General features: G+C 45.6%; 3 protein-coding genes and 1 long non-coding RNA gene across 9 annotated transcripts in view; 3 read left to right on the forward strand and 1 right to left on the reverse strand.

Moving 5' to 3' along the window:
- The first annotated feature begins 1,072 nt into the window (after positions 1-1,072).
- PYGM (glycogen phosphorylase, muscle associated) lies at positions 1,073-96,721 on the forward strand. The gene is made up of 20 exons (XM_068261086.1): positions 1,073-1,447; positions 27,686-27,787; positions 35,567-35,645; positions 44,961-45,064; positions 45,457-45,588; positions 46,461-46,572; positions 47,721-47,803; positions 53,492-53,635; positions 53,720-53,812; positions 56,183-56,329; positions 57,878-58,041; positions 58,118-58,232; positions 59,323-59,424; positions 65,723-65,870; positions 74,884-74,942; positions 75,347-75,488; positions 76,760-76,967; positions 90,568-90,702; positions 90,817-90,883; positions 95,995-96,721. Exons 1-20 carry the CDS (start codon positions 1,205-1,207, stop codon positions 96,145-96,147), a joined length of 2,532 nt encoding a protein of 843 aa, XP_068117187.1. The 5' UTR covers positions 1,073-1,204; the 3' UTR covers positions 96,148-96,721.
- A 46,470-nt stretch (positions 96,722-143,191) lies between these two features.
- On the forward strand, positions 143,192-404,632 carry RASGRP2 (RAS guanyl releasing protein 2). 4 transcript variants are annotated; one of them, XM_068259466.1, is made up of 18 exons: positions 143,192-143,489; positions 166,641-166,683; positions 198,404-198,511; positions 243,825-243,927; positions 266,034-266,084; positions 268,484-268,615; positions 299,892-300,042; positions 308,303-308,476; positions 309,751-309,867; positions 319,739-320,020; positions 323,486-323,560; positions 325,748-325,861; positions 329,959-330,074; positions 362,570-362,711; positions 378,818-378,854; positions 388,702-388,860; positions 398,658-398,724; positions 401,873-404,632. In XM_068259466.1, exons 3-17 carry the CDS (start codon positions 198,442-198,444, stop codon positions 398,714-398,716), a joined length of 1,782 nt encoding a protein of 593 aa, XP_068115567.1. In that variant the 5' UTR covers positions 143,192-143,489; positions 166,641-166,683; positions 198,404-198,441; the 3' UTR covers positions 398,717-398,724; positions 401,873-404,632. The 4 variants fall into 4 exon arrangements, with proteins under 4 accessions (XP_068115567.1, XP_068115566.1, XP_068115569.1 ...); XM_068259465.1 differs by having other exon boundaries at positions 166,641-166,679; XM_068259468.1 differs by having other exon boundaries at positions 166,641-166,679; positions 401,928-404,632.
- Positions 404,633-485,079: 80,447 nt separating this feature from the next.
- On the reverse strand, positions 485,080-536,526 carry LOC137537591 (uncharacterized). The gene is made up of 3 exons (XR_011024631.1): positions 536,443-536,526; positions 535,785-535,872; positions 485,080-485,378 (listed from the first exon to the last, which is right to left on the reverse strand). It is a non-coding gene; the product is annotated as an uncharacterized lncRNA (long non-coding RNA).
- Positions 536,527-536,593: 67 nt separating this feature from the next.
- The window catches only part of NRXN2 (neurexin 2), a 1,344,669-nt gene continuing 1,304,546 nt past the window's right edge, over positions 536,594-576,716 (forward strand). Inside the window, exons 1-2 of one of the 3 annotated variants that reach the window (XM_068260058.1) lie at positions 536,594-537,115; positions 560,724-560,865. The gene's annotated coding sequence lies outside the window, so the exon portion shown is untranslated. Of the gene's footprint in view, positions 537,116-559,607; positions 559,626-560,723; positions 560,866-576,716 lie in introns of those variants that run through there. The other 2 variants (XM_068260059.1, XM_068260060.1) reach the window with 2 other exon arrangements.

Here is a 576,716-nt window from a genome sequence, read left to right on the forward strand (position 1 = left end):
GGTACAAACATGAAACCAGCTCTGCTCTCAGGTGCCTAGCTGTCTGCCTCCTGCGGAGAGCCAACCACTCAGCAGCCTAAATAGTGAATGGCCTTATTAGGCTGATAAGGTGTATCTCTGATGTCTCCAGAGGGTGGGGAAAGGTGAGCCTTCTATGGGACAGCAAATACAGTACTGTGCATTAAGGCCCATACACTCGTCGGATTTCCGCGAACGACGGGTCGTTTGAACGTTCCGTCGTTCGCCCGCTAAATCGGGCGTGTGTACAGACTATCGTTCGTTTGATAAGAGTGAGTTTAAACTCACTCTTATCAAACGAACGATAGTCTGTACACACGCCCGATTTAGCGGGCGAACGACGGAACGACGGGACGTTCAAACGACTCGTCGTTCGTGGAAATCCGACGTGTGTATGGGCCTTTAGTCTGCAGTCCTAATCCAATCACCTATTGTCACAAATCCCTTTAAGGCCCTATTGAAGATTTCCCTGATTCATATGTGCATTTAGGGCACGCATGCGCTGCTAAACATAATGCAGAGATATGACTGGTTCTCCTGAAGTCTGAGAAAAAGCCCTAAGTGCCACAGCTATGACCTCCTCCATCACACTGCTCTTTGCCCTGTAATGCTTATATCCAAACTGCTGAAGGTCGGCGCTATATTTAGACAGGGAAGGGACAGACTAAATATGATCTGTAGTAATGATTCTCACTGCTGATCTATACAGGCCTACGGTACAAATCACACTTTGATGCCACAGTGCAGGCACAGTAATGCCTTCTTTCACATGATTTATCAATGTCCTTAATAGTGTCTCCCAGCAGTGTCATGCAGCGCAGGGAATGATGGGTTTTCCCATGTTGCTTTGCTCCAGCACTGTCCTGGTCAACCACTTCAACCTTCACCTTTATAGAGTCATGCCAAGCATTTCAGATGAGTTAAGGGCGCAAGTCAATTTTGGCTTACATTACGTGTGAACTCAATCCTCACATCTCCCCTGTCACCTCTTAACCTTCTGTATATGCTGCCTCCTGTGGCCCTGCCCTGTAGCTATTTTGTTATGTAGGAGGAGTAGGAGCAGGGTGTTGTTTCTGGATCAGATGAGTTGAGGCAGTGAGGGTCTGTCACTTCCACTCAGCTCCACACCAGCTCTGTCAGTCCATCAGTCTCTGCCCTCATCTCATACACCTGTCCTGTGTGCACCATGTCTCGGCCGCTCACCGACCAGGAGAAGCGAAAACAGATAAGTGTCCGGGGATTAGCTGGAGCAGAAAATGTCTCTGCGCTCAAGAAGAACTTTAACCGTCATTTACACTTCACCCTTGTGAAGGATCGTAATGTGGCCAATCCCCGAGACTACTACTTCGCCTTAGCACACACCGTGCGCGACCATCTGGTGGGCCGATGGATCCGAACACAACAGCATTATTATGAGCATGATCCTAAGGTAAGTCGTATATTTTGGTGTGTTCCTTTCATCCAGTGAGAGCTTGGCGCTTTTTCTTCTTGGTGCACAGCTTTTAACACCTAATCTTCATGGTTGGCAAAAGCCTGTGATAAAAATTTTAACCACCTCTTCCCTTCTCGTAAAAATAAACCCCCATCCTTAATCTTAGGGCTGGTTCAGACGGACGTTTGGAGGCGTTGCGTTTGCTGGCGTCGCGTTCAGCAGCGTTCGTGTGCGTTTGGATGCGGTCGCGTTTTTTCTTCCCCTAGGGGGACATTAGCCATCGCGGTTAACCTCCCCTGGAAGCTACATGTAGCTTCCAGGGGCTCCTTGAACGCCAGAGAAAATCGGGACCCAAACGCTGCGTTTGTGTAAACGCGCTTGAAAGCTTGGTACAAACGCTCCCATTCACTTGAATGGGAGCGTTTAACACCAAGCCCTGAACGCTGGCTGTAAACGCTCTGCAAACGTCCGTCTGAACCAGCCCTAACTCCATAAAAAAAGTAAAAGTACAGTTACAATCTAAAATTTCTACTCTGGTCTAATAGAATTTCCATACCATTATAACTACTGGGAAAAGTGCCTGGATTGGTTAATAGGATTTGCTTTCATTTTACCCCGGTGCCTGAGACTGTGCTGTGGTGCTGCAATTCATATTATTAGTATGCTGGAGTTTTTTATCTTCTGCTGTGAAGATGATTGTGATAGTAAAAATGTGTGTGGATCTTATTTGAATGATTGATATAAGAGCGCACTGAATCCAAAGCAGTAGATAACTGTCTCCTTTTACCTCTATCTGAATAGGGTTTTTAGGCATGCCTCCAGTGGCTTCTCCCAGCACTGGTAACTTTGTACTTTAATGTGATAGGATGGGGGAAGGGGGGAATAGATTACATTACTTTGGAATAAAAGCTGTTGGTGGTGTGGTGGATAGCACCAGCTTTCTGGGTTCAAATATTGGCCATCACATTATCTGCATGGAGTTTGTATGCTCTCCAATTGTTTGTGTGGGTTTCCTCTGGGCACTCTGGTTTCCTCCCACATCTTACAAGATATCCAGATAGGTTAATTCAACCTCCCAGATCGCAGACTCTGACAGGGACATAATACTATGGTAATGATTAGATTGTGAGCTCCTCCAAGGGGACAGTTAGTAACATGACTGTAAAGGGCTGCAGAACATATCAGTGCTATGTGAATACATGATAATAATGGCCAATAAGGAGTTTGGTCACTGATTTTTATTGTATGATATGTCAGATTATAATTCTGTGTTAACATACATCTAACATGAATCCTTCGTAATCTTCAGATTTCCTGAACTGTGATCTCTTAAATATGCCTGCCACACAAAATGATTCCTAACACTAATCCTATCATTAACACTAACCTTCCTCTAACACCAACCATGAACTCCTGAGCAGCCTTGCAGAAATCTAATCCTAACATTAACTCCTACACTAACCTACTTTAAACACTAACCCTACCCATACATTAAAGGACTACTGTAGGGGGGTAGGGGGAAAAAGAGTTGAACTTACTTGGGGCTTTTAATGGTTGCGGCCGTGTCCTCGCTCCTGCTGACGTCACCAGAAGTGTACTGGGCCTGCATAATACACTCCTGGTGACGTCAGCGGGAGTGAGGGCATGGCCGTGCAGGAGCAGTGGTTTTCCAACTTCAAAGTAGAAAATTCTGGAAGTGAACCGGCGGCGGAGACCGGAGCATCAATGACTGGCTGCACGGGCACAGGACGTCTGTGGGGGACCGTTAGAATCCCCAGGTAAGTTCAACTCTTTTTCCCTCTACCCCCCTACAGTACTCCTTTAACCTGTAAGGGCTCTTTCACATTAGGGCAGATTTTGTGCGTTAACGCAAATGAGAGCCGTTTGCGTTAACCAAGGTAAGATGAAAGTCCATAGACTTTCATTTTACCTTTCACACCCGACGCTGCGTTTCGATGCGTTGCGGTTCCGACGCACCTGGGCGCAGTTTTTCATCCAACGCACCCGCGAGCCGGCGTTTTCCGTCGGGTTTAATTACCAGCTACCGCCGCTGATTGCGTCGCACCGCAGATACCCGACGACACGCCGCAGGCACAGACAACGCGTGCAGGAGAAAGGCTCCTGCACGCGTTGTCTAATGTGAAATAGCCCTAAATCTCTAACCAAATTACAATGCTCACCTAAGTTGGGAGTGTCACTCTTTTATGTGTTGCATCTGATTGGTCCAGCAGTGAGATGAGCCTGGGGTGAACCCTGCACTGAGATTCTTTGCTAACTGCATGTAATCTCAGCAGCACTGGAACCAGCCTACTGCTAGACTCCATTACAGGTCAGATTGTAGATTGGCCAAAAGTGCTGGTTCAGCATTTTGGCCAGGTCAGTAAATAAGTCTTACATAAGAATACCAATTTGTTTCTGTGTGTGGATTTTGAGTATCCAGTATCTGCCAAACACTCAGAATATGTTGGCACTGTACAGTTATTTTGTGCTCTGTCTTTCCTGCCAAAGTGAATCTATAGAGCTGGCCACACACAGCCAGACCTGCCCAGAACCCATATCCACAAAGCCAAATACTGATCAGAGAGTGTAAAATGATGCTTTATCCTGCAGTCCCAGGACTGATCCGATTTCAGCAGAAGCCTGACTAATTTATGGAATCAGTTATGTCACCACTGCTCTGTGGTTGAAAATTCCGATACAACTGAGATTTTATGTCAAAATAACAAAAGTTGCTACAGCAGATAATGGCTTTAGTGGCTAGCTGTAGACAACTTGTTTTCTTACAAGCGTATCTTCATTAGGCAGGATACAGGACTGGATGAACACTGCCCAAACTGGTTCTTATTCAGTTCTGTATCATGGCTGAAGAAGAAACTTGAAAGTTTGCAAAAAGCTATCTAGTCATTATAGGTTTTACCTGAAGCAGTTTTGTTATTTTGGTAAAAAGTATGATTTTGGATTTTCTTTACAACTAGTACCTTCTTGATGCCTTACTTTATCCCTCTAAGTCCAAGAAACAACTTTAACCTACCACTACCCTATTCCCTCACCCCAGGGGCATAACACTAAAAGGGATGTGGCCGCAGGGGGGCCCAGAAGCCACAGGGGGCCCAATGCCGAGAGACTGACAACTAAGGGCAAGGAGAGAAAGAACTTTCTACTCTCTGCACAATTGTTCTAATGACTGCATCTGTGCAACCACTGATTACAAATCTTTGTCTGCAAAACTTTGTATGATTCGTTGTCAGTCCCTATTCAGTGTGCAGCAGGGTCTTGCGTTCTACCCCTCAGGGGGTCCCATCCAAAGTGTTGCAGTGATTTCTAGTTACGCCCCTGCCCTAACCTTAAATATCTCTAACTCTGATACTTGCCCAGCAGTGAGCACCCATTCTTCTCTCCTGTAGACATTATTCCATGTAGCCGTAATAATGTCTGTGCTGGAGACACAGGGGCCTGTCGATGATCCCCTACTGAAACCTTGCAGGGCTGGCTGGTAATATTGGGTGCTGGGCAACAATTGTTAGGGCCCATTCACACCGAAAAGATGCAAAACAGTAGCATTTTGCGCAGATGATTTAACTGCGATTAGCAGTATATGCACTGTATTTCGATTTGCGCGAGAATCACGAGAAAATTCTGCAGGCCACGTTTTGCGATTTGCCGTTAATTGCGAAATGCCCGTGATTGGCGGCAATTGCAGCAGTGAAATCACTGCCATAGGGATACAATTGCGCTAGCGCTTTAAAAAGCGCTTCACCCGTTAATCGCCCTAGTGTGAATAGGCCCTCGTGGGCTTCTTTTACCAAATCCACTTGTTTTGAGTAGGTGTTGTGAATCCACTACCTGCATGCTTTCTGCGTGTGCCTTGCTACATTAGCCAGATCATCATCGTGGCAGCAGAGGAAATGGAATTTTTGTTTTTTTTAAAAAAAGTGAATAAAGACTGTAACTTCTTTAGTCATGTCAGTTTCAGTTTAAAACAATGATCCCATATTTCAGTCCTCACAGGTTTGCTTTAAATTATCTGAAAGATGAGATAAGAGCAGAATAAGCAGTGTTGTCAGTGAGAGGTGCAATATGACTAGATCTTAAGGTGTGTACACCCTAAACTACTGATGTCGCCTGTCGGAGATCAGAACCCGATTCCCTTGGGCGTCATCGCTGGGCTCAGCTGTACAGACATATGACATCTGTGTAGCTGACAATGTGCTGTATTGCTATGGAAGGAGGGGGGGGGGGGGGGGGTCGTGAACAATAAAGTTAGGTCCTGCTGGAGGTGAGTCGATCCACCGGGTGAATAGCTTGTGCGTCGCAGATCAACGCTGGGGCACCTCTGCACACACACCTGATAAGCGGCTGAGACAATTGTTATCAGCCGACATAAGTCGGGCATGTGTACGGGCCTTTAAAGAGAACCTGAGGTATGACTAACTCAAAAAAAAGGTAAATACTTACCTAAGGAGAGGCAAACTCCTAAATAGGCTTTTCAAGCTGTGCTCTGGTTCTCCACCTTTTGCCGGGACCCCCCTTAACATCGGCCATGCTCCTCTTTAAGGAATGATCGCGGCTGGACCTGCGCAGTTGCAAGGAGCTGCCTTTGTTGGTAATCTTCTGGGGATCCGCACTCGGCGATGGTGGACCGGAGGACGGCGATGGAAGCCTCATTAGAATGTAGAAGCTTCCCTCTTCTTAGGTAAGTATTTACTTTTTTAAGTTTGTGACGCCCCGGGTACACTTTAAAGGAGAACTGTAGTGAGAGATATATGCAGGCTGCCATATTTATTTCCTTTCAATCAATACCAGTTGCCTGGCAGCCCGTTGATCTATTTGGCTGAAGAAGTGTCTGAATCACACCAGAAACATGCATGCAGCTAATCTTTTCATATCTGTCAAAATTGGCAGAAAAACCTGATCTGATCTGCATGCTTGTTCAGGGGCTATGGCTGAAAGTATTGGAGGCAGAGGATCAGCAGGACAGCCAGGTAACTGGTACTGCTTAAATGGAAATAAATATGGCAGCCTCCATACACCTCTCTCTACAGTTCTCATTTAAAACCAGTGGTGGCCCCAGCGTCAAATTTTGGGTGGCACAAAGGGGGCACGATGGCTGGCTGGTGGGGCCCATTTGCGTGATGAAAATCGATGTTTGCATGGTGAGCTTTAGATACTTTTTGTCTAACTCAGGTGATAAAATTGGCTAGCTTGCTAGCAATTTGCTAGCAAATTGGCTTACTTGCTAGCAAGCTGCTCCTGTGTGGACAGATCACAGACAAATTATTCCTGCCTGTGTCTCACAACTCTGCAAGCAAGGGGAAGGGGAAGAGGCAGGAGGGAGAGAAACCCTGCGTGTGTTATTTATTGTTACTAGCTAAGAATTTCTGGAGACTAAGCTCCAGTATATTGGCTAATTTAAAAGAAAAACAGTAAGCTTTTAACTTGTAAGCCTTCTTCAGACTTCTATTCCTGTTGACTGACAATGTTAGAAAATACAATCAGGAGGTATAGAGATCTATTTTGCAACTATAAGTATGATCCAGATACAGTATATTAATTACAAGGGATTTTGCAAGGATTGTGAGGTATGTATTGCAAATAGATAAGATCCTTGGTTTCCTTACATAGACTCAACCTGACATGGAGAGTTGTTTACAGACCCTATCCTGATCATTGTATGCTGCTGGAGCCTTAAAATAGTTAACTGTATGTTACTGAGCTGGGGGGGGCACTCAGGGGGTGCACAGTGCCCCTGGGGGGGGGGGGCAGTGCCACAGCGTGCCCCAATGTAACCCCGCCTATGTCTAAAGCCTAGACTTTTACTCTTTAAACCAAAATATGGATGTGGAATTCCAGCGACGTTCTGTTTAGCATTAGTAGCAGACACAGATGCTCATCTTATCCGTTTTTCCTCTTCAGGTTTAGTAGCAGGATTACTGCTGTGCCTACAGGCTTTTAGTTGGACTAGAGAAAAGCGCATTACAAATATTCACTAATTCATTTATAGGGTAGAACCTGTTATTTCATCTCTATGGGTACATTTAAGGCTTGATCATACAGACAGTTGAGCTGTTAAGCCATCCATCCACTGTCGATCAGACACCAGTAGTTTGCTGTAAGATGCATCAGATTGGAAGTGGCGAGTCCACACACACAGTTGGTGCTGGTGGTTGTCAGATGGATAACAGTTGAACAGGTTCTATGCAACTGTAAACCATCACATGTCTAGCCTGGTGGGAGCTGCCACCTGCTCGGGTGCTGCTATATTGGGTATTGTGTGGCCTCACAACTCCCTGGGTTGTAGCATTAGCCACAGCAGGTGTTATGGGGCCCAGGAACAGGTGGTGGCCTTATTTGTCCTGCCTTTTTGTGTGACTTCCAGGCACTGGTACTTATATTGAGCAGTGGAGCTCAGGGAGGGGGTGCTGGATGTGTGTAATATAGGAATTATGAAAATCGGTGTGTATTAATGGGTGAAGCTGCCCTGAGTAATGCAGCATTTTTGCAGCAATGTAGTACTTCTTTCCTACAGGAAGTGACATCACTGGTCACAAGACCCTGCAGGAGAGGCATTGGTTTTACAGCAGATATGTTATCCACTGCAGATTTTATGCAGACTCTGCATCTGTACCTGGGGTGCTCATCCGGATATTCGGGTAACCCGGATATCTGAACTTTTTTCAGCTATCCGGATTCGGATTCCGGATTTTTTTCCAAATCCGGATAGCTATCTGCGGATATTTGGTCGCATACCCGGATATCCGGATCCGAATACTGTAACTAAGGAGATGACATCATTGAGCCAATCAGAGGGCTATAAGCAGAAGCCCTAGCAACCAATCACAGAGGGGAACCCTGGCCAGCCCCACCTGACCTCATTTAGCCAATCAGAGGGCTCCCAGCCTAAGCCCTGGCACCCAATCACAGAAAGGAACACTGGCCAGACCCCCTGTATAATAAGAGGGCTGCCATGATGAGACATATCGTCCCTTGCTTGTGAATGGTCACTGAGAGACATGCTCCAGTGCTGCTGGCCTAGCAAGTGTTTACACAGTGATAAGCCTAAAGCTGTTCAGTGATTAACCCCTTCACTATCACTACACTATTGTTAAATCATTAATTAGCTTGATTTCATTGTGTGACAGACAGTCACACGTTACACCTGCTGCTGCATTGCCCTGCTCCTGCTGCCTTTGCTGCTCCCACCACCAGGGTGCCACAGGCCACTGCTGCTGTGCTGATACCACCTATATTTAACCCAAAACACAATTGCTGCGTAATTTTTTGGGAGGTGTCTGGGCTGAAAATTGCCATGTCCCAGTTGTGCGGGTGGACTTTGGACACAATATGGGCTGCACGACCGCTGTCTGGAACCTAGTCCTGATGTTAATTGACAGCCATTTTTTTTGGGGGGGGGGGGGGGGGGGGGTTAATTCCCCACATCATCAATTAGTGTTTCCCATAAAAAAAAATGATGGTATGACCACAGCAGCTAGAGCAACCATCCCTGCACTATGGAGAACTAAAACTATCCCCACTCTGAAACAATGGTTTAAGAGTAGAGAAAACAAGAGAACTGAAAGAAATGGTCCTAACAGCACACGATCAAGTTGATAAAATCTCTAAGATATGGGCATGTTGGTACGACTATACAGACTCCACTGAATACAAAAACATAATGTCTTAAAAGAGTGTATGGAGGTTCCCTGTATACCCTCCCACCGCAGGAACCCCACAGGCTCCAGGATCCCTATGGAGCCCTCTAAATTCTTCTACTTTTCTTATCTCTTCTAACTTTTGCTCTATCTTTTTCTACTATCTTCTTTTCTATCCATCTCCTCAGAATAACTTCAATTATAAACATCTACTTACCCTTCTTTAATCAATCATTTAGCAGTTATTTACTTTCCAAAATAGACACTGATTAATAGGTCATGAACTCTTCAGCACGTAAGATGGGACTCCACCTGGACTTAATTATCTATACACCTGTTCGAAGCATGATAGCTTCAAAATAAGCAATTGTATACTAGCGTGTAATACTGCACTAACCACTATAGATGTAGTCCTATACTACTCTGTATGATGATGTTTGTTCATTATATCGAAACGTTGACATGTTATTATGCACTTTTAAATAAAATATATTGGAAATGAAAAAAATGATGATACATGCCTCATTTACCCTTAAACCCTTTTAAAGCAATTTAAAGCCCACTTCCGGTTTTCGATTCGGATATCCGAATCTGCCCGGATAATGCGTTCGGATATCCGCATGAATGCGGATATCTGAAAGTTCGTATTCGGATATCTGATCCGGATATCTGGGTATCCGGATCAATTCGTATTTTGAAAACGGGTATCCAAGCACCCCTGATCTGTACAAGTTACTATGATAAGGAGCTATGGGCCGTGGTGCAAGTTTTACAATGGGGCCCCCCCAAGTATGCGTACATCAAAAAAGGGCGTCAGGAATAAAGGGCGCGTGGTGTAAACGATAAGCAGTATTATCATTTATAAAAAATATTGTGTAGAATTTCGTTTACAAATAGTGTTTTAAGAATTTATAAATCATTAAATAATGTGTATGAAATCGGCAATTCTTAAAACGTTAATCTTCCCTGTTTCTAAACTGAAACTTATAATTACGTTTGTTAAAAAAACAGTATTATTTGTTTAAATATTATAATTATATATTGTTATGAATAATCTTGATTTATCGTTTATTATAATAAAATGTGAAAATATTGTTTATAACAATGATATTAATATAAGTACATTCATAATAACTGTTGATTAGTATTATTAAAATTGTACTAAAACTATATCTAACCCTACTCTCACACAGAACCCTCCCTGTACCTATCCCTAACCCCTAGACCCCCTGGTGGTGCCTAAACGTAAAACCCCCCTGGTGGTGCCTAAAACTAACCACCCCAAAGCCCTCCCTGTACCTATCCCTAACCCCTAGACCCCCTGGTGGTGCCTAAACCTAAGACCCCCTGGTGGTGCCTAAACCTAAGACCCCCTGGTGGTGCCTAAACCTAAGACCCCCCTGGTGGTGCCTAAACCTAAGACCCCCTATGGATAATAATGTTTTACAAACCTTAATACATAAAAAATTTAAATATTTTTTTTTTGGGTGGATAATAATGTTTTAGAAATGTTTTACAAATAGTGATTGTAAAAAATATATTGCAATTTACCTTACGTACTGATCGCTTTATTTTGTGAATAATAATGTTTTACAAACCGTAAGGGTTAAAATGTTAAATAATGTTTTAATTAAATAGGATAAATATGTTTAGTACTTTTATAAACGTTATTCGTCACGGGCTCATTTTCTAAACGTAAATCATCACAAGCACAGTTATAAAACATTAGAAATCTCCGGGCGCCGTTTGTAAAACGTTAATAATCTCCGGCGCCCTTTTTTCTCTGTTCGCCGCCCATTAAACGATATTTATAATGGGAGTGAATGGGGCGCCCTTTTTGTCTACTTGTCTCATGCGCCCAATTCTGCTGCTTCCCTTTATATAACAATTGAGACGGTGCACCAAAATCTGCCAAGGACAACCACAGTGTCAGAGGTACAAGAAGGGGATGGGGAACAGTTTTTTAATGATCCCTAGTACTATTCAAAGCATATATAGAAGTGATTATTACCAGCACAGGACCAATAGAGAGCTAATACTGCAGTTGAGGGGGGCCCCACAGGCCCAAGGGCCCCAATGCGGTCGCAACCTCTGCAACCCCTATTGCTACGCCACTGCTTGCCACACATTTCATGCGGTTTATGCCTCTACAATTATTTACAAGATAACTGCTATCCTTGCTAACTTCCACGAATGAAGAAAGTTGCTCTTGGTTCACATGACCAGCTGCCCAGGTGTTTGCAGTAGCCCACCACTGTGTGAGCTCAGCCACCACCAGGGCCGGATTTACCATAAGGCACTGTAGGCACGTGCCTACAGGCGTCTGATGATGGAAAGGCGTCTCACTCCCATCCCCTAAGTGCCTGCCTCCTTCCCTATGCAGCGTCTGGCTACCTAATGCTAAGGGGCACCTGAAGCTACCTATGACAAGCATGGGAAGTAGGGGATAGGTAACAGCTAGGCCAGCCAGCACACTTGCAGTGCAGTTCGGCGGGCGTTTGTGCGTTTATGGAGAGCGAAGACTAGGGTGCCAGGACATCTGTGCCTATAGGCTACACTGATGTAAATCCGGGTCTGGCCACCACTAACTCTTCATCTTCCACATAGACCTGCATTTATTTACTTTTGTCCTGGAACCAGAACCAGAGCCGGTTCTAGATACAATGGGGCCCTGGGCAAAAGTTAACATGGAATCCCTTGACCCCTCCAATGTAGTGAACCCCCCATCCCTTATCCTATAGCAGCATTAAGTGGTCTTTGTCGTCTCCCCAGAGAGCATTAGGATACCTTTGTTTCCTCCCACATAACTGTATTAGTAGAACATTTGCCCCCCCCCAAACAGCAGTATTAGGGGCCTTTATCTCTCAGAATCAGAAATATGTTTATTCACCAAGCATGACTGGGTCGTACCCGTAATTGAGTTTGGCACAGGAAGACAGCTCGGATGGGAAGAGAATTAACATTTGAGAAATTGGTGACAGTAAAAACATCCATACACACAGCCATTGTTGATAGCGATTGTACATACATGATAAACATACAATAAAATAAAAATAAAAACAGATTTCAGCAGTATGTGACACTGGGGGCTGGTGTATATAAAAAAGCAGCTGATCCAGTCCACCATTCTATCAGGAGCATTTGCCCCCGGCTGCAGTTCTCGGGGAGGGGGGGGGGGGCACTATATAGCATTCAAGAGGTTGATAGCTGAGGGGAAAAAAGTTCCTGTGTGGAAATGGCCTGAAGCCTCCTTCCAGATGTGAGCCAGTTAAAAAAGTGGTGGCCTGGATGTGTGGGGTCGTTTGCAATCCTTTTCGCTTTGGATCGTAGTCTGGAGTAGTAGTGGTGGTCAAGTGGAGCGAGGGGTTTCCCGATGATTCTCTCTTCTGGCCTGATGACCCTCTGTAGCTTGTATCTGTCTCTGTTTAAGGAGCCAGCATACCAAACCAGTATGGATTAGCATATAACAGATTCTATTGTGGCAGTATACAAGTTAGACAGAAGTTTCTGGGTCATTCTAAACTTCCTCAGTTGGCGAAGGAAGAAGTTTCTTTGTTGTGCCTTTCTTTGGGTGTTGGCAGTGCAAGACTGCCAGCTCAGGTCTCTGGAGATGTGGGTTCCTAGGTGGTGGACGCAGACTACTACCCTTTCAAACTCAGTGCCATTGATGAAGATTTGAGGTTAGGTGGGGCCTGCCTCAAGAAGTCTATGATCATCTCAACGGTTTTGGTCGTGTTTAGGACCAGTCTGTTTTCCTGGCACCAGAGGCAAATTCTCTTGACCTGCTAACGATAAGCCTGCTTGTGGTTCTTGGTTACAAGGCCAACGATGGTGATGTTGTCGGCGAACTTGATGACATTGGCCGAGTCTGCTGTGGATCAGCAGCAGCTACTGGTGTAGAGGAAGAACAGGAATGGATACAGGACACAACCCTGTGGGTCACCTGTGTTGGTAATCCTTGCTTGAGAGGAGATCTTGCCCAACTTAATGACTTGGGATCTGTTGATCAGGTAGTCCGTGAATGTTTTTGGTTGCTCAGTAACCATGATGTTGAGCAAATGCTGCTAACGCAGACCATATATACTCTGACAGTGCCACAGTTTGCTATGGTACTTACTTTCTCGGTGACCAAGGGACTGATTCTGAATGACAAAAGGGTGCCTAGTCATTGGTGTAAATTGGGCTTTAACTTTGAGCAACTGCAATCAGCTGTGATGTATAGTAGCTAAGACTGGCGATAACCTTGGGATATGTCTGGTCATTTAGGTGATGATGGAAAATAACAACAGCAGTAGAGCTGCGTGCCATTCTGCATGTCTTGTTGTGGACTTCTTAGCCAGCATTTACTGGAACATAGTTTAAACGCTTTTCAGCACATTTACACTTGACACTACTCAAAACTTATTTTCATTTCCATTAATCATTAATGATTAATGCACTAAACATTTCACATACTGCGAAATTCAATTGACATAAGGAATAACTACTTTAGCCGCACAGACGTGAGTCTCACGTCCGTGGCTGCTGGGGCCACTGCTGTAGGGACGTGAGACTCACATCCGTGCAATTTGTGGGGCTGTGTGCGCAATCGTGCGGGCAGAGGAAGCCTGTGACCACGATGGCCCTGGTGACGGGGGATTGGTGGCAGGGGCAGAAGTCCCCTGAGCCAATCCGTGCTTGTACAGTGAGAATGATCACTGTTTTTGTTCAAAAACCGTGATCATTCTCAAATGGTGCCGCCGCACTCCCTCCCGCTTGCTCGTTCCCGCTGCTCCCGCCAGCCGATCGTTAGATTGATGAATGGGAACTTTGTCTTCATCTCCACTCTAGGCCACCATGATCACCGATATCAAAAGGAGCCTGCGTCAATTCCGAAGTAACACAGCCATGCATTACTTCTATCTAGCATACTTATTGTACGCTAATAGGAAATAATGTGCGAGGACATCTTGTGGCCAAATAGTAAAATTACACCTATTTACATTAGGGAAATAACATTTTTAATGTATATGTCAAGTAGGTATATTATTACTAAATGATGGGTTTGTGATTAGTGATGGATGTGAAACAGAAAAAAATGCACATTTCCAAGTAAAATATTGTCACTATACATTGTACTAGGGATAAAATTTAAACGTTGCAATAACTGGGACAAATAGGCAAATAAAATGTGGGTGGAATGAATAGCGGAGATGCCGCCGCGTGGGCAAGCGGCTGTCTCCGCGTTCCAGCCGGCGGCCTCTGCCGCACGGCTACATGCTGCTGGTTCGCCTGGTCCTTCTAGTGCACACAGGTGGAGAGCTACGTGCGCGCGGGCCAGGCGACAGGACCTTTATGTCAGTAGAAGGGGAGTCAGCTAATCAGGCCGGTCAGCTGACTCCGGATCTGCTCCGGATTGGCTGAGTGGCTGGGGCGGGGCTGGTGAGAGCTCTAGGTACTTATAGGACTTGCTTGTCAGTTGCAGGTTGTCTGCCGTTGCGAATACTAACGTGTGAGCACTCAGACCTCAGTCAGATCCTACAGTGTGTTAGAACCAGTTGGAACTGGGAATTCACACTTAGCCAGATTCCGCTCTTGAAGTTTACTGTGTTTCTTTAGACCAGTTCCCGGGTGTTGAGACCAAGGACCTCACACCCAAGTATAGGATTGCTGTGTCATTACTGTGTTATACTTTAGACCAGTTCCAGGGTGTTGAGACCTAGGACCTCACACCCAAGTATAGGATTACTGTGTCATTACTGTGTTATATTTTAGACCAGTTCCAGGGTGTTGAGACCAAGGACCTCACACCCAAGTATAGGATACTGTGTTATTCTTTAGACTAGTTCCCGGGTGTCGAGACCAAGGACCTCACACCTAAAACTAGGATTGTGCATATTGATATTTGTTATGACCACTGGCTCTGTTGACCTCTCTATAGCTTTCTGATTCGGTACCTCTGCCCATCTGTCGACCAGTTGCCAATCTTGCTTGTTCCCGGTTACCGAATCAGCCTTCTGTCTCTGTACCTTACCTACTCGTGTGTTGCCGACCTGGCCTGTCTGACCCTTCTGACTGTCACTCATCCCTTGAGTGATCAGTCTTACTGTACTACTCGTGACACTAATCCTTCAGGTGTCAATTAGCTGCAAGGGCTACCTGCTCCTCAGGAAGTCCCTCTTGCAGTTCAGCCAGGGGGCTCTACCCCATAGGAGTCCACTGGCTGCAGTACAGTCTGATTCCCAATCCATCAGGGAATCCTTGGCTGCAGTACAGTCTGATTCCCCATCATCAGGGAATCCTTGGCTGCAGTACAGTCTGTCTCTCCTCCGCCGAGGAGGTCAGCTTGAAGACAGCCAGTGGCCACCTGCACCTCAGGGGTTCACTGGCTGCAGTAGTCTGCATCTCCCGCTTCTCGGGAGATAACCTTTCTTACTGTTGCACCAAACACTTTACCACATTAGGTGTCCTGTGTCAAGCTATACTGGTATTATTGGTGATTCTGCAGATCACCAATAATCAGAAATACTCTGTGTGCTGACACCAATCGTTACAGTGGGACACAGTTTTAGATTTTACTTTGAGGCTGCTTCCACACAGGGACGTTACAGGCGCACGTTAGTGCTGCCTGTAACGCTCCCCAACGCACAGCAATGTAACACAAGTGGGCTGTTCACACTGCCCACGTTGCGTTACATGTAACGCTGCATGTTGTAGTGAAAGTGCAGCATGCTGTGCGTTCTAGCGGCTTTAGCCGTGTTAGACTGTTTGCACATGCTCAGTGGGGGGCGGAGAGGAGGCGGGGAGATGCCGCTACAGTAGCCGCGCACATGGCTACTTAATATGCACTGCACTGGCGGCCGCTGATTGGCCGGCGGGACCACGTGATGCGGAGTGTCTCGCTTCGCATCACGTGGTCCCGCCGGCCAATCAGCGCCACCCTGGGAGACCTTATGCGGATAGAGCCGCCTAACGCGGCTCACTCTACCGTCCTCTCCCACACCACTATACGTTGCATTAGGTGCACGTTATGCGACCTTAACGTAGCACCTAACGCAACGTCTTAGTGTGTAAGTAGCCTAAAACGATAACCTGAGAAATAATTGTTTTCATTTTTTTCCCTTATTATTCCCATTAAAATGCATTTAGAATAAATTAATTCTTAGCATAATGTACCACCCAAAGAAAGCCTAATTGCTGGGGAAAAAAACGGGTATAGATCATTTTGTTGTGATAAGCATTGATAAAGTTGTTGGGGAATGAAAGGGAGGAGTGCTGACATTTGAAACCCTCTTGTCCGTAAGGTAAAAACAACCCACGGGCTGAAGTGGCTGATTACCAACTCTCCAAAACAAAACAAAAAAAACAAATAAAAAATAAAATAAAAAATCAAGCAACCGGCACGCACGCATATCCAGCATCAGCCAATTCCCGCCTGTGCCGGATATATTTTTCAGGTCCTTTCCATTTTCTTGCAGTATTATTTGAGTGATAAAAAGTTGCAAAAACTGTTATTCTGCAAAACCGAAGTATTCTTACGAAATGTTATATTTGCATAAGCTGTGAGCTTGTTAAAACTGTGAGATAAACCAATTCAGCATTTCCATATGAAGAAAATCTAAGCTTTTCTAGGGAAAAAAGAATACTGTTCCCTCCAGGACTTGTATAGCTATTTAAATGATTTGGGGGAACATGACAGCCCTCTGTTACTTCCTTTGTAGTGTGGCAGCACACGTCAGACCACTGCTGTGCGAGAGGGGCTGATTAAAGCTAACCTAAAGTTACATACACACGAGGCACAAATGTCTGAAGTTGCATGGAGACAAGCAACAGTTGAAAGTCTCCAGCAACGACAGTTGTATACAAGCAACGATTGTATACACGCGGCAACAACCTGTCTGCAACATAGCGGAAACTGTTGCTCAGCAACTTCTGTCGCAGGTTCAATGAACTGTCGGACTCACAAGAGTTGCTAGAGACTAGCATACACACGACTGCACCGACTTGAGACTAGGGACGGTTGTTGCAACAGCTGTTGCTGGGGATTGAACAAGTCAATCGCCTGGAGACAGCTCTGACTAGCAACAGTTGCTTGCGCGCGCCTCATAAGCTACATACACACGAGGCACGGATGTCTGCAGTTGCATGGAGACAAGCAACAGTTGAAAATCTCCAGCAACGACAGTTGTATACAAGCAACGATTGTATACACGTGGCAACAACCTGTCTGCAACATAGTGGAAACTGTTGCTCAGCAACTTCTGTCGCAGGTTTAATGAACTGTCGGACTCACAGGAGTTGCTAGAGACTAGCATACACATGACCGCACCGACTTGAGACTAGGGACGGTTGCTGCAACAGCTGTTGCCGGGGATTGAACAAGTCAATCGCCTGGAGACAGCTCTGACTAGCAACAGTTGCTTGCGCGCGCCTCATACACATGAAGGACCTGTTGCCGCAACATGCGCGCGCCATGTGTTTCCAGCAACAGTTGGAGCCCGTGTGTATGGGCCTATACACATGGAGGACCTGTTGCCGCAACATGCGCGCGCCATGTGTTTCCAGCAACAGTTGTAGCCCGTGTGTATGGGCCTTAAAGTAAACTTTCCAACACTTGATCTCATCTTAGCCATATTCCACATTCCTAAACAGCATTATTCTGCTAGTGCTGAGCAGTGTTGGGCGAACACCTAGATGTTCGGGTTCGCGAACGTTCGCCGAACATCGCCGCGATGTTCGGGTGTTCGCGCCGAACTCCGAACATAATGGAAGTCAATGGGGACCCGAACTTTCGTGCTTTGTAAAGCTTCCTTACATGCTACATACCCCAAATTAGCAGGGTATGTGCACCTTGGGAGTGGGTACAAGAGGGGAAAAAAAATATTTGAAAAAGAGCTTATAGTTTTTGAGAAAATTGATTGTAAAGTTTCAAAGGAAAAACTGTCTTTTAAATGTGGAAAATGTCATGTTTCTTTGCACAGGTAACATGCTTTTTGTCGCCATGCAGTCATAAATGTAATACAGAGAAGAGGTTCCAGGAAAAGGGACCGGTAACGCTAACCCAGCACCAGCAGCAGCAGACGTGATGGAACAGGAGGAGGCGCAGGAGGAGAAGGCCACGCTTTGTGAGACACAACAACCCAGGCCTTGCATGAGGACAAGAAGCGTGCGGATAGCATGCTTTGTACCGCCATGCAGTCATAAATGTAATAAAGATAAGTGGTTCAATAAACAGGGACCACGCGGCAACGCTAACCCAGCAGCAGCAGACGTGATGGAACAGGAGGAGGCGCAGGAGGAGAAGGCCACGCTTTGTGAGACACAACAACCCAGGCCTTGCATGAGGACAAGAAGCGTGCGGATAGCATGCTTTGTACCGCCATGCAGTCATAAATGTAATAAAGATAAGTGGTTCAATAAACAGGGACCACGCGGCAACGCTAACCCAGCAGCAGCAGACGTGATGGAACAGGAGGAGGCGCAGGAGGAGAAGGCCATGCTTTTTGAGACACAACAACCCAGGCCTTGCATGAGGACAAAAAGCGTGCGGATATAGCAGCAATGCTTTTTGCCGCCATGCAGTCATAAATGTAATACAGATGAGAGGTTCAATAAACAGGGACCAGAAACGCTACACCATCCCAGATGTTCATTGGTCATGTTACTTGGTTGGGGTCCTGGAGTGTTGCGTAGTCATTTCCAATCCAGGATTGATTCATTTTAATTTGAGTCAGACGGTCTGCATTTTCTGTGGAGAGGCGGATACGCCGATCTGTGACGATGCCTCCGGCAGCACTGAAACAGCGTTCCGACATAACGCTGGCTGCCGGGCAAGCCAGCACCTCTATTGCGTACATTGCCAGTTCGTGCCAGGTGTCTAGCTTCGATACCCAATAGTTGAAGGGTGCAGATGGATTGTTCGACACAGCTACGTCATCTGACATGTAGTCCTTGACCATCTTCTCCAGGCAAACAAAAAATGTACAAAAAGCGCTCACAGGAAGTGGAAATAAAAATAAAGCCAACAGTACATGAGAATTTTGTAAACACCAGTCTATAAATGGTGGAGCGCTGCCTGGCTATTAGTGAGATAGCATTTAAAATAGGACAACAATAGGTTTAAGCGCTCATATCAAAAGTCTCTATTATAAAAAGTTCATATATTCAGAAATCGGCTGGCAGCACTGTAAAGACACACTCCCTTCCCCCAATTTGGAGAGACTCACCGGACTTTGCGGCCTAGATGGGCCCGATAACGCATCAGGGGTATTGGCCACCCCTCAGCCTCTCTGGCAACCTCCGGGATGCTGCACTCCTTGCTGTCGGTATGCTTGGTCAAGACAATCTTGATAGCACCTCCATAAAAGGAAAGAAACCGCTCATAGCGTAAAAGTGCAAAAAGGGAGTAGTCCCGCTTTTATTAAAAAATTAAAAACATCAGGCACAGCCTACAAGTGGCTCTAGCGGCTATGCAGGGTCGGGGGCAGCAGCAGCCAATCCCAGAAACTTGGTAGGCCCGGCGTGTCCCCTCCACGTAACCTGCAATCCCCGCTATGTGTATCAAATCCGGCGCGTAAGACCTGTCACTGCGTCCAGTGACGTCGTACGTTGCGCCGCTCCGTAGCTCCGCCCTACGCGTTTCGTTGCTAGGCAACTCCTCAGGGGCATCTTCTCCAGGCGATCGGTGTTGGAGGTGGATCTGCACGCTTGCTGTTCAGTGGGCTGCTGCTGCATGGGTGTCAGAAAATTTTCCCACTCCAAGGACACTGCCGATACCATTCCCTTTTGGGCACTAGCTGCGGCTTGCGTTGTTTGCTGCCCTCCTGGTCGTCCTGGGTTTGCGGAAGTCAGTCTGTCGGCGTACAACTGGCTAGAGGAGGGGGAGGATGTCAATCTCCTCTCTAAAGTCTCCACAAGGGCCTGCTGGTATTCTTCCATTTTGACCTGTCTGACTCTTTCTTCAAGCAGTTTTGGAACATTGTGTTTGTACCGTGGATCCAGAAGGGTATAAACCCAGTAATTGGTGTTGTCCAGAATGCGCACAATGCGTGGGTCACGTTCAATGCAGTCTAGCATGAATTGAGCCATGTGTGCCAGAGTCCTACCAGAATCCTCATCATCCTCTTGTGAGCGTTGTGATAGTTGTTGTGATGCATCATAGTCGTCACCTTCCTCCTGGTCTGCTTCTGCTGACCATTCGCGCTGAATTGTGGAAGTCCAACGTGCACCGCTCTGGCCCTCGTCAGTGGTGGCATGAAATTCCTGCTCCAACTCCAGCTGTTCCTCCTCCTCTTCTTCGTCATAGCTGCTGGGGCCAGCGTTCCCTGAGGCGGATGGCCTGATGTTGGTACCATCACGCTGATCGTTTTCTCCTTCAGATTCCCCCAGTTGCATCATGACAGCTGTTTCCTTGATTTTCAACATTGACCTCTTCAGTAAACACAGCAGTGGTATGGTAATGCTGACTGAAGAGTTGTCACTGCTCACAAGCAACGTGGATTGCTCAAAATTTTGGAGGACTTGGCAGAGGTCCAACATGTTGGCCCAATCGGATCCACAGAAGCTTGGCAGCTGTCCGGATGCGCCTCGGTACTGCGCCGTCATGTACTGGACCACTGCACTCTTCTGCTCACAAAAGCGGGCTAGCATGTGCAGCGTAGAATTCCAGCGCGTAGGGACATCACACAGCAAGCGATGGTGGGGGAGATTGAAGCGCTCCTGCATCTTGCCGAGTGCCCCCGAAGCAGTACTGGAATTTCTACAATGTTTGGCCACTCGACGCACCTTCAACAGAAGATCGGTCACGCCTGGGTATGTCCTCAGGAACTGCTGAACTACTAGGTTCATCACGTGCGCCAGGCAAGGGATGTGTGTCAGCTTAGCCAACCTTAAAGCGCGAATGAGATTACTCCCATTATCACACACAACCATGCCCAGTTTCAGGTCCAGCGGTGCCAGCCACAAATCCGTCTGTTCCTTTATTCCCTTCCAAATTTCCTCCCCTGTGTGCTGCTTATCCCCAAGGCAGATCAGCTTCAGCAACGCTTGCTGACGCATGCCAACAGCTGTGCTGCACTGCTTCCACGATCCTACTGCTGCTGGGTTAGCGTTTCCGGATGAGGTACAGCTTTGAGATGCGTTGGAGGAGAAGGAGTCAGAGAGGTAGGTGCTGCTGTTGTTATCCAGTGGGAGGGACGGCGGTGCAGCTGTTTGCGGCGTGGGCAACACCCACGCCGTAGCAGGTGAGGAATCGCTGCCAGGCTCCACAAGTTTCACCCAGTGCGCGGTAAGGGAGATGTAACTCTGTTTGCTCCTCTTTTGCCTCTCACTTGAACTTCCACGCTTGTGATGCCTGAAATTGCGCGCCGCCTACCTTGTGGCACAAGGCGAACTCGTGCAGCAGTGGGTTCTTCAACAGACTTATCTGTGCTGCTGCTACGACGGCGATGTTCTCGTTCACAAACAAAATCTGGGTCTCTGTCCACATTGTCCATACCCTCCTTCCATCTCCTGAAACTCGTCATATGTCATTGTGGGGGGCCGCCGCCGTGGAGTAGAGCTCCCCAGAACAACCTCTGCGCAGCTCACTCCAACGTCGTCTTCCAGATCTTGTCGGCCGACCTCCTGCAATTGCAACCCCTCCTGCCCAACTTGCTCTGGGATTTGGGTTTCCGAGTCCTCCTCGGACTCGCCTTGTATTTCAGTGCGCGGTGCATTTCCCACAGTTAATGGTTGTGAATCCGGGCACAACATTTCTGGCTGTTCCTCCATTGACCTTTGAAAGGTGGAAGTTTGTTGGGCTGGGAATAGCTCCTGCGAATACCCCATAGTGTCCTGAGGTAATTCATCGGACTGGTTATCTGGCAGTTGTGTGCGTGGTGTCGCTGCCGGTTGTGTCAGCTTTGTGCCCACTGGCTCCTTGTAACTGGCTGAGGACTCGGACCTCGTGCGTGATGTGCTGGTGCTGCTTAAGCCACTGCTGGACGCTTGAGAGGTCATCCAAGTAATTATCTGGTCCTGTTCTTTTGGATTTGTGAGGGTTGTTGTCCTGGACAACATGGGCGGTATTGAGTGGGTTTTCTTGGGTGCTCCCCTGTGGCCTGTACGTGAACCGTCAGGGGAAACACCTCTTCCCTTGCCCCTCCCTCTTTCACCGGATTTCTTCCTCATTTCACTTATCCTTACAGTACACGCTGACTGGCAGCAGTACAGTGGCAGTACAGAAATGCTATACAGTACCACTATTCCCAGCAGCGACACAGAGCACAATGCTATACAGTGGCGGGTGAGCGGTGTACTACTATTCCCAGCAGACACAGAGTGGCAGTAACATTAAACAGAATGCTATATAGTGTGGCTGAGCGAGGTACACAGAGTGGCAGTAAACAGAATGCTATATAGTGTGGCTGAGCGAGCGGTGTACTACTATTCCCAGCAGACACAGAACAGTAAACAGAATGCTATATAGTGTGGCTGAGCGGTGTACCACTATTCCCAGCAGCGACACAGAGCACAATGCTATACAGTGGCGGGTGAGCGGTGGACCACTATTCCCAGCAGCGACACAGAGCACAATGCTATACAGTGGCGGGTGAGCGGTGTACTACTATTCCCAGAAGACACAGAGTGGCAGTAAACAGAATGCTATATAGTGTGGCTGAGCGAGGTACACAGAGTGGCAGTAAACAGAATGCTATATAGTGTGGCTGAGCGAGCGGTGTACTACTATTCCCAGCAGACACAGAACAGTAAACAGAATGCTATATAGTGTGGCTGAGCGAGGTACACAGAGTGGCAGTAAACAGAATGCTATATAGTGTGGCTGAGCGAGCGGTGTACTACTATTCCCAGCAGACACAGAACAGTAAACAGAATGCTATATAGTGTGGCTGAGCGAGGTACACAGAGTGGCAGTAAACAGAATGCTATATAGTGTGGCTGAGCGAGCGGTCAGCGGTGTACTACTATTCCCAGCAGACACAGAACAGTAAACAGAATGCTATATAGTGTGGCTGAGCGGTGTACCACTATTCCCAGCAGCGACACACAGCACAATGCTATACAGTGGCGGGTGAGCGGTGTACCTAGGGTTGCCAGGTCGGCTGATGGAGAAAACTGGACAGGGGGTGGAGTTAGGGGTGGAGTTAGGGGCGGAGTCAGAAGCGCACTTTTATGTAGAATGGGGCTAAGCAATGGGCTTTTTTTTTAAAAAAAAATTATGGTATTTATATCGCACTGACATCTTCTGCAGCACATTACAGAGTACATAGCCATGTCACTAACTGTCCTCACCAGTAGTACTGGTCCAGTGCACATAAGAGACAGTTTTTTACCAGTAACTGCACATAAGAGACAGCTTTTCACCAGTAAATGCACATTATAAGAGACACCTTTTCGCCAGTAAATGCACATAATAAGAGACAGCTTTTCCCCAGTAAATGCACAAGAGACAGCTTTTCACCAGTAAATGCACAAAGATTTAGAAGTCATTGGAGGGTCATGACAAATTGCAGCCATATATATGACCAGAGCTTTTGTAGTCCAATTTTGAAAATGCTATAAATCAGAGCAGGGGCGTAGCAATAGGGGGTGCAGAGGTAGCGACCGCATCGGGGCCCTTGGGCCAGAGGGGCACCGAAGGGGCCCTCCCTTAACTGCAGAATTAGCTCTCTATTGCTCCTGTGCTCATAATAATCACTTCTATAGATATTTTGAATAGTGGTAATCATTAACAAACTATTCCCCATCCCCTTCTTGCACCTCTGACACTGTAGTTACCATTGGTGCACCATATTAATTGTTACGTATAGAGTGCTTGGGGGGCCCCATTGTAAAACTTGCATCGAGGCCCACAGCTCCTTAGCTACGCCACTGAATCAGAGGTGTTGAACTCCAGGCCTAGAGGGCCAGATCCATGCCTGCGTTTAGGATGGACTGAGAAAGAGAGGAATGTGTTCTACCTGATGGACCACAGTCACCACACCTTTCCTCATTCAGACCCATCAATTAATTTGAGCTGTGTCAAAAATGCGTGAGGATATCAGCCCTCGTAGGATGGGTTTGACATCCCTGCTATAAATGTATGTCATCAGATTAGTTATACTGGCACTTTCCATTTTATTTAAAAGTAAAATTGTGATATTTGAGTCAAAGGTTTAGGTATTATGGGCAAGGCTCAACACATTGGCAGACTAGGCCATGTTTTGTCCCATAGGCGATGGTGGTGTCAGAAATAACTAGGTGACCCTGAGGTATAATAGGTACACAGCAATTTTACTGATCCACATAGTGACAGTTTTTCATCAATACACTATGCCATATTTCTCAATACAGAAAGGTTTTGGTGTTTCATGTAGAAGGTTCACACTCCTGGAACACCTAGGTGGTAAGCAGAGAGAGGCCAGGAGCCCAATGGTGTAGTATCGTAAGTGAAGTAGTAGTTGGGGCCCCTTACAGCTCTGGGCTGTTACACGTAGAGTTGGGCCGAACGGTTCGCCTGCGAACGGTTCCATGCGAACTTCCGTGGTTCACGTTCGCGTCCCGCAGGCGAACCTTTGCGGAAGTTCGGTTCGCCCCATAATGCACCATGGAGGGTCAACTTTGACCCTCTACATCACAGTCAGCAGGCACAGTGTAGCCAATTAGGCTACACTAGCCCCTGGAGCCACTCCCCCCTACTAAAAGGCAGGCAGCGGCGACCATTACGGTTACTCGTGTGCCACTGCCTGCCTGCATTAGTGAGAGTAGGGCGAGCTGCTGCACACTCTCTCTCATAGGGAAAGATTAGTTAGGCTTAGCTTGTTCCTGGCTGCATACCTGTTCTGTGAACCCACCACTGCATACCTGTTCTGTGAACCCACCACTGCATACCTGTTCTGTGAACCCACCACTGCATACCTGTTCTGTGAACCCACCACTGCATACCTGTACTGTGAACCCACCACTGCATACCTGTACTGTGAACCCACCACTGCATACCTGTTCTGTGAACCCACCACTGCATACCTGTACTGTGAACCCACCATTGCATACCTGTTCTGTGAACCCACCACTGCATACCTGTTCTGTGAACCCACCACTGCATACCTGTTCTGTGAACCCACCACTGCATACCTGTTCTGTTCAGTGAACCCGCCACTGCATACCTGTTCTGTTCAGTGAACCCGCCACTGCATACCTGTTCTGTTCAGTGAACCCGCCACTGTATACCTGTTCTGTTCAGTGAACCCGCCACTGTATACCTGTTCTGTTCAGTGAACCCGCCACTGCATACCTGTTCTGTTCAGTGAACCCGCCACTGTATACCTGTTCTGTTCAGTGAACCCGCCACTGCATACCTGTTCTGTTCAGTGAACCCGCCACTGCATACCTGTTCTGTTCAGTGAACAGTTTGGTGTGTCAGTGTGAAGCAGTACCTTAATTACACTACCTGATTGATGTATACACATGCAAGATGTTTTAAAGCACTTTAGGCCTGTCATTTAGCATTCAATATGATTTCTGCCCTTAAAACGCTGCTTTGCGTCAAATCCAGATTTTTCCCGGGGACTTTTGGCGTGTATCCCACTCCGCCATGCCCCCCTCCAGGTGTTAGACCCCTTGAAACATCTTTTCCATCACTTTTGTGGCCAGCATAAATTTTTTTTTCAAAGTTCGCATCCCCATTGAAGTCTATTGCGGTTCGCGAACTTTAACGCGAACCGAACCTTCCGCGGAAGTTCGCGAACCCGGTTCGCGAACCTAAAATCGGAGGTTCGGCCCAACTCTAGTTACACGTAGTATGCAATGAACTCAATGCTGCAACCTAATCTTCAATCACACCAGGGAGTCAACCAGTCACCACCCGTATCCACCTAGGGTGTACTTCCAGTCCAATAGCAAGAAAGACCGGATCTCGACCTGGATTTTTGGCCAACTGGCCAATTTTATTTGTGTATACATGATTGCTACAACTGGAGACACTGGTGATCCCATGGTGAGACACCGATAGAAGCAATGTGTCTGCTTGTAGAAGCTATCCTTATACTTAAAATAAGTGGTCTTTAAAGGGAACCTAAACTGAGAAGGATATGGATTTTTCCCTTTAAAATAATACCAGTTGCCCGACTCTCCTTTCATCCTGTGTCTCTATTACTTTTAGCCACAGCCACTCAACAAGCATGCAGATCAGGTGCTCTGACTGAAGTCAGACTGGATTAGCTGCATGCTTGTTTCAGGTGTGTGATTCAGCCACTACTGCAGCTAAAGAGATCAGCAGGACTGACAAGCAACTGGCATTGTTTAAAAGGAAACATCCATATCCCTCTCAGTTAAGGTTCCCTTTAAGCAAAGGTCCAGCAAAGCACATACTTGGTCAGGATTAAGTTCTGTTCAGCTGCTCGAGGTGTTATCAAGTTTCAAATAACTGTACAGTCTTAATTGCTTGCACAGTAAATATACATGTGTACAGTGATGTGACATTGTAGGACACCATAGCTTCCTTAGTCCCTAAATTAAACCACTGACCTTCTGGATGCATTCTCTACAGTTTTGAATAGGGTGTACTGTGTTATTAACCAAAGATGTCAGAGTGGTAATCAGATATTTTGAAACGTTGTTGTATGTCACGAAGTAGGACCCATTCCTTTTGTGTTTTTGGTAATTCACACACATATTGTAGCCTACCCTTACAGGAGGCACTACAAGGCTTGACCTGTGACTTATTCCTTTATAAGCGAAAAAAAAAACAGGTTTATTCCTTTTTCTTGTAACTGCCCATGGGGTCTCTCCTTAGCAATTCATATGTGTTTGAATTACTGAGCAGTGTGATTACCTTGAAGTGGTACTCAGGTGCTTTGAGCAGGGGCGTTGCTAGGATCCTAAGAAATCCGGGTCACGTATGGTCACTCCAGCTGAAAAATGGGCATGGCCATGTACCATAATGTGGGTGTGGTCATGAAGCCAAATTTACATGAACTTAAGAGTGTTCTAAGTGGGCCTGCCCAGAAAAATATTGGATAAAGCCCCCCCTCTCCATTAAAAAAAATGCTCACATAAATAGGCAGCATCATTTAAGCATAACTAGGTCGCCTTATACGCCGGAATATGCGGTATATTTACAAACAGAGGCAGATACTGCTTACTTGGCAGTTGGCAACAGCCATTATCTCCCACAATGCAACAAGGTTCACAGACAGGAAACTGTCATGGCCATGGCAATAACAATAACATTACACCGTCACCGATACATTACACTGATATTAGAGAAAAGGTTAAGATTTCTCCTGGGAAAATGGTGGTCTTGGCTGCGGATTTCAAGTTCAATTTTCCATGTAAGTTCCTGTTTAGACAATTCATATCTGCATTATAGTGTCGTTAGGCCTGACTGTTGGATGAAGTAAGTGTGTTACCTGTACTTATAAAATATCTAGGAATTTCCATCTCTATTTCGAACTGAAGGAAGGTTCTTTTCATGATATACCTTGACGTGGATATATGAGAAGCTTCCCAAAAACTGCACAAAGACGTTTACTGATGTTTAACCAATAAGTGAAAGCAGGAAGCCATTTACTTTTGATAATGAGTGCTAATGTAATGTAGTTCTAATAACTGTTTCTTTTAATTACAGAGGATCTATTATCTGTCTCTGGAGTTCTATATGGGCCGGACACTGCAGAACACCATGGTTAATCTGGGACTGGAGAATGCCTGTGATGAGGCTGCATATCAGGTACTTTTCGAGTTGCAAATACTCTTAAGGGGCCATCGGCCGCGGCGTTGTATCGAGTATTTTTAACACCACATCTGAGAAAACAGAACTTACGTATCAAGCCAGGAAGCCAGAACTTGGGTCCACCTTCCTTGTTTATAAGTAACAACTTGTTATTTCTTTAACCTTTTCAAAAACAAACCGTCTCTGGCCCTAAGGACCAGATAACTTTTTTTTTGCTGGGTTTCAAGATGTGATCACTGTGATTGGCTCACAGTGATCATAGGGTCAGGGGCCAATGAAATCTGCTCCTGACCGGCATACGGAGCTCAGCTGTCATTAGGACAGCTGAGCGAGCTGACTGCAGAGGCATCAAAGTGACAAGACCAGCGAGAGGGACAGGACTGTGCGGCAGCGAGTGATTGAAATCTCTGTCCTGGCAGGGATAAAAGGCAGTAAACAGGGTGTAGATTACAATTACCAAACGCTGAAGAGGTTAAATAACAGGTTTATAGGTCCAAAGGACCTCTAGCCCCAGGGTTGGTTCTCTCATGAAGCAAGGTGAACCATTAGCATCAGGCGCAGAGATTACAGGGGCAGCATGTTTGTACTGTGTTTGTACTAACAGCAGTCAGAGTAGGAAGAGAAGTGAAAGGAGAGGTGAAGAGGTCATCATCGGGGAAAAGCAGCTTGTTGTGCTGTGTGAGGAATCTGACAGTGAGTGAGGAGGAGGGAGGCAGGAGAGCAGCAGTGTTTCATTTGACTTGCACAGCAGAAGGGAGGAGGTGGCACTGCTGTCCTGACTGAGGAGGAATGGAGTGGCTGAGGGTGAGCAGTTTGTTTGTCACAGACTCACAGCCAGTCAGTGTGCTATTGTGCTGAGCTGCAGCATGTCATGTGAGAACATTAAATGAAGCAAAGTAAAATTAAATTGACAGGTGCTGTGCAATCATTCAAAATAGTGTGTGTGTGTGTGTGTGTGTGTGTGTGTGTGTGTGTGGGGGGGGGGGGGGGTGTGGGGGGGGAGGGGGTGTGTGTGGGGGGGGGGGTAAAAAGGGCAAATTCTCACAAGTTTGCCTCGGGTAGCAAAAAGTCTAGAACCGGCCCTGTCTAGCCCGTGTGTAATTCCAGGATAGAGAGGGCAGCTGTGTGTGCTGCTACAGAGATGGCACCACCTTCCCCTAAATACAACTGACTGATCTCATATCAGCAGTTACATAATTACAGCTCCTCTGATCTTTGATTAATGGTGGCCCCCAGCTGTAGTGATATAATATTGTCATCTTGTTTAGATTTCATTTCTTTTAGCCTTCTACAAAATAGTGGTTTGATGATCCACGACTTACCTAGGTGGTCTGTAAGATCCCTACTTCTCAAGTCCTACCTACTAAGTCATATCAATCCATACCTTGCACTGATGAAACCAGTAATAGCCTGCCAGAGATGTTTGCAGTGTGGACTGTACGCCTTTGTAACATGAATAGGCTATAGATGTACTATAGACCAGTATGCCTGACCTTTCTGGGCAAGAAATGAATGATTTGTACATTCACTCCCTGACCTGAAGTGATGCATTATGGGAGTAACTTATATTGTTCAAGTGAAGCTGAGTATTTGAATATGTCTTCTGTTTTATGAAGGGAAAATTATAGCAGCTAATTTAGAGCGAGAATCACACCTCAGTAATGGCATACACATGACATCTGTCACCTTTAAAGAGGAGCTGTCAGCCATACTATCTCAGAAAAAAACCCACATATATAAGTAGATAAATACTTGCTCTACTTACATAACATATGTATTGCACTGTCCACATTTTCCATTTTGTCTGTGTCTATCTTGAAGCCAATCCTGACATAATTTCCTCCCTTACTCTTTTTGTGTACCATTGCCCTCCCCCCTCCCAGTGTTCAGACACTCCCATCCAGCTTTGCAGTAAAAAGTGCATTGAGAAATATTGGCCAATCAGAGAGGAACAGAGGTGTGTGAGGTGGAAACAGGGGGGAAAGAGGCTTTAGCCAATCAGGCTGCATTAGTTAAAGAGAACCTGAGGTGGGTGGTAGGGGGGGGGGTGGCTCTGGCAGATGGGATACAGAGGCATGTTCTCTGCCTCATAACATGCCTCTGTGTCCCCACACTGCTGCTCTCTGCCCCCATGTTCAAAATTCCTGCCAGGGGCGTTCCTGTTGGGTTTACAGAGCTGCTATTGGGCAGCTCTCACTCCCTGGCCACGCCCCCACCACTCCCCTCCCAGCGTCGTGACCCAGAGGTCACCAAAGTGAAAGTGGGCCCATGCGGTCCCACAGGAGTGATGGTTTTTGCGGCTACCTGATCCGCTCAGCCCCCCGGATCAGGTAGCCTACTTTTTTTTTTTAGCCCACTTAGGGCTCTCTTTAAGTCTGAGGGGAAAGTAAAGAAGAAAAAAAGAAAACCCATCCTTTGTGCGGAAGATGGACCAAATAAGAGCCAGGGAAACTGGGGAATGATGGACAGGAAGTAGGTCACTGGGGTTCCCGTCGGTCCGCGCTTGCATGCTGTGATCGTCATTTGCACTACCTGCGTTGCCCATTGACTTGCATTACAGCAGACTCCATGTATGAAGCGTGTTGCCTGTGGTAACGCGCTGCAGCCCTTGCATGAGATTGTAAGCTTCCGGCGCAATGCGACTGACCCACATTAAAGGGCAACTGAAGTGAGAAGAATATGGAGGCTGACGTATTTATTTCTTTTTTAAGCAATGCCAGTTGCCTGGCTGCCCTGTTGATTCTCTGCCTCTAATACTTTTAGCTATAGACCCGGAACAAGCATGCAGCAGATCAGGTGTTTGTGACCTTATTGTCAGATCTGACAAGATTAGCTGCATGGTTGTTTCTGGTGTTATTCAGATACCACTGCATTCAAATAGATCAGCAAGGCACCAGGCAACTTGCATGGCTTAAAAATAAATAAATATGGCAGCCTCCATATTCTTCTCACTTCAGTTGTCCTTTAAGTGTGAAAGGCTTCATAGATTTGCATTGCTTTTGCGGTAATAAAGGGTAAAGCAACGCAGATTTACCCTGCAAGTGTAAAAGGGGCCTGAAGCAGGAATAATGGAAAGACCAGAGCAGTGGTGGCTAACCTTGGCACTCCAGCTGTGCTGGAACTACAAGTCCCATGAGGCATTGCAATACTCTGACAGCTCTAAGCATAACTCGGGGAGGCAGAGGCATGATGGGATTTGTAGTTTTGTCACAGCTTGAGTGCCAAGGTTAGCCATCATTGGACTAGGAACAGCCCCCTCCCCCGCCAATGTAGGTGGCCATACTCTCCCCTAATGCTGCGACCCTTCCGACCCCCCAAAACGGCCCTGAGCGGGCTCTAGAGGGCTCTATACCTCCATCTACCGCCGGAGGTTCATGTCTCTCTTTAATTTTCTCAAGTGTGAACAATAGCACAAATAGTAATAGTAATTCTCTAACCGTCCAGCAATCCTTGCTGCGCTCTGATATGACCCAGGTTAGGGTTGTTACCTCATGACAGACAATGTTTCTGAGACCTCTTTCACATTAGAGCTCATTTCCAGCATTTTAAACTTTGCATTAACCCGGGTAAACTGACAGTCCATAGACTTCCATTTTACCTTTCACACCCGATGCTGCGTTTCGGTGCGTTGCGGTTCGACGCACCAGGGAGCTTTTAATCATCAGGAGCCGGCATTTTCCCATCGGGTGAATAGCTACCGCCGCTGATTGCGTTGCACCGCAGCAACCCGACGACACGCCGCAGGGTATTCAACGCATGCAGGAGACCGGCTCCTGCACACGCTCCAGATGAGAAAGAGCCCTGGGAGCTTGCAATACAAAAACCGTTTTATATTTGGCTCCACTTTATTATTATTATTATGTGTATAGTTTATTATGTTTGCCTATCGCTCTAATGTGTTTGCATTACAACTTTCATTGCTAATATTTTAGTTCAGTCATATTTATAGCCGTAATATTATGGAGTAATGTATGGAATAACTGACTGCTGTAAATGATAAGGATATTAGCATTCCCCTTAGAGATCCGTGGCGATATAAACGCACAATAAAAAGTGCTGAAACTTTGATGCCGATTATAGATAAAGCAATGCTTTCGAAGGTCAGATCTACAAATTACACGGCTTTTTAACTTGCGTTATTCTATGTAGCAGATTTTTTATATTGTTCTTTGTGCATAATTTAACAGGTGTGATTGCAAAGAGTTTCTAGCAGCAAATGTTAGGGTGCAGTCTTGGCTTGTTTGGCAAACCAGTCCTCATAGTGCCTAACTGGCTAGGACTCTTGCCTTGCAGCGCTAGAATCCCAGGACACTATCTGGCTGGAGTTTGTAGGATCTCCCAAGGTTTTACAGGGTTTCCTCCATGTAACAGCGCAAAACGGCGCTGGAAATTTGGCCGCTGAAATGTGAATTACAGCTTTCGTGGTGCTCAGACAGTAATTTGGGCGCCGTTAAAACCGCCCGCCATGGACTTTCCCCTGGAAGGGGAATAGTAAATAACAACGCCAGGACTTTTGCAGGAGCAGGGGGAGCGTTTTCGACTTCACCCTGCACCCAAATTTTCCAAAATTTCCCACTTTTTTTTTCTCCATAGCAGTGCATTGTGAAAACGATTTCAGTTAAAACGCCTTAAGTGTGAAAGGTGCCATAGGAAAACATGGGACTTACTTTCAAAATCAGTTGACATTTTGGTTATAACTGAGAGTAACTGATTAAGTGTAAACGGGGCCTTAGGATAATATGATCTGTTACAACGCAGAAATATGAACATGCCCATACAATTATACAGGTAGTGAGATCACTTGGGCTAATGCAGTGCATTATAACACAGCTAGAATCACAGTGGGTCCTGTAAAAGCAGGGATGCAGCAGAAGGGTAAAGTCGCATCGCATGTTATTCGCACATTGTGTCACATACAGTAAAGCATACAGTGAATGAAAAGTATGCTTCTCTGTCATCATTAATGCTGTTTGCAGTAACACACTGCATGCAGTGCATTGGGATGCTGCACACTATTAAACTGCACCACACCAGCTGCACTGTGAACGTTGCATAGGTGGTGCATTGCAGTGCGACGTTCTGCATTATATTGCGGGTGTTACGCACCGCAGTGCCCCACTAGTGTATACTTTGTAAAGTGCTGCGGAAGGCGTCAGCACTTTATAAATTCATCATCAGTATTAATCAGTTCCAGATCTGTAAGACAAAGAAATAAGATATGGACTCGCCCACTAGATGTGTGTAAAAATGAAGGATCACCTTTGGACCATCTAAGGACAATGCCTGGGAAAGCTTAAGTTTTACTTCCTGCTTTGTGCAGCCAACTGCACATGTGGGAGGTGAGTAATTTGGGAGTGTTCTTACTTTAAACATTGCACTGTGGCCATAGTTGCAAAAAAGTGACATCTGAATTTCTTGGAAATTGTCAAAAAACCACAGCCAGCTACAAAGTGAAATAATACAGGTCCTTCAAAAAAATTTGCATATTGTGATAAAGTTCATTTTTTCTGTAATGTACTGATAAACATTAGACTTTCATATATTTTAGATTCATTACACACAACTGAAGTAGTTCAAGCCTTTTATTGTTTTTCTTATTGATGATTTTGGCATACAGCTCATGAAAGCCCAAATTTCCTATCTCAAAAAATTAGCATATTTCATCCGACCAATAAAAGAAAAGTGTTTTTAAAACAAAAAAAGTCAACCTTCAAATAATTATGTTCAGTTATGCACTCAATACTTGGTCGGGAATCCTTTGGCAGAAATTACTGCTTCAATGCGGCGTGGCATGGAGGCAATCAGCCTGTGGCAATGCTCAGGTGTTATGGAGGCCCAGGATGCTTCGATAGCGGCCTTAAGCTCATCCAGAGTGTTGGGTCTTGTGTCTCTCAACTTCCTCTTCACAATATCCCACAGATTCTCTATGGGTTCAGGTCAGGAGAGTTGGCAGGCCAATTGAGCACAGTAATACCATGGTCAGTAAACCATTTACCAGTGGTTTTGGCACTGTGAGCAGGTGCCAGGTCGTGCTGAAAAATGAAATCTTCATCTCGCTTCTGCCGCTGTTTCTGGTTCAAAAGTGGGTTCATGCTTCCATCTGCTAAAAAGCTTTATGGAGATGAAGATTTCATTTTTCAGCACGACCTGAACCCCATAGAGAATCTGTGGGATATTGTGAAGAGAAAGTTGAGAGACGCAAGACCCAACACTCTGGATGAGCTTAAGGCCGCTATCGAAGCATCCTGGGCCTCCATAACACCTGAGCAGTGCCACAGGCTGATTGCCTCCATGCCACGCCGCATTGAAGCAGTCATTTCTGCAAAAGGATTCCTGACCAAGTATTGAGTGCATAACTGAACATAATTATTTGAAGGTTGACTTTTTTTGTTTTAAAAACACTTTTCTTTTATTGGTCAGATGAAATATGCTAATTTTTTGAGGTAGGAAATTTGGGTTTTCATGAGCTGTATGCCAAAATCATCAATATTAAAACAATAAAAGGCTTGAACTACTTCAGTTGTGTGTAATGAATCTAAAATATATGAAAGTCTGTTTATCAGTACATTACAGAAAATAAAGAACTTTATCACAATATGCAATTTTTTTTAGAAGATCCTGTATTACAGTGCACATACATGTTTTCCCGGATCAGTGAATAATGGCGCACAGCGCCTATGCATATAAATGGTGCCGCATTAAAAAGATACGCTTATCGCTATTTATCGTTAGTACTGCATAATAATGGCGCACAGGGAAAAAAGAAGAAAAACGGCACACATTAACATTATTTATCAATAGTGGCACACACTAATGTTATTTATCAATAGTGCCGTTCATTTGCCAAACAGCACACGTTATTGCCCACAGTAACGTTATTTATCAATAGCGCCCTACATAAGCCAAACTGCAGACGTTATTTAACTGCAAAACGGTGAATGGATTTAATGTAACGCTGTCAAGGTTAGGATTAGGCACCATCGGGGGGGTCTTAGGGTTAGGCACCATCAGGGGGGTCTTAGGGTTAGTCACCATCAGGGGGGTCTTAGGGTTAGGCACCATCAGGGGGGTGGTTAGGGTTAGGCACCACCAGGGGGGTGGTTAGGGTTAGGCACCACCAGGGGGGTGGTTAAGATTAGGCACCACCAGGGGGGTGGTTAGGGTTAGGCACCACCAGGGGGGTGGTTAGGGTTAGGCACCACCAGGGGGGTGGTTAGGGTTAGGCACCACCAGGGGGGTGGTTAGGCACCACCAGGGGGGGTCTTAGGGTTAGGCACCACCAGGGGGGTGGTTAAGATTAGGCACCACCAGGGGGGGGGGGGTCTTAGGGTTAGGCACCACCAGGGGGGGGGGGTCTTAGGGTTAGGCACCACCAGGGGGCAGTTAAGATTAGGCACCACCAGGGGGGCGGTTAAGATCAGGCACCACCAGGGGGGTGGTTAGGGTTAGGCACCACCAGGGGGGTGGTTAGGGTTAGGCACCACCAGGGGGGTCTTAGGGTTAGGCACCCCCAGGGGGTCTTAGGGTTAGGCACCACCAGGGGGGTCTTAGGTTAGGCACCACCAGGGGGTTTAGGGGTTAGGGATAGATACAGAGAGGGTTCTGTGTGTTAACGCTAAATAACAATAAGGCTTTAACGTTAAATAGCGATAAGCGGCAAACGTACTAGCGGCAACACCGTGCGCCATTATTCGCAGGCGCCATTTTCAGATGGATCCATGTTTTTCACCTTTAGTTTTATCCTGTTCTAATAGATATGCAAATCTTTGTTTTTAGCTTGGTCTAGACATGGAAGATCTGGAGGAGATTGAAGAAGATGCTGGCCTGGGAAATGGAGGTTTGGGAAGACTGGCAGGTATGTTGCTACACATCCTACCTAATAAAATCCCTGGGATCTGAGTCTGTGTTAGCAGCCGAGTGCGCAGGTGCAGAGCTGCGGCCCACACATGGCCCTGGCCGCAGCTCTGCGCCTGCGCAGGTGCTAAAGTGACATTTTAGGACCCGTTTTTGAAACTGGCATGAAGAGGACCTAAACTTTTGCATAGGAATGAAGGAAAACACAGGAAAACGAACCCTGTTTGTATTTAGAGATGTTACGGCCAGAACCCGAAGTTTGGCCACTTCTAGTTCTGGCCGGCCACTTCGGGTTCTGGCCGGCCAATTTGCGAAGTGGCCGCTGCGCTGCGGCCAATGTTAGAAATGGATTGTTTACTATGATATTAATGTATCTTCTGGCCGCAGCGCAGCGGCCAAACGTATAACCACTTAGTTAATTTGTTGCAATTAAGCCGGCGGCAATGTAACAATTCATGCCGCCGGCTTTTTATCTGCCTCTCTCTCTCCTCTTATGGCCAGCCGGCGGGGGACACGCGAGTCCCCCAGAGTCGTTCGTCGCAGCAGGGGCAGCAGAGCGGGGAGGCTGCAGACATTGCTTTTGCCAGCACCCGCTCTGCAAGAACGGCAGGCTTCCCTGCCGCGACGAACGACTCCGGGGGGACACTCGTGTCCCCGCCCGGCTGCCCATAGGAGAGCGAGAGAGGCGGGGGGGAGAAGGAGAGAGAGGCAGATAAAAAGCCGCCGGCTTGAATTGTTACATTGCCGCCGGCTTAATTGCAACAAATTAATACGTTTGGCCGCTGCGCTGCGGCCAGAAGATACATTAATATCAGAGTAAACAATCCATTTCTAACATTGGCCGCAGCGCAGCGGCCACTTCGCAAATTGGCCGGCCAGAACCCGAAGTGGCCGGCCAGAACTAGAAGTGGCCAAACTTCGGGTTCTGGCCGTAACAGAGATAACAGCAGGACCATATTTACCTTACAGGAGCCTATAGGCACAGATGTCCTGGCACCCTTCTAGACTATACCCTCCATGAATCTACAAACCCCTGCTGTACTGCACCACAAGTGTGCTGGTTGTCCCAGCTGTCACTTCTCCCTTACTTCCCTTGCCCGTCACAGGTAGCTACAGGTGCCCCTAAGCATTAGGTAGTTAGAGGTACCCTCATTAGGGCCTGAGCCTATTAACACGCTTGTGTCTGCTTCTCAGTTACTCATCAACGTTAGAGATGGCCCGAACGGTTCGCTGGCGAACTTCCGTGGTTCGCAATCGCGGCAAACCAGGAACTTTTCCGGAAGTTCGGTTCGCCCCCATAGTGCATCATGAGGGTCAACTTTGACCCTCTACATCACAGTCAGCAGGCACATTGTAGCCAATTAGGCTACACTCCCTCCTGGAGCCCAACCCCCCCCCCCTTATAAAAGGCAGGCAGCATCAGGCAGTAAACTCACTCGTGTACCTGCAGTAATTAGTAAAGGGAGAGCTGCTGCAGACTCTCATAGGGAAAGATTAGTTATGCTCTTGTAGGCTTGTCAGCTTGCTCCTGGCTGATTGTTATCCTTTACACACCCCAATGAGTTCTGGGTCACCATGAGCTTGCTGGTTAGTCTGTGCCTCTCGGATTTACAAGCCCTACTCCATAGAGCCAAATTAATCCATGCCATGCACTGATGAGGATCAAACAATCCGAAACAGTCTGTATGCATGTTGGATTATTATGGCTCTGTACATATTAACAAGCTGACACATCATTGCATTCCAGCGGTTCTGGAGGTGTGTTTAGCTTCTAAGGGTACAATGGTTAATTTGCATATATTCAGCAGTGGTGCCTGGGAGACATCTCGAGCTCACTCCAACCTGAATTATCGCAAATTCTTTCTGTTTTAGGAAAGCAAACTTTTGTTTTTCTTAACATCTTAGTAAGGGGGCTTTTAGGACCATTGTAGTCCCTTACACACCCCAATGAGTTCTGGGTCACCATGAGCTTGCTGGTTAGTCTGTGCTTATTGCTAAAAAAGCACCCCTCAACATCTCTTTTGAGAGCCAATCTTGTTCTTGTAATCTATTTTTTTTTTTTTTTTTTTTGTGTGGCCCACTTGCATTATATACAGCCCTGTCAGTCAGTGTCACTGTGCCTGTCTGTGTGTGACAGGTGCACATGTAATACCCATCACTGCATATACCTACTACCTGTTGTTCACTTCAGTGCACCCACCTACAGTGGTGTCATCTCTGGCACACAGAGTTGGGTCAAGGGACCATCTGACTACGTGGTCTGCTAAGCACGGTCAGGCCTGCCCGAAGACTAAGTCAGTCCCCACACACAGCATCTCTGCCTGCACGCTGTGTGACTGCCTGCCCCAAGACTAAGTCACTCCCCACACAGCATCTCTGCCTACAGGCCGCTTGACTGCCTTCTCCGCCACCACTAACTGGGTCCAGGACTCGAGGCGGATTCCACTATAATAATTTTTCTGGTGCATGTACATGCCTGCCTAATTTTTCTGGCTGCACTGCGGCTGCAACAACAAAACAAAAGGCATGTACATGTGTCCATTCCCCTTCGTGATCATTACCTTGCCGTGGTGAAGGGGCTTGCGTATCACAATGAAGCAATGACTGCCGGCTATATGAGTGTCTCGGGGTGGGAGGTGAGGGGGGGGGGGCGGCACACCCAAGATAATAAGGTCGTTGCTTCATTGTGGACAGACCAAATTTGATCAGCTGGACAGTCACTGATCCGTCGTTCTGCTACCTCAGCCCGGCGGCCATATGGGCTTGAAAACCGCCATCGCCTGCACTCTGGCCATGGTGCGCACCAGTCCAGCACGGCCGTCACTACACAAACCGCTGTTTGCGGTGCGTTACACAGTGAGTTTGGTGTGTCAGTATGAAGCAGTACTCTAATTACACTACCTGATTGATGTATACACATGCAAGATGTTTTAAAGCACTTTAGGCCTGCAATTTAGCATTCAATGTGATTTCGGCCCTTAACCACTTAACAACCTCTGCCACGCTTATCTACGCCCCTTTAAACTTCACCTGAGTCACAGGGGCGTAGATAGGCAACTCCTGTTTATTTTGCTGCTGTGCGCGTTCGCGTCCGCGTGCACGCGGATGTGCATATGCGTCGGGCACCCGCTGGTCCGTGATTGGCTGATGTGAACATGTGTTCACAAAGCCAATGACCGTGCTCATTCATGCAGAATGTGTGTAAACATTGCATCAGTCTCTATGCTGTTAGTTATGGTGGCCATACATGATACAATTTTTTCATCCAATCTTACCATTTCTATGTAATATAAGGGAACTCCTTATAGTATCTACTCAATATATTCACTCAGTTTACTCTTCTACTACATAGAAATGGTAAGATTGTATGAAAAAATTGTACCATGTATGGCCACCATTACTGAGATCACTCATGAGAGGATCTCAGATAACTAACACAGCATTAGTGACTGATCAGCAACCGTGAGGTTTTTTTTAAATAAATTATACCCCCATTAAGCCCATTAACCCTTGCCTCCCTTAAATGTGAAAATTGCTGTGGTTTTTAGGTGAAAAACCCTGTGGTAGAGAAGTGGTTAAAACGCTGCTGTGCGTCAAATCCAGATTTTTCTCCGGGACTTTTGGCGTTTATCTCACTCCGCCATGCCCCCCTCCAGGTATTAGACCCCTTTAAACATCTTTTCCATCACTTTTGTGGCCAGCATAAATTTTTCTAGTTTTCCAAGTTCGCCTCCCCATTGAAGTCTATTGCGGTTCGCGAAAGTTTGCGCGAACCGAACTTTCGTGACAGGTTCGCGAACCCGATTCGCGAACCGAAAATCGGAGGTTCGTGCTATCTCTAATCAATGTTACAAATGCTGAAAAGCGGACAGAAGCATGCACAACAGCGTTAGTGGGCTTAGGCCCTCAGTATTAAGTAGCTAGCAGTTCCTCCGACTGAAGGGAGCGCTCGTCAGAGGAATGCTGAGAGATGGGTAAGCTGTCATTTACGCTCTGCTCGGGACTCTGCATAGGAAATGAGGCACTAGGGGAGGGGAGTGAGCTGCCTCTCCATCAGGCGCCTGTAGGCACGTGCCTACAGTGCCTTATGGTACATCCGGCCTTGGATAACAGGCTGTCTAATTCTCCCTTATCTCTGACACCTCTCTCTGACCTGTGCCACACTGTACAGAGTATGCAGAGGCCAGATGTAAACACAGGAGGTTAACCCTGTATGTGCTCCCAGCAAATCAGGAAGTTACAGTTCTGCACCATCTCTGAGGAGATCTGTAAACCGTAACACAGAAATGTTTTTCTGTAAAGAATACGATGCTATTGTTTCTCTTTTAGAGCAGAGAGGAAGCCCTGGGTTTAGGTCCGCTTTAATTGGCTAGTAGAACAATAATTCTCTGAAGGACAGCCCTTGCATTTTTTAGTTTTGGCAGATTGTCCATCGATCAGTCCAATGTAAAAGGGCTATGGGGCCTGAGCTGTGGGACGTGGCCCATACTGCTGACAAATGTCTCTATGGGGCATCTGAAGAGGAGTGACACAGTAATGACATAAGACAAGTATACTGTCATAATTGAAAGGTCATGCAGTTTTTTTTTTTTTTTAATATAAAAGTGGTGCTTCAGAACATGTGTTCTGCTTAAAGTCAACCTGAGACGAGGGGGAACAAAAATGTTATACATACCTGGGGCTTCCTCTAGCCCCACGCAAATAGCTCCCGCACCGCGGTCTAAAGCCTCCTAGATCCTCCTGTAGCAGCTCTGTTCTCCGCGGCCAGTCAGCGCAGGCGCAGTGCGGCCTCCCCGTCTCGCTCCCGTGGCTGGGAACGTTCTCCAACGGGAGCAGGGCGGGAGTGCACGTTTGGGCTGACTGGTTGCGGAAAACGGAGCTGCTACGGGAGGAACTAGGAGGCTTTAGACCGCAGCGAGGGAGCAATCTGCGTGGAGGAGGCTGGAGGAAGCCCCAGGTATGTACAAACATTTTGTTCCTTTTCGTCTCAGGTTCACTTTAAACTTTTCCTGATGAAACATTTCATTAGGGATAGTCAGTGAGATGAGAATAATTCTGAGTTGATCCAGAATTATGCTTTTTAATGCAAATATATGCAGCTTAAAATTAGACCAATTGGATGAAGCCTAGGTGCGATTCGATTGGTGAGAATTCTGCATCAAGCTGGAATTATTTGCCTCTCATTGCCCATCCCTAATTTTCATACATGAAGACTAGTTATTTCTGTCATGGTGAATGAGTGAGTAAGAAAACTCTTTCAACCCATAAAGTACCCATGGACAGATGGATCGGGAAATCTCTGATGATGAACGATTGTTCCCCAATCCATATGTCTAAATCGCTGAAACTAATGACTAACGATGGGCCATGAACGATCATTTTCATTTTCTGCAAAAGTCCACTGGCTTTAGTGGAGATCATGGAATGGGACTGGTGATCTGGTTCAAAGCAGTAAACGTCGTTAATGTTCTTTAAACTGCCATTATTAAACATTGTTTAGGGCTCACACACACTATAAGCACTTTTCTGAGCGCTTCTTGGCCTCCAGAGCTCTCTGAGAGCTAAAAATCGCAATTTTACTCCGATTTTACATGGATTTTAATGAAAGTCAATGGAAGCATTTTTAAAAAAGCTCTCAGAAAGCTCTGGAGGCCAAGAAGAGCTCAGAAAAGCCCTTATAGTGTGTCTGAGCCCTTAACAATTTTTTGTTAAATGATGTTACGCGATATGGCTTAAAAATTGTGCCATGGGTATGAATCTTAAGTTAGTCTAAAGAACATATGACTTACAGCTATCAGGAACATAGTGGTTGTGTCACCAAGAAACAGCTCATCGGTTTCAGTCAGAACAGGGGTGCTCACACTTTTTTGGCTAACGGGCTACTTTAAAATTTGCCGAGTCCAGGAGGTCTATCAACATTTACAGTAAAGGTAGCGAGGTATAGGTAGCCAGGTGTAGGTAGCAGGGATGAGCTCCGCGCTGTCTCTTTCCTCCCCTGCTTCCCTATTGGCCAGCGGTCGGCAGCAGAATTTGATGGGACGCGGCCATATGGCCACGATCTACCAAATAGGCGGTCGCGATCTACCAGTAGATCGCAATTGACTTATTGGGCACCCCGTAGTCAGACAGATCCTGTTGAAGATAAAATAGCAAAGAGCTGTTTATGTGACTTGGAAGCATTTATCAATGTAGAGTGTCCATGTTTAAAAACTCCCCTTTCCATTCGCCATCTCCTTTTCCATATGTTGCAACCCATCTTCCATGCTTAGCCCACGCCCTTGGGCAGCAGCCGCCCAAGACCCAGGCCTTAGGTAGAGAGGGTTAGTGTTAGGCATAGGCCTTGTGGAATATAGTGAATTTAATAATATTCTACTAACGGTAAAAGTATATAGTACATTATTGGTAAATTTACTGATATTCTACTAATGGTAAAAATGGTAAATCTGCGCCCATTTTTAATCTACACCAGGAGTGTCAAACTCAAATACCAAGTGGGCTGAAAATTGAACACTTGGACCAAGTCTCGGGCCAACCTTAATGTCTACTGGCCACCTTCCTCCCTTATAAACTTTCCTGGTGTCTAATGGCCCGCCTGCAACCCCTATACAGTTCCCTTGTTTCTAGTGGTCCTCCTCCCTCCCCTATATAGTGTCCTGGTGTCTAGTGGTCCTCCCTCCCAAATACATGTCCCTGGTGTCTAGTGGCCATAGCCCTCCCCTATACAGTTCTCTAGTGATTAGTGCTTCCCCCCTACCTCCCCCATATGGCTTTCCTTGTGTTATAGGGCTTCACCTCCAATATAACTCCCTGGTGGTGTAGAGTGGGCCAAACATAATGCAAAGTTGGGAAACCACTTGGGGGCCAAATTTAATGGCTCAGAGGGCCAGATTTGGCCCACGGGCTGGAGTTTGACATGCATGCTCTACACCCATAACGGGGTACCTATAATGAAGACACTGAATAATGTGGGTTAAATGGGAGTTGCATTTGGTTCTCATGCTTTAATATTATTCTGAGGCAAACATGGACATGATTTAGTATAATAAATGTAATTATCCAGAGCTAAGCGCATCTGATGCCCTCCCGCTGACAGCTGTCACTAAGTAACGCCATGACTATTCTGTCTTACGAATTCCTGTCACTGCCTGTTCTGCCTGATAGCTTTACAAGCACATTTATCGTAACGTGTAGTGACAGCAGATGGGACACCTCTCAACCTAAATCTGCGAGCGAAACGTGTCAGGACATAAAAGGCAATAAAAAGTAAATTATCAGACTGACTGATAACAATAAAGCAGTGTGGATTCAGATTCTACAAATAAAAAATCCAGGTGTCTGATTTGTCCCCTAAAAGTTGGCAAAGCTATTCTTGCAAAGAGATGCCTTGTGACACCAGTGATGTTCCTGTGACAACAACTTTACACCAGAATGTTTTGGGTAAAAAATGAGACGATAGCTCACAATGTAATAAAACAGCCCCTTATTTATCTTCTGTATATTTATGTGCATGTGTTGTGTTCATGACTTGTCTGCTCCTTGATGACTTTAGACGTCATTCTACTTCATTATATGATTTTGAGGATGTGCACTTAAAGAGACACTGAAGCGAAAAAAAATATATGATATAATAAATTGGTTGTGTGCTATGAATAATTACTAGAAGATTAGCAGCAAAGAAAATATTCTCATACTTTTATTTTCAGGTATATGGTGTTTTTTTTCTAACATTGCATTATTCTATAATATGTGCAGATTACACAACACTCAGCATTCAAAATGATTCTTTCAGAGCAGTCTGTGAAGTAATGACCTCTCCTCTAGCAGAGGAAAAGTAAACAGTTCAGGAACAGTTGAGATAATAAAAGTCAGATAACAGCCCTCTCCACGACTAACTTAGTCGGAGAGCTTAATGGCTTGATAGCATAGAGATAACAACCGGAGTTTCTCAACTCTTCCTGTACTGGAAACAATTAGACTGATGTATCTGATCTTAATGTTTTATTTCTTAGCTGTACTACACATACAAATCATAATATCATAATTTTTTTTTCGCTTCAGTGTCTCTTTAAGACACACTCGCATCACATCACCATTAAAAATGGAAATAGTTATCTATTTTTTCAATTCCAGCTACAGTGAAACCGTGGTTAAAGGTGTCCACCCAGTGGTGTAGCAATATGGGGCCCAATAGCAAAATTTTTGTGGCCATCATATCTAGGCACTCTTGAGCAATGCTACCTGCCCCTAACCTATGAATATGAGATGATTGAGGAATTAACATTCTCATACCATGTACACTGTGTATAGTCCATGAGCACTGAGACAAAGTCGGGGGCTGGAGCAACAAAGCAAAGTTAATAGTGAACACATTAAGTACCATCTGGGCCCCCTGTTCTCCAGGCCCCATAGCAGTTTCCATGGCTGTTTCTACGACCCCGTGTCCATCATTGGTACAATGTTTAGCCCTTTCCAATCCTATGTCGGACTATTTTCCATATTTAGCATTTTCCAGTTAAGGCCCAGGTTTTCAGCATCATAGTCTAACATATAAAAACATGGCTGCTGCTAGGGACGCTGCTGCCGGATTAAATCTGGCACAGTATCAGCCTCTACACCAGGGTTAGTAACCTTTTTGGCTGAGAGCCATAAACACCACATATTTTAAAATGTAATTCCGTGAGAGCCATACAATAAGTTTCAAACTGGGACAGTAGGGCTCATGTCCCTGTTGCCATGGTGATGTGTATACAGTTGATCCGCCGGGCAGTGGAAGTGCCAGACACGTTCAGCTTCTCTTGCTCAGCGGCCTGTACATACGCTGATAGCGACCGCCTCAGCCAATCAGTGTGTGTACAGCTGGCCACTGACCCCCAACTCATGAACGAGCCGCCCGGCGGGTCCATTTACCCCCATGATGGCTAATCGCATTGTCTGCACATCTCCCCCGCCCGCCACGTGGCGCCATGCGAGCGCCGCTCTATCATCCATCCGCACTGCCCCCCTGCCTTCAGTCAGAGCACCTGATCTGCATGTTCAAGGCCCGTGGCTTAAAGTATTAGAGGCACACCATCAGCAGGACAGCCAGGCAACTAGTATTGTTTAAGAGGAAATAAATACGTCATCTTCCTTATCCCTCTCAGTTCAGTTTTGGAAATATAATGTTTGGAGCACAATTTTGAAACATGTCTCTATTTTTATTTACAGTATTTATCTTGCTTTCTATTATTTAAGGCTATACAAATCATGCCTATGTATTGGTCTATCCGGTTCAGTGATGGCAGGGCCATAACAATGTTTTTATGTTTTTCCTTTCCAGCCTGTTTTCTGGATTCCATGGCTACTCTTGGACTTGCTGCATATGGATATGGTATCCGATACGAGTTTGGAATTTTCAATCAAAAAATCAGCAATGGCTGGCAGGTTTGTAATATTTGCATAAACAGAAGTTATAAACACGTTGAGAAATATCTCTTAAAAAGCCAAGTCACCCTCAATCAGTAATTGATTAAATATCATTTGAATACAGAGTTGTCAATTGAATGCGGGGGCTATGGGAAGGAGTGGTAAACAATAGACATGCTGCTTTATGTAGTACAAAGCTAGCGCCGGTAGTGATTGTGCAGTCAGTGCTAGACAAGATTTGTGTTGGAATCTGATCTAATATCTAGTGGTGCAAAATGGTAGACTTTGCAAGGGAACAATGTCAGACAGATATCGATGTTTAACTCATCTAATGTTTATCTAATATGAATGTCAACCTTACTTTTAGCAGGACTATTTCTCAACTATTTTCCCCTTCTTCCTATGATTAGGTGGAAGAGGCAGATGACTGGCTGCGCTATGGAAACCCCTGGGAAAAGGCCCGACCTGAATATATGATTCCTGTACATTTCTTTGGCAAAATTAACCACACTGCACAAGGAGCTGAGTGGGTGGACACCCAGGTAAGTATAAACAACCATAGAGACATGAGAATAGGCCATAGAGAAAGGAAAAACACCACAGAGACATGAAAAAAGGCCATAGAGACATGAAAAAAGGCCATAGAGACATGAAAAAAGGCCACAGAGACATGAGAAAAGGCCATAGAGACATGAAAAAAGACCATAGAGACATGAGAAAAGGCCATAGAGACATGAGAAAAGGCCATAGAGACATGAGAAAAGGCCATAGAGACATGAGAAAAGGCCATAGAGACATGAGAAAAGGCCATAGAGACATGAAAAAAGATTATAGAGACATGAGTCAGGCAAAAATGATTGTTTGTGATCATTTTGGGTAACGGTTGATAAAACAAAAGACGGGAACCCCAAGAGCCACACCTGGTGTATCAGATGACTAGAATGTTAGTGTTGAGGGTGTGAGTATTATACCTTCAATTTTTGAGTTGCTCAAACATTTGTAGAGCTCCAGTGGTGAAAGCCTTGGAACATCCTTGCACTGTTTGTGATCTGCGGAGCATGACCACTCTATTGAAACCACCCTTGGATCCAAAAATAGGGATTATGGCAAATGTGAACACGCCCTTACAACGGCCTGCCAAATAACTGCATCACAACACACTGGTTGGGAAGGCCTATTAGGCCACCTATTTACCTGTAACAGGGACACTGGTGGAGGAAGCTAAAGATTCCTCTTTCCGTGCCAGTTTCAAAATGAGCTAGATATTGCTAAACTGTCAAGCTCATCTCTACTGCTGATTCAGAAAATGTTTTTTTTAACTGCCGTCCTAATAACATTATTCAGGTGTCTTTATATTGTGTTAGTGTCTACCTGTGTTACTATTATTCTAATTTTCTTCTCCTTTGCTGTATAGGTTGTTCTTGCTCTTCCATATGACACTCCAGTACCTGGATATAGAAATAATACCGTTAACACTATGAGGCTGTGGTCAGCAAAAGCTCCCAATGAATTCAACTTGAAAGACTGTGAGTAAATGGAAGAGTTATTGTGTTGAGCTACAACCCAAAAAATGTGATGCTGTGTAAAATGCAATTAAAAGTGGAAAGCATCCATCAAAACCATATATTTAACTTTAACTGAGAATAGTAAAAAGGCAACAAAGAAAATGTGAACCTGTGAAAAAGAGGTACGTGCTTACCCACATAGAGGGAAGCCTGGATGGTCCACAGCCACCAATGGCCTGGACCCTCTTCTAGTTTGCTGGCGCGCTTTCCGTTGGGCGTGAGCACGGTCATACTGCACATGTGCGAGTACGGCCACACCTGTGCAGTAAGCCGAAGAGCCGCCCATCATGTCACACACGCACCTGCGTTACTCTGGCTACCACGTGGGGCACGTAGAATCGGATTGCGGTGGAGCCCGGATCTATCAGCGGACACGGACAGGTAAAGTATAATGTACTGGTCACTGGGGAGACACATTTGACCTTAGGGGGGACAGTGCCAAGAGTTCGTTGTTCGTCCCGTTATCCCTAGCTGTTACCGCCGCGTACCACAACGGCCCGGCATCTTGCAGCAACAATGGTTTCCTCCATATGCAACTCCCCTCATTTCATCTTTCCCTTAAATTGTATGCATATTTCTACCGGTATGTAGGTAGATTGGTAATCTAGGCCAGATGTATACTTTTTCTGCCCCTAGGCCAATTTTTTTCTTGGTTGACCTATCAATGTGCAACAGCACCCTCCATTCCATGTGCAACCCCTTCTTCTGTGGGGGATTAATGTACAGCAGCCCCTCTCTTAAATGTACAGCTCCCTTGAGCAGTATCTCTCCTCTTCCATATGTTGCTACTGCTTTGAAGCCTCGCTTATCCATTTCCAGGCTTCTCTTCCATATTCAGCAACCCCTTTTCCATGTCCAGCCTCCCCTTGGGCAGCAACCGCCCAAGGCCCGGCCTTTGTGGCCTTTCCATAAATCCAGCCTTGTTGATAATGTGGAATGCATTCCAGTAGCCATGTTTCTTGCACGTTATGTTGCATCATGTAACACACGTACTTAGTATTCCATAACACTCCATAATCCTACAGTTGTTCCAGTTAGGGAGATCTGTACTCTGTATAATTATTTCTAATTGCAAACATTAAAAGAGTTTTTGTCTTTCAATTTTCCAGTCAATGTGGGTGGCTATATCCAGGCTGTATTAGATCGTAACCTTGCTGAGAACATTTCACGTGTCCTCTATCCAAATGATAACGTGAGTAGTTTTTATCTGCACACAAAATATTGTGTATTAAAACAGTTTGCATGTGACATCATTTTAATATGGCCTCATTAGTTCTTTTGATTTTCAGTCTGGCCAAGTGGATGCGATGATGAGTAGTGCTCAGTTGTTACTTTTTCATAAAACAAAACCTTAAGTGAAAATTAACTTATGAGATAATGAATTGTATGTGGAAGAGCTACAAAATATAAAACCTCCCTGCAGTCTCATATTCTTGTTATCAATTTAACGGGATACATTTTAACTCTGAAGTCTGAGCAGCAGCCATATCAGTGTGACCAATAATCTGGTTCATTCAGCTACTAAAAAAAAAGAACTAATGATCATTTAACCTCTCAGCTTTCTTTTGTCATCAGCAGTGTTTGCCCACCCAGATAAAACTAATTTGCTTCTGTTCACTCTTCCTGTTGAGTAGCACTGCAGTGGACTTGCTATTAAGCATTGTACACATGCCTGATTTAAGTCAGCTGAGGCAGTCAATAATCAGGAGAGTGTATGGAACCCGATGCGCAACCCATGGGCGATCTGCTGGATGGATGTACCCAACCCAAGAGACGCCGCTCCCCCTGCCAATCCCATTGTTCTTGCCGCTCCCCCACCCGTCCTGTGACATCACACATGCACTGCTCATCGTCCCTTCATCTCCCCCCCCTCCCCCCGTGCAGCAAAACAGTGCATCGCCAGCTACTGCATCTAATAGATGCCTGTTAATTATCTGCAATCGGGTGCCCAATATGTCATTTGGGCCCCCGATGTGGCTAGTAGCCAATAGGCTACTAGACAGCATTAAATGGCTGTAGCTGATCAAGCAAGAGGAACATAGCATGGTTAAGTTCTATTATCATACATGTCAAACTCCGGCCAGCGGGCCAGATTTGGCCCTCAGAACCATTAAATTTGGCCCTCAAGTGGTTTCCTCACTTTGCATTATATTTGGCCCACTTTAGATCACCTGGGAAGCTATATTGGAGGTGAAGCCCTAGATCACTAGGGAAGCCATGGGGGGGGGGGGGGGGCATTAAATACTAGGGAATTATATATATGAGAGGGTGGGGGCCTCCAGTCACCAGGCAACTGTATAAGGGGAGGAGGACCACTAGACACCAGGGAACTGTTTAGGGGTTAAAGGGGGGGGGGGCCGTAAGACACCTGGGAACTTTACAAAGGAGGAAGATGGCAAGCAGAGATTGAGGTTATCCTGCGACTAGGTCCCAGTGTACAACTTCGTCCCACTTTCTATTTGAGTTGGACACTCCTGACTTATACTGTCCAAAAATACTGTACACAAACAAAATACCAAAACATGTTTCTTAGCCTTATAGTCACATTTTGTAAACCAAAACTGGGATTTCACTTCAAGAGGCATATAAACTTGAGCGACTTTGAGTCTCCAAAACCCAGCTGGTTTTGGCCTTGTGCCTTCATCAGGGGTGGTTTTAAAGCAAGACGCAAGGCTGAAACCGGTTGGTTTTTGGAGATGTGGGCAAACTGATTTACGAGACTTATTGTGTACTTGTGATCTGCACATAACACTTCATGTGCTTTGTATTTTAAAGACGGTATGATGCACTTGCTGACCTCCCTGTAATGTTTATTGCCAACTGCTGACCTCCCTGTAATGTTAACTGCCAACTGATTTCCCTGCTGGCTTCTTGGCCTGCTGCCACACCGAGTGTACCCTGTGTAACCTGCTGAACCATTGTGCTGCACATAGCACTGAGGGCACGCTGCTGTTCAACACCGTCTGGAACCATGCCCAGCAAATCTCCGGCACAGCTCGTGAACCCCTCGCAGGTTGGCGCAAGAGAGGTAGTCGGGCTGGGGCTCAAGTAAGACTTAGGAGGAAAGGACTGAGGTCGGCTGTCCCCTTAGTCCTCCTGGCAAACGTCCGCTCCCTCCCAAACAAGCTAGACGAACTTTGTCTCCTCAGCAACAAAAGGGAGCTCTGCAGCAATACCCCAATCTTCTGCTTCACAGAGACGTGGCTGCATGAGGACATTCCAGACAATGCCCTTCACCTTCCTGGCTTCGGCCTCATTCGAGCGGACCGGGACACCATCCTCTCGGGCAAAAAGACGGGGGGAGGCATCTGCTTTTACATCAGCCACACGTGGTGCCCTAACACATCTGTACTAGCCAAGAAGTGCTCCCCTGAGCTGGAACTCCTAATCGTCAATTGCAGGCCGACATACTCACCAAGGGAATTCTCCTCCTACGTCCTCGTGGGAGTGTACATTCCACCTGACGCTGTAGTTAAACATGCCCTGTGTGAGCTGAGTGACACCATAACACAGTGGGAATCAACCCTTCGTGACTCGCTGTTCATTGTAATGGGAGACTTCAACAGGGCCAACCTTCACCAGGAGCTGCCACGGTTTCACCAGCATATTATCTGTCCTACGAGGAACCTGAACACTCTTGACCATTGCTACACAGTGCTGAAAGACGCATATAAAGCGGTCCCTCGAGCAGCTGTTGGCTCCTCCGACAACTCTCTCATCCACCTGATCCCCACCTACAGGAGGCGCCTGGAGTCAGCAAAACCAGTGCTAAAGTCTACCAAAGTGTGGTCGATGGAGGCCAAACTCCAACTTCAAGCCTGCTGCGACTGCACAGATTGGAAAGCCCTGGAAGTACCGAACCTGGATGAGTGGGCGGACAATGTCTCCTCATACATCAGATTCTGTGAAGACTCCTGCATTCCATCCAGGTCCTTCAAGGTCTTTCCAAATAACAAACCCTGGTTCTCCAACAAGCTTCGGCAACTGAGGAGAAGCAAGGAAGCTCACACAAATCCCTGTGTGACCTGAGTGACACCATAACACAGTGGGAATCAACCCTTCCTGACTCGCTGTTCATTGTAATGGGAGACTTCAACAGGGCCAACCTTCACCAGGAGCTGCCACGGTTTCACCAGCATATTATCTGTCCTACGAGGAACCTGAACACTCTTGACCATTGCTACACAGTGCTGAAAGACGCATATAAAGCGGTCCCTCGAGCAGCTGTTGGCTCCTCCGACCACTCTCTCATCCACCTGATCCCCACCTACAGGAGGCGCCTGGAGTCAGCAAAACCAGTGCTAAAGTCTACCAAAGTGTGGTCGATGGAGGCCAAACTCCAACTCCAAGCCTGCTGCGATTGCACAGATTGGAAAGCCCTGGAAGTACCGAACCTGGATGAGTGGGCGGACAATGTCTCCTCATACATCAGATTCTGTGAAGACTCCTGCATTCCATCCAGGTCCTTCAAGGTCTTTCCAAATAACAAACCCTGGTTCTCCAACAAGCTTCGGCAACTGAGGAGAAGCAAGGAAGCCCACACAAATCCGGCAACCAGGAGGACTTCAAGACGGCAAGAAACAACCTGAAGCATGAGCTGAGAGCCGCCAAGAGGGAGTATGCGGAGAAGATGCGACACAACCTTCGCTCGAATGACCTACGCACTGTCTGGAAAGGTCTAAAAGCTGCCACAAACTACAAACCTCCCCCACAACATGTGACGCCTAGCACTGAGCTAGCCGAGAACCTCAGCAATTTCTATTGCAGATTCGAGAACCAGGAGGCACTGGGAGGGCTAGCAATACCCCCAGATGCTCAGCCCTCAACTGCGGATGATAATGACCGAGGGCTGAGCATACCACCTCCAGCTGTGAGCGAGGCAGATGTCTTACGCCATCTAACAACTCTGAATGCCAGGAAAGCCTCACCAGCCTGCCTAAAAACCGGTGCACGGCAACTCGCTCCCATCCTCTCCTCCATCTACACCAGGTCCCTCCAGGAAAGCAAAGTCCCTGTGTGCTTCAAAAGGTCCACCATCATCCCTGTCCCCAAGAAGCAGGGAATCTCCGACCTGAACAACTACAGACCTGTGGCATTAACATCTGTCATCATGAAAACCTTCGAGAGGGTGGTCCTGTCCCACCTTAAGCATTCTACCTCGGCGCTACTGGACCCGCTACAGTTTGTGTATAGAGCGAACAGATCCACTGATGATGCCATCAACATCTGCCTGGAGCTTACAAACAACCACCTGGACAAACCGAACTCATATGTCAGAATCCTCCTGCTGGACTTCAGCTCAGCATTTAACACCATCTGCCCCCGCATACTCCAAAACAATCTCATGGCACTGAATGTCCACCCCACCCTTCACTTATGGATTACACACTTCCTGACCAACAGGTCCCAAGCTGTCAAACTGGGGGATATCTCGTCTCATCCGAGGACAACAAACACAGGGGCTCCACAAGGCTGTGTTCTGTCACCGATCCTGTTCTCCCTCTATACAAACAACTGCAGATCCACTGTGGACTCGGTAAAAGTCATCAAATTTGCTGATGATACCACCATTGTTGGCCTTATAACAAACAATGAAGAGCAGGACTATCGTCGCGAGGTTGACAGAATTTGCCAGTGGTGTAAGGAGAACAGGCTGGTCCTCAACACAGCCAAGACCGTGGAGCTGATAGTGGACTTCAGGAAGAAGGCGCCCACTCCACCACCAATCTACATTAATGGCACAGAGGTGGCAAGAGTGGCTAGTGTCTGCCTTCTGGGCACTACCATCTCTAAGGACCTGAACTGGAAGGCAAACACCGCCTTGACCCAGAGGAAAGCACAACAGAGGCTGTTTTTGCTCTGCCAACTGAAGAAGTTTGGCATGGCTCAGGAGCTGCTGACGAACTTCTACACAGCTACCATTGAGTCCGTCCTCTGCTCATCCATCCTAGTCTGGTACACTGGCTCCACCAACAGCGACAGATACAAGCTCCAGAGGGTCATTAGATCGGCGGAGAGAATCATCGGTAGACCTCTCCCCTCACTCGACCTCCTCCACAACTCCACATTACGATCTAGAGCACTGAGAATTGCCAGTGATCCCTCACACCCTGGCCACCGCTTTTTCAGCCGGCTCCATTCAGGCCGCAGGTTTCGAGCCATTTACACCAGAACTTCGAGGCATAGAGACTCCTTTTTCCCCTCTGCCGTCAACCTCCTAAACTCCCTTCATCTCTAACGCTTCCCCCCCCAAATGCTGCAGTTGCCGACCTGATGGACTGTCTAGTATAAAACTGTTTAAACTGCACACTGCGAACTACCGCTATACCGCTGCTCGTCAAACTATTAATATGTACTACTGATTATACCGTATGTTTTGATATGTCTATGCCCTTGTACTGTACTATTGTATGACTATGCTTCTTTTCTTATGTTGATACTACTCTCACTCTCTCTCTGAGCAATTGTATGTGCCAAACCCAATTCCGGGCACGACCCAGTCGTGCTTGGCGATTAAAAAGATTTCTGATTCTGATGCACGGTGGTCCTGTATGTTTGGACCCACAATGTAAGTGCAGGTGTTTCTGAACTGTTTTATGATTTGGAAATAAATGTTTTATTGTGGAAAACTGAAGATCTGGCACCATTTTATTATTATTCATTTGTGTGGTGGCAGCCACTTGTATTGTTTGTCAAACACTGGGTGGCTGTAGGTCGTTTGCATATAGCACTGAGGTTATACGATACTTGTACTTAGCTCATCCTGGAACAGAAAAAAAATGAAAAATACGGCTTTTTAAAAAATATTTGTTCTGCATTTAGTTTCATATTTATTATTTATAGTTATGCACGTGGCCTCTTACACTATGCAATCTTTTAGTTCTTTGAAGGGAAAGAGCTACGTCTGAAGCAGGAGTATTTTGTGGTTGCCGCCACACTCCAGGATATTATCAGGCGCTTCAAGTCCTCCAAGTTTGGGTGCCGCGACGCCGTCCGCACGTCTTTCGATGCTTTTCCAGACAAGGTAAGATTTGCTTCTCATATTCCAGCCTTTCTGTCATGCCGACAATACGTCCTTCCTAATTAAGGTGTTGCTTGTCTCCCCCAGGTGGCTATACAGCTCAACGACACACACCCATCTCTTGCCATTCCCGAACTTATGAGAATATTTGTGGATATTGAGAAAATGGAGTGGGATAAGGTATCGTAACTTTTTGTTGTTGTTCTGCAACCCACTAAGGTCATCAGAGACTGTCTTGGTTGCTAGGGGTCTATCTGACGCACAGTGACATGAAAAGCTACATATACAGAACAGACATATAAATAAGAGGTGCCAGCCCAGAATATGTACGGCCCTCACAGTGCTAGTGTTTATTTTTCTGTTTGTCACTGTAGGATGCAATTTTCCTACATGTCTACTTGTCAAGCGTGCTTTTCTCCTGAGTGCTCTGTCCGGGCTATTTTAAGCGTGGTTATGCTTACTTACCTTTTCCGCACATTGTCTCTTTGGCCTTACTTTATGATTGTCTTTTGTCATCATTAGCTTCCTGCTGTCTTCCATTTCTGTCCCTCTGACTTCCACAGCTTCTATCTGAAATGGAACCCAAGGCAAAATGTTCTTTATTCTCCTGTGTGGAGTGGGACAAAATTCATAATTAAATTCTGCTAAAAATGATCTTTAATTATCTTACCCCTTATTTCAGGGTTGTTTTAAGTCCATATAAACGATGAGTCACAAATACAAAACAGCACAGATAACGTTCTGCTAGGGTCAGAGCCATTATTTGTGGCACTACTGTTGCTACTGCTCTGAATGGAGAAGAATTCAAGAAAGCTTTATTAGATATAATTTACCTTTATACACTGGTAAGGACACATATTTCAGCATAGGGAAGTATTCTGAGAAGCATTTGCAGTTCTCCGAGAGACAATGAATGCTGTTAGTTTGAAAGCCTCTTCTAAGCCCGTCATTTATTGTTTTCATTGGGATAGTTCAGAGATGAACCCAAAGACCAGCAGACTTTATTACCTTTGCTCTCTTCTTGGCCTTTGTTATATGTTATTACAAATAGTACCATTCTGCAATCTACAAAACTATGTTGCATCTCCTTCAGAAGCCCTTTTATAAACCCATCAGAATGGTACAGTAAAAGAGGGACTAAAGTGGGATACACTATTTAGCAAAAAGCAATAACTGAATAAAAATGAAGACCCAGCTAAAAGAAACATGTCTGTCCTGGTGAGGCCTGCATATATAAAAATAATCCTACTTTTATGTCATCATCATAATGGGGACAACTGTACTTATGTTTCTCTGAGGGCTTGGGATAGCTTCTTCCATCTCCTGATGTGCCCCATACTCCTGGGCTCCGCCTAGTTACAGATGACATCACTCTCTCACAATGCTCCTGGGAGGCCGACCTTCAGATTTGATTAAGCCAGAGCCCCCTTCTGGAAGCTCCAAGGATGCCTCTTATTCATTCATCATCTTATTTATTGTGAGAAATGATATTGTTAGTGGATATTTTAATTTGAAAAGCAATCTACTCCTGCACATTTGGAATTCATGTGTAGTTCCCCTTTAAATTAAAGATACATTTGAAAGCATGGCGCCCAATAGTAGTACATTGCCTATTATTTTGGAAAATACATCAGTTGGTTTTCATAGCAAAAAGCATAAGTGCACAAAATGCCTTTTTTGTGTGTAAACTGCAGCTTTTATAGGTCATATAATGAACAGACAAGCATGTGATTAATTTGATCAGTTGATTGGTTTCTCTTCCTGTTTTCACCTTCATGGGAAGCAGAGGTGAGACATGATCACATGATCACAACCGACCATTCAGAGAACTATCAATCAGTCACCTGATCATAGAGAACACGTCTGCCTAATGAAGTTTCCTGTTTCCTACAATCAAATTGTTCCTGGAGTTTAAATTTAAAGCGCAAGCCTTTACTTCATGCAGACTTCAAATAAATATGACATTATCTGCACTTTGGGGAAACAGTAATGTTTACCACAGTGTGTTTCTGTAGGTGTCCCCTCCCTTCTTCTTCATAGCATATATCTGCTGCCTGTTTCTTTGCCTGCTTGGGAGCTGCCATCTTGTTGCTGATGTCTGCACTGAGCACAGAAAAGATAGAATACATAACATTTCAACCTCTAACGGTCTCATAAAAGTGTTTTTTTTATTATTATTACATCTTTGATAAAACAAGAGAGAGAGCAGTCCCTTCTAGCTGGCTTTAATGTAGTCAGGAAAAGGCTAGCTATAAATTGTAATGATTCATTTACTTCTGCATGGGACCTTAATTACAATTGACCTGGACATCATTACATTCAGTCTTCTGACTTATTCAAAAGTGTTTTTTTTCTCACTAGAGCAAGGTCTATTATAGAAATCTTTTCATTAAATTGACATGTAATGACTCTAATTTCACATAATTATAGATCCCATTTATATTACACTGTGTAAATGTTTTTTTAAGATTAGACACAAATAATAAACACATAGACAGACTATCTTCATGTATTACGCAGCTCACTGTAATGTTTTCCTGTGTTTTTCAGGCCTGGGATGTGACAACTCGTACCTGTGCTTACACCAATCACACTGTGCTGCCCGAGGCTCTAGAACGCTGGCCAGTTCATCTGCTGCAGAATCTGCTCCCAAGACACCTGGAGATCATCTATGAAATCAATCAGAGACACATGAATGTACGGTGCAAGTCTTTATTAGCTTTCCCAGACAAACTATTCCCGATAGTTAGAATATCTGTAACTATACCAATATTCAGCTATGGCCCTTCCTATCCCATCTCCCACAATAACCCTTCTCTACCTATGCATAATACTCACGCCCCACCTACACCTAAAACTGCCCCACTACCTACCTACACTTCCTGACACTAAAAGCATGTGACAGCAGATCCAATGCAGTTTACTCACCCCCCCCCCCCCCTCCTTCCCCATTTGGCTAGACAGTAGCTTGTACGCTGCTTACTGACCCCCACTGGTACTACCACTGCTGTCTGGAGTTTGAATATATATTAGTTGATCCTCAGGGCCAAAATTACTGCTGCTGCTTATCTTGCCGCTAAGCTGGGGTTCAGCTATCCTGGCCCCAAAGTCAGTAGGTGCCACCATAGCTGCAAATTAAATTGTGGTTTAAATTGTGGTATATGGCAGCACCCAGGGGCGTAACCAGGCCCGTATTTACACAACAGGAGCCTATAGGCACAGATGTTCTGGCACCCTAGACTCGCCCTCCATGAACCTACAAAACCCCTGCCGAACCGCACTGCAAGTGTGCCGGCTGTCCCAGCTGTCACTTCTCCCTTACTTCCCTTTCCTGTGATAGGCAGCTACAGGTGACATGCCCCTTACTATTAGGTAGTCAGAAGTACCCTCAATATTAAGTAGCTAGAGGTGCCCCCAAATGTCTAGAGTTGCCCCTGACTGAAGGGAGATTTTGTTAGTGGAATGCCGAGAGTAACATCTCATTTACGCTCTTCTCAGGACTCTGCATAGAGAAGGAGGGAGGGAGACAATAGGGGAGGGGAGTGAGACGCCTTTCCATCATTAGGCGCCTGTAGGCACGTGCCTACACTGCCTTACGGTAAATCCAGCCCTGGGTGTAACTATAGGGAAGCAGCCCCTTTGATGTGTGCGCCCCCCAACTACTACCCTTCCCTTCCTCCGATACAGGGGACTATACTTCAGATCAGGAGTTTTTATGGCTACACTTGTAGCCTGAGGGTCACACTTGTTTTATGACCCTTGTGAGATGGGCCCCCAAGACCATGAAGGGCACCAAGCGGAGACAAGGGAAGGAGTATGAGCATTAAGGGGGGCCCCATTAAAGTTTTGCTGGGGGGTCCCATGTAGTGAATTGTAGGCACCATATGTTCTGAATAGCCCCATGCGCCATAATGACCCGCTTCTATTTTAGTGCCATCCTAGCTGCACACAGTGCGAATTGTAATGTATAACCTCCTCTCTTCTTCACCTCCTGTCCGGGGGGCCACTGAAGCTTTTGTGTGAACCCAGAGGCCCGAGCACTTCCTGCTTTGTCCCACCAACTTTCTCCTCTGTCCACAACTACGTTCTGCTTCTGGCTTTGTTCTTTCTTATTGAGTCTTTGTAACAATAATAAAGCAATCTCTTTTTTCATGATTTTGACACACAGAAGTCCACTTCCTTATCTCTCCTGTATATGCTGGTCAGACATTTCCACACTCAATCTTTCCACTTTGCCTCTTGCAGCGCGTCGCTGCCAAGTTCCCTGGAGACGTGGACCGAATGCGCAGAATGTCTCTGGTTGAGGAAGGCTCCGTTAAGCGTATTAACATGGCTCATCTGTGCATTGTGGGCTCACATGCTGTGAATGGTGTTGCTCAGATCCACTCCGATATTATTAGAGACACCGTGTAAGTAGGAACATTGAAGAATATTTCACACATTTGTCCACCTGGGTGTCTTGATATATCTTTTATGTATCCACAGCTTCAATGATTTCTATCAAATGGATCCCCATAAATTCCAGAACAAGACTAATGGTATTACTCCCCGCCGCTGGCTGGTGCTCTGCAACCCTGGTCTGGCTGAAGTGCTAGCAGAGGTAAGGAGGCTGTGCCCCATCTACTTATTAAAGCGGACCTACTTATTAAGCAACACATAGAGAAACCCACCTTGTGTGTATTTAGAGAGAACAGCCTGTCTAAAGCTAGCCAAACATCTAGTGATGCTGGGCAGATTCGACCAAGATACAAATCTCTCTCTAACCAAATCTGATTAGAAAGAGGTCTGTCGGCTGCCCATACACCACAGGCCGATTCCCGATCAATTTCATGCTGAAGTTTATCAGGAATCGGCATTGTGCACCGCATCCAACAGCCTCGCCATCCTGACGCTGTCCCCCTAGAGTTTAATGTTCCCCCTCCCCCCGGTGCCAAGTGCACGCTATACATCACCTGTCTGCGGCCTCCGCGTGCTCCAGGCTCCCTCTGTTCTCCATACACGCGCGCCACCTGGTTGCCTAGTAAGGGCGTGTGTGACGTCAGACATCACAGCAGAATTACAGTGAAGCATACTTTTCAATGAACTGTATGCTTCACTGTATGTGACGGAACATGTGGGTAACATGCGGCACTGCTTTCCCAATCCATTGCCCTTTCATATATGGTTTATCATTTTTTTTCATCTTAAAACTTACCCCCTGAACCCAACTAAAGTACCACAAGGGGTACACATACCATGTGTTGAGAAGTTAGGGTCTAGAAGCAAGGTTATATGACAGCTTATTTTCAGTATTAAAGTATGACTGTGTTTCATAGGCCTTGATTCACTAAAGTGTGCTAACACAGTTAGCACGCCTAAAATCTTTGCACAAGCAAACTAGAGTGCTAAGTAGTTTGCACGGGCAAAGCTGTTACTGATCACGCGCTATTTGGTGCGCGGAAAACGTCGCACCAGTGTGCGCGAAACGTTGCACACGAAACGTCGCACCGTTCGTTGTAATGCTGCGTTGTGACTTGAACGTCGCATTACAACGCAACGTCCCACTGCGAATGTAGCCTGAGTCTTCAAATAAAAACGAACACTTTTGTAGATAAGTTGCATTTTGGTGTGTTTTTTCTATCAAAATCATTTTTGGGGAGATAATTTTTAATAATCATAATTAAAACAAATGATGATATCTCTGCTTGCAGCGTATCGGAGAAGAATACATCACGGAACTGGACCAGCTGAGGAAGTTACTCGACTTTGTGAACGATGAAGGCTTCATCAGGGACGTGGCAAAAGTGAAGCAGGTACTACAGATATTCAGATTGTTCTGACACGGAAAATAATTCTGTTAGGCCCCTTTCCCACTGGGGCAGTGCGCTACCCTGTTTTGCCGCAGGGTAACGCCAAGCCGATAAAAGACAATGGGGTAATTCATACCTGGCACGGTGGGACGGGATCGAGTGGAAGTGTCCTATTTACAGCGAGGGCAACAGCGCGTTGTCGGGCGACATGCGGCAAACTGGAAGTCATGTAATGAATGGCGACGCAGCTTCTTTGTGTTCGTGTTGCGGTGCGCATGCGCAGAAGCATATTTTTTCAATACACTTCCACGCAATTGTAATTCAGGTGACAGGGAGGGAGCACTTGAGAGTCGCTTTCAGCCAGAAGTGAGATTACCACGCACTGCCGCGTTAATCTCCAAAGGCTATTTTTAACGTTCAGGTGCAATGCGCTCATCGCACCGCAGTGCTCCTATAATGCCGGTTTCCAGTGTGATACTGGCCTAATTGTATGCTGTAGCTAATAACAGATACTTCAGACTGTTCCCATATAAGTAAGCAAATGTAATGCTGTTATACTTTTATATATATATATATATATATATATATATATATATATATATATATATATATATATATATATATATATATATATATATATATATATATATATATATAAACAGCACTATTCAAAGCTCAAATTCATTCTTCTCTAGCAAAAACAATACAAATAATGGTACACGCTGGGTAAAAGAACAATTGCACAATAAAAAATGATTATAAATAGTATATAAGGCGCACAGTACAAACTGCATAAGAAAACATCACAATGACAATTCTATCACAAAGGGAACTCCGCAGGGAAGACAGCAATCAATTGTTAACAGTATTACTTTCTGGCTGTCGGGTCTGGAACACTGCAACAGCCCGGGCTGGAGAAACGCAAGTCCAGGTTTAGACAGAAACAAAATGTAACAGATGAAAAGTTCATCCATTGTTGTCAACATTAATTGGCTTTTGTCGGCTTAAAGATTTTAAAATAATAATTTCATCTCCATGGCATCCAACTGCAGAAATCAGTGCCCAACTGCAGTCTGCAGACAGGCAAGGGATAAACTTTTACTCCGCAACCTGCAATTCTGATGCTTCCAAACCTAGTACAGCTACATCAGTCTTCATAAAGGAACTATAAAATGGGCAACCGAGAGCCCAAATATAGTGTAGTATGTAAAAGGTATATAGAGTAATACAAGCGTGGTCACCTCAAAGGCAACCACTGTAAGAGCTAGTGGGGAGAACAAACTTGACCCCATTAGGGTTAAGAAGTCACTTTCTATAGGCTGGAGTTATAAACTCTCCACTAAGGGTGGACAATAAGCAATTAAATAATGGTAAAATGGAGGCGCTGATGAGAATAAAATACACTATAAACAGTTTAAAAAGGAAAGTATCAGTGGAGTTACCTCTGGATAGAAGATACTTCTGGTCTTATTCGGGGATAAAAATCAGCATTATCAGAAGAAAGTCCACTTGTGACGCGTTTTGCAGGTTATACCCGCTTCATCAGGCAGAAGTGAGAGGCATAAAAACATTTTGCAAAGAAACCATCTAGATAACATTATGTGGAATGATTGAGCTCATTGCACTACACTCATGAATACTATTTTTGCACCCATATACCGAATATGAAATTGATCATCTTGAGCAATGCAGTGATCGTATGTCCCTTTCGTGCTTTATTACACCCAACATAATGTTATCTATCTGTAAGGTGGTTTCTTTGCAAATTGCTTTTATGCCTCTTAGATACTTCCACTTTTTTGCCTGAAGAGTTTATTCTAATAAATCATTTTTTCCCTGAATAAGACAATTATTATATTCTAGCCCGATGTAAGTTCACTGCAACCTCCTTTTTATACTGTTTTAGTATATTTTATTCTTGTTGGCACCTCTGTTGCTTCATAAATAAACTAATTAATAAAATGATCTAAGAAATAGTTTGCAGAAACTTGCAGTGTTGACTTTGTTTCGTCAACGTATGTGTTCTTCATCAAAGCCATCTGATTTAATTTAGGATTGCTTACTATAACCCAGTTCAAAACTCTAGAATTCTCTGACACCTGTAATTAATGGTTGCTTACTACAGTGGTGTCAGATGTGCTGATGCTACATTGTAAAACAGATACTAGCTGAGAATTTGGAAAGCAGGGTCTGGTTACTTTTGTGTCAAAGCTTCACCCAGTGTAGTGACAAAAAGCATGCAGCAGCCTGAAACCCACCCCACTCCCAACCTAAAGAAGATGCAGGATCAGTCTGTCGACTGCACACACAGTGCCATCTCCTAGAAGGCATCATTTAAGTATATAACAGGCCAGCTGTGATTATGTGAACAATTTAAGAACTGATCAGTATAGGTATGTGGCTGCTATAAACTAACATTTATTGCAATAGATTGAGGACCTGTAAAAGAGCATAGCAATGTTTTTCTTACTGGCCTGGAAGCCATTGTTTAGCAATGCAGAAATGAGATGAAGAACAGAGGCACCAAAAAAGAATACAATACAATACGATCTTTATTGACATACACTTTGCTTTCCGATTCGTTTCGTGGGTAGAAGCCTGCTTCTTCAGGCAACAAGGGAGCAACTGTTTTGAGGTCTATTAGCGCTGAGCGCCTGTTCGTCATCTTACTTCTGCATTATCGTGCCCCCCCCCCCCCTTCCTTGGTGGAAAGGTGTTACCCCTTGTTTCCAGCTACTACAGAGAGCAACTTCTTACCCAAGTGGGGTCAGCTTTGTTCTACCCCCCTTATGCCTATACAATGGTTGCCTTTGCAGTAACCCAGACTTGTTAGTATTATTCTTTTGCTAAACACCTATAGCCTCATCTGCCTAACTTACTGGGCAGTGTAAGTGAAATATGTCAGTGATGGATTCTCATGCAAGTTCGGCAGGGGAAGTCTGTGATTTGTAATGTTACACCCCTGGGTGTGAGGGAGGTACTAGTGTTTCCAGTAGTATAGTACTTACACCCATCCTGCTGACTACGCCAAAATGTAATTACAGCAATTGAAAACAGAACTCTTTTATAACAGAAGGCAAAAGATACCAATGAATGATTTTCTTGAGAGTTCAGTTTTCTTATAACATAATTCAGTTAACAGAAGTCGTACTTCATTCTTGTCTGTTTGTTTACTGAACAATAACAGTTAAATTGCAGGTTACTAAGATTTCAACCTGGGATCAATACAATACATCCATTAACAGTTCTAAATGTAACACTGACATTTGATAATGGCAGAGATGGGTGTATCAGCTTCAATATCCTCTAACAGTTCTCTATGTGACAGTCTATCACTGACATTTGATAACAGCAGCAAGGAGTATAGCGCTTACTAATATCCATGAGCACTTCTCACTACGACATTCTCTCAGTATCAGTTGATAACTGACATGCTGTGAGGTAATGTTACTTCAGGGTAAACAGAAAATGAGTATGGCAATTAGTATTGCTTATACTGACGTTGTAGTGACAGGGATATGTAGGCTTCCATATTTATTGCAATCCCAATTGCACGGCCATCTTGTTGACCCTCTGTCTCTAAGGCTCGGTTCACACTTGTTTTAAAAACGTATCAGCGGTATACGTTTTTAAAGCTCTGCAAAAACGCAGGAAGTGGATACTGTGTTAAAAATAGGACCCCCTTCCACTTGTGCAGAAACACGGATCGCACACGGATCCGTGTTGCATGGAAAGAAAACGTAACGGAGAGTCTGAATTTGACACTTTTTCCCGGATTGGATGGAAAACGTGTCCAATGCAAGCCTATGAGAACGGACTCTGTTTTTAAATCGGTTCCATTAATCTGATCAAATTGGATAGCACCTATCCTTCCGTTAGTGAGCCCGAAGTATCGTTTCTGATTAATCATCCAAAGAATCGCATCATTAATGGCCACTTTATGATTGTTTGATATGAACAGTACACCTCAAAGGTGGCCACACACCATACAATTAAAAGTCAATTTGATAAATACATTCGGTTGTCCCGAAAAATCTAAAACTTTTTTTCATTCGTTCGAGAAATCTGATCAAATTTTCCATTTTTATTCGATAAAAGGAGGATAAAAGGAGAACATTAAATGGTGTGAGTGTGGTAGATTGTCAATTACTTGATGTACAGACCCAAGCAATTTTTTTCTGCGTTTTCAAACATTTCTTTCATAATTGTAGAAAAATTTAACATACATGTACGTTACATTGGTCAGATTTCTGAAATGTTACTATCGGTCTGATTTAAAATGATCACATATCACCAGACAATTTACTCTGCTTCATTCAGGACAGCAGTGCCACCTTCTCTCTTCTGTTGTGCCAGTCAAATGAAACACTGCTGCTCTCCTGCCTCCCCCCTCCTCAATCACTGTCAAACTCCTCACACAGCACAACAAGCTGCTTTTCCCCAATGATGACCTCTTCACCTCGCTCTACTCTTGCTTCTCCTCCTACTCTGACTGCATGCTCTTAGTGTAAACCCAGTACAAAAATGCTGCCCCTGTAATCTCTGTGCATGATGCGATTTTTGGAGGTGGGGGGGTTATTAATTGTTGGGGATGGGGCGGCTTATTAGTTACGGGGGGGGGGGGAGGCAGGTTTATTAGTTGCAGGGGAGGAAGGTTATTAGTTGCCCAGTGGGAGGTTTTCAGTTGCATGGGGGGGAGGTTATTAATTGCCCGGCGGGAGGTTATTAGTTGTACGGGGGAAGGTTATTGGTTGCATGGCGGGAGGTTATTAGTTACCCAGCGGGAGGTTATTAGTTGCAGGGGGAGGTTATTAGTTGCATGGGGGAAGGTTATTAGTTGCCCAGCGGGAGGTTATTAGTTGCATGGGGAGAGGTTATTAGTTGCTCAGGGGGAGGTTATTAGTTGCTCGGGGGGAGGTTAATAGTTGCTCGAGGGGGAGGTTAATAGTTTCTCGGGGGATGTTATTAGTTGCCCAGTGGGAGGTTATCAGTTGCATGGGGGGAAGGATATTAGTTGCTCGGAGGAGGTTATTAGTTGCTCGAAGGAGGTTATTAGTTGTACGGGTTAAGGTTATTTGTTGCATAATGGGGGAAGGTTATTAGTTGCCCGGGGATGTTATTAGTTGCTCAGGGGGAGGTTATCAGTTGCATGGGGGGGAGGTTATCAGTTGCTTGGGGGGGGGAGGTTATCCGTTGCTTGGGGGGGGGGGGGGGGGTTATCAGTTGCTTGGGGGGGGGTTATCAGTTGCATGGGGGGGAAGGTTATCAGTTGCATGGGGGGGGGGTTATCAGTTGCATGGGGGGAAGGTTATTATTTGCTCAGGGGGAGGTTATCAGTTGCTCAGGGGGAGGTTATCAGTTGCTCAGGGGGAGGTTATCAGTTGCTCAGGGGGAGGTTATCAGTTGCCCAGGGGGAGGTTATCAGTTGCCCAGGGGGAGGTTATCAGTTGCATGGTGGGAAGGTCATTAGTTGCTCAGGGGACATTATCTGTTGCAGGGGGAAGTTATCAGTTGCATGGTGGGAAGGTCATTAGTTGCTCAGGGGACATTATCTGTTGCAGGGGAAGTTATCAGTTGCATGGGGGAAAGGTTATTAGTTGCGGGGGGAGGGAGGTTATTAGTTGCCCGGGGAGGAGGGTTCTTCATGAAATATACATTTACTGATATTCTACTACTGCAATAAAATGCTAATTTACCGCCCCACCCTATTGCCGTGCTAAATTATGTGTGCTTATTGGGGCCCCCTTACAGCTCTGAGCTGCTCCCTTCTAGTTACGCCTCTGTGTGTACAGCTTACAGAACTATAACCCCCCCCCCCCCCCTTCCCCCGAGTAGTTGAAGATTCCCTTTACAATGCAGATAGATACTATGCAGCTTTTATAGATTCAGTAAGAGCAGGCAGAGTTTAGTAATAACTCCAGTATTCTCTTCCTTGCTGCCATCTGTCTTAGAGTTTTCTTTTTTTTTTCCAACATTTTCTTTAAGTGTTATTACAGCTCTATTTGTCTATTTAGTTGGCCTCTAGGTGGCACTTGTAACAATCTAATCACTCACTGGAGAATAAGAATTGAGTGTCATATGTTTTCATCATCTTCGGCTCCAGGCGTAGAACATACTTTTTAATTACATTATCGCAGAAAATAAATTGATGTTGATTCAATTTTGGCTGATGAAGAAATGTTTGTTCTCTTTTGGTAACACAGGATTCTCATTAAGTCACACTCGGCGTACATACATTGAAGTGACATCGCTTTACCCGATTCCTTGTGTTCTGACAATTCCCATGATCTGTCTTGCTCAGGAAAACAAGCTGAAATTCTCAAGATACTTAGAGAACGAGTACAAAGTGAAGATCAACCCCAACTCCATGTTTGATGTGCATGTGAAGAGAATACATGAATACAAGCGTCAGCTGCTGAACTGCCTGCACGTCATCACCATCTACAACCGTAAGTAAAACATACTGAAGCAAAGAAAACCTGTCTGTCTATATACAAAAGACTTCTAGACCCAATAGTGCGAAAAATTGTAGAATTATTTCTATGCATTTGTTTAACGCAAACCTGAACTGAAAATCAAGTCAAAATAAACACCCACACCTCCCATTCTCACCTCCCGTGTACTCTACACATAATTCTCTTTCTCCTCTCCTGGGTCCTGTTTGTCCACTGTGATCAATGGAGTTCTCCGTTCCTCCATTTTGAAAATGGCCATTACCCCATAACAGCTTTCAGGTCAGCAGACTGTTAGGCCTCTTGCACACTACATACAATTCCGATTTTTTTTTATACGATCCGATTTAAAAAGGTACTGCGTGCTGCTATGTTTTTTAGTTAGAATCGAAAATGTAATCATATAAAAAATCGGAATCGCATGTAGTGTGCAAGAGGCCTTAAACTGTAATATTGCCATAGGGAAACATGGACCTTACCTTGCTCCTTAAGCCGCATCTACACGCGTAGATGCGGCCGCAATGTTCCTTATCAATCCGACAGGACGGATCTTGCTTCTGCCGATTCCCTGCTCGTTCCCCACGAGGGGACAAAGGCAGGGAATCGAGCGGAAGATAAGCGGCGCCGGCGGGGACGAGCGGGGAATCGAATGCGGCGCACGCGCGGCGAGAGGGGACGTGGCGGGGACGCAGAAGAGGCGATCCGGCGGCTAATCGAGCCGCTGGATCGCAGCCTCATCTACCCGTGTAGATGAGGCTTAAGTTGTACATTTAGTTATAACTGACAGCAACGGATATATTTCAATTCTGACAAAATCATTGTAAGAAGAAAATGGTGAGCTTCTGAAAGGAACTGACAGTGAGGTAAGTATGTCATATCCATTTGCAGGTACATCTTGTAAATTTGAAATAATTTTACTTGGTTCAGATTCCCTATAAAGAAACAATATTGTGAATAATTGTAGAATTAGCTCTATGCATTTTGTTATAATGTACATTTGTCCCAGAGGCAAACACGCTATAAATTACTTTTTTTCCCCGAAGCTGCTGTCTCTTACAGTAGCTAGTAAGAATCTGACGGGTTTTGGAGTAGTTCATCTGCTCATGGGGATTCTCAGGATTTTCTTTAATTTTAAAAGCACTTACCAAAAGGCAGTTGCTCAGCTCAACTGCCAAAATATTGTGCAAACCGGGACGTATCTAGCTACAATGGGGCCCCGGGGAAAAAGTAACTTGGGGGGGCCCCCCTAGCACAGCCTCACCCCCATAGCAAATTCACCACCCTGGGACCCCAAGCTGGCTGCCAGGTCCCATCCCCCAACACACAATATTATTAGGTGTCCATCATATGTCCCCGAAAGCATTGTGAACACATAGCAGAGTCTTATCTAATCTGGGCAGGACACAGGTCGGTGGCAGCACCCTGCTCTATGCTTTGGACTTCTTCTCTTCCTCATTCCCTGCAGGCATGAATAGGGTCACCATAGCTAGAGAAAAGGGAGGAGTCACTTGGGGGACCCCTACAGGCTCTGGGGCAATGGCCTCCTTTGCCTCTATGGAAGCGCCGGCCCTGGCCTGCAAACAAGTAGGGATGTTTGTATAGACATGTTTGTATAGATCTGTTCCAGGAGTGCTTTTGTAAACAAGGAGTACTGAGAATCCCCCATAGATGGACCAGTCCAAAACCTGTTCTGTCAGATTTGTATTGCCTGCTGTAAGTGACAGTGACATAGGGAACAATTGTATATCTTGGATGTACTGTATATGTACATGTGTACAATTAGGCTAGGTTTGAGCAGCCTTTTATTCCTCAGATCGCTCCCCTCTATTTCTGACACGCCCTCCTTGTATGCATGATGATGATGTCATTGCACTCATCACGCTAGGAAACAGCTTGCCTACCAGCCCATTCTAGCACTGCACCCCCCTGCCCCCACCTTACTACTGTGAAAATGGGGAGTATCCATGAATTGGGGGGGAGGCATGCCATTGCACCTGTCAGCCAGATGCACAGAGCGATGGAGACCAAAGTGACAGACAGGCAACACAAATTGGGTACATGAGTTAGCAGTCCACTTCAGGACTGCACATAGTTAAATATGAGCCGTGTTTAAGGATGTTTTATCCTAGCACAACATAGATTTAATTACACCCACTGCATGTGCTCCTGCTATGATCGCGGGTACTCACTGCAGCTAACTCATCTGTCTAATGACAGCTGAGTTCTGTATACCGATCAGGAGGCAGTTTCATTGGCTCCTGACCCTGTGATCACTGCAAGCTAATCACAGCGATCACAGGTTCAAAATTGTAAAAAAAAATGTTCCAGTCCTTAAAGTGAACCTTAAGTCAGGGGAAAAAAATGAGTTTAACTCACCTGGGGCTTCCCTCAGCCCCCTGCAGCTGATCGGTGCCCTCGCAGCCCCGCTCCGATGCTCCTGGACCCGCCGGTGGCTACTTACGGTTTCGCCGTCACCGGCCGTCAGGCTGGGAACGTGAGTGATTCTTCGTGTTTCCAGCCACAATAGCACCCCAATGCTGCTATTGCGGCTGTGCTGTCAGCTCCTTGTATTATAGCACTGTGGCAAGGGAGTTTGCTGTCTCTTAAAGTGTAACTGTCGGGCATAAAATCAAAAATCAATTCTTTATTTTTATCTGGTAAACAAGTAATAAGGATGCTAACCAGGCAATCCAAAAGTTAAAATGACTATTACTTTTCTTGTTGATAAATGATCCTTCCCCAGTTTACCTGACTCTTATTTGGTACACACAAAATTTGGTACACAAAAAAGAAGTTGCAGGGCATGCTGGGTTGTCCTTTTTTTTGCTTCTCTACTTCCCCTCGGACTTAACTAATGCAGCCTGATTGGCTGAAGCCTCTTTCCCTCCTGTTTTCCCCTCCCACACCTCTGTTCCTCTCTGATTGGCCAATATTTCTCATGCTGAGACAATGCACTTTCTATAGTGAAGGCGGGCAAATCAGGCAGAGGAGAGTAAGACAGGAAATGACATCAGGATTGACTTCAAAATAGCCACAGATAAAATGGGAAATGCAAAGAAGTATTTTCTCTTTTTATACTGTAGAAAAATCATTAAAATCAAAAAGTGGACAGTGCAATACATATGTTATGTAAGCAGAGCAAGTATTTATCTACTTATATATGTGGTTTTTTTCCTGAGATAGTATGGCTGACAGCTCCTCATTAATGGCTCAGGTGCTATGTTGGCAAGGATTGTGGCTCTAGTTTTGGTTTCCATTCACTAACACTAGGTGGCTCCACCAAGTCTTGATGTTTGGCAAGCAGTGGGTGGAAGACCTCACATTCCCCTCACTATGGGAACTAGCCGTTTTGTTGTTTGTTTTACTTTAGTATGGCTGAAGTGCTTGTGAAAAGGTACTAGAACTGGAATGCTTTCAAAGATAAAACCATTAACTTTTTTTTTTAATGGAAGTAAACATGTCCTAAAAGGTGAAGCATTAAAAAAAAAAATCTATATTTAGGTGTATTGACATGCTGTTTTGCAGTGTAATTTGTCCCATGCATCCTGGAAAATTTTTCACAGTTACTTGGCAGATTTTACTTAAAGGGCAACTGAAGCGAGAGGGATATGGAGGCTGCCATATTTATTTCCTTTTAAACAATACCGGTTGCCTGGCAGCCCTGCTGATCTATTTGGCTGCAGTAGTGTCTGAATAACACCAGAAACTAGCGATGAGCAGAAATTATACCTATGCGGAATTACGCATCATAATTTGCAATTAGGCATCGTAATTCATTTCAAATTTTAATTGTAATCATGCGTAATTTTACGTAATTTTGTGACGATTTTAGAGGTTAATAGCAAAGCCCCCATTACATGATATTGCTACCAAACTTGCTACATATGTTAAGGAGAATGGTGGATACAATAAAAAAAATCAAAAAGACCTTGTAGGTTTTGAGAAAATCGATTTTAAGTATGCAAGGGAAAAAATGTAATTTTTCTGAGTTTAGAAACCATTTTTTTTTTTTTTTGCATTGTAATTGCGAAAATGTAGGTGAAATGACACGTAATCTTTCTTAGTTGGTTATGATCATCACTGCCAGAAACAAGCGTGCAGCTAATCTTGTCAAATCCGGCAATAATGGCAGAAACACCTGATCTGCTGCATGCTTGTTCAGGGTCTATGGCTAAATGTATTAGAGGTATAATGCTGGGCATACACTAGTCTTTTCTGCGGCTCGATTAGCCGCCGGATCGACTCCCGCCACGTCTCCGCACGCGCCTGGATTGATTCCCGCTCGTCCCCGCGGGCGCTTCCTTATCTTGCGCTCGTTTAGTTCCATTGTCCTGCCCATGGGTATCGAGCGCGGAATCAATCCGGCGGGCAATCAGACATGTCGGAACTTATCAACCGAGCCAGGGGCGTAGCAATAGGGGTTGCAGAGGTAGACACCGCATCGGGGCCCTTGGGCCAGAGGGGCCCCTAAGGGCCCTTCCACCACTACAGTATTAGCTCCCTATTGGTTCTGTGCTCATAATAATGACTTCTATAGATACTTTGAATAGCGGTAATCATTAACAAACTGATCCCCATCCCCTTCTTGCACCTCTGACACTGTAGTTGTCATTGGCAGGTTTTGGTGTGCCATATCAGTTGCTATGTATAGAGTGCTTGGGGGGCCCCATTGTAAAACTTGCATTGGGGCCCACAGCTCCTTAGCTACGCCACTGAACCGAGCCATCAGCGGCTCGATTGATAAGAAAAAAACGTATAGTGTATGCCCAGCATTAGAGGCAGTGGATCTGTAGGTTAGCCAGGCAACTGGTATTGTTTAAAAGGAAATAAATATGACAGACTCCAGGGCTGGATTTACCATAAGGCACTGTAGGCACGGGCCTACAGGCGCTTGAGGATGGAAAGGCGTCTCCCTCCCTCCTTTCCTATGGGGGCACCTATAGCTACTTAATATTGAGGGTACTTCTGGCTAGCTAATGCTAAGGGGCACCTGTAGCTACCTATAACAGCAGAGGAAGTAAGGGAGAAGTGACAGCTGGGACAGTCAGCACAGTGCGGTTCGGCGGGTGTTTGTAGGTTCATGGAGGGCTGAGTCTAGGGTGCCAGGATATCTGTGCCTATAGGCTCCTGTGAGGTAAATCCGGGTTTGACAGCCTCCATATCCCTCTTGCTTCAGTTGTCCTTTAAAGGGAAGGTTTCCACTAGGATGTTGCATGCCCTGTAAACAGGCCCGGATTTACATTACAGGTGCCTATAGGCACCCTCCATGAACCTACAAACCCTGCCGATCTACAGGTCATATGTAGCTACAGGTGTCCCTTAGCATTAGGTAGCCAGAGGTATCCACAGTATTAAGTAGCCAGTGGTACCCCCAACTGAAGGAAGATCTAGTGGAATACCAAGAGCTAGGTGAGTAACCTCTCATTCATGCTCTGCTTGGGACTCTGCATAAGAGAAGAAGGAGGAAGGCAGTAGGGGAGGGGAGTAAGCCGCATTTCCATCATCTTGCGCCTGTAGACATGTGCCTACAGTGCCTTATGGTAAATCCGGCCCTGCCTGTAAATACAGGATGGCAATGGAACAAAGGGGTACAGTGGCTTTCTGCGGCATGTGTGCCATGCGACACAAACAGTGATGTATACCGCTAATGAAAAATATGCTTCACTGCAGCTGTGTCCTTTCACGTTGTCCGACTACTCACAGCATGCCTCGCGCTATACCGATGAATTCCTCCGCACTGTAGCGCAATGCGCCGATGTGAATGTACCATTACAATATCATGGGTGTTAGCAATGCAATTATATGGTCCGATGCACTGCAATGGCCCACTGTGAATGTAGCCAATGTCTCAGTTTAGTGGACCTGAACTCTTGCACAGGACAGAAGGAAAACCTAGAGAAATGCACCCTGTATGTATTTACAGAGTTTAGCCTGTCTAATTCCCTCTAATCTGTGACTAATCACGATTATAATTTGATCTCTCAGCTGTGTCAGCACAGCAATCTTGGCAGAGCAGCTAATTTGTAACCACAGGATGTTAACCCTATGTCTGCTTCTCTCAAAGCAGGAAGTAAACACACTGGAGATTTATTGCAGGATTTGTATCAGCTGTAGCAAAGAAATAGTTTTCTTTAAGGGTGGGAACACACTAGGCTGTGCGTGAAAGAATGCCTTTTGCTGCATATGCGGTTGTGCGTTTTAGGTGCGTGTGCATTTCGCACATGCGTTTTTCTTGCATTTTAATGTGTTTGCGTTTCGCACATATAAATCGCATATGCGTTTTTGTGCGTTTTGTATGCGTTTTTGTATGCATTTTATGCTAATCACTAGGAAGTCAACAGAAAGTGGAAATGCATCATCAAACTTGTTTTTTTTTTTTTTTTTATAAAAAGCATAAAAAACCGCACTACAACGCAATTCCTCTGCGTCACCATTGACATTCATTATGTGCGTTTTAGATGCATTTTGGAAAAATATGCAGCAAGTTCTGCGTTTTTTAAAAATGCACATTGCAGTACGTAAACATATGCATTTTTTTTCATGCGGCCCATTGACATGCATTATGTGCGTTAACGCTAGCGTTTTCCGCAACGCTATCGTTTCTGCCTAGTGTGTTACTACCCTAAAGGTTATTATGCTGTTGCTTATCTTTTGGAGCAGAGAGGAAGTTCTGAGTTCAGGTCCTCTTTTTCAGGGGTTTTTATAATTTTTACTAATGCATTTAGTAGAATTATTTCAGCATAATGTTCCGCTGATTGTATTGTCGTGATGTGAATAGTCCATCAACAATATCCCCTTTGAAACCCCTAAAAAGGGGATGGCTTAAACCAGACCTGAACACAGAACTTTCTCTCTGCTCTTAAAGATAAGAAACAGCATAAGAACCTTAAAGCAAACCATTTCTTTGTTATAGCTGAAACAAATCCTGCAATACATCTGTAGTTTGTCTACTTCCTGCTTTCATGCAAGCAGACATATTGTTAACATCCTGTGCTTTACAAATGAGATCTCTACCGTTGCAGTCAGCTGACACGGCTGAGGGATCAAATTACAATTTGTGATTGGACACAGATATGGGGAATTAGACGGGCTAAACTCTCTGAGGCTAAGTTCACAGTGAGACATTAAAGTCGCACATTAAAACAACATTTAACGCAGAATAACTCACTGCAATGAAGAAATCAATGCCCTGTTCACAGTGCACACGTTGCGTTGGTGACTAACGCTGCACGTTAAGTAAAAGTACTGCATGCAGTGCGTTATACATGTTATTAGCTGCGTTGGACTGTTTGCACATGCTCAGTAATGACTTAGAAACATACTTTTCATTGCCTGTATGCTCTACTGTATGCAACGATAATGCAACGATAACGGGGCATTAAATTGCGTTGCGACTTTTTAGGGGCATTGCGTTGTAATTTGCGTTGCGACTTTAACGTTGCATCAAAACGCAACGTCCTACTGTGAATCTAGCCTAAGAGAAAGTGGGCCTGATTTATCAAAGCATTAACGACAGTTTTTTTCATCATAAACAGTTCTAACCAGCAGGGGGAATTGTTCTGCATGATAATAAGAAAATTCTTATTTCCTAATTAATATTGGCAGTTTAGTGTGAATTTCTAGAATTGCACTACAGTTAAGCAAAGTGCAGCCACAGAGGGACATTTATCAAGAGTGTCCGACACAAAATATTGGTAGGTTTTTAGAAATCCGTGTAGAACTGTCTCAGACATCTTAAGAAATTACTAGATTATTAGTGCAAATTCCTTCTGAAACTGTTATAAAATAGGAGTTAGGAAGGTTTCTCAGACAGTGCAGTATGTGAGGGAAATTGCTGTTGCTGAGGGAACCAATACATCTGCTGTATTGCATCAATGCCCAGCACTGGAAGGGTTAAGCACAGAACAGCTTTACGGGACACCTGGCAGCAGGGGGAGGAGCATTTCACAAATCATGCCTAGCCTGCACCGCTGCACAATCTGTAGAAGTGCTATTAAGCGATCCTTAATCTGCGGCAGTTTAGGGATAGATTTGCACTTTTTTTAACTGTAGTGCAGTTCTAAAAAATCACGCTAAACTGCTGTTATTAAAGGGACTCCGAGCTCACCCAAAAAAAGAAAGTTGTACTCACCAGGGGCTTTCTCCAGCCCAGTGCTGGTCAGGAGGTCCCACGACGGCGTCCTGGCTCCTCTCCTTCTCCCCGCTCCGGAATGGCTGACAGGCCGCAGCCCGGGCGACACTCGGTTGAGTGTCGGGCTGCAGCTTCCGCGTATGACGCGGCTGACGTCACACGCCGGCCGCCTCGCGTCATCACAGCGGCCGGCGTGAAAGTACTGCGCATGCGCGATTAAAGCGTGCATGCGCAGTACTTTCACGCCGGCCGCCGTGATGACGTGAGGCGGCCGGCGTGTGACGTATTCCGCGTCATACGCGGAAGGAGCAGCCCGACACTCGGGCGAGTGTCGCCCGGGCTGCGGCCTGTCAGCCATTCCGGAGCGGGGAGAAGAGCCAGGACGCCATCAGGGGACCTCCCGACCAGCACTGGGCTGGAGAAAGCCCCAGGTGAGTACAACTTTTATTTTTTTTATTAGCTCGGAGTCACTTTAAGTAGGATTTAAGAATTTTCTTATCATGCAGAACAGTTCCCCCCTGCTGGTTAGAACTGTTTAAGAATAAAAAACAGTAATACTTTGATCAATCTGGCCCACAGCACAGCAGGGAGGGGAAAAGTACAGGCGCACTTCACTGTATATTTCTGTATATATTCTGATGCTTTCTCTAAGTTGTTATAACAACTAATAAGCACTCATGTCTGGGGGCATAGGAAAAAGAAAGCAATACGGTCCAGTAAAAATAGTTGCCCTATCACATACAAAAGAGTGCTGTGTTACCTTATTAGTCATGTTGCATTCATTTGACCATCAATGACATCGATAATATCTAGTAATAAAAGCACTAACGTGTTTTTTAGATTTTTGCCATCATCATTTTAATTCTCTATTTCTTCCAGGTATAAAGAAAGATCCCAGCAAACAATATGTACCCAGGACAGTAATGATTGGTGGAAAGGTGAGAAAAGGCATATATCTATATGTTTAAGCACAGTTACCAGCTAGGTGAGCCCATATGTGGCACTACAGCCATGCTAAGGCAAAGCAAATGTAAAAATTCAAGCGAGTGGATCAGGTGATGGCCATCTGGATTCCCACTAAACATATCTGCATTCACCTCCACATTCTGCCAATGGTTGCAGTTGTCTGTCTTAATATTTGCTATTGCCAACACAGGAGGGAACCGTGGTATGCAACCATATGAAGAGCAACACAATTGTAGAATAAGTTCTTTGCTTTCTTTTATGTACGATAAACTTCCCCTATTCCTCATTGTCTCATTTACTCTCTCTTAATTTGTTCCTAATCGATGCTTCCCTTTCCTCTCATCCTGTCATTCTGTCCTGTCTGTCTCATTGATAGGCTGCTCCCGGCTATCATATGGCAAAGATGATCATCAAGCTGATCACTTCCGTAGGTGATATTATCAACAATGATCCAGCTGTTGGGGACAGACTCAAACTCATCTTCCTGGAAAACTACAGAGTGTCTCTGGCAGAAAAAGGTGCCGTTCAGTCACATTACTCTATGAAAAACAAGAAGAGTTGGGAAAGCGTCTCGGCATGGGCTTGTGCAATCTTTTCATTGATCATCATTTAACTGTAACTCAAACCAGGGCTTGTCTGTCTGGCCACATGTTTAAATTGTAGCTCCACTTTAGAAATAGACTGCACATGTCTTTGGTACACAAACCTTCTTGTAGTGTAATGATGTAGGAATGACCATTGCTGTTCAGTCAGCTATGATTTCTTAGATATGGTGGATAATGCTTCCTTGTCACCATGGTAATAGTGCACTGCTTGGTGCTCTGAATCTTCATTTTCCACCCGTTTCTTTCCACAGAGAGTAGTTCATTCATGCAAATAGGGCTGTGTGTAGCTGCGGGTTATGTGAGCAGGTTGGCTCGCCACAGGATTAGGCATCAGCACTCAACTGCATCAGCATCTTTCATAACAGGGTGGTGGTTTCAGCATTCTCTTCTCATTAGCAACCACAGGATGTTGTCAGGGGAGCTCAGAGGCAGCAGACAGTATTTTCCTGAAGACAGAGTTGACACCATCAACATTTCTCATGGCTGCGCTTCTGCTGTGTACTACTGCATCTGACCAGGGCATGCATGAGTAAGGTTTGCACATGCCCAGTAAAATTGAGCTGTGCATACATGTGTTGCTTCTTCTACTGGGCATGTGCAGACCTTACTCACACATGCCCAGTTCTGATGCACTCCAGACTTTAACATCCCACCCCCCGTTTAAGGTTTGCCTTAATAACAATAGCATTGCTTAGCTAATTTAGGAAACTACCAGCAGATGTGTAGTAAAACCCAGTGCTGAAACCCAGTTCGTTAGCACCACATCCAAACTCCAAACCTCCCGGCACAGCTCCGGTCCGGTGTTACTTTTTGCCCAATTTTTGAATAAAACCTCCTGAGCGGCATAACGCTCAGGAGGTTAAGGTATAGCATAGTCTGAAATATCCACCTATTACCCACCTGCAGTTGCTTGTCACCACAACTGAGTTTCAAGCTAACACAGGAAAAAAGCAAAGGGGGGTGGGGAGGGGAGAGGGGGTGCTAGAAGACCTGGGCAGGCAGTGCACACAGATTTTGCGCCACAGCGACCAGTGTATGGCCAGCTTAAAAAAAGTATTAGAGAAAAGTATTTTTAACAGACAAAATATTGCATGTCTACTATAGTACCTGATACATGTGCGATAGATAACATTTCTGTAAAAAGGTTACTTATTTCCTGATCATCTCATTTTATCTTACTACAGTAATTCCTGCTGCTGATCTGTCCGAACAAATCTCCACTGCTGGTACTGAGGCATCTGGTACAGGAAACATGAAGTTTATGTTGAATGGAGCTCTTACTATTGGCACCATGGATGGAGCCAACGTGGAGATGGCTGAAGAGGCAGGAGAGGAGAACCTCTTCATCTTTGGCATGAGAGTGCCTGATGTGGAACGCCTTGACAAAGAAGGGTATGAAATTATCTCTGCTGCTTATTGTTTATTGCTTGATTTCTCTCTAGCGTGGATAGCACTGACATTAGGTATGCTACATGACAACTTAGATTTGCATTTATATTAAAAAAAGGAAATATAATCAAACTTTAATGTGCAGTGTGCAATAAACTTAACGAAGTTGAAGCAAAAGTTACAGGCAAACTGCAATTAAGTTTTTTTTTTTAATTTTTCTTTTAAACACTCCTGGCACACTTACTCACCGAGACTGACACATCTTTGATTGGCGAACAGGAACATGCGTTACCTGAGCCAATCAGAGAGCCTGTAATGGAAAGACCATGGCTTTAACGAGAAGCCAATGATCTTTCCTGTAACAACACTGCCTGTGTGCTCTCAACTCAGAGCACACAGAATAGTGTGTGTAGGGGGGACATCTAGTGGTAAAAAAATAAATAAATACACTTTTTACACTACACTATATAAATAAAATAAAATAAATTAAACCCTTTTCCCCCCTTCCCCTGCCCCCATAGTTACCAAAATAAAACAGACAAAAAAGTGACAGCATTTAAAAAAAAACCCCAAAAAAACATAAATAGTTACGTTAGGGACTCAGCTTCTTTTTTTATTTTTTTTACTATGTATGTCATGAGGGTATATTACTATTATTTTGGCAAATAAGGGTTTGTAATTATTGATCAGGTACAAAAAAACCCACAAAACAGAAACATTCACCTTTATTTAAAAATGATACATTGTTGCCTTACATTGTAATAGGAACATATTTTAAGGGCTCGATTCACAAAGTGGTGATAACCCAGTTAAAGACTGTAGGCGTGATAACCATTTTTATCATGCCTAAACTCAGTTTAGGCATGATAAGTTTAGGCATGATAAGTTTAGATAAGTTTAGATCGCAAAGCAGCGCCATTAAACTCTATGCAAAGTGCACCAAACTTTGCTAGCGCAAAACTTTTGATCAGCTGTGCACTGCGGTGCTAACCCAGTTGGGGCTTAAACTTATCACGCCTAAAAACTTATCACACCTAAACTTATCATGCCTAAACTTATCACACCTAAACTTATCACACCTAAACTTATCATGCCTAAACTTATCACCAGTGCTGCTCGGATACCCCTTTTCAAAATCCGGATCCGATTCGGATCCGGATACCCCGCTATCCGATCCGGATCGGATATCCGAATTCAAAATTTTCCGATCCGAATCCGATTCGGATATCCGACCCTAGTATCCGATCGGATTCGGATATCCGTGTTTAATCCCGGAAGTGGCCTTTAAATTGCTTTAAAAAGGTTTTTTAGGGTATATGAGGCATGTAGCATCATAATTGTGAAAAGGGAAACACTGATGATGTGGGGAGTGGACTTAAAATCCCCCCCCCAAAAAAAAAAATGGCTGTCAATCAACATCAGAGTGGTATATCAGGAAGCAGTCGTACTGACGCAGTTGGGGCCTCCCCACAACTCGGACAGCAGACACCTCCAAAAAAAATTACACAGCTATTGTGTTTACATAGTTGACCACGGCACTGTTGTAGGTACCACGGCACAGTAAAAAATTAGGAGAGGTTCCAGGAAGCGGTCGTACTGACGCAGTTGGGGCCTCCCCACAACTCGGACAGCAGACACCTCCAAAAAAAATTACACAGCTATTGTGTTTACATAGTTGACCATGGCACTGTTGTAGGTACCACGGCACAGTAAAAAATTAGGAGAGGTTCCAGGAAGCGGTCGTACTGACGCAGTTGGGGCCTCCCCACAACTCGGACAGCAGACACCTCCAAAAAAAATTACACAGCTATTGTGTTTACATAGTTGACCACGGCACTGTTGTAGGTACCACGGCACAGTAAAAAATTAGGAGAGGTTCCAGGAAGCGGTCGTACTGACGCAGTTGGGGCCTCCCCACAACTCGGACAGCAGACACCTCCAAAAAAAATTACACAGCTATTGTGTTTACATAGTTGACCATGGCACTGTTGTAGGTACCACGGCACAGTAAAAAATTAGGAGAGGTTCCAGGAAGCGGTCGTACTGACGCAGTTGGGGCCTCCCCACAACTCGGACAGCAGACACCTCCAAAAAAAATTACACAGCTATTGTGTTTACATAGTTGACCATGGCACTGTTGTAGGTACCACGGCACAGTAAAAAATTAGGAGAGGTTCCAGGAAGCGGTCGTACTGACGCAGTTGGGGCCTCCCCACAACTCGGACAGCAGACACCTCCAAAAAAAATTACACAGCTATTGTGTTTACATAGTTGACCATGGCACTGTTGTAGGTACCACGGCACAGTAAAAAATTAGGAGAGGTTCCAGGAAGCGGTCGTACTGACGCAGTTGGGGCCTCCCCACAACTCGGACAGCAGACACCTCCAAAAAAAATTACACAGCTATTGTGTTTACATAGTTGACCATGGCACTGTTGTAGGTACCACGGCACAGTAAAAAATTAGGAGAGGTTCCAGGAAGCGGTCGTACTGACGCAGTTGGGGCCTCCCCACAACTCGGACAGCAGACACCTCCAAAAAAAATTACACAGCTATTGTGTTTACATAGTTGACCATGGCACTGTTGTAGGTACCACGGCACAGTAAAAAATTAGGAGAGGTTCCAGGAAGCGGTCGTACTGACGCAGTTGGGGCCTCCCCACAACTCGGACAGCAGACACCTCCAAAAAAAATTACACAGCTATTGTGTTTACATAGTTGACCATGGCACTGTTGTAGGTACCACGGCACAGTAAAAAATTAGGAGAGGTTCCAGGAAGCGGTCGTACTGACGCAGTTGGGGCCTCCCCACAACTCGGACAGCAGACACCTCCAAAAAAAATTACACAGCTATTGTGTTTACATAGTTGACCATGGCACTGTTGTAGGTACCACGGCACAGTAAAAAATTAGGAGAGGTTCCAGGAAGCGGTCGTACTGACGCAGTTGGGGCCTCCCCACAACTCGGACAGCAGACACCTCCAAAAAAAATTACACAGCTATTGTGTTTACATAGTTGACCATGGCACTGTTGTAGGTACCACGGCACAGTAAAAAATTAGGAGAGGTTCCAGGAAGCGGTCGTACTGACGCAGTTGGGGCCTCCCCACAACTCGGACAGCAGACACCTCCAAAAAAAATTACACAGCTATTGTGTTTACATAGTTGACCATGGCACTGTTGTAGGTACCACGGCACAGTAAAAAATTAGGAGAGGTTCCAGGAAGCGGTCGTACTGACGCAGTTGGGGCCTCCCCACAACTCGGACAGCAGACACCTCCAAAAAAAATTACACAGCTATTGTGTTTACATAGTTGACCATGGCACTGTTGTAGGTACCACGGCACAGTAAAAAATTAGGAGAGGTTCCAGGAAGCGGTCGTACTGACGCAGTTGGGGCCTCCCCACAACTCGGACAGCAGACACCTCCAAAAAAAATTACACAGCTATTGTGTTTACATAGTTGACCATGGCACTGTTGTAGGTACCACGGCACAGTAAAAAATTAGGAGAGGTTCCAGGAAGCGGTCGTACTGACGCAGTTGGGGCCTCCCCACAACTCGGACAGCAGACACCTCCAAAAAAAATTACACAGCTATTGTGTTTACATAGTTGACCATGGCACTGTTGTAGGTACCACGGCACAGTAAAAAATTAGGAGAGGTTCCAGGAAGCGGTCGTACTGACGCAGTTGGGGCCTCCCCACAACTCGGACAGCAGACACCTCCAAAAAAAATTACACAGCTATTGTGTTTACATAGTTGACCATGGCACTGTTGTAGGTACCACGGCACAGTAAAAAATTAGGAGAGGTTCCAGGAAGCGGTCGTACTGACGCAGTTGGGGCCTCCCCACAACTCGGACAGCAGACACCTCCAAAAAAAATTACACAGCTATTGTGTTTACATAGTTGACCATGGCACTGTTGTAGGTACCACGGCACAGTAAAAAATTAGGAGAGGTTCCAGGAAGCGGTCGGTCGTACTGCCGCAGTTGGGGCCCCACAACTCGCACAGCACAGACACCTCCAAAAAAATTACACAGCTGACCATGGCAGGTACCACGGCACAGTTCAAAAAATAAGAACCTGGCTTCATGAAGATGGAGTCAGGAGGTTGTGGTGGTAAAGGGTGGTTAAGCAGGCCAGGCATAGTGATTACCACTCAGCCACTTCATTTCCCCCTCTTGCCAACAACAGGGGCCAGGAACTCACCAACTGCCCAAGCCTCGTTCATCTTTAAAAAAGTCAGTCTGTCCACAGACTGGCCTGACAGACAAGAGCGCTTCTCAGTGACCACGCCACCGGCCGCACTGAAGCACCTTTCCGACATAACGCTGGAAGGCGGGCAGGACAGCACTTCCAGGGCGTATTGCGCCAGCTCGCCCCAGATATCCAGGTGCTTCACCCAGTACTCCAAGGGGTCCACAGGGGTGTCGGTGTCAAGCCCGCTATAGGACCCCATATAATCGGCCACCATCCGGGTCAGGTGCTGGTTCTGGCTTTGAGAGCCGGATGCTGCTGCAGGCACCTCCTCTGTAGGCAGCGGTACTGGTGTGGCATAGAGCGCCTTTGTCAGAGACAGCAGGTTTGTTGGGCGCCTGCTGATGCTGGATGCAGGCACCTGCTGCTGTGCTGGCTGGACTGAGACAGCAGGGGGGGTGGGAGTCCGGGGGAAGGCTTCCTCCAAGCGCCGAACCAGAATCCGCTGCAAGTCCCTGATTCGGCGCACAGGGTCTCCTCCTACAGGCAGGAACTGAGCCAGCTTCCCCTTCAGCCGTGGGTCCAGCATCAGGGTGATCAAGATGTCCTCCCGAGCACTCATCTCCTTCACCCTTGGGTCTTTGCGCAGGCACTGCAGCATGTGCGCTGCCATAGGGAAGAGGGCTGCCATCTCTGCTGACCTATGATATTCTGCACCGCTGACAGTGCTGTCGTCCTCCTCTGATTCCGGAGCCTCATCTTGCTCTCTCCACCCCCGCACTACTGCAGCTGCACTCCGCTGTGCCCCCTCCTCTTCAAGGTCAGGGACCTCCAACTCCTCCAAGTCCTCCTCCAACTCCTCCGAATCCTCCTCCTGCTGCACAGAGGTGGACTGTGAAGTGTGCTGCTGCTGCTCCTGCTGGATCAAGGCTTCCTCTCCCACTTCCAGCAGAGCATCGAGGGCCTTGTCCAGCATGCACACAATGGTCACCCACTCACACAGCGACGCATGGTCCCGGCTGACCATGTTGGTGGCCTCCAGGAAGGGTGCCAGCACAAAGCACACCAGCTGCATTTTTCCCCACTCAGCAGGGCGGATGATGTCTGGGAGGTGGGTGGTGCCGGTCCCCAACAAGTTGGCATCCATGGTGGCTCTGGCCAGGTACAGGTTGACAGCCCGCCTCTGTTCAACCAGACGTTCCAACATCGCCAGGGTGGAATTCCAGCGTGTTGGAACGTCTATAATGAGGCGGTGCTGTGGGAGGTTCAGCTCCAGCTGCACGGCTGTAAGGGTCGCTGTGGCACCACCCGAGCGGCGAAAATGACCCACCGTTTTCCTTGCCGCTCCCAAAAGAGTGTTTATCCCCTGGTAGGTGTGCAGGAATTTCTGCACCACTAGGTTCAGGACGTGGGCCAGACAGGGGATGTGGGTGAGGTTTCCCCGCTGGATGGCGGCAACCAAGTTTGCCCCATTGTCGGCCACCACCTCTCCGACTCTGAGGCCTCTGGGGGTCAGCCAACTGCTCTCTTGCTCTCGGAGCTTGGCCAAGACGTGGTCTGCCGTCAGCTTGTTCTTGCCCACCGTGACCATCTGCAGCAGCGCTTGGCAGTGGTGGGCCTTCACGCTGCTGCTGAGGCGGGGTTGTTTGGCGGCGGATGGAACCGGATCAGAGCTGGAAGCTGCTGCACTTCCCCTGACCCTGCTGCGGGGTGGCACCACCCACCGGGGTGATGATGCTGCTGTCTCCTCTTCACCCCCTTCCACCAAACTGACCCAGTGCGCGGTGAAGGACAAATAGCGGCCTGTCCCGAAGCGGCTGCTCCATGAGTCCATTGTCACATGGACGCGCGCACCAAGCGCATGATCCAGCCCACGCTCCACGTTGGCCTTTACAAAGCGGTGCAGTGCTGGGATGGCCTTGCGTGCAAAGTAGTGCCGGCTGGGGATTGGCCAATCCGGCGCTGCGCACTGCAGGAGCGCACGCATCCGGCTCCCCTCCTGCACAAACGAGTACGGGAGGAGCTGGGAGGACATGGCCTGTGTCAGCAAGCCGTTCAGCTGGCGTATGCGACGGCTGCCGGGAGGCTGAGCCCTGACCACAAAAGAGTCACTCAGCAGGGTCTGGTGGTGGGGGCGTTTTAGGCTTGCACGGGAAGCTGAGGAGGGAACAGAGGAGACCACTGAGGAGGACTGGCTGCCTGAAGAGGCCTCAGTGTCAGCAGGAGTGGCAAAGGTTGTTATAGTGCTCTGACCTCTGCAAGGGCCAGCGCCAGCTTCCTTCAGCCTCTTGAATTCCTGATGCTCAGGTTTGTGCTTATTGCCCAGATGATTTATGAAGCTGGAGGTGCCATAAGTGGAGGGGTGAGACCCTCTGCTCAGCTTCACATGGCATAATTTGCACGTAACATACTTGCTATCCAGTGAGGGCAGATGGAAAAACTGCCATATTGGGGATTGGTGTTTTCCCTTACGTGGCTCAGAACGGGATGCTGCTGTGGATTTTCTGCCGGTGGTGGTTAGGGCCTGGGGTTGAGTGGTGCGGCTGGTGGTAGTCGTGCCACTGACAGATGGAGCAGCAGCCTGCGGGTCACGTATTCCATGCCCACTGCTGCTCCTGCCAATCCCTGAAATGCTCAACCTGCGTGCCAGACCCACTGACTCCTCCTCCTCAGAGTCAGAGCTGACATGCCCCTCCGGTCGCTGGTAGTCCGGGTCCTTCACCTCATCATCAAACTTCCCTTCATCAAACTGCTGGGATGATGAGCCCGCATCAAATTCCTCTTCTGCTGACACATCATGGACGGGCTCCCCCCCAACAATTACTGTCAGCATCTCAGACTCTTCTGAAAAGCCAATTTTGCAGAGAATATTTTCTCTAGGGCTAGGGCTGGTGGTGGTGGTGGCCTCACTGTCACTGGCTTGCTCCTCGTCATGCGCCATCTGCTGCATCACAGACGCGGCGTCCTTCTCCTCCAATCTGCGCCGCTGACCCTGCTTGAAAATGGACGCAACACGGTGCTGCGTCTCTGCAGCGTGACTGCCAGTGGGTAGCGGCGGAATGCCTGATGCGGCAGAACTGCTGCCAGAGGCCGTAATGTTGCTCACTCTCCTTCCGGCCTTTCCCCTCCCCCGTCTCACACTGCCAGTGCCAGACATAGTACTGTACAAGACTCACTGTCACTGATGAGTCGACGTCACAGATGATGTGTGTGGGGTACTTGGTGCACTTTTATTATTGGCGGCGGGCTTGGAAATGATCAGCAGATTGACAGACAGGAGTACAACAACTAAACACACTGACACTGCTCACTCAGTCAGCAGCAGCACAGCAGCAATAATCTGTAGTACTAGCACTGTCTGCAACTACACAATACAAAACCACAGTAGCAGTAGTAATAGCAGCCCAGCCAGCAGCAAGGAGCCTGGAGTGTGTGCACACAGACACAGCACACACAAAGACACAGGACCTAGTAGCAGGCACAGGCAGCGCAGCTGCTGCAGCTGAAAGACTGACTGACAAGACTGACTGACACTAACAAATTACACAGACTAGCTAAGCTAACTACAACACAGTACAACAGTAAAACCAGAAGGTGTTTTAGTGTTAAAACGCTGGGTTATCACTTGGATAATGTACTTGCTTCAGCCAAACACACTGGACAACCTATCACAGTGGCAGTCACAAAGCAAGGACAAGATTCTTAACATGGCCCCCTCCTTATATACAGGAGGGACTGGCCAAGGTTCTCCTCTGTGATTGGGTGCTTGGGCTTAGGCTGGGAGCGCTCTGATTGGCTGAATGACGTCATGGACATAATGTCCATGGTTACAGCACCCGGATTCGGATATCCGACCGGTATCCGCGGGTATCCGGGTTATGAGACCAACTATCCGCATAGAGCTATCCGGATTCCCATCCAGCTATCCGGAATCCGGATCCGATCGGATAGGCCTAAAAAGTTCGGATATCCGAGTCTATTCGGATATCCGGTATCCTGTTGAGCAGCACTGCTTATCACACCTAAACTTATCATGCCTAAACTTATCACACCTAAACTTATCATGCCTAAACAGAGTTTAGGCGTGATAAAGGGCTTTTCACTAGCGTGCTAACTGTTAGCACCGCTTTGTGAATCAGGCCCTAAATGTAGTAATAAACGGGACAAATGGGAAATAAAAAGTGAGGGGTTTATTTATAGTAGCATTGTTTATTTTAAAACTATATGGGATGTAATTGGAGAAATAGTGTATTTTCCCTTGTTTTCCCTTTAAAATGAATAGAAAGTAAAGGAGATACTGAAAACACAAATCACCCCCAAAAATCCTAGTGGAGAAAAAAAACCAAGGTATTGATCATCTCGATGTGATAAGTAGTGATAAAGTTATTGGCAAATGAAAAGGAGGAGCACTGCCAGGTGAAAATTGCTCTGGTCCATTGGGGGTAAAACCCCCTTAAGCTCAACACACACCATACAATCTTGGTTGTTCAATCTTACCACTTTCATGTAGTATAAGAGCTTATCCAATCAGTCATTCAAGGTATTTTCAATCTGTTGGCCCTTATACTACATAGATTTGGTAAATCTGTACAACCAAGATTGTATGGTGTGTGTTGAGCCTTAGTGGGGAAGTGGAAGTGCCCCCTCTGCCCATATAGGGCTTGATTTACAAAACGGTGCTAACTTTAGCACTGGCCCCACGTCTAAACTCAGTTGAAATGTGAGAAGTAGTGATCGTGCGCAAAGTACCGCGCGCAAAGTTTTGCGCGCGCACTGCATAGAGCGCAGGGCGCTCCGCGCGATGTGCCCACTAAAGCCTATGGGACTTAGCGCGCGCATAGGACTTTGCGCGCGCAAAACTTTGCGCGCGGTACTTAGCGCACAATCTGATTGAGAAAACTGGTGCTAACCTACTTAGCACCCTGGTTAGCGCGCCTTAAGACTTTAGGCGTGCTAAGTAGGTTAGCACCTCTTAGTAAATCAAGCCCCATACTGTTACAAAACTCATGGACAGCTTGGTGGATTTTAGGATAAAAAGGATAATGCCATTACTGACTATCTCCTACAGACTGCTCATCTTCCTACATCTTTAGAGCATCCAATATTAAAATCTACAGACCCGCAGGCTTGATTTACCTATATTTGTTTCCTAGAAGCATTTGTCGTAAACTCAATACAAAAAAAGGTTTTTGAACTCGCACACAGCTCAGCAGGTGTTACAGCTGAATATTTCAAAGTATTAGAACAAAGATGGGCACAGTCTGCAGGAATTTCTTTAAGTGGGTAAACCATACACTTAGAAGTCCACCTGACATATTTTCTAACTTTTCCTGACTCCAAGAGCTGCATATTTGATGTAGGTGGATGACTCAGAAAATACTGAATAAGGCAGGGAGAGTGAATCACAAAAGCTAGATGAAGTTAGGAGTGTCAAAAAATCTCTGTTTGCACATTTGCAAAGCAAAAACTGTCTGCATGCATGCACGGCGTTCAACCTGTGATGCCTGCACAGGAATTCACTGATGGTGTATGCTCACCTACCAAACAGCAGGTGAGACTGTTATTCCAATAAATTTATTATACGTAGGAATGTGTTTTAAAAAACATTTCCATTCATTTTTTTTTAAATACAGGTAGTCCTCGACTTACAAACACCAAACTAATGAACAAATGGTCTGAAAATGTGACATTTGATTCTGTGGGAGCAAGTGAATAAAAACAAAACAAAACAAAAACAAAAACAAAACCTTGTAGTTTTTGAGAAAATCAAATTTACAAAAATTCAAAGAAAAAAATGGTTTTTAAACCAGTAAAATCATGTCTTGCTTCAGTACACCGAGGGCACAGCGGGACAGAGGTGACACAGAGGGGAATACTGGAGGAACAGGGGGGAATTGGGGTGGTACAGGGGACATAGATGGCACGGTGGTTCGACTTAAGAACTAACCTTGAGTCCCTATCTCGTTCATTAACTAGGCACTACCCATAAAAGTATATCATTTATAATAAAAAGGGGGCTCCCAAATGACACCCCCACCCCAAGGCAAATACTTAAAGTGAATGGGAACTGCATTTAAAAAAAAAATGAAGCAAATACTTACCTAAGGAGAGGGAAGGCTCTGGGTTATATAGAGCCTTCCGTCTCCTCTCTCGGTGCTCTCTATCCTGTGCTGGCTCCCCCCATTTCAATCCCCCGCCGAAAGGGTATTTGGAAGTCTTCAGGAGCCGTGTCCTCCCGAAGACGTGCGGCTCCATACTGCACAGGCGTGAGCGTGCAAGAGAGAATGCTTGCGCAGGCGCAGTACAGGACCGCCCTTCTTCAGGAGCACTCAGGCTCCCTGAAGACTTCTGAAGCCTCCTTCGGCCGGGTAAAGCAGTATTTGACTAATTTAGTCAAATGCTGCTTCCGGGCGAGCCAGCACTGGAACGAGGGGACCAGGAGAGGAGCGGGAAGGCTCTATAGGACCCAGAGCCTTCCCGCACCTTGGGTAAGTATCTATCTAATTTTTTTAAATGCAGTTCCCATGCACTTTAAAGGGGGTCATTTTTGATCCCATAGTTATTTCTAATAAAGAATTAAGTGTACATTTATTTGATGTATGAAGGCCAATTTATATAAAAAAATAGTTGTCTTAGTTTTTAATCATTATACTTCTCCAATCAAGTGTATCCTTCTATCTTCTTTTGTATATTTGTATACTTTACTTCGAACTCTATGAATAGTCGTAAATTCTTCTGTCTTGTATCATATACTTTTCTTCTATTCTTCCATCGTGCCAAGCGATTGTCGTATTCTGTCCATCCTTGCTGTATTTCACCATAGAATTAATCAGAAGCCCCATCAGAGGCTCATGTAAATTTCACGTTGACATTCCCTATTAGTTTGTCATGTAGACCAGTAGAAATTTGATAAAAAATTATAATACCAACCAGTGGGAAATTCCATTTTTTAATACACCACCGAGTTTTCCTACTGGTCAGTTTATATGGACCCATTGGAATGATTGGCATTCAACTCAAAAAATGTCCATTTCCACCTGTTGAACCAATCGGAAGGCCTAGGGGGAGATGGAAATGATCAAAAGGAGAGATCTGCACACAAACCAGAGTAAAAATAACAGTATCAGTTTATTGTTCCATCACACTAGTGCAGACATTTGACCATGCACCGACAAACGTTTCGTGGCCTATCCGGTCCCCTTTACAGATAAAATACATGTTCATCCCCAGGGGATGAAGTGTATGGATGAAAAGGCTGTAAAAGAAGCGAAGCCTACAGAATAAAATGACATCAGAAGATAAACATATAGAGAATAAAGAAAGAAACCTATACGGAAGAAGAAAGAATGATAATCGGTGGCATAACTACAATTTATTGATTGGACCCCCGCAAAACTTTGATGCCCCCCCCCCCCCCATGTTCACACTCCTTCCCTTGCCTCCCCTTCACAGCGTGGGGGCCCATCTTACAAGCAAGGCCAGATTTATTCCTTTTCCGCACCTAGGCCAAGTGTGTTGGAGCTCCCCTTTCACGTGCAGCAGTGCCCCTCCCATTCCCTGTGCAGCCCCCTATTCCATCTGTAAGATATATATATATATGTACTTTAGCCCCCCTCTTTCATGTACAGCTCCCTTGGGAATCAGCTTCCCTTTTAATTTACTGTCTGGTCTTTCATATTCAGCAACCCCTCTTTCATGTCCAGACCGCCCCCTTGAGTTGCAGCCGCCCGAGGCCCAGGCCTTTGTAGCCTTTTCAGAAATCCAGCCCTGCTCACAAGGGTGATATAACAAGTGTGGCCGTCACACCCATAACAAGTGTAGCCACAAAACACCTGATCTGAAGTAGTATAGTTCCCTGTGTCGGAGGAAGGGAAAGTTAGTAGTTGGGGCCCCCACAGCTCTGGGCCCCCTGCGATCGCAGGTGCTACCCCCTTTAGTTACGCCCCAATAACTATGGAATTAGAAGATATATATAAAAAGAGAGAATCGAGAGCCAAATATAGTGTAGTAGGTACTAATAAATGGGTAAAATAGAAAAGAGTACAAGGTTATACTCACAAACCAGGGTTACCTCCAGGCAACCACTGTAATAGGCAGGTGAGGAGATTGTCCTGTCCTCACTCAGGGTTAAGAAGTTGCTCTCTGTAGACGTAGAGAAAGAACGGGGTATCCCCCTCCACCAAGGGTGAATATTATGTCTAGTGTAATGGATAACAGAGGCGCCAAAAGGATAAAATCAATTCTTAAAAAGTTTAAAAATGCTTTGGAGGCAGTTGGTGGACTTACCTCCTGTAAGCAGACACAACAAGCTGTGTATTCAAAAAACAAAGTAGATTTATTGGTACACTCCAGGGTATATTCGCAACGCGTTTCACGGGTATATTGCCGCTTCCTCAGGCAATAATTAACAGGAGTACACACAGTGCAGTCTTAAGGTCACGATACGCGCCTCTGACAGAGGCTGTTATCCATTACACTATGGAATTAGAAGAGTTCAGATGAAAAAATAAGTAACATTTATTTATGTTTTATAAAATATTTATTAGTGTTTTTATTTCACCTAAGATGCTAATCAGCTCACCTAGGAGGGGAAAGGTTGGCCTGGCAATTCAGTGAACAACTGACACAGCTGCTGGTGCAGAGGCGTAGCTAGGGTTTCCAGCACCCGGGGACAAAGACAGTTTTTGTGCCCAAGTTATTTAGATAGCTGTATGTGCCCCCTTACCCCATTCAGATGTACCCCCCTTTAAATAGCCAAATGTGTGCCCCTTTAGTTAGCCAGATGTGCCCCCTTCACCCTGTTTAGATAGCCAGATGTGCCCCCTTTAGATAGCCTTATTCTGCTGCTGTTAACGCTTCTGTAGAGAGAGGGAGAGAAGCAGGGGCACTTCAGGCAGCCAGCGAGCCCCCTCTCATACATGTGAGGGTGCATTGGCCATGCTGAGCGCCCTCACAGTGCTGCACCCGGGGGCATATGTCCCCCCTTGCCCACCCACAGCTACGCCTCTGCTGCTGGTTAACTGGACCAGCTGCTTAAGGCTGTAATTTGCTAATCTGCCTCCGGGTAATATTAGGAGAACATTTTGCTCACGGCTGATTATAAATAGTGATGGATATTGTTCTGTCCAGAGGATGGCAGCTTCATGTGCAACATAGGAGGAAATGAGCAATATACTGTGCAGATGTAACTCAGCATAAACATTTATCTACATACTTTCAGTCCAGACGCTGATTTAATGTGTTGTTAGCGCGCGAGTGACAGGTACACATTAAGCCATAATGTACACCGTGAAGGGTTAGTGTGGAGATTGGCCAGGTGCTGTGTTATAATAACACAAGTAAAGCATGCATAGATGCATAAATGCTCTAGATAATGACAGGCTTTCTGTGATTTCTCCATAGCTACAATGCCCGGCTGTATTATGACAAGATCCCCGAGCTCAAGGAGGTGATTGATCAGCTTAATTCAGGATACTTCTCCCCCAAACAACCTGACCTCTTCAAGGACATTGTCAACATGTTGATGAATCACGACAGGTAACAATTTGCTGTCCCCTGCCCCCCTCCCATCCTTCCAGCTCATCGCATTCTCTCTATGCTGCTCCTCCAGCCTCTCCCCCTGGCTCACCAACACTGTCTTATTCTCTGCAGGTTCAAAGTATTTGCAGATTATGAAGATTATATCAGATGTCAGGATGCTGTCAGCGCACTTTACAAGGTGAATTGTCACATCATAAGATGACACAGTGACACACATAGCAACCAGATAACAGGTCCTTCCCCGCCTGATGACACGCTGCCACACGCTTAATGATGCTACAGTTCTGCATGCCCTCTGCAGGATGACAGATGCTATGACATACAAGAGGAGACGAGCCTTGCATGCTTTATTATGCAGGTCTCAAAAAAAAAAAAAAAAGCATCTCCAAAAACAGGTTTTTATTTTGCTGAACTTGGCTATGCATTTTTTACACTCGCTCATGAGATTGCATGCTGTGAAACTGAAGCTCATCATAACATATAGCCATGGCAAATTGGGAGCTTTCAACCAATGCCATCAATTATTTGCAAAGCATTTATATTGTATGCAGTTCCTGAGTTGTCACAGGATTGCAGCGCTGACACTAGGTTACAAGATCACTATCACGAAAAATTGTAAAATACATACATCTTAAATATAAAATGTACATTTCTCCCGGAGTAAAATGCACTATAGTTACTTTTCACCCATGTTGCTGTTGCTTACAGTAGGTAGCAGAAAGCCGTCAGATCTGACAGATTTTGCCCTCATGGGAGATTATCAATATGACCTTTATTCTTTATAAAAGCACTTTCTGGAAAGTATCTGTACAAAGATGCCAGTTTGCTTCCGTACTCTTTTTCACACTATTGTGGCAGGTGGACTGAGCAGCTGCCATTTATGAAGTGCTTTTGTGAATACAGAAATGCCTGAGAATCCCCCATGAGGAGATGGATTAGTCACATTTTTACTACCTACTGTAAGTGTCAGCGACATAGGAAAAAAGTACCTGTAGTTTCTGGCGTATGAGACTACTTTTTAACATAGCAAAATCTTCTCAAAAGTCGTCTTATACACTGGGTGTGGTCTTATAGGGTGGGTGCTGAAACTTCCGAGCCAGACTGCAGAATCTGCGGTTGCCGCATATGGTGGGGGGAGCTCAAAAATATCCGCGGCCGCATCCCTGCCGTATGCAGTGACCGAATGAAAGCAGCAAGTGCGGTGCTGTACAAGTATGGTAGTACAAAATCCACTCACTAGGATTCCTGGAAAGAAGTGACTTAACGTGATCCCGATAACGAGATGAGGGGGGCGCCTCACTGGGAAGGTGTAAATGATGGGCGGAGCAAGCTGCAGGCATCTGGGACACCCAGGGTATGGAAAAAAAGAGAGCGAGAGAGCGGCACTTTGCCCAGAAAAACACCCCTCTTTCTCCCGTCTGGCCCACCCTTGTATTCTATTACCGTACCTCCTTCTCTGCCTCTCAGATCTCGCTGCTGAGGCCTGCAGTGAAGCGTCGCAGGCACGCATGTGCAAGTTCTGAGAGACAGAAAAGAAGGTAATGGTATACAAGGGTGGGCCAGACGGGTGAAAGAGGTGTGCTTGCGCTACCGCTCTGATAGTCTTGTAGACAGGGATAGCTGACCAGTCCAAGTAGGCTTCGTATACAACAACCAGCCAATCACCGGTAAGGTACATCGCTTGCTGTGATTGGCTGATTGTTGTGTACTGGGTACCACATACAGTACAGCACCAGTATCTATATCTGTTTATACAGTATAGCACCAGTACATACAGTATACAAATGTCCAACAGTCAAGAGGGATAGTCTTACATGGCGAGGATATACCAAAATGTATATTTTAACTGGAAAAGGGTCATCTTATAAGCCCAGTCGTCTTATACGCCGGAATATACGGTAATTTATAGTGCATTTTACTCTGGGAGAATTTTTTTATAAATAGTTTCTAAATTGTACAATTTTTTTCGTGATAGTGGCTCTTTACGGAACATTTACCTTGAGATGGCTGAAAAAAGTCCTCTCCATTCACTGTAATCAGCTCTATCACTATCACATAGACTGCTCACCCATAGACTGCCCATTCACCCTTCCAGACCAATAGCTTTCTCCTCTCTGTAATCAGCTGGATCAGGCAATGGTCAGATCCACTGTCTTTTATTATGAGGTAGTTGACTTTACCTCACATACAGTTTCATCAATAACAATAGAGACAAACTTTGATGGACTCAATTTTCTGTTTTGATTTACTGTAGATTTACTACATTTGATTTGTGTTGATTTACTGTAGCTCAGTTTATTTTATTACCTTAAAGTGAACCCGAGGTGAAAATAAACTGATGAGATAAACAGTTGAATCTTTCCTCCTACTCCTAAAATAACTTTTTTTTAGACATCTTATGGTTTTAATTTATGTATAAACATTTACAAAGCAAATTTAAGGTTTTATTGTTTCTGCTCAATTGCAATGGCTAAAGGTGGCCATACACTGGTCGATTTGCCATCAGATTCGACCAACAGACAGATCCCTCTCTGATCGAATCTGATCAGAGAGGGATCGTATAGCCACCTTTACTGCAAACAGATTGTGAATCGATTTCAGCCTGAAACCGATCACTATCTAAGGAGCTGCCGCTGCAACCAAAGCCCCCCCCCCCCCCCCCGCATACATTACCTGTTCCGGCCTGCGCGATTCCCCTGGTCCCAGCTGTCTTCTTCTCCGCTCCGGGCACAAGACCGTTCCTGCAGCTACTGAACTTCCTGTCCAGGGGAAGTTTAAACAGTAGAGGGCGCTCTAACAGGTAAAGTATACCCGCTGTATGTATTGCGTCGGTCGTCGGGCATCCGAACGCCGCTAGCAACGCACTCCCGACCCGCCGGCGATCGAGAAAAATCACCTGCACGGACGGATCGACGGGAACGATCGATTTGGGACGGAAATCGATCGTTCTGTCAGCGGTGTGTGAGGCGATTTCACAACCGATTCGATCACTGTGATCGAATTGACCGTATATCGGCGGGAAAATCAGTAGGTGTATTGGCACCTTTAAGCATCCTAGAGGGAAAATACAAAAACTGTTGACTTTGTATCTATCCCTTGCAGTCAGGAGCCCAGTTATCTAATTAGGAAAGTGTTTTATAGCTGTAATTTGTTATCAGGGAGGGACGCTATAGCCCCACTGGAGAAAAACTGTCAGATGCATAGCTGGATATTAATTCTTTCAAGCAGGGAAAAAGAAAAGGAGCACAACATAGGTGTCTGTATGCTTGCCACTGTATATGCACATGTCTATCTCATCATGTCATCTCGGGTTCATTTTAAATCAGAGATATCGAACTTCAGTCCTCAAGGATTGAGGTCCTCACACATTTTTGGCACAGCTCATATTAATTGATGGAGCTGAATCAGGAAAGGTGTGGCTTATCAAGTAGAACGCATTTCTCCATTTCTCAGTCCATCCTAAACAGCACTAGATGCTACCGGTCAGAGCATGGCTGTGACTCCGGATAGACAGCTTTCAAAGTGGATTAGAGAGAAGACAGATTCTGGGCACCAGACCAACATATTCCCATTAAGCAGAGCACCCAACCACCCCGTTTTCGGCGGGACGGTCCCGATTTTGGGGGGCCGTCCCGCTGTCCCGCGCTGCCCCCCCCCCCCTTTGTCCCGGCCGCGGGGGAGAGAGGGGGGAAAAACCCAGATCGAGGCACCAGCCCGGGATGCGTACGCGTCATGGATGCCCGCCACCATTAAGCTTCTCCCTCCCTCCCTCCTAATGTGCCCCCAGTGTCCTCTTCCCCTCCGCAGAGTAAACAAATGTGCAGCGGAGCAGGCTGTAACTCTTACCGTTGCCTCTCCGCTGCGTACTGGGATCCCATCTGCTCTTCTCGCGGCTTCCTGTGACAGGAAGCCGCGAGAAGAGCAGATGGGATCCCAGTACGCAGCGGAGAGGCAACGGTAAGAGTTACAGCCTGCTCCGCTGCACATTTGTTTACTCTGCGGAGGGGAAGGGGACACTGGGGGCACATTAGGAGGGAGGGAGAAGTTTAATAGCGGCGGGCATCCATGACGCGTATGCATCCCGGGCTAGTGCCTCGATCAGGGGTTTTTTTTTCCCCCTCTCTGGTCACCCACACCCTCCTCCTCCTCCCCACCCACCCACTTGCACCCTCATGCGCCTCCCTTTCGGGAGTAGTTAATTAAAAATATTAATTTAAAAAAGAAAAAAAGTGGGCGTGGCTAGGGGGTTGGGGTGTGGCCAGGATGTGGCCTAAGTGTCCCGGTTTCAACATGTAAAATGTTGGGAGGTATGCATAAAGCACCTTTAACCTCCTTAGCAGTAACCACTCTGGGTGGAAAACCGCAGCTCAGAGCGGTAACCCTAAACTACACTCATGGTAGCCGCCGGGAGGTCCATGCAGAGCATTGCGCGCAGCGGGCGGTTTCATTTACCTTCCGGGCGATCCAGATACTGGCAGCCATTTCTCTTCCTGTCCACAGAAGCTCTGCATCCCCCTGGTGAGATCGCCGACTGTCATCATGACGACAGCAGGCAATCTCACTATAAGGTTACAGCACCACCCGGAGGATGGAGGGAGAACTGCAGCACTGGATCCCAGGGAGGTGTAGAGGCTGCTCCAGGCTCTCTCCCGGTGTGATTTTTTTTTTCTTGCTTTAAGGGTCTCAAAGCACATGAAAAAAATTGTACTGCTTTTAGACCCTAAAATCAGGAAGGAATCACACCGCCAGGGAGGTTAATATATCGCCAGTGCAGCAACAGACACTGTATTGGAGACAGCCTGGCCCGCTGCTTCAGAGTGTATATGCCTCTGAAGAAGCTGGTTTTCCTGTTGCTGAGGCACTTTGTACCTCTCTCTGATACAACTCTGGCACTTTATTTGGCCTGAGGAAGTGTGCGCAGACCCATGAAACGTGTTACCGGTGCTTATTACAATTCAAATGTATATAAACTAGTCATTTTTTAGGTAATCCACCTCTATTTTTCTATTTTTTGCTGTTTTTAACTCTTTTATCCACTTCCATACTCCTCTTACACACTTTGTGTTGTAGCAATGAGGATGTATTAAAGGCTCTTAATGGGAATACATTGGTCTGGTGCCGGGAATCTGTCTTCTCTCTTATCCCCATCCTAAACACTGGCACGGTTATGGCCCTTGAGGGCTGGAGTTCGACACAAGTGCCTTAAACACTACAGATTGCCCATAGAAGTTATCTTCTCTTTCGTCTTTTCTTTCCTAACCTCCTTAAAAAAACTCCTTTTTCCTGCAGAATCCAAAAGAATGGACCCGCAAGGTGATTTATAACATTGCTGGATCCGGGAAGTTTTCCAGCGATCGGACCATTGCCCAGTACGCCCGGGAAATCTGGGGGGTGGAACCCAGCACCTTGAAGATCCCTCCCCCTGATGTTCCACGTGACTGAGTACTTCCATATGTATCCATCAATGTCCTCCATGCACCTTCAGCTCGTCCAAGCCGTGTCCTCTGGTCCACCATGTGTGAAGACTCCAGCCCCAAAGACCATCCACTGCAAAATGGATTGTCTCATCAAGAATAAACTTCCTTGTCCTGTATTTGATGGAAGGTCCCACCTCCCTGTAGAAATCTTTCCTCTTTATGTTATATCTATTATGTCCTGGTTACTACTAGCTTGCGGTCGCTATAGATCCTGTACTGCCTTGATGTTAGAATCCTTTCTTTTTTGAGTATTTGATTGGCCAACACAGTTGCAATTTAAGTGGTTCACTGGGTTCACTGATGGGTCATGTTTTCCAGTCCTCCACAACACAGTTATATTACATCCTTCATAACGAGAGGGATTGTGTGTTCCTTCGTGTTCAAAGTGATTCTGTTTAGGAGACTTTATTTAATTTTTTTTAACAGTATAATATTCTGCTCATCTCTGCCTCTTGACAATGAGACGCAGAACGGATTCTTATGACATGTTAAAACAGTTATTTAAAATAAACTCCGGCTCCTAGAAAATCCCTTATACACATTCCTGTCCTTGCTCTGATACAATTTACAGAATTATATACCAGTAACTCCAGTTCAGCTTTACTCTTAAATGCATGAACACACGTTTCAAAAAATGTATTTAAAATTGTTTTTGTTAAAAGAATATATATTTTTGGGGGATTACAGAAGAGATCACGGGTGGACAGGCTGAACTAGGCTAGAACTCGCCTCACTCCAGTCATCCAAAGTGATGAGAAACAAACAGAGGCACTACACCTTCCAGTAAAAGCACCTTTATTCTTTACCTGGATGCAGACAGTGTGGCATGGCAGTGAGGGTGATCGAGCTTGACAGCCGTTTCATGCCAATCTGCTAACCAGTATATTTAACCTCTGAGGAAGTGGATTACCACGTAACGACTGTCCATCCACCTGAATTCCATCTCTCTGGTGGCATCTAGTGCCAGCCTTTTTTTCTTCATCGTGTGTTCACAGTCGTGTCATGTCGCAACGAATGTGGCATAGGTCACGTTGTGGGGGGATGGGTTCAACTGTAATCTACACTCCAGCTGGGCCTCTGCTGTCAACAATTAGTGAACCATGGCTATGATGGGGATCACAACTGCATCCCTCTTCCCTGTTTTGTCAACAACACTGCAGTTACCATGTGACTGAATGGGCAAAGCTCTGACTGGCATAGGAATTGATTAGCCAGAAAAAAAAATTATATATATATATATATATATATATATATATGTATGTATATGTATATATATATATATATATATATATATATATATATATAATATGTATATATATATATATATATATATATATATATATATATATAATATGTATATATATATATATATATATATATATATATATATATATATATATCTAGATCTTCAATAGTTGTTAATAGTTGTTAAGAAAACGGCTGCCTCAGACATTTCAGTGATTAATGGCAAGCCTGAAACGCTTGTACATGTAAAACAGTAATTTTATAAGGTTGCTGGCGGAGACTGTAATATGGGAGTGTCCAACTTTACTGCTAGTAAGCGGATTCATCCAGGTGTGGAAAATGAGTAACAAGCCCCTCCTTCTCTGTGCTGCTAATTTCTCCTGCAGCAAGATGGGAAGTTTCTAGCCAGTCTGTACTCCACAAAGTTGTGCAACTTCACCTTTGGACACACTTTTATGACATTCAGTTACAAAACGTCTTCTAGAGCACTGGTCCGTTTAGCCGTTTTCTAGGAAAGAGCATCACTTTAATGGGATGATTAACCACTTTCCCCACCACTACAGTATATCTACGTCAGCTGTGGCACCCTCCAAGCCACAGCGACGTAGATATACTGACCTGGCTGCAGCCCTTTTGTGCAGGAACAGGTGCGCTTCAGAGCGCACCCCCCGGCACTGTCAGCTGCAGTACTAATTGGGAAAAGGGAACATGTTCCCTTGTAGCCAATTAGTGACCCCCCCCGCGGATGAACGATCACCGCTGTAGCAAACAGCGTGATCCTTCATCTCCCCCTCCTCCGTGCACAGATGGCCATAAAAATGTAGATAAAGCTGCCTCTCTCACCTTACCTCGTTCCAGCGATGAGCCTGCAGCCTGAGCATCCGATCCCAGCTCTGAACTCAGCCGCGTATTGCCGGTGACAGGGAACCCGGCTTAATGACGTCATCAAGCCGGGACCCGGGTCACCAGCAATACGCGGCTGAGTTCAGAGCTGGGATCGGATGCTCGGGCTGCAGGCTCATCGCTGGAACGAGGTAAGGTGAGATAGGGAGCTTTATCTACATGTTTTTGGCATCTGTGCATGGAGGGGCTGTCTGATGGGGGGGGGGATGGGACATACATTTGGCTATCCACACTGGGGGGGGGGGAGGGGGGGTTGGGGTGCCAAAACAACTGCCAGGCATCTGGGTAACTAGGGGGATGAAATCTGCCAATTTGGTTACCGGGGGGGGTAACCTAATACTGGGGCACATCTGGCTATAATTGGTGGGGGGGGGGGGGCAATTCTGGGGGCACATATGGCTGTAATGGGGGAAATTTTATCCTGGGGACACATCTGCCTATAATGAGGGGTGCCAATCCTGGCGGCGTTACTGTCTGTCTGTACTGGGGGATGGTAGATACAAGGGACACATCTGACTATATGGGGGGTGCTGATATTGGGGTCACATCTGGCTAAACTGGGAAGATTGGGCTGATACTCGGGGCACATCTGACTATATTAGGGGGGACATAAAACTGGTGGAATGGTTTTATCCCTGTGGCACTTTTTATTTTTAAACTGGAATTGTTAAAAACTGAGAAATAATGCATTTTTTTTTATTTTTGTTCCCTTTTTTCAATTAAAATGCCTAGAAAACAAAATTGTTCTTGGGACTAAATACCCCCCATCGAAAGCCTCGTTTGTCTTGAAAAAAACTATATATAGGTCATTTAGGTGTAGTGAGTAGGGATAAAGTTATTCCTGATTGAATAGGGACATAGCTAAAACGTAAAAACTGCTCTGGTCAATAAGGGGAAAACAAGGTCTGGATGCGAAGTGGTTAATATGATTTTAAAAGAATTTTACTAATTATGTCTAGGCAGAGAGCTGGAAAACATGTCTTGTCAGGACCCCTGGGGACCCCTTGAAACACTATTGTAATATTTGATCCTAAGTGATGATGAATTGCAGCAGGCAAACTACTTCACAGGATAAGTGTACTGCGTAAAAAAAAATAGAACTATAGCCTTGTTAGTCTTTTGCTGAATACTCACCTAGCGGCGCAGGAAGATACATCACTAGCATTCCCAATCTATCTTCCTGCTGGCAGGTACACGCGGCGGCACACGACGGGTGCGAATGAGAGTTCAATCGATTGCAGTATTTCGCACGGGAGTCGTCAGGCTGTTATCCTCCTTGGCGTTATGATTCTTTCCAGATTTTAAGGTCTAAAAGCAGTACAATTTTTTTTGCATGCTTTTTAGATCCTAAAACCTGGAAAAAAATCTTGCTGCTAGGGAGTTCTGCAGCAGCCCAGCACTCACTCACCTCCCTGGGATACAGCGCTGCAGTTTTCCCTCTGTCCTCTAGGGTGGCGCTGTAACCCTTTAGTGAGATTGCCGACTGTCTTCATAACGACAGACGGCGGTCTCACCAGGGGGAAGCAGAACTTCGGAGGAGAGGAAGAAGCATGGCAGCCGATGTCAGGATCCCTCTGGAGAGGAGTTAAAATGCCCGCTGCGCGCCATTGCTCTGCATAGACCTCCCAGCGGTTACCACGGGTTCAGCTCGGGGTTACCGCTCCTGGCTTGTTTTTTCCACCCCGAGCTGAACTCGTGATTACCACTTAGGAGGTTAAAGGTCCAATCTGCCATGATGGTCGTAGTCACCAAACACCATTCGTGTTCCTGTACCCACATTGCAAAATCAATCAACAATCGCTACTCTCTCAAAAAATCACCAGTCGTAGGAAAAATCGCGTAGTCGGTACGGGCTTTAAGGCTTTACTATGTCCCTCACCCAATGTCTGCATTACAATGTGACTTCTCTGTATGCTTCTAACGGCGAGCATTACACTTATCATGTTTTCTACACGAGGCCCACTTAAAAATCCTAAAAGGAAACTGGTATCAAAGCAAAAAGCGTTACTGTGGAAATGCCTCAGTACCACGTCTGTGTTATTTAATAAAGTTACATTATGATCTAGATTGGCTGTGTCTTTTATAATATGACTGAGAATACATAAATCAATATATTAATTTTCCTCCTAATTGCTGGCCGAGCTGCCTCCTCTCCCCGTCCTTCCCCTGCTCTCTCATCCCCTCACTCGCTTCTGTTCTTATCTCCCTCCACAGACTTCCTCTCTTCCTTTTGGGACCAAAGTGAATATCCGATTATCCGATGCTAGCTTGCCTTATGTTTTCTTTCTTTTTCTGCCATTAGACATCACTTAACTGCTTCCTGGCCAGATGCTAATGCAAACCGTTTTCCATCTGTCGGCCAGAATCCAGCAGTTGTTCAGTGAGCGGTAATAGGCTGTGCTAGGATTAGATCACAGTGATCTGCTCACACACCCATTGCTCAATACAGGCAGCACAGCCCATCGCATGCCCTTATAGTTAATGACATAATGTCACCACTGCACTACGCTGGGCCTGGCTTCTGGGCGCATTCCTCTTCTACAGTCAGTCAGGCAGGATTTGTGTAACCATCTCCATCTAGAGCCTGCAGCTTCGTAGCAAGTCTAAGTAAAGATTGGAGAAACAAATTCCATCTTTGACCTTTCCCATGAGCTGTTAATGCAGCTTCTTTCCACCAGGACTAGAATTCCATATCGAGATTCCCCAAGCACTCATAGTCTGGTACCTTTAACCAGCCCATCAACACAGGCTATGCCTTAAAGCGGATCTGAACTCAGGACTTCCTCTCTGCTCTAAAAGATAAGCAACAGCATAATAACCTTTAAAGTGAACATCCAGACTCAAAATCTACTCAGCAGCAATTGGAGCTGGCAGGCTGATTTTTATATTTATAGGTGAAATTATATTTATATAGTTCTGCGATCTCCCGCAGCACTGTACAGAGGACAGCCTTGCCACTTAAAGTGGATCCGAGATAAACTTTTACTCATTGCATAATTGTGTTCTGTAGAGATCCGCTCAGCTGGATGCCCTGGCAGACAGCTGTTTGACCATTCCTCTAGTCTGTGGGCTGCAGGTCTCTGCAAGAGAGACCTGTTTTTCCATTACAAGTTTCTGGTCTGTTCTGCTGCTGAGGAATTTGCATACACTCGTTATGCAAATCCCTTACCTGCCTCCTTTGATGACTGGCAGTATAAAGAGCTATGTTTCCCAGAGTCCTTTGCTGGTCATAAGAGTTAGTCCTGTGGAACACTCCTGAGTGTCAGCCTTGCTCTTTGTTTGAAGATTAGCCTAGAGTATTCCTGGAACTGCACTAGGCAGATTCCCTAGTGCAGTTAGGATTGCATATCTGTTTTGTTTGTCTGTTGCGATTGTCCTGTCCCAGCGGTGGTCGACAGGAAGTCGTTCTGATCTTTGTTCTTGGAGTATAGCTGGAGCAGCGGTTGCTACCAGCTATCTCATCTATTCTGTCTTGCCAAGATCGCACTCGCCTTGCGCTAGTGCTGTGGATCCGTCTGATCTCCATCTCTCTGTCTTCCTGGATCGCACTAGCCTCTTGCGCTAGTGCTGTGGATCCTTCTGCTCTGTCTTCCTGGATCGCACTAGCCTCTTGCGCTAGTGCTGTGGATCCTATCTCTCGCTTGTTCCTGTTTTCGTGTATCTGTCTTGTCTGCTACGAACGCTTGCTGGAGGCTCGCTGAGGTAACCGTTAAGCAAGCGCTCGCGTCCTCTGTTTCATGTTTGTCTGTCAGTGGTTAGTTAGGCGTGCTTGTCTCTGTTGTGCTTAACACGCGGAGACCGCGCATAAACGCGTGCACTGTTGCGAATGAGTGCGGTGTTCGCGTTTAGCTAGCGTTTGTTATTTTCCTTATCTCCTCATTGTATGATTTGCTGTGCCTTTGCTACTCTCGTGCTCTGCCTTGCTGTAGCCTTGTGTCACCTCTGGCAATCGCCTCTCTCGTGATTGCGTTCCTACTTCATATCTGCTGTTGTGTATGCACCGTCGCGGGTTGGCGACTAGTTTGGTGCACACACATACAATCTGTCCCTGTGCTCATTCTCTTCCGCAATCGCTTCTCTTGCGATTGCGTTCTCACTTGGTTTCTTCTGTTGTGTGTCCACCGTCGCAGGGTGGCGGCTAGATTGGTGGACATACATACATTCCTCATCTGTGCTTATTCGGTCTTGTGTCGCTGTTAGCAATCGCCATCTCTGGCGATTGCCTTCTCACTTTGTCTTCATGGTTGTGTGTTCATCGTCGCAGGGTGGCGACTAGTTTGGTGGACACACATACCCTCTGTTGCTTTGATCTCTCTCTTTCAGGGCTATCTTGCCCTGCTTTTCTTCCCTTCGTGCAATTCCTGTCTGGCGTGTGTGGCAGGGCAGAAGAGCTGTTCCTCGGCACTCCACAGCTCCATCTGTCGACAGGAATTTCCCTCTACAGGTGCATTGCACCTTTTGCTGGTTCCCGCAAATTACACGCTTGTGGAGGATTTCCGCAGTGTCAGCGCACGTCTTGTGCGCTGATCACGAGAGAATTCCACAATCGTTACATGTTCCTTTCATATTGTTTATAGGGCATTCCTCAAACCAAATACTTTTTTTGTTTTAACACTCTAATTCCCTATAAACTAAATAAGCCTCGCCCACAGCTTCTCCAAAGAGCCTTGGCACTGTAGCAAGGGCTTATGGCAGCTCAGTCTGGGCAGGAGGAGGAGGAGGTTACTAGACAGAGATTTTAGAGGCAGAGGGGAGAGGGGAGTGAAGTTTTCACAGGCTGAGGGCTGGAGATACAGATCAGCTTGCCTGTGTGTAATGTGACAAACAGAACATGGCTGCCCTCATTGTATCACAGGAAGAAATAATCATAAACTATTAAAGCTGTTTGCAGCTAGATTTGCTGAGTAAACTATCTAAACTTTAGATAAGATATATAGACATGTTACTTGTTATAGTTAGTTTTCCTTCTCAGACCCGCTTTAACTGTCCCACGGAAGGGCTCACAATCTTATCTCTGCCATAGACATATATCTATGTATGTATCATGTAGTGTATGTAACATAGTCTAGGGCCAATTTGGGGGCAAGGGAAGAAAGTAACAAAAAAAAAAGTTGTTGTTTTTTTCTTTCTAAAGAGACTCTGTATCAAAATTTTCAGCCTTATTTCTTCTATCCTATAAGTTCCTATACCTTTTCGTATGTGTTCTGTGTTACTGCAGCCTTTTCTAGTTGCACAGTGGCTGTGTTATCTCTGTTATATGATCTAATCTTCTCTCTTCTGTCGGCTCTGTCGGCTGAGGCTGGAATGTGTGGAATGTGCTGCACTGCTTGTCATTGGCAGAAGCTATACACACCCTCTCCAAGCTCTGCATGAGCCACAAACTGAGCAACTCTCAAGCCTATCACACTCTAGTTAGAAGCCATGTCTTTTGTTTGTAAACACTGCCTAAACCTGGCAATTACAAGCCAGGATTGCAGCAGGGAGTGGCAGAAACAGCACAGAGGGGCCCAGGAGAACATAATGAATAGAATGGTATGCTTTTTATTGTAAGGATTTTACAGTACAGATTCTCTTTAAATAAAAATAAAATCTCTATTAAATAATAATAAAAAAAAACAAACAAACACTGCAGCAATCAAATACCACAAAAAGAAAGCCCTATTTGTGAGAAAAAAAGGGGGAAAAACTTATTTGGGTGCTAAGTTGTATGATCGAACAATAAACCGTTAAAGTAGTGAAGTGCAGAATTGTAAAAAAATCGCCTGGTCACTGGGGGTAAACCTCTGGCCTTCTTCAAGTGGTTAAGAGTGGCTACATCTGAGGTCCCCATAAAAGTAAAGTGTGTGTGTGTGTGTGTGTGTGTGTGTGTGTGTGTGTGTGTGTGTGTGTGTGTGTGTGTGTGTGTGTGTGTGTGTGTGTGTGTGTGTGTCAGACCAAGTGCATCTGGAGCCTGGCAAACAGTCACACATGGGCCATAGCTGCAGTCTGTGTCTGTCCTTCTGGCTACCCATTAATGTGGTGAAAAGTGCCTGGAGGTTTTTCCAGGAGTCCCCTTAGTCAGTTAGTGATTAAAGGAAACCTGATATGAATGGGAGAAAAGGATTTTTACTCACCTGGGGCTCCTTCCAGCCCCCTGTCTTCTGTCAGCAACCTCGATGCTTCTGTAAAGTGAAAACAATCCAGCTGGGCACTGCACATGCACTGTTCCAGGCCACGCACCTCCTCCATTGTGCTTCCGTAGCAGGGAGTGTTCTGTGCAAGCGCAGTTACAGACTTACCAAACTAAGAATGCTCCCAGACATGGAAGCGCATGAAAAGCGAACACACGGAAGTTAGTTTGTTCAGGTAGAAGTCTGACGAAGGCTTTTTATAAGCCAAAAGCTTACTGTTTATTCATCTCTAAGTTAGCCAATAAATGGTATCATCCTGATTCAAAACTCCTTGCTTTTACTGATGGCTAACACGGTACAACACTCTACTGCTTCTCCAGGCCTTCAAAGATTGTGATTTGCCATGTGGAGCAGAGGGGAGTTATGGGGGCCCAGTAGGTTTGCCCAGTATGGGGCCCAAGAATTTCTGGTGGTGGCCCTGTGTCAGGTAGTGTATAATAAAATATAAGTGATTTCAATTACCAATATTTTACTATTAGCGGCACCACCTGGCACTAATGCGATGGCGCAGCAATACGTACTCCTGCAGGGTGGCCTGCTGAGTGCGCCCTTAGTGGCTGCAGCTCTCAAGCGCTTTGAGTGCGATAAGAGAAAATATTATTATCATTATTATTGTTCAGCTAAACCATCCACTAATTCTGGGAACATAGGGGTGCAATGGGTGATCAGACGGGAAGTTGTACTGTGTGTACATGTCCAAACTGTCCCAATGGATAAAGGAATCGATTTTCCGATGATAACCTCACAAGATCAATTCCTTTCTCAAGCGGAAACAGATCGGACATATCGGACATAATGGCCCGATGCCCGCCGATCGATTGGGAATTTGCATCGTGTGTTCCCAGCATAAGCAACGGTTTAAAAGATTAGAAGTTGATACTGTAAGCCCATTGAATTCAACTAAAATTATTATATTTTACGATGTCAGTCGATCAATTTTGATTAAACGATTACCTGGAAAAGGCAGCAATTTTCACCTCTTCAGAGCAGGGCCGGTTCAAGTAACAATTGGGCCCTAGGGCAAAATTAGCCTGGGGGCCACCCAACAGACACCTCCCGACCAAAAAGCATCATTAGAGGCCCTTTGTTGCAGCCAAATTTCCCTCCTGGGCCCCTGAGCTGGCTACTGACACTCCCCCAATCAACTCCCAACTTAACAGACTCTGCAGAGTCCCAGGGGAGCAACAGTTAAGATGGGGGAGGGACACCTTGGGGGCCCCTACAGGCTCTGGGGCCCTTGGGCAATTGCCCATTTTTTCCTATGGTAGCTCCGGCCCTGCTTCAGAGCAATAAGTAGATCAAAGGCCACATAACTTTGTACTCTACTGAGCATACCTCCCAACTTTTTGAGATGAGAAAGAGGGACACTTAAGCCATGCCCCCTGCCACACCCCTGATCACGCCCCATCACAACCCTAGTCACGCATACCATAAAGATTTCATAAGAAAAATGTTGTTTTATAATTCAAACCACACTGGTCCTTTCTATCCTGGTTCATTTCCCTTCATATTAACAATTTAAAAATAGTAATTTATCAATTTAAAGGATGTGAATAAAGTTTAGAGTCATTCAAACACATTTTTTAGTAGAGAAATATATATATTTACATAGAAAGAGGGACAAAGTCCTGAAAGAGGGACAAATGAGGAGGAAAGAGGGACAGGGCTGCTCCCAAAGAGGAACTGTCCCTCCAAAAGTTGGGAGCTATGTGAGTGGAAGTTATCTAGGTGACACAGACAACAATAAAACCCTGAAAAGCTTATAACCTCTTTCCATACTAATCAGAACTACAAGTGTAAAAAAGGAAAATAAATAAAATCCTTGCATTGGGCTTTAGAGCTGACATTTGTAATAGAACCACTGCAGTAGCTAATCTATATCCCTGAGATCTTCGCATCTTCCTCCCATCTTGGAAGAAAGACTCAATAACATCTCTATAATGCATTGCAACTCACTGATGCACACAACTTTATTGTTCACAGCAGAAGAGACGCTATTATTAGCTGAGCTGGAGTGGGCTGATAACCCCAGCTGTCCTACGTGTTGAGGAACATATGCAAGGGATTATACGATCACAAGGGCAGAGCTCTCGTCTTATTGTTTCCTGTCATTCTTATATGTGGATGTGTCAGACCTGTGTACTGATATACTTATGTATTAATATTATGTGTATATCCCCTAATTCGTTGTACAGTACAATAGGTAAAGAAAAAGCTATACAAATTATGATTATTATTACTAATCGGGGGCATGGGAAGGAAGGAACAACCATCCATATGTGGTGAGGAAATTGCACTAATCTCTTAGACCATGCCAGCATAAATGGACAACTTTTTCATGTGTCACTGAACCCTTCTTTAAAAGTTCCATTCCAGGCATAAATGTTTCCTAAAATTATACTTAAAGGAAACCAGAGCTGAAGGACAGTAACAGTCTTATACATACCCGGGGCTTCCTCCAGCCCCATCCGCACGGACCACTCCCATGCCACAGTCCTCAGTCTTCTCCATCTTCTGTACTCGGTCCCGTAACTTCGTCCAGTCGCGGCCAGTCTGTGCAAGAGAAGTCCGCTCTCTATGTATCTCTCCGGCGGCTGCTGGAGCGATACGTAGAGGGCACACTTCTCTTGCGTCTGACTGGCGGAAGTTACAAGACCCGGTACTGGCACAGGAGAAGACTGAGGACTGCGGCGTGGGAGCGATCCGTGCGCACGGGGCTGGAGGAAGCCCCGGGTATGTATCAGACTGTTACTGTCCCTCAGCTCTGGTGCACTTTAAAGGAAATATCAGGCAAAATAATAAAAAACAGATTTACTATATATACTCGACTATAAGTCTAGAAATTTACGCCTGACTCACTATATAAAAGTATAGGGGATGACTTATACACGAGTCACTAGCAACACTGAGCACATTGAGTGATGTGTGTACTATTAGTGACATTCCCATTTTCACCAACTTACCCAATAGTAAGTGACACTTTCTTGTTAAAGAAAATGCCAAGAAATTTCAGGTGTGAAAGTCAAGGCCACAAGAAATAACAAGGAAAGGGGCAGGGGGTCACTAGGCAGCAGAAGAGGGGGGAGGTGAATAATTGCTGCACTCGGGGCCTGGAGGAGTCAATGGTTGTACCTAATGGATAGCAGGGGTTAATAGCTGCAATACTGTATGCAGTGCAGTCATTAGCCCTACTGGTCCACAAGTGCAGCCATTAACTTTGCTGGGTAGGCTTATACTTGAGTCAAAAAAAATTCAAGCTTAAGAGGGTCAAATATTGGAGTTGACTTATACACAAGGTCAACTTATATTCGAGGATATACAGTACTTACCTGGAGCTTCCCCCAGCCCCTGGAAGCGTATGTGTCCCTTGCCGCAGCCGCGCTCTCAGCAGGTGTTTGCCTTCATTCTCCAGTCATCAGGAGCATTCTGTGCAGGCACAGTACTTCTCTGCCTGCGCAGAATGCTGCCGTCAAGGGGCGTGTGACCACGAGCAGTGCGGCTGTGCCCTTGCGCAGGCGCAGAAGGCCACCGGGTCGCAGCTGCTACAGAGGGGACCCCAGGTGACCTGCTGAGAGCGGAGCTACGGCAAGGGACACATAAGCTCCCAGGGACTGGAGGAAGCCCCAGGTAAGTACATCTGGTTTTTATTATTTTTCCAGGTATTTCCTTTAAGTGAAAACGAAGTGAAGAGATAAACAATTGTATCTATCCTCCTACTCCTAAAAATGACTTTTAGATATCTTGCAGTTTTATGTTGTTTATAAACTTAAAAAAGCAGAGTTCTTGTTTTGTCTCAGCGGAATGTAAAAGTTTGTCTCTGGGTCTCAGAGTGCTCCAATGTATGAACTATTGACCTTTTTTTTTTTTTTTTTTTTTTAAATTTATGCTCTCCTGCTAGAGAATTGGGCATCCTAGAGCAAAATATTTTATGGCTATCAGTAGTCCGACTGGGTTCCCGACTAGAGGAAAACTGTCAGTTGCATAGCAGAACAATAACTCTTTCAGGCGGAGAAAAAGAAAAGCATCACGACATATTTATTTGTGTGTTTCGCACTGTACATACAAATGTCTATCTCATCATATCACATGTCACTTATGGTTTCTATTAAAGAGAGTTTGAAGTGAATAAAATTAGCACTTTTATCTAGTCCTCTTCAGCAATATATAAGCAAAGATGAATTGCCACATCCGTGCGGCTAAATTATGTATTTAACCCCCCCCCCCCAAATCCCTGTGTCTAAATCCTCCGGTACTTCCTGGAGGAGGCAGAGCTTTGTGCAGTAGCTCTGCCTCTGCTCCAGTCAATCTCTGCAGATCTTCGCCTCTCCCCGCCCCTCTCAGTCTTATTTCACTGAGAGGAGCGTGGAGAGGTGGAGATCCGTGGAGATTGACTGCACTGGAGGCAGAGCTACTGCGCGAAGCTCTGCCTCCCCCGGGCAGCAAAATCCACGACCTGGAAAGTCTTGGAAATTTGCCCTGGGATTTTGGGGGGTTAAATGTATAGTTCAACCACGCGGATGCGGCGATTCATCTTTGCTCATACTGCTGAAGAGGACTAAATAGTAAAAGGAGGTAATTTTATTCACTTCAGAATCTCTTTAAAGATTCTGTATTGTTAAAATCGCACAAAAGTAAACAAGTAAACATACCAGTGCGTTAGGGGACATCTCCTATTACCCTCTGACACAATTTCGCCGCTCCTCGCCGCATTAAAAGTGGTTAAAAACAGTTTTAAAAAGTTTGTTTATAAACAAACAAAATGGCCACCAAAACAGGAAGTAGGTTGATGTACAGTATATCCACACATAGAAAATACATCCATACACAAGCAGGCTGTATACAGCATTCCTTTTGAATCTCAAGAGATCATTTGTGTGTTTCTTTCCCCCTGTTCTCATGCACTGAAGTTTCAGGCTGCTTGTTTCTTCCTGCAAACAGCTTTGCCCTTGTCTGTAATTCTTCAGTATGTGAAAGCCCAGCCAGCTCAGAGAACGATTTATCCAGCTTGTAAAAGATAAGAGAGAAGCTGCTCTAATCCTAAATAACACACAGGCAGTGTGCATAGAGGGGCCTGGAAGGGGGAGTTCATAGCAGAACCACAACACTGAAGAACTTGGCAGCCTTCCAGACACAGGCCGACAAGTCTGACAGGGGAAAGATACATTGATTTATTACAGAGACAGTGATAGTATAAAGTACTGCAGTAAGCCAGAACACATTAGAATAGCTTTTTGAACTTGTAGGATGATAAAAAACAGGATGCAATTTTTGTTACGGAGTCTCTTTAAGGCCTGTGAACACTTTTGTGACTGATGTCACCCAACAGTGTTTGGAACCTGATCCCGTGCGCGACGTCACTGGGCCGATGCTGTATCACAGCAAAGTCCACTGTATAGATGACATGTTTTGCTGCTATATGACAAGGTGGAGGGCCATCACAGAGAAGACAGCGAGCGGAATGAAGAAAGGTATCTTGCTTGAGTATGTTTATCCCCCTAGCGGATCGCTTGCCATGTGGCAGTCAGGGGCCACTGTACACGCACCAAGTTATCTGCCGCCTCAGCCGACTTTAATCTAGCATGTGTATGTGGCTTTAGACCTACAGTGGTTTGCAAAAGTATTCGGCCCCCTTGAAGTTTTCCACATTTTGTCACATTACTGCCACAAACATGAATCAATTTTATTGGAATTCCACGTGATAGACCAATACAAAGTGGTGTACATGTGAGAAGTGGAACGAAAATCATACATGATTCCAAACATTTTTTACAAATAAATAACTGCAAAGTGGGGTGTGCGTAATTATTCAGCCCCCTGTCTGAGTGCAGTCAGTTGCCCATAGACATTGCCTGATGAGTGCTAATGACTTAATAGAGTGCGCCTGTGTGTAATCTAATGTCAGTACAAATACAGCTGCTCTGTGACGGCCTCAGAGGTTGTCTAAGAGAATATTGGGAGCAACAACACCATGAAGTCCAAAGAACAAACCAAACAGGTCCGGGATAAAGGTATTGAGAAATTTAAAGCAGGCTTAGACTACAAAAAGATTTCCAAAGCCTTGAACATCCCACAGAGCACTGTTCAAGTGATCATTCAGAAATGGAAGGAGTATGGCACAACTGTAAACTTACCAAGACAAGGCCATCCACCTAAACTCACAGGCCGAACAAAGAGAGCGCTGATCAGAAATGCAGTCAAGAGGCCCATGGTGACTCTGGACGAGCTGCAGAGATCTACAGCTCAGGTGGGGGAATCTGTCTATAGCAGGGGTCCCCAAACGTTTTGAGTCGAGGGCTGGGTCAACATACTCCAGACTGCTGGAGGGCCAGAGTATACATAAAATGATGTAGAAGTCTTTGTGGGCCAGACAGTGAAGCATCCCAGGTGACAACCTGCAGTGGACAGCAGTGTCACCTGATGTGGAATCTGATTGGAAACTAGTGAATGACTGCTTTCTGGCTTCCATGTGGATGGGTGATGCCAGCACTGCTATTCCATATGCGGACCACTAATATTTAAAGATGTAGCTGACCGCATCTATATGTAATACATTTTGTGTGTGGGGGGCCGGTAAAAAAGCCTCAGGGGGCCACATTCGGCCCGCGGGCCTTAGTTTGAGGACCACTGGTCTATAGGATAACTATTAGTCGTGCACTTCACAAAGTTGGCCTTTATGGAAGAGTGGCAAGAAAAAAGCCATTGTTAACAGAAACGCAAAATAAGTCCCATTTGCAGTTTGCCACAAGCCATGTGGGGGACACAGCAAACATGTGGAAGAAGGTGCTCTGGTCAGATGAGACCAAAATGTAATTTTTTGGTCAAAATGCAAAACGCTATATGTGGCGGAAAACTAACACTGCACATCACTCTGAACACACCATCCCCACTGTCAAATATGGTGGTGGCAGCATCATGCTCTGGGGGTGCTTCTTTTCAACAGGGACAGGAAAGCTGCTCAGAGTTGATGGGAAGATGGATGGAGCCAAATACAGGGCAATCTTGGAAGAAAACCTCTTGGAGTCTGCAAAAGACTTGAGACTGGGGCGGAGGTTCACCTTCCAGCAGGACAATGACCCTAAACATAAAGCCAGGGCAACAATGGAATGGTTTAAAACAAAACATATCCATGTGTTAGAATGACCCAGTCAAAGTCCAGATCTAAATCCAATCGAGAATATGTGGCAATATCTGAAAACTGCTGTTCACAAACGCTGTCCATCTAATCTGACTAATCTGGAGCTGTTTTGCAGAGAAGAATGGGCAAGGATTTCAGTCTCTAGATGTGCAAAGCTGGTAGAGATGTACCCTAAGACTGGCAGCTGTAATTGCAGCAAAAGGTGGTTCTACAAAGTATTGACTCAGGGGGCTGAATAATTACACACACCCCACTTTGCAGTTTTTTTTTTTAAATGTTTGGAATCATGTATGATTTTCATTCCATTTCTGACGTGTACACCACTTTGTATTGGTCTTTCACATGGAATTCCAATAAAATTGATTCATGTTTGTGGCAGTAATGTGACAAAATGTGGAAAACTTCAAGGGGGCCCGAATACTTTTGCAAACCACTGTATATAGGCACTTAGTAGCACAGCTTGTTTATATAAATAACTAGTTAAATGCCTGTTCAGGAGCCCATCCACCAGCCACTTCCTGCACCACACACTTCAGTGCCATAGGCCGCACTCTTGTTAGATAGATTCAGACTGTGCCAGCCCCCTTTTCAGTCAGTGGAGATGATGCAATCCAGAAAGATGCAGCAGCCACGCCCACACTGAGTCTGAAAACTGGCTACTAAGTGCCTCTGCTTCTGGTCATGTGATCATAATTTTAAAGAAAGATTTTTAGTTGTAGGAGTAAAAAGAAGGTAACATCTGAGAGCCTTGATTACTATGCTATTCAGTTATATTTTTAGAGTCTCTTATACTTCAAGCCACAATCACTGTTTTTACCACCTGTCTGTGGCTGGCATGGTTAGCTGGTTTGTCAGGTGACTGTTTACATGTTTGATACGATGCTTACAATGGTTGGTGACAACATTCATTTGGTGCTTACACAACACCATATAAACATGGCAGGATTTCTGGAAAGGCCACAAAGGCCTAGGCCTTGGGAGGCTGCAGCCCAATAAGGTACCTGGTCATGAAAAAGAGATTGATACATATGGAGGAGGAAGTCACAAATTGGGAGCAACTCATGAAAAAGGGAAGCTAATGTCCATGTGAGCAGTTCATTAACTGCTTAAAGTTTCAGGACGTACAGTGGGATGCAAAAGTTTGGGCAACCTTGTTAATCGTCATGATTTTCCTGTATAAATCGTTGGTTGTTACAATAAAAAATGTCAGTTAAATATATCATATAGGAGACACGCAGTGATATTTGAGAAGTGAAAAAAAGTTTATTGGATTTACAGAAAGTGTGCATAATTGTTTAAACAAAATTAGGCAGGTGCATACATTTGGGCACCACTAAAAGGAAATGAAATCAATATTTAGTAGATCCTCCTTTTGCAGAAATTACAGCTTCTAAATGCTTCCTGTATGTTCCAATGAGAGTTTGGATTCTGGTTGAAGGTATTTTGGACCATTACTCTTTACAAAACATCTCTAGTTCATTCAGGTTTGATGGCTTCCAAGCATGGACAGCACAATAGATTTTCAATTATATTCCGGTCTGGGGACTGAGATGGCCATTCCAGAACATTGAACTTCTTCCTCTGAATGAACGCCTTAGTGGATTTTGAGCAGTGTTTAGGAATGTTGTCTTGTTGAAAGATCCAGCCCTGGCGCAGCTTCAGCTTTGTCACTGATTCCTGGACATTGGTCTCCAGAATCTGCTGATACTGAGTGGAATCCATGCGTCCCTCAACTTTGACAAGATTCCCAGTCCCTGCACTGGCCACACAGCACCACAGCATGATGGAACCACCACCATTTGTTACTGTAGGTAGCAGGTGTTTTTCTTGGAATGCTGTGTTGTTTTTCCTCCATACATAATGCCCCTTGTTATGCGCAAATAACTCAATTTTAGTTTCATCAGTCAACAGCACCTTATTCCAAAATGAAGCTGGCTTATCCAAATGTGCTTTAGCATACCTCAAGCAGCTCTGTTTGTGCTGTGGGCGGAGAAAAGGCTTCCTCTGCATCACTATCGCATACAGCATCTCCTTGTGTAAAGTGCGGCGAATGGTTGAACAATGCACAGTGACTCCATCTGCAGCAAGATTATGTTGTAGGTCTTTGGCACTGGTCTGTGGGCTGACTCTGACTGTTCTCATCATTCGTCGCTTCTGTTTATCCGAGATTTTTCTTGGTCTGCCACTTTGAGCCTTAACTTGAACTTAGCCTGTGGACTTCCATTTCCTCAATATGTTCCTAACTGTGAAAACAGATAGCTGAAATCTCTGAGACAGCTTTCTGTATCCTTCCCCTAAACCATGATGGTGAACAATCTTTGTCTTCAGGTCATTTGAGAGTTATTTTGAGACCCTCATGTTGTTACTCTTCAGAGAAAATTAAAAAAGGAGGGAAACTTACAAGAGACCCCTTAAACACTCTTTCTCGTAATTGGATTCACCTGTGTATGTAGGTCAGAGGTCACTGAGCTTACCAAGCCAATTTGAGTTCCAAAATTTAGTTCTAAAGGTTTTGGAATCAATATAATGACAACAGTGCCCAAATTTATGCACCTCCCTAATTTTATTTAAACGATTATTGCGCACTTTCTGTAAATCCAATAAACTTCATTTCACTTCTCAAATATCACTGTGTGAGTCTTCTATATGATATATTTAACTGACATTTTTTTATCGTAACAACCAACGATTTATGAAGGAAAATCATGACGATTAACAAGGTTGCCCAAACTTCCGCATCCCACTGTAGATTCTACGTCCTAATTAGTGCTGTAGTAGGTTCCAGGGTGTAGAATCTATCTACGTCCTGCATTGAAAATCGCCGCCTGCTGCTTCACGTGTGCGCTCTGTGTGTGCACGCTCATACGCGTGCACGATCGTTTGTTAGGAGTGAATGATTGTTGCTATTGCTAGCAACAATCATTCAATAAGTTTAGGCAAAAAAAAAAAAGTTGTAAGGCCTCATACACACCTAAAATTGAAAATGCAAACGCAAGCGTTTTGTGTTTTTGTGGGGATTTTCCCCCCCTCCCCCTCCCGGCGCTCCCCTGCGCGTTGCATTTCTGGTAAAAGCGATTTTCGAAGCGCTTTTCCAGATCAGTTTTGTAATTCACTCCCTGACGCAAGTCAGGAAGCGAACTCTTTGACCCGGAAAAGAATAAATATAATGTATTTATTCTTAAAAATGCTCACACAATCGCTGCACAACGCAATTTTGTGAGCGTTTGCGCTTTTCCTATACCTTCCATTAAGGCAAAATCGTCACAAAAATGGTACAGGCACCACTTTGCTGTACACACAGCGCACGAACTGCGCTGTTATGAACCTTCTCATAGAAATTAATTGCACAAGCATTTTGTGGGCGGCTTTAAAAATCGCCTGCGCGTGAAAAAAGGCCGAAAACGCCCATAGTGTGAACAAGCCCTTAAAGTGAAAAAAAAAAATTAAAGTGACACGGTCCCAATAAAATAAAAAGTGTTTTTTTTTTATCCCCACTTAGTTTTTAACCCCAGCCTAGCCTATTAACTCATTGTTAACCCCTGCAATACCTATACCTGTTTATAAACTTTTAATGACAGGCACCTGTAGCGGTCGGATGCGATCGCTAGGGCGAAAGTTTAGGGCCCCATCTCTCTGCCGTTGCCTAGAAGTGCATCTGTACACCACTATGGCCTCCAAACTGTCGCCCTAGCGAAAGTATCCTATTGCCACAGATGCGCAGGCTGGGGATAACAGTCTGTCAGCTATTAATAAAATATGTCATATTGGATATCATTTTAACTGGTAAGGGCCAAATTATTCATTTTTATGTGTTTTATAACTGTGGAATGTGTTATGTGAAAATTGGGAAGGGTGAAAAATTTGTATTTTTTGCATTTATGCCTAATTTTTTCCCCAAAAATGACTACAAAATAAAATAGTTTAGGGAAAAAATATTACCCTAAGCCTAGATTGTACTGAAAAAAACAAGATATGTATCACTAAGATGGTATAAGTAGTTAAAATGTTACTGCTGTATCAAAACGACACAGCTAAATTGTAAAAAATGTCAGGAACCTTAAAGGGATACTGTAGGGGGGTCGGGGGGAAATGAGCTGAACTTACCCGGGGCTTCTAATGGTCCCCCGCAGACATCCTGTGTTGGTGCAGCCACTCCCCAATGCTCCGGCCCCGCCTCCGGTTCACTTCTGGAATTTCTGACTTTAAAGTCAGAAAACCACTGCGCCTGTGTTGCCGTGTCCTCGCTCCCGCTGATGTCACCAGGAGTGTACTGCGCAGACACAGACCATACTGGTCCTGCGCTGTGCGCTCTTGATGACAGCAGCGGGATCGAGGACACGGCAACGCAGGCGCAGTGGTTTTCTGACTTTAAAGTCAGAAATTCCAGAAGTGAACCGGAGGCGGGGCCGGAGCATCGGTGAGCGGCTGCGCGGGCACAGGATGTCTGCGGGGGACCATTAGAAGCCCCGGGTAAGTTCAGCTCATTTTCCCCTGACCCCCCTACAGTATCCCTTTAAGGGGTAAAAACAGTGAAACACGAACGAGTTAAAAAGATGTGCTGCCAGTGCCATAGCAATAGGGGGTGCAGAGGTAGCAACCGCATGAGGGTCCATGGGCTGGAGGGGCCCCGGGGGCCCACCCCTGACACAAAGTATTAGCTCTTTATTGGTCCTCTGCTGATATTGACTTCTATAGTTGATTTGAATAGTAGTGATCATTAACACACAGTTTTCCATCTCCTTCTTGAACCTCTGACACTGTGGTTGTCCCTGATTGGTTTTGGTGTGTTCTATCAATTGGTATTTATAGCATGCTTGGGGCTCCAAAGCTAAACTTGCACTGGGGCCCACGGCACATTGAATAGGAGGGGGATGCCTAAATGGAAGAGGAGTCCAAACACACTTGGCCTGGGGTGGAAAAAGCATTAAATCCGTCCTTGCATATAAAACCATGCAGCTACAAGATGTTAGCAGTGGTTTTAATTCCACGTGGTAACTAAACGGTGGGTCCTGACCATTGAGCAACAACTTCCAGCTGCAACCACCCATACACCGTAGTTGCCCAATTTTAACTCTGTGGTAAGAAGATAGGAGGCCTTGGTGGATTGGCAGTTGCTTAGCTGCTATACTACATTGACACACTGTTCACTTGCCCTTCTGAATAAGCCACTATTGTTTCCTGCTTAGTGTGCATTGGCTAAACAAGAACCGTTTTATACTAACATACTCAAAGCAAAAGAAAGGATGAAGAGGCCTCAGAGTTCAAATATTATCTGTTCCCAAAACATTTTTTGTGATAGATTATATTGTGATGTTTTGTTTTTTGTTTCTTTTTTCTCTTTTTTCTTTTTTCTCACTTCCTCTCTTCTCTTCGGCCTCCCCACAGCAAATATGAACTTTTTTAAGATGATCAGGAATTTCTCATATGAAACCTTTAGTATTTTACTCCTTACTGCCATGCTCTACTGGTATTAGGCAAATCAGGCGCCACCATACACTTTAATCGAAAATATTGGCAAGCCAGTGCCAAAAGGGAAATTCAGGTTCCAGGCAACGGCCAAAAATTATTGTTTTTGCGTTTTTCTTCTCTGTTTTTAAGCTGGTGAAGCTGGCGACAAGGGGTAATTTGGGTGCCAGGTGGCAACAGGTATTCATGTTTATTTATTTTTCTTTCTTTTGGTACAGGAGGGATGATTAGGTTTAGGTATCAGGAAGGGCGTTTGAGGGGCGGCAGCTGGATTAGGTGTTGGGAAGGCAGTTTGTGCTGGGGGGTGTTTAGGCTTAGGCATCAGGGAGGGGGTTTGTGCAGGGGGGTCTTAGGGTTAGGCACCACCAGGGGGGATTAGTGTTAGGCATTGTAGTGAAGGGCCCTGTGTGAGAATAGGGTTAGCTATAGTAAAATATCGGTAGTAACTACAGATATTTTAGTAACGAAAAATAGTAATCAGTAAATTTACTGATATTCTGTCGGCACTGTTCCTGCGCCTGATTTTCCTTGGTGCCCGAAATTGGTGCTTGCAACTTAACCTATACAGTTAACCATCCTGAGTGTAAATTCTGAAACTGCTAGTAGTAAAGCCTTTTGTCACACGTGAGAACAGAAACCATTACCTGAGGTGTTATTTTGATACATCCTGTAACTCTTGTGGTGCAGCAGCGTTACAAATTCAACAAACTTCTTTCAATAAAATTAAAGCTACGTCACGTGGCAAATGCAGTATGTAAAACAGAAGATGACCACTAACAGGGGCAGACTGACCATTAGGGCACTCGGGCATGGACTGAGGGCCCGTGGTCAGTAGGGGCTGCCCCTGGCACGTTTGAGAGACAGTGATGGGGGGACGCAGTGGCGGGAGAAGCAGGCATAGTAGTTACAAATCTCCTTCCACCGCTGATCCCCTGCAGCCTCTATCTTCTTCCTCTCCAAGGCGTCCATTGCGTTGGTAACAGCACTTCCCTACGATGATAAGACCGCATATCATCACAGGGGGCGCTGTTACCAATACAACAGACGCCGGGAGAGGAAGGAGACAGAGGCTGCAGGGGATCGGCGATGGGAGGTGAGTTGTAACTACTATGCCCGCTCCCCCCGCCGCTGCAAGGACACCTACCTATCTAACCTAAACTGGGGAACCTACCTATCTAACCTATTCTGCGGGCACCTACCTATCTAACCTATATGGGGGCACCTACCTATCTAACCTTTATTCAGGGCACCTACCTATCAAACCTATATCCAGGTCATCTACCTATCTAACCTATACTGCGGGCACCTACCTATCTAACCTTTACTGCAAGCACCTACCTATCTAACCTTTAGTGCAAGCACCTACCTATCTAACCTTTACTGCAGGCACCTACCTATCTATATATGTCTGACCTATATTGGGGGCAACTGTACTGGCTACCTATATTGGAGGCACTAAAGGAAGGAATCAGTTGGTGTGGCTTGTGGGTGTACGGGGCCCCATAATCTCCTATTGCCCGGAGGCCCCATGAGTTGTCAGTGCTCCCCTGGCCGCTAATAGAATATCTGTAAAATTACTGATGATTCTATTGGTTAATTTTGATAATAAAATATAGTAAAGATTACCAATATTTTACGATGACCTAACCTTGCCCTAACACTAGTCCTTTTTCTTGCTGCCTAAACCTAAAATCCCACTGGTGGTGCCTAACACTAAGGACCCCCCCTTAGTGCTGCCAAACCTTAACCCCCCCCCCCACCCAACGCCTAGCACTTAGGACCCCTGCGAGCGCCTTACCCTAACCACTCATAGTTTCGGCGCAGCCTGCTATTATCAACAAAACAGGAGAGGGACAGACCGCAGACACAGTTCCAAGGAACATAGTATTGACATGAATACAGAGTTAGAATGTGACCATACAGTGGTTTGCAAAAAGTATTCGGGACCCTTGAAGTTTTCCACATTTTGTCATATTACTGCCACAAACATGAATTTTATTGGAATTCCACGTAAAAGATCAATACAAAGTGGTGTACATGTGAGAAGTGAAACAAAAATCATACATGATTCCAAACATATTAAAAAAAAAAAATAATTGCAAAGTGGGGTGTGCGTAATTATTCAGCCCCCTGAGTCAATACTTTGTAGAACTAGTGTTGGGCGAACAGTGTTCGTCACTGTTCGGGTTCTGCAGAACATCACCCTGTTCGGGTGATGTTCGAGTTCGGCCGAACACCTCATGGTGTTCTGTCCTTTTTAGTTCGGGTTCGCCCGAACAGCTCAATGCCCAGCCGAACAGGCCGAACAGGGCCCCTGTTCGGCCGAACAGGGCCCTGTTCGGCCGAATACTGCCCCCCTATGGGGTCGCAGGCATAAGGGGGGAGCATGCCCCGGTCATGGGGGGGGGGGGTCAAAAATTCCCCCCACCCCCTCCGCTAGCGCTCCCCCCCTCTGCCCGCTTCCCCATACAAAAAATTTCCGTAAAGTTCAATAGTACCTTCAGTGGCTGGCTGGCACTGTGGTGTGAGTGAGTAGGAGGAGTCCGAGTAGGACGCGTTGAGGCCAGGCAGCGGGCGGTTCAGCGGTAGTACCCTTGTGGTACTTCCGCCCTTTCTCTGACCTCACGTCCTCTATGTGATGACGCATACGAGGGTACGCGTGACGCGTACCCTCGTATGCAGAGGACGTGAGGTCAGAGAAAGGGCGGAAGTACCACAAGGGTACTACCGCTGAACCGCCCGCTGCCCGGCCTTAACGCGTCCTACTCGGACTCCTCCTACTCACTCACACCACAGTGCCAGCCAGCCACTGAAGGTACTATTGAACTTTACGCAAAATTTTTGTATGGGGAAGCGGGCAGAGGGGGGAGCGCTAGCGGAGGGGGTGGGGGGAATTTCCGACCCCCCCCCGCGACCGGGGCATGCTCCCCCCTTATGCCTGCGACCCCATAGGGCCCCCAAAAGCGAGATGTTCGGGGTTCGGGCCGAACATGCCGAACATCTGGCCCATGTTCGGCGAACGAACCCGAGCCCGAACATCCAGGTGTTCGCCCAACACTATGTAGAACCACCTTTTGCTGCAATTACAGCTGCCAGTCTTTTAGGGTATTTCTCTACCAGCTTTGCACATGTAGAGACTGAAATCCTTGCCCATTCTTCTTTGCAAAACAGCTCCAGCTCAGTCAGATTAGATGGACAGCTTTTGTGAACAGCAGTTTTCAGATCTTGCCACAGATTCTTGATCGGATTTAGATCTGGACTTTGACTGGGCCATTCTAACACATGGATATGTTTTGTTTTAAACCATTCTATTGTTGCCCTGGCTTTATGTTTAGGGTCGTTGTCCTGCTGGAAGGTGAACCTCCGCCCCAGTCTCAAGTCTTTTGAAGACTCCAAGAGGTTTTCTTCCAAGATTGCCCTGTATTTGGCTCCATCTATCTTCCCATCAGCTCTGACCAGCTTCCCTGTCCCTGCTGAAGAGTAGCACCCCCAGAGCATGATGCTGCCACCACCATATTTGACAGTGGGGATGGTGTGTTCCGAGTGATGTGCAGTGTTAGTTTTCCACCACACATAGCATTTTGCATTTTTGCCAAAAAGTTCCATTTTGGTTTCATCTGACCAGAGCACCTTCTTCCACATGTTTGCTGTGTCCCCCAAATGGCTTGTGGCAAACTGCAAACGGGACTTCTTATGCTTTTCTGTTAACAATGACTTTCTTCTTGCCACTCTTCCATAAAAACATAAAAAGAGAGGGGCGCTTTGAGCCTACTATAGACACAATCGATACTTCCACTAGGCAGGTCTCACCTGGTTGAAGTGTGGCTGGTACAGCGTACACAGCCTCCGCACGCGTGTGTCCCACTATGCCGAGCCGGGGACCAGGCTCTCACTCGCATGGGCGGATGTGACGTCACGTCCCAAGATCCTCCAGGACCAGTTACCTCGGCAACCAGGACGCTCGCTCGTGAGTGAAGATCAATGTCGGGGAAGTTGCTGCGGGGGAGATCCCGCCGCAGCACATAGGAAGCACATACTAATAAGTATAAATTTATTTAAAACAACGCGTTTCGCAGAGGTTCATCCTCCGCTTTTTCAAGTTCATCATATACGATATATACTCGCCCATGCGAGTGAGAGCCTGGTCCCCGGCTCGGCATAGTGGGACACACGCGTGCGGAGGCTGTGTACGCTGTACCAGCCACACTTCAACCAGGTGAGACCTGCCTAGTGGAAGTATCGATTGTGTCTATAGTAGGCTCAAAGCGCCCCTCTCTTTTTATGTTTTTATAGTGGATTATCCTGGGAGCAGCTGAGCTTGTATTTCTCTTGGGGCCTGATCGCATCTAGGGGTGAATTCCAACACCCCACTCTCTTTACTCTTCCATAAAGGCCAACTTTGTACAGTGCACGACTTATAGTTGTCCTATGGACAGATTCCCCCATCTGAGCGGTAGATCTCTGCAGCTCGTCCAGAGTCACTATGGGCCTCTTGACTGCATTTCTGATCAGCGCTCTCCTTGTTTGGCCTGTGAATTTAGGCGGATGGCCTTGTCTTGGTAGCTTTACAGTTGTGCCACACTCCTTCCATTTCTGAATGATCACTTGAACAGTGCTCAGTGGGATGTTCAGGGCTTTGGAAATTTTTTTGTAGCCTAAGCCTGCTTTAACTTTATCAATAACTTTATCACTGACTTGTCTGGTGTGTTCTTTGGACTTCACAGTGTTGTTGCTCCCAATATTCTCTTAGACAACCTCTGAGGCCGTCATTTGTACTGACATTAGACTACACACAGGTGCACTCTATTTAGTCATTAACACTCATCAGGCAATGCCTATGGGCAACTGACTGCACTCAGACCAAAGGGGGCTGAATAATTACGCACACGCCACTTTGCAGTTTTTGTTTTTTTTAATGTTTGGAATTTTGTATGATTTTCATTCCACTTCTCACGTGTACACCACTTTGTATTGGTCTTTCACGTGGAATTCCAATAAAATCGATGCATATTTGTGGCAGTTATGTGACAAAATGTGGAAAACTTCAAGGGGGCTGAATACTTCTGCAACCCACTGTATAAACAGAACTGTATTGTTGACCTTTACACATAATATGACATTCTTGATGTAAATGCATGAACATGTTACCAAAGTGCTTTTCTTCTATGATGTAACAAACAAAATTATATAGGAGTGAGCTCCTTTATTATGTGCAGATTAGCACAATATGCAGTCAATAATGAGAAAAGGTAGAGAGAAAGTGTTGGGGGAAGGGGAGGGGGTGGTTAGCAGAAAAGGTGGATAAAGAGAATAGGGGAGGAAACAAAGAAAAATGACTGTGAATTTGACAAGCAAAAGGTGCCCAAGTCTGGCATTTAAAATGACTGTCATGTTTTTTTTTCCCTTGGGATGATAAGTCCTTTCATTCGTTGAATGGATTCCAATCCCTGAAATCAATTCGCAATGGAAAGATCTGTTTGAACCTTCACAATCTGAGGTTAATGTTTGCTGCAGTATGTGACAGGTAAGACATTTGTGGAACCGAGGAATGGTGTTGGGCAAGAAACTCAACAAGAGACCTTTTGGTGTGTTCTCAAGGTGTTTAATTATGGGGAACACTCTGGACCAGAATCTGTTATCGAATTGTATTCTCATCAGATGTGCAGTACGGTACTTACAGTCAGGGCTGGTCCTAGACTTTTTGCTGCCCGAGGCAAACTTGTGAGGATGCGCAACCCCCCTTTCCCGATTTGGAATGATCGCACAGCATCCGGCACTTCACTCTGCTTCATTTAATTCAAATTAAACACTGCTGCTCTCCTGCCTCCCCCCTCCTCACTCACTGTCAGACTTCTCACACAGCACAACAAGCTGCTTTTCCCCAATGATAACCTCTTCACCTCACTCACAGTACAAAAACGCTGCCCCTGTAATCTCTGCGCCTGATGCAAGTGTTTCACCTTGCTTCATTACAGAACCAGCCCTGCTTACAGTATGTCTGTACCTAAATTATGAGTAAAGAGATAAGAGATAATGAACTTTTTTCCCAAGTTTTCTCCAAACTCAAATCACTCTACATCAATAAAACATCTTTGCACCCCCTAGCAAAATAGGAAATACTCAAAATAAGATTGATAGTGACGGGACGAAATTGGCGTTTGCTGTCTTTGCAAATTTACTGACCATGCACCAGGCCCCATTATGAGATAAACAGATATAGTGAGATCATTCCAGAGATAGATTTTGTGAACCATCCCCATTGAGAACTATAAGAATCACTTGTTTGCAGTTAAATGCCATACAACAACATTGGGTGTCTTAAACTCTAAAACTCTACAAAGTCTGATAAATAAAAAAATATGTAAGCAACAATGGTGGGTGCGCCAACTACTTGAATTTGTGTAATTTGAATTATTTCAGACCCTTTTGGCTTTTTGCTTGTGATGGGGTATCTTCAGTTTGTCCACGTTTGCAGTGGCGGAGCAATAGGGATTGCAGAGGTCTCGACTGCACCGGGGCCCAGGGCCCTAGGGCCCTCTTTCAAACTCAGTATTAGCTCATTAGTGATCCTGTGCTGGCAGGGTCGTAACTAGACATCACTGGGCCCCCCTGCGAAGCTTTGGAAGGCCCCACCCCCACCTTCCTCGCTTTCTGCACAGGAAAACTGAGGACCAATGTGTTTTCCCTATGCAGATAAACACACTTACACTTAGGCTGGTTTCACAGTGGGACGTTGAAGTCCCACATTACAGCAGCCAGTAACGCAGCCTAACTCACAGCACTGTAAAATCAATGTGCTATTCACAGTGCACACATTGCGTTACATTGTAACGCAGCACGTTTAAACAAAGTGCTGCGTGCTGTACGTTATACTAGGCGAAGCCACGTTCGACTGCTTGCACATGCTCAGTAATGTTGGAGGAGGAGGTCTCCCCTCCTCCTCTGCGGCCAGCCACATGGCTAATTAATATTCACTGCACTGTGGTGACTCATGGTGGGACTGTAGTGTTGTCCGGGTCATGAACGAATCGTTCATTTGATCCAGATCTTTTTTGTGAGTCGAATCATCCGGATCATCACAATGAAAGATTCGGTTCACAGTGGATGTCTGTCTGGAAGAAACAGGAACATACAGAATGTACAGTGCAGGGAAAGTCCTGTCCTGCTAGTCATTTCACCCAGTCTGCCTCCCTAGTAAAATGATTCAAATGATTCGGTTCAAAGATCCGGATCTTTTCAATGATCCGATTCAAATGATCCGAATCCTTAAAAAGATCCGGACTTCCTATCACTAACCTGAAGCGGCTGCTTTGAGAGCTGCATAACGCAGCTCAATCTGACGTCCAACTTCAACACCACCATGCGTTGCGTTAGAGGCACGTTATGCGACCATAACGTCCCCTAAAACGCAACGTCTTCGTGGGAAAGTAGCCTTAAAGGAAATGTCAGGCAATCTATGCTACCCCTAGATCTACTTACCTGGGGCTTCCTCCAGCCCCTTGCAGCCGATAAGCCCCTCATCGCACCTCTGCTCCCAGTACATACATACACACACAGCCGTATTATTTTACTACATGAGAGCACATGCTATATGGAGGAACAACAAGGACATGCTGAACATAAAATATAGTGTTTACTGTAACTTTGGCAAAACATTCAGGATGTTACTGATTGATACTGTAATTACAGGATCTTAGACTCAGTTTGAGACACAAGCTCTTAATGAGGCAGAGACAGTCAGACATCAATCTTACCCATTCCACTTTGCCCAGTAATTAGACACCATAAGGTCACTAGCCTGTGTGTGATAAGAATCTAGGAATCTCTTTTGAGGGAAGGTCTACAACTTTTTTTTAACTGTGACTGCTTTGTTTGTAAAGTTGTACATGAAGTCATCAGAACTCTGCTGCAGTGTGAGACAGATGTTTTTTTTACGAACCCTATGGAGCAGGGACAGTGTACAAATTCCAAAGTGTGTATGATTCCTTATCTGTGTGGTAGACACATGCAGTCAACATAACAATGGTACGAGAGTAGAATACGTTTTCTCTCCATGCCCTTAGTTGTCAGTCTCTCAAACTTTTTCCCCCACGGGGCCCTCTGTGGCTTCTGGGCCTCCCTGCGGAGGCATCCTTTGCAGTTGTAGCACTGTGTTTTTAGGCACATGAAGTTTCACCAAATATCCAGTCTGCAGGTTTGCAAGAGGGTCATACCAACATACAGGAGCTGCAGAAATGTACACTTGTTAAAAATAGTTTAATTTGTTCAAAAGCTGTTAACAGAGTGTCAGGACAGGCAAAATAAACCTCTTTAAATGTGTCATTAGCTAGAGAGACCATACGTCCCGCTTTACCTGGGACGCGTCCCGCCTTCGGCGTCCACTGTCCCAGGCTGCATGAGGTCCCGGGAAACGTCCCGCTTTTAGCAGCGGGACGTCCTGACCTCGAGACTCTGGCCACCGTATCTGCATGAACTGGCTGCGGCGTCTATAGACGCTGTGCCAGTTCATTGCCTGCAGCCCCACTCCAGCCTGCATACTCTTCCGTTCCGGCAGGCGAGCAGGGCTATGGGAAGATGGCTGCCGAATGCCCTGTACTGGTGACTATTTGTGTCTCCAGTACAGGGCTTCGGGCGGCATCTTGCCGTAGCCCTGCTCTGCCTGTCAGCGCGGGAGACTGCAGTACAGGAGCAAGATGGTCCTGGGAGCAGCGCGCCAGAGGCTGAAGACTTCTGTCAGGTGAGTAAATGCTTTTTTTCCCAGGTGAAATGTGCCCACAGTGCGTTTATTTTGTGCTGAAATATTGCTCACATTGGGCTTGATTCACAAAAAGAGTGCTAACTGTTAGCCCTGCCATTTTTCACGCGAATTTTCGTGTTCGCGCACAATTAACCGTTTTTGCGAAAAATCTGTACAATTTTCGCACACAAACGCGAATTTTCGCGCGAAATCAGTACCATTTTCGCGCGAATATTCGCGTTTGCACGCAAAACGATATCGATTTAGTGCGAAAATGGTTAATTGTGCACTAACGCAAAAATTTGTGCGAAAAACGTCCGTGCTATTAAGCCCATTGTGTATACTTTGGGCTGACATGTTGCCCATTGCGTTTATTTTGTACTGACATGTTGCCCACATTGCGTTTATTTTCTGCTGACATGCTGCCCACATTGCATTTATTTTGTACTGACATGTTGCCCACATAGTGTTTATTTTGTGCTGACATGTTGCCCACATTGCGTTTATTTTGTGCTGACATGTTGCCCACATTGCATTTATTTTGTGCTGACATGTTGCCCACATTGCGTTTATTTTGTACTGACATGTTGCTTACATTGCGTTTATTTTGTGCTGAAATGTTGCCCACATTGCGTTTATTTTGTACTGACATGTTGCCCACATAGTGTTTATTTTGTACTGACATGTTGCCCACATTGCGTTTATTTTTTGCTGACATGTTGCCCACATTGCGTTTAATTTGTACTGACATGTTGTCCACATTGCATTTATTTTGTGCTGACATGTTGCCCATTGCGTTTATTTTGTGCTGACATGTTGCCCATTGCGTTTATTTTTTGCTGACATGTTGCCCACATTGCGTTTAATTTGTACTGACATGTTGTCCACATTGCATTTATTTTGTGCTGACATGTTGCCCATTGCGTTTATTTTGTGCTGACATGTTGCCCATTGCGTTTATTTTGTGCTGACATGTTGCCCATTGTGTTAATTTTGTGCTGACATGTTGCCCCCATTGCGTTTATTTTGTGCTAACATGTTGCCCACATTGCGCTTATTTTGTGCTGACATGTTGCCCATTGCGTTTATTTTGTACTGACATGTTGCCCACATTACGTTTATTTTGTGCTGACATGTTACCCACATTGCGTTTATTTTGTGCTGACATGTTGCCCACATTGGGCTCTATTCATAAAACCTTACCGCAAGTTTTCCGCTCAAAACAGCGGATTTTCCCGTCCATTTAGCAAAGTGGGCATTCATAAAAGCTGTTCCCGCATGAAAATCTACAATCCCCCAGCAGAGCGAGAAATTTCCGCCCTCTCCAGTGTTTTTCTAGATTTATCTAGAAAAAAGTAACAAAATGGCCATTCATGAAGTTTAGAGGAAGCGGTATGTGGACGGGAAATACCGCTTCCTCTGATTTTGCGGATTACATACAAGTGAATGGGACAGACCTCCCAGAGAGAGCAGTGCACGGAGGGACTCTGCCGGCTGAAGTGTTTCCGCATGCCTTCCGACAGCTTACCGCCAGCTTTCAGCGGGAGATCTCCGCTCTTGCATCGCAGCTGGCAAGATTTTTTTGAATGACCACCCAAAAGTGTAAAATACCGCTGCGGTATTTTCCCTCCAGGAGTTTTTTCGCCACAACTTTTTTATGAATAGAGCCCATTGCGTTTATTTTCTGCTGACATGTTGCCCACATTGCGTTTAATTTGTACTGACATGTTGTCCACATTGCGTTTATTTTGTGCTGACATGTTGCCCATTGCGTTTATTTTCTGGTGTCTGGGGTAACTGTTGCTGCATTTATTATTTAATGGTCATAGTTGGCTATGTTTGCTGCTTTGGGGTTACGGTATACTATTAAATAGCATCACACAGTTTCTGCACACCCATGACACGAAACCTCATTTGACCACATCACGGCATAAACACTGCTTTCTTATGCCTCGCTGTTACATCATTATGTTAGCTCCGCCCATACAATGTCATGGCCATGCTCATTTTTCGGCGCAGCGCAGTCCCTGGTTTTCGGTGCGCCCACCCAATTTTCGCCGTGGCCCCGCTCCTCCCAACATCCCCCGTCCCGTCCAAGGTTGAACCGACAAAAATCTGGTCACTCTACATTAGCTAAAACTGAGAGAAGTGTTAACGGGCTAAATCTTAGCAATGGACTTTTCCAGAAAGCCCCCTGTGTATTCCACCTGTTGGTTTGGTCTCCTCAGTGTAAGGATTGACTGGGGAAGAGGTAGGATCTCTGTCTGTGTTCTCTGAAGCTAAAGTTAATCTATCTGCTGTAAAAAGTTATGATCTATATCCATAATAGTTCTGTAGAATGTAAAGAGTTATAGGTGTACTTTTTAGCAGCCTGTAGGCCCTGCAGCACATGCTAGGCTGAGTAGATGATGTAAGTTAGAGAGCCATGTGCTCTTCCTGAGATGGCTGCTGTATGAGACATGCAGTGTTTCACATCACACTGCTGCAATATCTCTGTAAAATGTTTTCTATTGTTCATTTTCATGTATGCTTTGTTATATATAGCCTGTAAAATGTATGTGGGAATGTAATATAATGACTGCCTGTTGTGATATAGGTGGGCTGGTGGCCTGGCAGTATCCCAGATAGTGGAAGTGTTTCCCTGTTGTCTTACAGGCTCCAGCCAACTGCACTCCACCTCAATAAAGCTTTAAGGCTGGTTTCACACCAGGACGTTGTGTTTTAGGGGACGTTATGGTCGCACAACGTGCCCCTAACGCAACGCCTGGTGCTCTCTGCTTTGGACGTCAGAGTGAGCCGCGTTGTGCAGCTCACTCTGGCGTCCGTGATGCCGTGATGCGCACTCTTGGACGCATGTGGCATCACGTGGTCCCGCCGGCCAATCGCCGCACAGAGCGGCCGCTCCAGGAAATAAACACTGCACGTCACTGAGTGCAGTGAATATTAATTAGCCATGTGCCTGGCCGCTCTCCGCTCCTCCCCAACATTACCGAGCATGTGCAAACAGTCTAACGCGGCTCTGCCGCTTACAAAGTACTGCATGCAGTACGTTATATTATGGCGCAGCGTTACACTGTAACACAACGTGGGCAGTGTGAACAACCCATTGATTTTTCATTGCTGTGCGGTGGGGTGCGTTACAGGCTGCTCTAACGTGCGCCTGTAACGTCCCACTGTGAAACCAGCCTAAAACACAGAAGGCCTGAGTATCATCCCTTTCAGTCCACTTGGAGTTTATGCTGGTGGCCGAGTGAGTGTGAAAGCTGGAAGTGTCGCAGATGGTGTAAGAAAGAGAGGGTTACACAGGGTCTATTGTTACGCCCCTGTGTGCTGGTAATAATCGCTTCTATAGATGCTTTGAATGATAATAATCATTAACAAACTGTTCCCTATCCCCTTCTTGCACCTCTGACACTGTGGTTGTCCTTGACAGGTTTTGGTGCGCTGTATCAATATCAATAATGTATAGAGTGCTTGGGGGGCCCAGTGTAAAACTTGTACCGGGCCCATTGTTCCTTAGCTATGCCTATAATACATGACCGATGTGACAGGTAATCACAACACTCATCTGAATCAGCCCAGCTATTGGAAAGTGGAAGCTTCTGGGGCTGGGTTCACACTGTGCACATTGCATAACGCTTGCATTATAATAAGTGTGAACTGCAATAGAGACTAGACATAGACGTTAATTCAAACCTTGCATGCAGCGAGTTATAATAATGCGATCCGTTACAACGCAGAACTGGGAACAGCCCCATTGATGTGCATAATGCAACTAAGGCAGTGTAAAAAGACCCTTTAGCATTTTATTTATTTATTGTATTTGTTATGTTCTGTTATGCTGTTTTTGCTTTTGCTGGAAAATTGCACTTTAGAATTTCGTTGTACAATTTCGGTTGTTACAATGACCATAAAGATTTTCTATTCTATTTATAAAGCGCCAACATATTACGCAGAGCTGAGCATCTGCCCTCCGAAGAGTTATACTGCCACATTGTTTATTATGTTCTTACAAATTGTCGGTTGGCTAGTTAGGTTGTGAATAACCGGTTTCTTCCTTCTAGAATAGCTAGCGGGAGCCTCTTTTCTTCCTCAACACGAAAAAGTGGTGGCAGTGAAATTACCCGATTTCCAGCGCGAAATCAATATTTTTAGTTTACTGATTATACATACAATCAAAAATTGTACTTGTATTGGCACCATTAACCAGTCTTAAAGGCACTCTGAGCTCTACTTAAAAAGTAAAATAGTACTCACCCGGGGCTTTCTTTAGTCCAGCGCTGGTCGGGAGGTCCCACGACGGTGTCCTGGCTCCTCTCCTAGGCCCTGCTCCGGAATGGCTGGACGGCGGCAGCCCGGCGACACTCGGCTGAGTGTCGGGCTCATTCTTCCTGGTATGACATGGCTGATGTCACCACGCCGGCGTCATCAAGGCGGCCGGCGTGAAAGTACTGCGCATGCGCGATTAAAGCGTGCATGCGCTGTACTTCCACGCCAGCCGCCATGATGACGCGAGGCGGCCGGCGTAGTGACATCAGCCGCGTCATACCAGGAAGAAGGAGCCCGACACTCGACCGAGTGTCGCCGGGCTGCCGCCGTCCAGCCATTCCGGAGCGGGCCTAGGAGAGGAGCCAGGACGCCGTTGTGGGACCTCCCGACCAGCGCTGGACTAAAGAAAGCCCCGGTTGAGTACTATTTTACTTTTTAAGTAGAGCTCGGAGTCCCTTTAATCGATTATTGTGCGCACAGTGGATTTTCTTCCAGAAGTCCCTAGTGAATAATGCCTGCATGGCAACTGTGGCCTAGTAATACGGGATTGACATATGTGGTTGTCACATTACATTGTCGGCAGTGTTGCGACCAATCTTTAGTGTCAGTCTGCTCACCGTAGTTCCAGCCATCGGGTGCGACTATTCCCCAAATGGTAACAGGAGCAGATTAGAAGGAATTGGTCGCGCTCTGTTGAGTTATTTCCCTCTCTGAAGATCCTGTAACCGGTCTTTTAACGTCATTTAGACGGGATCGCGGGGCTGGATTGTCACATTTTACATTTCCCATTCGGGCAGCTGTTTATATGCATTTCACTGAACATTAAATGTAAATAATCATGCACAAAATATTAAAAAAAACTTTGGCCTCAATTCACTAAGCTTTATCAAACACTTTATCGAATGTTTGGTAATTTACATCATGGGTAAAATCTAATTTTGAATTCACTAATATAAGTGTTATATATTTATCGAATGTTTTATCGATAAGACGTTCAATAAATCTATAACACCTTAGTGAATTCAAAATAAGATTTTATCCATGAGGTAAATTATCAAACGTTCGATAAAGTGTTTGATAAAGCTTAGTGAATTGAGGCCAATGTAGTTTATGCAAAACAAAAATACCTACAGGCCCAAAAGCTGAGGAAGCTGCTCGTGGTCGTGCCAGCTGAAAAGTAGGCATGGACGGAAAATTCCGACAGTATGCCATTTTACGAGTTTCCGATTGGATATTGGCTTTCTGCACCCGCAATCGGATATCAGAAATCTGTCAGAATGCCGCATTTCTGCAATTCAGAAATTTTAGGCCAATCACAGAAGTCAGAAGCACTGGACCAATCAGAGAATGCTGACATTTTCAGTCGAAATCGGATTTCTGTGATAACTTTACACCAATCACAAGACGCGGTTACTACCGAGTTTTTCCAAGCCTTGTGTTGTAGTTTTCCGACTTCTGCAGTGAAGTTTTGCATTCTCTGATTGGTCCACAAACTAGCGAGTATTTTTGAGTCAGACTACATTACGGATTCCGTAAAAAACAACCTTTTTTTTAAATTACCTGATTTTATTAAACAGAATGGAAAAAAAAACCCAATACTTTTTGAGGAAATCAGAAATTCGTTGGAATGTTGTGTTATCGATAATCGCTGTAACTCAGAATTTCATAGGAATCAGAAATCTGCGTTTCTGACCATCCCTACTGAAAATCTAGCGTGTGTCCAGGTGCCTCTCAAGCTAATATACAGATCTTTCAATGACAATAACCCCCGCTGTTTCATCATGTGCTGCACCATCATCATTCCTCCCTTCTCCATAAAAACAGCATGCTTCACTCTGCTATTGCAGAACAAGGCGCCTCTGCAGCCCACAATGTTGTCTGAGTGATCAAGTCCCGACCCCAGCAGATGACAGTGTGGACACATGTTAGGTCATAGCATAGTCACTTCCTCCAACCTACAGCTCAGATATAAATAATTTTGACTAGCTTACAATTTTACCTAAAAAGGGGAAAAAAATTGTAACTATAGTTGTAGTCGCGCTCACACTTATCCAGGCGATTTTTTTTTATTGCACGCCCAATTCTGCGTTTGGCAATTTTTTGGTTTTGCACATGCAAATCCCACTTTTGCCATGCATAGCAATGATAATTTAGATGAGAATGTATTTATTTTCAAAATGGAATTCGATTTTCACGTATTAAAGGCAATTTTCCTACTTTTTACTGACTTACGTTACTTGCTAGTCGCACATTCCATGCAGACAAAGCATCCCTGTCAAGGGATGAGCGTAGTGTGCATATCGGCCGCTAATTGTTTTTAGCTCGTTTGTGAATCAAGCCCATAGCATCACATTAGCAAGAGCTTTTCCAATCACAAGCACTTAGAAAAGCGCTGCTAGTGGGTCCCAGGCCTTAGGCCACATACACACATCAGACCATAGTCTTTTGAAAATGAAAGAGCACAGACCAATCTTACCCCCTTCCATGTAGTATGAGAGCCATACTCTACACAGTCTTTTCTATGGAGCTGAACTCTACATCAGAAAAAAACCTTTGCAAGATGCTGCACACACAGATGCTGTACAGACACAAAAGATCAGTATCTGCAAAAGATCTGTTCCTGCCAAAAATCCATTCATGCAAATTGCAATGATAGTCTATGAGATCTGCAGATCATCATACACACATGATTTAACTGACATTCATCTGCAGATCAGATCCACCAGGATGGATTTTCAGATCTGCAGATGATTGCTTGATCTGCAGATGAATGTCAGTTAAATCATGTGTGTATGATGATCTGCAGATCTCATAGACTATCATTGCAATTTGCAGGAATGGATTTTTGGCAGGAACAGATCTTTTGCAGATACTGATATTTTGTGTCTGTACAGCATCTGTGTGTGCAGCATCTTGCAAAGATTTTTTTCTGATGTGGAGTTCAGCTCCATAGAAAAGACTGTGTAGAGTATGTCTCTCATACTACATGAAGGGTGGTAAGATTGGTCTGTGATCTTTCATTTTCCAAAGACTATAGTCTGATGTGTGTATGAGCCTTTAGTGTGAATTGCCCATAAGGTGCCAATACATCTAATGATTTTAGCAGCCGATCGACCAAGAGACAAATCTCTATCTTAACAGAACTGTTCAGAAAGAGATCTGTGGCCTCTATAAACAGTAGGCCGATTCCCATATGATTTCAGCATGAAATCTTTCTGGAATCGGCTTAGTGATGCCGCCTCGTCACACACCTGCCCAAGTTACGCCGGCAACCTCATGGTGCACACGTGTGTGAGGAAGAGCGTGGACGCTGGACAGCGGTGGACACTGACGGGCAAACGGGTAATTTCACCCAAAATCGGTTACATTGTCCTATGGACATGTTTTTGGCAGCACTGATTTTCATCCGATTTGATTATAATCATGGCATTGGATGGTCGATTGGCCACCAAGTCACCTGATGTATGGCCACCTTTACTCTCTACAAGTTTTTGTAATGGTTATCAGCTCCCACTCAGGCAAATATGGAACATTGTATTTTTTCTTAAATCTATGTAGATTGCTTTCACTTTGTGATATACAACCCCATCTCCAATTGTAAGGTGTGTAAAAGATGAAAACACAATGTAGTGATTTGTAAGCACTATTTTTATTTTACATTAAAACAAAGGCATCAGAGAAAATCTAGAAACTGAGATATATTGTTTTTGAAAAATATTTGCTCAATTTTGAATTAATTTCTAATTTGTTTCTAAAAAAAAATAGGAGAAGGGCATACTTACCATTGTGTTGCACCACTTGTGGTTTTTTTTTTAGCAAACCTGTGAATTCTAAAAAAAATAAAAAAGGTATATACTTGCCTCAGTATTAGGGAGCTTATGGATGCTCCAGAGACTTCCCATGTCCTCCTCCGACACCATCACTGCTGGTCAGGACCCTCTTGTTCTATTGAGCTGCGCCACTTGCACATGGAGGTAAAAGCCATGCACAAGCAGCTTCATGCTACTGCACAGGTGTGGACCATACTCATGCATGGGCAGTACAGCCGCTTGTACACTGAGGGAAGCATGGTCATGAGAGAACATATCCCACAAGCTCGTGATGGATATTCAGAGGGACCATGCGTAGGAATGGTGGGCTCGTAGATGGGATCAAGTAGCCTCTGGACTACCCAGAGGCTTCCCTCCCTCCACTGTAGTATCTGTTTTGCTACAAGGCACATTGCCTTAGCATTGCTCAGGGCATTTTACTTAGGCAACTTGTGCAATGCTGCCAGTGTTAGTAACAGTAAAATTGCCATGCAGTACCTGCGCATGGCTGTCTTACTGCAGTTTAGTGTCAGGCCCCTAGACTCTTTTGCTACATAGCCATACTGTTGTAATACATGCAGATTGCTGTTTGGAATTGTTGAAATAAGGACTTTCCTGAAAAAAGTTGTGGTTTGGATAATTACGTATTTAGTATTACTGGGGTCTAGAGATGTCCAGAACGGTTCGCCGGCAAACGGTTCCAGGCGAACTTCAGGTGGTTCGCGTTCGCCTGCGAAGGCGAACTTTTGCGGAAGTTCGATTCGCCCCATAATGCTCTATTGAGCAGAACTTTGACCCTCTACATCACAGTCAGCAGGCATATTGTCACCATTCAGACTCCACTCACTCTTGGAGCCCCACCCCCCCTTATAAAAGGCAAAGTTCTGCAGTCGTTTTACTCACTCATCTGCCTCCAGTAATTAGTTAAGGGACAGCTGCTGACAGACTCTGCTAGGGAGAGTTAGGCTCTTGTAGGTTTGTTCCTAGCTGATTGTTATTCCTTATACTTCCTCCCTCACTCCCTCCTCCCGGAGGGTCTCATCTTCCAGGGAATTGTAGTATTTCAAAAGCCAGCATACATACCGTGGCTGGGAATTGAACCCAGGGTGGGCTGGGAATTGAACCCAGGTCTCAGTGTGCAGTAGGTAACTCATTTAACCACTATACCACCAACCACACTACATGCTGAAGCCAGCCTAGCATGTACCATTATGATCAATCCAAGAGAAAAATTAGCTTGCTTAATCCATGGAATTGTACTATATCAAAAGCCAGCTTACATACCGTGGCTGGGGGAGAGGAGAGGGGACTGAATTTACACACAAAAAATCTGATACCATCTCCAGCTCTTAGCCAGTGACAATATGACAAAAAGAACATGGCTGCCCCCATTGTATCACCGGAATAAATAATCATACACTTTTTAAACTTTTGCAGCTAGATATGCTGTGTAAACTATCTAAACTTTAGATAAGATATATAGACAAGTTACTTGTTATAGTTAGTGTTTCATCTCGGATCCGCTTTAAAACACTGCTTTGTATTAAATCCAGATTTTTTTCTGAGACTTTTGATGTGTATTTTACTCAACTATGTCTTCCTCCAGGTATGAGACCCCATGAAACATCTTTTCTATCATGTATCCAGTCAGCAGAATTTTTTTAAAATTTTGAAGTTCGCCTCCCCATTGAAGTCTATTGCGGTTCGCGAAAGTTCGCGCGAACCGAACCTTCCGCGAAAGATCTCTACTGGGGTCTTCTCAGCTACCCATGCCACATACATGGATGCATCCTAGGCCACCTGGGATACTGGCATTTGAACTGTGCAATGAAAGCAAGCCAGATAGTTCTTCTCCTCTTTATACTGAATAATGTAGTGTGTGTAATGACTTTCCAAAGTTAATTTGATTTTATCAGACCACAGGACTGTTTCCCAATTCTTCTTCCTCGGACCCAGAGAAGGCAGCTTATTTGCTGGACCACGTTTAAGGAAAAGTTAAAGATGCAGTGATAAATTGTGTCCTCGGCCCTCCCACCACTCTGGCACTACTGCAGAGTGCAGACCGCTCACTCAGCTGTCTCAATCTTGTTGGCTCCAAACCCTTTTATCTCTGTTCACCAATCACAGTTCTCACAGGAAACCAAATGGGGAAAAGATGCCTCTGACCAGAGACGTCTGGCAATCAAAGGGTTAAAACAGCTTTAAGGATAAGTGAACAGTGCTGTATGGTATGAAACAGCCTTGAGGGAAAAAGAAGCATATAAAAAAAAAGTCCCCACCCCCTCCCCAACCAGGCCCAATTAATCCATTGCAGACAGATCCATAACACCAGGGTGGCAATCTGCTAAAGTAAGCAACAAGCCAGCCCCTCCCACCCTCATCTCATAAGTGGGGGTAGGCCCTTGCGGAACTGATTGGTGGAACCTGAGAACCCCTTTAATATTGAGATACCCAGATATCCACAACCCCATTTACCTACAGCGCTGCATAATATGTTGGCGCTTTATAAATAAATAAATAAAATGTAAATTCAAATACAATAACATTTTCAAAATTGAAGCTAAAAATACTTTGTCCTCCATTTTTTTTTTTTTTTTAGATTTCCCTGGCCAGCTGAGCCCTGAAAACGACAAAAAACAGGCATGGAGCGTACCAATATAAGCAGTCCCAGGGATGCTGTTTGTAAATCAAGTCATGCATTATACATACTGGTACGTCTGGATAACCTATTTATCTTGATTTGAAAATAAAGCATAAACAATGTTTCTTTTCCCTTCAAATGTGCTTTAATCACCTCATAATAGTTTATACTGCAACATGTAATAACACCAATAGTACAGAACATTTTGTACAGGAGAACACATTTCTATAAATGTGTGAGGCTTGTAACCATTGGCGAAGTGATCACCCCTGCGACCCCTGCGAAAGCAGTGGGGCCCAGAGGCTCCTCCTCCTCCCCAACCACAAGTGCAGCCAATTAGCACGAAAACCGCGTGCAGGAGTGTGTGCTATTATTTCCTGCTTCCAGAGGCTGCTTCACAGCAAAACACTCTCTACTGCCACAGACAAAGGAGGCCCCATGCTATCATTTTTGCAGGGGGCCTATTAAAAGACCACTATCTTAAAAAAAGTAGGCGGTTAAAAATCTGACAGAACAGACAGGTTTTGGGCCAGTCCATCACCTCATGGAGGATTCTCAGGTTTTCTTTGTTTTCAACGGCATTTCCTGAACAGCAGTTTAACTGCCAAAATAGTAAGATACCAGCCAGGCTCCCTACTCAGTTGCACAATATAATTTGTCAGTTAGATTTTGCAACTGCTGTTCATGAATTGCTGTTGAAAACAAAGAAAACCCTGAGAATCCCTCTTTAGGAGATGGACTGGCCCAAAACCCGTCGGTTCTGTCGGATTTTAACTGTCTACTTTTTACGTGATAGTGGTCCTTTAAGTCTAGTTACGCCCCTGCTTGTAACTCCAGTGTTTCTAAACAGGGGACTATCTGTATTGACCCATTTCCTCTCGGGTGCCGTGTCAGTTTCAGAATCGGACACGTCCATGCAAAAAGGGCGTCAAGAAAAAAGGGTGCGTGGTGTAAACGGTAAGCGCTGATAGCGTTTATAAAAATATTGTGTTGTATTATGCTTACAATAATGTTTTCCAAATTGAAAACCTTTAATAATGTCTATGAAATCGCAAATTGTGAATATGATAATCTTGTCTTGTTTTCAAAGTAAAACTTATAATTACGTTTTAAAAAAACGATAGTATATATTTATAATCGTTATAATTGTATAATATTGTGTATAACCTTTATTTATCGTTTCTTCATGTAATAAAATCTGTAATAAAAATTGTTTATAACAATGAAAAAAAATAAGTTCGTAAGTACGTTTGTAATTACCGTAGTAAAACTTTAGTAAATATTACTAACATTTTACTACAACTAAACCTAACCCTACTCTCACACAGAACCCTTCCTCTCTACCTATCCCTAACCCTTAGACCCCCCTGGTGATGCCTAACCCTAAATCCTCCCTGTTGGTGCCTAACCCTAAGACCCCCCTGGTGGGGCCTAACCCTAAGACCCTTCTGGTGGTGCCTAACCCTAAATCCCCTCTGATGGGGCCTAAAGCTAAGACCCCCTTAGTGATCGCTTTATTGTGTGGATAATAATGTTTTACAAATAATGACTGTAAAAAATATATTACGTTTTACTTACTGATTGCTTTATTATTTGGATAATAATCTTTTAACCACTTAAACCCCCGCGGTACGAATTTCTCCGTCCCTTTTTTCCCCCCTAAAAAACCAGGGACTGAGAAATCCGTACCTTCCGCGCTACCGCCGCTGTCCGCGCACCTGCCGCTCGTGCGCGCGCACCCGCCGCTCGTGCACGCCGCCGCCTGCTCGCACGGAGATCGATGAACGGGAAAATCCATTCCCGTTCGTTGATCTAAGCCCCCGCAATGATCGCGCTGCTTCTATTAGAAACAGCGCGATCATAGTGATTCTCCCAGCTTCCTACTGCTTCCTGTAAGCGTCCGGAAGGACGCTTACAGGTCGCATGTAAACAAACACACTGTGGCCATCTTGTGGCCAAATAGTAAACTACACCCTAAAAGCATTTTACATAAACAAACATTACATTTACACAATAAATTAACTTATTACCTCCCACACTCCCCAATTCTTTTTTTTTTTTTTTTTGTAATTAAAAAAAAAAAAATACAATAAAAAAAAACATAAATAGTTACCTTAGGGACTGAACTTTTTAAATATTTATGTCAAGAGGGTATAACACTGTTACTTTATAAACTGCGGGCTTGTAATTAGGGATGGATGCAAAACTGAAAAAAATGCACCTTTATTTCCAAATAAAATATTGTCGCCAAACATTGTGATAGGGACATAATTTAAATGGTTTTATAACCGGGACAAATGGTTAAATACATTTAATGGGTTTTAATTACAGTAGCATGCTTTATTTAAAAACTATAATGGCCGAAAACTGAAAAGTAATACTTTTTTCCCACATTTTTTCCTATTTTCCCATTAAAACACATTTAGAATAAAATAATTCTTGGCATAATGTCCCACCTAAAGAAAGCCTAATTGGTGGCGAAAAAAACAAGATATAGTTCATTTCATTGGGATAAGTAATAATAAAGTTATAGACGAATTCATGGAAGGAGCGCTGAAAGGTGAATATTGCTCTGGTGTTCAAGGGGTAAAACCCCTCAGTGGTGAAGTGGTTAAAAACAGTAAGTGATACAATTTTAAATAATGGTTTAGTTAAAGAGACACTGAAGTGGAAAAAAAAATATGATATAATGAATTGGTTGTGTAGTACGGATAATTACTAGAAGATTAGTAGAAAATAAAATATTCTCATATTTTTATTTTCAGTTATATAGTATTTTATAACATTGCATCATTCTTTAATATTTTCAGTTTACACACTACTCAGCATTCTAAATTATTTTTTCAGAGCAGTCTTGTGAACTATTGACCTGTCCTCTGGCAGAGAAAAAGAAAATTCTTCACTGACAGCTGAGATAATACACTTCAGAAGTGTGATGAAACGCGGAAAAGCCGCTGTCTCTCAAGGCGAGGCGGCTGTTTCCGCGTCCAGCATGGCGTCACAACGCGGAAAAAACGCCGCATGCCGCTTAGGCAGAGCGGCGGAATCCGCATTGGAGGCGGCTCCCGCACTCAGTTCACTGGATACATTGCAAGACAGTACTGGTGTGGCTGGGACTGATAGTCCACCAAGATTCAGACTTACACGCGCGCGAGCACAGAGGCAGAGTTTAAATAGCTGTTAGAAGGGAGTCGGCTGACCAGCTGGGTCAGCTGACAAATTCCACTGCTCCCATTGGACCAGCAATTAGGGAGGTCCTGGAAAGGTCCTAGAGTATATATACTGCTGGTTGTTCACTTGCTCTTTGTCTGGCGTGCGATCACACATGTGGGAGCACCCAGATCCGTAGTCAGATCCGCAAGTGTGCCGGGACCAGCTGGAGCTGTAATCCTACACTTAGCTAGATTCTGTTGATAGCTAAAGTACTAGTTTGATTGTGATTATCTGTTATGACTTTTGCCTGCCTTGACTACCCTTCTGAACTCTGATCTTGTACCTCGTTATTTCTGATACTCTGTTGCCGAACCCCGGCTCGCTCCTAGACTCTGTTTCTGCCTCCTGATTTTGTACCCCGATATATCTGATACCCCGTTGCCGAACCCTGCCTGTACTTTGACTCTGCCTTTGTCTGCTGATCTTGTACTTTATCTGTCTGTGTGTTTACGACCTGGCTTGTCCGACCTCGAGAACCGACCTTACCGTTAGAGGCGGTTCCTCGCTCTGTTAGCGATCCTTCCTCCTGAGGGTCACTTTCAGATATACCTTCCTACTGTCAGTCTGACTCCTCCCGTCTTGGAGAGCTCAGGTCTGCAGAAGGAATCTGTGCAGTACTCCTTGCTGCATTGAGGCCTTGTCCTCTAAGTGTTACAGTTACACCAAACACTACACTCTACTCAGGTGAACAGAGGTTAGTTTGTATATCGGATTATCGGTGAGACTGCAGATCACTTATAATCTGGTATATATCTGTATTTCCGGTGATACTGCAGATCACCGGTAATCAGATACTCTCTGCGCCCACCGATCGTTACAAGAAGACAGCCCTCTCTGCAACTTTGAAAGTCGCGGAGCTTAAAGCTAATGTAACCCCATGTAAAAAAAAAAAAAGTCAGATACTCACCTAAGGAGAGGAAAGGCTCCGAGTCCTAATGAGCCTTCCCTCTCCTCTCCCGGTGCCCGGTGAATCCTATGTTCAAATCCGCCACTGCGGGGACTTCAGAAGTCTTGGGGAGCACTCGGGCTCCCGAAGGTCGGCGGCTCCATACTGTGCACGCGCGAGTGCGTCATAGAGGGCACTCGCGCATGCGCAGTATGCAGCGGCCCGACTTCGGGATCCCGAGTGCTCCCGAAGACTTCCGAAACCTCCTTTCGGCGGCGGAAGTGGCAGTATTTGACCGAAACAGTAGGTAGTAAAAATCTGACATTACACACAGGTTTTGGAATAGTCCATCTCTCCATAGGGGATTTTCAACAAGACTTTTATTCTTTATAAAGATATTCCCTAAAAAGGATTTAAACAATGATGCTGGCCAGCTTCCCTGCTCGCTACATAGTTTTTTGGCAGTTGGACAGAGCAACTGTCATTCACTAAGTGCTTTTGAAAATAAATAAATCCCTGAGAATCCCCTATGAAGAGATGGGCTAGTCCAAAACCTGTCACTTCTTCTGTCAGATTTCTACTACCAACATAGGAGAAAAGTAATTTATGGCTCATTTTACTCTGAAAAAAACGTACTTCTTATTTTTATATGTTTGCACATATTTAAAATTTTTCACCATAGTGCCCCTTTATTTAATGGCTCTTTTGCATAGAGATAACAACTGGAGTTTCTTAACTCTTCCTGTACTGGAAACAATTAGACTTATGTCTCTGCTGCTAATGTTTCATTTCTTAGCTGTACTTCACATACAAATCATTATATCATTATTATTTTTTCGCTTCAGAGTCTCTTTAGTATAGTATATACGTTTAGTATATTTGTAAACGTTATTTGTCACAGGCTCATTTTGTAAACTTAAATCATCACAAGCGCAGTTTGAAAACGTTAATAATCTCCGGGCGCCCTTTTTTTCCTGTTCGGCGCCTGTCAAACAATATTTAATATGGGAGTGAATGGCAGCGCTCTTTTTGTCCACTTGCTTCATGCGCCCAAATTTCCTGCTTCCCATGGGACCTGTGCTGCTGCGAAGCTGCAGCTGAATCGCTATAGGGATTATAGGCACTGGCATGTATGATTATAGGCTATAGAGTAGGGATGGTCGTAGTCAGCCAACTTTGCTACGCTGGAACTACGCGTAGTTTTACGCAAATACGCTTTGCTAAACTACGGCTTCGAAATCAAATATTCGCTTCGTATGTATTTCGTAAACTAAATACGCAATTACGCGTAGTGTATGCGGACGCTTATGCCATTATGCAGAAAAATTTATGCATTCATTTCGCTATTAATGACAAGACAAATAACATTTATATTGCGCTTTTCTCCTGGCGGACTCAAAGCGCCAGAGCTGCAGCCACTATGGCGCGCTCTATAGGCAGTAGCAGTGTTAGGGAATCTTGCCTAAGGTCTCCTTACTGAATAGGTGCTGGCTTGTACCAGGAACTCTTCTATGCGTACATTCCTCTTTCCAATGCGCAATTTTGTTAGCATACAATCGTACGCGGAAAAATAGCAACTATGATGTTTAGATGCGGACTACGATGCGTAAATTTGCACTGGTGTAGTTTATGCTCATCCCTGCTATAGACATTATAGGCACTGGCATGTGGGATTATAGGCTATAGGCACTGAATGTGATTTGGACGGTATGCTTATTGACAGAATAGGCAGCGTTTCCTTGTGTGACTCGGGTGCAAGAATAGCTGCGTATTCTGCAGTAGTGGAAACAAGCCGTTTAGAAGATCCGGGCCCAACAGTTAAAGGGGTTCTTTCGCGAAAAAAGTAGGCAGTTAAAAATGTGACAGATGACAGGTTTTGGGCCAGTCCATCTTTTTAAGGGGGATTCTCAGGGCTTTCTTTGTTTTCAATTTCAACAGCATTTCCTGAACAGCAGTTTAACTGCCAAAATAGCAAGATACCAGCCGGCCTCCCTAATCACTTGCACACTATTATGTCAGTTAGATTTTGCAACTGTTGTTCAGGAAATGCTGTTGAAAACAAAGAAAGCCCTGAGAATCCCCCTTAAAAAGATGGACTGGCCCAAAACCTGTCATCTGTCACATTTTTTAACTGCCTACTTTTTTCGCGAAAGAATTCATTTAAATAACTTTCTTGCAGAAACCCCTTGTATCTGTCAACCACACCATATGATGGAGAAAGCAGTGATCTGTCATGCTGTTGAACAGCACTGCATGTCCTTGGCTGAGTTACAACAACTCATCAAACAACTCCTCAGAGTTTCCACAAAAATATATTTGCCAGCATTACCTTAGCAGCCCCCTCCCTGAACCATCATTGTGTGAATAGAGATGAGCAAGCCCTGAACTTCAGAAGTCTCTACCCCCCAGCTATCAGTTTTACAGTCTGGGCTTCCCTTTGCATGACGCTTTAGTTATAAGCGTTAGACTTGAGAGAGGTGACAACAGTGCGCCAGCCGACTCAGCGATCTCTTGTTTACCGACTGGAGAGGGATAAGCTGACTTGACAGCGCTGCTGCAGGAATACCAGAAGAGGATGTTGTCGTGTTGGGGTTAAATGCACTATGCTGATTATCTGCTGCAGTTTCCTGCCCAGATGGGAGGAAGTGTAACTCAAATTGTATCTGAGGGCTGTTTTGGGCGGTGAAAAGTGACAGAGAGGGGCTGTGACTTGTCACAACTGCCGGAGAGAGGTAGGGAGTGTGCTGCTTTACTCTGATGGGTTAAACTACACGCTGCAATAAGAGCTGACAGTCTCATCCATCCTGGGGTGTTTGCTCTAGTTCCTTGCAAGGTATGTTTAGGTTCCTGCCGTTGTAGTTTGAGAACTCTGTTAGTTTATGTCTGCGTGTTGGGTTGGCGTGGCTCTGTAAAATGTATAAGCTATAGGCTCGCTATACATCAGCGGTTCTGGATGTGTGCATAAAAATATGATTTGCATATTAGGGAGTAATGCATCATGGGTAACCATGCTCACTGGATTACTGCAAATACCTTCTGTTTTTAACCATTTAACAGCTACATATAGCAAAGCTGTATGTATGATGCGGGTCCGATTTTTTTTTTCTGCTGCTAGGGAAGGGTGCCTATCTCATCCTGGCAGGGTATGCAGAGTGGCGCAGGGAGCAGTCATACTTGCCTCTTCTGGGCGGCCAGATCAGATTCTCCTTTCCTCCACTGGCGGCGCTACAATGCTGACATCCTCTTTGGCGTTCCAATCACATGATATGACATGTGATTGTAACCCAAGGGATGGTGTCAGCATTGCAGCACCACCCTGTGGCTGAAGAGGGTTAATGGAAGAGTCTCTTTCATCATCTGCTTCCACCACCGGGTGGCGCTGCAATGCTGACTCCATCCCCTGAGTTACGATCATATGCTATATCATGTGATCGAAAGTCAGAAGATGATGCCGGGGGTGCAGCTCCGCGGGTGTGTGAAGAGGAGAAGCCAATCCAGATAAATCATGAGGCGGCACACCACTGGCTGCAAATATGCTTGTATTAAGAAACAGAAGCACTACATGTTACGGAAAATCCTTCATCAGGTTATGCACCTGATGAAGGATTTTCCGTAACATGTAGTGCTTCTGTTTCTTAATACAAGCATATTTGCAGCCAGTGGTGTGCCGCCTCATGATTTATTTGGAGTGTTACTAGGAGACCGTGTGAGCAATCCGGTCGAGGCTCGGCACCGGCAAGAACGGTAGAAGAGCATAGGCAGCCCTTCTACCGCTCCCATCATATGCGATGCGCAATCGCACTACTGCATGCATTTTTCAAGAATCACAGCGCTGTAGTGAATGGGATCAGCAGCGCAGCGCATAGTAGTGCAGATGGCGTGCGATTGTACGCGTTGTGTTCCGATCGCACAACCATCTGCGCTAATTGATTTGAGAGAGGCCTTAGGCAACAAAACTATATATATATCATTAGAAGATGCCCTGCACACATTATCTAACTAGAGATAATACAATGCAGGGCTGTTAACAGGTTAAAAGACAGTTATATTCGGTGTTGTTTTTTTAGTAAGAGGGCTTTTTGGTCTGTTTTAGCCCCGTATACTCTTCTAGCAGTTCTTCTGGGTCAGCATGAGCTGTCTCGGTACTCTGTATTGTCTTCTACAGCTTCTCTAGTACACAGATGCCATGGTCACTTTACTTTTTTCAGTCCTGCCAAACCGCTGAGCACCAATGTTTAATCTCACATCTAAATGTCCGTCATCTAATAATGGTAGCAGCTAAATGTCTGTGCAGGGACTTTTGAGAGCAGCTATGAAATTGCAGGGCACTGCTCAGGATGGCAATGGAGTGTCTGTGACGTGTAGTAGCAAGGTTTAAAGTTCTGCTAGCCACATATTTTCATAAAGGAAACCTGTAATTACTTAAAAAAAAGTTTCATATACCTGGCGCTTCGGCCGGCCCCTTGCAGCCGTCCTGTCCTGCGCCAGTACTCAACGATCCTCCGGAGGTTTTCTCGTACGTGCAGCCAGCGCCGCACAGGTGTATTGGCCAACGACTTTTTTTCTGTAAAGATGTACAGAGGCGCCAGAAGAATAAAATGCACTAAAATCGTCTAAAACGGTCAGGAGGCGGTGGTGGACCAGTCACTCCAAAACAGACACAATGCTGTCGAGTGAGGTAATAACGATTTATTTACATACTCCTAAAAACAATTGGCAACGCGTTTCACGGGCGTAGTCCAGGCAGTAAACAACGGGCTTCCTCAGGCAGTAAACAACAGGAGTATCACACTGGAATTGACAGAGACAAAAGCGTAATCAAAACGCTGTGTGTGGCATAACTGTATCAATATGTGCGACTGTATGGTAAAAGTTTAGTAATGAGGGACATGGCAATATGTGTGGATACATGTTGTGGGATAATAAACATATAAAAATACACATAAATAATTGTGCAACTAAAACGTACATAAGTAACTGAGGGTCTTGTGTGTGTGTGTGTGTGTGTATCAATACGATGAATACTAGCAGATATATCAGTGTGCAGAACACAATACAGAAGTATAGAGTGGTAGAGGGGAAAGGGAGGGTGTATCTGTGTGGGAAAGTGGCTAAGTATGCATAGAGAAACTGGGCATTAAGATAAAATAAGTAGAGCAATAGGAGGTAGAAAGCATGTGTAATAGTGCAAATTGTGAGATATGGGAAGAGGGATCTATGAGGGAGTAATTATAAATAGTGACACTTAGCAGCAAGAGTTCCAATATCAGCTTGGCACCTCTGTGCTGGTGTGTCGGCGTGAGGGTGTTTTATAAGCCAGCTATTTGCCAACAATTCAATTATAGACTATTATGGGGCTGGGGCAGTGCGGGGGTGGGCGTGGGCAACGGGATGGCTGATGTCCAATAGGGGAGCCAGGTGGGCGGGGATTGCCCTGTCTATCTAGGAGGAGTGCGACGAAAGCGTCGCACCTCTCAATAGCGGCAGGAGCGGTGGGCAGTGCGACTATGACGTCGCACCCCCGGAATGACTGCGCATGTGCGGGCTACGAGATAGCCGCGCGTGTTATGCAAATGGCTAGAAGGGCCGGTCAGAGAGATGTGCGCCTGCGTGCCTGTACTTAATGTGCAGGGACTGCCATGTTGGTAAAGGGAAAACACAATGGGAAGGGGCTCTAGGTGAATAGAGCCTGGGGAGTAACTAAAATAATAAGAAAAATTCATCAATGACCCAATATTGAGTTGACTACGATAAAACACTAATTATGGCTTGATTATTTCTAATTTAAATTGATGAAATGACAGTACAGTGCAAAGTCACAATAAAACATTGCCACCTAGTGGTATAAAAATAAAACGCAAGCTGATAATGTCATTTAGGCAGTGTAGTAAAGTGCTCAATGTGCCTGACAGATAGAAATATTCTATGGGACCAATATAGGAAGATACATTAGTTGTATCAGACATAGAGTACATTGAACTGCACCATAAAAGCGTTATACAGAATGACGTAATGTAAAGGGTATATAAAAGAAATATAAAAATACAATCATAAATTAAAAATCAGAATAAATAATAATAGATAATGTTAGACTCCAAGCCATCTTTACCTGCAACCAATTACTACGTGCTTAAATATTATATCAACAGAACAAAATAGTCCTAAACAAGTCCTTAACTACCTAACGACTGTGTCATGCCAATGGGTGTGAACGCGGCGGCAGCCCCAGGACCGCCTAACGCCATTGGCATCAAGTCCTGGAGCTGCAGTTTCCTAGGGAATGGCCGCGCGCATGTGCAATCATTCCCTGCCTGTTCACGGAGTTCTGTGATTAGCCTGCTAGCTGCGACAAGTGGGCTGTTTGTAAATGAAAGGTCTCCGGCAGCGCTGTATGAGATCGGCGATCCCCGGCCTCTGATCGGCCTGGGATCGCCATTCTCTCATAGGCTGATGCCTATGAGAGGTGGAACAGGACGGATCACCGTCCTGTTCAATGCAGGTTCTAGGAGGGGAGGAGGGAAGGGGAGGGAGGGAGGATGAAACAGCCTGATACAGGCTGAAAAAAAAAAAACTACTGCCACAGCGATCGGACACCTCAGGCGGCATGTCCCCTAAGGGACAAAAAAAGGAGATGAGTCAGATCGCTGGGCTCCATAACTGGGCTGTGCATAAGGCTGAAAAGCCTGCACAGCTCAGTGCAACAAAGCAGAGCCTGGTCAGTAGAGGGGTTTAACACTGCGGTCCTCAAGTGGTTAAAGAGGAACTTTAACCAAAGATTGAACTTCATTCCAATCACTAGCTGATACCCCCTTTTCATGAATAGATCATCAGGGGGGGGGGGGGGGGGGGTCTGTATGGCTGATATTGTCTTGAAACCTCTCCCACAATGTGATTTCATAACCAAGGTCCTGACAGTTTGCTGTCTGTGAACCTTGTTGCATTATGGGAAATAAAGTTTTTTTTTTTCCAAATGCCAAGCAAGCAGTATCTCCCTCTGTGCATAGAACTCTCAGTAACGAACATGCCGTACCTGGCAGGAGTAAAGATGTCGCCACTTGTGCTAAATATCAGAAAGTAAATCAGGGAGAGGAAATATTTCACAATGGGCAAACACTTAGTGCACACATGGCTATGCGTGAAAGATCGCGATTTCTGTCATGTGCGTTTTTGTGTTTGTAGTGCGTTTTTTTTCTGTGTTTGCGTCTTTTTTCCCGCATATTAGTTTTTCTAGAGTTTTGTGTGCGTTTTAATGTGTTTGCGGTTTGCATTTATAAAGCGCATATGCGTTTTGTATGTGTTTTCCATGCATTTTTCTATTGCGTTTTATGCAAGTCACTAGGAAGACAACAGGAAGGGGAAATACATCAGAAAACATAACAAAAAAAAAACGAATTGAAAAATGCATGAAAAACGCATACATGCATTACATTGTGTTGCCAATGACTTTCATTATGTGCGTTCTTGATGCGTTTTTGAAAATGATGCAACAAAACCAGCGTTTTTAAAAATGCATGTTAGAAAATGCATACAAAATGCATTCGCGTTTTTATATGCTGTTTTTGATGCGGCCCATTGACTACCATTGCAGGCAAAAACGCTGCGTTTTCCGCAACACTAGCGTTTCTGCTAAGTGTGCTCCTAGCCTGAATAAATCATCTATAAATGAATAATATAAAAAATGTTACAATTGTATTAATTATGTTTTCTCTGGGCAAGTGCTGTAATTGAGCATCTGTTTTCTTTGTACCTGACCTAATACACCATCCCTGGTGCTTGTTTTTGGTTGAGCCTCACACTATTCAACCCACAGAAAAGGGGAACATTCTGTCACATCATACATGAAGAAAGTTGCCCAAACTTGGAAGAGGAAATTGCGAAGGTTTTGGAGACCGAATAATCTCAAATCAAAATCTGAGCTGGACAAAACCTGCATTGCCAAATCTGAGAGTTATGCTGGGAATACACGGTTCGTTTCTGCTGTGCGTTTCTCCTCTCAATTGTTTTTGCCGCTTGATTCGGCAGTCGATTTTCTTATCTTACGCTTGTTTTTCTTATCTTTTTGCATTCACTTCTATCAGAAATCGAGCAGCAAAAGGATGGAAAGGGAGATCAGACATGTCGGAAATTATCTATCGAACCATCTTATCACCTAAAAAACGAACTGTGTATTCCCAGGTACATGTTTATAGCAAGCTCAATGTTGTCTAGGTGAGCACGATCCCTGGAGGTTGGGGAGTAGTGTTGGGCGAACAGTGTTCGCCACTGTTCGGGTTCTGCAGAACATCACCCTGTTCGGGTGATGTTCGAGTTCGGCCGAACACCTGACGGTGCTCGGCCAAACCGTTCGGCCACATGGCCGAACTAAGAGCGCATGGCCGAACGTTCCCCGAACGTTCGGCTAGCGCTGTGATTGGCCGAACGGGTCACGTGGTTCGGACCCGAACGCGCTCTGATTGGCCGAACGGTCACGTGGTTCGGGTAAATAAATACCCGAACCACGTCATATCTCCGCCATTTGTCTGTGGGTTTAGCTTTGGGTAGGCAGGCAGTGTAGTTCGCGCTCCAGCCACGCTAGCCAGGGTCCCCCCCAGTCATTGTGTGTCGCAGCTGGGAACAGTAGTACACCGCTCGCTCAGCCACACTATATATAGCATTGTTTACTGCCACTGTGTACCTCGCTCAGCCACACTATATAGCATTCTGTGTACTGTTCTGTGTCTGCTGGGAACAGTAGTACACCGCTCGTTCAGCCACACTATATAGCATTCTGTGTACTGTTCTGTGTCTGCTGGGAACAGTAGTACACCGCTCGTTCAGCCACACTATATAGCATTCTGTGTACTGTTCTGTGTCTGCTGGGAATAGTGGTACACCGCTCGTTCAGCCACACTATATAGCATTCTGTGTACTGTTCTGTGTCTGCTGGGAACAGTAGTACACCGCTCGTTCAGCCACACTATATAGCATTCTGTGTACTGTTCTGTGTCTGCTGGGAACAGTAGTACACCGCTCGTTCAGCCACACTATATAGCATTCTGTGTACTGTTCTGTGTCTGCTGGGAATAGTGGTACACCGCTCGTTCAGCCACACTATATAGCATTCTGTGTACTGTTCTGTGTCTGCTGGGAACAGTAGTACACCGCTCGTTCAGCCACACTATATAGCATTCTGTGTACTGTTCTGTGTCTGCTGGGAATAGTGGTACACCGCTCGTTCAGCCACACTATATAGCATTCTGTGTACTGTTCTGTGTCTGCTGGGAACAGTAGTACACCGCTCGTTCAGCCACACTATATAGCATTCTGTGTACTGTTCTGTGTCTGCTGGGAATAGTGGTACACCGCTCGTTCAGCCACACTATATAGCATTCTGTGTACTGTTCTGTGTCTGCTGGGAACAGTAGTACACCGCTCGTTCAGCCACACTATATAGCATTCTGTGTACTGTTCTGTGTCTGCTGGGAATAGTGGTACACCGCTCGTTCAGCCACACTATATAGCATTCTGTGTACTGTTCTGTGTCTGCTGGGAACAGTAGTACACCGCTCGTTCAGCCACACTATATAGCATTCTGTGTACTGTTCTGTGTCTGCTGGGAATAGTGGTACACCGCTCGTTCAGCCACACTATATAGCATTCTGTGTACTGTTCTGTGTCTGCTGGGAACAGTAGTACACCGCTCGTTCAGCCACACTATATAGCATTCTGTGTACTGTTCTGTGTCTGCTGGGAACAGTAGTACACCGCTCGTTCAGCCACACTGTATAGCATTCTGTGTACTGTTCTGTGTCTGCTGGGAACAGTAGTACACCGCTCGTTCAGCCACACTATATAGCATTCTGTGTACTGTTCTGTGTCTGCTGGGAACAGTGGTACACCGCTCGTTCAGCCACACTATATAGCATTCTGTGTACTGTTCTGTGTCTGCTGGGAACAGTAGTACACCGCTCGTTCAGCCACACTATATAGCATTCTGTGTACTGTTCTGTGTCTGCTGGGAACAGTAGTACACCGCTCGTTCAGCCACACTATATAGCATTCTGTGTACTGTTCTGTGTCTGCTGGGAATAGTGGTACACCGCTCGTTCAGCCACACTATATAGCATTCTGTGTACTGTTCTGTGTCTGCTGGGAATAGTGGTACACCGCTCGTTCAGCCACACTATATAGCATTCTGTGTACTGTTCTGTGTCTGCTGGGAACAGTAGTACACCGCTCGTTCAGCCACACTATATAGCATTCTGTGTACTGTTCTGTGTCTGCTGGGAACAGTAGTACACCGCTCGTTCAGCCACACTATATAGCATTCTGTGTACTGTTCTGTGTCTGCTGGGAACAGTAGTACACCGCTCGTTCAGCCACACTATATAGCATTCTGTGTACTGTTCTGTGTCTGCTGGGAACAGTGGTACACCGCTCGTTCAGCCACACTATATAGCATTCTGTGTACTGTTCTGTGTCTGCTGGGAATAGTGGTACACCGCTCACCCGCCACTGTATAGCATTGTGCACTGTGTCGCTGCTGGGAATAGTGGTACACCGCTCACCCGTCACTGTATAGCATTGTGCTCTGTGTCGCTGCTGGGAATAGTGGTACTGTATAGCATTTCTGTACTGCCACTGTACTGCTGCCAGTCAGCGTGTACTGTAAGGATAAGTGAAATGAGTAAGAAATCCGGTGAAAGAGGGAGGGGCAAGGGAAGAGGTGTTTCCCCTGACGGTTCACGTACAGGCCACAGGGGAGCACCCAAGAAAACCCACTCAATACCGCCCATGTTGTCCAGGACAACAACCCTCACAAATCCAAAAGAACAGGACCAGATAATTACTTGGATGACCTCTCAAGCGTCCAGCAGTGGGTTAAGCAGCACCAGCACATCACGCACGAGGTCCGAGTCCTCAGCCAGTTACAAGGAGCCAGTGGGCACAAAGCTGACACAACCGGCAGCGACACCACGCACACAACTGCCAGATAACCAGTCCGATGAATTACCTCAGGACACAATGGGGTATTCGCAGGAGCTATTCCCAGCCCAACAAACTTCCACCTTTCAAAGGTCAATGGAGGAACAGCCAGAAATGTTGTGCCTGGATTCACAACCGTTAACTGTGGGAAATGCACCGCGCACTGAAATACAAGGCGAGTCCGAAGAGGACTCGGAAACCCAAATCCCAGAGCAATTTGGGCAGGAGGGGTTGCAATTGCAGGAGGTCGGCCGACAAGATCTGGAAGACGACGTTGGAGTGTGCTGCGCAGAGGTTGTTGTGGGGAGCTCTACTCCACGGCGGCGGCCCACAATGACATATGACGAGTTTGAGGAGATGGAAGAGGAGGGTATGGACAATGTGGACAGAGACCCAGATTTTGTTTGTGAACGAGAACATCGCCGTCGTAGCAGCAGCACAGATGAGTCTGTTGAAGAACCCACTGCTGCACGAGCTCGCCTTGTGCCACAAGGTAGGCGGCGCGCAATTTCAGGCACCACAAGCGTGGAAGTTCAAGTGAGAGGCAAAAGAGGAGCAAACAGAAATCGCCAGCAAGGAGGCAGGTGCTCCAAAGTCTGGGCTTTCTTTGAAGACTGCACTGAGGATGTTACCATGGCGATTTGCAAGGTGTGCAAGACCCGCCTGAGCAGGGGGAAAAGTATTAACAACCTCTCCACCACCAGCATGAGCCGTCACATGCTATCCAAACATCCCACTCTTTGGGCAAACGCGTCAGGACAGGGTACCAGAAACAACACTGCCTCCCTTGGGTTCACCAGACCCGCCTCAGCAGCAGCAGTAGCCCAGCCATTGCGTGGTTCACAACATTCACAAACATCAGACGACGCTGACACTGTCACTTTCCGGAGTAGTGCTCTTGAGGTCTCCCAGTGTTCTTCAAACACAACAACCAACAGCCCTTCCGTGTGCAGCGCTACGGTTCAGTTGTCTGTGTCGGAGATGTTTGAGCGCAAGAGGAAATTGCCAGCAAATGACCCCCGGGCCGTGGCAGTAACAGCCAGCATAGCCAAGCTTCTGGCCTGCGAAATGCTGCCATATCGATTGGTGGAGACAAACAGCTTCAAGGGCATGATGTCAGTGGCCATCCCACGTTACGTGGTTCCCAGCCGCTACCACTTTGCACGCTCTGCAGTGCCTGAGTTGCATGAGCACGTGGTCAGCAAAATAACCCGAAGCTTGAAGAATGCCGTTGCCTGCAAGGTTCACCTCACCACTGACACCTGGACGAGTGCGTTCGGCCAGGGTCGATACATCTCCCTTACCGCGCACTGGATGAACCTTGTGGAGCCTGGCAGCGATTCCTCACCTGCTACGGCACGGGTGTTGCCCACGCCACAAACAGCTGCACCGCCGTCCCTCACACTGGATAACAGCAGCACCTACCTCTCTGACTCCTTCTCCTCCAACGCATCTCAAAGCTGTACCTCATCCGGAAACGCTAACCCAGCAGCAGTAGGATCGTGGAAGCAGTGCAGCACAGCTGTTGGCATGCGTCAGCAAGCGTTGCTGAAGCTAATCTGCCTTGGGGATAAGCAGCACACAGGGGAGGAAATTTGGAAGGGAATAAAGGAACAGACGGATTTGTGGCTGGCACCGCTGGACCTGAAACCGGGCATGGTTGTGTGTGATAATGGGAGTAATCTCATTCGCGCTTTAAGGTTGGCTAAGCTGACACACATCCCTTGCCTGGCGCACGTGATGAACCTAGTAGTTCAGCGGTTCCTGAGGACATACCCAGGCGTGGCCGATCTTCTGTTGAAGGTGCGTCGAGTGGCCAAACATTGTAGAACTTCCAGTACTGCTTCGGGGGCACTCGCCAAGATGCAGGAGCGCTTCAATCTCCCCCACCATCGCTTGCTGTGTGATGTCCCTACGCGCTGGAATTCTACGCTGCACATGCTAGCCCGCTTTTGCGAGCAGAAGAGTGCAGTGGTCCAGTACATGACGGCGCAGTACCGAGGCGCATCCGGCCAGCTGCCAAGCTTCTGTGGATCCGATTGGGCCAACATGTTGGACCTCTGCCAAGTCCTCCAAAATTTTGAGCAATCCACGTTGCTTGTGAGCAGTGACAACTCTTCAGTCAGCATTACCATACCACTGCTGTGTTTACTGAAGAGGTCGATGTTAAAAATCAAGGAAACAGCTGTCATGATGCAACTGGGGGAATCTGAAGGAGAAAACGATCAGCGTGATGGTACCAACATCAGGCCATCCGCCTCAGGGAACGCTGGCCCCAGCAGCTATGACGAAGAAGAGGAGGAGGAACAGCTGGAGTTGGAGCAGGAGTTTCATGCCACCACTGACGAGGGCCAGAGCGGTGCACGTTGGACTTCCACAATTCAACGCGAATGGTCAGCAGAAGCAGACCAGGAGGAAGGTGACGACTATGATGCATCACAACAACTATCACAACGCTCACAAGAGGATGATGAGGATTCTGGTAGGACTCTGGCACACATGGCTCAATTCATGCTAGACTGCATTGAACGTGACCCACGCATTGTGCGCATTCTGGACAACACCAATTACTGGGTTTATACCCTTCTGGATCCACGGTACAAACACAATGTTCCAAAACTGCTTGAAGAAAGAGTCAGACAGGTCAAAATGGAAGAATACCAGCAGGCCCTTGTGGAGACTTTAGAGAGGAGATTGACATCCTCCCCCTCCTCTAGCCAGTTGTACGCAGACAGACTGACTTCCGCAAACCCAGGACGACCAGGAGGGCAGCAAACAACGCAAGCCGCAGCTAGTACCCAAAAGGGAATGGTATCGGCAGTGTCCTTGGAGTGGGAAAATTTTCTGACACCCATGCAGCAGCAGCCCACTGAACAGCAAGCGTGCAGATCCACCTCCAACACCGATCGCCTGGAGAAGATGGTCAAGGACTACATGTCAGATGACGTAGCTGTGTCTAACAGTCCATCTGCACCCTTCAACTATTGGGTATCGAAGCTAGACACCTGGCACGAACTGGCAATGTACGCAATAGAGGTGCTGGCTTGCCCGGCAGCCAGCGTTATGTCGGAACGCTGTTTCAGTGCTGCCGGAGGCATCGTCACAGATCGGCGTATCCGCCTCTCCACAGAAAATGCAGACCGTCTGACTCAAATTAAAATGAATCAATCCTGGATTGGAAACGACTACGCAACACTCCAGGACCCCAACCAAGTAACATGACCAATGAACATCTGGGATGGTTTAGCGTTTCCGGTCCCTGTTTATTGAACCTCTCATCTGTATTACACTTATGACTGCATGGCGGCAAAAAGCATTGCTATATCCGCACGCTTTTTGTCCTCATGCAAGGCCTGTGTTGTTGTGTCTCAAAAAGCTTGGCCTTCTCCTCCTGCGCCTGCTCCTGTTCCATCACGTCTGCTGCTGCTGGGTTAGCATTTCCAGTCCCTGTTTATTGAACCTCTCATCTGTATTACATTTATGACTGCATGGCGGCAAAAAGCATTGCTATATCCGCACGCTTTTTGTCCTCATGCAAGGCCTGGGTTGCGTCTCAAAAAGCGTGGCCTTCTCCTCCTGCGCCTCCTCCTGTTCCATCATGTGTGCTGCTGCTGGGTTAGCGTTTCCAGTCCCTGTTTATTGAACCTCTCATCTGTATTACATTTATGACTGCATGGCGGCAAAAAGCATTGCTATATCCGCACGCTTTTTGTCCTCATGCAAGGCCTGGGTTGTTGTGTCTCAAAGCGTGGCCTTCTCCTCCTGCGCCTCCTCCTGTTCCATCACGTGTGCTCTGTGCTGCTGCTGGGTTAGCGTTACCGGTCCCTGTTTATGGAACCTCTTCTCTTTATTACATTTATGACTGCATGGCGGCAAAAAGCATTGCTGCTATATCCGCACGCTTCTTGTCCTCATGCAAGGCCTGGGTTGTTGTGTCTCAAAAAGCGTGGCCTTCTCCTCCTGCGCCTCCTCCTGTTCCATCACGTGTGCTGCTGCTGCTGCTGGGTTAGCGTTACCGGTCCCTGTTTATTGAACCTCTTATCTTTATTACATTTATGACTGCATGGCGGTAAAAAGCATGCTATCCGCACGCTTCTTGTCCTCATGCAAGGCCTGGGTTGTTGTGTCTCAAAAAGCGTGGCCTTCTCCTCCTGCGCCTCCTCCTGTTCCATCACGTGTGCTGCTGCTGCTGCTGGGTTAGCGTTACCGGTCCCTGTTTATTAAACCTCTTATCTTTATTACATTTATGACTGCCTGGCGGTAAAAACCATGTTACCTGTGCAAAGAAACATGACATTTTCAGCATTTAAAAGACAATTTTTCCTTTGAAACTTTACAATCAATTTTCTCAAAAACTATAAGCTCTTTTTGCTAAATTTTTTTTTTCCTCTTGTACCCACTCCCAAGGTGCACATACCCTGTAAATTTGGGTTATGTAGCATGTAAGGAGGCTTTACAAAGCACAAAAGTTCGGGTCCCCATTGACTTCCATTATGTTCGGAGTTCGGGTCGAACACCCGAACATCGCGGCCATGTTCGGCCTGTTCGGCCCGAACCCGAACATCTAGATGTTCGCCCAACACTATTGGGGAGTGACCCCATAATTTAGCATCACATTAATTTATTGGTTCGTGTGATCCTGTACCTGAGTAGAGATCTCCCGAACGGTTCGCCGGCGAACGGTTCCAGGCGAACTTCGGGTGGTTTGCATTCGCCTGCGAAGGCGAACTTTCCCGGAAGTTCGATTCGCCCCATAATGCTCTATTGAGCAGAACTTTGACCCTCTACATCACAGTCAGCAGGCACATTGTTGCCAATCAGACTGCACTCACTCCTGGATCCCCACCCCCCCCTTATAAAAGGCAATGTCCTTGTGCCGTTTTACTCACTAGTCTTCCTGCACTAATTAGTTAAGGGACAGCTGCTGACAGACTCTGCTAGGGAGAGTTTAGTTAGGCTCTTATAGGCTTGTTCCTACTTCCCTCACTCCCTCCTCCCTCACTCCCTACTCCCTCACTCCCTACCTACCTCCTCCCTCACTCCCTCCTCCCTCACTCCTCCTCCCAGAGGGAGGCTACCTTCAGCATGTAGTGTTGGTGGTGGTATAGCGGTTAAGAGAGCTATCTACCAAGCACTCAGACCTGGGTTCAATTCCCGGCCAAGACCTGGGTTCAATTCCTGGCCAAGGTATATAAGCTGGCTTTTGAAATTCTACAATTCCCTGGAAGATGAGACCCTCCTCCCTCTGGGGGAAGGGAGGGAGAGAGGGAGGAGGGAGTGAGGGAGGAGGGATACACTGCCTGATGTTGTAAAGTAGTGTAGGCCTGTAATTGAACATTGAATGAGATTTGTGACCTTAAAATAGGGGTTTATGTGAAATCTAGATTTTTGCCTGGGACTTTTGATGTGTATTTCACTCAATCATGTCTTCCTCCAGGTATTAGATCCCTTGAAACATGTTTTCTATAATTTTTCCAGCCGGTAGAAATTTTTCTAAATTTTGAAGTTCGCCTCCCCATTGAAGTCTATTGCGGTTCGCGAACTTTTCCGCGAATTGAACCTTCCGGAGATTCGCGACATCTCTATACCTGAGTGGTTTTGATGGAAACGGTCTGCGCTATGATTCTTGTGTCTGTATTCTTTCCATGACGAGGATAGGTTGAGGCCAACATTAGTGAAGCAGAGTGAAATGTTATATTAATATATGCATGTGGTGCTGTCTGTGGATCTGGGCAGCTACCACAAAACGTGAGCAGGACCTGAATGGTGGTAAGGGGTTTGCACATGAACTTGGGTGTGAATCATTAAGAAAATACACGATGATGTATTTTGGTTGGGACTGGACATCAAAAAGCCCTTATATTTGTGCAATGAGAGTTTTTTTTGTTCTCTATTCCTGAGGTTGGGTTGAATGGAAAATTGAAGCTGACGGACTCTCTATGAACTTTTGAAAACTGGAGCGAATCTATTCATGTAGGACTTGTGGTTTGATTAGTAGCGCACATATCATATTGGTATATCTTCATGGATAGCTCATTGTTAGACATGTACAGATACACAAACTGTCAGGTGACAGAGTTGCTCCTTCAAGAAGAACTTTACTGAAATATAGTAGTAGGGGGAGAAAAGAGAAGTTAAACAAATGAAAGATAGATCAAGAAATAATTGATATTCGTCGTATATTTGTTCATGTTGTTTGAGCCTTTGTGAGTCTGCAGGTCAGCATCTTTATTGCTGGCAGTCATGAAAAAACAAACAAAAACGAACAACACCAACTGCCCTTATCTATAAACAAACCTGCTAACAATGTGATAGGCTAAAAGGTTGGCTAAAAGGGAGATATAGCTTACTTGGCAGTTGACAATTGCTGTTATCTCCCCCAGTGCAACGAGGTTCACAGACAGGACACTGTCATGGCTATAGCATGACATCACACTACGGGATGGGCTTCACGTCAATATTCACCACACAGACATAAATACATGATGATCTATTTAAGAAAAGGTAGATATCTCGTGAAAAAAAGCGATATTGGCTACTGATTGGAATGAGGTTAAATTTTGCACTAGAAGTGACTCTTTAAAGAGAACCTGTACTGAGTGAAATTATTTAACAACTTAAGCCCACAGGGTAGAATTTTTTTTGCATCTGAGCAACTTTCACCTCCCATTCATTTGCCAATAACTTTATAACTACTCATCACAATGAATTGATCTATATCTTGTTTTTTCCGGCACCAATTAGGCTTTCTTTGGACAGTACATTTGCTGAGAATTAATTTATTCTAAATCCATTTTAACAGGAATATTAAGAAAGAAATGGAAAAAAAATCATTATTTCTCAGCTCTTGTCCATTATAGTTTGAAATTCATATATGCTACCCTAATTAAAACCCAGGTACTTTATTTGCCAATTTGTCCCGCTTATTACACCATTTAAATTATGTCCCTATCACAATGTATGGCGCCGATATTTTATTTGGAAATAAAGGTGAATTTTTTTCAATTTGCGTCCATCACTATTTACAAGCCCATAATTTTAAAAATATATATTAATATACTCCTTTGACATGCATATTTAAAAAGTTCAGACCCTTAGGTAACGAGTTATGTGTTTTTTTTTTATTGTAATTTTTCTTTTATTTTTTTAATTAAAAATTGTGTGTGGGTAATTTTTGGTGTGGGAGGTAAACAGGTAATTTTTATCATAATAAAGTGTATCTGTGTAATGTAAAAATGTATGTGGTGTAGTTTTACTATTTGGCCACAAGATGGCCACAGTCAAAAAGTCCTGGGAGCGATCGATCTCGCTCCCAGGAAGAAGAATGAAGACGGGGAACTTTTTGAAGTCAGAAAAGCCGCAGCTTCTGAGGAGACGCTGACAGCTTTTCGCCGGGGGGGGGGGGGGGGTTTCCGATCAGTGAAAGGGATCTACAATCCCTTTCACTGATCGCTGGGCTAATGGCCAGTAGTGAGAGCGCGCATGGGGGGGCCCGCGGGAGCGCGCGCGACCCGGGGGAGTGCGCGCAGCCTAACTTGGACGAGATTTCTCGTCCAGTTAGGCTTAAGTGGTTAAAATAAACACATGAGGTAACTTCAAATGAACATTACATAGTTACCTTGCTATTAGTTCCTCTCAGAAGCTCACCATTTTCTTCTGACAGTGATCGCTTTGAGTTCTGACAATATTTTGTCAGAACTGAAATATATCAGTTGCTGTCAATTATAGCTGAGAGGACAACTGATGTGCCAAGTAATGCCTATGTTTTCCTATGGCTCAAGTGGGCGATATCACAGTTTAACAGTGTGCTGACCAGAAAGCTGTTATGGGGTAATGACCATTTTCAAAATGGAGGACCGAGAATTCCCTTGATCACAGTGAACAAACAGGACGTGGGAAAGGAGAAAGTGATTGATGAGTAGACTACTTGGGCGGTAAGTATGACCTGTGTATGGTTATTTTGACTTTTAATTTTCAGTTCAGGTTTTCTTTAAACTTGCTTAAAGAGAACCTGTACTGAGTAAAAATATTTAAAATAAACACATGAGGTAACGTCAAATGAACATTACATAGTTACCTTGCCATCAGTTCCTTTCAGAAGCTCACCATTTTCTTCTGACTATAATCCCTTCCAGTTCTGACAATATTTTGTCAGATCAGAAATATATCAGTTGCTGTCAGTAAAATATCAGTTGCTGTCAGTTATAGCTGAGAGGAAAACTGCTATACCAGGTAATGTCCATGTTTCCCTATGGCTCAGGTGAGCGATGTTACAGTTTAACTGTGTGCTGACCAGGAAGCTGTTATGGGTAATGGCCATTTTCAAAATGGAGGACGGAAAATTCCCTTGATCACAGTGAACAAACAGGACGCGGGACAGGAGAAAGACACTGAGGAGTAGACTACATGGAAGGTAAGTATGACTTGTGTATGGTTATTTTGACTTTTAATGTTCAATTCAGGTTTTCTTTAAAGAGGAGCTGTCAGCCATACTATCTCCGAAAAAAACAACACATATATAAGTAGATAAATACTTGCTCTACTTACATAACCTATGTATTGCACTGGCCACATTTTGATTTTAGTGATTCTTCTACAGTAAAAAAAAAAGAGAAAATCCTTCTTAGCATTTCCCATTTTAGCTGTGGCTATTTTGAAGCCAATTCTGAAGTCATTTCCTCCTTTACTCCCCTCTGCCTGATTTGCCCGCCCTTCACTATAGAAAGTGCATTGTCTTGGCATGAGAAATACTGGCCAATCAGAGAGGAACAGAGGTGTGTGAGAGAAAAACAGGAGCGAAAGAGGCTTCAGCTAATCAGGCTGCATTAGTTAAGTCTGAGGGGAGGTAGAGAAGCAAAAAAAGGACAACCCAGCATGCCCTGCAACTTCCTTTTTGTGTACCTAATTTTGTGTGTAACAAGAAAAGTAATAGAGATTTTAACTTTTGGATTGCCTTGTTAGCATCCTTATTACTTGTTTACCAGATAAAAATAAAGAATTGATTTTTGATTTTATGCCCTACAATTACTCTTTAAACCACTCTGGAATCTTCTAAAGAATGTCCCACAACCCTATTAATAACTAAGTGATAATGATAGGACACACCCAGCAGATAGTCAGACACACTGACCAGTTCAAAGAAAGGTACATGTTGTTATTATTAGCATTCTGAGTTGCATTTCAGGAACTGCAATAAACTGAATACCTGCACTTTATTTGTACTAATACTGACAGTATTTCTATTTCATACACATGCACTTTGGTATATACTAATACACAAATATATATCCAGTAGTATATTAGTTCTGATTGACATTCACTTGGTTTTTGTATTTACTGCTAAATAAAATGGTTTAAGGGCTCATTTCCACTGTTGCGGTGCGGAATCGCCTGGATTCCACCGCGGACGAAATCGCATGCGGATGCGTTTCCGCATGCGGATTTCCCCGCGATTTCGCATGGCAAGGAGCCAGGCGAATTTAACCATGTCACTGCCTGTGCAAAGTTCCATTGCATTTCATGTGAAATCGCATGCGAAATCGCGGGGAAATCCGCATGACAAAGCCGCATGCGATTTCCCTATTAAAAGCATTGCAGGTGATTCGCCCGCATTCCTGCCGCAAGCGAAATCTGACGGCTCTGCCGTGCAGATTTCCCCCGCACGCCAAAACGCACCCGCACGACGCACAAGTGGAAACGATCCCATCCACTTGTATTGACTATGCGAATCCGCATGCGGTGCCTGCATGCGGATTCGCTATAGTGGAAACGAGCCCACATTGCATGCTTCATGTCACAAAATCTGCAGTAACCAAAATCTTGTCCTGACCTGCACCAGTTTGGGTTCAGCAAAGAGACTGTAAAATGAGCTTCCAACACTGTGAGCTCAGAATGCTAAAATGCCAGAAGCTAAACACTCTGGTGAACCACAACTCCCAGCATAGTGATGCACCTCAAGCAGGTTCAAATTGCATTTCTATCATACATGTATCATATTGCGACAATGAGATACGGAGCAAAAATGTTTGAGCGTAAAATATTGACAAAGTGGTCATAGCAGCGGTGGATAATCCAGCAAGCTGAACTTGTGCCTGGCTCAGCCCAGTGGCGTAGCTAAGGAGCTGTGGGCCCCGGTGCAAGTTTTACATGGGGACCCCCAATCACTCTATACATAACAAGTGATACGGCGTACCAAAACCTGCCAATAGCAACTACAGGTGCAAGAAGGGGATGGGGAACAGTTTAATGATTACCACTATTCAAAGTATCTATAGAAGTGATTATTATGAGCACAGGACCAATAGAGAGCTAATACTGTGGTTGAGGAAGGGCCATTCGGGGCCCCTTTGGCCCAAGGGCCCCGATGCGGTCGCTACCTCTGCAACCCCTATTGCTACGCCCCTGGCTCGGCCCAAAACCCTGTGACTGTCAGGAAAACTGGCACCCTCCAAATTCTCTGATTCCCTTAAAAAGACGAGAAACAGCTGACAGATGATGCTACTTGTGTTATCCTGTTGCTAACACTTACTTGAAAAGTTACCGTCACCGGAGTCAAAGTGATGCTAACTACAAACTGGACTTGTTGCGGTAATTAGACTAGGGCAAAAAACAAACAAACTACATTTTTAATTAATTTGCTTTTTAATTAATTTGCTTAATGCCTTTTATTTCATACTGGGGTTTAATCTTTAAAAGAAACACCAGGTGGAAGTAAACTGATGAGATACATATCAGATAAACTGATGAGATAAATATCAGATAAACTGATGAGATATATCTATCCTCCTTCTAAAAAAGACTTTTTTTTTTTGGATATACCACATTTTTATTTTATTTTTCAATGTACTTTTTAAGTTTTTACTGTTTCATTGTCTCTGCTCAATCACACATTCATTGAAGTATGCTAGAGCTAAAATCTATGATCTATTGACACTTTTTATCTATTTACTGCTCTCAGAAGCCATTTTCTGCTAGGAAAGTGTTTTATGGCTGTAATACTTTATCTTTATCAGTGAGGGCTGGGGCACACCGAGTGGCTTTTTGAGCATTTCTGCAGTCGCTTGCGGCTGTGGATACGCTTGGTCAATGTATCTCAATGGGGTGGTTCACACCAGAGCGGGAGGCGTTTTGCTGAAACGCATACTCCCGGGGTGAGGCATTTTTTGGATTACGGAGGCGTTTCTGCCTCCAATGTAAAGTATAGGAAAAATGCAAACCGCTCTGAAAAACAGCAGTTCAGAGCGGTTTTGCAGGCGTTTTTGTTACAGAATCTGTTCAGTAACAGCTTTACTGTAACAATATCTGAAATCTACTACACCAAAAACGCTTCACAAAACCACAAAATGCTAGCTGAAACGCTACAGAAAAATAAGAAAAAGCGTTTCAAAATCTGCTAGCATTTTGCGGATCTGCTAGCGGGTTTTGCTGTGCACCAGGCCTTAGAGGGTTATAATAGTCCGACCCAGTCCTGACCTGGACAGAAACTGTTACTTGCATACCTGATGTTTAACTCTTTCACGCAGGGAATGAAGAAAAGGAACAGAGCATACTTATTTGTGTTCTTGGCACTGTACATATCCATGTCTACCTTATCACTTGTCACCTCAGATATCTTTGAGTTCTGGTGCACACCAGAGCGGTTCTGGATCGGTTTTTTAAAACGCTTGCAGGGGGAAAAGCGCTTGGCTAATGAAAGTGAATGGGATGGTGCACACCAGAGCACCTCGTTTTCTCCACAAACACAAACTCGGGGGCTGCAGCATTTTTTAGATTTCTGAGGTGTTTCTGCCTTCGCAAAACAGAGACGTGGTGCAAGACACGTGATAGAGGCATTTAAATACAGTAACCATATTATATAATATATAAAGTATTGTTAATATATGTTATATAATAAACTATTGTTCCATAACAAAGTTTAAAAAAAGAAAAGTTGACTTTTTTTTTTTTACACAATATTTCAAACTGAAATGAATCTGTAATACTGTGGTCTGTTTTGTTAAAAAACACATTCTGATGTTTCTCCAAGAAATACAGAGAAGTGATCAAAGTTTGACTCTCTAATGGAACAGTAAAACCTTGCATGTTTGCAGCTCTGCATCATTCTGTTAGAAGCACCGCCGTAAGTGTCATTTGCTTAAAGGGCCACTTTGAAGACACATTTTTACCCAGGTTTCAGCAGCAGGAAGGCTTCTTCTTATATAGCCAGACGGAAAAAAAATGTTCAAAGGTAATTTTATGAGCATTTGTAACCTGGAAGAATGAGTCAAAACTTCCTTTATTGCATCAGTTTGCAAGGAATTTGTGAAATGGTTAAGTTCTGGCTTATCTCTACTTCTCAGTGATAGTGCCAGTTTGCCCAGAACATCACTTTTCTTGTGGCCGTGGCCAGGGGCGCAACTAGAAATCACTGGGCCCCTCTGCAAAACTTTGGATGGGGCCCCTAATACCTCCACACCCCCCCCCCCCCCCACACACACACACAGACACACACACACCACCACCACCACCACTTTTCAGCACAGGTAAACTGAGAACCAATGCACAGTTAAACTGAGATGCAGTCATTAGAACATTGCAGGACACAGCACTTGGGGAGGGGTAGAAAGGCTCGGGGTAGAACAGTGCTATACACAAGACCCTGCTGAACACTGAATAGGGACTGTCTACAATTCTTTGTCTGCAAAACTTTGTATGATTCCTAATCAGTGGCTGAGCAGATGCAGTCATTAGAACAATTGTGCAGGGAGCAGAACGTTTTTTCTCCCCTTGCCTTTAGTTGTCAGTCTCTCAGGACGGGGCCCCCTATGGCTTCTGGGCCCCCCTGCGGCTGCATCCCTTGCAGGGTCTATTGTTACGCCCCTGGCCGTGGCATTCTGCACAGTGAACAGTGTTGCCACACTCAGTAATCCTGGTAGGTGACAATGTTGAGGTAAATAGAGAAAAGTATCCAGGCACCAGTCGCAGCAGAGTGATGCTAAACAACCTTTAATTCATCCCCATAACACTGACATGCAACAAGTGGAGGCCTGACAGACGTTTCACAGGACTAACCTGCTTCTTCAGAGGCAACCATTACCAGTCAGTGTTATGGGGATAAATTAAAGGTTGTATAGCATCACTCTACTGCGACTGGTGCCCGGATACTTTTCTCTATTTATGGCTGATTGATCTGGAGGCACGGTTGCCTAAACTTGTTACCCCTGTGTGTCTGCTGTCTACAGCATCTTGTGTCAATCACTCCTACCTACTATTAGGTGAGAAATGTAAAGATAAAATGAAATGTCTGCTAATTTAATTGTCAGTCAGTATGAATTGTGTGCAACAGCATTAGAACAAACAGTGAGCATCTTTTATAAAAGCCCCGTTTGCGGGAAAGGAGGGAAATTTGGGCGCACGGCAACAATTTACCTTATTTGCAGCAAATTTTGGCGCAGATTTTATATTGGTACGTATGGGGCAAGGATGGTAGATTTTGCTGCAAACCACATGTTTGCAGCGGCACCTCGGGGCACTGAAATTTACATTTTCTGTCGCACATTGGTTTAGGCATCACCAGTAGGGAGGTTAGGGTTAAGCGCCACCGGTGGGGGGAGGGAGGGGGATAATAGGGTTAGGCACCAGGAGGGATCTTAGGGTTAGGCACCTCCATGTGGGTTAGGGTTAGGCTTCGGTAGTGAAGGGTTCCGTGTGAGGGTAGGGTTATGTTTAGTATATAATGTTTAGTAGCAATTACCAATATTTTACTATCCGAATCCAGCAGTAGACTATTACTAATTTTAGCGATATTCTACCAGCGACAATCCCATTCCCTTTTTTCCAGGCACCTTTTTTCATGTATGCTAAATATTTAATGTTGGCCATTATACTACATAGATACTACATAGATATGGTGAGATCAGGTCTTGCTTTATTCCCATGGACACTTTTTCAGAAATGTTCTCAAATTGACCCACGTTACCTAGGTAATGTGAGCATTGGGTTAAGGCTTGGTTCACATGAATCTGGATCATAAACTGTTTTATGTTAGTGTGAACTGAGCCTTCCAATAATCATGTTACCTAGGTAACAAGGGTTGCATAATACACACTACCTCATCAGCGTAATTAACAATAAAATTGTCATGTGCTCACTGCCAACGGCAACTTTACCGATGGTTTGTGCATATTCCCTATTGCAAAGGTATAAAGACCAGTGTTCTCCCCAGAATTTTTTTTCCAGCCGGGTGGCATGAAAAAGTAGCCGGGTGGGGCGAGATGATAGAATGCAGGGCCGGTGCTTCTGTGCGCAACCCTGCTTACAGCATAGGAGAAGTTGAGCGGATGACAGCCGGGTGCTCATCAAAACTAGCTGGGTGGAGCACCCGGCTAAAAGAGCCTGGGGAGAACACTGTAGATCAGGAGTCTCAAACTCAATTTACCTGGGGGCCGCAGGAGGCAAAGTCAGGATGAGGCCGGGCCGCATTAGGGATTTCACAATCGCGGCGCATCGCCGCCTCTGCCCGCCCCTCTCACTCTTCCTTCACAGAGAGGGGCGGGGAGAGGCAGCGATCCGTGCGGCGATTGACGTCGGGAGGGGCAGAGCTGAAGCTGAAAGCTCTGCCCCTTCCAGGAAATGCCGGCGGATTTCCCCCCGGGCGATTTGGGGGCTCTGCAGCCCTCATTTAGCGGCGGGGATGCGGCGGATTACTTGGGAGCACTGAAGCGAACTATAAGGAAGCTTTTGCCGGCGAGGGTCACAAAATATTGTATCAAGGGCCGCAAATGGCCCGCGGGGCGCGAGTTTGAGACCCCTGCTGTAGATGTTCACTGTCCCTTTAGATTTCTGTTTCAGAATGAGTCCATTGGCTACAGAGGTCTCCTTTATTACGCCACATCTGTAGGTTTGGATGATGGCACACCTCCAGGTGTTATTGACTCCCAACAACGTAATTTATTGTTTTTACAATTTGGGCATCTGTGTGTTTGTACTGATCTTTGTAAAAACTATTCCATTCATACTTCTTCTCTACTGTCTTTCTTAGGGATCGGGAGGGTGAATAGAGGAAGGACACTCTACGAAGGTCAGTAAGTGTTTTTCTCATCCTCTCAGTAGACCATTATTGACTGTTGTTTCACACAATGTCCAGGAATTCAATTCCCCAGCTCAGCATTCAATTCATTATTATTGTAAAGCTGCCATAATACGTCTGCAAGAAACCAGGCCCTTGACGGCTTCATACCTGTAGTGTTTGAGTTTCATTATCCACAAGTGTTCAGGGCATACCTCTTTGGAACTAATAGGGAGGCGCTGATAGAATTGGAAAATGAAGGTTCCTATTTAAAGCTGAACTGAAAATTAAAAGTCAAAACAAACATACACACGTCATACGTACCTCCCTGATAGCCTAGTATTAATCTCTTTCTCCTCTTTTGCGTCCTGTTTGTCCTCTGTGAGAATAGAATTCATCATCCTCCATTTTAAAAATGGCAATGACCCTGTAACAGTTTCTAGGTCAGCACACTGTTAAACTATCCCCCACTTAAAGAGGGTTCTGTGGGGTATAAAAAAAAACTAAAAGTGTCACTTACCTGGGGAATCTACCGGCCCTCAGCAGCTATTAAGTCACTGAAGCCCCCTCAGTTCGCCGCCGCTGGTGACCTGCTAATTATTCATCTAGTTAGACGAATAGCACTACGGCTGCGCGTCCTCGCTCCCGCACGCATTATCGGGAGCTTACTGTGCAGACGCAGTACAAGTAAACGTTGTTCTGCACCTGCGCAGTAAGCTCCCGATGACGTGCGCGAAAGTGAGGATGCACACGGCCGTGCAGCCGCAGTGCTATTCAGCTAGTTAGAAGAATAATTAGCAGGTCACCGGCGGCGACGAACAGAGGGGGCTTCAGTGACGGCGTGGGACTTAATAGTTGCAGGGGGGCGGTAGAAGCCCCAGGTAAATGACGCTTTTTGGGTTTTTTTTTACCCCACAGAACCCCTTTAAGCCACAAGCAAACATGGAGATTACCTTGCACATCAGTTGTCCTAACTGACAGCAACTGCTATATAACTGGCAACAACTGATATATTTCAGTTCTGACAAAATCATGTCAGAACTTGAAGGAATCGTTGTAAGAAGAAAATGAGCTCTTAAGATGAATTGACTGGTGAGGTAAGTATATAATATTCATTTGCAGGTACATCATGTGTTTATTTTAAATCATTTTACTCGGTTCAGGTTCCCTTTAATGCATTAAATAAGAAAGAGATTTCCCAACTGCCTTCTACCTCCTAAGATAGCTGGGGATCTATATACCACCTCCACTGACAAACGTACAGTCTGTTGCCCTCTGAGTTTTATGATCCCCTATCCCAATAAAGAATATATATATTTCTTGTGACAATTTCAGTCATCTTGTCAGTGGTGTAGCAATAGGGCAGGCAGACTGCATCAGGGCCCATGGACCAGAGGAGCCCACCAGGGGCATACGTTTGTTATTGGCGATATTGTATTGGCACAATAATTATAATATCCATAACATTATGTTGCCATTCTATAATGGTTGGCAGTGGTTGTAATTCTTTTTGCTACCCTTCTAATGCCCCCTACCCTATCCTCGCTAACTTTCTTATAAATACGCCTAATGCTAACCTTTCTATTCATACTCTTAAGGGCCCTTTTCCACCAGCACGTTTGCGCTGGCTGAATCGTAAAAACGCAAACCGCCAGCGATTTTACAATCGCTACGGTTTGCTTTTTAACATAGGAATCGCGGTAGGTCATTTCCACAACCGCGATTCGTTTTTGCCGGGAACGCGAACGCGCGGCGGAGCGATATTTGCCGCGATTTTGCTATGCAGTGCATAGCACAGCAAAATCGCGGCCGCGAACGTCGGGGAATCGCCAGTAATTGCGATTCAGCAATCGCTAGCGTTCAGCGTGAACGCTAGCGATTGCTAGTGGAAAAGGGCCCTAAAGGAGCACTATTGCTAATTTCATCTTTTTACCTTTTCGACGCCAATGCAGCCTAATCCATTTTATAGTAGGGAGGCATCACTGGTGTTAGAGCTGCCGTTATTTTCCACCCCTCTGTGCAGCTCCATTTACTTTGTGCCACCTTGTAACTGCTCTAACGTACAGTTACATAGCTCACAGCAGCCACCGTAAAGTGCAGGACGTGGCTGCGAGCGGCTGTGTGTTGAAACAAAGCACTGCCGCCAAGGACCCCTTTTGCTAAGCCGGCAATGAAACGGACACCTATTGTCCGTTTCTATGGTAACCCGACTGGCTTCTGAACTGCGCAATCTAGCGGCTCTTTGATGCCGCCGCTAGATTGCGCAGTTCAGAAGCCGGCCGGGTTACCATAGAAACATAGAAGCGCTTGTACGCGCTTCTATGTGCTAAAAAAGCGGACTCATTCACTTGCATTGCTGTGCGCTTTACAGCTCAACGCACAGAAATGCCTGCAACACTACGTTTCTGTAACGCTGCTCAGCGCAGCGCATAGATGTGAACCAGCTACATTTAGTTACATGGAAAAATCAATACCTTGCTGAACGCACAGGGCAGTGCGCTGTGGAAAGCGCACAGAAACGGCCCTGATGTGAACGAGGCCTAAATGCATATTGTCAGTGAACATTTACATTTGAACAGGACTATATACTTAGCAAGGCCATTACTCCAGATAGACATATGAATGTATAAGTGTCTAAAAGAGATGAAATTAGCAATAGTGCTCCTTTAAAGGAATACTGTAGGGGGGTCGGGAGAAAATGAGTTGAACTTACCCGGGGCTTCTAATGGTCCCCCGCAGACATCCTGTGCCCGCGCAGCCACTCACCGATGCTCCGGCCCCGCCTCCAGTTCACTTCTGGAATTTCAGACTTTAAAGAGGAGCTGTTAGGTATAAGGTCTCAGAGCAAATAAACACATATATCAGTAGCTAAAGATTGGCTGTACTTACATTACATATGCATTTCACTGTCCACGTTTGGATTTCACAGAATTTGTATATAGTATATGCAGAGATAGATGCTCCTGACAGCTCATGGCAGGCTCCATGTTTTTCTGTCAAATGTGTCGTCATGTCCTGCCTGCTTCCTGATCACAGATAAGCTTGTACTAAATAACACAGTGTGCAGTGAATATTAATGAGCCATGTGGCTAGGAACAATAGCTGACTCCTGCAGTGTAGTCTGCCCGAGATTTATCAGTGCTACGCGATTACAAGCTGCTGTAACGTCTCATTAGCAGCCGAGGGGAGAGCCCCAGAATGCTTTGCAGTATGGTATGCGGCTTGCGTCTTCTTAAGAATAACAGACTTGCTGATAAGCACACATCAAAGGTAACTGAGATTTTTATCTTCACTAATTGCTTTTGGGCTTCCTTCTAAACTGTTTAACACAGGAGAATAGAGGTTTAAATTAGCTTCTGCAGCCTGACAGTTACTCTTTAAAGTCAGAAAACCACTGCGCCTGCGTGGCCGCGCCCTCCCTCCCACTGACATCACCAGGAGTGTATAGCACAAGCCCAGTATGGTCTGTGCCTGCGCAGTACACTCCTGGTGACATCAGCGGGATTGAGGACACTGCAACGCAGGCGCAGGGGTTTTCTGACTTTAAAGTCTGAAATTCCAGAAGTGAACCGGAGGCGGGGCCAGAGCATCGGTGAGTGGCTGCGTGGGCACAGGATGTCTGCGGGGACCATTAGAAGCCCCGGGTAGCTTCAACTCATTTTCCTCCGACCCCCTACAGTAGTCCTTTAACCAATCGCTTGATAAACATTTATGCCACTCGCCCTATTACTCTGTGTACTTGTCAAAATTACCATGCGGGCACCCCACCTCCACTTACCAATCACTTGCCAACCATTTCCAACGACCATTTCCCTAACACTAGTGCTGCCAGCTGAATGATTCCCAAGCATACTGTATATGAAAAGTTCAGTTCTAATTTAAAGAGAAACTCCGACCAAGAATTGAACTTTTTTCCAATCAGTAGCTGATACCCCCTTTTACATGAGAAATCTATTCCTTTTCACAAACAGACCATCAGGGGGTGCTGTATGGCTGATATTGTGGTGAAAGCCCTCCCACAAAGAGATTCTGAGTACGTACTCTTGGCAGTTTCCTGTCTGTGAACATTGTTGCATTGTGGGAAATAGCTGTTTACAGCTGTTTCCAACTGCCAAAACAGCAAGCAGCAGCGACATCACTTGCCAGCAGTAAAAATGTCACCATGTGATAAATGTCATAATGTAAATCAGGGATTTAAAATATTTTACAATGGGCAAACACTGACTAAATCATTTATACATAATTATTGTAAAAATGAAGCACGTTTTTATTACATTATTTTCACTGGAGTTCCTCTTTAAGTGCCACCATGACAGCTTTCTCACTTGTGTCCAGGTCGTGGTGTTTGCATAATGCTTGCCAAGTACAACTCCTTTTTTTTATCTTGGATAGTGATAGCTTCATGAATGAAGATTGGAGATGATGGCGGTGGTTGTCCTCCACACAATGTATTGTTTTAGGCAGAAAGAAGTCTAGAACCATCCCTGCCTTCAGCCTTTATTTTGCAGCCTTCTAGGTTTCTTACAAGACAGCAATCATGTACGGGCACAGAAGGCTTTTATTTCCTGGTAGGTACAGACTAACCAGCAAGCTCATGGTGACCCAGAACTCATTGGAGTGTGTAAGGGACTACAATGGTCCTAAAAGCATTCCTGGTAGGAATGCTTTATACGGGCTAAAACTGGTGTCCTATATTCTTTATTCAATACTGTTGCCATCATAGTGTTGGATTTTCATTTGCTATGATACAGTTCCTATCCATTGGAATGATGTTATTATTATTTTGATGGCAGTGGACTTCTTGTTATCACTAAATGTATTTATTTTTATCCATAGAATGTTTTATCTTTGGCAATGTCAATTTATTGCGGTGAGATTTTCACCTTTTTGTAAATGAGAAAATGGCAAGTACGAGTAGTCAAAGAGATGCAAATAATTTCAATGCTGATGCACCATTATAAAAATGTTGCATGCAAATTGATGCAGCCTGAAAGTGAACCAATCAAATCCTGCTGTGGTAAAAAATGATTTTCAAGCTACATAAATTTGCATACAAATTTTGCATAATCCTGCATCAACTCAAAATTATTTGCATCTTGTTGATCATCCCTAATGGCAAGTGTGTTTGATTCTTATGTAAAAAAAAATAGCCGCAAGTCTTGGATAATAGCAGTCTCCCTTGTTTGGACTTCTGCATCCACCCACCTTTCCTGACCCTTTCTTCTGCTTTCTCTTCTCTCTTCCAGTTTCTTTTTCCAGCTTCTGCTTATTATAAAGGGATCTCAACTCTCTTTTTGTCATTTCTTACTTGTTTTACCCCCCCCCCCCCAAAAAAAAAAAAAACAAAACAACAAAAGAAAACAAACAAACCAGCCAGAAACGGCAATTTACTTGTTAAAATTTGTTTATTGGATGTACTGAGAACACTGATGGAAACATTTTTCAGTGACAGCGAACAACATTGATTTATTTGTTCAGAATATTACTTAAAAGAACTTTGTATTAAAAAGTGGATTGTTTGTTCTTGTAAGATGGGTGTAAAAATTAGTTTATGATTTACTGAGATGATAAATGATATGTATATCCTCTTCAAACATATAAAAAGTGAAAACAAAAAATCTGCTGTAAAGAGGCAGAAGCTTACCAGACAACTTCTAAGCTGAATACTAAACTGACGATGCAGGAAGATGGGTTCCAGCGATTTCCCTGATCCGCCTTCCTGCTCACGGGAACATGTAACGGCACATGACGTGCAAGAATGAGAGTTCAAACGATCATGGAACTTTGTGTGTGAATCGTCGGGGATCTTAAAGATCTGATCCTCTGTGACGGCCATTATCGCCATGGATTGCCAAACTTCGTTCATGCTATCGCGTGCCTGTACCCACTTCTCGAGATTGTGGAAGTGATTGCTCGTTTCTCAGAAAATTGCTGGTTGTCAGAAAAATAATTGTAGTGGGTACGGGATTTTCGAGTCACCAATTAGCTTGGTGCGGACACTGCTGATTTGTTGAGGATTCTCTCTGTATTGGATGGGCATTGCACATTTGCTGGTGTTTTTCTAAATCACAGTTCATGTTGCAGAAAATTCAGGAAGGTTGATGTCTTGGATATCCCTAATATGGAAACCCTTAGACGTAGAAGGGTGTAGACAGAGGGGATTCAGGAAAGGCTCCACGCCCACTATGATGTGCTGGCCATTATGCTGTTCTATTGCTTACCATCTCTGCTCCCACTGTCCAGTCAGAAAGTTGCATCTGGAAAAGCTGAAACTGGTGTGGTTTGGTATCTCCCCATAACCCCTGATTCTCTGTGATGACAATGAGGCCTAGTGATTAGTCACATAGGCACTGACTGAGAGTCATCCTTGGGGAGGGTGGAGGGGGAGGTGCTAGGAGGCCTGTCTTGCCACAACCAGGATTCCGAATCAATTTTATTATTCGCCAAGCACAACTGGGTCATGCCAGAATTGAATTTGGCACAAAAAAAAGCAGGGCTAAAAGTAGGAGATAGGACACACAATACACAATATACAATGCAATATACAGCAATATATGCAAATACAGTACAATAAAGGAAGTGACTCAGTAGACACCTTATCCATTGGACACACAATAAGGCATTGACTCAGTAGGCAGTTTATCGATAATTAATAACTAGCGTGGCGAGAGTTCAAGAAGTTGACAACCAAGGGGAAAAAGGTGGTTCTATGCCTTGAGGTCCTGATGGGGATTGTCCTCCGGCCTGATGGGAGCTGACTGAAGAGGTGGTGACCTGGGTGAGAGGGGTCGTTGGCAATCCTCAAGGCTGCTTATGGTTAGTGTTGTTGTTCAAAGCTGGTTTTCCTTATTCGGAAACCTGGATAAAGCCGTTCACAGCAGTGCAGCACCAAATACAAGTGGAGAAGTTCATGGAGTTGCATCCCACATCACAGTTCACGTGACTCTGTTGTTTTCTCCTTCCAAGCTGTAGAATGCAACTACAGGTAGTCCCCGGTTAACGAACGAGATAGGGACTGTAGGTTCGTTCTTTATTATTATTATTATTTATTTATAAAGCGCCAACATATTCCGTGGTGCTGTACAATGTAAGAAAACAAACAAGGGATACATAATGATACAGACAATGATATACATCAAATATGAACACTGATACAAAATACAGCACTGCTGATTACAATTTGATTTAACATGATGACTAAAATGTATAATTGTCTAACAATGTGCAAGCAATTAAATTAATAACAGTCCATGACACAAAAGGATGAGAGCCCTGCCCTTGCGAGCTTACAATCTAAAGGAATGGGGTGGAAACAAGAGGTGGGGATGTATACAGTATATGTACAGGCAGTGCGCAATTAGGTTATTTAGTGGGTGCATGGCCTAAGCTAGAGAATATGCTTGTCGGAAAAGGTGGGTTTTGAGGGAGCGTTTAAAAATTTCAAAGGTGGGAGAGTGGCGAATGTGTTGTGGAAGGGCATTCCAGAGGAGGGGTGAGGCACGTGAGAAGTCTTGTACACGTGAATGTGAGGAGGTAATTGTAGAAGAGGATAGAAGAAGCTCGTGTGCAGATCTGAGATTGCGGTTGGGTTGGTATCTGGAGACTAGTGAGGAGATGTACAGGGGAGAGAGATTGTGGAGAGCTTTGTAGGTTAGGGTTAAGAGTTTGAACTGAATCCTCTCATTAATTGGTAGCCAGTGAAGAGCTTGACAGAGAGGGTCAGCAGAGGAAGAGCGAGAGGAGAGATGAATGAGTCGAGCAGCAGAGTTCAGTACAGAATTGAGCGGTGTTAGTCGGTTAGTTGGAAGTCCACCAAGCAATATATTGCAATAGTCCAATCGAGATATAATAAGAGCATGTACTAACATTTTGGTTGTGTCATGGGAGAGAAAAGGTCGGATACGTGCTATGTTTTTCAGGTGGAAATGGCAGGAGCTGGTTAGGGAGTTAATGTGAGGAGTAAATGAGAGAGAAGAATCAAATATTATCCCCCAAGCACCGTGCTTTGGGAACTGATGTTATAGACGTGTTGTTAACATTTATTGTAATATCAGGCAAAGGGGTGGACAGGGATGGTGGAAAGACTATTAGTTCAGTTTTATTCATATTAAGTTTTAAGAAGCGAGAGGACATGAAAGAGGAAATAGCGGCCAGGCAGTCGGGAACCCGTGTGAGGAGGGAGTTAAGGTCTGGGGCCGAGAGGTGCAGTTGTGTATCGTCTGCATATAGGTGGTATTGGAAACCAAATGAGCTGATTAAGTTACCAAGACCGTGCATGTAGATGGAGAAGAGGAGGGGACCAAGGACAGAGCCTTGAGGTACCCCTACAGACAGAGGATGTGAAGAGGAGGCCTGATCTGAATAAGAAACAGTGAAAGACCTTCCAGAGAGGTAGGAAGATATCCAGGAGATAGAGAGGTACTTTATTCCTATAGATGAAAGGATCTGTAGGAGTAGAGTGTGGTCGACAGTGTCGAATGCTGATGACAGATCTAGTAGGATGAGTATGGAATAATAGCCTTTGGATTTAGCTGTGAGGAGATCATTAGCTACTTTGGTGAGGGCTGTTTCAGTGGAGTGGTTTGGCCGGAAGCCAGATTGGAACTGATCAAGCAAGGAATTTGCAGATAAATACTGACTTCGTTCAGCATGAATGTGGCGTTCAAGTAATTTAGATGCAAATGGAAGAAGTGACACTGGGCGGTAGTTAGCAAGTTCGGTGAGGTCTAGAGATGGTTTTTTAAGTAGTGGTGTTACAACAGCCCTCTTGAGTGAGGATGGAAAAATTCCGGTGGAGAGGGACAGCGATGTTAGGGCAGGAATGAGGGATGTGGATAGCTGTGGAATGAGATGTGATGGGATAGGATCCAACGAACAGGTGGTTAGATGGGATTTGGAGATAAGGGAAGAGAGCGAATGTTCGGAGAGTGGAGAGAAACTGGAAAAAGAGCAGTCAACAAGAGGAGTGGAGGTGGAGTTTGATGTCTGCGTGGAAAACACACTACGGATTTTTGCAATTTTATCTGTAAAGTATGTTGCAAATTCTTCAGCTGATAAGCATGAAGAAGGAGGAGGAGGGGATGGACGGAGAAGGGAGTTGAAAGTACTGAACAGGCGCTTTGGATTGTGCAAGTGGGAGGATATGAGGGAGGAGAAGTATGATTGTTTTGCAGAAGAGAGAGCGGTTTTAAACTTGTTCAACTCTTTTTTGTAAGTAATGAAATCCTAATTAGTATTAGTTTTTCTCCAACGGCGTTCAGCTACCCTAGAGTACCCCTTTAGCTGTTTAGTAGCTTTGGTCAGCCAGGGTTGGCGACTGACACGGTGTGGGCGGACATTGGTGAGGGGTGCGATTTCATCCATTCGTTCTTAACCTGAATCTTTTCTTAAGTTGGAACATTGTGTCACCTCTGTCCATTGTACCTCCTGAGTGCCCCTGTGCCTCCAGTGTCCCCCTCTGTGTCACCTCTGCCCCTGGCTGTACCTGCTTACACAAGTTTAAAAGCCATTTTTTTTTTATCTATTTTCTTAAGAACTATTTTCTCTTAAAAAAAAAAGTCCAATTTAAAAAGATTTTTTTTGACTTGTTCCCACAGAATCACAGTTGGGGACTACCTGTACTTGACTTTCTCCGCTCATAAGGGCGCTGAACTGCTGTGTATGGCATTTTCTGGGCTAATGAATAAGCAAACCCGGATTTGAACACTACTTATGGTGGTCATACACTAGACAACATTCTTCATGGATTAGACATTAAATTTGGTAAAAATGAGGATATAAAAACATATTAAAAATGATTGTACTCTTGATCAATGTTTGATTGTTGGAACATTGATCATGAAAAGCAGTTTTTATGTACTGTATTTAAGCATGCAAATAGGGGTAGAATCAGCTCATCCAGGAGCGGCGCGCAATCAATAGCTTCGATGTCAGTGGCTGAGATCTAATATAATATTAAGTGGCGAAAGGAGGTAGACAATCAACAATAATGTCAGCTGGATATTGATTGTTCGCAGGCTCTAGTGAGGCATGAAAAGCTTTCTACTGCAGGAGCAGCAAGGAAAGCATGAGGAGGGCTTCATGTGCAATGATCAGCCAAAAGATGAAAACTCCCTGCTTAGTATCAATTAACAAAACTGGGGACACCGAGAGCCCAATATAGTGTAGTAAGCAAAACAAAACGTTGGCATTGAAAAGTATATAGTGTATATACTCACAAAAGTGGGTTACCTCCTAGGTAACTACTGTACAGGCAGGTGAGGAGATTAGACCTCACTCAGGATTAAAAGTCGCTCTCTGTAAATCAGGAAAAAAAGAGATGGGGATTGACCCCTCCACCAGGGGTGGATATTGGTAATATAAGAGTGAACAGAGGCGCCAGCAGGATAAAAGGTACTAAAAAGTTTAAAATCCCTCAGGAGGTGGTGGTGGACTCGCCTCCCCAAAGCAGACAAGATACTGTCAGCTTTTTAACAACAACAGGTTTATTTATATACTCCAGACAACTATACAACGCGTTTCGCAGGTATATTCCCGCTTCCTCAGGCAATAACAAATAGGAGTACACGCTGAAGACTCTCTGGCTTTTCAGCGTGTACTCCTATTTTTCTCAGACATGCGATCGGTCGGAGAGATTTTTGCCATATACATTTAGGCATTCTAAAATACGTAAATACGATCCTGATGTCAAACTTTATATATGCTCTTAACCCTTTCCAATATTAATTGATCATTCATGTACATGGGGGGAGGGCTGGCACACGGGTGATCTTTCTGTGCTGTACCGCTGGAAGCTGGTGGGGTCTCTACCACGTTACACTAGTACAAGGAGATGGCCTGTCACTCAGGGAGGGGGTGGCGCGAGAGCTCTAGCTCCACCCCACAATGCACGCGTGTCAGGGTAATGCGTAATTACATAGTGCATTGTGGTTCTGGAGGGGAACCAAGTGTCGCACCTCGTCCAACACACTTCGATCCAACTAGCCTCATGCTGTGTCAGGCTACGTCCGATGATGATGCAGGCATTAGGAGCTCAAATAAGTCCAGGTAATGTTTATATTATGTGGTGATTGGTGTCAGACTTAGTCTGACACTCTGATCTAAAGGGGCTGTCGTCGTTTTGGATTAACTGTATCCAGGGCCGGATTTGTACTTTTTACCGCCCAAGGCCAATGTCACCAGCCGCCCCCTTTCAGTATAGGTAGCAAGATAACCCTTCCCTCCAGAATCGGTAGCTAGATGACCCCACCCCTCTTTCCCTCTAGTATAGGTAGCCTGATGACCCCTTCTCCTCCCCCTCCAGTATAGATAGCCAGATTACTCCCTGAATCCCTTCCTTTCCCACTCCCCCCTTTCAGTACAGCTTGCCTCCGCACCGCAGCAGCCATCAGTGTCACTCACTTCTCTGCTTATCTTCAGTGTAGAAGCTTCCTCTTCCCCTCCGTCTCCAATGCTGCCAAAGTCCGTAGCTGTCCGCCACAATGCCAGATAGCTGGCAGCAGAGTACTCGCGGTCAGGCACTCACCTGATCTCCCTGCATTGCAGCATTTGCAAGCTTGCAAATGCTGCATCAGGTTAGTCTGCTGCTTTGGTGCCCTTGCTCTTGTGGTGCCCTAGGCCATGGCCTAGGTGGCCTAGGCCTAAATCCGGCCCTGACTGTATCTGACGAAGGTGCCTGCAGTGGCGGCCTTCATATTCCTTCTTGTCGAACAGAATCCGACATTAGGAGCTGGGGGGAATGGTCCCCTGTGATTGCAAATGGTTAATAGTACATAGCAGCAGCATGGTGGCATAGTGGATAGCTCGCTTTCCTTGCAGTGGTGGGTCTCCAGAACACTATCTGCATGGAGTTTGTATGTTTTCCCCATGTCTGTATGGGTTTTCTCCGGGCACTTCTGTTTCCTCCCACACCCCAAAACATACTTATAAGGTAATTGGCTTCCTCTAAATAAGCCCTAGACTACCATACACTTACTACAATCATACATACATAGACATATGACTATGGCAGGGATTAGATTGTGAGCCCCTCTGAGGGACGGTTAAGGGACAACACAATATATACTCTGTACAGCGCTGTGGATGATGGCATCGCTAGATAAAGTCTAAATGATAATAAACATAAATACCGTATATTCTGGCGTATAAGACGACTGGGAATATAAGACGACCCCCCAACTTTTCCAGTTAAAATAGAGTTTGGGATATACTCACCGTATAAGACTACCTCTCTTCCGACGCACACCAAATAAAAATAAAAACAAAAAACATCATAAATATGTGCCATGTATGAACAGATACTGGGGCTGTACTGTATGTGGTACCCAGTATATAACAGTATATAGGCAATTCACTGGTTGGATTGGTCAACTCTCCCTCTCCCTAAGCAGATTGGTCAGCTCTCCTTGTCTACCTGTTTATTAAAGTGGTGTGGAAGAATAGATTGTGCTGTGCCCATAAAACACGCCTCTTTCACCCTTCTGACCCACCCTGTATCCTATTTACCTCCTTCTCTGTCTCTCAGATCCAGGGCCGGGCCGAGGCATAGGCTGGAGAGGCTGCAGCCTCAGGGCGCAGTGTAGGAGGGGGCGCAGAATTTATTCAGCTGTCACTCCTAATTGTGTTTGAAGCAGAAAGAAATAAGAAAAGGGGATACATGGCAGTGACTGCAAGCCAGATAACTCGATAGTAAGGTGTTGGGGAAGTTGTGGGCCCTGTGGTGCCTCTTAGTCTAATAGCAATCAGTGTGTGACGGCTGGGGTGGCAGGGATGGAGGGGCGCACTTTGATGTCTCAGCCTTGGGTGCTGGAGTACCTTGTCCCGGCTCTGCTCAGATCTTGCAAATGCGCATCTTTGCCGCTTCAATACAGTCCTCAGCAGCGAGATCTGAGAGGCGGTAACAGGATAAGGCGTATCACCCGGCATCAATGACACGCGGCCTATTATTATTATTATTATTATTATTATTTATTTATAAAGCGCCAACATATTCCGTGGCGCTGTACAATGTAAGAAAACAAACAAGGGATACATAATGATACAGACAATGATATACATCAAATATGAACACTGATACAAGATACAGCACTGCTGATTACAATTTGATTTAACATGATGACTAAAATGTATAAATGTCTAACAGCGTGCAAGCAATTAAATTAATAACATTCCATGACACAAAATGGTGAGAGCCCTGCCCTTGTGAGCTTACAATCTAAAGGAATGGGGTGGAAACAAGAGGTAGGGATGTATACAGTATATGCACAGGCAGTGTGTAATTAGGTTATTTAGTGGGTGCATGGCCTAAGCTGGAGAATATGCTTGTCGGAAAAGGTGGGTTTTGAGGGAGCGTTTAAAGATTTCAAAGGTGGGAGAGTGGCGGATGTGTTGTAGAAGGGCATTCCAGAGGAGGGGTGAGGCACGTGAGAAGGCCTATAAGACGACCCCTGACTTTTCAGAAGATTTTCAAGGGTTAAAAAGTAGTCTTATACACCAGCATATACTGTACTATCTTAGACCAATCAGATTTTTTTTAGATTGAAAGTAAAAAAATTACAATCATATTTATCGTAAAAAATCATGTAGTGTTACCATTGTATATACACACTGAAAATAGGTTCATATTTATATACATTTATTCTGTGTGATTGGGTGGGCACCAATCAGAACAGATATGACGATTGAGTGAGATCTCATGGGTAATTCATCTTATTTCAATGTTTCTCAAATTAGGCAGAATTGTTTTTCTCTAATTACCAGCATTGCTGAAATAAACAGGATATATGCACTGCTAGTTTCATTTTCCAATGCCCAGACTTCAGGAAAATATTCAGCAATTTGGGCATATTTATGACAAGTCAGTAATAAAATTGCTGTGCTGGTATCAATGCTGGCACATTGTGAAATATTCAAAACAGACAAGGGCAGAGGATGTGCAGACAAAGCCCAGACCTCTTATTGCAGCGTCTGCATCTACAGCCATGTTACAGTGGGCCACATTTACTAATCTCCATAAGTGATGTTTTTTCTTTTGTGGCAAAATCTGAGACTCCCTCTGAGATCATATTAGACCAACATTATGCTTTTTAAATAGAGCAGAGAATTTCCACAGTGTTGTAGAAAGTACATTAAACACTTGATATCACTAACTGCCTCTCAAAGCAACTTACAATCTTGGAGTATGGAGAAAGTTAGAGATCCTAGAAAAAGCCCATACAAACACAGGAAGAACATAACATCTCCATGCAGGTAGTGTCCTGAACAGGAATCACACCTGAGACACTAGTGCTGCCACCTTTCTGCCCTTTGGAAATGTTACTGAAATAAGTTCTCTCTATGTGGGTGCATGCATGTGACTGTAATCATACTTTTTGTTTGATTGGAATCTCATGCACCACAACCTGTGCAGAACATGGCTGTGAAGTAGGAGTCGAGGAGTCAGAACAATTTTGGGTACCCGGAGTCAGAGGTTTGATAAAACTGAGGCGTTGGATCATTTTTGTACCAATTTTTGTACCAACTCCAATTTTGGGTAACTGGAGTCGGAGGTTTCATAAACTGAGAAGGAGTCAGATGATTTTGGTACCGACTCCACAGCCCTGGAGAACTTTATTTTTCTCTTTTCTTTGTATTTTCTGGAACTCTTTTCTTTGTATTTTCTGGTCCAGCGCATTTGAAATCTACGTCCTGCTTGTGGCTACGCGGCTCTGAGAGGATGTAGATTTCAACATGGCCGCCGCTCACACCCTCCGCTCCCGCCGATTTATGACGTTCTGCCCCGCCGCAACTCACTTGCACTGCCGTCCATATGATGACAGAGCACTATGAGCTGGTGAGGAGCCGATTTCATTGGCTCCTGACCTGGCTTACATTGATGGACAGGGCCAGGAGCTAATGAAAGTGGCATGACCAGCGGGAGCCAGAGACTGCTGGTACGGAAGTAGTTTTAGGACAGTTTTAGGGAAATAAACAATTACTAGTTTGGATACTGTAGAAAGCAAATAATTTAACCTGTGACATTCCTTTAATGTAATGCTAAACATAAAAAACAAAAACAATTTGCAATATACAGTAACAAATAAGGTTTTTTTGTGGTAAGTAGTGTACTTATCTCACATATGTCATAAAATGTATAGTCAGGGTTTACGTAAAGCAAACCTAATCTGAAAATAAACTTGCTAGGTAAGTAATTGTATGTGTAGTGCTAATAGAACATAAGCAACACGGCCTCATACAAATTAACAATAAAAATAAAAATATGTAAGACTAAATTCTAAACAGCAGTCATGACAGCCGGATGTAAACTCAGCTCCATTTTGTAACAAAACAGAAGTAATGCCCCATTGAACCTATCTGTACTAAAACTTATCAGCTTAGCTTCCTCCAAAGATAAGAGAGGGTTTTACTTTCCTATTTACTTTTTTAGGACATCAGAATAAAATAAACTTTCTGTTTGACAAGCTTATTTGCATAGATAACAACTCCAGTTTTTTTAACACTTGCTGTACTGAAAAACAGAAAGGGACCTCAAACAATTTATTAGTAGGACTAGTACTGCATGTATCAATGTTTATCTCATCACGTCTCATGTTAGTTCAGGTATGCTTTAAATTAAAGACTAATGAGTAGAGGGGTCACACATTCCAGATTAAAATTATACTGTACAGTACATCAAAGAAAAATGTTCCTTTGCCTAAAGCATTGTAGAGGACACTGTATGTAGTAAATGTGGGAATGTGTAAGGAGGAGGAGCCGAGCTGCATACATACGTGGGCACAAAAATTAGAGATTCATTTAGAATTTGTACTGGGAAATGTTTTATGAGTAAATCAGGGGTGACAAATTCAAAGTGATATGAAATTGAACACTGGGACCAAGTCGCTGGCCAACCTCAATGTCTAATGGTCTTATAAAGTTCCCTGATGCCCACCCTCCCCTATAGTTTCCTGGTGTCTCGTGCCCCCCCCCCACTTCCTCCCCCATACAGTTCCCTGGTGTCTATTGCCTCCTCCTTCCCCTATACAGTTCCCTGGTGTCTAATGCCTCCTCCCTCCCCTATACAAGTCCCTGGTGTCTAATGCCTCCTCCCTCCCCTTTACAGTTCCCTGGTGTCTAATGCCTCCTACCTCCCCTATACAAGTCCCTGGTGTCTAATTCCCCCTCCCTCCCCTTTGCAGTTCCCTGGTGTCTAATGCCTCCTACCTCCCCTATACAAGTCCCTGGTGTCTAATGCCCCCTCTGTGAGGAAACGCGGAAAGACAGCCGCGTGAGGCGGCTGTCTCCGGGAGGGGCATGGCGGAACGCCGCGGTTGGTGCGCATGACCCTGCCGCCGATACTTTGTTCCAGTGCGGGGAGGCCGCCGCCAGTGCCGCTGGCGGGGCGACCAACCCCGCGCATGGGGCAGCAGGTGCAAGGCAAGACAGTGTTGGTGTGGCTGGGACCCATAGTCCCTCTAGGTTTAGAATGCGCGCGGAGAGGCAGGGCTTATGTGGCAGCCAGAAGTAGGTCAGCTGACCAGGCTGGTCAGCTGACAATTCAGAGTCCTCTCATTGGTCCAGCACTTGGGGAGGTGCTGGAGAATAGCTGTGTATATATACTGCTGGCTGTTCAGTTGCTGGTTGTCTGGCGTTGCGATCACATGGTGGTAGCACTCAGACCTGAGTCAGATCCTAAAGTGTGCCGGGACCAGCTGGAGCTGTAATTCTACACTTAGCTAGATTCTGTTGATAGTTTAAAGTACTAGTTTGTGATTATCTGTTGTGACTTTCTGCCTGCCTGACCATTCTCCTGAACTCTGATCCTGTACTTTGTCATTCTGATACTCTGTTGCTGAACCCCGGCTCGTCCTTAGACTCTGCACCTGCCTTCTGATTTTGTACCTCGATATTTCTGATACCCTGTTGCCAAACCCTGCCTGTACTTTAGACTTCGCCTTTGTCTTCTGAATCTGTACTTTATCTGTCCGTGTGTTTACGACCTGGCTTGTCCGACCTCGAGAACCGACCTTACTGTTAGAGGCGGTTCCCAGTCCTGATAGTGACACTCCCTCTTGAGTGTCACTCTCGTTCTGTCGTTCCTTCTCTCAGCCTGACTCCTCCCTCCGGGAGAGTCCAGATGGAATTGTGCACTACTCCATACTGCTCTGAGGCCAGTCCTCTCATTATTACTGTTTGCACCAAACACTCTCACTCTTAGGTGTCCAGAGGTTAGCTAGTATATCTGATTATCGGTGATACTGCAGATTATCAATAATCGGGTATATATCTGTATTCCCAGTGATACTGCAGATCACCGGTAATCAGATTCTCTCTGTGTTACACCGATCATTACACCCTCCCTCCACTTTACAGTTCCCTGGTGTCTAATGTCTTGTCCCTCCCCTATACAGTTCCCTAGTGTCTAATGGTCCTTCCTCCCCTATACAGTACTCTGGTGTCTAGTGGTCCTCCCTCCCCTATACAGTTCCCTGGTGTCTAATGCTTTCCCCCATCCTTCCACACATGGCTTTCCTGGTGATCTAAGGCTTCAACTCCAATATAGTTTCCCTGGTTTTCTAGAGTGGGCCAAACATAATGTAAAGTGGGGAAACCAGTTGCAGGCCAAATTTGATGGCTCTGCTCACCAGTTTTGGTCTGTGGGCCAGAGTTTGACATGTATGGAGTAAATGGAAAACGTGCATGTGGTGTTCAGGTCCCCATGAAAGGAGAACTTCATGATGTCATTGGGTGGAGCATGAAAAGGAATACATTTTGCAATGTATATCTTTTAAGAAATCTTTTAATCTTTTAAGAAATGTTTTTTAAAAGTTATTATCTGCAAAAGATTTAAAGTGTACCTCCAGTGAAACTAGAAAGTCAATGAGTCCACTTCTTGTAGCAAGTTATTACCAGCTGTGTCTTTACCCACCTCCCAGAAATCCTTCCTGTAGCTCCGGGACAGCCAGCTTCCGGCACATAGCCTCACCTCTCGTTAAAAACCACCATGATAGTTTTTTATTTGAGGTTGCTCCTGGGCTATGGGAGAGATTCGGGGGTAAAGACACAGCAGGTAATTGTAACTTGCTATGAGAAAAGGGCCTGTTAACTGTATAATATACACTGGAGGGTTGCTTTAAGCACTCTTATTGGCTGGTTGACTAACTTGGCGGTCATTCGACCAACCAATTCGATTATTATAATCAAATTGGATCAAAATCGGTTCTGCCGCGTGCATGCCCAACCGACAGTGAGACCAATTTCGGGACAAAAATTGGTTGCATTGTCGACTGTGCATGCTGCAAGATGTTGAACCGACTTGCTCGATTGGGTGTCCGGCGGGAATGGCGTGCAATTTTGCGACAATCGACGAATGTGACGAAACCCCCGGCGCTGTCCTCCCAGTGAAAAATGTCTCCCTGGTTCTCTGTGCAAGGTATACATTACCTGTCCGCAGTCAGCTTGTCCCTCCGCTGCTCTGGGCGCACTCCTTCCTCCATAGACACGCAACATGTGGTTTCCTAGTAAGGGTGCGTGTGTCGCATCACACATGCGTGCCCTCACTAGGAAACCACGTGGGGCACGCCTGTATGGAGAGGAGGAATCCCGGAAGCCAGCAGGGGACAAGCGTGGGCCGCGGACAGGTAATGTATACTTTACACTGGACACGGGGGGACAATTTTCATTAGGGGACAGCGTCGGGGTGGCGATGCGGACAGATACGAAGCACAAGCCCGATTCCGGATGGATTTCAGCATGAAATTGATTGGGAATCGGCCTGTGGTGTACGGGCAGCAGACAGATATCTCTCTAATCAGATTCGATTAGAGAGAGATTTGTCTCTTGGTCGAATTTGCCCATCATCGCTAGATGTATGGGTACCTTTACAGTTACAAGGACAACAGGGTTACCTTTACAGTGTATTTCCACCTTTAGTGGAAAATGTACTATTATGCTGGGAATACACCATGAGATTTTTTTGGCAGATAGATGGCTCGATAGATAATTTCCAACAGGTCCGATCTGGTTTTCGATGGTTTTTCTGATTGATTTCTCATAGAAGTGAATTAAAAACGATTGGAAAATTGATTGGGAAATCGACCGGACAGTAAATCTGCTAAAAAATCTCATCCTGTATTCTCAGCATGAGAGTAGAATCTGTAATATGTACTATGGTATGAGAACCTGGATGAGATCCTGGCTGCTCAGCAAGCAGCCACTCGTTTTGCTCCAATGTTAAGATCTGGGAACCACCTGGCTGTTTACCAAGGTCCTGAAAGTTTGCTCTCTGTGAACCCCATTGCATTGTGGGAAATAAAGTTTTTTTTCCAACTGCAAAGTAAGCAATATCTCCCTCTCCCCGGGCCGCACCGCCAAAAACAGCCTTCGGGGATTACTGCCTTAGCACGCAGTAATCCCCATCTAGCAGCCAGCTAAGCAGGAAGTGATGCTCACTTCTGTGGTTGAAGCGATCACGTGCGCAGAAGCGTATTGCTAAAATATGCTTCTGTGCATGCACGACGCGTAAAACTTGCAGCAGGCATTTTAAAACAAACACGCCTTGCCATAGACTTACATGACTTTATTTTTGGTGGCCCTGTGTTGTTATTGGGTCTACAAGCTATTCTAGCACACAAGGTGGCTACTCTTTATTTGAGAAATTAGCCATTAATTGTATTTCTTTTTTTTTGTTTTTTTTTTGTTTTGTTTTTGCTATGTCTTTAATACTTAACATGTTAAAAGGCCTTGCGGGAGCCTGACATGGACTGGTGCCATTGCGAAAAAGTATTTATGGAAAATCCTAATTCATCTTTCATGGCATGAAATGCATCTAATTCCCATGTGTTGGCCACGTGGGTAATATCTCTGTTTTTTTTGGAATAAAATGCATTAACTGCTTCAACAAAGACGGTCCGCAATATTTCAAATCATATTTAAGGCGTAACAAATGAACAGAACGTATGGTGCGCCTAGATGCTCAATAGTGCACCTTTAATAAAGTCAAGTAAGTCTATGGCATCGCCTCCTTTTTAAAATGCATGCTGCATTTTTTACACATCGTACATGCGCAGAAGTGTATTTTAGCAATATGCTTCTGCAAACATGACCGCTTCAACCAAAGAAAAGGAGTGTCACGGCCGGCTGCTAGACGGGGATTACCGTGTGCTAATGCGGTAATCACCGAAGGCTGTTTTTTTGGTGGTGGTGCGGCCCGGGGACCGCACCGCACTGCTACCACCAAGTGTGGTAGCAGTGTGAAACTATTGCTTGCTTTGCAGTTGGAAAAAAACATTATTTCCCACAATGCAACAAGGTTCACAGAGAGCAAACATTCAGAACCTTGGTTTACATTACATTACATAATTACATTACACTGTGGGAGGGTTTTTACCAGAAAATCATCCATACAGACCCCCCTGGTAATCTATTAGAGAAAAGGTAAAGATTTTTTGTGGGAAAGGGGTATCAGCTACTGATTGGGATGAAATTCAATCGTTGGGTTCCTCTTTAACCTCCTTTGTGGTAACCCCGAGTCAGGCTCGGAGTAAAAGAGGAGTGGTAATCCCAGGGAGGTGAGTCTTTGCAGGGGCTGCTGCAGATCTCTATGCAGTATGTCTTTTTCCTGCTTCTAGGAAAAGAACATGAAAAAATTGTACCGCTTCAAGACCCTAAAATCAGGAGAGAATCATACCTCCAGGGAGGTTAATATTCATGAGCTTCTGATGTTGCACAAGGGGGTACCTGATCAAATGGCATGTGCTATCCACAAGCAGGCCAACCTCGACTTGGATCTCTGGCCGGCGCTCACTGCACACTAGGATTGGTCAGAAATTTCCGAATACCGAAATTTCCGTATACCAATTTCCGAGTTCCCAATCAGAAATTGGCTTAACGCAGCAGAAGTCAGCCTCCTAGTCTTGTGATTGGGCTGAAACTTCTGTGGTATTTAAATTTTCGAGGTAAACCTCCGCTTTCTCTGATTGGTCCAACACTACTCTGGGGAGGATTTTTCCTCTTAGTATCTCAAGTGGAGTTTCACTGTACTAACACAACTGTCACCACGGTTACTTCTCTTTTATAGCGGCGTCAGGCTTTTCTCACTAGACCACACTGGTGAGAATTACTGCTACACTCACATGTGGAGATAAAAAGGAAAACTGTGTGTATCACCCACATAGAACTAATCACAGTGGTGTTATATAAAACTTCCCCTTTCACTTCTACAAATGAAAGTGGTATATTTGTGTACACTGGAGGCTTCGTAGCAGGCAGTTCTTATGCATTCTGATAAAACAAAGAGAGCTATGGTGCTGGGAGTGGTAAGAGCAGATAGTGGGACTGAGTTATCCAAGACTGGTGGAAAGAAAACTGGAGCTGAACCATGCTGTTGCTTAGGGCAATCCATAATGTTCCAGTTGTTAAAGTAAAGAAAGGGGAAGAAAGTGGTGCCCAGGGTATGATAAAACTAGGTTAAAAGTATCTAAAATGAAAAAAAGTTTGAGGTTGCTTACCTCAATGATAACACGTTCAAATAACTTGTAACGTACTTTTAATGTGCACTTGGCAACGCGTTTCGTGGGTCTCAGCCCACCTCCTCAGGCGGAAACAAACGCTAGCTTGATTTTCTTCTGGCATTGTATTCCTCCTGAGTAGGTGGGCTGAGACCCACGACACGCGTTGCCAAGTGTACATTAAAAGAGTGAGGACAGGCCCCCCCACCTGCGCATACAGTGGTTGTGTCAGTGACAACCAGAGTGTATGGATACATAACAGAGGCTTAAGAATAGCACCCACTACCTCTGCCATCAGGGTAGAGGGGCTCTGGTCTAAAGGGGCCAGCTGGTGTAATAACAGACCAGTGGCAGTGGAGCATCTACTTCAAACTTTGAAATACTTGTTGCCATTGTGACCATGAATGATTTGACAACAGGCACACCTTCTAAAGTGTGTGGTGTACCAGTGTCCACAGATTTAAAGTTATGTCTTAAAAGGGGGATGTTTCTTGTGGGAACCACAAAAGTAGGATGAGTGGGATCCAGTGTAGTGGAGTCCATCGATGCTGAAGATACTCAGGCTTTTTCATAAATGTTAAGCCTGTAATTTGCTAAAGGTATCATTGGAGGTTTACTGCCTCATCTACCAACCCCTGTGTCTCCTTCCCTAATGTCTATAATCCACTACTCTCTGGATTGTAAACTTGCAAGGGATGGGACCTCCTCCTAGGGATTGTTATTCTGCTGTAATTTATCATATGAACATGTACCAGTATTGGTGATGTCTCAAACCACACATCACTTACGTACTGTATATATTTGTATTGCTGAAATATGACTGACCCTGCTCCTGCACAAATTCCGTCTTCATAGACTTGCATGGCTCTTTGGTCGGGGAAGTGTACCACAGAGCGATGCAGTGGGCAAGTGTGCAAGGGGCCTTAATTTATAAGCAGGTTCAGAACATTATTTTTTTCTCCTGTCTTCCCCTCTGGTCACCTCTTATCATACCCACTTTTAACACTTCTCTTGATCCTCTCCCCTCCTCTTGAACTCCCTCCCTCAATACATCCACCACTCACAACCTTACAACTCACCTCTTCAGGCAAGCATACTCTCCTACCTAGGACACTCCTACCTTGCCCACTGACCACCATTTCTACAACCCCATACACAGCTTTCCTTCACCAACTGTCCTATTCCTTAAACCTTTGATCTCTCTTTTATTTTTTAACTTCTCACTTTGCAATGAATTGATTTATTTTTTTCCTCTTTGTTGCTATAGTTCCTCTTTACAAATAAGGGTATTGACACTTTCAGTTGGTACCATGTTGTGGGGTTTCTCAAAGTACTTTATCTGAATTAAAAAATCATTGTGGATTACTCAAACCACAATTGCTTTCAGCCTTGAGGCTCCCATTGTTGATCGGCTATTTGCAATTGGTACTGTTATTGGCCTGAGGAAGCGGGCTTAGACCCGTGAAACGCGTTGCCTGTGCTAAATAAATATTGTCTGTACAAAGATCTCATCTTTGAGGTAAGCCACCTCATTTTTTTCAATTGTATCTTGTTCTTAATCCAATTTTATTCACACCGGGCGCCTCTTTTCCCAAACTGGGCATTACGTACCCCCCAACATACCCTGTTGGAGGTGTCTAGACAGACCACACATGGTTTAAACCATAGCGATAATCTGTCACTTTTACCAAGGAGAGCGACCACACCCAGGTCCGGCTGGACCGCCCTGAGTGGAGTCGGGTTTGTTGTCTCCACCTACTTCCTGTGATCGGTTGCCCCTCTGCAACTCGCCTTTGTGAGTAGTACAATTACCTAGCGTATTGATATCCCGTATATGAAAACATATTGTGCTATTGGGCTTCTGTTTTTTTGTCTGTGTCTTTTTCTCGAGGGTGCTGAGACACCCCTACTACTCTGTTACAAAACTGACCATAAGTATGAAATGTACAAAGTGTGTTCCAGTCTTTTTGCTAAAGACACAGAATAAGTCATGTGAGTCTGTTTTTCAGGTCTCATGGTCACATATACTTAATTTGTAGTTTGATGTGCATTTATGTAAACAACAGAAGCATTCAGTCAGGACAGACAACAAGGTGTCTGAAAGGGAGGAACCCATGTGAACACTGTGCTTCCTCATTTTGTGTTTTCTAAGGCAACGTCTATAACCATTAGACACGGAGTAAACATGTGAAAACACGCTTCAACCTCAGCAAGATATCCCATGAGATACGCAAAGCTGACGGTTTTCACATCAGAGACAGAGACTTGTGAAAACAGGAAGGCAAATCACAAGCAGAGGAAGAGGTTACCCAAAATTTGGGAGGGGTATTGTATTTCACTACGGATGCCACCTCTCTGTGTGCGTTACACAATGCAGACTGCCTTAGTATAGAAAGGTGACAGTCGTTTTTAAATTTCAGAAATACACCTGAAAAACAGCTCTTATGGCCCATACTCACTGGCTACAATTGTCGCCGCAACACGTGGCGCGCGCTGCGACAGGTTGCCCGTGAGTATGCGCCGTCGCACGGGCGCGCACCCCGAACTGTCGCCCGCCGCTGATGTCGCCAGGCGATTGGCGCGGTCAATCGCCTGGCGACAGTCGCCGCCGCAACTGTCGCGGACTAGCGACAGCAACCTCCATTGAGGTATACGGAGCTTCCGGCGGGGGGGAGGAGGAACGTTGGCGACAGCTTCCGTCGCGCCGCTGGTCCCTCTTTCGCGTGTGTACGCAAAGGGACCTGGCAAGGAGCTGTCGCCGGCCTGTCGCCCACATGCTCACGTGTGCTGGCGACAGGCACAAAAAGTTGCCCGTGAGTATGGGCCATTAGCACCCCATAATATTATAATATAACTGTATAATGTGCTTCTTTCAAAGTAGATCCGAGATAAACTTTTACTCATTGCATAATTGTGCCCCTTACATATAGTGTATAGGGCATTCCTCAAGCCAAATACCCTTTTTTGTTTTAATACCTTAATTCCCTGTAAACTAAACAAGCCTCGCCCACAGCTCCTCCAGCGCCTAGGCATTCTGAGTCCCATGTAGCAAGTGCTCATGGGAGCTCAGTTTGGGGAGGAGGAGGCTTTTCTTGAAGGAGGAGGCATTACCAGCCAGAGATTTCAGAGGCAAGGGAGTGGAGAGGGGAGGAGAGAGGAGTGGAGTTTTCACAGGCTGAGGGGTGGAGATGCAGAGCAACTTGCCTGTGCAATGATGACAAGCAGAATATGGCTGCTCTCGTATCACAGGAAGAAATAATCATAAACTGTTGAAGCTGTTTGCAGCTAGATTTGCTGTGTAAACTATCTAAACTTTAGATAAGATATATAGACAAGTTACTTGTTATAAAAATAAAAGCGGAAAATAGCCCTGCGTGTACATCACCAAACAGTCCAAAACATATTTTTATTGGCTAATCGTAATCAGTAAAAATCCATACAGATTAAACAAGGAAGTGAACCTCTTTCTATATATAGTCTAGTCATCACTAGGGATGGGAGATGAGATGCAACTAATTTTGAGTTGATGCAGCATTATGCAAATTTTGTATGCAAATGTATGCAGCTTGAAAATGAATCGAATCCTGCTGAGGTAAATTTTTCAAGCTGCACAATTTTGCACACCAAATTTTCCTAATCCTCATCCTGCATCAACTTGAAATGCATCTAATTTACCATCCTGATGCTACATACACACTTGAGATAAAAGTCTTTGGAAATGGAAAGATCACAGACCAATTTTACCCCCTTCCATGTAGTATGAGAGCCCCTCCCGCTGCCAGCAATGACATCTACATTGCTCCCTCTCTCCTACCATCCTCTCTTCTCTCTACTCATGAACTATTCTTATTTCTCAAATCACACATACCTTCCTCCACATCTCTTAAACAGCCCTCTGTCACATACAAATCACATCCTCACCTCTCTCATCTCTGCCTACTACTTCTACTTGCTGCTAGGACTCAATCCAAGACCCTCTCCCAGACCGCACTGCACTCTGGTAAATACCACATCCCGCACTGACCATCCTCACTCCTCCACGCACATTAACCGATGTAACCTGATCACCATTCCTTGCCTTCCCAGCTCTCCCCCTCCTATATTTGGGGCCCTCTGGAATGCACGCTCTGTAGTCAATAAACTAGCCCATGTCCATGATCTGTTCATCACTAATGCTTTCACCTTCCTGGGGCTCACTGAGACATGGCTAACCCCATCTGATACTGTGTCTCCAGCTGCCCTTTCATACGGTGGCCTCAAGTTTAGCCACACACCTAGATCGGGTGACAAACATGGGGGTGGGAATTCTTCTTTCCGAACACTGCTCCTTTACACCGCTTGCACCTTCTCTGGCTTTCTCTTCTTTTGAGGTTCATGCTGTCCGCATCTACTCCCCTCACCACATCCAGGTTGCTGTCATCTACCGGCCCCCTGGACCAGCCTCCACCTTCATTGACCACTTTTCAACATGGCTTCTCCACTTTCTATCCACTGACATTCCTTCCATCATCATTGGGGACTTTAACATCCCCATAGACACTAACTGTTCCACTACCACAAAATTCCTCTCACTCACCTCATCCTATGACCTCTCCCAGTGGTCCTAAACCTCCACCCACAAAGATGGCCACACTTTGGACCTAGTTTTTACCCAGCTCTGCCCAGTTTCCACATTTAATAACTCTTTATTCCCCCTTTCAGATCACAATCTCATAACTTTTACAATCAGCCCCTCCCTGCCTCCTCCAGCTACCGTAGTGCAGCCATCACGCCTATGCAGGAATTATCGCAACCTCAACCTCTGCTCCCTAGCTGACTCTCTAAAACCCCTGGGCTCCCTGTCATCCTACACTGACCCCGAGTCAGCATCCATCTACTACTCCACCACAGTCGCCGCTGTCATGAACACAGCCGCCCCTCTCATCAACTTTCGCCCCCGCCGCATCAACAGACAGCCCTGGCTGACTGAACCCATCAAACAACTGAAAAGACAGTCCAGGGCAGCAGAACGGCAGTGGAGGAAAAGCTCCAATGCAGATGACTTTGCCCACTATAAAAACACGCTGCTGCAGCTCAGGGACGCTCTCTCACTTGCAAAGCAGTCATACTTCTCTACACTAATTTCTTTACAATCCCATAACCCTAAACAACTTTTCAACACCTTCAGCTCACTTCTCCACCCCCCGCCTCCCCCTACAACCACAAGCTTGTCTGCAGAAGACTTTGCAGCATATTTTGTGAGCAAAATTGAAACACTACAGAACAGCTTTCAAAAGCAACCCTCTTCACCTGTCCAATCACCTCTTCCTTTTCCCTCTCTGCCCGGCAGCTCCCCTACTATCAACCATCCCTCTCCACATAACCACTCACCCACTCAAACCTCCTCCCCGCTAACAATCTTCTCAGCCTTAACTGAACAGCGTCTTTCTTCACTAATCTCTAAAGCTAATCTTACTACATGCGCCTCAGATCCTATTCCCTCTCATCTTATCCCCCAGCTCTCCTCCCCCCTCATTCCTGCTTTAACACTGTTTAACCTTTCCATCTCTACTGGCATTTTTCCTTCTTCATTTAAACAAGCTATCATAACACCACTAATCAAAAAACCCTCTTTAGACTCTACTGCCCTTTCTAATTACCGCCCAGTCTCTCTCCTTCCCTTTGCCTCCAAACTTCTGGAACGCCACATTTACTCAGAGTTGTCTAACTTTCTCTCTGCTAATTCCCTGTTGGACCCATTCCAGTCTGGCTTCCGCCCTCAACACTCTACGGAAACCGTTCTCACTAAAGTTGCCAATGACCTCCTAGCTGCTAAAGCCAAAGGCAGATTTTCGGTACTAATACTCCTAGATCTGTCCTCTGCCTTCGACACTGTTGATCATACCCTACTTCTCCAGACCCTCTCAACACTGGGAATCAAGGGCCTAGCACACTCCTGGCTCAACTCTTACCTGTCTGGACGTTCTTTCATGGTCTCCTATGCCAATACCAACTCCTCTCCACGCCCACTGTCTGTCGGAGTACCACAAGGGTCAGTCCTTGGACCCCTCCTCTTTTCCATTTACACCCATGGCCTGGGACAGATAATAAGCTCTTTTGGGTTTCAATATCACCTCTATGCTGATGACACCCAAATTTATTGTTCTGCCCCAGACCTCTCCACACTACTATCAAAAATCCCCGAATGTCTATCTGCTGTATCTACATTTATGTCATCTCGCTTCCTTAAACTCAATATGAGCAAAACGGAGATTGTGATATTTCCACCTTCGCTCTCTGTTCCACCTCCCATTGTCACAATCAATGTAGATAACACCCCAAAAGCATCAACCCCCAAAGCCCGTTGCCTAGGGGTAACTCTGGACTCTGAGCTCTCCTTTAAACCACATATTAACACTTTACTTTACTACCTCCTGCTACTTCCATCTCAAAAACATTTCCAGAATCCGTCCCTTCCTTTCACAAGAAGCAACTAAAATGCTTGTACATGCCCTAATCATCTCCCGCCTTGACTACTGCAACACCCTACTCTGTGGTCTACCAAAAAGCAGACTGGCACCTCTCCAATCCCTACTAAACTCTGCGGCCCGTCTCATCCACCTCTCTTCTAGATCCTCTGAGGCAGCCCCTCTCTGCCAATCCCTCCATTGGTTACCAGTTGCCCAAAGGATTCAGTTTAAACTTCTCACACTTGCATACAAAGCTCTACACAAGCTATCACCTCCATACATTTCCTCTTTAATCTCCAGATACCTCCCCGCCCGGACCCTCCGTTCCTCACAGGAGACCATTTTGTCCTCCAGCCTAGTCACCTCCTCTCACTCTCGCATCCAAGACTTCTCACGGGCTGTCCCTCTCCTTTGGAACTCCCTCCCTCAGCCGGTTCGTCATGCCACGAGTCTGGAAACCTTCAAACGTACTCTGAAAACACACCTGTTCAGACAAGCCTATAATTTGCTATAGGCAGCACTGAAGGCACACTGGCTCACCCACTTATCCTTGTGTTTCCTTCCCTTTTGTTTCCTCCCCACTACCCTCTAGATTGTAAGCCTGCAAGGGCAGGGACCTCCTCCTAGTGTTTCTCATACTGCTGTTATTTTAACATATGTACATGTACCAACTACATATCAACTATGTATGTATCTATATTTATTCTATTCAATGTCATGACTGTACAGTGTCTTGTATTTCTTATGTATATTTGTTCCCCATTATTTGTTTGTATTATGTACAGCGCTACGGAAGATGCTGGCGCTATATAAATAAAAAATAATAATAATAATAATAATATTCTACACAGTCTATTCTATGGAGCTCAACTCCCCATCAGATAAAAATATCTTTGCAAGATGCTGCACACAAAGATGCTGCACACATTCAAAAGATCAGTATCTGCAAAAGATCTGTTCCTGCAAAAGATCCGTTCCTGCAAAATGCATTCATAGTCTATGAGATCTGCAGATCCTCATACACACCTTGTTTAACAGACATTCATCTGCAGATCAGATCCACCAGGATGGATTTTCAGATCTGCAGATGATTGTCAGATATGCAGAGGAAGTCTGTTAAACAAGGTGTGTATGATGATCTGCAGATATCATAGACTATGAATGCATTTTGCAGGAATGGATCTTTTCCAGGAACAGATCTTTTGCAGATACTGATCTGTTGAATGTGTACAGCATCTTGCAAAGATTTTTATCTGATGGGGAGTTCAACTCAATAGAATAGACTGTGTAGGTATGGCTCTCATACTACATGGAAGGGGGTAAAATTGGTCTGTGATCTTGCCTTTTCCAAAAACTTTTATCTCAACTTGTGTATGTAGCCTTAGTCATCACGTCAATGTACAGAAATTCACTACTAACAATACTCCTGGAAGAAGTACAAATACATTCCCCAGACTTGAAAAGTCATTTATTTATGTGACAGTGTAATTGCCAAACATCTATTTAAACTGCAAACATAAATATACAAAATACACTATTATAAAACAGGTATTCAACCAAGCGATACAAATAGATCAATATGGAGTCATAAGAATGCAAATAATGGTTGTCAGCAGACCTAATCAGACCTACAATTTATAGGCCCAGGAGGCACCAGTTTGCTGAGGGGTGGCTGCCATAGGTTCATGAATTCGCACTCATGGTCCTGGAGCCATGCTGATGCCACACCCCCTCAGTGTGGCTTAAGGATGGTGGGCACGCAGAGCTTGAGAAGGGCGGGGAGGGTAGAGGTGACGGCTGGGAAACCAACACTCTTGCGGTGTAGTTTGGGGTGTGAACCCAGGTATGTGTTAGAGTTTTCAGGTTTGTGGGTTTAGCAACATAATTTAGGGTGCCAGAACTTCTGTGGCTATAGGCTACAGAAATGTAAATCTGGCCCTGGGTATTCCCTACGTGTAGTACAGCAGCTGTCAAGGAAGCTCTCCCAGGTAGCTTGCTCTGTGGGCCAAAACAACTTTATCATGGCCCTTGTAGCCCCCATAACCCCCCCCCCCACACACACACACACAAAAGATCAAATAGCTCCATTAGTGACAGCAGGGGGGAGCTACTGAGCATGTCGAATTACCACTAATTAAGCTATGTACAACAATGGGGATTCTTCTGTTGCTGGAAACATGACAGGTTGACAAACAACTGCTGTTCAGACATGTTGGTCAGCTCCTCGTCAAGCAGCATGCTTTGTTTTTCAAGTGTACAGCAATCTAGTACAGGGCCCCTTTATAAATCAGTCAAGACAATAAGTCACTAATTCTAAAGTCTTATTTTTCACTGTGGTATTATCTTGAAACACTGAGGCTGGGAACACACTTAGCAGAAACGCTAGCGTTGCAGAAAACGCAGTGTTTTTGCCTGCAATGGTAGTCAATATGCATATGCGTATACATGTGTTTTGTATGCGTTTTTTAACATGCGGTTTTAAAAATGCTGCTTTTGTTGCATTTTCTATAAACGCATCAAAAACACACATAATGAAAGTCAATGGTAATGCAATGTAATGTGTTTTGTATGCATTTTTCATGCGTTTTTATATGTAATTTTTTTTTTATTGTTTTCTAATGCATTTCTGCTTCCATGTTGTCTTCCTAGTGATTTGCATAAAATGCAATAGAAAAATGCATGGAAAATGCATTCAAAATGCATATGCGCTTTGTATATATTGCGAATCACAAATGCATAAAAAAACGCACACAAAACACATATGCCGAAAAAATGCAAACACACTGCAAACACAGAAACGCACATGACAGAAAATGCAACCTTTCACACACTGACAATTGTGCTTCCAGCCAAAAAAGTGTTTTTGTTTTGGTTCTAAAACTTGCTAGTTAAACTAACATACAGGTTGACCTCCAAATAAATAAACTTTTTTGACACTTGGAGGCAGGGCAAACATTTCATGGGAACCAATAGTTAAAGGATACCCGAAGTGACATGTGACATGATGAGATAGACATGTGTATGTACAGTGCCTAGCACACAAATAACTAGGCTGTGTTCCTTTTTTCTTTCTCTGTCTGAAAGAGTTAAATACCAGGTATATAAGTGGCTGACTCAGTCCTGACTCAGACAGGAAGTGACTGCAGTGTGACCCTCACTGATAAAATATTCCCCTTTTTTATCTCTTTCTTGCCCTCAGAAGCCATTTCCTGCTAGGAAAGTGTTTTATAGTTGGAATTTTCAGTGAGGGTCACACTGTAGTCACTTCCTGTCTGAGTCAGGACTGAGTCAGCCACTTACATACTCTATCTCATCATGTCACATGTCACTTCGGGTATCCTTTAAGCTCACATACACTGAGTACAGCAAATACAGGGACTGCACACACTTCCCACTTTCTGCGACCAGATTCAAAAGTCAGATTTCTAATACAATAAAACCCAGTGCAGCTGGTAAGTCTTTTTATATTAAAACTCTACCTGTTTTTACCTTACTAGGCATATTTTTGACATTACAGCAACACACTATAATTCGTTCAGCTTTCAGTCTCTAATAATATAATATGGACACATAACCCTTCCCCTTCCATACTTCCTCATATAAGTTGTGTTGTGCACGGGGTTTTGGAAGCCTAAGAAAGCTGATTTTTGAAAGGAAAGTTGTTGTTTTTTATTTAGAAATAAGTATTATTATGAAGAAAGAGGTACTTTGTATCTGAAAATAGAAGTTATCTAATATTGATACAAATTAGATTTCTCATAATTACTCACTGACTCACTGTCATGTTTTAATTTATTTTAAGGTCTTGCAAACAAGACTGAAGCAGATGAAAAAGCAGAAATGGACAATCCAGATCTTGAGAAGGGCCTAACCATCGATGAGATGATATTGTTATGTATCCACAACTTTGGTAAGATAAAAACCAAATGGCATTGATATACTATTACTTAGTGTGCTTCCTCCAACAGGGCCAGTCTGAGATAAATTGGGGCCCTGGGCAAATTTTATCATGGGTCCCCAGACCCCCCTTCTCACCAGTACAGTTAGGTGCTGCTGCCCGCCCCACCAAAAACTTCTGTGGTACTAGGTGCTGTCTCCACACATTTATCATCAAATTAAATTAAGTGGAATTGGGTGCTGTCTGCACCCCCTCCCAAATTAGCTGTATAAGATGCTGCCAGAAAATATCCCCCTCCCCTAAATCAGCGATATTAGGTGACACCAAAATATCCCCCCCCCCCCCTAAAAAAACAAAAAAACAAAAAACAAAAACCAATAAAACAAAAATCATAGTGGTATTAAAGCGGATCTGAGATGAAAAAGTAACTGTAACAAATACATTGGCCTCAATTCACTAAGATCATGCTGGAGATAATAAGGCAAGAGAAAACTTACCTCCACATAGTGAGAGAGTTATCTTATCTCTTCATTCCTTACGTTACCTCTTCTGTAGTTAAGTTACCTCCTCTGTAGTTAAGTTACCTCCTCTGTAGTTAAGTTACCTCCTCTGTAGTTATTTTCACACACAGTTAATGAACAGCCTGTCTTTAACTCTGGAGTTATTTTAAGGATTAAAGAGTTAACTTAAAGACAGAAGAGTTAACTTTAGGTTTGCCTGAGGTAAAATGTTTCCTGAATACTACATGCCTTATCACCATGGTAACAACTCTAGAAGAGTTATTAAAGACAGGAGATAAGCTTAGCGAATTGAGGCCATTGTCTATATATCTTATCTAAAGTTTAGATAGTTTACACAGCAAATCTAGCTGCAAAGGGAACCAGAGACAAAGCACCCTTGTGTATTTTACCATATATATCAGTAAGAACATTAGAGAAAACACTTACCATGCTCTCTGTTTCATCCTCACTGCTGAAAGTGTCTGTTATCAGCTGTGATAAGAATCCCGGACAGAGCATTCAGTCTGACTTTGCTGGGAATAATTATAGCTGAGTCATTATAGCAGAGCCACAAGGGGGCAGGCTTGGGCTTAAAAAGTCACCAGAGAAGACAGACTCTTTCCGTAGCAAAGCTAGACTGAGTGCTCAGTAGGGGATTCTTATCAGAGGTGATAACAGTCAGATTAAACAGAGAACAATGAAACAAAGAGCAGATTAGGTGTTTACTGTCATGTTCCAACTGATTTATAAGGTAAAATACAAGAGGTTGCTTCATCTCTGGTTCTCTTTAAAGGTTTCTGATTATTTATTGCTGTGATACAATGAGGGCAGCCATGTTCTGGAGATGCTATCAGCTTGCCTGTGTGTAAATTAATTTCCCTCTCCTCCTCCCTCCTCCCTCCTCCCCTCTGCCTCTGAAATCAATGGCTAGTAACCTCCTCCTCCTCCTGCCCAGACTGAGCTCCCATAAGCCCTTGCTACAGTGGCAAGGCACAAAAGGAGCTGTGGGTTAGGCTTGTTTAGTTTATAGGGAATTAGAGTATTAAAACAAAACACAAAAAGTATTTGGCTTGAGGAGTGCCCTATAAACTATATGAAAGGAACACAATTATGCAATGAGTAAAAGTTTATCTTGGATCCACTTTAAGTGCTATACGAAAATGCCCCAACTTCACCCTCAACATCAGCAGTATTAGGTGCCACCCACCACCCCCCTCACCTCCTGCAGTGTGGGTATCAGAGCCTTCTACCTGGCATAGCTCTCATGCAGTAACCCTAGACTCTCGCCCCCTAGTGTTAGCCTGTGAGGAACAAGAACTGCAGATTTGCAATCCTAAAGCAAGTGAATATAGACACCTGGCAAGGGAAATAGACCAAACACACTTCTGTGGAAATCAGCAGTATGGGACAGCAAGAATTGCAGGGCAGGTGTAGCCTAGTCAGTACTAGCCCTGCTGTTTGTTCATTGTTTTAGCATATGCTAATATTCTTTACCCCAAAAGTACCGTAGTTCTTTTCCATATATGTAGGAAAATAAAATATCTTTATGGTTGGCAGGCATAGAGGGAAGATTGTGAAATTCTATTTCGAGCACTCTTGGCTCCAGTAGACCAGTATTGGTTAGCAGCCCAGTGCTGTTTTAAGTTTAGATAAACTCTAAAGCAGCCTTTCTCAACCTTGTTTATCGCCTGGAGGAGCTCTTCTGTAAATTTCCAGGTCCCAGGGAACCTCTGCATAGAAATTATCTACAGCTCACATCACTGTATAGTAATCTTTACCCACTCAAATAACAAAAGCAGCAACCCCTGAAATAACAAATGCAGCATTCAATACTCCTCCAAAAACCAATACAGCAGCTACCACCAAATAATAAATACAGTCATTATTACTCCTGCAGGCAACAAATGCAGCCATTATTACCCCCATAACAAATGCAGCAATCATTACCCCATATAACAAATGCTGTCATTTTCCCTATATAGAAATGTGGCTCTGATGCCCTCTTTTTTTTTTCTTCTCTGCCTGAAAGAGTTAAACATCAGGTATGTAAGTGGCAGTTCCTGTCTGAGTCAGAGGACTGGGTCAGAATACAGTGTGACCCTCACTGATAAGAAATTAAAACTATAGATTCTGATTCTTTGAACACCACGTAGCAACATTCTGAATAGGGCTTAACACCTGGACCAGGATTCTGGAAGTGGCTTGGGACAATCCCACAATTTCGCCAGCTGCGTCTTGATAGGAGCCTTTTCTGAAAAAATGTAGTGCAGCTAGCAATTTAGTTAACCCTGGCACTGCCTATGTTCTCTTACAAGATGATTTAAGAGAAATGCCGATGTCCTGGTATAGCAAATAAATCCATTCTCTTGCAAATTGATATGGTTCTAGACCTTATTCTTGCCCTTCTGTGCCTTTGAATCACTCTCAGCTGATACATAACCACTTCAAATGGCTCCATCTTCTCTGTCAGCAATGATCTGACAAGAATAACGACAGAGCAGTGAAGGAGAGAACTAATCCTAAAGTTAACACTAAATCACGCCCACTTTCATTTTCATGAATTGCACTTTCTTCCGTTTTATCACATCATTACAGAATGCTCGCTAACAGCTGTAGAATACTTTGATGACTCCTGAAATCAACTTATCAAGTTCGGTATTTTACCGAGCTGTCGGTAATTGATTCGATCAGTCTTGATGAATCGAGGCCCTTGTGTCTTGTTATATAGCTGCATCTGAATTATGATTTTTAGAAAAGTGCATGAACTAAGGCTTTTGAATGAGTTATGCGAGTGTATTATGGATGTTAAACCGTGGGTAGTAGCAATAACGAAGAAGGCATGAAGGTCTTGTCTCTCCAGAATATACAATGCTTTACTGTGTTTACAGAGTGTCACCGAGACTTGTGTGTACTCTACTGAGACTGGCTGAGGTTTGATGCTTTACATATATCTCACCTGTGGTTTGAACTATGCTGGCAGCAAATTACAGGGCTTCTCAGTGCAAAACGATCTGAAAACCCAATAAGGATACCCCTGCAAAGCCACTAGTAGAATATTGGTTACTGACATGGCATAACCCGAAACCCAAATTAATGGGTGCCTCTTTCGAAAGCACTCACCTTAGGGTGTTCGGTACAATGACTTGGGTGCTGTTATTAATATTTAAGCTTCCTGGTAGTTTAAATAAATCGTAGCAGGCTGTAAAATGAAGGCAATGATGTTTAAAAAAAAATGCAAATAAATGAAAGACTTGCTTGTGCAGCACTGACAAAGCTTAGATTGGTTTGTTAACAAAAAGGGGGTTAGCACCTTAAATGCAGTGTTGTGTGACAGAGTTCAAACCCGTGACCGATCCTCCGATTCCTGTGACTAACAAATCCTACACTGAAATCTTCTTGTGTGATTTTTGACTTTCAGAATAGGATTCATAGGATAAGAAAATGTATTAAGTTGGTCAAGGGTATGAACACATTCGCAAAACACGTCAAGTGAAAAGAGAGATACAATTCCAAACTTAAACGCATATATATATATATATATATATATATATATATAGGCCCGGATTTACATCACAGGAGCCTATAAGCACAGAGGTCATGGCACTTTAGATATCGCCCTCCATAAACCTAGAAACCCCCGATAAGCAGAACTGCACCGCAAGTGTGCTTGCTGTCCGAGCTGTAACTTCTCCCTTACTTCCCTTTCCTGTCATAGGCAGCTACAGGTGACATGCCCCTTACTATTAGGTAGTCAGAAGTACCCTCAATATTAAGTAGCTAGAGGTGCCCCCAAGTATTAGTTAGGTCAGTGCTGTCCAACTTCATGGGCATGGAGGGCCATTTTTTTTCAGACCCCATGGTGGAGGGCCGAAGGTTCTTGCTAGAGTCGCAGCCCCCCCCCCAGGAAAAAAAATGCAATTAAAGGACAATTAGATTGGCAGCACTTACCACAAAATGCAATTTAAGATGTCGGGGAAAACCACGGGGGTTCTGTTGCGTGTAGGCCGAAAAATGGGTGTGGCCATGGACCAGAATGTGGGTGTGGCCACGGGTGGAGACAAATTTACATGAATTTAGCAATGTGGGACATTAGATTAGGACAGTGGTGGGGAACCTTTTGGAGGCCGAGTGTCCAAACTGCAACCCAAAAGTCACTTATCTATCGCAAAGTGGCAACAGCAATTTAAACTACATACAAACGTTTTAACTCATACATGAACATTATGGAAAATCCAAGTTGAAAATAAACTGTGAAGATAAACAATTTCATCCATCCTACTCCTGAAAAATGTGTTTTTTTTTTTTAGAACCTCCCAGTTTTATTTTCCGTTTTAAAAAGCTAAAAAAGTAGGTTTAACGCTATTGTTTCATGATAACGATTTAGCTTTTCCATAGTCTCGCAGTTCGCAATCATGTGACCACCAACAAGACAAATTCAGCAATCATGAGGCCCCCAACAAATCATGAGGCCCCCAACAAGACACATTCAGCAATCATGATGCCCCCAACAAGACAAATTTAGCAATCATGAGGCCCCCAAAAAATCATGAGGCCCCCCAACAAGACACATTCAGCAATCTTGAGGCCCCCAACAAGACAAATTCAGCAATCGTGATGCCCCCAACAAATCATGAGGCCCCCAACAAGACAAATCCAGTAACCATGAGGTATCCAACATGACAAATTCAGCAGTCATGGGGCACATAAATAGACAGCATTTCACATAAATAAGCAGAATGCCCCTTTAATATGGTAGACACCTCTCACCTGGCTTCTAAATTCTCCTCTACTGGCTGCTGTGCCTGGCAATAGTGTTTTGGGCCGGATTGGGGATGATGTGTGGGCTGAAATGTCTTGCGGTGCTGCTGTGGCCGGGCTGCCGGTGATGCTGTGGCCGGGTGAGGTAGTGACAGGTGCCCCCCCAGTTGAGGTAGTGACAGGTGTCCCCCCCCCCAGCTAGATAGTGACAGGTGTCCCCCCAGCTAGACAGTGACAGGTGCCCCCCCCAGCTAGATAGTGACAGGTGCCCCCCCCAGCTAGATAGTGACAGGTGTCCCCCCAGCTATAGTGACAGGTGTCCCCCCAGCTATATAGTGACAGGTGTGTCCCCCAGCTAGATAGTGACAGGTGTCCCATTCAGCTAGATAGTGACAGGTGTCCCACCCAGCTAGATAGTGACAGGTGTCCCCCCAGCTAGATAGTGACAGGTGTCCCCCCCAGCTAGATAGTGACAGGTGTCCCCCCCAGCTAGATAGTGACAGGTGTCCCCCCCAGTTAGATAGTGACAGGTGCCCCCCCAGCTAGATAGTGACAGGTGCCCCCCCAGTTAGATAGTGACAGGTGCCCCCCCCCAAGTTAGATAGACAGGTGCCCCCCCAGCTAGATAGTGACAGGTGCCACCCCAGCTAGTGACAGGTGCCCCCCCAGTTAGATAGTGACAGGTGCCCCCCAGTTAGATAGTGACAGGTGCCCCCCCAGTTAGATAGTGACAGGTGCCCCCCCAGTTAGATAGTGACAGGTGCCCCCCCCCAGCTAGATAGTGACAGGTGTCCCCCCCAGCTAGATAGACAGGTGCCCCCCCAGCTAGTGACAGGTGCCCCCACCAGTTAGCGAGCCCGTTACCTCTCTCTCCTGTGTCCCCGCTGGCCTCTCCTGTGTCCCCGCTGCCGCTGCCCCACAGCTCAGACCTCACAGATCGCGGCGACTGAAGAAGCAAGCAGAGCGCGCGCATGACACCCGCGCGGCAGAAGGTCACATGCAGGAGTGACTAATGATGTTACTTCCGCATGTGACGTACTCCGTGCAGGTACCATGCGCACTCTGTTTACCTCAGTCGCCGCGATCTGAGGTCTGAGCTGTGGGGCAGCAGCGGCAGCGGGGACACAGGAGAGGCCAGCGAGGACACAGGAGAGGCCACAATAAGAGGGAGCAGGCATGGCGCCCATAGCGCAAGTCATGCCTGCATCCCAGGAAGACGAGCGGGCTGCAGCAGGTGGCCTGGCGGGCCGGATGCGGCCCGCGGGCCACCAGTTGGACAGCGCTGAGTTAGGTAGCTAAAAGAATCTCAGTATTAAGTAGCTAGAGGTGCCCCTCACTGAAGGGAGCTCGTCAGTGGAATGCCGAGAGCCGGGTGAGTAACCTCTCATTTACACTCTCATCAGGACTCTGCATAGGGAAGGAGGGCAGGAGGCACTGGGGGAGGGGAGTGAGCCACCTTTCCATCATTAGACTCCTGTCAGCACGTGCCTACAGTGCCTTATGGTAAATCTGGCCCTCGCTGTGAAACAGGAGAAAGAGAGAGAGAAAAAAAAACCTGAACTGTATGCAGCTGCCACTAGCATAACACGAGAGAAGAAAAAAAAAACAGTAAGAACACACATTTGAAAAGGTACAGAAAACACTGCTGGAACAAACTGTCAACATGTAATACCAAACACTTGCATTAGAATTAAACAAATGAAACACTATACTTGCCAGTGTCTTGAGACGTTCTCCCCAAATGACCATTCGTTACAGCATCGGTCAAGTTTTGCTCGCGAAGTTCTGGACCCCCTCGGGCTACTGATTCCTTCGTTCAGCAGATCGACCACCACTACGGCACTTGCACCCCAAGCCGCCGCCCGGGACAGCCCACGATCTGGATTCTGGCGTTAGGCATGTGTACAATCACACCTATATTATTCAGTCCACGAACCTTCGCCACTGTAATTACTCGAACGTCATTCCGTGCGCCCAGCTTCCTCGCAGCCTGGCAGCACCACTTATCTCTTCTCGATAAGTTTCTCGCGAGCGTCTCAGCGTCTCCTCCGCTTGTTACTGTGGAAGTCCTGGAAAACTAGATAACAGACTGACATCTGGCCCGGTCCTTGCCTGCCTTTTCTGCTAGGCAGCGCTGGGTTCACGGCACCAATTGTTAGAACCTGTTCTATATCACCTTGCTTCGACACCATTAACTTCTTACAGTTGCGTCTCACCGACTGTGAGATCACTTGACTCTCAGTGGCGGATCTAGAGGGGTGCAGGCATGGCTAGTGCTATGGGCGCCACTGCCCCATGGGCGCCATGCCTGCCCCCATGCCTTTGCTCCCTCACTGTCTGCCTCCCCTCCTGGGTTGCGCCCCCCTACCCAGCCGCCGCTGCCGCCGTGGTGTGCACCGCTCCAACGCTCCCTGTCTCCCCTCCTGGCTGCGTCCCCTCCGCTGCGTCTCCTCTAGCGTCCCCGCCGGCGTCATAGTAACACACCACCTACTGAGATCAGTGGACAGCGAGAGCGCTCAAGCTACCCGCCGCCCGCTGTACTCCAATGCGGAAGTGACATCACTTTATGCATTTGGAGTACAGCGGGCGGCGTGTAACGTGCGCCTGCTCTGTCCATTGATCTCAGTAGGTGGTGTGTTACTACGACCCGGGCGGGGACGCTAGAGGAGACGCAGTGGAGGGGACGCAGCCAGGAGGGGACGCAGCTATGGCAGCAGTGGGGGAGCGGCATGCACCGAGATACAGGTACAGAAGGCAGCCTGCACCCAGCCCCAGCCTTCACCCTGCACCCAGCCTTCACCCTGCACCCAGCCTTCACCCAGACACCATTCACCCTGCCCCAGCCTTCACCCTGCACCCAGCCTTCACCCAGACACCATTCACCCTGCCCCAGCCTTCACCCTGCACCCAGCCTTCACCCAGACACCATTCACCCTGCCCCAGCCTTCACCCTGCACCCAGCCTTCACCCAGACACCATTCACCCTGCCCCAGCCTTCACCCTGCACCCAGCCTTCACCCAGCCACCATTCACCCTGCACCCAGCCTTCACCCTGCACCCAGCCTTCACCCTGCACCCAGCCTTCACCCAGCCACCATTCACCCTGCCCCAGCCTTCACCCTGCACCCAGCCTTCACCCAGCCACCATTCACCCTGCACCCAGCCTTCACCCTGCACCCAGCCTTCACCCAGCCACCATTTACCCTGCCCCAGCCTTCACCCTGCACCCAGCCTTCACCCTGCACCCAGCCTTCACCCTGCACCCAGCCTTCACCCTGCCCCAGCCTTCACCCTGCCCCAGCCTTCACCCTGCACCCAGCCTTCACCCTGCACCCAGCCTTCACCCAGCCACCATTCACCTTGCCCCAGCCTTACCCTGCGTCTAGCCACCATTCACCCTGCCCCAGCCTTCACCCTGCCCCAGCCTTCACCCTGCCCCAGCCTTCACCCTGCCCCAGCCTTCACCCTGCCCCCAGCCTTCACCCTGCACCCAGCCTTCACCCTGCACCCAGCCACCATTCACCCTGCCCCAGCCTTCACCCTGCACCCAGCCACCATTTGCCCTGCCCCAGCCATCCTGCTCTGCACCCAGGCACCATTCACCCTGCCCGAGCCACCCTTCACCCTGCACTCAGCCACCATTCGCCCTGCCCCAGCCATCCTGCTCTGCACCCAGCCACCATTCACCCTGCCCCAGCCGTCCTGACCTGCACCCAGCCACCCTTCATCTAGCCAGCCACCCTGCACTCTAACCCAGCCACCCTTCAACCTGCCCAAGCCACCCTGAATGCAGACTCACCCTGCAGCCGGTCCCAGTCACCCTAACCCAGCCACCCTGCACCCACACTCACCCTACAGCCAGTCCCTCCCAATTACCCTGCATTCTGACCCAGCCACCCTGGCCTGCACCCAGAGCCACCCTGCACCCTGATCTGATCCAGCCACCCTGCACCCAGACCCACCCTGCAGCCGGACCCAGCCACCCAGACCCAGTCACCCTGCACCCTGATCCAGCCACCCTGCACCCAGACTCACCATGTAGCTGGTCCCAGCCACCCTTTACCCAGACCCAGCCACCCTTTACCCAGACCCAGACACCCTTTACCCAGACCCAGCAACCCTGCACCCAGACCCAGCCACCCTGCACCCAGACCAAGCCACCCTGCACCCAGACCCACCATGCAGTTGGACCCAGCCACCCTGCCCCAGTCACCCTTCATCTAACCACCCTTCAAGGGAAAAAGGAGTAGGGGGGGGGGGGGCACACTTTAAGTGTTTGCCATAGGCACCATATTACCCAGATACGCCTCTGTTGACTCTCCACACACAGCAAGCAGGAGATAGACTTTCTCAGGCTCCTTCAATGTTTACGGTATTTATTCAAGTAACAGAAATACAGATAGATACAGTTTATCATCTCCTTGCAAAGCAGACTTCCATGTTGCGTTACAGCAGCGTGAGTACCTTCCTTCTGAAAGTACCCAGGTCTTCTTGTATCTACTCTATGTTACATCTAGACTACCTATGTACAGCATACATTATATCAGATTACAGAAAGGAAGAACATACTTAGAGAAATAATTGGGTTCCAGTCAGTATTTGAAGCATAGCAGGAATCAGAGAGAGAGCCCCCTTTTCAGCTCGTCCGGCTATTAATACCGACTAGGAAAGAGTTAAACGTGACATCATATTCGCCACCCCTAGATCAGATTATTGGTGGACCCTACTCGTGGTGTCATCATACACACCTACTTGATTAATAATCAATGAGGCATTTGACCCAGATGCAGGAACGTGAATGTTTAGTAAATATGGCCAATGTTTACTGTTCCTGTCCTGTAAGTGGAGGTCAGAGTAAACCGATGGCCTTCTCTTAGGAACATGTTCTCAGTATCTGCGTGTATCTTCTGCTACACGCAGACCCTGAGATGCCTCTGTCTATTTTAAAGGCATACACTGCGGACAAGCCTTTTACATAAAACTCAGGCCAAGTAACTGAGGCCTACTTAAATTATAACATATATATATATATATATATATATATATATATATATATATATATATATATGCACACACACACACAAAGGTTAATGGTAAATATATTAAGTACCCACTGGGCCCCCTTTGCTCCAGAGCCCCTTAGCAGCTGCTATGGCTATTGCTATGCCCCTGCAAACCCCCTTTCCACTCCTAACAATAATCTCCCTTCTCTCCGCTCCTAACACTAACCCTCCCCCTCTCCTCTCCTAACACTAAACTCCACCCCCTCCACTCCCAACGCTAACTTCCCCACTCTCCACTCCTAACACTAACCCAGTGGCGTAGCAATCAGCCCTGCAGCGGATACAGGTGCAGGAAGGACAAGAGTAGGGAGAAGCCCAGAGGCTCTGGGGTCCCAGCCTGCCCATCAGGCTCTAGCGTGGGGCGAGAGGGGGCAGGGCCTCCTCAGATAAATGTCCCCTGCCCCCTCAATTGGCAGAGCGCAAGGTTGCCATCCGTCCGTCTACTGCCACAATCTTGTGTGTGCATGTGCGCACCACCGCAACAGGGTAGTACAGGTGACTGTTCACACCATTCATCGCTTCTATCTATCCAAAATTTTTCTTGGTCTGCCACTTTGAGCCTTAACTTGAAATGAGCCTGTGGTCTTCCATTTCCTCAATAGCTTCCTAACTGTGGAAAAAAGACAATCTTTGTCTTCAGGTCATTTGAAAGTTGTTTTGAGACCACCATTTTGCTATTCTTCAGAGAAAATTAAAAGAGGTGGGAAACTTACAATTGACCCCCTTAAATACTTTCTCATTTGATTCACCTGTGTATGTAGGTCAGGGGTCACTGAGCTTACCAAGCCAATTTAAGTTCCAATAATTCGTTTAAAGGTTTTGAAATCAATAAAATGACAAAAGTGCCCAAATTTATGCACCTGCCTCATTTTATTTGAACAATTATTGCGCACTTTCTGTAAATCCAATAAACATCATTTCACTTCTCAAATATCACTGTGTGGATCTCCTATATGATATATTTAACTGACATTTTTTATCGTAACATCCAACGATTTATACAGGAAAATCATGATGATTAAAGTGATCCTTAAGCCAAGTACAAAAAATGAGATTTACTCACCTGGTGCTTCCCTCAGCCCCCTGCAGCCGATCGGTGTCCTCGCAGCTCTGCTCTGACGTGCTAGGACCCGCCGGCGAACACTTCCGGTTTGGCCATCACCGGCCGACAGGCATGGGAACGCGAGTGATTCTTCGCGTTCCCAGCCTGTATATCGCCCCCTATGCTGCTATTGCGGCCAGGGGAGCTGAAAGACGGCAGACGCCCGTGCACTCAAACTTCCTGTATATCAGGATTACATTTTTTAAATTTTATAACTTGCATTCCATCCCAGAAGCCACTGAGATATTGTGCTATAAAAATGTTTCTCATCAATATTTTCATATGCAGTTCATCTTCTTCTGTGTTTTGCATTTCATGGATGTACGTCTTCATCGGTTCGTACCATTTCCTGATGACATTCCTGTTTTTTCTTGCTCAATAAACGCTTTTTGTAAACTAAAGTTATGTTAGCAAATATGTTAGCGAGCACAGTCCAGATTTGTCCTTTCAGTTGTATTGTGGATGTAGATGGTATATCTGCAGCACGCAAGTACCTGGTTACTGAACACCCAGGCACACGCTAATTAGCTCTGTATGGGGAAAAAAATCATTACTAGCTGTATCCTTAATGAAATAATTAACGTTTTAATTACACTCACACAAATGAAAAGTCACTTTCAATATTTTTAAAAATGGCCTCAGCATATGCATTGCCTGTCTGCCATGCAACATAACAGCGGTAAAAAAGAATGAAAATATTTTTAAACATACGTAATTATTGAATGTATTTATGCTGCTAAAAGCAACCAATGTGTTATAAAACAAATTGATGTACACAGAAGAAAAAAAAAAACACTAGGAAACCTTAATCATCATTTGCAGTGTACAGCAAAACTGCTAGCCTGATGCAGAGTGACGAGGCACAAGTGTGAGCCACTGCCAGTAAACTGTGACTTAATGGCTTGCACATTGGGCAATGTATTGTGGAAGTCTAATATTGCCAGGCATATCTTCTACCTATTCAAGGGGGGGTGAGGGGGGGGGGAATCAGGGCTCCTTAATTAATAACTTAAGGGGGCACATCTGACCATCTATGGGAAGGGGGACTGTGTAATACAGGGGAAATACCTGCTGCCTAATGGTGGTCCCTGAATAACTGGCAATCTATGGAAAGGGGGGACTTTCTAATACTGGGTACATACCTGTTACCTATTTGGAGGGTGGTATGTCCTTAATAACTTGCGGAGTCATATCTGGCAATCTATAGAAAGGGGGACTGCATAACACTGGGGGCATACCTGCTTTCTAATGGGGGTCCTACCTGCTTTCTAATGGGTGTCCTACCTAGCTGTCAATCTATAAGGAAGGGGGGAACTGTCTAAAACTGGTCCGTACCTGCTACCTTTTCAGGGGGGTCCTTAATAATTTGCGGAGGCACGTCTGGGAAGGAGGGATCGCCTAATACTGGGGCCATATCTACTACCTATTGAGTGCAGGGGGGGGGGGGGTTTGCTACTTACTACTGGAGCGGGGGGCATTTCTTGTTACCTATACTAAGGATGGGGGGGGGGGGCATCTGCTGTCTAGTTTAATGGGGCTATCAAATACTTGGGAAAATATTGCTACCTAGTCTGGGGAGGGGGCAAAGCCTACCTATTATGGGTTTGTGGCCTGTTTTGAGGGGCGGAGTTTAGGGCACCGGAATGCATGTGCCTACAGGCTCCTGAGCTGTAAATACAGCTCTGACCTTGGTGTTCAGAAAAATCATGCAGAAAAAGGTGCACAGAAAACTGAGGTTCCTTTCAGGCTCTTCTCACACTTGCTGCCTTTTGTTGCGTTGCGGTACTCTCCGCTGCAGCTCCTCCATCGCAGCTCTTCACAGTAACCATTAGTCTCTATGAGACTGGCCACACTACCCCGCTTTGTGATGCCACGTAAAAGCGAAAATGGCCGCGGTTTTGCGCAAAAATTCACGATTGTGCGTGAAAATGCGCGCAAAGACGGCCGTGATACAGTGGTTTGCAAAAGTATTCGGCCCCCTTGAAGTTTTCCACATTTTGTCACATTACTGCCACAAACCTAAATCAATTGTATTGGAATTCCACGTGAAAGACCAATACAAAGTGGTATACACCTGAGAAGTGAAACGAAAATCATACATGATTCCAAACATTTTTTACAAATCAATAACTGCAAAGTAGGGTGTGCATAATTATTCAGCCCCCTGAGTCAATACTTTGTAGAACCACCTTTTGCTGCAATTACAGCTGCTAGTCTTTTAGGGTATGTCTCCACCAGCTTTGCACATCTAGAGACTGAAATCCTTCCCCATTCTTCTCTGCAAAACAGCTCCAGCTCAGTCAGATTAGATGGACAGCGCTTGTGAACAGCAGTTTTTAGATCTCGCCACAGATTCTCGATTGGATTTAGATCTGGACTTGGCCATTCTAATACATGGATATGTTTTGTTTTAAACCATTCCATTGTTGCCCTGGCTTTATGTTTAGGGTCGCTGTCCTGCTGGAAGGTGAACCTCCGCCCCAGTCTCAAGTCTTTTGCAGACTCCAAGAGGTTTTCTTCCAAGATTGCCCTGTATTTGGCTCCATCCATCTTCCCATCAACTGACCAGCTTCCCTGTCCCTGCTGAAAAGAAGCACCCCCAGAGCATAATGCTGCCACCATCATATTTGACAGTGGGGATGGTGTGTTCAGAGTGATGTGCAGTGTTAGTTTTCCGCCACACATAGCGTTTTGCATTTTGGCCAAAAAGTTCTATTTTGGTCTCATCTGACCAGAGCACCTTCTTCCACATGTTTGCTGTCCCCCCCACATGGCTTGTGGCAAACTGAAGATGGGACTTCTTATGCTTTTCTGTTAACAATGGCTTTCTGCTTGCCACTCTTCCATAAAGGCCAACTTTGTGCAGTGCGCAACTAATAGTTGTCCTATAGACAGATTCCCCCTCCTGAGCTGTGGATCTCTGCAGCTCGTCCAGAGTCACCATGGGCCTCTTGGCTGCATTTCTGATCAGTGCTCTCCTTGTTCGGCCTGTGAGTTTAGGTGGATGGCCTTGTCTTGGTAGGTTTACAGTTGTGCTATACTCCTTCCACATAGCCCCCAACCGTCCCGAATCCTGCTGGATTGTCCCGATTTGTTAGGACTCTCCCGCTAACCCGATATGACCCCACCAAGTCCCGGGCGGCAGTGGGCAGGGAGGAAGAAAAAAATGATCGAGGCGCCAGCCGCGCCGAAGGGGGGGTGTGTTATTCCTGTCCTTCCATTCTATCTCCCTCCTCCCTTGAAATAATCTGCCCCCCCCCTGTGTCTCCCCCCTGCTTGCAGAGTGCGCAGCTAAGCGGAGCGGGCTGTCAGCTTACCGGTATCCATGGACGCGTACTAGCATCTGGCTTCCTGCTTCCGGTGACATCACAGGAAGCAGATTGAAGCCGGACATCGGAACGCGTCCATGGATACCGGTAAGCTGACAGCCCGCTCCGCTTAGCTGCGCACTCTGCAAGCAGGGGGGAGACACAGGGGGCTGGCGCCTCTATCATTTTTTTCTTGCATTGGCACCCTCCTCCCCACTCTGTGTTGGGAGGTATGCTTCCATTTCTGAATGATCACTTGAACAGGGCTCCGTGGGATGTTCAAGGCTTTGGAAATCTTTTTGTAGCCTAAGCCTGCTTTAAATTCCTCAATAACTTTATCCCTGACCTGTCTGGTGTGTTCTTTGGACTTCATGGTGTTGTTGCTCCCAATATTCTCTTAGACAACTTCTGAGGCCGTCACAGAGCAACTGTATTTGTATTGACATTAGATTACACACAGGTGCACTCTGTTTAGTCATTAGCACTCATCAGGCAATGTCTATGGGCAACTGACTGCACTCAGACCAAAGGGGGCTGAATAATTACACACACCCCACTTTGCAGTTATTGATTTGTAAAAAATGTTTGGAATAGTGTATGATTTTCGTTCCACTTCTCACATGTACACCACTTTGTATTGGTCTTTCACGTGGAATTCCAATAAAATTGATTCATGTTTGTGGCAGTAATGTGACAAAATGTGGAAAACTTCAAGGGAGCCGAATACGTTTGCAAGCCACTGTATGAGTTATCACGGTTTAGTGAATCAAGCCCCATGTGTAAAACCGGCCTCACACTTACTACAGTGCATCGTAGAAGATTGGCACATAGCGACACAGAAGCAATGATGGCTCTATGAGACTAACACATTGGTTGCAGTGCAGTATGATGAGACTTCTTAGTTTTGTGATACAGGATGATGCACTGGCATTGAGGCTTACCTTCATGGTAATGAAAGCCTCACTGTACCCTGATGCTGCACCGTTAAGGCGCCATGCTTTTTGGAACCGTTGTGGTGCAATGCAGTAGCATCGCATTGCAGCGGAAAGCAGGAAGTGTTAGTGGGACCTGACAGAAAAGTGTGCTCCCTGCTTCATTCACACTCCATCTGTTGGGTCAACTCACTGCCCATACAATTCTATGGGGCTATTCACAGTACTGCATTGCAACAGATCACCCTATTCTAACTTGCTGCATGAGGGTTTTGAATTACCAGGTATTGTTTAACGAACTTATGCACCGCGCACAATGTGAACCCAGCCTAAGGCCCAGTTCACATTTTTCTGGAACGTAACCGGAACGTATACTGTACAAACGGAATGGATGTGAATGGATCCAACGTTAACCTATGGATCCATTCACATGTGTCCATTGGAACGAATATGTTTTGTACGTTCCCGTCCCCGGATCTGAAAAATGCCGCAGGCCCTAATTCTCTGGACCGTTCTGCACAGCGGAACAGATCCGGACAACAAATACTGCAGCATTGGGGGCATTGGGAAACGGACCGTTCCACGGGGGATGGGGCATGGGCAGACGCAAATCTAGCGACGGGAGGGAGAGAGGAAGGTGCAGCAGCTGGGTGGGTGGGCTAGGGAGGCTTTATACATACCTTATCTTCAAAGGCAGCTGGCGGTAGAGGCTTCTGTCTTCTTCCGCGTCATGTGACTAGTCACATGACGCGCTGTGTAGTCACAGCGGAAGAAGAGGAAGCCTCTACCGCCGGCTGCCCATGAAGATAAGGTATGTATTGCCAAGTGAAAACGGATCCGATCAATCATTGATCAGATCCATTTTCACTAATGTGAACAGGGCCACGGACGAGCCGTCCGGATCCGTTGAAGCGGACACCAGATCCGCTCACCAGATCCGTTTGGCTCAAAACGCAGATGTAAACCGGGCCTAAGGCAGAGAGCACACTTATTAAAATTGCATGAGTTTTGCCACAGAGCGGAAAACGCATGTGAATTTGCATATAAAGTAAGTCTATGGGACTATAGATATAAAACTGGATACAGAGGACAGGACCCAAAAAATGGGATTCTTTTTTTTAACCATTTCTGCCGCTGGGCCATGAGCCTCATGTCCACAGCGGCAGCTGCTACAGCCGCAGGGACGCAATTAATACGTCCCTGCAGCTTGGAGGACTGTGCGCGCGAGCATGCAGGCAGAAGCCCGCGATCTCAATGTTGCCGACAACAGGAGGGATTGGCTGCAGGGGACGAAAGTCCCTGAGCCAATCCGTTCTTGTCTGCCAAGAATAATCACTGTTTTTGTTCAAAAACAGCGTTTATTCTTAAACAGAGCTGCCACGCTTCCTACCGCTCGCCAATTTCCGCCACTTACCGCCGACAATCATTAGATTTATGAATGGGAACAAAGTGAACCTGTGAACCCCCCATGAGGAGATGGGCTAGTCCAAAACCTGTTGGTTCTGTAAGATTTCTACTACCTACTGTAAGGGCTTGTTCACACTATGGGCTTGATTCACTAAACCGTGATAACTCAAAAATCACACCTTATCAAAGATATCACACCTTATCAAAGCTAACACGCCTCATCAGAGTAGCATAGAGAGCACTGCAAACCCGCAGGGGCTCAGGGCAGGATGAGTGCCATTGCCAATTAGCAGGCATACGTTTATAGCGCTAGCTATGCTACTCTGATAAGGCGTGTTAACTTTCATAAGGTGTGATCTTTGATAAGGTGTGATATTTGAGTTATCAAGGCTTAGTGAATCAAGCCCAATGCATATATTTTTAAGCGCTGGTGATTTCTGAAATTGCCCTAAAAGCGCTTGTGCAATTATTTCCTATGGGAGCGTTCACATGTGCGTGTTGTGATTGCGTTTCGCTCCCCAAAACGCTGCATGTTCCATTTTCTGGGCGATGTGGCTATAATGGAAAGTATAGGGAAATCGCAAAGCGCTTGAAAAAGTGCTTTGTATAACTATTCCCCGAGCGCTTTTATGAATAAATACATTGTATTTATTCATTTCTGGGTGAAAGAGTTCACTTCCTGTCTAATGTCAGGAAGTGAAAAAGAATCGTTCTACAAAAGCGCTTAAAAAAACGCTTAGAAGGGCAGGGAAAGGCAATTAAAAAATCGCAATAAATCGTTAAGCGCTTGCAATAGTCCTGGCAATTTATAGTGTGACCATAGCCTAGTGACAGCACCATAGGAGAAATTAATTGATGTACTTCTTAACTGTATAAGTTTACATATATTTTATATTTTAAGATTTTCACAACAGAGGTCCTTTAAAGCTGTTGAAGGACAATGCGACCCTAACGAGGGAGGTAGGGAGTTCCATAGTGTCGAAGCAGCTTGTGAGAGCCAGTATTGCTTAAAGAGGAACTCCAGCCTAAACAAACATACTGTCATCAAGTTACATTAGTTATGTTAATTAGAATAGATAAGTAATATAAATCTCTTACCCACTCTGTTTTAAAAGAACAGGCAAATGTTTGTGATTTCATGGGGGCTGACATCTTTGTCATGGGGGCAGCCATCTTTTTGGTTGAAATGAGGTGACAAGGAGCAGGTGACACAGTTCCAACTGTCCTGTGTACTGATAACCCCTCCCAGCTGCACACGCTAGGCTTCAAATGTCAAATTCAAAATGTAAAAAAAATAAAAATGCACCAAAACAGCAGAACGAGAACAACAAAATCAGAAATCCCATCATGCTTTGCACAGCATCAGGGGAAAAAAGCCCGGGCAGTTTTTTTCTGTGCAGCTAAAAATGAGGCTTGTATAAGAGAAACAAAGTTCTGATGCTGTGAAACTGTTACAGAAACACAAAGCCTTTTCAGTGCTGCTGAGTCGATTTTTAGTCCGGAGGTTCACTTTAAAAGGAAATAAATATGACAGCCTCCATATCTCTCTCACTTCAGTTGTCCTTTAAATGTGATTGAGCATGTGACTGTGACATGTCAACTCCAGCACACTCTGAGATCCCGATTGCTGTCCTTCTGCAGTGTTTTTATATGGAGCTCTGCTGACGTAGATCGTGACTCGTCTGTGGGAAAGTTCTGACGGACCCAGGGGAGTGAGGGAGGTCGTGCAAGGCGGCATAATACAGCCTGCCAGCCACTAAAATGGGACACAGAAATCCTTTACTCCGTTCTGTTTAGTTACTTCTAATATTCAGACACTAAACAGCATCAGGATCTGCATCTCTCTGAGTTATTAGATTTATCAAAAAGGTGCCAAAAGATTGCTGAGAAACAGCATGATGAAGATAAACAGCAGAAGAGCTTCTCTTAGCGCTCTACAGGGCTATAATTCACCTTCACGTGTGACAGAATGGATTACAAATGTTAGAAGGCAGCTAAATCAATTGTACATGCTTTATTTGTGTCTGTCTGGCTGCAGGGATCTCTGTATAATCAAAGCCCACCAGAACTTCTTTCAGGATCCAATGCTTCAAGCCACGCTGTAACAAATCAAGTGTGTGATTCGTGGAAGAAAATAGAGTCCAGTTTTCTAAAAAGGCCAGATGTATCCAGGTTCCCTCTGTACATTGCTGGGATGTTTACAACAGACATTTTGTAGGTAGTGGCACTGTGTTTACACGCATAGAAAACACACCAGCCACAGCATTGTGAAGAATGTGGGAGTATCAGCCTGCTATAAATCACTGGATCAGTCCCAGGTGACACAGAAGAGAAATACATGTCTCATCTCCCTGTGCTACTAATTGCTGCTAATTACTTATACAAGTATTAGGGGATAGTCTGTAAGTGAAAAATTACACCAAGCAGCACAAGGCCTCTTTTTTACGGGCAGTTGAAGGTGGTAAACTGCATATGTAATATGAGTGCATGGAAATTTGGTCACCCAGGAAAATCGATAGTAGAATATCGGCTTTCTGACATTCTTCTATTAAAGTGTAAAGAAGCATTGTAAAATATCGGTATTAAATAAGGATATTTTACTATAGCTAAACCTAACCCTACTCTCACACAGAACCCTCCCCCCTGATGCCTAAACCTAATTCCCCACCCGCACAAAAACCCCACCTGAGGCCTAACCCTAACTACCTTCCCTCCATGCTCAAACACTCTACCTGACACCTAACTATAACCGCTTCCCCCCGCACAAATACCCTACCCGATGCCTAACACTAACTGTCCTCCCAACAAACACCCTACCGCCACCCCCCTGCACAAACACCCTAACTGATGCCTAACCTTAACTGCCCCCCCCCCCCACAAACACCCTACCTGAGGCCTAACCGCCAACTCCCTGCACAAACACCCTATCTGATGCCTAACCCTAACTGCCCCCCCCCCCCCCACAAACACCCTACCTGATGCCTTACTCTAACTTCCCCCTTTTCCCCTCCCCACGAACACCCTACCTAAGGCCTAACCGCCAACCCCCTGCACAAACACCCTACCTGATGCCTAACCCTAACTGCCCCCCCCCCACAAACACCCTACCTTATGCCTTACTCTAACCTCCACCCACTCTCCCCACAAACACCCTACCTGAGGCCTAACCACCAACCCCCTGCACAAACACCCTACCTGATGCCTAACCCTAACTTCCCTCCTTGCACATACACCCTACCCTGACCCCTAACTGCCCCTCCACACAAACACTCTTCCTGGTGCCTAACCCTTACTCCCCCCCCTGCACAAACACCCTTCCTGGTGCCTAACCCTAACTGTCCCCCGCTAACACCCTACCTGATGCCTAACCTTAACACGCCCCCTTGCCTAACCTTAGCCACCCTCTCACCACCATCTTTCGCCAGACCCAGCACTCACTATTTATTGCTTGCCATGGGTGCACACATTTCCCCTCGATGCCGCTATTTCAATGGGCGCCTATTGCAGCACCCAAACTTCTGCTGCTAGTGGGTGCCCAAATTACCTGCTTCGGATGAATTTGCCAGCTGCTCCCATTCACCGGCCAAAGGCTTTCCTAGCACTTGACATGGGCGGTGGATTAGTCCCCCGCGCCTCCCACAGAGTTGCATCTGTGCACAGTTCACCCCCGGGTAATGCTGCTTTGTGTCAAATGTGACATGCATGTTATTACCAAACGCTGCCATTTGGCTGCATGTAATTACAGCCAAATGGTGCTTGTGGCCAGCAGCCCGGAGGATAATCTGCCCAACAAATGAGCAGCCTGTGGAAAAGAGGCCTAAAGCTAGCAAGTTTACAAAGTTACAAATTACATGAAAACTTATTTTAGAAACGCATTGTTAACCTGTTCCGTGCCAGCTGTCTCTGGCCCCGTAAGGACCAGAGACTGCTGGTACAGCAAAGCGGCGCAAAACATCGCTTACCAATGAATCTCCGCCCAGTCCCGCTGCTCTCACCGGTCACACCGCTCGCCCATTGCTGCAGGTTCCTCTCTCTGTCCTCTCTATGATGGCAGAGCTCTGTTAGGAGCCGCTTTCATTGGCTCCTGACCCTGTCAATCAATGTAAGCCAATGGGATTATCAAATAGACGGCAGGGCGAGTATTTTGCAGCGGGGAGAGAACGGCGAGATCGGCAGAAGCAGCGTGACTGCTCAGTAAGGATTGTTGAAATCTACATCCTGTAAGAGCCGTGCAGCCACATAGCAATAATGTTTTAAAGTGAGTTTTCCCTGATGGAAAAGTATATAAAACTCCACTGCATATTTGTTTTATACAGAAAATGCAAGCTTGCCTGCTATCAGCTAGTGAGCCATTCAGCCATTACTGCAGAGTCGGATCATCCACAAGGCAAACCTAGGTTGTTGCCTAGGGCCTGAAGAGAGACTAGGGGCCTAGTTAACACTAGCCCCCGCCAATTTTTACCCCCCAAAAAAAGCCAGATGGCCATCAAGGTTGGACCCAAAGTTGGTACTTGACTAGGGTCCCATTTCACCATGGGACCCTTTTTTTTACATTCCCAGTGAGGGTGGGAATATGTTCTCCTGTGCTTGGTAATGGGCACACATGGGCATTTTTGTATTTTGTGTAAATATGCAGTCATGAAACCTGCCACACCTTGCTCAATGTGAAAGCCCCATATCATTGCAGAGCATCGCAATGCAGTGATAATGTCCGTTACAAAGCAACACAATGGACTCTGTATGGAACAGCCCTAACTCTGTGATTGTGATGTAAGAAAACTTGGTTTAACCACTTCACCTCCCCTGGGACGAGTAACTACATCCCTGCAAAATCCTATATCACCTTGCAGAGACGTAGCTACTAAGTCCCGCCCCACAGTGCACTCCCGCTCACCCCTCCATGTTCCCCCACGCTCGTTACCACTGCCAATTGTTAACTGGGAGATGAATGAATGGGAATGCAGTTCCCATTCATTAATCTCTGTCCCTGTATGAATGGTCACAGGCATCAAAGCGATACCGCAATCATTTGTCTACATCCAGTGAAAGCCATGCACGCATGGCTTCCTATTTAGCATACTGTAGGTACGCAATAAGAAGTAATGCGCAAAGACATCTTGTGGCCAAATAGTGAAATTAAATCTACAAACTTTTTTTTCATAATTTAAAATGAACCCCTTAGCTCTCACACTCCCCAATAGTTAACGCCAAAAATTGTTTGTAAAAGAAAAAAATACAATAAAAAAAAAAAATACATAAATACCGGTAGTTACTTTAGAGTTTTAATTTTTTTTTTAAATATGTATGTCAAGAGGTTATATTACTGTGATTTTTTTAAATTATGGGCTTTTAATTAGGGATGGACGCAAAACTGAAAAACTGCACCTTTATTTCCAAATAAAATATTGGCGGCATACATTGTACTAGGGAAAAAATGTAAATGGTGCAATAACCAGAACAGAAATGTGCAGTGGAGTTCTCCTACTTTTGCTTCAGGTTTTGCCGTGCCCAGGTCCGTCTGTCAGCACTACAGACCATAAATTCTTGGATCAGGAAGAGACCGGCACCGTCCACTTGTATTATGCTCTTTAATTTAAAAGTCATATATTGCCAACAAAGCAACGTTTCGGAGCAGCTGCTCCTTTATCAAGCTAGGCATATAATGACTGCAACACATACTATTCACCATTCACATTTATATACACACGGTAGGCAATTGACCAATCCTGATCAGGAAAGCTCATAGCCAATCAGCCAGGTCCGTATTGATGGGGAACTTACTTGCTATTTGCCTATTGGTCGCCTTCTGGAGTGTTGTATCTCCGCTCTAAGGAATGCTATGACATACGGGGTCCCACGCTGTGCAGCAGCTGCTCACAAGTCCATGCATCTGCGCCGCCTATCGCCGCCGAGAGCGGACTTGATGGGAAACCGCAGTGCGGTGACGTAGGAGTAGGCGGCAATTTGCCGCTGATACTCCCACTCTCTTGTGTGGCCAATAGGAATACACCAGGGACCCGCCCACCGCATCGGTCAGGATGCCGACGTGAGCGGGTTTACCCGTGCATTCCAATGGCAGTTGTAGTTGAACAGCCCGGGTTTCTATCTGTCAATCTCACCTAATGTAATTGAAAGCAATAAGAGATTATTTGATATACACTAGTATACATAACTCTATTGTTAGATCACATCAATGGGTTTGCAGGTATAGGGGACATAGGTTGGAGGTAAAAAGATATGTCTCTATCTAACCATTAAAGTAACATCCAAAATATTAGTATTTAAATAAAGGGGATAAGATCTAACTCCCTATTAAGACTTTTGGGTTCCATGGTGTCTAGTTTTTTTTATCCACCATGCTTCCCTGTATAATAGTTTTTTTTATTAGGTCGCCCCTCTTCTCAGTGGCAACACCTGTTCAATTATTTGATACCTAAGTTGGCTTACATTGTGTCCAGCCTGGACAAAATGATAGGGGGCAGCCTGATCTGTCAGGTGTTCCCTAATAGCATGTTTGTGTGCGGAAAGGCGCACTTTAACTTTCTGCATGGTCTGGCCAACATAGATCAGCCCGCAGGGGCACTTTAATGCGTATACCACATATGTGGAATCGCATGTATGACAACCTTTTATTTTAAATTTTGTGCCTCTGTAAGGATATCTGATTTCATCCCCTTTAATCACAGAGCTGCAATAAACAATTGAGACATGGATAAGTGCCCCTGCAGGACAACAACCGCCCATCAGACCACACAGCAGGAGTATCTGCATGCACTAATTTGTCCCTGAGGGTTGGGGCCTTTTTATATGAAAAGTGTAATGATCGCTGCTGCAGCAGCTATTGCTGGAAGTAGTGCTGCAGCTCAGGCAGTTCTGATCTATTTCCATGCAAGCTGTATAGCTTTGTCTGTTTTTCCCTGCTGTCAGCTTGTGACTGATTATCATTCACCTGTGTGGGAATCTGCATGTCTGCTCCCATTGGATGACCTCAGTATAAAGATCTGCTTCCTGCAGGGTTTCCTTGGGTTTTCATAGCTTCAGCTTAAGCCTGTCTTGCTGTCGCTTTAGCCCCCGATCGTGTTTCTTGTTATAAAGATACTTTGCTGGTCTTTGCATCATATATTGGTTCATTGCCAATATATATGCATACCAGCACGTTTATTATTTTCCTTGTATTTGTGTTACGTTAATACACCAGTGTCGCTGATGTATACGTACACAAACTGTTTATATCCTGTGTGCAGTTAGTCAGCTTTCCAGCACGTTTTGGTAGGTTGCGCGTACCGTGACCACCCGTGCTGAGGTAGTTACCCTGCTCCTGGTTCTGTTTGTGGATTGCGTTCATCTCTGCGAAGAGATAACGGATCCTTCTGAATCCTGTCCTGTTACCGTTTGTGGATTGCGTTCATCTCTGCGAAGAGATAACGAATCCTTCTGAATCCTGTTCTGTTACTGTTTGTGGATTGCGTTCATCTCTGCGAAGAGATAACAAATCCTTCTGAATCCTGTTCTGTTACCGTTTGTGGATTGCGTTCATCTCTGCGAAGAGATAGCGAATCCTTCTGAGTCCTGTTCCCTGTTTTGCTCCAGTGTTAGTCAGCGTTCCTGCTTATGTCATATATCGGTTCATTGCCGATATATACATATGTTAGTCAGACGTTACAAATAGTTTCATTGATAGCTGTAATTGTAATACGCTAGGAAAACATACTTATTGTATATTTATCTGTGTTACGTTCATCTATCTTAATCCTGCTATTTTCTGACTGTCCTGTCTTTGTGAGGCACGCCATCGCCGCAGCGCATTGGCTGCCTCATTCCAGTCTGTCTGGTTTTGGACGCTTGCTGTCGCTAAGTAGCCGCTAGCTAGCAAGCGTTCATTCTGTCTACCTGTCCTGATCTCCTCAGTTCTGGTTTGTGCGCTCAGCGCTACTTTGCGCTGAGACGTTATAACGAAAGCATTGTTTGTGGCTGTCAGATCTGCACTGGCTCTGTGCGCCACAATCTCCTATTGGAGTCAGTCCTCCCCTCCACTATACTAGGGATAGCCTGTTTCCTGGTGCTAGTGTGTGTACCTCCTCCACGTCAGCTCATGCGTTGCATGCTGACTGTGGAGAATACACCACCAAGCGTTACAAAAAGATTGGAAGATTCCTAAATTCTGGAATCTCAGGTAGACTATCTGCTAGTAAATACCAATATTTTTTTTAATAATCTTAGCAATATTATTGCTTTCAACATTAAATTTGGTTTCAAATGGAATACGTCCAGACATATTTCTACTCTGACGTTTACAATATTATATATTATATTATATTGGCGCTTTGAGTCCGCCAGGAGAAAAGCGTGATATAAATGTTCTGTGTTTGTTTGTTTGTTTGATATAGGAGAGAACAGAGGTGCCAAAAGGATAAAAGGGGTTTTAAAAGAGCTTAAAAGTCAAAAATTTGGTAATTAGAGGAGGCAGTGGTGGACTTACCTCCTCCAAGCAGACACAACACGACTGTACATTCGGTAGGTGCCGAGTGTTGTTTGTTTTGCTAGATGCTGTAACTCCTTTTTCTATTGCCTGAGGAAGCGGGCGCTGACCCGTGAAACGCGTTGCTTTGTTTTATCTGGAGTTCGTAATGAATAGACTGAATGTACAGTCGTGTTGTGTCTGCTTGGAGGAGGTAAGTCCACCACTGCCTCCTCTAATTACCAAATTTTTGGCTTTTAAGCTCTTTTAAAACCCCTTTTATCCTTTTGGCGCCTCTGTTCTCTCCTATATAATATTGTCTCCACCCTGGGTGGAGGGTTGCGACCCTTTTCTACTATCTACAGAGAGCGACTTCTTATTCCTGAGTGGGGTCAGGATAATCTCCCCACCTGCCTTTACAGTGGTTGCCTATTGGTGACCCATGCTTGTGAGTATAACAACTATTACTCTTTGTCATTATCCCCTTTGTCAATACATACTACACTATTGGGGCTCTTGGTGTTCCTCTGTTTATCTCGTCTGACGTTTACAAGATCTTTCTCCCACTCTATGATATGCACCATCCACTATTTCACTGGGATACCCTCTCTGTTTCATGTTGTCCATTCTAATTTTTTTCTGAGTCTCATCCGACATGATCATCTGCACCCTTTTAAACTGACTAGAAGGAATTGATCTCCTGGTAGCCCACGGATGGAAACTCCCATAGTGTAAAAGGGAGTTCACATCCGTGGGCTTAACATAGAGATCAGTAACAAGATTATCATCATTCCTGATGACCATTGTGTCCAAAAACCGAATCCTATCTACCGAACTATGTATTGTCAATCGAATATCTGGACATCAATTTTGCCACAGAGGTCTCTAGGGTCGAATGTGGCCCCGCCCATATGCAAAATATGTTGTCTATATATCTAAACCACTGTTGGGCATATTGTTTAAATAATAAGTTTGTATAGACGAACATTTTTTCATATACGCCCATATAAATATTTGCATACGACGGGGCCACATTCAACCCCATAGCAGTGCCTCTCATTTGCATGTAAAACTGTTCTCCAAATCGAAAATAGTTCTTCTTCAGGACCAATTCCAACAATTTGCAAATAAACTGTATCTGACCAACATTGTAATCTGACATTGATTCAGGTACATATTTGATGGCCTCTACACCCCCATCATGTGGCATGGAGGTGTAGAGGCTCTCTACATCCATAGTGACCAAGAGAAACTCTCCACCAACTGGATCCATGTTATGGACCACATTCAAAAACATTTGGGTGTCCCGCAGATAAGACTTTTGACCCGCTACATATGGCCTCAATATTCTATCTAAATACTTTGAGATTGGGAAGAACACTGAATCTACTCTTGCCACTATAGGGCGGCCTGGTGGATTGTCCATGCTTTTGTGGATTTTCGGACATGTATACAACACGGGAGTTATTGGATCTTGTTGGATCAAACATCTAGCTAACTTGGCATCAATAATGTTTTTGTTCCAGTGCTGCTGATATAATTTCACTGATGTTCTTCTGAATTTGGCCCAAAGGGTCATAGTCCAATGTACAATATGTTGTCTCATCGGTTAATTGACATTTGATTTCTTCATTATACTTTACAGTGTCCATCACCACTATGGCCCCGCCTTTGTCGGCTGGCTTTACTGTAATTTTAGGATTGTTCACAAGTTCCTGTATTGCAGCACAATGTTGTTTATCCAGGTTATTGTAAATAGATATGCCCGATTTATCCAGCCAACATATCAACGTCTCCCTGTACTTTCTTTGCAAACAGATCTGGCAAGATGGAGGATAGAATGTACTCTTAGATGACAAGTTAGTACTCTGCAGAGTCAAAGTATCATCTGTGTTTTGTTCTAGTCTCCGTGTGGGAAAGTCCCTTGGTATTGAGAAATAATACTTCAATTTAACATTTCTAAAAAATTGTTGTAATTCAATGTCCACCTCTAATGGATCAGGCCAATTGGTTGGAGAATACGATAATCCATAATTGAGTGCAGTGATCTGTGCCGTAGTCAACTGTACAGATGAAATATTAACCACTATGTTTCCCTCTGTTGTTGTTGTCGTGGTTGTCGGGGTCTCAACCGTGCCTTTATGGTACCTCCTTCTACGCCCCCTTCCTGCGGTTCCACTTCTTCCTGTTGGTATGTCTGATAGACCCTCCTGAGAGGAGCTGGTAAAAAAATCAGTAGATTCTCTCTGCGATTCGTCTTGACTTGTATTGGGATTGTTGCCTCGTTTGAGTTTGCGAGGCCTTCGAGGTCTGCCTGCCGGTTTTTGCCAGGCGTAAATGTAGCCATTAGTATAATCATACTCATCACGTTCATATTTATCTCTTTTGATGGCTTCCACACTAGATTTATGTATTTCCAGATGAACAGTCAGTTTTTGTTCAAACTGTTCATATGCTTCAGCTGTTAAGATATTTTTCAATTTATCCAGCAGATTTCGGTAGCTCATACTGAATTTGTATTGTTAATACCATTGCATCAAAAGATGCTTTGTTCCATATATGTGACCATGTGCTACAGAACTCTTTGACAGCTGGGAACATAATTGGCGCTACATGTGCCCCCATGCCTCGAAGTATACGTCCCACTCGATGGTATTCAGCTAATGTCTTCGCATGGAGATCAAAAGTAATATAGTCTTGCAACTTTCATTATCTTTTTGCAAATAGTTTTTGTAATGATCCGCTCAGCTGTCTGCACAGACAGACAGCTGTTTGACCATTCCTTAAGTCTGAGGGCTGCAGGTCTCTGGAAAAGAGACCTGTCTTTGCTTTGCAAGTTTCAGACCTGCTCTGCTGCTGAGGAATGTGCTTATATTTGTTATGCAAATTGCCTAGCTGCCTCCTTTGAAGGCTGGCAGTATAAATACCATGTTCTCCCAGAATCCTTTGCTGGTCATAATGGTTTGTTACTGCTAAACACTCCTAGAGTGTCAGCCTTGCCTGTTTGTTAAAGATTATCTTAGAGTAATTCTTGGGACTGTACTAGGCATTCCCTCTAGTGCAGTCGGATTGTATTATCTGTTTTGCCTGTACAGTCTTTGTGTCTCGATTGCCTTGTCGCCAGCGGCGGTCGACAGGGAATCGTTCTGTCTGTCTGGGGGTGCTAACCAGAGCAGCGGTTGCTACTGTTAGCCCCTTCTGTTCATCTGTGTGGATCGCACTCGCCCTAGTGGTAGTGGCAGTGCCACCTTCTGTATTCTGTCTGGGGGTGCTAACCAGTGCAGCAGTTGCTACTGGTATCCCCTTCTGTTTATCTGTGTGGATCGCACTTGCACTAGTGGCAGTGGCAGTGCCTCCTTCTGTATTCTGCCTTTGGGGTGCTAACCAGAGCAGCGGTTGCTACTGGTAGCCCCTTCTGTTTATCTGTCTGGATCGCACTTGCCCTAGTGGTAGTGGCAGTGCCTCCTTCTGTATCTCTGCCTTAGGGGTCCTAGCCAGAGCAGCGGTTGCTACTGGCAGCCCCACCTGTCTGTCTGTCTTGTCTGATACGAAAGCTTTCTGTAGGCTCGGTGAGGTAACCGTTTAGCAAGCGTTCGCGTTCTCTATTTCGTGTTTGTCTGTCATTGGTTAGTTAGGGTGGCACGCTTATCACTGGGCGCCTAACGCGAAGTGATCGTGCTGAAACGCGTTTGCTGTTGCGAATGAGTGCGGTGTTTGCGTTTAGCTAGCGTTTGTTATTTTCTTTACCTTCTGATTGTTGTTTGCTGTGCCTTTGCTACTCTCGTGTTCTATTCTGTTCAGCCTTGTGTCACTTCTGGCAATCGCCTCTCTCTTGCGATTGCGTTCCCACTTTGTTTCTGCGAATGTGTGTTCGCCGTCGCTGGGTGGCAACTAGATTGGGGAACACACATTTAGTCTGTCTCTGTGCTCTCTCTTTTGGAGGGCTATCGTGCCCTACTTTGCCCTTATCTGTACAATTCCCATCTGGCATCTGTGGCCGTGCAGAGGCTGTGCTCGTCTGCACTCCACAGCTCCATCTGCTGGTGGGAATTGCCCTCTACTGGTACATTGCACCTAACCTGGCTACTATCTAATTATACGCTTGTGGAGGATTTTCGCTGTGTCAGCGCACATCTTGTGCGCTGACCACAGAACTAAATCCCGCAATTGTTAGTTTTCTCATCAGTGATTTTCAAAAATGATACTTCTTGAGACACTTGAAAAAACGATTTTAGCGGATTCTTCTAGTGTGTAGGAGAAGATCAATGCATCCAGATTGGCGTCTTTCATGTTGATTCAGCTTTAGCGTGCTCACACTATGTGCTGTATATTCCAGATCAGAAATGTGCAGTGCATCTAATTGAATCCCGGACATGTTGGATTTAATTGGATCGTAAATAAAATCGCAATCGAATCGCACAAAGAATCGTATCGTGTAGATTGGGCTTAATGGCTGCCCATACACTGCACACAGATTTTAAAACGATTTCAGCATGAAATCAATTCACAACCTGTGGAATTGCCGCTGCCGCCCTGCCTCGCCACCCCCAGGCCTCCTTTCGGGCTTCCCCGGCCAGCAGCAACTATATTACCTGTCCAGCAGTGCGAGTCCCCAGGTCCGTGCTGTCCTTTCTTCCAGCGTCCTCCTCTGTCTCCTCTTCACTTCCTGTCCCGTCCTGTGACAAGCTGAAGTTCAAAAAGTAGAGTGCCCTATACAGTTTGAACTTCGCCTTCTCACAGGACAGGACAGGAAGTAAAGAGGAGACAGAGAAGAAGGCCAGCAGGAAGAAGGGACAGCACGGACCCGGGGACTTGCGCAGGCAGACAGGTGATGTTATTGCTGCGTCGGTAATTGCGGAATCTATCGGCGCTAACGACGCGCTTCCGACCCGCCGGCGATCGAGCGAAATTTTCTGTCTGGACAGATCAACTGAACCAATTGATTTCGGGTGGAAAACGGTTGATTGGTCAACATTTGCATTAACGTTTTCACAGCAGACTCGATCACAGTGATCGAATCTGCTGTATATCGACGGGAAATCGATATAGTGTATGGGTACCTTTAGAAGTGTTGAATGATATTTTGTAATTGCAGAAGGCAGATGGAACAACTGGGAAGCAAAGGTTTAAAACGGGATACTTCTACACTGCAGTTAGTTTACTATCTTTGATATGATCAGCATACATTGGACAAGTCTATTCAATATTAAACAATTTACAAAGTAATCTCCGCTTTACAGTAACAAAATGTTGTACATGTTAAAAGTAATAAAAAAAAAATATATAAAAATAGTCCTTAACAAACATAACAGACAAAAGACAGCGTTGACTTAAAAATGTGAAGTAATCATTGTAGAAGAATGAATATACTGGGGAAAAAGAATAGCAAAATGCATTTATTTATAAGAAATCCTTTGTCAAGATTGAATCTAGCAGCACAATGAAGTTCATTTTATTTGGTGCTGTGTTTGCACAGTGAATCGGCACAGATACTTCCCTGTGCTTCTTTCTGTCTTTTGCTACCAGCAAATACATTTTCCCAAAAAGTCAAAACCCTTGTTATAATCCACCATTGTCAGTTTCCTCTGCTAGTTTTTACCGCCTCTGTGTGTTTTGGTATAGCAGACTCTATACACTCACCTAAAGGATTATTAGGAACACCATACTAATACGGTGTTTGACCCCCTTTCGCCTTCAGAACTGCCTTAATTCTACGTGGCATTGCTTTAAAGAGTAACTGTCAGGCTGCAGAAGCTAATTTAAACCTCTATTCTCCTGTGTTAAACAGTTTAGAAGGAAGCTCAAAAGCCATTAGTGAAGATAAAAATCTCAGTTACCTTTGATGTGTGCTTATCAGCAAGTCTGTTATAGACCCATAAAGACGCAAGCCGCATACTAAACTGCAAAGCATTCTGGGGCCCTCCCCTCGGCTGCTAATGAGACGTTACAGCAGCTTGTGTAATCAGTCCAGCGCGTAGCACTGATAAATCTCGGGCAGAGTACACTGCAGGAGTCAGCTATTGTTCCTAGCCACATGGCTCATTAATATTCACTGCACACTGTGTTGTTCAAGTAGGAGCTTATCTGTGATCAGGAAGCAGGCAGGACATGACGACACATTTGACAGAAAAACATGGAGCCTGCCATGAGCTGTCAGGAGCATCAATCTCTGCATATACTATATACAAATTCTGTGAAATCCAAACGTGGACAGTGAAATGCATATGTAATTAGAGTTGGGCCGAACGGTTCGCCGGCGAACGTAGGTGGTTCGCGTGCGGGTACCGCACGCGAACCTTTTGCGGAAGAAGTTCGGTTCGCCCCATAATGCACTGAGGGGCAACTTTGACCCTCTACATCACAGTCAGCAGGCCCAGTGTAGCCAATTAGGCTACACTAGCCCCTGGAGCCCCACCCCCCCTTATATAAGGCAGGCAGCGGCGGCCATTACGGCCACTCGTGTGCCTGCATTAGTGAGAGTAGGGCGAGCTGCTGCAGTCTCTCATATAGGGAAAGATTAGTTAGGCTTAACTTCTTCCTGGCTGCATACCTGTTCTGTTCAGTGAGCCCTCAGCCCACTGCATACCTGTACTGTGATCCTGCCACTGCATACCTGTTCAGTGATCCTGCCACTGCATACCTGTTCAGTGATCCTGCCACTGCATACCTATTCTGTTCAGTGAGCCCTCAGCCCACTGCATACCTGTACTGTGATCCTGCCACTCCATACCTGTTCAGTGATCCTGCCACTGCATACCTGTTCTGTTCAGTGAGCCCTCAGCCCACTGCATACCTGTACTGTGATCCTGCCCCTCCATACCTGTTCAGTGATCCTGCCACTGCATACCTGTTCAGTGATCCTGCCACTGCATACCTGTTCTGTGAACCCGCCACTGTATACCTGTTCTGTTCAGTGGACCCGCCACTGTATACCTGTTCTGTGAACCCGCCACTGTATACCTGTTCTGTTCAGTGGACCCGCCACTGTATACCTGTTCTGTTCAGTGGACCCGCCACTGTATACCTGTTCTGTTCAGTGGACCCGCCACTGTATACCTGTTTAGTGAACACGCCACTGCATACCTATTGTGTTCAGTGATCCTGCCACTGCATACCTGTTCTGTGAACCCGCCACTGTATACCTGTTCTGTTCAGTGGACCCGCCACTGTATACCTGTTCTGTGAACCCGCCACTGTATACCTGTTCTGTTCAGTGGACCCGCCACTGTATACCTGTTCTGTTCAGTGGACCCGCCACTGTATACCTGTTCTGTTCAGTGGACCCGCCACTGTATACCTGTTTAGTGAACACGCCACTGCATACCTATTGTGTTCAGTGATCCTGCCACTGCATACTGCATATAGTCCAACGCCTCGCCGTAGCCCTTCCGGATCCACCCTCCACCAACGCCTCGACCGGCAGGTAGCCGACTACCTGGCCTTAAGTGTGGATGTAGACACTGCTGTGAACAGCGATGAGGAACCCTTGAACTACTGGGTGCGCAGGCTTGACCTGTGGCCAGAGCTGTCCCAATTTGCCATCCAACTTCTCTCCTGCCCTGCCGCAAGCGTCCTCTCAGAAAGGACCTTCAGCGCAGCTGGAGGCATTGTCACAGAGAAGAGAAGTCGCCTAAGTCACAAAAGTGTTAAGTACCTCACCTTTATCAAAATGAATGAGGCATGGATCCCGGAGGGCTGCTGCCCGCCCCAAGACTAAGTCAGTCCCCGCACACACAGCATCTCTGCCTGCACGCCGTGTGACTGGCTGCCTGGCCTGCCCCAAAAAGACTAAGTCGCTCCCAGTCCCTCCACACAGCATGTCTGCCTGCAGGCCGCTTCACTACCTTCTCCGCCACCACCAACAGGGTCCGGGACTCCAGGCGGATTGCTGAATTTTTTAGGCCGCTGCTAGCAGCGGCCGCTGTAATAATTTTTATGGTGCGTGTACATGACTGCCTAATTTTTCTGGCTGCACTGAGGGCAGCTGCAACAACAAAAGAAAAGGCATGTACATGCGCCCATTCCCCTTCGTGATCATTACCTTGCCGTGGTGAAGGGGCTTGCGTATCACAATGAAGCAATGACCGGCGCCTAGATGAGTGTCTCGGGGGGCACACAAAAGATAATAAGGTCGTTGCTTCATTGTGGTCAGACCAAATTTGATCAGCTGGACAGTCACTGTTCTGTCATTCAGCTACATCAGCCAGGCCGACCATATGGGCTGTAAAGCCACCAAAACCTGCACTCTCGCCATGGTGCGCACCAGTCCAGCACGGCCGTCACTAGTACAAACAGCTGTTTGCGGTGCGTTACACGGTGAGTTTGGTGTGTCAGTGTGAAGCAGTACCTTAATTACACTACCTGATTGATGTATACACATGCAAGATGTTTTAAAGCACTTTAGGCCTGTCATTTAGCATTCAATGTGATTTCTGCCCTTAAAACGCTGCTTTGCGTCAAATCCAGATTTTTCCCGGGGACTTTTGGCGTGTATCCCACTCCGCCATGCCCCCCTCCAGGTGTTAGACCCCTTGAAACATCTTTTCCATCACTTTTGTGGCCAGCATAATTTTTTTTTTTTTTCAAAGTTCGCATCCCCATTGAAGTCTATTGCGGTTCGCGAACTTTAACGCGAACCGAACGTTCCGCGAAAGTTCGCGAACCCGGTTCGCGAACCTAAAATCGGAGGTTCGGCCCAACTCTATATGTAATGTAAGTACAGCCAATCTTTAGCTACTGATATATGTGTTTATTTTCTCTGAGACCTTATACCTAACAGCTCCTCTTTAACAGGGTGCTGAAAGCATTTTTTAGAAATGTTGGCCCATATTGATAGGATAGCATCTTGCAGTTGATGGAGATTTGTGGGATGCACATCCAGGGCACGAAGCTTCTGTTCCAACACATCCCAAAGATGCTCTATTGGATTGAAACCTGGTGACTGTGGGGGCCATTTTAGTACAGTGAACTCATTGTCATGTTCAAGAAACCAATTTGAAATGATTTGAGCTTTGTGACATGGTGCATTATTATTATTATTATTTATTGTAATTATCTTGCTGGAAGTAGCCATCAGAAACAATGCTCAGGTAGCCCGTGGCATTGAAACGATGCCCAATTGGCACTAAGGGGCTTAAAGTGTGCCAAGAAAACATCCCCCACACCATTACACCACCACCACCACCAGCCTGCACAGTGGTAACAAGGCATGATGGATCCATGTTCTCATTCTGTTTACGCCACATTCTGACTATCGAAACTCATCAGACCAGGCAACATTTTTCCAGTCTTCAACTGTCCAATTTTGGTGAGCTTGTGCAAATTGTAGCCTTTTTTCCTATTTGTGGTGGAGACGTGTGGTACCCGGTGGGGTCTTCTGCTGTTATAGCCCATCCGCCTCAAGGTTGTGCGTGCTGTGGCTTCACAAATGCTTTGCTGCATACCTCAGTTGTAACGAATGGTTATTTCAGTCAACGTTGCTCTTCTATCAGCTTGAATCAGTCGGCTTATTCTCCTCTGACCTCTTGCATCAACAAGGCATTTTCACCCACAGGACTGCCGCTTACTGGATGTTTTCCCCTTTTCACACCATTTTTTGTAAACCCTACAAATGGTTGTGCGTGAAAATCCCAGTAACTGAGCGGATTGTGAAATACTCAGACTGGACCGTCTGGCACCGACAACTATGCCATGCTCAAAATTGCTTAAATCACCTTTCTTTCTCATTGTGTCATTCAGTTTGGAGTTCAGCAGTTTGTCTTGACCAGCACCACACCCCTAAATCCATTGAAGCAACTGCCTTGTGATTGGTTGATTGCATTAATGAGAAATTGAACAGGTGTTCCTAATCATCTTTTTGGTGACTGTATATCACTCTAGGAAAACTCTACAATATGACCTCTTGGCCCTGAGGCAGGCCATACACACATCAATTTTCCTGTTCAATTCCATCACTCTGGTTGAATCTGCCTGAAATCTAGTGCACAGCATGTCAGATTGATCGTAATTTTGACTTCTACCAAAATTATCAATCAGATTGGAAAATCTTTATTGATTAGGGGGCGGGTCAGAACTGGCATTCGATCAACAGCCCATAGCGATGCACTGCCCTTAGCAGTGCAATGCTGCTGATTTATGCTGAAATCTATTGAAAATCCGACAAAGAGTGTAACTTTCTCTGATTAGATTCAGATCAGAGAGCGATAAATTGTTTTGCCAGATTGGGTGGACATTTATGTGTGTAGATTATTATTCAATCAACCTCCTACCCTCAAGCAATTAACTTTTCTTCTGAGCTTCCCCCAAGGAGATACATTTTTCATCTTGTCTATAAAACAATTTTTCAACATCTAGCAACTAAAAAAAGGTATGAGGTGCCCCCCAATATTAGGTATCCCCCAGTATAGCTAGCCACAGGTGGCCCCCAGTATTAATTAGCCAGATGCAGCCCATCTCCAGCATAAATAGCCATAGAGCCCCCAATATTAGGTAGTCCGATGCAGTTTAGTTAGCCACAAGAGCCCACAGTATTAGGGAGCCAGATGCAACACCCCTAGTATAAGAGTCCCCCCCCCCCCTCCAGTATAGGTAGCCACAGAGCCCCCTGTGTAGGTAGCATCACAGGGGGCACTGTTACCATGTGAAGGGACCCCTAGGACCAGAAAGTACATAAGGTGTGTGTGGATCCCGGGGAGGTGAGTAATCATAACCGCTGTGCTCTCTGCATGTGCCCACGCCACGCCCTGGGCGATGCCCCGTCTGCCCAGAAAAACAGGCAAGCATCACACTTGTTTTGAGAATTTTCTGGCTTTCTGTGAGCTTTAAAGCTATTGAATTGAATTGAATCGGGACTCTTTCAGGGGACATGGTAGTGAATGTAGGAGTGGGGTGGTGGTGGTGGTGGGGGCCAGTGGCTAATAGCATTGTAAAGCAGCACAGGATCCTCCTGTCATTGGGAGACCTGTCACCTCTTTGAGTGTCAGTGAAAAGGTGAGTTTCTCTCTTTCCTGACAGGTTTTTAACTGGAGCGATAATTTAATTTTGTTAAAGGAAAACTATAATTATAAATATGCTTAACCCTGACCAAATGTGAACATGATTCTTAATGCAGCTATAATAAACAGGAATGCACCCCCCCCCCCCAACAGATCTGGCAACACCCGGCTGTCTGCTGCTCTTAAGCCCCATCTACACGATACGATTCTTTGTACGATTCAATTACGATTCTATTTACGATCCGATTAAATCCGACATGTCCGATCGGGATTCGATTCGTTTCAATTCGATTTGCCATTGTTTTGCAATAGCAAATCAAATTGAATCAAATCGAATCCTGATCGGACATGCCGGATTTAATCGGATCGTAAATAGAATCGTAATTGAATCGTACAAAGAATCGTATCGTGTAGATGGGGCTTTAGAAGTTTCCCTTTTACAGGCACTCTGTACACATATGGCCTGTGCCTCTCCCCTAGTCTTCCCCAGTGCTGTGCATGAAGGAAGGCATTTCTCACACATCTGTGATGATTCAGTAAAATAATCAGCCATCCCCTGTCTTTACTTTTACTGCAGTAACCCTTTCACTGCACAATCTACAGAGTACACATTTGTGCAGATGCCATATTTTTCTGTACATCTCCCTGTGATCAGTCAGTCTGTTATCATTCTCTATTAGGAAGATATTGCAGAGCAGAATCTGATAAGCTCCAGAAAAATAAGTCACTGAACTCTTCAATGCAACTTCAGTACTGCAAATTATTGTATGATTCTGCATGGATGTTTGCTTAAAGGACAACTGAAGAGAGAGGGATTTGGAGACTGCCACATTTATTTCCTTTAACCATTTCAGCCCGCGAGTATTTTTCACCTTATGGACGAGAGGAATTTTCCCCTTTTAGCGCTCTTCCCTTTCATTCCCCAATAACTTTATCACTACTCATCACAAATAAATGATCTGTACCTTGATTTTTCCGCCACCAATTATGCTTTCTTTGGGTGGTACATTATGTTAAGAATTATTTTATTCTAAATGCATTTTGACGGGAATAATACAAAAAATTATGGAAAAAAATCATTATTTCTCAGGTTTCGGCCATTATAGTTTTAAAATAATACATGCTACCGTAATTAAAATCCACACATTTTATTTGCCCATTTATCCTGGTTATTGCAACGTTAAAATTATATCCCCCTAGTATAATGTATGGTGACAATATTTTATTTGGAAATAAAGGTGCATTTTTTCAGTTTCACATCCATCACTAACTTTTAGCCCATTATTTCATAATTATATGCCCTCTTGTCATAAATATTGTTTTTTTTTCTTCCCTAAAGTCAGTAGGTGTACTTTACTATTTGGCCACAAGATGTTCCCGCTGAGCAAAAATCCTATTAGCATACTTTGTACTCTACATAGGATACAATGTGTTGTCACATTGTAACTAAGAAAGTGCGATTACATTGCCGGCGGGGAGATTATGAATGGGAACATTGTTTCCGTTCATAAATTTAACGATAGGGCGGTGGAAACCGGTGGAAATCATTGGCAGGAGATAGCGTGGCAGCTCTATGTAAGAATAAACACTGTTTTTGAACAGCGGACATGTTCAGATTGGCACAGGGGACAGCCAATCTCCCCCTGCTCCCGGTAACAGCGCGATAGGAGGCATCTGCCCGCACGATCGCCTGCAAACCCCCCCCCCCCCAACTGCAGGGACATGACTAGCGCGTCCCTGCGGCTCTAGCAGCTGCCGCTGCGGACGTGAAGCTCACGTCCGCACAGCATAAATGGTTAAACAGCACCAGTTGTCTGGCAGCCCTGTCGATCTATTTGGAAGCAGCAGTGCCCGAATACCACCAGAACAAGAATGCAGCTAAAACATACATATATCCAGGCACATCGCCTCTAGTTAGGACATTAAATAAATTATTAAGGAAAGGGAGGTGCTGAAGGGGGTGTGGCTAGAAACAGCAAAAATCAATTAACCCTTCGCACACTCACATGCAAATGTTTAAACAAATGCATTCACAGATTTACTCATCCAGGCACAACTGTTATCCCTACAGCTAAATTAAAAGCCAGGGTTTTAGTTCACAGAAGAATGCATTCTTATGCTTAGTCACCTATACTGCGCAGAAGTACCCAGGTCAGCATGCAGACAGCTTATGCTGGTGTATGCGCATGGTGCACATGGACACATAACATTAGCTCCCTTGTGCGATTGGTAAGATGCACTGTCTTTCCCAGGAGAGGAAGTTAGGATGTGTGCTCCTAATCCATTGATAGGTTTAATGCAATGAATGTGTTTGCATGTCTGCACTATGCATGTTACAGGGCCAGAGTTAGGACACCTATGTTTACCTGGGTACTTCTACGCAGTATAGGTGACTAAGCATAAGAATGCATTCTTCTGTGAACTAAAACCCTGGCTTTTAATTTAGCTGTAGGGAAAACAGTTGTGCCTGGATGAGTAAATCTGTGAATGCATTTGTTTGAACATTTGCATGTGAGTGTGCGAAGGGTTAATTGATTTTTGCTGTTTCTAGCCACACCCCCTTCAGCACCTCCCTTTCCTTAATAATTTATTTAATGTCCTAACTAGAGGCGATGTGCCTGGATATATGTATGTTTATTCTTATCATTGACCCCTGTGGCTAGGGTCCAATTCGGTGCACTCCCCCCTTCCCCTGTATGTTTGTCAGCATGCAGACAGCTTATGCTGGTGTATGCGCATGGTGCACATGGACACATAACATTAGCTCCCTTGTGCGATTGGTAAGATGCACTGTCTTTCCCAGGAGAGGAAGTTAGGATGTGTGCTCCTAATCCATTGATAGGTTTGATGCAATGAATGTGTTTGCATGTCTGCACTATGCATGTTACAGGGCCAGAGTTAGGACACCTATGTTTACCTGGGTACTTCTACGCAGTATAGGTGACTAAGCATAAGAATTCATTCTTCTGTGAACTAAAACCCTGGCGTTTAATTTAGCTGTAGGGATAACAGTTGTGCCTGGATGAGTAAATCTGTGAATGCATTTGTTTGAACATTTGCATGTGAGTGTGCGAAGGGTTAATTGATTTTTGCTGTTTCTAGCCACACCCCCTTCAGCACCTCCCTTTCCTTAATAATTTATTTAATGTCCTAACTAGAGGCGATGTGCCTGGATATATGTATGTTTATTCTTATCATTGACCCCTGTGGCTAGGGTCCAATTCGGTGCACTCCCCCCTTCCCCTGTATGTTTGTCAGCATGCAGACAGCTTATGCTGGTGTATGCGCATGGTGCACATGGACACATAACATTAGCTCCCTTGTGCGATTGGTAAGATGCACTGTCTTTCCCAGGAGAGGAAGTTAGGGTGTGTGCTCCTAATCCATTGATAGGTTTGATGCAATGAATGTGTTTGCATGTCTGCACTATGCATGTTACAGGGCCAGAGTTAGGACACCTATGTTTACCTGGGTACTTCTATGCAGTATAGGTGACTAAGCATAAGAATGCATTCTTCTGTGAACTAAAACCCTGGCGTTTAATTTAGCTGTAGGGAAAACAGTTGTGCCTGGATGAGTAAATCTGTGAATGCATTTGTTTGAACATTTGCATGTGAGTGTGCGACGGGTTAATTGATTTTTGCTGTTTCTAGCCACACCCCCTTCAGCACCTCCCTTTCCTTAATAATTTATTCAATGTCCTAACTAGAGGCGATGTGCCTGGATATATGTATGTTTATTCTTATCATTGACCCCTGTGGCTAGGGTCCAACTGGTGCACTCCCCCCTTCCCCTGTATGTTTGTCAGCATGCAGACAGCTTATGCTGGTGTATGCGCATGGTGCACATGGACACATAACATTAGCTCCCTTGTGCGATTGGTAAGATGCACTGTCTTTCCCAGGAGAGGAAGTTAGGATGTGTGCTCCTAATCCATTGATAGGTTTGATGCAATGAATGTGTTTGCATGTCTGCACTATGCATGTTACAGGGCCAGAGTTAGGACACCTATGTTTACCTGGGTACTTCTACGCAGTATAGGTGACTAAGCATAAGAATGCATTCTTCTGTGAACTAAAACCCTGGCTTTTAATTTAGCTGTAGGGATAACAGTTGTGCCTGGATGAGTAAATCTGTGAATGCATTTGTTTGAACATTTGCATGTGAGTGTGCCAAGAATGCAGCTAATCTTGTCAGATCTGACAATAATGTCAGAAACACCTGATCTGCTGCACGCTTGTTCAGGGTCTATGGCTGAAAGTATTAGAGGCAGAGGATCAGCAGAAATACCAGACAACTGGTATTGCTTAAAAGGAAATAAATATGGCAGCCTCCATATCCCACTCGCTTCAGTTAACAATAACATTTTTATAGCGCTTTTCTCCCATAGGACTCAAAGGGCTTAGGCTCTCTCAGATTCAGTAATTGGTAGTAGGATGAAGTATTAACACATACATTAATATTATATTATATATGGTATTCAGTCTGGATTTTAACACGTCCAGAGATGGAGATGTCCTGATCTGCTGAGGTAAGGAGGTCCATAATGTAGGAGTGGCATGACAGAAGGCCGTGTGACCAAAAGTTTTCTGAGACTCTGGGTATGACTAGATTATTATAACCTGTGGATCTGAGATTGCAGGGATTGCTACACAGCTGAAACATTTCTTTCATGTATCCAGGGTCCAGATTATGTAGTTTTAAATGTAAGTAGGCTGTTCGTGGATAAGATTCTCCAGGGGAGTAGCAATAAGGGGGTGCTGAGGTTGCGACCACATCGGGGCCCTTGGACCAGAGGGGCCCTGAGGGGCCCTCCCTGAACTGCAGTATATTATTTCTATTGGTCCTGTGCTCATAATAATCGCTTCTATAGATACTTTGAATAGTGGTAATCATGAAAAAAAACTGCTCCCCATTCCCTTCTTGCACATCTGACACTGTAGTTGCTATTGGCAGGTTTCGGTGCGCCATATCAATTATGTATAGAGTGCATTGGAGGGGCTCCAATGTAAAACTTGCATTGGGGCCCATAGCTCCTTAGCTACGCCACTGGGATTCTCCATTTTATAGGTAGCCAGTGAAGGGAGTGCAGGACCGGTTTTATGTGGCAGTGACGAGGTTGGTACAAGTCCTAGTATGGAAGGTTTAGAGAACATTACAATAGTCCAGTTGGAATGTAATGAAGGCATGAACTAATGTTGGCAGATCTTCTTGGAGAATGAGATGCTTGATTTTTGCAAAGTTCTTCAGGTGAACATAGGATGACTTCACCACAGCAGAAATGTAAATTCTGTAAAAGTTTAAATGAATCCCCATCAATTAGAACTCCCAGGCTACGTACATGATCAGAGCTGTGTAGATCTGTGCCTCCTATTACCAGTGGTGAAGGCTGCAAGTGAAGTTGTTTTGTTGTCATGTGCTGCCCTCCGATGAGAAGGACTTTTATCTGCATTTAGTCTCAGCCAGTTGTCACTCATCCATTGCTGTAGTTTGGCTAAGCAGGCATTTGGAGTTGGGTCTGTCACACTAGGCTTGAATGAAAGATGTAATTGGGTGTTGGCAGCATAGCAGTGGTATGTCAGGCCATGTTGTTGGATCCGTTTTCCAAGTGGTAGCATGTAAATTGTGAATGGCAGGTGAGAAAGCATTGAGTTATTGGGCACGTAATACTTAAGTGGTACAGAGTTGGACAGGAAGAGACCCATAGACACTTTTTGGGTTCTGCCACTCAAGAAGGATTGGAACCACTGGAGAACTATGCCATCAATGAAATAATATTCCTGTAGCCTGCTTATCATGATGTCATGGTCAACTGTATCAAAGGCTGCACAAAGGTTTAGCAGTATCATAATGGAACACTCTCCTCTGTCTCTTGCCATGAGTGGGTGGTTATAGATTTGGATGAAGACCATTTCAGTGCCGTGATTTTTTTCTGAAGCCAGACTGGAATGGGTCATAAATATTGTTTTGTAAGATTTTGGCTTCTAGATGGTGGTATATGGCTTTTTCAATTACCTTCCAGAGAAAGGAAAAGGATTAGAGACAGGTCTGTAGCTGGTCATTGCATCTGGGTCCAGGGAAGGTTTTTTGAGGAGCGACCTGATGATTGCTTCCTTCAGTAAAGCAGGAAATATCCCCAATTGTAAGGAACAGTTTGCAATTTTGAGGAATACTTGTATAAACAGGTCGGGACATTTCAGCATAAACTGTGTCGGGCCAGGGTCCAGGTCACAGGTAGTTTGGCGTAAGTGAAGGAGGATACTTGTGGTGACTTCTTAATCAATTTACTTAAAGTTTGACCAATGTGTTACATTGTCTCTGCTAATGTTCTTCAGCGTTCTTTTCTCTAATTATGAAAAAAGAAATGATCGAAAACTCAAAAAAATATTGCTGGGTTTATAAAATAAAGAAATTGACAAGGATACCTTTTAATTTTCTGAAAGATTGATCAGAATTTTCTAATATGGAAAAAATGGGTAATTTGATTTTGCAAACAACTTTCAATTTTTCTGTGTAACCAATTGTTTTTATTGAAAAATGGAAAAATCAAATCTTTTTATTTTATAATGTGTGGCCACCTTAACCACTTAAGCCTATCTGGATGAACATTCTCGTCCAGATAGGCTGCGCTTGCTCCTGCCGTCCACGCCATGCTCCCTCCGCTGGCCGTTAGCCTAGTGATCAATGAATGGGATTATAGATCCCATTCATTGAACAAAGTCCCCCGCAGAAAAACTGACAGCCTCTTATCAGAGGCTGTGGTCTTTCTGAGTAAAAAAAAGTTTCCCATCCTCATTCTTGTTCCTGAAAGCGAGATCGATCGCTCCCAGGTCTTTTTGACTGCCAACTTGTGGCCAAATAGTAAAACTACACTAACTTCAATTGTTTATTAAATAAATACATTATTTTACATTTAAAATTAGCTGTTTACCTCCCACACCAAAAATTACCCAAATAAAATTTTTAATCATTTTTTTTAAAATTACAATTAAAAACAAAAACATAAATAGTTACCTAAGGGTCTGAACTTTTTAAAGATGCATGTCAAAGGAGTATATTAATATAATTTTTTTAATTATATGCTTGTAAATAGTGATGGACGCAAATTGAAAAAATGCACCTTTATTTTCCAAATATAAAATACATGGGTTTTATTTACGATAGCATGTATTAATTTCAAACTATAATGACCAAAAACTGAAACATGATGAATTTTTTCCATTTCTTTCTTAATATTCCTGTTAAAATTGATTTAAAATAAAATTATTCTTAGCAAAATGTACCACCCAAAGAAAGCCTAATTGGTGGCAGAAAAAAAACAAGATATAGATCAATTCATTGTGATGAGTGGTGATAAAGTTATTGGCAAATGAATGGGAGGTGAAAGTTGCTCAGATGCAAAATGAACAACTCTGTGGGCTGAAGTGGTTAATGTAGTGACAAAAGTTAAACTGTCACATGGAGTGCTGATCCTATATGGGAAAAAGTGAACCACATAATCCTCAGTAAAGTTAAATATGTAAAATACAGGCTGATCTCCAAATTTAAAGTAGGAACCATAAGTGAGCATAAAACAAAAAGAAAAAAAGCGTGCAAAAATTCCCCCACTAAAAGTGCTGACTGACTGCTGACTGCTTCTCCAAAAAGTTTCTATATATTTGACAGGGCAAATAATACGATCTACTAAGAAGCACATCTAAATGGATCTTTCATAGTACTGCTGGTCACGTCTACCTCCATAACACCACTGATTAAATCCATGTTCGCAGTGACATTTGGTGATGGGATAATGATTTCAGGCTTTGCCAAACTCTTGGTGATTACCTTAATGGGTTTTTAACAGATTTCAGCTTTTACTTACAGGGATGTTTTACTGTGTGTATATACAGTAAGACTAGAGAGGAGTTAGGTTATAGTCATCACCAGGGGGGTCTTAGGGTTATGCACCACCAGAGGGGGTATTAAGGTTAGGCACTACCAAAGGAGTCTTAGGCACTACCGGGGGGGGGGGGGGGTTTAGGTTAGTCACCACGGGGGGGAGTCTCAGGGTCAGGCACCACCAGGGGAGGATTCTGTGTGAGAGTAGGGAGATGTTGCATTATAGTAATCTCTTTTTTTTTTTTAGCTATTTCAGTTTTCTCGGCTCTATCACTTTTCTCAGCTATACCCAGCGCCCTTTTATAGCTCCAGAAATTTTGTCTATAACAGCATCCTTTTTTATAAACTAAAGCTATCTTTGCGGCTACACTAGGTGCCTTTTGTAGCCAAATTTGGCATCTCGGCTACACTAGGCGCCTTTTGTAGCTGCATTCGACATCTCAGCTACTCCAGGTGCCTTTTCGTCTATACCAGGTGCCCTTGTGTGGTCAGGTGCTGATGTTGGATGAGAAGGTCTGGCTCTTATTCATCCTAGAGGTGTCTGTCAGTTTGAAGTAAAGTTCCTCCTCAACCAGTTCTCTCACCCACATCTTAAAGTGGTTCTGTGGATTATTAAAACAACAAAAACTGACACTTACCTGGGGTTTATCTAGGCCCCCTGCAGCTGTCATGTCCTGCGCCATCCTACTACGATCCTCCATTCCCCACCGCCGGTCCGGGTTCACTTAGCCATCTGATGCCATTTTGTTGCTCTGCTGCCTTGGCTACGCGCATGCTTGCTCCCATAGTATCTCCGGGAGCTTACAGGCGCAGTACGAGAGAACCTCATACTGCATCTGCGCAGTAAACTCCCGGAGACGCGAGTAAGAGCGAGCATTATTCTATTCGTCTAATCTGTTAATGCTGTTTTCTCTTTTTCTTACAGATTCAGATGGAAATCCAAAGGATCGGGAGCTGGTTCAAATGTTCCTTATGATGCATCCTTGGTACATCCCATCTGGAGATCTGGCAAAGAAACTCTTCACTCTATATCCTTTGTAAACTCTTTACCATGTATTATTATGCCTTTATGTAGTGCCAATATTTTTCTCCAGCGCTTTACAGCATATATTGAACTGCTGAGCTGTAGTGATGACCATATATTGGAGGACTCTGGGAGAAGCATGTGATGTGTTTGATCAGCTGATAGATTGGCAAAGCTCTGATTTGCTGTAATCACATCTTGCTTTAGCACATGACTAGCAAATCAGAGACTAACATATCCATCACCTGACCAAGCTGATCACATGCTTCCCAGTGAGTTCTCCTGCACATGACCATCAGGGCAGGTTCTAGACTTTTTGCTGCCTGAAGCAAGTTTGTGAGGATACGCCCTCCCATCCAGAGGAAAAAATCTGATGTATAGCTGGGTGCTGATAGGTGAGTGGCTGGGTGCGGATGTGTGGGTAGGTGGTTGGCTGAGTTCTGACAGCCAAACAAGTGGGTGCTGATAGGCCTACGGCTGAGTGCGGGTGTGCTGGTTGGTGGCTGGTTGCTGACAGACGAGTGAATAGGTGCTGGTTGGTGTACGGCTGAGTGAGGAAAAGTGGATGGGCGGGTGGCTGGGATCTGATTAGCTGGGTGCTGATAGTGTGTTGTGGAGTGCTGATTAGTTGCTGGCTGGGGCAGCATGCATACACTATACACACACAGACACCAACAGTGCACACACACACGCTGCACACACTACACACACACACTGTACATACACATACATACAAACACAAACACAGCATTCTTCCCTCGGGTATAGTATACATTCACAGCATAAACAGCAGAGAGCCGGGAGGGAGGAGGGGCGGAGCTAGCAGAGTGCAGTAAATATAAAGGGGCCTGTCAGCACGCATGGACCCACAGCAGGTAAGCTGTGTGCTCTGCGAGTCAGGCAGAAGCAGCAGAGCAGTGGGAGAGACCGACAGAGATTGGCTTAAGCCTCATACACATGAGGCACAAAAGTCACAAGAGACCAAAAAAAAAAAAAAAAAAAAAAAAAAGCAGCGACATTTTGTCGCCAGGTCCCTCTGTGCAGCAGCCATACACATGACGCACAGAGGGACAGAGATGCGGCGGAAGCTGTCGCTGAAGGTTCCTCCTCCCGCCGGAAGCTCCGTGCTCCATCTATGGGTTGCTGTCGCTAGTCCGCATACACACGCAGTACGCGTGGCGGACTAGCGACAGTTGCGGCGCAGTTGCAGCAACAGCTGTTGCCGACGATTGGCCACGTCGACAGCTAGGACTGGCGACGGCACGGGGATCTGTCGCTGCAACATGCGCGTGCCACGTGTTTGCGGCGACAATTGTGCCCCGTGTGTATGAGCCATAAATGTAGAGCTGTTTCTGCCCCCTACAGTCTGCCACCCTGAATCACATGAATTAGTCTGCTTCATCACTACTGAACAGACTATTTCACTGACTGTCCTTTAGAGTAATTTACATTGTAATCCCTTCTATAGTCTTAATCATTTATGCCTCGTGGATGTGAGCTTCACGTCCGCAGCGGTAGCTGCTAGAGCCGCAGGGACGCGCTAGTCACATCCCTGCAGTTTGAGGGGTTTTCAGGCAATCATGCAGGCAGATTCCCGCGATAGCGATGTTACTGGGAGCAGGGGAGATTGGCTGCAGGGGACAAAAGTCCCCTGTGCTAATCCGTACATTACCGCCGAGAATAAACACTGTTTTAGTTAAAAAACAGTGTTAATTCTTACATAGAGCCGCCGCGCTATCTCCTGCCATCATTTCTGCCGGTTTCTGCTGCCCGATCGTTAAATTTATGAATGGGAACAATGTTCCCATTCATAAATCTCCCCGCCGGCACAGTGATCGCAGGCTTCCATTGAAACCTTAAGTCACTTCCCCTAGTTACAATTGTAGCAATACATTGTATCCTATGTAGCGTACTTGTACGCTACATAGAATTTTGCTCAGCAGGGACATCTTGTGGCCAAACAGTAAAATACACCTACTGACTTTAGAGGAAAAAAAAAACAATATCTGTCAAGAGGGCGTATAATTATGAAATAATGGGCTAAAAATTAGTGATGGATGTAAAACTGAAAAATGCACCTTTTATTTCCAAATAAAATATTGTCACCATACATTATACTAGGGATATAATTTTAACGTTGCAATAACCGGGACAAATGGGCAAATAAAATGTGTGGATTTTAATTACAGTAGCATGTATTATTTTAAAACTATAATGGCCGAAAGCTGAGAAATAATGATTTTTTTTCAATTTTTTTTTTGTATTATTCCCGTCAAAATGCATTTAGCATAAAATAATTCTTAACATAATGTACCACCCAAAGAAAGCCTAATTGGTGGTGGAAAAATCAAGATTTCTTTGGGATAAGTAGTGATAAAGTTATTAGGGAATGAAAGGGAGGAGCGCTGTAAGGGGAAAATTCCTCTCGTCCATAAGGTGAAAAATACCCGCGGGCTGAAATGGTAAGGTGGCCACACACAGTACAATTTTTGGTACTTGCGTATTATGCCGTCACACAGGAAAAGTGTATACAATGTTTCAATCCTTTCAGCATCAGTGTTTAAGATTACAGCCTGGAATCTCTTTCAGTGGAGGTGCTGTGGCTGTGCAGAATGAACACATTACTTACATAATAAATTACAGTACATAACTAAAGTAACAGGAAAAAAATAGTGTCACAGGAGCTCTAGTGGCTGACCGCACTTAGCCTTCTAAACGGTGCCAGCGCACAGATCGTGCGAACTCTGGTCGCAGTCAATGCGCAGGAACCGTTAAGAATTAGCCGCAGACAACTCAGAAGGGAGCCTGTGAGACACGGGTAATTACAACGTCACCTACTGGTTCAGAGTAGACTGCCACCACCGCGGTTACTATGGGACCGTGGGGCCCACTAACTGACTGACTAATCCTGCGAATAAAATGGTTAAACACACGATATTCTGTCTAGCCAACAACAAACAAACAGTAGCGTATCTTCAGAGACCCGGGATCATTTCTGTGTGTGCTGATAAGCAGGGTAGCGAAACAGTGAATGACTTGGGGAAAGTCGTTTATTCACGCAATATAAATAATTAATATATACAGACAATTATGAAAATCAACAATTATTAAAACAGTAATAGCCAGTATGAAAAATAAAAGAAGGGAGAAAAATACTTAGTTCCTGGAAAGATGTCCTTATTGTGGGAAGAATCATAAAGTCCTTGGTTTCAAAGTCCAGAGTTCAGAGTTCAGACCAGGTGGATACCAGCATATCCTCAAGCTGGCATCTGATGAGTGCAAGATGGTTCAGTGTGGAGGACCTCTTCCCAGGCAGCTCATTCACTTTTTATGGAGCTGAGCTCAGAGGCGGGCTCCCAGAGTCGGCCCTCCAGGCCGGACTATGGTAATCACATGTGGGCAGGGGCTTTAGCAACCTCATAATCCTGACATGTTCCCTAGGCAGACCTGCGCGGCCGGCCCACAAATAATAAGTACATATTCTCGATCCCCAGAACCTACCGATTAATATGATATCAAACTTGGGCATGTTTGCATGCCTGGTTAAAAAACGGTGGAATTCCCAGAGTTCTGTTTAGGACAGTGGCCCAAATTTAATATCAAAACACTCACAAGATCCGGACCAGCAGAATGATATAACTTTCACATTTCTCACCTGAACGGTATTGCTTAAACATGCTCAAAATACTAAACTCCATGCTTTCTAATATGGCTCCGGCCGGTCTGAGCAGAGCAGATTTTTTGAATAGCCCCCTGCTGGGAGCTCATCCTGTCTTCCCCAAATGGCAGAGTGAGTTCTCTGCTGACTAATTAACATCTAGGTGTCACCTGGTTCCCAGAGCCAAAAGGGAAATTGTGCCTTCCACAGGGAATATGTCCAAGCTAATTAACACCTTCCCCCTAGGCTGTCATTTCAGCTAAGACAGATTTCCCAGCTGTTCCTAAGCAGAGGGATACTGCACATCAGATCTTGGCTTTATTGATCTGAGGCGCAATCGATGCAGGAATCGAGTGCGATCGTTCTTTTCTTCACGGGCGGTTCCAGGACGCGCCTGCGTCCCCGCAATCGTCCGTGACAGCCCTCCCCTTGTCCGTGGCTTAGCCACTCATCCGCAAGATGTGTGGCGGCGCCGCTAACCTGGCTGACGGGCCTCGAGGTGCCGGTACGGCGGGAAAACCTATTGGAGCCTGTGGCTCGGTTCCCCTGGACCGGTCGCGGTCTGCTACCCTCAGGGTTGACCCAACCTGGACCGTTCTGGACAGGGCGTTTGCGCCACTGCAGTCGGACGTGGTGTCTGCCGGGACTGCTGACAACGGGCAGTGGGTTGGTTAGGTCAACAGCCAGCCCACGCAGGGTTCCCCTGCTGAGTGGCTGTGGACCTAAGGGAACCCCGCGGGAATCCCTGGACCTTCCCAGCTCCTGACAGACGGCACATGCCCTGCAGTAGTTTGCTACATCCCTGTTCATCCGGGGCCAATAAAACTGGTTCCGAATACCGGCGAGTGTCTTGTGGACACCCGAGTGCCCTGTCAGAGGATTACCATGTGCGGATTTCAGCACATGTCCCCTGAACGCACTCGGGACCACAAGCCACTTGGTATCCGCGTGGGATCTACCTGTAGGGGGCTGTACAGACTCACTGTACAGTCTCCCACCTTCCCAGTACACCTTGAAAGCGGCCCCGTCTGCGAGGGGCTCAGCGGCTTGCTGCCTGAGCACCTCCAGGCTTGGGTCACTTTGTAGTGCAGCTGAGAATACGGCGCTGTCAGTTTCAGCCAACTGGCTCATGTCACACGAGGCCAGCGGCTGAAAGGTCTCATCCCTGCGGTCAGAGGAGGGGGAGGAGGCCGGAACCCCCTCCACCTGTTCCGAGCCCAGGTTCTGAGCAGTGCAGCTGCGCGGTACTGCTAGCACCGGTACACTGTCAGAATGGCACAGACGGACAGTACTCAAATCATCATTGCATGCAGTAATGATATTGACAGGTATAGACATTTTTCCATGACAGATAGGTTGTACAGTAAACTCAGGTACAGTTACAGCATCATCACAACAGACAGTCTGTACATCAAACTCAGGTGCCTTTGAAGCAGGCACTATTGAACCTGGTACCCTTGAACTGGGCACATTCAACCCACCTCCCCCTGGTGCTCCCCCAAGTGTATAAAGTACCTGGTGGTGGGTGGAGAGTCCGTCTCCTTCCGTGAGCGACAAGGCGGTCGTGGCAGGTTCATAGTAGGACACAAGCTTGCCCAAATCAGTCCCAAGCAACACAGGGACTGGGAGATCCTTCATAACCCCAACAACCCGTTCTTGGACTCCTCCCGCTCCCCAATCCAGCTTCACTTTTGCGTGGGCTATGTGGAAAAGGGTGCCCTCTACTCCAGTAAGGGCAAGGGATCGGCTGGAGCTGATGCTCTTCTTTGGCACAAGATGTGAGTGAACTAACGTGATGTCAGCTCCGGTGTCTCGAAATCCGGTGACAACTTTGCCGTTCACTCTAACAAGTTGCTGCTGGTCGGTTCGGTCGCGGATTTCCTGTCCGCGTGCAAACAGGACAAAATCTGATGATCCAGGCTGTGGTTCGCTGGCGGGTTGCCTCTGCTGTGGGTGAGGTGCAGGTGATGCAGATGATCCAGGTGCTGGTGGTGTCTGTCTCCGCTCCGGACAGTCGAATTTCATGTGTCCGGGCTGGCGGCAGTAGTGACAGGTGACCTCTCCAGGCGCTGCGGGCCTGGGTGCAGCAGCTGCGCTGGGTGGCCTCTGTGGCGGACGGCTCACAGGGGCAGGAGGGTCTGCCGAGGTATTGGGCTGACCTCCTCTCCAGCTGGATGGGACAGTTCTGCGTGTATCAGCCACCCGGGTAGTTGCAAAAGTCTCAGCAAGGTCTGCAGCGACAGTGGTTGAAGCCGGCCTGCGTTCTAACACAAACTGTCGTACATCAGCAGGGCAAATGTTCAGAAATTGTTCCAGGACTATCAAGTCCTCCAGGACGCCATAAGACCCTTTGGTGAGGCCGAGTGTCCACTGGCGGAGTGTGGTGAGCAAGCTGCTGACCACATCTCGGTACGAATCAGAAGACTTTTTCTGCCAGGCCCTGAACTTTTTGCGATAGGCTTCTGGCGTCAGCTGGTACTTAGTAATGATAGCGTCTTTTATAGCATCATAATCATTATCCTTTTCCGCAGGCAATTCTGCGAAAGCATCAAGCGCTTTGTAGCGCAGCAAAGGTGTCAGATGTCTGGCCCACTGGTCTTGGGACAGACGATACTGACGGCATGCTTTTTCAAAAGACCGCAAAAACAAGTCAATGTCAGTGTCTTTTTCAATATTAGCAAATTTAAATTTTGCACTTACGGGTGCTGCAGCTCCTTCAGCAGGGAGGCTGGGCGGTGAACTCCGGCTGGCCTGTTGCACCTTTGCCAGGTTGAGCTCATGCTGTCGTCTCTCCCGCGCCTCTGCGGCATCCCTCTCCGCGTGGCGTTCAGCAGCAGCAGCAGCTTTGCGTTCTGCAGATTGGCGCTCCCGTTCCTCTCGTGCTTCCATGTACTGCATGTACTTTTCCAGGTCAGTCTCCATCAGCTTTTGTAATGCCTGCTGCATTACCGGGTCAGCACCCATGGACAGTCCAGTACTGGCCAGTTCCGGGCGAGTAATGTCAGAAACTCTGGGATTGGGGTCCATACTGACAGTCTCTGGCGTAACTGTTGCAACAGGGCCCGCAGGATGCTCAACCTCTGTACGCCTAAGATCTTCAGCCTCTGGTTCCCCTTGATTGTCAGATGGGCTGGTATCCACCTCAGCGGACACTCCCGGCTCCCGCAGTTGCTGGGCATCCCATCTGGACAAGTCTGCTATCAGGTCCCGTTTTGTCTTGCGGAGGATGCCAATGCCCCTCTCTTCGCAAAGATTTTCCAGGTCTGCTAGGCACATGTTCTGGTAGTTCCCGGACATTTCCATGCCAAATAAAATAAAACTTTGGGGAAGGGGTACTGGCTACACAGTCTCTCTGTATATATAAAAAATATATTGCCTTCCAGCTACACCAACGAATTAGTTCGTTTCTCGATAGCGCTAGCGCTATCGCAGATACTTTCAGCACAACACAGATCCCCTCAGGAGCGGCGGCAGCAGAGACGCACAGGGCAGACAACGGCCGAGGATTTTACATGTGATATGCGCATTGTTCTTCTATACTTGTGAGTGCACTTTTAATCTTTTATATACTATAATAAAGTGGAATTATGCTATGGAGGCATTTGTTTTGAGTTCTTAAGGAAGAAAACAGCTGGTGGAAAGCGGAAGTCCGCATGGCAGTACCTGAATGACACCTGAGCGCACTTGCTGGTCTGGAAACAGTCAGCCATTGAATCTGGTGAGCGGCTAGGTGCTTATAGCGGTGGTTGTACACGGACACAGTGTGCTGGCACATAGGTGCTCACTGGTGGAGGGTGTCACTTGGTAATAGTGCCTAAACTGGATTACGCTATGTACTTTCTCTCTCCTCTGACCTGTTTGAGTGTAATATAGAGTGAAGCTGATGAGGAAGCCTGAGGTCCGGATTTGTAAACAAGCGTGGTTGCTGATATTTATGCTATCAGCCACTGGATATTGGTGAGAGTATAACTGTTGAATTGTGGAACTGTCTATTATCAAAAAGCTTGGAATCAGTGTGGTTACTTTACACTGGACTTGAGAACATATCGTGTAAACAAGGGACTCTGAACTGTGTTCAATGTAATATGAATTGAGTGATGTTATATGATAATTTATCCCTGTGTAGTATGTGAGATATTGGAAAAGGGAGATAGTGAGCCCATAACTCCATTTACTTCCCCGCCATTGGAGCGCTGCACACATTACAATATAACAACACAGATCCCAACCGCTGCCTAACACTGTCACAGGAGCCCTAGTGGCTGACCGCACTTAGCCTTCTAAACGGTGCCAGCGCACAGATCCTGCGAACTCTGGTCGCAGTCAATGCGCAGGAACCGTTAAGAATTAGCCGCAGACAACTCAGAAGGGAGCCTGTGAGACACGGGTAATTACAACGTCACCTACTGGTTCAGAGTAGACTGCCACCACCGTGGTTACTATGGGACCGTGGGGCCCACTAACTGACTGACTAATCCTGCGAATAAAACGGTTAAACACACGATATTCTGTCTAGCCAACAACAAACAAACAGTAGCGTATCTTCAGAGACCCGGGATCATTTCTGTGTGTGCTGATAAGCAGGGTAGCGAAACAGTGAAGGACTTGGGGAAAGTCATTTATTCACGCAATATAAATAATTAATATATACAGACAATTATGAAAATCAACAATTATTAAAACAGTAATAGCCAGTATGAAAAATAAAAGAAGGGAGAAAAATACTTAGTTCCTGGAAAGATGTCCTTATTGTGGGAAGAATCATAAAGTCCTTGGTTTCAAAGTCCAGAGTTCAGAGTTCAGACCAGGTGGATACCAGCATATCCTCAAGCTGGCATCTGATGAGTGCAAGATGGTTCAGTGTGGAGGACCTCTTCCCAGGCAGCTCATTCACTTTTTATGGAGCTGAGCTCAGAGGCGGGCTCCCAGAGTCGGCCCTCCAGGCCGGACTATGGTAATCACATGTGGGCAGGGGCTTTAGCAACCTCATAATCCTGACATGTTCCCTAGGCAGACCTGCGCGGCCGGCCCACAAATAATAAGTACATATTCTCGATCCCCAGAACCTACCGATTAATATGATATCAAACTTGGGCATGTTTGCATGCCTGGTTAAAAAACGGTGGAATTCCCAGAGTTCTGTTTAGGACAGTGGCCCAAATTTAATATCAAAACACTCACAAGATCCGGACCAGCAGAATGATATAACTTTCACATTTCTCACCTGAACGGTATTGCTTAAACATGCTCAAAATACTAAACTCCATGCTTTCTAATATGGCTCCGGCCGGTCTGAGCAGAGCAGATTTTTTGAATAGCCCCCTGCTGGGAGCTCATCCTGTCTTCCCCAAATGGCAGAGTGAGTTCTCTGCTGACTAATTAACATCTAGGTGTCACCTGGTTCCCAGAGCCAAAAGGGAAATTGTGCCTACCACAGGGAATATGTCCAAGCTAATTAACACCTTCCCCCCAGGCTGTCATTTCAGCTAAGACAGATTTCCCAGCTGTTCCTAAGCAGAGGGATACTGCACATCAGATCTTGGCTTTATTGATCTGAGGCGCAATCGATGCAGGAATCGAGTGCGATCGTTCTTTTCTTCACGGGCGGTTCCAGGACGCGCCTGCGTCCCCGCAATCGTCCGTGACAAATAGTTTAGTAAAATTAGTAACCCTTCACCCCTAACCTTAGCCCTAACCCTTCACCTTCCCCTCCTTGACTCCTAACCTTAACCCTTAACTTCCCCCCTAACCTCCCCCTCCTTTGCCCCTCACCTTAACCTCCCTCCTCCTTAACCTAACCCTTAACCTCCCCCTTAATCCCTAATCTTAACGTCTAACCCTAAGCCCCTAACCTTAACCTCCCCTCCTAAACCCCTAACCTTAACTCTAACCCTTCACCTTCCCCCTCAACTCCTAACCATATCCTTTAACCTCCTTAACCCCTAACCTTAACCTCCCCCTCCTTAACCCCTAACCTTAACCCTAACCCTTCATGTCTCTCCTCAACTCCAAACCTTAACCTTCCCCCTCCTTAACTCCTAACCGTAACCCTTAGCCTCCCCCTTCTTAACCCTAACTTTAACCTTCTTGCCACCCTCCTTAACGCCAAACCTTAACCCTAACCCTTTAACCTTCCTCCTTAACTACTAACCTTATCCTCTCTGCCCCCCTCCTTAACGCCTAACCATAACCCTAACCCATAATCCCACCTCCTTAACTCCTAACCTTAACACTAACTCCCTCCTCAAGGTTAGGCGTTATGGAGGGGGGATTAAGGTTAGGAGTTAAGGAGGGGTAGGTTAGGGGTTAAGGAGGGTGGTTAATGTAAGGGCCTGTTTCCACTACACGCAGATTAGATGCAGAGTGGATGCAGAAAAACTGACTCCAATGAATGCCTATGGGAAAAATCTGCATCAGAAAAATTGCTTTTAGTGGAAACAGGCCCATAGGCATTCATTGGAGTCAGTTTTTCTGCATCCATTCTGCATCCAATCTGTGTGTAGTGGAAACAGGCCCTTAGGGGTTAAGGAGGGGGAAATGGTTAAGGTTAGAGGTTAAAGAAAACCTGAACTGAAAATTAAAAGTCAAAATAAGCATACACAAGTCATACTTACCTCCCATGTAATCTACTCCTCAGTGTCTTTCTCCTGTCCCGCGTCCTGTTTGTTCACTGTGATCAAGGGAATTTTCTGTCCTCCATTTTGAAAATGGCCATTACCCATAACAGCTTTCTGGTCAGCACACAGTTAAACTGTAACATCGCCCACTTGAGCCATAGGGAAACATGGACATTACCTGGTACATCAGTTTTCCTCTCAGCTATAACTGACAGCAACTGATATTTTACTGACAGCAACTGATATATTTCAGATCTGACAAAATATTGTCAGAACTGGAAGGCATTATTGTCAGAAGAAAATGGGGAGCTTCAGAGAGGAACTGATGGCAAGGTAACTATGTAATGTTTATTTGAAGTTACCTCATGTGTTTATTTTAAATATTTTTACTCAGTACAGGTTCTCTTTAAAGAAAACCTGAACTGAAAATTAAAAGTCAAAATAAGCATACACAAGTCATACTTACATCCTGTGTAGTCCACTCCTCAATCTCTTTTTCCTCTCCTGCGTCCTGTTTGTCCACTGTGATCAGTGGAATTCTCCGTCCTCCATTTTGAAAATGGCCGTTACCCCATAACAGCTTCCTGGTCAGCACACAGTTAAACTGTAACATCGCCCACTTGAGCCATAGGGAAACATGGACACATCAGTTCTCCTCTCAGCTTTAACTGACAGCAACTGATATATAACTGAGAGCAACTGCTATATTTCAGTTCTGACAAAATGTTGTCAGAACTGGAAGGGATCATTGTCAGAAGAAAAGGGTGAGCTTCTGAGAGGAACTGATGGCAAGGTAACTATATAATGTTCATTTGAAGTTACCTCAAGTGTTTATTTTAAATAATTATACTCAGTACAGGTTCTCTTTAAGGAGGGAGGCGGTTAAGGGTTAGGGCTAATGTTAGGAGTTAAGGAAGGGATACAGGGTTAAGCGTTAATCTTTAGGGGTTAAGGGGGAAGGTTAAGGGTTAGGTTAAGGAGGAGGGAGGTTAACGTTAGGAGTTAAGGAAGGGAATAAGGGTGGTTAAGGTTAGGTGTTAAGGAAGGGGGTTAAGAGTTAAGTACCCACTTTTTTAAATATCTTTTTAATTCAAGAATTGCAATCCATTTTTCTGATTGATTGTAACATTTCAAAAATCTGACCAATGTACCATACACATGTTTAACTTTTCCCCAATGATGAAAAAAATTTATATAAAACTCAGAAAAAATTCCTTGGGTCTATGCTTTACATCAAGTAATTGACAATCTACCCTACACCATTCAAGTTTCATAAAAAATTCTCAGAAAAATCCAACGCTCCCAATCTTCTTTTATCGAATAAAAATGGGAAATTCGATCAGATTTCTTGAAAGGATGAAAAAAAAAAACCTTTCGATTTTATTGTATCATTTTATTGTATGGTCATATTAAAGGGAACCTAAGCCATATAAAATTCTTTAAACTTAGTTAAATAAACACATGATGTACCTGCAAATGACTATTACACACATACCTCGCTGTCAGTTTCTCTCAGTAGCTCACCATTTTCTTTTAAAAACAATTGCTTCCAGTTCCGACAAGATCTAGTTGTACTTGTCTCTCCGGAAGCTGAAAACCTTAGAGCCATTTTCCACTATATGGGCTGAGACACACCAGAAAAGCTCCCCAAACGCTAGAGGTTTCAAAAGCTCTTCCCAATGTAATATGTTTTTTTTTTTTTACAAAACCTCATTGCTCCAGTGTGCATAGACACATTGTAACGATCGGTGAAGCACATAGAGGATCTGATTACCGGTGATCTGCAGTATCACCGGGAATACAGAAATATACCAGATTATAAGTGATCTGCAGTATCACCGATAATCCGATATACCAGCTAACCTCTGTTCACCTGAGTGGAGTGTTTGGTGTAACAGTAACACTTAGAGGACTAGGCCTCAGTGTAGTAAAGAGTACTACACAGATTCCTTCCGAAGACCTGAACTCTCCAAGGCGGGAGGAGTCAGGCTGAAAGAGTAGGATTACAGCTCCAGCTGGTCCCGGCACACTTAAGGATCTGACTAAGGGTCTGAGTGCTCCCACATATGTGATCGCAACGCCAGACACTGGAGAAATGACCAGGCTCCAGTATATTTCCACAAGGATCCCTCCAGCACCTCCCTAAGTGCTGGACCAATGAGGAGTGGAGCCAGAGTCAGCTGACCAGCCTGGTCAGCTGACTACCTCTGGCTGTCATATAATTCCTGCCTGAGTGCGCGCGCGTCACTCTGAACCTGGAGGGACTACGTGTCCCAGCCACACAAACACCGTTCTGCGGAGTCTCTGCAGTGGGGCCATGTGCGCTAACCGCCGCGTCCAACGCGTCGGTTTCTCCGCGCACCGCCATGCCTTGCACGGAGACAGCCGCCTCACGCTGAGAGGAGGCGGCTGCCTCCCCGTGCTCTGCCCCAGTATGCGCGGAAAGAGCCGCCTCCTGCTGCCTCATGGCGGCGGCTCTTCCGCGCTTCTTAACACACATAGGATAACATTAGCAGGAGGTTTCAATAACTCAAAACGCTCAGAAAAACTCCTCTGGTGTGCACCAGGCCTATCAGTTGCTGTCAGTTATAACTAAAGGGACAACTGATATGCATGTTAATATCCATGTTTCCCTATGGCTCCATTAAAGTGGTCTAAAAGTCAGCATTTCTACTTTGCTCTAAAAGATACCTCACAGCTTTAAAGTAGCTTTATCCCAGATTATTTTTTTTTAGCAGCACATCACTGAAATGGTTAAACAAAGCACATTGTCCTGCTATTCAGCTTCAAATCTGCATCCAAACTGGAGATAACAGTATCTTAGTTTGCATTCCAATGTTGATACATGTGTGTAAACACAGTGTAACAAGTGAAAAGGAGATCTCTGTGAAGCTATCTGTGCTTTAAGCACACAAACAGCTCAGAACAGCTAATTAGAAGATGTTAATATATAATAAAAACCAGTTTGAATAAAATGCCATGGCAGGTTTCAGGACAATGTAAACTACACTCTGGAAACTTTTTTTTGTCTGTTTTTAAACAGACAATATTACTTTTGTACAAAAGCAAATATGATAACTGTATGAGTAATAAAAATTAGGAAAACACATTTTTATTGAATGTTATGTCAGAGTTTCAGACCACTTTAATATTATACACATTTTAGCTGAACACTTTTTCACAAAGCACTGCATTGGAAAGTTAAAATGCATCAGTTTTTTAGTGTATAGTGTAAAAGAGGCTTTATAGGCCCTCTGTGAATGCGCCGTCCCCATCTTTAGGCTCGATCACCTTGGGCGATATTACAGGTAAATGGAGTGCAAACCCAATTTTTAAAATGGAGGACAGAGAATTCCATAAATTAGTGGACAAAAGAATGTAGTAGAGGAGAAAGAGATTGATGAGTAGACTAAGGGGGAGGTAAGTATGACTTGTGTATGTTTATTTTGACCTTTATTTTTCAGTTCAGGTTTGCGTTATAGGACAACTGTAGTGAGAAGAATACAGAGGCTGCTATTTTTATTTCCTTTTAAACAATACCAGACGCCTGGCAGCCCTGTCGATCTATTTGGCTGCAGTAGTGTTTGAATAACACCAGAAACAAGCATGCAGCTAATCTTGTCAGATCTGACAACAATGTCAGAAACATCTGATCTGCTGCATACTTGTTCAGGGTCTGTGGCTAAAAGGATTAGAGAGCGGATCAGCAGGACAGCCAGGCAACTGGTATTGCTTAAAAGGAAATAAACCTGACAACCTTCCTATCCCTCTCGTTACAGTTGTCCTTTAAATCCTTACACCTATTGCAGTTGACATGACTACTTTTTTTTACAACATTAAAGCTGGTTTCAAACCGCTAACCCACGGTAGCGGTGCGCTGTGATCGGAGGATTGCAGAAGTGTATTAACAAAGTGGTCTTCCGCTCTTATACGAATATGTGCACTGTTCAGTTTTAAATATGTGCAGCGCCATAGACTTACATTACTTCTGGTTGTCGCAGTTCGCCGCGCATGTAGACCACCAACATGCTGTTGCTCTAGCATTGCCTGTGCGGCGAAAACATCACTTCTGCCTCATCACATCGCACAGGTATGAAATGCCCCATAGACTTACATTGGTGTAGCGCTTCCCAGCGGTAAAAAACGGGTAATGCAATGCACTAGTGTGAAAGGGGCCTTAAGCAGCAGACTCCTCATTTGACACAACAAAGTGAAATTTGGCCACTCTGTTTACTAAGCTATTATATGGTGTATTTCATGGGTGTATCTGGGTAATATAGAGCCTATGGCAAACACCCCCGTCAGAGCCACCCTCCCTTCTAAGAGCAGCAGCCTATCTCCAGGGATGCAAGCCAGAAAAAGGAAGTGACGGCAGCGAGGCTTGGACACGACTAATAGGACGCATGGACTGCTTTGGAGCGCAGGGAGGATGCCGATTTATGGGTAAATAACCCTTTCATCGCCCGCCGCACACCTGCTGTAATTAAACCTCATTTGAGTCACGTGTAATCACTCGTGATTACTCGTGATTGAGGTTGGAGAGCATCCCTGAATATCTCTTCTTATTCCCTCTCTGTCCTCTTTTCTAACACTAAGCCAAGTGCACCCTACATATATAAGTTAAGTATTTGAGGTCTGAGTGATTGGGGAGGCACCGGGGTAGGCATGGCAGCGCAGTACAGGGGGCGGCATAAGGGCGCAGCACAGGAGCAGGCATGGTGGCGCAGCACAGGGGCAGGCATGGGGAGGCACCGGGGTAGGCATGGCAGCGCAGTACAGGGGGCGGCATAAGGGCGCAGCACAGGGGCAGGCATGGTGGCGCAGCACAGGGGGCGACATAAGGGCGCAGCACAGGGGCAGGCATGGGGAGGCACCGGGGTAGGCATGGCAGTGCAGTACAGGGGGTGGCATAAGGGCGCAGCACAGGAGCAGGCATGGTGGCGCAGCACAGGGGCAGGCATGGGGAGGCACCGGGGTAGGCATGGCAGCGCAGTACAGGGGGCGGCATAAGGGCGCAGCACAGGGGCAGGCATGGTGGCGCAGCACAGGGGGCGACATAAGGGCGCAGCACAGGGGCAGGCATGGGGAGGCACCGGGGTAGGCATGGCAGTGCAGTACAGGGGGTGGCATAAGGGCGCAGCACAGGAGCAGGCATAGTGGCGCAGCACAGGGGCAGGCATGGGGAGGCACCGGGGTAGGCATGGCAGCGCAGTACAGGGGGCGGCATAAGGGCGCAGCACAGGGGCAGGCATGGTGGCGCAGCACAGGGGGCGACATAAGGGCGTAGCACAGGGGCAGGCATGGGGAGGCACCGGGGTAGGCATGGCAGTGCAGTACAGGGGGTGGCATAAGGGCGCAGCACAGGAGCAGGCATAGTGGCGCAGCACAGGGGCAGGCATGGGGAGGCACCGGGGTAGGCATGGCAGCGCAGTACAGGGGGCGGCATAAGGGCGCAGCACAGGGGCAGGCATGGTGGCGCAGCACAGGGGGCGACATAAGGGCGCAGCACAGGGGCAGGCATGGGGAGGCACCGGGGTAGGCATGGCAGTGCAGAACAGAGGCCGGCATAAGGGCGCAGCACAGGAGCAGGCATGGTGGCGCAGCACAGGGGCAGGCATGGGGAGGCACCGGGGTAGGCATGGCAGCGCAGTACAGGGGGCGGCATAAGGGCGCAGCACAGGGGCAGGCATGGTGGCGCAGCACAGGGGGCGACATAAGGGCGCAGCACAGGGGCAGGCATGGGGAGGCACCGGGGTAGGCATGGCAGTGCAGTACAGGGGGTGGCATAAGGGCGCAGCACAGGAGCAGGCATAGTGGCGCAGCACAGGGGCAGGCATGGGGAGGCACCGGGGTAGGCATGGCAGCGCAGTACAGGGGGCGGCATAAGGGCGCAGCACAGGCGCAGGCATGGGGATGCAGCACCCCTCTAGATACACCTCTGGTATATTTAGACCTGTTCCTCAAATTGAACTTTAAAATGTATTAGGTGCGTTTCCGGTATCCAAAACTACGAGGAAACGGAGAAGTCTCTCTACACTGGTATAAAGAGGAAGGTGTAAATGTTATGCATAAGTTATAACCCTGTCACAGCATAGCTATTCCTCATAAATACTATACACAGCTAATAACCCTGTCACATCACAGTCATGTCTCATAAATATGAAGTGTTCTTTTTGACAGCAATTGTCTACAGTTGTGAATTGAGCATATGTGGGCGAAAATCCTTCGGGGACCAATTAATAAAAAGTTAAACGTGAAGATGTTTCCATTTAGAACCATAGTAACATCATTTTTGTGAAGTCCACACCTTCATTTGCTTCTCGACATCATCCGTTGGTTTGTGGTGGTTGGGGAATACAAAGATGTCAGAGGAAGTATCTTCATGAAGGTTTTATACTGTTGTGTGAAACATGCCGATAATATAATGGAATGTGAGAAAGAAGCTACGGATTTTATTTTTTTGGTTAGAAGCGCAAATTAAAGGGGATCTGTAGTTTAGGCTTAAATTGTGTAACATAATTAAAAATGGTCGGGTGTAGTGTTAATGTACAGGTGGCCACACGTAGTACAATTTTGTATTTCTTTTTAAATCAAAAATGACAATTTCTCTGATTGTAACATTTAAAAAATCTGCCCCCCCCCCTTGCTAGGCCACCAGCACTGGAGCATGTCTCTCAGTGAGCATTCAGCAAGCTAATACGATATGTCTCATCATGGCAGCCCTCCTTATTATACAGGGGGGCTGGCCAGTGTTTCTTTCTGTGATTGGGTGCCAGGGTTTAGGCTGGGAGCCCTCTGATTGGCTCAATGAGGTCAGGTGGGGCTGGCCAGGGTTCCCCTCTGAGATTGGTTGCTAGGGCTTCTGCTGGGAGCCCTCTGATTGGCTCCAGGACGTCAGTTCCTTAGCTACAGTATTTTGGATCCGGATATCCGCAATATCCGCGGATATCCGGGTTAAGCGGCCAAATATCCGCAGATAGCTAACTAGATTTTTAGAGAAATCCAGAATCTGATCCGGATAGCGTAAAAATGGTTGGATATCCGGGTTACCCAGATATCCGGAATCCTGATGAGCAGCACTGGTTCTGTGTGGACCCTGGTGGTGGGAAACAGACAGCAGCAGGAGGAGGTAGATACAGCTATTGTAGTGGCATAATAGCTGGTGGTGGCAGACTGGCAGCAGAAGATTTGTTCTGTGTGGACCCTGGCGGTGGGAAGCACAGACTGACACAGCAGCAGGAGGAGGAGGTAGATGCAGCTATTGTAGTGGCGTAATACTGGTGGCGGACTAGCAGCAGAAGATTGTTCTGTGTGGATTTTGGCGGTGGTAAACACAGACAGAAGCAGGAGGAGGCAGCCGCAGATGCAGCTATTTGTAGTGGCATAATAGCTGGTGGTGGCAGACTGGCAGCAGAAGATTGTTCTGTGTGGACCCTGTGGCATGCATAGGTAGTCCATGGCACCTAGTGTTGGTACCACAGCACAGTTAAACCATAACAAACGTGAGGTTCCAGGAAGCGGTCGTACTGCCGCAGTTGGGGCCTCCTCACAGCACAGTTTTCATCCCAGACACCTCAAAAAAATTACACAATTTTTTGGGCTTCGCAGCAGTGGCCTGTGGCACCCTGGCGGTGGGAGCACAGGCAGCAGGAGCAGGGCAATGCAGCAGCAGGTGTAACGTGTGCCAGCAGCATACAAGTGATTGTACCATGGCATGTAGCGTTGGTACCACTGCTGTAAAAAAATTGTGAACCAGGCTTATTAATCAGGAGGAGCCAGGAGGTTGTGGTGGTAAAGGGTGGTAAGGCAGGCATAGTGATTCCCAGCCACTTCATGTCCCCCTCTTGCCAACAACAGGGGCCAGGAACTCACCAACCACCCAAGCCTGGTTCATTTTCAGAAACACAAACACTGGTTCGCACGACAGCCGGGGGCAACAGTCTCTCTCACTGGCTGGGGCCCCCAAACCACCATGCGATACCTAGAGGGAAATGTGGGCAAGCCCTGGCTCTCTCACTTCCAGGAACTTCACCCCCACTACCTCTAAACTGAATGCAAACTGCAACACACACAATTGCTCACTACCAGTTCAGGCAATTTCCTACCTTTATCTGGCCAGCAGGCGCCAGTCAGCCAATCAGGTGTACGGTCATACACCCTTTGCCTGCCATACCGATCTAGCAGGATCTGCATCAATTAGCATTCAGGTGGGAGGCTCGGTTGGACGTAATCGTTGATTACATCTTTTACAGGGACCACCGCATGTAGGCATCTCCCACACAGTCCCATCCCTAACCACTCACCTGTCAACCTCATCCTGGAAGCTGCAAAACAGAAATTTAAAATCACAAACACTGGTTCGCACAACAGCCTGGAAGTGAGAGAGCCAGGGCTCGCCCACATTTCCCTCTAGGTATCGCATGGTGGTTTGGGGGCCCCAGCCAGTGACAGAGACTGGGTCCGCCGACTGTCGTGCGAACTAGTGTTTGTGCCTTCCAGTGTGCTGTTAGAGAGGTGCTTCAGTGCGGCTGGGGGTGTGGTCACCAAGAAGCGCTCTCGTCTGTCCACCCAGTCTGTGGACAGACTTACGTTTCTGAAAATGAAAACTGCAACACACACAATTGCTCACTTCAGCGCAACCGCCGCACGCGCACCCCACGGCACGCCCGCGCACCCCGACGCACACCCGGCCGCCTGCTCGCACGCCCGCCTGGCTGCGTCCTTCTCGTCCTCCCTGTGTGAGGTTTTGTCCGTGCTGCGCACATGTGCAGTGGCAAAAAGCACAGACCCAGCTACACTGAGACGCAGGGACAGTTGCCTATTATTATAGAGGATGATCATATCATGTTCTACATCAAAGTTTGATTGGTTTGATTGATAAATGGCTGCTTCCTGCCTCCAATACTATAACACACACACTGTGAACTGCGTTATGCGCTCTCCTGAGCGGCTGAGCACTAACTGACCAAACGAGGCGGGGAGGGTAAGGACCAATGACGTCAGCAGTAGCTGATGTGATGACGAGCGCCGCACAGGGGGGCGCCGGAGCATGCTGATTCGCTATCACTGAGGACTGGACTGGAAAGCATCTGTTTGCCATGGCGATGCTCAGCCAGCCAGCCAGCCTCAGTGTTTCTTCTGTAGCGGCGCGCGGTAGAGCGGAGCGGGCACAGCCGGGCAGGAACATTATTGTGCACATCATTGCTGGTAATGGGGCCAATTAGCCACACACAGCGCGGCAGCGACCGCCTGGGAATGGGAATACATGCTGAGGGGCTCAGAGGGGGCCCTTTAGACACCGAATGGGGCCATAATCCGGTGCTTGAGGTGCCTGGTCGATGGTCCGGCTCTGAGCTGGCTGCTGCTTCTGCTGGGTGATGATGGCTGCTTCTTCCAGCGGACCAAAAAGGGCACTGTCTAGCATGCAAACCAGGGGCACCCACTCACACATCAACACACGGTCCCGGGTGACCATGTTGGTGGCCTCCAGGAAGGGAGCCAGCACCAAGCACACCTTCTGCATGTGACCCAGTCAGCACTGGGGATGAGGGGCAGGAGGTTGGTAGTGCTGGTCCTGGACATGGTGGCGGCCACAGTGGTGGCATTGGCCAGGTACTGGCTGACAGCCTACCTCTGTTCAACCAGATGCTCCAACATCGCCAGGGTGGAGTTCCAGTGTGTTGGAACGTCGATCATCAGCCGGTGCCGTGGCAGGTTCAGCTCCTCCTGCAGGGTTTCCAGGGACGCTGAGGCACCAGCTGAGCTGCAGGAATTTCTGCACCACCACATTCAGGATGTGGGCCAGACATGCCCGTTTTTAAGGCCGTGCGGCCCGTGCCGGCGCACTGAGTGCTGTTGGGAGTGGGGCGCTGTAATGGAGGGGGAAGCCGCAGCGGCAGGCCGACCTCTCCCTCTCTTCCCCTCCCCGGGCCGCCCTCCATGCTCCCCCCTCAGATGCAGAGTGAGCGCGCAGCAGCGAAGCGCTGGAAATAGAGAAACAGACACAACTCACCTCGCTGCGTTCCAATCGCCGCTGATCTCCTCTCTGCATACATGCCGGCTAAACAGGAAGCAGCATGTGTATCAGCGTGTATGCAGAGAGGAGATCAGCGGCGATTGGTGAGTTGTGTCTATTTCTCTATTTCCAGCGCTTCGCTGCTGCGCGCTCACTCTGCATCTGAGGGGGGAGCATGGAGGACGGCCTGGGGAGGGGAAGAGAGGGAGAGGTCGGGCTGCCCTCCCCGCGGCTGCGGCTCCCTTCTCCATTATGGGGTAGCACCTACCTATCTAACCTATACTGGGGGGGGGGGGGAGGGGGGGCACCTACCTAATCTAAACTATACTCGGGGGGCACCTACCTAATCTAAACTATACTGGGGGGGGCACCTACCTAATCATATTTCATCTATAGCAGGTGCAATCACTATGTGCCCCCATCACAAGTACAAACACCATATTTCACCTATAGCGCGTGCAATCACTATGTGCCCCCATCACAAGTACAAACATTATATTTCACCTATAGCGCGTGCAATCACTATGTGCCCCCATCACAAGTACAAACATTATATTTCACCTATAGCACGTGCAATCACTATGTGCCCCCATCACAAGTACAAACATTATATTTCACCTATAGCACGTGCAATCACTATGTGCCCCCATCACAAGTACAAACACCATATTTCACCTATAGCACGTGCAATCACTATGTGCCCCCATCACAAGTACAGTCATCATGCTCCTTCTATGCCCCCATGGATCAGTGAGAATCACCAGGGCACATCTGTGGGGCAGCACTTCTGTGCACCAGGCCAAAGCAGGCACCAAAATAAAGTTTTTATTCTAAAGGGGACTGGACAATGTAATGATCAAGAAAAAAAATTACAGGGGCAGGATGTTTATACAGTGTTTACACTAAGGCCCTGTTCACATCTAAAAAGGCAAAACGGGAGCGCTTTGCGCTTGTTTTACACGAGTGATTTTACCGTGAGTACCATGGTAAAAATTACTGGACACTTCCGTGATTCCAGAATGATCGCGGTCAGCGCTTTATAAGCACTGTACCGTGATCGCTCCAGAATCGCACAGAAAATGCTGCAGATAACATGTTTGGGATTGGCACTAATCGCAAAATGCCCGCGATCGGCGCCAAGCACAGCAGTGAGAACACTGCCATAGGATAACAAAGCTCTAGTTCTTTAGAACTAATTCTTTAGAAAGTGCTAGCGCTTTAGCGATTAGCGGGAATCGCTCGCTAATCACATAAGTGTGAATGAGCCATAACAACATGCAGTCAGAGTAGGAGGAGAAGTGAGAGGAGAGTGAGGTGAAGAGGTCATCATTGGGGAAAAGCAGCTTGTTGTGCTGTGTGAGAAGTCTGACAGTGAGTGAGGAGGGAGGAGGCAGGAGAGCAGCAGTGTTTCATTTGACTTGCTCAGCAGAAGGGAGGAGGTGGCACTGCTGTGCTGACTGAGGAGGAATGGAGTGGCTGAGGGTGAGCAGTTTGTTTGTCACAGACTCACAGCCAGCCAGTGTGCTATTTTATTGAGCTGCAGTATGTCTTGTGAGAACATTAAATGAAGCAGAGTAGATTGTCAGGAGCTGTGTGATAATTACAAATTGGGGGGGGGGGGGGGGGGGAGGTTGCATTTTTACAAGTTTGCCTCAAGCAGCAGAAAGTCTAGAACTGGCCCTGTATGTAATGTCAGTGCTACATAAGTACATAAAATCCATAATAATATTTATAACATTTGTGTAAGCATAACTTTTGTTTTCACGTAATATATACCTTAAAGAGGTTGTAGTGTTTGTACTTTCTTAACCACTCTGCACTTCAGAAGCCGGTGATAACGCTGAACGGGAGAGGATTTGCCATCTTGTAAGGTATTTCTTCTTTCACTTCACTATCATAATGATCGGATTCAAGCATTATTAAGGGCTTTTACACTTAGGTCCACATTCAATTCACCTTTTCTCCTGAGTTATCTTCTTGGAGATAATTTTCATATTCTCTTTAACCACTTAACAACCTCTGCCACGCTTATCTACGCCCCTTTAAAATTCACCTGAGTCACAGGGGCGTAGATAGGCAACTCCTGTTTATTTTCCTGCTGTGCGCGATCGCGTCCGCGTGCATGCGGACGGGCATACGCGTCGGGCACCCGCTGGTCTGTGATTGGCTGATGTGAACATGTGTTCACAAAGCCAATGACAGTGCTTATTCATGCAGAATGTGTGTAAACATTGTATCAGTCACTATGCTGTTACAGTTACTGAGATCACTCTTGAGAGGATCTCAGATAACTAACACAGCATTAGTGACTGATCAGCATCAGTGAGGTTTTTTTTAAATAAATTATACCCCCATTAAGCCCATTAACCCTTGCCTCCCTTAAATGTGAAAATTGCTGTGGTTTTTAGGTGAAAAACCCTGTGGTAGAGAAGTGGTTAAAATAACATTTAAGCATTTTATGATTGAAAACATACCTAAAAGTAGGTGAATAAGTACTATTAAATGTATTTTGACTATTTGTTTGTTTGCTGGTGGCTTAAAAGGCATTTTATGACAAAGTGTAGACATATCACCTTGGAGAAAAAGTGAATTGCATATGGGCCTTAGTCCGTTGTGGCGCATTGGACAATATCGCAACGGGATACAATGATATTCTTATGGGGCCTCCACATTTAAACAAATCTGTAGTGAAATAAAGAAAAAAAGTTAGATACTTGCCTGGGGAGAGGGAAGGCTCTGGATCCTATAGAGACTTCTTGCTCCTCTTACATTCACCTCATTCCAGCGCTGTTCCTGTTTCAAATTTGCCTCCTCTGGCAGCCCTTGGAAGACTTTGGAAGCACTGCACATACACAAATGCTCGCTCATGCATGTGCAGTACGGAGTGGCGCGTCTTCAGAAGCTCTCGAGGATGCTAGTGTGCACGAAGGCTTCCAAGGATCCCCGAAGGCGTATCCCCAAAGTTGCAATACAACTTACATTGGGCTTGATTCACTAAGACAAATAGCATGCCTTATCAAAGTTAACACACCTTATCAGAGTAACATAGCGAACTTATGCCTGCTAACTGGCAATGACGAGAGCTCCACTCGTCCTGCCCTGTGCCCCTGCGGGTTCGTAGCGCTCGCTATGCTACTCTGATAAGGCGTGTTAACTTTGATAAAGTGTGCTAACTTTGATAAGGCATGCTATTTGTCTTAATGAATCAAGCCCCTTGTGTGAAAAGGTACGTCAACCTGTGTGGTGGTAGACGGCCACGGATGAGCTCCCATTTAAACATATGATTACACTAATGGGCTTGATTCACTAAACCGTGATAAGACAAATATCACACCTTATCAAAGGTATCACACGTTATCAAAGGTTATAACACGTTATCAACAGTTCTCACATATTATCAAAGTTATCACACGTTATCAACAGTTCTCACATGTTATCAACAGTTATCACACATTATCAAAGTTAACACGCCTTATCAGAGTAGCATAGCGAGCGATACGAACCCGCAGGGGCTCAGGTCAGGATGATTGCCATTGCTAATTAGCAGGCATACGTTTGTAGCGCTCGCTATGCTACTCGGATAATGAGTGTTAACTTTGATAACGTGTGATAACTTTTGATAATGTGTGATAACTTTGATAACGTGTGATAACTTTTGATAACGTGTGATATCTTTGATAAGGTGTGATATTTGTCTTGTCACGGTTTAGTGAATCAAGCCCCCTGTATGAAAAGGCCCTTAGAGCCCTTTTCTATTGCTAATCACGTTTGCCGTCCGAACATTGCGATTCTGATCGCAACTTATAGGACTTTAAAAATATTATTTCCTGTGTATTTCATTGTAATTTTTGTACGACTATTATGTGCGGCACAATTGTGATTTTCAGGAGTAAGGGAATGGGGCTAATGTCACATAGGGAAATGGCTCAGTACCACAATTTTTGTGTGCTCCTATTGGGTATACCTATGCGCAATCGCACAAAAACTGCAGGAGGCAGTGCGATCGAGCTTTGGTAAAAACTGCAACGCACACAATAGCCACAATCGAGAAAGGTCACCCCGATTACAGTTGTAATTAGTGTGCCCATGCGATTTACCAGGCATCAGGAAAGCCTGTGTGATCTGATTTTTGGATCGAAACACAACTAGTGGAAAAAAAATCCTTAGAAAAACAGCAACAGATTTTTTTTTGTGTGCATCAGATATTATTCTTTTCCTGTCTACAGTAGCTATCCCAGTCACACAGTCATGTGTAACTTTGCTTCTGCAGGTTCTGGATAGCTGAATACCCAGCTGAGTTTGATCTGAATCCTGAACTGGGAGAACAAATCAGAGACCTGAAGAGGGCGCTGGAGAACAAAGGAAATCGTAGGGAAAGCAGCCTGATAGACATTGAAAGCGTGTAAGTCACACAGGTTCACAGCTCTAACATCATGCAGGGGGTTCCTATCTGTAAAAGGTTCTGCAAGATTCAAGTTAAACAAAGAAAGAAAAAAAAAACAACCACCCACCTGATGCTAGTAAACATTGCTTGGCCTGGGTCTAACACACTTCTTTTCTGGCTGATGCAATTGCCAATTTAATGATAGCGGTGCTGATAAGAAAATTAATTTGTGCTTTGCATTAGAGCCCTTAGATGCTGCAATACGGCGTATTGGAATCTCTATTGCCTTTGGCCATCTTTCTTTAGAAACACAGGTGTCTTTTTTGCTACTGCTTAGATAAATGTAATACAGTTATTGTGTTTGTGTTACATTTTTTTACTTACTTTATATACTTTAAAAAAAAAAAATAGCTAGTGTATTTAAGTGTAATGGGTACTAATGTATTTCTATGCTCATTCTCATGGGAAAAGATGGATATCACGAAGATCCCTTTTGAAAAAGGGGTTTCCAAAGTTTGTTCAAAGCCCCTGTTTACCGTTACCTCCACCTACTCTTTAACACCAAATTAAAGTCACTTGAATGTGTTGAAATCCGTTCTGGCTTCCTCTTTCACAGACCCCCTCCCCCCAGCCCTTTCCCCTTCAAGAACCATGGGTGCTGCTAAGGTTTATGTGCTCCAAGCAGCACATAATTTGTGCCCCCCTCCCTCCAAGTTAGAGGCCCCTTTTCCCATTATAATAGGAAGCCATAAGTGCTCCCAATAGGTGGTCCTCCTGTGTAGGAAGGTAGTCATCTCCAGTATGGGTGGTCCCCTAAATATAGGTAGCCCACCTCCATGTGGGGAGCCAAAGTGTCCCACAGTATCCCCCCGGTATAGGTAGCCAAAGGTGCCTCCCCCCCACCCCATACAGGGCATTGGTGTCAGTGGGGGTACGTAACATCCTTCCGGCCCCCCATTCTCCAACACTCAGCCACCCGCAGATCGACAGCGAACCGAAAAGAGGAGAGCAGCGCATAGTAAGCGTGTGGCACAATTCAAATGCAGGAAGTGAGCAATGACCTCACTTCCGCATCTGAAGTTTGCTGCGCAGCTCTTCCCTCTGTTCCCATTGTCGCTGATCTTAGGTATGTGTGAGTGATGGGGAGGCAGCAGAAGCCATATAAGTCACAGGCAGAACAGCATAGGAGGCCCCTGCTGTGGGTGAGGCCCCAAAGCCACCACTTGGTTTGCCTGGCCTAGCAGCACCCCTGTCAGGAACTACAGGCTGGTATTGTTCAGGCGGCAGACACCATGCTTTATGATTCAGCCATCCTGCATATGGGATTTAGAGTTAAAAAAGTTTGCGCAGGGAGGGGGAGTGCATTGTTTTTTTATTTAATGAGCCCTTTATGGTGTAGTACGTAGTAGAGGCAAAAAGGAAAGAAAACAAATAGGGCACTTACAAAAAATGGTTGCAGAACAGTAACCATGGATTTTCGCTTGAAGATGGTGTTGACGACCACCAAGACCTACTTTGGTGTAGTTAGGTCACACTCCTAAAAAGGAATAGTAGATGGGGAAAAAAAACAAGCAATTTACAAACTAACCCCCCCCCCATGGTGGATTGGATGTATAATACATGGAGAAAGGCAACCCAAAGGTTGTGTAAAATGATTAAAATGTTTAAAGGGCAAGGACTGATGTAAGATACAAAAATAATGTAATCAGAAACTCTGGACAACATGTTTCGTGGCCATCTACCCACTTCCTCAGGTCAATTAAACAGTGTCTCAAGATAAGAGTGAATTGGCTTGGAGTGCCTTAGCATGGGTGGATGCCTGAAAAATGCCTTGCCATCACTGTGACGGCAGAGCTCCCTGAGCCAGTCAGGAGCCGATTTCATTGGGATTGGCTCACAGTGATCACAGGGTAAGGAATTAATGAAATCGGCTCCTGGCCGGCTCAGGGAACTCTACCATCTACCAACGGCGAGACATACTGTAGCGGCGAGAGAGCGGTGCAATCTGCGGTAGCATGCGCCACGTATGATTGAAATAGACACCCGGGCAGAGATAACAGGTGCCAAACAGAGCATAGATTTCAATCAGCGTGATCCGGTAGCGGTTAAAGACAGTAAAACATCCTACTTTGTTCTATCCTACTATGTACAATCTACTTTGTAAGTGTTTAAATGTAAAACAAAACCCTGGCATAGTTAAAAAAAAGATCATTTTTAGGGGAAGGAGGATAAATATAATTGTTTATCTCATCAGTTTATTTTCTCCTCGGCTACACTTTAAGAGAACAGTTTTAATGGTGAATTAGTTAAGCAAAAAATAATGTACCATCAACTGTATATCATACAAATATGGGGTCTAAACTGGCTTCTGACTTGTTGCAATGGAACCATAAGATGTTGGGTTACACTTATTTTTCCTGAGATAACACCAAAGTCTAGCCAAGAGATGTGTGTATGATGTACAGTTAACAGGACACTTCTCTTTTGCAATTTAAAACGTTTTATGTGCCTGCCCAAATATGTTTCAGCATACTATTCATCATTATTTATTTAACCTATGTTCCTTCAGTATAGTAAATGTAATCATCTCATATCATTATAGAATATCATTAGCCTTTTTTTTGCTGCCACACTTCTCAGTACCATTACTGATGGCTTATTAAATGGTAATAATGTTAGCTGATTACAAAAATTGCCGCTGCCTTGTAGCTCATCATTGCTACAGTATATATCGCTATAGAACAGGATACTAGACCTTCCAGTCACCCCAAAAGCAAGCTTAGGTAATGGAAAGAGAGCCTATGATGAAATCAGAAACGGATTAAAGTGAACCTCCGGACTAAAAATCTACTCAGCAGCACTGAAAAGGCTTGGTGTTTCTTTAACAGTTTCACAGCATCAGAACTTTTTTTTTTCTTACCCAAGTCTCATTTTTATCTGCACAGAAGAAAACTTCCCGGGCATTTTTCTCCTGATGCTGTGCAAAGCATGATGGGATTTCTGATGATGTTGTTCTCCTTCTGCTGTTTTGGCGCATTTTTTTTTCATTTTGAATCTGAGATTTGAAGCCTAGCGCGCGCAGCTGGCAAGGGTGATCAGGACACAGGACAGTTGGAACTGTGTCTCATGCTCCCTGTCACCTCCTTTCAAACAAAAAGATTGCTGCCCCCATGAAAAAGATGTCTGCCCCCATGAAATCACAAACATTTGCCTGTTTTTTTAAAACAGGGTGGGTAAGAGAATATATTACCTATCTATTCTAATTATCATAACTAATGTAATTTAATGACAGTATGTTTGTTTAGGCTTAAAGGGAACCTGAAGTGAGTAAAATTTTTTAAAATAAACACATGAAGTAGCTGCAAATGAATATTACATACTAACCTCACCGTCAGGTCCTCTCAGAAGCTCACCATTTTCTTCTTAGAGTGATCCCTTCCAGTTCTGACAATATTTTGTCAGAACTGAAATATACTGGTTGCTGTCAGTTATATATCAGCAGCTGTCAGTTACAACTGAATGTGCAAGGTAATGTCCATGTTTCCCTATGGTTCAAGTGGGTGATATTACAGTTTACCAGTGTGCTGATCAGGAAGCTGTTATGGGGTAATGGCCAATTTCAAAATGGAGGATGGAGAATTCCATTGATCACAGTGGACAAACAGGATGCAGGAGCAGAGAAAGAGATTGAGCAGTAGACTACACAGGAAGTAAGTATGACCTGTGTATAGTTATTTTGACTTTTTATTTTCAGTTCAGGTTCTCTTGAAGTTCCCCTTTAAGATGAAATGGAGCCCTAGGCAAGATAGCAGTTTTTGCCCACCACTGATGGTCATCTGTTTTTTTTTTAGTAAGATTTGGTGGGAGCTAGCGCCTACCAGGCCCCTAGACTCTCACCAGGCCCTAGGCAACTGCCTAGGTTTGCCTTGTGGATGATCCAGCATGAAATATTACACAATCTGAGGATACCTACAGTGAAATATTTCAGTATAAATAATAAGTACACATATAATAAAGAAAAATGGAACTGAGCATCTTTATTGGATAGTGAAAATATCTATTGTATAAAAAAAGACCAATAGGAAAATTTATAAGGTGAAAGGATCAAAAATCTCCGGCAGTGAGGAACTACTTAATGAAGCTAGGTACTTGTGCTACATTAAACTTGGCTAAGGCAGGTGTTAAAGAGAACCTGTACTGAGTAAAAATACTTAAAATAAACACATGAGGTAACTTCAAATGAACATTGCATAGTTACCTTCCTATCAATTCCTCTCAGAAGCTCGCCATTTTCTTCTGACAATTATCCCTCCCAGTTCTGACAACATTTTGTCAGATCTGAAATATATCAGTTGCTGTCAGTAAAATATCAGTTGCTGTCAGTTATAGCTGAGAGGAAAACTGATGTACCAGGTAATGTCCACGTTTCCCTATGGCTCAAGTGGGCGATGTTACAGTTTAACTGTGTGCTGACCAGAAAGCTGTTGTGGGGTAATGGCCATTTTCAAAATGGAGGACGGAAAATCCCCTTGATCACAGTGAACAAACAGGACGCAGGACAGGAGAAAGACACTGAGGAGTAGACTACATGGGAGGTAAGTATGACTTGCGTATGTTTATTTTGACTTTTAATTTTCAGTTCAGGTTTTCTTTAAGGACTGTCTTAGCTTAAAGAGAAACCGTGACCAAGGATTGAACTTCATCCCAATCAGTAGCTGATATCTCCTTTCCCATGAGAAATCTTTACCTTTTCACAAACAGATCATCAGGGGGCTCTGTATGGCTGATATTGTGGTAAAACCCCTCCCATAGTGTGATGTCATGACCATACATCACACTGTGGGAGCCTCGTTGCATTGTGGGAAATAACCGCTGTTTCCAACTGCCAAAAAAGCAAGCAGAAGCTACTTTCACTGACATCACCTGCCAGCAGTACAAATGTCAACATGTGATAAATGTTAGAATGTAAATCAGCGAGAGGAAAGATTTTACAATGGGCATACACTGACTAATCATCATTATCATTATCATCATTATTGTAAAAATCAAGCACTTTTGTTCATTACGTTATTTTCACTGGAGTTCCTCTTTAGGAATGAAGAAGCATGGCTGACCTTTAGCGACAGTGATGCCTGATCGCATTGATCCTCACCTTGCCCGTTGGAAGCTGCTCCACACTGTCATCCCTTCTCCGTTCTCCATAGAAACAGACACTTTGCTATAGCAGAGTGAGGTGCAGGAGTGTAACTACAAATTATGGGGTCCCCCAGCAAAATCATGGGGTCCCCCAGTGAAACTTTCATGGGGCCCCCTTAATGTTCACTCCCTTCCCTTGCCTCCCTTTGGTGACCCTCACATCCTGGGGGCCCATATTACAAGGATCATATAACAAGTGTAGCCACAAAACACCTGATCTTGAGTATTAGAGGGAGGGAAGGTTAGTAGTTGGGGCCTCCCCACACCTCTGGGCCCCCATGCAGTCGCAGGAGCTGCTCCCCTGTAGTTACGCCCTTGGTAAGGTGTCTGTACAGCCCTTGGCCTTTAAGCTGTCTGCTGAGGAATCGAGTCCGGACTCCTTCAGGTGACAGCAATTGTGCATGTGTACTGTACTCGCCTAAACACGGTTAGTAACAGTCAGGGTCGGATTTACCATAAGGCAGTGTAGGCACGTGCCTACAGGTGCCTGATGATGGAAACGTGGCTCACTCCCCTACCCGAGCGCCTCCCTCTCTCCTTTCCTATACAGAGTCCTGATGAGAGTGTAAATGTGAGGTTACTCACCCTGTTCTCAGCATTTCACTGATGAGATCTCCCTTCAGACAGGAGTACTGAGATTCTTCTAGCTACCTAATACTTGGGGGCACCTCTAGCTACTTAATATTGACTTAATATTGAGGGTTCTCCTGGCTACCTAACACTAAGAGGAACCTGCATCCAGGGCCGGGCCGAGGCATAGGCTGGAGAGGCTCCAGCCTCAGGGCGCAGTGTAAAAGGGGGCGCAGAATTCATTCAGCTGTCATTCCTAATTGTGTTTGAAGCAAAAAGAAAAAAGAAAAGGGGATACATGACAGTCACTGCAGCCAGATAACTAGAGATTAAGGTGCTGGGGGCCCTGGGGAGCCTCTTAGTCTAATAGCAATCAGTGTGTGACGGCTGGGGTGGCAGGGATGGAGGGGCGCACTTTGGTGTCTCAGCCTTTGGTGCTGGAGGACCTTGTCCCGGCTCTGCCTGCATCTACCTATAACGGGCAAGCAAAGAATAGAGAAGTGACAGCTAGGACAGCCAACACAGTAGCGGTGCATTTTGGTGGGGGTTTGTAGGTTCATGGAGGGTGAAGTCTAGGGTGCCAGGACATTTGATCCTATAGGCTCCTGTGAGGTAAATCCGGGCCTGGTAACAGTGGTAATTTGCATATCATTTTCCTGGGCATATCTCAGAACAGTTAGATATTGTTGTGTAGTTTTCACTGAAGGCAACCTCTGAGAAAGTATAAACCCATCATATGCTTACTTTATGGTGCGTAGAATTGTGCAAGATAACTTTCAAGGAAATCTGAAATTAGAGAAATATGGATGGTGACAATTTTATTCCTTTTTAAAGACCTGTTTACATACCTCCCAACCAGGGGCGGACTGGCCCGGGGGGATGGGTGGCATTCTCCCCCCGGGCCGCCGCCACCTCAATCGATCAGGGCCGGTGCGGTGGTAAAAAAAGTTTAGAGCAGCTCCGCAGCCACTTGATTCAGCTCCGCCCCCAGCAGCCCACTGCTGTTCTGATAGGCTTACTCAGTAGGGCCAGGGAGCAGGGCATTGGCTGAAAGCTCCTGCTTCTCCCGGCATCCTCTCTCTCATTGTGAACTAACAGACTGCGTGGTGCACTGTGTGTATGTGTGTAGGCTCCGCCCCCCGGCCTGTGGAGACCACGCTGAGACTGACACACTTGCCAGGCTGCTGTGTGATGTGCCTTCATGGGGAGAAGCAGCCAGGGCCCCAGAGAAGAGAGACACCACACTGCACTGGGAGAGAATCAGATCTGCATGGCTGGGAATTTCTTCTGCTGCTGTGACTCTGCATGCCTGTAAGTTTCTGACCCCCCCTCCCCCACTCCACAGCATTAGGTAGCCCGTTTTTCCCATCCCCCTCTAGAGAGGTACCATAGCTCCCAGCAGGTTCCCCCCATAGAGGCACTACTGTTCCCAGCATGTCCCTCCCCTCCATAGAGGTACCACAAGTCCCAGCATGTCCCTTTCCCTCAATAGAGGCACCAAGTCTCCCAGGAAGTATCCCCCTCCCTTATAGAGGCACTAAAGCTACCAGCATACCCCCCCCCCCATGGAGGCACCATAGCCCCATTAAGTCTTCCCCCTATAGAGGCACTACTGTTCCCAGCAGGTCTCTTACCCTCAAAAGAGTTACCACAGCCCCCAGCAAGCTCCTCCCTATAGGCACCACGGCTCCCGTCATGCTCCTTGCCTTCCCTAGAGGCACCACAGGTCCCAGCATAACCCTACTCCATATATTGTTGGGTTGTTACCCAGGGCCCCACAGCTGGTTGCTGGGCCCCCCTTGGTCTCCCCAAATTGAATAGTGGATCCCCGGAGCCTCTGCAGAGTATTCACAGCGTCTCCATCCTCACAGGCACCTTATCTCAGTGACCCAGCAGCACATAGGTGTGTACATGTCACCAGGTCATGGAGATGAGGTGCCTGTGAGGATGAAGCACACAGATGGAGGGAGCCCGCTGGCTGGACAGGTGAGTGTGCGCCACTGTAAATACTCTACAGGGGCACCAGGGGAACATTATTCACATTTAAAAAAGCCTGGGGAGCCCTGGGGGCTATATAATTCTATATGGAGGAGGAGAGGGTTGCTGGGAGCTGTGGTGCCGCTTTGGAAGGGGAGGAGCATGATGGGAGCTGTAGTGCCTCTATGGAGTGGGAGAGGTATGCTGGGAGCTGTATCTGTACTCCGCATGCGCAAGTAACATCCACACATGCCCAGTCAAATGGAGTGCTTTTACATGAATGAAAAGAGCCATGCACAAGTGCCTTAGTTCTCCTGGGCATGTGTGGGCCTCATTTGCACATGCCCAGTATGGACATGCTTTCCCACGGTCAAGCTTCTGCACTGAAGAAACCTATGTGACCAATTCCCTGTACTGTCACTGCCGTTAGATAGGGGTATTGTGAAATACTGAAGGGAGGGGACAGGCAGTGTAGCTTTAAGGCTGGTACACACAATGCTATATTCCATCAGATCCACGGGTCGAATTGATAATGTCCGGCATGTATGATCTGCTCCCTATCGAGAACGGGATCGTTTTTTTGGGTTATTTTTTTTTTTTTTGTAGTACTGATCTGAAAATCGATCCCATTCTTGATCAGGAACAGATCAGACATGCCGGAAATTATTGATTTGACCCATCAATCTGACGGAAAATAGCATTGTGTGTACTAGGCATTATGAAGCTGGGAGCACCTGCTTCATTTAGGGACACTGGGCACCAATGACTTAGGGGGTGTGGCTGGTGGTGGCTGCATTAGGCCCATGACTGAGGGGACTCTGGCTGCACCCAACACTGCACTGAGCAGAGGAGGAGACACTCACTGCTATACTACTGTGCTCCCCTGTATGCAGAGCAGCAGCACAGCAGTCTCAGCTCATCCAGCTAGATGTCTGTCCTCTGTAGCGGCCACCTGCTCACTACGACTTGGTTATCCTGAACATCGCCTGATTACACACAATGTGCAGGAGATGGAGATAGACAGAGAGCAGACAGCCACTAGCTGTGGAGGACGGACACATTGCTGGAGGAGGTAAGACTGTCAAGCACCACCGCTGCACCACTACTCTGTTTATACAGGAGAAGAGTGGGAGGGTGACCACTAGGGGAGCTAAATGAGGATAGGGGACCACTAAACAACCAAACCAGGGCTTACTGTAAAGGGGAGAGGGGACCACAAGATCATTAGGGAAAGTTATATGGAGATCAAGGGACCATAAGAAAACCAGGGAATACCTCGAGGGAGATTTTTTAGTATTTATAAAACGTCTTTTGCAGCGTTCTACAGAGTACATAGTCATGTTACTGATTGTCCGCAGAGGAGCTCACAATCTAATCCTACCATAGGCATAGTCTAATGTCCTACCAGATTATTATTATTATGTATTTATATAGCACTGACATATTCTGCAGCACATTGCAGAGTACATAGTCATGTCACTGACTGTCCTCAGAGGAGCTCACACTCTAATCCTACCATAGTCTTATGTCCTACCATATTAATAGTATATTATATAGCACTGACATCTGCAGCATTGTAGAGTATATAGTCATGTCACTGACTGTCCTCAAAGGAGCTCACAAGCTAATCCCTACCATAGTCATATGTCTATTGTAGTCTAGAGCCAATTTAGGGGTAAGCCTTTTAACTTATCTGTATTTTTTTAATGTGGGAGGAAACTAAAGTGCCCAGAGGAAACCCACATAGACAAAGGGAAAACCTACAAACCTAATGCAGATAGTACCCTCAAAGGCCCAAAGTGCAACAAGAAAATGTCCCCCACACAATTACACCCCCAGCCTGAAATGCTGACAGGAGGCAAGATGGATGCATGCTTTCTTAACGTAAATGCAAAATGTATTGTTGCTTTAAACTACCATCGAAACATATCTTTATTGCGTGCAAATGTATTTGGGCTGGGGATTTCGTGACCGGGCCTCTAGGTTGTGTTTTCCCCCCAGGCCAAATGGTCCCAGTCCTCCCCTGCTCCCTACACCTCTATTTGCTTGGGACTGCCCCGGGTTGGGAGGTATGATCCCAGTGGTAGGCAAAGGGGTAGTGCTTCTCTCACTCTTGGGCTCCAACGATGTTTGTCCTCGCTTTATTTCCTGACATCTCCTCCTATGTTGTAGATTACATGGCATGTGAGGAGATTAAGATGCCAGGCACTAAAGCGAGAGGTAGGTGGTGAGAGCATCCTCTCACCACTCATCTTTGGAGCCCGGTGGAGGAGGTGAGAGAAGCACTCTGTGCATATACTCTGTACATATACTCTGTACGTATACTGGATTGGGGGGCACCAGGAAACACCATCAGTAAAGCTGGGGCCACTAAACACTGTCAGGAAGCTATATTTTTAATGGAAGGGGGACAGCACTAGGCATCATGGAATCTATATTGGAGAGGGAGAGGGGAACCACCAGGGAACTGTATGAGAGGGGTTGACAGACACGTGCGAAAACTTAGTGTCCCTTTTTGCTCCAAAAGGTGGAAAGTACGTGTTTAATCTAGGTATTATTCTAATCTAAATCCAAGGGTGCCATCTTTGCTAGGTGTTCAGCTTGTTCAATAAAGATTTACTGGTAAAAAAAAAGCTTCTGTTAGGCTCCATTTACACTTAATCAGTTGCTCTCAGTTATAACTGAAAGGACAATTGATTTTCAAAGTAATGCCCATGTTTTCCTATGACATCTTTCCCACTTAACGCGTTTAACTGAAATCTTTTTCACAATGCACTGCTATGGAGAAAAAAAAAACGCGTACCAAGTGTAAACGGGGGCTTAGAGAACAGTAGAGAAGCAGAGGATGGGTAGAGTCACCTGCTACCTCTCCCTCTACTGTTAGCTATGATGATCTTTATAGATATAATCACATGACCAGGTGCACAGTCAGATGTTTTTAGATTTTTATTCAGAAAAGGACAGAATACAAGCTGGGTAACAAGTCTAACGACACATTCTTCTGCCTTTCAATGATAAGGCAAAATTAAATTAAATTCTTGGGCGTAGGTCCATTGGAGATCAAGAAATTGTAATCTTTGTAGCTATTTGCTTCATTTGCAGTGCACGGCTTTTAAATGAGAGAGTTGTCAGTGGGGAGTTCTATCTCTGAATCTCAAGTGATTCATCTCAGTTGTGTGAAATGCTGCCCGCCTGGCTGCCATGATGATCTTTTGGCTTTGTGGGCTTTTGAGTCATCCAGCCAGGGGAGTCGGAGCAGCTGTGCTGCATGCTTATGCTGGGTCACTGATTCCAAAAGTATTAACCATTTTATTGCCCAGGTTATTTTGACTTATGAATGCCAATGATCTGCTATCTGCCATCTGAGATGACAGCTGCCTAATTATTTCTACAAACTTAGTGTGTACCACCCTTCCTCTACCCCAGAATTCTGACTCATGCATACACATGCTCCACAAACACTTGTGTGCGCACACACACACACACACACACACACACACACACACACACACACACACACACACACACACACACACACACACACACACACACACACACACACACACGTACACACACACACACATACACACACACACCACACACACACACGTACACACACACAACACACACACACACACACACACACACACTCTGTACAGACACGCTTACTCTCTCTCTGGTCATTCGTCTCACTGCTTCGCAGCTCCACATTTCATTATTATGCTCAGGAAGGATTAAGGATCAGCACAAGGTATATAATTGAAAGTCATCATTCCTGATTGCTTCTGGTTTTGGGAATCCTAATCCCTCCCAGGGCTGGGCCGAGGCAAAGGCAAGAGAGGCTCCAGCCTCAGGGCGCAGTGTAGGAGGGGGCGCAAAACTCACTCAGCTATCATTCCCTTATTGTGTTTGAAGCAAAGAGAAATAAGAAAAGAGGATACATGGCAGTCACTGCAAGCAAGATAATTAGAAATTAAGGTGTTGGGGGCCTGGGGCTCCCCTTAGTCTAATAGCAATCAGTGTGTGACGGTTGGGGTGGGAGGGATGGAGGGGTGCACTTTGGTGTCTCAGCCTTGGGTGCCGGAGGACCTTGTCCTGGAGCTGATCTCTCCTATCAGCCTTCCATTCACTCCTTTTAATGGGAGTGAATAAAACAGAAGAGAGAAAGGAAGGGGAGGGTAATAGAAGGGAATGACGCAGCAACTCTGCCCCTTCCTGTCTAAAGCTTTGACTTTTGCCAAAAGTTACATTTTTCGAGGAGTGATTACAGGGGATAGAGGGAAGGAGGGTTGGAATGGACAATACACAGAGATATGTGGATCCTGTGTGAACATGCCTCTTGCTTACCTTGGGTAGCTTTGCCTCGGGTCTGGTGTGCTTTAAGGATAGTGAATGGAAACTAAACCTCTGCAAACTGAACTGAAACCACTCTGCGTACAGCTGTCCTGTCATCCAGTGAAGGAGTTGTTCCAGCTCCCATTGTAATAAGTTCAGACCAGGGGAATAACTACAAATCATTGGGCCCCACCAGCAAAACATTAATGTTCACAACCCTCCCATTGCCTCCCCTTGGAGACCTCACAGTCTGGGGGCGCATCTTACAAAAGTCATACAACAAGTGTGATCATTATTATTATTATGTAGTATTTATATAGAGCATACATCTTCCACAGCACTGTACAGAGTATATTGTCTTGCCACTTAACTGGCCCTCAGAGGGGCTCACAATCTAATCCCTACCATAGTCATATATTTATATTGTGTAGTGTATGTATTGTAGTGTAGAGGGAAGCCAATTAACTTATCTGTATGTTTTTGGGATGTGGGAGGAAACCGAAGTGTCTGGAGGAAACCGATACAGACACACAGATAACATACAAACTTCATGCAGATAGTGGCCTGGCTGGGATTCAAACCGGGGACACAGCACTGCAAGGCAAGAGCACTAACCACTACACCACCGTGCTTATGTGGTCATAAGGCTCTTCACACACATAACAAGTGTAGCCACAAAAAACACATGATCTGGAGTATTAGAGAAAGAGAAGGTTAGTAGGTGGGTCCCCCACACCTCTGGGCCCCCTGCAGTTGCCGGGGCTGCTCCTCCCTAGTTACACCCCTGCTTCAGACTTCTTTGAATATACTTACTGTAATCAGTGGGCAGTGTGGCTTAGTTGTGGACATCATTACAGCTGTTTAGTTGCTGGACAGTTGTGCTACCACAATATCTACAAGTGGAAAGTAAACTGGAGAAAATGTTTCCCAGAGCAAATTATTTACGATCCAACTGAAAAATGAAACAAGACATCTGATTGGTTGTCTCGGCATCTGCTCTACTTTTGCTACATTTTCTTTGCATTCATCTTGGTAAACTAGCCGGTAAAAATATAACTAGGAATCAGTACAGCTGAGCTGAATTAATCGATAAGTATATTAGCTGGTAGGGTCGGTCGGAAATGGCAATTTTCAATTTCTGTTTTCCAAGGAGTTTATTTTTTTTTGGTCATTTTTTGCATTTTCTGATTGGTCCACTGCTTCCGAGTGCTGTGATTGGGCCAAAATGATTGAGTTGTGGTAATGCTGTATTTCTACAGAAATCCAATTTCAGATTTTTCATTTTCCCAGGAGTCCTCTTTGGTCATTTTTTTGTATTTTCTTATTGGGCACATACTTCTGAGTTGACACCTCATTCTCTGATTGGTCCAACGCTTCCGAGTTCCACGATTGGGCTAAAATTAGTTGTGGTAATGCCGTATTTAATTTCTGTAGAATCCGAATTAGCATCCCTATTAGCTGGCAAAGCTTAGGGTATATATTGGCATGTTTTAGCGCTGGCTACTCACCAGTGTGAAGTGGTGCCCTATCGTCATTGCCCCATTTCATTGTTATGCGGCATATTATAAATGATGCAAAGAAGGAAACGGCTTCTCAATTTATCACACTAATTACATGGAATGCTCCTTACTGAGCGCTAGTACCAGGTCAGAGTCCCAGGCGCACTGTCAGGAAAAGCATACGTCTTATTCAGAGACCCAGGGAAAGGAAATGAAAGGGTCTGAGTACTACGGTTGGGATGAACAGCTGCGCTGTGTCAGCCTGCAGTGTGGTTTACTGGAACCTCAGCTCTCACTACAAACAGCGTGTAAACACAATGCACACATGATCTCATAAACCTGTGTATGTCACATGACCTAGTTACACGATATAATTAATGTCAGCCATGGCGGGGAGGGGATTCCTTGACGTACGATTACAGCACCACTATTACCGAAGAACCTCCTGACATGGTCCTTTCATAGTAATTTATTTGCTATCCGCTAATCAAAGGGGATTATACACAAATCATAACAAGGTCTGCCACTGAGTGACTGGAGAGGGAAATATTTGCATCTGGGTTGTAATAATGTTTAATTAATACAGTATATAATTAATAACAGCTCTAGTTGTTGTAATGCATATGTAGTGAATTTACCCTTTCCACACTGGACTCCGTGTCTTTATAAAAGGGTTAAAGAAAACAGCAGGGGAAAGTGAGGAGGAGGAAGAGCAGAAGGGGAGTCAGAACTTCACAGACTGGATGCTGCTGAACTTCACATGGTGAGTGAAGGAAGTCCACATCCTCACATCCTTTATAGAAAAAGGGTGTGGCTTCCTTTGGCTCTCCACCTATCTCCACATATTTAGCAAGCATTAACAACAGCCACCACTGTGCCATCAGCAGCCACAGATTAGAAGCTCCCAATTTGCCAGCTGCAGAAACAGCTACTGATTAGCAGCCACCACTGTGCCAGCATCACTAACAGCCATTTATTAGCAGCCACCACTGCCAACAGCAGTAAAGGTCACTTATTAGCAGCCATGAGTGTGCCAGCAGATGTGCTGTGTCAGCCTGCAGTGTGGTTTACTGGAACCTCAGCTCTCACTAGTACTGTAGCTGCCACTGTGCCAGCAGCAGTAAAAGCCAATGATTAATAACGGCCACAGTGCCTGCAGCAGAAACAGCTATTTATTAGCAGCCACCACTGCCAGCAGGAGTAAAGGCCACTGATTAGCAGCCACCACTATGCCAGCAGCAGTATCAGCCAGTGGCTTAGCTAAGGAGCTATGGGCGAGTTTTACATTGGGCCCCCCAAGTAGTGTTGGGCGAACAGTGTTCGCCACTGTTCGGGTTCTGCAGAACATCAACCTGTTCGGGTGATGTTCGAGTTCGGCCGAACACCTGACGGTGCTCGGCCAAACCGTTCGGCCATATGGCCGAACTAAGAGCGCATGGCCGAACGTTCCCCGAACGTTCGGCTAGCGCTGTGATTGGCCGAACGGGTCACGTGGTTCGGACCCGAACGCGCTCTGATTGGCCGAACTGTCACGTGGTTCGGGTAAATAAATACCCGAACCACGTCATATCTCCGCCATTTGTCTGTGGGTTTAGCTTTGGGTAGGCAGGCAGGGTAGTTCGCGCTCCAGCCACGCTAGCCAGGGTCCCCCCCAGTCATTGTGTGTCACTGCTGGGAACAGTAGTACACCGCTCGTTCAGCCACACTATATAGCATTCTGTGTACTGTTCTGTGTCTGCTGGGAACAGTGGTACACCGCTCGTTCAGCCACACTATATAGCATTCTGTGTACTGTTCTGTGTCTGCTGGGAACAGTAGTACACCGCTCGTTCAGCCACACTATATAGCATTCTGTGTACTGTTCTGTGTCTGCTGGGAACAGTAGTACACCGCTCGTTCAGCCACACTATATAGCATTCTGTGTACTGTTCTGTGTCTGCTGGGAACAGTAGTACACCGCTCGTTCAGCCACACTATATAGCATTCTGTGTACTGTTCTGTGTCTGCTGGGAACAGTGGTACACCGCTCGTTCAGCCACACTATATAGCATTCTGTGTACTGTTCTGTGTCTGCTGGGAACAGTAGTACACCGCTCGTTCAGCCACACTATATAGCATTCTGTGTACTGTTCTGTGTCTGCTGGGAACAGTAGTACACCGCTCGTTCAGCCACACTATATAGCATTCTGTGTACTGTTCTGTGTCTGCTGGGAACAGTAGTACACCGCTCGTTCAGCCACACTATATAGCATTCTGTGTACTGTTCTGTGTCTGCTGGGAACAGTGGTACACCGCTCGTTCAGCCACACTATATAGCATTCTGTGTACTGTTCTGTGTCTGCTGGGAACAGTAGTACACCGCTCGTTCAGCCACACTATATAGCATTCTGTGTACTGTTCTGTGTCTGCTGGGAACAGTAGTACACCGCTCGTTCAGCCACACTATATAGCATTGTTTACTGACACTATATAGCAGACTATATAGCATTGTGTGTACACCGCTCAGCCAGACTATATACCATTGTTTACTGACACTCTGTGTACACCGCTCAGCCAGACTATATACCATTGTTTACTGCCACTCTGATTCTGCTGGGAACAGTAGTACACCGCTCGCTCAGCCAGACTATATACCATTGTTTACTGACACTCTGTGTACACCGCTCAGCCAGACTATATACCATTGTTTACTGCCACTCTGATTCTGCTGGGAACAGTAGTACACCGCTCGCTCAGCCAGACTATATACCATTGTTTACTGACACTCTGTGTACACCGCTCAGCCAGACTATATACCATTGTTTACTGCCACTCTGATTCTGCTGGGAACAGTAGTACACCGCTCGCTCAGCCAGACTATATACCATTGTTTACTGACACTATATAGCAGACTATATAGCATTGTGTGTACACCGCTCAGCCAGACTATATACCATTGTTTACTGACACTCTGTGTACACCGCTCAGCCAGACTATATACCATTGTTTACTGCCACTCTGATTCTGCTGGGAACAGTAGTACACCGCTCGCTCAGCCAGACTATATACCATTGTTTACTGACACTCTGTGTACACCGCTCAGCCAGACTATATACCATTGTTTACTGCCACTCTGATTCTGCTGGGAACAGTAGTACACCGCTCGCTCAGCCAGACTATATAGCATTGTGTTTACTGCCACTCTGTGTACACCGCTCAACCACACTATATAGCATTGCGTACTCTGCCAGTCAGTGTGTATATTGCTGGGATCAGTAATACTCCACTCACCGTCAACCACTATATGAGCTCAACATGAGTTCCCCAGAGACCTCCGCTGTGAGCAGCACTCCCAACAACAGCAACAGCCAACGCCCCACGCAAGCTATAACATCCACCCCAGCAGCCAGTGGTCAGCAGCAGCCCTCCCCGGAGGAGAACGTTGTGTCCATCAGTCCGTCGCCAGAGCGATTAATGAGGGCTGCCATTGAGGAGATGATGGGGCCTGATGTGGAGGAGGAGGTCTGGCTCAGGCCAGCATCCCAAGTTAATGTTGAGGACGATGAGGGGTCTGTGTCTGGGGATGTTGGGGTGGCAGAGGTGGTGGGTGGGTCAGACTCAGGAGAAGAGTTGTATGATGAGGATGATGATCGGGACCATCTGTATGTGCCTCAGAGTCCGACCCCGGAAAACATGTTGTATCGTGTGTTTAGGTACTAAAATCTGCGTTCCCTCCCAGTAGTGTTGGGCGAACAGTGTTTGCCACTGGACAAGATAGAAAAAACACAGGGACACCGGGAGCCCGATATCGTGTAATAACGTCTCAACAATGGGATTATGTAATAAGAGGTAGTATACTCACAAAGGTAGGTTGCTTTTGAAGGCAACCACCATCAGCACATGTGGAGAAATACCGTCTCCACTCGGCCTTTTTAGGTCGCTGCTCCTGAGAAAAAACAGGTGCCTTATATCCAAATAAGGACACCTTCCCTAGCTAGTAGGGTATAGATTCAAACAATCGATAGAAGTAGGAGGCGCCCTCTAGTATAGCAAGGTAGCACTTAAATAATTTATATCGTTTCACAGGATAAGAGTAAAATTGTCCTACCTGTGTTGATAGATACTCAGATGGGAAATATTATTCAGAAGATTTTTATTTATCGTATAGAATCAAGCACTTAGACAACGCGTTTCGCGACATCAGTCGCTTCCTCAGGTCAAATAAACGTGCTTCAAAAGAGAAAACAAGGATGGCGCTCAGAAACAACTACATACCACATTAATAAACAGTGCATATCTCATTAATATAATGCAGGCATTAAAAATATATAAAAAATATATAAAAAATATATAAAAATTACAAAAACCTATATATAAAAAAATAATAAAATACACATATATATACATATATACATAAACATACATATACACATATATATATATACATACACATATACATATACATCTCACATAAAATCCAAAACACTGTTCCCTTAAAACAATTAATATATATGTGTATAACAAAAAAGGATCCAGATATACAAAATATCAAAAAATAAATCAAAAATAAATAAAATACGGCTCCTAATGGAACCATAGGTATATGGTGACGGTGGCCTATCTTGACGCTATATACAGACAGGTAAATAGTATAGACCTATTTCAGCTACCTATGTGTGATGCGAGTCGCAGTGCAACATATAACCATTAGTATGGAGAGGGTATATAGATAATAGATAGGTGATATAAGGAGGGGGGCAGTAGTATAGAATGGCCCCTGCTCCACCTATCTATGAAACAATTTAGTGCGTATGGTGGGGAATACCCTATTACAAAATACCCAAGGAGGCTTAGGATGGCCAGGAGGACGGTATTGGGGAGGGGGGAAAAAACGGAATATAAGTCATATATTCAGCAGGGCAGCACAGAATAGCTTTGGGTCCATAGAGAGGGTAGGGAAAGCAGAGCGGCTTACCTCTAAAGCTATAGTGTTTCGCTGGGCGCCATGGTGGGCGCACGCACGGACCGTCCATATATCTATGTATGAAGATCCTAGATTAGGATCATGTGATGTGCGCCGGACTGCGTCACATCCTGTAGGGCGGGCGATCACCATGTGACCCAGGGGAGAAGGGCGGAAGTACACGGTGCGCCATCTTACATGCGGCCGGATGGAGGGATGAGTGGGTGGCGGCAATAGCTCCGCAATCATATGTAGAGGCCGGAGGTAAAAAAGGGTAACGTAGTGAAGCGGCCATGTTATGTGTGGCAGATTGAGAACAAAAGGTGCTGATGATCACTGGACTCCTGGGGCGGCCATAATTGTGGAGGCGCTAATAACCATAAATTAATGTAGCCAAAAACATTAAACATTAGACAAAGCCCATTTATAAATAGTGGACAGCTATGTTCCATTTTCAAACAGAGGATCACGTTTAGGGGCATAAAACTGATAGTGAAAAGGACAACAGTGGCTCAAATTGTTGCAGGTAGGAGTCAAGATGTAGAATTAAAGAGACATGCACATCTGCCCCTCAGATAATATTCCGATACAAATCAATTATATGACAGGAGGTAGGGAGTGGGGTGGGCCAAAGGGAGGGGGAGGGGGGGGGGAAAGGGGGAGGGAGAGGGGTAGGAAAAAGGGGAAGGAATAAGGGGGGGGGGGAAAGGGGGAAGTGAAAAGGAAGGGGGGGGTGGGGAAATCAACAGTATAAAAAATTACTTAGATCATATACATATTGACATAATGACGTAGAAAGAGCATATATATATATATATATATATAGAGAGAATCCCCTCCTCTGACCTAATATGGATAAGGGGATAATATGGATGTAGGGAACCTAATATGGATAAGGGGAGTGTTGGCCACATGATATCACACGATACCAGCACCTCATGGTATATTGTAGGCCATAGTACAAAGATTTTCTGGCATCAAAAGTTATGTTCAAGGCAGATGTTTAAGCCATCCGGCTGTAAGGTCCTCAATTTGAAGACCCAGAACATTTCTCTGGCCCTTAAAGTTCCAGAGCGATCCGGGACCCCTTCCGCAACTTGTTCGATAGGGCAGAGCTTTGCTGCTTTGTGGTTGCAGTTGTGTGTGCCCTTGGCCACTCCTACTCAACGACCCATTTTTGAGAGAGGACCTTATCAAGAACCCCAGATGTGTCTTCAGAAGAGCGAAAACGTTAAAAAATACCCTAGCCCCGAGCAGGATTAAGATTTCAATGAAACCTGATAACATGATGGGCCCAGTAATGAACAAAGGAGCCTGGGGATGCAAACAGCGAAAATGCATGTGTTGTCATAAAATCGAGGAGGGACAGACAGAGATCATATCTGCAGTCACGGGTGAGACATACGAGATACATGGACATATCGACTGTTCCTCTAAATTTGTAGTTTATCTAATCACATGTACATGTGAAAAGCAATATGTAGGGAGAACCACCCAAACCCTGAGAGACAGGTGGGGTCAGCATAGACGCAATATTATTAAGGGATTCTCCAAACACGGTCTGTCCCGGCACTTTAAGGACACACACAACTGCAACCACAAAGCAGCAAAGCTCTGCCCTATCGAACAAGTTGCGGAAGGGGTCCCGGATCGCTCTGGAACTTTAAGGGCCAGAGAAATGTTCTGGGTCTTCAAATTGAGGACCTTACAGCCGGATGGCTTAAACATCTGCCTTGAACATAACTTTTGATGCCAGAAAATCTTTGTACTATGGCCTACAATATACCATGAGGTGCTGGTATCGTGTGATATCATGTGGCCAACACTCCCCTTATCCATATTAGGTTCCCTACATCCATATTATCCCCTTATCCATATTAGGTCACAGGAGGGGATTCTCTCTCTCTATATATATATATATATATATGCTCTTTCTACGTCATTATGTCAATATGTATATGATCTAAGTAATTTTTTATACTGTTGATTTCCCCACCCCCCCCTTCCTTTTCACTTCCCCCTTTTCCCCCCCCCTTATTCCTTCCCCTTTTTCCTACCCCTCTCCCTCCCCCTTTCCCCCCCCCCTCCCCCTCCCTTTGGCCCACCCCACTCCCTACCTCCTGTCATATAATTGATTTGTATCGGAATATTATCTGAGGGGCAGATGTGCATGTCTCTTTAATTCTACATCTTGACTCCTACCTGCAACAATTTGAGCCACTGTTGTCCTTTTCACTATCAGTTTTATGCCCCTAAACGTGATCCTCTGTTTGAAAATGGAACATAGCTGTCCACTATTTATAAATGGGCTTTGTCTAATGTTTAATGTTTTTGGCTACATTAATTTATGGTTATTAGCGCCTCCACAATTATGGCCGCCCCAGGAGTCCAGTGATCATCAGCACCTTTTGTTCTCAATCTGCCACACATAACATGGCCGCTTCACTACGTTACCCTTTTTTACCTCCGGCCTCTACATATGATTGCGGAGCTATTGCCGCCACCCACTCATCCCTCCATCCGGCCGCATGTAAGATGGCGCACCGTGTACTTCCGCCCTTCTCCCCTGGGTCACATGGTGATCGCCCGCCCTACAGGATGTGACGCAGTCCGGCGCACATCACATGATCCTAATCTAGGATCTTCATACATAGATATATGGACGGTCCGTGCGTGCGCCCACCATGGCGCCCAGCGAAACACTATAGCTTTAGAGGTAAGCCGCTCTGCTTTCCCTACCCTCTCTATGGACCCAAAGCTATTCTGTGCTGCCCTGCTGAATATATGACTTATATTCCGTTTTTTCCCCCCTCCCCAATACCGTCCTCCTGGCCATCCTAAGCCTCCTTGGGTATTTTGTAATAGGGTATTCCCCACCATACGCACTAAATTGTTTCATAGATAGGTGGAGCAGGGGCCATTCTATACTACTGCCCCCCTCCTTATATCACCTATCTATTATCTATATACCCTCTCCATACTAATGGTTATATGTTGCACTGCGACTCGCATCACACATAGGTAGCTGAAATAGGTCTATACTATTTACCTGTCTGTATATAGCGTCAAGATAGGCCACCGTCACCATATACCTATGGTTCCATTAGGAGCCGTATTTTATTTATTTTTGATTTATTTTTTGATATTTTGTATATCTGGATCCTTTTTTGTTATACACATATATATTAATTGTTTTAAGGGAACAGTGTTTTGGATTTTATGTGAGATGTATATGTATATGTGTATGTATATATATATATGTGTATATGTATGTTTATGTATATATGTATATATATGTGTATTTTATTATTTTTTTATATATAGGTTTTTGTAATTTTTATATATTTTTTATATATTTTTTATATATTTTTAATGCCTGCATTATATTAATGAGATATGCACTGTTTATTAATGTGGTATGTAGTTGTTTCTGAGCGCCATCCTTGTTTTCTCTTTTGAAGCACGTTTATTTGACCTGAGGAAGCGACTGATGTCGCGAAACGCGTTGTCTAAGTGCTTGATTCTATACGATAAATAAAAATCTTCTGAATAATATTTCCCATCTGAGTATCTATCAACACAGGTAGGACAATTTTACTCTTATCCTGTGAAACGATATAAATTATTTAAGTGCTACCTTGCTATACTAGAGGGCGCCTCCTACTTCTATCGAGTGTTTGCCACTGTTCGGGTTCTGCAGAACATCACCCTGTTCGGGGTGACTATATAGCAGACTATATAGCATTGTGTTTAATGCCACTCTGTGTACACGGCTCAGCCACACTATATAGCATTGTGTTTACTTCCACTCTGTGTCTGCTGGGAACAGTAGTACACCGCTCACCCGCCACTGTATAGCATTGTGCTCTGTGTCACTGCTGACAATAGTGGTACACCGCTCACCCACCACTGTATAGCATTTCTGTACTGCCACTGTACTGCTGCCAGTCAGCGTGTACTTTAAGGATAAGTGAAATGAGGAAGAAATCCGGTGAAAGAGGGAGGGGCAAGGGAAGAGGTGTTTCCCCTGACGGTTCACGTACAGGCCACAGGGGAGCACCCAAGAAAACCCACTCAATACTGCCCATGTTGTCCAGGACAACAACCCTCACAGATCCAAAAGAACAGGACCAGATAATTACTTGGATGACCTCTCAAGCGTCCAGCAGTGGGTTAAGCAGCACCAGCACATCACGCACGAGGTCCGAGTCCTCAGCCAGTTAAAGTCTGGGCTTTCTTTGAAGACTGCACTGAGGATGTTACCATGGCGATTTGCAAGGTGTGCAAGACCCGCCTGAGCAGGGGGAAAAGTATTAACAACCTCTCCACCACCAGCATGAGCCGCCACATTCTATCCAAACATCCCACTCTGTGGGCAAACGCGGCAGGACAGGGTACCACCAGCAACACTGCCTCCCTTGGGTTCACCAGACTCACCACCAGACCCGCCTCAGCAGCAGCAGTAGCCCAGCCATTGCGTGGTTCACAACATTCACAAACATCAGACGATGCTGACACTGTCACTTTCCGGACTAGTGCTCTTGAGGTCTCCCAGTGTTCATCAAACACAACAACCAACAGCCCTTCGGTGTGCAGCGCTACGGTTGAGTTGTCTGTCTCTGAGATGTTTGAGCACAAGAGGAAATTGCCAGCAAATGACCCCCGGGCCGTGGCAGTAACAGCCAGCCAGCATAGCCAAGCTTCTGGCCTGCGAAATGCTGCCATATCGAGTGGTGGAGACAAACAGCTTCAAGGGCATGATGTCAGTGGCCATCCCACGTTACGTGGTTCCCAGCCGCTACCACTTTGCGCGCTCTGCAGTGCCTGAGTTGCATGAGCACGTGGTCAGCTAAATAACCCGAAGCTTGAAGAATGCCGTTGCCTGCAAGGTTCACCTCACCACTGACACCTGGACGAGTGCGTTCGGCCAGGGTCGATACATCTCCCTTACCGCGCACTGGGTGAACCTTGTGGAGCCTGGCAGCGATTCCTCACCTGCTACGGCGCGGGTGTTGCCCACGCCGCAAACAGCTGGATAACAACAGCAGCACCTACCTCTCTGACTCCTTCTCCTCCAACGCATCTCAAAGCTGTACCTCATCCGGAAATGCTAACCCAGCACCAGCAGCAGTAGGATCGTGGAAGCAGTGCAGCACAGCTGTTGGCATGCGTCAGCAAGCGTTGCTGAAGCTGATCTGCCTTGGGGATAAGCAGCACACAGGGGAGGAAATTTGGAGGGGAATAAAGGAACAGACGGATTTGTGGCTGGCACCGCTGGACCTGAAACCGGGCATGAAGCTAGACACCTGGCACGAACTGGCAATGTACGCAATAGAGGTGCTGGCTTGCCCGGCAGCCAGCGTTATGTCGGAACGCTGTTTCAGTGCTGCCGGAGGCATCATCACAGATCGGCGTATCCGCCTCTCCACAGAAAATGCAGACCGTCTGACTCAAATTAAAATGAATCAATCCTGGATTGGAAACGACTACGCAACACTCCTGGACCCCAACCAAGTAACATGACCGATGAACATCTGGGATGGTTTAGCGTTTCCGGTCCCTGTTTATTGAACCTCTCATCTGTATTACATTTATGACTGCATGGCGGCAAAAAGCATTGCTGCTATATCCGCACGCTTTTTGTCCTCATGCAAGGCCTGGGTTGTTGTGTCTCACAAAGCGTGGCCTTCTCCTCCTGCGCCTCCTCCTGTTCCATCACGTGTGCTGCTGCTGCTGCTGCTGCTGGGTTACCGTTGCCGGTCCCTGTTTATGGAACCTCTTATCTTTATTACATTTATGACTACATCTCGGTACAAAGCATGCTATCCGCACGCTTTTTGTCCTCATGCAAGGCCTGGGTTGTTGTGTCTCACAAAGCGTGGCCTTCTCCTCCTGCGCCTCCTCCTGTTCCATCACGTGTGCTGCTGCTGCTGCTGCTGCTGGGTTACCGTTGCCGGTCCCTGTTTATGGAACCTCTTATCTTTATTACATTTATGACTACATGGCGGTACAAAGCATGCTATCCGCACGCTTTTTGTCCTCATGCAAGGCCTGGGTTGTTGTGTCTCACAAAGCGTGGCCTTCTCCTCCTGCGCCTCCTCCTGTTCCATCACGTGTGCTGCTGCTGCTGCTGCTGCTGCTGCTGGGTTACCGTTGCCGGTCCCTGTTTATGGAACCTCTTATCTTTATTACATTTATGACTACATGGCGGTACAAAGCATGCTATCCGCACGCTTTTTGTCCTCATGCAAGGCCTGGGTTGTTGTGTCTCACAAAGCGTGGCCTTCTCCTCCTGCGCCTCCTCCTGTTCCATCACGTGTGCTGCTGCTGCTGCTGCTGCTGGGTTAGCGTTGCCGCGTGGTCCCTGTTTATTGAACCTCTTATCTTTATTACATTTATGACTACATGGCGGTACAAAGCATGCTATCCGCACGCTTTTTGTCCTCATGCAAGGCCTGGGTTGTTGTGTCTCACAAAGCGTGGCCTTCTCCTCCTGCGCCTCCTCCTGTTCCATCACGTGTGCTGCTGCTGGGTTAGCGTTGCCGCGTGGTCCCTGTTTATTGAACCACTTATCTTTATTACATTTATGACTGCATGGTGGTACAAAGCATGCTATCCGCACGCTTCTTGTCCTCATGCAAGGCCTGGGTTGTTGTGTCTCAAAGCGTGGCCTTCTCCTCCTGCGCCACCCTCCTCCTGTTCCATCACGTGTGCTGCTGCTGGGTTAGCATTACCGGTCCCTTTTCCTGGAACCTCTTATATGTATTACATTTATGACTGCATGCCGACAAAAAGCATGTTACCTGTGCAAAGAAAACAGACATTTCCCGCATTTAAAAGACAGTTTTCCCTTTGAAACTTTAAAATCGATTTTCTCAAAAACTATAAGCTCTTTTTGCTAAATTTTTTTTTCCTCTTGTACCCACTCCCAAGGTGCACATACCCTGTAAATTTGGGGTATGTAGCATGTAAGGAGGCTTTACAAACCACAAAAGTTCGGGTCCCCATTGACTTCCATTATGTTCGGAGTTCGGGTCGAACACCCGAACATCGCGGCCATGTTCGGCCTGTTCGGCCCGAACCCGAACATCTAGATGTTCGCCCAACACTACCCCCAAGCACTCTATACATTACAATTGATACGGCGCACCAAAACCTGCCAATGGCAACTACAGTGTTCAGAGGTGCAAGAAGGGAATGGGGAAAAGTTTGTTAACGATCACTACCATTCGAAGCATCTATAGAAGTGATTATTACCAACTCAGGGCCAATAAAGAGCAAATACTGCGGATGAGGAATGGCTCTACGGGGCCTCTCTGGCCTGAGGGCCCCGGTGCAGTCGAGCCCTCTGCAACCCCTATTGCTATGCCACAGGTAACAGCTATTTATTAGCATTGGCCACTGTGCCAGCCAGCAGCCATAACAGCCTCTGTCCCAGAAGCAGTGTGCTACGGATATGTTTGACGTAATGTCAAAATGATGACTTGAAAAAGGTTGAGAACCACTGACTCATATCATATATCATGCACAAGGTACAGACATACAATGCACAAAACATTGTGAATTGCTAATTAATACAATCATAAGCATGCATACAATGGAGGCTGAGTTCAGGCTTTAAATGATAACCTATTCATTTACCTAAAGTTGGGCTGTAACCTTGTAACTTCACATCTACATGTCCATCCTAATACACCTCTAATCCCCAATGATGATGCGGGTCACTGATTATTCTTCGCTGGGCATTCTGGAAGCTTCTGATGGCCAGCAGATAAATAGCCTTTTTTTATTTTAAGTTTCACGGATACACAAATTGGGCAGTAATGCTTAGATTAGGTACATTGTATTACACATAAATGAAGGCAATTGCGGTAGTAAAGGGTTTTGTGTAATGAAATCCTGCAGTAACGGAAATGAAACCTGTACACGAAAATAGCATATTAATGCGGACCTAAACTCAGGACTTCCTCTCTGCTCTAAAAGATACACAGCAGCATATAATAACCTTAAAACAAAAAACATGTATTTGTTACAGCTGATACAAATCCTAAAAGAAATCTGCACTGTTTCTACGTCCTGATTCATAGAAACAGACATATTGTTTACAGCTTGTGCTTTTAAATGGGCTCATCTGCCATCGCTGCCATGGCAGTCACATGACACAGGGGAGAGATCAAATTACAACTTGTGATTAGACAAAAATAAGGGGTAATTACACAGGCTAAACTCTCTAAATACATACAGGATGCATTTCTCGGTTTTCCTTCTGTCCTGTGCAAGAGTTCAGGGGTCCACTTCAAAGGACACCCGAGGCGAAAAAAAACAAATGAAATATACGATTGTATCTATCTTACTTCTCCTAAAAATTACTTTTCAAGATATTACACAGTTTTAATTTATGTTTAAATCTACTTTTTAAAATTTTAACTGTTTTATTGTTTTTGCTCAATGACACATTCATTGAAGTATGCCAGAGCTAAAATGTATGAACTATTGACCCTTTTTATCTCTACTTTTTAATCTACTTTTTAAAATTTTAACTGTTTTATTGTTTTTGCTCAATGACACATTCATTGAAGTATGCCAGAGCTAAAATGTATGAACTATTTACCCTTTTTATCTCTTTCCTGCTCTCAGAAGCCATTTTCTGCTAGGAAAAGTGTTTTATAGTTGGAATTTCTTATCAGTGAGGGTCACACTGCAGTCACTTCCTGTCTGAGTCAGGACTGAGTCAGCCATTTACATATCTGATATTTAACTCTTTCAGGCAGAGAAAGGAAAAAAAAAAGAACACAGCCTAGTTATTTGTGTGCAGGGCACTGTACATACACATGTCTATGTCACATGTCACCTCGGGTATCCTTTAGGTGGAAAAAAAGATATGGTTATATATAGGGTAACGGTCTGCTAGATTTAGGGGTTCGTAATGTGGCCCTAATGTGAATGAAAAAAAAAGCATTTGGTGTTTTCTATAAACCGGAAAGGGTGGATTGTATTAAAGAAAATAAAAATACACATTTTTCCCATTCTAGGCATTATTCCTGGTCCAAATCATCAAAACGTGCTGTTTTCAGTAAATTATTTTGTTCCGTTTTTTTCTGTTATAAGATACTTTTTTCTCCAGATCCAGCCTTATGAGTGGTGCACATAATGCTGAAACTATACATTCCTATGGTGACATTCATACAGGCTTTGCATTTTTGCCAGATTTCGCACTCATGTTTATGACAAAGTACAGAAAGCCATAGCATACCGTACACGCACAAAAACCATAGCAACGCATAGCGATGCATTGAAGAATGCATGCTTTAAACTGCTCACTCTGAACAATGTAGTTGGAACAGACCAAAGGAATAATTGCTAGACAAGCTGTCATATTTTCAGAAGGGTTTCTGAATTCCTGGAGGTGAGGTGGGTGAAGGGCAGCAATCATGGAAAACTAATTTTACTGTGAATTCATTTGTAAGACTTCAGTGCTGCTTCATCAGATATAAATAATACAGTTTGTGTGTAAGTCCATCCCCCCCCATATTATACAAGTGCGTATCTGTTTTGGCAAATTATAGAAAATCATGTGAAACTACTATCATTCTAGATGGCAATGTGCATTGGTGGTGAAACACTGTTAAGATTGTGGACGAAAGTCCTTGGTTTTTTACCCACGGTGCTCCATTGATCAGCTGTGACCTTCCAAAAGATCACCCATCACAGGCTGGTGCACATGCAGGACCCAGACTGCGCGCCTCCTTGTGTGCGCTCCTGTACCCAGAGGAGTGAATGAGGAGTGCACATGGATGGGACTGCAAGTGCAATAATGTAAATGTAGCATTAAGTCTAACTCCATTAACCATTTCAGCCCGCGGGTATTTTTCTCTTTATGAACGAGAGGAATTTTCACATTTCAGCGCTCCTCCCATTCATTCCCAAATAACTTTCTCACTACTTATCACAACAAAATGATCTATACCTTGTTTTTTCCGCCACCAATTTGGCTTTCTTTGGGTGGTACATTATGCTAAGAATTATGTTATTCTAAATGCATTATAATGGGAATAATAAGAAACAATTGAATAAATTCATTATTTTTCAGTTTTCAGCCATTATAGTTTTAAAACAATACATGCTACCATAATTCAAACCCACAAATTTTATTTGGCCATTTGTCCTGGTTTTGCAACGTTAAAATTATATCCCTAGTATAATGTAGGGTGACAATATTTTATTTGGAAATAAAGGTGCATTTTTTAAGTTTTACATCGATCACTAATTTTTAGCCCATTAGTTAAAGGGTAGGTCCAAGCAAAATAAAAAAATTAGTTTCACTTACCTGGGGCTTCTACCAGCCCCATGCAGCCATGCTGTGCCCTCGTAGTCACTCACTGCTGCTCCAGGCCCCCGCTGGCAGCTTGCCGACCTCGGAGGTCGGTGGGCCGCATTGCGTACATTTTTATGCATTCCCGCTAGTGTAGGAACATTAACACATACATTTTTATGCATTACTGGTTGAACCAGTAATGCGTAAAAATGTATGTGTTAATGTTCCTGCACTAGCGGGAATGCATAAAAATGTACGCAATGCGGCCCGCCGACCTCTGAGGTCGGCAAGCTGCCAGCAGGGGACTGGAGCAGCAGTGAGTGACTACGAGGGCACAGGATGGCTGCATGGGGCTGGTAGAAGCCCCAGGTAAGTGAAACTCATTTTTTTATTTTTGCTTGGACCTTCCCTTTAATAATTATAGGCGCTTTTGACATTGACATTATTATTTTTTTTCCTCTAAAGTCAGTAGGTGTATTTTACTATTTGGCCACAAGATGTCCCCGCTGAAATTCTATGTAGTGTACAAGTACGCTACATAGGATACAATGTATTGCTACATTGTAACTAGGGAGGTGACGCAAGGTTTCAATGGAAGCCTGTGATCACTGTACCGGCGGGGAGATTAATGAATGGGAACTTTGTTCCCATTCATAAATTTAACAATTGGGTGGCGGAAACCAGCGGAAATCATGATGGGAGAAGAAATCGCGGTGGCTCTATGTAAGAATAAACACTGTTTTTGAGCAAAAATAGTGTTTATTCTCTGCGGTAATGTACGGACTGGCACAGCCAATCTACCCCTGCTCCCTGTAACAGCGCACAATCACCTGCAAACCCCCCAAACTGCAGGGATGTGACTAGCGTGTCCCTGCGGCGATAGCAGCTGCCGCTGCAGATGTGAACGGCATACATGGTTAACAGAATTTAAAACCACAACCACTGGTTTACATGACAGTCGGGGGCCCCGGCTGCTCTCCCACAAGCCGGAACCCCTGAAACACCATGCGATACCTAAAGGGAAGTACAGGTGAGCCCTGGAACTCTCACCACCAGGGGAATCAACCTCACTGCCACTTAACTGGCTGCTGACTGCAAAACACATGAAAAGCAAATGCACACTCCCAGCCAGCACATTCCTACCTTTATTTGGTCAGCAAGTTATACACCCTTTGCCTGCTGTACCCAATCCAGCAGGAATTGCATAAATTGGGCAGCATTCAGGTGGGAGGCTAATCATAGGGTAGTGGTTAGCGCTCTCGCCTTGCAGCGCTGGGTCCCGGTTCGAACCCCAGCCATGTCAACATCTGCAAGGAGTTTGTATGTTGTCCCCGTGTCTGAGTGGGTTTCCTCTGGGTACTCCAGTTTCCTCCCACACCCCAAAAACATACAGATAAGTTCATTGGTTTCCCCCTAAAATTGACCCTTGACTACAAATACAAACACTACAAACTGATACATACATAGACATAGGACTCTGGTAGGGATTAGATTGTGAGCTCCTCTGAGGGACAGTTAGTGACTGGACTAAATATACTCTGTACAGCGCTGCGGAAGATGTCGGCGCTATATAAATACTAAATAATAATAATAATAATGTCACTAGCAGAGACGCCCCGTGCAGGCACTGCTCCCACAAGGGTCCCCTCCCTAACCTCACCCTCACCTATCAACCGCATCCTGGAAGCTGCAAAAAATAAATTTAAAACCACAAACACTGGTTTACACGACAGTCAGAGGTTCCGGAAACTGCCACAGGCCGGGACCCCAAAACCCCCATGTGATACCTAGAGGGAGGTACAGGTGAGCCCTGGAACTCTCTATTAAAGGGTCACTTAAGTCTAAAAAAAAAAAAAAAACCAGTTTTACTCACCTGGGGCTTCTACCAGCCCCCTGCAGCTGTCCGGTGCCCTCCCAGTCTCGCTCCGATGCTCCTGTTCCCCGCCGACAGCTACTTTCACTTTCGCCAACAGGCCTGGCAACGCGAGTGATTCTTCGCGTTCCGGGCCGAAATAGCGCCCTCCATACTGCTATTGCGGCCAGGAACTCGAACAATCACTCGCATTGCCAGGCCTGTCGGGCCTTTCGCCGAAAACAGAAGTAGCTGCCGGCGGGGGACAGGAGGATCCGAGCGAGACTGCGTGGGCTCCGGACAGCTGCAGGGGGCTGGTAGAAGCCCCAGGTGAGTAAAACGTATTTTTTTTTTAAGTCTTAAGTGTCCCTTTAACAGCATACTTGTTTTAGATATGAGATTCAGAGAATACTAAAGTCAAAATCACCAGCAGAACATGTATGCAATTGGCATTGTTTAAAAAGGAAATAATTATGGCTCCACATCCCTCTCCCAGTCAAGGTCACTGGAAGCATTAGTACAGTAGCGCAGTAAGGTATTTGTTTAATGCTAATGATGGTAGGTGTATAACGGTAATGGATATGAACTGCTTCTGCTTTTATCTACAGCCCATCTTACGGCTGGAAGAGACAGGTGACACAACGGGTTCACGCAGGAGGCCGCGTTAGAAAGACGTCTCTCCTCTTCGATCACCTGGACCCAGATGAACTCGCAGAACATCTAACACACTTAGAATTTCACTCCTTCTCTAAGATTCTGGTAAGCTGCCAACTAAGACTATTAACATTCACAAAAGATTTTGTGTGAAAACTTTAAATGATCCATTTGTTTTACAAACATTCTCTTTAAACCGAGATCAGGTAGAAGCATGTAGTCAATTTGTTTAGGGGAATCATTTGTAAATCTCTGATTGATTGATTGATTGGTAGCAGTCATGGATCATGGAAAATGAGCAGCGTTTTTTCTTTTTTAAAAAACGAACTTCCTCATAAGGCAGGTTTGTAATGGTGTGTTTTGCTGGGGTTGTTGGGGGGGGGGGCATCATTACTCGCCTATGGGTTGCTCAGACCCGGATTTACATCACAGAAGCCTATAGGCACAATTGTCCTGGCACACTAGACTTCCCCCTCCATGATCCTACAAACCCCCACTGATGCGCACCACAAGTGTGCTGGCTGTCCCAGGTGTCACTTCTCCCTTACTTCCGCTGCACATCATAAGTAGCTACAGGTGTCCCTTAGCATTAGGTAGCCAGAGGTATCCTCAGTATTAATGGTAAGTAGCTAGAGGTGCCTGAAGGGAGATCTGGTCAGTGGAATGATGAGAGCTGGCTGGGTTACATTCTTATCAGGACTCTGCATAGGGAAGGAGGGAGGGAAGCACTAGGGGAAGGGAGTGAGTAGCCTTTACAGCATCAGGCGCCTGTAGGCACGTGCCTACAGTGCCTTATGGTAAATCCATCCCTGGGGGCGCTCATCCTCTGGCCCCCAGCCCTACTTCCTGGCGGGGGTCGCGCACTCCACGATGCATGGCAGGAGATGTAGTCCGGGAGTTCCAAGTACAGAGCTGCATCGTGACTCCCGCTGAGAAATACAAATGTCGCACCCCCAGTGGCACACACCATTATGAGCCCCTCTTATGGGGAGGTTTGTTTTTAAAAAAAAAAAAAAAAAAGTTGCACCGTTCACTTTAAAGGGAACCTGAAGTGAGAAGAATACTTCATTCTCCAATAAACAATGCCTTTGCCTGACTTCTATGCTGATGCTCTGCTTCTTCCTGATACTTAAAGGAAACCAGGGCTGTCGATAAAAGAAGAACCGATACTTACCCACTGCCTCCTCCTGCAGCATAAACTCGTGCATGCGCAGTAGCTCAGACTGCTCCTGACTGAGCCTATTACCGGGGCTAGGGACTCACACGTGTTTATGCTGCAGGAGGAAGCAGCGGGTAAGTATTGGTTCCTCTTTTATGGACAGCTCTGGTACACTTTAAAGTCACTGACCCAGAATGAACAGGCAGATCAGATGCTTTGCTGTGACTCTGGTCTGACTCCATTGGCTGCATGCTTGTTGATAGGTGTGTGACTCAAAACCGACTAAAGCCTTAAAGAGATTCTGTATTGTTAAAATCGCACAAAAGTAAACATACCAGTGCGTTAGGGGACATCTCCTATTACCCTCTGTCACAATTTCGCCGCTCCCCGCTGCATTAAAAGTGGTTAAAAACAGTTTTAAAAAGTTTGTTTATAAACAAACAAAATGGCCACCAAAACAGGAAGTAGGTTGATGTACAGTATGTCCACACATAGAAAATACATTCATACACAAGCAGGCTGTATACACCCTTCCTTTTGAATCTCAAGAGATCATTGTGTGTTTCTTTCCCCCTGCATCTCTCATGCACTGAAGTTTCAGGCAGCTCTTTTCTTCCTGCAAACAGCTTTGCCCTTGTCTGAATTTCTTCAGTATGTGAAAGCCCAGCCAGCTCAGAGGAAGATTTATCCAGCTTGTAAAAGATAAGAGAGAAGAGAGAAGCTGCCCTAATCTAAATAATACACAGGCAGTGTGCATAGAGGGGCCTGGAAGGAGGAGTTCATAGCAGAACCACAACACTGAAGAACTTGGCAGCCTTCCAGACACAGGCTGACAAGTCTGACAGGGGAAAGATACATTGATTTATTACAGAGACTGTGATAGCAGAAAGTGCTGCAGCAAGCCAGAACACATTAGAATAGCTTTTGGAACTTGTAGGATGATAAAAAACAGGGTGCAATTTTTGTTACGGAGTCTCTTTAAAGGAAACATCAAGCAAATTTGGCTGCCCCATGTTATACTTACCGGGGGCTTCCTCAAGCCCCTTGAAACCGACATATCCCATGCAGCATCTCCGCTCGCAGCGCCGGCCCGCGCCGATACAGAGGTCAAACTTGAGGTTATCCTTACTGCTCCTGCGTGAAGCGCCGCTGGCAATCAAGTCAACGTTGTCCACAGCAAACTGCTTAGGCGCAGAACTACTGTGCCTGCGCAGTACGCTGCGGACAACATGGACTTTATTGACAGCGGCGCGCCACCCGCACAGGTGCAGTCTAGGAGGTCGGCCTCTGCACTGGCGGGGACCCCGAGCCGGCGACTGCGAGCGGAGATGCTGTATGGAACATGTCGGCTACAAGGAGCTGGAGGAAGCCCCCTGTAAGTATATCATGGGGCAGTCAAATTGATGTTTCTGATATCAGGCAACTGGCATGGATTATAAGCAAAGGTGGCAGCTTGTGTATTTTTAACACTTCAGCTTTCCTTTAAGTTTTTGTCGCCCTCCACCTGTTGGTTTGTCTGACAATCTTTGTAAGTACAAATTAAGCCATATACCATACAATTTTTCTTTTAACCTCCTGACACTGTGTCGGACATGCCGCTCGCTACCCTCAGGAGTCCCCCATGAATAATTTATTAGATCCAATGGCTGCAACAGCTTTAGCTAGCACTAGGCTTGTTAGTATAAGTGGCCAGCACCCCTCCGATCGCCCACAATCCCCCCATCCAGCCGCTTATACATTACCCAGCCTGGTTCCATCGATCGCCGCAGCCTCCCCGCACAGCTGAAGCAAGAAATATATATGTAATACCTGGCAGATCTCCTACTTTCTTTTCAGCCGCTATGTCCCAATCTACTACCACCTTCTTCACGCTATGTGGCTCGTCCTCGCTTGAATGGGAGGTGAAGAGCAACACCTGCCCAACTTCGGTTACACCCAGGCCTTGGAGGTGCAAAGTATAGCAGCTGAGGGCAAGAAAGCCAGAGTACCACCAGACAAACAAGACTATGTAGCTGGGTGATGGAAGAGGCTACACAGGTTGTCACAGGAGTAATGAACAAGAGAGCAAAATTGCTTCCGATACCTCCACAAATAACCAAGACACAATGGTTGCTTAGTGCAACGCGGCACTGAGCCTCTGATCTGAGTAACAAGACAGACAACAGACAGACAGACAGACTAGCTGTTAGCGAACAAGATATAATGGTTGCTCAGGGTGACTGCCGCCTGAGCCTCTGACTGAGTAACAAGACAGACAACAGAGAGACAAACAGAATGCTTGCAAGTCTAATCGCTGCCCTAGTGATAGCAAGCATCTACACTGACTTGAACAAGACAGACGAGTAAGAGGGTAACTAATAGCAACCGCAGCCTATAGTTACGTACACAGGAAATAGGTCTAGCAGGAACAGACAGACAGAAGGAATGTTTGCCTAGCAGTAGCCAACATCCACACTGATACAAAACAATACAAACAGGTTGGAGCGTAACTAATAGCAACTGCTGCCTTAGTCACGTCCTCAGGAACAGTGCAAGCAGGATAACTAACAGTCACCAACGTGGTGAAGGCAGTCACCAGCTAGCAGGGTGGTAAGACTCCATGGCTCCCCCGCGGGTGCAGTGACTGTCCAGGCAGGCAAGGTAATACAAAGCAATGCAATACAAAATACAACTTTACAGCATGGACCAAGCAGCAACTCAGGTCAGCTGAACGCTATGTCGGGCGTGGTCTGGAATGAGAGGCAGGCTTTTATGTGGACATCAGCCAATGGAAACTGACATGCAAATTCCCACACAGCTGAATGGTGATCAGCTCACATTCAAGTTTTCTCCTAGGTGATATTTTCACACGTTGTCAATAAAATGCCTTTTAAACCAGCAAGCAAGAAAATGCACTAATTTTTTTATTTTTTTATGTTTTCACCATCTTTTTGGTATTTGTTCAATGTCAAAGTGCTAAAAAGTTATTTTTAAGAGAAGATGAAATATTATCTCCTAGGAGAAAATTCAGAAGAAAAAGTTAATTGCATATGGGCCTTTAACTTTAAAGTCTGCTCTACTTACTTAGTGAACTCAGTGAAAATAAACTGATGAGATAAACAATTGTATTTATCCTCCCACTCCTAAAAATGACTTCTTGTTTTGTATTGTTTTTTTTTTTAGATATCGCATGGTTTTATTTTATAGTTAAACATTTACAAAGTAGATTGAATGTGCTATTGCCTCTGCTCAGTGGCAGCCTATTAATTGTCCAAGAGTTAAAATACATGAACTATTGACTTTTTTTAATCTCTCCCCTGCCCTCAGAAGTTGTATTTTGCCCGTAAAACGTTTATGGCTGTAATTTGCTTATCAGTGATGTTTATTATATTCCCGACAAGCTACCGACAAGACAGAAGCTGTCACTTGCATGCCTGAAAATTAACTCAGGCAGCAACATAAAACAAGATAAACAGCCTGGTTATCAATATGTATTGCACTGCACAAACACATGTTGATCTCATCATGTCACATGTCGCCCTGGGTACAGTCTAAGTAAGTAAAGCAGACTAAAGTTACAGATGCAGATTCACCTGTTTGTCTCAATAACAGCAAAAGAGAAATGGCTGCCCATCTGGGATCTGTTGTTTATCATTCAGCCTGATGCCATCTGCAGACATTCCTGCAGCTCTGCTCTCATATTACTCTTTAATTGACAATAGATGAGGCAGGGCTTGTTGCAAAGCGCCATTTTTTCTGTGGTGCCTTTCACACAAGGCTTATATGGTACATTTTCAATCAGTGTGGGACAGCAGAGGAATGTATTTAAAGGGAACCTAAACTGAGAAGAACAGAGTAACCAAGCAACTCAGGGTGACCCAAACTACTAGGAATGTATAGGGGGATAAAAGGAACCAAAAAGCCCTCCTACTAAAAAAGCAAAGCTTGGTGTAATTGCCTTCTTAAAACAGAAGGACATTTGCAATAATTCAGTTATAAGTGAACATTTGTGGTTACCCACAATGCACTACTACTAAATATGCAAATTATCCCTTTTCACCCTTGTTAAAAGACAACTGTAGTGAGAGGTATATGGAGGTTGCCATATTTATTTCCTTTTAAGCAGTACTAGTTGCCTGGCAGATGTGCTGATCTATTTGGCTGCAGTGGTGGCTGAATAACACCAGAAACAAGCATGCAGCTAATCTTGTCAGATCTGACAATAATGTCAGAAACACCTGATCTACTGCATGCTTGTTCAGGGGCTACAGCTAATAGTATTAGAGGCAGAGCATCAGCAGGGCTGCCAGGCAACTGGTATTGCTTAAAAGGAAATAAACATGGCAGCCTCCATATACCTCTCTCTTCAGTTCCCCTTTAAGCAAAGCAAGCATCCAGAAACGCTGGTGTATAGCAAGCCTATAGCTTTAAGTTTTACACAGTCATATCAAACCCCACATGTATCTAAACTGAGAAGGATATGGATCTTTCCTTTTAAAAAATAGCAGTTTCCCAACTCTCCTGCTGATCCTGTGTCTCTAATAGTTTTAGCCACAGCCCCCCAACAAGCATGCAGAGCAGGTGCTCGGACTGAAGTCAGACTGGATTAGCTGCATGCTTGTTTCTGGTGTGTGATTCAGCCACTACTGCAGCCAAAGAGATCAGCAGGACTGCCAGGCAACTGGTATTGTTTAAAAGAGAACATCCATATCCCTCTCAGTTTAGGTTTCCTTTAAATCACATATGTAATGGTCAGGTTGCCGATGAACGACAGTCTATACACACGCCCGATTTAGCGTGCGGACGACTGGACGACGGTCCCCTAGGTTGCCGATGAGGCCTGTGAACTGCAGATTGAGGATGAGGACTGCCATTTATACTTGAAAGAGTCACTATTCTTTTAAATAGAGCCATGATTAATAATGCAACATACTTACATTATTGATTTTTGCTGCAGTATTACATAACAGTATAATAACTGTACATGTCATCCATCCACTCTCACACCTGGCTGCTATCCGGTTGTCATAATCACCCAATTCCCTGTGCTAATAATTTCTTGTTAGTGGGACCTTTACCCCACCTTTTCCCCCTTGATGTTAACAGAAATGGCAATACTTGCCTCCTTTGCTGATTCCTCTCCAGGTTCAGATTTTTTCCATTGTTATCGGCACTATCAGTGAAGCAGTTTGTGAGGTGTAGAATCTTGCAATAGGAAACAATAGAGCTTCTCATTGTGATGAAAGGTCCCCTAGAAGTGGCAACTGACAAATGCTTGCAGTCACCTTGATATGGAATCTCTGTAGGAGTACTTTTCACTCTTGTACTAGTTCACATGAAAACATGCTCCTTCTATACCCCAATTCTCAATCAAGGCAGACTATAAAAAAAACAAACTCCTAGTTTTGCAGCAGGATTCCCTTATATCAGTGATGGCTAACCTTGGCACTCCAGATGTGGTGGAACTACAAGTCCCATGAGGCATGGCAATACTCTGACAGCTCTAAGCATAACACAGGGAGGCAGAGGCATGATGGGGTTTGTAGTTTTGTCACAGCTGGAGTGCCAAGGCTAGCCATCACTGCCTTATATCATTCAGCAGTGTAGAAATGAGAATTCCACTCAGTATAGAATGCAGCAGGCCTGGGAACTACCTTTGCAATGGATGTTGCATAATTCCTCCCCCCCCCCCTCAAAAAAAAAAATGTACTTTGAGGAAAACTTTCTCTTCTCTGCTTACAGTCACACCGAATCCTGCAAAAAAAATTAAAATAAAAAAAAAAAAATATATATATATATTCTGCTATGTCTTCTGACTTTTATCAACTGCAAATAGTGATCAAAAAATATTTTTTCTTTTGCCAGGCATCACTTATTATGTACTCTTTCATGTACATAATTTTTAATATTCAGGTGTTTTTATAGCATTTTGCTACATCTTTTTGCATATATGTGATCATACTATAATGTTATTTAATAATGTCAATCATGAGTTGTATTCTGTAACTTTAAAGAGGTGTGTGCTTTTTGCTGGTGGGGTTAGTTAGGAGTTTTGTCTCCTCCCCCTTCCAGCTATAAAGTTCCCGCCTCTTTTCAGGCGACCATTACTATGATTAAGGGCGAACCTTGAGCCCGATACGCGGCAGTCTTTCCTGTGGCCTTTTTGTGGCTTTTTATGTGGCTTTTTCAATAAAGAATACCATCTTTTACTATTCCACTGTGCTTGCAGATCCTCCTTCACTTGTAGTGATAAAAAGACAGTCAGGGAAGTGGCACTGCTGCATATAACCGAGAAGCTTCTCAGAAAAGCGAAACACAGTCTATTAACCCTCTCTAGCAAATTACTGTTTATAGACATTTATAGAGGGGATATTTTGACTATAGTTCCACTTTAACTGTTACTGGATTCAGCATTGGATTCCTTTTAAATTATTTTTTATCAACTTTTGAATATTCTTCAAGCTCTTCCTCTAATCAGCATTGTGAATAGTGCCTCTCGAAAAAAGTCAGATAGACAATCGCTGAAACAAGTTGCTTGACTGACAGATACAGAGATAATAGAGTCACCTTGAACAACAATAACTGCATCATTACTCTCTGAAAGTGCATCACACTTCACAGAATGATATTCTTTTCAGGAACAGAACCGGTTGTTTTTAGAGATCTTTCCAAACAAATTATAATTAAGAGAAGAAAAGGTATTTAAAATAATAAAATGACTGAGACAACCCGAGGAAAGCTTTTACATCATTCCCTTGAAAACTCTTATTTACGAGAAGTGCCTGTTGTACTGGTTTACCTGTATAACCCCATTCTCTTTTATTGGAGCTGTTTATGCAATGGAAAATATTTTTAAGCTTAGAAAACAGTTTGACATTTCACAGAGCCTCGGAAAAAACATTTACCTGATAATGTCTAGCTTGAAGGTAAAACGAGTGGCCTCTGTGCATTAAACTAGATGAAAATAAAGCAGAGATGTTCATAGACGGTAATCAAATGCTCGCTTAAGCTTCTCCGCTGCACCGGAGGAATGAATTGGGTACCAATCCTTACTTGTATATCCATAATACTTACAGCACAAGGTGATGCATCACTGTAAGACATCCTGCTGCCGTTAATTTGCCTCTTTCTTGGTCTCTTAGAACTGTAATGGTCTCTGATGTTTTCTGCTCTAAACTAATTTCAATGCAATGTGGGCTGAACTGTTGGTTATGTTTTTATATTTAGTTTCAGGACTATCACAGCTTTGTCCTTCATGGCTGCACCGTGGGAAACCCTGTCTTGGAAAGATTCATAGCCCTGTTCAATGGTGTTTCTCAGTGGATCCAACTTATGGTCCTCAGCAAACCTACTCCTGCACAAAGGGCAGCTGTCATTAAGCAGTTTGTGAAGGTAGCAGAGGTAGGTATCTATGTAGCTTGCTACAGTAATTTCTCTACATGTCTGTAGATGGTAAGTGGAACATGTTATTTTACAAGCAGTCCATGAAATAGGAGGGATGGTACAGAATGGGGCCTGTATATAAAGAGAGCAATCAGATAATCACAAGAAAGATTGTTTCTATTGAAATACTGTTTTATTTTCAGATCGCTATATTTGTAAAGAGACAGTGGAGCTTTATTTATTACCTGGTCCAGGTGGCAGGACTGGTCCTCTTCAAAACAGCTCATCGGGGTGCCATGCAGCCAATCATGGCCTCTGTTCCTGTCACATGACATACAGAGACCGAAAGTTGATTGACTGCATGGCGCGGCGATGAGCTGCACTGTAGAGGATGAAGAGGACCTCTTACACCGCCGGTAAGAGTTAATGTATAATGCTCAGCTGCGTTACATACAGTAGCAGGTCTGGTCCCCTAAGCCCTTAGGGCTTATGTTATGTCCGTGGATGGCCATTTAGCTGTGATCACATTTTTCTGTGGTGATGGGCTGATAACAGCAAATATCATGCTATTCATAAAGGACTGTGTGATGATGTAAGGTCGGCCTGAACAGTAAAAATCTATAAGTAAGAAACAACTGACTGGCCGAAGTAACCGGGACCGTAGCGGATCATCCAGGAGGTAGAGGAGGACAACGTGGGTGGGATCAGGCTGAAAGGGCTGAATGAAGCCCCAGGTATGTATAGATCTTTTGCATTCTATCATCTCAGGTACCCTTTAAGAGTTGTTTAAAGAGGAACTCCAGTGAAAATAATTTAATAAAAAAAAGTGCTTCATTTTTACAATAATTATGTATAAATGATTTAGTCAGTGTTTGCTCATTGTAAAATCTTTCCTCTCCCAGATTCACATTCTGACATGTATTACATGGTGACATTGTTACTGTGGGCAAGTTATGTAGCTGTTTCTAGCTGCTCTGGCTGTTACAGACAGCTTTAAACAGCCATTTCCTGTCTGTGAACATTGTTACATTGTGGCAGTTTGCCCAGAGTACCGCGGTATTCAGAGCCTCTTGTGGGAGTGGTTTCAGCACAAAATTAGTCACACAGCGCCCCCTGATGGTCTGTTTGTGAAAATCATTGTATTTCTCATGTAAAAGGGGGTATCAGCTACTGATTGGGATAAAGTTCAATTCTTGGTTGGAGTTTCTCTTTAAAATACAAATTGAAACCTGTACATGACATAAGTATGTTACATGTAAACTGGATTGTAATGCATAGCCTTTTTATTTCAGAGACTCCTAGAGTTACAGAACTTTAACACCCTTATGTCTGTTGTGGGCGGTCTCAGTCACAGCTCAATCTCTCGGTTAAAGCAAACACAGTCACATGTCGGAGCAGAGACTACTAAGGTAAGTAGCATCAATGTAGCACAAGGTTATACACACAAACTGCTTGTAAGATACGTGATGATGCAATTTGGGAGCTGGTTACAGAGATTCCACAATGCAAGTACAAGTGAGTCCATGGGACGGGTGTCATTGGTGGGGCTGCAAGATCAAGAAAGATGAGCTGCAATTCTTGATAATGAGGCAGTCGCTTAGTAACTGACAGTCTGATTCAAGCCCGGATTTACCTCAGAGGAGCCTATAGGCACAGATGTCCTGGCACCTTAGACTTTGCCCTCTAGGAATCTACACACCCCCACCAAACTGCACCACAAGTGTGCTGGCTGTCCCAGCTGTCACTTCTCCCTTACTTCCATTGCCCATCATAGGTAGCTACAGGTGCCCCTTAGCCAGACGTATCCTCAACATTAAATAGCTAGAGTTGCCCCAAGTATTAAGTAGCTAACGGAACCTCAATATTAAGTATCTAAAGGTGCCCCCAAATATTAGGTAGCTAGCGGTGCCCCTGACTGAAGGGAGGTCTCGTCAGTTGAATGCCGAGAGCAGGTTGAGTAATCTCTTATTTACTATCACATCAGGACACTGCATAGGTAAGGAGGGAGGGAGGCACTGGAAGAGGGGAGTGGGCTGCCTTACCATCATGGGGCACCTGTAGGCACGTGCCTACAGTGCCTTATGGTAAATCCGGCCCTGGTCTGATTGATTAATCATGCTACAGGCTACTTATTCAGCAGCTTCTGAATCGGATTAGCCTTGTGCAAAGTTAATGTTCAGTCAGAACTTCTTCTGCATTTTATAGAACAAAGAAGAGTACTGCTTACTAGGGATGGTCAATGAGATGCAAATCATTTCTCCTTGCAATTCAAATTTCATGTAAATTATATGCAGCTTGAAAGTGGACCAATCAGAATAATTTATGTCAATTTTCGTTGGTCCAAGTTCGAGTTGCATAAAATTTTGATGAAATTAGGGCGCACGGTGGCGTAGGGGATAGAACTCTCGCCTTGCAGCACCGGGTCCCCGGTTCGAATCCCAGGATATTTGCACGGAGTTTGTATGTTCTCCCCGTGTTTGCATGGGTTTACTTCGGGCACTCCGGTTTCCTCCCACATCCCAAAAATGTACAGGGAAGTTATTTGGCTCCCCCAAATTGGCCCTAGACTACGATACATACACTATATGATATAGACATATGACTATGGTAGGGACTAGAGTGTGAGCCCCTCTGAGGGACAGGTAAGAGTCAAGACAATGTACTCTGTACAACGCTTCTTGAAGATGTCAGCGGTATATAGATTCTAAATAAAATAATTATAATAAAATTTGAATGCAAAGTGAAATTATTTTCATCACATTGATCATCCCTACTATTTGCTATGGATTGTAAAGCAGATGCAAATAGTTCCGACTTGATGAAAAAGACAAATATGTGCAAATAAAGTCACATCGATACATGATGGGCAGCACGGTGGCGTAGTGGTTAGCTCTCTAGCCTTGCAGCGCTGGGTCCCTGGTTCAAATCCCAGCCAGGGCACCATCTGCAAAGAGTTTGTATGTTCTCTCCGTGTCTGCGTGGGTTTCCTCCGGGCACTCCGGTTTCCTCCCACATTCCAAAAACATACGGATAAGTTAATTGGCTCCCCCTAAAAAAAAAATTTGGCCCTAGACTACAGCACTTACACTACATAATATAGACATATGGCAATGGTAGGGATTAGATTGTGAGCTCCTTTGAGGGACAGTTAGTGACAAGATATATATACACTGTACAGCGCTGCGTAATATGTCGGCGCTATATAAATACTAAATAATAAACAATAATAATAATGATGCTATTATATTTCAATCAGGGATGAGCAGAAACTACACCAGTGCGAATTTACGCATCGTAGTTCGCATCTACACATCGTAGTTCGTAGGTGAAGTTTCAAAAGTACGCTTACGAATTTACACATAACGAAGTACCGCTACGTGTAGTTTACACCCGCTATGCGTAGTTAACATGTGTCTTGCGAAGTGAATACGAATGCGTTACGCTCGTCTATTTTTCCACGTTTGATTGTATGCTTAAAAAATTACGTATTGGAAAGGGGAATGTACGCATAGAAGAGTACCCGTAATAAGCATTTAAAGAGGAATGAATGCGGAAATGTGTCTGCATAAGGGCATAAGCATCCGCATACACTACGCAACGCGTAGTCTACGAAATGCATACGAAGCAAATATTTGATTTTGAAGCCGTACTTTGGCTAAGCGTAATTGCGTACAACTACGTGTAGTTCCAGCGTAGCGAAGTTGGCTGACTACAACCATCCCTAATTTCAATAGGGCCTCTTATACTGCTCAGTTTGTGATGCAGTGTGATGAGTCCCAATGCAGCAAAGCACTGTCTGCAGTTTATTGCTGGGCGACGCCCATGGTTTGGGGTGTGGTGTAAGCATGACTGTATGCCGCAGTGCACATGTCACTGAAAACAGGGGATGCGACTTGCCAACATCGTTGGGTTGTGATCCTACTTCTGTGGATGTGCAACACAAAGGATGATGTGCGAAGGCAGCCTTAGTTTTATATAGGCAAAAATGTACTTACCACAGCTTTATGGCCCAATGGCTCTGGCTGCTTTAAGACCAGAACCGTCAGTTCCCTTTTAACAGCGATTGGCTCACAGCAATCACAGTCTCGGGAGCCAATTTAATTGCTGTCAGAAGCAGATAGCGGCAAGATCGGCGGGAAATCTACACCCTGGCAGGAATAGCAGGACACAAACAGGGCATAAGTTTCAATCATCACGGTCCGGAAGAGGTTAAAGAACAAAAAAACAAACAAAAAACAAAAACCAGCCTGTATTCCTCTTTAAAATTAAAACAAGCCACATATGAGCTACACAGCTTTCAGTAATTAATTAGACTCCGTGCTTTAGTTGTGCTTAATCAGCTACAAAGCCTGTGCACTGCATATGTGTTAGGTTTCAAAGGGATGAGGTGGTAAGTCTAGTAGCAGCAGATGTTTTACATTTATTTGTGTGTTGTTAAATCGTATCTCTTTATTATGAACAAGTGTATGGGAAAATGACAACTCCTCGTTAGCAAATTTAACTTAAAAAAATTACCATAATCATACAGTATTTCTATAAAAAAATATCAATAATTATCAGCACTTATAATAATGCAATTACTGATAATGAGGCATGGTTAAATGCACGCTACATAGGAGGGTATTTAAAAAGTAAGTCACAAATGTATTCAGAAGACTATTCATTATTAAAGCTCTAGCACATTCTCCCTTATTTTTAATTGTTAATAAAGGTGAATAACAATGGCTTCAATTCACTCATGCTGGTGATAATAAAGCAAGTGACAACTTATCACCACACATCGATCAGTGTTTTAAGTGTTAATTCGCTAAAGAAGCTTTCCTTATTAACATGTAGTGATAAGCTTTCATAGTGAGAGTTTTATCTTATCACTACAGTCCTTAAGTTATCACCTCTGTAGTTATTCTTACATGCAGTATATAGGGAGGGAGGAGCACACACAGGCAGGATGTAGCTCCACCCCCCTGCTGTCTCCTCTGTTAGCCAGATTAAAGGATAAAGAGAAGGCTGTGCCTGTCTGTGAGTGGCTTTGTATGTGTCTGTGCTTGGCTGTTTGTGGCTGTGTGTGTGTATACATAAGCTTGATGTCTCTCTCTTCCTCCCTATCTGTGTTCCTGCTGTGTATTTCTCTCTACACACAGTCCCCTTCTGTATAAAATACTAAAAAATGAAGCAGACAGTTCAAAATCCTGAACTTTACATTACAGTCTCTAGTAACACTCCACTTAGCGACAGCTCAGGCCAGGTGATAATTCCTCACACACTTTACAGTTGTTATCACTTGCATTCCACTCCGTGAATGAACATCCTGCCTTTAAGTTTAGAATTCTGTCGTTATCTTAAGGATTGAAACCTTAACTTTAGAAATCACTCAACTTAAGGACAGAACCCTTATTTTAAGGACAGCATGAGGTAAATTGCTTAGTGAATACTCAATTCTTTATCACCATGGTGATAACAGTAAAAACAGCTCAGAATCTTTATTAAAGATAGGAGATAAGCTTAGTGAATTGTGGGCAGAGAATGTTGGTATTTGATACAGCCATTTAAAGAGAACCAGAGAGGAAGAACATAACCGATTTATACATACCTGGGGCTTCCTCCAGCCCCATCAGCCTGGATCGCTCCCATGCCGCCTTTCTCTGCTGCCTCTGTCCGCCTGTACCGGGACCCGTCATTTCGACCAGTTGAGCCAGTCGACGCAAGCACAGTTCGCTCCCTCCGAACTGCGCAGGCGCATACGGAAAGCAGGTGCCGGCGAGATGGAGAGAGCCCCTGTGGATGTGTCCAACTGGCTGGGACCCGGCAGCGGCGATAGAGGCAGCGGAGGACAGCGGCGTAGGAGCGATCCAAGAATGGGGCTGGAGGAAGCCCCAGGTATGTATAAAATCTTTTTTCATTTTTCAAGTGCCTTCCTCTCTGGTTCACTTTAAGAGAGATTCCTAGTCCGTCACATGATCAAGAGATCTATGTGCAAAGTAAGGAGCTGCCAGGAAGGTGGAGGTTTCTTCCACTACATGGAGGCATCACCTGATCCCTCCCACCCACTCTTCCCTCAGAGCAAAGAGAGGATGTGAGCAGGGTCAGCTGGTGTCTCTTCCTAGCTCCTCCCGACTACCTCATTTGCATTATAGAACACAAGCCTGAACTAGGTCTTTAAAGGGAAACTCCTCTTTTGTTACCAAATTGCCAACAATATAAATAGTTACTGCACAAGTTTTTATTTATTCCAGCCACGTGGCATGAAAAAGTAGCTGGGTGGGGGGAGATGAAAGAATGCAGGGCCGGTGCTTCTCTGCACAACTCTGCTTACAGCAGAGGAGGAGTTGAGCCGATGACAGCCGGGTTCTCACCAAAACTTGCCAGGTAGAGTACCCGGCTAATAAAGCCTGGGGAGAACACTGTTTATTTATTTATGTTTTTAATTTAACGTTCTTAAAAATGTACTTTCCATTTAAATCTGTATCCAGAAGAATTTCCCAAACTGTTGAGAGGTTTATATTGCACTTCTTAGTAACCAAGGCATCCGTTTTTTTTTTTCTTTCTTTGGGGGTAGGGGGGGGGGGGGAGATACAACTGCCAGGAGAGTGTCCAGAATTTCCAGCCATGTTATGTTCAGCTTGGCAAGTCATTTTTTTTGTACATGTAAAAAGGATGCTGAGGAAATTTGGGGCGCCAGAAATAGCCTCTAGTAGAATATGAGTAAAATTAAGATATTCTACTATTGGGTACCGATACCTAACACTAACTGACCCCTCCCACTGATGCCTAAACCTACCCGAACTCCCTCACCACTGCCTAGCACTAACCGACTCCCCCAGCAATGTCTAACCCTAACTGACCCTCTCCCACTGATGCCTAAACCTAACCGAACTCCCCCACCAATGCCTAGCCCTAACCGACTCCCCCAGCAATGTCTAACCTTAACTGACCCCCCTCCCACTGATGCCTAACCCTAACCGAACTCCCCCACCAATGCCTAGCCCTAACCGACTCCCCCAGCAATGTCTAACCTTAACTGACCCCCCTCCCACTGATGCCTAAACCTAACCAAACTCCTCCACCAATGCCTAGCCCTAACCGACTCTCCCAGCAATGTCTAACCCTAACTGACCCCCCTTCCACTGATGCCTAAACCTAACCAAACTCCCCCACTAATGCCTAGCCCTAACCGACTACCGAGACGTGTCTAACCCTAACTAACCCCCCCCCCCTCCCACTGATGTCTGACCCTAACCGAACTCCCCCACCAATGCCTAGCCCTAATCGACTCCCCCAGCAATGTCTAACCTTAACTGACCCCCCTCCCACTGATGCCTAAACCTAACCAAACTCCTCCACCAATGCATAGCCCTAACCGACTCCCCCAGAAATGTCTAAACCTAACTAACCCCCCCTCCCACTGATGCCTAAACCTAACCGAACTCCCTCAGTCACCAATGACTAGCCCTAACCGCCTCCCCCAGCAATGTCTAACCCTAACTGACCCCCCCCCCCCCAATGATGCCTAACCCTAACCGAACTCCCTCACCAATGACTAGCACTAATCAACTCCCCCAGCAATGTCTAACCCTAACTAACCCCCCTCCCACTGATGTCTAACCCTAACCGAACTCGCTCCCCAATGACTAGCCCTAACCGACTCCCCCAGCAATGTCTAACCCTAACTGACCCCCCTCCCACTGATGTCTAACCCTAACCAAACTCCCTCCCCAATGACTAGCCCTAACCGACTCCCCCAGCAATGTCTAACCCTAACTGACCCCCTCCCACTGATGCCTAAACCTAACTGAACTCCCTCACCAATGACTAGCCCTAAGCGACTCCCCCAGCAATGTCTAACCCTAACTGACCCCCTCCCACTGATACCTAACCCTAAACGAACTCCCCCACCAATGCTTAGCCCTAACCGACTCCCCCAGCAATTCTAACCCTAACTGACCCGCTCCCACTGATACCTAACCCTAACCGAACTTCCTCACCGATGACTAGCCCTAACCGACTCCCCCAGCAATGTCTAAACCTAACTAAAAACGCAACTCTCACTGATGCCTAAACCTAACCAAACTCCCCCACCAATGCCTAGCCCTAACCGACTACCCCAGAAATGTCTAACCCTAACTAACCCCCCCTCCCACTGATGCCTAAACCTAACCGAGCTCCCTCACCAATGACTAGCCCTAACCAACTCCCCCAGCAATGTCTAACCCTAACTGACCCCCCTCCCACTGATGTCTAACCCTAACCGAACTCCCTCAGTCACCAATGACTAGCCCTAACCGACTCTCCCAGCAATGTCTAACCCTAACTGACCCCCCCCCCCCCCAATGATGCCTGACCCTAACCGAACTCCTTCACCAATGACTAGCCCTAATCAACTCCCCCAGCAATGTCTAACCCTAACTAACCCCCCTCCCACTGATGTCTAACCCTAACCGAACTCGCTCCCCAATGACTAGCCCTAACCGACTCCCCCAGCAATGTCTAACCCTAACTGACCCCCCTCCCACTGATGTCTAACCCTAACCAAACTCCCTCCCCAATGACTAGCCCTAACCAACTTCCCCAGCAATGTCTAATCCTAACTGACCCCCTCCCACTGATGCCTAAACCTAACTGAACTCCCTCACCAATGACTAGCCCTAAGCGACTCCCCCAGGAATGTCTAACCTTAACTGACCCCCCTCCCACTGATGCCTAACCCTAACCGAACTTCCTCACCGATGACTAGCCCTAACCGACTCCCCCAGCAATGTCTAACCTTAACTGACCCCCCTCCCACTGATGCCTAACCCTAACCGAACTCCCCCACCAATGCCTAGCCCTAACTGACTCCCCCAGCAATGTCTAACCCTAACTGACCCCCTCCCACTGATACCTAACCCTAACCGAACTTCCTCACCAATGCCTAGCCCTAACCGACTCCCCCAGCAATGTCTAACCTTAACTGACCCCCCTCCCACTGATGCCTAACCTTAACCGAACTCCCTCCCCAATGACTAGCCCTAACCGACTCCCCCAGCATTGTCTAACCCTAACTGACCCCCTCCCACTGATACCTAACCCTAAACGAACTCCCCCACCAATGCCTAGCCCTAACCGACTCCCCCAGCAATGTCTAACCCTAACTGACCCCCTCCCACTGATACCTAACCCTAACCGAACTTCCTCACCGATGACTAGCCCTAACCGATTCCCCCAGCAATGTCTAAACCTAACTAAAAACGCAACCATGCCCAACCCTAACCCCTCCCCACATCAAACTTGCTGATATGTGTGCCGCCTTCACCATAGTACTATAAATATTGGGTGCCATGAAAGTTTGAGTGTCCTATAGCTTTAAATAGTGGTAATTAATGGAAATTTGGGTGCTAGAGATGCCTGAGAAAATAGCGGGCGGTCCCAAAACTTTAGCTACAAATAGTGGACGCATGATGGCAACTGCTTCTTGTAGCTGCAGTTTGTATAACCCTTTATTTTATCGGGCATCTCCAGCACCTTCATTTCTGTTCATGGGTGCCTACAGGGCGTCCAAACTTTTGGTGCGCCTCTAGTGCCCAAATTTCCTGTTTTGTTTTAAGCCCATTTTTACCAGAATTAGCAGAGCTTAAAGCGGACCCAAACCAAACATTTTTTTAATACAAAATATTTAGTTGCACCACTCGGACACATACAAAGATAAATAAACACTCCTTCAAGCCTATGAGCATTTCAGTGCATGCTTTTCACCCTCCTCTTTGCATAGCTAGGGTTATACTGGGGGCAGCCAGCCATTAGCAATTCCTCCATTGCCGGACACCATCTACTCCACCAGTTTTCTGGATTCTGTCCCGGCAATATGAAAGGAAGGGGAGGGGTTCCTCCAATAAATGTAAAATATTTTATATTTGTCATCATGCAGCTGAAAAAAGGCTGCTATTATTATAATTTAGAAAATAGATTTTATTTCTGAAATCTTGTATTTTTAATTTGGGTCCACTTTAAAACCAATCCTTACACAATGCTAATGATAATCAGAAGCGTTTGCAAATCTGGCAAGCTGTCCATTCATTTATCAATCGAATAATTAACAACTGACAGCTTGATTAATTAATCATATGTGATTGGTTTGGGTGACATTTTACTCATAAACAATATACAGATGTCAGACAGCACAATCTGTCCTGTGGAAGAGAAGGGAAAGAAGACAATATTGGAGGACCACTGTATACACATCAGTGCATGTGTCACTTTCCAGAGAATACTTCACTGTGATTTAAAATGCATCTGAAGTTATTTACCTCAGTTGTGGGAAGCTAAAGTTAGGCATAGGTAAGGGAGAGTTCTGTGTGAGTAGTGTTAGGTTAAGTTGTAGTATAATATTGATATTATTTTCTGATAATTTACTAAGATAACATGCTGTAATATGAACGAACAGAGGCGCCAAGCCGAGTAAAACAATGTTCTAAAAATGATAAAAACAGGGAAGTCGAGGTGGACTTACCTCCCTCTGGTAGTGGACATATACTCAAATGCAGAGTAAAAAATATACAATTTATTCACCGCTCCATAAAATCGCAATGCGTTTGGCGGTCAACAGTCCCGCTTCAACAGGCAGTACAGGAGCATATAAAACTGGTTCAGGTCCATAAAGCGTGTGAGCGCCTCTGGGCCTTCGCATTTTTATCATTTGTAGAACATTGTTTTACTCTGCTTGGCGCCTCTTCATACATATTACAGCACGATTAAGTCCACCCCTGGTGGAGGGGTTCTTTCCCCATTTTCCTATCTACAGAGAGCGACTTTTATACCTGAGTGGGGTCAGGTACTAATACTCCCCACCTGCCTGTCAAGTGGTTGCCTGATGGTAACCTACCTTTGTGAGTATAAGAACCTTTGACATTACATTATATATTGAACTTACCAGACAATATTGCACTATTGGGCTCTTGGTGTCCGCTGTTTTGTTTTTACATTTACTAAGATAACGCAAACTTTTAAAATGTAGAATATCAGTATATTTTACCGAAATTCTAGTAGATGAAATTGGGCACGCGGTGCTCCCATTTTCCATGCATGTGGCTGTAGGAGAATCAGGGAAGCCTCTGGACGATGCAGAGGCCTCCCACTACTGAGGTAAGTATTCAACTTTTGTTTTTTTTTACTCAACTAACGTACCCTTTCAACCAAGACATGACAGAATATCTGTCCAAACAAGCTTTATGTGAATTGCTGAAATTAATAAAGCTTAATTTACAGAGCATTAATAATCTTTACTTTTCTTTCAATTTTCCTACCAAGGTGTATGATTCACTTTTGGAGCTCCTTACCTCCTCTGATAATTACTCCAGATATAGACGCAGGTTTGCATTATGCGAAGGCTTCCGCTTTCCTGCTCTAGGAGTGCACCTGAAGGACCTCATGGCCCTGCATGTGGCTCTGCCTGACTGGGCAGACAAAGCCAGAGGTGCCATCAACATCGCCAAGATGCGTCAGGTCTATAAAGTGGTTCACGAACTGACAGAAGCCCAGAGGCGGGAACCTACAGTGAAGGCCAACCCTGATCTTCTCAACTTGTTAACGGTGAGTCTTTTCAGTTGTAGGGGAAATATGCTAGTGAGTTGGCCATACACTGGTCGATGTGGCCAAAAGATAGATCCCTCTCAGATCATAATCTGGTCCTTCTACACAGATTTTTAATAGGTTTAAGCATGAAATCTATAAAAAAAAAATCTAACCACAACCTTGCGCTGTTTAAGGCAGTGCAAAGCTATGTTAAAAACGATACAGCACTCACCAGCACCGCCCTTATTCAAATATTGTCCAGTATGCCGCTTGCTGCCAAGAGGTCAGAATAAGAACGTTCTCCTCAGAAACTGTAGTATGGGTGCAGCGGCGCATCTGAAATAACTTCTTAGTTCAGGGCCGGAGCTACCATAGGAAACAATGGGCAATTGCCCCAGGGCCTGTAGCGGCCCCCAAGTTGTCTGTCCCCCATCTTAACTGTTGCTCCCTGGGGACCCTGCAGAGTCTGTTAAGTTAGGTGATTGGGGGAGGGTCAGCAGCCAGCTCAGGGGCCCAGGAGGGAAATTTAGCTGCAACAAAGGGCCTCTAATGATGCTTTTTGGTCGGGGGAGTCTGTTGGGGGGCCCCCAGGCTAATTTTGCCCTAAGGCCCAATTGATAATTGAACCGGCCCTGTCTTAGTTTACACCATTATCTCCATATACCTAGGGGAAAAAACGCAGGCACATAGCGGGTAATCTTCCAACACCAGTACACCTTGTGTCAGGACCAAGACACTGTGCAGGAAAACTCTCACCGCAGGCAGGATAGGGGGTCACACTCCCCCTTCAATTCCCTGTTCACCGGACAGATTCTTTAAACCAGGCGCTTCAAAAACACAGTGTAATCCAAGGTCTAAGAATAAAGCATAAAAAACCCGCTTCTCATGGCATAAAATCTTCTTTTAATATGGCTCACAGCCCCATTAAAATAAATGCGTTCAAGATAAAAAGTATAATAACAGCATATCTCACATATCCTCCATTAACGGCCGCCAGGTCTTCCCGCATCAGCGCCGGTGACCTCCGTCTTGTTTGATCCAGGAAGTGTGCGTGGGTGGAGCCTAGACACGCACGCTTCCTGGATCAAACAAGACGGCGCAGTGTGTTGGTCCTGACACAAGGTGTACTAATGTTGGAAGATTACCCGCTATGTGCCTGCGTTAGGTTTCCCTAGGTATATGATGATAATGGTGTAAACTAAGTTATATCAGACGCGCAGCTGCACCCATACTACAGTGCAAAGCTATGGGCCAACGACAGCTATGTGCCCAATGGATCAAAATTTTCAGTCTGATACGTTCTACTGATTCGATCAATGGTTCAATCAGGCCAGAATGTTGGGGCATTGATTTCTAGCAGATTCTATCAAATTGTCTAATTGGCTCAATATCCAAAAGTGTATGGCCACTTTAAAGTGAACACGAGGTGATACAGTGGCTGCCATGCCATATTTATTTCCTTTTAAACAATACAAGCTGCCTGGCAGCCCCGCTGTTCTATTTGGCTGCAGTAGTGTCTACAGTACACCAGAAATAAGCATGCAGCTAATCTTTTCAGTTCTGACAGCATTGTCAGAAACACCTGATATGCTGCATGTTTGTTTGGGGTCTAGGGCTAAATGTATTAGAGGCAGTTGATCAGCAGGGCTGCCAGGCAACTAGTATTGCTAAAAAGGAAATACAAATATGGCAGCCTCCATATCACTCTCACCTCGGGTTCACTTTAAGAATGCCAAATATATTTTATTACAGAACTCTAAAATGTATGTGCAGTGGGAAAACACATTATGTAAATATGTTTTACCATTATGTGTTATACACATTATGTAAATGTGTTTTAATCTAATCTTCACCAAAGCATTCATACGGTGATGTTGCAGTTTTGATTTTGTGTCTAAGGCCTGGAACCCACTAGGAGCGCTTTTCTGAACTTTTTGTGATTTGAAAAGCTCTTGCTAATGTAAGGCAATGGGTGTGATCCCGCTTGAGTGATGTGATTTTATAAAAATCACCCATAGCATTGCATTAGCAAGAGCTTTTTCAGATCACTTGCACCTAGAAAAGGCTGCTAGTGGGTTTGAGCCCTAAGACTGGATATGATGCTGCAATGCTTTTCTCCACTCTGTCCCCTCTTAAAGAGACTCTGTATCAAAAAAAGTTCCCCGGGGGTACTCACCTTGGGAGGGGGAAGCCTCAGGGTCCCAATGAGGCTTCCCCCTCCCCTGTAGCTGCAGGCAGTCCAGTGCTGGCTCCCCCGAAGTGTCCTGGAATCCTCCCTCGACAAGCCTGACAAGCACTGATAAGTACTGATTTATTTACTGCTCCTAGCTCCAGCAGGGGCACTGTTGCGGCTCTCCGCACGGAGATAGGCGAAAATAGCCATGCGCCTGCGCAGTAGAGCGGCCCGACGGAGATCAGTTATTTTCGACCTATCTCCGAGAGCCGATACTGCGCCTTCGCTGGAGCCGGGGAGGTAAATATTTACATCGCCGCCGTTCCGGGAGGATTTTTGCCGCCGCGGGACCGAAGAGGAAGGGGGAAGCCTCAATAGGATCCGGAGGCTCCCCCCACCCAAGGTGAGTACCCCCCAGGGGAGGTTTTCTTCGTTACAGGTTTTCTTTAAAACTGGTTTAAATGGCTAGATTCCACACAGTAATGTAAGAGCCTCTTCCATCATCCCTCTTCCACCACCGGGTGGCACTGCACTACAGACACTATCTTCTGAGACCCGATCACATGTAATAATATGAGACAGTCCAGTGTCTGGAATAGGTAATTATAACTGTTTCCTGCCGCCTGCTCTGCATAAACAGTGAGTTCTACCGGCTGAGGTTAAAATGAGTGTAGCATCTTCAAACAAAATATTTTGTTAATTATGTGAAGAAATGTTTGTCCAAAAACTTGTTAGAGCATTTCATTCTGTCCTCTTTGGTACCCTGAAATCTTTGTGGCCACCTCAAGGGAGGAGAAGGAGCAGATATCTCTTGACTTTGGCAGTTACATTGATTTTTTTTTTTTTTTTTACTGGCTTCAGTAGAAATCAAGACCGCAAGTTAGAGGACATAAATTAATTAAAAATAGCTTCTTGGATGGGAAGCAACTAATTTGCTTGCTATGCAGTTTCATTTAATCATCCTAGAAGCACTATGAAACAGAGTTTTGTCTTCTGAAATTCCTTATGAAAGAGTGCCCCTTTTCATTATTACTTTCCTTCATTAAATAATAAAATATAAAGAAGTTTGAAGAGGAGGCAGATTGTACTTGCCACCAGGAAAAAAAAAGTATTTTGAATGTACTGGATGGATCTTAACACATTGGCATACAAACCCAGCCTGCTGTTTATTTTCTTTTGGCAAACGTTCACTGGCAACAGCTGAAACATTTGACACCATCAAACTGTGATATGTATGAGTGATCCCAGTTTTTCGAGGCATTTATTGAAGTTTTACTCTGATTCATTCTTATTTCCTTGTTGTGTGCTAGGTTTCCCTGGACCAGTATCGATCGGAGGAGGAGATATACCAGCTGTCTCTGCAGAGGGAACCAAGGGCACGATCAGTAAGTTTTTCTCATTCAAGGCAGCCTACAGCTGCATGACTTGTGTACATGAGGTCTACGACTTGTTGCATCCGAAGCCCATAAAGATTGCTGGCTTACAGCTTGTAGACTATGCTTGTGGAGGTGCTCTTTATCCAGGTCATGTCACATCTGTCATGTCATGTTGACATTTACTGTATCCCTCTCGCTGACCTCATCTACTGTAATCTAACAGCAAAAATAAATGGGTGTCACCACGCACTGGAACATGGGCGTGGTCATGATGGGTCATGGACAGACTTAAAAGAAAGAAAAAACATAAAATAAGTAGCGGTGTTATTCACAGAGATTAGCTCCGACCAGATACATTTTAGATAAAATAATCAAGTACTGTAGTTACATGCTTCATGATAATTCATCAAGTAGTCAAATGGCAGCAGATTTCCCGAAAAATGTACTCAGATTGGCAGCAGATTTCCCCAGAAAATGCAATCAGATTGGCAGCAGATTTCCCAACAAAATGCAATCAGATTGGCAGCAGATTTCCCCACAAAATGCAATCAGATTGGAAGCAGATTTCCCAACAAAAAGCAATCAGATTGGCAGCAGATTTCCTGACAAAATGCAATCAGATTGGCAGCATATTTCCGCACAAAATGCAATCAGATTGGCAGCAGATTTCCCCACAAAATGCAATCAGATTAGCAGCAGATTTCCCCACAAAATGCAATCAGATTTACAGCAGATTTCCCCACAAAATGCAATCAGATTGGCAGCAGGTTTCCCCACAAAATGCAATCAGATTGGCAGCAGATTTCCCCACAAAATGCAATCAGATTGGCAGCAGATTCCCCAAAAAAGAGAGGGCCTGGCGGACAGGTCTATAGGTGTCCCCTGTTTAGGTAGGCAGGTATATCGGTGTCCCCAGTATAGATAGCCCCAGGTCTATAGGTGTCCCCAGTTTGGTAGGCAAGTCTATAGGTGTCCCCAGTATAGATAGCCCTAGGTCTATAAGTGTCCCCAGTATAGATAGCCCCAGGTCTATAGGTGTCCCCAGTTTAGATAGGCAGGAATATAGGTGCCCCCAGTATAGATAGCCCCAGGTCTATAGGTGTCCCCAGTTTGGTAGGCAGGTCTATAGGTGTCCCCAGTTTAGGTAGACAGGTATATAGATGTCCCCAATATAGATAGCCTCAGGTCTATAGGTGTCCCCAGTTTGGTAGGCAGGTCTATAGGTGTCCCCAGTTTAGGTAGGCAGGTATATAGGTGTCCCCAGTATAGATAGCCCCAGGTCTATAGGTGTCCCCAGTATAGATAGCCCCAGGTCTATAGGTGTCCCCAGTTTAGGTAGGCAGGTCCCCAGTTAGTGGGTGCCCCCAGGAAGCCTCCCCCCTCCCTCACCTAGGGCCCCCCCTTCCACGCTCCCCCCTCCAAAAGTGCAGCCAGCAGCGGCAGCCAGCAGGAATCACTCACCGAGAATCAGAGAGCTCTGCGTGCCACTCCTGGTCTGGTCTCCTGCACTGCAATGTCCAATCACGCTCTCACAGGAAGTACTGTGAGAGCATAATTGGACATTGTCAGTGCAGAAGACCAGACCAGCGGCACACAGACCTATCGACCTCGGTAAGCCGTCCCTGCTGCTGGCTGGCTGCAATTCTGGAGGAGGGAGCACGAAGGGGGGGGGGCCCTAGGTGAGGGAGGTGGGGGGAGGCTTCCCCCTCCCCGCAGCTCTGTGCCCCCTTTCCCCCCTTCTTGCGCTGTGCCTCCCTCCTTTTTAGCACTGAGGCCCCCAGGAGGCGGGGCCCCCCGAGGGGAAAATCGGTACTTCGCCGGCTCAGTCCGAGCCTGACTGAACCTATTGAGTTGATGTTGTGGATAGTGTTCCCTGCTTGGTCTCCACACCCTCGGGCAGCACTGAGCTGCTATCCGTGGAATAGATCAGCTGCCTTGCGACGAATCAGCTGCTATCCTATCTGACAGTAGACTTTTCTGCAGGGGAAATACGGTAAGACATTGGTGGTAGACGACCTAATGTGCAAGTTCTGCCTAATCTTTTGATTACCCCCCCCCCCCCCCCAACACACACACCAACTAGTAGCCTTTTGGTGAGAACAATCTAAAAGGTCTTTTAGCACATTACTTTAGAAAGAGGAAATCATAAACATTTCCATGTCATTATATTAAAAATTCCTTTTGTATTTGAATTAGCAACCTACAATCAAGGCACCTCCATCCCCTTCACCCCCCATGGAGGAATGGGCTTCGCTCAAAGCAAAACCAGACCAGACTCTGCTGTGCCAACACATTGAGAAAATGGTGGAGGTAAGTACATCGCTTTCGGAACTGGAGCTCATTATATTCAGTTAGATGCTCATCTATCGTACAGGAAACACCAGGGCTCGGTAGTTTAACGGCAGAGACTTTTGGTGGCTGCATAATAAGCAGCCTTCCTACCAATGTAACATACGACCATCGCACATGTGCATTCAAGCTTATGATTCAGTCTAGTTGTTTCCAAGGGAGAGAGAAATTGGCCACTATAGAGGAAAAGAGCTGCTATAAAAAACATCCAGCGCTTTGCGTTGCTTTACCTCCAACCTAGATGGACGTTGCAGGAAGTCACCTGATCTCATATGAAGTATGAATCAACTAATATCTGTGTGAGGCTGTTGTGTGAACATTATGCTGTATACAAGCAGGCAGACCTATCAAGGAATACCAACAATTTCCACATTGCTTTTCTGAAAAACCTTCATATCATTAACAGCCTCATGACAAGATGTGGTCAATGAGATAAGTGGCTTTTAAACCTGTGGCCAGTTGTGCATTTTTTGATTACCTGCACATACTTGAATATAAACCGATCTGAATATAAACCAAGGTACTTAATTTTTCCTTGAGAAAGTAGAAAAATAGTTTGATTAGAGTATAAACCTAGGACCTTGCTGCCGCCCAGCACAAGAATCGCTGGCATAGAGCGATACACATCATGCCAGGCAATGTGATAGTAGTCACCACAGGGGCTAGATAGAACCTATAGGAGGCTGGCCTACTCAAAACACACAAGCTAAAAGCGGTGTCTGGCACCGTAATCCTACTGCTGCCGTCTCCGGACGCTGTATGTGCCAATGCTGCAGAACTGCTACCAGGGACACATTGCTGCACATTCATTGCCGACACAGAGGGGCTGCATGTGGAACATGTGAATATCGGCAGGAGTCCTACCCCACACTCCTGAAAGCCAGGGCTGCCATTTCAAGGCACTTTGCACCTGGCATGTGAACCATTCAGATCTCTGAATTGGGGACCCACCCAATTAGGCAAAGGTGTGGTTTGGCCTTTTTTTTGGTGGTGGGGGTGTAAGAGGGTAAAACCCCTACCATCAATTGAAAATCCATGCCAGCACACCCCTTGTCAGGTCACAGATGTAAGTGATTGGGCAGGGGTTGGTGCCCACAAGCAATGGGGGGGGGGGGGGGGGGGGGGGGGGGTGTGCTGGTGATATTGGTAAGATGGCTTCTGAGTGCCACCCACAATGATGCCGGCGTCTCTGCATCTCTAAAATGTTCAGGGCACCGCTGGTGGGAAAACCGGCAACAATATATCGGGGGCTCTTTGCAATCGATCCTGGGCACAAACCCCTGATCTAACCCCCTGCCTGGCAGTACAACTGAAAACAATCAACTATGGGTGGTGAGGTCAAAAAGATCTCAGGAATAATGTTGTGGACAGGCACAACACAACAGAATAAACGTATTAAACTTAGAATATTTTTATGTTCAGTTGAAGTGCTCAATTTTAAAAGCTGCAATGCCAAGCAGCTGCAGCTAAAGCAAATAAAATGTTGTGATGCATTGGAAGACATTGAGAAATAAAAACTCGGGATGCTAGCATGATACTGCCCCTATTTAGCTCTCTTGTAAGGCTGTATCAAGAAAAAAAAAGAGTACCTTTCCTTATACTCAGATCAATGTATATATCAGTATATATGGTATTTCCTTTCAAGAAATGGGCTGTATTCAATAAGCTATCTGACAAGCTCATTTACTTAGAGAACAACTCATTTTTTAACTCTTCTTTTTTAACTTTTCTTAGCAGGGCTTGTACTATCTGTACCTCTGTTTATCTCATCATGTCACATATCACTTCAGATACAATTTTAAAGCAAAAAACATGGTTCCACAAACAAGTGACACAGAATTTATCCTTTATCCATCTCACTGATTTTGTTTTTCATTTGTATTTCTGATCTGCTACTACTGTATAATAGCTATCATTTGGCTATTATAAATGTTTCAATCAATACATTCAGCTGAGAATATTATTTTGTGTGCATCTTTATTCTAGGCTGCAAAGCAACAGTATGTGAATGTTTGCTCTACATAACCCATAATTACCCTATTGTCCCAGTCTGTTAATCACATAGGAGTTCAGCTGGATTCATGTACTAAGTACGTATTATCCGGCCGCACGGTCAGTCTGCTCATCCTGCTGCCGCTGAAAATCCGGGTGACTCAGAGTAAGAAGTAATTCGGGAGTATGGCTATCACCGCTACCCGAATTACACTGAGAATCCTGCTGTGCGGCTATAGACATTCTTCCCTGCTCGTTTTTACAGTTGGTATTATGCATGTAGGTAAGGAGTGCATTCATGGAACCCGCCAATTCCTGATTTACCTGTTAGAATTCCAGTTGGTGCAGTGTGATTCATCACTCCACAGAATGGGTTCGACTCTCGCAGCAGTTATCACGCGAGCTGCGACACGCAAAGGTTTGTGCACGAACATCGTTCCTTCGCGTGATAAGCGAAAGTTTTGCTCGCGATCATGTGAGCTTTTCACGTGAAAATCGCACGTGATCGCGTGCAAACCTTCGCTTATCATGCGAAGTAACGCTGTTCACACACAAACCTTTGCGCGCGGCAACTCGCGTGATAACTGCTGTGATAGCAGTTATCACACTTTAGAGAATCGAGCCCAATATTTGTTTCCAATGTCAGCACGCTGTATACCCCTCCAGCCAGTGCTTGGCATTGCCAGTGGAAGAAAGGAGAAGGCACACCAGTGGCAAATGTTGTATTCAGATATGTACTGGCAGGTACACATTTGCCATAGGTGTGCCTCTCTCCTGATGGAGTTGGCACAGAGCAACTACATTCTCCAAGAGTGACCGAGTGCTGCAGGGGTAATGCTGATAAAGACTATTTTGCTATGCTTGGCTTTGCACCTGGCAATTTTAAAGGAGAATGTCATGCACTGGGAATTAATTTTTTTAACTGAAAAATGTTGTGGTCTTTAAGGCTCCTTGTGCGCTGCGTCTCCTTGCGTTACACTTCCCAGCCACATCTCCATCGCAAGGGACATGCCAGTCTATGGAGACCTGCATAGTTCATGCAATGCAACGCGGTGAGCCAGAAGTATCAAAATCGCCTCAATCCCGACGCACAGTCTGCAGCGTGTTACCGCATAAACCGTGCCTGCCGTACGGATTACGCAGCAATGAAAGGTAATGGGCAACACAGCACGTGTGCACAACGGGAGCACGATGTAAAGCGGCACGCATGTGCAGATGAACAGGAATCCCAGTGACGTAATTCCGGCTCAACCTGGAGTACGTAACATCACTAGCTGGGGGCATGCCTATGCATATGACCCTGTCGCCACACAGTGACGCAATGTCATATGGAGCCTTTCTGTGGTGCGATGCGGTGCTTGCACATACACACGTTATACTTACCTCCTGCATAGACTACTCATCAATAAACTTTCTCCTCTCCTGCATCCTGTTTGTCCATTGTGATGGAAATCTCTGCCCTCTATTTTAAAAATGGCGATGACTCAGTAACAGCTTCCGGGAGGTCAGCACTCCGTTAACCTGTAATATCGCCCACTTGAGCCATAGGGAAACATTGACATTACCTTACACATCAGTTGTCCTTTCAGTTATAACTGACAGCAACTGACATAGTGGCACCGGGCCCTAAGGCGGACACCGGAGGAGGCCAGGAGTCCCACCAGCAGATAGGTGAGTCTTTAAAACGCTACACAAGGACACTTTACACTTGGGGGTGACACCGGTTGGGGGTCCATCAATCGTTGCAACATGAAATGCCGTTACTGCCCAATCGAGCCCTCGCAACTGAAATTTTCCAGCATGTCTGATGCAACCCTTCGATTGGGACGCGATTCTCTTCTAATTTGATAAAATTATTGAATTAGATGGTCAACAGGGCTTCAATATCGAGTGATATACAGTAGTGTGGGTACCATAAGATACAATATTGAGTGCAAAACAAAAACATAAATGTGACAGTAATACAGTTGTCTAATAAAACATACAGCAATGAGCAGAGACAAAAGTGGAGAGAGCCCTGTCCTTATGGTCTTGTTATTCAGTGTTGCGTTTTTTTTCCCCTCCAGTCTGTGTTCAGGCTTTTTGATGAGGACGGTGATGGCCACATCTCACAAGAGGAGTTCCACACTGTTCGCAGCAACTTCCCTTATCTCTGCGCCTTTAATGAGATAGACCAGAATCAGTAAGTATGAACTCACGTCTGAAGCATGTACAGTATTATGCCTTCCAAAGGTGCAGAACTCATTCACACGGGAGATAGAATGTCGCGCTTGTCGGGCACTTCACCTTCCTGACTGCTTACCACAGGCGCCACTCACGTGCAATTAAAATGCGGAAGAATGGCCGTGTCTGTAAGGCTATATCCACCCTATAAAGTGCCAGCGCTTTTTCAAGTGCTGAGCAATTTTTTGAGATATTTAAAATCTTTCCCTTTGCTTTATAAGTGCTTTTCTAAGCACTTTTGCACAGCAGTTTTTTTTTCCACTTCCTGATGTCCTGACTATGCAAAGCGCTTTTTCAAGCGCTTTATGATTTCCCTATACCTTCCACTATAGGCAAATCGCCCCAAAAATGGTACAGGCAGCAGTTTGGTGAGCGGATCGAAATTGAACCGCTCGTATGTGAACACTCTCATAGGGAATCATTGCACAAGCGCTTTTTGGGCGATTTTCAAAATCACCAGCGCTTAAAAAAAAAACAGAAAACGCCCTGGTTGTGAACAAGCCCCTCCCACCACATTTTTTACCCGGTTGCAGAAAACTGCCACAGTAGCTAGATTCAGAAGTGACTCCATAGAGGGGACTGCCTCTTCACCGCCTGTACCAAGTGCTGGCAAGCCTGGATTTCACCACAATTCAGCCGTCCGTGTGAAAGGGGCCTTCTGAAGCAATTTTATGACTAAAGCCTTTTTTGGATTACCTGCATGCATACTATAATTTTAACCACTTCCCGACCGCCCCTAGGTGGCAGAAAGTGGCCGTGTGCTTTTCCGTCTTGCCCCCCCCCCCCCCCCCCCCCCCCGCTGGTGCATCCCGTTCCTCTGCCCTGCAAAACATACTGTTTCAAAACTTCTGTTATGCACTGATGTTTTGCAGGAAGTGATTAAAAAACAACCTCCTCCTGATTTCCTACAAATTACCTTAGACATTCCTGCCTCAACTTCAAAGGTTGCAGATACCTTAAAATAGTTTTGTATATCTCAAATATCTTGATGACATCATATTTTTCTTGCTCTACTTTTCTTTCCTTGCAGCAAGGCTATTGAGAGGAATCAGTGTTGACTATACTTGCCATGATCTCTGCTAACAGGGGCAGAATTACCCTGCAAAAAAGATTGCATGGGGCCCACTAGGTCCATACCTCCCCCCCCCCCCCAAAGGGACCCACCCCCTCCCACCATGCAGAGTAGCGCAGGGAGCGTGATATTTACCTGGTATTGGTCATGTGATAGGGAGTTGGTGAATGGCAGCCAGCAGATGCGCTATGATGCAAGGTGGAGACACCAAGCACTGGAACAGGTAGTAAATATTACCTGCTTCCAGTGCTGCGAATACCCTCCCTGCATCACAGCACACTCTCTCTGCTGCCATTCACTGGTTCACTACCACATGACCAATGCAAGTCGTCATGTGATCGGGAACTCTGCAAATGGCAGCAAAGAGTGCTGCTACTGTGCTACACGGAGATCCGGGGCACTGGAAGCAAGCAAATATAAGGCACCCTGTGCTACTCTGCATGCAGATGGGAGGGCCCCCCTGCAGTCGTGGGGGCTTTTGTTACACCTGAGTCTTCTATTATCGTGCTCTGGTAAGGAATTTACCTGGTATGTGGCAAGGAGTTAACTTGACAACCCTGAATCCGAGTGACTGATGGGAGTTTGTAGTTCTGTGGGTCATTCTGTCAGAACAGGAGTAGAAACACAGTAACAATTGCCACTGCCATTCCAGCATGGGATCTGATGCTATATTGATTTGTGTGGTAATATGTACTGCAGGAAAAGAAAAGAAATAACAGACAGGCAGTGGTACAACTTATTAGTTTAAAACTAATGTCCAGACAAATGTTTTTTCGTTCATTGCCTCCTGCACTGAAATACATTAACGTTGAGCGAAACCACCTCTGCTGCTTTTTGCCGGCTGTTTCTCTGAGTCCACATGAGTCCCAAGATTTTCTGGTAAAAGACTTTTAGCCTTATCTTTAACCACTTCTCTACCACATGTTTTTTTCCCCTTCAAAAGCTCTTCCCATTCATTCGGTAATAACTTTATCACTAATTATCACACTGAAATGATCTATACATTATTTTTTGCGGGAAAAACTAGGCTTTCTTTGGGCAGTACTTTATGCTAAGAAGTATATTATTTTATATGCATTTGACCGGGAAGAAGAAGAAAAAAATGAAAAAATCACCATTTCTCAGCTTTCAGCCATTGTAGTTTAAAAATAAAATGTGCTATTGTAAAAAAAACAGACACATTTTATTTGCCCATTTGTCCCGGTTATTACAATGTTTAAATTGTGTCCCTAGTACAAAGTATGGCGATAATATTTTATTTTGGGTTAGGGGTGAAGGAGTATCAAAAATAAGGAAAATGTATTTAATGTTCCTATGGTAAGTGAATAATGGTGTATTTGGAAGTAGTTTTACTTTTTGGCCACAAGATGGTGGTATACGTACTCAGTTTTCTAAAAATAGAAAACAGAGCTAAATATTTACATGTGTTTATAGGTGTTTGTAAACCAGGACGTAGAAAAGCGTGTCAGAAGTTGCTAGGTGGTTAAAGGATAACTGATGTGAGAGGTATATAGAGGCTGCCATATTTATTTCCTTGTGTTTTTTTTTTTTTTCCTGGGACGGTATGGCTGTCCCTGCTGCTTTTATACTACAGTGAAGTATGTGTTATTTTGCAGACGTGCTCATATGTCTGTACACTCCTGAACATTTCCTCTACCAGATGACTTTTCTCGGAATAGATCAACAACCCTAAAGCAAACAAAATCGCAACAAAATAGACATATTGAGATCAAGCAGAGGCAGTATAACAAAACATGTACATCTAAAGGGATGTCAGGATGCCTCGCAATGTCCTCATTGCAATAAACAGCTTGTAACAACACATAGACACTCCACACTGCTCTGCTGTTACCGCAAAGGTTTTCTTCAATGGGCTTCAGTAATTTACCGCACTTCTACCGCACCTGTGAAAATTTTTATGAATTGGCACACAAAAGTCTAAAATGCGGTATTTTCCCGACCAGATTTTTTTCCCGCGCAGCCTTTATGAATTGACCCCATAGTGCAATAACACAACATTATACCCCATGTGAACTTGTTTAGTATTAGTATCCTTTTAGTTCCCCCAGAGAACAAGAGAGGGGGAGCCAGGGCGGCTGTGAAAAGCAATGATACAAGTAGCTGTTCGGAGAGCAGGCAGGGCTGGGCGGAGGCAGAGGCGAGAGAGGCTCCAGCCTCAGGGCACAGTGTAGGAGGGGGCCAACAACTCACTCAGCTATCATTCCCCTATAGTGTTTGAAGCAGGGGGAAATAAGAAAAGGGGATAAATGGCAGTGACTGCAAGCCAGATATCCAGAGATTAAGGTGTTGGAGGGGTTGGGGTCCCTGGGGTGCCTCTTATTCTAATAGCAATCAGTGTGGGATGGCTAGGGGTGAGGGATGGAGGGGCGCACTTTGGTGTCTCAGCCTTGGGTGCTGGAGGATCTTGTCCCGGCTCAGTGAGTAGGGGAAATGAGGAGGTGTGAGGGGGTGCGTGCACCCTACACACGGATGGCTGATCATCTGGTCATCTGGTAGAAAGCACTTTCAGGAGTGTATTGACATAAGTGCGGTACTGCAAAATCAAAGCTCCCAACTATCCCTCTTTGGGAGCCCTGTCCCTCTCCCTGTTTCCTCCTCATTTGTCCCTCTTTCAGGACTTTGTCCCTCTTTCTATGTAAATATATATATTTCTCTTCTAAAAAATGTGTTTGATTGACGCCAAACTTTATTCCCTTTCTTTAAATTGATATATTACTAAATTTTAAAATGTTAATTTGAAGGAAAATAAACCAGGATAGAAAGGACCAGTGTGGTTTGAATTATAAAACAACGTATTTTTCTTATGAAATCTTTATCGTATGTGTGACTAGGGGTGTGATGAGGGCGTGATTAGGGGTGTGGCAGGGGTGTGGCTTAAGTGTCTCTTTCTCATCTCAAAAAATTGGGAGGTATGGCAAAATCACTAACATGCACTGTGCGGATTGAAGTGATGAGAATGTGCGCTCCACTAAGATTTGAACACTACTAAAGGTTTAGGTGACATTTTAAGCCAAGCACAGCTATAATCTGAAATATTTGCACTACAGTAAATTAAATTGAAACCCTTTCCTGAACTTGAGTTTTTTTGCGTGCACTTTCAGCACAACCTCAAAATATTTTAGCCAGTGTTTAGGTTTTATATTACTAACATTATTTATATGGTACAGATTATCGTTATCTTTCCAGCAGAGATATGAGCATTATGGCAGAAATGAGGTCGGCATGAAATGAGAATATTAACATTTTAGAATTACACATATTAAAAGGTCAGTGAATTATAGCCGTTACTGATAGATAAAGAGGAACCAGCCACTTACCCAAAACTTTCTCCAACACGTGGTCACATGGGGCTGAGAGGTCAACTTTTGGAATTAGTATCAGCCATAAGATTGTCAATCAACTTGTACTAAAAAGAAGGTGAATACTGGGGCGACATCTGAAAAACAAGCCTTGTAATGCTCACCTGAATTGTATCAGCTATAAGGCCTAGGGCCCACTAGAAGCGTACAGGGCGCCAGGGCTTTTTGGCGCATGGTGAGCCGAATTTAACGTCTCACTCTGCTGCCACACAAATTCGGGGCGGGGGCCTTAACTCATATTCCCCCTCTGAGTCATGGCAACTCAGAGGGAGATGTAATTCGGGGTCCGGTAATCGCGGGATCCCCGATTTACCCCATACGTTGAACATGGACTATTTATTCAAAAATGTGGTTATGAGCGCTCCTCTAAAAGTAAAATTAAAGGATAGAAAGTACATAAAAAAACGAAACTTTGTGATTTCAATCTGCAGTAATGGTGAAGCTAAATGGATTGCCACATAGTGGGGGGTATCCACCCTAAATACAATATCTGTGCAGGCGCTCAACATGTAAACCAGAATGGGACAAAGTGACTTAACCTTCCTGGCGGTAAGCCCGAGCTGAGCTCGGGCTATGCCGCGCAGGAAGATATCTCAGCCCCTGGTGGGGCGATTTGCACACTTTAAACTGCTGTACGCGCAGCTAGCACTTTGCTAGCCGCGCGTACAGCTCGATCACCGCCGCTCTGCGGCGATCGCCCGCACGCAGCGGCACAAGAGAGGCCCCCCCCACCAGAGCCCTGCGCTGCCCGGACCAATGAGTTCCGGGCAGCGCTATGGGCTGGATCGGAGACGTCTGACGTCAGGACGTCGGCTGACGTCCATGACGTCATTCCGATCGTCGCCATGGCGACAGGAGAAGCCAAACAGGGGAGCGCGTTATATACGCGTTCCCCTGTTTGCTTTTGATGCCGGCGACGATCGCACTAGAAGGACACATGCGCCCTCTAGTGGTGTTTCATGTAGCTACCACTCTGGTAGCTTTACATGAAACAAAAAAAAAAAAATAAAAAAAAAAGGATTTTTGCCTAAGTGGCAAAAAAAAATTAACCGCCAGGAGGGTTAAACACCAGCAGTCCAAGTCTATTGTTTCATCTTCAACAGGGTTATACATCCAGGAAAAAACAATCCACACTAGGTACTCTCACCGAATAGGATGGCTGATTAATTTACAGATCAGCATAAACAGCATGTCAGTAGCATCTCATGGGCATCTTTGTGTGAGGTGGTCAAAGAATGTGACATTGCAATGAACGCAGTGATGCTGTATGGGTCCAAAGAGAACTACTTCCTTTACTTCCTGTTTTTTTTGCACTGCAGACTTGATGTGAGCCAACGACACAGAGACAGGAGAAACTAAGGATATTGAACATGAAGCTATGCGAGCTATATGAAGCTAAGTAAGCTAAGCTTGTATACCGCAGCAGATAAAGCTGCAGGTGGAAGCTAAAAGAAGATATAGTTAAAGGGGTTCTTCCGCGAATGAGGAAAAAAATAAAAAGTGGTTTATGCATAAACTATTAAACATCCTTGTAAAATAGTGTAAAAAGTTTATTTTTTTTTTAAAATGAATGGTTTCATCAGTATAACATGGATTGTAAATAGTGACGGATGACGGCCCGGGAGGCTAATCCATTTGTTAGGAATGTTTTTCTTTTACTTTCTTATCACAACCATAACTGCTGCCTACATAGTTTTCAGTGGTGTAACCCACTTCTAGCAGGAATCGCCGTTATAACCCTAATAGCTGAGCTGTGCTGAGCTGCTGAATATGTGTTTACATTGTTGCTAGGCAACCAGAACCCAGGTGCAGAGACTTCTTTTGTGAAAAGTCATAAGCAGCTGGGAGAATCAATCCCATCTACACCATATGATTCTTTGTCAGATTCGATTCAATTTGATTCTTTTATTGATATGATTTGATTCAATCTGACATGTCCGATTCATGATTCGATTCAATTCGATTCAACTTGAATCATATCATGAATTGGACATGTCAGATTGAATCAAATCAAATCAATGAATCGAATCAAATTGAATCGAATCTGACAAAGAATCATATGGTGTAGATGGGACTGATTCTCCCAGCTGCTTATGACTCTTCACAAAAGGAGTCTCTGCACCTGGGGTCTGGTTGCCTAGCAACAATGTAAACACATATTCAGCAGCTCAGCGCAGCTTAGCTATTAGGATAATAAGGTCTATTCCTGCTAGAAGTGCGTTATACCACTGAAAACTATGTAGGCAGCAGTTATGGTTGTAAAAGAAAGTAAAAAAAAAAAAAAACACCCCTTGCAAATGGATTAGCCTCCCAGTCCTTCATAGGTCACTATTTACAATACATCTTAAATTGACTTTTTACACTATTTTAGAAGGATGTTTAATAGTTTATGCATAAACCACTTTTTATTTTTTTCCTCATTTGCGGAAGAACCCCTTTAACTACCAAAAACAAATACAAAAAAACCTTAAAGGACCACTATCGCGAAAAAAGTAGGCAGTTAAACCGACAGGTTTTGGGCCAGTCCATCTCCTCATGGGGGATTCTCAGGATTTTCTTTGTTTTCAATAGCATTTCATGAACAGCAATTTAACTGCCAAGATAGTAAGATACCAGCCAGCCTCCCTACTCAATTGCACACTATTTTGTCAGTTAGGCTTTGCAACTGCTGTTTTGGAAATGCTGTTGAATACAAAGAAAACCCTGAGAATCCCCCATGAGGAGATGGACTGGCCCAAAACCTGTCGGTTCTGTCCAATTTCAACCGCCTACTTTTTTCGTTATAGTGGCCCTTAACCAGTACACCTGCCTAATGGCTGGATAGTGTACTGGTTAAGGGCTCTGCCTCTGACACAGGAGACCTGGGTTTGAATCTTAGCTCTTCCTGTTCAGTAAGCCAGCACTTATTATGTGAGGAGACCTTGGGCTAGACTCCCTAACACTGCTAGTGCCTTTAGAGCGCGCCCTAGAGGCTAAAGCTCTGGTGCCTTGAGTCTGTCAGAATAAAGCACAATATAAAAAGTCTGTGTCTAATACTGCGACAGTCCCCCTTGCTCCACCAAAACAACTGAGGCATCAACTCCACATGACTTCCCGAAGGAGTCCAGGATGTTAGTGTTTCAAGCACATGTCAGTATAAGGTCACAGTCTAAAGGAATAGGTGCTCTATAAGGAATAGTCAAAGTGATGACTACACCCCTGAATAAGTGAATAGTTGGAAAAATAACTTTTGTTGAGAAAACAATTTTTTTGCAGTGTAAATTACATAAAAAACATTGCGTTTTATAATAATAAGTAATTTACAAAGCGTGTAAAAAAATTCCAGAAAAGAAAAGTTCTAGGCTCCTTACACACTATGGGGTCGATTCACTAAGCTGACTGCAACAGCAGCTCGAAACAACAGCTTAATGACAGCAGTGAGTGGTAATAATTATCAGCGCACAATATACAGCCATAGCGTGCACTGCTAAATTACGCTCTGCTCTGATAGTTTAAAGAGCACTCGTTAAACTTAACGAGCGCTCCACTGAACCTGCCCGGAGCCCCGGTGGGTCCAGTGTCTTCAATATCAAAGCATGATATTCCTGCACTTTGATCGGCCCAGTAGGCTGACTGTCAAGTGACAATGTTAAAGCAAATGAAAAGAAAAACCTATGGGGTCTTGCACACCTACCACGGTTGGATGCGAAGTGCTGAAAGTATCGAATTTACTGTGACGACAACATCGCGTTATCGGCAACCACCTGCGGTGATTTGTGGTAATGTGCAGTGACCGGAAGTCATGTAAGATATTTGGCGTTCGTGTTTGCATCCCTACATTTGCTATTTTTGCCACAGGAAGTGAGTGCTAGAAAGCCTTACTTTCGGCTTGGCTAAAGGCTATTTTCGACGTTACGGTGTAATGTGATCATCCGATCGCACCGCTAACGCTGGTTTCCACCATTGGTGGGCCAAAATTTTGCATATGTGTAATTAATCGTAATTAATTTCATATTTAATAGTAATATTAAATAATTTTGCGTACATTTTCACGCATAATTTTGTGCAGACTTTAGCGGTTAATAGCAAAGGCCCCAAACATGATATTGCTACCAAATACAGTAGTTTGCAAAAGTATTCGGCCCCCTTGAAGCTTTCCACATTTCGTCATATTACTGCCACAAACATGAACCAATTTTATTGGGATTCCACATGAAAGACCAATACAAAGTGGTGTACACGTGAGAAGTGGAACGAAAATCATACAGGATTCCAAAAATGTTTTACAAATCAATAACTGCAAAGTGGGGTGTGCGTAATTATTCAGCCCCTTTTGGTCTGAGTGCAGTCGGTTGCCCATAGACATTGCCTGATGAGTGCTAGTGACTAAATAGAGTGCACCTGTGTGTAATCTAATATCAGTACAAATACAGCTGCTCTGTGACAGCCTCAGAGGTTGTCTAAGAGAATATTGGGAGCAACAACACCATGAAGTCCAAAGAACACATCCGACAGGTCAGGGATAAAGTTATTGAGAAATTTAAAGCAGGCTTAGGCTACAAAAAGATTTCCAAAGCCTTGAACATCCCACGGAGTACTGTTCAAGTGATCATTCAGAAATGGAAGGAGTATGGCACAACTGTAAACCTACCAAGACAAGGCCATCCACCTAAACTCAAAGGCCGAACAAGGAGAGCGCTGATCAGAAATGCAGTCAATAGGCCCATGGTGACTCTGGACGAGCTGCAGAGATCTACAGCTCAGGTGGGGGAATCTGTCCATAGGACAACTATTAGTCATGCACTGTACAAAGTTGGCCTTTATGGAAGAGTGGCAAGAAGAAAGGCATTGTTAACAGAAAGCATCAGAAGTCCCGTTTGCAGTTTGCCACAAGCCATGTGGGAGACACAGCAACCATGTGGAAGAAGGTGCTCTGGTCAGATGAGACCAAAATTGAACTTTTGGGCCAAAATGCAAAGTGCTATGTGTGGCTGAAAACTAACACTGCACATCACTCTGAACACACCATCCCCACTGTCAAATATGGTGGTGGCAGCATCATGCTCTGGGGGTGCTTCTCTTCAGCAGGGACAGGGAAGCTGGTCAGAGTTGATGGGAAGATGGTTGAAGCCAAATACAGGGCACTCTTGGAAGAAAACCTCTTGGAGACTGCAAAAGACTTGAAAATGGGGTGGAGGTTCACCTTCCAGCAGGACAACGACCCTAAACATAAAGCCAGGGCAACAATGGAATGGTTTAAAACAAAACATCACACCACACTTTACAGTTATTATTATTTTTTTAAATGTTTGGAATGATGTATGATTTTCGTTCCACGTCTCACATGTACACCACTTTGTATTGGTCTTTCACTTGGAATTTCAATAAAATTGATTCATGTTTGTGGCAGTAATATGACAAAATGTGGAAAACTTAAAGGGGGCCGAATACTTTTGCAAGCCACTGTAGCTACACATGTTAATACTGGGTACAAGTCAAAAAAACACTGTCGTTTTTGAGAAAATCGATTTTAACCACTTCCCAACTGAGGGGTTTTACCCCCTGACCACCAGAGCAATTTTCACCTTTCAGCGCTCCTTCCATTCATTCGTCTATAATTTTATCATTACTTATCGCAATGAAATGAACTATATCTTGTTTTTTTCGCCACCAATTAGGCTTTCTTTAGGTGGGACATTATGCCAAGAATTATTTTATTCTAAATGTGTTTTAATGGGAAAATAGGAAAAAATGTAGGAAAAAATTTATTATTTTTCAGTTTTCGGCCTTTATAGTTTTTAAATAATGCATGCTACTGTAATTAAAACCCATTAAATGTATATGCCTATTTATCCCGGTTACAAAACCGTGTAAATTATGTCCCTATCACAATGTTTGCCGCCAATATTTTAATTGGAAATAAAGGTGCATTTTTTTCAGTTTTGCGTCCATCCCCAATTACAAGCCCATAGTTTATAAAGTAACAGTGTTATACCCTCTTGACATAAATATTTAAAAAGCTCAGTCCCTAAGGTAACTATTTATGTCTTTTTTTAAATTGTAAATTTTTTATTTTTTTTTTAATTACAAAAAAATAAATAAAAAATTGGGGAGTGTGGGAGGTAAGGAGTAAATTTTTTGTGTAAAACTAGTTTATTTGTGTGTAAAAAATGCTTAGAGTGTAGTTTTACTATTTGGCCACAAGATGGCAACAGTAACTTTTTGTTTCATGCGACCTGCAAGCGTCCTTCCGGACGCTTCCAGGAAGTAGAAAGAGGCTGGGAGTTTGTTATTGCTCACAATGATCGCGCTGCTCAGCCGAGCGGCAGCGGATCATTGCAGGGCTTAGATCAACGAACGGGAATGGATTTTCCCGTTCGTTGATCTCTGGGCGAGCGGGCGGCGGCGTGTTTACTAGCGGCGGGCGGCGTGTTTACGAGCGGGAGCGCGGGCAGCGGCGGGAGTGCGCAAAGTACGGATTTCTCCGTCCCTGGGGGTTAAAGGATGGAAAAAGGGACGGAGAAATCCGTACGGGCGGGGGTAAAGTGGTTAAGAATGCAAAGAAAAATGGTTTTTAAACTCGTTTTTCTGAGTTTAAAAACCATTTTTTCTTTGCATTATTTTAAATCGATTTTCTCAAAACCTACAAGGTCTTTTTGGAAAATTCTTTTTCTGGCTTGTACCCACTATTCTCCTCAACATATTTAGCAATTTTGATGTAAATAGCATGTATTAAGGCGTTGCTATTTACTGCCAAAGGCGGCATGAAATTACGCAAAATTTTACAAATAGTAATTACATAGATGCGTAATTGCAAAAATGTACATGAAATTTAGCGTAATCGTAATTAGCTGATTACGATCATCACTAGTTTCCACCGGCCTTAGGCTAGTTGCAACACCTTGCATTGCGTTGTGTTGTAATTTACATGTAACCCAACTGAAAAAACAAAAACCTTTACAGTGGCATGTGATGTAACGCCCAACAGGTCGCTTCCTCAGAGGCTCAGATAAAGGCTGCCGATGGTTACCGTAAGTCACTATTGAATCAGATGCAGGGATGGTCGTGGTCATTCATCTTTGCTACGCTGGAACTATGCGTAGTTTTATGCAATTACGCTTCGCCAAACTACGACTTCGAAATGAAATATTCGCTTCGTATGCATTTCATAGACTACGCGTTGAAATATACAATTACGCGTAGTGTGATGCGTAGTGTATGCGGATGCTTATGCCCGTATGCAGAAAATGTTATGCATTAATTCCTCTTTAAATGCTTATACAAGGAACTCTTCTATGCGTACATTCCCCTTTCCAACGTGTAAATTTGTAAGTATACAATCGTACGCGGAAAATTAGATGCGAGTAACGCATTTGTAGTTCACTACGCAGTACAAATGTTAACTACGCATAGTGGGCGGAAGCTACGCGTAGCAGTACTTCGTTATGGGTAAATTCGTGAGCGTAGTTTTGAAACTTCACCTACGAACTACGATGCGTAGATGCGAACTACGATGCGTAAATTCGCACTGGCGTAGTTTCTGCTCATCCCTGATCAGATGTAGATGGAAATGCTAGCACAGAGGCATATTACAAAGACCACAGAATGGATAAAGGAATCTGGCATCAATAGCATCTGAGTCTGAAAAAAAAAGTCTTCAGATTCATGGTGGAAAGAGAACCAGCATGAACTCTGAGCAGTTTATCCGCTGTGTTCCCCCTGTGCCCAGCATAAGGACGTTGGTTTTCTCTGCAAAGTTGTTTTTGCCATAATTCACACTAACATTTAAGTTCAACAGTATTTTATTTTGTCATGGGTTGCACAGCAGAGTGAATAATTGAGGTCAGCACAATTCATTTCAATATAGTTATAATTACAGTTGACAGATGTGTTTGGCACACGGAAAGAAATGTTTCCTATTATGAAAAACAATCATAGGTTCTAGTTACATTTAAAAGAAAATCATGCTACATTTTTTTTTGTCTGTGTTTCTCCTGTACTTTTTTTGAATATTGTTCAAGTTTTAAGTGGTATTTTATTTTAAAGGAAACCTGAGATGTTAAAAACATAAGCCTTTATACTTACCTGGGGGTTCCTCCAGCCCCCTGTAGGCCATGAGCTCCCTCGCCATCCTCCTGGGCCACTTTGTTCCTCCACTGTCTGCCCCGGTAGTCGAGGACTACTGTGCCTGCGTGGTCCTGGTCGCATGAGCCCTTGGTTGTGCTCCCATGGCAAGGAGCGCTCTGCGCCTACGCAGTTAGTTAAGGCTTGTAACACTATCGGCCACGGAAGGGTGACCAAAATGGCACATGGCCAAGGCCGCCCATGTGCAGTGGAGCATGACTGGCCCAGTCAAGGACTTTATTGGTTCGGACAGTGGAGGAGGGAGCCCACGGCATATAGGGGTCTGGAGAAAGCCGTAGGTAAGTATAAATGCTTATGTTTTTTACATCTCGGGTACACTTCAAGGGCTTGTATTTTTTCTTTATACATATTGTATGGACGATAAATCTGCAAAGTTTTCTGCATTTTGCATGTACCAATTTTGAAATGCTTAATTACTGTACTAGGTTTGCTGGATTTGCAAAAAATGACTTCCTGTGTGGATGTCAGTTGCAGCTTAGTTAGACAGTTCACAGACTACTAATTAAAGCGGATCCGAGATGAAAAACTAACTATAACAAGTAACTTGTCTATGTATCTTATCTAAAGTTTAGATTAGACAGCAAATATAGCTGCAAACAGCTTTAATAGAAAATAATTATTTCTTCCTGTGATACAATGACAGCAGCCATGTTGTTTGTAAACATTACACAGAGGCAGGCTTATCTGTATCTTGATCACTAAGCCTGTGAAAGAAAAACAAATCCCCCCTCCTCCCTCCACCCCTCTGCCTCTGAAATCAATGGCTAGTAACACCTCCTCCTCCTCCTGCCCAGACTGAGCTCCCATGAGCCCTTGCTACTGCCAAGGCTCTCTGAAAACCTGTGAGCATGGTTTATTTAGTTTATAGGGAATTAGAGTATTAAAACAAAAACAAAAAAGTATTTGGCTTGAGGAATGCCCTATAAACAATAGGAAAGGAACACAATTATGCAAGGAGTAAAAGTTCACCTCGGATCCACTTTAAGTCTAAACACCTTCAGTTATCCCAGCATCACCCAGTAGGGTAGGAGGTAGGAGGAGAGATTAGCCAGTGTTTCTACTTTGTGCTGGGGATCTGTTTTGAGCTGGGAAGGCAACTCAACATCAACAACATCATTTGTAAAGAACTTTTCTCCCATAAGACTTAAAGTGCATGACATGTCTTTGACCAGTAGTTAGCGGTTCGTTTAATTAACAGAGAAAGAAAACTGAGTGTCTGAAAACTCCAGACTAAACATGTTGGCCATTCACACTGCATTGGGCTGGAGCTGTCCTGATTAGTTTTGGTAAGGAGTTCCAAAGAAAGTGAGCATTATGACTGAAGGATCTGGTTCTAAAGGGTTTGAAGTACATCCTGTAGTTGAGTAAATTCTTATATCCTGCTGATCTGAGGTTGTAGGAGGTGTGGTGCAGTGTTAACCACTTAAGGACCGCAGGAACTTTCTAGGATCTGTGCTGGGTGAGCTCTTCAGCCCCAGCACAGATCAGGTAATAGGCAGGGCGATCAGACTCCCCCCCAGCAGGACATCCCCCTAGTGGGGAAAAAAGGGGGGGGGGGAGTCTGATCGCCCTGCCTATTACCTGATCTGTGCTGGGGCTGAAGAGCTCACCCGCTGCCTTGTGCCTGGCGGGGGGGCTCCTCAAAGTCCCCCTCCGCAGCGCTATTCCCCCTCCCTCTCCTTCCCTCTCTCTCCTTCTAAAGATAGGCGGTACATTACAGCAATCCGTCCTGCACCACCTCTGATAGGCTTCAGCCTATCAGATGCCGGCGATCCCCGGCCAATCAGAGGCCGGGGATCGCCGATCTCCTTTACGGCTCTGCTGTAACAGCAGCGCTGTACGATGTAAACACTGGGGATTTCTTCCCCGGGTGTTTACATCTAGCCTGCCAGCCACGATCGGAGGCTTGCAGGCTGTTTACAGAGACTCCCTCCGTGAACTGACATGGAACGGCCTGCTGGAAATACAGGAAAGACTATCGGCGGCGGTTGGTCGTTAGTTAAAGTGGTAACTGTTGGGCATAAAATCAAAACTCAATTCTTTATTTTTATCTGGTAAACACGTAATAAAGTTAACCATGCAATCCAAAAGTTAAAAACCCCTCTTTTCTTCTCCGTAGAACATCATTCCCCAGTTTCCCTGGCTCCTATTTGGTACATCTGCTGCACAAAGGAAGTTGCAGGGCATGCTGGGTTTCCTTTTTTCTTCTTTACTTTCCCCTCAGACTTAACTAATGCAGCCTAATTCACTGAAGCCTCTTTCCCTCCTATTTTCCCCATCCGACACCTCTGTTCCTCTCTGATTGGCCAATATTTCTCAATGCACTTTCTACTGCAGACCTGGGTGGGAGTGTCTGAAGACTGGGAGGGGGCAAGCAATGATACACAGCGTAAGGGAGGAAATTATGTCGGGATTGGCTTCAAGATAGACACAGACAAAATAAAAAATCCCTAAGAAGGATTTTCTCTTTTTTTCCTATAGAAAAATTGCTAAAATCAAAATGTGGACATTGCAATACCAGTGTTAGAGTAGAAAGGATCCGGGCACCATCGAAATGCAACTTTGCGACATTGCAATACGTATGTTATGTAAGTAGAGCAAGTATTTATCTACTTATGTGTTTTTTTCTGAGATAGTATGGCTGACAGCTCCACTTAAACAAATTCTTCAGATAGCTAGGGATTGAATTGCATAAGAACATAAATGTTATGGGAAATTTGGGTGCCTGTTAGGGCCAGAAGTTTGGTCGGCGCCATAGGCGCCCATTGAAATATTGGCTTTGAGGGGAAAGTTTTTTTTTTTTTTGCATTTTTTTTGACGATTAATGGAGAGGTGCAGTTAAGGCAAGCTGTGTTAGGTTGGTTATTAAGATTACAGTGGGAGTTAGTTAAGGTTAGTAGGTTAGCCATGACGGATGGTGGTTAAGGCTAGCCATGACAGTAGGGCGGTTAAGATTAGCCATGGGGGGTAGGTGGTTAAGGTTAGTGTGTGTAGGTGTCAAAAAACCGATACAGCGCTCACCACCTTTGGTTATATGGCCTATTGTCCAAACTGCTGCTTGCTGTCTGAAGGTCAGATGAAGTCCTCCCTTTTGCAAATATTCTTTATCACAGCCGCGCTTCTGGCAATATATAGAATCCTCAGAGTCCAGATAGATTCTTGCAATGAGTGTGTCACAATACTTGCTGGTATGTACACAACACAAACACCGCTCCTCATAGTGTAAAACTGTAAAAATGTAATATGGCAAGTGACGAAACGCGTAGGGCGGAGCCTGGGAGACGCACGCTGCCTGGATAGAACGATACACAGGACGGAGGGACGGCTGGAGAAGCGTGGAAAGAGCTGCAGCCGCCGGCTATGTGAGATACGCTTGTTTTAATTGTTTATCTGGTACGCATACCTTTTAGCAGGGCTGACAAGCCATATTAAATTTTTACAGTTTTACACTATGAGGAGCGGTGTTTGTGCTTACTTTTAGTGTACATACCAGCAAGTATTGTGACACGCTCATTGCAAGAATCTATCTGGACTCTGAGGATTCTATATATTGCCAGAAGCGCGGCTGTGATAAAGACAGTGTGTGTAGGTGGTAGTGTTGGGCGAACACCTGGATGTTCGGGTTCGCGAACGTTCGCCGAACATGGCCGCGATGTTCGGGTGTTCGCGCCGAACTCAGAACATAATGGAAGTCAATGAGGACCCAAACTTTCGTGCTTTGTAAAGCTTCCTTACATGCTACATACCCCAAATTTGCAGGGTATGTGCACCTTGGGAGTGGGTACAAGAGGAAAAAAAATATTTGAAAAAGAGCTTATAGTTTTTGAGAAAATTGATTGTAAAGTTTCAAAGGAAAAAATGTCTTTTAAATGCGGAAAATGTCATTTTTCTTTGCACAGGTAACATGCTTTTTGTCGCCATGCAGTCATAAATGTAATACAAATAAGAGGTTCCAGGAAAAGGGACCGGTAACGCTAACCCAGCAGCAGCACACGTGATGGAACAGGAGGAGGGCGGCGCAGGAGGAGAAGGCCACGCTTTAAGACACAACAACCCAGGCCTTGCATAAGGATAAGAAGCGTGCGGCTAGCAATGCATTTTGTCGCCATGCAGTCATAAATGTAATACAGATAAGAGGTTTCGTAAAAAGGGACCGGCAACGCTAACCCAGCAGCAGCACACGTGATGGAACAGGAGGAGGCGCAGGAGGAGATGGCCACGCTTTCAGGCGCAACCCAGGCCTTGCATGAGGACAAGAAGCGTGCGGATAGCAATGCATTTTGTCGCCATGCAGTCATAAATGTAATACAGATGAGAGGTTCAATAAACAGGGACCGGAAACGCTAACCCATCACAGATGTTCATTGTTCATGTTACTTGGTTGGGGTCTGGGAGTGTTGCGTAGTCGTTTCCAATCCAGGATTGATTCATTTTAATTTGAGTCAGACGGTCTGCATTTCCTGTGGAGAGGCGGATACGCCGATCTGTGACGATGCCTCCTGCAGCACTGAAACAGCGTTCCGACATAACGCTGGCTGCCGGGCAAGCCAGCACCTCTATTGCGTACATTGCCAGTTCGTGCCAGGTGTCTAGCTTCGATACCCAATAGTTGAAGGGTGCAGATGGATTGTTCAACACAGCTACGCCATCTGACATGTAGTCCTTGACCATCTTCTCCAGACGATCGGTGTTGGAGGTGGATCTGCACGCTTGCTGTTCTGTGGGCTGCTGCATGGGTGTCAGAAAATTTTCCCACTCCAAGGACACTGCCGATACCATTCCCTTTTGGGCACTAGCTGCGGCTTGTGTTGTTTGCTGCCCTCCTGGTCGTCCTGGGTTTGCGGAAGTCAGTCTGTCGGCGTACAACTGGCTAGAGGAGGGGGAGGATGTCAATCTCCTCTCTAAAGTCTCCACAAGGGCCTGCTGGTATTCTTCCATTTTGACCTGTCTGACTCTTTCTTCAAGCAGTTTTGGAACATTGTGTTTGTACCGTGGATCCAGAAGGGTATAAACCCAGTAATTGGTGTTGTCCAGAATGCACACCATGCGTGGGTCGCGTTCAATGCAGTCTAGCATGAATTGAGCCATGTGTGCCAGAGTCCTGCCAGAATCCTCATCATCCTCTTGTGAGCGTTGTGATAGTTGTGATGCATCATAGTCGTCACCTTCTTCCTGGTCTGCTTCTGCTGACCATTCGCGCTGAATTGTGGAAGTCCAACGTGCACCGCTCTGGCCCTCGTCAGTGGTGGCATGAAATTCCTGCTCCAACTCCAGCTGTTCCTCCTCCTCTTCTTCGTCATAGCTGCTGGGGCCAGCGTTTCCTAAAGCAGATGGCCTAATGTTGGTATCATCACGCTGATCGTTTTCTCCTTCAGATTCCCCCAGTTGCATCATGACAGCTGTTTCCTTGATTTTCAACATTGACTTCTTCAGTAAACACAGCAGTGGTATGGTAATGCTGACTGAAGAGTTGTCACTGCTCACAAGCAACGTGGATTGCTCAAAATTTTGGAGGACTTGGCAGAGGTCCAACATGTTGGCCCAATCGGATCCACAGAAGCTTGGCAGCTGTCTGGATGCGCCTCGGTACTGCGCCGTCATGTACTGGACCACTGCACTCTTCTGCTCGCAAAAGCGGGCTAGTATGTGCAGCGTAGAATTCCAGCGCGTAGGGACATCACACAGCAAGCGATGCTGGGGGAGATTGAAGCGCCCCTGCATCTTGGCGAGTGCCCCCGAAGCAGTACTGGAATTTCTACAATGTTTGGCCACTCGTCGCACCTTCAACAGAAGATCGGCCACGCCTGGGTATGTCCTCAGGAACCGCTGAACTACTAGGTTCATCACGTGCTCCAGGCAAGGGATGTGTGTCAGCTTAGCCAACCTTAAAGCGCGAATGAGATTACTCCCATTATCACACACAACCATGCCCGGTTTCAGGTCTAGCGGTGCCAGCCACAAATCCGTCTGTTCCTTTATTCCCCTCCAAATTTCCTCCCCTGTGTGCTGCTTATCCCCAAGGCAGGTCAGATTTAGCAACGCTTGCTGACGCATGCCAACAGCTGTGCTGCACTGCTTCCACGATCCTACTGCTGCTGGGTTAGCGTTTCTGGATGAGGTACAGCTTTGAGATGCGTTGGAGGAGGAGGAGTCAGAGAGGTAGGTGCTGCTGTTGTTATCCAGTGGGAGGGACGGCGGTGCAGCTGTTTGCGGCGTGGGCAACACCCGCGCCGTAGCAGGTGAGGAATCGCTGCCAGGCTCCACAAGGTTCACCCAGTGCGCGGTAAGGGAGATGTATCGACCCTGGCCGAACGCACTCATCCAGGTGTCAGTGGTGAGGTGAACCTTGCAGGCAACGGCATTCTTCAAGCTTCGGGTTATTTTGCTGACCACGTGCTCATGCAACTCAGGCACTGCAGAGCGCGCAAAGTGGTAGCGGCTGGGAACCACGTAACGTGGGATGGCCACTGACATCATGCCCTTGAAGCTGTTTGTCTCCACCACTCGATATGGCAGCATTTCGCAGGCCAGAAGCTTGGCTATGCTGGCTGTTAGTGCCACGGCCCGGGGGTCATTTGCTGGCAATTTCCTCTTGCGCTCAAACATCTCCGAGACAGACAACTGAACCGTAGGGCTGCACACTGAAGGGCTGTTGGTTGTTGTGTTTGATGAAGACTAGGAGACCTCAAGAGCACTATTCCGGAAAGTGACAGTGTCAGCGTCGTCTGATGTTTGTGAATGTTGTTGTGAACCACGCAATGGCTGGGCTACTGCTGCTGCTGAGGAGGGTCTGGTGGTGAGTCTGGTGACCCCAAGGGAGGCAGTGTTGCTGGTACCCTGTCCTGCCGCGTTTGCCCACAGAGTGGGATGTTTGGATACCATGTGGCGGGTCATGCTGGTGGTGGAGAAGTTGTTAATATTTTTCCCCCTGCTCAGGCGGGTCTTGCACACCTTGCAAATCACCATGGTACCATCCTCACTGCAGTCTTCAAAGAAAGGCCAGACTTTGGAGCACCTGCCTTGCTGGCGATTTCTGTTTGCGCCTCTTTTGCATCTCACTTGAACTTCCACGCTTGTGGTGCCTGAAATTTCGCGCCGCCTACCTTGTGGCACAAGGCGAACTCGTGCAGCAGTAGGTTCTTCAACAGACTCATCTGTGCTGCTACGACGGCGATGTTCTCCTTCACATACAAAATCTGGGTCTGTGTCCACATTGTCCAAACCCTCCTCTTCCATCTCCTCAAACTCGTCATATGTTAGATAAAGACTAAAGGTGACTGGCACTCGAAAGGGCTGGAATAGGCAGTCGGAATTAAATACCAAGCAGACTGTGCTCTTTACCTGGTGAAGAATTCACAATGTATTTGCTGAGAAGAAAAGCAGGTCCAGCACCAGTCTCAATGCTTCAGTGAAATTTTTAATCCAACAGGTACAGTGATTACAAGCACATGGAGGTACAAAAGGACGGCCTTTTGTACCTCCATGTGCTTGTAATCACTGTACCTGTTGGATTAAAAATTTCACTGAAGCATTGAGACTGGTGCTGGACCTGCTTTTCTTCTCAGCAAATACAACTCGTCATATGTGATTGTGGGCCGCCGCCGTGGAGTAGAGCTCCCCAGAACAACCTCTGCGCAGCTCACTCCAACGTTGTCTTCCAGATCTTCTCGGCCGACCACCTGCAATTGAAACCCCTCCTGCCCAACTTGCTCTGGGATTTGGGTTTCAAAGTCCTCGGACTCGCCTTGCATTTCAGTGCGCGGTGCATTTCCCACAGTAAATGGTTGTGAATCCGGGCACAACATTTCTGGCTGTTCCATTGACCTTTGAAAGGTGGAAGTTTGTTGGGCTGCGAATAGCTCCTGCGAATACCCCATTGTGTCCTGAGGAAATTCTTCGGACTGGTTATTTGGCAGTTGTGTGCGTGGTGTCGCTGCCGGTTGTGTCAGCTTTGTGCCCACTGGCTCCTTGTAACTGGCTGAGGACTCGGACCTCGTGCGTGATGTGCTGGTGCTGCTTAACCCACTGCTGGACGCTTGAGAGGTCATCCAATTAATTATCTGGTCCTGTTCTTTTGGATTTGTGAGGGTTGATTTCCTGGACAACATGGGCGGTATTGAGTGGGTTTTCTTCGTTGCTACACTGTGGCTTGTACGTGAACCGTCAGGGGAAACACCTCTTCCCTTGCCCCTCCCTCTTTCACAGGATTTCTTCTTCATTTCACTTATCCTTAAAGTACACGCTGACTGGCAGCAGTACAGTGGCAGTACAGAAATGCTATATAGTGGTGGGTGAGCGGTGTACTACTATTCCCAGCAGCGACACAGAGCACAATGCTATACAGTGGTGGGTGAGCGGTGTACTACTGTTCCCAGCAGCGACACAGAGCACAATGCTATACAGTGGTGGGTGAGCGGTGTACTACTATTCCCAGCAGCGACACAGAGCACAATGCTATACAGTGGTGGGTGAGCGGTGTACTACTATTCCCAGCAGCGACTCAGAGCACAATGCTATACAGTGGTGGGTGAGCGGTGTACTACTGTTCCCAGCAGCGACACAGAGCACAATGCTATACAGTGGTGGGTGAGCGGTGTACTACTATTCCCAGCAGCGACACAGAGCACAATGCTATACAGTGGTGGGTGAGCGGTGTACTACTATTCCCAGCAGCGACACAGAGCACAATGCTATACAGTGGTGGGTGAGCGGTGTACTACTGTTCCCAGCAGCGACACAGAGCACAATGCTATACAGTGGTGGGTGAGCGGTGTACTACTGTTCCCAGCAGCGACACAGAGCACAATGCTATACAGTGGTGGGTGAGCGGTGTACTACTATTCCCAGCAGCGACACAGAGCACAATGCTATACAGTGGTGGGTGAGCGGTGTACTACTATTCTTAGAAGCGACACAGAGCACAATGCTATACAGTGGTGGGTGAGCGGTGTACTACTATTCCCAGCAGCGACACAGAGCACAATGCTATACAGTGGTGGGTGAGCAGTGTACTACTGTTCCCAGCAGCGACACAGAGCACAATGCTATACAGTGGTGGGTGAGCGGTGTACTACTATTCCCCGCAGCGACACAGAGCACAATGCTATACAGTGGTGGGTGAGCGGTGTACTACTATTCCCAGCAGCGACACAGAGCACAATGCTATACAGTGGTGGGTGAGCGGTGTACTACTATTCCCAGCAGCGACACAGAGCACAATGCTATACAGTGGTGGGTGAGCGGTGTACTACTATTCTCAGAAGCGACACAGAGCACAATGCTATACAGTGGTGGGTGAGCGGTGTACTACTATTCCCAGCAGTGACACAGAGCACAATGCTATACAGTGGTGGGTGAGCGGTGTACTACTATTCCCAGCAGCGACACAGAGCACAATGCTATACAGTGGTGGGTGAGCGGTGTACTACTGTTCCCAGCAGCGACACAGAGCACAATGCTATACAGTGGTGGGTGAGCGGTGTACTACTATTCCCCGCAGCGACACAGAGCACAATGCTATACAGTGGTGGGTGAGCGGTGTACTACTATTCCCAGCAGCGACACAGAGCACAATGCTATACAGTGGTGGGTTTGCGGTGTACTACTATTCCCAGCAGCGACACAGAGCACAATGCTATACAGTGGTGGGTGAGCGGTGTACTACTGTTCCCAGCAGCGACACAGAGCACAATGCTATACAGTGGTGGGTGAGCGGTGTACTACTGTTCCCAGCAGCGACACAGAGCACAATGCTATACAGTGGTGGGTGAGCGGTGTACTACTATTCCCAGCAGCGACACAGAGCACAATGCTATACAGTGGTGGGTGAGCAGTGTACTACTATTCCCAGCAGCGACACAGAGCACAATGCTATACAGTGGTGGGTGAGCGGTGTACTACTGTTCCCAGCAGCGACACAGAGCACAATGCTATACAGTGGTGGGTGAGCGGTGTACTACTATTCCCAGCAGCGACACAGAGCACAATGCTATACAGTGGCGGGTGAGCGGTGTACTACTGTTCCCAGCAGAGACACAGAGTGGCAGTAAACACAATGCTATACAGTGGTGGGTGAGCGGTGTACACAGAGTGGCAGTAAACACAATGCTATATAGTGTGGGTGAGCGGTGTACTACTGTTCCCAGCAGCGACACAATGACTGGGGGGACCCTGGCTAGCCTGGCTGGAGAGAGAACTACCCTGCCTGCCTACCCAAAGCTAAACCCACAGACAAATGGCGGAGAAATGACGTGGATCGGGTATTTATTTACCCAAACCACGTGACCCGTTCGGCCAATTACAGCGCTAGCCGAATGTGCGGGGAACGTTCGGCCATGCGCTCTTAGTTCGACCATATGGCCGAACGGTTTGGCCGAACACCATCAGGTGTTCGGTCGAACTCGAACATCACCCGAACAGGGTGATGTTCTGCAGAACCCGAACAGTGGCGAACACTATTCGCCCAACACTAGTAGGTGGTTAAGGTTTTACTTGAGGGGGGGATGCTAAGATTAGGTGTGGGGTGGTGGTGGTTAAGGTTAGGCATGATAGTGGGAGGGATTACTGTGAGAATAGGGTTATGTTTAGCTATGGTAAAATATCAGTATGTATTACCGATATTTTACTATTGTCATTTTCACCGTAATAGTAGAATATCAGTAAAACTACCAATATTGTACTATTGGGTTTTCTGGTCGCCCTAATTCTTGCATGTATGCAGCTACCCATGAAGAAGAATTTATTTTTACGGGTAACCAGTGAAGTGAATAGCTGTTCTATGGCAATATTGGGGGGGGGGGAGGAGGATTCGTAAGTTTGTTAACAGACTTATTTGGAAGGCCTGTGTAGAGAGCATTGCAGTAGTCCTGCTTCTGATGAGATTGTGAACCAGAGGTGGTAGGTTTGGTAGATCCTTGGAGGGGGGGAGGGAATCATTTTTTGCAATGATTCAGGCTAGGTGCACACATAACATAGCGTGAAATGCTGCGTTTTATGTCATGTTTTATGTTAATGTGTGCGTTTTTGCTGCTTTTTTTACTGCGTTTTTGGTGCATTTGCGTTGGCGTTTTTTTTACTCTGATGCGTTTTTAAGCATTTTGCATGCGTTTTAATGTGTTTACGGTTTGTATATACAAAATGCATATGCGTTTTGTAGGTATTTGTCATTTCATGCAAATCACTAGGAAGACAACAGGAAGCGGAAATACATCATAAAACAATTTTTTTTTCCAAAAAACGCCAAATACCATTGTGTTCCCATTGACTTTTATTATGTGCATATGCATTCTTTATATCAGTTTTTTCCTGTGGCCCATAGACTGTCATTAGCGGCAAAAACGCAGCCTTTTCCGCCATGCCAACGTTTCTGCTATGTGTGCACCCAGCCTCAAAGTTGAAAGTTGGAAGATTTCACAATAGTAGAGCTTTGATTTTTGATGATTAATTCCCCAGGACAAGAGATCCCACTCTACTGGCAGTAAGGAGTTACTGGAACTTTGAATACATGTATTGCCAAAAGTACAGATGGTCAATACACCAAACAGTGTGCTTTGCAAATTAATTTAGGTTTACTATCACATTTTAAACCACTTTTTTTTAATGCATATAAGGACTGTTTTTAGAGTTACAGTATATGTAAATCTGGTATTCTACCCATACCTCCCAACTTATTGAGATAAGAAAGAGGGACACTTAAGCATGCCCCGCCACACCCCTAACCCTGCCCACGACACGCCCTTAATCACACATGCCATAAAGATTTCATAAGCAAAATATGTTTTTTTTTTTATTCAAACCACACTGGTCCTTTCTATCCTGGTTCATTGTAATTCATACTAACATTTGAAAATAAGAAATATATTAATTTAAAAAATGGGAGAGTCAATTAAAGTCTTATTAGATTAGAGTCAATTAACCACTACAGCCTTCAGTCGTTTTTCACCTTATGCATCCGAGCAATTTTCACCTCCCAGTCATTCGACAATTAATTGATCTATATCTTGTTTTTTCCGCCACCAATTAGGCTTTCTTTGGGTGGTACATTTTGCTAAGAATTATTTTTTTCTAAATGCATTTTAACAGGAATATTAAGAAAAAGATGGAAAAAATTCATTATTTCTCAGTTTTTGGCCATTATAGCTTTAAAATAATACATGCTACCACAATTAAAACCCACACATTTTATTTTCCCATTTATCCCAGTTATTACACCATTTAAATTATATCCCTATCACAATGTATGGCGCCAATATTTTTTTGGGAACTAAAGATGCATTTTTTCAGTTTTGCGTCCATCACTATTTACAAGCTTATAATTTAAAAAATATTAGTAAAGTACCCTCTCGACATGCATATTTAAAAAGTTCAAACCCTTAGGTAACTGTTCAAGGTTTTTTTTTAATTATATTTTTTATTTTATTTTTTTGTTAAAAATTTTATTTGGGTGTTTTTTGGGTGTGGGACGTAACAGTTAATTTTAAATGTAATTTATTGTGTTATGTGTGAAAACAAAAGTATGTGCATGTAGTTTTACTATTTGGCCACAAGATGGACACAGTGATTTTTCTGTTTTTCTATCCTGTGAGTGAGCATGCTCGCTTACTTGAAGCACAAGGTGGACGTGTTTTTTTTTTTTTGGTCAGGAAGACCGCGGCCTCTGAAAAGAAGCAGTCGGTTTCTCTACTAGGGACTTAGATAAAAGAATGTGAACAATGTTCCCATTCATTGATCTCCAGGCTAGCAGGGGGGGGGGGGGAGACGGCACGGGAGCGCGCGGACGCACGCAGCAGCCTTTTGGATAAAATAGTTAAACACATATTTCAGTAGATAAAATACATATATTTACATAGATCTGTACATCAGAGGCATGAATGAGGAAGAAAAAAGGACGGAGTGACTAAAGAGGGACTGTCCCTCCAAAAGAGGGACAGTTGGGAGCTATGGCTCTACCACCTGCCAAAGTTAAAGAGCCTGTGGAAACAAATACTGCCCAAGTGCATCTCCGCAGCCCCATATAGCTGCATACATGGATTAGTAGCACATAAGCGGAGGGCAGAGGGAGGGATTCTGTGACCTGCTTCTTCAGGTGCTATAATAACAGCAGTAGATTGGTGTCAGAGACAGCGATGGAATATGATGTAATGGGGCACTAGGCAAGGTAGTCAATTCTGGGCCCCTTTTTTTGTAAGCTAAAGTGGAGAGAGGTCAGAGAAGGTGGCTGATGGGCCCCTTGACACCCACTAGGCCCCAGACACCTGCCTAGGTTGCCTGGTGGATGATCCTGTTCTGGTCAGAGAGCATTTTCAGAAAACAATTGCAGGATCTAATTAAAGCTATCACAAGTAACAGGCAGCTGGCTTTCAGCTTGGATATACAGCACTGTTTCATTTTTCTGTCTAAAAGAATGTGTGTTGCTCCGGCAGAGTACCTCTCAACTCCCTTTCCATTAGTAACTGAGAAAGTGCGACGTTTGTGGCTGAGACGGGAGTAATCCTGTATAGAGACATTCCAGATGTGGCTCCGCTTCTTGAAAACACGTTTATAGTCTGATTCACCATCTTAGCTTGTTGGCGGCTTTATCTTTAAAGTCAAGGACTTCAGAACGCACTGAAAACTGCAGCACAGGCAACAAGTATGTGCTTTCTGTAAAGAACCATTCATACATGGAATGTGTTGGGCCTCACATTGCTATACCTTGCTGGGCAGACCTCCTCTATTGCTGTTGTACAGTAATATAATGGCTCGCTTCCGACCGCTCTGCGCAGTGCAGAGTAATGCATGTGAAAGCAGCTGTACAGTGGGCCTAGCTACATGTCGTTTGTTAATAATTTGTGCTGTAGACATGTATGGATTCACTATAACAAATAGCGTGCCTTATCAGAGTTAACGTGCCTTGTCAGAGTTAACATGCCTTTTCAGAGTTAACATGCCTTACCAGAGTAGCATAGCGAGTGTTACGAACTTATGCCTGCTAATTGGCAATGACGAGAGCTCCACTCGCCCTGCGGGTCCAATCACTTTAAAGGACATTATCCCCACACTTTGATTGGCCCAATAGGCTGCCTGTCAAGTTTCCTGTCAAGTGACAGGCAGCCTGTTGGGCCGATCAAAGTGTGGGGATAATGTCCTTTAAAGTGATTGGACCCGCAGGGGCTCAGGGCAGGACGAGTGGAGCTCTCCGCATTGCTAATTAGCAGGCATAAGTTTGTAGCGCTTGCTATGCTACTCTGATAAGGCATGTTAACTTTGGTAAGGTATGTTAACTCTGATAGGGTACATTATTTGTTATAGTGAATAAACCCCATAGCTCCTTCAAGCAGAACCACAGCCTCCTGCCCCCCCCCCTCCCTTTCCCACCTGCTCAATTAGCTTACAAGCAGCCATCTTGCTTAATAACAGAAAACTTTGCAGTCAGGGCAATACAATTACAATCACTGTAACTTACACAGTGAGACCCTATGCTGTAAGTAAGCCTTTTATTCAGAGCAGGATCAGGCGACCTAGGCAGGTGCCCATGGCCTAGTGGGTTTCAAGGGGCCCACCTGCCACCTTCTCTGACCCCTCTTTATTTCAGCTTACCAAAATGACCACAAGGGGGCGATAAATCTTCTACCTTGCTTAGGGCCCCTTACATCTTAAAGAGAACCCGAGGTGTGTTTAAAGAATGTTATCTGCATACAGAGGCTGGATCTGCCTATACAGCCCAGCCTCTGTTGCTATCCCAAACCCCACTAAGGTCCCCCTGCACTCTGCAATCCCACATAAATCACAGCTGTGCTGTGAGGCTGTGTTTACATCTGTAGTGTCAGTCTCAGCTGCTCCCCCGCCTTCATAGCTCCGGTCCCTGCCCCCGTCCCTTCCCTCCAATCAGCAGGGAGGGAAGGGATGCAGGCGGGGACTGGAGTTCTGCAGGAGGCGGGGAAAGCAGCAGACTGACACTATAGAGATAAACACAGCCAGCTCTGACAAGCTGTTTGTCAACAGCTTGGCTGTGATTTATGAGGGATTGCAGAGTGCAGGGAGACCTTAGTGGGGTTTGGGATAGCAACAGAGGCTGGGCTGTATAGGCAGATCCAGCCTCTGTATGCAGAGAATATTCTTCAAACCCACCTCGGGTTCTCTTTAATCCATCTCTGCTTTTATCTCCTGCATGGTTGGTTTGGTCTGCTTGTAGCAGAATTGACTTGGACACCTAAGTTCCAACAGTCCTAGGTAGCATCAGTCAATGGTAAAGCTGGACCATCCTTTGTAGACTTTATTGATTCAGTAAACCATGAGCCAAATCAGTGTGTGTGAGCTTTACTACTGATTGTTATGTATAGAGAGCGTGGCGTCAGTTCAGCCTGGAGCAACGCAGCAGTAGCAGCATCTGCATAATGATTAGTAGAGCGGGACAATTTCTCTACTTAAAGGGAACCTTAATTCTGGAAAATAAACAAAGTTTCACTTATCTGGGGCTTCCAGAAGCCCCCTGCAGCCATCCTGTACCCTCGCTGGTCCACCAGTGCCCTCCAGTCCCCACCGCGGGTTACTTTAGTTTTCGGCTGGACACGTATTGTTCTTCGCCTTCCAGCCATCAAGCGCGTCCCTCGCAGGTGCAACACAAACTCCATGCAGATAGTGCCCTGGCTGGAATTCTAACTAGGGACCAAGTGCTGCAAGTTGAGAGTGCTATTCACACACTACGCCACCCTGCTGCCCATGGCTAAAGCCCCAGAGAAAAGGATGCAGGTCATCCAGGAGGTGTGGCAGATGCGTTCCTAGGATCCTAAGAGATCCGGGGGAACTTTTGGGCACTCCAGCCAAAAGATGGGTGTGGCCATGCACCGAAATGTGGGTGAGCCACATTTACATGAACTTAATAGCGGTCTAAGTAGGCCTGCCCAGCAAAATGTTGGATAAAGCTCCCCTCTCCATTAAAACAAAACAAAAATGCAGCATATTGCATAAATAGAGTTATCTGGCTTCTGTCCTGGCTGGTCTAGCTTTCTGCTGGGCGGGCTGGCCTGCTGCCAGTCTGCCCATAACATTCCCTGACCTTCTAATGGACCCCTTCCTATGCTTCCACGGGCCTCCCACGGAGGCACCACAAATACTAGCATGCTCCCATAGAAGAATCACAGCTCCCTGCATGCCCCCATAAAGGCATCACAGCATCTAATATGGCATCACAGCACCCAATATGCCCACATAAAGGTACCAAAGCACCCAGCATACCCCCCATTGCTGTGTGCTGTGGTGCCATGCTGGGTGCTATGGGTCTTGCATCTATGGGTCTTGCTGGGTATTGTGTGGTGCCATGTTGGGTGCTGTGGTGGCTCTACTCTGCCTTGGGTACATCCGGGGCACCACAGAATAGATCCGGGGCACATGCCACTGATCTTTGGGGCTAGCAATGCCCCTGAGGTGTGGGCAGAATTTAAGATGATATTACATTGTACATAAACACAGTACACCTTATCACTGAACAGGCATTCTTACCATACATAATAAATGCTAGTTGAGGTAAGTCATGTGGTAGAAACCTTGTTTTTGGTTGGCTTCACAGGCTTTGCAGGCTTTGTTCAGTGTCTGTAGATATACAGGACAAAACGTTAACATTCTTGCCTCTCCTCGGGAATCGGGAGATGCCTGGATGAGCTGTGTGTAGCTTCTTTAGCATATTATATCCGTAGTCTTTTGGGAGCTCAATACTGTACCTTGACTCAGGAAGGTCGTCGGCAATTGAGAGTGAATGACACAGTGACAAACATTCCCACGAGTTCCATGCTACACTTTCTCCTAGCACGCAATATCTTCTCATGCTGTTGCATAACTGTTGTCAGAATAACATTTTGTCTTTTCTTTTAAAATGGGAGATATATTTGTTCCAAACACGCAACCTTTTCTCCTGCTGTTGCAGAACTGTTGTCAAAACTACATCAATTATGTCTGTATCTCATCTTTTAAAAAAAATAAAATATACTGTTTTGTGGTTAATTGTGTTGTAATTTTCCTAAACGTTTACACATGAAGAAATGGAAGAACTTGTGATATCCTACAATGTATACATTATGCGAGATCATTAAAAAAATATACATTCTAGCTAAGATGCAATGCACTTGGATTATTCAAATTATGCTCCACAAGTATGACCGTCATGCATAAGCATTACCACTGCTAATCATCATCTTCTCCATATCATATCCTATTTGGCGCGGATACATTTATTGCCTGACTTACTGGTAAATTTTGTACCTTATCGTAATGGTGATGGGTCATTTTGCAATGACGCATACCGTATTTTTCAAACCATAAGATGCACTTTTTCTCCCCCCAAAGGGGACCCAGTGTACCTTTTGGTCTGAATAATGCAATCCAGACCGGTGCCTGGCATCCTCTGTACCAGTGTCTTCCTGATGTCCCCCTGTGTCTTCCATTGATATCATAACAGTAATGTAGCTCACTCACTTCTTATGATTCAGAATGACCTTTTGATTCAGAATGGTTTGGAGGCAGGGATAAAGTATAACAGCCAGGCAAGGCAAGTAGGATTGTTTTTCAAAAGGCAACCAGCAATGCCAACCTCCATATCTCTCTCCCCCAACTAATAACTTTCCTTTAACTCGTACTATTATTTCTTTGTGGGTACTTAGTATAGAAAGTTACAGAATACCATATACAGTGGGTTGCAAAAGTATTCGGCCCCCTTGAAGTTTTCCACATTTTGTCACATTACTGCCACAAACATGCATCAATGTTATTGGAATTCCACGTGAAAGACCAATACAAAGTGGGGTACATGTGAGAAGTTGATCGAAAATCATACATGATTCCAAACATTTTTTACAAATCAATAACTGCAAAGTGGGGTGTGCGTAATTATTCGGCCCCCTGAGTCAATACTTTGTAGAACCACCTTTTGCTGCAATTACAGCTGCTAGTCTTTTAGGGTATGTCTCTACCAGCTTTGCACATCTAGACACTGAAATCCTTGCCCATTCTTCTTTGCAAAACAGCTCCAGCTCAGTCAGATTAGATGGACAGCGTTTGTGAACAGCAGTTTTCAGATCTTGCCACGGATTCTCGATTGGAATTAGATCTGGACTTTGACTGGGCCATTCTAACACATAGATATGTTTTGTTTTAAACCATTCCATTGTTGCCCTGGCTTTATGTTTAGGTGAACCTCCGCCCCAGTCTCAAGTCGGTTGCAGTCTCCAAGAGGTTTTCTTCCAAGTTTGCCCTGTATTTGGCTCCATCCATCTTCCCATCAACTCTGACCAACTACCCTGTCCCTGCTGAAGAGATGCACCCCCCGAGCATGATGCTGCCACCACCATATTTAACAGTGGGGATGGTGTGTTCAGAGTGATGTGCAGTGTTAGTTTTCTGCCACACATAGCGTTTTGCATTTTGGCCAAAAAGTTCCATTTTGGTCTCATCTGACCAGAGCACCTTCTTCTACATGGTTGCTGTGTCCCCCACATGACTTGTGGCAAACTGCAAATGGGACTTCTTATGCTTTCTGTTAACAATGCCTTTCTTCTTGCCACTCTTCCATAAAGGCCAACTTTGTACAGTGCATGACTAATAGTTGTCCTATGGACAGATTCCCCCACCTGAGCTGTAGATCTCTGCAGCTCATCCAGAGTCACCATGGGCCTCTTGACTGCATTTCTGATCAGCGCTCTCCTTGTTCGGCCTGTGAGTTTAGGTGGATGGCCTTGTCTTGGTAGGTTTACAGTTGTGCCATACTCCTTCCATTTCTGAATGATCGCTTGAACAGTGCTCCGTGGGATATTCAAGGCTTTGGAAATCTTTTTGTAGCCTAAGCCTGCTTTAAATTTCGCAATAACTTGATCCCTGACCTGTCTTGTGTGTTCTTTGGACTTCACAGTGTTGTTGCTACCAATATTCTCTTAGACAACCTCTGAGGCCCTCACAGAACAGCTGTATTTGTACTGACATTAGATTACACACAGGTGCACTCTATTTAGTCATTAGCACTCTTCAGGCAATGTCTATAGGCAACTGACTGCACTCAGATCAAAGGGGGCCGAATAATTATGCACACACCACTTTGCAGTTATTTATTTGTAAAAAATGTTTGGAATGACGTATGATTTTCGTTCCACTTCTCACGTGTACACCACTTTGTGTTGGTCTTTCATGTGGAATTCCAATAAAATTGATTCATGTTTGTGGCAGTAATGTGACAAAATGTGGAAAACTTCAAGGGGGCCGAATACTTTTGCAACCCACTGTATACAGGGGCCCAGAGCTGTGGGGGCCCCCTGCTACTAACCTTCCCTTCTTCCAATACAGGAGTCTATCCTCCAGATCAGGTGATTTTGTGGCTACACTTGTTATGGGTGTAAAGGTCATGATGGCAACACTTGTTTTATGACCCTTGTAAGATGGACCTCGTAGGCTGTGAGGGTCACCAAGGGCCCATCATAGTTTAACTGGGGATCCCTGGATTTGTATTTACTATTCATCTGTGCTGTCTGGAGTTTTGTGTCTGGCCATCCAGTTACTGGGCCCATAACCTGATGGAGCAGAGCGGTCTGTACACGCAGATAGGCACCCAGTATAACAAGGTAGAACTCTTTACTGAAGAAAAACATGCAGAGGTAAAACAGACACCGCCATCAGGCAATGCAGCTTACTTAGAACAGAGAGGATCACAGAGAGAATACAGGAAACCACAATACCATTGCATCATTTTACAGACAGTGACATCTTGTGGTTGTTTTACTATACTGCAGTTTAGGTAATAATGTTGTTAATCCTCTAACTGTTCCACTTCTGCATATTTAGATAAAGGTAAATTCACTCTATCATAGACATTGTCTTCTTTCCTGTAATGAAACATTACCTTTGTGTTTTTGTGTCTAGAGATGGAAAAATCAGCAAACAGGAGATGACATCATATTTCATGAAGGCTAGCTCAGTGCTGGACTGTAAAATGGGATTCATCCACACCTTCTCAGAAAGGACATTCCTGCGGCCGGTATCGTGTCAGCACTGCGGAAACCTGGTGTGTATCTGTGCCAGCGAGTATGATATGATTCAGTGATATGTACGGGAGTCATGCATGAACTACAGTCTTTGTCATCATGTGTGTGTTTCCTGTTGTGTCTCCTCCCTTCCATATCATCCATTTTACTTCTTTTGATGACATTGCTGTTTTCAGACTGTATTCTAAACTTTGAAAGACGCAATAGAAATGGCAATAAATGGGAGATGGTCTATAAACACACTGTTAATGCACTGAAGGCCATTATTAACATCTGTTTTAGACATGAATGTTAAAGTGACCTTAAAATGGCATGTTGCACAATGAGATGAATGTGGAAATATAATACTAATTCTGATTGCCTGTCTTCTCTTCTCCATATTTTGCTTGTGGGAGTTTCTAAGCCAGCTCTATAAATCTCAGTATCTGCCGTCTCAGCTGACTGTCACCTATTCATAACTTCTTTGCTTTTCTTTGATACTTGATCAGGGGTCATAGACATCTGTGGAATTGTGAGGAGTACTTCTTGCAGCAGGGAAGGAGCCAGGAGAGAGGAGAACAACTCAGTAGCTCATTACTCAGTATGGTGAACTTTCATCAAACTGAGTTTTAAATTGTGCTTGGGTCCTCTTCCCTGACTAAGCTTCTTCCCTTGGCCAGCTAGTGAACCTGTGACCACTAATCCTGTCTGTCACTAATGCCTCATGACCAGTACCAGTTGGCTTGTGATGCATGCAGATAGGGGAGGACACAATAAGTGGGTATTTGATTACTGACTACCAGTATACTCCCGGGTTCTCAAAAGAATCGCACACCACAACTGCCGCAGAGTCCCTGTCACCCAACACCACAACAAGTCTGTGTGCACGCCCACAATAAGCCACCGCCTACACTAATCCACTGCCCACAACTGCGCTGCTCACACTAAGGCACCACCCACACTAAGCCACCACCCACACTAATCTACTTCCCACAACTGCGCTGCTCACACTAAGACACCACCCACACTAAGCCACCGCCCACACTATTCCACTGTCCACAACTGCGCTGCTCACACTAAGCCACCGCCCACACTAATCCACTTCCCACAACTGCGCTGCTCACACTAAGACACCACCCACACTAAGACACCACCCACACTAATCCACTGCCCACAACTGCGCTGCTCACACTAAGCCACCGCCCACACTAATCCACTTCCCACAACTGCGCTGCTCACACTAAGACACCACCCACACTAAGCCACTACCCACACTATTCCACTTCCCACAACTGCGCTGCTCACACTAAGACACCACCCACACTAAGCCACCACCCACACTAATCCACTTCCCACAACTGCGCTGGTCACACTAAGACACCACCCACACTAAGACACCACCCACACTAAGCCACCGCCCACACTAATCCACTGCCCACAACTGCGCTGCTCACACTAAGACACCACCCACACTAAGCCACCGCCCACACTAATCCACTTCCCACAGCTGCGCTGCTCACACTAAGACACCACCCACACTAAGCCACTGCCCACACTATTCCACTGCCCACAACTACGCTGCTCACACTAAGACACCACCCACACTAAGACACCACCCACACTAAGCCACCACCCACACTAATCCACTTCCCACAACTGCGCTTCTCACACTAAGACACCACCCACACTAAGACACCACCCACACTAAGCCACTGCCCACACTATTCCACTGCCCACAACTGCGCTGCTCACACTAAGGCACCACCCACACTAAGCCACCGCCCACACTAATGCACTGCCCACAACTGCGCTGCCCACTCTAAGACACCATTCACACTAAGCCACCACCCACAGTAATCCACTGCCCTCAACTGCACTGCCCACACTAAGCCACCACCCACAACTGCACTGCTCGCACCAAGCCAGCCCTCGGGGTCTGTGCATACTTACAACATTCGGTTAATTCGTAGGATTCCAGGCAGATTGGCTGTTGTCGAGCACAATCAATTAGATCGCTGCCATGACTCACGTGACTTCATGCTGCTGACACCTCTACTGGCTCCCGGGGCACAGATCAGGGCCTGAAAGAAGCATCGGGATCCCCATAGGGTTGCAATAGACCAATGGCAATTGTCAGCAACAGGGAGGATTCTCATTGGTTCAGGGTGGACCAATGAAAAGTCTCCCTGTTGCTATGGAGAATTGGTCTATTGTCTCCCATGGGGAACCCAATGCCCCTACCGGCCTCCGGTGAGGGACGGCGAGACACATGAGAGGCGATGCGTACAGGCAGACGGGATCAACACAATACACGATTGTCAGGGACAGGCAGACGCAGAGTGAAGTTTGTTGCAAGTGGATGCAAAATGGACAAAATGCTTACCGTGCGTCTCATCTGCTCTTGTGTGGCCCTAACTTTATTAGCCATGTGTTTGTGTACACATGGCTAATAAAGGGCAAGCACATTTCATTATAGGCAGCCAGGACATTCTCCGATCCTTTCACGTGGTACAGTCAGTGATGCATTATAAATGTATTATTGATCGAGGGTGAATTGGAATTGATTCATTATATTAATGCTATAAATTAACTATTTAAATTCACTGGGAGATGCTGCCTGCCCCTGATAGCTGTTTGTCAGAACAATGGATTCTCATTTTACACCTGTTTAAGTTACAGAACATTTAATAACGCAATTTGCCAGATGAGCTGTTTTGTTTGATTTATACCAGTTGTTTAAAAGAAAACAAGTTCTGCCGGTATAATTTAGGGAGAATACCGAGGTGTGGATATTTAGTGTCTCGTGAGTTTACAGAGCATTATTGCATTTACAATTATTCAGAGACTCGCTGAGGTTTGGTGCTCTAAACAGATCTGACCTGTTTGATCCTTCCTTGTCTGCTGCCACAAATCAAGTGTGTGTGTCCAGTACAGGTGCTCTCCTGAATCTTTACACTACAGCCACCCCTGAGTGCAACACTCTCCTCCAGCCAGAAGGCGTTCCATTATGCACTGCTTGTCATTCCTCCTCCCCATTACCAACAACAACAACAACAAAATAATATATGTAGGCACAGCACCCCATGTTAGGACATTTAAAGAGAACCCGAGGTGGGTTTCTGACATGAATATTAGGACACAGAGGCTGGTTCTGCATACAATGCACAGCCTCTGTGTCCGTATAGTGTGCTCCCAGGCACCCCGCTCCTCTCCTCTCCCCGCCTGCATCCCTTCCCTCCCTGCCTCCATAAGCTTCCTCCAATCACCTTACAGAGGCGGGGAGGGAAGGGACGCAGGCAGGGAGCGGCGATATGCAGGAGGCGGGGGAGCGGGGGTAAATGACAGCACAAAGGTAAACAGCCAGCTAGCGACAAGCTGCATGTCACTAGTGTGGCGGTTTTTATATTGGGGGACAGCAGAGCGCAGGGGGGGTCTGGGGGGACACTATACGGACACAGAGGCTTTGCAACGTATGCAGAACCAGCCTCCCTGTCTTGATATTGATGTCAGAAACTCACCTGGGGTTCTCTTTAAATAAGTTATTAGGGAGGTGCTAAATGTTGGAGGGGGGGGCTGGCCAGAAAAAAACAAGAAACACAGTTAACCCTTTGCACACTCACCTGCAAATGTTTAAACAAATGCATTCACAGGAATCAATCATCCAGGAACCTCTGCTATCCCTACAGCTGAGTTAAAAGATCGGGTCTGAGTTAAAAGTTAGTTACAAAAGAATGCATTCCCTTGCGTAGTCACCTACACTGTGCAGAAGTACCGAGGTAATTGTAGGTGCCCTTACTCTGGCCCTGTAACATGCATAGTGCAAACATTCATTGCATCAAACCTATCTAACAGATTAGGAGCACACATCCTGACATCCTCTCCTGGGACACATAGTGCATCAAACTAAACTCACAAGGGAGCTGACAAAATATATTAATGTCCTCATGCATTTATTTCATTAGCTCCCTTGTGAGTTTAGTAAGTTTTTCTTCCTGAGTAAAATGAGCCATACATTACTTCTCTCCTATGCTGCTGGCATTTACAGTAAGTAGTAGAAATCTGACATTACCAACAGGTTTTGGGCTATATATGAAAAAGAGAGAACCGAGAGCCCAATATAGTGCAGTATGTTATGACAATGGGTATATGTGAAGAGTACAGAATTATACTCAAAAACCAGGGTTACCTCCAGGCAACCACTGTCCTGTCCTCACTCAGGAAAAGGAAGTCGCTCTCTTTAGACAGAAGAAAAAGGGGTAATCCACCTCCAGCAGGGGTGGATATTTGTATGACGTGAAAAGGAACAGAGGCGCCAAAAAGGTTAAAAACAGGTATTAAAAAGTTTAAAAGTGCTTTGGAGGCAGTGGTGGACTTACCTCCTGTAAGCAGACACAAGAACCTGTGTGTTCAACATAAGACAAATTTATTTGGTACACTCCAGGGGGTTCGCAACGTGTTTCGCAGGCCTAAACCCGCTTCATCAGGCAATAATTAATTGGAGGACACAGCTGGGGACAAGAGGCAGAAATGGGTGCATATTCGAACCAAAATGCATTTATACAGTGGAGTTAGTATATCGGTATTCAAATGCGTCATTGTATGGTGATCAAGTATGAAAAAAATGTTATTTGTGGGGGTAAAGGAATGGTATGTAACAAGGTGCCACTATGGAAGCAATAGTATATGAGTATTCAGGTGCATCAATAATACCTATCTGTTCACCATTTATTGATGCACCTGAACATTGCTGGGCCGAAATTACGCATGAGCGTAATTACGCATCGTAATTCAATGTAAATTTACGCGTAAGCGGTACGCGTACTTTACGGTCTTACGCGTAATTATTTACGCGTAAGACCGTAAGTGGTATCGTAATTACACTGTCTACCGTAATTGCTAGGCATGCGTAATTTTACGAACACTTACGCGTAATTACTAACGTAAAATCTCCCATTTTCTAAGAGTAGCCAATCAGTCAACATCCTAAGCAACCAATAGTATCTTCTCCCGCCCTTCAGTATAAGCGTACGTTTTGACGCATACGAATGATATGTACGCAATAACTGTCACATTGACGGCTATTGCGTACATATCGTCCGCATGCGTCAAAAAATACGCATTAATGGGTATTACGGCACTACGCGTAACATCGTAGTGTAAGCGCCTTCATTACGGTATCCTTACGCGTAATTGCGTAAGTTTACGCGTAATTACAGTGATGTACCGTAGATAATTTCCTACGCCGTAACCGTAATTGCGTAATGCGTAATAGCGTAAAATTACGCGTAATGATCCGTAAGCGTAGATTTTTCCATTACGAGCAGCACTGCACCTGAATACTCATATACTATTGCTTCCATAGTGGCACCTTGTTACATACCATTCCTTTACCCCCACAAATAACAATTTTTTCATACTTGATCACCATACAATGATGGACTTGAATACCCATATACTAATGCTACTGTATAAATGCATTTTGGTTCCAATATGCACCCATTTCTGCCTCTTCTTCCCAGCTGTGTACTCCAATTAATTATTGCCTGATGAAGCGGGTTTAGGCCTGCAAAACGCGTTGTGAACCCCGTGGAGTGTACTAAATAAATTTGTCTTATGTTGAACACACAGGTTCTTGTGTCTGCTTACAGGAGGTAAGTCCACCACTGCCTCCAAAGCACTTTTAAACTTTTTAATACCTGTTTTTAATCTTTTTGGCGCCTCTGTTCCTTATCACGTCAGGTTTTGGTCCATCTCTCCATAGGGGATTCTCAGCATGACCTTTTTTCTTTATAAAAACACTCCCTGAAAAAGGTTTATACAATGATGCTGGCCAGCAGAGGCGGGACAAGGTCCTCCAGCACCCAAGGCTGGGACACCAAAGTGCGCCCCTCCATCCCTCCCACCCCAGCTGTCACACACTAATTGCTATTAGACTAAGAGGTACCACATGGCCCACAACCACCCCTACACCTTAATATCTAGCTCTCTGGCCTGCAGTCACTGCTATGTATCCCCTTTTCTTATTTCTTTCTGCTTCAAACACAACTAGGAATGACAGCTGAATGAATTGTGCGCCCCCTCCTACACTGCGCCCTGAGGCTGGAGCCTCTCCAGCCTATGCCTCGGCCCGGTCCTGCTGGCCAGCCTCCCTGCTCACCGTGCACTTTTTTTGGCAGTTGGACGGAGCAACTGCCATTCACTATGTGCATTTTGAAATCCCTGTGAACCCCCATGAGGAGATGGGCTAGTCCAAAACCTGTCGGTTCTGTCAGATTTCTACTACCTACTGTAAGTGACAGCAACATAGGAGAAAAGTAATTTATGGCCCCTTTTACTCTGGAAGGAATGTACTTCTAAATTGTATGTGTTTACATATATTTAAATTTTTAAGATTTTCGCGACAGCTGTACTTTAACTACTTACTGCACCAGATGCAGTATAACTTCATCTGAAGTCTCAGGGCCGCGAAAATTAGTCAATGGGAGCGGGCGGCTGCCGTTACTGCCGGTTAGTGGGGACATGAATGAATGGGAATGCAGTTCCCATTCATAAATCTAAGTCCTTGAATTAATGAACGCTGGCATCTATTATTTAATAAAAATACCTACACTTACATCTAAAATTTTACATCTAAATTTGCTTTGTTTTAATTTCTTCTGGGCCAAAACCTTAACTACTGGGTAACTGCCTAACGCCAATGGGCACGGCTGCGGCGGCAGCCCCAGGACTGCCTAACGCTAATTGGCGTCAAGTCCTGGGGCTCTGTTTAGCAGGATATTGTGCGCAGGGTGTGCATGCATCCCCTGCTCGGGGGGCGGAGCTCCGCCCCGCCTTCAGTCTCCAAACGGTGATTGCCGCTCAGGAAACTATTAGACGGCGCCGTCTTTACATATAGCACAGTGCTGCGATCAGCAGCAGCGATGTACTGGGGACAGCCTTTTGACACGGCTGTCCCCCTGGGGGACAAGAGAGCGATCGGCTCTCACAGGCAGAAGCCTATGACAGCCGATTGCATGATTGGCCGGCTGGGGGGAGGGAGGCAATTGCTAAAAAAAACCCCAAAAACAGAAATAGTAAAAAACATTAAATAGATATGAACATAACTATTTATTAAAAAAAAAATAAACACGGGTGGGGGGAGCGATCAGACCCCACCAACAGAGAGCTCTGTTGGTAGGGAGAAAAGGGGGGGGGGGGAATCACTTGTGTGCTGTGTTGTGCGGCCCTGCAGCTTGGCCTTAAAGCTTCAGTGGCCAATTATGAAAAAAACAGCCTGGTCTTTAGGGGGTTTTTCACTGTGGTCCTCAAGTGGTTAAAAACTTTGAGTCTTTTAAAGTAAAGTAAAACTTTTGTTAACAATGTCATATGATATTTATTGTCTTTGGAAGATCTGTAGAATATATTTGCATTAAACATCTATGTCGCTCAGAAAGGGGGTACCTGGAAGGGATGTTCAGTGAGATGCTAATAATTTTGTGTTTATGCAGCATTATGCAAATGTATGCAGCTTGAAAATGAACCAATCAAATGCTGCTGAGATAAAATTTGATTGGTCCATTTTGAAGCTGCATAAATTTGCATACAACATTTGCATAATCCTGCATCAACTCAATATTATTTGCACCTCATTGACCTCCCCTAGTACCTGATACCATTACCGACTAGAATATCACAAGACCAAATGCTAACCATTTCATCCTATTAAAAAACAGTTATGGTAGCAACCATTTCTTTCACAGTTCCTAAAATGATTATCTATACACGCCAAGAAGGCTGATCATCATCGGTTGTGGACACTCAGACACAGGCTATGACAGAGGATGGACAAGCCTAGCTTACAAGGTGTCACCCCATCATCCCAGGAGCTTGACAGCACTAAAAAAAATGTGCTCTGTTTGCTGAACCTGGTTTGAATGACTTGTGGGGGGAAATTAGTTCTGTAAAGAGATGCTGTTGTCTTTTTCTGTCACATGGCAAGTCCAGAACTGACGATTTCTTTATATCAAGTTCCTTATAATACAGTCTTCATATATATTACTCTCCCAGCTCGGTGGACAATAAACCGGCCTCTCTCTAGAAAAATACAGTACCTGTCCGTATTTCAGGATGCTTTTTGCTAAAGGCAAACAAACCAAGTCCAAGCTATTGTTTTGGCAGCTTACAAAGCAGTAGAGAGCAAACCGATCATTCGGCTCACTAGAGAGACAGGCAAATTAAGGAGGCAAAGCGTGAAAAGCAATACCTAGATTTACCTCATAAATTTAAATCTAAGCCAGTCCAGAAACAAAAACAGCTCTGCGCAGAAGGAGAGCTAAACGTATTCCTAAAGCAGAGAAACTTCCAAGATGGAGCAAATTTAAATGTATATTAAAGAGAATAAGACAAATTCACTCTTTGCCAGATTACTTAAGTTTAGTGAATCAGCCCACAGCCTACAGACTGTGCTTCAGGATGGAAAGAGGTGATCTCATAAGCAACAAAGTAAAAACGGTAGGAAAGTTCCCCAAAGAACCAAGCCAAACTCTTTAAAGAGGAACTTTAGTAAAAAAAAGAGGGAAAAAATAAATCAATACATGGCAAAGTGAGAAGTTAAAAAATAAAAGTGAGATCAAGAAATGATTGGTATTTGCCATGTAATTTGTTCATGTTGTTTGATACACAATGAGCCTGCATGTCATCATCTTTACTGCTGGCAGACATGACAAAATCTAGACGGCAACAACTGCCATTATTTATAACAGGTGTAGAGAGAGAGATGATCGGCACTAGATGTTAGAGGGCAGACTTTTGGGGGGGTTTTGGTGGATAACTCACTGTGCCTCTGGTTAAGCAGTCAACAATAGGTAATATAGGAAGAAGATCCGAGGACCAGATGCGTTGCAAATCTCACCGTTTATTTCATCCCCACCAGACAGATACACACAGGGACTCTGAGGAAGCAAGCGTGTGCTTGTCAAACAGCGGCCAGGTCTTTGCCTTGTTGTGTGTATCTGTCTGGTGGGGATAAAAAAAACGGTGGGATTTGCAATGCATCTGTTGCCCGGATCTTTTTCCTCTTTTGCATATTGCCATTATTTATAAACACCCACCAACATTGGGATAGGCTAAAAGTTGTTTTTTTTTATAGATATACATATGCACAGAGCACAAGAAAAGGTAAAGATTTCTCATGGGAAGGAGGTATCAGCTACTGTTCGGGATGAAATTCAATCCTTGGTTACCATTCCTCTCATAATTCTCAAGATAAAGCTGACCTCAGTTTAGCCCAGCAATATTATCTGTTCACCTCCCCCTCAATATCAGATGAGCAGAGGAGTAGCTATGGGTGAGCAAGTGGAGACATATGTCCCCGGGTGCAGCTCTGTGAGGGCGCTCAGCACGGCCTTTGAATGAGAGGTGGCTCGCTGGCTGCCCGAAGTGTCCCTGCTTCTCTCCCTCCCTCTGCAGAAGCATTAACAGCAGCAGAATAACGCTATCTAAAGGGGGCACTTCTGGCTATCTAAACAGGGTGAAGGGGGCACATCTGGCTAACTAAAGGGGCACACATTTGGCTATTTAAAGGAAGGCACATCTGGCTATCTGATTGGGGTAAGGGGGCACATATATTTAAATAACTTTTGACTCCACCCATGACCATGACCATGACCACATTCTGATGTGTGACCATGCCCATTTTGTCCAGAGGGGGGGCGCAGAGACTGTCTCTGTCCCCGGGCGCTGAAAACACTAGCTACGCCTCTGCAGATGAGCCCAGGCAGCTACTAGAAAGGGAAATTTCATAAAATTTGCGGGACAGCTTTAATCAATTTTGAACAGTGTATTGATCAAAAGTGTGATGGACATGATGGAATATCTTCATGGGAGGGGCCAGGGCAAAAGCGGTGCGGGATTAATGGTAATATAGCGTTCCATTGCATCGAGTAGTACAACCCTTTTGTTTTTATTGATGCTCGATAGATTTCTGCTGAAATATAGTTTGCCCTCTTTTGTAGGAATCAGTTTTTATCCAATTGAATTACAATAGGAGAGCGAGTTGTTGGCTTGGCATATCGGGCTGTACACTACCTAGCTTTAGAAACCAGTTAACAGTCACAAACCTGTAAGTTTCAAAGAAGGGAAAATCAGATACTTACCTCACTATAGGGAAACCTCCAGAGGCTTCCCACGTCCTCCTCCAGACCACCGCTGGATGCCGGGATCCCCTGGAAGTTTGCAGTCACGCTCCTGTCCATGAAGAAGCATGGCCACACTACATAGGATGCCTTGTGTCAGAGCAGTAGCAGGGAACTGCCGGGATTCAGCTTTTTTGGAGGTGAGGGGGACGGGGGGAAGGCTTCCCTCTGTTGAGGTAAGGATCTACTTATGGCACTTTTTCCCTTAAGGTTTCCTTTAAAGTGAACCTAAAGCCTACCAAAAAAACCGAGATGAACTCACCTGGGGCTTCCCTCAGCCCCCTGCAGACGATCGGTGCCCTCGCAGCTCCGCTCCGATGCCTCTGCACCCGCCGGCGAACACTCCCGGTTTGGCCGTCACCGGCCGACAGGCATGGGAACGCGAGTGATTGTTCGCGTTCCCAGCCTGTATATCGCCCCCTATGCTGCTATTGCGCGCCAGGAGGTCGCAATAGCAGCATAGGGGGCGATATACAGGCTGGGAACGCGAACAATCACTCGCGTTCCCATGCCTGTCGGCCGGTGACGGCGAAACCGGAAGTCGTCGCCGGCGGGTGCAGAGGCATCGGAGCGGAGCTGCGAGGGCACCGATTGTCTGCAGGGGGCTGAGGGAAGCCCCAGGTGAGTTCATCTCGTTTTTTTTGGTAGGCTTTAGGTTCACTTTAAGTTTCTGATCTCTTAGGGCCCATTCACACTAGGGTGATTAGCAGGTGATTCCCGCTATTCGCTGAGGCGCTAGCGCTTCTTAAAATTCTAGCGCAATATTACCCCTATGGCAGTAGTCTCACTTCCATGATTGCCGCCTATCGTGGGCATTTCACGTTTAAAGGCAATTGGAAAACGTGTTGCCTGCTGCATTTTCTCGCAATTCAGGAGCGATCGAGATACAGTGCTTATAAAAGCGCTGATCGCGATTGTCGGGATTCGCAAGAGTGTACAGTGATTTTACCGTGCTAAGCGCTACCGTTTTGCGCTTTTATGTGAATGGGCCTTTAGAAGCGTTTAGTAGACCAAATAAACAAATTAGCTTTACTAAAGTAGCTTAGCTTACTTACTTAGCTTACTTTAGCTTTACTAAAGTAACTATAGCTTTACTAAATCTTTTGTCTTTAAAAAAAAAAAGCCATTTTTTTTACTATTCTATGATTGCAATTAACGTTATCATATGAGGACATTAGCTTTATAAAATATCCCTCTCTTTTCCCCAGAATCTTTCTATGACTTTCCCTATAGGTAAAAGTGAAATGACTTTTAGACCACCAGCAGCAGGTGTAGGCAACCAGTTGATACCTTCTGTTTTGAAAGCTGGAGATATTTCTTGCCATGGTGAAATTGCAGCAGTACTTATCCACACCCTGCTGCTGCTGCACTTGGTTTGTCCTGTGGGCAGCAGCTAGTTAACTTTCCTTACAACTTGGCCGGTTGCACCTCTGTGACCCCCCCCCCTCTTTTAAGTGTAATGGAGAGTGCTGGGTTCCATGAGACTGATGGAGAGTGCTGTGAGAGACGGCTGTATTAGCTGAGCTTGCAGACTTGTCCATCATGCTGAGAGGGGGAGGTCACAAAAGTGCATCCATCTGAAGTTGTAAATAGGAAACAAAAAAGTTTAACTAGTTGCTGCCCACAAGACATTCATAGAGCAGCCGAGTGCAGATATGTGCTACTGAGTTTATCATGGCACAAATCTCTTTTCAGCTTTCAAAAAGGCATGAATCAATCAATGTTCACTCCTGCTGCTTAAAGTGAACCAGGTACCATTTGAACACCCATAGCATCTCAATAGCATATTTAATATGCATACCAACAATGTGGCTCATTAATAAAAAAAACTTCAATTTGACCTCTTCTTTTTACATTTCAAAGTTTATCAGAGGCCTTTATTACCCTATTTCCTCCCACTTTCGTGGCTTTCCCGATCACAGAAGTTTCAGGCAGATAAGGACTAATGTAATTATTTTATTGCAAACATTAGTACAGAGCAAACAAAGAACTTTCATCAGCAAGGGGGAAGATTGGACATTGTGCTTCAGAGATTTTACAGAAGTCACAGATGCTATCTTCACACCTTCCCATGGATAAATGATGGGCAGCTAGAAGGGGAGTGGGGCACATGGCAGCTCCTATAGCTTTTAGAAACCAGGGAAAAAAAGTGGGAAAAATGTGCTTGGTTCCCTTTAAGGTCTAGTCCTGTTTCAGTACTATTGTTTTTTTTCCTTTGGAGAAGTGGCAAAAAGATTCCAGGGCAAAGAGGGCCATATTGTATAAAGCAAACATCCTTGTGTCATATGCTTGGTTAACAGTGTTCTGAAGTTTGTTTGTTGATCAAATCATCTAGGGTTAGGCATAGGTTAGGGGGTTGGTTAGGGTTAGACATAGGTTAGGGGGTTGGTTAGGGTTAGGCATAGGTCAGGGGGTTGGTTAGGGTTAGACATAGGTTAGGGGGTTGGTTAGGGTTAGGCATAGGTCAGGGGGTTGGTTAGGGTTAGACATAGGTTAGGGGGTTTGTTGTTTAGGGTTAGGCATACGTTAGGGAGTGATTTAGAGCTAGGCACAGGTTGTGCAGGTCTGTTAGGGTTAGACATAGGTTGGGTGGTTTGTTAGGGTTAGGCATCAGTTGGGGGGGGGGGGGGTCACTTAGGGTTAGGCATCCATAGAGGGAGGGTTCAAGTGAGAATGAGGTCAGGTTAGGGAATAGTAAAGTATTGTTAGTGATAATTACCGTAATGATATTTTACTATCGCTATTAATTATAGCCTAAATGTAGAACACTGGTTATTTTTATGATCTTGTTCTAGTGGCTATTTCCTGCACTGAAATTAAGGCAGCACCATTTTTACGAGTGAAGTAAGGATCGGCACTCCACAAACTATGCAAATTTTTTATTCAACTCAAAAAATGTTTTGAGGTAACGTAGTACCTCTTTATCAAGGAAGACAATACAGGCAAATGTGCGGTTGGGGAACTCCAATGTTGTTGCTGACACCCAACTGTGCGCATCCCTGGAATGCCCAGAGTTCCTCAAATACACAGTTGCCCCATGTTTGTTGCCTCCATTGTGGATCTACTATCTCCATTGCGGTGAGTGGAGCACTCAGTGCAGTACATGATAATTACAGGCACCAGGTATGTCAGATGTATGTATGACATGACTGATCTATGACTAAGGGCTTACTACTGCCCGATTCGCATCAGTTTTATGTGTGATGTCTTGATCTCCAATAAATTTACCAAGTGCTTTTACCTCATCTGGTCGGGCGGTTCGTTCATTGTTATGGCATGACTGATGCAATGGTCTGGAGGCTCTAGGAACAAATGTCCTTTGCTGTGGACGGTGACAGCACATCTGATGTCCCCATGCATAGTGAAATTCCATTCAGGTATGAACTAAGCATTAGGGACATTATTGTAATCAAATGAAAAATTAAAGGAATACTATCAATACCCAAGTGTTCTAAAATGACAATGTACAAATAATGTCTAAGTAGCTGTGTAATCATTTTCCTACTTTTCATGTTAAATATCAGAGGCAAAAGCTTTAATTCATTGTTTGTAGATTTTACCTACATTTGGAATGTCTCATTTGCAATGGTATGAATTTCTGCAGTCTGACATGCTAAGAACAGTATATTATTGAAGCAGAGTTCTATCAGGTTTCACACACAATTACAAATGTTCTTGTTGCACACAAGATACATTTCCTCTGCTCTCAGTGAGAGAAAGCTCTGCCTGTCTCTGACTGAGCTCTCTGCTCACACAGAGTTAACAGATGCACTGTGAGGGAATTCCCCACTCCCCTCATGGCTCACTCTGATTAGAAAACACTGCTGTCAGAATTGTGTGAAACGAATTAACAGTAAACAAAGAGATAAGGATTCAAATGTATACACCAGTACTTAGCAGCACTACCTAAACATTTCCTATTTCAAATGAGGAATACGAGTTAATCGATAGTGGTCCTTTAAGTAAAATTGGCCTTTTCGTGATAGATGTCTTTTCATCAAGACACACTCATAACGGGGATTAGTATGATTCCTAAACTGAACTGTAGCAGCAACTCCTGATCAAACCATTATCTCATTCCATCGCTAAGATTTCCATTGCTATATGTTGCACTTAGAGATGTCAGCGAACACCTCACCCTGTACTACTTCCGGGTCACTACGACCCGGAGTAGTACGGCTGCGCTGGGCCGGCGGTGCGCGTCCTTGATCGCGCGCCTGTTGCCGGGCACTTTCTACGCATGTGCGTGACGTCACGCTCATGCGCAGAAAGTAGCCAGCAACAGTCGTGCGATCAAAGATGCGCACCGCCGGCGCAACGCAGCCTTACTACTCCAGGTCGTAGCGACCCGGAAGTAGTAACGGCCCATAGGGGTTCGCCAGCGAACGGTTCACCTACATCCCGAGTTGAAATGAATTGAGTTGATAGTTTGACAAGGATGTGCTGTCACATGGTTTAGATTTAGAATTTGTAACTTTTTCTTACTTGAAATGTTTTCAGATGATTTGATTTTTCCTGTAACCAGTCTGCCCACCTCTCTCTGCCAAATCTAGAGCTACTGTGAAAAAAGTTAGATACTCACCTATGGAGGGGAAGTATCTAAATCCCATAGAGTCTTTCCAGTCCTCTCCTCTCTCCCTGCCCTTGGTCCACCACAGACACCTAGTGAAATTTAGCACCTTCAGGACACTTCAGAAGGCTTTAGAAGCACTTGTGTCCATGGGCGTAACAATCACCCCTTAAAGGGAACCAGAGGCCCCAGAAAAAAGCTATTATACATACCTGGGGCTTCCTCCAGCCCCATACGCACGGATCGCTCCCACGCCGCGGTCCTCCGCTTCCTGTATCCTGTATGTGGTACCGGGTCCCGTAGTTTCAGCCAGTCGGCCAGTCGGAGGCAGGACGCGGCCAATTGTCCGCATCACAGGGGGTTCCCGGCATACACTTACGCGTGCAGCTGCATACTGTGCAGCCGCACGCGTAAGGGTATGGAGGGAGCCCCTGCTCATGCAGACAATTGGCCGCATCCGCTGGAAGTGACGGGACCCGGTACCGCCGATACAGGAAGCGGTGGACGGCGGCGTGGGAGCGATCCGTGCGTATGGGGCTGGAAGAAGCCCCAGGTATGTATAAAAGCTTTTTCTGTTTTTAAAGAGAGTTCCTCTCTGGTTCCCTTTAAATTGAAAATAAGAATGAATTTACCATTATTACTGCACATACAATTATTTTATACGTTTATTTTCAGCTCAGGTTTACTTTATGTTAGTTAACCTGGACTGCAAAGGATAATCTTTTCCCCTAACATCATTTTATTATAATTTATTTTTTGAAACAATTAACAGCAGGTTTTTATTACCACAGAGAAATAAACATTTCAACAAAAAGACAAACAGAACAAGTCACGGAAAGGCTATCTGAAATAACACAGTTGTATTAACACAGGTTGCCATAGAGACATCTTAGGAACACAGAATTCTCTTCTTGAAGCTTGAAGAGGGTTTTGAGTTCAGACATTTAAAGTGTTTAGTCCAGACAGAACAGAGATAGATGCAGGGATTTGTTGTGATGAGATCAGTATGTAGAGCTCAACCAAGGCTCTCAGACTAGAAGGGAATTCTTCTGAAACCTGGCTTGTGACATACTACATAAGAATTCTCTGGTTTTTATATATTTTGCCGTTTTTTCGTTGCTTCTTCTAGTGGGAAGAAACTCAAAATTACATTTTTGCCCTAAAACATTAAATACATAATAATATAATATCAGTCATTTCATGTTTTCTATTCGTTTTCAGCTATGTTTTGATGGTAGCATTGCCATTTGCTAGACAATGATCAGATTGCCTTGTAATTCAAATAGGCAAGTGAAGGAGATACAGTTATCTGCTGCAGTTTATGAAGAAGCTGATGTGGTTAGTGAATATTCTTAACCACATCACAGTGTTTAAACAGATTATATCTTTTTTTTTTACATTTCAGATACTTGGAATCTATAAGAAAGGACTAAAGTGTCGAGGTATGCAAATTATTTCTTTATTTACGCTGTAATTGTAAATTCAAGCTACGGTATGTTAACTTTACGACTTAGAATTACAACTGCTATTAGAGAGTGAAACACAGTCCCAGCTACAGAATGGTCATTCCTTGAAATAGAGGGTGTAGGAACCATACAGTGAGATTTCTCCTACAGTGACACAAACACATAGGTGAGGGACAAAAAAAGAATACAATAATCAAAAACTGCTTCAGAGAAGGTGGCTAGCTTCTGGTGAGTTGGGCGCAGGGCGAGCCGAACAACGGCTCTCCAGGCTGCTGCAAAACTCCACCGGTCTGGCAACCGCTGGAGCCCGGAATTACCCTTACGCTCAAAGTCCAGATCTAAATCCAATCGATAATCTGTGGCAAGATCTGAAAACTGCTGTTCACAAACGCTGTCTATCTAATCTGACTGAGCTGGAGCTGTCTTGCAAAGAAGAATGGGCAAGGAATTCAGTCTCTAGATGTGCAAAGCTGGTAGAGACATACCCTAAAATACTGGCAGCTGTAATTGCAGCAAAAGGTGGTTCTACAAAGTATTTACTCAGGGGGCTGAATAATTACGCACACCCCACTTTGCAGTTATTGATTTGTAAAAAATGTTTGGAATCACGTATGATTTTCGTTCCACTTCTCACGGGTACACCACTTTGTATTGGTCTTTCACGTGGAATTCCAATAAAATTGATTCATGTTTGTGGCAGTGATGTCAGTGCTGGGCCGAAATTACGCATTAGCGTAATTACGCATCGTAATTCACTACAAATGCACCATAAGCGTTACGTGTAAGGTTACGGTATTACGCGTAATTAATTACGCGTAGACCGTGGGTTACGTTTTACGCGTAACAAATTACGCGTAAGACAGTAAACTCCTATTGAAATTACACAGTCTGCCGTAATCGCGTAATATTACGCTCCCGTATAATATAAAAAAGCCGCCGACTTTAAGGGTTAATAGCAAAGCCCCCTTAAGTGCTAAGAGCCTCAAATTTGGAGAATATATTAAGGACATCAGAAGGAATAAGAGGAAAAAAAAATTTTTCAAAAAGACTTTATAGTTTTTGAGAAAATCGATGTTAAAGTTTCAAAGGAAAAATAGATACATTTAAAAACCCACCGACTTTAACGGTTAATAGCAAAGCCTGCTTAAAATTTAGAAACACCAAATTTACAGGGTATATTAAGGGGATCAGTGGGAATAAGAGGAAACATTTTTTTTTTCAAAAAGACCTTATAGTTTTTGAGAAAATCGATTTTTAAGTTTCAAGGGCAAAAATGTCTTTTAAATGCGGAAAATGTCAGTTTTTTTTGCACAGGTAACAATAGTGTTTTATTTTCATAGATTCCCCCAAGTGGGAAGAGTTTTACTTACTTCGTTCTGAGTGTGGGAAATATTAAAAAAAAAACGACGTGGGGTCCCCCCTCCCAGACCTCTTTAACCCCTTGTCCCCCATGCAGACTGGGATAGCCAGAATGCGGAGCACCGGCCGCGTGGGGCTCCGCACCCTGACTATACCAGCCCGCATGGTCCATGGATTGGGGGGTCTCGGAAGGGGAGGGGCAGCCACGCTTTCCCCTCCCCCTCCGAGCCCTTGTCCAATCCAAGGACAAGGGGCTCTTCTCCACCTCCGATGGGCGGTGGAGGTGGAGGCCGCGATTTCCTGGGGGGGAGGTTCATGGGGGCATCTGGGAGTCCCCTTTAAAAAGGGGTCCCCCAGATGCCCACCCCCCCTCCCAGGAGAAATGAGTATAGAGGTACTTGTACCCCTTACCCATTTCCTTTAAGAGTTAAAAGTAAATAAACACACAGACACTTTGAAAAAGTATTTTAATTGAACAAAAAACATAACCACGAAAAAAGTCCTTTAATATTCTTAATTAACCATTAATACTTACCTGTCCCTTTAAAAGCCAGTTCCCACGCAATATCCTCGGAAATATACTAATCAGTTACAATGTAACAAAGCTATTACAATGTAACAACTTTGTTACTTTGTAACACCACCGCACCCGACGTCACTCGCCGCCACCGCCGCGTCTGCGCTGACCCGACAGAGCTCTGAGCTATATAGCTCAGAGCTCCCTAAGCATCTTTGTATTTGGGCTCCAAGGAGCCCCATTGGTCCTTAGCAGACCAATGGGGTTCCTTTAAATCAGAAGGAACCCCATTGGTCTGCTAAGGACCAATGGGGCTCCTTGGAGCCCAAATACAAAGATGCTAAGAGAACTCTGAGCTATATAGCTCAGAGCTCTGTCGGGTCAGTGCGGGACGCTAAGTCCCCGCCGCCTCCCGCTGTCAACCCCGCCCACATCTGTCACCCACATGTCACCCACATGTGGGTGACATGTGGGTGACATGTGGAAGAGGCGGGGAGGACAGCGGGAGGCGGCGGGGACTTAGCGTCCCGCACGGACCCGACAGAGCTCTGAGCTATATAGCTCAGAGCTCTCTTAGCATCTTTGTATTTGGGCTCCAAGGAGCCCCATTGGTCCTTAGCAGACCAATGGGGTTCCTTCTGATTTAAAGGAACCCCATTGGTCTGCTAAGGACCAATGGGGCTCCTTGGAGCCCAAATACAAAGATGCTTAGGGAGCTCTGAGCTATATAGCTCAGAGCTCTGTCGGGTCAGCGCAGACGCGGCGGTGGCGGCGAGTGACGTCGGGTGCGGTGGTGTTACAAAGTAACAAAGTTGTTACATTGTAATAGCTTTGTTACATTGTAACTGATTAGTATATTTCCGAGGATATTGCGTGGGAACTGGCTTTTAAAGGGACAGGTAAGTATTAATGGTTAATTAAGAATATTAAAGGACTTTTTTCGTGGTTATGTTTTTTGTTCAATTAAAATACTTTTTCAAAGTGTCTGTGTGTTTATTTACTTTTAACTCTTAAAGGAAATGGGTAAGGGGTACAAGTACCTCTATACTCATTTCTCCTGGGAGGGGGGGTGGGCATCTGGGGGACCCCTTTTTAAAGGGGACTCCCAGATGCCACCATGAACCTCCCCCCCAGGAAATCGCGGCCTCCACCTCCACCGCCCATCGGAGGTGGAGAAGAGCCCCTTGTCCTTGGATTGGACAAGGGCTCGGAGGGGGAGGGGAAAGCTTGGCTGCCCCTCCCCTTCCGAGACCCCCCAATCCATGGACCATGCGGGCTGGTATAGTCAGGGTGCGGAGCCCCACGCGGCCGGTGCTCCGCATTCTGGCTATCCCAGTCTGCATGGGGGACAAGGGGTTAAAGAGGTCTGGGAGGGGGGACCCCACGTCGTTTTTTTTTTAATATTTCCCACACTCAGAACGAAGTAAGTAAAACTCTTCCCACTTGGGGGAATCTATGAAAATAAAACACTATTGTTACCTGTGCAAAAAAAACTGACATTTTCCGCATTTAAAAGACATTTTTGCCCTTGAAACTTAAAAATCGATTTTCTCAAAAACTATAAGGTCTTTTTGAAAAAAAATTTTTTCCTCTCATTCCCACTGATCCCCTTAATATACCCTGTAAATTTGGTGTTTCTAAATTTTAAGCAGGCTTTGCTATTAACCGTTAAAGTCGGCGGGTTTTTAAATGTATCTATTTTTCCTTTGAAACTTTAACATCGATTTTCTCAAAAACTATAAGGTCTTTTTGAAAAAAAAAATTTCCCTCTTATTCCTTCTGATCTCCTTAATATATTCTCCAAATTTGAGGCTCTTAGCACTTAAGGGGGCTTTGCTATTAACCCTTAAAGTCGGCGGCTACCTAACATTGATCCATGCGTCAACTTTTCCGCTTGGCAGCATGACCTTACGCATTAATTGTTAATAGGAATTTACGCGTAAGCCTATAACATAACAACTTGAATTACGGTATTCTTACGCGTAATTGCGTAAGGGCAATGCGTAATTACAGACATGTACCGAAATTGAATGTCTATGCCGTAAGCGTAATTTCGTAATGCGTAATAGCGTAAAATTACGCGTAATGATCCGTAAGCGTAGCTTTTTCCATTACGATCAGCACTGAGTGATGTGACAAAATGTGGAAAACTTCAAGAGGGCCAAATACTTTTGCAAGCCACTGTGGGTGTTCAACTTCTTATCTGCTAGTATTACTGAGTCCTTCTCCAAGGCTGATGTTCCCAGCTGTATACCATCTATTTTGTACAGTAGTGTAGCTTAGGAGCTCTGGGCCCAGTTTTACATTGTGCCCCCTCAAGTGATCTGTACATAACAACTGATATGGAGCACCAAAACCTACCAAGGACAGCCATTGATGGTTACAACTAGGGATGGGACGAATCCACAATTTCTTCGAATCCGAATCCGGATCCGAATCTAAAAAGGTTCTCCAATATCTCGAACCTTTCGAATCCCGAATCTAACGAATCCTGCACATAAAAATTGTGCGATCCGTGGTAAAGTTGCCCGCAGTATAGGTACCCAGGCATAGGTAGCGAGGTAAAGGTGCCTTCAGTATAGCTAGCTAGGTATGGGTGCCTTCAATATTGGTAGCTTTCAGTATAGGTAGCAAGGTATAGGGGCCTTCAGTATAGGTAGCAGGGTTTATGGGCCTTCAGTATAGGTAGCAGGGTATATGGGCCTTCAGTATAGGTAGCAGGGTATATGGGCCTTCAGTATAGGTAGCAGAGTATATGGGCCTTCAGTATAGGTAGCAGGGTATATGGGCCTTCAGTATAGGTAGCAGGGTAAATGGGCCTTCAGTATAGGTAGCAGGGTATATGGGCCTTCAGTATAGGTAGCAGGGTATATGGGCCTTCAGTATAGGTAACAGGGTATATGGGCCTTCAGTATAGGTAGGTAGCAGGGTATAGAGGCCTTCAGTATCGGTAGCAAGGTACATGTGCCTTCAGTATCGGTAGCAAGGTATAGGGGCCTTCAGTATAGGTAGCACAGTACATGTGCTTTCAGTATTGGTAGGTAACTAGGTATAGGGGCCTTCAGTATAGGTAGCAGGGTATATGTGCCCTCAGTATAGGTAGCAGGGTATATGTGCCTTCAGTATAGGTAGGTAGCTAGGTATAGGGGCCTTCAGTATAGGTAGTAAGGTACATGTGCCTTCAGTGTAGGTAGGTAGGTAGGTAAAGGGACCTTCAGTATAGGTAGCAGCGTATATGTGCCTTCAGTATAGGTAGGTAGCAGGGTATAGAGGCCTTCAGTATCGGTAGCAAGGTACATGTGCCTTCAGTATCGGTAGCAAGGTATAGGGGCCTTCAGTATAGGTAGCACAGTACATGTGCTTTCAGTATTGGTAGGTAACTAGGTATAGGGGCCTTCAGTATAGGTAGCAGGGTATATGTGCCCTCAGTATAGGTAGCAGGGTATATGTGCCTTCAGTATAGGTAGGTAGCTAGGTATAGGGGCCTTCAGTATAGGTAGTAAGGTACATGTGCCTTCAGTGTAGGTAGGTAGGTAGGTAGGTAAAGGGACCTTCAGTATAGGTAGCAGGGTATAGGGCCTTAAGTATAGGTAGGTATGTAGGTAGGTAGATATAGGGGCCTTTAGGTAGGTAGGTAGGTAAAGGGACCTTCAGTATAGGTAGCAGGGTATAGGGCCTTAAGTATAGGTAGGTATGTAGGTAGGCAGGTATAGGTGCCTTTAGGTAGGTAGGTACGTATAGGGGGCCTGTAGGTAGGTAGGTAGGTAGGTAAGTATTGAGGCCTGTAGGTAGGTATAGTGGCCTGTAGGTAGGTAGGTAGGTAGGTATAGGGGCATTTAGGTAGGTAGGTAGGTATAGGGGCCTTTAGGTAGGTAGGTAGGTACGTATAGGGGGCCTTTAGGTAGGTATAGGGGGCCTTTAGGTAGGTGGGTATAGCGGCCTGTAGGTAGGTAGGTAGGTAGGTAGGTATAGCAGCCTGTAGGTAGGTAGGTAAGGATAGTGGCCGGTAGGTAGGTAGGTAGGTATAGTGGCCTGTAGGTAGGTATAGTTGCCTGTAGGTAGGTAGGTATAGTGTCCGGAAGGTAGGTAGGTATAGGTGCCTTTAGGTAGGTAGGTATGTATAGGGGGCCTGTAGGTAGGTGGGTAGGTAGGTAGGTATTGAGGCATGTAGGTAGGTATAGTGGCCTGTAGGTAGGTAGGTATAGGGGCCTTTAGGTAGGTAGGTAGGTATAGGGGCCTTTAGGTAGGTATAGGGGCCTTTAGGTAGGCAGGTAGGTGCGTATAGGGGGCCTTTAGGTAGTTATAGGGGCCTGTAGGTAAGTAGGTATAGTGGCCTGTAGGTAGGTAGGTAGGTAGGTATAGCGGCCTGTAGGTAGGTAGGGATAGTGCTAGGTAGGTAGGTAGGAAGATAGAACCCCCCTCCCCCGCCAACCCCCCCACAGCCCCCTCCGTCCACCCGTGCCTCCTCCGCTCACCCCTGCATAATAATCTACTCACCTTTCCCGTGGAGCGCAGAGCGGCAGACCTCTTCGTTACTTCCCTGTTCCCTCTAGTGGCCGGACCGGCTCTTACTGATGACGTCATTGTAAGAGCCGGTCACTAGGGGGAACCAGGAAGTCGGCGAGAGGTCTGCCGCTCTGCGCTCCGCTATAGATAGGTGAGTAGATGGTAACTATGCGGGCAGGGGGGGCGAGCGGAGGAGGCGCGGGGGGGGTCGGAGGAGGACGAGTGCGAGCGGCAGATGCGCGGCGATGCGGCGTCGGGATTCGGCGGATTCGTATAGTGGAAAATGGCGTCGGGATTCAAATCCACGAATCTCGAATATTTCTCATTATATTCGAGGGATTCGTGGATTCGCCGGATTCGTCGTCCCACCCTAGTTACAACTAATCAAAGCACATATAGAAGCTATTGAATGAAGGCCCTAGGGATGCTCATTTGGATTTCGCGGAATTGAAATTTCTGAATTTCCGATCAGAACTCTGAAATCGGAATTCTGCAGAAATATTGCATTACTGCAATTCGGTAATTTTAGCCCAATCACAGAACTCGAAATCAATGGACCAATCAGAGAATGCAAAAACAAATCGAAAGTATTTGCCCAATCAGAGAATGCAAAAAATGACCCCCCGGAAATCCGAACTCGGAAATCTGTGAAATCGGTAATCGGCATTGGCGGTAATCAGAATTTCTGCAGGACTGGAAATCGACATTTCCGACCATCCCTTCTGGGCCCCTTTAGTGTTGATAATTCTGCATCATTCTGCATAAGCACTTCTACTGGAAACATAAATGAAATAAAACCAATTCCATCATGGCATTCCATGGCATGGCATTCCATCATAACATCTATGTAAACACATCTATACCCAGGGCTTTCTAGCAGCAACTGCTTAATGGGAGTGCCACAGTTTCCTTTAATCTCTGGATTACGCCTGGCAAACACCTTCAATTTTCATAGGCCAATGATTGGCCAATTTTACCACCTCCAGATAGTATAAGGGCCAGCAGATTTTGAATACTATTAACAGATTGTGTAGGTAAGCTCTCATATTACATGGAATAGTAAAATCGATCAGTGAATGCCCAATAAATATTGAATGTCTGTACCAGGTCTTAAAGAGAAACCATAACCAAGGATTGATCTTCATCCCAATCAGTAGCTGATACCAACAATATCAGCAATACAGACCCTCCTGATGACCTATTCAAGAAACTGTAAAGATTTATCATGGGAAAGGTCCCATGAGAAATCTTTACCATTTCTCGAATAAATCATCAGGGGGTCTGTATGGCTAATTTTGTGTTGCAAACCCTTCCCACAGTGTGATGTCAGGACCATGGTCCTGACATCACACTGTGGGAGCCTTGTTGCATTGTGGGAAATAACAGCTGTTTCCAACTGCCAAAAAAGCAAGCAGCATCTCCTTCCACTGACATCACCTGCAAGCAGTGAAAATGTCACCATGTGATAAATGTCAGAATGTAAATCAGGGAGAGAAAAGCTTTTACAATGGGCAAACACTGACTAAATCATGTATATACATAATTATTGTAAAAATTAAGCACTTTTGTTCATTACATTATTTTCACTGGAGTTCCTCTTTAAGCCTGGTACATGATTGGCCAATCACTGACCGATTTTACCACACCCATGTAGTGTGAGGACCAACAGATTGAGCACTATGAGCAGATTGTGTAGGTTAACCCTCATACTACACGGAGAAGGTAAAATTAGTCAGTGATTGGCCAATTGTAATTAAAAGTGTGTACTGGGCTTTCGTCTAGGTATGTGGGAAAGAGTAGAAAATGCAGCTCTGGATGTAAATGGGAATCTGAGGGCATATTGTGCCCCAAACAGCAGTGTTGCCATGGTTGTATTGATGCACAAACTGAGCTTACCGTCAGCTCCAGAAATCCATAGGATAACAATTATTTTTAACAATAAGTTAGTCATATTAGACCTATGGATCAATCAAGTTGCTATTGTGTTTTTGTTTTCTACAGTTATAGTTGTATTTAAAGCACAACTGACCTGAGAGCGTTATATTTGTTTCCTTTTAAACAATGCACATTGCCTGATTGTCCTGCTGATCCTCTGCCTCTAATACTTTGAGTCATAGACCCACTACAAACAAGCCTGCAGATCAGAAGTGATTTAAACTTACCCGGGGCTTCCTCCATCCTCCTTGAGGCCGTTTAGTTCCTGACCTTCTCTCTGGACTGCACCAGTGCCCCACTGGACGGCTTGGTACACGGGCTGCAGCATTTTTGCTGATTTCTGAGGCGATTCTGCCTCAATGTTAAGTATAGGAAAGTGAAAAACCGCTCTAAAAAACGTTAGATCAGAGAGGTTTTTCAAGCGTTTTTGTTACTGTATCTGTTCAGTTACAGCTCTACTGTAACAAAATATAAAAAAACACTACACAAAATCGCTCAAAACAATGCTAGGCATTTTTTGAAAATCTCTCTAAACATGCCTAGAATTGCTGTGAAAAAGCTCTTCAAAAACCGCTAGCGTTTGTGGATCCGCTAGCGGTTTTTGGCGTGCACTGGCCAGGGGTGTAGCAATAGACCCTGCAAGGGATGCAGCTGCAGGGGGGCCCAGAAGCAGCAGGGGGCCCTTTGGGGGGAGAAGTTTCTTTTCCCTGTCCTGATAGACTGACAACTAAGGGCACAGAGAGAAAAAACGTTCTGCTTTCTGCACAATTGTTCTAATGACTGCATTCGCTCAGCCACTGATAAGGAATAGTACAAAGTTTTGTAGATAAAGATTTGTAGACAGCCCCTCAGTGTGCAGCAGGCTCTTGTGTACATCCCTACCCCCCCCAGCCTCTCCACCCCCTTGCCAAGTGCTCTGTACTGTAGTGATGTTGGAGAAGTCTGCAGAGCCAGTTCTGCTGCATCATAGGTGGGCAGAGTGAATGTAATAAGCTGAGGCTGGGAGCACACTCGTCTGTCGTGTTTTCTGCACACCATGCGTGTCTGTATGTGTGAAAACATGCACGTTTTATCACAGAGGCTAATATAATTGATAGAGAAAATTCCTGCAGTGCTTCACTGCTGTCTGTTGTTATCTGCATTTGAAAAACACATTCAAGTCTGCACTAGTCAACGGAATAACACTGGTTCTCAGTTTACGTGTGCAGAAAGCGAGGGGGGGGGGGGGGAGGGGGCCCCATCCAAAGTTTTGCAGGGGGTCCTAATGATTTCTACTTATGCCCCTGGCACTGGCCCTAAGTTTGACTGCAGTTGCTGCATTCAGACACAACTGATGCATGAAAAATCAGCAGGATGCCAGGCAACTGGTATTGTTTAAAAGGAAATAAATATGGCAGCCTCCATCTCAGGTCAGAGAATTCTCCACCAATTCCACTCCTGCATTTTCTGGTACTGTCATAGGAAAGAAATACTAAGTTACCCTGATGTGTGTGTTTTTCTCTGCAGCATGTGGGGTTAACTGTCACAAGCACTGCAAAGATAGACTCGCTGTAGAATGCAAGAAAAGATCTAAAAGTGTCTGCGAGAAGCGAGAAAATTCACAGCAGCAGCGTCACTTCTCCTTCTCTCTTCCAAGAACCTTTAAGAAAACCTCATTGCCACCAGGTACCTGCCGATGTGCATCTCATCATCACTTTAACTTATCAGTTACTTAGAGGCTTCGCAGACCAGCTCACACACACTCCGCAGGTTCACAATCTTAGTCATTTGGACTTGTTTGGAGAGCAGCATGGCCAGACCTGGACTCACTGAAGCTGAATGACTTAGATTGGAAAACAGTGGCGATCCAACAAAACTGACCGACATCCTGTAAAAACTATTCTATTAAGTAGCAAAAGTTTGCCATTTTCAGCTTGGTGATATCAGTTTAGGACATAATGAGGACTGCTGAAAAGTTAGTAAATTGTAATTTTTGTGACCCTGTACAGCAGGGGTCAGGAACCTTTTTGGCTGAGAGAGCCATAAACACCACATATTTTAAAATGTAATTCCCAGAGAGCCATTCAATATGTTTCAAACTAAATACAAGTACAATTGGAGTGGCCGTTAGTCTTGGGGGGAGCGCAAGTAAGTTAGTAGTACATGCTACAGCAGCAACATGCCTACTTTGAAAATGTTACTTGCGTTGTCACACTAAGCTGTGCTGCTTGAGCAGTGTAGCTTAGTGAATCTACCACTACTGATTTGTCTGAGAGCCAGATGCAGCCATCAAAAGAGCCACATCTGGCTCCCGAGCCATAGGTTCCCTACCCCTGCTGTACAGGAACCAAGGTGAGAATGTTTTCTTTTGTTAATAAATCCAGAAAATACTTGCTTTATTAAAGAAAACCTGTAATTAAGAAAAAGTCCCTGAGGGGTACTTACCTCGTGAGGGGGAAGCCTCTGGATCCTAACGAGGCTTCCCCCGTTCTTCTCTGTTCCTCCGTTGTCCAGCTGCAGCCCCTCGAAGTGCGATGATGTAAATATTTACCTTCCGGGATTCAGCACAGACGCAGTAGCGGATCTCCCCTTGGGCTAAGGCGGAAATAGCCGAACCCGATCGATTCACTCTGCTGCGCAGGCGCGAGTCCTTTTGCGCCTGTGCAGTAGAGCAGATGTGATCTGGTTTGGCTATTTCCGCCGTACCCGAAGGAAGAGCCGCTACTGCGTCTGTGCTGAATCCCGGCGAGGTAAATAAATCAGCGCTTGTCGGGGGAGCCAGAGCTGGACTGCCTGCAGCTACAGGGGAGGGGGAAGCCTCATTGGGACCTTAAGGCTTCCCCCTCCTGAGGTGAGTACCCCCCAGGGGATGTTTTTTTAGTACAGGTTTTCTTTAAAGGTAAGTTCTTGTTGTGGGCCCCATATATAACTGCAGCAGTAGCACAAACTCCAATCCATTGTTTCAGCAATCCTTACTGTATTCTGATGACCCAGGTGGGAGTTATGTATTGTATTTATAAAGTGCCAACATATTATGCAGCGCTGAACAATAGATAGTAGAGAGACAGGCAACAAGGTACAAAATACAAGATCATGCAATGGAGTTTAAGTCTAAAGGCTCGTACACCCGCCGTACTAAAGACAAAGACGGGTCCGTCGTCACCTCCCGCTGGGCGGGTTTTCAGCAGACAATACAGCGTGTGTACAGTCTGTTGGCGGACTGTTATGGCCCATACTCACGGGCTACAATTGTCGGCGCAACACGCGGCGCGCGGGTGTTGCGGCGACAGGTCGCCCGTGAGTATGAGGTGCAACACCGGCAAGCACCCCGAACCGTCGCTCGTCGCTGCTGTCGCCAGGCGATTGGCGCGGTCAATCGCCTGGCGACAGTTGCCGCCGCAACTTTGCCGCAACTGTCGCTAGTCCGCGTGAGTATGCGGACTAGCAACAGCAACATAATAGAAAATCCACGGCACTTCTGGCGAGGGGGAGGAACGCTGGCGACGGCTTCCGTCGCTTCAGTAATCCCTCTTCCGCGTGTGTACGCGGAGGGACCTGGCGACGAGCTGTCGCCGAACCTGTCGGGCACACGCTCCCGTGTGCTGGCGACAGGACAAAAAGTAGCCCGTGAGTATGGGCCAATAAGGCTGTTTCTGAACGATCCGCCCGGCGGATCGTTCAGGAACAGCCTTATCAGTCCGCCGACAGACTGTACACACGCTGTACTGTCTGAAAACAGATCCAGCGAGAGGTGACGACGGACCCGTCGTTGCCTTTAGTACGGCGTGTGTACGAGCCTTTAGATTCCACATAGATCAAGTCCAAGTCACACAGATCAAGTCCACATAATGATTCTTTATTTTAAAAGTTTCACTTTCATGTGAAGGAGAATAATCACTCTTTTACCTCTCAGTTCTTTTGGGTTTCTTCAAGTCTGTTACAAAAATCATATTGTTTCTAGTTCTCTTTATCATAAAAACTGGCAGTATATTCTGAGTTACATTGCACCTAATTAAGTCAAAATCTTCTTACCCACATCCAAAACCTAACATAACCATATTTTGTGCCTTATAGTGTTTCACACACATTCAAAATATCTACTGCAGTAAGAGGACAAGATGAACGTATGCTACTATAATAGGTTTTGTAGATTGACCTTTAATTGAAGTTCAGCTATCATTTTAACATTAGATTCAGTAGGACAAGTGCAGTCATTTTCTCAGTTTTTTTTCAAATCTTCAGTTTGAACTCACGATAAAGTTAAAAAGCAACTTGAACTCAAAACCCTGTCAACACAAGCCCTCCCTATGCTGCATAGACCATCTCTATCTTTGTTCTAGCTTACTTCCTTGCTTCACATCCTCATATGGTCAAAGATTTTTATTACTTAGGGAATAAAACTCCATTCTCTTAAAGGACATCTGTAGTGAATAGAATAGGGGCTGCCATATTTATTTCCTTTTAAACAATACCAGTTGCCTGGCAGTCCTGCTGATCTATTTGGCTTCAGTAGTGTCTGAATAACACCAGAAACAAGCATGCAGCTAATTTTGTCAGATCTGACAATAAAGTCAGAAACACCTGATCTGCAGCATGCTTGTTCAGGGTCTATGGCTTAAAAATATTAGAGGCAGAAGATCAGCAGAACAGCCAGGCAACTGGTATGGCTTAAAAGTAAATAAATAGGGCAGCTCCCATATGCCTCGTTACAGTTGTCCTTTAAAACAAGCTTGAAGTGAAAAAAAAGAAAAGGGAAAAAACAAAACTAAAAAACAGATACTCACCTGTGGAGAGGGAAGGGTCTTGGTCCTATAGAGCCTTCCTGTTCCTCCTATGGTCCCTTGTTAAAGCACTGTCACTGACTGATGGGTTGAATACTACTCTGTGCTGCCACGGGAGACTTTAAAAGGCTTCGGGAGCCCGAGTGCTCCCAAAGATGGGCAGCTCCGTACTGCGCATGCGTGGCTGCGCACGAGCACCTGGGCACTACGGAGTCGCACACTTTAGGGAGCACTCGGGCTCACAAAACCTCCGGTGGCAGCAGATTAAAACGGGGGTGACAGCACTGGAGCAAGGTGACCATGAGAGGAATGGGAAGACTCTAAAGGACCCAGAGCCTTCCCTCTCCATAGATGAGTATCTGTTTGTTTTTGTCTCCTTTGACTTGCTTTAAATTGTTTGGTGTGGGGTGGGAAACCAAGGACTAAAAAGACTCTAAGCAAAAAAACGCCAAGAGCCAATAGTGCAGTATGTCTATACACCAAGATAGATATGTGTAAAATAATACACTCACAAATTTTGGGTTGCAAGAAATGCAACCACCAATGTGGCTTACGAAGGAAAATCCACCTCCGCTCAGTTCTGCAAAGTGCCACAGAGGTCACACTCCTGGCAAATTGGGTAGTGCCTAAGGGCTACTCAAAACATAAAAACCTCCAAATAGAAATGTGAGAAGTATAAATGTAAAATGGTGGAGGCGCCCAAAAGGTATAAAACAAATATTACGATATAAAAAGGAGAGGTACGGGAAGCATACATCTCCTGTGGTGAAGTAGCACGTTACAATCGAAAACTTGATTGTGTTTTTCAAGAAATGATTGCACAAAAGGTTGAGATAACGCATTTCTCTGGTATCTCCAGCTTCATCAGGTCAATAAAAACCATCAAAAAGTGCTTCTTAGCCAATATGTAGTAGACTTGAGTGCCTCGATCCCTTGAGGCGTTCAAGTCTATTGCACAAACTCTAGATCAGACTTTCTCAACCCTAGGGTTCCTTGAGCACTCTGCAGGGGTTCCCTGCCATTTTCCCGCATCATAGTGGGAAGTATAATAGAGCACATTATAATAGGGGGTACTGTCAGGGCCGGATTTGTACTTTCCAGTGCCCTAGGCCTGCTGTCACCAAGCGCCCCCCCAAAAAAAATATATATTTTGTCCAACACTCTGACTAGCGATCATTGGTTTGAATGGGCTCATTTCAGTTGTGCTGCTCTGCCCCCCATTCAACAAATAATTCCTGTAATTTGCGCTCCTGCCCAAATGTGCACAGCAGCCGACAGTGTTCTGGACATGCATACTTGAGAAATGACGCTGATGTATGACCGGTATTTGTCAAGAATGCATAACACTGTACTGGCCATGGGCAGGAGTGAGAAATTACAGGGAGCGTGAGTGGCCAGAGCATGCGCTGCTTCTTTGTCCTCTGTGCGACTGGCTGCAGTCGGAGCCACAAACAGGTGGCAGGGCAGTGCAATGGAGAGAAGCCCATCCAAAACAGAGAACAGGTAAGTAGCAAAGATCCTGTCAAGACCCACTTTGGATGTTCTGTTGTAATTATAGTGGACCTGAACTCAGAACTTCCTCTCTGCTCTAAAAGATACTTAACAACATAACCTTTAAATAAAAACATTTTTTTGTTACAGCTGATACAAATCCTGCAATAAATCTGCAGTGTGTCTACTTCCTGCTTTTATGGAAGCAGACATATTTTTAACATCCTGTGCTTTCAAATGAGCTTGGATGTTGTGGCAGTCAGGTGACACAGTGTAGAGATCAAATTACAACTTGTGACATAGAGGAGGGGGAATTAGACAGGCTCTCGAAATACATACATGGTACATTTCTCTGTTTTCCTTCTGTCCTGTGCAAGAGTTCAGCTTTTTTTTTTTTTTAATGATGTAGGGATTTAAAATCCCCCCTCAAAAAAAAAATCTCTCTCTCTCAGATGGGATATCCGAGTTTGCTCGGATAGTGCTATTCGGATTTTAAAAAATATCCGAATTGCTATTCAAAGTTCGAATAGTGGAAAAAGTTTGGATTATCTGGGTAGTTCGGATACCCGAATATTGGATGAGCACCACTGCTCAGGTGTCCTTTAAAATGACAGTTTAGCAATGAAAGGGAAGAAAACAGCATTTTTATTCCTGCAGTTCTCTCTCATAGATGGTAGGAACAGAAAATGAGTCAGGAAAGAGTTAACTAAGGAAGAGAAGAGACCACTGCTAGCTAAGAAAAACGGTCATAAATTAGGATTAGATAAATTAATTAACAACTGCTGGGGTCAGTGTCAAAGCTGTAAAAGAGGTAAAGAAACTAACTAGCAGACCTCACTGATGTTTGGGAATGCCTGCATTAAAACTCAGCGGAACTTAGTTCTATCTGCTTTGTAATGTAAATCTCTGGTATTTCTTATATCGATCTGTATGTCCATCATACAAAGGAATGGATTATCAGTGACAGTTATGATTGATCCTGATTGTTTTAACACATCAGGAAGTGAGAGAGAGATGCAGGGATTGGGGAACTCTGAAATTCAGCTATTAGTGCAGAGCTGGGCACTGGATGGCTGCGCTGCGGGACCAGAAGAGATGATTTACTTTGACATATGACCTCTTCTCTCTCCTAGTCATGCCGCCCTTCTTATCTTATCGAATTTTATCACCCTAGGCCGTGGCCTTTCTGGCCTTCCCAGAAATCAGGCCCTGGGTACTGTAAAGGAGCACTAAATTGGGGCTCAGAATAATAATGAGCACAATAAAAAGCACTAGGATAAGGAGACAGTATGAGTGGCAGTGTAATATGGGGTAGAGAAATAATCAGTCTCACCTACTTTTAAAGACCATGCTCCTGCAAAATAAATGCAGCGGTTTCTCACTATCAAAAAAATTGTTGCTTGAGATCCAAAAGTTATTTGCAGGCTTCTTCCTGGGTAAAAAGGTTGAGAAAGGCTGCTCTGGATAATATCAGTCTAGGTTTTCATTGCTACATGCGCTACTTCACCGTAGGAGTGGTAAGCTTACCATATCTCTCCTTTTTATATCGTTTTGTTTTATACCTTTTGGTCACCTCACTATTTTACATTTACTCTTGAACTGTTAGACTTCTTATTTAGAGAAGAAAGCTTGCTATAACAGACAACCACATGTTATTTATTTGCAAGCCAGACATTTTGCAGCTTGGGTCAGCAAAAAAGCAACCCTTTTTGATTAAATGAACATTTGTATGTATTAATAATGAAGTTCCAACTACTGCCGTTGCCTTTATTCTCCCCCTTCTTTCCATTTCACCATTGCATCGTCAAATGTATGTGGTTTTCCACTTCAGGTTAATGTGTAATAGTATTCCCTGTAATGCAATATGCTATGTACAGTATGCTTATGTAATAGAGGCTTTCCTGCAGCCTGCTATCTCACCTAAGTGTACTTCCACTTGTCCCAAGTGGTGATATATATTGTACAGAGCAATGTACAGGAAAAAATAGGTGGCAGTTGTCTCAGATGTCATCAGTAAAACCTTTACTGTGCTTATGGTACATGTATATACGGTAAATAATTATGATGAGTGTGGTAAAAATATTAGCAATGGACAACGTTATTCATTAAAAAACAAAAGACATTTCTGTAGTTCTGTTTTACATGTTTGTTTTAGAATCCATAAAGCCAAGTGGACTGTCTAAATTGTTTGAAGGCTTCATAATTAAAAAAAAATAATGAAGATGATTATAAATACTTTAATTTTCTTGATGAAGAAGACATCACATCAAAAAAAGCTCTTCCTCCAAACTTCTAGACAACATGCCCATGCTCCACCTTTAAAACTGTTAAAGGACTCCTGAAGTGAGAGGGATATGGAGGCTGCCATATTTATTTCCCTTTAAATAACACCACCAGTTGCCTGGTAGTCAGGGCCAGTTCTAGACTTTTTGCCGCCTGAGGCAAACTTGAGGATGCGCCACAACCTTCACAGCGCACAGCACCTGCCGGACGAAGGGGGAGGGCAGCTGTTTGCTGGTGTGGGCCCTATTTCACTCCTCCCTCCCTCCCCTAGGGTCTCCCTCTGGTGCTCTCTTCCCCCTTCATGAAGGACAGCAGCGGCAGTGTGAAGGCAGTTACATCCAGCTGCCGAGCGGGTCTTCCCTTTGATGTGCCTGCAGCCGCTGGGTCTCCCTGTGATCTGCCCTCCGTAGCCGCTGCTTGTCTACTTCCTGCAGCAGAAACAGGAAGTAGACGAATGGTGGCTATGGAGGGCAGATCACAGGGAGACCCATCAGCCGAGGGGGTGGAAAGCACCGGAGGGGGACCCTAGAAGAGGGAGGGGGCGGGATGCCGCCCTGACGCTGATGCCACCAGAGGAAGAGGCGTCATGGGGGGCCCGGGGCTGCTGGTAGTCCTCCTTATCCTCTGCCTTTAATACTTTTAGCCATAGACCCTAAACAAGCATGCACCTCAGATGTTCCTACTGAAGTCTGACTTGGTTAGCTGCATGCTTGTTTCCGTTGTGTAACTCGGACACTACTGATGCATGAAAGATCAGCAGGACAGCCAGGCAACTGGTATTGTTTAAGGCCTTTTTCCCACCAGGATGTTGCGTTTTAGGGGACATTGTAGGTCGCATAAAGTGCCCCTAACGCAACGCCTGGTGGTGTTGTAGGAGGACACTACCAAGATGTTGGAACTCTTGGTGCGCTTTTTTTATGCCATGTATGGGATGCGGAGACCACGTGATCCGCATCACGTGGTCCCGCCGGCCAATCGCCGCACAGAGCGGCCGCTCCAGGAAGTAAACCCTGCACGTCACTGAGTGCAGTGAATATTAATTAGCCATCTGGCTGGCCGCGGAGGAGGAGGGGAGACCTCCTCCTCCAACATTACTGAGCATGTGCAAACAGTCTAACAAACGCACAGCATGCAGCACTTTGTTTGAACGTGCTACGTTACAATGTAACGCAACGTGGGCACTGTGAACAGCACATTGATTTTTCATCGCTGTGCGGTGGGCTGCGTTACAGGCTGCACTAACGTCTTACTGTGAAAGCAGCCTAAAAGGAAAGAAATATGGCAGCCTCTATGTCCATCTCACTCTAGGTGTTCTTTAAAGGGACTCCGAGAAGTGCAAAAACTATGGAAAGATGCATATCGTTTTAAAGCTCTCTTTCTCCTCTTTCCAATGATATATAAACCGCCACCCTACGCCTTTTAGTTTTCGCTATTTTCAGCAGAATGGAGCTGCTGACTTTAGGAAAAATTCACCCCGTGTAATACAATGTAACTATGGAAAGATGGATATCATTTTAAAGAGTAACTGTTAGCCCCAAAACTGAAAATTAAATCTCTCTTGCAATCTTTTATTTACTATTTAAATGAGCCAAAAAGGCATTGTAGAAGTTAAAAATCAATATAATTTTTTTACTATGTATCCTTTTAACCAAGCTCCGGACGCAAAGCCGCATATCAGATACTGCTGAGCATGCATAGCATGCCTAGCTCTGCCCGACCCCCCTCTCCCCCCCAGGACCAGGTGCCGATATATGCTCACTCCAAACGGCTGACCGCTCTGACACGGAGAGAGAGCGGGAGCACTTCCAGCACCGCCACCGCAGAGCAGCCGCCGCCGAGTCACATGTGAGAGATGCACGTGCATCTCTCACATGTGACTCGGCGGTGGCTGCTCTGCGGTGGCGGCGCTGGAAGTGCTCCCGCTCTCTCTCCGTGTCAGAGCGGTCAGCTGTTTGGAGTGAGCATATATCGGCACCTGGTCCTGGGGGGGGAGAGGGGGGTCGGGCAGAGCTAGGCATGCTATGCATGCTCAGCAGTATCTGATATGCGGCTTTGCGTCCGGAGCTTGGTTAAAAGGATACATAGTAAAACAATTATATTGATTTTTAACTTCTACAATGCCTTTTTGGCTCATTTAAATAGTAAATAAAAGATTGCAAGAGAGATTTAATTTTCAGTTTTGGGGCTAACAGTTACTCTTTAAAGCTCCCTTTCTCCTCTTTATGACGACCCCTAAATCGTCGCCCTACGCCTTTTAGTTTTCTCTATTTTCGCGATCGAAATCGCAGCCGCTGCAATTTCAACCGCGAAAATAGCGAAAACTAAAAGGCATAGGGCGGCGATATATATTATTAGAAAGAGGAGAAAGAGAGCTTTAAAATTATATGCATCTTTCCATAGTTTCTGCACTGCTCGGAGTCCCTTTAATGAGACAGTCTGTACAAGTTTAGCTTGTGACATAGTTGCATGTCTTGTAGAGCTGGAAAGTAGATCAGAGATGAAAACACTATTCAGGAGTGAACATGTTTGGAATGCAAAAAAAAAATAAAAACTACAGTGGGCTTTCAGAATAAATAAATGCAAATGAAAAATACACAGATAATGAGCCCATAACTTGCAAATGTTTTCAATTGTAGTGGAAACGAGCCTTAAATAAACTCTTCTTGTCTATAGATAACAGGGACTTGAAGTTTATAGTTAGCAATGGGGATGATCAATCAGATGTTGTATTCTAATACAGTTTGGAACTGGAACTGATCTTTTTAGTTGGTCTATTTCCAAGTTCCATAAATTTGCATGACACCAAATTGCAATTATTATAGCATCTCATCGACCTTCACGAGTTAGCAGTACATGTCTTGTTAGGTTTCATTATGTCAACATTTTTTCCATGTAACGCATAACTTATGTGTATCTTTTTCAAATTAGATCTAAAAGAAGAAGATCTGCCGGCGGAGGACGATGTCGTGTTTGATGACCATTTATAATGAACATAGTAAGTACTGGTGGTGATCAGTGGTGAGCAAAAAATGCCAATATTCTTTTTGCATTCATTTGCACGGAAATAATGTTAAATTCAACTTTCGAGTGAAAAAGCCACCAAATCATTTTATAATAAGTTTGTGAATTTTTTAATTTTTTTTCGTAAATTTTCACACTAAAAGAAATGTTTTTTTCACAGTTTTCATGGTAAAAACAACAATTTTTGCGTTAAAAGAAAAATGTTTGCGAATTGTTGCCATATTGCAAAAAATATTATGTACTTTTGCGAAAAAATTCTCGAAAATAAATATGCCATTTTCGACGCGAAAATGAGTTTGGTGGAAATTTGTGAGCAACACTGCTGATGATGCATCAGTTTTAGAGAGAGAGAGAGAGAGAGAGAGAGAGAGAGAGAGAGCACAAAAGCAAATGCAATATACTGTAATGATGTCACAGGGTTGTCATTTTCTGGTGCAGGGTTTCCTAAATCCATCCTCAGGTTCCACCAGCATTTTACAGTTTGTATGCTGTATACCCAGATAGATGGCCAAATGACATTGCTAAGCTTCTCACTAATCCACCTGTACATAACTGATCATGGCTGGAGACATGCACTGTATTTGTCATGTCAGGACGGGTTTAGGAAACAACATCCGTTAAACAATATTGATGTTATAGTAACTGTGACCGTTCTTTTACCCAAACATTGCATAATAATAGCAGTAGTGTCTCAACAAATATGTTTAGCTCCACTGGCCTGGAATTAGTAAGCAGCACATGTCAGTACTAGCCGGTTCCAGGCGAGTACTTGGAGAAACTCTGACAGCAGGGTCCGTACTGACATTCTCTTGCGCAGTGGTTGCAATTGGGCCTGCGGATTGTTCAACCTCTGTGCAGTCAGGATTTCCAGCCTCCGTTTCCCCAGGACTTAAGACAGATGGACCTGCACTCTCCGCAGTGGGCACATCCAGCTCCCGCAATTACTAGGCATCCCATCTGAATAAGTCTTTAAACAGGTTGGCCCCTGTCTTGCGAACGATTTCAATGTTCCTAGCTTGACACAGATTTTCCAGATCTGATCCGCTTATTTTCTTCTAATCACTGACATTTTCATGCCAAATAAAAGATAGATAAAGAAAACAAGATTTTGGGGAGGGCTGCTGGGCTACACAGTCTCTCTGTATATATAAAAAATATTGCACCAGCTGCCTACAAACCACCGAATTGGTTAGGTTAGGTTCTCGCAGGCTTAAAATTAGTTTGATGCTGTCTATAATGCTTTGAGCACAACGCAGATCCCAAATGCTGCCAAACACTATTACACGCACCCTAGTGGCTGGACCGCTCAATGCCTTCCAATCTATTTCAACCCACAGACCATCCATCCTGGTGGATGCAATCAATGTGCTGAAACCACTGGAATTGGGCCACAGACAGGCTAGGAGGGAGCGTGCAAACACTTTACTACACACTATTTCAGTTACCAGGCTGCCACCACCTCTGTAGAAGGACAGAGGACCGGCACTGACTATTCTAAACCTGTAAATGAAAATTGTTAAAATAATACTCTGGTCTGACTAAACAATACAATACGTCAGGTGGCGATTCCTCATAAAGATTCTTTCTGTAGTGCTTAGAGCAGGTATGTAGCTGTGGAAAATTACTTTAAGTCTTTTATTTGAAATACAATATAAGTAATTAATATATACAGAACATTAATAAAAGTAACAATTATGGAGACCGTAGCCCAGATAAAATAAAAGGAAAAAACAAAGAGAATTAATACTTAACGTGTTGGAAGAAATATGTCCTTTGTGTGGAAAATCCAAGAAATGCAAAGTTCCTTTGTTTTTAGAATTCCGGGAAGCTCTTGCCATCCTAAATCCATATGTGGTGTTAAAAATGGAGAACTCCTTGCTGAGATTGCTGTGGTTCTTTTATCCAAAGTTGCTCTGAGGGCGGAACTCAGAGCCAGCCCCTGGGCTGGGCTTTGGGCGTTATTTATTTTTGGCAGGAATCTCAAGTCCAAAATATGTGACATTTCCATATCTCAGACCATGTTCATTGCACACAAATATTAATAGCAAATTCACAATACCAAAAGAATATGGATCACCTTAACACCAGACATGAATAGTGTAGGACATTCCATTACTGAGAAGTTTAATAACCTGGTTACTGGTTATGCCAGCTTCATAAATTAAGTATGAGGATACTCAGCAGGACCTTAGCACATAAATGATATCTCCATATAGATCATAAGTACGGTATCTCTTGAAATAGCAAAAAGTCATACAATACAGTTATGTTAAGTATGGCCAGAATGGTTCCACCAAGTCTTCCCCATGCTGAGCTGAAGCTTGCTGGCTGCAGAGTATTACCAAATGTCTGATATTCACATCTAACTGTCAGGTGCCTGATGCAAGAACATCCTTTTGTTCAGGTGATCAAAGGAAAACATTGTCCTCCCAGAATAACAGCTGGCAACCACATGAATAGGCAGACCCAGGCTTTTGCTCTGTGCTATTCCTAGATGTGCAATCTGAATTGCTCAGTGGATCACAATCAGAAAACTGATTGATTGCATTTCTTCATGGTTCGTCCGTGACAGTGAGCACTTTTAATTACATAGTTTCATAGACTTGCTTTAAAGGACCACTGCAGCCAAAAAAGAAAGTAGTTGAAATCTGACAGAACAGTCAGGTTTTGGACTAATCCATCTCCTCATGGGGGATTCTCCGGGGTTTTTTTTGTTTTCAAAAGAAATTCCTGAATGTAGGTTTAACTGCCAAAATGCTGTAGTAACTTACCAACCAGCCTTCCTACTGGATTTTACACTATTTTGGTAGTTCGAGTTTAGGAAATGCTTTTGCAAACAAAAAACCCTTAGAACCCCCCCATGAGGAGATGGACTTGTCTAAAACCTGTCAGTTCTCTCAGATTTTAACAGCTTACCTTTTTCGCTGGAGTGGTCCTTTAAATCTTGAAGATACATTCATCATAAAATGAATAATTGACATTTCAACTGTAGTATTAGAGTATTGCATATACTTGTGGGGGGAAAATAAGCACTTTCTGCAGCTTCATGTTCTTATTATACTGAGTGTGCAATGTAGTTGTGGGATGTGAAAAAACTGACACAAGTGTCTTTGCTATTTCAGATTGCAGGTGCTTTGATGGCAGGATTGTATGGTAATTGTCCCATGTCATTTCCAGAGACACTTAATAAAGCATTCTCCGTTCACTGGCACTGTGGTTGTATCGCTCATGTGCTGATCTCCAGAGGAAACCCTCACCTCTTCAGAGATGTCTTCATTTAAAACAGAATTAAGTTCAAGGTGTATGAACAGATTCCGAGATTCTTCTACCTCTTCCCCCTCCTGCCTCATCGCCTAGCGTTGAAACAGCAGATTTGGCAATCAAAAAAAGAAAGACATCAGATCAGAAAAACTTTTTCTCACTCAGAATTGTTATTTTATGACCTCAGCTGGACAAAGGCTAACTTCACACCTGAAGCTATAAACGGTTTGTTTCACGGAATGGGCCACAACGGACAAAAGGAAATGTAGACAGATCTTTTGTTAACGTGAACCCGAGGTGAAAATAAACTGACGAGATAGACAATTTATCCTCCTACTCCTAAAATTATCTTTTTTTAAGTATCCAAGGGTTTTCTTTTATATTTAAACATTTACAAAGAAGGTTAAATGTTTTAAGGTCTCTAATCAGTGTCAGCCTATTAAGTGTCCCAGAGTTAGAAAAAAAGATCAATAGTTTATGTATTTTATCTCTCCCCTGCCCTCAGAAGTTGTATTCTGCCAGGAAAACTTTTATGGCTGTAATCTGCTAATCAGTGATGTTACTATATTCCCGACAAGGTACCGACACGACAGAAGCTGTCCCTTACATACCTAGAAATTAACTATTTCAGGCAGCACAAGAAAACAAGTAAAACAGGCTGGTTATTAATGTTTTTACTGTACATACACATGTTTATCTCATCATGTCACATATAGCCTCGGTTACACTTTAAGCATAGCTCCTGTTCAGACATGTGGCAACATGATCGCATGGGTTTCCTCTGGGCACTCCTGGTTTGCTCCCACGTCCCAAAAACCTACTGATAAGTTACTTGCCGCCCCTCCTTCTCTCTCCCCCCCAAAAAACACTGGACTTAGACTATGCGAGGGATTACATTGACAGCCAGTGTCATAACTGTGTACTCTGTACAGCACTGTAGCAGAGTGCTGTGTACATAACCTTCATTTTACCCAGAAGAAGGCTCTAAACGTATACTACCTACTAGTAGTAAGCATGTTATGAAAGATGTAGTCCAGGGAACATTTATGGTCTCCATTGTTCAACAACTTCACTGTTGTTCATTCAGGGTATCTGTGTTTACACACCATCCATCCCACTGATGTGCTAAAGGAGGTTGCTCATTTCTAGAATTAGATACTAGAGACATTGATCTCATCCCCACAGGTGATAGTTTTGTACTACCCGATGCAGTACAAAGCTATGGAAATCTCAGTTATGTGCTGCTGCTGCTGCCCACGTGTCCCCTTCACCCACACTCCCACTGGGATTAATCAAGCAAAGAACGGGCAAATCCGATCATCAGCATTGACTCTGTCAAGTTGTGTATGGGTTCCTTTACTCAGCACTTCCATGGACAATTTTTAACATGATGACTTTGTAGGAAATGAGAATATAAGGCCAGGTTCACAATGGCAGGTAAACCAGTCCGTTTAGTGCAGTGTTCTCCAACCATGTCCTCAAGGCCCACCAACAGTGCATGTTTTGTGGAAATCCACAAAGGTAGTTAATCAGCTGCGCTGAGACACTAATTACCTCACCTGTGCATGTTTGTGGTTTTCTGCAAAACATGTACTGTTGGTGGGCCTTGAGGACAGGGTTTGGGAACACTGGTTTAGCGGACCGTACCGGAATGGATCCTAACGGATGCAAATGGATCCAGTGCTAATCAATGGATCTATTCGCTCCGTTAGAACAGGTCTGTTTGGCACGTTCTGCCGAATGGACCCTAACATTGCGGAGGGTGCGATCAATATCGGAGCAACGGACATAAACCATTCACAGCACGATAAAGGAACAGATCAAAAACTGTTGCCCAATAAAAAACGTTCCGTTTCATGAAACAGTTTTTACAGGGATACGTTATTGATCCGTTTAGTGTGAACTGGGCCGAAAACAGAATTTTGTTTTTCGTCAAGTATTGCCCAGCCCTTACCCCCCACAGCCCATATACCTCAATGCTGTTATTTGTTCATTGCACAAAACAACTGTAATACTGTAATTTAATACGTTGCCATGTAGTTATGTGACATTCACCAGACTCTTCATCTTTCAGTCCCTGCCCCCTGCAGGTGGGGAAGTACAATAACATACATGATGCATAGCCATGGGCTATAGGACTGTCAACCACCCTCCCATAGACGGAGCTGTATGGAGCTTTGGCCTGGACTGCCACGTTCCTGGAGATGCAGAACAGAGGCTGGCACTCCCATGGGAGGTGGAGCGTTGGGTAAAATGTGTCAGAAGGAAATGATGCTGTTTACAGCTTGTCTATGTATTTTTTATTAATGAACACTGGGGATGGGTACTTTGGGTAGCACTGGAAGCAACGGTAACTTTTCTCAAAGCCTGGAATTCCACTTTAAGTATTATTACTGTCGCCCTGCAGTAAGTTGGGTTGCTTTATTTTTGTTTACTTTTAGTTCTGCTTTCATTTAATATAAGATTATCAGAGATTTCCGTTATGTCATTCAGTTATAAATCAGGAAAGCTTTGTAATTTGTCATTTTACAGGACAAGTATCTGCAATAGTCATATACATTATGTTTGTGAACAATACTGTTTTCCTTGACTGATTTATTAAAATAACTGTACAGTTTCTATTCCGTTGTTACCTTCTTGCTTATTATGTATTAATATTTAACATATATGAACATACAAGGTAGACTTTAACTAGTTCCCCTCAGTTACAGTAGAGCTCCTGGTAATGTAATGTGAAGGAGGCAGAGCAGGATCATCCACAAGGCAACCTAGGCAGGTGCCTAGGGTCCAGTGAGTGTCAGGGGGCCCAGCTGCCACTTTCTCTGACCTCTCTTCTATCTTAAATTACCAAAAGCACCATACAGGTGAGCCAAAGGTACTGCCTTGCCTAGGACCCCATTTCATCTTAATCCACCTCTCTCATATAATAGTGTATACTCACCTCTGAGATAGCAACCTCAATACCAGCAGGTTCCTCAGTGCCTGCATCTCACCCTATTGAACTAGTGACTTTCACAATGAAGTGGTCACCCTGCAGTTTTTGTTCTAATGCACAGCTTCATTAAAGAGGCAGATTTGTAAAATTTTAATAGGACACAGAGGCATGTTCTGTGCACAATGACATGCCTCTGTGTCATTCTGCTACCGCCGCCAGTCTTCCCAGGCTTTGCTGTTCCCCCTGAAAATAGTGCCAGGCTAGCGTCAATCTGCTTGTCGCTAGCCTGCTGTTCACCTGGCATGTGTCAATTACTTCTCCTCCATTACATGGCTCCCCCTGCCGCTCCTCGCCTCCACTAGCTTCCTCCAATCGGAAGCTAAGCTGTGACCCAGGCCAGGAAGTACTTCCTAAGCTGCCGCCAGTCCCCCCGGGCTCTGCTGTCCCCCCTGATACATAGTTCCATCTTAATAGGACACAGAGGCATGTTCTGTGCACAATGACATGCCTCTGTGTCCTTCTGCTACCGCCGCCAGTCCCCCCAGGCTCTGCTATTCCCCCTAAAAATAGTGCCAGGCTAGCATCAATCTGCTTGTCGCTAGCCTGCTGTTTACCTGGCATGTGCCAATCACTGCTCCTCCGTTACATGGCTCCCCCTACCACTCCCTGCCTCCACTAGCTTCCTCCAATCGGAAGCTAAGCCGCGACCCAGGATGTACTTCAAGCAGGTTGTGGCTAGCCTGGTACTATTTTCAGAGGGGACAGCAGAGCCCAGGAGGAATGGCGACTAGAGATGGGCCGAACGGTTCGCCGGCGAACGGTTCCAGGCGAACTTTGATGGTTCGCGTTCGTCTGGACCAGGCGAACTTTTGCGGAAGTTCGATTCACCCCATAATGCACTATGAGGGTCAACTTTGACCCTCTGCATCACAGTCAGCAGGCACATTGTAGCCATTCAGGCCACACTAAGCCCTGGAGCCCCACCCCGTTATATAAGGCAGGCTTGCCAGCCATTACACTCACTCGTGTGCCTGCTAGAGACAGACTAGGGACAGCTGCTGCAGACTTGTTCTCCTAGGGAAAGATTAGTTAGGCTCTTGGCTTGCTCCTGGCTAATTGTTATTGCTAAAATAGCACCCCTCAACAGCTCTTTTGAGAGCTAATGTTTTCCAGCCGGGTTTTTTTTTTTTCGTGTGTGTTGCTCACTGACATTATACAGCCCTATCTGTTGCAGCTGGACCTTGGTAATTGTTATTACTGTGCCAGCCAGGCCCTGCCTAACTATCTATACTGGGACACCTATGCCTACCTAACTACTGGGACACCTACTTACCTATACGGGGACACCTACCTATACTAGGGGACCTACTTATGCCTACCTATCTATACTGGGTCTCCTACCTATGCCTAGCTAACTACTGGGTCTCTTACCTATGTCTAGCTAACTACTGAGGCACCTACCTATGCCTACCTACCTATACTGGGACTCCTACCTATGCCTACCTACATACAAGAAGATACGAAGGTCGTTGCTTCATTGTGGACAGACCAAATTTGATCAGCTGGACAGTCACTGTTGTTCTATCATTGAGCTACCACAGCCCGGCGACCATATGGGCTGGAAAACTGCCACGGCCTGCACTCTGGCCATGTTGCACATCAGTCCAGCACGGCCGTCACTACGCAAACAGCTGTTTGCGGTGCGTTACACAGTATGTTTGGTGTGTCAGTGTGAAGCAGAACACATTCACATTCAATGTGATTTCTGCCCTTAAAACGCTGCTTTGCGTCACATCCAGATTTTTCCCTGGGACTTTGGGCATGTATCCCACTCCGCCATGCCCCCCTCCAGGTGTTAGACCCCTTGAAACATATTTTCCATCACTTTTGTGGCCAGCATAATTTTTTCTATTTTTCAAAGTTCGTATCCCCATTGAAGTCTATTGCGGTTCGTGAACTTTTCTGCGAACCGAACCTTCCGCGAAGGTTCGGCCCATCTCTACTGGCGACAGCAGCAGTAGGTCACAGAGGCATGTCACAGGGGCAGAACATGCCTCTGTGTCCTATTAAGAATTTAAAATTCCACCTCGGGTTCTCTTTAAACCATTTATCACATTTCTATGTAACTGGTAGCTGAGATTTTGGTCAAGCATTACCTGTCACACAGAAGGCCTCACATTATTTTACTCTAGAATACTTTAGTATACAAATGTTAATTGTCAACCAAGCACAATGCCTGGGCCCTGTGGTTGGGATTCAAGTCCAAACCATTACCGTTCCATCTCAACGCCATATTTGACAGTTTGTATTAAGTGTTTGTGCTTATTTTTTGGTTGTGTTTCCCAGGCTGATGGACAGCAACAAATGCTTCTCTTATGCTAGGTACACACCATACAATTTCTGGCAGATTTACCTGGCAGATGGATTATTACTAACATGTCCGATCTGAATTTCAATAATTTTTTTCGATTCTCTGATTTTTTTTTAATCGGGTTTTCAATCTCTTTTTTTCAATTGATTTTCGTTAAGTTCTATGAAAATTGATCGAAAAAAGATCGAAAAAAGATTAAAAAAATGATCAGAAAATCAAAAAAATTGATCAAAATTCAGATCGGACATGTTGGAAATAGTAGATCTGGCAGGTAAATCTGCCGAAAAATTGTATGGTGTGTGTACCTAGCATTACACCATTGCCAATGTCTTCCCTCCTTGACTTTGTGTTAACATACACCTGAAAGCACCAAACCAGCAATCTGCTTTCATAGAGGTGTACACAGTTATTATGACCAATTAATCGAGTTCAATTGATTAGTATCACCTGACTGCTACTTATGCATACAAATCCACAGCGCTTGGTACTCAAATCGGCATCTGCAGTATCCCCACAGTGCTCAAAAGCATGTTTCCACAGTAACCATCACCAGAAATAAATCGAGAAAGGTCACTTCTCCATCCAAGAGTCACATAAACATTTATTAGAAGCTGAATCTACATCACATATACAATGACTTACTTTCAGGGTCCTTTTGACAGGGACCCTTAGTAGTTAAAAGCATATATTGTAACCCAGTACACATTTAAAATCCCAAAAAAATGTTCTCCTATAAGTTGCCCAGTCTCCAGTTCCTACCGGTTTCGGCCTTGCGCCGTCATCAGGGAACACTCGAGTGCAGCAGCAGGATCGGTCTGCCGACAATCGGGTAAAGAAGTTTACCAAATGATCATCAAGTACAACGACGAACGAACGATATCGGGGCATGATAAAAAAATCCAACAGGACGGATCATATTGAATGACAATCGTTACAAAACTATTGTGTGTACAGTTATCTGCCGAGAACGATCGTTACAAGGGCCAATGCACCTGCGTTGGATTTTGCCCAGCTTTCGTACTTCCTGTGTAGCACCGCCCCTAACGATTGTTACATTATAAATTTCAAACAAACTCTTTTTTCAAGTTAACTATCATATATTTGTATCTATTGTAACCCCATGTTTGTGTTTTTTTTATTATTTTATATAAATATGTACCGTATTTTTCGGAATATAAGACGCACTTTTTCTCCCCCCAAAATAGGAAGAAAAAGTGCCTGCGTCTTATATTCCAAAGGCAGGGAATCCCCGACTTCAGAACCGCCTGCCGATGCCAACCGCCGATCCGCCCCCTGTGTGGTCTGCCGGTCCGCTCCCCCGGTAACAATAACTGCAGAGCAACTCACCTTTCTATGGATTCCAGCGCTGTGTGGTCTGCTGTGTGGTCCTCCGCCTCCAGCATGCCAGCTACACCTGTAAATGAAAAGTTAGCGCAGAGACGCTCACCTACACGGCGGCAGCACGATCTGCAGACATCTCTCCTGGGAGGCTTCCCCTAGTGACGGCTCCTGCTAATGACTCATTGAGTCATGGGGAATGACTCATTGAATCATTAACAGGAGCCGTCACTAGGGGGAGCCGCGCAGCTTGTGAGTCATTAGCAGGAGCTGTCACTAGGTGAAGCCTCCCGGGACGAGATGTCTGCAGATCGTGCTGCTGTCGCCGAGTAGGTGAGCAGACATCACGGCCTAACGGGACCGAGATGTCTGCAGATCGTGCCGCCGCCGCTGAGTAGGTGAGTGTCTCTGTGCTAACTTTTCATTTACAGGTGTAGCTGACATGCTGGAGCCGGAGGACCACACAGCAGACTACACAGCGCTGGAATCCATAGAAAGGTGAGTTGCTCTGCAGATGTTACCGGGGGAGAGCTCGACATGGGGGAGGGGGGGGACAGAGAACAGGATGGGGACTGGGGGGGCACACACATGGACATGCACAGGAGGGGGCACACACAGGAGGACAGGAGGGGGACACAGGAACTCGAGGACCACACAGGGGTGGTGAAGGGGACACAGGGACTGGAGGACCACACAGGGGGGGGTGAAGGGGACACAGAAACACACACAAGAGGGGCAGGAGGGGACACAGACACACACAGGGGGACAGGAGTGGACACAAGGGGCCTGGAGGACCACAGAGGGGGGCTGGAGGAGACACACAGGACATGAGGGGACACATGGGGCAAGAGGATCACACAAGGTGGCAGGAAGGGATGCCACACACAGGGGGACAGAAAGGGACACAGTGGACACAAGAGGACAATGGGGAGAACATGTACTGTACAATACGCTCCTGGAATATGGACGCACCAGGTTTAGTATATACTGTATACATTTTTTCCCCCAGATTTTTGCCCTCTAATAGGGGCGTCTTATATTCCAGAGTGTCTTATATTCCGAAAAGTACGGTACATTTCCCTCTTATCGTTCTTTTCTGCGAGAACGATCGTTAATATGTGTATGATGATCGCTGTATCCCATCGTTGCATTCCAATAGCTCCAATATTGTTCGTCTGGTAATTATCGTTCCTTGTAAACGATCGTTATCGCAAGTGTGTACGTAGCATTAGTCTCTTAACCTGCTGAGTGGTCTGGACGAGCTCAGCTCGTCCAACACCGCCAGAGGCTGCCGCTCAGGCCCTGCTGGGCCGATTTTTGTCAAATAAAAAGCAGCACACGCAGCCGGCACTTTGCCAGCCGCGTGTGCTGCCTGATCGCCGCCGCTCTGCGGCGATCCGCCGCGAGCAGCGGCGAAAGAGGGTCCCCCCAGCCGCCTGAGCCCAGCGTAGCCGGAACAAAAGATTCCGGCCAGCGCTAAGGGCTGGATCGGAGGCGGCTGACGTCAGGACGTCGGCTGACGTCGATGACGTCACTCCGCTCGTCGCTATGGCGACGATGTAAGCAAAACAAGGAAGGCCGCTCATTGCGGCCTTCCTTGTTTATTCTGGGCGCCGGAGGCGATCGGAAGAACGCCTCCGGAGCGCCCTCTAGTGGGCTTTCATGCAGCCAACTTTCAGTTGGCTGCATGAAATAGTTTTTTTTTAATTTAAAAAAACCCCTCCCGCAGCCACCCTGGCGATTTAATCAGAACGCCAGGGTGGTTAATTCCTATGGAAGTTGTATGTATATTTGCAATTTCTTTTTTTTTTTTTCCCGCTATTCATTTGTGGTTGTATTTACCTAATCCGCCCCATTTCTAGGGTCTGGCCAGGTGGGTGTCCATCTGGGACGCTGTGAGGGGGTGCAGTGATGGAGGGGGGAGCCGTAGCCACATTGGGACTCAGCCGAGGCGGGAAGAGGGGCCCAACTTCTCCCCCTCCCTCTCCCCGGGACCCCTCTCTGTGCTCCCCTGTCCACTGCAGAGTAAGCGCGGCGGAAGACTCGTGAAACAGCTCACCTCCCCGCTCCAAGCACCGATCACTTGCTGCTTTTGTCTTCTGTCTGCAGTATACCAGTGATGGCTAACCTTGGCACTCCAGCTGTGGTGGAACTATTAGTCCCATGAAGCATTGCAATACTCTGACAGCTCTAAGCATAACTCAGGGAGGCAGAGGCATGATGGGATTTGTAGTTTTGTCACAACTGGAGTGCCAAGGTTAGCCATCACTGGTCTATACTCTCACTACTTTCTCATTAGCAGAAAGTGAGGGAACCCATGCCTGGGAGCACCTATCCCTGCTGGCTAACCTATACTGGGGGCACCAATGCCTGGCTAATTATTCTAGGGGGCTAAATACCGCTTTGTAAATAACTTAAGTCCATATGGGGGGGATTGCGGGCATGTGCAATTTTTACACTTTTGCCCTGTTATTAGTTATATACAGAGTGCAAAATATAGGAACAAGAAGCATGAATTCAGAATGTATCTCAAATTTATTTCTGACAGGCTTTCTTTATACAGCTGTAGCATTACATGGCTAATTGAACAAAATGGCTGCTCTATGTGTGAACATTTAAAATGGTCATCTATTATCATAAACATATACTGTCATTATAGTGACACCTTATTACTTTTTAGGGTACTTATCCGTTAGCCGGGCGCATCCTCTAGGTGGCGACAAAACTCCACCAGAATTACATCTTTCCCTACTATCCATGTCGGCCTGGAGGGGGAATAGTAATTAGCGCCACCTGCCGGATGCGCCCGGCTAACGGATAAGTACACTTTTTAATTGTAAAGGTAACTCTAATAAAAGTCGACCATCTGTTAATTTTCATTTGTACCAGCACTTGCTGTAGGAGTACTGATTGAGGCCCAGTGCACACCAAAAACCTCTAGCAGATCTGCAAAACGCTAGAGGTTTTTGAAGCAGATTTCAGAGCGATTCTAGGCATGTTTTCTAAACATGCCTAGCGGTTTTTGGAGAGTTTTTGTGTAGCAGATTTTGTATATTGTTACAGTGTGGCCCAGTGCACACTGGGCGGATCCGCTGGCCGCATCTGCTTGAAAATCCGCGTGGCTAATGTATCTCTATGGGCTGGAGCACACCAGCGGTTTGAGGTTTTTAGCAAGCCGCAAACGTGCGTCTTGCTGCACGTTTGCGGTTTGCTTAAAACCTCAAACCGCCGGTGTGCACCAGCCCATAGAGATACATTAGCCACGCGGATGCTGATGCGGCCAGCGGATCACATACAAAATCTGCTCGGTGTTCACCCGGCAAATATCGGCTCTCTGCTCCCAAAACTGCTAGCGCTTTGACGATCTGCTAGCGGTTTTGGTGTGCACTGGGCCTAAAAGCTGTTACTGTACAGCTTCTGTAACAAAAACGCCTGGAAAACCACTCTGATCTAGCATTTTTCAGAGCGGTTTTCCACTTTCCTATACGTAACATTGGAGGCAGAAATGCCTCAGAAATCCAAAAAATGCTGCAGCTCGGGAGTTTGCGTTTCTGCAAAAACTGATCCCTGGCTCCCTAAATGGGCTCCCTGTCACTCACTTACTCACTCCCTAAAGGGGCTCCCTGGCACTCACTCCCTAAAGGGGCTCCCTGGCACTCACTCACTCCCTAAAGGGGCTCCCCCTGGTACTCACTCCCTAAAGGGGCTCCCCCTGGCACTCACTCACTTCCTAAAGGGGCTCCCCCTGGCACTCACTCCCTAAAGGGGCTCCCTGGCACTCACTCACTCCCTAAAGGGGCTCCCTGGCACTCACTCCCTAAAGGGGCTCCCTGGCACTCACTCACTCCCTAAAGGGGCTCCCTGGCACTCACTCACTCCCTAAAGGGGCTCCCTGGCACTCACTCCCTAAAGGGGCTCCCTGGCACTCACTCCCTAAAGGGGCTCCCCCTGACACTCACTCCCTAAAGGGGCTCCCCCTGGCACTCGCTCACTTCCTAAAGGGGCTCCCCCTGGCACTCACTCCCTAAAGGGGCTCCCTGGCACTCACTCACTCCCTAAAGGGGCTCCCTGGCACTCACTCACTCCCTAAAGGGGCTCCCTGGCACTCACTCCCTAAAGGGGCTCCCTGGCACTCACTCACTCCCTAAAGGGGCTCCCTGGCGCTCACTCACTCCCTAAAGGGGCTCCCTGGCACTCACTCACTCCCTAAAGGGGCTCCCTGGCACTCACTCACTCCCTAAAGGAGCTCCCTGGCACTCACTCACTCCCTAAAGGGGCTCCCTGGCACTCACTCACTCCCTAAAGGGGCTCCCTGGCACTCACTCACTCCCTAAAGGGGCTTCCTGGCACTCACTCACTCCCTAAAGGGGCTCCCTGGCACTCACTCACTCCCTAAAGGGGCTCCCCCTGGCACTCACTCACTCCCTAAAGGGGCTCCCCCTGGCACTCACTCCCTAAAGGGGCTCCCTGGCACTCACTCCCTAAAGGGGCTCCCTGGCACTCACTCACTCCCTAAAGGGGCTCCCTGGCACTCACTCCCTAAAGGGGCTCCATGGCACTCACTCACTGCCTGAAGGGGCTCCCTGGCACTCACTCACTGCCTAAAGGGGCTCCCTGGCACTCACTCACTGCCTAAAGGGGCTCCCTGGCACTCACTCACTGCCTAAAGGGGCTCCCTGGCACTCACTGCCTAAAGGGGCTCCCTGGCACTCACTCACTTCCTGAAGGGGCTCCCTGGCACTCACTCACTGCCTGAAGGGGCTCCCTGGCACTCACTCACTACCTAAAGGGTCTCCCTGGCACTCACTCACTACCTAAAGGGGCTCCCTGGCACTCACTATCGGGGTCTCTGTCACTCACTACCTAACTGGAGGCGCCTGTCACTCACTAGCTAACCTGGGGGTCCCTGTCACTCACTACCTAACTTGGGGGGCTACCATATTAAGGGGGCATTCTGCCTATTTATGTGAAATGCTGTCTATTTATGTGCCTCATGACTGCTGAATTTGTCTTGTTGGGAGCCTTTTGATTTGTTGGGGGCCTCAAGATTGCTGAATTGCACTCACTCACTGCCTGAAGGGGCTCCCTGGCACTCACTCACTGCCTGAAGGGGCTCCCTGGCACTCACTCACTGCCTAAAGGGGCTCCCTGGCACTCACTCACTGCCTAAAGGGGCTCCCTGGCACTCACTCACTGCCTAAAGGGGCTCCCTGGCACTCACTCACTGCCTAAAGGGGCTCCCTGGCACTCACTCACTGCCTGAAGGGGCTCCCTGGCACTCACTCACTGCCTGAAGGGGCTCCCTGGCACTCACTCACTGCCTGAAGGGGCTCCCTGGCACTCACTCACTGCCTGAAGGGGCTCCCTGGCACTCACTCACTGCCTGAAGGGGCTCCCTGGCACTCACTCACTACCTAAAGGGGCTCCCTGGCACTCACTATCGGGGTCTCTGTCACTCACTACCTAACTGGAGGCGCCTGTCACTCACTAGCTAACCTGGGGGTCCCTGTCACTCACTACCTAACTTGGGGGGCTACCATATTAAGGGGACATTCTGCCTATTTATGTGAAATGCTGTCTATTTATGTGCCTCATGACTGCTGAATTTGTCTTGTTGGGAGCCTTATGATTTGTTGGGGGCCTCAAGATTGCTGAATTTGTCTTGTTGGGGGCCTCATGATTTGTTGGGGGCCTCATGATTGCTGAATTTGTCTTGTTGGGGGTCACATGATTGCTAAATGCGAGACTATGGAAAAGCTGAATCCTTATCATATGAGACAATAGCATTAAACCTACTTTTTTAGCTTTTTAAAACAGAAAATAAAACTGGGAGGTTCTAAAAAAATGAATACATTTTTCAGGAGTAGGATGGATGAAATTTGTTTATCTTCACAGTTTATTTTCAACTTGGATTTTCCATAATGTTCATGTATGAGTTAAAACGTTTGTACAGTATTTAGTTTAAATTGCGGTTGCCACTTTGCGATAGATAAGTGACTTTTGGATTGCAGTTTGGGCACTCGGCCTCCAAAAGGTTCGCCACCACTGTCATAATCTAATGTCCCACCATTGCTAGGTTCATGTAAATTTGTCTCCACCCGGCCGTTACCACACCTATATTCTGGTCCATGGCCCACCCATTTTTCGGTGCGGCACGATAAGCACGCCGCACAACGTGATCCTCATATTTTTGGCACGCTAGCTGCAGTGTGCTGAATTCTGCTGCCTACAGTATGTACAGTATACGCTGTTCTCTAGTGCCTGCACTGTGTGCGGATTTACCTCCAGTGTGTACAGTGTAAGGTGTTACTCTGTGCCTTTACTGATTGTATGCTGATCCCTGCTACTTTCAGTATGTACAGTATTAGCTGTAAAGCCTGGTACACACATACAATTTTGATTAGCCAATTTTAGCTCTTTTCATAAAATTCATTGTCTGTTGGCCCACTTACTGCACGGGGGTGGTAAAATTGGGGGTCAGTGATTGACCAATCAAAATTGTATGTGCGTATACATCTTTCATCTATGCCTATACTGATTGTAAATTATCCAAATAAAGGACAGGGGGCTCCATCCAATATTTCGATGGGCAGGCCCGTTATCTGTAGCTTACACCGCTGCTAAGTTCATGTACATTTGGCCCAACCCATGGCCACGCCCACTCACCACGTGGCCACGCCCATTTTTTTTGCCGCGGCGCGCGCATATACCTCCCCGCCTGGTGCCCCCGATCTCCAAGGACCCTAGAAACGCCCCTGGTTGTCGCACTTTCAACATATTTTTCCTGAAAATGTCTTGAAATCGAAAATTGCACTTTCAATGCAAAATTGACTGGCGAAAATTCTTAAGCAACACTGGCTGTCGCCACCCGAACTGGCTCAGGTCCATTCCCACCAGCCAATTTTTAAGGATTTATAGAAACAGTACAAATATGGATGATTATCTGACCAAACCAAAAATTCTTATTAGCAGATTTTGCAAAAAGGGTTATAACTATGATGTTATGGTACTACAACGTGATGACATTGCAAGAAAAAAAAATAATTAGATTGATTTTGGCTCAGGAGCTAAGGGCCCATTCACACTCGAGCGTTTTGCCAGCGATTTCGGCAAAACGCTCAAGCGCTTGCGCTTTTCAAAGCGCTGGTGCAATAACGGCAGTGTTTTTGTTTTTATGCCAGCGGGACACAGCTGCACTGTGAATGGGGAGGAGGACTCGGGAGATACACTGCAATCCACTAAGTGGATCCCGGGAAGACGCCCTGTGTACAGCTAAGTGCAATACCTGCCTAACGTATTCCCTAATTGCTCATATTGAGCAAACACAATTCTATGGGAAAAGCTTTTTGAGCTGGCTTTTTTACTGTTTTGCTGGAGATTGTTGAACTTTTTTACCGAAATAAGACTGTACTTTTACGCGATGAGGAGTCTTTCTGCTACTTTGACAGCTACTGACAGGCCGGAGGAGAGGTGCCAGTGAGGCTGTGGGGTGGCCTATACCCCAGATGCGCTAATGGGCCCTGAAGGCCTCACCATTCGGTGAGTCCCCACCTGACGGGGGTCCAGTTTTCTTTTTGCTGTTTGACACCCATCAATCAAGTACAGGAACATATAGTAGCGCTGTTTATTATATTTGCATATGCTAGTGCAATAATACCTTATGGGCTCGTTCGCCGGCAATTAACGCAAATGAAAAAACGCAAACGTGTAGCCTGCACCATTTTCAGGTGATTTCCCAGCCATCGCGGTTCAATGCTATAGAAGCGCTAAATGCGATCGCTGAAAAATGGCGATTTTTTTCACGTTCAACACTAAATGGCAAGTGAATGGCGATTTTTTTCACGTTCAACACTAAAAAATCGACTGAGCAAAACGCTAGCAAAAGCGCTAGCGGTTTGCGTTTAACAAGTGTGAATGGGCCCTAAGGGTGAGGAGGAGAAGACTTGCCAAACCTCTTTTATTACACATCACAGCTTACAATATAGACAAGTCCAGAAAATGCTAGGCAAGCATTGGCCTTTGCTGCAAATCGATCCCAATTTTAGTGCATAAGCCCCAAGTAATATTTAGGGGGCTTAAAGTGAATGGGAACCCGTATTAAAAAAAAAAAGTCAGATACTCACCTAAGGAGAGGAAAGCTCTGGGTCCCATAGAGCATTCCCTCTTCTCTCCCGGTCCCCGCTGCTGTCCTGGCTCCCCCGTAGCAGTATTCGACCGTTTCGGTCAAATACCGCTGTCTCCCGGCCGAAGGGAGGCTTCGGAAATGCTTCGGGAGCTCGAATGCTCCCGAAGACGGGACGCTCTACACTGCAGACGCCGCGCGCCCTTTATGACGCACTCGCGTGTGCGCCGCCTGTCTTCGGGAGGACTCGGCTCCCGAAGACTTCCGAAGTCCCCTCGGCGGGGGATGTGAACGGAGGAGCCAGCGCAGCACCGGGGGCACTGGGAGAGGAGAGGGATGGCTCAATAGGACCGAGCCTTCCCTCTCCTTAGGTGAGTATCTGACTTTTTTTTATTTAATAACCGATTCCCATTAGCTTTAAGGCTGCTTTCATAGTGCGACGTTACAGTCGCACGTTATACAAAGTAATAACGCTGGCTAACGCACAGCAGCACAAAGTATGTGTTACATTCACAATACTCACGCTGCGTTGTGTGTAATGTGTAGCAATATGTAGAAAGTGCTGCATGCTGTGCGTTGTCTGCATTATTAGCTACGTTGGACTGTTTGCATATGCTCAGTAATGTTTTTTTGTTTTTTTTTTTAAAGAGAACCCGAAGTGGTATTTAATTATGTTACTAGGGCACAGAGGCTGGTTGTCCACACTAAGACCAGCCTCCGTTGCCCCATGGTGTGCCTCCATGTCCCCCCTGCGCGCCGCTATCCCCTCCTCAGTGCTGGCGACACGCAGCGCGTCGCCAGCACAATGTTTACCTAAGCGCTGTCTGTCAGCGCCGCTCCCCCGTCTCCTCCGCATCGGCGCTACCCGCAGCGTCACTTCCCTTCTATCAGTGGGAGGGAAATGATACGGGCGGGTAGCGCCGATGCTGAGGAGGCAGGGGAGCGGCGCTGACTGACAGCGCTTAGGTAAACATTGTGCTGGCGACACGCTGCGTGTCGCCAGCACTGCGGGGGTATAGCGGCGCGCAGGGGGGTCCTGGAGGCACACCATGGGGCACAGAGGCTGGTGTTAGTGTGCACAACCAGCCTCTGTGCCCCACTAATATAATGAAATCCCACCTCGGGTTCTCTTTAAATGTGACGCATGCGCCGTTTTCGTTCGATCAGTATGCGTCAAAAAGTACGCATCAAGAGACGCATAACGCAGTTCAATATAACGTCCAACTTCAAAGCTAACATGCGTTGCGTTAGGGGCACGTTATGCGACCTTAACGTCGCATCAAACGCAACGTCTTACTGTGAAATAGCCCTTAAACTATGAAACCGTCTGGCCTGAACTGTGATATTAATCGGAATTGTTTTACTGATCATTCATGATTTTTTAAATTTTGTCTTTATTTTTATATTTATTTGTATTCATGGGTGGCGCTACACTGGTGTACGCTGGGGTACTGGTCCCCTGGGAATCACTGTGCACCTGCTCAGTAACATCCAGTTAACTGTTTCCAGGCTCCAGCAGCATACACTGAACAGGATAGGGTCTGTAAAAAAAACCTCTCCATCTCAGCATGAGTCTATGTAGTCATTAAAGAGAGTCTGAAGCGAGAATAAATCTTGCTTCAAACCTCATAGTCAGCAGGGGCATGTGTGCCCCTGCTAATACGCAGCTATCCTGCGGCTAAACGGGGGTCCCTTACCCCCCGAAATCCCCTCCGAGCAGCGCATCCCCTCTTCCGGATTGAGGCAGGGCTAACCGCCGCAGCCCTGCCTCTTGCGCGTCTGTCAGCGCGTATCTCCGCCTCTCCCCCGCCCCTCTCAGTCTTCCTTCGCTTACCTCAGACTATTTGCACTTTTACCACAAGATGGCGCATGGTCTATGGGAAGCACTAGGATACAAGGTTTTCATTTCTAATGCACTTCATACACTTTGCCCTGTTGTGAAAAATGTTGCATTCATTTATATTTATTTATACATTGTAACTTGTCAGCGATTATATATGCTATTAATTTGTATTGACATTTCATTGTTATATCACCCTGACATTTATACAGCTGCATTATGTATTTTTGTCTATTTATTTTTGCAGAGATTTGCATTTAACCACTTGAGGACCTAGGGCTTTCTACCCCTTAAGGACCGGCCACTTTTTTTCCATTCAGACCACTGCAGCTTTCACGGTTTATTGCTCGCTCATACAACCTACCACCTAAATGAATTTTGGCTCCTTTTCTTGTCACTAATAAAGCTTTCTTTTGGTGCTATTTGATTGCTCCTGCGATTTTTACTTTTTATTATATTCATCAAAAAAGACATGAATTTTGGCAAAAAAATGATTTTTTTAACTTTCTGTGCTGACATTTTTCAAATAAAGTAAAATTTCTGTATACATGCAGCGCGAAAAATGTGGACAAACATGTTTTTGATAAAAAAAAAAAACCATTCAGTGTATATTTATTGGTTTGGGTAAAAGTTATAGCGTTTACAAACTATGGTGCAAAAAGTGAATTTTCCCATTTTCAAGCATCTCTGACTTTTCTGACCCCCTGTCATGTTTCATGAGGGGCTAGAATTCCAGGATAGTATAAATACCCCCCAAATGACCCCATTTTGGAAAGAAGTCATCCCAAAGTATTCACTGAGAGGCATAGTGAGTTCATAGAAGATATTATTTTTTGTCACAAGTAAGCGGAAAATGACACTTTGTGAGAAAAAAAAAAAAAAAAAAAAGTTTCCATTTCTTCTAACTTGCGACAAAAAAAAATGAAATCTGCCACGGACTCACCATGCCCCTCTCTGAATACCTTGAAGGGTCTACTTTCCAAAATGGGGTCATTTGTGGGGTGTGTTTACTGTCCTGACATTTTGGGGGGTGCTAAATTGTAAGCACCCCTGTAAAGCCTAAAGGTGCTCATTGGACTTTGGACCCCTTAGCGCAGTTAGGCCCGGTTCACACTTGCGGTGGCCCTCCGGAATCGCCGTGCCGGAGCCGCACCGCCTGCAGAACGGACGGAACGGACGCACGGCATAGCAATTAAAGCCTATGCGTCCGTTCACATGGGTCCGTTCTGCAGAACCGGAGCCGGACCGGATCCGGGCCGGATCCGGACTCCGGCCTCCGTTCCAACATGCGCTATTTTTTCATCCGGCCCCTCCGGCAGCCGTATCCGGGGCGGAGCCGGACTGCACCATCCGGCCAATACAAACAAATGGGAACCGGAGGCCGCACAACACACTGGCTGAGAAATCCGGATGTTCTACCCCACTTCCTATGCGGATTTTTGCGGCGATATTGGCTGGGGACACATGGGCAAGCATTTTGGAGTGGAGCAGCACGAGCTGGAGGTGTTGGCAGGATGTTGGCAGCATGTCGGAGGTGGAGGTGAGTGCTAACAGCAGAGGGCCTGATTCCACAGGTCCCCCTTCTGCTGACCTCCCAGACCCCAACATTTTTTTTTTTTTTTTACGTTAACTTTGCCAAACGGATCCGGATCGCATCCTGATTACTACCTGATGCAACCTGACCGGATCGGATCCGGATCAGAACCGTACGGTTCCGATCCGGATCCGGTCCGGATCCGGTCAGGTCATCCGGTCCGTTTGGCAAACAACCGCTAATGTGAACCGGGCCTTAGGCTGCAAAAAAGTGCCACACATGTGGTATTGCCGTACTCAGGAGAAGTAGTACAATGTGTTTTGGGGTGTATTTTTACACATACCCATGCTGGGTGGGAGAAATATCTCTGTAAATGACAATTTGTTAATTTTTTTTACACACAATTGTCCATTTACAGAGATCTTTCTCCCACTCAGCATGGGTATGTGTAAAAATACACCACAAAACACATTATACTACTTCTCCTGAGTACGGCGATACCATATGTGTGGCACTTTTTTGCACCCTAACTGCGCTAAAGGGCCCAAAGTCCAATGAGTACCTTTAGGATTTCACAGGTCATTTTGAGAAATTTCGTTTCAAGACTACTCCTCACGGTTTAGGGCCCCTAAAATGCCAGGGCAGTATAGGAACCCCACAAATGACCCCATTTTAGAAAGAAGACACCCCAAGGTATTCCGTTAGGAGTATGGTGAGTTCATAGAAGATTTTATTTTTTGTCAAAAGTTAGCGGAAAATGACACTTTGTGAAAAAACACAATTAAAATCAATTTCCGCTAACTTGTGACAAAAAATAAAATCTTCTATGAACTCGCCATACTACTAACGGAATACCTTGGGGTGTCTTCTTTCTAAAATGGGGTCATTTGTGGGGTTCCTATACTGCCCTGGCATTTAAGGGGCCCTAAACCGTGAGGAGTAGTCTTGAAACGAAATTTCTCAAAATGACCTGTGAAATCCTAAAGGTACTCATTGGACTTTGGGCCCTTTAGCGCAGTTAGGGTGCAAAAAAGTGCCACACATGTGGTATCGCCGTACTCGGGAGAAGTAGTACAATGTGTTTTGGGGTGTATTTTTACACATACCCATGCTGGGTGGGAGAAATAACTCTGTAAATGGACAATTGTGTGTAAAAAAATCAAAAGATTGTCATTTACAGAGGTATTTCTCCCACCCAGCATGGGTATGTGTAAAAATACACCCCAAAACACATTATACTACTTCTCCCGAGTACGGCAATACCACATGTGTGGCACTTTTTTGCACCCTAACTGCGCTAAAGGGCCCAAAGTCCAATGAGTACCTTTAGGATTTCACAGGTCATTTTTGTTTCAAGACTACTCCTCACGGTTTAGGGCCCCTAAAATGCCAGGGCAGTATAGGAACCCCACTAATGACCCCATTTTACAAAGAAGACACCCCAAGGTATTCCGTTAGGAGTATGGTGAGTTCATAGAAGATTTTATTTTTTGCCACAAGTTAGCGGAAATTGATTTGAATTGTTTTTCTTCACAAAGTGTCATATTCCGCTAACTTGTGACAAAAAATAAAATCTTCTATGAACTCACCATACTCCTAACGGAATACCTTTGGGTGTCTCCTTTCTAGAATGGGGTCATTTGTGGGGTTTCTATACTGCCCTGGCATTTTAGGGGCCCTAAACCGCGAGGAGTAGTCTTGAAACTAAATGTCGCAAAATGACCTGTGAAATCCTAAAGGTACTCATTGGACTTTGGGCCCCTTAGCGCACTTAGGGTGTAAAAAAGTGCCACACATGTGGTACCTCCGTACTCAGGAGAAGTAGTATAATGTGTTTTGTGGTGTATTTTTACACATACCCATGCTGGGTGGTAGAAATATCTCTGTACATGACAATTGTTTGATTTTTTTTACACACAATTGTCCATTTACAGAGAGATTTCTCCCACCCAGCATGGGTATGTGTAAAAATACACCCCAAAACACATTATACTACTTCTCCTGAGTACGGCGATACCACATGTGTGACACTTTTTTTGCAGCCTAGGTGCGTTAAGGGGCCCAACGTCCTATTCACAGGTCATTTTGAGGCATTTGTTTTCTAGACTACTCCTCACGGTTTAGGGCCCCTAAAATGCCAGGGCAGTATAGGAACCCCACAAGTGACCCCATTTTAGAAAGAAGACACCCCAAGGTATTCCATTAGGTGTATGGCGAGGTCATCGAAGATTTTATTTTTAGTCACAAGTTAGTGAAAAATGACACTTTGTGAAAAAAAACCAATAAAAATCAATTTCCGCTAACTTTTGACAAAAAATAAAATCTTCTATGAACTCGTCATACACCTAACAGAATACCTTGGGGTGTCTTTTTTCTAAAATGGGGTCACTTGTGGGGTTCCTATACCGCCCTGGCATTTTAAGGGCCCAAAACCGTGAGTAGTCTGGAAACCAAATGTCTCAAAATGACTGTTCAGGGGTATAAGCATCTGCAAATTTTGATGACAGGTGGTCTATGAGGGGCCGAATTTTGTGGAACCGGTCATAAGCAGGGTGGCCTTTTAGATGACAGGTTGTATTGGGCCTGATCTGATGGATAGGAGTGCTAGGGGGGTGACAGGAGGTGATTGATGGGTGTCTCAGGGGGTGATTAGAGGGGAAAATAGATGCACTCAATGCACTGGGGAGGTGATCAGAAGGGGGTCTGAGGGGGATCTGAGGGTTTGGCCGAGTGATCAGGAGCCCACACGGGGCAAATTAGGGCCTGATCTGATGGGTAGGTGTGCTAGGGGGCAGTGCTGATCGTAATGGAAAAAGCTACGCTTACGGATCATTACGCGTAATTTTACGCTATTACGCATTACGAAATTACGCTTACGGCATAGACATTCAATTTCGGTACATGTCTGTAATTACGCATTGCCCTTACGCAATTACGCGTAAGAATACCGTAATTCAAGTTGTTACGTTATAGGCTTACGCGTAAATTCCTACTAGCAATTAATGCGTAAGGTCATGCTGCCAAGCGGAAAAGTTGACGCATGGATCAATGTTAGGTAGCCGCCGACTTTAAGGGTTAATAGCAAAGCCCCCTTAAGTGCTAAGAGCCTCAAATTTGGAGAATATATTAAGGAGATCAGAAGGAATAAGAGGGAAATTTTTTTTTTCAAAAAGACCTTATAGTTTTTGAGAAAATCGATGTTAAAGTTTCAAAGGAAAAATAGATACATTTAAAAACCCGCCGACTTTAACGGTTAATAGCAAAGCCTGCTTAAAATTTAGAAACACCAAATTTACAGGGTATATTAAGGGGATCAGTGGGAATAAGAGGAAAAATTTTTTTTTCAAAAGACCTTATAGTTTTTGAGAAAATCAATTTTTAAGTTTCAAGGGCAAAAATGTCTTTTAAATGCGGAAAATGTCAGTTTTTTTTGCACAGGTAACAATAGTGTTTTATTTTCATAGATTCCCCCAAGTGGGAAGAGTTTTACTTACTTCGTTCTGAGTGTGGGAAATATTAAAAAAAAAACGACGTGGGGTCCCCCCTCCCAGACCTCTTTAACCCCTTGTCCCCCATGCAGACTGGGATAGCCAGAATGCGGAGCACCGGCCGCGTGGGGCTCCGCACCCTGACTATACCAGCCCGCATGGTCCATGGATTGGGGGGTCTCGGAAGGGGAGGGGCAGCCAAGCTTTCCCCTCCCCCTCCGAGCCCTTGTCCAATCCAAGGACAAGGGGCTCTTCTCCACCTCCGATGGGCGGTGGAGGTGGAGGCCGCGATTTCCTGGGGGGGAGGTTCATGGTGGCATCTGGGAGTCCCCTTTAAAAAGGGGTCCCCCAGATGCCCACCCCCCCTCCCAGGAGAAATGAGTATAGAGGTACTTGTACCCCTTACCCATTTCCTTTAAGAGTTAAAAGTAAATAAACACACAGACACTTTGAAAAAGTATTTTAATTGAACAAAAAACATAACCACGAAAAAAGTCCTTTAATATTCTTAATTAACCATTAATACTTACCTGTCCCTTTAAAAGCCAGTTCCCACGCAATATCCTCGGAAATATACTAATCAGTTACAATGTAACAAAGCTATTACAATGTAACAACTTTGTTACTTTGTAACACCACCGCACCCGACGTCACTCGCCGCCACCGCCGCGTCTGCGCTGACCCGACAGAGCTCTGAGCTATATAGCTCAGAGCTCCCTAAGCAACAACAACAACAACAAATAACATTTGTAAAGCGCTTTTCTCCCGTTGGACTCAAAGCGCATAAGCATGGCTCCGACCATCGTGGTACAGAGGAAGAAATTTTATAAGTCTGGAAATGCCAGGCTGAACAGGTAGCTTTTCAGTCTGGATTTGAATAGCTCCAGGGATGGTGCTGTCTTTACTGGGTGTGGTAGGGAGTTCCAAAGAGTAGGGGCAGCATGACAGAAGGCTCTGTCTCCAGATTTTTTGAGGTGCACTCTGGGAGTGACCAAGTTTATAGAACTTGCTGATCTGAGGTTGTGAGAGGTGTGGTGCAGCTTCAGCAAGTCCTTCATGTATCCAGGGCCCAGATTGTGCAGGGATTTTAATGTCAGCAGTCCAATCTTGAAGAGTATTCTCCATTGTACTGGTAGCCAGTGCAGTGAGCGAAGGATCGGTGTAATGTGACAGTGGCGAGGCTGGTTTGTTAGCAATCTGGCAGCAGCATTCTGCACTAATTGCAGGCGACGCAAGTCTTTTTTGGGGAGGCCAGCATAAAGGGCATTGCAGTAGTCCAGCCGTGATGTGATGAAGGCGTGGACTAGGGTTTGAAGATCCTCTGGGGGAATCAGATGTTTAATCTTTGCAATGTTCTTCAGATGAAAGAAGGAAGATTTAACTACAGATGAAATTTGGTTTCTGAAACTCAATTCCCCATCGATTAGTACGCCAAGGCTGCGCACAAGGTTGGAGCTGTTTATGTCTGAATTCCCAATCCTGATTGGTGTTGCTTTAGGATAGAGCTGTTTTGATGGCGAGCACTGGCTTTGGACAAACAGGACCTCAGTTTTGTCAGCATTCAGTTTCAACCAGTTATCATTCATCCATGCCTGAAGCTCAGCTAAGCAAGAGTTTATTTTTGGGGTAGGGTCTGTTCCACCAGGTTTGAAGGACAGGTATAGCTGTGTGTCATCGGCGTAGCAGTGGTACGTCAGGCCATGTCGTTGGATAAGTGTACCGAGTGGCAACATGTAGATTGCAAACAGCAGAGGGGATAGGATTGATCCTTGTGGCACTCCGAATTGTAGAGGTGCAGGTTTGGACATTATAGGTCCTAGGGATACTCTCTGTGTTCTGTCAGTCAGGAATGATCTGAACCACTGGAGGACTGATCCACTGATGCCACAGTACTCCTGCAGTCTGTTAAGCAGGATTTCATGGTCAACTGTATCAAAAGCAGCTGAGAGATCCAACAGGATTAGGATGGAGCATTCCCCTCTGTCCCTTGCCATGAGCAGATCGTTGCAGACTTGGATGAGGGCTGTTTCACAGCTGTGGTGTTTCTTAAAGCCAGATTGTAGAGGGTCCAGGATGTTGTTTACTGACAGCCTGGTTTCAAGTTGCAGATAGACAGCCTTTTCAATAACTTTACCTAAGAAGGGGAGGTTGGAGACAGGTCTGTAGCTGCTCATAGCATCTGGATCCATGGAAGGTTTTTTGAGAAGGGGCTTGATGATTCCTTCTTTTAGAGAGGTAGGAAACCTCCCTGCTTGCAGAGAGCAATTTACTATTTTGTGAAATGCTGGACCAAGCAGGTCAGGGCATTTCAGCATATGTTTAGTTGGTCCAGGGTCCAGGTCGCAGGTTGTCTGGTGGAGACGGCAGAGGGTGTCTGAGATCTCTTCCTCACTAATACTTTTGAAATCAGTCCAGGGTGTTAGGTTGTTTTTGCAGCTATTTCCATTAGTTGCATGAGTCTTGGGTGCTGTGGACTGAATGAGAGACCGAATAGAAGATACTTTGTCAGCAAAGTAGCAGGCAAATTTCTCACATAGCTCCTTTGAGGGAGTTATAGTGGGTTTTAGACAGGATGGATTACATAGTCTATCAACTGTGCGGAATAGTTGGGCTGGTCTGTTGGCGGCCTTTGCGATCTCCTGTGATAGGTAGGAGGATTTTTTCTTGGTGATCGCATTTTGGTAGCTTTCCCGGTGAGAGACAAGGGTGTGTTTATCTTTTGAATTCTGAGATTTTCGCCACTTCCTTTCTAGTCTGCGCACTTCTTTCTTTAGGTCCTTTAGTGAGCTGTCAAACCACCGTGCATGGTGAAGTGGTGTAGATCGTTTGATGCGAACTGGAGCGAGGGCGTCATAGGCAGATGACACTGCATGGTTGTAAATCAGGACCATGGAGTCTGGGTCTGCGCAATGATTGGTTAATGCGTCGAAGTTGAGGATATTCTGAACGTGCTGGGGTGAGACATCTTTCAGTGAACGGTATTTTATGAGTTCTTTCCCTCTGTGTTTTATCGCTGGTGCTGTCAGAGAGAAGTGGATGGTGTGGTGGTCTGACCATACCACTGGGTTTATATCCATGTGTGATATTAAAAGTCCGGAATGAAATATAAGATCCAGGGTGTGCCCTTTCGTATGGGTGGGGAGGTTGATAGCCTGAGAGAAACCCAGTTCATTCATTATGAGAAGTAGTTCACTTCCTAGCTGGGAGTCGTGATCATCCACCCATGCATTGAAGTCTCCCAGGATGATCCATCTAGGGTGTTCCACTGTTAGGCAGGATAAGAGTTCAGATATTTCCTTAAGAAAGGCTGGACCATTTTTTGGGGGGCGGTATATGAGCAATATGTTGATGTTTACTTCTGCTGACAGTTGAGCTGCAATACATTCAAAGGTTTCAGTGGGGCCTATGGGCAGGGGCCTTATGTTCAAGGAGGATCTGAAGCATATGGCAACCCCCCCACCCTTGCCGACTTGTCTCTCACAGTGCAAGATTGAATAATTGGCCGGCACGGTTGCTTCAAGAGTTGGGCCTGCATGCTTCCCAAGCCAGGTCTCTGTCAAAAAGGTCAAATCAGAGAGCTCTATTAGGTCATGTATAGTTGCAGTCTTATTATTTATCGATCTGGCATTGCAGAGTGTAGCTGTGATTAAGCTTTTCTGAGGGCAAATATGTTTTTTATACTTGGATCCACTACCTCTCCGCCCCCTTCTGCATTTCCTGAGTATCCCAAAGGATTTTAAGAGTAGAGCCAGAGAGGTGTTAATTTGTAATTGATTCTTGGGAGGGCATGCAGAGAAAAGGTCCTTTGATGAGTATTTGTATGTTGACATTAGAGACAATAGACTTGTTCAGATAGCTTGTACTTCTGGAGTCCTGCTGGGATCAAAGGGGGTCTATGCAAAATCCTTTCATTCCTACACAGAGTTGGATCATAGATTTATTTTAAGTAAAGTTCCTTGTTTTAGAAGATAAATGATAACATAAATGTGGAAAATAGTCACTTGGTGCATATGCCTTGGATAATGTATAAAGGATTACTCACAGGGTGGAGTGAGGGCAATCACAGGCAATCAAGTTTCCAGAGAGGTTGAAGGTCTTGTTTCAGGTCAGCTGTTAGAAGGCTTGGTGTGTTCAGCAGAGGTGAGCTTCATGGAGGATTTCAATCCAGTTTAAATCTCTGCCATCCAAAGTAATCCGATTGTTCTGGTTGGTTGTAGTTGTAGCCTTGGTCGTGGTGGGTGGAATTCCTCTGTATTTTGAGTCCAGTTTCAGCACAAATAGGTTTAAAGGTGTAGAAATCTGAGACAAGGTCTAGAGCAGCTTAAGAGACCAATGGGGTTCCTTTAAATCAGAAGGAACCCCATTGGTCTGCTAAGGACCAATGGGGCTCCTTGGAGCCCAAATACAAAGATGCTAAGAGAGCTCTGAGCTATATAGCTCAGAGCTCTGTCGGGTCCGTGCGGGACGCTAAGTCCCCGCCGCCTCCCGCTGTCCTCCCCGCCTCTTCCACATGTCACCCACATGTCACCCACATGTGGGTGACATGTGGGTGACAGATGTGGGCGGGGCTGACAGCGGGAGGCGGCGGGGACTTAGCGTCCCGCACTGACCCGACAGAGCTCTGAGCTATATAGCTCAGAGCTCTCTTAGCATCTTTGTATTTGGGCTCCAAGGAGCCCCATTGGTCCTTAGCAGACCAATGGGGTTCCTTCTGATTTAAAGGAACCCCATTGGTCTGCTAAGGACCAATGGGGCTCCTTGGAGCCCAAATACAAAGATGCTTAGGGAGCTCTGAGCTATATAGCTCAGAGCTCTGTCGGGTCAGCGCAGACGCGGCGGTGGCGGCGAGTGACGTCGGGTGCGGTGGTGTTACAAAGTAACAAAGTTGTTACATTGTAATAACTTTGTTACATTGTAACTGATTAGTATATTTCCGAGGATATTGCGTGGGAACTGGCTTTTAAAGGGACAGGTAAGTATTAATGGTTAATTAAGAATATTAAAGGACTTTTTTCGTGGTTATGTTTTTTGTTCAATTAAAATACTTTTTCAAAGTGTCTGTGTGTTTATTTACTTTTAACTCTTAAAGGAAATGGGTAAGGGGTACAAGTACCTCTATACTCATTTCTCCTGGGAGGGGGGGTGGGCATCTGGGGGACCCCTTTTTAAAGGGGACTCCCAGATGCCACCATGAACCTCCCCCCCAGGAAATCGCGGCCTCCACCTCCACCGCCCATCGGAGGTGGAGAAGAGCCCCTTGTCCTTGGATTGGACAAGGGCTCGGAGGGGGAGGGGAAAGCTTGGCTGCCCCTCCCCTTCCGAGACCCCCCAATCCATGGACCATGCGGGCTGGTATAGTCAGGGTGCGGAGCCCCACGCGGCCGGTGCTCCGCATTCTGGCTATCCCAGTCTGCATGGGGGACAAGGGGTTAAAGAGGTCTGGGAGGGGGGACCCCACGTCGTTTTTTTTTTAATATTTCCCACACTCAGAACGAAGTAAGTAAAACTCTTCCCACTTGGGGGAATCTATGAAAATAAAACACTATTGTTACCTGTGCAAAAAAAACTGACATTTTCCGCATTTAAAAGACATTTTTGCCCTTGAAACTTAAAAATCGATTTTCTCAAAAACTATAAGGTCTTTTTGAAAAAAATTTTTTTCCTCTTATTCCCAATGATCCCCTTAATATACCCTGTAAATTTGGTGTTTCTAAATTTTAAGCAGGCTTTGCTATTAACCGTTAAAGTCGGCGGGTTTTTAAATGTATCTATTTTTCCTTTGAAACTTTAACATCGATTTTCTCAAAAACTATAAAGTCTTTTTGAAAAAAATTTTTTTCCTCTTATTCCTTCTGATCTCCTTAATATATTCTCCAAATTTGAGGCTCTTAGCACTTAAGGGGGCTTTGCTATTAACCCTTAAAGTCGGCGGCTTTTTTATATTATACGGGAGCGTAATATTACGCGATTACGGCAGACTGTGTAATTTCAATGGGAGTTTACTGTCTTACGCGTAATTTGTTACGCGTAAAACGTAACCCACGGTCTACGCGTAATTAATTACGCGTAATACCGTAACCTTACACGTAACGCTTACGGTGCATTTGTAGTGAATTACGATGCGTAATTACGCTAATGCGTAATTTCGGCCCAGCACTGCTAGGGGGTGACAGGTAGTGACAGGAGGTGATTGATGGGTGTCTCAAGGTGTGATTAGTGGGGGGAATAGATGCAAGTAATGCAATGGCGAGGTGATCAGGGCTGGGGTCTGAGGGTGTGAGCGGGTGATTGGGTGCCCTAGGGGCAGATGGGGGTCTAATCTGATGGGTAGCAGTGACAGGGGGTGATTGATGGGTAATTAGTGGGTGTTTAGAGGAGAGAACAGATGCAATGCACTTGGGAGGTGATCTGACTGCGGGTCTGCAGGCGATCGGATGGTGTGGGTGGGTGATCAGATTGCCCGCAAGGGGCAGGTTAGGGGCTGATTGATGGGTGGCAGTGACAGGGGGTGACAGGGGGTGATTGATGGGTGATAGGTGATTGGCAGGTGATTGACAGGTGATCAGTGGGTTATTACAGGGAAGAACAGATGTAATTAATGCACTGGTGAATTGATAAGGGGGGTCAGAGGGCAATCTGAGCGTGTTGGCGGGTGATTGGGTGCCCGCAAGGGGCAGATTAGGGTCTGATCTGATAGGTAAAAGTGACAGGTGGTGATAGGGGGTGATTGATGGGTAATTAGTGGGTGTTTAGAGGAGAGAATAGATGTAAACAATGGATTTGGGAGGTGATCTGATGTCGGATCTGCGGGCGATCTATTGGTGTGGGTGGGTGATCAAATTGCCCGCAAGGGGCAGGTTAGGGGCTGATTGATGGGTGGCAGTGACAGGGGGTGACAGGGGGTGATTGATGGGTGATAGGTGTTTGGCAGGTGATTGACAGGTGATCAGTGGGTTATTACAGGGAAGAACAGATGTAATTAATGCACTGGCAAATTGATAAGGGGGGGTCAGAGGGCAATCTGAGCGTGTTGGCGGGTGATTGGGTGCCCGCAAGGGGCAGATTAGGGTCTGATCTGATAGGTAAAAGTGACAGGTGGTGATAGGGGGTGATTGATGGGTAATTAGTGGGTGTTTAGAGGAGAGAATAGATGTAAACAATGGATTTGGGAGGTGATCTGATGTCGGATCTGCGGGCGATCTATTGGTGTGGGTGGGTGATCAGATTGCCCGCAAGGGGCAGGTTAGGGGCTGATTGATGGGTGGCAGTGACAGGGGGTGACAGGGGGTGATTGATGGGTGATAAGTGATTGGCAGGTGATTGACAGGTGATCAGTGGGTTATTACAGGGAAGAACAGATGTAATTAATGCACTGGCGAATTGATAAGGGGGGGGGGGTCAGAGGGCAATCTGAGCGTGTTGGCGGGTGATTGGGTGCCCGCAAGGGGCAGATTAGGGTCTGATCTGATAGGTAAAAGTGACAGGTGGTGATAGGGGGTGATTGATGGGTGATTGATGGGTAATTAGTGGGTGTTTAGAGGAGAGAATAGATGTAAACAATGGATTTGGGAGGTGATCTGATGTCGGATCTGCGGGCGATCTATTGGTGTGGGTGGGTGATCAGATTGCTTGCCAGGGGCAGGTTAGGGGCTGATTGTTGGGTGGCAGTGACAGGGGGTGATTGATGGGTGATTGATGGGTGATTGATGGGTGATTGACAGGTGATTGACAGGTTATCAGGGGGGATAGATGCATACAGTACACAGGGGGGGGGTCTGGGGGGGGTCCTGGGGAGAATCTGAGGGGTGGGGGGGTAATCAGGAGGGGGCAGGGGGGGTGATAAAAAAAATATAGCGTTGATAGATAGTGACAGGGAGTGATTGATGGGTTATTAGGGGGGTGATTGGGTGCAAACAGGGGTCTGGGAGGTGGGCAGGGGGGGGGTCTGAGGGGTGCTGTGGGCAATCAGTGGGCGGGGGGGGGGCAGATCAGTGTGTTTGGGTGCAGACTAGGGTGGCTGCAGCCTGCCCTGGTGGTCCCTCCGACACTGGGACCACCAGGGCAGGAGGCAGCCTGTATAATACACTTTGTATACATTACAAAGTGTATTATACACTTTGTAGCGGCGATCGCGGGGTTAACATCCCGCCGGCGCTTCCGTATGGCCGGCGGGATGTTACGGCGGGTGGGCGGAGCCAGTTGCCGGGGGAAGCGCGCGTCATCAATGACGCGATCGCTCCCCCGGCATAGGAAAAGGACGCAACGCCCTAAGGCGTATTGCGGTCCTTAAGGCATCCACTTTGCCGCCGCCCATGGGCTGTGGGCGGTCGGCAAGTGGTTAAATTACATCATACATGGCAGCAGGGCCGGGCCGAGGCAGAGGCAGGAGAGGCTCCAGCCTCAGGGTGCAGTGTAGGAGGGGGCGCACAATTCACTCAGCTGTCATTCCCCATTGTGTTTGAAGCAGAAATAAATAAGAAAAGGGGATACATGGCAATGACTGCAAGATAACTAGAAATTAAGGGGTTGGGGGCACTGGGGCACCTCTTAGCCCAATATAAATCAGTGTGTGACGGCCGGGTGGGAGGGATGGAGGGGCGCACTTTGGTGTATCAGCCTTGGGTGCTGAAGGACCTTGTCCCGGCTCTGCATGGCAGTATGTGTATTAACTCACATACAGCTTGACATTAATATATGTTTGAGGCGACCATGGGTGGTGTGCGCCCTGACAGTACTTCTGCGGTACTATGTAGTTATTTTTTGCAGAAATCTGCATTTAAATTACATTATATATGTCAGTATGTGTAGAAATTCACATGCAGCCTGACATTGAAATGTTTGGGGCAACCAAGGGTGGTGTGTGCCCTGACATCACTTCTGCGGTACTATGTATTTATTTAGTTTTGCAGAAATTTGCATTTAAATGACATTATATATGGCAATATGTATAGAAATTTACATGCAGCTTACATTCAAATATGTTTGGGGTTACTCCAGGTGGTGTGCGCTGATTACCTTGCAATTGCTATGCACCAAATTTGTTGTATCCAAATTCATGCAGCTCGATTATTGCATTGGGCTCTATTCTCAATGATTTTCCGCATGCGGAAATGCACTTGCGGTAAATTCCCGACTGAAAAAAAAACATCTTGACATTCACAAATGTTTACACATGAAATTTACCGCATGCGTAAAATTTTACGCTTGAATTACCCGCATGCGTAAAAAATGCGGTAAAAGTCCGCAAAAGTCGGTAGTTTCCGCAAAAAACTCCAAATTCACAAAAAAAAAAGGAGGTGCCTTATTTCTGACTTAACTACCGAATTTTTATCACCTACTAGTACTTGGTGATATATTTCGCTTCCCATTGAATTAAATGAAGTCTTTTTTTTTTTTTGGACAAGTTTTTTTATGCAACTTTTTTTCCGCATGGTTTCCGCATGTTTACTATGTAATCACGCATGTTTCCCAAACATTTTTACGCATTGTTCCCGCATGCGGGAAACATGCGGAACATTTTTAGTGAATGTGGAAAAAATGCGGAATTTATCACATGCGGTAATATAGCGGTAAAAAATCTCTTACCGCATGTGTGATTGAGAATAGAGCCCATTGTGTGTGCACCTTGTTCTTCGCTATAGTCTATGTTGCTATGGCACTACAATATCCATAGTGCTGTAACCTAGGCACTTGCACTTCCGCGTTCCCACGCTATTATTTACAGAAAATACTGGGTTGTAGTCTCCCTCCCACTGGGCTTCATGGAGACAGTTGCCTGCCCAATAGGGTAGGGATGATCAATGAGATGCAAATATTTGTGTATACAAATTTTTATGCAAATATATGCATCTTGAAAATGGACCAATTCAAGCCTCTTTTCCATGAACTGTTGAGCTGTGTGCTCAGCAAGCGGTTGCCAGGCAGCAGTGAGCAGTTACCAGGCAGCGACAAGCCGGAGCAGTGCTTTTCAGCGCTGCTAGATGTGGGCGCAGCCAGTGCCGCCATAGACTGTAATGGGAATCAGTCTATAGCGGCGCTCAGTGAGCAAAGTCGGCTCCGTCAGAAGACGGAGCTGAAGTTGCTTAAAAAACACAATAATTTGGCCTCCAGCAATCGCTGGAAGCCGAATTATTTCATCCCCCAACTATCCATGGCGGCCTGGAGGGGGAATAGTAATTAACACTATTCCCCCTCCTGCAAAAGATCCGTTCCTGCAAAATGCATTCATAGTCTATGATATCTGCAGATCTCATACACACCTTGTTTAACAGACATTCATCTGCAGATCAGATCCACCAGGATGGATTTTCAGATCTGCAGATGATTGTCTGATCTGCAGATGAATGTCTGTTAAACAAGGTGTGTATGATGATCTGCAGATCTCATAGACTATGAATGCAATTTGCAGGAACAGATCTTTTGCAGATAATGATCTTTTGTGTCTGTACAGCATCTGTGTGTGCAGCATCTTGCAAAGATGTTTTTCTCATGGGGAGAATAGACTGTGAGGCCTGGAACCCACTGAAAACCGCAAATGCAAAACGCAACCGCTAGCGTTTTGTCTGAGCGGTTTGCAAGCGGATTCATGCGCGTAGTGGTGCTCAAATACCCCTTTTTAAAATTCGAGTTTGGTCGAATTCGAATAGTAAATTATTCGAGGTCAGTCGAATATTCGAGTCGAATAAATTTTACTATTCGATTCGACCTCGGACTTCGAGCTCACTATTCGAGTCGGTATTCGAGCTCATTATTCGAGCTGACTATTCGAATTGGCCTTAAATAGCTTCCCAACACTTGTTTTGAGGGTTAATGATGCAAGAAACATATTTTTTTCCAAGTGACAACAGCAAGTGATTATGTGGGGATGTTCCTTTAAAAAAAAAAAAAGGTGAAAAGAGAAGTTGTGTCCAGAATTTTGTTCAGTACTGTATATACTTCTTCTTCTTCTTCTTCTTTATCTTCTATATCTTCTTCTTCTTCTTCTATATCTTCTTCTTCTTCTTCATCTTCTTCTTCTTCTTCTTCATCTTCTTCATCTTCATCTTCTTCATCTTCTTCTTCATCTTCTTCTTCATCTTCTTCTTCATCTTCTTCATCTTCTTCATCTTCATCTTCTTCATCTTCTTCATCTTCATCTTCTTCATCTTCTTCATCTTCATCTTCATCTTCTTCATCTTCATCTTCATCTTCTTCATCTTCTTCTTCTTCTTCTTCTTCATCTTCTTCATCTTCTTCTTCATCTTCTTCATCTTCATCTTCTTCATCTTCTTCTTCATCTTCTTCATCTTCTTCTTCTTCTTTTTATTCATCTTCTTCATCTTCTTCTTCTTCTTCTTCATCTTCTTCATCTTCATCTTCTTCTATATCGTCTTCTTCTTCACTTATTTCTCTTTTCATTTTTTTTTTTTTTAAAGAAATGCAGCTATTTTTGAGCGTAACAACAAATAGCTGGTGGCGCACGCATGTTGGAAGCGCCATTGTATGTGCTCCCTGGCAGTGGAAACACACAGACAGCAGGAGGTAAATTTAGCAGCAGGAGGAGGAGGATGAGTGTGTGGCAGCATGCAGTCAATGAGGCAGGCAGCGTGACATAATAGCCCTGGTACCTAGCGGTGATACCAGGGCCGTAAATAAACACAACAGGAGGTCCCAGACAGCGGTCGTGCAGCCCACATTGTGTCCAATACACAACTGGGACAACACAGTTTTCAACCCGGGCACCTCAGAAAAATTAAACCTTTTTTTTTTTTTAATGGTTTTTTGGTTTTTGGTTTTACAACCAATTTAGCTATTTTTGGACGTAATAGCTGGTGGCAGAGTGGCAGCAGAAGAAGGTAATTCTGTGTACCCTGGCAGTGGGAAACACAGACAGACAGCAGCAGCAGGAGGAGGAATGGAGGAGTAGGCGAGCAGCTATTGTTTGACGTAATAGCTGGTGGCAGAGTGGCAGCAGAAGGTAAATCATCTGTGTACCCTGGCAGTGGGAAACACAGACAGACAGCAGCAGCAGCAGCAGGAGGAGGTATGGAGGAGCAGTGTGAGTGTGGCAGCAGGTAGGCAGCGTGACATAATAGCCCTGGTACCTAGCGGTGATACCAGGGCCGTAAATAAACACAACAGGAGGTCCCAGACAGCGGTCGTGCAGCCCACATTGTGTCCAATACACAACTGGGACAACACAGTTTTCAACCCGGGCACCTCAGAAAAATTAAACCTTTTTTTTTTTTAATGGTTTGTTTGGTTTCGGTTTTGCAACCAATATAGCTATTGTTTGACGTAATAGCTGGTGGCAGAGTGGCAGCAGAAGAAGGTCATTCTGTGTACCCTGGCAGTGGGAAACACAGACAGACAGCAGAAGGGCAGTACACAGCAGCCCACTGTAGGTGTAAAATGTGTGGCTGCAGGCGACGTAATAGTCAAAGTGAACCAGGCTGGCTTAGTGAGCAGGAGCCAGGAGGTGGTAAAGGGTGGTAAGGCACATTAACGATGGTTCCGGCAGCCAGTTCATGTCCCCCTCTCGCCGACAACAGGGGCCAGGAACTCGCCTTCCACCCACGCCTGGTTCATCTTCAGAAACGTCAGTCTGTCCACAGACTTGTGAGACAGACGTGAGCGTTTCTCGGTGACCACGCCACCAGCTGCACTGAAGCAGCGCTCGGACAGCACGCTGGAAGGGGGGCAGGACAGCACTTCCAGGGCGTACTGCGCTAGCTCGCTCCAGATCTCCATGCGCTTGACCCAATACTCCATGGGATCAACAGGGGCATCGCTGTCAAGCCCGCTGTACGACCCCATGTAGTCAGCCACCATGCGGGTCAGGCGCTGGCTGTGACCGGAGGAGGATGCTGCTGCATGCATCTCCTCTCTAGTCACTGCTGCCGGAGCCTCTACAGTCCTGTAGAGCTCGTGGCTGAGAGACAGCAGGTCTGTGGGGCGCTTGCTGCTGCTGGATGCAGGCACCTGCTGCTGCCTCTGTGCTGGCTGCTGGACAGTGGGGGTGGAAGGCTGGGGGAAGGCTTCCTCCAAGCGCTCAACAAGGGCCTGCTGCAAGCTCCTTATTTGTTGCGCTGGGTCTCCTCCTGCAGGCGGCAGGAACTGGCTCAACTTCCCCTTGAGGCGTGGGTCCAACATCATGCTGATCCAGATGTCCTCCCTCTGCTTCATCTGGATCACCCTGGGGTCCCTGCGCAGGCACGTCAGCATGTGCGCTGCCATTGGGAAGAGGCGGGCCACGTCTGCTGGCACATCGACGTCAGTGCTGTCCTCATCCTCCTCCTCTGCCGCCTCATCCTCTCTCCACCCCCGCACCAACTCAGCTGCGCTGTGCTGATCCCCCTCATCAGCAGCCAGGTCAGGGACCTCCACCAAGTCCTCCTCCTCCTCCCCCTCAGAGGTGGACTGCGCAGCTGGTTGCCGCTCCTGCTGGTCCAAGGCTGCCGCTCCCTGTTCCAGCAAACCATCGAGGGCCCTGTTCAGCAGAGAAACCAGGGGCACCCACTCGCAGACCATAGCATGGTCCCTGCTCACCATGTTTGTGGCCTGCAGGAAGGGAGCCAGCACAAAGCACACCTGCTGCATGTGCCTCCAGTCATCATCGGGGACGATGGACGGGATGTTGCTGGTCTTGTCCCTTCTCCGAGCTGCGGAAACAGTGGCCAGGGCAAGGTACTGGTTGACAGCGTGCCTCTGTTCAACCAGACGCTCCAACATCGCCAGGGTGGAGTTCCAGCGAGTCGGAACTTCAATGATCAGCCGATGGCGTGGCAGATCCAGCTCCTTTTGCACGTCTTCCAGGCTCGCACAGGCTGCAGCCGAGCGCCGGAAGTGACGCACAACATTCCTTGCCGTTTCCAGCAGTTCGCCCATCCCCTGGTAGGTGCGCAGGAACTTCTGCACCACCAGGTTCAGCACGTGGGCAAGACAGGGGATGTGGGTCAGGTTTCCCCTGTCTATGGCAGCAACCAGATTGGCCCCATTGTCGGACACCACCTCTCCGACTCTGAGGCCTCTGGGGGTCAGCCAAATCCTCTCCTGCTCCTGGAGTTTGGCCAACACGTGGGCTGCCGTCAGCTTGGTCTTGCCAAGGCTGACCAAGTGCAGCAGCGCTTGGCAGTGGCGGGCCTTCACGCTGCTGCTGAGGCGGGGGGTTTGGCCAGGTGTGGCGGAGGATGGCAGAGGATCGGAGGAACCCGCTGCAGTTCCCCTGACCCTGCGGGGTGGCACCACCCACTGTGTTGCTGCTGCTGCTGCTGCTGTGCCCGCTGCTGCTCTCCCATCCTCACCCCCTTCCACCAAGCTGACCCAGTGGACAGTGAAGGACAGGTAGCGGCCTGTCCCGAAGCGGCTGCTCCAGGAGTCCATGGTGACGTGGACCCTTTCACCAACCGCGTGCTCCAGCCCTCGCTCCACATTGGCCATCACAAAGCGGTGCAGTGCTGGAATGGCCTTGCGGGAGAAAAAGTGTCTGCTGGGGAGCTGCCAGTCTGGGGCTGCACAAGCAAGCAGCGCCCGCATGTCGCTCCCCTCCTGCACGAGCGTGTACGGCAGAAGTTGGGAGCACATGGCCCGTGCCAGCAAGCCGTTCAGCTGCCGCACGCGACGGCTGCTGGGAGGCAGAGCCCTAACCACCCCCTGGAAGGACTCGCTCAAAAGGCTCTGGCGTGGCCTTTTGCTGACACGGGAATCACCAGACACAGCGGAGGAGGCCACTGAGGACTGGCTGCCAGAACAGGCCTCAGTGTCGGCGGCAGGAGTTGCAGAGGGGGGAGGAGCAGTGCGTTTCCGCACTCCTGCTGGTGCTGCTGGAGGAGCAGGAGGGCGGGTGGCTGCTGTTGCTGCTGCTGAAGGCTGTGCAGTGATGGGTGTGGTGCCACTGCCAGCACCAGATGCCTTCAGCCTCTGGAACTCCTCATGCTGGTGGAAATGTTTAGCCGCAAGGTGGTTGATCAGCGAGCTGGTGCTGAACTTTAAGGGGTCTGCACCTCTGCTCAACTTCCGCTGACAGTGGTTGCAAGTGGCGTACTTGCTGTACACAGTGGGCATGGTGAAAAAGCGCCAGATTGGTGACAGAAACATCCCCCTACGGCATGGAAGCGCTGCTGCCTGTCTCCCTGTGGTGGTTGGGGGGGGGGCTTGGGTGCGGCTGGTGGTGGTACTGGCTGATGCTGCTGCTGCTGCTGCTGAGCCTGAGACACCAGCAGGCTGTGGGTCGCTGCCAATGCTTGCAATGATGCGCCTCCTTGCAAGGCCCACAAGCGCATCCTCCTCCTCCTCCGAGCTGCTGAGGACGACATCCCCTGGAGGTGGTGGCACCCAGTCTCTGTCTGTCACCGGGTCATCAACATCATCCTCCCCCTCCTCAAACATGTCCTGCTGGGATGATGACCCCCCAAACTCCTCTCCTGATGCATGGATGGGCTGCTTGACTGTCGCCACAGTCTTGCTGTCCAATCCCTCATCCCCCAAAGTGCCCATCAGCATCTCCTCCTCAAAATCGCCAACAACAGCAGACAATTGACTCATCATGCCTGGGGTCAAAAGAGTGCTGAATGAGAGGTCGGCGACTGACGGTGAACTGGCCTCCTCCCCAGACCCTGCTGGGCGGCTGCTGCGAACAGGGGTGGTGGTGGTGGTGGTGGTGAGGGTGGAGGCCTCGGATGCAGAGCTGATGGCGGGCTGCTCATCCTCCGTCATGAGTTGCACCACAGTGTCTGCATCCTCTTCCTCAATGGGACGTTTCCGACCCGGCTGGAGGAAAATCGGAGCAGGTGCTACACGCTGCTGCTGCTGTGTCTCTGCAGCGTGAGTTGCAGATGCTCCTGCTGGGCGGCGCCCAAGGCGTCCACGGCCAGTGGCTATGGGAGGAATGTTAGCCACTGACGCTGCTGCTGCTGCTGCGGAACTGTGCATGGTGGCGCGCCCGCGGCCGCGGCTTGCCACAATGCTGCTCCCTCTCCTCCTGATTCCCTTGCTGCCCTTCCCCTTGCCCAAACCGCGCTGGCTGCCACTTCCAGACATCTTCAATGTTTTGGGCGTATAGACAAAAGTTTTTTAAAAGGGCGGGTGAAAAGTGGGGTACTTTAATGGAGTGGGTTGGTTGGTGAGGTGACTGAGTGAGTGTCCCCTAGTACAGTAAGTAAGTAGTAACAGTCAGGAAGTACAACTAGCAGTTACAATAATCAGTAGTAATCACAAGTAAATTTAGTGTGTGTACACTCAGACAGTGAGTGCACGCAGGCAGGAGCTAGTAGCCTATGAACACAGTGACTGAGTGTCCTAGACTCCTAGTACAGTAAGAGTAAGTAGTAGCAGTAAGAAGAACTAACTAATTACAATAATCAATCAGCGATCAGAAGGAAATGGAGTGTGGGTGTGTGTACACTCAGACAGTGAGTGCACGCACGCAGGAGCTAGTAGCCTATGAACACAGTGACTGAGTGTCCTAGACTCCTAGTACAGTAAGAGTAAGTAATAACAGTAAGTAGAACTAACTAATTACAATAATCAATCAGCGATCAGAAGGAAATGGAGTGTGGGTGTGTGTACACTCAGACAGTGAGTGCACGCACGCAGGAGCTAGTAGCCTATGAACACAGTGACTGAGTGTCCTAGACTCCTAGTACAGTAAGAGTAAGTAGTAACAGTAAGAAGAACTAACTAATTACAATAATCAATCAGCGATCAGAAGGAAATGGAGTGTGGGTGTGTGTACACTCAGACACTGAGTGCACGCACGCAGGAGCTAGTAGCCTATGAACACAGTGACTGAGTGTCCTAGACTCCTAGTACAGTAAGAGTAAGTAATAACAGTAAGTAGAACTAACTAATTACAATAATCAATCAGCGATCAGAAGGAAATGGAGTGTGGGTGTGTGTACACTCAGACAGTGAGTGCACGCACGCAGGAGCTAGTAGCCTATGAACACAGTGACTGAGTGTCCTAGACTCCTATTACAGTAAGAGTAAGTAGTAACAGTAAGAAGAACTAACTAATTACAATAATCAATTAGCGATCAGAAGGAAATGGAGTGTGGGTGTGTGTACACTCAGACAGTGAGTGCACGCACGCAGGAGCTAGTAGCCTATGAACACAGTGACTGAGTGTCCTAGACTCCTAGTACAGTAAGAGTAAGTAATAACAGTAAGAAGAACTAACTAATTACAATAATCAATTAGCGATCAGAAGGAAATGGAGTGTGGGTGTGTGTACACTCAGACAGTGAGTGCACGCACGCAGCAGCTAGTAGCCTATGAACACAGTGACTGAGTGTCCTAGACTCCTAGTACAGTAAGAGTAAGTAATAACAGTAAGTAGAACTAACTAATTACAATAATCAATCAGCGATCAGAAGGAAATGGAGTGTGGGTGTGTGTACACTCAGACAGTGAGTGCACGCACGCAGGAGCTAGTAGCCTATGAACACAGTGACTGAGTGTCCTAGACTCCTAGTACAGTAAGAGTAAGTAGTAACAGTAAGAAGAACTAACTAATTACAATAATCAATCAGCGATCAGAAGGAAATGGAGTGTGGGTGTGTGAACACTCAGACAGTGAGTGCACGCAGGCAGGAGCTAGTAGCCTATGAACACAGTGACTGAGTGTCCTAGACTCCTAGTACAGTAAGAGTAAGTAGTAACACCAGTAAGTAGAACTAACTAATTACAATAATCAATCAGCGATCAGAAGGAAATGGAGTGTGGGTGTGTGTACACTCAGACAGTGAGTGCACGCAGGCAGGAGCTAGTAGCCTATGAACACAGTGACTCAGTGTCCTAGACTCCTAGTACAGTAAGAGTGAGTAAGTACAAGTAGTAACAGTAAGTAGAACTAACTAATTACAATAATCAATCAGCGATCAGAAGGAAATAGAGTGTGTGTTGTGTGTGTACACTCAGACAGTGAGTGCGCACACGCAGGAGGTAGTAGTAGCCTATATGAACAGTGACAGTGAGTGTCCCTACGGGTACAGTAAGAGTAAGTAGTAAGTAAGTACAACTAACAATAATCAAACAGTAATGAGAAGGAAATAGAGTGTGTGTACACACAGACAGTGAGTGAGTGCACACACGCAGGAGCTAGCTAGTAGCCTATAAACAGTGACAGTCAGTGAGTGTCCTACTCCTAGTACAGTATAACTACAATACTATTAGTAAAGGACAGCAGAAATACTGGTATAGAATATGAGAGAAATAAACAGAGGACAGCTGCCCACAGAGGCAAGGCCCCCCTGAGGCCTAAACCTGTAAGCTTGCAGCAGCTGCCTGCAGTTCTCTAATGTAACACACAAGCTACTAACTAAAATACAATGTCTATCTAACTAACAACAATATAGGTGTATATGGCAGGTGTAGGTGAGCAAAAACGCTAGGTAAATGACCACAATAGAGCACTTGCTAAGCCAAAGCACAAAGGAGCAACTCTCTCTCTGTACAAGTCTCAGGCAAGCATGGAAAAACCTAACATGGCGGCCGCTATTTATAGGGTAGGGGCTGGCCAGGGTCCCCCTCTGTGATTGGCTGCCGTCAGAGGGCCTGGGAGCCCTCTGATTGGCTCTAAGGACATCAATCTGGGCTATGACGCTATTCGAGCTCGGTACCGAGCTCGAATAGCGCCGGGTGGCTCGAATAGCTCGAATAGTGAATGGGCTATTCGAGTGTACTCGGATAGCCCATTCGAATAGCTCCAGCTATTCGGAGCTCGAATACCGAGCTCGAATAGCTGAAAAAGAGCTCGAATATTCGAACTACTCGAATATTCGAGCTCTGCTGAGCACCACTGCATGCGCGTTTTTGGTCGTGTTTTGCAACATTGTATTTTTTTCCCCAGCGGGTGCGTAGCGTTTTGCGTTTTGCGTTTTTATCCTGATTGGTCCTGTGAATTATTTTTCATTTTGTTACAGTGTGCTGAACCGCAAAACGCTAGCAAAACCGCTCAGTTTAGGTTTTGCTGAGCATTTCCGCTAGCGGTTCAATACTTTACATTGAGTGCTAACGCTCCCAAAATGCTGCACGTCCTGCGTTTGCGTTTCTGAGAAACGCAAACGCTCCTGTGGAAGTTGCCCCATCCATTAACATTAGCCCAGCGTTTTGGCAAACTGCTAGCGTATCGCAGTGCTGCCAAAACGCTGCCAAAAGCGCTCCTGTGGGTTCCAGCCCTCAAGGTTTGGCTCTCATACTACATGGAAGGGGGTAAAATTGGTCTGTGATCTTTCATTTTCAAAAGACTATGGTCGGTAATTATCCGTTAGCCAGGCGCATCCTCTAGGTGGCGACAAAACTCCACCAGAGTTACATCTTTCCCTACTGTCCATGTCGGCCTGGAGGGGGAATAGTAATTAGCGCCACCTGCCGGATGCGCCCGGCTAACGGATAAGTACCCAATGGTCTGTTGTGTGTATGTGGCCTAAGGGCCTGTTCAGACTATGCGCGTTCCTAGACGTTTTCAGGGAACACGTACGGGTACCAGAAACGCATAGAAACGGCTTCTAATGCTTTTGAATGGGCTAGTTCACATGTATGCGTATGAGACGCATACGTTTCTCATCCGCATTGCTGCACGCAGTTCTGTCCATCCCGCATAGAAACGGACGCAATGAAAGTCTATGGACGCGTATCAAAAACGTGTACTATTGCGTTTTTAGCGTCCGTTTTCCTCTGCGGTTCCCATAATTCTTTTTTTTCCCCTGGGTCACATGTTTGTGCAAAACGCAATAGAATACGCATTAGAACGCAAGAAAAACGCATGCGTTTTTCAACTTGCGTTTCTTTGATTTTAAACGCATTCTTCATACGCAGATAGTCTGAACAGGCCCTAAGTCCCACACAGATTTAAATTGATTGGCCCATTTTCAAGCTGCATATATTTGCATAAAAATGTGCATTCATTTGCATCAACTCAGAAATATTTTCATCTCGTTGATCATCCGTACAATAGGGGTGCATACACACATCAGGCTATAGTCTTTGGAAAATGAAAGATCACAGACCAATCTTACCCCCTTCCATGTAGTATGAGAGCCATACCTACACAGTCTATTCTATGGAACTGAACTCCCCATCAGACAGAAATCTTTGTAAGATACTGCACACACAGATGCTGTACACATGCAAAAGATCATTATCTGCAAAAGATCTGTTCCTGCAAAAGATCCGTTCCTGCAAATTGCATTCATAGTCTATGAGAACTGCAGATCATCATACACACCTTGTTTAACAGACATTCATCTGCAGATCAGATCTACCAGGATGGATTTTCAGATCTGCAGATTGTCTGATCTGCAGATGAATGTCAGTTAAACAAGGTGTGTATGAGGATCTGCAGATCTCATAGACTATGAATGCAATTTGCAGGAATGGATTTTTGGCAGGAACTGATCTTTTGCAGATACTGATCTTTTGTGTCTGTACAGCATCTGTGTGTGCAGCATCTTGCAAAGATTTTTTTCTCATGGGGAGTTCAGCTCCATACAAAAGACTGTGTAGCGTATGGCTCTCATACTACATGAAGGGTGGTAAGATTGGTCTGTGATCTTTCAATTTGCAAAGATTATAGTCTGATGTGTGTATGCACCTTAAGAATGATCAATAAGATGCAAATACTTCTCAGTTTATGCAAATGTATGTAAATTTGTACACAAACATACACAGCTTGAAAAATGGACCAATTAAGTCCCACCCAGGTTTAAATTGATTTCTCCATTTTCAAGCTCCATTATTTGCATACAAATTTGCAGGTAGATAAAACAAAGTTTTGTAAAAGTAATACCTTTAGGCCTCTTGTCCACGGACTGTTGATAGGCAGTGAAATGCCTCTCAAACTCTCACAACTGCTCACTGCTGCCTGGTAACTGCTTGCTGAGCACACCGTTCAACAGTCCGTGGAAAAGAGGCGTAAAAAAAAACGTTAGAAACTTTTTTGCTACTACATATATTTGCATAAACTTGGAAGTATTTGCATATCATTGATCATCCCTATTGCCCAATGGAGTTTGGTTATGTCTGCCAAACCTATTAGGGCTTGGACTACATTTCCCATCAGCCTGACCCCCTGTACCCGTCAATGGCCAATGGTGTGCATGCAATGCTAGTCTTTGGGGAAACTCATTTGCAATGCATGCACCAGTGGAGGGAGGACATTATTCGTACTAAGGTAAAAACTATGTATTATATGCCCACTATTTTTTCCACTCTCTAGCCACCTCTGATGATGGCAAATTGCCAACACCAGTCAGGAACAGACTAGTGAGTGGGCATCTCAAGGTTTTTATGATAGTTTGTGATTGGCCCTGTTGGAGTTTCTAATGCGCTTATAGATTGATCAGGTTGCTGTTGCACCGAAGTGATGAAAAATGTATGAATAAATCTGCTTTTGAGGCTGTGCCTGTGTACAGAGCCGTGCATTTTACGCATGCAAATTCACATAGCCAATACAAGTTGATGGGACGGTTTCCACTTGTCAGGATTCCTTTGCGTTTTTCTGTGCAGAAAAAATCTGCCTGGCAGAGCCATCAGAATTCGCATACCGCTATGCAAATTGCATACAATGTATTTGGGAATTTGCATGCAGTTTTGGTATGCGAATTTACATGTGAATTCACATGGAATCAATGGAAAAGCACACAGGCACTACCATGGTTTAATCTGCATACATTGTCATCCCATGCAAATTCGCATGAAAATTTGCATACAACAGCATGCAAAATTCGCATCCGCATGCAAATTTTTACCACGACGATTTGCACCGCACAAGTCGAAATGGGCCCTGAAAAAATACCAGTTGCCTGACTCTCCTGTTGATCCTGTGTCTCTAAGGGCCCGTTCACACTACACGCGTTTCCAGCCACGTTTTGGAAACGCGTGCGGGTGGCGCGACACGCAGGACATCAGACAGTGCATAGAGTGCACTTTCTGATGTTCACACTGCATGCGTTCCAGACCTGTGCGGTCCGGGAACGCATGCTGCATGCAGATTTTACAAAAACGCGCGGCTGTCCCATTCACTTTTCAGTGATGGGATCAGCCACGCAACGCATACGAACGCGGATGGCGTGCGTTCGTACGCGTTGCGTTCTGCATGCGTGGCCGTCCGCGTTTTGCAGTCTGAACGGGCCCTAACACTTTTAGCCACAGCCCCTCAACAAGCATGCAGATCAGGTGCTCTGACTGAAGTCAGACTGGATTAGCTGCATGCTTGTTTCAGGTGTGATTCAGCCACTGTTACAGCCACAGAGATCAGCAGGACAGCCAAGCAGCTGGTATTGTTTAAAAGGAAACATCCATATCCCTCTGTTAAGGTTCCCTTTAACTTATGTAGCAATTTTGGTGTCAATAGCATGTATAGAGGCTTTGCTATTCAAAGCTAAAGTCAGCACAAAATTACATGAAAATTAGTACCCATAACATTAGCAAGAGCTTTTCAAATCACTAGCATTCAGAAAAGCTCACATGAATGATCACCTGCAGTAAAGGGTGTACATACTCTTCCAGCAGCTCCTGTGAGGAGGGGCATAATGGGCTTGGGAATAAGTTGGCTGTCGCTGTCACTAAAGATTTTGTGCACCATTAAGGTGCATACACACATGCAATTTTGACTGACCAATCACTGGACAAACTTACCACATTCCTGTAGTAGGAGAAACACAGATTTTGGTAGTATGATCAGATTGAGTAGGTAAGCTCTCATACTGCATGAAAGTGGTAACTTTGGCCAATCAAAATCAGATGTGTGTACGCACCCATATGCTAGCTAGGTACACATCTTACAATTTTGTGTTATGCTGGGCATACACGGTGCGATCCGGTGGCTTGATTAGCCGCCGGATCGACTCCCGACGCGTGTCTGCTCGTGCGTCCAAATCTATTACCGCTCATCCCCGCCGGCGCTGCTTATCTTCCGCTCGATTCCCCGCCATTGTCCGCCCGCGAGGATCGAGCAGGGAATCGATCCCATCGTGATCGGACCTGTCGGATATTATCAATCGAGCCCTTTAGCGGCTCGATAAGAAAGAAACGCACCATGTATGCCCAGCATTAGATAGGTAGTTCGATCCGTCATGTCCGATATTATTTATAATCGTTTTTCTGGTCGATTTTCTCATAGAAGTGAATGGAAATTGATAAGATAATCGAGCAGAAGATGGACTGAAAAACCGCACCGTGTGTATACCTAGCATTAGAAGTCACACACTAGATTATTGGCTAAGACAGGGCTGAATTCCACCCTTGGCTGAGTTTAATCAGACACTAATCTGTTCCCGAGCTTTGTTTGTTTATCTTGACTATAAAGTGAAAAAATACATGAGGTGAACAGATAAGGGAAAAATAAATCATTATATCTGTACCTGTTTATCCTATAACTTGTCTATTGTGAGAAAACGCGGAAAAGCCGCCGCAAGTACTCAGAGTAAGGCGGCTGATTCCGCGTTCAACATGGCAGGTTGCGCGCAGAGACCTGCATTTACTGGCCTGACGGAGCGTGGAGAAACCGCCGCATGCCCAGAGAACAGGGTGGCGGATTCCGCGTCCGACGCGGCGCATAGGCCTACTTCTGTCAGTACTGCTGAACGCGGAGAAAACGCTGCACGCTCAGACAGCGGTGCGGCGGATTCCGCATCCAAAACAGTAGAGGCATTACAACACATGTCTGGTGTGGCTGGGACTGATAGTACACACAGGTACAGAAGGACGCGTGCGCGCGCGGAGAGGCAGAGCATTTATGACAGCCAGAGGGGTGTCAGCTGACCAGGCCGGTCAGCTGACAATTCTTTCAGTTTTCATTGGTCCAGCACTTAGGGCAGGCGCAGGTGAGCGCTGGTGTATATATACTGGGTGCTGGTCATTCTTCTGGTGTCTGGCGTTGCAATCACTACGTGGTAGCACTCAGACCTTGTCAGTATCTGTGTTACATTAGACCAGTTTCCAAGGTGTTGATGACCAAGGAACTCACACCTTAGTCTAGGAATTGTTGATATTTGTTATGACCATTCTTCTGATCTCTGATTTTGTACCTTTTGTCATTCTGATACTCTGTTGCCAAACCCGGCTAGTCTTAGGATTCTGCATCTGTCTCCTGTATCTGTACTGTATCTGTCCGTGTGTTAACGACCTGGCCTGCCCGACCTCGAGAACCATCTCTCCTGTTGAGAGATAGTTCACAGATCTGTCAGTGACACTCCCTCCTTGGTGTCACTCACGTTCTGTCCTTCCCTCTCTCGGTTTGACTCCTCCCTGCGGAGAGCTCAGACCAACGGAGGGAACTTGTTGCGGAGCAGTACTCCTTATTGCTCTAGCACCTGATATTCAGGTGCGGTCCTCAAAGTATTACTGTTGCACCAAAACACTCTCATCTCTCAGGTGTCCAGAGGTTAGAGATATATCTGATTATTGGTGATACTGCAGATCATCAATAATCGGGTATATATCTGCATTCTCGGTGATACCGCAGATCACCGGTAATCAGATCCTCTCTGTGTTACACCGATCGTTACATCTATCCTTTTAGATCAAAATCATTCTCTCTCCCAGTTGGGGTCAAAATAAACAAGGAGAAATAATTCATGAGATTTTGTGAATGAAGCCAAAGGAGAGAGAAATCTTGAGGTAAACAGATAAGGGGCCGTATGCAATTACAGGTGATGAGATGCTGCATGAGAATTTGAATGCCGGTTTACCCTGTGCAATCAATGAGGGGACAGACATACGCTTGAGCGTCGCTTGTAGCTGCTGAGGGATCTTGGACTGAGGTTTTGTGCTCTGGAGCCGTCATTCAAATCAGCACCACAGCACTCACTTTTCTGTAACCCGCCTCACCTTTGCTACAATGCCAGGCACCCCAACACTCTCCCAACTCCCAATATACTCCGTTCCTCTTCTACAATGCCAGGCACCCCAACACTCTCCCAACTCCCAATATACTCCGTTCCTCTTCTACAATGCCAGGCACCCCAACACTCCCAACTCCCAATATACTCCGTTCCTCTTCTACAATGCCGGGCACCCCAACACTCTTCCCAACTCCCAATATACTCCGTTCCTCTGCTACAATGCCGGGCACCCCAACACACTCCCAATATACTCTGTACCTCTGCTACAATGCCAGGCACCCCAACACTCTCCCAATACACACCGTTCCATTGCTACAATGCCAGGCACCCCAACACTCTCCCAATACACTCCGTTCCATTGCTACAATGCCAGGCACCCCAACACTCTCCCAATACACTCCGTTCCTCTTCTACAATGCCAGGCACCCCAACACTCTCCCAACTCCCAATATACTCCGTTCCTCTTCTACAATGCCAGGCACCCCAACACTCTCCCAACTCCCAATATACTCCGTTCCTCTTCTACAATGCCAGGCACCCCAACACTCTTCCAACTCCCAATATACTCCGTTCCTCTTCTACAATGCCAGGCACCCCAACACTCTCCCAACTCCCAATATACTCCGTTCCTCTTCTACAATGCCAGGCACCCAGGGCTGGATTACCGACCAGGCAACAAAAGCAGTCGCTTGGGGCCCCATTCAGAGTCAAAGGGGCCCCATCGGCACATAAACCAGCCCTCGCCATCCTGTCAGCGGTGGCTGGATGGTATAATGGTTAAAGGGACTCTGAGCAGTGCAGTAACTATGGAAAGATGCATATCATTTTAAAGCTCTCTTTCTCCTCTTTCCAATGATATATAAACCGCCGCCCTATGCCTTTTAGTTTTCGTTTTTTTCGCGATCGAAATTGCGTCCGCAGCAATTTCGAACGCGAAAATTGCGAAAACTAAAAGGCGTAGGGTCGCAGTTTATCTATCATTGGAAAGAGGAGAAAGAGAGCTTCAAAATGATATGCATCTTTCCATAGTTACATTGTATTACACAGGACGACTTTTCTCCAAAGTTGGCAGCTCGATTCAGCACAATGCAATGAAATATAAGGAACCTAGGGGGATATAATTACAAACATCATGCTGGTAGGTGTGAGGATGTAATTAATTAGTTGTGGGTATGCTTAAAGGCATACCCACAGGCACTGCTCAGAGTCCCTTTAAGGGCTCTGCCTCTGACACAGGAGACCAGGGTTTGAATCTCGTCTCTGCCTGTTCAGTAAGCCAGCACCTATTCAGTAGGAGACCTTAGGCAAGTCTCTCTAACACTGCTACTGCCTATAGGGCGCGTCCTAGTGGCTGCAGCTCTGGCGCTTTGAGTCCGCCAGGAGAAAAGCGCGATATAAATGTTACTTGTCTTGTCAAATGATGCCGTGCGCTGCCGATTGTCTTCAGAGCCAGGCTCTCCTCCTAGGTCCCCCTCCTGCTACTGTGTGCTCTGCTGCTGCCCACTCCTCCCTCCCTTCCCACAGAGAACCACAGCTGCAGCAAAATTGATAGCAGCAGATGGCAAACGCTCACTCACCTATCCACGATCCAAGCGATAGAGATCCCGTCATCTGAAACCCATCTGTCTCTTCTACAGTGCAGCCGCTCACTCTGAACTTCCTGATTCTCAGATCAGACAGGAAGTAGTAATAGTAGTAGTAACAGAGCGGCAGCACTCTAGAGGAGACAGATGGGCTCCGGATGACGGGACCTCTATTGCTTGGATCGCAATAGATGAATGTGAGTCATCTGGTGCTGTCATTCTCCCCCGCTGCGGCTGCCTTCTCTGCTGGACTATCGTATTCATTGGGATAGAGGCTGCATGGTGACTGTCTAGTTTGGGAGGAAACCGGTTGTGCGTTGGTGGAGGTGTTTATGTAATTCTGCCTGGGGAACGGCTTCCGGTTTGATGGTGTCCAGAGATTTCTGCTATTGCCAGGCTGGAGATGCAGGGGGAAAGTGCTGCTGCTGTGATATCTGGCGCCCTCTTCACAGGGGTGCCCCAGCCCCTGAGTGCAAATGTCCCAGCCATTCATCTCTCACTCTGCATTTTGCCGCTCCTATTCCCTGCATTGTGCACCCACAGAGGAAAGCGGGCTGTTGCCCATAGCAACCAGTAGCTCGGCTGCCCCGGTGTGTGCGGCATGTTGCTGTGCAGCTGCATCTTCTGATTCTATTACGAGATGATGGGGGGCCCAAAACAGTTACTTTGCTTAGTGCCCTATTTAGCCTTAATCTCCGCACCTCTATTCTGCTGCAATGGCCTGATAAGTATCTCCTCTTTCATATGTATCATTTTTATGCCGTTCATTACTGCTTTTTTAAAGAAGATGATTAAAAGTTGAGTTTTAAACTGGATGAGCTGCTCCTGGAACCGCTTTCCTTCTTTTTGCAATGTTGAATGAACTTCTTGATCGATTCTGGATGTTGTACCATCATTACTGAATGTTGTTTATGGCTCATGTATGCAGTGCACTCGCCACACCTAATCTACTTTGTTTTATTGATCTATTTGGCTGCGGTAGTGTTTGAATCACACCAGAAACAAGCATGCTTGTTCAGAGTCTGTGTGGCTAAATATATTAGAGGCAGAGGATCAACAGGATAGCCAGGAAACTGGTATTGCTTAAGGCTACTTTCCCACCAAGACATTGCTTTTAGGGGACGTTATGGTCGCATAACGTGCCTCTAACTAACGCAACGCATGGTGGTGTTGAAGTTGGACGTCAGATTGAGCTGCGTTATGAAACTCTCAAAGCAGCCGCTCTGGGTTTGTGATATTAAGTCCGGATCTTTTTAAGGATTCGGATCATTTGAATCGGATGATTGAAAAGATCCGGATTTTTGAACCAAATCATTTGAATCATTTTACTAGGGAAGCAAACTGGGTGAAATGACTAGCAGGACAGGACTTTCCCTGCACTGTACATTCTGTATGTTCCTGTTTTTTCCAGACAGACCTCCACTGTGAACCGAATCTTTCATTGTGATGATCCGGATGATTCGACTCGCAAAAAAGATCTGGATCAAATAAACGATTCGTTCATGATCCGGACAACACTACAGTCCCACCACGAGTCACCACAGTGCAGTGAATATTAATTAGCCATGTAATTGGCAGCGGAGGAGGAGGGACCTCCTCCTCCAACATTACTGAGCATGTGCAAAGCGTCTAACGTGGCTTAGCCTAGTATAACGTACAGCATGCAGCACTTTGTTTAAACGTGCTGCGTTACTATGTAACCCAACGTGGGCACTGTGAGCAGCAACATTGATTTTACAGTGCTGTGAGTTAGGCTGCGTTACTTGCTGCTGTAATGTGGGACTTCAACGTCCCACTGTGAAACCAGCCTAAAAGTAAATAAATATGGTAGCCTCCACTTACTTCTCGCTAAAGTTGTCCTTTAGTTTCAAAGTATTTTATTAGAGATATCCAACAAAAGACTTACAGCATTTAGATATTCCCTTAACAAAGGGTATTATTCAGTCAGTAAACATAACATATCAAAACATAGGTAAATATAAACTTAATCATGCAGGTAGTTTTAGAATTCAAATATGGGGACGACCATGTGGGTGGGCATAGCCCCTAAAAGGAGAGAGCGCAAGACCGCAATCCCAGAGACTCAGAGGCTGAGAGCCAGGGTTGCCAAGTGCGAGTGAAAGGCAAAGTTGCGTCATTAACTATTGCTAGCATTCTTTCTGAAATAAGTATGTCCATAATGATGGCATCTGTTAAGTCAAATGAAAGAGTAGGTTTTAACCACTGGCGTGCGATATGTAGGCTGGCCGCCTTGGCCACATGTTGGGCCAATCTATGCTGTGGATATTTCCACCTCTGGGGCTTATGTCCTAGTAAAAGCTGAAAGGGATCAGGAGACAGGGGCAACTCGAGGGCTGTGCTTATGGCAGAAGCCACTTGGGCCCAATATTATTTTGCTATTGGACAGAACCACCAAATATGGGCAAGGTCACCCAACTGCCCACAACCCCTGAAGCACAATGAAGATTTATCGCTAGATATAATATGCAATCTCTGGGGGGTAATGTACGTTCGGTGCAATATTTTATAATTAGTTTCAATATGTGAGAAGTAATTACTTCCTTTTGCTAGCGTGAGGCAGCATTTGGACCATTGCTTAATAGTAAGATTTTTTTCCCAAATCCTCCTCCCAGGCTTTCATCGATGGGAGTTTACTAGTTTCTGGAGGCTGTGATATAGTGGAGTACAGGTAAGATATAAGGCCGTCCTCCAGTGGTCTCTGAGCGCACCAATGTTCATAGGTGGTGCAAGTTGGGGAAATAGGGGCCGATTGTATAAGGGTTTTTAAGAAGTGATAAATCTGCACCGCTCTGAAGTACTCTAAGGGTGGGAAGGTAGTGTGGGAGCAAAATGTGGTCCAATTCGGCAATTTGTCATTCACTAAAAAATTGGCTACTTTGAGGAAATTATGAGATATCCACCACTGGAAGGGACGTGACTCCCATCCTGGCGGAAAGTCAGGTCAGGGTTTCCAAATATTGGAAGCTGAGTAGGTATTGCAGATTGTAATTTTTTACTGAATCTCAATCTTTGCCAGAGAGAAAGTGAATGGGCTGTTAAGGGTGACTGTTTTTTATATTTTGCCAGAGATCGGTGTGTGGACCACTGGAGGGCCGCCAGGTTAATTGGCGTTAATAAGTCGTCTTCAATGTCTACCCAGAGAGGCCTGTAGTGAGTAGCATGTATTTGTGCCAACTGAGCGATCTGGGCAGCTCTGTAGTAGCTGAATAGGTCAGGAACACCTAATCCTCCCCTCTCTCTATTGAAAAACATAACAGATTGCCTTATTCTGCTTTTTTTGTTGTTTGAGATAAACTTAAAAAATGAAGTTTGCAGATCCTTTAAGGAAGCTTTAGTTATCTGTATTGGAAGTGATCTAAATAAAGGATCCGTGGCAAAAGATTCATACGAACTGATTGGATGCGTCCAGACCATGAAATCGAAGGGGAGTTCCATTTCACCAGATCCCCCTTCAGCTCAGACAGAATCGGCTTATAATTTAATGCAAAGAGGTCAGCTGGGTCAGTTGTGATTTTTTTATGCCTAAGTAAGTAATATATTTCGATTGAAAGGATAGGCTTAATTTAGTGGCCAAAGCCTCTGCACTTTGTTTGTATAAATTGGTGAAAAGCACCTCAGACTTGTTAATATTCAGGATGAGACCCGAGAGTTGTCCAAATTGTTTAACTATTTGAAGAAGATTTGGGATAGATGTGTGTGGGGAAGAAAGAGTTAATAAGTCATCTGCGAATAAATTAGCTTTATATTCTGAGTTTTTGACTTTTATGCCTTGAATGTCGGGAGACTACCGGATTTTGTTCGCTAGGGGTTCTATTATTAGTGCAAATATTGCTGGCGATAAAGTTGTCCTTTAATGGCTGTGTGTTGATGTTATTGCACAGCAAATAACCTTACACTGTTTGCTGTACACTGACTGCTTTACATTGTATCAAAGCATTAGAGATGTCGCGAACCTCCGATTTTCGGTTCGCGAACTTCCGCGGAAGGTTCGGTTCGCGTAAAAGTTCGCGAACCGCAATAGACTTCAATGGGGAGGCGAACTTTGAAAAATAGAAAAAATTATGCTGGCCACAAAAGTGATGGAAAAGATGTTTCAAGGGGTCTAACACCTGGAGGGGGGCATAGCGGAGTGGGATACATGCCCAAAGTCCCGGGGAAAAATCTGGATTTGATGCAAAGCAGCGTTTTAAGGGCAGAAATCACATTGAATGCTAAATTGCAGGCCTAAAGTGCTTTCAAACATCTTGCATGGGTATACATCAATTAGGGAGTGTAATTAGAGTTCTGCTTCACACTGACACACCAAACTCACTGTGTAACGCACTGCAAACAGCTGTTTGCGTAGTGACAGCCGTGCTGGACTGGTGCGCACAGTGGCCAGTGTGTAGGCCGTGGCGTTTTTCAAGCCCATATGGTCGCCGGGCTGTGGTAGCTCAATGATAGAATAACAGTGACTGTCCAGCTGATCAAATTTGGTCTGACCACAATGAAGCAACAACCTTATTATCTTTTGTGTGCCACCCCCACCCGAGACACTCAAATAGCCGGCGGTCATTGCTTCATTGTGATGCGCAAGCCCCTTCACCGTGGCAAGGTAATGATCACGAAGGGGGATGGGCACATGTACATGCCTTTGGTTTTTTTGTTGCAGCCGCCCGCAGTGCAGCCAGAAAAATTAGGCAGGCATGTACACGCACCAGAAAAATTTGTGTAGCTTAAAAATTCAGGAATCCGCCTAGAGTCCTGGACCCTGTTGGTGGTGGCGGAGAAGGCAGTCAAGCGGCCTACATGCAGAGATGCTGTGTGTGGGGACTGACTTAGTCTTCGGTCGTGCAGTAGCCCTCCGTGATCCATTCCTCATTCATTTTGATAAAGGTCAGGTACTGAACACTGTCGTGACTTAGGCGACTTCTCTTCTCAGTAACTATGCCTCCAGCTGCACTGAAGGTCCTTTCTGACAGGACGCTTGCGGCAGGTCAAGAGAGAAGTTGTATGGCAAATTGGGACAGCTCTGGCCACAGGTCAAGCCAGCGCAACCAGTAGTCCAAGGGTTCATCGTCGCTTTTCGCAGAGTCTACATCCACACTCAAGGCCAGGTAGTCGGCTACCTGCCGGTCCAGGCGTTGGTGGAGGGTGGATCCGGAAGGACTATGGCGAGGAGTTGGACTAAAGAACCTCCGCATGTCCGACATCACCCTGAGATCGCTGGAGCGTCGTGGACTTGGGAGGAGGAGGGTTACTGCCAGTGGTACCTTGATTGCGTTGTGCAGCCACATCACCCTTAAACGCATTGTAAAGCATCATCGACAGCTTGTTCTGCAAGTGCTGCATCCTTTCCGCCTTGTGTTGACTTGGTAACAGGTCCGCCACTTTGTGCCTGTACCGAGGGTCTAGTAGCGTGGCCACCCAGTACAGGTCATTCGTCTTGAGTTTTTTGATACGGGGGTCCCTCAAACAGGCTGGACAACATGAAAGAGGACATCTGCACAAAGCTGGATGCAGACGTACTCTCCATCTCCTCTTGCTCTTCCTCAGTGACGGGGTGCAACTCCTCTTCCTCCCCCCAGCCACGAACAATACCACGGGAACGTGGAGCAGCAGAAGCCCACTGTGACGGCTGCCGCGGTTGTTCTTCTTCCGCCGCCTCTTCCTCCTCCACAGAAACACCTTCCTCATCATCACCATCATCAGAGTCTGACTCCTCTCCTTCCCCACACGACTCCTCTTCTTCCTCCTCCTCCTCCCCCCTCTGTGCTGCCGCAGGTGTTGTGGGAACATTGGGTTCGGGTGTAAATAGCTCCCATGACTCCTGCTGCCGTAACTCTTCTCGTTCACGCTCCTCCACAGCTGTATCCACCACTCTACGCACGGCACGCTCCAGGAAGTAGGCGTAGGGGATCAAGTCGCTGATGGTGCCCTCATCGCGACTCACCAGGTTGGTCACCTCCTCAAAGGGCTCCATGACCCTGAATGCATTTTGCATCAGTGTCCAGTTGTTGGGCCACAACATCCCCATCCTCCCAGATTGTGTCCTTGTACTGTAATGATACAGGTACTGGGTGACTGCTTTCTCCTGGTCTAGCAGGCGAGAGAACATCAGCAGGGTGGAATTCCAGCGAGTTGGGCTATCGCAAATCAGGCGTCTCACCCGCAAGTTGTTTCTACGCTGAATGTCCGCAAAGCGTGCCATGGCCTTGTAAGAGCGCCTGAAATGCCCACACAACTTCCTGGCCTGCTTCAGGACGTCCTCTAAGCCTGGGTACTTGGACACAAATCTTTGCACGACCAGATTCAGCACATGTGCCATGCAGGGTATGTGTGTCAGCTTTCCCAAATTCAACGCAGCAATGAGATTGCTGCCATTGTCACACACCACGTTGCCGATCTCAAGCTTGTGCGGGGTCAGCCATTGCTCCACCTGTTTGTTAAGAGCAGCCAGGAGAGATGCTCCAGTGTGACTCTCCGCTTTCAGGCAAGACATGTCTAACACTGCGTGACACCATCGTACCTGGCATGCAGCATAGGCCCTGGGGTGCTGGGGCTGTGTAGCTGGAGAGGAGATCATGGCACCAGCCGAGGAGGAGGAGGATGACGACAGCGAAGCGGTGGTAGCAGGTGGAGAGGAGGTGGCTGGAGGCCTGCCTGCAAGCCGTGGAGTAGTGTTGGGCGAACAGTGTTCGCCACTGTTCGGGGTTCTGCAGAACATCACCCTGTTCGGGTGATGTTCGAGTTCGGCCGAACACCTGGTGGTGTTCGGCCGAACTGTTCGCGTTCGTCCGAACGGCTCAATTCCTGGCCGAACCTGGCCGAACAGGGCCCCTGTTCGGCCGAACAGGGCCCTGTTCGGCCGAATACGGCCCCCCTATGGGGTCGCAGGCATAAGGGGGGAGCATGCCCCGATCGCGGGGGGGGTCGGAAATTCCCCCCACCCCCTCCGCTAGCGCTCCCCCCTCTGCCCGCTTCCCCATACAAAAGTTTAAGCAAAGTACCTGTAATAGTGGAGGTCCTGGCAGTGGCACTGTGGAGTGAGGAGGAGGAGTCCGGAGAGTGACGCGTTGAGGGAGGCCGGGCAGCGAGCGTGAGGTCAGAGAAAGGGCGGAAGTACCACAAGGGTACTACCGCTGAACCGCCCGCTGCCCGGCCTCCCTCAACGCGTCACTCTCCGGACTCCTCCTCCTCACTCCACAGTGCCACTGCCAGGCCATCCACTATTACAGGTACTTTGCTTAAACTTTTGTATGGGGAAGCGGGCAGAGGGGGGAGCGCTAGCGGAGGGGGTGGGGGGAATTTCCGACCCCCCCCCCCCCCGCGATCGGGGCATGCTCCCCCCTTATGGCTGCGACCCCATAGGGCCCCCAAAAGCAGAATGTTCGGGAAGTTCGGGGTTCGGCCCGAACATGCCGAACATCTCGGCCATGTTCGGCGAACTTTCCCGAACCCGAACATCCAGGTGTTCGCCCATCACTACCGTGGAGGTGTGACAAGTCGGTCCACTGCGCAGCCACGTACTCCCTGCTTGCTGCCATCGGTCCCCAGGTTGACCCAATGGGCTGTGTATGTAATGTAGTGGCCCTGCCCGTGCTTGGCAGACTAGGCATCCGTGGTCAGGTGGACCCTTGACCCAACGCTGAGTGCCAGAGATGACACCACTTGCCTCTCAACTGCACGGTACAGTTTGGGTATGGCCTTTTGTGAAAAATAATTGCGGCCTGGTATCTTCCACTGCGGTGTACCAATGGCCACAAACTTACGGAAAGCCTCCGACTCCACCAGCTTGTATGGTAATAGCTGGTGAGCTAATAGTTCCACCACGCCAGCTGTCAGACGCCGGGCAAGTGGATGACTGGCAGACATTTGCTTCTTACGCGCAAATACTTCCTTCACGGACAGCTGGGTACTGCTGTGGGCAGAGGAGAAGGAACCGCTGAAGGGAAGAGGCGGTGTGGAGGAGGGTGGCTGTGAAGGTGCAAGGGAGAAAGTGGATGGAGACGATGCACCTGAAGGATGAAGAGGAGAAGGAGGGTGGCTTGTCTTTTGAGGGGTGCTGCTTTTCTTCAGGTGTTCTTGCCATAGATGTTTGTGCCTTCTCTCCAGGTGCCTTCGTAAGGCACTTGTCCCTACGTGAGAGTTGGCCTTTCCACGGCTCAATTTTTGCTGGCAGAGACAACAGATGGCTTTGCTCCGATCTGAGACACACACGTGAAAAAATTTCCAGACCGCTGAGCCCCCCTGGGGTGATGGCGCTACAGTGGTATCAGCAGCTGACGTTGAAGGGCATGTTAGCTGGCTGGCCATAGCTGGCGATACATGGCGCCGGACACTGCCCCCAGCTGTTTCTGAGGACGAGCTCCCTCTGCTTCTATCATGGAGTCGTCTCCTCCTACTCCTCTCTGACTCCTCCTCTGAACTGTCCCCCTGGTCATCTCCTCTACCGGGAACATATGTGGTATCCGTATAATCATCATCATAATCCTCCTGGTCAGCTGCGCTTTCCTCAGACACCCCCTCAAGTGCACCAACTTCAGGTGTTCCACCATCATCCCCATCCACACACGTTACGTCCATACTATCGCCACCTAACTCAGACGTATGAGGTGGTGTACCTGCGCCTTCTTGTTGTTGTTGCAGTAGTGGCTGGAAATAAGTGATTTCACCACCACCACGAAATAACTCCTGCGAAGTGTCAAATGCAGCGGATGTGGTGCTTGTTGTAGCGCTGGTGGCTGCAGGAGATGAGGTGTTCTGTGTTAAATACTCAAGCACCTCCTCACGATTTTGGGAAGTGATGGCACGTGCCTTCTTTTGAGCACTGTATTTTGGGGCAGGTCCGCATGAAATCACAGCAACACCACCTCGCACAGACCTGCCGATGCCTGGTGGCCTTCCTCTGGGTCTGCCTCTTCCTCTACCTGGTTTGTCCATTTTGTCCATCTCGGGGGGGATGCTAGCTATATGCAGTGAGGTGGGTTCTCACTCAGCACAACAGGTAGTTAGATGCAGTGAGGTGGGTTCTCACTCAGCACAACAGGTAGTTAGATGCAGTGAGCTGGGTTCACTCAACACAACGCTAGGTATATGCAGTGATGAGGTGGGTTAAGTATACACAACAGGTACTGGGTAGTTAGATGCAGTGAGCTGGGTTCACTGAACAGTAAAGGTACTTAAGATGCAGTGAGGTGGGTTCTCACTCAACACAACAGGTAGTTGGATGCAGTGAGGTGGCCAGGTGGGTTCACTCAACACAACAGGTAGTTAGATGCAGTGAGCTGGGTTCACTCAACACAAAGCTAGGTATATGCAGTGATGAGGTGGGTTAAGTAAACACAACAGGTACTGGGGTATATGCAGTACTGGGTAGTACAATGTGCAGCTCCCTGTCACACACACAGATAGTCACTGAATGTGCTGGGCTGCTGGCAGTGGCACACACCATATCAATTAGCAAGGCTGTGCATGCAACAAAAGTGTCAGTTTGACACACACAAAAAAAAATCTGTACAGGATGAGCTCTTAAAAGAGCTGTTGCTGGGTGCTTTAAAAGCAATAATAATCAGTCAGGAGCAAGCAAAGCAGCCTAAAACCTAACTAATCTGTCCCTAGGAGAAAAAGTCTGCAGCAGCTGTCCCTTTCCTCTCTCTAGCAGGCACACGAGTGAGTGTAATGGCCGCCGGACCCTGCCTTATATAAGGGGGGTGGGGCTCCAGGGCTTAGTGTAGCCTGAATGGCTACAATGTGCCTGCTGACTGTGATGCAGAGGGTCAAAGTTGACCCTCATAGTGCATTGTGGGGCGAATTGAACTTCTGCAAAAGTTCGCCTGGTACAGGCGAACGCGAACCCCCTAAGTTCGCCTGGAACCGTTCACCGGCGATCTGTTTGCTACATCTCTACACAGCATCATATCTTCAGTGCTGTCTGTTCCATGAAAATATGAAATACAATATTTACAAAAAGTGAGCGGTGCACTCACTTTTGTGAGATGTTGTATGCTGGGGAGACATCCTTTCAACAGTGTGTGTGTTATAGTTGCCTGTGTGTTTTGGCTCGGGGATATTGAAAGTTACTTTTTGGAAATATCTCTTCTTATTCCCTCTCTGTCCTTTTTTCTAACACTAAGCCAAGTGCGCCCTGCATACATAAGCTAAGTAGCAGTGTGCCCAGATAACAGAATGAATCTGATCTGAGTGACAGGGAGGCATGGGGGTGCAGCATAGGGTCAGGCATGGCATCCATGGTGCTGTGGCACCCATGGCGCGAGCCATGCCTGCACCCTCTAGATACGCCTCTGATCTCAGTTACAGAGCTCAGCAGTGGTCATGTGACTGCTGAACCTTACATCAAAAGTAAGGTATTTAGGCAATTTTCTATATGTATGCTGTATTATAATGCTATTCAAGTGAGAGGCGGAGGAGGCCATGGGGTTAATAAAACATTTGCCTGGGCTTTGAGAGTATGATAGAGCTTCCTGTGCATCCACATGTCACAGAAAGTCTGTATCCAACTGAATTAAGCTCCCAAAAGGCTTAATTGGAGCATACATAAGGGACGTGGCATTTCCCATCAAAGACCGAAAATGTGACACATCCTCTTTGTGTTCAGTCAAGAATAAGATATCACAGTTTCCCTTTGCATATAATAGAGCAGAATGCTATGGACACGCCATAAAGCCGGTGCAGGGGATGATAACTCGCAGGGAATGCAATCTTTCTCATATATCAAATCAGCTATTATCCATTCTGCTCCCCAGGAAACGATTGCAACAGATTTGGTCCCAACAAACTATACATATGGCATATTTCCATGCAAAAAGCCCATGTAGAACTGTAGAGCTTTGAGCAGCTAAATACTGACATATCACCCCTCATAGGGCAAACTAAAGAACTAAAGAGGGGTATAGGAGCTTAAAGACGACCTTTAGCAAAAAGGGGGGAAAAAAAATCAATGCATTGCAAAGTAAAGGTGCCCATACACTAACTCACTTCACTGTGATCGAATCTGCTGTGAAATTGATAACACAAACGCTGACCAACCGACCGATTTCCATCTGAAAATTATCGATTCTGTCCAGGTGGAAAATTTCACTCGAGGGCTGGCAGGTCGGGGAGCGCGTCATTATCGGCGTTCGATTCGGCGACGACCGACGCAGCAATAATCTCACCTGTTCCGCCGGCGCGAATCCCTGGGTCCCCGCTGATACTTTCTCCGGGTGGCCGCCTTCTCCATCTTCTCTTGTGTTCACTTCCTGTCCCATCATGTGACTAGTGGAAGTTCAAACAGTAGAGGGTGCTCTACTGTTTGAATTTCCCCTTTGGACAGGAAGTGAAGAGAAGATGGAGAAGAAGGCCAGCCAGAGAAAGGGACAGCACAGACCCGGGGGACTCGCGCCGGCGGAACAGGAAATATGTTGCTGTGGCCAGCAGGAGACCAAATGGAGGCTGCGAGCAGGCAGCAGCGTCAGCTCCACAGGTTGTGAATCGATTTCATGCTGAAATAGATTCAAAATCTGTGTGCAGTGTATGAGCAGCCATTAGATCTCTCTCTGATCAGATTCGATCAGAGAGGGATCTATCTGTTGGTCGATCTGGTGGCAATCGACCAACGTATGGCTGCCTTAAGAAGTTAAAAAATAGAAGAGAGATCAAGAAATGATCAACCTACATGTAATCATCTTTCCTACTGGCAGACATGGAAAGAAAAGACAGCACCAACTGTCATGATCTATAACCACACCCCCTAACAATGTGATAGGCTAAAAAGTTTTTTTTTTTTTTTTTATAGATCTTTACATATGCACGGAGGGAGATACTGGTTACTTGGCAATTGGAAACAGCTGTTATTTACGACAATGCAACAAGACAAGAAACTGTCAGGACCTAGTTCCTGACATCACGCTGTGGGAGGGATTCTACCACAATATTGGCCACACAGACCCCCCCCCATTTGGCACATTTGGCAATTCAGCATGCAAGGGGAAAGTCATTGCAACAAATAAATATCAACTTCCTCCATATGATTTACTCCATCCACTTGAGACAAAGTAATTCAGCAATGATATCATAAACATTCCAGTTACTTGCTAGACACCTGGATTGTGGAGGATGTGAAAAAATATTCAGCGCATGAAATCAGTATGCTGCAAAGCCCAGGGGAGAGGGGTGGATGATTCAGGTTGGAAAGGCCATTCTAGGATAATAATTTGAACTGATGTTTTGTCACTCACCGCTGGCTTTCTCAGTGTCTGTGCATATTCCAGACTGCTTCAGTAATGTGACAGTCGTTTACCTATGTGTAAATGGCTGTGTGTGCATATTAGACTCACTTTCTAAGCAGCACTGGCTGCTGTCACAACATGAGATTCTGCAGAGCCTTGTGGGTCTCCTTATAGTTATAGATATCAGACAGACTATGGAATCCGCTACTAAATCCCTCCCCATCCCCACCTGATAGCTACCTGGCCTCAGTGCCAATGCAGAGGTCAGGCAATGACATCACCAAAGGTTTGGGAGCAGCATAGCTAGCACACGAGATGAACGGTGCAGAGGCTGGGGGGGGGGGGGGCACCAGCCTCGGGGCGCACCAGCCTCCAGGCGCACCAGCCTCGGGGCGCAGAGCCTTAAAGAGAATCTGTATTGTTAAAATCGCACAAAAGTAAACATACCAGTGTGTTAGGGGACATCTCCTATTACCCTCTGTCACAATTTCACCACTCCCCACCGCATTAAAAGTAGTCAAAAACAGTTTTAAAAAGTTTGTTTATAAACAAACAAAATGGCCACCAAAACAGGAAGTAGGTTGATGTACAGCATGTCCACACATAGAAAATACATCTATACACAAGCAGGCTGTATACAGCCTTACTTCTGAATCTCAAGAGATCACTTGTGTGTGTTTACCTTCTGTCCCCAGCTTCTCTCATGCACTGAACATTACAGGCTTCCTGCAGACAGCTCTACCTATGTCGTTAATTCCTCAGTATGTGACAGACCAGCTCCTTTCACAGCCTCCAGAGGAGGATTTTTATCCAGCTCTCTTCTATCACTGATAAGATAGCAGAGAAGCTGCTGGCTTATGTAAATAAAACACACACTGGAGTGTGCATAGAGGAACAGTTCAACACTGAAGAACTTGGCAGCCTTCCAGACACAGGCCGACAAGTCTGACAGGGGAAAGATACATTGATTTATTACAGAGATGGTTATAGTAGAAAGAGCTACAGTAAGCCAGAACACATAAGAATAGGTTTAGGAACTTGTAGGATGGTAGAAAAAACGTTGTAATTTTTGTTACAGAGTCACTTTAAGGGTTCACCTGTTCCCCGCCCCAGTGCCCCACTCGCCCCGCCCATATGCAGAGTATGTGGCAGAGCGAGCAGCTTCAGTGTTGCACACTTGCAGCGTCTCCTCTCTATGACACTGTCTAGTGAGAGTGAGTGGGGCAGCATGGTGGCGTTGTAGATAACACTCTCACATTGCAGTGCTGGGTCCCTGGCTCAAATCCCAGCCAGGGCATTATCAGCACGGAGTTTGTATATTCTCCCCGTGTCTGTGTGGGTTTCCTCCAGAGACTCCAGTTTCCTCCCACATCCCAAAAAACAGATACATTAATTGGCTTCCCCTAAATTGGCCCTAGACTACGATACATACACTACATACATACATACATACATACATACATACATACATACATACATACATACATACATACATACATAGACATATCACTATGGTAGGGATTCGATTGTGAGCCCCTCTGAGGGACAGTTAATTGACAAGACAATATACTCTGCACAGCGCTGCTGAAGCTGTCAGCACTATATAAATAATGACATCTTTTATGACATGCGCCACTGGGGGAGTCAGAGTGGAGAAGCTGCAAGCAGGCCTGCACAATAGAGGATAAAGGACGTCACTCTCCGTGCCTCCGTAGCCCCTGAGGAGTTGCTAGGGCAACGAAACGTTGGGCGGAGCCACGGAGTGACGTCATAGCGCACGATGCTCGCTGGACTGTCTGTGTGCAGTAGGCTCGGTATCTTTTAGAGCACTAGCCAGTAAGATATTGCGGAGAGGGACGCTAGATGACAGAGGCGTGCGCCTTGTCACAAGCTTAGTGCATCTCATCTCTGCATACCCCTGTACCTGGAATCAGGTAGCTTGTCAAACAAGGGGCTGGCTGTTTCATTTTCTTGATGAAGTTTTTTGACCCAATGAGTGGTTACACACCACTGATCTGTTTTTAACCATTTTTTAATTAAACTGGTACGCTTTTACGCGATGTGGAATTCGTTTCTTTGATTACACAGACTGGGAATAGCCGAGAGAGGACTGCCAGAGAGGCTGCGGGTTGGCCAATACCCCGAATGCGAGCATTGGCCTTGGAGGCCTAGAAGTCTGGTGAGTCTTTCCCCGAAGGGGGGGCTTTTTCATTATATGACATATTCGCTGTGTTTAAGAAGGAACAGGCAGAGAAGAGCGCTTAACCATTTCACTGAAGAACTCTATTTTGATGGCGACACTAACTTATGCTTGCTTCCCAAAAATAATTTCTTCATCTGAATTTTTATTTTAGTTTTTCAACTAAAGCCTCTTGGTGTACTCAGGAAAATGTAAAGAAGCACCTTTTGGAGTTGCCAGAGGGTTAAGGCTAGCTATTGGGGGGGGTGAAAGTTAGCAGTGGAGCGTGGTTAAGGTTAGCCGTGGGGCGGGAGGGTTAAAGTGAACATCCAGACTAAAAATCGACTCAGCAGCACTGAAAAGGCCTGGTGTTTCTTTAAGTTTCACAGCATCAGAACTTTGTTTCTCTTATACAAGCCTCATTTTTAGCTGCACAGAAGAAAACTGCCCGGGCATTTTTCCCCTGATGGTGTGCAAAGCATGATGGGATTTCTGATGTTGTTGTTCTCGTTCTGCTGTTTTGTGCAATTTTTTTTTTTACATTTTGAATTTGATATTTGAAGCCTAGCGTGTGCAGCTGGGAGGAGTGATCAGGACACAGGACAGTTGGAACTGTGTCTCCTGCTCCCTGTCACCTCCTTTCAACCAAAAAGATGGCAGCCCCCATGAATCACAAACATTTGCCTGTTCTTTTAAAACAGTGTGGGTAAGAGATTATATTACCTATCTATTCTAATTAACATAACTAATGTGTGAGGAATCGCGGAAAAGCAGCTGCCTCTACTCAGCGTGAGATTGCTGTTTCCATGAGGGGCATGGCGGAACGCGGAGAAACCGCCGCGTCTGACGCGGCGGTTAGCGCGCATGGCCCTGATGCGGACATTTTGGCCCAGCGCGGGGAGGCCGCCGCCTGTGCTGTTGGCGGTGCGACCAACCCCGCGCATGGGGCAGCGGAGACATTGCAAGACAGTACTGGTGTGGCTGGGACTGATAGTCCACCAAGGTTCAGAATGACGCGCGTGCGCACGGAGAGGCAGAGCTTATATGGCAGCCAGAAGGGGGTCAGCTGACCAAGCTGGTCAGCTGACAATTCTGTTCCCTCTCATAGGTCCAGCGCTTAGGGGAGGTGCTGGAGAGGGTCTGTGTATATATACTGCTGGCTGTTCAGTTGCTGGTTGTCTGGCGTTGCGATCACTACGTGGTAGCACTCAGACCTGAGTCAGATCCCAAAGTGTGCCGGGACCAGCAGGAGCTGTAATCCTACACTTAGCTAGATTCTATTGATAGTCTAAAGTACTAGTTTGATTGTGATTATCTGTTATGACTTTTTTCTTGCCTGACTATTCTTCTGAACTCTGATCCTGTACCTTGCTATTCTGATACTCTGTTGCCGAACTCCGGCTCGCCCTTAGACTTCTGATTCTGTACCTCGATATTTCTGATTCCTTGTTGCCGTACTCTGCTTGTTTATTTTGACTCCGCACCTGTCTCTTGAATCTGTACTTTGTCTGTCTGTGTGGTTACGACCTGGCTTGTCCGACCTAGAGAACCGACCTTATTGTCAGAGGCGGTTCCCAGTCCTGGTAGTGACACTCCCTCCTGGGTGTCACTCTCAATCTTGTCCTTCCTACTCTGTACTTCCTCCTGAGGCTTAGTCCTCTAATTATTACTGTTGCACCAAACACTCTTACTCCAGGTGTCCAGAGGTTAGCTAATCTATCTGATTATCGGTGATACTGCAGATCATCAATAATCTGGTATATATCTGTATTCCCCGTGATACTGCAGATCACCGGTAATCAGACCCTCTCTGTTACACCGATCGTTACATAATGTAACTTAATGACAGTATGTTTGTTTAGGCTGAAGTTCCCCTTTAAGGTTAGGCATTGGTAGAGGGAGGGTTCGGTGTGTGAATAAGCTTAGGTTTAATGTAGTAAAATATCGGCATTTCCTTTCAATATTTTACTGTTTTTTCTTCCACTTTAATCGTAGCATATTGGTAAATTTTTGTTTTTCTGGGACCCACATTTCTGGGCATCTGTTTTTGACGTACGCCTACACTGTTATAAATCCACTGTACTGACGAGGCTGTTTGCTATAGGTCACATCCAATACTTTTTGCATCTGCAAGCTCAACTCAAAGCAGAGAAAATATAAACGTATTACTTATCTTCAACCCCCTGGTGATCATTTAGCTGTCACTCTCTCCTTCTAGGTTCCCAGTGCTTAACTTCTACATGCTCAGGACCAAAAATGAATTAATTTGCCTAGCAAAGCTCGCAATGTCCTATGGCATGATGCAATGCATGCACATGCACAGACCATGGCATGCGTGACCGTGCATGCCTGGCAATCCAATCCTAGTGCCAAATTCAAACACCTCCCCTATAACAAGCCTCCTCTCCACACTTGCAATGCTGTTTGTTGTGACAGCTTGGTCTAAGCCAATTGTGGTGTTTCCCCGGCCAGACTGCCTTTGATCATTCCTGCTAGTCTACCTGTTGTGACCTTTGGCTGTTTGACCCCAACTCTGCTGATCTCTGTTAGCCCTGATTTTTTTGGCTTGTGACCTTGACTCTGCTACTATTCGACTCCAAGAACTCCTATGTAGCCTAATGCTTAAACACCCAAGAAGCGTCATTCCTAAAGACATTGGTGCATGGATAGATGCCTACTCTTTACAGCTAGGAAAATAACTAACTACTTCTCACCGTAAATTAACTGGGCTACTTTCAAGCTACAAGAAAAGCCACTCTCCAGATCTTATATTTCATACAGAAAATTGAGAACATTAACTAAGCAGTGTGGTTACATCCTCAGACCATCCACTTCTCCCTCTTATCAAGGAAGACACATGGTGTCTGCACAGCACTACAGGTGGACTGTCCAGCAATTGTTGCAAGTTTCGATAGGCAGCAAAAGGATGCACTCACCCTCCTTATCAAGAGGATTGGATTCCAGTTAGATGTGCTCTCAGCAGGCAGATCAGCCAAACCCGGTTAGGCATACCGTTGCACTAAGATTACATACAAACATTCTTGTTTTTCACTAACTGTGCAGTGTGAGAGTGGTACGGACTGCGAAAGTGGGTGTAGGATCCAAGGGAAATTTACAGCCAATTCACATTCTACGAATGCTTGTTCACATGCTTTGCTGAGTCCCTGGCATGATCTCCCTCATATCACCAGCTGTAAGACACCTAAGGAACACTGCAAAAATTAACACCCCCCCACCTCAGAGGATCTGGCAACAGTAGTGCAAACTTTTCTCACAAAAGGGCTGGAATACTGCAATGTCCTCTTCACAGGTCTAAATAAGGACCCGTGCCACCTGAAGTTTCTACAGAATGCTGTTACCAAGCCAACCTCACTGCTATAATCTCATGCCAATAGTTAGCCATATCTCTTCAAAATTGGCCAACTAACATTCAAATCTTTACAAGTTCTGGCTATCTCAAGGACACCCCTCCCACAAGAGAGTCCCCTTCAAAATTTTTGGAATTGGAGTCTTCTGTCATGCTCCTCTTACCTTTTGAAACTCTTTACCATAGTGAATCAGGACAGCTCCATCCCTAGATGTGTTTTAATCCAGTTTGAATAGCCACATATTTTGTCTTGCTTTTACGGACATGTAACATCTTCCTCTGTGACCATCTCTAACTACTGATCCGAGACATGCTACTTTTAGTACTGTGCAAAGAAAAAGCGCTTTACAAATGTTGTTGTTGCTCTGCTGGGATGCCTTTAAAGCATACCCTAGAGGGTGTTTTCATTTATACATTTACCTGTATTAAAAGAAAAAGCCAGATGTATATTTAAAGCTTGCAGGAGAGCTGAAATCGAGATCTCCTCAGAACAAAACAAATAGAAATAGAAAATGAAGTGCTCCTCCATGGAAAAGCAAAACGCAAGATGTTTTTTTATTAAACAGAGCTATTTTGAGCTAGGCAAGCAGTCAGCCAAGACGGTGGTGCATATGGTCAATAAACAATGGGAATTCAATGTTGTATTAAACATTAAAAATGCAAACTGTAAACTGTACAGCACAACTCCTGAAACAGCTGAAGGTTTTGCAGCCTTTTATTCTGATGCGTACTAAGGGATTTATCTGGGGTAGTCTACTCAAAATGGACCCCCAATAAAGTGCCCCTATTAGAGAAGACCTTTCGCTGCAAGAAATTTCAGATACATTTTAAAATGTAAGGCACCAGTACTAGATATGCGTCTCTCTGAAGTTTTATAAGTAACATCAGGAATATGTATTGGTCACTCAACATTTGAAAACTTTTAATTTTCCCAGTAAGTAGGGTAAGTTATCTTGGAAAAGCCATTATAATAGTGATAGTGATTTCCAAGCCTGGTAGGAATCCCCAGAACTGAAGATTATACTGACCAATTTCATTTACTAAATACTGACTATAATTTTATACTAGGGATGGGACGAATCCACAATTTCTTCGGATCCGAATCGGTTCTCGAAAATCTCCAACCTTTCAAATCCCGAATCTCACGAATCTTGTACAAAATTAATTGTGTGATATATGTAAGAAACCTAGTCATGCAAACTGAGCAAAGTAATTTTACTCTCAAAATTGAAGAATAAAACCTACTTCTTTAACAAAGTATTTCTTCAACATTATCACAGAAAGAAAGTAAAACCTTAAAAACCTGGGTGGAGGGTTGAACCCCTTTTTCTCATCTACAGAGAGCGACTTCTTATTCCTGAGTGGGGTCAGGAAAATCTCCCCACCTGCCTTTACAGTGGTTGCCTAATGGTAACCCTGGTTTGTGAGTATTAATATTTAATCTATCTAGTAACCATTTACCAGTACATGTTACACAATTAGGGCTCTTGGTGTTCCTTGTTTTTAACTTATTAATTTGGACTGGCCACAAAAGTGAGTGCAGATTGGTCTTGGAGATTTCAGATTTATCATGTTTAGGGAATCCAAATTAATGTGGATCTTACTGCTCGGCAGTGAACAGTTATAGAAGAAGTGATAAGAATCCTTAATGTCTTTGATAAAGCTAGTTGTGGCCAGTTCAAGTTCAAATAAAATGAGACGTATATGGAGGCTGCCATATTTACTTAAATAATATACCAGTAGCCTAGTTGGATCCTCTGCCTCCAGGGCATGAGGCAAACTTGTGTGGATGTGTCCTCCCGATTTGGATTGGTGCCATGGGCGTCTGCAGAAAATTTTCCAGGGGGAGGGGGCAAAAAGGGGGGGGGGAAGAAGTGCCGCGCCGAAGATTCCAGTGAAGATGTGCGCGTTGAAAAATATGAGGGCTAAGTTGTGCGCCGTGCCGAAAAATAGGTGTGGCCATGGACCAGAATGTGGGTGTGGCCATGGGTGGAGACCAATTTACATGAACTTCGCAATGGTGAGACATTAGATCAGGACAGTGGTGGCAAACCTTTTGGAGGCTGAGTGCCCAAACTGCAACCCAAAAGTCACTTATCTATCGCAAAGTGGCAACAGCAATTTAAACTAAATACAAACGTTTTAACTCGTACATGAACATTATGGAAAATCCAAGTTGAAAATAAACTGTGAAGATAAACCATTTCATCCATCCGACTCCTGAAAATGTATTCCCTTTTTTTTTTTTTAGTACCTCCCAGTTTTATTTTCTGTTTTAAAAAGCTAAAAAAGTTGGTTTATTTTATTGTCTCATATGATGATGATTCAGCTTTTCCCATAGTTTCGCAATCATGTGACCCCCCCCCAACAAGACAAATTCAGCAGTCATCAGGCACATAAATAGAGAGCATTTCACATAAAAAGGCAGAATGCCCCCTTAATATGGTAGTAGACGCCTCTCGTCTGGCTGGCCTGGCAGGCCTGGCAATACTGTTTTTGGCTGGATTGGGGATGATGTGTGGGCTGAAAGGCCTTGGGGTGATGTTGTGGCCGGGCTGGCTGGTGGTGATACTGTGACCGGGCAGGCGGTGATGCTGGGCTGTGCTTGGCTGGTTGAAGTACATGCTGGCCTGACTGGTGGTGATGCTGTGGCCTTTTTGACAGTGATTTTGGGCTGGTTGGCTGGTGGTGATGCTGGGCTGGCTGGCCTGGATAGTTTAGGTAGTGACAGGTGCCCCCTAGTTTAGGTAGCGCCAGGAGGCCCCCAGGTTAGGTAGTGACGGGGACCCCCCAAGTTTATATAGTGACGGACCTCAAGTCCAGTTAGGTAGTGACAGGGCCCCCAGGTTAGGAAGTCACAGGCGCCCCCCAGGTTAGGTAATGACAGGGATCCCCAGGTTAGCTAGTGACAGGAGCCCCCAGGTTAGCTAGACAGGCGCCCCCCCCAGGTTAGGAAGTGACAGGGACCCCCAGTTAGGTAGTGACAGGGACCAGCAGGTTAGGAAGTGACAGGAGCTCCCCAGGTTAGGTAGCGACAGGAGCTCCCCAGGTTAGGTAGTGACAGGGACCCCTGGTTAGGTAGTGACAGGAGCCCCCCAGATTAGATAGCGACAGGGACCCCCAGGTTAGGAAGTGACAGGGACCCCCAGTTTAGGTATTGACAGGTGTCCCCCAGATTAGGTAGTGACAAGGACCCCCAGATTAGGTAGCGGCGACAGGTGCCCCCCCTTACCTTGACAGCCCAGCGTCAGACCTCGAGATCAGCCAGCGACCCGACCAGTTAGAGCGGGCGCACGGAAGCACCACGCTCTATATGCGGAAGTGATGTCTCTTCCGCATATCAGTGCGGTGTGTTTGGTCCTAGCGCCCACACTATTGGTCGCCGCCTGATCGAGGTCTGACGCTGGGGACGGCTAGAGGGGGGGGGAGAGGGGCAGCAGGCATCCAGGGCAGGGCAGATGCCCCAATTTGCCCGACGTGCAGACGCCCATGATTGGTGCCCCAAGTATAGGTAGCCAGGCATAGGTGCCCCCAGTATAGGTAGCTTCTGGTATAGGTGCCCACAGCATAGCTAGCGTAGTCAGGCATAGGTATTCAGGTACAGTACATAGTGCCCCTCAAATAGACAATCAAACAGAATACTAGTATAGTGGCTAATTTTCTTACTGTAGCAAGATGTCTGTGGTGGTCTCTGTCCAACTTTGGCAGCAGATTGTATGTGAGACTCAGCCAACCGCATCAGCGGCTTGGGTGAGGCTCAGGCTGCAGGCAATTATAAAGGGAGAAGGGTAGGAAAAGTTATATTTTAGTTCAACCAAACCTTCTCTCAAACCTATTTGCCCCCACTATGGCTAGCCAGTATAGTTGCCCCATAGGTAGCCACTAGCCAGTATAGTTGCCCCCAGCATAGGTAGCCAGTAAAGATGCCCCCAGTATAGGTATAGTTACCCCTTGTATAGGTAGCAAATGTAGTTACACACACTATAGGTATAGTCGCCCCCTGTATAGTCAGTGTAGATGCCCCCACTACAGGTATAGTTGCCCCTGTATTGGAAGCCAACTAGCCAGTGTAGTTTCCCCCTGTATAGGTAGCCACTAGCCAGTATAGTTGCCCCAACAATAGATATTGGTGCCCCCACAATTGGTATTGCTGCCCCCAGCATAGGTTACCAGTAAAGTTGCCCCTAGCATAGGTAGTCTTAGTGCCCCCCTCAGCATAGGTAGTCTTAGTGCCCCCCTCAGCATAGGTAGTCTTAGTGCCCCCCTCAGCATAGGTAGTCTTAGTGCCCCCCTCAGCATAGGTAGTCTTAGTGCCCCCTCAGCATAGGTAGTCTTAGTGCCCTCCAGCATAGGTAGTCTTAGTGCCCCCCAGCATAGGTAGTCTTAGTGCCCCCCCCTCCCCCAGCATAGGTAGTCTCAGTGTCCCCAGACATACTGTACCTGTCTGTTGTTTTCCGTCCGTCCACGTCTTCAGGTCTTCTCCGCGAGAACGACATCCACGCCTCAGATCTTCACTGAAATAGGCGGGGCAGTGTCAATGTCATCAGACGGCGAGTAGGAGCAATGCGTGCACAACGATGAACGCAAGGTCGGCGGTGGTCGCGATGAAGTCACAAGCGGCGCAGGTAATGTATACACAGTGATGCATGGGGTGAAATGTTGGCGGGTCGCTCTGATTCGTAAGCGCACAAATGGCATGGGGATTTGAATCCAGAATCTTTAAGATTTGAGGGATTCGTGGATTCACCAGATTTGTAGTCCCAACCCTATTTTATTCCCTAACCAAACCAATCTATATATTGGAAAACAAAAGAAAAAACAGGGCACCGAGAGCCCAATAGTGCAATATAGTTTTAACAGAGAAAATCTGTCTACATAGTTCGTGCAGAAATATACTCACAAAAAAGGGTCACCAGCAGGCAACCACTTGAAAGGCAGGTGGGGAGAATTGGTACCCGACCCCACTCGGGTATAAAAGTCGCTCTCTGTAGACAGGAGAAAAAAGGGGGCGTACCCCTCCACCAAGGGTGGATAAGTAATATGTATCTAGAGGAGGCTCATAGATTGCTGGACAACCAGACACACTATGAACGCCTGTCAGACGACCCTACATTGGACTACAATAAACAGCTAAAATCTCTCATCAATTCTGCCTTTCTTACTGGCATAATAACTAAAAATGAAAAAAACTTCATCATCAACCCACGACCCAAAACCCCGTTTTTTTACTACTTGCCAAAAATCCACAAAAACATCACAAAACCCCCCGGCCGCCCCATAATATCGGGAATAGATTCTACCACAAGCAACCTCTCCCGTTTTCTTGATACACATCTGCAAAAACATGTTATAACACTCCCGTCCTATTTAAAGGACTCTCATCACCTCATAAAACTACTTAAAGAACAACAATGGCAACCGGATTATTGCTGGCTGAGCTGCGATGTTTCTGCTCTCTACACTAACATACCACACTCATTCGGACTTACTGCTCTTAACCATTTTTTTAAACCAGAACCCTCTCATGCCCACCCCACAAAAACAGTTTTTGATACAATGTGCAGAATTCATCCTTTCCCATAACACTTTCTCGTTTCTTGACCATTTTTATCATCAGCGCACTGGAACTGCCATGGGCAGTTCCTTTGCACCTTCCTATGCTAATCTGTCCATGGGACTACTTGAACATATTCTATTCACCACCGATCATCCGTTTTCACATAATATAGTACTTTACAAAAGATACATTGATGATCTAATTTTTATCTGGCGAGGAGACCCATCACATATACCCTTGTTCACTAACTACCTTAACAATAATCCGGCCGGTCTCCAATTTACCTCTACACACCACCCCTTGACCATAGACTTTCTAGATTTGACACTATTCATAGACAACAATCACATAAAAACCAAAACATTTTTTAAAAAGGTCGATGCGAATAACTATATACACTTTGACAGCTTTCATTACCGGCCATGGACCATCAATACTCCTTACTGCCAGTTTAAGCGAATACATCGCAACTGCACGGACCAATCAGATTTTCAGACACAATCTGTTACTTTAACACAAAAGTTCCTAGAACGACGATACCCCAAGAAACTCATAAAAAATGCCAAATATAAAGCCTCCCGTCCTCCCCCGGTATCCAATACACAACCTACACAAGACCGTCAACTAAACACTGATAATTATACAAACAGCCTAAGATTTATTACAAAATATAGTGCTCAAAATAGAACCATCAGGGATATCCTAACATCTAGATGGGAGCTCCTCCTGGCGGATCCATTCCTTAAACATTGCATCCCTAACACCCCCCGTTTGACCTTCAGACGGTCTCCCAATCTCCGCAGCATTCTTGCACCCAGTAGACTAAAAACACAGAACACTCAAATACAAGAGGACCCTAGAGGTGCAGGATCCTACCCCTGCAACAGCGCACGCTGCCTCGCCTGCCCTTTCATCATCCAATCAAACTCCTTTCAATCTAAAGCCACCACCATTGTGTATCCAATCAAACAAAACATCACCTGCCACACCTCTAATATTGTTTATCTGATATCATGCCCCTGCGGACTGCAGTATGTCGGTCGGACCACACAAACGGCCCGAAGCAGGGTCGGCCAACACAAAAGGAACATCCTGAATAACTATCCCCTCCACAGTGTCTCACGTCACTTCGGCACTCACCACAACAACGACCCTCACTTCCTTAAGTTCACCTTCATTGAAGCACTACCGCCCTCACTGCCCCATTCCTTTGATACCCTAAAAAAACAGGAGATGTACTGGATCCAGATACTAAAAAGTCTAGTACCGGATGGATTAAATGAAATTTTGGAAAAAATATACTAATTTTTAATTACACTACTCATAAACTGGAAATCTGTTATGGTGCCGGCTGCAGCAACCTGACCGAATGTTTTATGTACTTTTCTAGTCGCTCTCTTTTTAAGATGTCTTAGAATTTTTAGTCCTTATTAAGGTTTATTTAATAACATGCATTTATACCCATATTGTCTATTACATCTATATTTATATTTATTTTTATATTATCAATTCGATATTGTATGGTCTTTTTAGATACCTTGTAGAATGTTTTTCATACATTCTTTTTATACATCCTTTATTATACATCTCATTTAATCTGATATCTTATGGAGTATTTTATATATCATGTCTAAGTTTCAGCATAACACCAGATTGATACCTATTAACAACAGTTTTTTTTTGTTTTTTTTTCTCCCCGTTGCACGTTTATTATTTTTTTTTTTTCCCGTTGCACGTTTATTTATATTTGATTATTGATCATATGCTGTTTATAATTATTGTCTCTGCAAATAGCTTCCCGAATTGTCTATCACAATCAGCACTCTGCTTCATATAGTTGTTCCTGGTTCCCCACCAAAAAAATGGCAGCCACCATCGAAGCATCAATACACAAAAGTACCTTTCTAACTCACAAGATGGCGGCCGCCCTCCCATGCGACATTATTATGTCTGCCCCACATACAAACCAACAAAATGGCGACTGCCATACAGGAGACATTCCTATTCCAACCCACAAGATGGTGACCGCCACATAGGCGTCATTTTGTTGGAATTCCACCGGATCTCCCCATTGGCCAGGCCGATGGTGGGCGTACTTCTCCGGCGTGTGGCGCACACTGATTGGCCCCCACCTCTCCTAGCTAAGTACAAATAGAGGCTTTATGGAGCACGCCCGCACAGAGGCGCTCATTCAATACTTGGATTGGATACAGGTATGTCACCCACTGGCTAACAGCCAGCTCCTCGCTTTTTTGTTCCACTGGTAGTAGACATTACCACCTTATTACACATCGTTCTTTCACTGCCATTAATTTTAGAGCAAGCACTTGGTAAATGTCTTGTTGTTACTTATAAGCATTTAGTGTTATATAGCACATATCCTAGGTGATCCTACTCTGCCTGAGCCTGCTTTCAATGCAGCTAATCGGGCTGAGAGGGTTACTTTATTCTAGTTAATGCAAGAATCTTTACACATGTATATTCGGACTGAAACAGTCACAATGATATAACCGCCAAGACTATGCAAGTGTAAAAACAGTTTAGAGAGCATGCACTCTCCCCACTGTCACACAACCTTTTTTTTTTTTTTTTTTTTTTTTGTGTTTTTTGCTTAGATAAGATAGACTTATCTGACCTTCACAGACCAGCAGATGCTGGTTATAATGAAATTTATGTTCCAATGTTACAGCTGTATGCCTCTGTCAGTGTTTGATGCTTTTTTGTTGATTTATGTTGATTTATGTATATGTCCCATTTACAGCTTTTTTGAACTCCTGTATAGCCTGAGGAAGCGGTGCTGTGGCCCGCGAAACGCGTTGCATCTTTAGGAGTTACACTGTTTAATAAATGCATTCTACTCTACCTCAGAGTTTTGTTTTCCACTGCTAGAGGGAGGTAAGTCCACCTTACCTTCCCTCTTTTTACTGTTTTTAAATAATAGTGTTTTTACTCTTTTTGGCGCCTCTGTTCTATCTGCGTTTAATCTATATATTGGAGGCATGTAATTATAAATTAATGAGTTTGTATTGTATGATGAATTGAGTGCTGGGTGATGCTGATTGTTAACCACTCTGCGACCGCCTAATGCAGGATTGCAGCCCAAGAGTGGCTCCCCCAGGACCACGTAATGCAGAATTGCATCCACTGGCGATGCCCGAGATTAGCAGGGAACAAGCACTCGCTCAGTGTCCATTCCCTGCAGGGGGACACAGAAGGCCTCTGCGATCAGCCTGCTAGCGTGCGGCGGGCTGTTACAAAGAAAAAAAATCAAGACAGTTTATTTACATGTACAGCGCTGTGATCTACTGCAGCACTGTAGAGGGGACAGCTCTGTCACTGAGCTGTTCCCTCGAGTGGCAGGGAAAGAGATCCGTCTCATAGGCTGATGCCTATGACAGACGATCTCTTCTGATTGGCTGTCAGGGGGACCGAGGGAGGGAGGGAGGGAAAAATAAGAAAAAATTAAAATATATTTACAATAAAATAATAATAAAAAAAGTTGCAGCAGCAATCAGATGCCACCAACAGAAAGCTCTGTTAGTGGCAACAAAAGTATGGAGGATTCATTTGTGTGCTGAGTTGTATGGCCCTGCAGCGAGCTGTTAAAGCTGTAGTGTCCTGAATTGTAAAAACTGGTCTGGTCACTAGGGGGGTGTGGTCCCGTAGTGGTTAAAGTATTGGTAATGTAAAATTGCAGATATTCTACTATAGACTTACCCAGTCCCTCATTCTCACAGTAACTCTCCTTCCTAAATCCTAACACTAGCCCCAATTCATGATGCCTAAAATTAACCTCCCATTCTATTGCCTAACACTAATACCCCCCATGCCTACCTAGCACTAACCTCTCTTCCTAAAGCCTAACCATAACTTTCCCTCCTTATTACTTAACACTATCCCCACCTAATGCTTAACACCTATTGCTTTACGCTAACACCCCCCCCCCCCCCCCCAGGGGCCAAATAAACAACTATAGCCTATGGTTGCCAATGCAATAACCAAATTGCTAACAATAGTATAGTAATAGCTGATTGGCCAGCTGGGCCAGATTAGCTAAATTTAGCATTGCCATCTATTAGATGCCTCCTGAACCCGGAGCCCCAATGGCCAGATTCCCAGGGCTGGATATCTGGGAAGGCCACAAAGGCGATGGCCTTAGGTGGTAAAATCAGAAGGGCAGCAGGACTTGGAGAAATAAGGTCACATGTCAAAATCATCACTTACTGGCCTCCTCTTTCTTTGACTAGTGCAGCTCATGAACAAAGTATGCATGCCCAGAACGCTATGGGCTGCTGTACACATGAGGGCACAAGCGCAAAATTACAAGGAGCATTGGTGGACACAGCATGCACTGCTCCTTTGACATATGCTGTAAGGAAGGGGGATGATTAGCGACAGAGGGCCTCGGTCGTTGGAAAGTACAAATCTGGCCCTGCCAATCCCTACACTTATGCCATGATAATATATATATATATATATAATTTTTTTTTTATTATTTCTTTTTTGTGTGTGTAGCTAGCTAAGGCCTGATAACTCCTTTTTACTTTATTCCTTTAAAAATCCTGTTTCTATCAAGGAAATTAGATGGAATGGATGTCCCTTTCAATTTCTCTTACAAGGGTTAATACAAAAGGAAGGTAATCTAGATCTATAGAAGAAAACAGCAGTAGTACTTTTCACAAACAATCCTAGAATTACAAGCACACATATATTGTAAGGATACTTGTTACAATTTTTTTTCTCCATGTCCATCAATGCTTTTCCTGTTTGCGGACTGCTTTTGATAAATTTGAAGTGCCCTTCATAATGGAATGAAAGTGTAATCTAAATACAAATGTATGTAGGTGTGATATTGTATGATGCTTACAGCACAGATGGCATGACATTTAATGATATGCACAAACAATTGATTGTCAAGGAATTTAAATATTCTTGAAATAAAAAACACAAAAAGAGAAACACAGAGAGCCCAATATAGTGTAGTATGTATTGGATTTGATGGGTAGTGTAAGTAAGTAAATTGATACTCACAAACCAGGGTTACCCGATAGGCAACCACTGTAAATGCAGGTGGGGAGATTAAGACCTGTCCCCACTCAGGATCAAGAAGTCGCTCTCTGTAGATCGGAAAGAAGGGGGTATATCACCCCTCCACCAGGGGTGGACACGGGTATCGCAGGAATTGAACAGAGGTGCCAAGAGGATAAAATATGCTAAAAACTTTAAAATTGCTGAGCAGGCATAGGTGGATTTACCACATCAAAGCAGACATGAAACTGTTAATTTTCAAAGTTTCAGATTTATTAATATACTCCAGAAAACAGTTGCAACGCGTTTCGCATGTGTGGCCCCGCTTCATCAGGCAATAGGGGATGGAGCATAAAGCAACAAGTGTCTGTCTCAGCCTAGCGCCTCTGCGAAATGCGTTGCATCTTTTCTGGAGTATATTAATACATCTGCACCTTTGACAATTGAGTGTTTCATGTCTGCTTTGAGGAGGTAAGTCCACCATTGCCTCCTCAGCAATTTTAAAGTTTTTAGCATATTTTATCCTGTTGGCACCTCTGTTCAATTCCTGCGAAGTCCTATGCTGCCTTTAAAACACTTCAGTCACAGCAATGACATTGATTTATTTTTCCTAAGTGACATCGTCAGTTAGGTTACTGGAATCCAGGGTAGTATGGCACTATAATATATATCAGCCAGTTGCTAATAGCTTTGATTTTCAATTGCTTCTCATAATTTTCGGCGTTCATGCATTTCATCTAGTGAACTTTTATGTACTTTTATAATAACTATTCTCATGAAATTATTTATTAAATTGTCACATTTCAGTACAACCATAAGCATTCTTAGGATAAATGAACTGCAAAATTAGAGATGAGATCATGTTACAAATAGTGCTCGCTGCAGTATTCTGTCGCATTTTATTCTTTCGTGATAGAATATGTTCCTTATGGCAGCCACCCAGTATCTAGCTTTCATAATAAAACACCCTCTGATGTTTACAGTGTACTGTAAAGACCATTTTATATTTCAATACCCACTTAGGGCTGGGACCCACTAGAGATTTTTTAGCAGCATTTTTGGTTTGCTTTGCCAATGAAAGTCAGTGGACCTACTAGAGTGACTGCGATTAGGGCTACCGCATTTTGGGAGCCTTTGCGATCCAATGCAAAATATACAAGAGCTGTAAAATTGCGTTTGAATTGCTTTTCAAAAGTGATTTGGGGAGTATTATTATCATTAGAGATGGCTCTAACCTACGATTTTCGGTTCGTGAACCTCGAACGCGAACCTTCGCAAAAAGTTCGGTTCGCGCAAACTTTTCGAACTGCAATAGACTTCAATGGGGAGGCGAACTTCGAAAACTAGAAACATTTATGCTGGCCACAAAAGTGATGGAAAAGATGTTTCAAGGGGTCTAACATCTGAGTTTTTGCATGGCGGAGTGGGATACATGCCAAAAGTCCCGGGGAAAAATCTGGATTTGTCGCACAGCAGCGTTTTTTAAGGGCAGAAATCACATTGCATGCTAAATTGGAGGTCTAAAGTGGCAGAGAACTTGAAGGCAGTCAAGCGGCCTGCAGGCAGAGATGCTGTGTGTGGGGACTGACTTCGGGCGGGCAGTAGCCCTCCGGGATCCATGCCTCATTCATTTTGATAAAGGTGAGGTACTGAACACTTTTGTGACCTAGGTGACTTCTCTTCTCAATGACAATGCCTTCAGCTGCACTGAAGGTCCTCTCTGACAGGACGCTTGAGGCAGGACAAGACAGAAGTTGGATGGCAAATTGTGACAGCTGTGGCCACAGGTCAAGCCTGTGCACCCAGTAGTCTAGGGGTTCATCGCTGCTCAGTGTCTACATCCACACTTAAAGCCAGGTAGTCGGCTACCTGCTGGTCGAGGCGTTGGTGGAGGGTGGATCCTGAAGGGCTAAGGCGAGACGTTGGACTAAAGAATGTCCGCATGTCCGACATCACCATATGATCACTAGAGCGTCCTGTCCTTGCCTGCGTGGCCATGGGAGGAGGAGGATTACTGGCAGTGGCACCTTTATTCCTTTGGGCTGTGACATCACCCTTAAACGCACTGTAAAGCATAGTTGCCAGCTTGTTCTGCATGTGCTGCAGCCTTTCTGCCTTCTGGTGAGTTGGGGAACACATCCGCCACTTTGTGCCTATACCGAGGGTCTAGTAGTGTGGCCACCCAGTACAGCTCATACCCCTTGAGTTTTTTTATACGGGGGTCCCTCAACAGGCTGGACAGCATGAAAGACGCCATTTGCACAAATTTGGATGCAGACCACTATCCATCTCCTCTTGCTCTTCCTCAGTAATGTCAGGTAGGTTCTCCTCCTCTTTCCAGCCACGAACAATACCACGGGAAAGTTGATTAGCACAAGCCCCCTGCGACACCTGCTGCGGTTGTTCATCCGCCCCCTCCTCCAAAAAAACCCTTCCTCATCATCTGACTCCTCTTCCCCACACAACTCCTCCTCCTCCCCCCCCCCCCCCCCTCTGTGCTGCCGCAGGTGTTGAGGAATCATCTGCTTCTGCTGAGAATCGATCCCACAACTCTTCCTACTGTTCCTGTTCACACTCCTCCACAGCTTGATCCACCACTCTACGCACGGCACGCACCAGGAAGAAAGCATATGGGATCAAGTCGCTGATGGCGCCTTCACTGTGACTCACCAGGTTTGTCACCTCCTCAAATGGCCGCTTGAGCTTGCAGGCATTTTGCATGAGTGTCCAGTACTTCGGCCAGAACATCCCCATTTCCCCAGAGCATGTCCTTTGACTGTAGTTGTAGAGATACTGTTTGACGGCTTTCTCCTGTTGTAGCAGGCGGTTGAACATCAGGAGCGTTGAATGCCAGCGAGTCGGGCTATCGCAAATCAAGTGCTTCACCAGCAATTTGTTTCTCCGCTGAATATCAGTAAAACGTGCCATGGCCCACACACACTGAAATGCCCACACACCTTCCTGGATTGCTTCAGGACGTCCTGTAAACCTGGGTACTTAGACACAAATCTCTGAATTATGAGATTCAGCACATGTGCCATGCAGGGTACAAGTGTCAATCTTCCCAAATTCAAAGCCGAAATGAGATTGCTTCCATTGTCTCACACCACGTTGCCAATCCCCAGTTGGTGCGGCGTCAGCCACTGATCCACCTGTTTGTTCAGAGCAGCCAGGAGAGCTGCTCCACTGTGACTCTCCGCTTTGAGGCAAGACATGTCTAAGATGGCATGACACAGTCATACCTGGCATGCAGCATAGGCCCTGGGGAGCTGGGGCTGTGTAGCTGGAGAGGAGATCGCAGCACCAATAGAGTTGAACTGCCACTCAGCCGAGGAGGATGTAGCAGGAGGTGAAGAGGTGGAAGCAGGCCTGTCTGCAAGCCTCGGAGGTGTCACAACTAGGTCCGCTGCACAGCCATGTACTCCCTGCTTGCCAGTGGTCACCAGGTTGACGCAATGGGCTGTGTAAGTAATGTTCCTGACCTGACCGCGCTTGGCAGACCAGGCATCCGTGGTCAGATGGACCCTTGACCCAACACTGTGTGCCAGAGATGACACCACTTGCCTCTCAACTTCATGGTACAGTTTGGGTATCGCCTTTTTTGAGAAATAATTGCGGCCTGGTATCTTCCACTGCGGTGTCCCAATGGCCACAAATTTTCAGAAGGCCTCAGAGTCCACAAGCTAGTATGGAAACAGCTGGAGAGCTAACAGTTCCACCAAGCCAGCTGTCAGACGCCGGGAAAGGGGGTGACCGGCAGACACCTTTGCTTGGCTGTTCTGTTGCTACGGGCAGGGGAGGAGCAGCTTGTTGTGATGGGCAGGGCAAGGAGGAATACCATGTGCTCAGGGGTCGTAATTTCTTAAAATACTGTCATGCAAAGAAAGTCCCAGGGATTCCTGGCCATGTCAAAATAACAGATCAGCAAGAGAGAATCCGCTCAACTGCTAAATTTGCAGTGAGCTCTGATGCGATATAGCAAACTATAATCAAAGTGGTTTGAAACTTGAGAAGACTGAAAAACTTGGAGACTGAGAGAGGGCACTGGAGCAAAGAAAAATATTTTAGGCTGCCCAAGGGAAGCTATAACAAAGGCAAGTAAGACTGCATCTTCACAGTGGAGGGGCTAAGGAAGTAACATTTATTTTATGTTTACTTAAAGAAGACTGTCAGCTGTCAGACAAAAATGTTTTTTCTTCAGAAATATCTTTTTTTCTGATTGCCATATATAAAATCTGATGATCAGCAGAAATGATCTCCTAATTTCTCTTGTCTTCCGATTCAGGGTCGGAACTTGAGCCCAGTGCCCCCCTTCAAAAGTAAGGTTGCCGAGCCCCTTACAAGATACTCAGATCAAAAATGTGGCTCCTCCTTCTTCCCCCAGCTTAAGCAGAGCATGACAGCTGTGGCATACATTACATTGCAGCTCCCTGGTACACGTCACATGACATGCAGGGAAGGGCGCCATAAATAGTTATACTGTACAGCGCAGTTGAAGACAGGAGTGAAAAAGATCCTGCGTTCTCTTTGCTGACAGTTGATGTATGACACTTCCGCTGCCACGCTTTGCATCTCATGACAGAAAGGCCCCCTTAGCTCCTCTGAGCTCCCCTCAACAGCAAGGGTCATGGGAGTATTGCTACCCCTCTGCTTTGACTATCACTTTTGCTGATAATTGTATGCATTAACAAGTTGGCAGTATTGTATCTATAAAGCAGAGATCAGCTGATTACTGTCACATAAATTGTCAAATACCATTGACCTCTCAGAAATTATCTACTGCAGAGGAACAAACTGATAAATAGGGGGTTTTCTTTTCAAACATTTATTTGACTTTTACTAGCTGATCACCATCCACATCCACGCTTCTTTACCTTCGGAGAGCTTTGGAGCAAATTGTAGGCTAGTTGTGGCCAGAAAGCAGGGAGCTTGATTACTTTTGTGGCCTGTGATTGGATCTCCAGCAAAACCGTGAACCATGTAGGTGATGTATCACTCAGGGCAGCAAAACTAGAGGCCCAACTAGAGGTCTAAAGCGTCGTGAGAGTCCATTCAAGTGAATGTAGGTGATGGTACCACTTTAAGGTAGTTATGACAGGTGATCAAATTACCATCATAATTAATCAGATCATCTCATTATAGATATGTAAGTTTAAGAGGGGTTATCTGATTTATTTTTTAAACTGGAAAACAGAAAATGACATGCTTGAATGTAAGCTCTAACAGCATGTAATGTCTTAGTCCTACCGTCAATTAGTCAAGGCTACTGGTTACTGCTCAAGCTCAAATGAGCTCAATTGAGAGACTGAGTATTTTTGTTGTTGTTGTTTTTTGAGTGTTGCAAACCTGTATTTGTTTCCAGAAAAATAGTTACTTACCAAAGTAGCGGGAAGCCTCTGGTTGCTCCAGAAGCTCCCCACATACTTCTCCCACACTATGGTCAGTCGATCACTGGATAGGTGCCTCTTCTAGTTTTCAGCCTTGCTCCTGCACATATGCGGGTATGGTCACACCTGTGCAGTAAGTCTAAGCTAGCTGTAAATTAGCTGTTTGGCCTCTTTTGGAGACACGGCCATACTCTTACATTGTGGAGAATGTAGCCAGGATGTATTTCTGACAAGCTTGTCAGATATGTTCAGAGGGACCTGGATGGATCACGGCAACAGTGGGTTCCTTGAAAGATCATAAAGCCTCTGGACTATCAAGAAGCTTCCCCCTTCTTATGCAATTTTATTTTTTTTGTGACATTACAGGCAGGGTCGGCCTTAGGTTTCACAGCGCCCTGAGCGTAAGCAGATTTTGGTGCCAATTCATCCCCCCCCCATTCATCCTCATCACACGCATGTGCAAGATCCCCTTTAGTGTATATAGGCAGATTCCCCCCCCTTTGGTGTATATAGGGCAGACCCCCCCCCCCCCTTAGTGTAGATAGGCAGATCCTCCCCTTCAGTGTATATAAGCACATCTCCCCCTTCCTTTATTGAATATAGGCAGATCCCCTACTTTAGTGTATGTAGGCAGATCCCCCCCCCCTTTAGTGTATATAGTCAGATCCCCTTTCAGTGTATATAAGCAGACCCCCCCCCCCCCTTTAGTGTATCCAGGCACTACTGCCCACTAGGTATGGCCACGATAAGGCACAGTGAACCTTGTTCACATTTAAAAGAAATCTTTAATTAGTTATGTCTGAAATATGCACAATGGAAGATTTCAATAACCAAGAGAATTCAACTGAGATACCAAAAAAAGCACAAAACATTTAGATACAGGTTTTACATTATCAAAAGTAGTTTTGGTAATGCTGCTTGGATTTTGTCGATACCTCATTTATTTTTCTGTAAACCATTTCACAAATCACAATAAAGAAAAATCGCTGTTTAATTCACTAATCCATTAATGTACTTAATAGAGAACAATGAAATCATTTTTAAATCATTTTTATCGATATACAGCTAGAAAAAAAAGCTGCTTCTGTTTTTGTTTTGTTTTTTTGTTTTTTTTTCTCAAATGTTTTATTATTTTTTCTCTCATAATTTTGGTCAGTAACCATTATATCATATAAACAGGTTTTTGTGCCCAACGCACCATTCAAACAGGTTAGCCAGAACATATCTCCCGCCCCCCACCCCAACCACTTTCTGACCTCACCTATTCGGTTGAACCGCCCTAGGTAATTTCCAGTATGAAAGTTTAGTCCTTGTAGGTTTATCTCTGTCCATTAGTCACTAAAATCCAGGCGACCCAATGTGTTGGCAATCCGTCCTTTAAGATACCATGTTGTATATTTGAAAGGAGTCACCACATTCTGCAATTCCCGATTGGACATGGTATTCAGCAGGAATGGTTTCCATTTTTTACAGAATTTTCCAGTTCCCTTGTCTTTATGCATACTAGCGTCCAGCTTTTCCATTGTCATCAGGTGTCTCAACTCTTCTTGAAGATCCCAGACAGAGTGTGAAGTGGGATATATCCATCTGTTGAATAACAACATAGGATCTTTTTGAATTTTGCATTTACCTATTTCATTTGCATATAGTATGACTTTATCCCAATAGGTTTGTATTACTGGACAATTTCATATACAGTGCACCATATCCGCTTTAGGAGTGTTACATTTTGGGCAACATTCTATACTGTATATCCTAATCTTGGTGTCTTATACGTGATGTTAAATGCATATTTTGCCTGATAAATCAACAAATGGGGCTCCCTCCATTTCTCACTTAAAATTAGCCCCCTAAACCGATTATTGCGTTCTAGGATATGTGTTTCTATATTGGGAACATTGAAATATTTATTCCACCTCCCCATATTTCTGATGGCTTTTGATTGTGCACCTATTTCAGATAAGGCTCTTTGTATATCTGAGAGAGACCTCTTTTTTCCCCCCTAGGTTTCAAAAATTTGTCAAAAGGGAGTATACCTGCCACTGAGGATATGTTTCTCAACCGTGCTCTGACCTATGATTGAATCTGTTCATAGGACAGGAAATCCGACTTTGGAACCCCATATTGACGGACCACTTCCGAAAATGTTAGCCACTTATGAGTTTCAAGATTTAGGAGGTTTCCTAATTTAGTTATGCCGTTGGCTTACCATCTCTCAAAGCTCTTCTGCACTAGGCTTGGTTGAAAATCTGGGTTTCCCACTATAGCTAGATACTTAGAGATTCTCCACGACAAGCCAAACTTTTTTCTCATCTCTCCAAGTTATGAGGGTGTCTCTGTAGATGATACTATGCTTTATACACAGAGGCAAAGATCCCCATTTTGCATGAAGTAAAGCTGTCAACTCGAAAGGTTCAGCCACATGACGTTCCAAAGTGGTATTTGAAAATTCTTCTGTCCCTGCCACCCAGTCCCTAACGTGCCTGAATACACATGCTAAATTGTATCTCTAATGTCCGGCACGGCTAGTCCCCCCCATCTCCTTCGGGATTTGTAGTCTGCTTAACTTGATTCGGGCTCTTTTATTATGCCAGATAAATTTTGTAATAGCCTTGTTTAAGGCCATTACGTCTGCGTGTTTCCATAAAAGTGGTAACACCTGCATGGGGTACAATAGCCTCCCAAAGCTGACCATCTTTACCAGGGCCGCTCTACCCGCTACTCCGAGTGGGATATTATCGCAACCTTGTAATTGCACTATCACAGATTTTATCAGTGGAGTGACATTCCGGCTTTAGGTCTGGGCTGGGTCTCTGCCTATTTCTATTCCCAGATATTTTATTTTATCTCTGGCAACCTGTATTTCTAGGCCTTGCAAATCTTGTTGGTTAGCAAATTTTGCTCTTTTTATCATTTTTTTTAAAACGAGAGAATCTTCCTAGATCCCTAATAATATCCAATGCCTGCGGTAGCTGTGACTTGGGGTCTGAAAGAAACAACATCAGATCATCGGCAAACAAGGTCTGCACTAATCTCATTTGTCCTATTTGAATACCCGCAATCTTTCTGTGCAGCGTTATAGCTATTGGCTCAAGAGCAATATTAAAAAGCAAGGGGGACAAGGGGCATCCCTGTCTGGTTCCACGCTGTAGTACAATAGGCCCAGATAAAAATCCGGGTGTATAGATTCTTGCCTGTGGTGATTTATATAAAAGATTAAACCTGTTCAGAAATGCCCCCTGAAATCCCATTTTCTCCAAAACCTGTACTGTCCATTTCCAATTAACTGCGTCAAATGCTTTTTTCTGCGTCAAATGTTACAATAGCGCTATTCTGATGTTTTTAGGTACGCCCTAGCTTGCTCCGGAACCAGCAGCACCTTCTGAATGTTTGCCACAGCTGCCCTTCCCCTTGTAAATCCTACCTGCTCTTTGTCAATTAACATAGGCATAAACTGTGCCAATCTGTCTGCCATTATTATTGTCATGATCTTCATATCCTGATTAATAAGGGATACAGGGCGGTAGGATCCTGGGATCTTTCCTGGTTTTAATATTAATTTGATGTAAGCTTCGTTTCCTGTCGGTAGCATCTGCTCTCCTTTTTAGTATTATATTATAAACTCTTCCCAGTAAGGGGGCTGTCTCTTTCTTTATTATTTTATAGATTTCCCCTGGCAGCCCATCTGGGCCTGGAGCTTTGTGATTGGCCAGGTGCTTTTTATAGTCCGACTCACTTCCTTGTCTGTTATATCTGCATTTAGTTCTGCTAAATGATCCTGTGTAAGTTGCGGGAGTTTAATTTGGTGCAGCACCCGTTGTATATCCTGAGCACTATATGCCACTGGGTCGGTATACAAGTCCCTATAGAATTGTTCAAAGGTGGATTTAACTTCCTTTGGGTGGTGTACTAAAACTCCTCCGCCCTGTTTTATTGCATGAAGTGTTAAAGGGGAAAATTGGCCCCTGGCCATTAGAGATAGTAAGTGTCCTTCTTTACTTCCATATTTGTGATATTTAAGGTCTTGGTACGGCTTTAATAATAGTTCCCTTTCCTTGAACCAATGGTCTGATGCTGCCTTCGCCTTTAGCCAAGCTTCTTTAGTTAAGGGGTTCGGGGTCTGCCTATAGCTATGGTATGCCACCCTCCCTTTTGTAACCGCTTCCGCATATTTCTGAGCCATTTGCTTTTTCTTAGTGGCCGTATAAGCTATAATCCTACCTCTTAGTACCGCCTTAGCCGTTTCCCAAAGGAGATGAGGGTTGTCCCCGTGCCCTTTGCTATCTTCCCTATATTTTAGCCACCATCCTTGTAATGTCTGATGGAAGCCCTCGTCCCCATACAAGTGAGACGGGAACCTCCATATAACATAATGTCCCCTCTGTATTTTCTCATGCAGTTCTACCCACACCGGGGCATGGTCCGAGATCATTATTATCTTCAATTTCTGCTTTTTGTGCTCTTCCCACCATCTGTCCTCCCAGGAATATTTGATCTATTCTCGAAAATGTTCCGTGCATTGGGGAATAGAACGAATAATTCCTATCATAGGGATGCATATATCTCCATATGTCCATCAACTGTAGGGTATCTTTGAACCTTTCCAGATTAGTTATTTTTTTGCTTACTGTATTACCTGATCTATCTTCAGATATCTGTACCACCTCATTCCAGTCCCCGCCCAAAATCATTGTGTCTATATTTTGCTTTGTAAGCTCCCATTGCAGGTTACCGAAAAATCTACTATTATCCCCATTGGGTCCATACACATTAAACACTATTAGGGATCCTGCTGGAAGATGAATTCTAACACCCAGCCATCTTCCCGCATCGTCTGACTGCAAAGCCTCTATTCTGGCCTGTAATTTTTTTACTTATCAGAATAAGTACCCCCCGCCTTTCTGTCTACTGCAGGAGACCCAACACAATGGGCTACCCAGAATTTCTGCATAAATTTAAACTCCTCTGCTCTTAGGTGAGTCTCCTGCAGCAGCGGTATATCTGGCCTTAATTTTTTTTAGATGTCTAAGTACCTGAGATCTTTGTGGGAGATCTCAGGCCTTTCACATTCCACAATACTACCTTAATATACATAATTTCCACATCGCTTCGATGTGGTAGATGGCTGGGCATCAGAAAGCACAAGAAAAACTGTCAGGGAACACATACACATCATACTTTTTAAAGGACTCTTTTTGCAACCTTCTATTAAGCTAACTAAGGTTCCGTCAGAGAGTGGTTTCCCCCCCCCCCCTCTTGAGCTGACAAGTTCTCAAGGATGTTTGTAGACAGATTCTTGATCCCCCCCCCCCCCCCCCCCCCGATCCCAATACCAATGATGTTGAAAGTTCCAGCTCGTCACTTCTTCAGAACTTCCTTCTTCTCCCCCCCCCCCCCCCCCCATGAACGATAAGCCATCCACTTCGGCCTCATACCTAGCTCCCGTCAGCCATCTCAACTTATTGAGACCATGCTATTTAAACTATCTGCAACCCTATGTTCAACTAGCTGTAACTCAAAACCTTGAACAGTAAATGTTGTGAACCTGAGGTAAACTCACAATCTCTTGTTCCATCTTCAGGTGTCTGCCTGTTGATCATTTTTCCGAAGCGGTGAAGCCCTCCGTAGGCTGCGGTTAGCTTCTGGGCTCTGTAGGAATTTTTCTGCATCCTCTGCTCTGCTGAAGATCTATTCTGAGCCATCTTTGCAAGTAATGCGCAAAGTGGCCGGATACATCAGGGCAAATTTGAGCTTTCGTGACACCAGATCTGAGCATACCTGGTTAAAGGCTTGGCGCCGTATGGAGACATCGAAAGAGTAGTTGTTAAACCACATGATCCACCTGTCTTCATACAAAAGGGGTTCGCGCAGAGACTTGAATGCTGTTAAAAGCTTAAGTTTGTCCTTCTAGTCCAGGTAACGGACCATTACAAGGCGCGGCAGTTTGTTGTCTTTCTCTCCCCCGTGGGGGACCCACCCGATGCGCGCTCTCTGCTTTGCAAGGGGCTGTCACACCCAATAATTCCGGTAGGGTCTGCTCACAGAAGTAATTTTATGCTTCTCAGATAGCCCCACCACTCTCAAATTGTTGCGGCGAGACCTATTTTCCAGGTCTTCCAGTTTTTCCTGGAAAAAGCAATTAGATCTGCGAAATTCCTCTAGGTGTTTATTATTCGCCTCCAGGTCTGTCTCAAACTGCTGAATGCGCTTTTCCGCTTCATTGATCCGGCCTGTATGATCTTGTAGTTGCCGCGTGATGTGGCTCAGCAACTTCTTCACCGCCCCCTCTACAATCGACTGGAGGTCCGGAGCGATCTGCTTGGCTACCTCCTTTGCTATGGCTTTGTAATCCTTGCTGCCCAGAGTCTGCGGGATGTCATCAATGCTCTCCGTTTCCCATATATTCGTAGGAGAGGCCCTCCCCGAGCTTTGGGAACCGTGCCTAGAGCGGTCCGCCGCCATCTTGGGCCTTCTTTGCCTTCTGGGCTTTTCCTTCCCCTTATGCGCCGAGCGAGTAAGGTATTTCTCCATTTACCTCTCCGCTGCATCTGGGTGATCCGCCCGGTTTACCACCTCTCCCGGCTTGTGGTGGGTTGCAGGTGCTGGGATGGATGGCTGAGTCACGGAGCTCCTTCACAGCTCTTGGCCCTCCAGCTGTTAAGGAACTACAAGTCCCACAACGCATTGCAGGAGTCTGACAGCCACAGTCATGACTCATAAAATCAAATGCATTGTGGGACTTGTAGTTCCGTAACAGCTGGAGGGCCGAGTTTGCCCATGCCTAATTGATGCACAGCTTCATTCACAGTCTGGGAAGGGGACATTTCTCTGTGCCCGCCCCCCTTCCCCCAACGGGTAACCAATTGGTGGCAGTGGATCCTGCAACTGGTCCTGGGTTGGTACAACATATGAATATAAAAGAGAGAAAGTACTGCTATGTCTGTATCTGTGGCAATGTGAGCCTTCACATTGTTTTAGGGAGTCTTAAAGTGGATCCGAGATGAACTTTTACACATTGCATAGTTGTGTTCCTTTCCTATTGTTTATTGGGCATTCCTCAAGCCAAATACTTTTTTGTTTTAATACTGTAATTCCCTATAAACTAAAAAAGCCACGCCCACAGGTTTTCAGAGAGCCTTGGCAGTAGCAAGGGCTCATGGGAGCTCAGTCTGGGCAGGAGGAGGGGGAGGTGTTACTAGCCATTGATTTCAGAGGCAGAGGGGAGGAGGGAGGAGAAGAGGGGATTAGGCTGATTGCTCAAGATACAGATAAGGCTGCCTTTGTGTAATGTTTACAAACAACATGGCTGCTGTCATTGTACCACAGGAATAAATAATCTTATTCTATTAAAACTGTTTGCAGCTAGCTTTGCTATGTAAAGCATCTAAACTTTAGATAAGATATATAGACAAGTTACTTGTTATAGTAAGTTTTTCATCTCGGATCCGCTTTAAGTTTAGGCTTTAGCTAAATTCCATACATCCAATTTTGATTGGCTAATAATTGGTTAATTATACAACCTCCATGTAGGATGAGGGCCAACGGATTTTGACTACTATGAGCAGATAGGTAAGCTGCCATACTACATGGAAGTAGTGGAATATGTCTATCATTGGCCAATCAAATTTGGATGTGTGTACCAGGCATGTAAGATAGTCAGCAGTAAGGATAAGAAGGTAAAAGTTGCAAAGCCAGATTCATGGCAAATCTGGCTGATACGCTTAAAGGATACCCGAAGTGACATGATGAGATAGACATGGGTATGTACAGTGCCTAGCACACTAATAACTATGCTGTTTCTTTTTTCTTTCTCTGCCTGAAAGAGTTAAATATCAGGTATGTAAGTGGCTGAATCAGTCCTGACTCAGACAGGAAGTGCCTGCAGTGTGACCCTCACTGATATGAAATTCCAACTATAAAACACTTTTTCCTAGCAGAAAATGGCTTTTGAGAGCAGGAAAGTGATACCAAGGGTCAATAGTTCATAGATTTCAGCTCTGGCATACTTCAATGAATGTGTTATTGAGATAAAACAGTTAAATCTTAAAAAGTAGATTTAAACATAAAATAAACATGTGGAATATCTTAAGTCATTTTTAGGAGAAGGGAGATGGAAACAATCATTTATTTCATTAGTTTATTTTCGCTTCGGGTGTCCTTTAAATATCAGGTATGTAAGAGGCCGACTCAGTCCTGACTCAGACAGGAAGTGACTACTGTGTGACCCTCACTGATAAGAACTTCCCCTTTTCCTCTCTGGCGTGGCCACTAACAGAATGTGGGCGTGGTCATGGGTGGGGCCGAATATACATGACATGACTGAGCAGGTGCTGTAAAAGGTCTGCTGGGGAAGTTTGAGCTCTGCCATAGTGTTTGCTCCCAAAATACATGTAATGTTACAGCACTTCACCAAAAGTACACATAATCTGGCAGAGGTTCTTCCAAAATACAGATATGGCAGTGGTTCCCCTAAATAGATGTAATCTGGCAGCAGCGGTTCCCCCACAATACACATAATCTGGCAGCAGTGGTTCCCCAAAAATACAAGTAATCTGGCAGCAGTTCTCCCAAAAAAGGTGCCCCCAGTATAGGTAGCCAGGTCTATAGGTATCCCCAGTATAAGCAGCCAGGTCTATAGGTTTTCCCAGTTTAGATAGTCAGGTCTATAGGTGTTCCCAATATAAGTAGCCATGTGTATAGGTGTCCCCAGAATAGAAAGCCAGGTCTATAGGTGTCCCCAGAATAGGTAGCCAGGTGTATAGGTGTCCCCAGAATAGGTAGCCGGGACGTTGGGTGTCCCCCCCAGCAGGAGGGGAGGCAGCGCAGAGAAAGGGGAGTGGTGGGCACAGCGGAGGGGAACGGGGGGGGGGGGGGGACATCTCCCCCCCCCTTCCCTCACCTGGGGCTCTCCCTTCCTTGCAGCCCCCTCCAGACCTAAGCATTGTGGCAGCGGGTGGGAGCTTACCTCTGTCTTCTTCCAGGCGCGAGAGGAAGCTCTGTGTTGCCGCTAGTTTGGTCTGGTCTAGACCAGAGCAGCGGCACTCAGAACTTCCTCCGGCACTTGGAATGAGGCAAAGGTAAGTTCCTGCCCGCTGCTACAATGCTTAGTTCTGGAAGGGAGAATGAGGAAGGCGGAGCGCCATGTGAGGGAAGGGGGGGTGCGGCCCACCTTCCCCGCTGCTGTGCCCACTGCTCCCTCTTCTCTGTGCTGCCTCCCCTCCTGCTCTTTTATGGACGATGGCAAATTCCTTACAGGATTCACGGGCAGCTAAATTTGCATACAAATGTACGGGGTATGCCACTAAATTTATGGGCGGTTGGCAACAGTGTTGGCAGGCGAGGGAGAAGGTGGAATTGGCATGATATCACAGTGTGGGTAGAGCCAGCCACTGCCTCCAAGGGAAAGGCAAATAGGTTTATCTTTGCAAATAGGTTGGTGGACAGAATTGCAGGGAGCTTGCATTCTTGCACTGGGGGGATATATTACACTATAACAAAGCAGATCAGGTAACTGCAATCAAAGACACTGTGTTTACTTTCATCGCTTTAATTTCTTTATTTTTGTATCACATGGTCCCTCTAAAATTCAAGCACTTAGCGGAAAACTTCTCTGGGGAAATAACCTGCAGAGAAATGGTACCCTGGGGGACCACTATTGGGGTGACAGGAAGGGGGAGGCATCAGCCAGCTCTGGGGCCCTGGGCAATTGGCTAGTTTGCCCCTATGGAAGACTGGCTCTGCACAGAGGGGCGCACTGGAAGCACAAGGGGGTACAGGGGGACAATGGAGGCAGAGCCGGGACAAGGTCCTTCAGCACCCAAGGCTGATACACCAAAGTGCGCCCCTCCATCCCTCCCACCCGGCCGTCACACACTGATTTATATTGGGCTAAGAGGTGCCCCAGTGCCCGCAACCCCACCAACCCCTTAATCTCTAGTTATCTAGCTTGCAGTCATTGCCATGTATCCCCTTTTCTTATTTATTTCTGCTTTAAACACAATGGGGAATGACAGCTGAGTGAATTGTGCTCCCCCTCCTACACTGCGCCCTGAGGCTGGAGCCTCTCCTGCCTCTGCCTCGGCCCGGCCCTGAATGGAGGCACAAGGGGACTAAGGGGGACAGTGGAAGCACAGGGAGTCACAGTGTAACGGCCTAGATGCAAATTCAACTAAAGAACAAACTACAGTCGCTATCCCATTCTTTTCCTGGGGGCTCTTTCTCCTGTGTAAGTCTGCTGACTATATGTCCACGTATCGCACAGTCATCAGTACATAAATAGAGCTCTACATAAATCTGGACACAATTGCCAACCTAATTTAGTACATATAAACCTAATTATAATGCAATGATAAATCCTATAAATAAAGTGCTACTTTCGCTGCTACGTTCTCTCCTGAGCACAATCCCCAACCTCTAACCCAGAACAATAAAGTGCGTAATGAAATATAATGTGCATTGCACAGTAGCAGACCTCAGACCAACCCCAGAGAAACCATCAGGGGCAGGAGGAAAGCCCAGCCTTATATTTCATTATACTTTTTATTGTGCAATTAATTATTATGGATTCGAGGTTGGGGATTGTGTTCATGAGACGCAGCACCACTGAGCGGTTTGTTTAACGCTCCTTATAATTAAGCAGGTTTGGATTTAAGTTTGTATTTCTATACTCCGATTCATGTAGAACAATATTTGAATACTAATGACTGTAAGATATAAGGAAACATTGGTGTTGATTCAGTAAACGTTTACTTACAGGGTACCTGAACTGACATGTGACATGATGAGATAAACAAAGGTACATATACTACTAGCCCTACCTAGAAATTATCTGGAGTCCCTTTCTGCTTTCCTGCATAGCAAATGTTAAAAAACTAGTGCTGTCATCCATGCAAATGAAGCAGCAAACAGCTTGTTGAATTCAACCCGCTGTCCTGATAAGTAAACAGAAGATAAAACGCTTTTATATGGATGAGAAATGACTGTTGATAACATTTTAGTGCTAAAAAGCGTTATGACTGGTTTGCAACTGAAATAAGTAGATTTTTAAATCAGACTGTCCTAGCTGTTGTTTAGTATCCAGTCTTGGAAATTCCACTCTTAGACTGAAAATCAAAAATAATACTCTGTTCTATGTTGCTAATGCTAATGTTCTATTTACCACTAGTAGACCCAAGTCAGTTTAAAAACCGGCTCTAGGTCTGCTTTTTGACACCACGCATGCCCACCGCTCGCACGCGCGCACCTGCCACTTGTGCGCGCATGCACCAGTGCGCCCGCAATCGCGCACATACCCGCCTGGCTAACTGGCCCCATCCTTACGTCCCAACGGCTGTCTGGGTCCATGCTGCGCACATTCGCAGTAGCAAAAGGCACAGGCCCAGCGACTCAGAGACAGTGTACGCAGGGACACTTGTCTCTTATTAGGTAGGATTATTAAAACACAGAAAATTGCTTTTTGCAAACATTTTTCAGTTCAGGTTTACTTTAGAGGAATATTATCACAAAAAAATGTAAAATGTAAAACACATTCATGTAAAATGTATATTTATCCCCCAGAAATAACATAAATAAATGAGGATCCCCATGAGAAGTAGGACTAGCCCAAAACCTGTCAGATTATCACTACTTAATGTGACAGCAACATAGGGAAAACATATTTAGGCCTGGAACCCACAATCAGCACTTTTCAAAGTGCTTGTGATTCAAAAAGCTTTTGCTAATTTAAAGCTATGTGTGTGATCCCACTTAAGGGATGTGATTTAAAGAAAAAAATAATCACCCATAGCATTGCATTAGCAAGAGCTTTTCAAATCACAAGTGCTTAGAAAAGTGCTGCCAGTGGATCCAGCCCAATTCCTTCAACAGTCATCTGTTGAAGGAATTGGGCGGTGTGCGAATGCATGTAATCAATAGGGAATTCACATGTGTTTTCGCTGTGCAAATTATTTCATGCGAATTTGCATACTTTGTCAACTAAAATCAATGTAAAAACGCACACAGGTACTGACATGGTTAAATTTGCATACTTACAAAATAAGCAAAAACATATGAATTTGCACTGTCCAAGCGGTCCTGTACAATATTTAGAAGTACCTCTGAGCACCAGTGATTTGGGGGCACAGTGTCCAATTCTATTTTGAGAGCACACTGCCTTTTAATAAGGGGCATTCTGTGTAATTAGTTTTGGTTAATTGTTATTGTTTTTGAGCACACTGGCTAATTATGTTTTGGGACATACCATTTAATTATGAGGGGCACACTACCTAAATGTATTTTGGGGCACAATAACTAATTGATTTTTTTAGGGGCAATATTTAATTATATGTCAGGGTATAAGACTCAATTCTGTTTTGGGACAACACGGCCTAATAATATTTCAAAGGCACAAATCTTAATTGTTTTGTTGGCAAACATTGTCTATTCACTGTACGTTTTGAGGGCGCATTGCCTAATTGAGTTTTTGGGGGACACATTGTGTAATTATATTCCGGGTGCACATGCCACAGTGCCCTAGGGGGCGCTCTTACTGTGAGATGGAACGCAAGAACAGGAAGAAGTTTGTAGATGCAGCGCGTGCAACGTGGGCAAAGTGAGTATCTGATGGCTCCGTGCTGCTGCGTATCTCCCCCCCCCCCCCTCTGGCTACCCTGGCTATCTATACTGAGGCATCTAATCTTGGCTATCTATACTGAGACGATGTTAAACATGGACCAAGCTAAATTGTAGATATATTTTGGTACCAACTCCCCTCAAAGATATGGGGGAGGGCTAAACCCCTATATTACATAGATCAGTTAAAAATAAAAAAAAATAGGGTCACATAAGCCAATGAGGACGTGAAACGCATCGGTGGGCGGAGCTAACGCGGATTCGTGTGATGCAGAATCTCTCCACACACACTGCCTATGGGATCCCGGGCTGGCATCCTTCACTTTGCTGGGGTATAGTGCTGAGAGGTGACTGATAGCTGACCCCAGTGCACCCCGAGCAGGACCAAGTGGCAACACAATTTGACCCAGGGACATACCAAAGGTCACAAGTGGACGACAAGACGGGTGAGATCAAACCTATACTGCCAGGCTATGCGCAGCGGCAGACGTTCTGTATACAACTGATGGAACTTCACCCTGTTTGATAAATAGCCTATCGGAATCCACTGTTATGATACAGGGGCCCCCCCAACGTTGTACCACATATGGCACTAGTGTGAAAGGAGTGAGTATGCGTGGACGTGTGATACTGGTATAGTATTATATCCTGGCCAGGACAAGCTACAGCATACATACAAGTGCATTTTGCTATAGCTCACATGCATACAGCTATGAATGCTCCGCAAATGGTGATTTTAAATTGATTGGGATACGTTTTGCTGATATTTGATGTATTTATGGGGGATTTTTGTAGATATTTATGAATAAAGATGATCTTTGGTATACTTTAGTTGGCTTATGTGACCCTATTTTATTTTTAACTTATCTATACTGAGACACCTATTCCTGACTATCTATACTGAGACACCTATTCCTGACTATCTATACTGAGGTACCTATTCCTGACTACCTATACTGAGGTATCTATCCCTGGCTATCTATACTGAGGTACCTATTACTGACTACCTATACTGAGGCATCTAATCCTGGCTAATCTATACTGAGGCATCTAATCCTGGCTAATCTATACTGAGGCATCTAATCCTGGCTATCTCTACTGAGTAGAGATGGCTCGAACCTCCGATTTTCGGTTTGCGAACCTCCGCAAAAAGTTTGGTTCGCGCAAACTTTTCGACTTCAATGGGGAGGTGAACTTTGAAAACGAGAAACGTTTATGCTGGCCACAAAAGTGATGGAAAAGATGTTTCAAGGGGTCTAACATATGAGTTGCATGGCGGAATGGGATACACGCTAAAGTCCCGGGGAAAATCTGGATTTGATGCAAAGCAGCGTTTTAAGGGCAGAAATCACATTGCATGCTAAATTGGAGGCCTAAAGTGCTTTAAAACATCTTGAATGTGTATACATCAATCAGGTATTGTAATTAGTGTACTGGTTCACACTGACACACCAAACTCACTATGTAACGCACCGCAAACAGCTGTTTGTGTAGTGACGGCCGTGCTGGACTGGTGCGCACCATGGCCAGAGTGCAGGCAATGGCGGCTTTCCAGCCCATATGGTCGCCGGGCTGAGGTAGCTCAATGACAGAACAGTGACTGTCCAGCTGATCGAATTTGGTCTTTCCACAATGAAGCAATGACCTTATTATCTTGGGTGTGCGTCCCCCGAGGCACTCATATAGCCGTCGGTCATTGCTTCATTGTGATACGCAAGCCCCTTCACCGCAGCAAGGCACGATCACGAAGGGGAATTGACACATGTACATGCCTTTTGTTTTGTTGTTGCAGGTGCAGTGCTGGCAGAAATATTAGGCAGGCATGTACACGCACCAAAAAAATTATTATAGCGGCCGCAGCAGCCTTAAAAATTCAGGAAAGTGCTAAATGACTAGCGCTTCTAAAGTCAGATCCCTCTGCTTCGCTTTCAGTGTCAAGTTTCTAGGCATCGCTCTCTCAATAGGGTGTAGTAAACAAGTTATCTAAAACAGATGGACAGAGCTCTCCATAGTGTAAAACCATATGAAAAGTTTAATATGCGCAAGTGCAAATGTACTCACAAGATTGAAGTTAAAAGATCGCATGTAAAGACAGCAAATGGGCACATCCTCCCTCTGAAAGTGTGGGCACCGCTAGGCTGTGGCCGGCAGCAAAGCGTCCGTTCTCCGACCGGGAATGGTCCTCTCACTAGTTTGGGGCGTGTCCTCTGTCGTATCGTTCTCTAGCGTGATGCCGCGTTTCGGCATCCCTGCCTTAGTCGAATCACGCTAGGGCACTGGGCACAGTAGTTTAAAAAACACTATCAGCGGGAGGATGTGCCCATTTGCTGTCTTTACATGCAATCTTTTAACTTCAATCTTGTGAGTACATTTGCACTTGCGCATATTAAACTTTTCATATGGTTTTACACTATGGAGCGCTCTGTCAATCTGTTTTAGATAACTTGTTTAAAAATTCAGAAATCCGCCTGGAGTCCATGAGCCTGTTGGTGGCAGATAAGGCAGTCAAGCAGCCTGCAGGCAGAGATGTTGTGTGGGGAGCGACTTAGTCTTGGGGCAGGCAGTCACACGGCGTGCTGGCAGAGATGCTGTGTGTGAGGACTGACTTAGTCTTCGGGCAGGCCTGACCGTGCTTTGCAGACCACATGGTCAGATGGACCCTTGACCCAACGCTGTGTGCCAGAGAAGATACACCACTTGCCTTTCAACTAGAGATGGCCCGAACCTCCGATTTTCGGTTCGCGAACTTCCGCAAAAGTTCGGTTTGCGCGAACGTTCGCGAACCGCAATAGACTTAAATGGGGAGGTGAACTTTGAAAACTAAAAACACTTAAGCTGGCCACAAAAGTGATGGAAAAGATGTTTCAAGGGGTCTAACATCTGAGTTTTTGCATAGATAAGTGGGATAGACACCAAAAGTCCCGGGGAAAAATTTGGATTTGACGCAAAGCAGCGTTTTAAGGGCGGAAATCACATTGCATGCTAAATTGCAGGCCTAAAGTACTTTAAAACATCTTTCATGTGTACACATCAATCAGGGAGTGTAATTAGAGTACTGCTTCACACTGACACACCAAACTCACTGTGTAACGCACCACAAACAGCTGTTTGTGTAGTGACGGCCATGCACCATGGCGAGAATGCAGGCCGTGGCGGTTTTCAAGCCCATATGGTTGCCGGGCTGTGGTAGCTCATTGATAGAACAACAGTGACAACAGAGAATAAATGAAGCAACAACCTTATTAACTTGGGTGTGCCCCCCCCTCCCCCCCCCTCCCTCCCCCTGAAACACTCATATAACCGTCGGTCATTGCTTCATTGTGATACGCAAGCCCCTTCACCACGGCAAGGTAATGATTACTAAGGGGAATTGGCACATGTACATGCCTTTTTGTTTTGTTGTTGCAGCTGCAGTGCAGGCAGAAAAATTAGGCAGGCATGTACACACACCAGAAAAGGTAGGATAGCGTCCGCTGCTAGCAGCGGCCTTAAAAATTCAGGAATTCACCTGGAGTCCTGGACCCTGTTGGTGGTGGCGGAGAAGGCAGTCAAGCGGCCTGCAAGCAGAGGTGCTGTGTGGGGAGCGACTTAGTCTTGGGGCAGGTAGTCACACGGTATGCAGGCAGAGATGCTGTGTGTGGGGACTGACTTAGTCTTCAGGCAGGCCTGAGCGTGCTTTGCAGACCAGGCATCCGTGGTCAGATGGACCCTTGACCCAACGCTGTGTGCCAGAGATGTCACCACTTGCCTTTCAACATCACGGTACAGTTTAGGTATCGCCATTTTTGAGAAAACATTGCAGCCTGGTATCTTCCACTGTGGTGTGTGGCTTTGCTTTTGTGTGCTGCTTTTCCTCAGGTGGTCATCCCATTGCAGTTTGTGCTTTGTAATCATGTGCCTTCGTAAGGTAGTTCTCCCTATGCGGGTCTTGGTCTTTCCACGCCTCAATTTTCGGTGGCAGAAAGTACAGATGGCATTGCTCTTATCTGAGGCAGACACACACAAAAATGTCCACACCGCTGAGCTCTAGGGTGATGGCACTTTGGTGGTGGCGGCCGACTGAGTGGGGTGCCAGAATCAGATCAGGAGGAGGAAGATATGTCGCGCTTCCGTTTGGAAGCTGAGAAAGATGAGGTGTTCTGTGTTAGTCAACTACATCCTGACAATATTGGGGGTTGATGGCACGTGCCTTCTTCTGAACACTGTACTTTGGTCGAGGGCCGCACGAGATCATGACAGCGTGACCTCGAACAGACCTGACAGGTGGCCTGCTTCTGCCTTTTGTTTTGTCCATATTGGGGGGATGAAGTGAAAGGTATGCACTGATTTGACTAATACAATGTGCAGTCACACAGGTGCAGTTAACAGGTATGCATGGAGTGGTATATCACACTGCGTGCACTTATGTAGGTAGGTGGGTGCACTGAACACAACAGGTAGGTATATGCAGTGATGGGTATTACAATGTGCACCTGTCACACACAGACAGGTACCGGACAGGCACATTGACACTGCATGCGCTCACGTAGGTAGGTGGGTTCACTGTGAACAGGTAGGTATATGCAGTGATGGGTATTATGTGCACCTGGCACAGTAGTAATTATACCACCAAGGGGCCAAAGGCCAGCTGCGACTGACAGGGCTGTATATAATCCAAGTGGGCCACAAAAAAAAAAAAATCACAAGAACAAGATTAGCTCTCAAAAGAGCTGTTGAGGGGTGCTTTTTTTTAGCAATAAGAATCTGCAAGGAGCAAGCTAAGAAGCCTACAAGAGCCTAACTAAGCTTTCCCTATAGGTCTCTGCACAGCAGCTCTCCCTTCTCTAATTACTGCAGGCACATGAGTGAGTGAAAAGCCTGACGCTGCCTGGCTTTTATAAGAGGGGTGGGGCTCCAGGAGGGAGTGTAGCCTGATTGGCTACAATTTGCCTGCTGACTGTGATGTAGAGGGTCAAAGTTCACCCTAATGATGCACTATGGGGGCGAATCGAACTTCCGGAAAAGTTTGCGTTCTTTCTCGAACGCAAACCACCAAAGTATGCCGGCAAACTGCTCAGGCCATCTTGACTTTCAACATCACGGTACAGTTTGGGTATCACCTTTTTTTGAGAAATAATTGCGGCCTGGTATCTTCCACTGTGGTGTGTGGCTTTGCTTTTTTGTGCTGCTTTTCCTCAGGTGGTCATCCCATTGCAGTTTGTGCTTTGTCATCATGTGCCTTCGTAAGGAAGTTGTCCCTATGCGGGTCTTGGTCTTTCCACGGCTCAATTTTTGGTGGCCGAGAGTACAGATGGCATTGCTCTCATCTGAGGCAGACACACAAAAACATTTCCACACCGCTGAGCCCTGGGGTGATGGCACTTTGGTGGTGGCGGCCGACTGAGTGTTAAGTGGGGTGCCAGAATTAGAGCAGGAGGAGGAAGATATGTCACGGTTCTGTGTGGAAGCTGAGTAAGATGAGGTGTTCTGTGTTAAATAGTCAACTACATCCTGACAATCTTGGGGGTTGATGGCACACGCCTTCTGAACACTGTACTTTGGTCCAGGGCCGCACAAAATCATGACAGCAGGACCTCGAACAGACCTGCCGGGTGGAAGGCCTCTGCCTGTTTTCCCCATATTGGGGGGGATGAAGTGAAAGGTATGCACGAACTTGACTAATACAATGTGCAGTCACACATGTGCAGTGAACAGGTATGCAGTGACTGATATCAATACAATGTACAGCTGTCACACACACAGGTACCATGAACAGGTGCAGCAAATGGTGGTATATAAAACTGCGTGCGCTCACGTAGGTAGGTAGGTGCACTGAACAGGTGGGTATGCAGTGATTGGTATTACAAATGTGCAGCTATCACACACACAGATAGACCCTGAATGTGCTGGGCCTGGCAGTTGCACAGTAGGAATTACCAAGGGGCCAAGGTCCAGCAGCTGCGACTGACTGACAGGGCTGTATATATGCAACACAGGTCTCTCAAAAGAGCTGTTGAGGAGTGCTTTTTAGCAATAAGTATCAGAAAAAAAGAGCAACCTAACAAGCCTAACACAAGAGCCTAACTAAGCTTTCCCTATGTCAGCAGGTTCTCTCCCTTCTCTAATTACTGCACCCACATGAGTGAGTGAAAAGGCTGATGCTGCCTGCGTTTTATAAGGGGTGGGGTCCTGGCTATCTATACTGAGGTACCTATTCCTGGCTACCTATACTGGAAGCACCTACTCCTGGCTATTTAATGGGGGGAGGAAAATTCTGCATTGGGACCCCGAGATTTGTAGCTACGGCAATGCTTACGCTCGAGCTAAAGGAGAAATTTTCAGATTCGGAGCTCATGTGAAAAACGAAATATATGTGCAGAAATTTCTCCTAAACTGCTATCCTTCACTTCTACATGTTGTTCAGAGAACACCCTATACAATCAGCAAACATTCTGGACTAGTAGAGCAGAATGGGCAGGGTTCTTATCACCCATGATACAAGACAGCAGCACATAAATGGCCCTATGAAATGCTGCCAGTGGCTGGGTGTCTGCATTCCATAATTCTAGGCCTGAGCCCTTCTCGCCTGTGCAAGAATGCCTCCCAGAATGCTCAATGTCATTTTTTTCCCATAAGAAAGCAAAAATAATATTGGGATTGTTCACTAGGGGGAGCTCCTGTCACCAACGTATCAATATGCTTGAAAATGGTCATGTTGATAAAATAAACAATATTTCTAATATACCACTTATTCTTCAAACTTGGGGAGAAGAAGGAAAATGGACATGCCTGTTGCAGCATAAAATGCATACACACCAAGTGTGAGTGATACAGCTGTGCAGCCCTCTGATACACAAATTCCTGCATAAATTCCTATACATGGTAACCAGCTCAATGCAACCATATATCTCTCTTTGAATGATGTTTCTCTTTGTGATTGCAGCTCACTGACTGGCTCGATGAAGCCTGCTGTTGCAACCAAACTTGTGGATTTTGTTTTATTCTTGTTTGATGGTGGGATAGTTGGATTACAGTCAGGGCCGGCCTTAGGTTTCACAGCGCCCTGAGCATAACCAGATTTTGGCGCCCCCCCCCCCCCAATTCATCCTCTTTGCGTGTGAGCGCACCACACACATACACTAATGGGGCTGCCCCCAGTATAGATTAGATAGGTTGCTGCCCCCAGTATAGATTAGATAGGTTGCTGCCCCCAGTATAGATTAGATAGGTAGCTGCCCCCCAGTATAGATTAGATAGGTAGCTGCCCCCCAGTATAGATTAGATAAGTAGCTGCCCCCAGTATAGATTAGATAGGTTGCTGCCCCCAGTATAGATTATATAGGTAGCTGCCCCCAGTATAGATTAGATAGGTAGCTGCCCCCAGTATAGGTTAGATAGGTAGCTGCCCCCAGTATAGATTAGATAGGTAGCTGCCCCCAGTATAGATTAGATAGGTAGCTGCCCCCAGTATAGATTAGATAGGTAGCTGCCCCCAGTATAGATTAGATAGGTTGCTGCCCCCAGTATAGATTAGATAGGTAGCTGCCCCCAGTATAGATTAGATAGGTAGCTGCCCCCCAGTATAGATTAGATAGGTAGCTGCCCCCCAGTATAGATTAGATAGGTTGCTGCCCCCAGTATAGATTATATAGGTTGCTGCCCCCAGTATAGATTAGATAGGTAGCTGCCCCCAGTATAGATTAGATAGGTAGCTGCCCCCAGTATAGGTTAGATAGGTAGCTGCCCCCCAGTATAGATTAGATAGGTAGCTGCCCCCCAGTATAGATTAGATAGGTAGCTGCCCCCCAGTATAGATTAGATAGGTAGCTGCCCCCCAGTATAGATTAGATAGGTAGCTGCCCCCCAGTATAGATTAGATAGGTAGCTGCCCCCAGTATAGATTAGATAGGTAGCTGCCCCCAGTATAGGTTAGATAGGTAGCTGCCCCCAGTATAGGTTAGATAGGTAGCTGCCCCCAGTATAGATTAGATAGGTAGCTGCCCCCAGTATAGATTAGATAGGTAGCTGCCCCCAGTATAGATTAGATAGGTTGCTGCCCCCAGTATAGATTAGATAGGTTGCTGCCCCCAGTATAGATTAGATAGGTTGCTGCTCCCAGTATAGACTAGATAGGTTGCTGCCCCCAGTATAGATTAGATAGGTAGCTGCCCCCCAGTATAGATTAGATAGGTAGCTGCCCCCCAGTATAGATTAGATAGGTAGCTGCCCCCCAGTATAGATTAGATAGGTAGCTGCCCCCCAGTATAGATTAGATAGGTAGCTGCCCCCCAGTATAGATTAGATAGGTAGCTGCCCCCAGTATAGATTAGATAGGTAGCTGCCCCCAGTATTGGCTAGATAGGTAGGTGCCCCTCCCCCTCATAGTGGAGGGGGGGCCGCGGGGAGGGCAGCCCGACCTCTCCCTCCCTTCCTCTCCAGGCCGCCCTCCGTGCTCCCCCCTCCGATCCGATGCAGACAGCAGCAGCTGCAGAGATAACAACTCACCTCCCTGGTTCCGATCGCCGGCGCCTCTCACTTGCCGCTGGTCTCCTCTTCTACATTGTCACTGATGTCACTGTTAAGCAGGAAGCATTATATTAGCATTATATTAATCTTAAAGCAAATCCGTGATGCTTGCTACTGGCTATTTTTGGATATTTATTTCGGGAGGGGGAAGCCTATGAGTTCTAAAGAGGCTTCCCCATCCTATTCAGCGAGGTCGATCCAGTGGTGTGACCCCAATGGGTGGCTGCACTGCGCCTTTGCAGTTGCACAAACTCGCTCGGACTTGCCGGTTTCTGCCAGAGCCTAAGCAGGTCTGTATTACTGCACATGTGCGGGCTGTCGACCAGCGGTTTTTTTTGGGGGGGGTCCCCCAGGGCATAAATGGGCCAGTGGAGGAGGATGGGGAAACCTCTCACGGAACCAGAGCCTTCCCCCTCCCAAGGCGAGTACCCTGTAAGGTGACTTTTTCTTCCTACAGGTACACTTGAACAGTTGCATGGGAATGTAATCCATTCAATAAAAGGAAACTTACCAATACTACATAACCCTTTAACCACACAAGAATATGGATCAAATAGGCCAAGGCCAGCTTTATTGGGGATGGTAAAAATTTTTTGTTTATTTTAAATCTCTTTATTGATCAACAAAATATATTACCGGTACACTAACGGTACATCAACTGGGTGAGTTCACCAAGAACACATCAATAAAGGAAGAAGAAAAGAGGAATATACAGTCCGCTACTGGGTGATATTACCCCAGGGGCACCTCTAGCCATTTTGTCACTCCAGGCGAGGAAACCTGTGGCGCCCCCCATGGAAATAATCATAATGCGCCAGCATTTCACCAGATAGTAATCGTATTACAGCAGTGTTTCAGTGCAATGTTATGGGCCGCCGATCTACCGCCACTATACCACTGCGTCCAATTGAAAAATGTGCCATGGATTGATGAAATTATGTTCGATGTGGGGGGTTGATAATCACCAGATTTGATCATTGTGAAAGAATCTGTCTGTAAAAATGAATGCATGTATTGACAGCTATGGGCTAGGGTAACTAATAACAAGATTAGGGTGATTAAATTGTGAGGGTAAAGGTGGCCACTAACTGTCCAATTTCTAGCGAAAAATCGTTAGAGCGATCAGAAATTCTGATCAGATTGGTTGAAAATAAACTCAGTTGATGGGCACAATCGATAACAAACGATTATAAAAACAATCATCCGATTGAATTTTCGTTGAACCAAAATTTGGATTTTCTTGTTGGTCGTGATAGATAGGAAGCAATGATTGGTTAGTAGATGTAGTAAACGATTTTTCGTTCGATCAGAATTTCTGATCGCTCAAACGATTTTTCACTAGAAATTGGACAATTAGTGGCCACCTTAAGATGGGGGGAGGTAAAGCAGAGAGTGATGAGGAACATTTGTATTGCACTTTTCTACTGGCGGACTCAAAGCGCTTGAGCTGCAGTCACTAGGGCATGCTCAGTAGGCAGTAGCAGTGTTAGGGAGTGTTGCCCAAGTCTCCTGCTGAATAGGTGCTATGACTATTGCTACACCCCTGATGACATACATATTAAAAAAGTCCCTAAGGCAACTATATGGTTTTTTTTTTTTTTATACATATATTTTTTAGTCTTTTATTTATTATTTTGGTAACTATGGGGTAGGGGTGAAAGGGGTTAAAAAATAATTAAAATGTATATATTCTCATATGAAATACTGTAGGTGGATGTATTTGTACTTTTTGGACACAAGATGTTGCCACACTTAATTCTATTTGTGTACTGTGAACAGTACACAGGAGGTGTTATGTGTATCCATTTACTTTCAATTTTGTAAATGAATGAAAGTGTGTTGCTTAGGCCACATACACACATCAGACCATAGTCTTTTGAAAATAAAAGATCACAGACCAATCTTACCACCCTTCATGTAGTACGAGAGCCATACCGTCACAGTCTTTTCTATGGAGCTGAACTCCCCATCAGACAGAAATCTTTGCAAGATGCTGCACACACAGATGCTGTACAGAAACAAAAGATCAGTATCTGCAAAAGATCTGTTCCTGCCAAATATCCGTTCCTGCAAATTTCATTCATAGTCTGAGATCTGCAGATCATCATACACACCTTGTTTAACTGACATTCATCTGCAGATCAGACAATCATCTGCAGATCTAAAAATCCATCCTGGTGGATCTGATCTGCAAATGAATGTCTGTTAAACAAGGTGTGTATGATGATCTGCAGATCTCATAGACTATGAATGCATTTTGCAGGAACGGATCTTTGGCAGGAACAGATCTTTTCCAGATACTGATCTTTTGAATGTGTACAGTATCTTTGTGTGCAGCATCTTGCAAAGATTCCTCCCTACGTCCTCCAGGACGGCCCTCTTGAGATTGTGTAAGTCTCCCCTCCCAAATCGGAAACACCTGACAAGAATTAAAAACAATTAGTATAAATTCCACCCCCTCACAATCTCCTCCAGTTTTTTGTTTGTTTCCTAGACTCTCCACGGAAGCACCTATGGAGTTGTTCCTGGTGGTAGGGGAGCCTGACGGCACTTCGTATTAACCAGGCTTATTGGGAATTTTTCTGGAGGGGGGAGCGGTTTGGGTCTGTGCTGGGCGCGACCTGACGAGTGGAGTGAGGGCAGCCATACCTAAAACCACTGGTTGGGGTGGTAGAAGCCGGAGGGTTTTTGCCATTTCCCACCGCTCTTTCTCCTTGCTGAGCGGCTGGGTGGACGCGGGATTCCTCTTCCGCATCTGTGATTACGAGGGCTGAAGCCGGAAGGGACGCGTCTCATTGCGTCAGGCAGAGGTTTGGCCGCGTGAGTTGAAGAGGGCGGTCTTCGGCGGCGCCTGTCGGCATTCCACTTCCGTCCTCTCGGAGGCTGACACGCGGAGAGCAGTGGCACCAGCGTCCTCGTGGCACACGCAGCGGTCCACCCAGCACGCATACACACTGCACGGAGGCAGTGAATCTCTGCAGGGGCCATGGAGCAGTCATCAGAGCCCGCTCCAGAGACACAACAGACACCTTCGGCTGTCACTGCGGAGACAGGGCAGCAGCCGGTAAGGTGTTATAACTGTTGTGACTGTTGTAACTTTGTTATAAGGGTTATATTGTATACTCAGTAGCTAAGGATCCCTTGTGGGTTTTTCCTTTCTGTTTTATTTTCAGAAGCCACAGAAGCATTCTGGCAAGACCAATAAGTGTGCTAAATGTGGTGGCAGGCTACCTGAGGGGTCTTCTAAGACTTTGTGTGTAGAATGTTACAATAGGTCAAAGTCTCATACACCTAGGCCCGAGAGCACTACTATTGCTTTATTGGATTTAATGAAATCCATGAAACAGGAGCTAGCAACTACCTTTTCAGCGTTTAGAGCAGCTCTACCTCCTTGTCCACTGCAGATGGTCCCCTTACCGCACTCATCACCAGCCTTACCGCCAGTACCCACTGCTCAGCCTGTAGTGGTTACTTCTCAGTCTCAGATTCCGCACACTGGTTCTACTTCCATGGACCAGCCGGCACCTTCACCTGTATTGCCAGGTATCCCCCGGGGGGAGTTGGGGGCTTCTCATGCAGGGGTAGGGGAGGATTCCTCACCTATATCCCTGGAGGACATTTCTGAGCAGTCTGATGAGGGTGAGCTAGTGGAGTCAGATGCTTCGGAGGACCATTTGGGGGCTAGGGTACCGAGATACCTGTTCAACGCGGAGGATACTTCAGAACTGCTTAAGGCAGTTTATGATTCTGAGCAGATTGAAGAGCCTAGATCAACTTCTACTCCTCAGGATGATATTTATAGAGGATTGGAGGATCGGGGAGGCCGAGTGTTCCCTGTCCACAGGGCTGTTAAGAGTGTTATTGCCGCCCAGTGGAAAGATCCGGAGGGGAGGCTGTTTGTTCCAAGATCATTCAAACGCCGATTCCCTTTCAATGTAGAGGAGCATGATTCATTATGTAAATGTCCTAAATTGGATGCTCCTCTCTCTCAATGCTCTAAGGATACAGATCTATCCTTTGAGGATATGGGAGCCTTAAAGGATCCTATGGATAGGAAGGCAGAGGCCCTTCTTAAGACAGCATGGGATTCAACATCTTTTTCATTTAAACCAGCCATTTCCTCAGTATGTATAGCCCGCAATCTTGATAAGTGTATTCGGGGGCTTCAAAATCGTCTGGAGGAGGGTACTCCTCATGCAAGGATTTTAGAAAGCTTGCCTGTAATAATCAAATCTGTTGCTTTTTTAGAAGATGCTTCTACTGAGTCTCTCAGGGTTGCTGCTAAGACGGCGGCACTGATCAATTCGGCTCGGCGAGCCGTTTGGCTAAATACATGGGAAGGAGATGTTACTTCCAAACAGAAGCTTTGTGGAATGTCATTCCAGGGTAACCTTTTGTTTGGAAAGGATTTAGATTCGGTCTTGGAGAGATCATCCAATAAATCCAGGAAGTTTCCGGATAAGAAGAAGAAGGGGAAACAGCCCTTTCAGAATAAGAAGCCCTTTTTCAGGCAGGAGCAGCAGGGTAGAGGGCAGAGACAAAGTAAAAGGTGGTCCTACAATGCAGGCAGGGGTAGGCCTTTCCTCTTTAATAGATCCCAGCCAGCCTCTGCTGCTGCGAAGCCCTCTAAATGACGCGCAGATCCCGGTGGGAGGAAGGCTTCGCTACTTTGCGCCAGCTTGGCGAGAGATAACGAAGAACGAGTTTATTCTGAACTTGGTCCAACAGGGATACAAAATAGAGTTCAGCTCCCCTCCTCCCTCCCGGTTTACAGTCACATCTTCCCCCAGAGATCAGATCAAGGCGGGGGCTTTGATGGACTCAGTATCCTCGCTTCTCCAGAAGAAGGTTATTTGTCCGGTTCCGATCCTGGAACGAGGGAAAGGCTTTTATTCAAGAGTGTTTCTGATTCAGAAACAATCGGGAAAGTTTCGAATGATCTTGAATTTGAAACCCCTGAACCCTTACATTGTGGAGAAGAAGTTCAGAATGGAGAGCATTGCCTCCGTTCGCAACCTCATGTCTCCGGGGGCTTTTCTGGCAACGGTGGATCTGGAGGATGCTTACCTCCACATTCCAATCCACCCTCTTTTTCAGAAGTATTTAGGATTTGCAGTTCAGACGGGGGAGTCGATATGCCATTTTCAATATCAGGCTCTGCCGTTCGGAATCTCGTCGGCCCCGAGGATCTTTACGAAGGTTGTGGCGGAGGTAATGTCTTTTCTGCATCTCCACAATGTAAGGGTTCTCCCCTACTTAGACGACTTTCTTTTTATGGCCGAGACTCGAGAAGCCTTGCAAGGTGTGCTAGGTTTTTCTCTTCAGCTTTTGAACAAATTAGGATGGATAGTGAGCTCGGAGAAGTCTCATTTGATCCCGGTTCAAAGTCTGATTTTTTTTAGGTCTCAGGTGGGACATGACGGTCAGACGTGTCTTCCTGCCAGACCAGAAGATAGACAAATTAGTGTCAGAGGTGCAGGGGATCAGAGGAGATCCCCATGTATCCCTGCGGAAATTGGTATCATGCCTAGGGCTAATGTCCTCAGCCATTCCGGCGGTAGAGTGGGCGCAGGCCCATTCTCGGAATCTCCAGAATTGGGTATTGTCGATTTGGGACAGGGATCACCGTTCTCTGGACACGAGTGTTAATACCAGAGGAAGTAGTGGTAGCCCTTCGCTGGTGGAGTCAGCAATCCAACCTGAATCAGGGCCGCAAATGGGCTCAGGAAGTTCCGTTGAAATTATACACGGACGCCAGTGCCTGGGGCTGGGGAGCCCACTGCCTGGGCCACCAGGCCCAGGGGACATGGGACCAACAGATCTCCCGGAGGTCTTCGAATTACAGAGAGCTCAGGGCGATTCTGCTGGCCTTACAGGCTCTACTCCCGATAATCTCCAAATCAGAGGTACTGGTATTTTCGGACAATTTCGTCTCAGTTTGTTATGTCAGGAAGCAGGGAGGCACGAGGGTACCGGACCTCCAAAACCTGACATCTCTCATCATGGCATGGTCAGAGGCCAATCTGGAGTCCCTGTCAGCAGTCCACATTCGGGGGGTTCATAACAGACGAGCAGACTCTCTAAGCAGACATCTAGTAGAGGAGTCGGAGTGGGAACTCAATCCAGAAACTTTTCAGGAGATTACAGAACGCTGGGGGGTTCCAGTTCTCGATTTGATCTCAAATGCAGAGAACGCAAAGGTGGAGGATTTTTGTACCCTGGATCCTTCTGCTTCAATGAACAGATTGGACGCCCTGTCGATTCCTTGGCCAGAGGGGCTGCTTTACGCGTTCCCTCCATCCAAGTTGATACCGAGGGTCCTCAGGAAAATTCAATCAGAGGAAGCAGAGGTGATACTAATGGGAACAGTAAATTCGGGCGCCTGAGGCTAGTGGACAAATCGGGCGCCGCCATTCACTCCTATAATAAATATCGTTTAATGGGCGCCCGATAGGAAAAAAGGGCGCCGGAGAAAAATAACGTTTTAAAAGCGGTGCCCGGAGACTTAATCTTTTATTACTGCTTCTCATGATTACACATTATTTAATGATTTATACATTTTTAAATATTATTTTTAAACGAAAAACAGTACATTTTTTTTTTTTTACATTATTTTTAAACGAAAAAACCAACAGGGGGGTCTTAGGTTTAGGCACCAACAGGGGGGTCTTAGGTTTAGGCACCAACAGGGGGGTCTTAGGTTTAGGCACCAACAGGGGGTCTTAGGTTTAGGCACCAAAAGGGGGGTCTTAGGTTTAGGCACCAACAGGGGGGTCTTAGGTTTAGGCACCAACAGGGGGTCTTAGGTTTAGGCACCAACAGGGGGGTCTTAGGTTTAGGCACCAACAGGGGGGTCTTAGGTTTAGGCACTAACAGGGGGGTCTTAGGTTTAGGCACTAACAGGGGGGTCTTAGGTTTAGGCACCAACAGGGGGGTCTTAGGTTTAGGCACTAACAGGGGGGTCTAGGGGTTAGGGGTAGGTACAGGGAGGGTTACTTAGGCACCAACAGGGGGGTCTTAGGTTTAGGCATCAACAGGGGGGTCTAGGGGTTAGGGGTAGGTACAGGGAGGGTTACTTAGTAATTTTTTTTTTTAAACGTTATTATACGTTTCACTATTTAAACGAAAGATTAACGTTTTTACAATTGCCGATTTAATGCACATTATTTAATGATTTATAACTTTATAAAACATTAATTTTAAACGAAATACAGTACAATACATTTTTAAACGTTATCCATGCTTATCGTTAAAAACCCGGCGCCCTTTTTTCCCAGCGCCCCTTTTTAACGTACGCGATACTAATAGCCCCTTGGTGGCCAAGGAGGGCTTGGTTCCCGCTACTGCAGTCCCTAGCGTTTCAGGGACCTTGGCATCTTCAATACAGAGCGGATCTGCTAGTACAGGGCGTCAATCTCCATCCGAATTCAGGATTTTTGAATCTAACTGCTTGGATCCTGAGGAGCAGATGTTGACAGTTCAGGGGTTTTCCAAGGACGTGGTTAAGACGTTATTAGCCTGTAGAAAACCAGCCACTAGAAGGAAATACAATAAGTTTTGGTACACCTTCTCGGCCTGGAAGCAGAAGAATGTGTCCAGGTCAGACAACATTACTTCAATCCTAGAATTTTTGCAGCAGGGAGTCAAGTTAGGCTTGACCGTCAGTACACTTAGAGCTCAGGTGTCAGCTCTTTCTGTTTTTTTGTCTAGACGGCTATCTGCCGATGTTTATGTTAAAACATTTTTGAGGTCGGTTGAACGGTCACAGCCGATTCCTCAGAAGCTGATTCCTCGGTGGGATCTGTCATTGGTATTGGATTTTTTAACATCAGACAAATTTGAACCTTTGGATTCGGTTCCTTTGAAGTTTCTTACACTTAAAGTTGTTTTCTTAGTGGCCATTACCTCAGCTCGCAGGATAGGGGATATACAGGCATTATCGATAAAGGACCCGTACATGGTAATTCATGCCGATAAGATTGTCTTCAGACTAGATCCCTCTTATTTACCCAAGGTGTCCACATCCTTTCATAGAACCCAGGATATTGTACTTCCTTCCTTTTTGGCTAGTCCACAGAATGATAAAGAAAGGAGGTTGAGCACTCTAGACGTCAGAAGAGCGGTACTGACTTATTTAGAGAGAACCAGAGAGTGGAGAGTTTCCACAAATCTTTTTGTAGCTTTTGGGGGTTCAAAGAGAGGGTCTCATGTATCCAGAATGACAGTGTCTAGGTGGATTAGACAGCTAATATCCTTTGCTTATTCAGAGGCTCAGTTACAGGTACCTGACCACATTACAGCACACTCTACCAGATCCCTTTCAGCATCTTGGGCGGAGAGATCAGGAGCTTCTCTAGAACAGATATGTCGAGCCGCGACCTGGTCCAGCCACTCGACCTTAATCAAACATTACAGAATGGAGCTCCTTTCTAGTCAGGACCAGGCCTTTGGGCGCAAGGTTCTTCAGGCCATTGTCCCACCCTAAGGTAAATTTCTCGCTAGATCTCAGGAGGGCCGTCCTGGAGGACGTAGGGAGGAAGTGCCGGCTGCTTACCTGGTAGCAGTGTTCCGGCGAGTCCTCCAGGACTGCCGTCTAGGTTCCCGGCCCTATTATATATTTTGTTATTAAAGTATGATAGTGGTTCGTGGATTCTTTTCTCTTCATTAAACTGGAGGAGATTGTGAGGGGGTGGAATTTATACTAATTGTTTTTAATTCTTGTCAGGTGTTTCCGATTTGGGAGGGGAGACTTACACAATCTCAGGAGGGCCGTCCTGGAGGACTCGCCGGAACACTGCTACCAGGTAAGCAGCCGGCACTTTCTGTCTGATGGGGAGTTCAGCTCCATAGAATAGACTGTGTAGGTATGGCTCTCATACTACATGGATGGGGGTAAAATTGGTCTGTGATCTTTCATTTTCCAAAGACTATGGTGTGATGTGTGTATGAGCCTTTAGGCTGGCTTTCATTTACCATGGGCACTGTGATTTGCTTTGGGTACAGCTGTTTCACATTTTCCGATCAAGTAATGGTGGGATTGCGACAAAGGCGAATGGGCCCGTTCCCGGTATCGCGAACAGTGACGGTAAATAAACAAATACGCATATCTACGCCCCTGATCTGCAAGTGAAGTTTACAAGGGTGCATAGCAGGGATCTTGATGTAGGTAAAATGAAAGCACTATGGCGGCATTCATAATCTTCTCACTTCAGTTATCCTTTAAGTATGTAAACGAGCAACTTTCTGTTGTCCCTGTCAACCATTCTATATCAGTGGGTGTCTTAAAATGAAAGCTGGATTGGCTGCCATAGGGAACTTGTAATATCAGACAAGAATAAAATGTGTCGTAATTCTGCATGTACTACAACGCTATTTTTAACATGATCTCATCTAGAATTTGATGTTCACTTCTAATAAAGCCGATGGTTGTGCGGAAAACTCAAAACCTAGTTTAATAAATCATTTCATGAGAATAATTATTACATAAAAGTCCATGGCATGCAGTGCTGTATAAGCAGTTAATAGCCAAAGCACAATAAATAACCGCCTCATATATAATATGCGCCATTTTACCTTGACATTTCTGGAACATAAATAATGACATCACTTCTTTGTGAACAAAAATCAATGTATGTAATTTAAATGACTGAACTATGTATAGTGATGAACATGTTTTACAAAAAAGACCAGATTTTAATTTAAAGTAAAACTCTACGTCTACGTCGCACTGTGAAATTAGTCTGAAGGAAAGAGGTGCCCAAAAAAATAGAAAAACTTAAGATACATGAGGTGCTGTGTGACATGATAGACATGGGTATGTACAGTGCCAAACACACAAATAACTAGGCTGTGTTCTTTTTTTCTTTCTCTACCTGAAAGAGTTAAAGCGGAACCAAACCAAACATTTTTTTTAATTCAAAATATTTAGTTGCACCACTCTGACACATACAAAGATAAATAAACACTCCTTCAAGCCTATGAGCATTTCAGTGCATGCTTTTCAACCTTCTCTTTTCATAACTAGGGTTACACAGGGGGAAGCCATTAGCAGTTCCTCTATTGCCGGACACTACCTACTCCAGCATTTTGCCGGATTCTGTCCCGGCAATTTGAAAGGAAGGGAGGGGTTTCTCCAATAAATGTAAAATATTTTATATTTGTTATCATGCAGCTAAAAAAAGGCTGCTATTTATTATTATAATTTAGAAAATACATTTTATTTCTGAAATCTTGTATTTTTAATTTGGGTCCACTTTAAATATCATGTATGTAAGTGGCTGACTCAGACAGGAAGTGACTACAATGTGACCCTCACTGATAAGAAATTCCAACTATAAAACACTTTTCCTAGCAGAAAATGGCTTCTGAGAGCAGCAAAGAGATAAAAAGGGTCAATAGTTTATAGATTTTAGCTCTACCATACTTCAATGAATGTGTCATTGAGCAAAAATAATAAAACAGTTAAAACTTAAAGTAGATTTAAACCTAAAAATAAAAGTATAACTTAAAAAGTCATTTTTAGGAGAAGGAAGATGGATACAATCGTTTATTTCATTAGTTTATTTTCGCTTCAGGTGTCCTTTAACCACTTCAGGACCACAGTGCTAAATCCCCCTAAAGACCAGGCTATTTTTTTCACCCTGGTCTTGGCGGAAACATCAAGAGCAGGCAGGTTGCTTATACTCATGCAATCTACACTGCATATAGTCCATGGGCACTGATAGAGGGTGGAAGAACACAAGAAAGTTCATAGTGAATACATTAAGTACCACCTGGTCCCCCTCCTCTCCAAGGCCCCATAGGGGCTGCTATGGCTATTGCTACACAACTGACGACATGCATATTAAAGTCCCTAAGGCAACTATATATGTAATTTTTTTAATGATTATGTATAATTTACAAGTGTTTTATTTTAACCACTTGAGGACCTAGGGCTTTCTACCCCTTAAGGACCGGCCACTTTTTTTCCATTCAGACCACTGCAGCTTTCACGGTTTATTGCTCGCTCATACAACCTACCACCTAAATGAATTTTGGCTCCTTTTCTTGTCACTAATACAGCTTTCTTTTGGTGCTATTTGATTGCTCCTGCGATTTTTACTTTTTATTATATTCATCAAAAAAGACATGAATTTTGGCAAAAAAATAATTTTTTTAACTTTCTGTGCTGACATTTTTCAAATAAAGTAAAATTTCTGTATACATGCAGCGCGAAAAATGTGGACAAACATGTTTTTGATAAAAAAAACCCCATTCAGTGTATATTTATTGGTTTGGGTAAAAGTTATAGCGTTTACAAACTATGGTGCAAAAAGTGAATTTTCTCATTTTCAAGCATCTATGACTTTTCTGACCCCCTGTCATGTTTCATGAGGGGCTAGAATTCCAGGATAGTATAAATACCCCCCAAATTACCCCATTTTGGAAAGAAGACATCCCAAAGTATTCACTGAGAGGCATAGTGAGTTCATAGAAGATATTTTTTGTCACAAGTAAGCGGAAAATGACACTTTGTGAGAAAAAAAAAAAAAAAGTTTCCATTTCTTCTAACTTGCGACAAAAAAAAATGAAATCTGCCACGGACTCACCATGCCCCTCTCTGAATACCTTGAAGGGTCTACTTTCCAAAATGGGGTCATTTGTGGGGTGTGTTTACTGTCCTGACATTTTGGGGGGTGCTAAATTGTAAGCACCCCTGTAAAGCCTAAAGGTGCTCATTGGACTTTGGACCCCTTAGCGCAGTTAGGCTGCAAAAAAGTGCCACACGTGGTATTGCCGTACTCAGGAGAAGTAGTATAATGTGTTTTGGGGTGTATTTTTACACATACCCATGCTGGGTGGGAGAAATATCTCTGTAAATGACAATTTGTTAATTTTTTTTACACACAATTGTCCATTTACAGAGATCTTTCTCCCACTCAGCATGGGTATGTGTAAAAATACACCACAAAACACATTATACTACTTCTCCTGAGTACGGCGATACCACATGTGTGGCACTTTTTTGAACCCTAACTGCGCTAAAGGGCCCAAAGTCCAATGAGTACCTTTAGGATTTCACAGGTCATTTTGAGAAATTTCGTTTCAAGACTACTCCTCACGGTTTAGGGCCCCTAAAATGCCAGGGCAGTATAGGAACCCCACAAATGACCCCATTTTAGAAAGAAGACACCCCAAGGTATTCCGTTAGGAGTATGGTGAGTTCATAGAAGATTTTATTTTTTGTCAAAAGTTAGCGGAAAATGACACTTTGTGAAAAAACACAATTAAAATCAATTTCCGCTAACTTGTGACAAAAAATAAAATCTTCTATGAACTCGCCATACTACTAACGGAATACCTTGGGGTGTCTTCTTTCTAAAATGGGGTCATTTGTGGGGTTCCTATACTGCCCTGGCATTTTAGGGGCCCTAAACCGTGAGGAGTAGTCTTGAAACGAAATCTCTCAAAATGACCTGTGAAATCCTAAAGGTACTCATTGGACTTTGGGCCCTTTAGCGTAGTTAGGGTGCAAAAAAGTGCCACACATGTGGTATTGCCATACTCGGGAGAAGTAGTACAATGTGCTTTGGGGTGTATTTTTACACATGCCCATGCTGGGGGGGGGAGAAATACCTCTGTAAATGGACAATTGTGTGTAAAAAAATCAAAAGATTGTCATTTACAGAAGTATTTCTCCCACCCAGCATGGGTATGTGTAAAAATACACCCCAAAACACATTATACTACTTCTCCCGAGTACGGCGATACCACATGTGTGGCACTTTTTTGCACCCTAACTGCACTAAGGGGCCCAAAGTCCAATGAGTACCTTTAGGATTTCACAGGTCATTTTTGTTTCAAGACTACTCCTCACGGTTTAGGGCCCCTAAAATGCCAGGGCAGTATAGGAACCCCACTAATGACCCCATTTTAGAAAGAAGACACCCCAAGGTATTCCGTTAGGAGTATGGTGAGTTCATAGAAGTTTTTATTTTTTTGTCACAAGTTAGCGGAAATTGATTTTAATTGTTTTTTTTCACAAAGTGTCATTTTCCGCTAACTTGTGACAAAAAATAAAATCTTCTATGAACTCACCATACTCCATACGGAATACCTTTGGGTGTCTTCTTTCTAGAATGGGGTCATTTGTGGGGTTCCTATACTGCCCTGGCATTTTAGGGGCCTTAAACCGTGAGGAGTAGTCTTGAAACCAAATGTCGCAAAATGACCTGCGAAATCCTAAAGGTACTCATTGGACTTTGGGCCCCTTAGCGTACTTAGGGTGTAAAAAAAAGTGCCACACATGTGGTACCGCCGTACTCAGGAGAAGTAGTATAATGCGTTTTGGGGTGTATTTTTACACATACCCATGCTAAGTGGGAGAAATATCTCTGTAAATGCCAATTGTTTGATTTTTTTACACACAATTGTCCATTTACATAGAAATTTCTCCCACCCAGCATGGGTATGTGTAAAAATACACCCCAAAACACATTATACTACTTCTCCTGAGTATGGCAGTACCACATGTGTGACACTTTTTTGCAGCCTAGGTGCGCTAAGGGGCCCAACGTCCTATTCACAGGTCATTTTGAGGCATTTGTTTTCTAGACTACTCCTCACGGTTTAGGGCCCCTAAAATGCAAGGGCAGTATAGGAACCCCACAAGTGACCCCATTTTAGAAAGAAGACACCCCAAGGTATTCCGTTAGGTGTATGGCGAGTTCATAGAAGATTTTATTTTTTGTCACAAGTTAGTGAAAAATGACACTTTGTGAAAAAAAACCAATAAAAATCAATTTCCGCTAACTTTTGACAAAAAATAAAATCTTCTATGAACTCGTCATACACCTAACAGAATACCTTGGGGTGTCTTTTTTTCTAAAATAGGGTCACTTGTGGGGTTCCTATACCGCCCTGGCATTTTACAGGCCCAAAACCGTGAGTAGTCTGGAAACCAAATGTCTCAAAATGACTGTTCAGGGGTATAAGCATCTGCAAATTTTGATGACAGGTGGTCTATGAGGGGGCGAATTTTGTGGAACCGGTCATAAGCAGGGTGGCCTTTTAGATGACAGGTTGTATTGGGCCTGATCTGATGGATAGGAGTGCTAGGGGGGTGACAGGATGTGATTGATGGATGTCTCAGGGGGTGGTTAGAGGGGAAAATAGATGCAATCAATGCACTGGGGAGGTGATCGGAAGGGGGTCTGAGGGGGATCTGAGGGTTTGGCCGAGTGATCAGGAGCCCACACGGGGCAAATTGGGGCCTGATCTGATGGGTAGGTGTGCTAGGGGGTGACAGGAGGTGATTGATGGGTGTCTCAAGGTGTGATTAGAGGGGGGAATAGATGCAAGCAATGCACTGGCGAGGTGATCAGGGCTGGGGTCTGAGGGCATTCTGAGGGTGTGGGCGGGTGATTGAGTGCCCTAGGGGCAGATAGGGGTCTAATCTGATAGGTAGCAGTGACAGGGGGTGATTGATGGGTAATTAGTGGGTGTTTAGGGTAGAGAACAGATGTAAACACTGCACTTGGGAGGTGATCGGACGTCGGATCTGCGGGCGATCTATTGGTGTGGGTGGGTGATCAGATTGCCAGCAAGGGGCAGGTTAGGGGCTTATTGATGGGTGGCAGTGACAGCGGGTGATTGATGGGTGGCAGTGACAGCGGGTGATTGATGGGCGGCAGTGACAGGGGGTGATTGATGGGTGGCAGTGACAGGGGGTGATTGATGGGTGATTGATAGGTGATTGACAGGTAATCAGTGGGTTATTACAGGGGAGAACAGATGTAAATATTGCACTGGCGAATTGATAAGGGGGGGTCTGAGGGCAATCTGAGCGTGTAGGCTGGCGATTGGGTGCCCGCAAGGGGCAGATTAGGGTCCGATCTGATGGGTAACAATGACAGGTGGTGATAGGGGGTGATTGATGGGTGATTGATGGGTAATTAGTGGGTGTTTAGAGGAGAGAATAGATGGAAACACTGCGCTTGGGTGGTGATCTGATGTCGGATCTGCGGGCGATCTATTGGTGTGGGTGGGTGATCAGTTTGCCCGCAAGGGGCAGGTTAGGGGCTGATTGTTGGGTGGCAGTGACAGGGGGTGATTGATGGGTGATAGGTGATTGGCAGGTGATTGACAGGTGATCAGTGGGTTATTACAGGGAAGGCCAGATGTAATTAATGCACTGGCGAATTTATAAGGGGGGGGGGGGGTCTGAGGGCAATCTGAGCGTGTGGGCGGGTGATTGGGTGCCCGCAAGGGGCAGATTAGGGTCTGATCTGATAGGTAACAGTGACGGTTGGTGATAGGGGGTGATTGATGGGTGATTGATGGGTAATTAGTGGGTGTTTAGAGAAGATAACAGATGTAAACAATACATTTGGGAGGTAATCTGACGGCGGGTTTGCGGGCGATCTAATGGTGTGGGTGGGTGATCAGATTGCCCGCAAGGGGCAGGTTAGGGGCTGATTGATGGGTGGCAGTGACAGGGGGTGATTGATGGGTGATAGGTGATTGGCAGGTGATTGACAGGTGATCAGTGGGTTATTACAGGGGAGAACAGATGTAATTAATGCACTGGTGAATTGATAAGGGGGGGTTAGAGGGCAATCTGAGCGTGTGGGCGGGTGATTGGGTGCCCGCAAGGGGCAGATTAGGGTCTGATCTGATAGGTAAAAGTGACAGGTGGTGATAGGGGGTGATTGATGGGTAATTAGTGGGTGTTTAGAGGAGAGAATAGCTGTAAACAATGGATTTGGGAGGTGATCTGATGTCGGATCTGCGGGCGATCTATTGGTGTGGGGGGGTGATCAGATTGCCCGCAAGGGGCAGGTTAGGGGCTGATTGATGGGTGGCAGTGACAGGGGGTGATTGACGGGTGATTGACGGGTGATTGACGGGTGATTGACGGGTGATTGACGGGTGATTGACGGGTGATTGACGGGTGATGGACAGGTGATCAGGGGGGATAGATGCATACAGTACATGGGGGGGGGGGTCTGGGGAGAATCTGAGGGGTGGGGGGGTGATCAGGAGGGAGCGGGGGGCAGGGGGGGGATAAAAAAAAAATAGCGTTGACAGATAGTGACAGGGAGTGATTGATGGGTGATTAGGGGGGTGATTGGGTGCAAACAGGGGTCTGGGGGGTGGGCAGGGGGGGGTCTGATGGGTGCTGTGGGCGATCTGGGGCAGGGGGGGGGGGGAAATCAGTGTGCTTGGTGCAGACTAGGGTGGCTGCAGCCTGCCCTGGTGGTCCCTCGAACATTGGGACCACCAGGGCAGGAGGCAGCCTGTATAATACACTTTGTAAACATTACAAAGTGTATTATACACTTTGTATGCGGCGATCGTCGGGTTAACATCCCGCCGGCGCTTCCGTATGGCCGGCGGGATGTTGCGGCAGGTGAGCGGCGCCAGGCGGAGGCGGAGGATCGCGTCACGGATGACGCGATCGCTCCGCCCATGCCCCTACAAGGACCGCCGCCATTTGTCTATACGGCGGTCCTTGCGGGGTGCACTTCCCGGCCGCCAATTGTATATACGGCGGTCGGGAAGTGGTTAATAACTATGGGGTAGGGGTGTGTTCTTTGTTCTTTGTTTTGCTGTAAAGAGTTAAAAAGCAGGTATGCAAGTAACAGTTGCTATCCATGTTGGAACTGGGTCGGACTATAGCGTAACCCTCACTGATAAAGAATTACAGCCATAAAACACTTTCCGAACAGAGTATGGCTTCTGAGAGCAGGAAATGGATAATAAGGGTTCATAGTGCACATATATTCTAGCTCTGGCATACTCAATGCATGTGTCATTGAAAAGAGGTAGTTAAACAGTGAAAACTTAAAAAGTAGATTCAAAAATAAAATAAAACTGGGATATCTAAAAGTCCTTTTTAGGAGAAGGAGGATAGATACAATTGTTTATCTTATAAGTTTATTTTCAACTCATGTTTTCATTTAAAACATAAGAAAAAAGGCTTTTCTTTTTCTTAATGATATGAGTGTAACAAATAACACGTTTTAATTAACCCTTTACTGATTCACAGGCTCTCCTAGCAGTGGCTTCACACACCTCAAGACACCTGTAGTTTACCTGAAGAAGCGGCAATGATCCCCGCTGCTAGGAGAGCCTGTGAATCAGTGTTGTGTAAATAAAAACTTATTTGTAACACTAGTTGTGTATATCCTTGAGAAAAGCCTTTTTTTCTTACCTTTTAAATATGTTTTTTGGGGGGGACTGTCTCTTCCCTTCACATATAGTCATTACCCCCTTTGGGGTATTTACTAATACAATTTTTATTACATTAGCTGCTTTTGCTTAGGCCTGGTTCACATTAGCGTTTTTTTCCGGAATGTAACCGGAACGTATACTGTACAAACGGAACAGATGTGAAAGGATCCAATGTTAACCTATGGATCCATTCACATGCGTCCATTGGTACGGATACGTTCCGGTCCCCGGACCTAAAAATTGGTGCAGGACCTAAAAAATGCTGCAGCTTTGGGGCAATGGAAAATTGAACGTTTCTTCCCACTAGTGAAGAAACAGACCGTTCCATGTGGGATGGGGCATGGGCCGAGGCGAATCTAGCGACGGGAGGGTGCAGCAGCCGGGCGGGTGGGTGAGGAAGGGTTTATACATGCCTAATCTTCCGTAGTAGCCGGCGGTAGAGGCTTCCGTCTTCTGCATCATGTGACTATTCACATGATGCGCTGTGTAGTCACAGCGGTAGAAGAGGAAGCTTCTATCGCCGGCTGCTATGGAAGATTAGGTATGTATTGCTGAGTGAAAACTGATCCGATCAATCATTGATCAGATCTGTTTTCACTATGTGAACCGGGCCACGGACTGAGCTATCCGGATCCGGTGAAGCGGAGACCGGATCCGCTCACCAGATCCTTTTGGCTCAGAACGCAGATGTGAACCGGGCCTTAGAGGACCACATACCCATACTTAGAGGACCAACATTTCTCACGCACCCTTCTCTCATGTTTTCACAGGGCCATTTCTAGTCTTTTTGTCACCCCATGCAAGAAACCCTGTGTTCATTCCCCCCCCCCCCCCTTCCTGCACAAAAAAAAAAAAAAAAAGAAACAGACATGCACACACTAGAGCAGCGGTGCCCACACTTTTTCAGCTTGTGAGCTACTTTTAAATATTAGCAAGTCAAAATGATCTACCTATGTGCAATTTTAGGAGCACAATTGTATATACAAAATGGAAAATGTAGTGTGGTCGGGAGCTACTATGAAGTCCTTTGCGATATACTGGTAGATTGCGATCTACCCAATGGGCACCCCTGCACTAGAGAATATAAACCATGTGCCATAGAAGGATGCATACTGAGTCGTCCTTCCTGCACTCCACTCTCCCAGCCAAGTGTGTAAATGCAGAATATAGAGCAGCAGACGCTGTACTCTGACACTGACTGACTACTTGGCCTTTTTGTATATTGCTTGATTATTATAAAACCAAATAAAAGATGTTTTAAAAAAAACAAAAAAACAAAACCTGTTGTAATTTACCTGAGACAGTCAAAAGGTAAATTTTAACCTTTAACCACTTTATCCACCACTACATTATATCTACGTCCTCTGTGACTTTATCTAAGCCATGAGGACGTAGGTATACATCTTGTAGCTAAGGTACAGCTGTGCATGATTGAGCTTGCTCCTGTGCAAACCTCCGGCACTATCTGATGCAGCCCTGATTGGTGATAGGGAATATATGTTTCCTGAGCCAATAAGATTGTTTTTTTACCATTAAAAATACTTTTATTTTCTCAGTTCATTGTGAAAAATACACACTGTAGCATTATTTCAGAATCAAATTTCCTCACCATAAATTGTGACATGAACAAAGTCTAACTTTTGTGTTAAACAACAGAAATTGTCAAACAATTTGTGTTTTATCTACAGTGGCGCTTTTTATTTTTAAAGTGGAATTGTTTTTTTTTCAATTTTTTTTCTTTTTTTCCCCACATTAAAATGTATAGAATACAACATTGTTTGAGGGATACTGATTAAATACTGTAGGGACATAGCTAAACTGTCAAAACTGTTTTGGTCCATATGGGGGAAAGAAGGTCTGGATGCGAAAGTGGGTAAATACAAAACCATCCTATGGGATTTTTTTTCTTAGAAGTAAAACTATAGATATAACTATTTAGCTCGCCAGCTATTTTGCAGTTTAGGTTTGCTACTTTGCAGTAGGGAAGTGTGTGTGTGTGTGTGTGTGTGTGTGCGTGCGTGCGTGCGTGCGTGCGCGCGCAGGGAATCTTCTCGTCCTTGCAAAGCACAGTTGTGACTGGACATGAGGGTCATTCTCATGTTTGTATTCAGGCAATGAGACTTTAGGGATTAATAATACAGGGATCCACAAAATTCAGCATGATACATCCGGTATCTATTTTCCAAATCATGATTTTATTCTGTTCTTCATCTGCATAAACATATTTCAGTTTCTTGCTAAGGCTACCCTTTTGTCAGGATAAACAGACTAATCAGAATCCTCAGTAGCAAATTCACACCCCAGACAGTGGTAAACTCTCTAATTTGTAATTTGTCTGGCTGAATTAACTTTTGTCTCTACCTTATTAGACAAGATGAAACACAGCTGACTAGGGATGGCCCAGCCTTGAAGAACTCATGGAGAAGCATGTGATCAGTTTGATCAGCTGATTTGCTAGTCATGATCATGTGTTAAACCAGGAAGTCATCATAGCAAATCAGAGGCTTACAAATCTATCAGCTGATCAAACTGATCATGTGCTTCTCCATGAGTTTTCCAAGGCTGGGCCATCTCTAGACTATGGTAGGCATTAGATTGTGAGCTCCTCTGAGCACAGTGAGTGACATGACTATGTACTCTGTAAATTGCTGCAGAAGATGTCAGTGCTATATAAATACATAATAATATGGTGGGACATTAGACTATGGTAGGATTGGATGCAACATAAATCCATAATGATACTAATTATAGTATTTATTATTGGAGGTTTAGGGAGTTTTCTATTTACACTGTGTTCTAGGATTTTTGCATAATTTCAACACTTTTAGGCCCGGTTCACATTAGCGTTCCCTGTCCGGATCCGCCTGATCGGATCCGGACCGTATACTGTACAATGGGAACAGACGTTCTACATAGCAATGCAAAGTCTATGCGGACGTTCACATGTGTACGTTCCGTACAGAACGGAGCCGGATCGGATCCGGACTCCGGAGGCTTTTCCAACATGCGCTATTTTTTGGGTCCGGATCATCCGGATCCTGACTGCACCATGCGGATATAGAAACCTATGGGGAACGGAAAGCACAGAACACACTAGAGACAAACACCTGACGTTCTACCCCACTTCCTATGCGTATCATAGCGGCCATTTCGGATGGGGACACATGGACTCAGCATATCTGGAGTGGAGCAGCAGTGACACACGTGCTGGAGCTGTTTGACAGTATGTCGGGAGGTGGAGGTGAGGCCTACAGCGGAGGACCTGATTGTACAGGTGCACCAGATGCACCTTCTGCTGACCCCAACAACTTTAAAGGTATTATGTTATTTTTTTATGATCCGGAGCCGGATGGCAGCCTGATACAGTCCTGATGCAAACTGACCGGATCCGGATCGGAACCGTACGGTTCCAATCCGGATCAGGTCCTGATACGATACGGATCCGGTCCGTTTGCATGCCAAAACGCAAGTGTGAACGGGGCCTAAGTCCTAGATCTCCACTTAGGCTAGGTACACAGTGCTCAGTTACATTCAGAATAATTCTGCATGTCCACTCCTTCATCAGTTTCTTCCCTAACTACTTTTCCTCCCTCCTCATGCACGAAGCAAAGTGTGATGGGGCTGTTAGCGCACCTATCTTGAGCACTCAGTCCTCTTCTCATTGTACCTTGGCCTGTATAGCTCTCCACTGTGCCAAGCAACTACAATGTCACTGTTCCCTGCTGAAAGAAAAACACACTGGAGGATTTAAAGAGACACTGAAGCCTATTAAAATACTTATTTTTACCTGCTATTTATGGTAAACAAAGTTAGCAATGCTGAAAAGCCACATTTCCACGGCAGAACGAGGACTTTATACCCCCAAAATACTGGGGCAAAAATCGTGGAGCGCCTCCTGGTAGAGGCAGAGCTTTGCACTGTAGCTCTGCCTTTACTGGAGTCAATCTCCACCGATCGCCGCCTCTCCCCTCCCCTCTCATTCTTGTTTCACTGAGAGGGGCGGGGAGGAGGCGGAGATCCATGTAGATTGATTGTGGAGAAGCAGAGCTACAGCACAAAGCTCTGCCTCCCTGGGCAGCAAAATTTGCCCCAGTATTTGGGGGGCATAGAGGCATCGTTCTGCAGCAGGAATGCAGCGTTTCAGCACTGCTAACATTGCTTACCTTAAATAGCAGGTAACAATAAGCATTTTATTTGGCTTCAGACTCTTTAAAAAGCTGTGACTTGGCTGAAGGCTAAGTTACGAGGTCTGCATCTATCTTTAGATAGAGGATATGTAATGTGCACAACTAGGCTGAAGGGTTGGTCAGGAAGATCAGGTAGGCAGTAATAAAGGTGTTCCAGAGTGGGGTCAGATCATCAGATCTTACAATGATAAGCTTTATGATATCTAGGGGCATAACTACAAACCATGCGGGGCCCAAGTGAAAATTGAATGGGGCACGCTCTCCAGGTTCCATCCACCACTTAATACTGACATATCTTGTTCTGTCCTTCATAGTACAGCCTCTCTCACCAGTACTGGAAACTTTCCACTACTGTACTGCTGCCTGTATTGCCTTCCTCATGGTATTGCCTTTCTTTCCAATACTGACACCTCCATTCCCAGTACTTCTTCTTTCCCAGTAATACTGTAATTTCCAGAGTTTGCCCTGTGGAGAGTAGTGCTGTACCCTCTGGGCCTTGCAGGGCTTTCTACCTGTATTTGGCTTCCCTTTGTCACTGTAGACTTGTTTATCAGCTCGGGTGTGCATGGGGCATTAAAGCACTGGAATCATGTGACCGTCTCTTTCAATATTCCGTCTGGTACCCCATCCCCATCTCCCCAGTAACGGTTCTAGACTTTTTACTGTCTGAGGCAAACTTGTGAGGATGCGCCCTCCCCCCCCCCCCCCCCCCCTCTCCCGATTTGGAATGATCGCTCAGCACACAGCAATTTGCACCACGCATTATAGCTGCAGTGCGACACCTCCCCCCCCAAAAACACCGGCAGTATAGGTAGGTAGCCAGGTATAGGTGCCCCCAGTATAGGAAGCCAGGTATAGGTGCCCCCGGTATAGGTTAGCCAGGTATAGTTGCCCTCAGTATAGGCCAGCCAGGTAAGCCAGTATAGTTGCCCCTGTATAGTTTAGCCAGCTATGTACCCCCAGTATAGGCAACCAGTATAGTTGGTCCCAGTTTAGGCAGCCAGTATAATTGCCTTCAGTATAGGTAGTCAGTATAGTTGTCCCCAGCCAGTATAGTTGCCTCTAGTATAGGTAGCCAGTATAGTTGGGTCCAGTAAAGGTAGCCAGTATAGTTGCACCCAGTATAGGTAGGTAGCCAGCCTGCTTCCCCCCCCCCCTCCATCCCCGTGGTCGCCACTCGTTACCTTGTTACTAAGTGTGTGTTCTCCTCTATGAGCCCCCAGTCCTCCCCTTGCTAATAGAACTCATATCAGCGCAACCCGCAGTGCTGCTGTGATGAAGAAACAGGAGAGTGCCGCTACGGGAGCCACTCTCCTGTTTGCTTATCGCAGTGGCACTGTGGCTCGCACTGATCTGAGGTCTATTAGTGATGGCAGGACAAGGCACTCTCATAGAGAAGGTGGCCACTGTTTCAGTCACAAGGTAACAAGGAGCAGCGGGAGGGAGACGGGCGGTATGCTGCTCTTCCACCTGATACACGCCATTCACCTGGCATCATGGACGGACCGCCCCTGGATGCTCACAATGCATCCAATACTGTATACTGTAGAATGGGCCTTTTATTTTCAAGTGATTTGGAGGGGAAATGGGGATTTGGACTAAGAAAAGTCAGTGGTTAAAATACTGCATAATAATCCAATAGCAAAATTCAGGATTAATGATCAAACACATATCTGTCACCAGAGGATTAAGGGAGGGTTGCCCCGTGTCCCCTCTTTTATTGTAATCATAACTGAGCATTTAGCAGAATTAATAAGAACAAATAATTGCATAGAAGCTGTAAATTAATCATTTTATAGATAAAATCTTCATATGTGCGGATGATCTGACTTTTTACTTAAGAAATCCACAGGAATTACTTAATGAAATCTTTAATGTAATAAAATGTTACGGTAGTTTCTCAGGTCTTAAAGTTAATTAGTCATTGTTCCCGCTGGAACCAGAGGTGGTCCCTTTGACACACCAGTCTAGCCAGCGTAAAACTGCAGGGAAATTGAAATACTTTGGAACTAACAGTGTAAAGAAACAGTAAACACTATGTAACCAGTAGCTTAAAGGGGCGCTATGGCGAAAAATTTTAAAATTTAAAATATGTGCAAACATAGACAAATAAGACCTACTTTTGTCCAGAGTAAAATGACAAAAACAGGAAGTTGGGGAGCGTTTAAAGCATTTTTTACTCACTGTAACCCTGTAACCCATTATTGGGGAGCCATTCCCCTTACACTGTAATTGTGGAAACATTTTTTTTTTCCAGAGTAAAATGAGCCATACATTTCTTTTCTCCTATGTTGCTGTCACTTACAGTAGGTAGTACAAATCTGACAAAAGTGACTGGGTTTGGACTAGTCCATCTCTTCATAGGGGATTCTCAGCCAGGCTTTTATTATTTATAAAGATATTCCCTAAAAATGATTTCAACAATGATGCTGGCCAGCTTCCCTGCTCGCTACAGTTTTTTGTAGCGAGCAGGGAAGTGCTTTTGAAAATAAATCCCTGAGAATCTGAGATGGACTAGTCCAAAAGCTCTGGCAGGGAGAAGGCGCCCCCCAAAAAATAGGTTGTGGTGGATGAACGGTATATCTATATTAGGTGACTAAAAATAGCAAAAAATATAAATAATAAAAATTGCTTACCTCAAAGGAAGGAGCAAAGCCAATTTCAAACAAAAAGTTTTATTATTCATCAGACATTATCAATGATGATGCGTTTTGCGGAACACAGTCCGCTTCCTCATATCAAATAAAAAGCAGTGTTTTTATATTGTAGACAGTAAGTTTAGAGTGCCCTTTTTTAGGCGCTCCAAACTTATACAGACACTGCTTTGTATTTGATCTGAAGAAGCGGACTGTTCTGTGAAACGCGTTATTGATAGTGTCTGATGAATAATAAAACTTTTTGTTTGAAATTGGCTTTGCCCCTTCCTTTGAGGTAAGCCATTTTTATTCATATTTTTTTGCTTTCTTTAGTCACATAATATAGATATACCGTTCATCCACCACCTAGCTTTTGGGGTGCCTTCTCCCTCCCAGCTGTTATGGCACAGCCCCCCAGCTGCTTTGGGGAGTTAGTCTAGAGTTCAATTTCTGAACTATTGCTTTTTTCTGGAGCGCGACCCACATATTTGATGACCAAAGAACCCAGGGCAGGATTTAGGGCAAGGCCACTTAGGCCATGGCCTAGGGCACCATAGGAGCAAGGGCACCAAAGCAGCAGGCTAAACTGGTGCACGCTTGCAAGTGCTGCAATGCAGGGAGATCAAGTGAACGCCTGACCGCAGTACTCTGCTGCCAGCGGCCTGTGCAGCAGCCACCTTGCTCTCTCTGCACGTTTGCATTGTGGCTGACGGCGGCTATGGACTTGGGCAGCATTGGAGATGGAAAGGAAGAAGAAGCTTCTGCACTGGAAACGAACGGAGAAATGAGTGACACTGAAGGCTGCTGCGGTGTGAAGGCAAGCTGGCTATCTATACTGAAGGGGGGTGGGAAAAGGAGGGATTAAGAGTCATCTGGCTACCTACATCGGAGGGAAGAAGGGAGGGGTCGCTACTAGAGATGTCGCGAACCTCCGATTTTCGGTTCACGAACCCTGTTCGCGAACCTCCGCTGAAGGTGCGGTTTGCGAAAAAGTTTGCGAACCGCAATAGACTTCAATGGGTAGGCGAACTTGGAAAACTAGAAACACTTATGCTGGCCAGAAATGTGATGGAAAACATGTTTCAAGGGGTCTAACACCTGGACCCCCAGGTGGCGGAGTGGGATACATGCCAAAAGTCCCGGGGAAAAATCTGGATTTGACGCAAAGCAGCGTTTTAAGGGCAGAAATCACATTGAATGCTAAATAGCAGGCCTAAAGTGCTTTCAAACACCTTGCATGTGTATACATCAATCAGGGAGTGTAAAGAGAGTACTGTTTCACACTGACTCACCAAACTCACTGTGTAATGCACTGCAAACAGCTGTTTGTGTTGTGACGGCCGTGGTGGACTACTGCGCAGTGCACACCATGGTGAGATCGGTCTTCCTCACTCAGTGATGTCTGGTTAGGTAATGTCTGTCTGCCTTATCAACTTTCGATGGTTCTTTCTCTACCATTGTTAAAGCTTACATCTATTTTTTTTACATTACATTTTCTACTTGCTGTTCAGTACCTGCAACGAGAATCTATTATGGAGGGCAAGTCTGCCATTGTGACCAAGGGTAATAGCAGGGGAACCCTTCCTGGTGTGATTCCGGTCTGGAGTTGTAGCCTAAAAAACGGTCGGCTACCACCACACATCCAGGCAAGGAGGGCAGCAGGCATGCCCGCCCTGAGGTAGTGACTAAAAATAACAATACGGGACTTGGGAGGCCCTGATGTTTTTGAAACAAATTGACTTTAAATCCTTTAACGAGAATCCGTTATGGAGGGCAAGTCTGCCATTGTCACCACGGGTAATGGCCGGGGAATCAAGGTTCGATTCCGGTCCGAAGTGGGAGCCTGCTGAGACCCATGCTGTACCTGCCCTGACCGTGCTTTGCAGACCAGGCATCTGTGGTCAGATGGACCCTTGACCCAGCGGAAGACAAACCAAGTCGAAAGCATTTGCCAAGAATGTTTTATGGTGGGCAAGTCTGCCATTTTTTCAAGTGTGTGAAACTGTAGATGGTACAATTTTCTCAGTACCATGGTGACTGACCACGGGTAATGGCAGGGGAATCCGGTTTCTATTCCGTTCTGGAGTTGGAGCTAAGAAACTGCTAACACCACACATCCAGGCAAGTAAGGCAGCAGGCATGGCATGCCCGCCCCGAGGGAGTGACCAAAAATAACAATACGGGACTCGGGAGGACCTGCTGTTTTTGAAATGAATTCACTTTAAAACCTTTAACGAGAATCTGTTATGGCGGACAAAGATGACACCACTTGCCTTTCACAAGAATCCGTTATGGAGGGAAAGTCTGCCATCCATTCAAGTGCAAGGTATGCACTGACTGCCAGGTATAATACAATGTGCAGTCACAGATGCTGTGAAAGGTATGCAGTGACTGCAAACAGCCGTTTGTGTAGTGACGACCGTGCTGGACTGGTGCGCACCATGACGAGAGTGCAGGTGATGGTGGCTTTACAGCCCATATGGTCGCCCGGCTGATGTAGCTGAATGACAGAACAGTGACTGTCCAGCTCAAATTTTGTCTGACCACAATGAAACAACGACCTTATTATCTTTGGTGTGCCACCCCCACCCGAGACACTCATATAGCCGGCGGTCATTGCTTCATTGTGATACGCAAGCCGCGACAAGGTAATGATCATGGAGGAGGATGGGCACATGTACATGCCTTTTTTTTTTTTTTTTTTTTTTGCAGCTGCCCGCAGTGCAGCCAGAAAAATTAGGCAGGCATGTACACGCACCAGAAAAATTAGTATAGCGGCCGCTGCTAGCAGTGGCCTTAAAAATTCAGGAATCCGCCTAGAGTCCTCGACCCTGTTGGTGGTGGCGGAGAAGGCAGTCAAGCGGCCTGCAGGCAGAGATGCTATGTGTGGGGACTGACTTAGTCTTCGGTCGGGCAGTAGCCCTCCGGGATCCATGCCTCATTCATTTTGATAAAGGTGAGGTACTGAACACTGTTGTGACTTAAGCGACTTCTCTTCTCAGTGACAATGCCTCCAGCTGCACTGAAGGTCCTTTCTGACAGGACGCTTGCGGCAGGCCAAGAGAGAAGTTGGATGGCAAATTGGGACAGCTCTGGCCACAGGTCAAGCCTGCGCACTCAGTAGACCAAGGGTTCATCGTCGCTGCTCGCAGTGTCTACATCCACAGTTAAGGCCAGATAGTCGGCTACCTGCCGTTCCAGGCGTTGGTGGAGGGTGGATCCGGAAGAGATTTGGCGAGGCGTTGGACTAAAGAATGTCCGCATGTCTGACATCACCCCGAGATCGCTGGAGTGTCCTGTCCTTGCCTGCGTGGACATGGGAGGAGGAGGATTGCTGCCAGTGGTACCTTTATTGCGTTGTACTGTCACATCACCCTTAAAAGTATTGTACAGCATCATTGCCAGCTTGTTCTGCAAGTGCTGCATCCTTTCTGCCTTCTGTTGAGTTGGTAACAGGTCGGCCACTTTGTGCCTGTACCGAGGGTCTAGTAGTGTGGCCACCCAGTACAGGTCATTCCCCTTAAATTTTTTGATACGGGGGTCCCTCAACAGGCTGGACAACATGAAAGAGGCCATCTGCACAAAGTTGGATCCAGACGTACTCTCCATCTCCTCTTGCTCTTCCTGAGTGATGTCACGCAAGTCCTCTTTCTCCCCCCCCCCCCAGCCACGAACAATACCATGCAATATATGCAGTGAGGGGAGTTAACTCAACACAAAGGTAGTTATATGCCGTGAGGTGAGTTCACTCAACACAAAGGTAGTTATATGCAGTGAGGTGAGTTCACTCAATACAACAGCTAGTTATATGCAGTGAGGTGGGTTCACTGAACACAAAAGGTAGTTATATGCACTGAGGTGGGTTCACTCAACACAAATGTAGTTATATGCAGTGAGGTGAGTTCACTCAACACAAAGGTAGCTATATGCAGTGATGAGGTGGGTTAACTAAACACAACAGGTAACAGGTAGGTATATGCAGTACTGTGTAGTACAATGTGCAGCTCCCTGTCACACACACAGGTAGTCACTGAATGTGCTACTGGGCTGCTGGCGGTGACACACACTGTATGAATTAGCAATGCTGTCTATGCAACAACACAAGTGTCAGTTTGACACACAGAAAAAAAAATCACAACTAAAGGATTAGCTCTGAAAAGAGCTGTTGAATGAGGGGTGCTATTTAAGCAATAAGATTCAGCCAGGAGCAAGTTAACAAGCCAAAAGCCTGACTAATCTGTCCCTAGGAGAACAAGTCTGCAGCAGCTCGCCCTATTCTGACTAGCAGCTGGTACACGAGTGAGTGTAATGGACGGCGGAGCCTGCCTTATATTAGGGGGGGTGGGGCTCCAGGGCTGAGTGTAGCCGGATTGGCTACAATGTGCCTGCTGACTGTGATGTAGAGGGTCAAAGTTGACCCTCATAGAGCATTATGGGGCGAATCGAACTTCCGGGAAAGTTCGCCTTCGCAGGTGAACGCGAACCACCTGAAGTTCGCCCGGAACCGTTCGCCGGTGAACCGTTCGGGACCTCTCTACTCGCTACCTATACCAAAGGGGGGGGCACTGGTGACAGTGGCCTTGGGCCGTAAAGATTGCAAATCCGGCCCTGAAAGAACCCGAGTGAGGACAGGATTTCCTCACCTGCCTTAATACTGTGGTTGCTAGTCGTGCAACCTACACTTGTGAGTATTCTTTTGCTCTTTAAGACTACGTGTTCAGCACTTGACATACTACACCATAAGGGGCTCCTGGTGTTTCTGTGTTTTTTCCTGTCTCCCTAGGAAGTCTGTTAAATCCCCTGGTATAACACACACCCTCTAGTCCAAAACCTGTCACTTCTTTCAGATTTCTACTACTTACTGTAAGTGACAGCAACATAGGAAAAAAGTAATTTATGGCTCATTTTACTCAGGAAAAAACACTTCTTATGTGTATGTGTTTGCACATATTTTAAAAAATAATTTTTTTTTGCTATAGTGCCACTTTAATGCAAGTAGGAGCAGTAGAGTATTGTACCATGTTAGCCATCAGTAAAGGCAAGACATTTTTTGTATCAGGATGATATCATTTATTGGCTAACTTAGAAGAAAAGCAGTAAGCTTTCGGCAATGAAGCCTGCATCAGACTGATTCCTGAATACTGCTGCAAGTATTAATGCAAGTGTGGGCTGATGCCTGAGGTAAAGGGTGGAGCTGCCAATTGTATATAATAGAAAAGGTCAATGTTGTTAGTATTGCCCCAGTTTGTGTTCCATAGAAATATTTTTTTTAAATTGGCATTGTCACCATAAAAATCAAATTTCAACAGCAACTGGTCTGAGTGTATTAACCTTCCTGGCGGTAAGCCCGAACTGAGTTCGGGCTATGCCGCCGGAAGGCACCGCTCAGGCCCCGCTGGGCCGATTTGCATAATTTTTTTTTTGCTGCACGCAGCTAGCACTTTGCTAGCTGCGTGCAGTGCCCGATCGCCGCCGCTACCCGCCGATCCGCCGCAATTCCTCTCGCCGCGGCCGCCCCCCCCCCCCCAGACCCCGTGCGCTGCCTGGCCAATCAGTGCCAGGCAGCGCTATGGGGCAGATCGGAGTCCCCTCTGACGTCACGACGTCGATGACGTCGGTGACGTCATCCCGCCCGTCGCCATGGCGACGGGGGAAGCCCTCCAGGAGATCCCGTTCTTTGAACGGGATCTCCGGATCTCCGATCGCCGGCGGCGATCGGAGGGGCTGGGGGGATGCCGCTGAGCAGCGGCTATCATGTAGCGAGACTTTGTCTCGCTACATGAAAAAAAAAAAAAAAAATTTAAAAAAAAAGATTTGCTGCCCCCTGGCGATTTTTTTGCAAACCGCCAGGAGGGTTAAGTGATGAAGATGCTAATCCTGCATTCAAAACTTTTTCTGCTGTTATGGTTTGGAGTTGTCACATACCTTAGGAGCACTGGCCCTTTAATAGCCATTGCCATTCAGTTGCATGTTGGGGGTTCTGTTTATCTATAATATATTCCTTCTTTAACCTTTATTTCCCTGCCTAGCTGAAACATGATCCTCTGCTCACTTGTGTTTACAAGCAAGGCTGAGGTGACTCAGCGATTGGAGAAGAAAAGAAAAAAAGTTAAAGGAAGAAATTACATCAGGATTTAGCCTCAAACTGTGGGCAAAGACATGGTTCCCACCAGGAACAGAATTCTCTTCATTTACTGTATAAGATTCACTAAAATAAAAATGTGGACAGTACAATACATGTGTTATGTAAGTAAATCAAGTATTTATCTACTTATATACTGTATGTGATTTCCCGCCCCCCACACACACACACACCCTGGGATAGTATGGCTAATCCTACTGGTTTAACCTCCTTAGCGGTATGAACGAGCTCAGCTCGTCCATTACTGCCGGAGGGCGCCGCTCAGGGCCCACTGGGCCGATTTTCATAATTTTTTTTTAATACACGCAGCTAGCACTTTGCTAGTTGCGCGTGTACCTCGATCGTGTTAGAGGGCCCCCCCGCCCAGACCCCGTGCGCAGCCTGGCCAATCAGTGCCAGGCAGCGCTGCGGGGTGGATCGGAACTCGATGACATTATGATCGTCGCCATGGAGACGGGAAGCCCTAAAGGAAATCCCGTTCAGAACGGGATTTCCTTATGGGCATAGGCGCGGCGGCGATCGGAGGGACTGGGAGGACGCCGCAGGGAGGGGGGAATCATGTAGCTAGCGCTAGGCTAGCTACATGATAGAAAAAAAAATCCAAAAAATAGTGCTGCGCATCCACCCTGGCGCATTCAATAGAACGCCAGGGTGGTTAAAGAAAACCTACAGTAAAAGTAATGTGCCCAGTTTTACTTACCTAGGGCTTCTTCCATCTTCCTGTAGTCCTTCTGGACTCTCAATGTTGTTCCACTCTGCTCCACTGAGAAACCAACGCCATCTGCATTCTGTGTCAAACAGAAAATAAAAAAATTATCTCCTAGGAGAAAACTTAGAAGATACAGTGAATTGAATAAGGGCCTATGTTTCCTGGAGCTATACAGTCCATCAATGACATATCAATCGTGACTCTGGTTCTGGAGAGCCAAAAAGCAGAGCAAATACACCACAACACAGGCCACCCCAGAAATTATAAATATCAATATAAAGAAAAATCTTCCATGCTTGGGCTAAAAACATACATTCATAACCATCTCATAAGTAGAGAATAATACAATTTTATTGGGGGAAACCTATTCCAAAAATTCATTGAAAATCACAGCGCCTCAGCAGCTATCAAATTTTTAGACTCCATGATGCAGTTGGTTGATGGACGACTGAGACAGATTTGTTTATTAGACCAACAGATGTCATTGCAGTGTGGGAGTACCAGAGTTTCCATCCATTGTGTACAAAGCATGCAATACCATAGAGCCAGTATTTGAGGGCACAGCTGGTAATAACAAAAGAAAAAAAGATACAGGTGTAACCTATTGCAACGCACACATACACACACCAAGGGTTTAATATGCATTTACTTTTTGAGGAAAGTGCTGCTGTAAAGGGGGCCTGAAGGTGCCGCCAGGGGGAGCCCATGAGCAGGAAACAGGAGAGAGAAGCTGGGCATGTGCAGGGCGGAAGTAACAGTTGGGTTTTGGCAGTTGAGGGGTAGGGAGTAGGAGGAGCTTTGGAAGGTGTTGTGACTGAGTTGATGATGCAGCAAGAAATACTGTATGTTTTTGAGTCACGGGACAATACTCTACTGCAGCAAGAAATTAGTGATTTGTGGGGAAATAGAGCAGAGACACAAGAAGAGACCAGCCATTGGTGAGATTGACAGAGCAAAGTAGAGGCACAGATAAGAGAGCACTACTGAGTCTGAAAACTAAACCAAGTAAAAGAAAGAGAGCTGCAGACTTAACAGGAGAGGAGAGAGACCACTCACAACTACAGGAAGAGCAGCAATACTGGAGAGATAAGCCAGAAGAGAAACCGTAAGCAATAAGAAATAAAGACCAGGAAATTAAAAATGACCTGTAACAGAGAGAGATAACAGAAAACAGCAGAGTCACGACAGTGACACAGACAGCAGGACAGCAATGCATGCAAGAGTGAGACAGAGAAACAAGTGACAAGATTAAAGAAAAGAGTGAAGACTGCAGTGCAGTGTCTGAAGAGACAGCTGGCAGACAAAATACAGAGGAGATGGCAGTAAGGAATCTTAAAGCTAATGGGATTTGGGAACCGTTTTTTTTTTTTTTTAAAGTCAGATACTCACCTAAGGAGAGGGAGGCTCTGGGTCCCATAGAGCATTCCCTTTCCTCTCCTGGTGCCCGCCGTTGTCCTGGTTCCACTGCAGCGGTATTCGACCGTTTTGGCCAAATACCGCTGTCTCCTGGCCGAAGGGAGGCTTCGGAAATGCTTCGGGAGGTAGAGCTCTACACTGAGCATGCACGAGCGCCCTCTATGACACACTCGCGTGTGCGCCGCCTGTCTTTGGGAGGACTCGGTTTCCGAAGTCCCCGCGGTTGCGGATGCGAACGGGGGAGACAGCGCAGCACAGAGGGCACCGGGAGGGGAGAGGGAAGGCTCATTAGGGCCGAGCCTTCCCTCTCCTTAGGTGAGTATCTGTTTTTTTTTTTTTTTTTTTTTTATAAAATATGGGGTTACATTAGCTTTAAAAAACAGCGGTGAAGAGGTGGCAGACAGCAGAGTGCTGTGTGAGGAAAATTCTTGCAAGTTAATGCTAATAAACAGTATACATACATGTTTCTTGAACTAGGCCTGATCCTAGCAGGCTGAAGATATATAATAGGCCTACTCATAGTCCTTCTGCTAAAAAGATGTTTATGAATGCGTTTTGTCACTTACATTTTTATCTTTATGATTCAATACAAATATTTCTTAAATAGAACTTGATTGGTGTTCTGGGGGATTTCTTTACAGTTAAAGCGTTCTGGAGGTGTTACACAGGCACTCACTGTATGTAACACAGGATGATTGTCAGGGAATACAAATCAAAATGCTTCTCACAGTCAGAATAGAGGGAATGGAAAAGTGATAGGAGGGAACATTGCAGCAAGCCTGCGTCTTTTTGTCTGAAAATTTGACTAAAGCCAAAAGTCGCATTTTTCATGCCTTGTTCACATTGCGTTTGGCTAGCGTGTCCATTTGCGGTGGGCTTATTTTGAAGCGTTTTTTTCTTTCCAATTCCCGGTGCTTGGGTGGGCGATTCTTTTTCGTGGTTAGCGGTTTCCAACGCATTTTTCCCGAGCGTTTTGGTAATTCTCTCCTTGACGCAAGTCAGGAAGTGAACTCTTTGATCCGGAAAATAATAAATACAATAAGTTTTGTGAGCGTTTTGCGCTTTTCCTATACCTTCTATTGAGGCGGAATCGCCTCAAAAATGGCTCAAGCACCGCTTATCTAAACTGATCGGAAACAAACCGCTTAGATATGAGCTATCTCCCAGAGAATCATTTGTGTAAGTGCTTTCAGGGCTTTCAGGGTGATTTTGAAAAATCGCCCGCGCTTAAATAACAAAAACGCCTGCAGTGTGAACAAGCCCTTCAAGGAGTGATTAAGGCAACCAGAGGAACAGACACTGCACAGAGGTATGTGGATCCAGGCAGTGCCGTCCTCATAGGGGTGCGACCCGAGTGCCCCGCTCCGAATGTCAGTGAGAGAGGGGTGCCAGATTGCTCACATCACCTCTGCAGCTTGGCTCCAGCCACTTCCTGGTGCCGTCATTTGTTGCAATGGTGCCGAAATCTTTCTTTCAGATATTGCAGCCAATATAGCTCCTCCTCTTGCCTCCGGTACCCTCCCCCTGCTTCCGGAGCCTTACGGGTGATGCATGTGGCTGCTCCTCCCCTCGTCGTCCTTCCTTGTACTGTCAGAGTTGCTTAATTCATCCCTGTCACAGTTCTGGAGCAAAAAATCAAGAGGGGGAATCCAGTGGACTGAAAGCACTGGAGCATGAGACCTTGCCGAGCACATATACACGCTAACGAGGGGGGAGAGAATGGACAGCCAGCAGAGACAGCCACAGCCAGCATGTATTGCAGGGTCAGAGAGGGCAGAGCCAGCCCAGCAGTGTCTTTCAGAGCAGCAGAGCAGACCAAGAGACAACCAGTCCAGGCCAACAGAGGAGGTAATATACCCTGTCTCAGTCTCGGTTTCCCATAAGCATTCTCTTTTTCTTTTAACACCCTCTGTCTCTGTCCATCTCTTTTACACTTTAGTCTCTCTTGCCTCCTCTCTGCCTGTCCTGTCGCACTAACCTCCTGGAAGTTCCACCACCAGGCTCCTCTGTCATATTCGCCAGTCTGTCCTGTCACTCACCCAATCCCCAGCCTGTCCTGTTGCTCAGACCAATCCCCAGCTTGTTCAGCCTGGCAGACTGTCCTGTCATTCAGCCCAGCCCACCAGACTGTCCTGTCATTCAGCCCAGCCCACCAGACTGTCCTGTCACTCAGACCAGCCCGCCACACTGTCCTGTCACTCAGACCAGCCTGCTAGACTGTCCTGTCACTCAGACCAGCCCGCCACACTGTCCTTTCACTCAGTCCAGCCTGCCAGACTGTCCTGACACTCAGCCCAGCCTGCCAGACCATCCTGACACTTAACCCAGCCTTCCAGACCATCCTATTGCTCAGCCTAGCTTGCCAGACTGTCCTGTCGCTCATTCCAGCCTGCCAGACTGTCCTGTCGGTAGTGTTGGGCGAACAGTGTTCGCCACTGTTCGGGTTCTGCAGAACATCACCCTGTTCGGGTGATGTTCGAGTTCGGCCGAACACCTGACGGTGCTCGGCCAAACCGTTCGGCCATATGGCCGAACTAAGAGCGCATGGCCGAACGTTCCCCGAACGTTCGGCTAGCGCTGTGATTGGCCGAACGGGTCACGTGGTTCGGACCCGAACGCGCTCTGATTGGCCGAACTGTCACGTGGTTCGGGTAAATAAATACCCGAACCACGTCATATCTCCGCCATTTGTCTGTGGGTTTAGCTTTGGGTAGGCAGGCAGGGTAGTTCGCGCTCCAGCCACGCTAGCCAGGGTCCCCCCCAGTCATTGTGTGTCACTGCTGGGAACAGTAGTACACCGCTCGTTCAGCCACACTATATAGCATTCTGTGTACTGTTCTGTGTCTGCTGGGAACAGTGGTACACCGCTCGTTCAGCCACACTATATAGCATTCTGTGTACTGTTCTGTGTCTGCTGGGAACAGTGGTACACCGCTCGTTCAGCCACACTATATAGCATTCTGTGTACTGTTCTGTGTCTGCTGGGAACAGTAGTACACCGCTCGTTCAGCCACACTATATAGCATTCTGTGTACTGTTCTGTGTCTGCTGGGAACAGTAGTACACCGCTCGTTCAGCCACACTATATAGCATTCTGTGTACTGTTCTGTGTCTGCTGGGAACAGTAGTACACCGCTCGTTCAGCCACACTATATAGCATTCTGTGTACTGTTCTGTGTCTGCTGGGAATAGTGGTACACCGCTCGTTCAGCCACACTATATAGCATTCTGTGTACTGTTCTGTGTCTGCTGGGAACAGTAGTACACCGCTCGTTCAGCCACACTATATAGCATTCTGTGTACTGTTCTGTGTCTGCTGGGAACAGTAGTACACCGCTCGTTCAGCCACACTATATAGCATTCTGTGTACTGTTCTGTGTCTGCTGGGAACAGTAGTACACCGCTCGTTCAGCCACACTATATAGCATTCTCTGTACTGTTCTGTGTCTGCTGGGAACAGTAGTACACCGCTCGTTCAGCCACACTATATAGCATTCTGTGTACTGTTCTGTGTCTGCTGGGAATAGTGGTACACCGCTCGTTCAGCCACACTATATAGCATTCTGTGTACTGTTCTGTGTCTGCTGGGAACAGTAGTACACCGCTCGTTCAGCCACACTATATAGCATTCTGTGTACTGTTCTGTGTCTGCTGGGAACAGTAGTACACCGCTCGTTCAGCCACACTATATAGCATTCTGTGTACTGTTCTGTGTCTGCTGGGAATAGTGGTACACCGCTCGTTCAGCCACACTATATAGCATTCTGTGTACTGTTCTGTGTCTGCTGGGAACAGTGGTACACCGCTCGTTCAGCCACACTATATAGCATTCTGTGTACTGTTCTGTGTCTGCTGGGAACAGTGGTACACCGCTCGTTCAGCCACACTATATAGCATTCTGTGTACTGTTCTGTGTCTGCTGGGAACAGTAGTACACCGCTCGTTCAGCCACACTATATAGCATTCTGTGTACTGTTCTGTGTCTGCTGGGAACAGTAGTACACCGCTCGTTCAGCCACACTATATAGCATTCTGTGTACTGTTCTGTGTCTGCTGGGAACAGTAGTACACCGCTCGTTCAGCCACACTATATAGCATTCTGTGTACTGTTCTGTGTCTGCTGGGAATAGTGGTACACCGCTCGTTCAGCCACACTATATAGCATTCTGTGTACTGTTCTGTGTCTGCTGGGAATAGTGGTACACCGCTCGTTCGCCACTGTATAGCATTGTGCTCTGTGTCGCTGCTGGGAATAGTGGTACACCGCTCACCCGTCACTGTATAGCATTGTGCTCTGTGTCGCTGCTGGGAATAGTGGTACACCGCTCACCCGTCACTGTATAGCATTGTGCTCTGTGTCGCTGCTGGGAATAGTGGTACTGTATAGCATTTCTGTACTGCCACTGTACTGCTGCCAGTCAGCGTGTACTGTAAGGATAAGTGAAATGAGGAAGAAATCCGGTGAAAGAGGGAGGGGCAAGGGAAGAGGTGTTTCCCCTGACGGTTCACGTACAGGCCACAGGGGAGCACCCAAGAAAACCCACTCAATACCGCCCATGTTGTCCAGGACAACAACCCTCACAAATCCAAAAGAACAGGACCAGATAATTACTTGGATGACCTCTCAAGCGTCCAGCAGTGGGTTAAGCAGCACCAGCACATCACGCACGAGGTCCGAGTCCTCAGCCAGTTACAAGGAGCCAGTGGGCACAAAGCTGACACAACCGGCAGCGACACCACGCACACAACTGCCAGATAACCAGTCCGATGAATTACCTCAGGACACAATGGGGTATTCGCAGGAGCTATTCCCAGCCCAACAAACTTCCACCTTTCAAAGGTCAATGGAGGAACAGCCAGAAATGTTGTGCCTGGATTCACAACCGTTAACTGTGGGAAATGCACCGCGCACTGAAATACAAGGCGAGTCCGAAGAGGACTCGGAAACCCAAATCCCAGAGCAATTTGGGCAGGAGGGGTTGCAATTGCAGGAGGTCGGCCGACAAGATCTGGAAGACGACGTTGGAGTGTGCTGCGCAGAGGTTGTTGTGGGGAGCTCTACTCCACGGCGGTGGCCCACAATGACATATGACGAGTTTGAGGAGATGGAAGAGGAGGGTATGGACAATGTGGACAGAGACCCAGATTTTGTTTGTGAACGAGAACATCGCCGTCGTAGCAGCAGCACAGATGAGTCTGTTGAAGAACACACTGCTGCACGAGTTCGCCTTGTGCCACAAGGTAGGCGGCGCGCAATTTCAGGCACCACAAGCGTGGAAGTTCAAGTGAGAGGCAAAAGAGGAGCAAACAGAAATCGCCAGCAAGGAGGCAGGTGCTCCAAAGTCTGGGCTTTCTTTGAAGACTGCACTGAGGATGTTACCATGGCGATTTGCAAGGTGTGCAAGACCCGCCTGAGCAGGGGGAAAAATATTAACAACCTCTCCACCACCAGCATGAGCCGTCACATGCTATCCAAACATCCCACTCTTTGGGCAAACGCGTCAGGACAGGGTACCAGAAACAACACTGCCTCCCTTGGGTTCACCAGACTCACCACCAGACCCGCCTCAGCAGCAGCAGTAGCCCAGCCATTGCGTGGTTCACAACATTCACAAACATCAGACGACGCTGACACTGTCACTTTCCGGAGTAGTGCTCTTGAGGTCTCCCAGTGTTCATCAAACACAACAACCAACAGCCCTTCCGTGTGCAGCGCTACGGTTCAGTTGTCTGTGTCGGAGATGTTTGAGCGCAAGAGGAAATTGCCAGCAAATGACCCCCGGGCCGTGGCAGTAACAGCCAGCATAGCCAAGCTTCTGGCCTGCGAAATGCTGCCATATCGATTGGTGGAGACAAACAGCTTCAAGGGCATGATGTCAGTGGCCATCCCACGTTACGTGGTTCCCAGCCGCTACCACTTTGCACGCTCTGCAGTGCCTGAGTTGCATGAGCACGTGGTCAGCAAAATAACCCGAAGCTTGAAGAATGCCGTTGCCTGCAAGGTTCACCTCACCACTGACACCTGGACGAGTGCGTTCGGCCAGGGTCGATACATCTCCCTTACCGCGCACTGGGTGAACCTTGTGGAGCCTGGCAGCGATTCCTCACCTGCTACGGCACGGGTGTTGCCCACGCCACAAACAGCTGCACCGCCGTCCCTCCCACTGGATAACAGCAGCACCTACCTCTCTGACTCCTTCTCCTCCAACGCATCTCAAAGCTGTACCTCATCCGGAAACGCTAACCCAGCAGCAGTAGGATCGTGGAAGCAGTGCAGCACAGCTGTTGGCATGCGTCAGCAAGCGTTGCTGAAGCTAATCTGCCTTGGGGATAAGCAGCACACAGGGGAGGAAATTTGGAGGGGAATAAAGGAACAGACGGATTTGTGGCTGGCACCGCTGGACCTGAAACCGGGCATGGTTGTGTGTGATAATGGGAGTAATCTCATTCGCGCTTTAAGGTTGGCTAAGCTGACACACATCCCTTGCCTGGCGCACGTGATGAACCTAGTAGTTCAGCGGTTCCTGAGGACATACCCAGGCGTGCCCGATCTGCTGTTGAAGGTGCGTCGAGTGTCCAAACATTGTAGAAATTCCAGTACTGCTTCGGGGGCACTCGCCAAGATGCAGGAGCGCTTCAATCTCCCCCACCATCGCTTGCTGTGTGATGTCCCTACGCGCTGGAATTCTACGCTGCACATGCTAGCCCGCTTTTGCGAGCAGAAGAGTGCAGTGGTCCAGTACATGACGGCGCAGTACCGAGGCGCATCCGGCCAGCTGCCAAGCTTCTGTGGATCCGATTGGGCCAACATGTTGGACCTCTGCCAAGTCCTCCAAAATTTTGAGCAATCCACGTTGCTTGTGAGCAGTGACAACTCTTCAGTCAGCATTACCATACCACTGCTGTGTTTACTGAAGAGGTCGATGTTAAAAATCAAGGAAACAGCTGTCATGATGCAACTGGGGGAATCTGAAGGAGAAAACGATCAGCGTGATGGTACCAACATCAGGCCATCCGCCTCAGGGAACGCTGGCCCCAGCAGCTATGACGAAGAAGAGGAGGAGGAACAGCTGGAGTTGGAGCAGGAATTTCATGCCACCACTGACGAGGGCCAGAGCGGTGCACGTTGGACTTCCACAATTCAACGCGAATGGTCAGCAGAAGCAGACCAGGAGGAAGGTGACGACTATGATGCATCACAACAACTATCACAACGCTCACAAGAGGATGATGAGGATTCTGGTAGGACTCTGGCACACATGGCTCAATTCATGCTAGACTGCATTGAACGTGACCCACGCATTGTGCGCATTCTGGACAACACCAATTACTGGGTTTATACCCTTCTGGATCCACGGTACAAACACAATGTTCCAAAACTGCTTGAAGAAAGAGTCAGACAGGTCAAAATGGAAGAATACCAGCAGGCCCTTGTGGAGACTTTAGAGAGGAGATTGACATCCTCCCCCTCCTCTAGCCAGTTGTACGCAGACAGACTGACTTCCGCAAACCCAGGACGACCAGGAGGGCAGCAAACAACGCAAGCCGCAGCTAGTACCCAAAAGGGAATGGTATCGGCAGTGTCCTTGGAGTGGGAAAATTTTCTGACACCCATGCAGCCGCAGCCCACTGAACAGCAAGCGTGCAGATCCACCTCCAACACCGATCGCCTGGAGAAGATGGTCAAGGACTACATGTCAGATGGCGTAGCTGTGTCGAACCATCCATCTGCACCCTTCAACTATTGGGTATCGAAGCTAGACACCTGGCACGAACTGGCAATGTACGCAATAGAGGTGCTGGCTTGCCCGGCAGCCAGCGTTATGTCGGAACGCTGTTTCAGTGCTGCCGGAGGCATCGTCACAGATCGGCGTATCCGCCTCTCTACAGAAAATGCAGACCGTCTGACTCAAATTAAAATGAATCAATCCTGGATTGGAAATGACTACGCAACACTCCAGGACCCCAACCAAGTAACATGACCAATGAACATCTGGGATGGTGTTGCGTTTCCGGGCCCTGTTTATTGAACCTCTCATCTGTATTACATTTATGACTGCATGGCGGCAAAAAGCATTGCTGCTATATCCGCACGCTTTTTGTCCACATGCAAGGCCTGGGTTGTTGTGTCTCACAAAGCGTGGCCTTCTCCTCCTGCGCCTGCTCCTGTTCCATCACGTCTGCTGCTGCTGGGTTAGCGTTGCCGCGTGGTCCCTGTTTATTGAACCACTTATCTTTATTACATTTATGACTGCATGGCGGTACAAAGCATGCTATCCGCACGCTTCTTGCCCTCATGCAAGGCCTGGGTTGTTGTGTCTCACAAAGCGTGGCCTTCTCCTCCTGCGCCTGCTCCTGTTCCATCACGTCTGCTGCTGCTGGGTTAGCGTTGCCGCGTGGTCCCTGTTTATTGAACCACTTATCTTTATTACATTTATGACTGCATGGCGGTACAAAGCATGCTATCCGCACGCTTCTTGCCCTCATGCAAGGCCTGGGTTGTTGTGTCTCACAAAGCGTGGCCTTCTCCTCCTGCGCCTCCTCCTGTTCCATCACGTCTGCTGCTGCTGGGTTAGCGTTGCCGCGTGGTCCCTGTTTATTGAACCACTTATCTTTATTACATTTATGACTGCATGGCGGTACAAAGCATGCTATCCGCACGCTTCTTGCCCTCATGCAAGGCCTGGGTTGTTGTGTCTCACAAAGCGTGGCCTTCTCCTCCTGCGCCTGCTCCTGTTCCATCACGTCTGCTGCTGCTGGGTTAGCGTTGCCGCGTGGTCCCTGTTTATTGAACCACTTATCTTTATTACATTTATGACTGCATGGCGGTACAAAGCATGCTATCCGCACGCTTCTTGCCCTCATGCAAGGCCGGGGTTGTTGTGTCTCACAAAGCGTGGCCTTCTCCTCCTGCGCCTCCTCCTGTTCCATCACGTCTGCTGCTGCTGGGTTAGCGTTGCCGCGTGGTCCCTGTTTATTGAACCACTTATCTTTATTACATTTATGACTGCATGGCGGTACAAAGCATGCTATCCGCACGCTTCTTGCCCTCATGCAAGGCCTGGGTTGTTGTGTCTCACAAAGCGTGGCCTTCTCCTCCTGCGCCTGCTCCTGTTCCATCACGTCTGCTGCTGCTGGGTTAGCGTTGCCGCGTGGTCCCTGTTTATTGAACCACTTATCTTTATTACATTTATGACTGCATGGCGGTACAAAGCCTGCTATCCGCACGCTTCTTGCCCTCATGCAAGGCCGGGGTTGTTGTGTCTCACAAAGCGTGGCCTTCTTCTCCTCCTGCGCCACCCTCCTCCTGTTCCATCACGTGTGCTGCTGCTGGGTTAGCGTTACCGGTCCCTTTTCCTGGAACCTCTTATATGTATTACATTTATGACTGCATGCCGACAAAAAACATGTTACCTGTGCAAAGAAAACAGACATTTCCCGCATTTAAAAGACAGTTTTCCCTTTGAAACTTTAAAATCGATTTTCTCAAAAACTATAAGCTCTTTTTGCTAATTTTTTTTTCCTCTTGTACCCACTCCCAAGGTGCACATACCCTGTAAATTTGGGGTATGTAGCATGCAAGGAGGCTTTACAAACCACAAAAGTTCGGGTCCCCATTGACTTCCATTATGTTCGGAGTTCGGGTCGAACACCCGAACATCGCGGCCATGTTCGGCCTGTTCGGCCCGAACCCGAACATCTAGATGTTCGCCCAACACTACCTGTCGGCTGTCGCTCATTCCAGCCTGCCAGACTGTCCTGTCGCTCATTCCAGCCTGCCAGACTGTCCTGTCGCTCATTCCAGCCTCCCAGACTGTCCTGTCGCTCATTCCAGCCTGCCAGACTGTCCTGTCGCTCAGTCCAGTCCACCAGTCTGTCCTGTCAGTTTGGCCTTTCAGTCCTTCCTATCAGTCCTACCTTGCAGTCTGCCCTGTCGGTCCCTACTTTTGCAGTCATGCTTACCAGCCCTTCCTGTCAATTATTAATGCTAGTTCTACCTGCACCTTCTCTACACATTGTGGGGTTCACCCTCTTGTTCTTTTTGTCACTAGTGGGGCAATCATGATTGCTGCATTTGTCATTACTTTGAGGCCTAGTATTTGCTGCATTTCTCATTGTTCTGAGGCCTTGTGTTTGCTGCATTTCTCATTGTTCTGAGGCCTTGTGTTTGCTGCATTTCTCATTGTTCTGAGGCCTTGTGTTTGCTCCATTTCTCATTACTTGGAGACCTCATGATTGCTGCATTGCTCATTACTTGTAATCTCAGTCTAATAATTCTTACCATAGTCAAAGTCTAATGTTCTAGTCCTGATAGTCATTGTGGCTGCATTGGATACTTTGGGGTTATTGTTGCAGCATTTAGCATTTTGTGGGCTCCTGATTACTAAATCGTATGCTAATACATGAACCAAAATAAATACGGTCACAGGAAAATTGATATATTTTGCTGGACACTCAATTAGGGATGTTTGCTTTCAAAACTTCCTTAAAGTGGACCCAAATTAAAAATACAGAAATAAAATCTATTTTCTAAACTATAATAATAAATAGCAGCCTTTTTTCAGCTGCATGATGACAAATATAAAATATTTTACATTTATTGGAGGAACCCCTCCCTTCCTTTCAAATTGCCGGAATTTTTCCGGCAAACTGGTGGAGTAGATGGTGTCCAGCAATGGAGGAATTGCTAATGGCTGCCCCCAGTATAATCCTAGCTATGAAAAGAGAAGGGTGAAAAGCATGCACTGAAATGCTCATAGGCTTGAAGGAGTGTTTATTTATCTTTGTATGTGTCAGAGTGCTGCAACTAAATATTTTTAATTAAAAAAAAATTTGGTTTGGGTCCGCTTTAACCCCCTTGCCAGTCCAATTCCTGCGGCAAGGGGGCAGCACAGCACTTTATAAAAAAAATGTTTTTTTTAAATAAAAAATCCCGATCCTCCCCTCAGCGCTGCCTGGCATCGATTGGCCAGGCTGCACAAGGGGTCTGGAGGGGGGGGGGGGGGGGCGGGATAACCGGCAAGGAGGTTAATTCTTCATGCCATTCCTCAGAGATTTTTTTCCATGTTGGCAAGTTAGCATCATGCAGCTTCTGCAGATTCATTGTCTATACATCCATGATGTGCATCACCCATTCCACCACATAATGGGGGAAACGCTGCTTTCTTACGTGTTTGGGAAATGTTGTCTAATTACTTTTAAGGTCACTTTGCCTAACTGTGTTTTGGAAAGTTACTCAGGCCCACTGTGTTTGAGTTACACTTTTACAACAGTTAGCTCTGCTCACATCCTGTCATGACTACGCCCATTTTTGGATGCTTTGCAAGCCGCACTCACACCTTTTTAAAAAAAATACGGCTCAATGCACTTAGCACGTCGCCCCTTGCAGCCTCCCCCCCCCCCCTTTCAAAAAATTGTCCCATGGAGCTGGGGAAGGGGGTGGATTTAAATCTACACCCTGGTTGGTGCCTCTTATTCCAATCAGTGCATAGATTTCATGCTCCCGCTGCTCAGAAACCGCCAAACTCAGTTGTCTAATGACAACTGAGTTCCATGCGCTGGTCAGGAGCTAATTTAATTGGCTCTTGACCTGTAATCACTATGAGCCAATCACAGTGTCAGTGACCAGGGATGAAATGTGAAAAAAACGATCTGGTCCTTAAAAGGCCAGAGACGCAATGTCTCCAAAGAGTTAAGGATGAAACAGTTAAAGTAAAATAGCTTGAAAACATCCTATTAGGGAAGATGAAAAATGGAGCAAGATTCAGATGACCTTTATTAACCTAATTGCATTCACAGAGGGAGAGGTGATTCACTAATGTGATGTAAACAATCGAAACAAAAACAGTTGTGTGCTGTGTATGTATTATTATTGTATTTTATATATTATACAGCACTGGACAATACATAGGGATACATGCAATGTTAATAAGGGGTGTCAGACAGAGAAGTAACACAAGGTTATTTCCTGTTTCTTTCTCTACCAAGGAATGTGATGGTGCTTACATACAGTATAGTACAAAAATAGTAACAACACCGTTACAGATGAGCCACAGAAGGGATTTATTCGTGCATGGGTAAGATGATTCATGAACTCCTTTTCCTAGCAAATCAGTGGTGACTTCTGCAGCAACTTGTGCCTGCGACCAGGAGAGAGAGAGTTACGATGCAGGCTGCACTGTAACATTAAATATGTACAGTAATGTTATGCTGTAATGTTAAATCACAACCCACTATCCGATGCCACAAAGTATAGAGGGATCGATAAATCTTCCTCCACAGTGTCTTAATATAAATTTTGGGTAAAAATGATTAGACTAAATAAATTTGAGTAAAGCACTTGGACCCACAAGTCCTCATAAAGCAAAACAAAGTCATTTCTGAGCCATTGTTTGTAAAATTCAAAGACCCTTTAGTGACTGGCTGGTAATGGATTGGCATAAAACATACATCGTTCCTAATTCTCTCTATTTAACCTCCCTGGCGTTCTGATTCCCGCGGCGCTACGGCCGCGGGAAGTTTTTTTTCCTGCATTTTGTTTATCATGTAGCTAGCCTAGCGCTAGCTACATGATGCCCCCCTCCCTGCGGCGTCCCTCCCACCCCTCCGATCGCCGCCGGTGCCTATGCCCGTCAGGAAATCCCGTTCTGAACGGGATTTCCTTCAGGGCTTCCCCAGTCGCTATGGCGACGAACAGAGTGACGTCATCGACGTCGTCACGTCACAGGGAGTCCCAATCCGCCCCTCAGCACTGCCTGGCACTGATTGGCCAGGCTGCGCACGGGGTCTGGGGGGGGCCCTACTACGGGGTGGGTAGCGGCGCATCAGCGGCGAGCGTAAGTTGCACGCAGCTAGCGAAGTGCTAGCTGCATGATTTAAATTTTTTTTATTAAAATCGCCCCACCAGGGCCTGAGCGGTGACCTCCTGCGTCTCTGGATGAGCTGAGCTCGTCCAGAACGCTAGGGAGGTTAAGGGACAACTTAAATAGAAAGGATATGGAGGCTGTCATATTTATTTTATTTTAAGCAATACCAGTTGCCTGACTATCCTGCTGATCCTCTGCCTCTAATACTTTTAGCCATAGACCCTGAACAAGCATGCAGCAGATCAGGAGTTTCTGACATTGTCAGATCTAATGAGAGTAGCTGCAAGCTTGTTTCAGGAGTGATTCAGACACTACTACAGCCAAATAGATCAGCAGGCCTGCCAGGCAACTGGTTGTTTAAAAGGAAATAAACATGGCAGCCTCCATATACTTCTCGCTTTAGGTTCCCTATTAAGTCCCTAGATAGCTCATGGATATCCAGAACCACTAGGAAAGTAAAAGGGGCTAAAAGAGACCGAAAAGCCCTCTTACTAAAAAGCAAGAATGAATATTTAGGAGTGATGCGTCATGGGAAATCACAGTTGCTCACTTAATGCTGAATTTTCACAAATGCTTCCTGTTTTTTTTTTTCCCCTGGTGTTGGTCTGTTTATTCAGAGCTAAATATTCGCAACGTGCATATATTTAAGAGGCACACACAGCAAATAAATGCACCCTTTCCCCCTAGCCTAAAAAAAACCTAAAGCAAAACGTGAATGAGGTTTGGAACCAAAAGATAAAATCAGAAATAAATAAAACTAGCATTTCAAACAAAATATGTTCTTCAAATCAACCCTCACACTCTTCGAAATATCAGGTGGGGCAACACAAATGAAAGCCATAATACTGGTAAGCCATCAGGGAGACTTCTATTCAACACAGTGAATTATTTCCATTTCTGAATTGCCATTTCATTTTAAAAAAACATTGTGTGAAAGGCACTAATCTGCACTCTCTAGTAGTCCAGAGCAAGAAGATTCTTGTTAAAGCGAGATTGTCACCATAAAAATCAAATTTTAACAGCAACTGGTCTGAGTGCAGGGCCGGGCCGAGGCATAGGCTGGAGAGGCTCCAGCCTCAGGGCGCAGTGTAAGAGGGGGCGCAGAATTCATTCAGCTGTCATTCCTAATTGTGTTTGAAGCAGAAAGAAATAAGAAAAGGGGATACATGACAGTGACTGCAAGCCAGATAACTAGAGATTAAGGTGTTGGGGAGGTTGTGGGCCCTGTGGCGCCTCTTAGTCTAATAGCAATAAGTGTGTGACGGCTGGGGTGGGAGGGATGGAGGGGCGCACTTTGGTGTCTCAGCCTTGGGTGCTGGAGGACCTTGTCCCGGTTCTGTCTGAGTGTATTAAGTGATAAAGATGCTAATCCTGCATTCAAAACTTTTTCTGCTGTTATGGTTTGGAGTTATCACATACTTTAGGAGCACTGGCCCTAGTGCCAAACAGTGCCAAAAAGTTGAATGCTGGGAGTTCTTTTGAATGCTGGGAGTTCTTTTTATCTAATATATTCCTCCTCTTCCATTTATTTCCCTGCCTAGCTGATCACTTGTGTTTACAAGCAAGGCTGAGGTGACTCAGTGATTGGATGTGGAAATAAAAAAAGAATCTGGGAGGAGGGCAGCTAATGAATACACAATGAGCAAGAGAAGGGAGGGGGGGAGCAAGAGTCAGGGAAGATATGATGTCAGTGTTAGCTTGGCAAAATGGCCACTGCCTGCAATAGGATTTTCTGCTTTTCCTTTATAAAATTCACAGGAATCATTACGTGGATAACACAATACATCTGTTATGTAAGTAGAAGTAGTATTTATCTACTTATATATGTGTTTTTTACTACTAGGTTAGCATGGGTGTCGCTTGTTCTTTAACAGTGGTTGAAAGAATGGAACATGCAATCTGACTGGTTGCTGTGAGCACAGAACTTTGTAGATTAATCCTATGAAATTCGACATTCAAGTTCAAAGTCCACACAGAATGTTTTTGTTGGTTATCCTTCCTTTTCCAAAACAACAACAACTTAAAAATTTGTGAAGCTGCTTTGTGTATTGTGGCACAAACCAGTCCCAGTAAGGGGATAAAATTCACAGTGACGCAGAGTATCTACACTCAGTGGAGTAGCAATAGGGGGTGCAGAGGTTGCAACTGCATCGGGGCCCTTGGGACAGAGGGGCCCACCCTCAACCACAGTATTAGCTCTTTATTGATCCTGTGCTGATAATAATCACTTCTATAGATGTAATGAATAGTAGTGATCATTAACAAACTGCTTCCCATCCCCTTCTTGCATCTCTAACACTGTAGTTGCCATTGGCAGGTTTTGGTGCACTGTATCAATTGTTATGTATAGAGTGCTTAGGGGGCATCTAATTAACATGTATAAATACATCAGAGGGCAATATAAAAGATTTGCGGATGAGCTTTTTGTTCCTAGGCCTTCTCAAAGGACTAGAGGACATGATCTGCGCATGGAGGAAAAACGTTTTAGCCATTTATTTAGGATTGGATTCTTTACAGTAAGAGTGATTAAGATGTGGAATGCATTGCCACAGGAAGTAGTTATGGCAAATTTAATACCTGCATTTAAAGGGGGCTTAGATGTTTTCCTTGCGTTGAAAGACATCCATGGCTACAATTACTAGGTAATGCCTAATGATGTTGATCCAGGGATTGTATCTGATTGTCATCTGGAGTCAGGATGGAATTTTTTCCCTTTTGGGACTAATTGGACCATGCCTTGTAAGGTCGTTTTTCGAAGGGGATAGGAGGCCATTAGAATCCATGGGATCCAGCACTTTGTCATGGTAGTATGCATACGAAAAAGAACAAGTAATAATAACGAGACAAAAAATAAATAATCACCATCAGATAGCATTTTAATGTTTATTTTTATTATTTTTATTTTTTGTCTCGTTAATATTACTTGTTCTTTTTCGTATGCATACTACCATGACAAAGTGCTGGATCCCATGGATTCTAATGGTCGATTGTTGTAACCTATTTATTTATTTAAGAATATCTTACCTATATTACTGTATGTTATCTTTTATGTTTTCATAACTCTGAGCGCTTCATTGATTTTAATTATTTGTTTTAAAAGCACCTGTATTTGACCTGAGGAAGCGGTTTGGACCGCGAAACGCGTTGTCTATTGTGCTAAATAAAACCTTCTTAACCCCTTACCAAGTGGAGTCTCTTTGCATAAAGGGAACACTGAATACACTACACGGGCGCCTCCTATCCCCTTTGAAAAACGATCTTGTATTACCCCATTAGTGGGGTTCTTCACGACTAACCAGAAGTGAAGCCTTTTCCTAAGGAGCAGCGACCGACCATCACAAAGACCGAGTGGGGACAGGACTTCCCTACACGCCCATACAAGTGGTTGCCTTATAGCAACCTACACTTGTGAGTATATTTACTCTTAATTTTATTTCTTTTATCTGAAGATAATACACCATAAGGGCTCCTGGTACCCCTGCGGGTTTTTTCCTTTTCTTTTTCCTACACTGACCAGATGCCTTGTAAGGGTTTTTCACCTTCCCCTGGATCAACAGGGATATGTGAGGGAGTAGGCTGGTGTTGGTGTTGTACTTTGTTCTCTGGTTGAACTCGATGGACGTGTGTCTTTTTTCAACCCAAATAACTATGTAACTATGTGCTAGCATATGACTAAAAGTGGCTATCAGGGGCATACTGTATTTATACCTACCTCTGTTTTCATTTAGTATCGGAGGAAAAGCTTGCATGTATGCCGGTGTTTATGCCGATGTTTAAGGTTCTTATTCTGTATCTTCTTTGTTGTTGTAAAGATTTTCTTAGCATCGTTAGGTGTTTTTTGTTTATGGGCAGAGCATGTACGGTGGTGTCTGATGACCTGAGCATGTAAGATGGCTTATCAGGTGTGCTGAGGTAAGGTTGTTACTGTAGAGGTAGTTGCATCTGCTAATGGCTTTTATGTGCACTGATGTGTGCAATTTGCCATGTTTGATTGATACAGTGAAGCCTAAGGGATTCACAGAGTTCATGCAGTAGACAGGTCTTCACATGATTAATGGGTGGGATGTGCTAAACTGTGACTGTGATTATTTTTTTTAAGCAAACCTACTCTTTCTGCCGTATAATACACATATCATCAATCTAGTGGTAGTAGATAGTGGTTTCTGAGGTGTTGAGGAAGCTCTCCTATAGGTCATCCATAAATAGATTACATACTGTGGTGTCATTTTGCTTCCAACTGTAGTAGTCATGAGCTAGAGGTAGATGTTCTAATCAAAGATAAAGTAATTAGGTGCTAATGAAATTAATGAGCTGTTAGTCAATCCCTTCAGCAGTCAGCACTGTATTTTTTTAGGTTTAGCACTGTATTAAGGTGTATTACATCATAGCTTGTGAACAGTGGCGTAGCAATAGGGGTTGCAGAGGTTGCGACCGCTTCGGGGCCCCGTAGGGCCCTCACTCAACCACAGTATTAGCACTTTATTGGTCCTATGCTTGTAATAATCCCTTCTATAGATGCTTTGAATGGTAGTAATCATAAACAAGCTGTTCCCCATCACCTTCTTGCACCTCTGGTGTTGTGGTTATCCTCAGCAGGTTTTGGTGCACCGTATAATTTATGTATAGTGTTTGGGGGGCCCAATGTAAAACTTGCACTGGGGCCCATAGCTCCTTAGCTACAACCTGGCGCGACATGGTACAGGCGCTTACGGTGACGCCCAACACCGGAGAAGCCTAGAAGTCGCCCTGGCAGACAGTTAAAACTGTACTGAGCCAATAGCATTTATTAGGAATGGTCAAAATTGCTGAATTCCACATTTTTACACAGAATTCCAAACAAATTCTAAATTTTGAGTTTGCGCTTCAAAATTGCAAAAAAATGTAATTTACTACAAATATATTTTTAGTGTGAAGGTGCGAAAACCGGTTCATGTAAGACTGTTATTTTGCTTTTAATTTTTGCATCTTCACATGGAATTTTTTCATTTTCACATAGAACTTTTTCATTTTTGCGTAGAATTTTCATGTACACAATTTGTGAAAAAAAAGTGTGCATTACATTAACATAACTTCCAGAATTTGATGTCATAATTCCAAAATTTCATGAGCCATTTTCATTGATCCAGACAGTGGACCAATGGGGAGCCCTGGCAGGAGCTTCAAAGATGCTTTGCCGGGGCTCTGATACACAGTAATTACAGTGACACATACACTGTAATTATTCAGTGGCACTTGCAGCGAGAGGCAGCGGAAGTTTTGGGGTGGTATATTAATTACTGGCGGGAGACAAGCACAGCTGTCGGGGGCTTTGGTGATCTGCGGTGGCCCGACAAGGAGCTCTGGGGGTCTCCTTTAATAAGATGCAGATGCAGCGGTGGAGGATGGTGGGTGTGTGCTAGCATCTCTGGGGAGCGAGGCCGTGGTTATGAAGGACAGCACCACAGCATAACGCCTTGCTCCTCCATCGGCCGGGTAAAGGGAGCATTGCTCTGGCTTTCGCCTGAGTAATGCTCCCTAACGGTCGGCCATTGCGCCAAGGAAACCAGATTTGCCAGTAATCCTCGCGCAATGGCAAGGTGATAAGTGGCTTCCATCTGCAAGTTGCTTATCACCTTGAATGTAATATGGCTCAGTGACTCTTCTCCAACATTGATGCTATGATTGTATACAATGAACAGAGGCGCCAAAAGTATAAGATTAGATTAAATGAGCTTAAAAACCAACTTAAATGGCAAAATTGAAGGAGGAAGTGGTGGTCTTACCTCCCTCAAGCAGACACGACAACGACTGCGATTCAGACAGTCAAACACATTTATTAGGAACTCCAAAAAGAAATGCAACGCGTTTCGCAGGTTCAACCCCGCTTCATCAGGCAATATAGGGAGGAGTATCAAACAATCTGCACAAGGATTCAAATTAAGCGCCTCTGTGACAGAGACAGAGGCGCTTAATTTGAATCCTTGTGCAGATTGTTTGATACTCCTCCCTATATTGCCTGATGAAGCGGGGTTGAACCTGCGAAACGCGTTGCATTTCTTTTTGGAGTTCCTAATAAATGTGTTTGACTGTCTGAATCGCAGTCGTTGTCGTGTCTGCTTGAGGGAGGTAAGACCACCACTTCCTCCTTCAATTTTGCCATTTAAGTTGGTTTTTAAGCTCATTTAATCTAATCTTATACTTTTGGCGCCTCTGTTCATTGTATACAATTTTGAGTCCACCCTTGGTGGAGGGTTGCTACCCTTTCTTCCGGTCTACAGAGAGCGACTTCTTAATCCTGAGTGGGGTCAGGACAATCTCCCCACCTGCCTTTACAGTGGTTGCCTGCTGGTGACCCTGACTTGTGAGTATTTAGCAATACAAACTTATTGCCACCTTGTCCAGTACGAATTACACTATTGGGGCTCTTGGTGTTCCCTGTTTTTATTGATGCTATGATGACTAGTCTATCAATAGATTTGTATAGAGTAAATGTCCAAGTTGCCAGCTTTTTTTGAAAAGTGATGGATGGTTGCTAACAGTTATTACAAATGTAAATCAGTAGCTAGCAGCTAAAACAGCTGCAGTGTCTAATCAAAGAATCTACTGGCTTTTAGCTGCAACGAAGTTGTCCATGCGAAAGCAAGAATTTTTGAATCAGGGTGTTGCCATCTATTGGTTAACCTTGAAGAAAAACAGTAAGCTTTTGGCTATGAAGCCTTCAATTTAGAACACCGCTTATATACACTGGACAGTAGAAAGGAGTATAAGTGTACCACTGTATATAAGCTGTTTTTTAAGTTGAAGGCTTCCTAGCCAAAAGCTTACTGCTTTTCTTCTAAGCTAATAAATGGCATCATCCTGATTCAAAATTTCTTGCTTTTACTGATGGCTAACAGGGTACAACACTCTGCTGCTTGCTCATGTGCCAAATCTTTCCAGAAAAAAATAGTATTTAGAGTTAGTGATCAGCATGAATTTTGCATAATTGTAGTTTCACATTCCCAATTGTGCTAAATCGTAATGCAACATTTTGGTAAAAATTTGAATTAATTTTGCATGTAAACATAATCCGGAAGTAATATTGCAATGTTGTGTAATTTTTGCGTAATTCCGTGCTGACTTTCGTGCTTAATAGCAAACCCTCCATATATGCTCTTATCAATTTTTCAAAAAGACCTTGTAGTTTTTGAGAAACTCTATTTTAAAAATGCAAAGGAAAAACATTTTTTTGCTTGTTATTTTTCAGAGTTTAAAAATCATTTTTCTTTTGTATCTTCACAATCGCATGTCTCAAAAATTACATTGTCTTTTTTTGTAAATTTTTTTTTTTTTTCGTATTCCTACTATTCCCCTTAACATAGGTAGCAATTTTGGTGATGATGGCATGTTTGGAGGCTTTGCTATTAACAGCTAAAGTCGGCACAAAGTTGCACAAAATTACAAACGTATTACAGGAAATCAATTGAATGTCCAAATCGTAATTGCGTATGGCCATCATTGGGAACCTTTACCCAACATTTTGCATAATCATAATTAGCAGATTACAATCATCACTAGTATACAGAGTTAGTAATGTAAAAAATGCAAAAATAGCATAATGTAGCCTAAATGTAACATTGAAACAAGGTCTCTCTGGGACGCCATCAGCTTCTCTTATTTTTGAATGACTTTTCCACATTCTGTCTGGAATTTTTAGAAAAATAAGGTAACTTTGATAGAGCTACTTCCTAATTATAACTACCATGATCTCTACCTAAAAACAAAACAGTGGCACATTTGCCAAACATTTCACTGCCCTGCCATGGGAGAGGGAACATGGCAGCCAAAATGAGGAGTACCAGAATCTAGAGGGATCCACCTCTTGGAAGTGAGTATTGTTTTTGAGATTTAAAATAATAAAAGCCTGTAAATAGGCACTTGAAACCAAAGGAACATTCTCTTGCATTTACCTACCTCATTGCCGCGTCCTGCCGTTGGGCGTGACCGTGGCGGCAGCCCCAGGACCACCTAACGCCAATTGGCATCAAGTCCTGGGGCCGGCTACTGCAGGAGATCGCGCGCAGGCTGAGCACGAATCACCTGCTTGGGAGGCGGAGCTCCGCTCTGCCTTCAGTCTCAGAGTGGAGAATGGCACTCGAGACTTTTAGACGGCAAAATCGCTGTCTTTTTACTAAGTACAGTGCTGTGATCTGCATCAGCGCTGTACTGGGGACAGGGAGGGGGGAGGATAAAAAATGACAAAGTTTTATTTCAAAAATAAACGTATAAATATTGATAAAAAAACAAACACACACTGGAGGAGCAATCAGACCCCACCAGCAGAGAGCTCTGTTGGTGGGGAGAAAGGGGGGGGGGGGAATCACTTGTGTGCTGTCGTGCAGCCTTGCAACTTGGCCTTAAAGCTGCAGTGGCCTATTTCACAAGAAATGGCCTGGTCCTTGGGGGCAGGGGGTGGGTGGGGGTAAAGCCTGTGGGGTGTGGGGGAGGGGGGGTAAAGCCTGTAGGCCTGTGGGCCTGAAGTGGTTAAAAGAAAAACAAATTACCCAAAACCTTGAACCTTAAGACCCAACACAAAAAGGCATATAAAACCTGATTAAAGAGCTTCAGCCCGCTAAAGCAGAGATTCAACATTTTAAAGAAATTTAAAGATATAAAGTAGTTAAAATATGATTAACTGACTATTAATTTTATTCCCATCAATTAAATTGATATATTATTTTCAAATGTTTAAATGAAGAATACCTAATGATTATAGAAAGGACCAGTGTGGTTAAGGCTTAGTTCACACATAAATCTGTACATTTCCAGTCCAGACCAATATTGTCCTGTCAGTTTTGCATCAGTTTTACCTGACTGGATGGAAATATACACCTTTTATGTGTGAACACATCCATAGAGACTCATACAAAACTGATGCTATCTGTCAAAAACTGACAGGACTGGACACCTTTTTATGTGTGAACCAAGCCTTAGGCCCCATTTACACTTAATCAGTTGGTGCACGTTTTTTTTTTCTTCTCCATAGCAGTGCATTGAGAAAAATCTTTCAGTTAAAACGTGTATAGTGGGAACTGAGTCATTGGGAAACATGGAGATTACTTTGAAAATCAGTTGTCCTTTCAGTTATAACTAGTTATAACTGAGAGCAACTGATTAAAGGGGCACTATGGTGAGAAATTGTAAAATTTAAAATATGTGCAAACAAAACATAGACAAATAAGTACATTTTTTTCAAGAGTAAAATGAAACAATACATTACTTTTCTCCTATGTTGCTGTCACTTACAGTAGGTAGTAGAAATCTGACAGAAGCAACAGGTTTTGGACTAGTCCATCTCCTTATGGGGGGATTCTCAGGGATTTATTTATTTTCAAAAGCACTTAGTGAATGGCAGTTGCTCTGTCTAACTGCCAAAAAACTATGTATACAAGCAGGGAGGCTGGACAGCATCATTGTTTAAATACTTTTTAGGGAATATCTATATAAAGAATAAAAGCCTTGCTGAGAATCCCCCATGAAGAGATGGACTAGTCCAAAACCTGTCACTCCTGTCAGATTCCTACTACCTACTGTAAGTGACAGCAACATAGGAGAAGAGTAATTTATGGCTCATTTTACTCTGGAAAAAACATACTTCTTATTTGTCTGTCTGCATACCCTCCCTCCACAGATCTCCCCCTCCCTCATGATCCCCCAGAAAAGCATTCCAGATCCCCCCCCCTCCACCGATCATTAATCTATCCATTCAACCATCCCTCCATTCCTACCCCCCCCCCCCCCCTCCTGAGGCCCCCACAGTGTTATGAGTAGAGAACGGGGAGATTTACTCACTGAGGCTCTCTCCAGTGATGATTGCAGATTCTCCTAAGAGTCCAGCCCCGGTCTACTGTTTACAGTACCGGGGACGTGGCTTGATGACGTCATCAGCCGCTTCCCCGGTGCAGTAAACAGTATCCCAGAGCTGGATGCAAAGGATAATCTGCGATCATCACTGTGACTGGAGATAGCCTCAGTGAGTAAATCTCCCCGTTCTCTACTCACAGTGCTGTCGGGGGCTCAGGAGGGAGGGTCGGATAGGAAGGGATGGATAATTGGTGAGGGGAGGGGGAATCAGGAATGCCATGGGCCTGCCGCAAATAACAGGAGGGGGGAGGAGGGGAAGAGAGCTCATAAAGCTGCCTAACTACTGGTATACTGGGGACACTAATTCCTGTCTAATGTATACTGTGGCACCTATAGCTGCTAACTATACTGGGGACACTTATTCCTGGCTAACCTATGCTGTTGCACCTATAACTGGCTAACTATACTGGGGACATTTTATACCTGGCTACCTACAGTATACTGTGGCACCTATACCTGACTACCTATACTGGGGCACATATACCTGGCTACCTGGCATGCTAATCCCTCATCATGTACCTCTAATATCTTCCCTTCCCAGTGTCTTCTTCCATGTCCCTCTGCGTATTTGCTTCTCCCTCAGCGATTACATGTTCCCCGGCGATTGGTGTTGATGACGCCAGGGCCACATAGGGTCATCAACATCTATTTTCTTTTTTATTGAATTTAATACAATAACCTGTATTGAATTCCATATTAAAAAAATAAATTGATAAAAAAATACTTACAAATTATTTGAAATTAATTGAAACACTTTTTTGCACAGAAATCCTGGGGAAAATGAACGCCAAGGAGGTTAATGTTCTCTCATGACATACTGCAGCTCAACACAATAGCTGAATACTGTAGCGCTGAAGGAGATCGCCAGAAATATAAGACAAGAACCGACTTCAACAACCATAGAATGGGTAATTCATGAGAATTGTTAGTACTGCTGAGTTATCCCTGTCTTTGCCTTTTAGATGCGCTTTTATAGGCCTTTTGATTATTTATTAAAAATGTTACTTATTTATAGTATTAGTGTGTATTCCCATCCATATTTATTTCCAGTTGTACTATTTAGGAGGCTCAGGCCCATCTTTTGGGGATTCGCAGTATATATGGCGGATGTTTATTCCCCTCTTTTCTATTTGCCAATAAGAGACTCAAGGTGCGTACACACATGCGACTATAGTCGTTTGTAACGATCGTTCCCCGATCTTTACCAACGACGATCGTTACAAAAAACGAACCACCGACTATTAAGGCAAACGACGAACGAGCCAAATCGCTACAAAAGAAAGTTCTGTCTCGGCGGATTTTAACCAACGACGATCGTTTGCAAAAGTAGTACATCGTTGGAAACGATCGTTCGTACTAGGCTTGACATGCGCATTTCACTATTTCTCCATGAAACTTCTCATTTTTATGCGCAGGCGCAATAGTTGCTTTCTGTGATGTAACGTTCGTTCTAACAATCAGATCGTTACACACATTTTAAAACTACCTTTACTTAGGTCGTTCTTTCATCAATTAAAAGTTCGTTCGTCGTTCTTAACGAACGATCGTTGTCGCATGTGTGTACGTAGCATTAGCCTTTGAGCTCAGGGTGATAATATCGTTCAGCATAAGAGAAACTAGAATCAGTATTGATTTGAGTTTTTAAATCGTTCCCAGACATGTCTATAATAACTGACATTTCTCATTTTTTCTACCACATTCCTCAACCATCTCTACATCCTTTAAATAAACAGTTCTTGCTTAATTATACTTCTCTCATTAAGCTGTAGAATGTATTCTTATTTTATTTCCTGAATACTTGTAAGGTAAATTAGTATGATTTTACGTTCTCAAATATATTATCATTTCTTTGTGTGTAAGGGTGTTTGTGCAGGGGTAGTGGTTAGGGTTAGGCACCACCAGGAGGGGGGGTTGGGTTAAGCATTGGGGGTGTGGGGGTGTTGGTTAAGGTTAGGCACCACCAGGGGAGGGTTCTGCGTGAGAGTAGGGTTAGGTTAAGCTGCATTGTTGAATTATGTTAAGATTTTTTAAAGTTAATATCTTTTCGTTTTCACCTCCCATCTTTTTTAAAACTTTATCTTTAACCAACTTCATTAACGATGTTTATCATTATTATTTCGCTATCCACCAGCGCCAATTTGTCTAGTAAGGCCCTTTTTTTTCTGGGGCCCTTTTTTTCATTCACCCTAAAATCTAATGTGTGTGTATGTGCCGCCATCACTCGAAAACAGATTTCAACAAAACTTGGTATACAGATTCCTTACTACCTGGGATGATCTGTTCTGGGGGTCTTGTATCTCTCCTGCACACACCTGGGTGGAACCACAAACAGCCAATGAGATTGCACCCATTCATGTCAATGGAACAATGTAAAAGGCTACCATTCTCACAGCAATAAAGCTAAAGTCTCCAAACTTGGCACAGTTGGTGACCGAGGTGAAAATTTAGGAAAAGTGGGCGGACCATAAGACAGCCAATCAAATTTCAGCAATTAATTTTCAATGAGAAAATGTAAACTGCAGCCATTCTTAAACTGTTAATCGCAGAGTTTACAGACTTGGCACACTTGACTGGTATTAATATTTAGGAAAGCGGGTGGAGCCAAGAGCCAATCGAAATTCACTTATTGTTTTCAAGGGGAATATTTAACCTGCTGCAATTCTTAGGCCCCGTTCACACTTGCGTTTTGCCATGCAAACGGACCGGATCCTGATCGGATCAGGACCTGATCCGGATTGGAACCGTACGGTTCCGATTCGGATCCGATCCGGATCCGGTCCGTTTGCATCAGGCATGCATCAGGCCTCCATCCGGATCCGTGGGTTAAAAATAGTGAAATTTCTAAAAAAAATTGTTGGTCAGAAGAAGGTGCACCTGGTGCACCTGTAGAATCAGGTTCCTCCACTGTAGGCCTCACCTCCACCTCCGACATACTGCCAAACAGCTCCAGCACGTCTGTCACTGCTGCTCCACTCCAGACATGCTTGGCCCATGTGTCCCCATCCGAAATGGCCGCTTGAATACGCATAGGAAGTGGGGTCAGGTGTTTGTAGCCAGTGTGTTCTGTGCCTTCCGTTTCCCATTGGTTTCTTTTTCTGGATGCTGCAGCCAGGCTCCGGTCCGGGTGCGTGGGCCGGAGATCCGGACTCAAAAAATAGCGCATGTTGGAAAACTGTCCGGAGTCCGGATCAGGTCCGGCTACGTACGGAACGGACGCGTGTGAACGTCCGCATAGCCTTTGCATTTTTATGCGGAACGTACGTTTGAATGGCAGAGGCCTCACACCTAGTGCAGTCAGTATTGGGTGACTGGCGTGCAAATTCTGGGGGAAGTACCACAAGAAGCTAAGGATGCTCGTTCGGATTCTGCGGAAATGCATTTTCTGCATTTGCAATTGGAAATTGCATTTCTGCTTCAGAATGCGGAAATCGGTAATACAAGTGCAGTAGGTGGATTTTCGTGGAAATCGCTGAAATTTCTGCTGACTTTAAAGAGAGTCTGAAGCGAGAATAAATCTCGCTTCAGACCTCATATATAGCAGGGGCACGTGTGCCCCTGCTAAACCGCCGCTATCCCGCGGCTTAACGGGGGTCCCTTGACCCCCAAATCCCCTCCGTGCAGCGGGGGAGCGCTTCCTGGTTGGGGCAGGGCTAACCACCGCAGCCCTGCCCCACGCGCGTCTGTCAGCGCGTATCTCCGCCTCTCCCCCGCCCCTCTCAGTCTTCCTTCACTGAGAGGGGCGGGGGAGAGGCGGCGATGCGCCGCTGATAGACGCGAAAGGAATCAGGGCTGCAGCCTTTAGCCCTGCCTCCAGGAGCGACCAAGCCTGCGACCAAGTGTCGCAGTGGGGGGTTTGGGGGTGAAGGGACCCCCGTTTAGCGGCGCGTATGCGGCGGTTTAGCAGGGGCACACGTGCCCCTGCTAACTATGAGCTCTGAAGCGAGATTTATTCTCGCTTCAGAGTCTCTTTAACATCAATTTTCTCAAAAACGACAAGGTCTTTAAAATTTGGTGTTTCTAGGACTATTAAGCGCTAAAGTCAGTGGCTATTGACTGTAATGTAAAATGCAGAAAATCCACATTACCCAATATGCAGTAATTTTAAGCCAATCAGAAGACTCAGAATGAATAAGCCAATCAGAGTATGCGGAAACTTCTGCCTAAATAACCATTCTCTGACTGGTTTATTCATTCTGAGTGTTCTGTTTGTCATAAAATTACTGCATATCAGTTGAAACGCACACAATTTTCAGGGTATGTTAATCAGAAGAGTGGAAACAAGAGAAAATTTTTTTTTTCAAAAGACCATATAGTTTTTGAGAAAATTGTTGTTAAAGTCGGCTTAAATTTGCACAAAAATCCACATCGGAATGCGGAAATCTGTAGCAGTAACCGGCAATGGCAGAAAGCGGATTTTCTGTGGCTGTAGGGATGGTTAGAAATGCCAAATTTTACAAACAGCCAGTCAGATTTCTTTGCTGAATAAACTGCTTCCGTTCACACATTTTTGATGCCAGCAACATGAAAGCTCACAAACTTGATAATTGAGTGACTGTGTGTCAATGTTACAAAAAGTGGGCAGAGCCAAAACAAAATTTCACCGAGAAAATGTAAACTCCAGCCATTCTTACACTTTTAGGCTGCATTTCCACTTGTGTGGTGCGGAATTGCCGGGAAATCACCGCGGACGAAATCACATGCGGGAGTGATTCTGCATGCGTTTTTCCCCACAATTTCGCATGCGATTTCGAATAGGGTAGTAGGTATGCAATTTAAACCATGTCACTGCCTGTGTAAATTAACATTACCTCCTATGCGAAATCGCGGGGAAAAACACATGCCAAAACCGCATGCGATTTCCCTATTAGATACATTGTATGCGATTCGCTCAGCGGTGTGCGGGGAGCAAATTCTGATGGCTCTGCCATGCAGATTTTCCCCGCACACAAAAACGCTCCGCACAACGCACTAGTGGAAACAGGCCCATCCACTTGTATTGGCTGTGCAAATCCGCATGCGGACAACGCATGCGGATTCGCTATAGTGGAAACGAGCCCTTAATGGCAGAAAACTTCACACAGTTGGTCATTGGGTGACTGGGATTGATATTCAGGAAAGTGGGTGGAGACTACAACAGTTAATCAAAATTCACCTATTGATTTGCAAAGGGAATATTTAAATTGTTGCCATTGTTACACGGTTAATAGCAGAAGCCTCAATCCTGGTACATTGGGTGACTGGGGTTTAAATTCACTAAAGGGGGCAAAGCCAAAACACAGCCAGATTTGTTTAATTTCAATTAGAAAATTTAAATTATTGATGCTAAGGACTCCAAAGCTCACAAACATGGCCATTGGGTGACTGTGTGTCAAGGTTAGAAAAAGAGGGTGGAGCCAACAACCACAACCAAATACATACTTGTGCAATGCCGGGTCATCAGCTAGGTCATTTATAAATGTAGTCACTAGTCAGTGTTTTCACATTGTAAAATCCTTCATCTCCGTGATTTACATTCTGAAATGTATCACAGATGGTGACCTCTTTAGTCCTGTCAGGTAATCTCTGCGGACTGTTTACTGAGAGTTATATGCACAGAGGGACAAACAGCTTGCTTGCCAGTTGGAAACAGCTGTTATTTCCTACAATGTGACAAGGTTCACAGACCGCAAACTGTCAAGGCCATGGCCCTGACATCAACTGTGGGAGGGATTTCACCGCAATATAATCAATACAGATAACCTTTAAGGTATTCAAGAAAAGGTAAAGATTTCTCATTGGAAACTTGGATATTGATTGGGGTGAAGTTCAATCCTAGGTTACAGTTCCTCTTTAAATGGGAACTGCCAGCTGAAGTAGGGCTATCTATCCAATCCTATGCCAAACATGAAGATTCCAAGGCCGGGTAGCCAGTTTCAACCACAATAGGGATGTAAATACTAAATAATAATACCGTATATTCTCTTTTTTTTATTACAACTTTGTAGCAGAAAATGATAACCGCATTGACTAGCACAACAAGATTCTTCAGCTTCTAAAGTTACCTTCTCTTGAGCAGCTATGTACATATTAGACTTTAGTATGACTTTTTCAGCTGCTGAGTAGAGATGTCGCGAACCTCCGATTTTCGGTTCGCGAATTTGCGAACCGCAATAGACTTCAATGGGGAGGCGAACTTTGAAAAATAGAAAAAATTATGCTGGCCACAAAAGTGATGGAAAAGATGTTTCAAGGGGTCTAACACCTGGAGGGGGGCATGGCGGAGTGGGATACATGCCAAAAGTCCCGGTGAAAAATCTGGATATTATGCAAAGCAGCGTTTTAAGGGCAGAAATCACATTGAATGCTAAATTGCAGGCTAACGTGCTTTCAAACATCTTGCATGTGTATACATCAAACAGGGAGTGTAATTAGAGTACTGCTTCACACTGACACACCAAACTCACTGTGTAACGCACCGCAAACAGCTGTTTGTGTAGTGACGGCCATGCTGGACTACTGCGCAACATGGCGTGATTGCTCTTCCTCACTCAGTGATGTCAGGTAATGTGTGACTTCCTTCTCAACTTTCCATGGCATTGTTAAAAAGCTTACGTTTTGTTTTTAATTTACATTTTCTACTTGCTGTGTACTTGTTCAGTACCGCTAGAATGAGAATCCTGTGGAGGCGGGCAAGTCTGCCATTGTGACCCCGGGTAATGGCCGGGGAATAGAGTTGGGCCGAACCTCCGATTTTAGGTTCGCGAACTTCCGCGGAAGGTTCGGTTCGCGTTAAAGTTCGCGAACCGCAATAGACTTCAATGGGGATGCGAACTTTGAAAAAAAAAATAATTATGCTGGCCACAAAAGTGATGGAAAAGATGTTTCAAGGGGTCTAACACCTGGAGGGGGGCATGGCGGAGTGGGATACATGCCAAAAGTCCCCGGGAAAACTCTGGATTTGACGCAAAGCAGCGTTTTAAGGGCAGAAATCACATTGAATGCTAAATGACAGGCCTAAAGTGCTTTCAAACATCTTGCATGTGTATACATCAATCAGGTAGTGTAATTAAGGTACTGCTTCACACTGACACACCAAACTCACCGTGTAACGCAGCGCAAACAGCTGTTTGTGTAGTGACGGCCGTGCTGGACTGGTGCGCACCATGGCGAGAGTGCAGGTTTTGGTGGCTTTTACAGCCCATATGGTCGCCTGGCTGATGTAGCTGAATGACAGAACAGTGACTGTCCAGCTGATCAAATTTGGTCTGACCACAATGAGGCAACGACCTTATTATCGTGGGTGTGCCCCCCGAGACGCTCATCTAGGCGCCGGTCATTGCTTCATTGTGATACGCAAGCCCCTTCACCACGGCAAGGTAATGATCACGAAGGGGAATGGGCGCATGTACATGCCTTTTCTTTTGTTGTTGCAGCTGCCCGCAGTGCAGCCAGAAAAATTAGGCAGTCATGTACACGCACCCGAAAAATTATTACAGCGGCCGCTGCTAGCAGCGGCCTAAAAAATTCAGCAATCCGCCTGGAGTCCCGGACCCTGTTGGTGGTGGCGGAGAAGGTAGTCAAGCGACCTGCAGGCAGACATGCTGTGTGGAGGGACTGGGAGCGACTTAGTCTTCTTGGGGCAGGCCAGGCAGCCAGTCACACGGCGTGCAGGCAGAGATGCTGTGTGTGCGGGGACTGACTTAGTCTTGGGGCGGGCAGCAGCCCTCCGGGATCCATGCCTCATTCATTTTGATAAAGGTGAGGTCCACTGAACAGAACAGGTATGCAGTGGCGGGTTCACTAAACAGAACAGGTATACAGTGGCGGGTTCACAGAACAGGTATGCAGTGGCAGGTTCACTGAACGCAACAGGTATGCAGTGGCGGGTTCACTGAACAGGTATACAGTGGCGGGTCCACTGAACAGAACAGGTATGCAGTGGCGGGTTCACTAAACAGAACAGGTATACAGTGGCGGGTTCACTAAACAGAACAGGTATACAGTGGCGGGTTCACAGAACAGGTATGCAGTGGTGGGTTCAATGAACACAACAGGTATGCAGTGGCGGGTTCACTGAACAGGTATACAGTGGCGGGTCCACTGAACAGAACAGGTATGCAGTGGCGTGTTCACTGAACAGGTATACAGTGGCGGGTCCACTGAACAGAACAGGTATGCAGTGGCGGGTTCACTGAACAGGTATGCAGTGGCGGGTTCACTGAACAGGTATGCAGTGGTGGGTTCACAGAACAGGTATTCAGTGGTGGGTTCACAGCACAGGTATGCAGTGGTGGGTTCAATGAACAGGTATACAGTGGCGGGTCCACTGAACAGAACAGGTATGCAGTGGCAGGTTCACTGAACAGGTATGCAGTGGTGGGTTCACAGCACAGGTATGCAGTGGTGGGTTCACAGCACAGGTATGCAGTGGTGGGTTCACAGCACAGGTATGCAGTGGTGGGTTCACAGAACAGGTATGCAGCCAGACAGGAACAAGTTAAGCCTAACTAATCTTTCCCTGAGAGACAGTCTGCAGCAGCTCGCCCTACTCTCACTAACGCAGGCAGCACACGAGTGACCGTAATGGCCGCCGCTGCCTGCCTTATATAAGGGGGGGTGGGGCTCCAGGGGCTAGTGTAGCCTAATTGGCTACACTGGGCCTGCTGACTGTGATGTAGAGGGTCAAAGTTGACCCTCCATGTGCATTATGGGGCGAACCGAACTTCCGCAAAGGTTCGCCTGCGGGACGCGAACGCGATCCACGGAAGTTCGCATGGAACCGTTCGCAGGCGAACCGTTCGGCCCAACTCTACCGGGGAATGAGAGGTTTGAATCCGGTATGGAGCCTGAGCAACGGCTACCACTACACATCCAAGGAGGGCAGCGGGCAGGCATGCACGCCCGCCCGCCCGCCCCCGAGGTAGTGACCAAAAATAACAATACAGGAGGAGGACTTTCGAGGCCCTGCTGTGTATTTGAAATGAATGTACTTTAAATCCTTTAACGAGAACCAGTTAAGGCGGGCAAAAATGACTCCACATTCCTTTCACGAGAATCATATGGAGGCGGGCAAGTCTGTCATTTGTGACCCCGGGTAATGGCCGGGGAATGAGGGATGGAATCCGGTGTGGAGCCTGAGAAACGGCTACCACTACACATCCAAGGAGGGCAGCAGGTAGGCATGCACGCCCGCCCCGAGGTAGTGACCAAAAATAACAATACAGGACTCAGGAGGACCTTTTGCGGCCCTAATTGAAATGAACTAACTTTAAATCCTTTAACGGGAATCCGTTATGGAGGGCAAGTCTGCCATTGTCACCGCGGGGAATGAAGGTTGGATTCCGGCCCGAAGTGGGAGCCTGCTGAGACCCATGCTGTAGCTGCCCTGACCGTGCTTTGCCGACCAGGCATCTGTGGTCAGATGGACCCTTGAGCCAGCGAAAGACAAACCAAGTCGAAAGCATTTGCCAAGAATGTTTTACGGAGGGCAAGTTTTTTTGCCCTTTTTTTAAATTTTTTGAAAATGATAGATGGTTGTATTTTTAAATTGTTTGAAAGTTTAGATGGTTGTATTTTTAAATTGTTTAAAAGTGTATCCATTCTTCCTCCCCCCAGCCACGAACAATACCATGGGAACGTGGAGCAGCAGAAGCCCCCTGTGACGGCTGCCACGGTTGTTCTCCGCTGCTTGTCTTTTGAGGGGTGCTTCTTTTCCTCAGGTATTCTTGCCATAGCTGTTTGTGCCTTCTCTCCAGGTGCCTTCGTAAAGCACTTGTCCCTACGTGACAGTTGGCCTTTCCACGGCTCAATTTTTGCTGGCAGAGACAACAGATGGCTTTGCTCCGATCTGAGACACACACATGAAAAAATTTCAAAACCGCTGAGCCCCCCTGGGCTGATGGCGCTATGGTGGCATCAGCAGCTGACGTTGAAGGGCATGTTGGCTGTCTGGCCATAGCTGGCGATACATGGCGCCGGACACTGCCCCCAGCTGATTCTGAGGATGAGCTCCCTCTTGTATTGCGTTCCGGAGTTGGAGCCTGATCAACATCTACCACCACACATCCAGGCAAGGAGGGAAGCAGGCAGGCATGCACGCCCGCCCCGAGGTAGTGACCAAAAATAACAATACAGGACTCAGGAGGACCTTTTGCGGCCCTAATTGAAATGAACTAACTTTAAATCATTTAATGGGAATCCGTTATGGAGGGCAAGTCTGCCATTGTCACCGCGGGGAATGAAGGTTGGATTCCGGCCCGAAGTGGGAGCCTGCTGAGACCCATGCTGTAGCTGCCCTGACCGTGCTTTGCCGACCAGGCATCTGTGGTCAGATGGACCCTTGAGCCAGCGGAAGACAAACCAAGTCGAAAGCATTTGCCAAGAATGTTTTACGGAGGGCAAGTTTTTTTGCCCTTTTTTTAAATTTTTTGAAAATGATAGATGGTTGTATTTTTAAATTGTTTGAAAGTTTAGATGGTTGTATTTTTAAATTGTTTGAAAGTTTAGATGGTTGTATTTTTAAATTGTTTGAAAGTGTATCCATTCAAGTGCAAGTTATGCACTGACTGCCAGGTATAATGTGCAGTCACAGATGCAGTGAAAGGTATGCAGTGACTGCAAACAGCCGTTTGTGTAGTGACGGCCGTGCTGGACTGGTGCGCACCGTGACGAGAGTGCAGGTGATGGTGGCTTTTCAGCACATATGCTTGCCCGGCTGATGTAGCTGAATGACAAAACAGTGACTTTCCAGCTGATCAAATTTGGTCTGACCACAATGAAGCAACGACCTTAATATCTTTTGTGTGCCGCCCCCACCCGAGACACTCAAATAGCCGGCGGTCATTGCTTCATTGTGATGCGCAAGCCCCTTCACCGCGGCAAGGTAATGATCACGAAGGGGGATGGGCACATGTACACGCACCAGAAAAATTAGTGTAGCTGTAGTGTGCTAGCAGCGGCCTTAAAAATTCAGGAATCCGCCTAGAGTCCTGGACCCTGTTGGTAGTGGCGGAGAAGGCAGTCAAGCGGCCTGCAGGCAGAGATGCTGTGTGTGGGGAGTGGACTGACTTAGTCTTCGGTCGTGCAGTAGCCCTCCGTGATCCATTCCTCATTCATTTTGATAAAGGTCAGGTACTGAACACTGTCGTGACTTAGGCGACTTCTCTTCTCAGTAACTATGCCTCCAGCTGCACTGGAGGTCCTTTCTGACAGGACGCTTGCGGCAGGGCAAGAGAGAAGTTGTATGGCAAATTGGAACAGCTCTGGCCACAGGTCAAGCCTGCGCAACCAGTAGTCCAAGGGTTCATCGTCACTTTTCGCAGAGTCTACATCCACACTCAAGGCCAGGTAGTCGGCTACCTGCCGGTCCAGGCGTTGGTGGAGGGTGGATCCGGAAGGACTATGGCGAGGAGTTGGACTAAAGAACGTCCGCATGTCCGACGTCACCCTGAGATCGCTGGAGCGTCCTGTTCTTGCCTGCGTGGACTTGGGAGGAGGAGGGTTACTGCCAGTGGTACCTTGATTGCGTTGTGCAGCCACATCACCCTTAAACGCATTGTAAAGCATCATCGACAGCTTGTTCTGCAAGTGCTGCATCCTTTCCGCCTTTTGTTGAGTTGGTAAGAGGTCCGCCACTTTGTGCCTGTACTGAGGGTCTAGTAGCGTGGCCACCCAGTACAGGTCATTCGTCTTGAGTTTTTTGATACGGGGGTCCCTCAACAGGCTGGACAACATGAAAGAGGACATCTGCACAAAGCTGGATGCAGAGGTACTCTCCATCTCTTCTTGCTCATCCTCATTGACGGGACGCAACTCCTCTTCCTCCCCCCAGCCACGAACAATACCATGGGAACGTGGAGCAGCAGAAGCCCCCTGTGATGGCTGCCGCGGTTGTTCTCCTTCCGCCGCCTCTTCCTCCTCCACAGAAACACCTTCCTCATCATCACCATCATCAGAGTCTGACTCCTCTCCTTCCCCACACGACTCCTCTTCTTCCTCCTCCTCCCCCCTCTGTGTTGCCGCCGGTGTTGTGGAAACATCGGGTTCGTGTGTAAATGGCTCCAATGAATCCTGCTGCCCTAACTCTTCTTGTTCACGCTCCTCCACAGCTGTATCCACCACTCTACGCACGGCACGCTCCAGGAAGTAGGCGTAGGGGATCAAGTCGCTGATGGTGCCCTCATCGCGACTCACCAGTTTGGTCACCTCCTCAAAGGGCTCCATGACCCTGCATGCATTTCGCATCAGTGTCCAGTTGTTGGGCCACAACATCCCCATCCTCCCAGATTGTGTCCTTGTACTGTAATGATACAGGTAGTGGGTGACGGCTTTCTCCTGGTCTAGCAGGCGAGAGAACATCAGCAGGGTGGAATTCCAGCGAGTCGGGCTATCGCAAATCAGGCGTCTCACCGGCAAGTTGTTTCTATGCTGAATCTCTGCAAAGCGTGCCATGGCCTTGTAAGAGCGCCTGAAATGCCTACACAACTTCCTGGCCTGCTTCAGGACATCCTCTAAGCCTGGGTACTTGGACACAAATATTTGCACGACCAGATTAAGCACATGTGCCATGCAGGGTATGTGTGTCAGCTTTCCCAAATTCAACGCAGCAATGAGATTGCTGCCGTTGTCACACACCACGTTGCCGATCTCAAGCTTGTGCGGGGTCAGCCATTGCTCCACCTGTTTGTTAAGAGCAGCCAGGAGAGCTGCTCCAGTGTGACTCTCTGCTTTCAGGCAAGACATGTCTAACACTGCATGACACCGTCGCACCTGGCATGCAGCATAGGCCCTGGGGTGCTGGGGCTGTGTAGCTGGGGAGGAGATGGTGGCACCAGCCAAGGAGGAGGAGGAGGAGGATGACGACAGCAAAGCGGTGATAGCAGGTGGAGAGGAGGTGGCTGGAGGCCTGCCTGCAAGCCGTGGAGGTGTGACAAGTCGGTCCTCTGCGCAGCCACGTACTCCCTGCTTGCTGCCATCGGTCACCAGGTTGACCCAATAGGCTGTGTATGTAATGTAGTTGCCCTGCCCGTGCTTGGCAGACCAGGCATCCGTGGTCAGGTGGACCCTTGACCCAACGCTGTGTGCCAGAGATGACACTACTTGCCTCTCAACTGCACGGTACAGTTTGGGTATGGCCTTTTGAGAAAAATAATTATGGCCTGGTATCTTCCACTGTGGTGTACCAATGGCCACAAACTTACGGAAAGCCTCCGACTCCACCAGCTTGTATGGTAATAGCTGGCGAGCTAATAGTTCCGCCACGCCAGCTGTCAGACGCCGGGCAAGAGGGTGACTGGCAGACATTTGCTGCTTCCGCTCAAATACTTCCTTCACGGACAGCTGGGTACTGCTGTGGGCAGAGGAGAAGGAACTGCTCAAGGGAAGAGGCGGTGTGGAGGAGGGTGGCTGTGAAGGTGCAAGGGAGAAAGTGGATGAAGACGATGCACCTGAAGGAGGAAGAGGAGAAGGAGTTTGGCTTGTCTTTTGAGGAGTGCTGCTTTTACTCAGGTGTTCTTGCCATAGCTGTTTGTGCCTTCTCTCCAGGTGCCTTCGTAAGGCACTTGTCCCTACGTGAGAGTTGGCCTTTCCACGGCTCAATTTTTGCTGGCAGAGACAACAGATGGCTTTGCTCCGATCTGAGACACACACGTGAAAAAATTTCCAAACCGCTGAGCCCCCCTGGGGTGATGGCGCTACGGTGGCATCAGCAGCAGCTGACGTTGAAGGGCATGTGTGCTCCCTGGCCATAGCTGGCGATACATGGCACCGGACACTGCCCCCAGCTGTTTCTGAGGACGAGCTCCCTCTGCTTCTATCATGGAGTCGTCTCCTCCTACTCCTCTCTGACTCCTCCTCTGAACTGTCCCCCTGGTCATCTCCTCTACCGGGAACATATGTGGTATCCGTATAATCGTCATCATAATCCTCCTGGCCAGCTGCGCTTTCCTCAGACACCTCCTCAAGTGCACCAACTTCAGGTGGTCCACCATCATCCCCATCCACACACGTTACGTCCATACTATCGCCACCTAACTCAGACGTATGAGGTGGTGTACCTGCGCCTTCTTGTTGTTGTTGCAGTAGTGGCTGGGAATCAGTGATTTCACCACCACCACCAAATAACTCCTGCGAAGTGTCAAATGCAGCGGATGTGGTGCTTGTTGTAGCGCTGGTGGCTGCGGGAGATGAGGTGTTCTGTGTTAAATACTCAATCACCTCCTCACGATTTTGGGAAGTGATGGCACGTGCCTTCTTCTGAGCACTGTATTTTGGGGCAGGTCCGCATGAAATCACAGCAACACCACCTCGCACAGCCACAGACCTGCCGGTGCCTGGTGGCCTTCCTCTGGGTCTGCCTCTACCTCTTCCTCTACCTGGTTTGTCCATTTTGTCCATCTCGGGGGTATGCTAGCTATATGCAGTGAGGTGGGTTCTCACTCAACACAACAGGTAGTTAGATGCAGTGAGGTGGCCAGGTGGGTTCACACTCAACACAACAGGTAGTTAGATGCAGTGAGCTGGGTTCACTCAACAGTAAAGGTACTTAAGATGCAGTGAGGTGGGTTCTCACTCAACACAACAGGTAGTTAGATGCAGTGAGGTGGACAGGTGGGTTCACACTCAACACAACAGGTAATTAGATGCAGTGAGCTGGGTTCACTCAACACAAGGCTAGGTATATGCAGTGATGAGGTGGGTTAAGTAAACACAACAGGTACTGGGTAGTTAGATGCAGTGAGCTGGGTTCACTCAACAGTAAAGGTACTTAAGATGCAGTGAGGTGGGTTCTCACTCAACACAACAGGTAGTTAGATGCAGTGAGGTGGCCAGGTGGGTTCACACTCAACACAACAGGTAGTTAGATGCAGTGAGCTGGGTTCACTCAACAGTAAAGGTACTTAAGATGCAGTGAGGTGGGTTCTCACTCAACACAACAGGTAGTTAGATGCAGTGAGGTGGCCAGGTGGGTTCACACTCAACACAACAGGTAATTAGATGCAGTGAGCTGGGTTCACTCAACACAAGGCTAGGTATATGCAGTGATGAGGTGGGTTAAGTAAACACAACCGGTACTGGGTAGTTAGATGCAGTGAGCTGGGTTCACTGAACAGTATACAGTAAAGGTACTTAAGATGCAGTGAGGTGGGTTCTCACTCAACACAACAGGTAGTTAGACTTAGATGCAGTGAGCTGGGTTCACTCAACACAACGCTAGGTATATGCAGTGATGAGGTGGGTTAAGTAAACACAACAGGTACTGGGTAGTTAGATGCAGTGAGCTGGGTTCACTCAACACAAAGCTAGGTATATGCAGTGATGAGGTGGGTTAAGTAAACACAACAGGTACTGGGGTATATGCAGTACTGGGTAGTACAATGTGCAGCTCCCTGTCACACACACAGGCAGTCAGTCACTGAATGTGCTGGGCTGCTGGCAGTGGCACACACAATATCAATTAGCAAGGCTGTGCATGCAACAAAAGTGTCAGGAAAAAAAATGTACAGGTTGAGCTCTGAAAAGATCTGTTGCTGGGTGCTTTAAAAGCAATATTAATCAGTCAGGAACAAGCAAAGCAGCCTAGAACCTAACTAATCTGTCCCTAAGAGAAAAAGTCTGCAGCAGCTGTCCCTTTCCTCTCTCTAGCAGGCACACGAGTGACTGTAATGGCCGCCGGAGGCTGCCTTATATAAGGGGGGTGGGGCTCCAGGGCTTACTGTAGCCTGAATGGCTACAATGTGCCTGCTGACTGTGATGCAGAGGGTCAAAGTTGACCCTCATAGTGCATTATGGGGCGAATCGAACTTCCGGAAAAGTTCGCCTGGCGCAGGCGAACGCGAACCCCCAATGTTCGCCTGGAACCGTTCGCCGGCGAACCGTTCGGTACACCTCTACTGCTGAGATCTGGTCAAATATATAAAGTAGATACAGTGCACCTTACTCAAGTTGTCAGTTAGGAAAAACAAGAGGTATTAGCAATTGCTACCAAAAGAAATTAGTTTAAATGCATGATGTATGTTCTTGCACATGGATAAAGATTGGTCATGTCTTGGAGCACTCATGGAGAAGAATGTGATCAGTTTGGTCCGGTGATATATATGTAAGTCTCTGATTTGCTAGTCATGCTGTGCTAAAGCAGGATGTGATCACAGCAAATCAGAGCATCGCAAATCTATCAGCTGATCAAACAAATCACATGCTTCTCCATGAGTTCTCCTAGACATGACCATCACTAATCAGAGACTTACACACGTATCACCTGACCATACTGATCACATGCTTCTCCATGAGTTCTCCTAGACATGGCCATCACTGTACATGGAACGAGAATAAAAGAGAGCACCTTAGGATATGAGCATTTATTAGGATACCTGCTGTGCACATTTCTGTTCATGACTGGAAATTAAGAGGTACTGTGACATTGCCACCTCCCCCAGAACATCTTCTAGATGCCTCTGAACCTGGTTTGTAGGGGATGTACATGGCATTACTAAACCAACTTTGAAGCATTGACATTACATACTGGCTCCCAAGAATTCATTTCACTCCCCAAATCCTATAACTTGGTCAAATGTTGCAGTTGACGTTTCCATCTCCTAGAATTCAGGGTTACCCTACACATTACATTTTTCATAACCACCCACCAAGAGGACTAACCGGGGACATAGTTAGGAACAAGCATCTTTAGACAGCAGGCAGGAAAAGCTAGAGGACCTTTACATTTTCAGACAAGTTGCGTTTTACTTACACAGGATTCATAATCCTCTTGATGGGAAGTAAATCA

The sequence above is a fragment of the Hyperolius riggenbachi genome, chromosome 11, assembly GCF_040937935.1.
Source record: "Hyperolius riggenbachi isolate aHypRig1 chromosome 11, aHypRig1.pri, whole genome shotgun sequence".
In the NCBI taxonomy this organism is placed as follows: domain Eukaryota; kingdom Metazoa; phylum Chordata; class Amphibia; order Anura; family Hyperoliidae; genus Hyperolius; species Hyperolius riggenbachi.

What these genes read in the sequence shown, in the direction of transcription:
- PYGM (XM_068261086.1), top strand. Translation starts at nt 1,205, where the DNA reads ATGTCTCGGCCGCTCACCGACCAGGAGAAGCGAAAACAGATAAGTGTC. An exon ending in CGTCATCACCATCTACAACC is followed by an intron (nt 65,871 to 74,883) that starts GTAAGTAAAACA and finishes TATTTCTTCCAG; the next exon opens with GTATAAAGAAAGATCCCAGC. An exon ending in ATGTTGATGAATCACGACAG is followed by an intron (nt 90,703 to 90,816) that starts GTAACAATTTGC and finishes TATTCTCTGCAG; the next exon opens with GTTCAAAGTATTTGCAGATT.
- RASGRP2 (XM_068259466.1), top strand. Translation starts at nt 198,442, where the DNA reads ATGGACAATCCAGATCTTGAGAAGGGCCTAACCATCGATGAGATGATA. An exon ending in AATGAGATAGACCAGAATCA is followed by an intron (nt 330,075 to 362,569) that starts GTAAGTATGAAC and finishes TTTTGTGTCTAG; the next exon opens with AGATGGAAAAATCAGCAAAC. An exon ending in GAAAACCTCATTGCCACCAG is followed by an intron (nt 388,861 to 398,657) that starts GTACCTGCCGAT and finishes TTTTCAAATTAG; the next exon opens with ATCTAAAAGAAGAAGATCTG.